The sequence below is a fragment of the Cuculus canorus genome, chromosome 8 (genome assembly GCF_017976375.1).
Source record: "Cuculus canorus isolate bCucCan1 chromosome 8, bCucCan1.pri, whole genome shotgun sequence".
Lineage (NCBI taxonomy): Eukaryota > Metazoa > Chordata > Aves > Cuculiformes > Cuculidae > Cuculus > Cuculus canorus.
Genome location: NC_071408.1, coordinates 4468273 through 4958255, shown reverse-complemented (window position 1 = coordinate 4958255; position 489983 = coordinate 4468273). Strand labels below are relative to the sequence as shown.

The following is a 489983-nucleotide window of genomic DNA, read 5'->3' as shown; positions in this document are numbered from 1 at the left end:
GGAAAAGAGGTCAGGAGAAGCCTTAAATGAAAGAGGAAGGGCCACTGTCCGCTGCCTTCAGCTTGTGGGCAGGTTGGAGGGTTGGAAGCATGGGGAATGCAGGCAGCGCATCCCTGCAGAGAAGGGATGCTGATCCCGGATGATCCCTGTCCCTTTGCCACAGGCCTGGATCCTAGCCTCCATGCTTTGGTTCTGGATCCTAGTGCCCATCCCTCAGGTCTGGATCCTGATACCCAAGCCCTGGGACTGGATCCTGGTTCCTATGCTTTGGGTCTGGATCCTGGTTCCCACACCTTGATTCTGGATCCCAGTCCCCATGCCTCGGTTCTGGATCTCAGTCCCCACACCTCACTTGGAGGAAGCTACCACACTCCCATCACGTCTCACTCTTTTGCTGTAAAGATTTTGCATTGTGATTTCCCCCCGTGCTGTTTTAGCTAGGGAAAAAAATAAAAGAAGCAACGTTATTTGTGTTTTTAAACGGAGCACGGAGAAGTCGGGAGTGGGCTTTCCGCCAGTGCAGTCTGGCACTTGCTTTGTTGAGAGCGTATAGAATAATTTATAAATAGCATGGTGGAGATTTAAAAAAGATATATAATTATACTCTTAAAGATCCTGCATTGCTGGGAGAAGGAGGCTTCAAAAGAGGCTTTAGAAAAAGAGTCTTGCAGAGGGAAAATTTTCTTTAATGGTATTCATAAAATCATGAAGAGGAGGGGTTTCTGTAGCAGGAAACAATGCAGGACACCCACAGACCTACAACTCTCTTCCCACCTCCTCCCCAGGCAACTCCCAGACTTTTAAGATGCTGGGATATTCATGGGCTCGGTTCGTCACGGGAGGAGATGCTTTAGTAACCCTGGCCCCATGAGCAGAGAAGGATGTGCTGAGCCTGGACCACTGGGTGGGTCAGTGTCAGGGGGAGCTGGGAGGGTAAATTCAACTCCTCTCCACTGAAACCTAAAGGAATAATGCCTTAACCCCGGGGGCCTGGGAGCAGCAGCGTGTTCTCGACCTTGGTGCAGCAAAGCTGCTCTCTGCATCCTCCGCTGCCCTGCCCTGCTCAGGCCCTGATTCCTGCTCCCGAGGGAGGACCAGAGGCTTTCCTGCAGCTTGGAAAGGAAAGTGAAGAATAAATAAATAGGGAAGTAAAAGCAGGTTGGGGGCAAGTTTGGCGTGGAGCAACAAGGGGTATCGGGAAATCACGCTGGGAGATGCTGCCCTACCTACCAGTATCAACACAGCAACAGCTTCGGACACCCTCGGCATCCAGCCCCAAACACTCCCATTATCTGCTTCATCAATACAGGTCTTGAGAAATGTGATCGATATATTGGATTTCCCAGAGACAGTGGTGGAAAATGCACAAATCCTCCAGCAGCCTGAGCTGGAGCTATTGATTTCTCATATATTCCCCCTCCCTGCCCGGTATCGGTGGAGAACAAGGCTGTGATTATGAGCCTTGGGGAGCTCGGTTCCCAGGGCACAGGCAGTGCACAGGGTCAAACCAGGAGCAGCGTAGCCCAATCCATTGGGAATTGTTAGGTTTATATACTCAGACAAGCTGCCTGCAGCAGTTTTTTAAGCCAAGAGAGCAGTGGTTTTCAGGCAATAATAATGCACTGGATGGGCCTAATTCCAGTGGCAGGGATGTCAGTACTGATCCAGGCTTTTCCAAGCATTATCCCTGCAGCCATAGGCTCCTGCAGCAATTCCAAGCTGGGTAAGATGATGCTGTTGTCCCCATTTCAGCAGGAGCCAGGATGAGACCTGCCAGGAGGGGACAGGCTTCCCTCCGCCTTGGCTGCGTGTGGGTCACTTTACCCGCTGGCTGAATTTGATCCACTGGGACTTGAGCCCATCACAGAAGTGGATTTAGGACTCGAGATCCCCAACAGCCAGCCCTGTGCTGGGGGAGGGGACAGAGATGAGGCAACCCTGTCCCCAGACGCCAGCTGTGGGTCTATGGGCAGTAACTGTACCCTGCCTGGCTTGTTTATCACCTCACTTGCACTCTCCAGGGCAGGATTCGGCCCACACGTTGCTCAGCCAGTGTCAACATCCCTGATTTTAAAAGTCCCAAGGATGGACAACAATGTACCCCTGGCTGCAAGCCTGCCTGTAGAGGCAAGATTGCTACCAAAACACATAGGGATGCAGAAAAATGGAGCAAAAAAGCCAAACCAGGAGCAGCTCCCCTTTGCTAGGAGATGCTCCATCGTGGGAGTGGAGGGAGTGGGGCTCTCTCTGCTCATCGCTTGGCCCCCTCAAGCAGTCTGACCTTTCCTGGGCTGACTCACGGCCGATGTATGCACAGCCACGAGCGGCAGCAGCTCCTCAGCTCACATGTCTCCCCTCTGCTTTGCTTGAGATTGCAGGGATGTCCTGCCTAGAAATCCAGATGGGAATAAGCAAAAAGCCATCTGCCAAGAGAGTTTAGGTCAAGATGCCCCTGCCAAGTTGCCTCCAGCCCTGCTCTGGTACTGTGGGGGGTTCAGCACCTCCCAGTACCATAGAGGGATGAGCCCCAGGGAGCTGTGCTGGTGGTGCTGGGTTGGGGACTCGATGTGCTTTCTTACAACTGGGAGCAGATGGGGGGTTTCACGCCCTTCGCTGGCGTGTAAGTGATTGCTCTTGGATCATTTCCAATACGTATATTATGTGTCGGGTTTAATTTATGCACGCTTGCTTTGTGCGAGAAGACAGCAGCTGACCGGTGGTTAAGAAAACTGAACACCCCAAAAAGGTCTAAAATTAGAGAAGAAACAAGAGCTGCTTCCTCTGAGTCCTGGAGGTGCCTGGGCAGCTTCCAGAAGAGCCCCTGGAAGGTCTTCTGCACTCCTTCTGCTCCAGCCCTGGAACTGCCCTATGGCCCCACTACTAAATGCCCCTCCTCGCTGGTTACAGCAGAGGGAAGTGCAGCATCTATGCCCTCCAAAACCTCTCCACACCCATGGCATTGCCTTACCATGTGGAGCATGATGGACCCTTATTCTTTCTGCATGTTTTCCAGAGAACAGGGGGATGTTTTCCAGAGAAGGAGGCAGTTAAAAGTGCCCAGTGCCCTTGGGACCATCCCTACCCCGTTTATCTCAACCTGATTCGCTTCATTAAACAGCTCCCCATCGCGTTCTGGCTGCTGCCACCTTCCCATAGGGATAAACCATGTGAGGTGGGCTGAGGAAGAGGGGAAGCACCCCACTAAAGAGCAGGAAGAGAGGTGGCTTGGGCCAAGAACAAGAATTCCCAGAGCCGCTGCTGCTGCTAGTTTGCGTGGCTGATGCCATCACACACTGGAGTCACAGCAGGTCGCGGAGGAAACATGAGATATCAGCACATCTCGGTTTATCAATGCTGCAGGCACCAAGCGGCCACGAGCACAATAAAGCAGTGGAGCAGTGCTGGCAGCGTCACTGTGCCCTTTGCACGTGTGACCGGCTCCCTCCCCACCACTGCCCAGGCAGGAGCCTGCACTGAGCTCCTTCTTCTGCTCCAGAGCCAGGTGGATCGAGGCAAGGATGGAGGAACCACCCTGTTCCTGCCACCCCTGCCGTCGATGGGCTGTGGATGGACAAATGCAGGGGTTGTGCCTTGGTGCTGGTACGAATCATAGAATCACAGAATAGGTTGGGTTGGAAGGGACCTTAAAGATCACCCAGTTCCGCCCCCCCTGCCATGAGCAGGGACACCTCCCACTGGCTCAGGCTGCCCAAGGCCCATCCAACCTGGCCTTGAACACCTTCAGGGATGGGGCAACCACAACTTCCCTGGGCAACCTGGGCCAGGGCCTCACCACTCTCATTGTGAAGAAATTCTTCCTAATGTCCAGTCTAAATCTGCCCCTCTCCAGTTTATACGCACTCCCCCTGGTCCTATCATCACAAGCCTTTACGAATAGCCCTTCTCCAGCTTTCCTGTAGGTCCCCTTCAGGTACAGGAAGGTCACTATGAGATCTCCTCGGAGTCTTCTCTTTTCCAGGCTGAACATGCCTAGCCATAAAGATGCTTTATGTTGGGCAAGGTGTCCTCTCTAGGGAAGGGGAGTAGACCATACCCCTGTGTGACACCGTACATTGGTGCAAGCGCAAGCTAGAGGACATGTCACCGTGAGCCTCTGGACAAAGCCTGTGTTCCTTAACCAGCATGTCTAGAACAGCCACAAAAACCTAAGTGCACGTGAGGTTGAGGTGTGTGGTAATCAGATGGCAGAAATCTCCAAAGCCGACTGGACTTTCTGGGAATTTTTGGAACTCCTGCCACAGCTTGGTGTTTTTTTAGCAACCTCTGAACCTTATCAAAGGGCACAAAGGGCCACGGGCTTCCTGTTTGCAAGTGCTGCATTAGGAAAGCAACAGCAACTACTGCCAAACCTGGTTTGACCCTGCCACCATCGAGCCCTGCATCGTTAGCATCCTCTGGGTGGTCAACTGATGACACATTGTGGGGGGACTGACCTTGTTCACAGCCAGGCCGCTTGGTGATCTTCTGGGACACACTGTGGTTACAGGCTGTTTCTCCGTGGAGGCACATCTGGCCTGGAAGAAATAGTGCATCTCCTGGGTCACTCCCTTATGCATAAGGAACGAGTGTGAATGTGTCCATAGGTGCCGTAACATATGGCTCCAGGTCCTGCAACCTCGGAACAGATGTCAAATTGGAAAGAATCATTTAAAGCAAGTGAGGACAGATCCCAAGGGTCCTAATGCCACTGGGGCAGAGAAGGAGCGGTTGGGTTCCCGGTCCGGCCATGGGCTGAGTGGCTGGGCTGAGATCGTGCTGGGGATTCCACATCTGTTCCCAGCCAGCTGCTTGGAAAACAACAGCTCTGGTCTCCAGCAGCAGCCGTGAGCCAGGCACAGCCTGGCTTTGTCCTCAATGTAGAAATTAGTCCTGGTGCTGCAAACTGCACGTATGCAGAAAGACTCCTGGCATCTCAGTGTCTCTGATTGATGCCAGATCTGGCAAGGGTCACCGCTGAGATTCCCATGCTATGCAGTTCCTCTCTGATTCCAGATGTCATCATGATTTTATCATGCATCTGGCCAGAATTAGGCTAAAACTCTTCCCTTTCACGCAGGGACCACTGAACAGGCGCAGACAGGGGCTCAGCACCGGCGGGGTGACATGAAGGGGTGTCCTCTTCCTCCAAATCGCACCAGCCTGCCCGGTCAGGACACATCAACCTGCAACCCCAGCCCTGCCTGCTCTATTTTATGGCCAAAACAAGCCATAAATCTCCTTCTGTAGAGCTGGAAGGTGGAATTGCTTTTCTGCGGTGCAGGTTTTTCTTTGCATGACTTGTAGCATCACGTGAGGGAAATCTGTAAGTAAAAGTCAGGCTGAAGCCATTTATAACGGCAGTGCCGTGATTGTTACTGCTGACAGCTGCAATTACAGGCACTCCCTTCGATCGCTCCTCGCTGGGGGAGAGCAGAGCCAGCATAAGAGCAGGGAAGGGGTTGGGAGCAGCTTTACCAGAGCCGAGTCCCTTCTCCAGTGGACCTTGTCACCTCTGGGCATTGCTAGAAGTGGGGTTGGGGAAAGGATGTAGGATGAGGAGTAACCCCTAGTAAGGAGGGTTTGGGGAGAGATGCAGGATGCTCCCCTGGATGAAAAGCTTATTGAACATGTCATCTGGTGCTCACCTTCATGGGCATGCCACCAGCTGGTTCTTACCTCCGTGGGAACGACATGAGCTAGTGCTCACCACCCTGGGCAGGACCAAGGGGTTGACCCAGGGCCATGCGGGAACCGACAGCAGGTCCAAGCACTCATGGGGTGAAATGCTGCTTCTGGCTCCAGCCAACCTGAAGGTGGGGGGCAGGTGAGGGCTGCATCCTCAGTGGGTCACGGCTGGGCACATCTTGCCAAAGTTACCGTCTAGATCTCCTGCCTGCAAGTTGTCACCTTGGTGGTGGCCAGAGGATCTGAGAGCCATGTACCCGTGCCCGTGCAACGTCAGAGAGATGCAGGAGCCAGGCGTGGTGTGAGCAGGGCACGGGTGGACAGCAGACCTTGCCTCGGGGAGATGGACATCAAAATGAGGGACCTCTGTGGCCTTGCAGTGACAGAGCAGTGAAAACCAGCCACCACGCACTGTCTGCTGCCGTGTGGAGATGTGAGACGAGGAGAAGCTGGCAAGAGGCAGGGGAGCCCAGAGGTGGCAGCCCAGCAGCAGCCAAACCTCAGCGGGGTTTTTTCCTGCTTTCTTCAGCTCTGATATGCAGTTTCAGGGGAACTGAAATGTCTGAAAACAAGCTGAATTTCATAGTTAGCTTAGGTGGGAAAAAAAACCCCAAACCTTAAGAAATTACTTTTTATTTCAGTTTTCAATGAATAACAACCCCCACCTAGGGGATTGTTTCAAACCCAAGGGTTGTCCTGTGGTTTTTTGCACATGCATGAAAAAAGGTAGGGAAGAGAATGGATGGAACAGGAGGCCAAGTAAAGAGAAACAACAATGAAGCTTTTTGTGTTTGTTTCACACTGAGCAAAATGCTCCAGGTCAACCAAAGTGAAATTTCTCCTCATGCTTTTCATTTGATTTTAGAAAGCAAAATACCTTACAAAATTTCACCTGGCTGCCTCAAACCGAAAAGCCTTAGTGATGAAATCTCTCTCTCCACGGAAAGATCCACTATTTGCACAGCTCTGGATGCGACCTTTGAATCATCGGCCAGTCGCCGTGTTGCAACCGCGCTGTCGCTGATACCAGCCTGGCAAATCTTTGGGTCTGATGAGGAGCAGCGCTTGGCACCGGCAGAGTTCTTCCATCGGTGTTTAAGAGGGTTAATGATATGCTGGGGAGAGGGGAGATTTATGCACTTCTGAGGGGGGTTATGCATTCCTTTTTCATCACGGCTACTGATTCGTATTCACCACGGCACAGGAATTTATGGAAGGAGGGAATTGATGTTTTATTGATATCTAAAAAACCTATATGATGGATGTGCTAATTACATGCTTTTCTCCCAGACCTCTTTTATCATACACAAACAAACGGTCCTGGTGCTATAGCGAGTGCAGGTAAAAGGTGCAACAGAGCTGAATTTCATAGAGGTGAAGCGTGTGAGAGAGATGTTGCCTATGCCAGGGCAGGGACCTTGGCCCTTTGTTAAGGTTTTTCCTCTGCCAATATTCAATTTTGTTTTCTTGCTGCCTGTGATTCCACTTTCATTTCATGGAAATCACATCCCTCGTCAGGGGCAGGGGGCACAGCTCTCACAGCCACTCTGCGGGCTCCTGGCCACTACAGCATCTATCGGCTCCCAAAAATATTGAGCGGGGTGTGCATCCGCCTGGCTAACACGGCCAATGGTGCAGAATGAGCAGGGTTTTTTTGTCTCCCTGCTAAAGCAATTAGTGTGCAGAGTAGAGGGGCAGTGGTCAGCAGTTGTCTCCCCTCCTTCCTCTCCCACTGCAGCGACAAAGGCAAGTCAGGTGCCGTGACATGTATTGTGGGTAGCGGTACACGTAAAAAATCCATACTCCAGGTGGAAATCACAGCTCAGACAGGCACATGCCACCCATGCCCTACCCAACGAGAGGCTCCAGCCTGAGCCCCATGCAAGCGCCCTTCCTGCAGGTCCAGGCAGGAAAGGATGATGGCTCTGCTCAGTGTGGGGAGGTGACCGTGTTCCGAGTTCTGCTTCCTGCGCAGGGGACGTGGGGTTTTGGGAGCCACCAGAGTAGTGAAAGGACCTTCTTGGTGCAGGACCTGAAACAGATACAGGAGGTACTAGCATAATAGAAGTGCAGGTGGGATAAAGCATGGAGCCAGAAGCACTACACTAGTGTACTGCCTGCCAGAAACACGCAGCACAGCTTGGTTTTTTGCATTGAGGACTTTGTGATCTTGAGGGCAAGGGGAAAAGCTTTCAGCTATCAGTCTCGTGTCCTGTCAAGAGGAGACTTTGGCAGCTGCCACCCACGCAGTTCCAGGCTTCATCAGCAGGCAAAGCATGGTCCTCCTTGGGGGTCCTCAGCTTTGGGGGTTGCTGGTGGTGCCTGGCGGGAATGTTTGGCAAAGGTAAAGGCTTGGTCAGCTGTGAGTTCCTCCCTCAGTCCTTCCTGTGCCCTGGAGGTCCCACATGGGGATAGTGGGAGACACAATGGAGTCTTCTCCTCACAGGGCATAGGCACAGGGGCCAAATATTCCAAGAAGAAGCAGTGAGGAAGGCAAAGGAAACAAGAGTGGTGGTATGAGGACCCATGCAATGGGCAGCCCAGAGGAGTTCAGGAGACAGGAGGGGACATTTATTAACCAGAGGTGCAGCTCTGCCTGCAGAGCAGGTGACACTAGCCAGAAAAGGATAATTCTCCATCACAGAATCACAGAATCACAGAATCACAAGGTTGGAAAGGACCCATTGGATCATCGAGTCCAACCATTCCTAACACTCCCTAAACCATGTCCCTAAGTACTTCATCCACCCGTTCCTTAAACACCTCCAGGGAAGGCGACTCGACCCCCTCCCTGGGCAGCCTCTGCCAGTGCCCAATGACTCTTACTGTGAAGAATTTTTTTCTGATATCCAACCTGAACCTCCCCTGACGGAGCTTCAGGCCATTCCCTCTAGTCCTGTCCCCTGTCACTCGGGAGAAGAGGCCAGCTCCCTCCTCTCCACAACCTCCTTTCAGGTAGTTGTAGAGAGTAATAAGGTCTCCCCTCAGCCTCCTCTTCTCCAGGCTAAACAACCCCAGCTCTCTCAGCCGCTTCTCGTAAGACTTGTTCTCCAGCCCCCTCACCAGCTTTGTTGCTCTTCTCTGGACACGCTCCAGAGCCTCAACATCCTTCTTGTGGTGAGGGGCCCAGAACTGAACACAGTCCTCGAGATGCGGTCTCACCAGTGCTGAGTACAGAGGGAGAATAACCTCCCTGGACCTGCTGGTGACCCCATTTCTGATACAAGCCAAGATGCCGTTGGCCTTCTTGGCCACCTGGGCACACTGCTGGCTCATGTTCAGTCGGCTGTCAACCAGCACCCCCAGGTCCTTCTCTTCCGTGCAGCTCTCCAGCCATTCTTCCCCCAGCCATGGCCAGCTCTATGTGGTGGCCAGCTTTCCATGGGACATTTCTCCACAGCCAGCTCTCTGTAGGGACAACTCTACCCAGGGAGCTCCAAGTACCTGGCAAGAGCCCCCACCAGTGTTCAAGGGCTGGGTAGGACTCGGTGTGTGCCATGGATGGAGGACCAGCGGTATGTGCCGAAGCGCTCACTGCCAGGTGCTTGGTGCTCCCCAGTTGTTTCTGTGGAGTTGACCATGGAGACACGTCCCATGGAGAGTTGGCTACAGAGTTGTCCTAGACCCACACGCATGCTGGGGGCTGTGCCACGGGAGGGGAGCGTGCCCAGTTCCCCCTGCTCCCCATGCCCCTACTCCTCCTCCTAGCCAGGTGTCTCCCACAGTAAAGGGCACAGCCACAAACAAAGCAGCTCTTAATTGCCTCTTTCTCCTTTTGTTGTGGAAAAAAAGGATGTAATCATAGCTTAGCTCGCAGAGATCCCTTCAGATGTGGGGCTTGGTGTGCCCAGTGGCCTCTGCCCTCTGCAGAGGGACAATGACAGTCTCCAGGCTGACCAGAGGATGGATATGATAATTATACAGGGATATTTTTTCCCTGCTCGGCACTGCTGCTCACAGCCTGTTATTGTGTCTCTGTGATTCCAGTGGGAAACATAGGGCTGACCCACACACGTAGCTTGTGCAAGGGCTTTGTACAATTTTCTTGGCCGCTTGGTGCCTGTAATGCTTCTGCATTTTTGCGCTCTGCAGCCAGGGGCTGGGAGAACGGATCGAATTTGGCTCATACTGGGATGGCTGGGGCTCTCCCAGCCCTGTGCCTCATGTTTGCAGGAGGTGGTTGGTTTGTCCAGCATAAGGACATTAGCACCGGCATCCCTCATGCTCCACTCCTGCCCTCTCCCAGGCTGTTGGAGACCAGCAACTAAATAAAATCATCCCGCAGAAGAAACACAGTGTGTCTGAGCCCAGCATCCCCATCCTCAGCGTTGCCATGCTGGGCTCCTCAAACGTCCATGGGTGTCTTGCATCAAACCTGCTCCCACGCGTGCCAAAGCGAGGGGGTGGAAGGAAGGATGAGGCCTTCGGTGCAGTCACTCTTCAAAAAAAAAAAAAAAAAAAGGCAAGGAAAAAGTGAGAGAGATCTAGAAGGAGCCGTAAGAGCTCCAGCGAAGAAACCGAACAAGGTAGGGAGGCCTCTCTCACCATGGAGACAAGCTGGGGAGCGTGCGGAGGCTGTGCACTTCGGATAATTTGCTGCAAGTACTTTTTCCAAGCTATTGAAAGAGGGTTTCATCCTGCCCACCCACCCCTGTGCCTGTCCCCTGCTGAACACTGGCAGGCTCAGACAGGGCGATTTCACCCCACAGCGAGCGGGGCTCGTTGGGGACACACAAGAAGATCGACTTCTGGTGGAGAGCAGTGGGGAAGACGAATGCAGTGTAAATATAGCAGTCTGTTTATGAGGCTGGGTGTTGATCACACACTGGAGAGGAGCTATTATTTTTTATTTGCAAGCTCAGAGCCAAGCTGTTTCCGTCTTTCTCACTGTTCTGGGTTCAAACGGGGGCTTCATCTGCCCGTGTGCAGGCAGGGAGGCCGTGGACACCACAGACCTGCTCATAGGGCACCCTGCGTCTTCTCGGCAGGTGGCCCGGAGCAGAGCAGGCACTTGTAGTCTCACTCCCAGGGCTGGCACAGCCAGGCTTATCTCTGCTCCGCCGCTGAGCAGAAACCAGGACCCCATCACCCTTCTCAGGTGGCCTGGGATGCAGGAGTCCCCTCCTGCTCCATGCAGGCTATGGCATAGCTACGCTCCCAAGGCTGGACCCCAACCTCTTCTTGTATGCACGACCCAGGCATGGGGACATTGCCACAGCTTGGTGGCCTGGTAGGAGAGTGGTGGTAGCCACGCAAGGCCACCTCCAGGGGCTCCAGTAATATTCCAGTTTGCTGCGCTGCCTGTCCTGGGGTTTTTTTCCCCCTAAGTAAAACCTCCTGCAGCCAGTGAAGCTGTGAAAGGAGTAAGAGAATAAAATCCAGAGCTTTATTCCACCGCACCTGTATTTCTCTACAAGCCCCAAGACAGAAAGACAGGCGCATGGATTGCTCGCAGGCTGTGGGAGGGTGTCTGTAGTGTCTGGGACATGGCCAGGAGACTGCAAGAAGCCATATGGATGGGCAATGCCCTGCACGGGATGCTCCTGCATCCTCGTCTTCATGCCCAGAGGATGAGAAGAGTGCACCCAGCGCTTTGGAGGGGACCTCTCAAACCATGGGCATCCAACACTCGGAACTTCAGAGCAAGATGGGGACCTCTTGGGCATCCAACACCCAATGCTTTGGAGTGAGATGGGGACTCAAACCATAGGCAACCAACACTCAGCGCTTAGGAGCGTGATGGGTTCTCTCAAACCATGGGCATCCAACACCCAGCACTCTGGAGCGAAATGTGACCTCTTAAACCATGGACATCCAACCCCCAGGGCTTCAGAGCAAGATGAGACCTCTCAATCTGCGGGCATCCAACACTCAGGAGTGATGGGAGCTCTCAAACCATGGGCATCCAACAACCAATGCTTCAGAGCAAGATGAGGACCTCTCAAACCATGGCATCCAACATTCAGCACTTTGGAGGGAGATGGGGACTCTCAAACCACAGGCATCCAACACTCAGCACTATGGAGTGAGATGGAGACTCTCAAAGCGCCGTTCAGTGCTCGCTGCTTGCCCCCTTCGCCACAGGTGCCCCTGGCAATTGGTCCCACTGTGGGGCAGCCCCCAAGGATCGTGGTGGGCAGGGCTGGGAGAGGCGGTGTCCCCGGGGGACTCGGAGCTGCCATTTGCTGAGGCGGGGGGTGGAGAAGGGAGATGGACTCGACAGCTGGGACAGAGAGCGAGGAGAACTTTCCATCCCAAGCAGATTCCAGGCTAAATATAAACCACTTCGAGGCTGGCTTGGGGCCAGGACCCCCGTGGCAGCGGGCAGGGACATCCGCAGCCCCTGCATCCTGGGAGATGATGCTGGCTACACTCCTGCCCCAACGCCCCTCTAAGCTGGGAGGAAGTGTCATAGAACCATAGACCAGTTAGGGTTGGAAGGGACCTTAAAGCCCATCCAGTTCCAACCCTGCTGCCATTGGCAGGGACACCCCTCATTAGATCAGGCTGCCCAAGGCCCATCCAACCTGGCCTTGAACACCTCCAGGGATGGGGCAGCCACAGCTTCCCTGGGCAACCTGGGACAGTGCCTCACCACTCACGTGGTGATGAAATTCTTTCTTACATCAAGCCTAAATCTGCCCCTCTCCAGTTTATACCCATCCTCCCTCGTCCTGTCACCACAAGCCTTTACGAATAGTACCTCCCCAGCTTTCTTGTAACGCCTTCGGGTACTGGAAGGATCTGCGTGAGGGCAGGGAGGCTGGACTGCTGGGCTGAGACCAATGGCATGAGGTTTAACAAGGCCAAATGCCGGGTCCTGCACTTGGGGCACAACAACCCTGTGCAGCCACAGACTAGGGGAGAGTGGCTGGAGAGCTGCACGGAGAAGGACCTGCAGGTGTTGGTTGACAGTGGCTGAACATGAGGCAGCAGTGGCCCAGGTGGCCAAGAAGGCCAATGACATCTTGGGTTGGATCAGAAACCGCGTGACCAGCAGGTCCAGGGAGGTGATTCTGCCCCTGGACTCAGCACTGGTGAGATCGCACCTCGGATCCTGTGTTCAGTTCTGGGCACTACAAGAAGGATGTGGACACTTTGGAGTGCCTCCAGAGAAGAGCAGTGAAGTTGGTGAAGGGGCTGGAGAACAAGTCTCGTGAGGAGCGCCTGAGGGAGCTGGGGTTGTTTAGCCTGGAGAAGAGGAGGCTGAGGGGAGACCTTATTGCTCTCTACAACTACCTGAAAGGAGGTTGTGGAGAGGAGGGAGCTGGGCTCTTCTCCCAAGTGACAGGGGACAGGACAAGCGGGAATGGCCTCAAGCTGCATCAGGGGAGGGTCAGACTGGATATTAGGAAAAAGTTTTTCATAGAAAGGGTCATTGGGCACTGGCAGATGCTGCCCAGGGAGGTGGTGGAGTCACCATCCCTGGAGGAGTTTAAAAGATGGGTAGATGAGGTGCTCAGGGACATGGTTTAGTGGCAGATAGGAGTGGTTGGACTCAATGATCCAAGAGGTTTTTTCCAACCTAGTGATTCCTAGATGACACCAAGCTGAGTGGTGCAGTTGCCACACCTGGACGGGATGTCATCCAGAGGGACCTGGACAGGCTGGAGAAGTGGGGTTGTGAGAACCTCATGAGATTCAACAAGGCCAAGTGCAAGGACCTATACCTGGGTCGGGGCAATCCCTGGTTTCAGTACAGGATGGGGGATGATGAGATTGAGAGCAGCCCTGCGGAAAAGGATTTGGGGTGCTGGTCGGTGAGAACCTCGACATTAGCCGGCAATGTGCGCTCGCAGCCCAGAAGGCCAACGTGTCCTGGGCTGCATCCAAAGCAGTGTGGCCAGCAGGGCGAGGGAGGGGATTCTGACCCTCTGTTCCTCTCTTGGGAGACCTCATCTGGAGGACTGTGTCCGGTTGTGGAATCCTCACTGGAAGAAGGAGATGGAGCTGTTGGAACGGGTCCAGAGGAGGCTCCAGGGATGATCAGAGGGCTGGAGCACCTCCCATACGAGGACAGGCTGAGAGAGTTGAGCTTCTTCAGTCTGGAGAAGAGAAGGCTCTGAAGAGAACTTATAGTGACCTTCCAGTACCTGAAGGGGCTACAGGAAAGCTGGAGAGGGGCTGTTCATAAAGGCTTGTGGGGATAGGACGAGAGGCAATGGGTATAAACTGGAGAGGGGCAGATTTAGACCGGACATAAGGAAGAATGTCTCCCATTCCTCTGCCCCCCCCGCTCCGCTCCCCCTCCCGCACGCTCCGCGCGCGCCCCCCAGCGGCAGCGGCTGAGGCGGCACCGGCGGGAGGGGGAGCGGAGCGGGGGGGGAGTGCGGAGCCCAGCAGGGAGGTACGGGATCATCGGGGAATCGGAGCATCGCAGAATCCGGGAATCAGAGCATCACAGAATCGAGGAATCAGAGCATCACAGAATCCTAGAGCCATAGGGTCTTAAAATCATAGACTGCAGAATCACACAGTCATAGAATCACAGAATCATGAGATCGTAGCATCATAGAATCCCAGAATCATAGAATCATTTACTCATAGACTCATAAAATCCCAGAATCCCAGAGTCATAGAATTGTATAACCATATAATTGTAGAATCATGGAATCATATGATCACATAATCATGAGACCATGTAATCAAAAAGTCATAGAATCATAGACTCACAGGATCATAAAATCATATAATCACAGAAACATAGTGTCCTAGAATCATATAATCAGAGAATTGTAGAATCACATAACCAAATAATCACAAAATCATGGTATTGTAGCTTCATAGAAGCATAGACTCTTTTACTCATAGACTCATAAAATCATAGAGTCACAGAATCAAAGAATCACAGAATAATTTACTCATAGACTCATAAAGTCATAGAATCATAGTATCACAGTATTACAGAAACAGAATTGCAAAATCAGCATCAGAGAGACAGAATCGTAGAATCATAGAACTGTAGAATCATGGAATCATATGATCAGACAAATATAGAACCGTATAATAAAAAAATCGTAGACTCACAGTGTCATAAAATCCTAGATCCATAGAATCAAGGAGTCATAGAATCACATAATCAGATAATCACAGAATCATGGAATCATATAATCACAGAACCATAAAATTTTAATTCCATAAAAGCATAGATTCATAGACTCGTAGAATCACAGAATCATAGCATCACAGAATCACAGAAACGTAAAATCACAGCATTACAGAATCATAGAATCATAGAAGCTTATAATCATCAAATCATAGAATTGTGGGATCACATAATCATGGAATCATATAATCACAGAACCACAAAATCATAGACGTATAGAATTGTAAATTAATAGAATCACATAATCATGTGATCATAGAATCAACAAATCAGAGAACCACACAATCGCAGAATCGTAGCATCGTAGAATCATAGAATCCCAGAATCGTAGAATCATTCACTCATAGAATCATAAAATCATAGAATCACATAACCACAGAATCATACAATCATAGAATGGTTTGGGCTGGAAGGTACCTTAAAGCCCATCCAGTTCCAGTTCCAACTTCCTTAGGAAAAAAAGAATGGGATTTCCCACACCCTGCTTATCCACTAAGATTACTTATCACCCTAAGGAATAGTGGTTTATTTACTTAGTAACACAAATATAAATCCAAACGAAGGATTTTTAGCCGTCAGTTAACACAGTCAGTGCGTTCCAAATGAAAGCAGAAACAAGGGTGTAACCGCACAGGACACACAGCGAGAGCTGGCACTCTCGGGATGTCCCAAACCGGCACCTCTTGCGTTCCTAATCCAGCACAAGCGAATAGATGAACGCACAGATTGCAAGTAGATTCATAGAATGGTTTGGGTTGGAAGGGACCTCAAAGCCCATCCAGTTCCAACCCCGCTGCCATGGGCAGGGACAACCCACCAGACCAGGCTGCTCATACAAGCTGGCCTTGACACCTCCAGGGATGGGGCAGCCACGTAAGATGTAACAGTATCTGGAAAAACATAGGGACATTATGCCTAACTTTCAAAAAATACAATTACTTGGATGAAACTTCAGCTTAAATAAAAAATATTCCACTTTTTGTAATAATAACTCCTGCTTGTGTCAACAGGGTATAAAAAATACTATCCGAGGGACATTCGAAAAATACCTTTATGGATTAACTTGACTCTACTTTAGCTTAAATCAAAATATTACACTTTTTGTAGTAGTAACTACTTTTTGTATCAATATGCAACATACTCTCAGGAACACATGTCTGACTTTCAGAAAACACAGATACTTGGATGAAACTTCACTTTAGCTTAAATCAAAATATTCCACTTTCTGTAATGGCAACTACTTTTTGTATCACTATGGTATAAGAGAAAATGGTGTCAGAGGGACATTCCATCTAACTTTCAAAAAATACAGTTGCTTACATGAAACTTTAGTTTAAATTAAAAATATTTTGTGTAATATTAACTATTTTAAGTAAATAGTAAATATTCAATGTAATAGGAACTGCTGCTTATATCAACAGGATATAAAAAAATACTATCTGAGGAACATTCTAACTTTCAAAAAAATATCTTTATGGATGAACTGGGCTCTACTTTAGCTTAAATCACAATATTTCACTTTTTTATTAGTAATTACTTTTTATATCAATGTGCTACTAAAAAAAAAACCAGGCTATCATAGGGACATTCTGCCTAACTTTCAAAAAAAGCAGCTACTTCGATGAAACTTGACTTTGGTTTAAATCAAAATATACCATTTTTTATTAGTAACTGCTTTTATATCAATGTGCTATAAAAAAAATGGTCTCAGAAGGACATTCTGTCTAACTTTCAAGAAATATAATTACTTGGATGAAACTTTATCTCAAATAAAAAATATTCCATGCAAACAGTAAATATTCAATGTAGCAGGAATTGCTGCTTGTATCAACAGGGTATAAAAAAGTACTGTCTGAGGGACGTTCTAAGTGTCAAAAAATAACTTTATGGAGAAATGTGGCTCTACTTTAGCTCAAATCGAGGTGTTCCGTTTCTGTGGTAACAACCGCTGTGGGGCGGCAGGGGACACGCGCCCCGGAACGTTTGTGCTCGGCGCGCGTTCCCCGCCGGGCGTCCCGCTCGCGTGCACGGCGGGGCCTTCGGGGACCGTGGCGGCGGGTGCACCCGGCCATGGCGGCGCCCGGGGCGGACGGCAGTGAGGGGAGCTCCGGCGGGGAAGACACTGGGACGGAGCCGCCGGGACGCGACCTGGCCGCGCTGTTCGAGCAGGCGGCAGAGAGGCTGCCCGCCCTGCTGCCCGCGGCCAGCAAGGAGCAGCTGCTCTACCTGTACGCCCGGTACAAGCAGGTGAGCCGGGGCCGGGTGCGCGGGGTTCTGCCTGAGGGCACCAGCACCGGGACCGAGTGCCCGGGCCGCTCCGTGGCTAATGCACTCGATATGGCGAGGCTGAAAGTTGTGTTGGTACAAGAATCATAGAGTCATAGGATCATAGAATCATAGAATAGTTTGGGCAGGAAGGGACCTTAAAGCCCATCCCGTTCCAACCCCCTGCCATGGGCAGAGACACCTCCCACTGGATCAGGGCCCATCCAACCTGGCCTTGAACACCTCCAGGGATGGGGCAGCCACAGCTTCCCTGGGCAACCTGGGCCAGGGCCTCACCACTCTCATGGTGAAGAAATTTTTCCTTATATCAAACGTAAATCTGCCCCTCTCCAGTTTATACCCATTGCCCCTCGTCCAATCACCAGAAGCCTTTGTAAACAGTCCCTCCCCAGCTTTCTTGTAGCCCCTTTCAGGTACTGGAAGGTCATTATAAGATTTACTCAGAGCCTTCACTTTTCCAAGCTGAACAACCCCAACTCTCTCAGTCTGTCCTCATATGGGAGGTGCTTCAGCCCTCTGATAATCTTCTTAGCCTCCTCTGGACCCGTTCCAACAGCTCCATCTCCTTCTTACATTGAGGATTCCAGAACTGGACACAATCCTCTAGGTGAGGTCTCCCAAGAGAGGAACAGAGGGTCAGAATCCCCTCCCTCGCCCTGCTGGCCGCGCTGCTTTGGATGCAGCCCAGGACACGTTGGCCTTCTGGGCTGCGAGCGCACATTGCCGGCTCATATCGAGCTTCTCATTGACCAGCACCCCAAGTCCTTTTCTGCAGGGCTGCTCTCAGTCACATCATCCCCCATCCTGTACCGAAACCAGGGATTGCCCGAGCCCAGGTGTAGGACCTTGCACTTGGCCTTGTTGAATCTCATGAGCTTCTCACAGTCTGACTTCTCCAGCCAAAATAGTTACTGGTGACACCAAACATGGTTTTCAGAAAGGCTGGGAAAAGCTTACATCCTGGCTGCCAAAGCAGAAATGGCTCAAATATTGTCATAGCATGTATAATGTTTTGGGATTTCTTATGTGTTGTCAGAATTCAGCAAAAAGTTATACTGATTGGAAGCGAAACAAAGACAGTAAATAGAAGCAGGAAATTATTTCACTAAGTCCATCGAAAAGGATGGTGTCTTCTAAAACTGCAAAAGAATTTGCAATGGAATTGGAAAGAGGGGAATTATGTGCGCTCGCAGCCCAGAAGGCCAACGGTACCCTGGGCCGCATCAAAAGAAGCGTGGCCAGCAGGGCAAGGGAGGGGATTCTGCCCCTCTCTTCCTCTCTCATGAGACCTCATCTGGAGTATTGTGTCCAGTTGTGGAATCCTCACTGTAAGAAGGACATGGAGCTATTGGAATGGGTCCAGAGGAGGCTACGAAGATGATCAGAGTGCTGGAGCGCCTCCCGTATGAGGACAGGCTGAGAGAGTTGGGCTTATTCTGCCTGGAGGAGAGAAGGCTCCGAGGAGACCATATAGCAACCTTCCAGTACCTGAAGGGGCTACAAGAAAGCTGGAGAGGGACTGTTCACAAAGGCTTGTGGGGATAGGATGAGGGGCCATGAGTATAAACTGGAGAGGAGCAGGTTTAGGCTAGAAGTAAGGAAGGATTTCCTCAACATGAGGGTGATGAGGCACTGGCCCAGGTTGCCCAGGGAAGGGCAGCTTTGAAAGTCAGAATGTCCCTCAGAGAGCGTGATTTCTTTATACTGTGTTGACAGGAAAAGGAGTTACTAATACAAAAACTGGAATATTTTTATTTAAGTGAAACTAAAGTTCAGCCGAGTAACTGTGGTTTTCAAAATTTAGATGGACTTTTCCTCTGAGAGCATGTTTTTTTTCTTTGAGAGCAGCTTTTCTTTCAAAGTGTTTTTCCAGACCTTGTTCATTCTCTGGAGATGATAATGTCTTGTGTTCATTGTGATCTGTGCTAAAGAGATGCATCTGTTTCTATAATCGCCCATTTGCCGTCTCTCCCCATCTCAAATGCAAGGTCAGGCAGAGCTGGAGCCAAAGCTCCAAATTAGCAAGAGATTTGGGTGTTGTGAAGTTCATAATAACATTAAAATTAGACCTTGGAAACTAATAGAATATGCATAAGATTTCTGTGAAAATGTATACACATGCCTTTAAGTGGAAAATCCATTCTGCAACAGCTCTTGTCTTGCTGCAAACAATTGATGGAGATCACTGCCTCGTGTTGCCCAGGCCTGATAAAAGAGGCTTGCTTTCTAAAACTCACAAACTAATCTTAGAGTTTATTTGACAGCATTTTTGGTAGCAGGGTCAGGGCTGTGGAAAGCAGGGATGCGGGAAGCCTGGTGTCTAGCACACAGTGCGGAGCCACTGGCATTGCCTGTGTTGAAGGTAGACCAAGGCTGGTTGGATAGAGTCCGGCTCAATTCATTGCACGAGTTGCCTCTCCTCCGAGTTGACATCTCCTTTAAATGAGATGGCCCAGAACCCTGTCAGGCTGAGCTTTAAGAGATTTGGCCTATGTCCCTAGCTGGAACAAGTCAGCAGTGGGTTGGTGACCTGTCCAAGTGGCTGCTGTGTCCTCGAGGAGGGACTGGGCTGGTGTGCCAGGGTCCCAGGGTGGGGAGGTGGCTCAGAGAGGGGGCTGGAATGGTTCGTAGGACACAGCGAGTGCTGCCACTCTCCATCAGAGATATTGAGGAACCACAGTAATCACTCCAGTGTGAGTGTTACATCTCTGGGATTTGGTGCCACCACACGAAGGATGTGCCTGTGCAGGTCTGTCTGCAGAGGGCTTCAGAGTGAGCTGGGAGATTAAACTGGTTGGTCTAGTTAAAATGTGGGTTGTGGCTCCTTTTCCCATTCAGTTCTTGGGAACTGAGCAAGCTCTAGGCTCAGTCCTACGGGAATACACAATGCAACTTTTTTACTGCTCCTGTGGGAGAATTTATTTAAAACAAACCAAAGAAGCGCTCTTTGAGGTACAGAAGGCTCTTAATAATCAGCTAAACTGGAGAAACAGAAAAATCTTAAGCGCTGTTACACCTGAAAAACTAAAAGTACAAATATGGCTCAGATGTGTGGCAAGAGACGCTGCCTTGACTTGAAAACTGAATCTCGCCTCTTTGGATTCAGTAATCGAAGTTGTGCACGTCTTCCACGTGATTTTCCTCCCATACCCTGTCCTGCTACTGCCACTTAGAAGTACTTTCAGTTTTTAATGCAATGTTTAATTATCCTATAGTCTGGTGGCTCCTAGGCTGTTGTTTGCAGATCATTAATTGTATTAGAAGTAGACTGGTGACACAAGGTTGTGTTTTCAGATTTTTTCTAGTGCTTAAACAGGTCTCCGGGTTTCTCCTTCCCCTTTTAATAAAAAGGAGGGTGGGAAAAAATAGTAGAAGAACTTTTAAGAATAACAAGACCTTGCCTAGAAAGAGATGAAAAGAGAGTTTTTTGTCTTCTGTATTTTTTTTGCCTGTATTCTCAGGAGATTTGTTGCAAATAACCTCTCATTTTTTGCTCTATTGCAAGTGTTTTGTTGCTGTCCTAGGTGGGAATGGGAAGACGTTACTAGCCTGTCAGCTTGTGGTTGTCAACAGACTCCGGAGGGTTTCCTGGTGTTAGCTCTGTAAGACCAGCAAGGTGCTTGATGTTAAAAATTGCTTAAATCAGAACCTATTTCTCAGGTTTTAATACAAGTCACAAAAAGCTGATAATAAACACTGCATCAGCACATTTTCCCCTAGAGGCAACTGGAATAAGGTGCTTCTGTCCTCTTGTCCCTGCCTGGGCAGGATGCAAAAGCAAGTGCCTTGTGCTCCTTGGTTTCAGGCTGTGCTTGGCTCCTGGGTTTCCGTGCTTTCGGCTGCCTGGTGCTGTCTGTTAGCAGAGCCGCTGAGAGAGAGGGCAGTGCTGGCAGTGGAAGAAGTTTGCTAGCACAGCTACTGCAGGATTATACTTTCCTAAGTTGGAGTTTTGCAGCATTTTGTGCTCTAAATCAAAATGAGGGCGCTTAATGCGAGTTCTGTGTATTTAATTATAGCAGCCGTAGCAGTATGCATAATGGGCTGCTAATATATTACTCCGGTGGACAGTAGTATTGCTCGCGCACAAAAGGTGCTGACTCAGATCTGTCCACTGTCCTTGATTTGGCATCCTTGTCTTTCCTCAGTTTAGTGTTTTATGTCACTAAGGGCTTTGATTTAAGACACAGCACCATCATAAAAGAGGTGACAGTAACAGCTGAGCGCTCTGTTAAAATACTGTATATTATTTATTTCAAACTGTTTGGGTATATAGGCATTTTCCTGGAATTTTATTATCTTTTATTGGAGGCCATTTCAGGATTTTATTACTTTTCTCTCTGATTTTGTTTATGTGTCAGAGACCTGAAAATAAGGGAATTGCTTAGTTGTCATCTCCAGTGAGGTTTTTAGAAGATGTTGCTGAGTTTACGACTCTGCCCCAGAGCAGGAGGAAGAACAGAGTAGTTGGTAGGGCTCTGGACTGGGACTGATTTTCTGTTTCTCACTCTCCTTTCTGTGTAGTTTTGGGCAAATCACTTGTCTGTGCCTTGAGTCTGTAGTGGTGAAGCAAAGGCAGCGCCTGCCTGTTGTGTTGAGGACACAAAGAAATGAGGTTCAGAAAGTGTAGTGATGGAGACCGAGGTAGTGGTCATCGTTCAAAGACAGGGGGGAATCCAGAACTTGCTGGAAATGATCAGGCTCAGAAAAATACCCTGCCAGGAGGATATGCAGGTGCCTACGTGAATGCTGAGAGGTGCAAGCAAGCCAGAAACCCACTGCTGCTGGCAAAACTGGGCTCATGCTGCCTCTGAGTGTAGGCTCAAGAATAGAATCCCGTTTTTGCATGACATCTTTCAAATATTGAGGAACATGATGCCACAAATCTGCCCTGAACAGAGGAGTTTCTGCCTGCAGCTTCCCTGACTCAGTGTTATCAGCATCATGCTCGCTGGGGCATGCAGCCTCTTGGTCCTCAGGGCCAGGGCCCTTTGCCTTCTGTGGCTGATGTTTGCTTGTTCTTCCTGACACCCCACTTTCAGTCAGTTGAATCTAGGGCTTTCCCATGGCTTGGGGCAGGCTAATGGTGCAGAGCTTTGGGCAGGAATTCCTGTCTTGCCAAAGATATTCAGCTTATTTTGTCCTGCTGTCCATGGAGGTAAGTTCTGTTCTTGTTACTGTGCTGTAGGGGGGCTGCAAATATGGTTCACCTTAGAAGATTTACAATCAGGTACGAATATCTGGCTGGAACTCCTTGCTGTATAAATGTATTTGTTGAAAAATTAGCAAAGAGCTGTTTTCCCACCACCGCCAGGAGTGGGGGAGGTCAGTTCTGGAGTAACGGGTAGGGAGAATCTCAAGGTTTTTCACAGCCTAGACCAGCAGCTGAAGCTGTACGGCAATGGTATGAGGCGCTAACACATCTCCAAGTGTATGTCTATCCAAACGGTCTTCTAAACATTGTGTCCTTCAGCGCTCAGGCGAAGGCTTCATCCAAGGTTTCTGAATTTCCATTTTGGCCACAAGTGGAGACATGTGCAGACACTTCCCATTTGGAGCTGCCTGGGTCATCTTTGTACAATTCATGAGTGTAATGCCTGCTGGCGACTGCAGGCAGAAGCAATGCTAGAAAAGTATTTAATGCATTCTGGCTGTCGTCTTTTTTTAATGCGGCTGATGAACTGTAAATTAGGAGAGCAAAGCATCAAGTGACCAGGCAGCCCCCTGGAGACCAGCAGTAATTATTTTGTAGACGTAGAATGAGAAACTCTGACTTGAAATACTAATAGAGACTCTTGTCGTTCTGCTGGTTATGGAGAAAAACAGCTTTTGAGGCATTCCAGTGAAGGAGCAGGCAAGTAGGATCCTTCACAAAATTCATTCCTGCATTTTGCCGTGAATTTGCACTGACATATTTAGCTAAAACTCCCCTTCCTCAGCTCTCAGGCTTGGATCCCTTCTAATGTTGGGTTCTTGGTTGGTTTCTGATACCTTATGGAGTCTTGCAGCCAAAAGAGAGAAACCAATACCTTTATTTTCTTCTTTCTGACAAACCCATTGCAAGCCTTTTTAATATATCTTGAAATAGCAAGTGGGGCACAAGTGCACTTTTCCCCCCTCTTAATAGATGAAATTTAACTACTGTTTCTTGATTTGTATTACTATCGATGTTACTAACAGTCTTTGCCACTGCTGGAACAGCCTTTAGATGCCAAATCTAAGGTGAGGAACCTGCTGTTGTGTTTTGATGATGGTAGTGGAAAATTAATATTAAGAGAGATGAGATTTATTTTTTTTTTAATCCAACTTGGCCAATTTTTGCAGGTTAAATGTTGAACTAAAGAATTCCCAGGCAGGCATTTTCTGTACAGATAATGAACATGCATTTTATTTCCCTGTTGGTTTTGTTTTTTTAAGAAAAGTGGTCCAGTTCACCTCTGAAAAGAAAACATTTACAGTACAGCATGAGTTGTGACTGATTTACAAGACTTAACTGTTGTTATCCCTTTCTCCTGTTTCTTCATGAAATGCAATATGTTGTTTTAAAGGCCAGCTAAGATGTTCTGATTTGAATGAATTGCTCACTGGGAGACAGTCAGATGTACAGAAAATTAATTTCGGTTACAGTCACTCATCTCCTCTAACGCTCTAAATGAAAACGTAGTGTAACTAATAAATATCTCTCAGCCCAGGCATGCTCTCTTTAAAGCCTGATTAATGATTCCGTCCTCAGCATAAAATCCCCACCCTGTTAAGGTGAAGAATTGTTAGTTGATTTAAGCACTTCACCTGCCTGAACACTTGAGCGTATTTCATAAAACATTTGATGGATGCAGTTTTATTTTGCTGGGCTAACAGAATGTTCCGCCAGCAGCCTTTACCCACCTCCAGAACATACCTGTGTTCCCTCCCTGGGGTCTGCTCACACACCCTGTCCGTGCTGGGTTGCCTTTGCACAGGGCTGTCCCTTGTGCTGTGGGGACTTGCTGTGGTAATTATTTCCCAGGGGCTGCTGCGTTTGGAGCTGCGATGCTGCTCTGGACTCAGCTCCTACAGCTTTTCATCATCCCTGTAGGATTGAAAAAACCCAAAGCAAACTCCATGTTTTGTGCCAATTCATTCCCTGTCACAATGGTGGTTTTGTTTCTGTCACATTCATTTTGCCAGTGATGCCTGTGTATGAAGGGCTTTATTTTCTATAAGAAAGGGGCACGGATAACGGCTGGATCTGGTGGGTCCTGACCTGTATTCCCTGGCTCTTCCAGGCAGGGGCGGAGACATTCTTATGAGTGACTTATACATTCTCTTGAGCTGACTTCAACAATATCTCTGGTACCCAAATCTCAGCCTGCTAATTGCTCTGTTCTCGAGGCAGTTGTCAGCGCTGGCCTCGCAGCAGGGATGTGGTTGTGTCGCCAGAGCCCTGGGGAGGCGAAGCCCCTGTCAATCTTCTGTGTTCCCCTCTGTGGGTGAGCTTACAACTGTGAGGCTTCCCTGCTCCGAGAGGAAGGGCGTTGTATTTATCACCCTATGGAAAACTGTCTCAATCCCACTGGCACCAAGTCCATTTTACTCTAAGACTTTTTTTTCCATGTATTCATCCACCAATTCTAGCTCATTCCCTTGCCTCCTTGCGTTTCTCATTTCTCCCTCCACATCTTAATTTCTGACAGCCTGGTTGACCTCTGGTGTTCCTGCTCAGGCCCTGACTTGTCTCTGACGCAGAGCTTCCTATGCAGCCGGATGCCTCAGACCAAACTCAGAAGCTGCCTGGCATTCCTTTTCTCTGAGTTTGTCCCCTTGCCTTCCAGAGGACCTTGAAAATAATTAAGCAAAATCTGTTTACTTGAGCTTTGTGCGAAAGCAGGTGGATTTCAGCCTTAATGAATCATCTCTGTAGAAACCCTAATCAACAGAATTTTTCTTGATACTGGTGGAGGATGAGGCATTTGGCTGGGTAATAAACATAACATTAAGTGAGAAATCACTCGCTGGTTATCCCTGTTGGGTAATACATGCAAAAGAAATGAGCAACAGAACAAAATTGCTTCCCTTGCATCTCACAAAGAAAACACAGGGATGCAGAGGTGCTGATAACTGTGAGAGAGCTAAATTAAGGGTAAAATCGTGTTGAGTTGTATCAGTTCTTTCCCTTACAAACCTATCCGCTGGCACAAGAACAAACTTACTATAAGAGTCAGAACCCATTATTTCTTGATGTGACTCCCCTTCCCTCTGATTTGTTCTAACAGAAGGAAATTTCTTTTCTTTAGGTGAAATTTGGAACCTGTAACACTCCCAAGCCAGGCTTCTTTGATTTTGAGGGAAAGCAGAAATGGTAAGAGGAAATCCTTGCAATTCCTAGCAACTTTTGGCTCTACTTTTCGTTTTATCTTGTTTCATCTGTTAACTGATGGTGGACCTAGAGAATATCATCTCGGGGTCTGCCACTGAAGTGGCTTTAAAATCCTTTCTTTAATGGGGGAATGTTTGCTGCTCTGCCTGATGCAGACGTGAAATACCAGGCTCCTGTATTAACATTGTTCATCTGGAACTAGCCTGCATCCAACAAAAAAAATGTGAAAACAGTTCAGCTTTGCACACAGCTTTACTTTGTGAACGCAAAGTGTTCCAGCCTAGATCAGAATGCCCTGAAAGATCCCTTCACCATGGGATGGCACAGTGGCAGTGGCCATTCACGGCTGCAGAGAAAAGCCAACCATTTCAAACTGAACGAAAGATGGGTTTATGCTCCCTGGAAATGCTTAGATGAATCCGTTTGCTGTCTTCCACTGAACACACTATAAAACCACATTGCACTGTCTTCAAGCAGCTTACTGATGTTTTGCTTTCTTTCCTAGGGAGGCTTGGAAAGCCCTGGGAGACATCAGCCCTCATCAAGCTATGCAGGAGTATGTTGCTACGGTGAAAAAACTGGATCCCAGTTGGAATCCGCAGGTACGAAACACGAAAATAGTGTTCAGGAAACAAACCAGCTTGTGTGTCTTTCTGAAGCTCACAATGGTTTAGCTTCACACAGATGTTAATTGCTGCATGGCAAACTTCATTTTGAGCAGATTAAAGTCTAAATTCCTTTTATAACTCTTCTTTTGTTATGACTGAAATCTCTTTCATTCGTAATTGTCTTCATTACAGCAAGCGCATGCACAGGGTTGGTTTGGTCACAGTGATCTAATTTGTGTTGCTTTTATTGGTTCATGCTGTATTTAGCATGTAAAGATACTTTTTATCCTTTTCTCATCTTTCTCTTTTCAACTACTATTTAAATGTTGATCAATACGAAGTAATCTCTGTGAGAGTGACATGGACTGAATGATCAATTCTAAAAATGTTTCCTTTTTGTTTCGATGCAGCAAATTACCAAATCTGATTATGATTAGGTCCTCCACCATAACAAGTGATTTGTAAGTCCCTGTATGTGTGTTGGAGGACTGTGCTATCATTTTAATTAATCTGTCTTTCATCTACCAGGTTTATTACTTGATTGACTATTTATGGATATCTCCCTTTTTATAGACTGGTTTTTGTACGGTTTTTAAAGAGGATTGCTCTTTAGAAAAAGTACTGCCTTTGACTGGAAATAGAGTGGAGATGTTTCACTAACAGCAAAATGCTAAAGGCAGGGTAGGAAATTGGTTCTTTTTTGGTCCTGCACTTTGGAAACAAAATCTTGAGCGAGCACAAGCCTGTGAATCAAGAATTTGATCCTCAGTTGTCTTCTGATGCTGTTCTGGAGACTGAAGAGTAATTGTTTTTATTTCATTAGTCCACGTTTCATGGCATTGATACTGGTTTTGCAGCAAAGAAATAACATCATTTAGAGGGAATCCCTTTTAGTGCCCTTGGAGGAAAATTGTTTTAGCAAAATTTAGTAGCACTCTGTATGAATTCTTGTCCAATCTAAAATTCTCATGCAAAAATAACATAATTTATGTGGAATCTTGTATGAAGAAAGTGTCTGGCAGTGTGAAGTGAAACATAAATATTTGTTAAACAGTGGGGGGAAAAAAAAACACAAAAAAAACCCGCAACCCAACACTTTCCTGATTTTTGTGGGCAAAACTTCTGTTTATCAGAAGACTTCCTATGTGTGGTGACAGGTTTAGCTTTGGGGACTCCCTTTACCTTCTTGCCTCGGAGAAATAATTATTGCCACAGATGTCGCCCTCAGGTTGCAAAGCTGTCAGCCAGGAAAGCGGAATAATCTGTTATATATTTTAAAATAAATATTTTAAAGAAGCCATGTAGCAAACAAAGGTTGATTTGCAGCACGGCTCTGCCCCTGAGGTGAGGGGTGAATGCACGTGAGCATGGTTCTTCCACTTGCTGTCCCTGCATAAGCCAATCCGCAGGTTTGGGGGGTGCTGGGGGATGCTACTGCACCAGTGTGTTCACTCCTTCATCGGTTGCTTCATCCTCCCTTTTTGCGTGGTTGATGCAAGAAGTGTGCGCTTGCAGGAGAGCAATACTAGAGCTCAAGTTCCAGCGGGGCTGGGTTGTCGGCATGGTTTAAAGAAATACATTTTTTCTTTCTTCACTGGCTTTTGCTGCAGTGTTTAAATAGCTGTGCTTCTCTCACTCATGTAACTACACCTATATTTCTTGGCTTTTTGAAGGCAATGATTTCTTTTCCTCTGTGTGGTCTCAGTGCATGGAACTATAATGCTGAGGAAAATCCGTAGGGAATTTTCTGCTTTACTGTCTGTTTACTGTAATTGAAAAGTTAACATTAAAGTATAGCCGACGTTTCTTTCTTTAAAAGAATTAACATTACCTTTTAATTCCACTTTGATATAACCGAAATCCTATGAGGAGTCCTCTCACTGATCTGTACTTTGTTTTTTCCTACCACATCTACCCTGTGGAGCCACGAGAGGGAGCTCTGTTTCTTGAAATGATTAAGAGATGCGTGTCGGGGATGGAGGGAGGCTAATAGCTCTTCTAGGCTTCAGATTTCAAATTGGATTTATGGAAAAGATCTGTGGGTGCTTTACAAGGAGATTTGTCACTGTCATTATGTCTTCTTTACATTCTCATCTGCTGTGATCCTTTGAAATCTTAGATTCAGTAGACCATGAATGAAGTACTCCTACTATGTGGTTAAAAGCAGTATAAAGTGCTTGGTACCCGCTTGAAAAGTTTGGGTTTTGGATCATTATGAATCATAAATAATAACTGCAGTACAAAGGTGTTGAATTTCTCATTGTGCCGCTTCATGAATTTTGCTGTTGTAAAGCTTTCTTAGTATTACCTACTGATTTTCTCTTCAACAGTTGATCTCATCCTTTAAAGCTGTTCTTGTGTCTTATCTTCAATTCTCCTCAGTCTCCTGTTTCATATATTCACAAAGGGTTTTTAACGTCTTGATCCTTTAGTGCTAAATATGCAAAATTTAAAGCTGAGGAACACCTTATCTTTTTCATAGGTTCATTTTTTTCCTGGCAGATTTGCTGCTGTTCTGCAGCTTTGAGGCTGTCAGTGTTTTTCTTAATAAATCGAACAGCACTAAATGCAGTATTCTTATGCAGTCCAAACAGATCCACTTCTTCATTCCTTTTTTTTTTCCTGATTCTTCATCCGTTCATTCTTTCTTATTGACCTTGCAGTTTCTGTGTGAGTAATTTTCAGCATCAAACTGTGATTGCTATAATTTAGTAAACCTTCCTTGTTTGGAGTGGAGAAAAAAAAAAAGGCAAAGTAAAAGCATTCTGATACAGAGGAGAACCCTGAATTTGCCTTCAGAAGCACTGAGAGCACCTGTAGCAGCCAAAATCTAACCTGCTGCTTCCTACTCCTGCATAGAGTTTGGAGTACCCACACTTCATTAGGAGACAACCGAATGTGGAGACACAGGGACACAGCCAGGCTCTGCTCCATGAAGCTGCCATGCCACTTTCCAGAGCAGAGGCACATCAGTTGCCTCATCTCCATGGCTGTTGCTGATGTGGTTTAGTTTCTTCACCCTTGCTGCTAGCAGGCTGCCTCGTAGTCATGTCTGATGATTTCTTTCAATGCTTTGTCTAAAACCTGAAAACTAATAATCACACTGTGTTTATTTTCAGCAGTTTTGTTTGCTAGGAAATCTTTAAAATTGCAGATAACCTAAAGGGCATTTTGCATTCCGGAAACTGCAGGAATCTCCTTGCTGTTTTTATCTTGAGCCTGGAAGTCTAGAACCAATCATCACAGTTGCTTTTCTGGATGCTTTGCAGTTAAGTCCTTCTACGTTGGCATGGTCTTACCGTGTTTTGTGTTGCAGGTTTTGTTTCTTTTCTCAAGATCAGTTGGTAGTAGGAGGTCAGGACTATACTTTTCCATGCTTGCCTCCATTCTCCTCTTGATGCAGTCTTCCTTCGTCATCTACCTTTATAGCATCTTCTCTTTCTCATTCTTTCTTGTGAGTCATTCCTTTCAGTCTGAAATTCCAGGCAATGGAAAGGTAATTGCTTGGACCAGCTCAGCTCCATTTGCATATTTCAGAGACATCACCTGTCCTTCAAGTCTATTCACTCTTCCTTTAGAACGGAAAATAATTTATGAAGCAGTTCTTTTGCGTTCTCGATCCTTAAACAGAAATGTTTCATGCTGTCAACGCATCCCCACTGCTTTGGGTCTCTTAGAGAGAAAGATGTGTTCCAGGTGCTTTGTTTTTCATACATTCACCTGCCATCTCCCTGCTTTACTGGCAGCAAATGATATGTCACTTTGGGTGGCTTTTGCTGCTGTCTGTGTGAGTTTGGCAGTGAGATTCATTTGCTGTCCCTACCAGCCCCCTGCAGCCTATTCTGACCCCTGCTTATCCCTCTGACCCTGCCATCGCGCTGTGGCTCTGCGGTGCCCGCCGTTGTGCTGCTGTCCTGGGGTCTCGGCTGTGGGATTGGTGATTGAGGGAGGTTCGCCTTCCCAAGCTGGTTATCTTGCACTCTTAGGCAATTAACTTTGTTCTCCCGTACATCACTGTCTACGCTGTACAATTGGGCACTTCTAACACTTGCCATCTTTGGGACAATCTTAGTGGCTGTATCTCCATTCCCTCCCACAATCTATCATTCTAATCTCTGTTGTGTATTTGATGTCACAAATCCCCATGGACTGTAAGTATCCAGATTTTTCAAACCTTCAGTGCCATGGGAGTTTGTGTCCGCAGCACCGATCATCCAGAGGCGGGGATGGGACAGCACTTCCTTTGCTCGGCAGCATTGTACACATCCTCAGCTGAGTTCTTGGCGCAAGAGATGCGGGTGGAGGTGTGTACACGACTCCGCAGCAAGGCGGTCAGGAGCTCTTATTGATTGTTCCTTGTAACAAGATGGTTATATGGCACAGCTTAAACAATAAAAATAAATAATAAAAAATGCATCCAGATTTGCTCATCAGTTTTAGCCTTCCATTTACTGATTGCAGTTTTGGCATCTCTTGATTCTAAATATTTCCTTTTCCTATTTCTTATATTGCACATTTACCAGTTCCAATCTCAACAGCTTGTCACGCTATTAACTTCAGTGGCATCCTCCCCCAAATACTTACAGGCCTTCTTTCTTATCACTTTGACTGCTGAAACTCGCAGGGGGACTTAATGATTTTCTATTTCTATATTAAGAAAAAAAGTTGGCATTTTAACTGGTTTGATGTGACTTCACCGTTAATGTGCTTAGTGAGATTTCTGCTGTGTAATGAGGAAAGTTACATATTGGAGTCTGAAGATCAGAGAGATCTCTAAGGGAAAGCATGACAACAGCAGGAGTTCAGAGAAAAGACATTTACCAAACATCTTTTTAAGCTCTTGAAGTTTTGGAATTCCAGCGCTGCTGCTTGCAGAGGAGGAAGCTGCCTGTGTTTTTCTGCTGCTGTTCTGTGCCTTGTTTGAGGAAAGGAGGGTTTATTTCTCAGTCCTCTCGACCAAGTAGTCCATACGAGTGAAAAATTGCTGTGTTGGCATGGGAGCACAGTCACAGAGTTGGGATAGGACCCCTGGGGAATAACCAGTCAGTCTCATGGTAAAAAAACAAACTTCAGAGTGAATAAACCAGCAAATGCACTATTGCTGCAGGCTCAGAGCAGTCCAGTAAGCCGACAAACCTGTAGGCACAGAGCAAATGGATTTGTCCAGTGACCAGTGGGTGTTTTTGCAGGAAGTACTGCAGGGGGCAATATTTGATAAGGTGGGTTGCCCGCTCCCCTGTGCGCAGGGCTGGCCTCCGTCCCCCTTCTTCCTCTTGAAATAACCTTCCTCCGTCACAGTTTAAATGCAACAAGCAAGTCAAAACTGAAATGTGGAAGGCAGAATTTGCAATTTAAGGATAGAGTGAAAAGCAGAGAAAACAATTTTCAGAGTGCAGAGGAACCAAGTTTGTATTTTGTAGGTTTTTGTAGATTGCTTTTTGTAGGTTGCACCAGGTGTTGTTGAAATATTTTGCTGGTTGATTTAGATTGATGAGCTTCTTGTATTTAAGTAAGATCTCCAAGGCAATTTAGAATTCCTGTAGTGGCTCAAATACAAACTGTGTATCCAATGGTGTTAAAACAGGCATTTGAAAATCCAGACCTTAATTTGTCTTAAACTTTGACTCAGATCTGGCCTGTTTGTGTTTGGAACAAGAAGCTTTGCTCTTTTGCAGTTTACAAGTTTTATGTTTGGTCAACTTTTAAGAATTACGTTAGTGAATAGTAGCTCATGCTGTAGTTTCAGGCTGAAATCTATGGTTTTCCTGGTTAGTATTGCAGGCTGGTGGGACATGAAGAAATGCATTAGAAAAGCTATGATCGGTAAACAAAACGAGTGCACCCATCGCTTTTTTTTCTGTTTTGTCTGTCAAACAGATGTCTCCCTTGATAATCTGTCCAAGCGGCCACCGTTTATGGTTGGGAAAGAGCAGCAGAGCCGTGTGGGCAGGATTACAAGGGGGATGGGAAGAGTGGGAGGGGAAGAGACCCATGTGTTCGCATACCTGCTGCGCAGTTGGTTTGGGTAAATGTCTCAATTTATGGCTTACTGTACTGTGCGGTCAAAAACTTTGAAAACAGTGACTTTTTCTTTTGTAGTATAAAAGCTATTTAATTGCATCGTGTAAAGTGGAGACTAATCGAATTATGGCTGTGCTCCTTAAAGCTTGCCTTCCCGTGCCCTGCTAATGCAGCACACTGGGGACAGGAGCCGGCAGTGCTCCCAGCATCTTTGCTCCCCTTTCTCTCTGGGTTTTATAGAGATTCTGGTGTGTTGGTTCATCCTCAGTGAATTTCATGTTTGACTTGTTTGGTTTGACCCAGATGTTAATAATTGCACTTAAGAATAAAAATTGTAATACAATGCAGAAAGAAAACTGTACTTTTGATATATATATATATTTTTATTTTTTTTTTAAAGCTCTTATTTCAGTAGATGGCCATGTTGAAAGAAGCAATCACTGAGATAATTCATAAACTCTAATCAGGCTCTTCCCCTCTGAAAAACAACAACAAAAAAAATCAAAACAAAACCCGCCACCAACAAAAAAAGCAATCTTCTATTTTTTTCTTCTTTTAACAGAAAAAGAAGCACTAAAAATTAAAAGCAACCCCCCCCAAAAATTACCCCCCCAGGCTTCTGGCTTTGAGACATGTAAGAATGCAGTATGTTCTGGGTTTGGGCAGACTGCAGAGCTGGGTTTTTGTGAAGCACCCTGGGCATGGGATAGCTTGGTGTTTGCCCATAGAGGGGTTAGATCGACATGCACAGAGGAATGATTCTGCCTGGCTGGGTGAGGGGAAGATGCGATCCTGCAAGCAGAGTCAGTGGCAGACACAGCCTTCCTGTGGGAGGGAGTAATCCGTGCCGTGCTCGGCTGACAGCAGCCTGCAGTTTGTGTGCGCCGTGCTCATACATGCAGTGACCCTCCTTATTTTATCCGAGTTGGGAAAATGGCAGCTTCCTACCTGTGCAAGTTAGGCCTTGAGTGTCTGGCTTTTGGAGCCTCCTTCCAGAAGCAATTTTTCTTACTAGCACAGGGATGTTTTCTTGTCCCTGTTGTACAAGACAGTGAAATATCACGCTACAACCCTGAACTAAATTTCCTCGTTCTCCTGCAATAAAGGTGGATAGTGTTGCATCCTTTGCTTCTCTGTACCTTCTCATGAGGAAAACGTGCTGATGCTTTAAGTACTTGATATAGGTCCTACTCATAAACAAAGCTGTCCGTAAGTTATTTGCTGCCTTTCTGTCCCTGTCTTTGCACATGTAACTGTTTATCAATTTTATTCTATACAAGATAGCTCAGCCCTAGCACACCAAGTAGCAGGGAGCATGTTGCTTAGCTGCTTTGTTGTACAGACTGTTATACCCTAAGCAGCGAATCTAATTCAGTTTCTTATTTACACTTACTGTTTTCAAAGGGAATGCAGGGTCACGGGCAGTGCAAATCCTCAGTGCTGTGAGGGTAATGCTGCCATCCCTTGGCTCTTGTTTAAACGAGGGAGTGAATTAATAAACTGGTATGTGTAACTTCTACTCCTAATGTTAACAGCGTAGGTGGGAGCTGGCGTTTGTTTGCCATGTGCCCGTGGCCAGAGGATGGAGTTGTCAGAGATGTCCTTAGAATGCTTTGTTCTAGAAAGTAATTCACATACCATAACTACATCTTGGGGTGCTGTGCTGGTGGGTCTGTCAGTGATGGTGCTCTGGGATTCAGCCCATGGACAAGCTTGATAAATTATAGGACATTTTCCCCTTTGCAGCTGCATTTTATTGTAAAGCACAAAACAAAATGCCAGATCCAGAGTGAGAGTTCCAGTTTTTTAAGATTGTGGTTCTGACAAGCTGTGCAGAAGTGAAGAAGTTAAAATGAACCAGTGTCCCATAGAGGAAATGTAAACAGCTGGAGTACGTGTCAGCCTCCCAGCCCCAGGAGCCTGTTGGGTTGTTCTCTTTGATTTTACCTCTCTGCAGAAATTTATGGTCTTCGCGCCTTTTATTTATTACATTATATTCCTCGTCCAAGTGACTGATTGAAATACAACAGTGCCAAACTGCAAGCCTGTATTTTAGAGAGGCTGAAGTTTCGAAAGCAAACTAGCAATGCAAACAGTCATTTCCAGTACAGAGAATGCCTATGCTTTTATGTTCCTAAACTTCTTTAAAGTAAAGAATTATCATGACAAGGATTTATACATCCTCTTCTCTCTCTCCCTTTAAGCTGCCGGGCTTTGCTAAAAACATACTGCCTATTAAATACACAATCTTACTTTTGCTTCTAACAATGTTAGACCCTATTTTTCCGGCTCAGATCCAGCAATGCTGATGCACTATGTTGTTAGTGTTCTGTGGGCAGCATAATATATTCTCTTGCAGCTATTTAAATGTAGCAGTGGCTGATTTCTGGAATTACAAGTAAGAAATTCACCGGGGGCGGGGGGAGTGTCATCATTTTTTGCTACCAGTGTAGTTATTTTGGTCAAACATTTAAGCAAAGATGAAATATTTTTCCTTCTGAATATGTCAATGAGTTAATTTTCATCATCATGCACTAATTAAAAATAATATTTTGTACTATCTGGAATGTATTCAGAAAAAAAAAAAAAAGAATAATTAGAGCTGTAGCTCTGCCTTGCTGATGCTGAATGTGCTGCTGCAGTATAGCGAGGTGTGTGCCATCCCAGCATCATGATTCCTAACTTACTGGTAGATTAAGATTTGCACGCTAGCCAGATAGACCAGAGGCAACTGAAAAAAAAACCCCCAATCTAATAAATTTAAATCTCTCTATATATCAAAATACTGGCATTCAGTGATGACAAGCTGTGACAGAATGAGGCAAGGTACTTTGCTGTGTAGCCTTCTCTGCAGCAGGGGACCTACTTGCTTTTCTGTTTCCTCCTTATTAGGTATCTAAAAGTAAGAGGCTTTGCTGTATGGCTGTAAAACAGGTAGCAGTCCCACAGCACCTGGCTATTCTGTGATCCCACAGCTGTGGAACACAGCTAATCTCTGGGATCTTAAAACTTCCAGTGCTTTACTAGCTTGGAAACCATCTCAATATCAGAGAAGGGCCACCAGACCAGGTTTAAGTTGCTGCTGAGCCTCCCCTGCAGGTTGGTGCTGCTATGGCTGAGTTGACAGAAAATGGATAGGTACTAACAATTCCAGGGAGAGCCCAAGATTTTGGCTTAAATTGAGAGGTTGAGTTTGTTAAGGTGTCAGACCACAAGCTGAAGTGGCTGAGATGCCACTAGGTGTTGCCTTCTACTATTTCTGCCTTGAGATGAAAATTCCTGGCAAAGCAAGGAAGGGTTCTAAATGCCATGTGCAGTTTTCGTTCGTTGCAGACGTGCTCCTTCTCCCCAGCAACAAAAATATGGATAACAAAGTATGGTGAAGCCTGTTTTCATGAAGCAGCTGTGTGAGGCTGGAAGCAGAAGCAAGCAGTGTTGTGGCATGAGAAGTGACTTCACGGCAATCGTAACTTCCCTGTTAGCTTCATTTCCATGGATCTCCACTGGCTGAAAGAAAATTCTGGAAAATGAAGCTTTCAGTAGCACTGGGCAACACAACAAAATTGGGATCTGGGAAGGTTGCACCATGGGCTTGCAGAGGAGAGGTACTGAGCCGAGCAGGATGCTCTCAGGAGCTGTAGGGGCAGGGAGAGAAGCAGGCTGTGAGATGCAGTTGGGAGCTTGAGCAGAGGCAGAAAGCAGAGCAGGCAGAATGTCAACCTGATGAGGTTTGAAAGGGGAGGAAAACTAAATAGGAAGTTGCAAGAGGAGGAACAGAAGGGTAAGAGGTGCTTCCTCTGCTCATCCTTAGCTTCCTGCTGGCCAGGTTGCTTCCCAAGCAGTGGGGAGCCTCTCTGACATCCGTGGACCCCAATATTTTCCTGGGGTTCCCAGGAACCTAGAAGAGCCTGATTTAATGCACCCACATCCTGTTGCCCTGAATAGCAAAGTGAGGTGGTGAGTGAGGGCAGGAGAAGCAGGAACAGCCTCCCCTCTTGTGGCATGAGGTGGATGGGTCGCGCAGGAGCTCATGGTAGCCTCTTATCAAACTCTTGCTCCTGTTCTGGACTGCAACCAACCAGGCTGTGCTAGAAGCTTGACTGTTTTAAATGAGGAAGGGTGAAACCTCTAATTAAAAATCCAATTTTTCAAAGTAATTGAAGCAGTTACAGAACTTTCAAGTTGCTGTGTCAGAGGCTGTTCAAAAAAATTCAGGGACTTGGGTAGAAATTATAGGTTTCTCTGACTATGGAGTATGTCATGCCTTGGTTTTTAGATGTGGAGTTGGAGACATCTATTGGATGATGTTCAGACACAGGAGTAGTCCATGTACCATGCCACTTCTCATCGCTGTGTAGAGGCTGGTTTGGAAGAGGGAATGTGATAGTTGAAAATAGCATATGCTCTTGGTTAGGAGAAAATAGCTGTAATTGTTTTGTGTGTAACATAAGCAATAGCATAATTAAGCTGTTTCTTTAGTAAAAGTATAGCTCTCTGTGTTAGAAGAAGGTTAAGTGGTTATGTTTAGCTTGCCCTTTACCCAGAGTATCGAGGAGGTGTTGAGTGTAATTACTGGAGATTAAGATATTGTTTGAATGTAAGCTAACACATTGGTTAATTTCTTGTAAATGCTGTTTATCTCTTGGAGTGGAAAAAGTGTTATTCTTTAAAAAAGCACAGATTGTCTGGTACTCAGATACTTCGGCACTGCTGTACCCAACTGCTCCTGTCTTCAGAAAGGGTGGCACTCCTTAAATGTCTCTAGATCATCCTGCAAGTGTTTTGAGCTGAACTGACAGACACAAAGGCATGTACTGGCTCAGGCACAGCATCAATGCACAGCGCTAAAGACTGCTCAGCAGGCAGCTGCCTCCTGATCCTGCTGCATCCTTCCGGCTGAGCCTGCAAAGGATTGCACCGTAACTTCAGAAACCTTCTGTTCCTGCTGGCATGCTCTGATCCCTCCTTTGCCTGAGTCTGGGGCCAGGAACCAGTGAAGATCTCCTCATTCTGCCATCTCTGTCTGCAGAGCTCATAAATCCACCCTCTGCCTTCACAGCCCAGATCTGTTGGAGGAAACAAATCTCAGTGGCGCTGGTCAAGCAGCCTTGGAGCATTTCTTTGGCAGAAGGGGACTTTGGCCCCTGCCGCTGCGGTGATGCTTTCTGGCCCAGTGTCGCTCCAGGAAGGAGGAGATGAATATGTCAACAGGCAGCCTGGGGGTGATGTCCTGTCACCACTTTAGATCTCAAAAGTTAAGGCTGCCTTTAGCCTTCAAGCTTCAGAGCACGTGTTTCAGCCCAAGTTACGTAGCCTTGCAGTATTTCCATATTTGTTGCCCGTATGAATGTCTGTGTAAATTCATGAAAATCACTCTCTGGTGTTAGACAAAAAAACCCAGCAGTTACAGTCCAGGCTGTGTGTGTTTGTATGCTTGGTCCCCTCAGCCTGGGCGCTTGTGGATTCTTGGGTGGGTGGTGTGACAGAAGCCATTAATCATTTCCAGGATTCATGGTGCAGTGCTCTGTGTTCCCCTTGTGAAAGCTCCCAATTTCCAGCCAGTTAAGGCTGCCTCGTGCTGGAAGCGTGCAAACGGGCCACTCGCTTCACCCTTTGGTCTGCAGACACTGGGAGTCCGCAGAGAGGAGATGCAGGACAGAGTCTGCTGTTGGTCTCGTGTTTGCCACCTACGTGTCTGTGTTTCCATTTAAAGAAGAAAAAAGCAAATCAAGAAAATCCGCAAATCAAAGCCGCTGCATTAGTTTTTTTTGATTGCGCATATTATTTCATGCCATGCATATGTTAAAACGTACACAGTGAGTCATGAAATGACAGCTACTAGCAAGCATAAAACTTGCTCAAAATTACATTAAGCATTTTACATTCATTTCCCCTCCTCTGATCATCTTTACTGCTGATTTCCAACTGTGATGATGGTGCAGCTATTAATTAACTCGTTACAGGCTCAATGAGCAATCTACAAGCCTTGTTTTAGATTGCAGCACTGTTTAACTCTGCAGTACAATCACATTAATTATGATATGTTTGCTTTTATTTTTTTAATATAATCTGGACAATATTTTCCCTGTCTTAGGTCGTGTTTATAAGGAAAAGTTCTGTGATGAGATTTAAAAGAACGGGAAAACTTTTTTTATGTAGCCATTAATGGAATATTAACTAAACTTCTGCAATATTTTAAACAAACGAACTCCCTGACATAATCCTACGGAGCTTCCTGCCATTTTTATGGGACAGTGTGCTCAAATTGTACAGATCCTCAGCGGTCGCTTGAAAACACTCCAGGTGCTGAGTCATGTGCGCGCTCTGGCGGAGCTGCTGCTGGGAGCCAAGGCGGATCGGTGAGAGTGGAATATTAAAATAGCCTCTTTATGACTGCCATTAATACGGCTGGTGTGGAGGGGACAGCAGCCTGTCACCAAGGGTGGCTTTGCAGCAGAGCTGAACTGGGAGGATGCCCGCAGCTAGAGGTGGTTTTCCCTTGTTTGGACAGAGCTGGCCTCCACTGCTCTGCAAGGAGTGGCGAGAAATGCTGAGCACATGCATTTTAGTGGGGAAGAGAGGATATTATGAATCCCGTTCAAGTGTTTAATGCAGTGCCTAATTTATAGATGGTAAAAAAAAATTCCTGTAGTAGCGTCCCTTCTGAAGGGTTAATATTTACCTTCCTTCCTGCTGCAGGTAGTGTGAAGTTCAGCCGAGCTGTAAAATCAGAAAGGTACAGGTGGAAAACACCTTTGGAAGAGGACATTGTGTGTCCTCATTTCATGCTTCATTAGTGGCCCTGCTGGAGGACCCTCCCGCATTGTTCTGGGGTCAGGAGCCTCCCGCGGTGTTGGGGAGAGGGGACATCTCCTCCTTGTCCAAGGGCTCTCATCTTCAGACCACCTGCGTTTGGGGTGGGGCACACCCTCCTACCCCTTGGTTCTGCTGGCACTGGCCTTAACTAGCGAAGGAAAAGGCAGCCGCAATTATGGCACACACAATTAACGAGCTTCTAATCTCCAGCCTTGCGTGTAATTGCTGCTGTCAAATACAATTAGTGTCTGCCCAAGTTCCCTTCCCAGGGGACGGCCGAGCCGGGGCACAGAGGGAGAGGAGGGAGGTGAGTGGATGAAACTTTAGGAGAGTTTATGTTTTCTTGTTGCCTCCCTAATAATCCTCTCCTCAAATTGTCCAGAAATGTTAATCCAGAGCATTACAGGGATGTGGTGCCCAGCAGGGCAGGCCTTGAGGTCTGCTGTTGGGTTAACTCTGTGAAACATCTTCCGTAAAATTTGTCACCTGAGAATGCACCAGCTTAATTACAGCTCAATCAGCGACACTTCAGGGACTCGCTTGTACCTTCACGTGAGCCTGGCAGGGTTACAGGATGTTGCTTGTCCTGTGATGGCAGCCGAGACTGAAGTTGCTGATCCTGGCCCACTGCCCTGGTGTAGTTTGGGAAGCTGGGATGCAAGCTGGTGTTTCTCCTGCTCCCACCATGCAGAGCTCTGGATGTCCAGCTCTTGCAGCTCCTCCAACCTTGGTGGCTCAGACCCTTGGTTGCACCCCAAAACCCTGCAGGCACCCTGTGAGGCCAAGGCAGGTTTTGGTGGCTGCTGAAAGCTGCTGCGTTCCCACTGAGCAGGGGGATTCCTTCTTCTCCTGCTGTGTGCACCTTTCTGTGAGGCAGCATTCGTCCCTGGCTCCAGCGCTTGGTTCTGTGCGGGGAAGGCAGGGACCGCACCACGCAGACACCTGCAGCTGGAGGAAGGGTGAGCTGGAGGGAGGGAAATTATGCAGAATGGATGCAGATTCCAAGCTGCACTGTGTAGTCGCTGCTCGGAAACACTTAACAGTTTTGATTGTAGTAGTTTTATTGTGAGTGCGTCATGTCTTCATCCCATGAAGCTGGATACAGCTGCTGCTCCGGTTTGAGTTGTATTCAGGCTCAGATAAAAAGAATAGAGTAAGCAGCCTCTGAGCCTAACCTGAGGTATCTGCTGCCGTGCGCTGTGGTGGCGCAGGTGTGAGATCCTGATGCTTAGCTTAAGTTGACTCACTTTTCTTTTTCCAAGACGCATGATGATGAAGATCTGAAGTCTTGAGCATTTTAAGGCTTTAGCCAGTGTAGCTTTGAAGAAAAGTATTGTGATGTGAGGAACCTTTTTACTAACGGCTTTCTCTTTTTCTTAAAGATATATTTGGGTGAAGCTACTCAGAGGCTTTGGGTGTAGAGAAAAGCCAGAGTGAGATGTGAGGGAACTGGGTGGTGATAGATGTGCTGTGCCACGCAGCCACGTGCCTTTTGGAACAGCTCTCGCTACTGTGGGTGTGGGTGTTGGGCTCTGGGTAAAACTGGGATGCCCTACCAGTTTAACCCATGCCTAGGATCGAGCTCTTCTGTTAACTCTAAGTTAAGGTATGGCTTTTTTGCAAAGCTTCAGCTTGAACTTGTGTTGTTCTGGTTGTTCCACGGCATCTTTGTAGGACTTCTTTCTACCTCCTCTTCTGTCAGATTTGTCAGTCCCTTGCCCTACATATCAAATAGCTGTGCACCATTCGGTCCAGGTCAGTCCCACCTAATCACCAGTGGCAAGTTCCCTTGCATCTCTGTAACGAATTCTGGCACATGAAGTTGAAGTGAGTCATCGGAAGGGCCATTGGAATTGCCATCTTGTTAAATCCATGGCAGCCTGGTTGTGTGAAACAACACTTGGGCTCAGAGATGAAAAAGAATGAATCTCTGTCAGGGACATCACAAGAGGTTGGCCCACCAAACCAATCCCTGGCAGGAAACTACTGCTCTTTCTCTTAGATGATAATTGCTCTCCAAAAACGCAAGAAGAGACATGGATCCTGCTGTGATCATGGGCGACTTTTGAGACCAAAATAGAAGGCAAACTCAAAACCCTCACAAAGAAAATGTTTATCTCCAATTGTTTTTCTTTTCCGTAATGCTTAGTATGATAAAACTATCTTCTTCTCCTTTATTTTTCAATCATGATTAGACTTTAATGTTGTTAAATCTTATAAGTGAGTTTGAGCTTCTGTCTCGTTGAAGAGAAGATGGAGCTGAAATTGTCAGTGAGGCATTGGACAGGGTTTTTTAATGTGTCTGTCATTATATGTTAACCTCTGAACTGGGACACGACGTCTGTTTTATGGCTGACAACAATTTAAAGGTATACATCTTGACATCGTGGATAAAGAGGGAAGGGGGAGTGGAGGAAAAGAAATGAATTAATGATGTTAGCAAATATTAGTCTCTGTATTTCCATTTTGTTCCGAAAGTGGTTGTCAGGCTTTGAGGCCGTCTGGAGCAGCATTGTCAGTGACAGCCAGTCGAGATGCGATTGTACCTTGAATCGAGCCAGTCTTTTATTGACAAATACAGTGCACTGAGGCAGGGATGAGGATGCTCTGATGTCTGTTCCGGGAGGAGTGTGGCTTTTCTCCTGGCATTCCTGGTGACATTTGAGAAGAGTAATTCTGGGCTTAGTGGAGTTCCCTGCGCCATCCCTGAGCTCATCGGGAGTCAGGGGAATTAAAAATGTATCTTAATGAGTACATATGCTGCATACTGAAGCGCAGATTTGGCTGTGATTTTTGCTAGCTTTGGTCAACCAGATTGACCTCCCAAAGTTAACTGTCAAGAGTAACAGCGACCCTGATATCAGCCTAAATTGTACATGAGCAACAAAGAATCGATGGGCAAGAATTCAGGGAAAACACAAGAAATTCCAGTGCCACTTAAGGCATCTTTCACACTTCTTTATGATCTCTTCCCAGATCTCATATGTCCCCCTGCCTGTGCTTGGGCACTCGAGTGCAGTCCTCCAAGGTATTTTGTCATTCTGTCACAAATTCCCCCTTATTCCCACAGTTTTTAACTGGCATTTTGAGGGCAACCTGTCCATGCTGATGGAGCCCACAGTCATTTTGCCTTCCCTACAGCATCTCTTCTATCGCCCTGACTGCAGATAATACTGCTGTCATCTCTCTCGGATTCAGGTTGCAAATTATGGGAGCCTGGGATCATGTTATTTCTTAACTATCATTAGTTACATGTGTATCTGCAGTGCTTTCCAACAGCGCTGCCAGCAGTGAAAGAAATTGAGCTGGCTTAATTGAGAGCCACATAGTTAATTATTAGTGCCTTTTTTAAGAGAGAGAAAATTTGCAGTGTCAGTTTTTAATTTCATTGTGGTCTGCAAGGTAATGTGGCTTTAAACTCACTGGTCGTTATCTGTGTGTATGTAGCATTCACTTTATCTTCCCAGCCCTAAAAGCTCTTTTCTGGTGTAGAAAAATCGAAAGATTTAAGAAAGAAAGTGCATCTGCCCATTACCGATCCCTTCAACCAGTATGAGCGACAAATGAAAGCGCTGATTTCTGCTGGTGCCATAGCTGTGACATGGTTTGGAAGGAGCAGTTGCTTCTGTCCCACCTCTTTCATAACCCGTTTTTGGTACGTGGACCAAATAGATATATATTCCAGTATAGACATTGGAAGTGGGCAGATGAGCTCATGTTATAAGCAAGTCGTCAAGGGTGGCTGGAAATAAACCAGTTTGTATTTGCGTTGAGGCTGACTTAACATCTTTGGGAAGAAGTGTTCCTTGTAGCCTGGACAGATTCCCCTTGGCAAGTCCAGTGGTGATGAATGGTGGAGCCACGATACTGCCTTTCAGGGCTGTGCAGAGTAGAGGCGTACGTTAAATCCTGAGAGGATACGCAAGGCTTTTCCTGAACATTTTTCTTAACCTTGTTCTACATATTGAGGGTTATGATGAAATTAGCTTGGTTCAACATTCATAAATTGAATATTGCACTACCTATTTCTGTGTGAAAGAGATGAGATAAAAGCTACTTGGACAAAGTAACCTATATAGGGACTAAGAGCCAGAGAAGTTTTTGTGTGAGCATTTTTGGGAAAGCCTTTATCGGTAAGTTTCCCGATGACCTTATGTGTACTCAATCAACATGATTAATCTTGGGTAGAAATGCATTGGTTGTGCAGAGAAGGTGAAATTAATCCAAGAAACCTTTTTTTACAATTTCTGCCTCTAGAAAGATGAAATGTGTTTTCTTGGATGTTGTTTCTGACTTTCAAAAACAAAGCAGCAACCAAAAACTGTAGTGGGAAGAGATGAAAGAACATAGATTTACATTTTTTTGTGGTTTCTGATACTGGTTGAATGACCACTGCCCTTCCAGTTCCACCCCCATGCCATGGGCAGGAACACTTCCCACTGGATCAGGTTGCTCCAAGGCCCATCCAGCCTGGCCTTGAACACCTCCAGGGATGAAGCAGCCACCACTTCCCTGGGCAACCTGTGCTAGTGCCTCACCACCCTCACAGGAAAATATTTCTTCCTAACATCAAAGAAAATAGATTGGTTGTGAGCATAGCTTCATTGAGAGAAGCAACTGTTGCATGTACTAGCAGATGATCTGAAATTAATTTTCTTTATAACTGATGTGGAAATAATTGATGGACAGCAAGGTTCTCTGCTAAATAAGTTTTTAAGAGAGGCATCGCACTGTAAAGACACTGAAGGCCTTTCCCTTCAGGAAGGGAGAACTTCGGGTCATCTTTTGAGCTGAATTAGAGAAAGCCTACTTGCCATAGATTAGTTTTCAAAGCCTTTCATTTTTTTCTCATAAAGGAGTATGTCTGTAATGTCTGCAAACCCAAATACTACAGCTTTGGGCTGGGAGAGATGAGATGAAAGGTGGAACTGTTTGGCTCAAACTGTGCAGAATGTAACATTCAATGTATTATGGGGAAACAGTAAATGTTTTTAAAACACAAGCAACCTAGGGAGCAGGAATTAAAACAAATGTAAACATGTCTTTATTTAAATTGAACATATTTCTAGGTAGAATTCTGATGAGGCAGCAGTGCTTTTTGGTGTAATCAGCAGTGTATTGCAGCTACTGAGAGCCTGCTGGAGGCTGGCACAGCTTTCCCTTTGCTTATGATTTTATTCACCCCGAGTGTGATAGTCTCTCATCCCAGAAAGCCACAGAACTGCCCGCTGACAACAGTACGTTGCAATTAATGGGCTGGTTTTCTAAGGAATTACTGCTGTGAATCGCAAACCTGTTTTGACAGCTTACCTGAAGAGTAAGGGACTAGATGCCCTGGAAGAGTTGGGATTTTTGGGTCCCAGCCCCCCCAAGAGAGTCAGGCTTTCAGACACCAGGCACGCAGCCCTTCCTGAGAGTCTGGCGTCAATGTCATGTCAGGCAATTGAAGGTCCCGAGCTGCAGGAGGGCTTTTTGAAAAGGTAGGGCTGAGGCTCCGTATCGATCAATCATTATTCTAATTGTTCTTTTCTATTATGGTGGGAATCATTCAGAATCCTAGAGTTCCTGGGAGTAAATCATTTGGAAATGCTGCCCATTATAAAATTTAATTTTAAATCTATATTAAATAGATTTATAAAGGCAAGCTTTGCAATCTAGTAACGTAACGTTATGCTGCCTCACAGAGGTTCGGCTTCTGGGTCCTGAGGGGCCAGGGCTGGGAGTGCAGTGGCTTTGGCTTAGGAGCTGGACGGCAAGGCTGCCAAGCCTACCTTTTGGGTGACCCTTCTGGGCTACCTTCAGAGGAGCATTGATCTGGTTTGCTCGGAGATCCAGCGACCAGGTCTGGGTGGAGTAGGGTCGTGGGGTACCGTCTGCTGGGAAGATGAAGCTTCCAGAAGTCTGATCCCATCTCCGGGGCAGGTGAAGGGAGGAGATGGCAGAGGAATGGGACAGGCTTGGGAGCCAGGATTGTGGACCAATCTTTCTTTTTCTTTCAGGTGACAGAGAAGAGGGGAAAGGAAAGCAAAACTACATTTGGAGGCCCAGTTGTCAGCTCATTATACCAAGAAGAAACAATCAGGTGATTATCTGTGCCAGACTTGAGTTAAAACCAGTATTTTTCTAATGCCATTTTGGTAAGCTTTTTTTTAATATTGCACAAGTGTGGTGGCAACTACAACAGGATAATAAATGACAGGAAAGAACTTTTCAGGTCCATAATCATTTAAATCAATAACTGCCTGTATCATTGCCAGGTAGTAACCTTTCCCTAGCGCAAAATGTGGGGGAAGTGCAAGGCTTCCCATTTTTCAGTTATATGGCTAAAAAAAGGTAATATTGGATATTTTTAATAGAAAGCTATTCAGGCACTACCTCTTTCAAATAGTTATTTCTTTACCAATACATTCATTAAGGATTGTTCAGTGAAGGTTTTAACGTCGGACAGTGTTTGCCTTCAGGGAGAGTTTGTACCTTATATCAAATTAATTTTTTCTAGCTGTTGCGGCCAGCATGGCGGGAGCACATTTACTGAACTAGAATGGCTGCTATTTAAAAACTGTCAAGGTGCAAGCAGTAAGTGACATTAGCAACCGGATAAGGACAGCTGGGTGTTTTTGTTTGGTTGTTTTTTTACTGTTCCAGACTACTAATCATGGGTATAATATTAACTCCAATACCTAAGTGATTGCTTGGAGGATCTTTCAGAATACAACATCGTATTTTTAGTTAAAATGAACAGTCAGGGAAGACTAAATTTTTGAGCAGTGTTTGCTGTCACGTTGCAGTCACCTATTTATGTGTATGTGATCCCATTTGTTTTATTGACTGTCTCACATCGTTTTAGTCCCAGGAAATTAAAAGATAAACAGATTTCTCTACACAAGCTTCCCAAGCTTGCTGAGAACTTTCTCGAGGTGTTAAAACTCTAACACAGCATTTCTTTGACTTGTTGTCACAAACCAATGAAAAATAAATCTTGAGCAGGTGGCTCCGAACCCTTTGCAAGGAAAATAAATTGATATAGCTATTCTGTGTAAGCAAATAGGGTGGCAGGTTTGTGCTCGGCCGTACTGCGAGCACTTCCGTTGGTGTTGCAGTCTGCTTTGTAGCAAGGTGGAACAGTTGGCCAAGAGTAGACTTCTCTGCCTCGCATGGAGAACCAACACATCTTTAACTTGCTCTTGGGTCTTGACCGCAGAGGTGGTCAGGTTTGGCCTTGGTTTAACACACTCTTTGAGGAATAGCTAGGCACAAGCTCCTTTTTCATGCCTGCTGTCAATGTTTGTCTCAACCAACATCCTTGATCTCATAGATTGACCTTGTGGCTTAAATCCTTTTTTATACCCTCTTTTAGGAGTGGAACATACCAGTGCTGCCCAGTGTTGGGTGTTAAGTGTGTGCTATGCTTAGTCCTACAGTGCTTTCAGACTCGTGGCTATCCCAAGTACTGCCCATAGCTGCTCTTGGATATGAAACACAGCGCAGTTTGCCCCGGTTGGTTTGACTAGCCTAAAAATTCTGTCATGGTTTTGGTTTTATTTCCATGATAACATCACTTTTGCAGGACTTGAATATGAGCGGAGTTTGAATACATTTTTTCCAAACATACCATGAGGAACATGTGTGCTGTATGGTCAGTACAGCGTAGGCGTTGTCCTTACAAAATGAGGCTGTAGGCGTCTCTGACGCCACTGGAACAGGGTGATTCTGCTGAGAGTGGATTCAATGACTGCTGGCAGAATGGAAGCTCGTGTGGTCCATTAGCACAGCTTGGCTCACAGGCATCAGTGTCTTCAGTTGCGAGATAGGAAGTGAGCTAGCGTCATCATAGTCTCGTCCACAGGCAGGTCATTACAGCTTCAGCTTTCTTGGTGTAGTTGCCCATTATGGGATTTGTCTGCGGTTCATTTTCTTACTGGAACAGGGAATGTGCGCAAGTATAAGCACATCACAAATGATGATAATTATAATAGAATCATAGGATAGTTTGGGTTGGAAGGGACCTTAAAGCTCATCCAGTTCCACCCCCTGCCATGGGCAGGAACACCTCAGGTTGCAGCAAGCCCCATCCAACCTGGCCTTGAACACCTCCAGGGATGACGCAGCCACCACTTCCCTGGGCAACCTGTGCCAGGGCCTCACCACCCTCACCATGAAGAATTTCTTCGTAATGTCTAATGTGAATCTTCCTCCTTCCAATTAGTAAAAGCATAGCCCTTAAGAGCAAAATTGCACTGGGACCAAATCTGCGAGCAGGTGAGCCAAAGACAGATGGCCTTAGCCATTCAATTGGCAGCCAAGTTTATCCAAAGCATGGAGTGAATTGGTGGAATTGCCACTCACCTGAGAAGGGTGACTTTCCTGAGGCTGCGAGTGGTTACTTACTAGCATGTGAGTTTAGCCTTCAGTAGTGCTTCAGTGCATCTGTAAATGAAGGGTAGTCTTAAAAAAATAAAGCATTTTTATGTAGAGGAAGAAAATGAAAATGTTTCAGGGAAAAGAAAACTTAATAGCTTGTGCCAGGACAGACTTAAACACATTGATAGTTAGAGGTGAGTCCCATCCTCAAAGCTCAGTGTGTATGCGTATTTGTGAGCCCACACAGGCAGGACACAGAAACAACCACAAAACCCCAGATGAAATACAAAGAGTAAATATCTTTTTGTTACCTCGCCAAGTGGAGGATACCTGAAGCAGCACCCAGGCAGAGGCACACAAGCAGGGATGCAGGCACCACGGAGCTCGGTCTGTGCTTGAGGATCACCCAATCTGCTGATTTTGCCTGTGTTTCAAAGATTCACACAGGCGTAGTTTCCCACTGTGCTTTGATCTTTCCCACAGCAGGGAAGCACTCTCAAGTGTGTTCGACAGGGTGCCTCTAAGTCTATCACAGGCCCATGTCATCTAAACGCAGAGGTTCTGCTTGTCCAACACCCAAGGCTAGATGACAGTATGATCTGCGTGCTTTTCTACACCCCAGCTGCAAGTCACTTGAGTGTGTTTGCAGGCCTCCTTGCCAATCTTCCTTTATTTTCCAGACTTAGCTACCTCAAAAACAAAGATCTGAGAAAAGATACTTGGATGCAGACTGTTTTATTGAGTCGGTTGCCTATGGTGGGCCTGCTGGAGCTTTACAACGAGACTGCAAGTACTGGAACATAAACCACTTCAGTCTCTGTTTCCTAGGGCTGTTGATAGGATAAATATTTTCTAGTTACAGGGTCATGTTAAGGAAGCCTGGAATAAGCTAAATAAACTTTTTTGTGTACTAAAAAGTCTAAAACTCATGTCCCCATCAGCACTGGGTTCTGACAGACTGCTGAAAGCAGTTTCTCAGCAGGCGTTATTCTGCTAAACACAGCCTACTGTGTATGCCCTTTAGGATTCCGCTGATGCAAAGGCAGGAAAAGGCTGCCTAATTTATCTAGAGCCCAGCATCGTCACAGCCTCACCTTGCTCCAGGAGACAGATAAGAATGCAAGTGCAGAGTTTTGAAAGTTCACCTAACAGGTTCACTTATTTTATTCTTACCAGAAGCTTTTAAACCAGAAGCTTTCTTAAATGATCCTCCAAGCTGCTGCTTTGTAATAGGAAGATGAGAGAGATTGTTTTAATTAGTGTAAACCACGAGTTTACCATCAGCAGTAAATTACCAAGCAGAGCAGCAATGCCATTGCTTTCAAACTGTGTCTAAAATTATGCATAAATAATGCTTATATTCCCTTTGTGGAATGAAATGCTTGGGTTTTAGGGTGCAAATTGTAGATGTTGGACAACATGGAGTTACCATCCCTGCCCTAAAGTCACGTGGATCAGAAGCAGGAGGAACTGGGATGGTGCCAGGGCCGATTTTGCCTTATCACTAATTATCTCAAATGTTTCTGCTTTGGGGACGAGATAGAAAATGGTCAGTCTGGCTTACAGAAGTACATTGCACTGATTCCAAATAAATTCAAGAGCATCCATAGAAACGGGTTGTACTGATCTAATTAAATCAATTTAGAAAGAGATTCAGTTAAATCAGTGCAATTTGTGTGTTCGTAGATCAATCCTCAGATCAGGAGACGGTCTCTTGAGCTAATGAGGCATAGCAGTTATTTACTTTGGGGTGCTGGGCACTGGTCATCAATTAGGAGTCATTAATAAACCCTGGCAATAAAGAGCTCAAGTACCCCCAGTGACTAATGGGGAGCAGTTGGAGAATGTATTAGTGTAGAGCTCTGCCTCTGTGTTTCTCTGTGAATCACTTATCTCACTTCACATTACAAAGAAATAACACGTGCTGGTGACTGATGCTGGGACTCAGAGATTCCCCTGGAAGGAAGGATTTAGGAATGATCTGTGATTTCAGGCTGGGTATAGCGATGGGGGTTTTTACTGCTACATAAAGCTTTATGTCTCTTTTCTCGTCTTATTACCAGAACAAAAGCAGTAGCGGTTGAGCTCTTTCATGATCAAATAGCTATAATTACAGTTTCACAAACCTGGGAAATGAGCAGTGAGATGAGGTTGACTGATGTGTCACCAGTATAAATCTAATCAAAGACACAAACTGAGGGAGATGCCAAAAATACCATAGCACTGGAAATTCAACGTTGAAGTTATTTTTCAATATTCTTTTAAAGCAGGGGCGAGGGAGTTGCATCGCATAAGTGCTTCAGCAAACGAAAGCATTGACTTGGCAGATGAAGAATGTGGAATAATGTTGCCAAATGTCTCTGTCCCTTTCCCCTTCCTCTAGAGGAGCCCTCCTGCACTCAACCATGGGCTGCTTCCATGCAACCTAACATGCCGGGATGGAAATGACATCCAGTGTTTGGCATGGAGGCCTCCCTGAGCTATGCTTTACACTTTTGCCATCCCGAGGGAAGCCAAAGAAGCCCTTTGCTGGTAGAAACTTCCACCGTTTACGTTTGGGAGCGACCCTGGTTGATCCAATTAGGATCAGGGTGCAGAGCAGGCACCCCTCATTTTTGGGAGTCCGCCTGATGCCATGTAATCTATCAGAATTGTATTAATCCCACTAACACAGCTGCCATCTGGCCCCGCTGCCGGGCCGGCTCGCGCGAGCCCCCGTGATGGATGGCCTCGGGAATTGATTAGTTGTTGTGCGAGACAAATGAACTGTTTTGGCAGAAAATACCAGAGGTCGCTGCGTGTGGTCAGGCACAAAGGCTGCTGAATTTTAAAGAGCTGCTTCCAGTATCCATTGCAAGGATGCCTCTTTGGAGTGGTGACGGCTTTTGAGATGAGGCCGGCACTCCGGAGCATGGTTGAGGTTTTGTTCTCTCCTTCCTTTCGGGAACACCAGCACTGAAATAAGAGCAAAGCTGGGGAGACGCGAGATCCGGCATCCTTGCCATGTTGGGAATTACAGGCTCGTGCTGGTATTGTGTGCGCGTTTGGGTGGCTGCGCCACAGATGTCTGTTGCTTACACAAATGCTGGGCTGGGGAATCCCTACGGAAGAGCTCTCCTGGTTGTGCAGAGCCCAAGCGGCCCATGGTGTACTCAGCCGTGGTGTCTCAAACAAAACACCTGCAGGTCCAGGCAGCTGGCGCTTGGGATTTTTCCAGGTCTGTGTTATTTAGAAATGGATGCTCTTGTGGTGGTGGTTAGTGGGCAAGTCCCTGACTTCAAGATGATTGCCAAGTTTATTGCTTCCCCGCTTTTATTGTCCCCCGGAGGGATGACCCTTGGGGCTTTGCTTTGTTGTGCAAAAGGGCAGCTTGGCCCAGGCCTGCCTTCCCTTTGGGAGAGCACATCCTTTGGTGGCGGCTCCTATTTGGGGTTTTCAGGGCCACCTCCCCTCCGGTGCTGCTGCTAATCTACCAAAGTGCATGCTGCAGCGTGGCGACGGGTGGGGAATTGGATGACACATGTCTCACTACGTCCCGGATGCTCTCAGAGGACGGCACGCGAGTGTGCCGGCAAGTGGGCAACACTTCCCCCGGGACGGCCTGCCGGATCAAAATAAACTTGAGTTATGGATTTATTCAGCTTGTAAAACCTCAGCTGGCATAAATAATTGAGAAAGCAAAGGTTTGTCTGTGGTGCATACCTCAGGGACCTGCTCCTGCCTTCCTCCCTCCCACCACCCTTTCTTATGAAAATGATCCCAGTTGCACTGATAGATAATAACAACACCAAGCAATTAAAAGCTATGGGTGGCTGGAGAGAGGAGAAAAGGTTCAGTTAATGAGCTTTTCCTCTTCCTGTGCCCAGGAGAGCCTCAGAAGTGACGAAGCGATTAAAGCAAAGAGATAATTATAGATTATGTGAAAATGGGCCCCTTGAGGGCCGAGGGCCTTGACATAAACAGTAAGTGTTGCGAGTCTCTCTTGGCTCCCCACATGCCGCCTGCTCCCGCTCACTCGGCAGCGCCGTGCCAAGCAGACTGGCAAAGCCACCTGTTAGCGGCATCCAGGGCCACTCTCCAGCAGGGCCGCTGGGATGTGGCTTGGAGCAGCCCTGGGAAAGAGGGAGAAGATGCCCAAAGTAGCAGCACCTGATTGCAGCCCTCTGCCAAGAGCTTTGTGCTGGAGGTAACCTGTGAGGTGGGAAGAAGGCGCCAGGGCAAACCTGGACGATGCTCTGTGCACAAGGGTAGAATATCTTAACTTCACGTCTCTTCTCTGCCCTTTTCCATGGCAGTCTCGGTGGCTGTTTAGGAAGCAAATACATTTACAGCACTCCAGGTAAGAAATGAAGGCTGATTAAGCGGTGGCAGATCTTTTCCATGAGCCATTTTAAACCTGTTAGCTCAACATGTGTTTTGCCAGCTTATGAAGAAGGCTTGAGAAGACTTCCAAGCCTGGGAAGAGATGGCTTGGCTTAAGTCCTACCACATCCGTTTATTCAAGGATGGAAAAAGCTGCCCATATGTTACCTGCAGGAAAAAGATACGCTTCAGCTCAAGATTGATCAGTTAGTATCTCTTACTGGGGATGGGGGAGAGCAGAAGAAAGCAGCTTCGGGAGCTGAAATGTGTCAGCAAAGGAGAAGAGGAACCTTTTTGGCCATCCTCAGGAAATAGATGTAAAGACATTCACTGCCTTTACTGACAGTCAAGTGGTCCCTGAATTGAAAACTCCTTTTTAGCTCAACAAGAAGAGCCAGTGCTTGTATACCACAGAATCTTACACAGAAACAGAATTGCATACGAGGCTTCCTTTTAGCCGTACGTTTTTAATAATCGTACACATCTCCATGAGGTTGAGTTTCAGTGTCTGTACATTCGGAAGATGTCTTGAATGCTGTATTTTTACTTAAACTGAGATTTTTGTGAAATGTTATGGGTTCCCCTCTGCTCCATCATTATCTGAGTACTGTCTTTGCAGTGTCACTTACTTTTGTATTTCTGATGTGCTTCTGTCTGATTTTGGACTGTTTCTGCCAGTTTCTGGGCCTTGCTGCTGACTCTTACAGAAGTACAAATTCCTGCTAGGAACCAGTCAGATAAAAAAACTGCATACTTTTTGTTTTCTTCTAGCTGCTACAGTGGAAGGATTTTTCCCTATGTACACAACATGAGTGAAATAAAGAGGGAAACAAACCCTGAGTTGTAAGATTTTCAAGCTGCATTTCTTATTTGTTCTGTGCGGTTTTGAATGCCAAGTCAGCAAATAACAGCAACTTGTCTTTATTCCATTCAAGTGGAACTTTTTCCCTGGTATTGGTCCCTCCAAAAATCTGCTTTTAACTCCTCTAAGCTATTTTCTCTTTTTGCCTTCCTGGTTTTAGCACACAACTACATCAAACAGTTTTAAATGTCTGGAGTGCAGCCTCATGTGATTATTTTGTTTGCAGGTAAAGTGTCTTTGTTACAACTGTGTGGACTTTCCTCAAATCTGTTCGGGAAAGGGCTCATTTCTCTTTGTTAATATTTGTAGAAAAGTTGTGGATAATATGTGTAAGTGTTTTTTAAAGGGGACATCAGGAGCAGAGGAATGGTTTAAAACATAATAAATGCAGAGTAGAAAAACAAAATTTCCCCAAACCTTATCTTCAGGTGGGGAAATTGCGGTTCTGGATTAAATCCATTGTGTGTGGAGTCTTCAGAAAGAAAAGTGGTTTTTTTGGAAGGGGGATATATTTTTCAGCGATGGTTATTCCAGAAAAGATAAATCATATCCAAATAGCTGTATCAGGTCATTTCCTGCTTACAGGCAGTAATATCCTCGGGAAAAGACTGCAGAAGCATTGTCTGGAGGCTGTGGTAGGAAGATTGCTTGGCCTTGGTATGTCAGTGTTTGCGAGCCCTCTCTCCTCTGGTGCGGAGCCTGCGGCACACTCCCCATGGAGCACAGTTGGTTGCTTTATTGATGTTGGGTACATCCTGGTGCCTCTGGTGCTGCCAAGCAAGGTCTGGCAGGGCTCTGGGGAAATGCCAACACACAGGCCGGCTGGGTGGTAGCACTGCTAGGGACGGAGGGCACAGCTGGAGCTCGTGGTTGTGACACAGAAAATCATCCAGGAATAACTGAGGATGGTTGTGGACTTCCCTAGCAAGGACTGGGTGCTACGGAAGAAAGTGACCTGTAATAAATGAAGTGTGTATGGCTGTGCAATGGGGGAAATGCTGGAACCAAGTTACTGCACAGTGTCCTCTGAATAGCAGCTTCACCCAAAAGGCTGCTTTCAGCAGCCGAGGATGTGTTGGAGAGGTTGGACTAACAAGGCAGGACTAGAGGGACTCCCCAGTGTATCACATCAGCCCTTGTTAGTGGGGGCAGGTGTGTCTCATAACCTCCATTATGGATCTGTCAGGCTCCATCTAGAGTAATATAAGCTTTTGCCTTCTCTAATCCTGCCATGAGTTTCTTTTTTCCCTAGATTTCAAAGTAATTGCATGTAAAGCATGCAGTGACCTGTATCCCAGGAGCTTGGACAAGACTTCCTGTGGATGAGTTCCTGAGAGACTGGTTAAGGAACTGGAAGATTCCTGTAATGTCCCTTGGCTTACACGTGGAGCCTGAAATCTTGTGCGGCATCCAGCTCTTTGCTAGAATGATGCAAGTCAGCTATGAGGAAGGACTACTTCTGTGCAAATAATAGGGCTGATGTATAGGAAAACAGTGCTATGAAAGGAGCAACCTGATAGTGAGGTCAGTGGACGTGACTTCTTTGTTGAAAGCAGCACGTTTGCCGCAGGAACTGAGTATCAGCACTTTTTCCCACTTTTTACTGTACTGTGGAAGGATACAGTTGCTTGAGATCTGAAGAATAGAGTGTAACTTAGTAAGCCAGTTGTATAATAATAAAACTGGAAGGCAAAGTTGTGTCATGGAGCTCTGCCCTGCTGGGAGCAGGGGACATGGTCTTAGTGACATTGGTATTTTCATTGTTGATGGGACTAGGGGTCGAAGAGCATCACTTTTTCTTCGTAACCCATTGCTCAAATGCAAATAACATTTAGATTTTACTTCTGTTTGCTCTAATGTTTGCGAGCTTGCAAAGTTCGAGACCATTTCCTTTGAGGCTGTCAAGTATAACTTCTGCTTGAGCATCCAGACTATCTTAAGTTGAGGTGATGGAAAACTGGAGATGTCGTAAGAGGCAACAACTTTGTGTTTAACTCTCGTGAAGCTGCCAAGTCCCATAGCAACACAGATGGGGTACACTTAAGCCACAGATTTCATCTGGAAACTAGAAAGACAGGGTAGTATGTGGCCTTCTAGTTTACTTCTGGAAAACTGATGACCTCTTTTCTTTACTTCTTAATAGGAACACAGTTGTGTCAGTGTTGAACACACCCAATCCCTGGAGATGTTCGAGGCCAGGTTGGATGGGGCTTAGAGCAACCTGGTCAGTGGGAGGTGGAGGTGACCCTGCCCAAGGCAGAGGAGTGGAACTGGCTTTAAAGTCCTCTCCAACCCAAACCATTCTATGATCTATACCTAAAGGTATCCTTGTAAATGTGCCTCATGTTGGTATGGCATAGCCCATTTCCGTAGGAAAATCAGCTGTATTGGAATAAATAACTTTCCACGGCCGTACCAGCATGGACAGTAGGAGAATTGTGCTTTCTCACTAATACTGGTGTCAGTAACTTCTTATCATTAGATACATGAGTGCAGATTTATACAGCCAGATGAAAATGTCTTCATTCCACTTCATCCCTTTGCTACAGATGCCTAACATTTGCTTTTTTCACCTCAGCTCTGTAGTTACAGTCACTCATACAAAGCTCTTTCGTCAAGTTTTAAGAGTCTGTGAAACATCTTTGCTTCATTATATGTTCCTTTTTCGGGTAAGAACAGAAGTTTTAAGGTGTGTAAGGCCAGGGTACTGCTTTTAGCTCTAGAAGAAGCTCTGGGTGTAACTCAAGGACCTGTGAGACCACAGCTTGTGGATCTTTCTGCCTGCAAGCAGGTCTAAGTGAGAACACTGTGTTGTCCCGGCACAGACACATGCTGGTCCCTCTGCTGAGATCATGGTCAAACATTGTCGTAAGGCACCAATACCAAAAGGAGTGTGATGGGGTCACTTGCAGGCTGGTAAATACAGAAATGAAAACAACCAAACCTTGTGAGCAAATTCCAAGATAAATACCAAAGATTTCACAAATCCCTGAACTGTTACTTAGCAAAGAGCATCCAGTCATGTCAGGCATCTGTTTTAAATCCACCAAACAGAGTAGTCGCCCACTGCTGACTCCTTCACACACAGAATACAAAGTTGTAGTGCTTGTCCTTTAGAGAGGCCAAGAGTATGAATAGGCTAAAGAGCAGAACAGAGTGGAAAAAAGCCCTGGGAAAGGCTAATAAATACGCTCATCTCATTGCAGTCTCTAGCTACAGAAATCCTTAAGCCGCTAATTTTCTGAAGCCGCAAGGATCGGACTGGGGACAGATTACTTTGCATGTGTCTTGTTTCTTCTGCTTTTTTCTCCAAGCCACCATTAGTGGTCACTGTCTGAGACAGATGGCATCGAAAGGGTCTTTGGTCTGACCCAGAGGGGCTGTTTGAAGTTTGTGTAGAGAAGAGTAGCTTTAGCCTTTTTATCTTCTGTGGGATTGCAGTGATTTATACCGGGACCTGAACATGGGTCTTGCTGGCTCACCGCTGACTTTTGCCTTGGTGTAATATTGCTAAACGCAACCTTTGTGTTCTAGGTGTCAGGATCTTCTGTCTCTTACTTTGGGAAAAAAGACATTGTTCTGAGTGTGCCATACTAAGTGTCTGTGTCAGTCCAGCAATCCTGTTGAAATATCTGTAGCAAAGTTAGAGCATCTGATGTGCATTGTGGCCTTTGTGTTGTGCAGTAACATGGTGCTTCTTTTGCTTTTGTTTCCTAACTAGGGAAGAGGACAAGAACATTTTTGATTACTGCAGAGAAAACAACATTGACCATGTAACCAAAGCCATTCAGTCACAAACAGTGGATGTGAATGTCACAGATGAGGAGGTATGGGGAAAAAGTTAAAGACCATCAATCTTGTAACTATTTGGTATATTAATTCAGTGCCCCTCTCTGGATAAGTTTGTTATAACAAGGTATTACGACAGCTGGACAAATGCTTGGTCTATTTATAATCTATTTGAAAATAGCTTGCCACTGGATTTCCGGTAGCATGGATGTACTGACTGTGATGCTGTAGTGCATCAGAAGCTTACTTTCTATGTTATTTTCAGCAACATCAGCAACCCCTTGTGGAATAAGATCTTCTGAATACCCCACAATCTTATACACTAAATGTGGTCCAATAGAAGTAGGAAGTGAGGCTTTTTTGACCCATAAACTCTGTTTATGGGTGAAATAGGGTTTCTGCCATGCCATCAGCTTTTCATCATTCCCAGATGAAGGGCAAATGAGTGACTTTGACTTTCCAGCTTCACAAGAACAGCAGTATCATCCAGTCTTCCTTTGCTCATCAGACTCAGAACACCATTTCCCCATAGGAAGATAATACATGCATTGCCTGAAAACTCAAGAAAAAGACAAGTGTCTAAGATTGTGATTTGACTTGATCCTTTTCTTGGTAGAAGTAAACACCTGATGCGGACAGTTTCCCGTTGATCCTTCAGGAAATGTAGCAGTACCAGCTTTATCGCCTTGGTTTCCACGCTCGCATACTGCCACCTAGCCCTGCTCCTGGTCCAGCATATGGGCAGCTACTTCTGCCCGCTGCTTTCCAGCACGCTGTGTTTTGGTGAACAGATGAAGTGCTTACACATTCATAGACTGAGACGCCACAAATTCAGTTGGGTTCTCCTGTAGCTCTAAGCAGATTTCTGCCCTCTGAGCCATGACAGCCCCGGCTGGGGCTCTGAATGCTGATGGCAGGGCCTTTTATTATTAATCAGGAATTCATATGAATTAATTTTCAGAGGAGAAGGAAGGAGGGTGTTCACGATCAGGGTTGGAATTTCACATCATAAATTCAATGAACTGAAACTATCACGTGCCACACAGGCGCTGCAACAGCGCCATTGCTGAGCTCCGTCCCTCCTTCTGCTGATCACAGGTTACAGAACTAATATCCAGGGCTGGCCCACAGAGCATGGCTGGAGTCCTTTCATTAATAGAAGTTCATTTTGAGGATCACGTGCTTGTTATAAGTGTATAATAACATCGTGTTAGGCTTCATTTCCACTGGCAAGATGCTCTTTCTTAGTCAGCAGCATTCAGAAGCTGGTACCTTCCTTTGTGTTCAAGCAACAAATGTGTTTGTTTTCATCTGAAGAAATGTAGGCTTTTAAAAAAGTCAAAATGTTTGGGGTTAGATGTCTAAACTGTTTTGTGCTCTAACAACATAAATGCTTAGAGCCACATTTGAGAACTGCCAGGTCACAACCTCTTTGGGAATTATCCATGAGTCTCTGGTGTAAGAGAAGACCTATTCCAGAACGAATGAGTGTTAGCACATGACTATTGCAGAGCGTGGGATTGCTTCAGCACAGATAGGAGCTGAGAACCCTGCCTGTGAAGGACTTATGGAAAGATTCCTACTGGTACAAAATTCCCCCAAAGGTAAAATTCTCACAGCCTAAAGGATTTTGGTTTACCCCTGCAAACGCTCAAACAGGGGTGTAAGAACCCAGGGGTTTTGGGCAAGTACTGACTTCCTTACACTTGACTCTAACCAATCCAAAAAAATAAAATGGCATCCCAAAAAGAAAAATCTGAGAGAAATATTTATTTCATGTGGTGTTAAGGAGCTGAAACCATTACCAGTGTTATTCAGTATCCAAATGTGTTCACAGTCTTCACAGTCTGGAGAGTTGCTTAATTTCAAATATCATGCAGATTGATTGAAGTTTTAGAACCCATTTTAGACTGCAGATAACCCAGATCAAACCTTTGGTAGAGTGAAGTGTATGCAAGCATAATCTTGTCATTTTTATTAACTATTTTAGTGTTACTATATAAATACATCCTGCCTTATGCAAAAGATGCCTCTCCTAGACCTCTGAACATAACTCACACTGTCAGTCCTTTGATTTAAATGTGTTTAAATTTAAAATGGCAGCAGGGATACATACAAAGACTTAACTTGTTATGGAACAAAATCTACTGAAGCACCGAATAATCTTATGCTAAACTGCAGAGCCACAAGGCTCAGCCTCTCCTTGTACAGTAAAGACTTGACTGAGGTCGAGAGGTGATTAGATTGTATTTCCGTGTGATGTGTTAGTACTGGATCTGATTGTATCCCCTCATCTTGTGCAAACCTGCAATAAGGTAGCGAAAAGAGAGAAGAAATCAAGAATAGAAAGGTAAAATGGGGACGAGCCAACTTATTCAAAGCTAAAGGATTTCAGAAAGTGCAATAGAACCTGGTTTAGATGGATGCACTTGGCAACTTTGGAAGCGTAAGTGGTCTCCTCCCCCAGATGAATAAAAGTATACAGCATTCAAGTCAGCATACCTGCTAACAGTGAGGATATAATAAACTTCAATTTAGAATTAAACAAAGAATCTAATGACAGTAATCATGTACAAGCTTCCATTTACTGTATCTAAATTGCCCAGAGTTCAACAGAGTCACTTGCATTCACTTAGAAGAAGTAGCACAGCCTAAAACAACCCGTTTCTCTTCTGTATGTCAGCAGGACTAATGCAATAAGAAATGGACTGTGGCTCTGAAAGCGCCACAGACACGTTCTGGTAGCATGAATTGCTCGCTGCCTTTTTGAGAACAGTATTTCTTCAACTCTTTAACAAACCAGGAACGGTTCAAAGGTATAGAGGAGTTGCTTTAGTAATTCATGCCAAGGGCTGGGGAGATTGTAGGTAGAGGATTTTTTTTACTCATTGGATAAATCCCAATAAACAAATGTGTTACCTGTGTGCAGTATTTAAGCCCTTGCCAAAAGGTTAATGAAAGGCATCTGAAATGATGCTCGCTTAGTACCCAGTCCTCGTGCTTTTGAGACAGCAAGTGCCAAAGTGGTGCCAGCCTGCCAAGGAAAGGACAGAGGGAAAAAATGTGTTTAAAGAAGAATCGCATACTTATGGATGGGCAGGCTTACTCCCGGCGGGATTATTTCCCCAAGCCTTTCAGAGCTCTGAAAGTAATTGAGTCCCGTATCAAGTCTGAAGTTTACCTCTGTAATTGCAACCAAGGCTCTCCCATTCACTATTTTTGCTGTCATGGGAGGATGCAGCCATTCTATATATATCTCTCTTAATTACTGGTAATAAAACACTTTGCCACAAGTTAGAGTGGCTCTTGTTGGTGTACAGGCATTACAGCTGCAAATTTCATGCCTAGAAGTATAGCTTAATATTGTAGCACATCCATTTCGTTTGGCTTTGTTCTCCTCTTTCTCTGCACTGCCTAATTGAGTGAAAATCATTCCCATCCGTTTGTCTGCTGAGGCTCGGTATATCTGAGACAAATCCCTGTCCTGTGCTTTGTTTGTGAACACCCTGTGACTTGGAGCCGAGCAAAATTGATGTGCTGTTGGCTTGAGGAACTGCTGCAGAAGCTGGCCAAGCTGGCAGCGCTTATCCGAGCAGACCACGGAAGATTTAAGAGGAAGGGTTAGTGCACTGGGGCTATTTTTATGCTTTTATTATTAAATACTTCAAAGGCAGCGGAAAATGCATCCTCTTGCGTAACTTCTGCAACGACTGTTATGTGTTTCAAGTGCATGGAGTGAATACCTTGATGTTTGATTGCATTCAGTCAAGGCTTCACTACTGCAGTGCTTTCTTATATGAAATTATTCCTATTTGTCCTGGTTTTGACTGGGATAAAGTTAATTTTCTGCCTGTTAGGTAGTATGAGAATAATGTTGATAGCAACAACTAGAACATAAGTGTGTTAAATAGTGTTTACACCAGGTTGAAGGCTTTTCAGTTTACTGCGCTGTCTTGGTGTGGAGGTGTACAAGAAGCTGGAAGGGAGCACAGCCAGGACAGCTGACCCAAACTGGCCAGAGGGATATTCCATACCATACGATGTCACACTCAGTATATAAACTGGGAGAATTAGCCAGGGGGCTGGAATTACTGCTCAGGATTGGGCTGTGCATCCATTAGGTGCTCAGGTGGTGAGCAATTGCATTATGCATCACTCATTTTGTGTATTCTATTATTATTGTTGCTAATAGTAACAATATTTTTTTCTCTTCCTTTGCTGTCCTATCAAACTGTGTTATCTCAGCCCACAGGTGGTAATTTTTTCCCATTCTTCTCCCCATCCCACCAGGGTGGAGGTGAAGGGAGTGAGCAGCTGCATGGAGCTCAGTTGCCGGCTGGGGTTAAACCAGAGCGGTGTTGCTCTCAGTTTCTCGATGCTTTATGAAATAATCATATGGGAAGTGTTTTGGGAAAGCTCAATCTGTGGCTTTTAAGATTTCTGCCTTGTTGTTTAAACGCACAAACACATATTATATGCTGATATAAGGCGCCAGCTGTGCAGACTAAAGAATTTCTCACAGCGCATGGGTGATATCCATGCTATTCAAAGAGCCGGATTGTACATTCAGTATAAGTTTGTCTAATCTCTAAGGTTTGCTTTAAGGAAGACATGGGAAACGAGTGGACGTTGTAGCTGTAAAACTGCCAAAATGCATTAACTAGAACTCCTGAGCATTTTAGTTTGCCTGATATTATGCAAACAGTGAATATTTTGGTTTAAATACAAGTTTCTTAGCAATGCTTTTTGTTATCTAACAAATAGGTTGGGATTCTTCTACATGTGTTTTTCCTTCCACATCAGATGCTGCAGTCTTGCACAGGTCTCCAGAGTCCCTTACACCCTGTGTTGGGGGCGTAGCGTGCTGCAAGGGTGTAGACATTTCTTGGGTGGAACGTGTAGCTTTTTAATAGTGCACAATTACAATGCAGAGCCATTTAAGGCACTAATTGGAAAATATTGTAGCCATTTAGAATTGCAGAGAAAATATATAGGTAAGCAGAGTGTAATTACCCAAAGTGGAATTGGCCCAAGACTTGAAATCCATATTCCTGCAAATAGCACAAGGAGATTTTTAATGACTGTAGATGATCAGGTTTCAGTTTCTTGTCATGTTCAAAAGGCAGCAGAACCAGCCTTCCAGGGCCATGAGAAGGGACCGCGTGCACAGTGCTGCATTACGGCCGACCTGACGGAATCGGCAGCACTGTCTCTCCCCAGTTGCTGCGTTTTCTTCATTGGTCTCAGCCAAGTTCAGCAACAATAAAGTGAGATTCTGCTTGCCCAGAGCCAAATGCAAACGAGCGTGTTATAACCGGGCATCTATAACATGAATTTTGATATAAAGGATAGAAATGCCTTTATTTTGCCATGTAATTGCACAATAATTACACTTGTGTAAATACAATATTATTCCCCTACACATATATATATCTAAAGAAAACTGTTGAAGTATTTATTGCTAGTGTGGATATTGCAAATACTGCTGCTTTCTTTTGAAATAAACATCTGTGGCACAAAAAAAAAAAGCTGGTATTATTCGTCCAACTGAAATCCTAGGTCTTAAGTAATTACCAGTGTGGAGATGAGTTAAGGATGCAAAACGTGAATTAAAGATCTTTTCATGTTTACCAGTTGTTTTAAATTGTACTATTTCCCCTTTTAGGCTTTGATAGTGGGTTTGAGTACAAGAGTATTAATCATTAAATGGCCTGTGGATGTCAGTGCTTCCATAGAAAGTCATTGTCAGAAAATTCATTCCAGTTCAAGGTTAATTAGTGTTACATTAAAATTATGTGTTACAAAAATTAATTACTTGCTGGGTCAAAAAGTGTGTTAAAAAGCTTAATGCCCAGTGTCTGAGATCGCATTTCCTTCCTCAAAATCATGTCCTACCTCTGCCACTCTGCCCAAAAACAGCCAGCAGAAGCAGTGTGAGCTTCGGTTGCAGGTGTCTTCTGCTGTTCTGGCACCGTGGCCAGGAAATTTGGCTCACAGTTCCCATTAGCAGATAAATGAGTTGCTCACCTTGTTCCCCACTGCTCTGTCAAGAGATTTATAACCAGGCATGGGCTAATTTAACTGATTTAATCTGTGAAGGGCTGTGGCTGTTTGTGTAGCACACTGGAAAACACCGGTCAGTCTGATGGCATCACAACTTGGAGACTGATCTCTTGGTTATCTGCAGGATGATTTCCAAGGAATCCCCTGTAGGTGTGCCACATGCTGTCCTAAATCAAGAGAGACTGCTACTAACAGTAAGTCTACTTTACTATGTAGAAAAACAAAGAAGAAAACCTTCTGCCTCAAGCTACTTTGAGCTGCGTTTCTCTTTGCAACTGCCAATGCATAAAATCTTCTGTAGTTCATACAAAATGTCTTGGAGGCGCCGTCAAAATGTTCTGTTACTGCTGTGAATGCATTTTCACGCAGGGCTTTCAAAGTGCGTGATACCTGTATCACAGCTCTTCTGCAGTGTCCCCTGCATTCCCTTTCACAGGCTCAGATGTTCTGGGCCAGAATCAGAGCGGCACCTGTGGGCACCAAGGCTTGGCTTCACTTCAGTCCGTCTGTAGCCCTTTCTGAGGCCAGCTGGTGTTCAGATGTGCCCTCCGAGGGGGCCTATGCTGCTTCCCATGTCCTTCACACGCAGGAAGGTCTGAACTCGATAGCGTCTCCTCCCACGGCAGCAGAAACATGCAGAGAGGCTTTGGGTGTGCAGAGATTTCTAGAAAGGGGATGGGAAGAAAACTATGGAGGTTTGGGAGAGGCTGGAGGCATCGATGCAGCAGCTCGTGTTGCAGAGCTGAGAAAGGTACAGTGGTGAGTGATGCCTGCCCAGATACACAGTTTTAATCTTCTATTGCAGCAGAGGCAGGGCCCGAGGGTTGTTTTGGACCTGCCAGAGGAATGAGCTTCTGGGAACTTGGCATTCGGGTGATGTAGGCAGCACTGAAAATCTTACAAGGACTCTTTAAGTCCTCACAGAAAAGTCAGAGGTGTCAGTCACAAATCTGTACAGGAAAACAAATCATATTTTGACTCTAGTTTTCCATGCTTTGCTGCTTTTTCCCTCTAAATTTTTGCTGGCTTGTGGGTTTGGTGCTGTATTAGTGAAAACCTGAACTATGTGTCGCTTTTAACATTTCTAGCATTATTCTGGAAGTCCAAATCAGAAGAAATGGTATGTTACATATTAAATTAGTGTAGGGTTTTTTATAAGTGTGTTAATTTTGTTATTGATATTCACTGCTTCATAGCAAGACTGTGATTCTTTGTGCTTTTTTTTTTTGTTGCAGGGCCGGGCTTTGCTCCACTGGGCATGCGACAGAGGACACAAGGAGCTCGTTTCAGTACTGTTACAACACGCAGCTGACGTTAACAGCCAGGTAAGAAAGGAATAAAAAAGTTGAATTTGATTGATGCGTTACGTAGTCCTCTGACTAAATGTTTTGCATGAAGCTGAATTCTTCCAAAACTCCATAGCAAGTTCTCTGAGGACACGTAGCTCAGAGAAGAACATCCGCAAAGGTGACCTAGGAAAAATAACAGAATTTGGTTGCATTAAATACATAGTTGAAAGGGGCCTTTTTCAGTTCCTGCTGAAAGTTCTCTGTGCAGTAAAGTTTTTTATTGCTGTGGCTTCCAATGTGACTAGTGGTACAGATGGCATGAGGGATTTCCCGTGTGCGAGATGTTTGGTAGCTTCCTACATAAAGTGCCTTCTGCAGTGTATTTTTTGTAATGCTACACTCTCAGCAAAACTTTGTGGACTGATGGAAAGAAAATCCCACTTCACTTAAAAGAAAAGCACCCAATAAGTGCCTGGTTTTGGCAGAGCACCCTGTATGGGAGGTGATGCTTCAGGTCACAGTGAGGGGGGATGTGACAGCTAGAGTAGGATCTCAGCGTTGACTGAGGGCAAAGTCAAATGCCTGATGCCATTTCCATTCCCACACCTTGGAGTTCACCATTTCTAGCACAATTAGACTTAACTGAACATAAAGCAGTTGTTCTGGGGTTCCTTAATAGACCGGCCTGTGAACTGTACTGATTCAGCATCCGCTTTGCACATGGTTCCTTCCAGCCAGCCAGCTTGAACCTGCCTGTACTCATGACTCTATGCTCCTAGTTTTGTCATCTTGTTGTAATTAGGGACTGACCTGTGTAAATGTGATTGTGTTCGGAAATACTTGTCCAATGTATTTCTGTCAAATTATGATTGAGTGCTCTTTACCAGCATGGCACTTACTGGCTTTGTTCTTCTGCCCAGTTTGGACACAGATAGACCTCTGCGGACGAATTTGCTAGCTCTTACCAGTGAGATCTTAAGCAGCCTTGCAAAGAGATGCTTTGGAAATTTGTAAGAGGTGGACCCCGAGTGCAGTTGCAACTCACAGGCTTCTCAGCGGACCTTAGTGTTCACAGGCTACAGAGTGCTGTGTTGGTACTTATCCACGCATTAAATGGTTGTGAAGTGGTCTTTCTTGCCCTTACATGGGTAGAATTGCGGGTGGGATGGGTATTAGAAAGTGTGGCTCCACAGTAACTGGTGAGACACAGATCTTAATGCTTAGACATTCAGAATTTCAGTTGTAATGGATTTTATAGGAGTTTTTCCTTACATAGGTGAGGGGCAGTAGAGCCAGTACAAATGGGGAGCTTTGTGTGCCCCACTGTCAGCCAAGACTGTCACCTTTCAGTCAGAGCTGGTGAGTGACATGTCAGATACGTGCGGGAACAGCTGTGCCTTCACACTGGAGAGGAGTCAGATCAGACATTCGCATGTCTGCTTTGCCCCAGCAGCCTGGAAGGTGGTTTTGTCTGGGCTGCTGGACTGCAGGAGTCTGAAAAGTCACTGCTCTTTGGCGCTTGCCTCATTTCTTTGGAGGCAAAGCCTGACTCTTAGAAGAAAAGGCTGAAGGGAGAGTCATCTTATTTTTTTCCCTGAACATTAATTTTCTGTTAAATTCTTCTCTCTTTTTTTCTTTTTGATGTATTGCACGTTTTCTAACCAGATTATTTTTGGCCGGTAACAAAAGGTTAATAATAGCCATAAAAAGAAAATCAATCTTTGAATTTTTTTTTCCCCCACCAAGGTAATAAAGGAGAATTTTTTATAAAGGTCTCTGTTTGCACGTAGGTGTGTTCCCAGAGAAGGCAGGCGCATTTTTATTCTCGGCCATATATAAATTACAATAACATTTCAAGACTTTGTGACCTAATGTGTATTTCTCCTTTTTTCATTCTGACCTTTACCCTGTAACAATGCATGTCCAAAGCAAGAGCAGAAGGAATTTTAAGAGCAACCAGAAGAAAAAAGGAGAAGAAAAACTCTTCCTTCCTAACAGGTCATAAACACCACAGCGCCTGCTGTTGTACATTGCCAAGCGCACCATCAGTTAATGTGTAGGCTATAAAGAACAGTGAGTTAAGTGTCAGGGAATCTCTAGTGACTTGGTTCAGCGGTGCTGTTATTTCAGAGTGATGCGCTCTCTGAAGAGGTTTCCTTCGTGGGCCACGCGCAGTCCCCCTGTCAGAGCATGCAAACACCCGCTGCGATTTCCTCCTGCCGCTCAGGTCTTAAGGTATTTTCCTGTCTCGTTCAATTTTGCTGCAGTACCTACCCGCAGGCAGCAGGAGAGATAAAGAATAAATTAGAGATTATGAGGGTTATGAGCAGGTAGGAAAGCAGAAAAATGTTATAGACCAATTTTTTTTTAAATTGCCTGTGTTTTAGTATGCTTCTAAAAAGTTAGTCAAACAGCATGACAGATTTATGCTCTCTTCTATTACCTTTTTAATAAATGCTCTTCCAGCTTGGCTCTCTTGGAGCGTGCTAAAGGATTTAGCTGCCCTAAGCAGGCAGTGACAGTGGTGTTGTGCTAGGAGACCTGGAGCGAGTCCTACCCATTCACTCTCCCTGTCCGTGTGCCTCACTCGCTTTTTGCTGCCTTATTTTGATTATCTTTGTTCTATCTTTGGTTATCTTCATACAAAGTTAAAACACTTGCAGCCTCTGCATCAAGAGTTTCTGCAAGTTTCAAGCTATTGCTCTGTTGTTAAACAGCTTGGGAGCAGGAGGAGAGGTCGCCTGCCTCCCCTCATTCCCGTAGCATGCTCAAAAGCGTTTCAGTTCTGGGAATAACCTCACACTCCTGCACTGCAGCGATCCAGCGCCTGTGCTTTTTGTTTTGAAAAGTGGTGTCGTGGTTTCAAAAGGGAGGTTCACTAATGTCACTGAAAAGCTGTGGCCATTGATTGTTCATAATTAGCTCTAATAGCACGTTTGAAAAGAGGTGGTGAGCAATTGCCATGGGCGAGGGGATGCAGAAAGGCAACAGGCTTCTCTCCTTTGTTGAAAAGGGACGTTTATGTAATTGAATTACCTAAATCTTCAGAGCCAGAGGCCATTTCAAAGTGGGTGGCAGGATGGTATTTTGGAGCTCTGCTGGAAATACGCAGTGCTTGGGGCTCAGTCTGAAAACACTTCCTTCCACTGGAACCGTTTGCCTGAAATGTAGGCTTTTAACTGAGTGAAGATGTGAAAAGCAAGGGGAGTATATTCCCAGCAGTTATGAAGGAGATCAGCAGAGTGATTAAAATACCCACTTCTAACTTTAAAATATATGAAGACATGAATAAGTTTTGCTTGCAGAGGACGAGTAACAAAGGACGAGCTTTTTCCCCTACAGGGAGAGCTTTCCCATACAGTGTTTTCTCCAGCCTTGGAAAGGAGGTTTTGTAGAATCAGGGGAGACGTGGGATGGCAGCAGAATAGCACCCAGGCCTCGCGCTTCCCTGCTGCTGTGCCGTGGCATCCTCGGTGCTCCCCATGCCAGGAGCAGCCAGCTGGCCTGGTCAGAGATTTTATTTGTCCTCGATTGTATCTGGTGGTGCATTGCCAACGTAGAGGAGACCACAGAACTGGGCTCTGCTCCTGGATGGGAGATGCTGCTCAACCAACTTTCAGATTTGCTCCTTTAGTGCGCTTAGGGGGACGTTCAGGCCCAGGGTTCTGCTCCAGTACTGTTAGGTGGAAGAGTGCTCTTGGGCAAGGTCCAAGTCTGGTCACCTCCTGCAAGAACAAGTCAAGTAAGGCCGCATGAAAAGGAGGATTCTGTGCTCTGACGCAGACCCCTCGTGATTGCTTATCCTACGCAGGGAGAGTTGCAGGTACAACTAGTGCTGTTTTAAGGAAGATGAAGGGCATCGTGGTACAGTAATTGTCCAGTGAGAGAGAAAGACAACTAGCATCTCTTACTTGTAACATCAGAACAGTAGACCATAGACTTTCCTCCCAGATTTGCTGTGGCTGCACTTTGTTCCATTTGTGGGTACTTTTTACTCCAAAATAATAATATGTGCATTTGGGGCATGCCCTTGGGAACATGTGGGGAACTATCCTGCAGCAGTGGCCACTGATCAGCTTACTCGGAAAAAGCTTTTCAAGCCTATGTGAACAAGTCTTAAAATAAATATTGTTAGCTGTAAGTGGAACTGTATCATTTAACACACAGGGTAATTCAGGGCTATGTGTGTATCTGTGAGGTGGAACAGCTGAGTTAAAATTGTGTTTAAGTATTATTTTATGATTTTTAAGCTACATCGTTGTGCAGTTCTATTAATAAGCTCAGCAATGTTATGATAATCATTTGTGTATGCTAAAATTGTGCTATAATTATGACTACAAGGATGAAAAATGCTAGAAGTGATCTTCAGTTTTTATTTGTTGACTTTTCACTTTCCTAATGAAGGTGCAGATCACTGAGACTTTAAACCGCTTATCGGTGAGTTCTCAGTGGTCACCCATGGACCTACAAAGGTTTGAGAAGAGAACTTGAGAACCAAAGCTGAAAATGATCAGGTTAGGAAATCTGTTGCAAGCATGTGTAGGTTTTATTTTATTCATTCTTCTACACCAGTAGTTTTAGTGAAGAGCATCCAGTGTCTGTGCTGTCTGCAGCGAATGTTGGTTGCTGTATCTTGTACAATTCACGCACGGCTGAACAGCTGCCTGAAGTCATGCTTCTTAGGATGTGATTTTGAGTTAGCTGGCTTTCTTTTTCTTCATTTTCTTCCCTTAAGAAATCTAGAGTAGCAGGAGGAGCGTGGTTGCCTCCCAGTCCCCTTCCACACACTTTTAGCAGACTGCCACTCCTCTCCTCTGTTAGCATGCTAACACGCTTGTGAATCAGAGGGCTTTGGAGACCGGGATGCGGAGCAGCCGTCCCCCTTGTAATACCTTCACTCACATCCTCATTGGAAAAAAAAAAAGAAATAACCTTTTCAAATGAAGACAATACAAACATAATAAATGGCAGGGAAGGTTCATCTCCCTCATGACTCAATCCTTCTCAAACAACATTATTATTGACTGGCCTATTGGTTGCCAAAAAGGAAAATCAATTGTACTAGAAGTAGCTGCTGGGCCACAGATCATGGTACTAACCCAGCAGAGACAGGTTGATTTTTATCAACTATCCAAAGACTAATTTCCACCATTATCTAAAAATGAAGTAGAAATTACAGATATGAAGATTGCTAAGATTAGTTGTCTGTTGGCTTTGTTTTATTTGTGTGTTTTTTCTATTTTCCTGCCTGACTCCGAAAGGATCATGTCCGTGTAGGACAAAAAGAAGCAAGGAAGCGTCAGACATGCTTGCTGCCTGTTATTGTTTTTTTCTTCTCAGTCTTGTTCATTTGGATTTCGCAGCAAGAATACAAACTGCTTCAGTCTCTGCATGGCCTCATGTTGGAGGCATTGCACAGACATTTAAAAATGGAGCTGGTCTCAGAATCCCTTCCCTGCCTCCTGCACCAAATATTGTTCATGCCCTCATTTTTCTGTATCTTTAGGGAGATGTTGAGGAGATCAGTGTGAGCATCTTGACTGCTCTGACCGAGGACCAAAGGCCAGCAGCTGTATCTGCACAGCTTTTCCCCTCCCCAGAGAGTACGTGTGCGCGCCTGTGCAGCCCACCACCTTTGCTGCAAGCTGGTCTGTGCAAGCGCGCTTGTCGGTAAGATGCCAGCTCCCAGAGTACTCTGCTGTTATGACCATTCTCTAAACCTGGCTGAGATTAAAAAGGAAGATGTCTGAGCCTTGTGCCCTTGCAGTTAATGTCCCTAGTATAAATTTCCCCCTAAAGATACTAAAAGCCTGGCTCATAAAGCCAGGAGGGCCCGTGTTCTGGATCAGATGATTGCTGCAGAGGGTTTGCCGTAGTTACACTCTCAGCGAGCGAAGGATGTGCAGGTGGTGCTGAACTGACCATTGCTGTGATGGGAGGGTACGGTGGCCAACAGAGAAAGACGGTAAACAAAGATGAAAAGCAAAGCAATGAGAGCAGAATTATCTCCTTCTTTCCTTATACCCCCCCATCTCTGTCTGAGTGTTTCTGTAGTCAGCTTTGCTAAGCAGATCTCAGTAGACTCTGCAGGCTCGTACCCCTTCAGTCTTGACATCCTTGCCAATGGGTGTGAAAGCCATTAGCCAAAAGAAAGGAGAGATCTGCTTAGTGACAGAGGGTAGCTTTCTACATTAAAGCATTGACATGGTGCCAGTCACACAGTTATTAGATGTGGCACAGCTCCATGTCTCTCCTGCGGGTCTCTGTGGAATGTAGATTGGCAGCAGGTTGAATGTTAAATGGTCACCACTCAGCAGATGCTGATTTTACCTTTAGGGAGAAAAGTCCCTTTCAGCAGAAACATTTGCAAAATATTTGCAGCTCTAAATATATGCTGGGAGATGCAGAGATTTATCCCTGGTTTGCTCTTCAGCTTCTGAAGACACCTCAGGCCTCATCAGCCCAAACTGTAGGTTGTACAGACAACGAGATGTTTCCTTCTGCATGTGGAGGTTGGGCTTTTTTGCATTGTTTCTTCCCATCTTCCTGCTTGACATGTACACTCTTTGTTTCCTCTGTTCCCTGTAGACACATGAATCATTGCTTCGTTGCTGGTGCAGCAAAGCAGTTGGCACCCTTGCTCAGGCAGTACGCGTGCAGCATTGCCTGCAAAGCAGGCTCACCAGCCCAGAAAGCAACTGCAGGCTTCTGTGTTGTTCCAGCAGCAATTCCACACGGTCCTTTCAACCTCTACATGCAAAACCAGTGTTTGAAAAGTGAAATCCAAGAGCTGACTTTGGAAAAAAAAAAAAAACAACAAAACAGTGATCTCTGTTGCTTTACCCTCAAAACTGAAAGCTGCTCTCAGGGTTATCAAAATGCAGGGTTTAAAGCAGGGGACCAAAGAAAGTAGCACTTGTTAGTGGATTGCTGTAAGATCGCATGGCTGTGGGCATCCCCTTGTACTGAGGCAGTGTTGCTGCACAGAGGGAGGCACTTTCCGCACCCAGTGCTGCTGCAAGAGGAATGCAGCTGAGCAGTAGGCACATTATTTTAGCTCAGGGAGCGTGAGCACCTTCTGCATCAGGAAGCCTTGTGCCCGTGTCCGTGCCTGACCAGCACAGGTATTTTTTGGTGTAAAGCCTGTGATCTCTGCCAATGATCACTGGTGGCAGACAGAGGCCAGCAGTGGTACCACGGTGCTGCTGTGTGTTCTGGTGCAAAGGAGAAGCAGGTATCTTACTCACTGCTGTCTTTATACCTCTCTATATAGGCAGGAAAGAGCCTTACTGTGAATGCCTCCCTGCCAGGACATGTGACAGTCCGTGCTCCTTTGTCTCTTGGTCCCAGGGTCATCTTTGAAATAAACATGTTAAAACACCTGTAATTTGTGAAGTCGTTGTTGGAAATGCTTTAGCACCTTATTAAGGTGTTCGGTTAATCGCACAAACAGGATACCAGTGGCAGCCGAGCTGGTTTTTCAGGTGAAGGCTTCACCATAGGAATGGTCTCTAATCACCTAGGAATGGTCTCTAGCCTCCCTCATTTCCTATAGCCTTGGCGTCACTGCTCTACCAGAGGAACAGCCCTTGCCAATCAATCAGCTACTCTTTGCTCAGGAGACATGGTTCCTAGAACATCTCTTTTTGCATTCATTCTCTTGAAAAAGCTTTCCTGTTTTGAAGGAGTTAAATTCTGCCATTCACCTTCTCCCTGTGGACTTTTCAATATGAGAAAGTCTGGTTTTACTGTCCAAATGGAATTTTGTATTCATCTGTTGTCAGCAGTTGTCTCTTCCAGTTTGCTGTAAAAAAACAAAACTAAGCAAACTCACACACAACAGAACAAGCAAAAAAAACCCATGTTCTGAGTGCATCATTGGGGCATCTTGAATTTGCAGTCTTTGGTGCAAGGTATTTTACTTAGTTTTCCTAAAAAAAGATTGTTCTAACACTTTAAATATCAGAGCAATAACTCTTTATGCTTATTTTGTTTAGATTTTAAATCAGATTTTAGTGATCATAGCTGTTTCTTGGCTCCATGGTTTGTAAATGGCAAAAAAGCACTCAGAATGGCAAAGCTAATTTACGAGGTTCCTGCCTCTCAACTTGTACATCTTCATTCTGCATCCTTGAGAAATGCTGTCAGAGCAGGAGCCTTTCTAGCTCAGTATCGTTTCTCCAGTGGCAGAGAAGAGTGAATGCTTAGGGGACAGAGTAGGGTAAGCATGCAGTGATGATTTCATATATTTTCCCAGCGTCTGTGGCTTGGAGGCTTCCTGAACCATTGGTATTATCTTTGCACTCCTGGATTTTTCTTTGATAAATTTCTCTGATCCCTCTTTGGTTTCCAAACCTTTTATGCCAGTGGGAGTTCTGTAGTTTAACTGTGCATTTGCTTTGCACTTGCCACGGTCAGTTCGTGTGAGAGCCCATCATTCTAGCATAATGAGAAGCAGTAATTGTTCCCCCAGTTACCTTCTCTGTCCTGCTTATGACTTTATTGGCCTCCTTGATTCCCCTTGATCGCTTATTTTTCAGACTGAGGAGTTTAATCTATTTAATTCTACCCCATTTGGTAGCTGCTTGGTTACTTTGTTCCTTGTCATTCTTTGAATCATTTCTAGTTCTTCCATGTTTCTCTTCAGATGAAGGGAGTAGCACTTCTCTCAGTGCCCAAGCTGTAAGTGCAACATAAGATTTAATGAAGTAATTTAATGAGGTTTCTTATTTCCTCTTTTTTTTTTTCCCAAATGCCTCCTTGTTGTTTGCCTTTATTAACTCCCATCAAATACTGACCTGGTGTTATAACCAAGCTGTCTATAATAACTCATCATCTGTTTCCACAGAGGTAATAGCTAGTTTGAAGCCCAGCAGTGTGGATTTAGACCAAAGACTGGTTTGCCACGTGTGCATTATTTGCTGTTTATTAGCACTGAATTTCATCTGCAGTTTTTTCACCCCGTCACTCTGAGATAGTTTTATAGCATTTTTACAGTGCTTTTGGTGTAGCAGACTTGGATGCTTCACTCTCAGCCTGCTTCCCCTGTTCGTTTGCGTGCGTTGAACAACCCAAGTCCTTGCACAGATCCCTTGGAGACTCCAGCGATCACCTGGGCAAGCTGGTTGTCTATTCCTATTCAGTCTTCACTTTTGTAATGAGCTATCAAGCGTTGCAAAGGCTTTTGGAAATCATATAATAGTTTGGGTTGGAAGGGACCATAAAGGTCATCCAGTTCTAACCCCGCTGCCATGGGCAGGGACACCTCCCACTGGATCAGGCTGCTCCAAGCCTCATCCAACCTGGCCTTGAACACCTCCAGGGGTGGGGCAGCCACAACGTTTCTGGGCAGCCTGTGCCAGAGCCTTGCCACCCTCATCGTAAAGAATTTCTTCCTACTGTCTAATCTAAATCTTCCCCCTTCCAGTTTAAAGCCATTCCCCCTCGTCCTATCACTCCATGCCCTTTTAAAAAGTCCCTCCCCAGCTTTCCTGGAGCCCCTTTCAGTACTGGAAGCTGCTCTAAGGTCTCCCCAGAGCCTTCTCTAGGCTGAACAACCCCAACTCTCAGCCTGTCCTCATAGCAGAAGTGCTTCATTCCTCTGATCATCTTCGTGGTCTCCTCTGGACCTGTTCCAATAGTTCCATGTGAGCAGGCATCCCTGCTGGAGTGAGGGGCAGCAGAAGTCTTGTCGGTGTTTGCCTGCATATGGAAACAAAGACTGGTGCCATCTTCCCACTGCGTCTCACAGAGAGACTGTTCAGTCGCTCCCTTTTGCAACAGAACAAGTAAACCCTATCCTGGAGTAACCTTCTAGTTTATCTAACAGACCAGTTGGCTGTCCCAGCTTACGCATCCTGTGTTGAAGTGGGTCTTCCGTCCTCTTACAATAAGGCTTAGCTTGGCAGGAATAAATCACCCTGTCCTGACAAGGGTTTCTTATATAATGAAGGCCTGAACTTTACATGAAGGTGGAAGGTGCGTTGAAGTTGTCTGTCATGTTTCTTCACAGGCTAGGAGTTGGCTATCTGCAAGCTAGGTACCAGCACTGGAAGAATTGGTAACTTCCATCATCAAAATCCGTTTCTGCTGTTCCAGCCAATTAAACATTAAAATAAGCATGACAAACAAGTGTTCATTTATGGGTCAATAACTCCGTAGTATGTCTGTGACATGGCTGGTTGAGACAATCCATTTCGGTACAGTCCCGGGCAACCCGACATCTTCAAGTACGTAATTGCTTTTATAGGGAAAGAGAAGTAATAAGGATAATGTAGCTATCAGGCCCTGACTCACTAGTTCGGAAACTTCCCCTTGCCAATCAAATTTCTTTGGTATTCAACCCATTTTAGACTCGTTCCAAAGGCATTATTGTGATGTCAGAAAATATCCTAATGGATATATGCATTTTCTTCAGTGGTAGATGTTACCTTCTTGACGATGCTCGGTTTTATCCACCGGCCAATTAACTACCTGTATAAAGAGCCCTCGGTGCACGCTTTATGGCAATAGGGTTGCCTCGTTGCTCTCCTTTCCTTTCCCCCTCCCCTATTATATATATATTTTCTCAGCACTATTAGATTATTAAATGTTTAATGACTATTCCATTCCTGCTAACTATACTTTTGATGAGCTGCAGTAATAAAACTTTGTAACAGCAAAGCGTGTGTCTGGTTCCTTTATAGGAAGGGCACATTTGGGGAGCTGAAGTAATGGGGGATAAAACTCAATTAATGAATAGAAATAAAAAGAAGTAAATGAGGTAATCAAACTCAGAGAAATTAGTATTGGCAGGTTCTGAATGATGCTCTTAGATGAACAATCTTTCAAAATCCTTCCTTGTATGCTGCTGCCTTCTCTTTATTTATTATTAAAATAACATGATCCATGAGGCGCTCGGGGTGACTCCCAGCCTAGCTAATTCTAATTAATCCAGTCAGGGAGAGCAGCAGGGTAAGTGGAGCAGTCTATCGGATTGAAATTCATAACTTAATTGAGGTCAAAGTCCCGGGTTGGGAGAACAAAAGTCTTTCGCTGGGACCAGGCAGATCAATAGCAATAAATATCTGGCTTGGATACAAGTAGCTTATAGTGACGGATTATCTGACACTGGCCAGAGGTCTTGGTCTTGTTTGGGGCAAAGTCCTACGGCACGTACAGTGTAGGGTGACTTTTGTCAATGTTCCCTCCAAAACCCTGAAGAACCCATAAAGGGCTCATGGGAGCTGCAGAAGGAGGACACTGATAAAGAAGTCCATGTGACTCATGACAAAATTTGGGTTTGGTTTCTGAAGTTACAGTTTCTCATTGGTAGCACAAGGGCATGTGTCACATTAGTGCTGATGAAGGTTGGAAGAAGTTGCTCAGACTTACAGGAACTTGGAGCTAAATCACAGCTTGTCCAGAGAAAGACCTTTAGGATTGGGAGAAGCTGAGCGGTGGATTGGTGGGCATTGGGCCAAGTCTCTATTTATAGTGTGTTTACATAAGAGGAGAGAGGAAGGTTGGGAGAGGGATGTGTAAATAACCATTAAGGTAAGTTTGTAGTGTTGGGCAAATCAGCCCAGGCAGATGTGGTCTTGCCTTTTCTTCTGAACTACAATCTGTGTGTCTGCTCTGACCTCTGAAAATTTCCCTCTATCTGTAGGGGTCTGGATGTGCTGGTCACGTCTGGTTTCCCAAGCACAGCTCAGTGGTGACTTCGGATATTGACTACGATGCCGATCCACTAAGCCAGGGGAAGAAGTGTGAGTCCTAGCCTGAGACCTGTGGCATTGCATTGCACTCGCAGCCTTCCCTGGCAGAGGTTACTGGAGTATTTGTCAAATCTAGCAACCAAAGGAGCTTCTCTGAACTTCTAAGTAAGGAGGGACTTTGACTGGAGTTCAGTATTGAAATGCAGTCTTCACCCAGTCTGTTATTAATGCAATGTTTATGCAGATTCGACTGCTCTGCTCCTTTCCTCTTTGCAGAGGACAAATACTGCTGTGGTCAGCATTCGATACATCCCTGATGGATGTTGTTCTGCCAATGTACTTCAACACAGCTTGGAAGAGAGATGGAAACCGCAGCTTGGGCACAGCCAGTGACTTAGTTTGACATACCTGCTCCTCCCATTAACACTGCATAAGTCTAAAGCATCTGTTCATGTCTGACTTGCCAGAAATGTTCAGAGTTCTTTGACTCCACAGCTGAGCTTTAGAAGCCTCGGTCAAACGCTTCACCCGATCAGCTTTCAGGTTTTAACATAACGAGTAACTGTTCATATTTCTGTGTGTATAAACGATTGCAATACCCTCGCACCCTTTTGAAACTGTGTCTGGAAAACACCTCTTGTTTTCCACTGCAGGACATTTGTTTCCTGAGGACAGAACATAGTGAGCAAGGTACTTTAGACAGACCGTGGGAAAATATATGAATTCATCACTGTATGCTTACCCCTACTCTGTCCCCTAAGCATTCACTCTTCCCTGCCACTGGAGACACGATACTGAGCTAGAAAGGCTCCTGCGCTGACAGCCGTTCTCATGGATGTAGAATGAAGGTGTACAAGTTGAGAGGCAGGAATCTCGTAAATTAGCTTTGCCATCCTGAGTGCCTTTTTGCCGCTTAAGAAGCATGGAGCAGAGCTGCTCTTTGAAATTTTCAGAACCAGCAATTAATATATTTCCAAGTACTTTTGCTAAACTCAGTCTACTACTGTGGATAAGCTTGTTTTATTTATTAGAGAGGATTTACTTTTTTTTCAGCTGAGAAGAATAACAGGATCTGTCCAGTCAGAGCTAGGTTATCCACGGTGATGTGATTTATTAAAACACATAGCCGTCGATGGCCAGGTCTGCCAAATCCTTGTTGATTCAGTGAGGAAATTCCCTTTATGGCTATTTTCAGAATCGAGTTCAGGTTTCTAATTCTTTGGTTTTGCTACAGAATCCCAGCGTGACCTTGAACGAGTCACTTGATTTCTGTCTGTCTTAGTTTCCCATTTGGGATATGGTGGGGCAAATAATCGAGTTTTTTTCTGATGGATATAACAAGATTATAAAAATATGGTAGTTCTAGGACCCTTAGAAAACTGATCAAATGAAATTAAACAGATATTGCAGTCCAGATAAAATGAGATGAAAATATTAGGGAAAGAAATGTTTCTTTATCTTCTACAAATAAAAATGCAAAGTGATTAAGTGGGTCTTTTCTAGCTATTAGCAATAACAGCTCCAGCCAGCTGACTTCTGTCACCCTTGAAAATTAATTTGCGGGGTACAGCCTTGAATTTAGTATGCTTACAATAAATACCCCTAAAAATGTTGTCACCTTCTCTGATGCATGATGTTCCTGCTGCGATAGTACTGCAATTACTTGCCCTATGGATAAAAAGTGACTGCTCTAAATGAGATGCTCTATCACAATGGTTTGCAAATTTCTTTTAATTGATTTTTTTTTCTTCTTCCTCTGAAAGTTCGTTCCTGTACATCCAGCAGTATTTTTGTGAAGCAAGGGAAGGGACTGGGAATAACATAGAATCATAGAATAGTGTGGGTTGGACAGGACCTTGAAGATCATCCAGTTCCAACCCCCACGAGAAACCCCTACTCACCCCTGCTGCTGACAGAGAGGATGACTGTGGTTAGTGAGGAGTTTTGTGGCTGGGGGAGATGTTGGGAGAGAGGAGGAAAGCACCAGTTCTATCTATCAGCATTCTCCTTCTCAGGGTTGATGATGGCATAAGAAACATCTCCCTTTCAGCATGGCACTCAAAACAAGGTGGTGATTAATGAACAAAACAGTAAGAAAGGAGTATGACTTGTTGACATTCTCCAACACAGAAAGAGGACAAGAGAAGTGTTTCAGAAAGCGATAGGCTGGAACCTGCTACAGAGAACCCCTGACACGTGCTTGGACTTGGCCAGAAGCAGGGTCCTCTGCGCAGGAAATTTCAATTTACTCTTTTTTCTTTTTTTTTTTTCTTTAAGCTCAAGTTTTAATCACGTTCAGACTGTGCAGATGAAATCTGAGTCAGAAGCCAGGTCCAGAGGAGCTGCCTGGTTACTTCCTCTGTGATGCCCTATTCCAGGCACTGTTGTCAGGGTATTTTCAAGCAATGCTCACAGATTACACGGTAATTTGGCTTCTGAAGTGGTATGAAATTGAGCGTCGCACTTTAAATTCCACTGGTCAGACTCAGAAGAGATTTGTAAAGTTATGGCTCAGCAATTGCAAATGATCAATTTTTCATAGTTTAATAACCAAGTGCTTGTTTTTTGAATGACGGGAAGTGATCATGCACACCCTCGCCTCCAGTCCTAATTGCAAAGTAAAAGAGGTTAATTTAAACCATGAAGGCAGTTTGAACCTGAATGTTTCACAGCAGCTGAAAAACTTAGATCTATGGTGACTTCAAATCATCAGTTTTACTTCTAAGATGGAAAACTTAAGCATGAGTGTGGTCAGTTTGTGCTCATAAACTGATGAGAAGCAACTTGCTAAGCCGTGGGAGCCCAGTCGCTTGGGATAAACCACAGTGAAAGACAGGTTATAAATGTATATCAAGTCTAAAATTGAAGATTGTATAAACTATTCATTTAGACCTGTTTTAAATCATCTTTTTTTTCTTTCTTTTTCACCCATCAGCTCGAAGCGTTCCTCTTGTGCCCCTCTAAGTTATAACATGAAACAGCACTCTGAATAACTACAAAATCATAAATTGCTCTGTTTTGTTTCACCTGGGGGAAAAGAAACCCCAGCGTGAGTAGAAAAGAAAAATCTTTCCAAACTTTAAAACATTTACTAAAAATGCAAGTTTTCTCTGCTCTGCCCAGTTCTCTCCTCAGATGGGCACAGGCAGTAATTAAGCGCGACTGTGGTGCCTTGTGCACCGAGCAAGGCAGACCCATGAACCGGCACATAGATCATGGCAGCTTTAATTTTGCCCGCAGCTCATCTACCTTGTTTTGCCTGTTGTAGCTAGTAGAAATGCCAGGCAAGGCATCAAGCAAGAGCAAAGACCATCCTTATCCAAAAGAGATCATCTTGGCATCAGCTGTAGTGCAACAGGTAGTGCGAATGGAAAGGTTGAGTGAATGGAAGAGAACAGAGATCAGCAGAAAAATGGTATTCTTGGCTCATTGCTTCTCCAAGCAATGCCAGAGAGTGGTGACAGAGAGGGTCATGACAGTAGTCTCACTGAGGACTGAAAGGATGGTAAGCTGTCATTACTGAGGACTTCTGACGAAGGATAAACACGTGGATTCTCTGCTTAAGTCAATGGGACTTTTATTGGCATATTTCTTAGGTCTGAGTGTGTCCTTTTCTGTGATCAGTTTAAAAAAAAAGCTGCTAGTGTTGCGTTTTGTCAAGTCCATTGGGAGATAAATTCAGCCATGGGGAAGAAATGGGAGACTTTTCATAGAGAAAATTGCTTCATTTGCATAGGAATGCATCACAGCTGTAGCCAGTGCAGAAACTGTTTCCTCTTGGGACAGGGTGGTTTAAAAACGCAGTCATCTGGCTGCAAAATTGTTTCTGATTTAAGCACACAATAGCACTAATAGCGGCACTGCATTTGTAGAGGCACCATGCTTTCAACCTTGTGCCTAGATACTGAAAACTACTGCAGCGCTGGCTCCAGGATGATGTCTTCCGCTTAAACATAGGAGTCTGCTGTTTCTAAACTGATAATACCTGAACAATATTCCCTAACTGGGGAATTGTCCATCTAGATTTGCCAACCACAACCCATTTATTTTGACATGACTGCTTGTTACTTCCAGTGATAGTACCTCGTGCATCATCAGATAGCATATAAACATCCAACTCGGTGCTTTTCAATCATCATTTTGTCTTTGAGTCTCTTGGTTAGTAGCTGGTGCTGCACTTCAGTGAGTCAGCTGCGTGTCCTGTGAAGCTGCAGTTGTAGGTAGCCACAGATGGTCCAAGAGATCAGAAAATGCATATAAGCTGACGCTGGGGGTGTCTGGTGGGCTTTTAGCAGCACTCCTCATTTCCCAGATATGGGCAGGTGAGTGTTTCCTTTATAGTGTTCTCTTTCAATGTGTTAGGCAGGAAAGATTTCTGAAGCTCTGGAGAAGTAACAAGGTAGAAAAAAAAGAGGGGTTTGCCGTATTCTGATATAAATTCTCTTGAAAATGTGAGTTCTCTTTATTGTTATTGTTTGTTATTACATCCTACTCTAATCCTGAGGAGATCTATTTGAGATGGGGTATCAGGACATACCCCTATTGCTGCAGTGTCTTGGCCAGGTGTGGGTTTTCCCATTGTCATCCATTCTGGCGAGATCCTTTTTGCTTCCTCTCTTTTCTCAGTGAGTTTTCACCTCCATTTCTCTTCTCTGTCCTGCAGAGCTTCTGGCACTAAGCTTCATATCTACAAAATGTGAACCGCCTAACACCTCATCAGGCCTCCCACCCTCCAGGTCTGTTGGAGTGAGATCATAGAATCATAGAATAGTTTGGGTTGGAAGGGACCTTAAAGATCATCCAGTTCCAACCCCCTGCCATGGGCAGGGACACCTCCCACTGGCTCAGGCTGCCCAAGGCCCATCCAACCTGGCCTGAACACCTCCAGAGATGGGGCAGCCACAGCTTCCCTGGGCAACCTGTTCCAGTGCCTCACCACTCTCATGGTGAAGAAATTCTTCCTAATGTCTAGTCTAAATCTGCCCCTCTCCAGTTTATACCCGTTGCCCCTTGTCCTATCACCCCAAGCCTTTGTAAACAGTCCCTCCCCAGCTTTCCTGTAGCCCCTTCAGGTACTGGAAGGTCGCTATAAGGTCTCCTTGGAGCCTTCTCTCCTCAAGGCTGAACAACCCCAACTCTCTCAGCCTATCGTTGTGTGGGAGGTGCTCCAGCCCTCTGATCATCTTTGTAGCCTCCTCTGGACCCGTTCCAACAGCTCCATCTCCTTCTTACAGTGAGGATTCCAGAACTGGACACAATACTCCAGATGAGGTCTCATGAGAGAGGAATAGAGGGGCAGAATCCCCTCCCTCGCCCTGCTGGCCAGGCTTCTTTCGATACACCTCAGGTTACAGTCGGCATTCTGGGCTGCGAGTGGACACTGCTGGTTCATGTTGAGCCTCTCAGATGCCAGGGTATCCATGGAAATGACTCCTTGTGTTTTCCTTTTCCTAACATCCTAATTATCTGATAACCACAGCTTCGGCATCTGATACTTTTGCACCCAGTCACTGGGCGTCGCTCCATTCTGCTGCAGACAATAGCACATGGTTATAAGGTGCGTTACCTTCCCTTGTGCACTCTCTTTGATACCATCTAGGAAGAAGAGAGAGCAATGCAGTCTCAGCGTTAGCACTGAGGGCTTTGTTGTGCTGGAAAAAAAAAATCCTATGCAGTGTTGTAGTGTCCAATTCAGAAGGTTTCAAAGAGGCATCAGTTAAAGCTGCCTGCTCTGTGATAGCCAACAAGTGGATCTTTCAGATGTCTGAGTGTTCCCTGGAGGTTCACATTATTAATATCTGCCTTATGACAAGGTGGCTGTGCTGATGCCAGGGTTTTTTCCCAGCCGGCATGATTAATTTTTCTTTCCTTTCTTAATATCTCTGAGCCAGATGCTTCTAAATGTCCTCACAGGGGTGTATTGCTGTTCTTAACCGCTCCTCCTTCTCCCCCCCACCCCTTTCCAACTAATTCATATAATGGCTCCGCAGATGCATTTTGTAGAGCCACAAAAGGGAAAACTTTGAAAGCCTCCTAAGGTGATGGAGTTGACATGTGCAAATCTGGCCTCTTGATGTTCCTGGTGGGTTTGAAAGCTGAGTGCCAGGTAGTCTGTCAATAATGTTTCCCACTTCAGAGTGTGTTTATTTCGCCTAGCACTTTACGAATTATATCCATGCAGAACTGCTGAAACGCAAGGATTTCTGGTGGGAAGAGTGACAGCGGGGTGTTGAACTGATGTTTTGAAGAAAGCAAAGGAAGTTCTGGCTGAGGAAGAGGAGAAAGTGCTGGGATTTAAGGGAAGTGCTGTGGATCTTCAAGCAGTAATGTATTTTAAAGGCTTCCAAACATTGTGGTACTGAAAAAGGTCTTTATTCTGCAAATGGAAAATAATTCTCCTTCAGAGCTCTTGTTCCAAAGTGCAACTGCGCAGGTTTGAGTTTTCCCAACAGAACTTAGCAAGCACCTTAGCAAATGGCTTGTTTCCAAGGTGTTCCTCCTTTTGCCGTGTCGATCCATCTGCTTCCTCCGTATAACAGATCTGAGGGTCTTCTGTATTTATCCTCAGCTTTTTCCAGTCATGAGCACCTTCACCTGCATCTCGGGGGAGTTCCTGGAGGAAGCAAAACCCAGAAACACAACAGTTAGTGGTAAATACTCTGCCACGGGGCAGCCTGATCCACTGGGATGTCCCTGCCCGTGGCAGAGGGGTTGGAACTGGATGATCTTTAAGGTCTCCTCCAACCCAAACCATTCCATGATTCTATGAAATAGGTGAGGATTTAGTTGGTTATTTTTGTTTGTGTTAACACTATGTGTGAGAGGTAGATCACTGGATTTAATGATGAAAGTCATAAATTAAGAAGCCTAGAAAATAATGTTTCTTAATTTCTTACAGGGATGGCTAAAATCTTGCATCTATTATGTGCTACTGGATTATTTTTGCAATTTAACAGTGAGATGAGTTATAACATAAAGCAATGGGTTCGCCGATGCAAATAGAGCTATAATTAGGGGAATCAAGCGATTACTTTCAATCTCTCTTTTTATGGGAAGATGAGGAAACTGTGGATATTCTCAGAGTAAGGGTGCTCCTAGGAGTCTCCTGCCAGTGAGAGCAGGAGCGCTCCCGCAGTGTTCCTTTCCATAACAGATAGCTGGTCACTTAGCAGTGCCGCAGGCAGCCCTTTAGCCCACAACAGTGTGGGAATTAAGTTAAAATTAACCTGAGTTTGGAAAACAACTAGCATCACTTTATTTGTCCATTTAATTGAATTATATGACGCCGTGTAAGTATGCTGACCCACGGACGTAAATTGCTCCACCCTACCCATTTCCCTCCCTAATTCTTTCATGCTAATGGAGCTGATGGGAATGTTGACTGTACAGAGAGAGAGAGAGGAAAAAAAAATGTTGGAAATAAAAGAGACCGTTCCAGCCTTGTGCAAACCTTCCCCTTCGGTGAAACGCTGCTGAGTGTCACAGCTGCACTGACTGTGCAGTGATCTTTGTTGCCATTAAGCTGATTATATCTGCTGAAGGATTCATCCAACTAATCCCACAGTGCTGCAACTGGTTGCTTTATATTTAAACACAATTTTCCTTTTTTTTTTTCTAAGAAATAGAAGTCAATGTGGCCTCCCCAGACTCTCAAAATGGGTCAAACTGTTACGGGGACCCATTTTTGTGTTTGCTTGGTTAATACAGGAAAATAGGACACATTACAGGCCCCACATATTAATGGATGCACTCAGTTTGGAAGAGGTCTGTGCAGGCGTTAGGACTCAGCAGCCGCTGGTGGGATTTGGGGTGGATGTGCCGTGGAGGTGCTGTGCTATCCCTGTACCCTTGGCACTGCATTGGTTTGTGTTTTGCCAGTGTGGGCACGCCATAGAGGCAGCAGCTTTGCATCTATCAGCAACTCTAATGAGAGGTTGGATTGATTTAATGGATTTAATAATCAATTTAAATCTAGTTCCTGGTTATTTTTCTAAGGAAAGGTTGATTTTCATTGGTTAGTAGCCATTAAAATATGTTCATTTGCAGCTAAATGTAGCCTTGATGGTAAATTTAGTTCTTCGTTTTGCTAATCAGGCACAGAATTTCTGTCCATGTTTACTTAATGATGTAGTTTAACCTATTTTGTCACATTCTTAATTTTTATTTTTTAATTGAGCTAGAAAACAGCAAACAAAATGTTTCTTCTCTGCTAGACTATTAGTTGGTTTGGGTTCTCCTGTGCCTGTGCACATCTGAGCGGAAATTAGAATTTAATTTTTAAAAAGTCCTTACAAGGAAATTTTCAAACAGTGCTTGAAAAGAAATTAAAATCCAATCATAAATATGGTGGGTTTAGTTTAGGAAGGGAAAGATAGAGTTTTCTTTGTGTTTATGAATAACACACCACTTAAAGGAGATGATGTCTGGCACTTTCGGGCCGTCAACTCTCCTGGTCAAGTTTTGTTAGCAAAATCAAGGATTTTAGGAGGAAAATGAAGGAGCAGCTGGACAGGGATGAGGACCGAGCACGAGGCTTTAATTCTGTCACTAAGCATTCAGTATTTGATAAAATTTCATCCTCTTTGTTGTCCTCCCTGAGACTCTGGGCTTGGCTTTGGCTGCCTAAGCAGCACCTTCCCATGCTCGGGGCGAACCAAGAGCAGAAAGAATCACAGAATCACCAGGTTGGAAAGGACCCACTGGATCATCGAGTCCAACCATTCCTAACACTCCCTAAACCATGTCCCTAAGCACTTCATCCACCCGTTCCTTAAACACCTCCAGGGAAGTGGACTCGACCACCTCCCTGGGCAGCCTGTATACTGTGATATGAAGAACATACTGTGCATTCAATGACATAAACTCTAAGAGGAGGGTGCGTAATGCACGGCTGGGATTTTATTGCAGGGTTCTTTGACTTTCCTACCCGCTCAAAGATGATCCTTCAAGCCCAGGGTGTAGTTACCACTCAGACACTTCAACTTCTCGCAGTGCTCTCGTGCTACAAACACAGCTATTGTATACAGAAGCATATGGTCATTCTTTCCAGTTCCTCAGGATTTAAAGCTTGTAGAACTGTTGTCTCGTGCTGAATTTTTATCCGTTGGTAGTCCCAAGCTGGTCTAACACCTCAAAAGGATTGTTACAGGAGTTTACAGAGGGACTTGCCTGCTCAGTAGTTTGACTTCTTTAGACAGCAGATTATCAGATGTGCACTGCTTGAAAACATGCATCAGTTTTCGTTTAACTGGAGTGATTTTATGGAATTGTGTTCTGTTGGGCCGTCACTTAGATTGCCCTGATTTCAGATATATTAGGGAAGTATTTTTTATTTTAGCAGGGGGGTGGAAATTGATTTTTATCCCTCCTAGGCAATGATTACTTTCGTTTCACGGGAGCTTCTACAAAAGAATTTACTCACGATTCTGAGTACAACATTTATATTGGCTTTAAGGCCCCATTAAAACTGGGGGAACAAATTATATTAATTCCTTTGGGGTTTTTCTCTAACACCTGATTGTTTAATTGACCAGAACTTGTAAAGCTGCCTGCGAGTGGTCCTTGGTAGAAGCAGAACAAGACTAAAGATACCCATGCAGAAGGTGGGTGGCAGCCCGGTGGTAGTGGGTCTTCCTGGCAGCTTGGAGGGTTCAGGGTTTACAGCTTTCAGCCTTTGGATCTTCATTAGTTTTTCTTCCCAGGTTACTAAATGAAGGTGAGACTAAACAGAGGTTTAGGTGAAGACAGGTCTTATAAAAACAGGGAAGAACTAGTGTGGAAAAGGACAGCATGTCCTGATAGTCACAGCAGAGCACTGGGAGCTCAGGATCCTGAAACTAATCCTGGCTGTGGGCTGTGTTCCTCGTTTGACCTTGAGCAAGTCAGACAGTGGGGGTTTTTTTGTGTGTCTCAGTTTCCATAACTAACATGGGAATACTATGTGCATATATCCCTGGGTCTTGCTTAGATTAATAAATCAATATTTGTAAAGTAAGCCTTGATAAATGCTAACTGTATTAATACATGAACTTGAACCTTGCTTAGAACTTTGGGAATGCGCCTGCATTTCTGCTGTGAGTGCAGCCGGGTTACGTCGGGGCCCCAGGACCGAGTGGTCAGCAGCGAGAGAGACCGGTTTGGGTCATTTTCTTCCTCCCAAGGGGCTGCCTGTAGCACATATCTGCAAGAAGGTCTTGAATACAACTTTTCCACTTAACATGCTCCCCCATCACCCACTGTCAGCAATGAGATTAAATTCTGTGCGACTGCAGAGGACGTTGCATGATTAAAATCCTCTTTTAGAAATTAATATGTACCGTCGCTCTATAGTACTGTGCCTCTTCTCGGAGAAGGGTATTGTCTCCTGAGCACTCAAGGTGTGAAAAGCCACCAAGTGAAGCTATCTGTCTTTGAATTTTATGCTGTTGCACAGTTGCTCCGATGACAGCTACAACTGCATAAAACATATAGGGACTTGGAGACTTCTCCCTTCCCAGGGTCACAGATGTGGGTTAAGTTTTGCAGAACAAGCAGTCGAATAGTAAAGGGAGTGTTTGAACTAGAAGTCTGGCTTAGAGCAGAAAAGGTTAACTGAGGGGTGAGGGTGGGCACGGTCCACATTGACCCATCCTCCTTAGGAAATATCTCCCATAACTGAGTATTCTGAAAAAAAAACTTGCCTACACATATTGCCCAGCTTTTCCTTTCCTTGCTGACTGTATCAGCCGGAGAAATCAGTAAGTGATGCGTTTTCATATCCAAATTCAGTCTTGGTCAGGCATCAGACATTGATGCAGACCAGAGAAGGGCTTTGCTTACATGCACTTTGTGTGCTCTGAATAGATATATTTAAGTATGCAGGGATGGTGCGTTTGGTGAAAACTGAAGTTCTTGAGCCATGATTTCCATTCTGCCTTAGCTGCTGGGAGGCTTTGTGTACTCCCTCTCCAGTGCTTTCTACTGCTAGTGGAGAGTTTATTTAAAACATTTGTGTAAAACTTTCACATCCATTTATAATGCCATTCGAATAAGGTCAGTATGGTGTTACTCAACATGAATAAGCTTTTTGGAATTCTTCATACAGTGATTTTTTGTAGATTCTAGGGTGTGAGCTTTCACCATTAAAAAATCTGGGTAAATAGATCTCTGAAGGGAGCGGGCAGACAAATTGTCAAAAAATGTTCACTCAGTCATTCTCTTCCATCTCCAAGAAGAAGAAAAGAAGGATACTACTACTATATTTGTTAATTCTTTCACTGATCACTAATTCTGCACCAGAGCTCATTATAGTCACAACAGAGGACATATCTGGTGAGGATAAGGGTTCAAGAAACTGTTGATCTGACTTTTACTTTCCAGTGCTGGGCTGAAATGTAAGTGTACATGATACTGTGATACACAGAAGGGTATAAATTCACCTTTCTGGTGTCCCTTTGCTGCAAAGCAGAACAGAAGAAGCCCTATAATGCTGCAATTTTGTATTGGATCAACTATATTCACCTGGATTTATCCCTTTCTGTAGCACTGAGCATTGGACAGTCTGGTCTAGGCTCATCTTCCGTCTGTTTAGTGTTTCTGTTCTGGGCTTTGCTTACATGCACTTTGCGTGCTCTGGGTAGATATATTTAAGTATGCAGGGATGGTGCGTTTGGTGAAAACTGAAGTTCTTGAGCCATGATTTCCATTCTGCCTTAGGTGCTGGGAGGCCTTGTGGCATGGCCAGGAGGTGCAGTAGGTTTAGTTATTGTGGCTGGATTGATGGTTTTCTGGAGGAGCTTTTCTAGAAGCAGCTGGTATTTGACTACCCATGTCTAATACAGCCAGCAGGCTTCATATTGCTTTCAGGAGGGCTTTAGCAGAACTGGCTGGCGTCTGCAGGGTGAGTTGTTGTGTGTGGATAAGGGTTTGCCCTACCACGCTCTGTGGCTTCTCTTTAAAAGCCCACTTATCTCAGCTGTTGTCTGCTGGGATAGGGAGTGAAAATAGCACCCGTGTCTTTTTTACGGCGATTAAGTGTTTTGTTTTAGAACTGGCTTAGTGAATACTGAAGTGATATTCTCAGGTTTGTTGTGGGCTCCTTCAGCCACAGGAGGCTAGTTTAGGTCGCTGTTTGCAGATGGGAATCAGTGAGGAGGATGTTGATCTTTTCTCCTTTATCATTCCTTTACAATATATGAAGAAAACTGCTTAAAAGGGAAGGGGGAGAATTCATCTTTGAAGAAAGAAGTTCTGAGTTTTATCTGTTCATTTATTTCTAGCATATATTTAGGAGTTCATAAAAATATCTATTTCAGAGGGAAGGAATCTCATTTAGCAGAATGACTTTTCGTTTGAGAGTGTGTAAAATTGTGGCTTTACTTGCTCTTAATGTTTGCCTGGCATTTCAGCTTAAAACGCTCTTTTTAGGGCACGCCTCCCACACTGCATTCAGTGGGTGAAACAGCACTTCCACAACTACGGCCACGGCTTGCAACAAAGATCTCCTGTGAAATCTGTTTTTACCAGGTTGGACTTTCCTGGCTTTTTCCAATCTCAAAAAAAAAAAAAGCCAAAAAGAAAGGAAGGCAGGAAATTTGAAACATTATGAAGAAGTCTTTAGAAAACATAAAGGTTGTAAATGTTTTTCTTCCCTCTGTATGTAAAAGGAAGCTTTTTAAATATTGCTTTATCTCTGGGCTCTGCTTCCTCTGCCAGTTTCCCATTGTGCTTGGTTCTTCTTTTCCCTGAGTTGTTCAGGTGTGGGTTTGTTCCAATCCATTGCTATAGCGTATTTCTGTGCTTCAGGTAGCCTGATCGTATCCCTCACTTCCCTGATTTGTTACAAGAGGCCTCTAGCTTCTTGCTAGTGATCGTGCAGGAGCAGTGGGATTTAAGAGGAGTCGATGGCTTTTCCGTTCTCTCAGTGCTGTCGTATTCTAAAAAGTGAACTCGGCGTGCCTGACGGTAATAGCTGTTCTTCAGAAGTGCACTGGCTGGCCTGCTTGGGTATGTGGGCTGAGGGAACCAGGTTTAAAAAGATTGCACGGGTTTGCAAGGCGAGCACATGTCCAGCGGGTCAGATCACAGGCTGGACATGGACCTTTTCCCTTGGGCTGAGGGGCTCTGGCCATGCTGGTGCCTGCAGCGCAGGCTGGGAAATGAGGATAACACCGAGAGTCCTTTTTCTGAGGCTACGTCTGAAATACCTGCTGGAAGGAAGCATCAATGTGCATTTGGTTATTCCTCTGTAGTACTTATTCTCCATTTGTCTGATGCGAATTTTGGAATTAGGTGAAATCTAGGTGACTTTAGGACTTCTATGTGGTTTTAGACTGTACTTTTTCATGTGCAGACAGTTGTTAGAAGCTGCAGCCTGATGCATAGGAGCGTTCTAATCTTCCTAATTCAGTCCCTGTTGAAGCATATACCTTAGCTCCTGCTTTCCTGACCTGCCAAACAGTAGCTGCTTAGCCTCTGTCAGCCACAAAGCCCTGCTGCGGCTGCATCCCCCTCCTGTGGTTTGCAGCAGCGGAACAAGTGCCCCAGCTGGGAGGCGCATGGCAAATTCCCCCATGGGGAAACTGAGGCACGGGACAGTTGGGGTTCAGTCACTATTTGTGGCAGAGCTTCTTCTCCCCACATGGTGTTTCCACTGTCTCCATTGGAGCTAAGACTCTGAACGTGGATACTTCTGCCACAGGGACCGGATTATGTGGCAGCCTGGATTTGTGCCTGCTGCTTCATGTAGTGAATGTGTGTTTCTGCTAAAGCCTTTCCCTGGCTGCTGTCAGGCGCCTGGCTTCCAAGGGCTCAGTCCCATTTTTCCTTCAGAAAACCGAGAATCTGAGGGAATTTGTGAGAATGCTAACTCAAAGCAGACATGTGGTTTCCAAAATTGAATCTGGCTTTCCATGGCTTTTAGCAAAAGGGTTGATTTGGGTCAAAATTAATGCAAACACTTGCGTAGACCATTTAACGTTTAGTTTATGGACCTGTTAAGGCAGCAGGATAATCCCTTTAGATTACCCATGTAATTCCTAGTGAATATTTATTTTAAAGTGACTTCCGTGCCCTCAGTCATTAGCAAAGGTTAGTAATGCATCTCACAGCTGCCAGGCTCAGTACGATAGCATTTGTCAATGGGAGGGATTCTCCTCCTATTTCCATTTTTTTTGTTTGTTTTTTAACATTTCTCCAACTCCTGCTGGCTTAATCCCATAGGCTCACCTCTAATCACCGGGAAGCATCCGAGCTGCCTTTGCCCTGCTAACTTCCACTTGAGCGAGGCTAAGGAGGGAGCCTAATCCTGAGCTTTTCTCCCACTGTCTGCTGAGGGTGTTGGGTACACAGCCTGCGTGGGCTGCCGGGGGGAGGATGGAGTACTGCTGCGGGTTCAAGGACACGCTCCCGCTTTAATGTGCGCAGACATGCTCCCTCTCGCTCTCTGATTGGCAAGGTTAACTCGGAGAGGCTGCAGCTTTTTAAACTGATTTGATTAGACCCACTACTTTATCCCATTCCCTCCCCCACCACTCGGCCCACCACCTCCTGATCCTTTTAACACAGCCCTGGTCCAATAACCAACCAGTCTGATTTATTTTTTTCCCTCCTTTTTCCAGTTTTCTTGCTGAATTTTGACATTTTTTAACATAGATTCTGCAGCGCTACAGGGCAGATCAGGAGGCAGTGTCTTAGTCTCCAGGCTGTGTTTTATTGTGACTAGTTGAGAGGCTGGAATTTGCCTCCTTCCCCTCCTGCTCCTTTCCCAGCTCTCATGTGTGGATTTGGGGACAAGAGGCTGATGGCACATGTACTCCAGCTTGGATTTTCATTGTCCTCCAATTCCTCCTCGCCCTGCAAAACCAAGGTTGGGGAGGATTATACCGTCAGCCCAAAATGCTTTAGTACCCCGGGTCATCTTTCTGCTGTGGTTTGACAGCGTGTTCACAATTTGCAAAAAGAAACAGGGACAGTGTGGATAGAGTCTTACGGGACTCCCTTGTCCTGTAGGAGCAAAAATAATGGTACGTTTTAGTAGCGAATCCATTACTCTGAGAGAACAGATCACCCGTAGCTTTCAGTTTACGGGCTTGCTGACAGACGGAATGGGCTTGGAGGGGCCGGGAGAAGCTATTTTGGCATTAATGCCTGCAGGCATGGGGGCAGCAGGAGTTGAGTGGGCATCAGCCCAACCTTTAAAGAGCGTGTGATACTGTTTCTGTCTTTAGCCAGTGTGCTTTAGCGCTTTGTGTGCTGCCAGTTTTCAGTCCCGGGCTCCCTCTCTGCTATGCAGCTTATGTTTGTCATGTTAAATACTCCAGGGGAATTTGGAGCCTTGTGTACATCAGTACCTCTTGCCAAGTCTCTCTAGTCCTCCTATAAATAAGTAAATAAAGCCTATAAATTACAGGCTCTCACAAAAACGGAGCGCTCCAACTCACAGAGTGTTACTACTGGAGAGTAACAGCACTGATGAATTTTTGGGAATCCCAAACTGAAAGAATAGAAGGCGTATCTCATTGCGTTCTCACTTGCCTGTTTGTTTCATCAGAACTGATCTCAAGTGGTGTGGGCAGGGCAGCTCGATGCCAGCAGGGACCAAATCCAGCAAACAACACCCACCCTCCAGAGTCACCCTGGTGAAACAGTACAGAATATAGACAATCCCCTACACGCAATGTATTAAACCTTGACATACTGCATTACTTAAGAGGTCTCAGGGAAAATTAAAACCTTTTTGACTGGGTTTTGCAATGCAGGGAAAATTTTAGTGACATTTAAAAGGTTTCTCTTGTGTTCCTCTAATGGGATAAATAAAAAAAAGGCTTGTTTTAGGCCAGCAAATGGGGGGACAATCCAATTTCCCTGATTCCATCAAGACACTCTTAAAGCATTAGCTTGTGCAGTTTTAAAAAAACCCACAACAGACTGACCCCTCTGCCTGATGGCTTTGAAAAGTGTCCTGATGTGGAGGTATTTATCCTGCACAACGTGCTTCATCGAGGCACACCAGCAGCGCTCCTAAACGTACTCCTTTGTTATTAAACTATTTAGGAGGACAGCACACACAGGAGGAAACAGAAGCAGCAGTTTATTATTTACTGCAGCAATCCGCGCTGGGGCTGTGCTTAGAGACTAATGTGTGATGACGTGCTCTTTAAATTTGGTGCTTGGAAGAGGAAAAGGATGGCATTAGCTACTAACATTTCTGATGAAAGAGCAAGACCTAAGCATACCCTTAACTTTATGGTTTTAAGCATGGTTTTGGCTCAAAAAGAATAAAGATTCCCCTATGGAACGTTATATTTGCAGTTCATTTCCGTCAGTCAGAAAGATTAATGTATCAACACTTACTCCAGAGGGGGCTCTGGGGATTGATAATGGGAGATACGAAGCCTTTCACCTCTAGGTCACTGGTTCAGCTCTGCCCCACATTGGTCGCCACCACCAGTACCTGCCATCTGCCTCTCTCCAGCCCTCTGTCCAGTGCAAACTGGGCTGCTCCCAGTTCTGGGCGCTGAGCACAGATGTCTGGGTCACAGCCGTCTCACTGGGCTCCTTTGGTAGGAAATGGAATGGACCCGCTCAGCTCAGCCCCAAACATGACGGCAGCCCCGGCCTTCAGCCCAGACTGAGGAGCACCAGGGAACTTGACCTTCTGCCACGCTTGTATGACCTGTGAATAGCAAACCTGTTATTCCTGCCCTGTGCAGAATAACTCATTCAAAACCAGGACATCCCTGATCATAAATCTGTCTGTTATAAAGTTGGCCATGGTTTTCCCTCGTTGCCTCCAGCTCCTGCTGAATTTCATTAGGAACACCTCTATTATACAGCACAAGGAAGGAGCAAGTGCTGCCTCTGGGCTTTGAAAGAGCCCTTTAAAGTGAAGATCAATTTTGCATCTCACTAAATAAGTAATGACAGACCAAACTGCAAGTACTTAGTTCAGCTTTATTTTAATAGCACTGTGGCTCCATCGAGAAATCCCTGTTACTGATACAGTGTGATGTCCTGAGGCAGTTCTCTCCAGACAGTTTTCCTTTTTTTTTCCTTTATTATTGGCACTTTATTAATAGCTGTTTGGAAACCTGACTGTCTGTGAATAAGCAGTACCAATAAACCTTTTCCCTCTCTATTTATTTTTCCTTTTTTTCCATCAGGAAACAGTCTCAGTGATCACAGACTGAGCAGAGAGTTCTCAGGGTCTGATGTGTAGTGGTAGTTGGTGGCAGATAATCAAATGAAAGAGCAGCTTTGTGCCTTATAAAATAAAATATGGTAAATCAGCTACTAATACAATTCACAGAGGCTGCTAAAAGGCACAAAACCAGCAACGCTGTGAGGTGATGAGACGGGAGCTTCTTAAGTCGACACATGCAGTCAGCTTCTCCCTGGCAGTGGTCCGCTTCGGGGCTGGATCCAGGCTCTGATGCCTTCCTCTTCTGGCAGATGGCTGTGAGTGTGCGAACGTCCTCTGTAATTCCAGATTAGCCACAAAGAGGAGTCGTCATTCTTAAGAAACAGGCATGCTTGGCAAGGAAGGGCTGTCTGGAGGCTGCAGGGCACAGCGCTGTACTGAGGTGCTTTGAGGTGTCTGAGCAAGGTCCTTGGTATTGCGTTTTAATAAAGGAGCAGAAAAAAAAAGAAGTGCCTTTCAAGCTGAGGGCCACAGGCCACTGTAACACCGCTCCCCTGCTACCCCAGGCTTCCCAAGCCTGGCTTAGTAAAATCCAGATCTCATTTAATGAGTTCAGAGGATGGTTCAGACCATCTCAACATGGAAAGTTTTGATTTTTGCAGACCAAGCTGAGGAAGGCTTATGAGACCGAAACAGAGTCTCCAGAGTCTTTATCCTCACCGACTTAAAAGTGAAAAAGCTCCCTAGGCCATTAGCAGCACCTCTGCTCCTCCTGCAGCACATGGCCACCTGCAGCGTGTCTCTGCTTTTTATTGCAACCATGCCTGCAGTCGTCACGATGCTGCAACCTCCCTGCCAGTGCTCCGGCCGCTGCTGCAGGGCTCGTGGGCACTTCACCTGACCCTGCCTTTGCCCAAACTGGTGGAAACCAAACTGTGGGTTTGGACAACGCATTGCTTTAGCCCACACAGGGGTGGATTCTCTGCTTTCTTTTGGATTTCTCTATTTCTAGCGGTCACTAGGTTGCAGGATGTCCTGAAATGCAGAGCAGCAGCTCTGTATCCATTATAGTTGACAATTAATCGTGCAACATCTCCTTGGCCACCTAGCGCTGCGGCTCAAGCTTGTGTAAGGAAAGAGGTTATTTCCAAAGTTCCTTTAAATAAATGTAAGCCAGCATTTGCCTTGAAGTCAGAAAGGGCTCAGGTGAACTGAGCAGTGGCAGCAATGCTCTCAGCTCCTGCTGTCTCCCATCCAACCTGCTAAATTTAGCAGCCTAATCAAGCTTCCTTCTTTAATCAAGTGGAGCAAGTGGCATGTTGACTTGCTGGTTGGCACTGGCTCGAATCCCGCTCGCAGCATTTCCAGCCCCTCAGTAGTGACCGGGGAGCCATATGCGGGGGAGCAGCGTGTCTGATAGGCCACCGCGGCAGCGCTTCCACTTAATCCCTCTGCTCCCATCCACACGTGCTGTCCTGATATCCGACAGCCGGTCCCATGCGGGCACGGTGCCAGCAGTGACTTTACAGGCTTTGTGGCAGAGATTATTTAAAGGAGATTAACCCTTCTAAACCCCTTAGATTTTAATTATTTCTGTATGTATTTATAAAACCTGCAGTCTGCTACGTCCAGGGCACAACTGCCCCAGTCCCCGTCTTTACCCTGGATTCGTGAACGTACAGCACAGCCATATTAGGGGCAGGGACTGGACAGGGGTCATTTGACTTATTTATTTACTGCCGTTTGGGAGCAATTCGCATCTGGGATGAAAATGAAACGTTATGGTTTCAAATTGTAAAAGGAGCTAATAATCTGAATGACTTTAAAATACTAGCACTAACACTGCATTAATTGAATTGGTTGATGCGCTGCAGCGTCCCTTGCTAATTGTTTTGGTGAAGGCGGCTTCGTCATTAACACGTGCTGCTGCTTCCCCACGGGCTCTGCTGTGAGCATGGAGCTCCTTGTGTCTCTCCAAAGACAGGGCTCTCTGTAGGGCTGAGGGACTAGCAGCCAGAAAAGGGAACGCCTGGTTCCTTCATTCAGTCTCCTAGCAGGTTTTTTATATGCACATTAATGATATGAAATAACTGAAGTCTGTAAAACTGGCTAACAGGTACTGTTAAAAAGGAAAATTAAAAGGATTGTGCACCTCCACCCTTTCACGCTGCTTCTCCTGTTTGTCGTGTTTGTTAGTGCTGGGCTAATTCATTTTTTTTTAGTGTTAAGGAGTGATGGAGGGAATGTTTACACTCTGCATGTGAGGTGCAAAATCCAAATGAAACTGGAAGTACTTTATTTCGCAGAACAACCTGGCTTATCTCAGCGATATGCATCTTGCAGGGGCGGGGGGGAAACAGTGGAAGAGTTGGGAAGGTGTTGCCACTGAGGCTGTTAGAGTGGAGGTAGTCCAGAGGCCACCTCTCATTATGGGTTACAACCTTGGCATGAGTGCTGGAGCTCTATTTCTGTATGTTCTAGGAACACTGCTGGGAAAATAGTGATATTTAAATGTATATCTGCCTGTTTGTTAAATGCAAGCATAAAAGGCGTCTGCTAGAAGGAAACAAAACACACAGCATTATGGACCCCAATGATCTGAGAAAAAAATAGGTCGTTTTGAATACATTTCTTAAAATCAGGTGATTTTTATTTATCCTTGTCTCCCGACCAAGCGAATAAATACAGGCAGTGCCAAGGAGTCCATAAATAAATGTAATTCCTGGAGAATCTCTTTAATATGCACATGGTCCTGCTTCTGTAGTAGTGAACGTTTGACCAGTAGCAATTAATTTCTTATCACAGTCTTTCTATGAGGTAAGAAAACATTAGTGTCTCCATTAGGAGGTGGAGAACAGGAGCTCTCTGAGAGCAAATGATGCACTAAGTTTCTCTCCTCTGCCCTGCGCTTGCCAAGAGGCGCTGGAGGGAGAGGGCATTGAAGTGATGCTTCTCCAATGCCACTGGATGCTCCTCTCCAGGTAGGTCTGTCCTCCTAATCAACTGATACACTCAGAAACCGTTCAATATCTGAGTATTTCCAAATAAATATTGTTAAGCTAATGAATTTTCAACCACTTAGTGTGAAGCACACTGTGAAGCAAACAGTATTTCCTTTAATGGCAGGTGGTAAATAGAGAGGGAAAAAAAAAGTTATGGTCCTTTATAAATCTTTTCTGTCTAGAAAGGAAAATAATGGATGATCCTTTAGCGTGTAGATGATTAGGCAAAGCATCCCAAAGGTTAATATATCTTTTCTCATTCAAATGAGTAGGATCTGGAGCTGGAAGTGCCGGACCTGTGCGTTCAGCCCCGTGTCTCGGGAAGGGGGAGCAGGGAAGCAAAGGGTTAAATTTCGGGGCTGTAGAAGCAGATTGTGTTTTCCTTCTATGATGTGGGCTGACAAGACATCAGTATTCTATTCATCTGTTGGGAATTAGGCTGTTAATCCAATCAATGACTCTTGAGCGAGCTGCAGCCTGCCTCCCCACTGGGGAACAATCGGATCAGACGGGAGATTGTTTAAGAGCACAGCTAGGTCCCGGTGTCAGGTGGAATTTCCAAGCGTTCCCTAGTGAATTGGGGATGGGAAAGCTGTCTCAGCCCATTTATCCTGCCCCTTAAATAACCAGGTATCTGCCACAGCCACACTAAAGTGATAAAGCAGTACAAGAGCTACTAACTTTTACGTGGGGAGGGGGCAGGGAATCACACTGAGAAAAGAGATTTGAGCATCTTGCTCTTAGGAATATTGTCCTGTTTGCAGCCTGGGATCGCATTTACACCATTCTTTTGGAGACTGGCTCAGCTGCAGCACTGTGACACTTGTTACAGCTCTAGGCACTGGCTCTTGCCAAGCACATTTTTGATCCCTGGGCTGAGGAAGCTGGAGCTTCCCTGCAGCTTTTATGTTGCACCAACGCACTTGTTTGATGACCAGAAAGATGCCTGATGCTGGAACTAACAGGCAGTCGGAAATATTCTTTGGAGCAACCTATAAAGACATACGTATAAATACACAGCTGTGCTCAGAGTGCCAGCTGCAAATCGGGGTGGAAATGCTCAATAGGAAAACAGCCCTGAGAGTTCTGGGGTTGCTGCTTGAGCTGCTGTGGAGATTCAGCAATCAGTTTGTTCTACAATTAAAGACAGCCCTGTCTGCAGAGGGATATTGAGAGGCTGTATCTGTGCCAACAGCGCTGCACGCTGATAATAGTAGATATGATAAATCCCGCTGAAATTGCACTTGGAAATTTAGGTACACCACCAGTTAGAAACTGGGGCGATGAGGGATTAGCGTGACCCTGGCACGCTGAACTCCTCGGGCCAGTAGTGTTTGGGTGCATTAGCAGATGCAGGCTTTGGGAGGGAGCGAGGCACGGTTCCTGGGCATCGTATTCTCTCTGAGCTTCCTTAGATCGGGTTTTAACAGCAGCTTTGCAAGTGGAAGGCTCCTCCAAATTAGTGCACCTAAATGAAGCAGGATGAGCTCAGACGGCGAGTATGAAAAGGGAGGTCCCCAGATGGAAAGATCCCCAGCTCCAAGGCTTGGCTTTTTCAGCATCCCTCTTCCCTTGATCATAATTTTGAATCAAACAAAAGCTAATGCAATTTTCTTTGCCTTTCAGGAGCAGATTGTGCTATAAGGGTCCATGCCATTAGAAATGTAATAATTGCTTCTCTATGCAGATCTAATTTATCTGCGAGGCACTTAGAAGATAGGCCAAACGATAGGCTGGCCGTAGGCTCTGGAGAAGGGCCCAAGAAGTGATGATAAAGATCTGTCTAGCACCTTCCTTCCTTATGGATATCTGCCCAAGGTCTGAATGGGAGGGAGGGGGTAGAGGAGAGAGCTCTTGGAGAGGGAGAGCTCAGTAAGAGAGGGGACCCTGCCAAGCCTACCCAGACGCGAGGGAGGTGGAACAGTCACCCGAGGAAACAAACTTAGACGATACCCGAACCCAGCATTTGTCAGCCTGGGCTATAGTCTATGCATGAATTTTGGGTTTGCTTCTTCCAGAGGTTGCTCTGTGTGCTTTGTCCTGTGGCGCTGGCCCTTGGGGAGTGCCTGAGCTGCCTTCAAGATGGTACCAAGGATGCACATGGGGGTGTCTCACCACAGCCTACACTTAACATTAACAACCATAACTTTACAAGCCCTTCACAAACACCAGCTAACTAATTATCCTCGTATGGGCCACCCAGTCTAAACCAGGAGGTGAAGGTGAGCAGTCAAAAGTATATTTTGCTTTGGTGAAATCAAAAGCTGAAAAATGGGGAGAAAACCTAAGTATCTGCTTTTTTTGGTTTTTTGTAGCGTTGGAGCTATTTGGGACTCTAGACATTCTGGAACAAAGCTATTAGGTGGTCTTGCTTCTCAGCTTGCACTGTTGCTGGCATTGCTTTAAGACTCAGGAGGCAACGAAAGCAGAAGTCTGTGCATGTGGGTGCACTGGTCTAAGGCAAAAAGAACAGGATCGAACTTCAAAAAGAACGGGGTCAAACTTCAAACTAAGCTATAGCTTTTCTGTGCCAGCATTGGCACACACGGAGACCCACTCACCTATCTGTTTCGATTGGACAGGCATTCATTTAACAAGTATTAATGTACGTGTCCAAATCCAGGCTGCTGTGTGCAAAGATAGCATGTAAATGAAGATAAAGGCTGTCTTGGGACCATCCACGGAGTTGTCTGGTGGAGTTTGGACTCGTTGCATTAGCCCACCTTGCCTGGTTTTACGGATAGGGGATATTAGCATGTAAATTCTGGTGTGTATTTAGCCATAGTCTCGCCCTCAGTCATCTTGGGGATAAAATTTCAGAGAGGGAAAAAGAAGATGATGAGATTGAAGTAAATTGTTGGGAAGTTGAAGTCTAAAGTGGAAATAAATGAGAATAAAACCCTTTTTAAAAGTGGAGGAAAGTATTTTCTTGCTATTTTTCATCTCCTTGGCTTGAGCGAGTGTGTGTCGCGAGGCTGCAGAGATTTATATTCACAGCTCCTAAGCGCCGGTGCTACTTCAGAAGCTGTATTATTCTAGCCCTTTTTATTCACTCACCTTCTAAAGATGTAGTGTAAATATTTATCTTCTCTCAGACCCATCCACGCTGCCCAGGACCCAGTGCTGTTAAACATTCTTATCACCTCATCGCTCTTATCTCCTGCAATCCCTGCCAACATTTGGAGTCTGTCAATGGGAACAAGCCTGCACCTTGAAAGGTGCCACAAATGAACAGAAAGAAGAGGTGATGTAGGGGAAAAAATACCTTAAAATAAAGGGTGCATCTACTATACTTCAAAAGGGAGAGGTTAGTGTGGATGTTTTCTGCTGTGCTTTTCATGCCGACGCTGTCTGCACTTGGAGATGTGATTGAAGGCAGAGATGAGGTCTCGGTGTGGACCAGCTCTGGAGGAGGCATGGGGGTCCTGCACAGACCCTGGCAGCTGGTGTGGAGGGCTGTCCAGCCCCAGCATCAGCACCGGTGTGGGGTCTAGCTGAACCAAAGTTTGCCCAGGTAACCAGCATCGTTTTGTTTTTCCTCTTTCTGTACTTGTGCTAAATAAAAGGAGGTGGAGGCAGACACGGTGCCTCCGTTAGGGTCACCCTCCCGCTCGCGGAGATTTCCATGCACAGTTTGGAGAGTAAGTGAGGCAGGACTGGAAGATCTATGTTCATATAATACTGCTTTTAGAACTGTCCCTTGTAAACAGCACAGTCAAAGACTGGCACTTCAGGGTCTGCTTGCCATGGCGCGGCAGCAGAAATCGCGTTTTATAGCATGGGCAGCATCTCAGCAGGGCTCAGCCAGGCCATTTCCATCTCTCTGCCCCTTGGTCCCGTTGTGTTAGGTTAAGCAGGATACAGAAATTCCCAAGGAATCAACATGGGATGGCAACACCAATATAATCCTATCACTTATAAGACAAAATTGATGTGCAGTAGCCATAGTACCACTTAACGGATAAGACAGTTGGTCCATCTGCGCTCGGTCCATCTTCTCTCATTTCTCTTGCTTAAATTTCTCAGGAGCAAAACAAAATCCTGTTATCCAATAAGTTACCCACTGGTAGTTGGATTTTCATTGAGTGACATCTGTCACGGGCCATGGATGTAGGAGGTACCAGTGATTTTGTAGCATCTTTGTTTTGATGGTTTTGGTAGACATGGACATTCGGTTTTATTTTGGAGTCTTTGGAAATGCTCTCATCTCTCTTGAAGGCAGTGCAGCTCGGCCAGATATATCAGGAGGCTGTAAAAATCACCAGGGGTGACACACGGCATTAGGAAGCAAGAGAAGAGCTTGGCATAGATCTGTTGTTGGTCAATAACTCATGTGGGCACGAGTGAGCATTCCTACATTTGAGTGTAATTGTCTTTCCTTCCTTTCTGATCATCTTCTGACTGCCTGTATGGGTTTTACAGTTTCAGTGAGCTCCTTTTTATGGACAGGGTATTGCTAACAGGGCTTTGGGACAGGTACCTGCCAGTGCCTTGCAAGCAAAAAGCAAAACTTTACAGAAACACTGGATATTACTGCTTTGAGCCTGGCCTTTTCCCCCTTTTGTGTTGAAGTTCACTGAATCACATCTCTGATTTCCTCCTCTTTAACCTGTTGCATTGACACCATTCCATCTGACGTGTGGAAAGGGCATTTCTTGGAGGCATCCTGGCATAAAGCAGAGCTCAGCACTGGCCCCACAGCTAACCATCTCTTCTTCTGCACTCCCTGACATCAGCTTCCCTACTCAAATCTTCACTTTATGCTCCTATTGGGCCTCATATTGGGGAAAAAAAAAAATCTCTGATTTCTTTTAACATGCCTTAACACAGAAATGATAACACACCATGATCACCTAACTTTCCATAGGCACAGTTTGGAAGTAGCTGGTTACGGTATTCAGATTTTACATTACAGATTTATCAAATGATTGATTTCAGTGTGTATCGATAGACATTTGTTATACTTGCAGCTCTGTATGATTTACGTTTCTGTGATCTGAAAGCTGAGCTGGAGAAAGAAGTGAACCATGGCAAACATCCCCCTCCAACTCTATGCTTTGTATAAAATAAACCAACAAGGCTCCTGATGGGTTTTGCTGGAGAAAATTAGCTGCCCCCACCTGCAAACCAGATGAGCAAAATGGTCCGTCTGATCGTCACAGGCATCTCTGCATTCCTTCTAGCTGCAGAGGATGCTCTCCTGGCTGCGGTGTGCCAGTCTGGTGCCAGCGATGACGGGCTGGGCCGGTGCCTTTTGCCGGTGCCTTGGCCAGGGTGCAGCAGGCTGTCCCTGTGTGATCATCATTTGCAGTCATTCATCCCAACAGTAGCACATCCTGGGAGAACGACACGCCACACCTTGCCTAGGATGCTCCAGAAACCGCTGCTTTCTGCCACACATTATGAAATATCCCTTGCATCAAGGCCAGCTACACCTTAAGACTGCTTTTTATGTTTTGTTTTGTTGTAAAACAAACATTTCCAGCACCTGGTAGGTGATATTCATCTCACGTAATTTCCGCAGTGGGAGCTGTAATCCTCACTGTCACGGCCCATCTTTGATTAGTTTCCAAGTGTGAGCAGTTTGCACTGACGGCTCAGTGTTGCCATACCTGGCGCCAAGCGCTGTGTGCAGAACAGCCAGGCACGTCGGGCTGCCATTAGCCACGGTGCTCCAAAAAGCCAAATCAAAGAGGGATTGAGATCAGCAGCCTTCCGAGGGCATTTCAAGGCCCTTAGCGAGTGACCACACGGGAGCTTTTTCCATTTACCTGGATTAACATTTGTCACAGAGAAAACACAAGCAATTAGCGTAGCATCCGAGAAGTGTTACCGAGAGCATTTGGCCAGGCACTGGGCTCGAAAATCCACAGCACAAATAAAATGTAAACAATGTTTGCATAACATTGGATTAATAGTTCTTTTTAAAAACCACACTGGGATTAAAGAAATGCATGGGGGTGATGAGACACTGGCCCAGGTTGCCCAGGGAAGCTGTGGCTGCCCCATCCCTGGAGGTGTTCAAGGCCAGGTTGGATGGGCCTTGGGCAGCCTGAGCCAGTGGGAGGTGTCCCTGCCCGTGGCAGGGGGGGTTGGAGCTGGATGATCTTTAAAGTCCCTTCCAACCCAAACTATTTTATGTTTCTATGATGCATTTTGTGTGCCGGGACTTGCACTCTCTTCTTAGCCCCATAAATGCCAGGATGTACAGAGAAATGTACATCCAAACCTGCCGCTGAAGCAACAGTGCTTTATACAAGCCTTTGGAAGAGGAACAAGTCGCTGGAGTATTCCCGGAGCAGTCCTAGGTATTTTATAAGGAGTTTTGCAGCAGAGCATTCTTATGGAAAGGGATTTCTGCTGCACATCTCCCATCCCATTCACCTGCTTGTTTTGTCGGCTACAGTTTTGAAGGCGGCAATGCAGAGGGGAGCTGGCTTCCCATCCGCCAGCATACACACAACCTGCATATTTTAAAGGCTGCCTTTCCAATAACTCATTTGTAGCACTCCTGCCTCCCGTTCCCCAGCCTTGCTCCGTATTTTGCTGAAGTCAGTGGCTGCCCTGTCACTCCTCTGAGCAGACATGCTTGAGGACCGCTCAGGGGTTCTGGCTTAGCTCGGTTACCTTATTAGTGTGGAATAATCAATGGATTCCATCCTTGATTCCTTCAGATGTTTGGTTTGCGGTATCTTTTGATGACACCCATTTGCATTACGTTGCCCACAATCAGGGAAGTAAAAGGGTCCTGAAACACAGCACCGCTGTGGCGTGAGTGCCACAAATGGGTCATAACAGCAAGTGGAAGGGAAAATCTCTCCCCACGCTTTCCCCAGCAAAGATGTGAAATGGATGTTTAGGCAGCAAATGCCTGTTACATCTGACTTTTCTCTTTTGTCCCTGTTGCTCCTGTGGTGGTCGTGTTGGTGCGCAGTCCCGGAACAAAGCACAGCATCATCCACCCTGACACACAAGTCATTCTTGGTTCCTCAGCTGAACAGGGTAAACATCAAACAGAATAACAAGAAGTCCCAAGCAGCAATGGTTGGGATTTCTACCTGTTTTCCTGTTCTTCTTTTCCATTTCGCCTGCTCCAGAATCCACAGCAGACTGCAGAATTTGCACCTTAATCCCAAAGATGATGGTAATTAAAAACTTAAGTCTCCATAAACAGATGCAAATAAATTAAGGAGGCAAAGAACTGAATTAGAGGCTAATCCTGGTAGGATAGTGAAAGCAAAGGGGTGGGTAATTCTTTCCTTCTGTTATTTCACCTGTACTTGTGGCAGGACGAGGCTGCAGCACGGCGAGGTGCGTGGACTTGCACTGTTTGGTGAGCCACGTGAGCACCAATCACTCACTGGCAAAACCCTGCCCGTGCTTGCTGAGTCTGGGAATGGGACACGCTTCCCAAACCTTTGCAGCTGAGGCAGTAGCATGTGTTAGCTTGAAATCATGCAGTTTGCTTTGCCCTTGCACCACAGGTGTTTCACAAAGGTAAGTTTGGCAACAGGCTCTCATTCCCGAGTGCTCTGTGTAGCACTTTTCTCTCCTTCATCCTGCTGGGATGCCAGCAGCCCAACAGAAATTACTTGGGTTTTGGATCCACCTTTGTCCATGAAGAATAAGGACCTGAGATTTACTCGGTTGGAAGAAAAGTGGTGGGGAAGAGTTCCCCTCTGTGCTCACTTGCGATGCTTCACCCTTTTCTTGAGTAGCTTGACAAGGCTGTCCTTGCCCAGAAGCTCTCAGCAGGCATTTTCAGAGGTGCACTAAAGTATCGGGATTAGTGAGGGTCCCAAAGTAAGGCCATAAGATCGAAATCCTTCATTTTTATGGGCTGGAAGTGATAATGCTATGAACTGAATTATACTTCTGTCATGGTGTGATCCACGCACTCTTCTGCGTGGATGGGTATTGATTATCCATCAATGTGGATTGACGGTGGATGATGATTCAAAGCCTGGCTGCCAGGTAGCTGGGTGTCCTGGGCTGTTTATCTAGTCAAGTGAAATATTGCTGTGATTCAGCTTATTTATTTAAAACTGGGATTTACTTGTATTCCCACAACGTTACCTGTACCTCTAAAATCAAGTCTCTCATTCTTTTTCAGGATGGGGAAGGCCAGACTGCACTTCATTATGGTAAGCTGCCTTTCAGCCCGGTTGTTCCCTCCTAACAGGGTGGATTTGCAACCGGAGTAAATGGTCTATGTACAAAAACCAAATTTCAGTAGAAATAAGGGCTGGGAAGATGGATTTGATTAACTAGCGGTATGAATAGGAGCTCCAGAAGAAGCAGGCTTTCGCCTCCTTTTGTTCTCTGCGTATTTCACCTTCAAGTCTTCCTTTTCCCCCAGTTTGTGATGCACTTTCTGCAGTTTGTCCTGTGTGCCTGTGTGTCTCCACGACACTGTTACGGCTCTGGTTAGGGAATGCCAAGTCCATTGGCCATCAGGGGGCTGAAAGGAGGCTCTGTACCAGCCAACAGGCTGCACAGGTGAGGGGAAGGGGATGAACAAAGTGACCTTCACTTCCACACGTCCTGGTGACAAGTCTGTTTGATCACAGCTGAGAGCACAGGAGCTTCCCTACTGCCCAAACCAGCAGAGCAAAGTTGTCCGTCCTACAATGATATGATAATTAGATATAAGATTTTGTAGTGGTCCTTTTAATTGAAAGATTACCTTCCAGTACCTGAAGGGGCGACAAGAATGCTGGGGAAGGACTGTTTACATAGGCCTGTAGTGATAGGACGAGGGGGAATGGCTGTAAATCGGAGAGAGGCAGATTTAGGCTGGACATAAGGAGGAATTTCTTCACCATGAGAGTGTTCACCATGAGAGTGGTGAGGCCCTGGCCCAGGTTGCCCAGGGAAGCTGTGGCTGCCCCATCCCTGGAGGTGTTCAAGGCCAGGTTGGATGGGCCTTGGGCAGCCTGAGCCAGTGGGAGGTGTCCCTGCCCATGGCAGAGGGGTTGGAACTGGATGATCTTTAAGTTCCCTTCCAACCCAAAATATTCTATGATTCTATGATTGTTCTGCCTCCAAATAAAAGAAGTAGAGACTAAAGTGACACACTCAGTGCTGATGTGCGAGGAATTGGAAAAAAGTATCAATTTAATCCATGTCATAATTTTTTTCCAAAATTAAGACATACCCAGTTGTTATTTTCTACTCTCTCTCAATTCCTGTCTCTGTGTAATTAAGAGCATACTTGTCATTCTGAAGTTTTTGTGTCTTTTTGTCTTCGATGTCTCCACAAAGAGAGCAAAATTGCTCTGCCAACCGTCAATCCAAGGTACAGCATTCGGATCTGAATTAAACTACCGGATTCCAGGGCTCCTGAACTGAGACTGTAATTTCAATAATGTTTGACTTCTCCCCATATCTTTCCTGTAGGATTCTTTATTTTATCTTCCCCAATGCTGGACACTTTTAAGATCCAGCTGGACAGGGTACTGGGCTGTATAGTCTAGACCTTGTTTTTGCCAAGAAAGGTTGGACCAGGTGATCCTTGAGGTCCCTTCCAACCTGGGATTCTATCATTCTGTGATTTTTGCAAGACTGAAGGAGCAAATCGGTTGCTTAGTGCTGCAGTGTCGCAGAACAACAGCAGTCGGTGCCACCCTGATTCTTTCTCTTACCACCTCATCCCCCGTTTTGGGCTTTCTATCTCCCAGGGACATGCTCTCCACTGCTGCCGACCCCAGCACTGACGTCCGCCTACCAAAGGGTGCACAGTGGATTACAGTAGGTTGTGCAAAAGCATAACGTGTATAAGTTATCCAAGAGAACCTGATTCGAGCAAGTCTAATACCTCAACTAATATCTCAATGTGAACGACTTGCAGGTGGATCCCTCTGTCTAGGGGCTGAAGCTGGTTTTGTTACCCAAGCAAACAAACATCACTGACGTAATTAACATTATTTCAGAAACGGTTTCTCTGATCCACCCAGCTCAGATGTTTCAATGATCACAGTTTGCCAGGGTTGTTTTTTCCCCAAAGGTTTTAATTGATAAATGTTTTTCTTTCCCTTGAGTATTACCCCAGCTCTCCTCCCTGTAAGTCACCTTTAGGGAAGCCCCTCTGGGTCACTGGTGCATGGGTCTGGGGTGCCTGCAGGTGACCCACTGGCCATTGCCGTACCCTGGCTGCCCTCCTTCCCTTCATTAGCTGATCTGGTCATAAATCACCCCGATCCTCAGTTGTTGAATGAGTGAATGGTTTTGATTCAAGCGACTCTTGGCCTGGAACTAAAACTCACTGCACATCTCACCATCTCATTGAGCGCTTTGTGACCAAGCCATTAACCGCAGCAGAGAAGCATGAGAGCTCGTGTGAAAACTGTCTGTGGCGGTGCTGAGCCGAGCGGTGCTGTTAGAAGGCCTTCCCTTTTGTTAGAGGCTGTTCAGAGAAGGGTTAAATCCCATGAGCGAGGCCAGTAAAGCAGCCATTGCTTTTAGGGCATCTCCATCCCGTTTTATGAGCCGGCGTGGCCTGACAGCTGTCCTTGTGGTGACAGCTCTCCTGATTACAGCCAGTGTCAAACTGCATCCTGCTGTGGATTATAAATCTTGCCTCCTTCCGATCGGCGCCGACCCCGGGTTTAATCGGAGGTTAAGTGGAGGCCAGCCGGCAGCGCGGTCCGAAAGCACTCGCTCACGGTGGGACCCACCACAGGACCCTCTCTCCTCTGGGCTGGAGGCAGCGGTCGGTGCCGTGTTGGTCAGCAGGAGCGCAGTGTCCCTGTTAAACGGCTTGTTAGTCTTCAGCTCCTCTCCATCCATCCATCCATCCATCCACCCACCCGCTGGGAATACTAAAATCATTGCCGCTGCCTCTCCCAGAGGAAATCAAGGCTTCTCCAAGCACTTGTGGCCACGTGGCCGTGGAGTGGGCAGGCTCTGTATCCTCATGGGCGCTCCGGCGTCCCTGCAAAGCACCATCTGTTCGTCTCTTTCTGCGCTGTGGCAGGGCAGTGGGAGGGGGCGCTGGAGCGAAAATAAATAATAAAAAAAAAAAAAAAAATGGAAAGAAATTCATCATCTGAACCCTGAGGATTAATGGAGTCAGAAGGCAAACTGCGCTGAATGGAAATTCATCTTCACCCGTGCCAGTGTCAGGGCTGCCGCTCCGTCCTTTGACAAATCGAGGGTCCCAGAGTGTGATAAATCCAGCAGCTGTGCTCTTCCCCGGGGATGTCCCTGGCCCGCTCGGGGACATGGGCTGTGCCTGCCAGCAACACCGGACCAAAAAGCCACCTTTCCCCATGTGGACACCAGCTCCCCATGCCCAGGAGCTGCCAGCACAGTTTCCTTGGCACCCCTGGAAGTCTGCATTCTGCAGGGGTGCTGTGCCATCACCCCGGGACGTGCCCCAGCCCTTCAGCTCACCCCCTCCACCTTCCTCACCATCCCTTCCCCCTTTTTCTGTATTTTTTCAGTATAAGCTCTGATCACATGTCAAATTTATTTTAATTAAACATTGCTGCCTGTCCCTTTAGGTCAGTAGCAAACTGCAGAGTGATACGAAAGACGCTCTAATTACTACATTTAACAGCAAAGAAGACTTAGTCGGTTACATTGTAAAAGTGCCTGAAATATAATTAAAACCAATCACTACCAACGCAAGAAGAAGCTGTTGGTTCGTGGTCGCATAAGGCAAGGTTCGGGCTGAGGCTTGTTTTGGCTTCACTAGGATCTGCATTGCATGGGCTTAAGGGAAAACCCAGGGACTGGAACTTCTGCTGCTATCGGCCAAGCCCAGCTCTTCAGTGTTAAGTTTCCCTAGTTTTCCTGCTACTTTCTTTGTAACATCCCTTGGAAAGGTTGGAGAGGGAGCTGAAAGCTGCCAGGCTGCCCTCAGAGCAGGGAAGAGCTCAGATCTAACTTGGTTCTATTTGGCAGAGTAAATCAGGGTTGAAAAAATAATTGCTAGTGGATATATGAGTTGGAAATAGCCATCATGTGGCATTAGTGGCCATCCGTGGACGCAGGCGTGTGCCCCTGGACCTGGTGCTCAGGGAACATCCAACCATCCCGATTTTCTAAAAGGAGGAATGATAGAGGAAAGCAGGGAGCGAGGCAGTGCTGACAATGTCCTGTCTGGAATGTGCTGCCTGTGGAGTCCCAAGGGGTCCAGGAGGTGGGGGGGAGGGAAAGGGCAGGCGTTTGTAAATGTGTTAGAAATTATGAATATATTTTAAATTCTGGGTGCAAAAGCAGGCAGGGAAGGCTTTGGGGCTCTCATTGGTGCTGCGGTGCCCTTTGTGGGGTCTGCCTCCAGCCCTGGACATGAAGGAGCATTAATTGGGCTGTGCCAAGGCACCCTGTGCCTCATCCCAGGTGATGCCCAGCAAGCTGCCCAAGCTCTGGGGCCACGGCTGCACCAGTAGCACCCCGTCACACCTTCTGGCTTGTCATTGCTTTCACTCTGCCTTTTCTCTTTCCTTTGCACTATTAAATCCAAAGGCAAGTAATACATTGAGTACGGAATGCTGCCCCGAAAAATGATGTACACCTCCTGGCCAGGTGCTGAGACGGCATTTCCTGCCTCTGGCACGAGCGTGGGAAGGGGCTGTCTCCAGAGATGTCCATCAGCACCACCTTGGGTCAGGATCCCTGGACTAACCCTTCCCTTACTCTCTCCAGCTGCTGCCTGCGAGTTTTTGGATATCGTGGAGCTGTTGCTGAAGTCGGGAGCCGACCCCACACTCCGGGACCAAGAGGGCTGCCTGCCGGAGGAGGTGACAGACTGTAAAGCCATCACTTCGGCTCTGCAGCAGCACATCGCTGGCAAGACCTAACCCCGCGGTGGGGACGACAGAGCCGCTCCGCAATAACCCCCTTCTTTTCCCCCGCTGCCCTCCGAAACACCATGGGAGTTTGAAGGGGAGCTTTTAGAGCACAGGGTCTGGGTGGGCTCTCCGGTACGAGGGCCAGCGGAGAGCGTAACCTGGGCAGGACGGGAGCAGGGTTGTGCATGCTCTGACATTTATCAGTATTTGGAGGGTAGGAAGGGGAAAGAGGGCCTGGGGAAGGCCCTAAATATCGTTTTAATGTATTAAACACAAGTACTGCATCAGATGTCTCGCCGGAGCAGCCTGTGCTGACCAGTCAGCTCCTCAGTGGCGAGGGGAGGGCTGCTGGGCCAGGTGAGATGCTCATCTCTCCTTTTCAGATTGAGTTTTGGTTTGTTTTTCCCTTGGGTCCAAACAAAGTATTATAAATAAAAGCACATTGTTGGGATGGAGCCTCTGCATGTTTGTCTTGCAAGGAGTGACTTGGTTCCTTGGAAACAATAAGGATGGGACGCAGCACAGAGCTGTTAGTAGCCCTTGGAAAGCTCTGCTCAAGCTCTCGTCTTAGGGAGAGAGCCAAAAAAACAGAGAGAGCACAAAAACCAGCAGGGTCGTACAGCTCTCTGTCCGTCCCTCTGGTTCTCACCTAACACAGGGAATACAAGTTCTTTGCTGCTAACCAGCCTCTCCAAGCTGAGAGGACCTTTTCCATGTCACACAACCACTGATGAATGTAACAGCATTAAAACCCCACCTCTGTCAGCAGCTCCAGGTCCTCGTGTCGGTGCTGGCCCCTGCACTGACTCATTGAGGGTCGGGGTTTTGTAAGAGCCAGGCAGGGACGTAAACCTGCAGTCACCTCGTGGGCCTGGCTTGGACATTTTGTGGTCCTCCCAGCTGGCCAGATCCCCACAAAGTGGGAAAGACATGCTGTGAGTGCTGGAGGGAGGTGGGATGGTTGTGAGGCTTCTTCATCAGGATCCCAACTGGGCTGTGCCGGTGGGTGAGCCGCGATCCAGGGGAGCTGCCGGGGATGGGTTCGTGCTTTGGGCTCCTGCCTGAGCTGGAGGCAGCTCGCCGCCTTGGGTACACAGCAAGAGGAGCCCGTGGCTTCTCTGTGCGGTTTTGCCATGCCGCCTGCTTTTCCCTAGAGATTTACAGCCTGGCAGGGGAGCTTAGGAAATCTCCATCACTGTGGCAGGAAGCTACTTGCCATCAAGTCCTTTCTGCAGCGTATGCAGCCTCAGGGAAATAAATGGGAATGTTCCCTCTACTGAGGACTGGCTGGGCAGGAGGCACACGTGGGTCTTGGCCCCTCACGGTGGCTGCTGGCTCCTGCCAGCTTTTGCTAACTCTGATGGAGTTTGCTGCACTGGCTCGACCGCTTGCCAGCAGCCAAAGCATCGCTGTGGTGTGGATCACGCAGGGGAGGCACGGGACAGGCTCGGTGATGGGGACAAAATGGTTTGGGAAAGTTAATGGACTGCACGGGCCCTTTTATTGACCGCATCAGCTTGTTTGCCGTTAATTTGATATTGGAGGGGTCTGATGAGCTGGGAAGCTGCAGTGATGGGCTCCGTATTTTTGGCAAAAAAAAACCTCTTTGGAGCTTTTTCTGAAGGCAGTAGGAAATTTGAGGCCAAAGCTTGATCCCTATGAACATCCCAAAGAAACTCCTCAATGGAGTGTGGATGGCAAAAAAAAAATCAAATGCATCTGTGTGCAGCCCTTGTGTGTTGGGGGGTGTTCTGCTGCCCAGTTGTGACAGGGGGCTGGTGAAATGAGCTGGCAGGAGCTTGGCTGCAGAGAGGCGTGAAGCAAGCTGCTGCTGATCGTTAACGCTGGGCAGCAAGTGCCAAGTTTCAACGTTTAGACTCCCTGTGGGGTGATGCTTACTCAATGGAATCAATGCAACTGACCCTCAAGGAAGGACCGTGGTGGCTTTGGCTTCACCCCACCAAGAGGACCTGCAGGCTGGTGTCCTCACAGCCACCACGCAGCAGGGGCAGTGGGTGCTGTCAGCAGCACCAGCCGCGTTTGCATCCCGGTGTGGATGAAGCAAAGATGCCAGACCCAAAACTGCGGTGCTCCGTACGGAGTTGCTCTGCTGGCTTCAGAATGGGGGCGTCAGCATCAAGGTTAGGGACATGCGAGGCCACCCTTGGGCAATGCCGTAATGCGCAGCCACTGCCGGCCTTGATGGACACGCTGGGTAATAAAACAAAAAAATCTCTCTTAAAGCAGGGGTGAAAAGCAGTAGCAAAGCTTTCAGCGAGCACATGTGGGGGCTGAGCGCTCAGCCCTGGAGATGTTTATAGCACTTTAGGTCTGTTTGTGAGGTTGGAGCCTTTCCAAAAACAAACAAAAAAAAAAAACCAATAGGGAGAGGGGGTAAAAATACCCCACACAAATGAGAAAGACATATATTATTGTTTATAATCTGCTTTATTCAGCCAAACCTTTCCCCAGCAGCCTTGCGGATTGCCGTTTAAATCCCTCGGTGCCTTTAACTACCGATACAGAAAGTGGTTAATGTGCATTCGCCCTAAGCTTGGCATCTACTCCAGGAAATCACTTTAATTGAGAAGCATTAAATGTTAAAATGATTAAAATATAGAAAGCCAACACACCGGTGCCCGTGGAGGGGCTTGTCCCCCTTACTCCAGCATGGCTTTTCCATCTCACCTGCGGTAGGATGCTGGCGATGGTGGTGGGCGCCCGCGGTCCCCCCGCACTGCTGCATGATGGCAGGAAAGCTGCAGCATCTCGAGGTGCCGCGTGCAGGGATGGAGATGCCCGCCCCAAACCCACCCACCTCTCCGTTCTTGATTAAAAGTCAGGGCACGATGACCACCCATCCAAGGATGCAGGCGGCTCCATCCGGACAAGACCGGGGGGATCCTGACCCCCCCGAGAGCTGACGGTGCCGGAGCAAGCGATGCCGCTGGTGAGCACTGGCAGCCCACGGAGGAAGAAAACCCCAAAGACGGCAGCCGCTAAAGAGCATCCCGAGTTTATTTGACATCGCTTTCCCTCGAGGCGAGGGGGTGACCGTACACATCTCATGCCAACGCACAGGAGGCAGGGTACAAAAGCAACGCCCCAGGCCCAAGTTTGAGAAGACTGGAGGGGGGACTGTCCTTTCTCCCCAAAGACATGGCAATAAATAAGGTTTTATTCTTTGATATTTTTTTATTATTATTATTTTCATTGGGTTTTTTTTTTTTTTTTCCTTCGTTTTACCCCAGGAAACAAGACTCTCACTTTCTGGAACTGTACAAAATTTACACAGCGAAGGGAGCAGGGCGGTGTTTGGCCTGTCCAAGGGGGATGGAGAGCAGCGAGCCCCCATCCCTCTCCCTGCCAGCCGCCGCGGTGCCTGGGGAGGCTGAGGGCTTGGCACGAAGCAGCACCCGAGGCAGGAGGGAGGCACGTGGGTGCAGCGGGGGCGACCCAGCCAGGGGGCAAGGAGGGGCAGGGGCATCCCGGCCATGTGCTTTCTTCTGTGGCCTTCTTTTTTTTCAATTTTTATTCTTTTTTCCTCTTGACTTTCACAGCCTCCTACCCTCCCAGCCTCTGGCAGCAGCCGGTTGACTGGATCTGCTTAAGGGCAGCCTGGGAACATCAGCATCACCCCAGAATCAGAGGGGATGGCGGGGACCCTGAGGCCAGAGCTGGGCACCCCGGGCAGCAAGCGTGGGGATGGATTTTATCCATCAGGCTGAATGCCTCCAGCCTGGCGAGGGTAGGGAGTGCAGGCTGTGCCGGGGAGGTGGGCAGGGACCGGCACGAGCCCAGGGATGTGGGTTTTGAGAAAGGGGGTGATGTAGGGTGGGCACAGGCTGTGCCAAACCCCGCCGTGTCCTCCCCAGCTGCCTGTACCCACCCTCAGTCCCGCCGGCCCCGCGGTGCCGGAGGAGGTGGACAACTGCTGCCAGGGCTCACCCACCCCCGTCCCCTCCAGTTCCCACCATGAAACCTCTTCTTACTCCTTTCTGGGGGAATTCTTTTGCAATACCCTCAGAGCACACACCCCCCACCTCTCCCACCCGCCTTCCCCCAGCACTTGCAGCAATTCCTCTATTTTAATTCCTCCCCAGTGCACAACCAAGGTAAAACCGCAGCGATGCACCGTAAGCGCTCCTGCACGCCCGGAGATGAATCCCAGCCCCACTTCCACGGCTCCAGGAGTGAGAAGCATCACCCCCGGGCAGCAGCTCTGCCTGGACACGGCCCCGGCCTCGCTAAAATAAACCCTGTTACAATATAGACTTTTCTTTCTGCGGAGGCTCCGGGCAGCGCCGAGTCGCGTTTCAACTCCATATCGAAAAATAACTCTTGAAAATAGCAGCGGTGCCCAACAGGAGCAGGTGCGGGGCTGGCACGGGTGCCAGGATGGACTCTGCCATCCCTGATTGTCCTTCCTCCTGCCGGCTCGTGCCGTCGCACATCCCACCGCGCCCCAGCCCTGCGCCGGGCTCCTCGCCGGGCGTCCCATGTGCCGACACCTCTCTTGTGCTTACACCCAAAGGCATCCGTGCCCCCCGCCTCGGCACAGCCTCCCCGGTCGTCCTCCCTCCTTTCCAGCCCTCCAGGGCTGATTCCCATGGGAAATCCTGGAAAGGTCAAGCTCCGGCGCGTGCCCTCGGCGCTGCGCTTGTGGGCTGGGTGGGGAGCGAGGGGGGCCAGGGCGGGGGGGGCGAGCGGCGCTTAGAAAGGGGGGTGATCCATGTCGTCCAGCCAAGAGGCCGGGCTGGTGGGAAAGTCTGGGTACCCAACGCTGCTCCCCGTGGAGATGTCGGAGTTGGGGCCCCCCCCGGCCATGGCCCGCAGCGTCTGGCTCACCCCCTGCGCCCCGTGGGCCACCAGCCCCAGGTTGCCATCCATGGCGTAGTCCAGCCCGTTGAGCAAGGGCGGGTGGGACGGCAGCGAGGAGATGGAGGACGGCGACTGGGGGAGGCCGTAGGGACTGCCGTCCCGCAAGTCCTGGTACGAATGTCCCGTCCCCTCCATGGGGAAGCTGCCGTTCAGCAATTGTCCGCCCGCCACGTCCCCCACGGTGCCGTAAACCCTGTTGGTGTGGCCGAGCTCGGAGAGGATCTGGTCTTCTGCTGGGGAGAGCAGAGTTGGGGGTCAGCTCAGGGGGGAGCCCCAATACCCTCCCGCCCCACGCTGGCACCCCGCTCACCGCGGAAGCTGAGCTCGCTGTCGCTGACGCCGCAGTCCTCGGCCGAGCTCTCCTTCTCCAGCTTGCTGCTCCCGCGGCTCCGCTTGACGCTCTTGTAAAACTGGCCCCAGCGATGCCGCCCCGCATCCTTCTTCAGCCTCTTCTCCTTGGCTCTGCGGTTCTGGAACCACACCTGGGGCGGGAAATGGGGATGGCAATGGCACCGCAGCATCCTTGGCACCTCTGCATGCCAGCACCTCTGGCACCCAGCACAACAGCACCCATGCAACCCAGCACCTCTGCCACCCAGCACCCCAGCACGAATGCAACCCAGCACCCCTGCCACCCAGCACCCCAGCACCTATGCAACCCAGCACCTCTGCCACCCAGCACACCAGCACCTATGCAACCCAGCACCTCTGCCACCCACCACCCCAGCACCCGTGCAACCCAGCACCTCTGGCACCCAGCACCGCAGTACCCACGCAACCCAGCACCTCTGACACCCAGCACCCCAGCACCTATGCAACCCAGCACCTATGCAACCCAGCACCTCTGCCACCCAGCACCCCAGCACCCACGCTACCCATCACACCATCACACCAGCACCCAAGCACTCCTACACCCCATATGCCGGCATCCCTGCACTTCTGCCACCCAGCACTCTGGCACTCCTGCAGCCCTGCACGCCAGCATCCATGCAACCAGCACCCATGCACCCCACAGACCAACACCCTGGCACACTGGCAGCCACGCACTCCTGCAACTCTGCATGTCCACACCCGTGCAACCCAGCTCCCACATATCCACTCAGAGCAGTACCCCTGCCCGTCAGCATCCCTGCTACGGAGCTCCCAGGCACCTCTGCATCCTGGCCCGCCTGGGGTCCAGCAGGGCAGCACCCCTGCAACCCAGTTCCCACACACTCGTGCAAACCCCAGCCCAGCACCCTGCCACCCCCACATCACAGCATGCCAGCAGCCTTGCAACCCCCCATGCCAACACCCCTGCATCCCACCTGGCCAGAACCCTGGCACCGCGGCACCCTGGCAACCCAGCTCCCACACACTCATGCAAACCAGCACCTCTGCTCCCTGGTATCCCTGCCACCCAGCTCCTGGGTGCCCTGCGTGCCAGCACCCCTGCAGTCTCTCATGTCAGCCTCTGTGCAACCTAACACCTCTGCAACCCAGCAAGCCGGCACCCAGGCACCCCGCAGGCCAACACCCCGTCACCCCGTCACCCCAGCACACCTACAACCCCGCGCACCAGCACCTTTGCAGCCCAGCGCCCACACATCCATGCAAACCAGCGCCCTAGCATCCCTGCAACCTAGTTCCTGGGCACCCATGTCCCCTAATACCCCTGAAATCTCTGAAGACTGACAGCCCTGCAATCCAGTACCCGCACCCGCTGTCACCCCTGCACCCCTGAAACCCAGTGCCCTTGCAGCCCAGCCAAGCCTCGTCCTCCTTGGCTAAGGGACAGAGTAGAGAGGGGCGTCCTGGTGCCCTCACCTGCACCACCCTCATGTCGAGCCCCGTCTCGGAGGAGAGCTGCTCCCGCACGTGCCGGGCGGGCTTGGGGGAGTTTTTGTAGGCATTCTTCAGCGTCTCCAGCTGCTTGGCCGTGATGGTGGTCCTGGGCCGCTTAGCACCCGCCTCGGAGTCGTCTGCAAGCGAAGGAGCCAGTACCAGCCCCAAGAGCAGCAGCGTGAGCAACCCCAAACCACTGCCTGCTGGGGAAAAACCCCAAAACCAGCCACCCCAGAGCCCTCAGCGGGTCCTCCTGGTGTGACCAACGGGCACCCCTCGGCGTGCCGTCCTGCCCCACAGCCCTGCTGGGTTGCCTACCGTTCTGCTTGGCCGTCTCGTAGTCCTCCTTGCAGACCAAGCGCCCGTCCTCCATCAGGTAGAACTCATCGCCCGTGGCCAGCTGCCGGCTGCAGATGATGCAGGCGAAGCAGTGGAGGTGGTAGACGAAGTCCTGGGCTTTGCGGACCACCTGGGTGGGGGGGATGCCCTGCTGGCACGCCGTGCATTTGGTCCCGAAACGCCTGCAAGGAGAAGCGGGCGACCCTTGAGCCCCACGGCGAGGTGGGCTTCACCCGAGATGGGGTGGGGACAGGGCAGAGTTTAAACCAGCGATCAACATAATTATGCATGACACTTCACACGGCAGGGTTTTATCTTCTTCAGTGTGAAAGACCAGCCTAATGGAGCTGAGGAAGGTTTGATTTTAATGGTTCTTTTAACTAATGCTTATAGGCTGCCTGATTTTTCCCCTGCAAGGACAGTACATATTTCATCCACATTAATACCAAATAAATTAATTACACCACCCCGCTAGCATGATGAATCCCAGATTAATGCAGAATGATGGGGCTCTTACACCATAATGACAGCCCGACGGGTGTGTAGGGCGTGCTGGCTTGAGGTAGGCATGGCCCCACGCGAGGCTGCAAGGAGCGTGCAAGAATGGTGCAGGAAGTGTGGAAGGAGCATGCAAGGAGCGTGCAAGAATGGTGCAGGAAGTGTGGAAGGAGCGTGCAAGGAGCATGCAAGAATGGTGCAGGAAGTGTGGAAGGAGCGTGCAAGGAGCGTGCAAGAATGCTGCAGGAAGTGTGGAAGGAGCGTGCAAGGAGCGTGCAAGAATGGTGCGGGAAGTGTGGAAGGAGCGTGCAAGGAACGTGCAAGAATGGTGCAGGAAGTGTGGAAGGAGCGTGCAAGGAACGTGCAAGAATGGTGCGGGAAGTGTGGAAGGAGCGTGCAAGGAGCGTGCAAGGAGCGTCCAAGAATGGTGCAGGAAGTGTGGAAGGAGCATGGAAGGAGCGTGCAAGAATGGTGCAGGAAGTGTGGAAGGAGTGTGCAAGGAGCATGCAAGAATGGTGCAGGAAGTGTGGAAGGAGCGTGCAAGGAGCGTGCAAGAATGGTGCAGGAAGTGTGGAAGGAGCGTGCAAGGAACGTGCAAGAATGGTGCGGGAAGTGTGGAAGGAGCGTGCAAGGAGCGTGCAAGAATGGTGCGGGAAGTGTGGAAGGAGCGTGCAAGGAACGTGCAAGAATGGTGCAGGAAGTGTGGAAGGAGCGTGCAAGGAACGTGCAAGAATGGTGCGGGAAGTGTGGAAGGAGCGTGCAAGGAGCGTGCAAGGAGCGTGCAAGAATGGTGCAGGAAGTGTGGAAGGAGCATGGAAGGAACGTGCAAGAATGGTGCAGGAAGTGTGGAAGGAGCGTGCAAGGAGTGTCCAAGAATGGTGCAGGAAGTGTGGAAGGAGCGTGCAAGGAGCGTCCAAGAATGGTGCAGGAAGTGTGGAAGGAGCATGGAAGGAGCGTGCAAGAATGGTGCAGGAAGTGTGGAAGGAGTGTGCAAGGAGCATGCAAGAATGGTGCAGGAAGTGTGGAAGGAGCGTGCAAGGAGCGTGCAAGAATGGTGCAGGAAGTGTGGAAGGAGCGTGCAAGGAGCATGCAAGAATGGTGCGGGAAGTGTGGAAGGAGCGTGCAAGGACTATGCAAGAATAGGACAAGAAGCCTGGAAGGAACATGAAAGGAGCATGCAAGAATGGGATAAGAAACATGCAAGGAGCACGCAAGGAGCGTGCAAGAATGGGACAAGGAGTGTTCAAGGAGCTCGCAAGAAGCAAGAGAGTCGCCCAGCGCGTCTCACTCGCTGCTGCAGAGAGCCTGGGGTACCCACTGCTGTGCGTGCACCCACGAGTTGAGTGGGGTGGAGCTGCCCTACGTAACACCCGGATAACACTCGCTGGAAATGGAAGTAATGGCACAAGGCTGATGCACTCAATGAGGTCGCGGCAGCTCAGGAGAAACTAAAAAATGACGGGATACTCCGCCGGTGTTTTCAGCAACAGCCTTATGGGCTTTGGGATTGATGGGATTGTCCTCACCTCCCACCAGCACCACAAGGGCTCTGCTGGGTCTCACCTGCTCCCCCAGAGCCCCTAAACACCCCATCAGCAGAGCACAGGGGCTCTGCGGAGCCATCCTGGCACTGCAGCAGCAGCGAAGTCACCAGAATAAACCTTGAACGGAGCAATCCTTTTAGAAGGAGGCAGCCTAGGAGAAGCCAAGCCCTTTTGCCCCCTGCCCCAAGGCTGCAGGGGTGGGCAGCGAGAGCTCGGGGTGCCTGGGGGGTTCGGACATCCCTTGCTGCTTCCCAAGGGCTGAAGGTCCCCCAGCCATGCAAAAACACCCCGTGAGCCCCGCGGCTGCCCATGCCCTCACACTGTCCAGGGCACGGCCACCAAGGCTGGGTCCTCGAGTCACCCAGGTGTCACCCAGGGAGCAGCATCGGGCACCGGTGGCAGTGGTGGCAGAGTGACTTCAGCTGCTGCCCAAAGGGGTGTTGGGAAGCAGAAGGACAAGAGGGAACACCTGTCTTGTCTCATTTTCTGGTCTTGTACCCTAAAAGGAGAGTCTCCGGATATCTGCTGGGGAAGCCTCGGCTCTCCCTGTGTTGTGTGGGAGAGGGAGGGATAGAGGGAATGGAGGGATGGGCGATGGAGGCACAGGAGACAGAGAGAGGAGGGGGGGATGAAGGGATGAAGGGAATGAAGGGATGGAGGAATGGGATGGGAGATGAAGGCATAGGAGATAGAGAGAGAGAGGGATGAAGGGAATGGAGGGATGGATGTACAGAGGGAGGGATAGGACAGACAGACGATGCTTTCCTGTGCCCAGGGCTGAGCCAGTGCATGCTCTGCATCCCCCATCCTTCCTCTGGCCCTCCACCCTCCCTCACACAAACACAATTAAAGCCATTTTTAACGCACAACCCCATCATCCCAGGGTGTTTCCACACCACGTGGGGACAGCCAGACCCAGGACAAAGCTGCCCGTGGCCAGGGACCAAGAGCTGTGATTTTGGGGGAGAGGAAATAAAAGACAAAAATTAAAAAGAAAAAAAAAAGCCTATCTTTTCAGAAGCAATTCCTGCATTGCAAACCTGCCTTTGAAGGCGGCCTTAAACCCTCACATCCTCCACAGGTTACCTCCCCTGAAATCAATGAGCAGTTGAAAGAAAGGTGAGGCGAGTGCCTGAATGAGTGGCGAGATGCTATTGATTGGCACCAAATAATCCAGGCAGGACCTCATCTAAGAAAGTCGCTGATCTTTCAACTCTAATTAACATTGATTACCCGCACCTTTTGGGTGACTATTTAAATGACTTGGAGATTAATAGGCTGGAAAAAAATATCAGAAGTGAAATGTTATTACCCAGGTGGTAGCGGCTGCTTTGACCGTGGCAGCTGGGAAGGAGAAATCCAAGATGCATTTTTGGCCCTGATGGCTGTGGGGGGGGGAGAACACGTAGGAGGCCTGAGAGCCTGGGGATGGGCAGGCAGGCAGGGAAAGTCTTGCCCGGGGATTAGCACGGGGTGTAATCGCTGTGGGTTGGTTTACCTGGCCGTGCCAGCTGTGGGTGGTGAGGGGAGAGCCGGCACGGCCAGGGATGTGCGAGAGATGACGGTGTGCAATGTGAGAGATGATGGTGTGGGGAGGTGGCTCCTGTCCCCAAGGTGTAGCAGGTCCTTTTTGGCTGGGCTACATCACCTGCAACCAGGCAGCCAAAGGCACCCACCGGCCAGGATCCAGCCCTCCTCCCTGCAGCAGGTGGGAAGCAGCATCCTCATCTCCATCCCTCATCCTTCACAGCAACTCAGCACCCCCAGAGTGGTGCCGAGCCCCGGTGAAGCAATCCCTGCCATCCCACATTCCTCCAGCAGCAGCCAGGGATGAGAGCATCCCTGCTGAAAAGTCCATTTCTAACAGCAAATAGGTTGTCCTGTCCCATGGGAGCAGGGAAACACCGAGGCTGGGGCATCGGAGGTAGCTAGTAATGAAATCAAACAAGGTTTTTACCCTCATGGGAGGAAAAAAAAGCACAAAAAGTGTGGGGAAAGGGAGAGATGCGGCATCAGCAAACTCCAGCAAGGAGGGTGAAGGCTCGGGCAGGAGCAGGCAGTGTTGCTGCTGCTGCCTTGAGCGGGATTGAGCAGGTTTCTCCTGCCCTCTAGCTCCGAGCAAAGCTGGGGCTGCAGCAGAACCTTCACATCCCGCTCTGCCAGAAGGGTCTGAAAGAGCACAGGGGAGGGACGGGAGCATCAAGGAGGTTTGGGGGGGCTTTAAGAAGATTAAATCCCACCCAACAGCTTCCAGCCTGTAAAACAGCAACATTCCCTTTGTTCCCACAGTGAAGAAAACAGAGAGATGATGGGTTTGGAGAAATTACACTTCAAACTAGGTTGAGGGTTTGTCTGCTTCGCGAGTGGGAGACGCCGCTTTCGGGGGGCTGTGACCCCAAGCTGTACTCACTTGAAGAAGTCCTCCTTGCAGTAGACGCTGCCGGCCCGGGAGAAGCAGCGGTCGGCCAGCTGCATCTGGCAGTCGGCACACTTGAGGCAGGAGCTGTGCCAGTGCCGGTCCAGGACCTTGAGGATGAACTTGTCCAGGATGTGCTGGTTGCAGCCGGCGCACTGGGGGATCTCTGGGGAGGGTGGCGAGACAGATGGAGACAAGAGCAGAGTCAGCTCCCCATGGGGATCCCACACGGCCGGTGGCACACGCTGGGGCTCTGTGGGGTGATGAGCTGTCACCCCTCGCCGGTGTCCCCGCGCGTCTTCCCATTGCCAGCCTTTACCAAAACCCTCTCGGCTAACCAAGCCCACAATCCCGCCGTGCATGGACACACATGTGATGCTTTTCCCTCCTGCATCGCCTTTTCCAGGCCATATCCTGCTCCCTGCCACCCATTTCACTGCCTCTCTCTTGGATGACATCCTACTGCCCCCCACACCCCCCAACCAGGCACAAGGCTCATTTCAGATAGGAATGGTTGGACTCAGTGATCCAAGAGGTCTTTTCCAACCTGGTGATTCTATGATTCTCCCTATGGCCACCAAGGGCCGGGCTGCTGGGGTGAGGCAGGGATTTGCTCACGGGGTCTCAGCTGTGACCCCAGAGTTGAAAGACTCCCACCATCTCCATCCCACCTGCAGAACCTTTTCCCACACGGCAAATATCTCTTCCCCTCCACAGCTGCTGCATTCCGAGGACCACAAGCCGCCCACTTGTATCTCCCCAAGGTATTTGGTCCCCAGAACCCTTCATGCGATGGGAACGGCACATTTCCACCCGCTTTCTCCCATCCAGCTGGGAGGAAAACACAGGCTGAGGCAAGGCCATGCTGGATCACAGCGGCGATAACCATGGACGGCAGATCCAGCCCTCTCCTACAGCACCCGTGCTGCGGGAGGATGCTTGGAAAAGGAGGGCTTTTTCCTAAGGCAAGACATACACCCGGCCATCCAGACTCCGGTACAACGCCTGCGTATGGATGGGCAGCTCCTATAGATACGGAGAGATGGATATTTATCTCCCTCTCTGTCTGCCCATAGTTCAGAATAAACGGGAGGTGCTGTAAAAGTCTGCAGGAGAAGATTGCTCGGTAAAAGCCATGCACATAACGCTGACACACACGCATGAAAGAAGATTGATTCTGGGGGGGGGAAAAAAAAACCCCACCACCGTGCCCGAGCGTACGAGCGAGAGAGATGTTTATGCATAAGGGCAGCCTCCGTCTCGCGGCTGACAGTAAATATTGAGGGGGGAGGTGTTTAATTTTCTTTTTTATGCACTGCTACGGGTGCTGCGGCTCGTGGGGGCTTTGGTGTCCCCAGATGAAGCGGCAGAGCTGTTCCTGAGCCGTGGGAAAAGCGGCCTCCGCGCTCAGGGCTCAGCAGAGCCGGAGAAGGAACCTGTCCCTGTGTCCCCCCACACCAGGGCCGGGAGAGGGGGCAGAGGCTGAGCCACCCTGGGAATGGGGACCAGAACATGGGGGGAAAGAAAGAGGGGTGGAAAATGAGAGGAAGAGGAGGGGGAAAAGTGTGTGTGTGTGTGTGGAGAATGAGAGGAAGAGGGAAGAAAGGTGAAGGGAGCAAGAGGAAGGGAAAAGAAAGGGGATAAGGAAAAAAAGAGGAAAGAGGGAGAAAGAGGAGGGGGGGAAAGATGAAAGAAAGGGGATAGGGAAAAAGAGGAAAGAAAGGGGGAGGAAAGAGGAAAGAAAGGGAGAAAGAGGAGAGGGGAAAAAGATGAAAGAAAGGGGATAGGGAAAAAAGAGGAAAGAAAGGGAGAAAGGGGGAGGAAAGAGGAAAGAAAGGGGGAGGAAAGAGGAGAGGGGGGAAAGATGAAAGAAAGGGGATAGAGAAAAAAAGAGGAAAGAAAGGGAGAAAGGGGAAAAAAGAAGGACAGAAAGGGGAGAGGGGGAAAGAAGGACAGAACGGGGAGAGGGGGGAAAGAAGAAAGGGGAGAGGGAACAAAAGGAAAGAAAGAAAGAAAGAAAGAAAGAAAGAAAGAAAGAAAGAAAGAAAGAAAGAAAGAAAGAAAGAAAGAAAGAAAGGAAAAAGGGGGGAAAGAGGAAAAAAGTGGATGAGGAAAAAGAGGGAAAGAAAGGTGAAGGAAAGAAAAAAGTAAAGAAAGGTGCGGGAAGAATAAAAGAAAAGAATGGTAGGGAAGGAATAAAAGAGGAAAGAAGAGAGAAGGAAAAAAGAGGAAAGAAAGGAGAGGAGGAAAAAGTGGAAAGAAAAGTGGGGGGAGGTAATAAGAGGAAAGAAGGGGAGAAAAAAAAAGAGGAAAGAAGAGGGGAGGAAAAAAGAGGAAAGAAAGGTGGAAGGGAAAAATGGAACGAAACCAGAAGAGAAAAAAGGGAAGAAAAGTAGGGGGAGGAAAGAGGAGGAAAAAAAAGAAGAAAGAAGAGGGGAGGAAAAAGAAAGAAAGGTGGAAGGGGACAAAGAGGAAAGAAAGGGAGAAAAAAAGAGGAAAGGAGGAAAAAAAGGGGGAAAGAAAGGTCAGGGAGGAAAATAAGAGGAAAGAATGGGGGAAAAAAGGAAAGAAAGGGGAGTAAAAAAAACAGGAAAGAAAGGTCAGGGAAGAAAATAAGAGGGAAGAAGTGAGGAGGAATAAAGGAAAGGAAGGGGGAGGAAAAATAGGAAAGAAGGGGAGGAAAAAAGTGAAAAGAAAGGTAGAGCTGAAAAAGGAAAAGAAAGGTGGAGTGGAAAAAAAAAGAGGAAAGAAAGGGGGAGGAAAAAAAATGAAAGAAAAGAAGGGAAGAGGAAAGAAAGAGGGGAGAAAAGACAGCCTTCCCCAGCACTCTTTAAAGGCGCCCGGGGTGCTGTCGGCTCCTTTCAGCGCTCGGAGGTGCGACAGTCTCAGCCCAAAGCGCGTTCTCTGCCGCCGCTTAAGCGCGTGTCGCCTTCACAACACCCCCATAAATTAACCCCCCAAAGAACAGAGCTGCCGCGGGTCCCTCCTCTCCTCTCGCTCCCCGGGGGCGCTCAGGGTGGCACCGGCTTCGTTTTCAGGGGTTCGTTTGTTAATCCGGTTTGGGAGCGACGGGAAAATCGTTGTCCCCAGTGGGGTCGGAGCGGAGATCACCACCAGAAAGAGCGGCGCACCTTCCTTAAAGGGTAGAAACGGTTCTGTGCCTAAACATATGTGTATAAATACACGCGTATATTGACCGGTTTATACATATATACTCATTTTCAGGCGCTAACAAACAGTTTCTCCTTCGCAAAGGCAGCGACGCGGCTTCTTTTCAACGAGCAAACAGCTGCAGCGGATGATAATAATAATAATAGTGTCTGCCTCGAATTTGCAGAGGAAAATATGGGTTTGTAACAAGAGGTCGTGTCTTTTTTTTTTTCTGACTTCCGATGGGTTTATAAATGAACGGCACGAAGAGAACGCGCCCGGGTGGGTCTGTGTGTGATGGGCAGCGATGGCACCGCGTGCCTGTCCCGGGCGGAACACTGCGCGGGGGTTAGAGAGGAATGGGGGAGGAAAGAGAAGAAACGAGGAAAGATAGGGGGAAGGGGGGGGAAAAAGAGGAAAGAAAAGGGGAAAAAGAAAAGAGGGGGGAAAAAGGAAAAAAAGGGGGAAAAGGGGAAGAGAGAGGAAAGAAAAGGGGAAATAAGAGGAAAGAAAGGGGAAAAAAAGGAAAGAAAAAGGAAAAATAAGATGAAAGCAAAGGAAAAAAGAGGAAAGAAAAGGGAGAAAAAAGATGAAAGCAAAGGAAAAAAGAGGAAAGAAAAGGGAGAAAAAAGATGAAAGCAAAGGAAAAAAGAGGAAAGAAAAGGGAGAAAAAAGATGAAAGCAAAGGAAAAAAGAGGAAAGAAAAGGGAAAAAAGAAAGAAAAGGGAGAAAGAAAAGAAAAGGGAGAAAAAGGAGGAAAAAGGGAAAAAGGAGGGGAGAAGGGAAAAAGAGAGGAAAGAAAAGGGAGAAAAAAGAGGGGAAAAAGAGAACAAGAGAGGAAAGAAAAGAAAAAAGAGGAAAGAAAATGGGAAAAAGAGGAAAGAAAAGGGAGAAAAAGAGGGAAATGGGAAAAAAGAGAGGAAAGAAAAGGGGAAAATAAGAGGAAAGAAAGAAAAAAAGAGGAAAGAAAGGAGAAGAAAGGAAAGAAAAGGGAAAAGGAAAGAAAAGGAGTGAGCGGGAAGAGGAAAGAAGGGGAGGAAAAAGAGGAAAGAAGGGGGAAGAGGAAAGAAAAGGGAGAAAAAAGAAGGAAAAAGGGAACAAGAGAGGAAAGAAAAGGAAAAATAAGAGGAAAGAAAAGGGAGAAAAAAGAGGGAAAGAGAACAAGAGGAAAGAAAAGGAAAAAAGAGGAAAGAAAAGGGAAAAAAAGAGGAAAGAAAAGGAGAGGGGGAAAGAGGATAGAAGTGGGAGGAAAAAAGAGGAAAGAAAGGGGGGAAGAGGAAAGAGAGAGGGCAAGGAAATAAAGAGGAAAGAAAAAGGAGAAAAAAGAGGGGAAAAGGGAACAAGAGAGGAAAGAAAAGGAAAAAAAGAGGAAAGAAAAAGAAAAAAAAGAGGAAAGAAAAAGAAAAAAAAGGGGAAAGAAAAGGGAGAATAAAGAGGAAAGAAAAGGAGAGGGGGAAAGAGGAAAGAAGGGAGAGGAAAAAAGAGGAAAGAACGAGGAGAAAAAAAGAGGAAAGAAGGAGAGAAAAAGGAGGAAAGAAACAGGGGAGGAAAAAAAGGAAAGAAAGGTCAGGGAGGAAAAGAGGAAAGAAAAAGGGGGAAGAAAAGAAGAACGAAAGAGGGGAGAAAAAACAGGAAAGAAGGGGTGGAGAAATAAAAGAGGAAAGATATGGAGAAAAAAAAGCGGAGAAAACTAAATAATAATAATGATAATTATAATAATAATGGGGCTCTGCAGAGGTCCCAAGAGGGTCTCCCAGTTCACCTACTGGTTTGCCCAGTGCACGCAGGGAGAAAAATACCCTCAATCCAAGCGCTGCGCTCTGCTTTGCAGCGGGGGCTGCGGGGGGGATCCGCGCTGCCCTCCCTGCGGAAAAGCCTCGCGTTTACTCCGCTTCATTTTGAGCTAAATTCTCCGCTCTAAGAGGAAAAAAAACCGCTGCGGTGCTGCGGTGCTGCCCTGCACCCCGGGCTGGCTCCCTCCGGGGGTTTGATGGATGCAGGCGGGTTCGAGGGGACCCAGGGACCCCCCAGCGATGCAGCAGCCTCAGTGCAAGGGGGGGGTCAGCCGCACCCCCGGGGATGTCCCCGGCTCGGGGACCGCACTGCTCCTGTGCATCCCTGCTGCCTCCTCCGCGCCTCCCGAGCAGGATTTGGCCCTTTCGCATTAAAACCCGTAGCGGGTCTGCAATCCGCGCCCCCCCACCCCGGGTCCCCCCTTCATCCCCGGGGCACCGGCGGGGAGAGAGGCGCTCCGGCAGCCGTTACCGGCGTTTATCGGCTCCATCGCTCCATCCCCGATTCTTCCCGACAGGAAAGAAAGAAAGAAAAACAGAGGGAAAAGAAAGGGAAGGAAAAGAAGGAAGGAAAAGAAGGAAGGAAGGAAGGAAGGAAGGAAGGAAGGAAGGAAGGAAGGAAGGAAGGAAGGAAGGAAGGAAAAGAAAGATGGAAAAGATGGAAAGAAGAAAAGATAAAACAAGGAAAGATAAAAGAAGGAAAGATAAAAGAAGGAAAGATAAAAGAAGGAAAGATTAATTAAGGAAAGAGGGAAAGATGAAAAGGAGGAAGGAAGGAAGGAAGGAAGGAAGGAAGGAAGGAAGGAAGGAAGGAAGGAAGGAAGGAAGGAAGGAAGGAAGGAAGGAAGGAAAAGATGGAAAAGATGGAAAGATAAAAGATGGAAAGAAGGAAAGATAAAAGAAGGAAAGATAAAAGAAGGTAAGATAAGAGAAGGTAAGATTAATTAAGGAAAGAGGGAAAGATAAAAAGGAGGAAGGAAGGAAGGAAGGAAGGAAGGAAGGAAGGAAGGAAGGAAGGAAGGAAGGAAGGAAGGAAGGAAGGAAGGAAGGAAGGAAGGAAAAGAAAGATGGAAAAGATGGAAAGATAAAAGATGGAAAGAAGGAAAGATAAAAGAAGGAAAGAAGGGTGGAAAGAAGGAAAGATGAAAAGAAGGAAGGAAGGAAGGAAGGAAGGAAGGAAGGAAGGAAGGAAGGAAGGAAGGAAGGAAGGAAGGAAGGAAGGAAGGAAGGAAGGAAGGAAACGAAACGAACTCGTAGGAGGCTTCAGAAATCCCTCAGCCGGCAAACCCCCCCGAGCCGGGGCGGGGGCGAAGCCGGGCAGGATGCTTTGCCCGCCCCACACCCCCGCCAGGCACCGGGAGCCCGCAACCCACCCCCTGCTTCGGATTGGGGGTTTCCCCCCCTCTTTCAAGGCGAAGGGCTCATCCCTTAGCAGAAGCGGGCGCGGGGGGGGGGGGGGCTGTGCGGGGCCAGCACCGCCCCAAGCGCTCCCCGAAGCGGGGACCCCCGAAAAAGCTTCATTTTGAGGAATGAGGAAACCTCATTCCTTCACAGGCAAAAAAAAACCCCTCCGCTTCATTTCTCTGCAGCGCTGATAAACGATGCTCGCAGCGGCGATGAATCAATCGCGGCCCCGGCGCCTCGGGCAGAGCCTGGCGGCACCCGGGCACCGTTCCCGTGGCTTTGGCAGAAGTTTTGCCTTCGGCGAGATGTGCAAAACAATATTCATAAATAATACCGGGAATTATCGTTTTTAACGCGGCTCTCTGCAAAGCTGGAGCTGAGAGGGGGCGATTCCCCCCCGGCTCGGCTGCCCCGAGCCCCGCTGGCGGGGGATGCTGGAGCTGAGAGCGGGAGGCTGAGTGAAGGGAGAGGGAAATCTGCGACTGAACAGCGATGAGAAACGGAATTTCGAGTGTTTTCACGGGATGAAATATCGAGGTGTTGCCAGGGTGGAGCTGGGGGTGACCCCAGAGCTGAACCCCGCTTTGGGAAGGTTTTTCCTGCCCAAAGGCGATGCCTTTTGGGCCCGGGGAGCCCAGCATGGGTATAAACGGAGCAGGATCAGGCCCGGAGCCGTGTAAACGCTGTGGAACCCGCTGGAGCAGCAGGAGAATGCCAGAGCGATGGAAACTTAAACAGCAGCCCACCCTCACCCGGTTTATTCCTGTCGTTAATTATTTCGGCGCTTAAATAAATAATAATAATCATATCCAACCATATCTCGTTGGATTATTTTCTGATAATTCCTGATCTGCGTCAGCGAGCACAGAAACCGCAGTAGAAGGGGTTGGGGAGGTGGTGTCACCCAAACCGGGGGCTGCAGCTCCCAGGACCATTTAGGCACCTCGATTCTCTTTAAGTCCGTGGGGTTTCGGGGCCGTACAAGGGACCCTGGGACTGGGAACCCGAAGTGTGATCGGTGGACGGTCAGGATTCGGCCGGGGGATGGGATGGAAGGATGGAGGGATGGAGGGAAGGATGGACCCTCCCCATCCCTGCACAGTCCCACCGGTGGGTGGTGGTGGTGGTGGGGTTTCTTCCCCTCTGCTGCGGTTGAACGACCCCGTCTGCACCCGCCGCGGTCCGGCAGCCGAGGGATAACGGGGACAATTCCACCCCCACCCCCCCGGCTTCAATCCCTGCGGAAACACCCACGGAAACGAATGACAGCCAGGCGGGGGGTTCGGGGGGGGGGGGGATGCGGGGCACGGAGCGGCGGGGGAGGCTCCGGGGACAACGAGAAAAGGGGGTGGGGGGGAGAAGAGGAAGAGCACTTCCCACCCCGGGGTATCCCCCGAAATGCAGCTTCTCCACCCCCCCACCCCCCCTCCGGCCGGGCTCTCCCGGTTGACATCCCGCAAACTGGGAATCCCATCCCACCGCTCAGTTTTTCGGGTGCCCCGGGGGATGGAGGGGGGGGCAGAGCATCACTTGGCTCCCCTGGGGGGCAACTCCCTCCCTCTGGGCCCGCAGGGGTCAGCCGGTTCTCGGAAACCGTTTGCAAACGGAGAGGGAATAATGATAATAATGATAATAATGATAATAATTACAATGATGATGATGATGATAATAATAATAATAATAATAATAATAATAATAATAATAATAATAATAATAATTCCCGCTGCAGCCCTGGCCCAGCAGCCCCGGGGACACTCTGGACCACTGCCACCCCCTCCCTGCATCCCTCGGGATGTGCCTGCAGACGGGTCCCCCCCGCTCAGGGCAGAGAAACGGGGGGGTCTGAGGGTCCCCACGGCTCCCACTGGCGGGTCCAGCCCCCGCGGGGGTCCACACACACTCGTCCCCGCGGAGGTGAGTGCTTTCCCGATGTGTTCACACGCCCCCCGCGAGAGGAGCGCGCTGCCCGCGGGTGATGCTCGCACACGGGATGCTCGGGGGGGGACCCGCTCCGGGCTCCCCGTCCCGGGAACTCGCCCTCCCGCCGCCGTTCGCCCGAGAGAAACGCGAGAAACGGTATCAGAGGACTGGAGAGCTGCGGACAGACACAGACAGACAGACACAGACAGACACATGCACCCCGCACACAGACGGATGGACAGACAGACATGCACCCCACACACGGACGGACACCCACCCCTCACACGCACAGACACACACACACATGCACTCCGCGGACAGACAAACAGACACAGAGCACATACACAGAGACGGACAGATAGACAGATACATACGCACCTCGCACACTCACAGACTTAGACAGACAGACAGACACAAATACGCACCCTGCACACACGTAGACAGACAGACACCCGCACCTCGCACACACAGACTGACACAGAGACAACATACAGCCCCGCATGCAGACGGACACACAGACACCACAGATGGACACACAGACACACAGCCCCGCACGCAGACGGACACACACAGCGCCGCACACAGACGACACACAGACGGACACACAGACACATAGCCTGCACAGAGACGGACACACAGACACACAGCCCCGCACACAGATGGACACACAGACACACAGCCCCACAGCCCCACACACCGACAGACACACAGCTCCGCACAGAGACGGACACACAGACAGACACAGAGACACAGCCCCGCATACAGACGGACATACAGACACACAGCCCGCACAGAGACGGACACCGACGGACACACAGACACACAGCCCCGCACACAGACGGACACACAGCCACACAGCCCCGCCCCGCACCGCCCCGGGACACCGCTCTCCGATCCTCGTTTTCACGTCTATTAACGCCGCTCTACGCGGGTGAGGGAAATAACGGAAGGAGTGGGACAAGCCCGCCCGGCGGAGCGGGAGGCACCTGCCCAGCCCGCAGAGGAGCGCGGGGGGAGAAGCGAAGCGCGTCCTTACGTTGCACCGGCACACCGAGGATCTCGGGAAGCCCCTTGACAGCCCCTTCGGCAGCGAGCGCGGAGCTTTGCATCATTTTATTGGCCCGGGGGGGCCCCGAGGCGGGAGGGCGCCGTGTCCCGCGCTGCCGGTGCCGTGTCCCGCGGGCGGTGCGGGTGCCGTGTCCCGCGGGCGGTGCCGGTGCCGCCCGCGCCGCCGCAGCTCTGCCCGCCCGCACCGCCCGCCGCCCATTCATTCCCCCCGCGGGGAGCGCGCCTGACGTCAGCGCCCGCGGGGGGCAGGGCTTGCCGCCGCGGGCCAATCGCAGCCCGTCCCGCCGCTGAGGGGGCGTGGCTTATAGGGAGGATGGGCGGAGTTTGGCCGGTTGGAGGCGGGGCGAGAAGTGTGGGACCAATCCGCGCGGGAGGGGGGCGTGGTCTGCTGCGAGGGGGCGGGGCTTGAGGTGAGCCTGGGCGGGGGCTGCGGGGAAGGGGCGGGGCTTGGGGCGCCCCAGGGGCAGGGACCGGCCTGGGGCTCCAGTGCTATCGCGACAACGCGACATCGGGACAACAGGACATCGTGCTGCTGTGACATCATGGCTTCAGGACATTGTGACATCAGGACATCGTGCTGCCATGACATCACATTATTGTGACATCAGGACATCATGACATCATGACATTGTGCTGCCATGACATCACACTATCGTGACATTGTGACATCAGGGCATCATGACATCAGGACATTGTGCTGCCATGACATCACACTACCGCAACATTGTTCATTGTGACATCAGGACATCATGACATCATGATGTCACACTACTGCGACATCACACTATCATGACGTCATGCTGCTGTGACATCATGCTATCGCAACATCATTACACCATGACATTGTGCTGCTGCGATATTGTGACATCAGGACATTGTACTGCCGTGACATCATGCTATCATGACATTGTGACATCAAGACATCATGCTGCTGCCATGACATCATGCTATGGCGATATTGTGCTATCGCGACATCGTGCTGTCACAACCATGGCTCCATTCGAGGCTGCGGATCTCTGTCTGACAGCACTGCTGGGAGAGAGCCAAGAGCCAAATGTCTCCACTGTTGGGGTCAGAGAGCTCCTGCTGCTTCCAGTGTGGGAAGGGGCTCCGGGAAAGCTGGGGAGGGGCTCTTGATTGGGGAGTGCAGGTGTAGGACGAGGGGGAAGGGGTTTACCCTGGAAGAGGGGAGACTGAGATGAGACTTCAGGAAGAAATGTTTTCCTGTGAGAGTGATGAGGCACAGTTCATTGGTTGCCCAGGGAAGCTGTGGCTGCCCCATCCCTGGAGGTGTTCCAGGCCAGGTTGGATGGGCTTTGGGCAGCCTGATCCAGTGGGAGGTGTCCCTGCCCATGGCAGAGGGGTTGGAACTGGATGGGCTTTGAGGTCCCTTCCAACACAAATCACTCCATGATTCTGTGATCCATGGGAGGTGGTGGCAAGTCCCCACTTCAGGCACAGCCCCAGCCCTGAACCTTAGAATCATGGAATCATTAAGGCTGGAAAGCCCTCTTAGCCCATCCAGTCCAACCGCCAGCCCAACATCACCGAGCCTTCTAAACCACGTCCCAAAGTGCCACAGCTACATGTTTGTAACCCCTCCAAGGACGGAGACTCCACCACTTCCCTGGGCAGCCTGGTCCAGTGCTTCACCTCTCCTTCAGTAAATAAATTTTCCCTAATATCCAACCTAAACCTCCTCTGGCACAACTTGAGGCCGTTTCCTCTTGTCTTGACACTTGTTACTTGAACTGAGATTGGGAGCTCAGCTGGGCAGGCACCTTCCCCAGCTCTGGTGGACACCGGGACACCACCTTTACACCAACATGAGTTATTTCCCAGCGGCTGGTAACCCCCATGGGGAACCCCAGCTCCCCCAGGAACACGTCTGGGCACGGAAAGAGCCAACCCAGCTCCGGAGTGCTGCAGCACACCCAGGGCTTGGTGTAACCACAGCTTCCAGAAGGATCTGAGATGTCATCTGGAATACTGCGTCCGGTTCTGGAATCCTCAACATAAGAAGGAGATGGAGCTGTTGGAAGAGGGCCAGAGAAGGGCTACAAAGATGATCAGAGGGCTGGAGAACCTCCCGTATGAGGACAGGCTGAGAGAGTTGGGGTTGTTCAGCCTGGAGAAGAGAAGGCTCTGAGGAGACCTTATGGAGACCTTCCAGTACCTGAAGGGGCTACAAGAAAGCTGGAGAGGGGCTGTTCACAAAGGCTTGTGGGGATAGGATGAGGGGCAATGGGGATAAACTGGAGAGAGGCAGAGTTAGACCGGACATAAGGAAGAATTTCTTCACCATGAGAGTGGTGAGGCCCTGGCCCAGGTTGCCCAGGGAAGCTGTGGCTGCCCCATCCCTGGAGGTGTTCCAGGCCAGGTTGGATGGGCCTTGGAGCCCCTGTTCCCATGGGAGGTGTCTCTGCCCATGGCAGTGGGGTTGGAACTGGATGAGCTTTAAAGTCCTTCCAACCCAAACTATTCTATGATTCTATGACCCTCACAGAGCTTTGCCAAGGGAAAACCCCGGGACAAGCCCACACCACCAAAGCAAAACCAGAGGAACCTGACGGCAAAGGGACGAGCGATGACGCTCACCAAAACACAGCCAAACTTAGCTGGAAGAGTGTCTCGAGCATTGCCCTTCCTGATGCTCACAGCATCACCAGCTTGGGGACAACAGTGCCAGACAGCCCCGCGGCGGCACTGGGAGGGGAGGGAAGGGTACTCAAGCAGCAGAGAGCGCAGCCGCCCGCTGCCCTTCCCGTGTTTTCAATTCCCTGCTGAACTGTGAACCGGGAAGAGGCTTTTCCCAAGCGAAAAAAACTGAACCTCAGGAAAGTTATGGGTGGGATGTGCCAGCAGTTGAAAAATATAAATGTTTAAAAAAATGAAAGTAATGAAGTGTAATACATTTATTAAGCCTGATCTTTTCTTAGGAAAAAAAAAAAGGAGTTTTTTAATCCCAAAGCTTCATTCTACCAGCGACCCCCCTCACACCACTGGGCAGATACCGGTGTGCACTCATTGTAGGAGTGATACCACCCCCCACAGCTCATCAAGCCCCAAAATCAGATCCCCATCCCCTTTCATCCCATTCCCTCCCCTTCTCCATTAAATCAAGCACTTGCTCCTAAGTGCATTAAGCCCATCCAGGCCCCGGTCGCCCCCGGCCACCTGCGCTCCCCAGACCCCTGGGGCAGGAGCCACCGTCCCCCTCCAGCATCTCCATCCTCCCTGCAGTGCTGGAGCACAATTCCCAGCCCAGGAATGCAGAAAGCCAGGTCCCTAAAGCAGATTTTACTTCTCCCGCAGGGAGAAGCTTAGCTGGATGGACAGACAGACAGACTCTGCTCCGTGGTGTCCCTGTCCCACCGCTTTGCATTTCCAACCTATTTTCTCTGATTATTCCACTGCTGCTGGCAGGCGTCTCGCTCTCCCCCTCTCCAGCACGCTCTGATTTATCTCTCAGCCCGGCTAACAGCTCCCTCCACCCCCTGCTCCTGGGGGAATTCAATTTTCATTCATTTTTCTGCTCTGCCAGATTGGTTCGGTCCCTCTGTTCTGCTCCGGATCACTCGTGGCAGTGGCCGATAGCCAAAGGGACTCTCGAGCCTTCTCCTCAGGGGAGCATCGTGCTGCCACCACCTAAAAACCCCCACTAGTATCTTCCTCCCTATCCCCTCCCAGCTCACTACGTCTTCCCAGTAGAGCTTTCATCCCTTCTCCACCTTTCTGTATTGCTTTGTCCCTCTCCGTCCTTCTTGCTGCCCACATGTTCCTCACATTTGTGAGATTTTGGTCGCTTTTGAGGTTTTTTTTCTGGACACTTTCGGATTGCTTTGTGGCTTTTGAGTTTTCTTTCCCCATCACACCCTGTTATCGTGGCACATGGGGAAGAGAGGGTGGTGGAGGTGGGCAGGAGCCAAAAAAAGCCCCTTTGTGTCCCCCAAGATGCTGCTGAGTCCTGGTGGTGCCCCACAAGGTGGTGGGAGTTACCTGTGATGGGCATGAAATGTCCCTTTCAGGCTTTCTCCTCCTCCCAGAGCTAAACCAAAGCTAAGTGGCAGTGATGACGAGACTGCAGCGGGGTGAGCATCATAGTTTTGGTCAGGTTGGATTTATGGGGGGAAGGTTGGGGGGTACAGATGCCCCCCACTCCCTCCTTGGCATCACCTGAACCCTCTCCGGATCTGCAGCCGGATGAAGACATTAGGAGTGTGACATGATGACACAAACAGCTGAGCAGGGATGGGGCTCCCACACCTTTCCTGTCGGTATTAATTAATACTTCCAAAGCAGGTAAAGCCCAGAACCGACCCAGCCCCCTCTCCTGTGCCCCCAGCCCCAGGGACGCCGAGGGCGGGGTGGCACCAGTGGGGACATGGGCGCATCGTTCCCAGGGGTGCTTCAAGGTGGAATTTGGGGTGCAAAGAAAACCCACGCCTGGCAATGCGTGCAGCCTCACCCCGAGTCCGAGTGGGCTCGGAGGAGCAGCAGGGCAGTGAGTTTGCCAGGTCTCAGCCCAGCTCCAAGAGTCCCCCCACACGACGAATCCAGCTCTCCCAGCCCAAAGTGGGGACATCCTTGCGAGGCCAAAGCTGTCACAGCCACCCTTCAGCACGGCGCCACCTCCCCTCCAGGCACGAGCCCCGGCGTGTGCAGCTCCCACTGCTCCCCACTTCTTAATTACCCCAATAATTACCAGTGGCCCCACGCCACACACCCCTATCGCCGCGGTGGCACCAAGCGGTGACAAGCACAGAGAGAGCCGGGTACTCACCACCAGCTGGAGGAAACCTCGCAGGCGCCACCGAACAGGGCGTTGCTAATTGTAATTGAAAATTAATCGACGTTAAGCGAACCCCTGGTGATTTTATGGCTTGAGCGCAGGCGGATGCCGGTGGAGAAAGGCTCTCGCTCGTGTGGAGGAAGAAAGGGAAGAGGGGTGAGGCAGGAGGGAGGGAGTGGGAAGGTGGCTGGGTGCACGGGGGCCGGCCACCGGCCTTGGGAAAATTAAATTGCATTTGAGGGTAAATTGTATTAGGGAATCGCTCCGTCTCGCGCCAGCCTGCAGGCACTTGGGTAATTAATCCTGGAGACACCCGGGCCTGTGGTGCCTTGGGAAGGGGTAAAGGGGTGACCCACGCCGAGGAGGGCACCTCGGGGCTGGGGTCCCCTTTGACAGCCCGTCCCCCCCTGAGTGTGACCATGGCACAGGTCGATGCTCCCCCTGTGCCAGGGCTCGGGAAGGAGCCTGACTCCAAGTCACCATCCTGGGGGTGACAGTGTGGGGGACACCCTCCCTTGCAGCACTGAGCCCCTCAGCAGCCTCCTGCCTGCACCGCTGCCTGCGTTGGCCTGTTTGTGCTCTGCAGGGGGGTCCCCGGGTGCTGGGGTGGACACCCCAGTGCCACAGGCTGGGAGAGCCAGAGCCAGGAGGATTGGGACTGCACCAAACAGGATTACGGAAAGTCTATTTACTGGACTCTCTTTTTCCTGCGTGCCCAGTGGCTTTAGCTCCCCGACCCTGTAAAGCTCCCCGGCGGGGCTGTTGGGATGCTAATCTGGGCAGCCCTGCCTGCAGCTGCCTGCTAACCCCTTCCCTGGCACCCCCTTTCCTGCCTCAGCACCCCCTTTTCTGCCCTGGCACCCTCCTTCCCTGCCCCAGCATCCCATCCCCTGCCCCGGCACCCCTTCTCCTGCCCCAGCACCCTCCCTCTGTACTCTCCCAATGCACCCGCCTACTGCATCCCCCTAACAGCCTGAAATATTTTGGGGTACCCACAGGCAGCCCCTCCTTGCGAGGCCTCAGTTCCACGCTGTGGAGCAGCTGCAGGGATGGGGTGCATGGAAGGGTTATTGATGTTGGGGACAAACCCCCCTGGGGAAATCAAGGAGGAGGGCTGCAGCGATGAGACCTTCCCCATCCATCACTCTGCCATGGACAGGACCAGCATCTGGCTGGGGGGACACAGCCCCTGCTTCATGGCAGGATGAGGCCATCGAGGAGTCGGCTAAGGGACACGGCCAAGGCCACGTGGGGCAGCAGTGGCAGGGCAGCAGCCCCACACCCTGCGGAGGTGACCATGCGCAGACACCGAGAAGAAGGAAAGAAGGAGCAAGAAAATTTATTTGAAGGGCAGGTGAGGCAGGAAGGGCCAAAGGAGCCAGAGCTCCTGGTGCCAGGGCAGCAGCCCTTGCCTCCCACCTGCACAAAGTGAAGATATCAAGAAAAAGGCACCAAATCGGATTGACACCCCCTCTCCCCCTTAATAAAGTTTATTATCGGCCGGGCTTTAATCCTTTTAAATCCCTCGAGTGGGGGGAAGGGCCAGGATTAGGGGAGGGCAGTGTAATCCCAATGAATTTGTTACAGGGGGATTTAGGCAGCGCCGGGAGAGCAGATGGCCCCAGCCCTGGCTCTGCAAAACAACCATTTTCCTTAATGATCCCTAACAAGGATAAAAGGGCAGAAAGAATCGGGGACAGGCACAGAGGGCTTGCGCCTATGGAGGTCCCAGTCCCTGGGGGGATGCAGGGATGCTCGCTGTGTGTCTCTCAGCTCTGAAGCATGGATACAGCCAGGACCAAACTGCAGCTCTATGGCTTGTGCCAACCTTTTTTTTCCAGCATTTTTCTGCCTCTCCCTGGCTCCCTTCTCATCACCCGGCTTGAGGACAAACCACGAAGCCACCCCTACCATGGGGACACAGCAGCTGCGTGGGGAGCAGTTGCCCACGGGTGCATCCAGAAGTAAAAAGCAGGAGAAAATGCACAACGACGATTCAAAATATTTAAAAGGATTTAAACCAAGTCAGTGCTCCTCCCTGGGGTGACGAGGAGGCTGGAGCAGGGATGGTAGGTAGGGAGGTGCTGCCCCAGCGTGCCCATGCAGCAGGGACAGCCGACACAGGGGGACCAGCATCAGCAAAAATAATTTATTCCACTAAGACAAGCAGAGAGCGAGCAACAGCACAGAGAGGGGGCAAGGAAAGGCTGGGGCGGGGCCTGGTCCACATTGCAGAAAAGGGGGGACACACAACATGCAGCTGACCTCACAACTGCCACACCCTGCCCACCAGAGCCCACCTTCTGGGGCTGAATCCCCACCTTCCTTGCCCCAGTAGTGGTTTGACCCCAAAGGGCACAGGACTAGGCTTCCCAGTTTGAAACCAGTCCAGCACCAGGGAGCTCCCAAGGGCAGCTGGGTGCCAAGACTGGAACCACTGTTGGCATCCCAGCACCCAAAAACATGGCACTGTGACCAGAGAGGGGGATGCTGCGACACCTACTTCCCCCTCAAAAGACCCTTCCACCCTCTGCTGCCCACCCTGGGGGAGGCAGCTGCTCTGAACAGGGCAGCTCCTGGGCAGGGGGACACACCAACCCCCTTCTCACAAGGTGACAAAACACGGTGCCAGGGGTGCTCAGCTGGGCAGCCCTCCCACCCCGGGCTCCCTACAACCACTCTCAGGCCATGGGGAAGGTGGAACGGCCTTTCCGGGCACGGGTGCGGAGGCGGAAGAAGGTGTACATGCCCAGGAGACACATGGAGGAGAGGAAGTAAAGGGCAACGCAGAGACTGACGTCCAAGCGGGAGAAGCCCAAACCAAGCACCCGCAGCCAAGGGCTCCTCTGCACACCCTCCTCAGCCTCCTCCCGCACCAGGACACCAGGAGCCTGCCGGCGCTCCCGGCCCATGCCAGCATCTTGGGGCAAGGCGATGGTGTCTCGCTTGCTGAGCCGCCGGCGCCGGCCGGCTGCTGCTCGCAGCGCCTGGCTCTTGAAGTGCTGCTCGCTGAAGGAGTCCAGGTCCACGATGTCCTCACCCACCTCCCGCAGCTTGGGGTTCAGCCGCACGATGCTGGGGCGTCGCGGCTCAGGGGAGCCCGGCCGCCCCAGAGGCCTCATCTCACCCTCCGTCTCCTTTTCGTTCTCCCTCTCCTCTCGCGGGCCCTCAGTGCCCAGCCTGGCATCCAACCCCTCCCTGGCCATGGGGATGGGGTCAGCTTCGGTATAGTCCATCGAGATGTTGATCCCGGAGAAGCGTGCCTTGAGGAAGGTGATCACGGCTTGCTCGTCCCAGGCGTGAACCCCCCGCTCCTCCCTGTGGCACTCGGGACACAGGTCTGGTGGAGGCCACTGAAGCTTGGGGAACTTTGGGTCCTCTGTGTCACCTCCTGCAGGCACCACAGCCAGCGAGCAGGTTAGAGGGGACATACAATGCAGCTCTCCCACTGTACCAGTATAAACACTCCAGAGCATCCAGCAGCTGGGGATGGGGACAAGGATCTTTGGAGGAGCCATCTCAGAAGGTTCCTCTGAGGGCACATGGTGGCTTTGGGAAGCTCCCTGTGGGAAGCACGTAATCTGCATCTCTGGGGTGGTCTGATGCTGCGTGACCAGATGCTGTCCCCTGTGATGGGGGATGATGACAATGGGATGTCCCCACTGCTGCACCCTAAAGTAGCCATTTGCCAGCTCCATCCACGAGGAGGGATGCTCCTCCACCTCACCTCCCCTTTTCCCTTGGGAAGCCACCCTGGCTCCCCTCCCTGCAGCCCCCCTTACCAGCCAGGCGAGCGTTGACCTCATTGTGGTGGGACCAGAGCCAGAGGACAGCCTCCTTCCGGCTCGCCACCCGGTCCATGGACTCAGCTGCCATGGCCTCGAAGTGCTGGGCACAGTCCCGGCAGCCGAAGAAGTGCCGGATGTAGCAGCGCATGGTGCTCAGCACCTCCAGCGGCAGCTCTGGGAGGAAGGCAGAGGACAGGGAGGATGGGAAAGTGAATCCAGACCCTTCGGCCCAGGTAGCAACCCCACACCTTGACTCTGCAGCTCTTATCCCCGCTGCAAACCTGCCTTGGGGCAGAGGTGGGGAAACAAGGCTTTGCCCGCTTGCAGCATGCCTCTCTGTGCTCCAGCCCCACAGGACACTGCCACCCCAAGTCTCTCACCTCCTCAGGGATGCCAATACCTTTGTCAGGGCCGCTTTGGGCAGCCTGGACAGTGAGCAGATGGAAGATGGTCCAGAGCCCACAGGGGTAGCCACGGAAGTGGGGCTCGGTGCCCAGGCAGCCCACCCAAGTCACGTTGGTGGGGAGCATGGCAGTGTGGGAAGCCTGGAAGACAGATGGACACGGCGTGATGGAGCTGGCAGCTAATGCGGGCCACAGGGCAAGGGTAGCAGGGAAGAGAGCGGGGACCAGGGTCCCTGTGGTTGCCTTACATCTCTGCTATTCTTCATGGCCTCCTTCAAGACGCTGCGGGGCAGCTCAGGCTCCGTCCAGTTCTTCAGCCAGTCATCCAGGGTCTGCAGGTAGGTCTGCACGCAGGGACGCCCGGGGAAGTACTGCAAGGAGGGGAGATGGGTGAGGAAACCCAGACCCCGCCACAAGCAGCAGGACAGCCTGCCAGCACCCCCAGCTTGCCAGGACGGGCACCACCAGCATCTTGTATGGCAGCAGGGGCTGGGGAGCAGTGCAGTCCCAGCAAGGTTTTGGTGCCCAGCCTTATGGGGCCAGGGGCCATGGTGTGTTTCTGCATGCGTGTGCAGGCTCCAAACCTCAGCCTCATCTGAGGGAAGCAAAAAGCCACTCTGACCATAAGTCAGCACAAAGCCGATTAGCAGCAGCACTCTAAAACCGCAGGCACCCCGGGGAGAGGGGCAGCCTGTCAGTGCACGCCACCGATGGACGGATGGACAGAGGGACTGACCCACAACCCACAGGGAGAATACGGCTGGCAGCACACAGGAAAAACAACGAGGAAGTAAAAGGAAGGAGCATTTTGCTAAGTCTGAGCTCTTCTCCCTGGAGCCATGGGGATTCACACCAAAAGTCGGAAATTCCATGGGGAATTCGTCTGTGACTTGATATTTTTGCAGCAAAACAGACTCCCTTCAGGCTTCTTTGGTGGGAGCCTTTGCCATGCGATGCTCTGCTTTTCAGGTACCACTTCTTTTCATGTCTGGATTTCCCCTCCCCTTCCTTGCCTTAAACACCACTTGGAAATTCAACAGTTAAGTCTGGGACCTGTTGGCTGAGCTGCCCTGGCAGCAATCCTGGGGATGCTGCTCCGTCCCGTGGATGAGTGTGGAAATGGCAGCGCCGGCCTAGCATCCTCGGTGAACCACCAGCACTGACCACCCAGCTGGTGCCTCGCGCTCGTGGCAGGGACGCAGTTTTATCTCCAGCACTATGGCTCATCCTTGGCCAGCAAGGGGAAAGTTTGCAGGAAAAATTAAAAGCCAATCAAACAAAACCACTGCTGCTCCCCACTACCCCTGCAGGCTCACATCCTTGGCCAGGGAGTTGGTGCGATGGGGAGATCTGTTTCTCTAATGCTGTGGTTCTCGTTAAAGGGAGGAATAGCTGGGGGGAAGCAGAGGAAAAGCCACATGAAGCTCTGAGCTAAGGACTTAAGACTCATTGCAGGAGTGGCTCGTGTTTGGCACACTTTGCTGGGGGAGAGCAGGCAGGGGTGAAAGCAAGGGGTCTCGCGCATCAACAAGGGGGTACATGAGGTCAAAATTGAAAGAGGGAGCAAAGAAATCTGCTGTGGCCAGGTGAAGGTTTGCCAAGGAGCCTAGGCTGGGACAGGGATGAGGACAGGGCTCATGCAACTCTGCTGGTGGAAACTCCGGCCAAACACAGTGCTTGATCACACCACAGAATTACACTGCCCTGCTTCTGGCTCAAAGCGCCTCCACATTTCAATTTCACCAAGCCCAACAGAAGAGAAAAAAAGACCTTAAAATAGACTCTTACAGCGCCTGACTCGGAGTGGGAGTCTCTTTCCCAGACTATCAAAGGAACCTGCAGAGATCAGCTCCCCGAGCCAAGCATCCAAGTCAGGCAGTCAGAGCTACAAATCCCTCTGATCACCTCTGCCACTCCAGCAGGTGACAGCATCTCTTCCAAAGACCTACTGCCACCACGTGACACCTCCTGCAAGCACTCAGCCTACTCTGCCCTCCAATACCTGCACCCCAGCTCTCATCTAAAGCTCTCCAGCACCTGCTCTTGGCTCCTCGTGGGACCCTGGTCTGAGTCCGGATATCCATGGGGATGGGGACAACCCCATGTGCTGAGCACCGGGACACAGTGCTCACATCAGACTGTCACGCTTCACCACCCATGAGCGCCAGGATACGGTGGCCTGCACCCTGCATTTGCTTTTTAGCTTATAAATAGCCACGGCTAGACGCAGGTGGTTCTTCTACCAACACAGCAAGCTCCTCACCTTCACCAGCATGGCCACGTAGCACTTGAAGGCGGCCAGCTGTGCTCCTGACAGCACAGAAGGGCGGGCAGCCTCCACCCGAAGCGAGTAGTGCAGCGTGGACTCCAGGTCAGCCATGTACACCTTGGAGCTGGGAAAGGCAGCACAACACAATGGCTCATCAGCTCGTTAACCCACACCCCAGGGACCCAGCTCTGGTTTGTTTTTTTCCCAAGAGGAAAGACACAGTCCCAGTCCCCACTGCCCACCCGTGGCCAGAGCAGCTCTTCCCCGCGCTAGCCCCAGCCTCCCACCACCCCAGAATGAGGGAGAGGGCTCTGACCTGTCGGCATGTGTTGGCTGGGATAGGTTAGTCTCATTGGAAGTGCTGACAGTTGTGTTCAGCTTGTAGGAGCCGCGGGTGACGCCTGAGAGTGTGCGCAAGTAGTAGGTATAGAAGGAGCGTGCCTCCATGTGCCTACAAGGAAGGAGACGCCGTTAGCAAGACCCTCTTCCCTTCCAAACAGCCCCTGGCCCCAAGGAGGAAGCAAAGAAGATCAAGGCTTAGCCAGACTAGCAACTCAGACCTGGGGAATGAGTTTGGGGCAATCTGTACTCTCCAGCAGCCCCAACAGCAGGTATCCTAGCACACAACCCACCCCTGAGCTGACCCCAGGTCGCTGTGCCACCTCCAGGCAAACGTGGCAAAGGGGCGGCTCAGTCACAAGCCATTTCCCTCTGCACCAGACCCAGGCAGTGCTGGCAGCCCCATTCAGTGCCCACTCCGTCCCCCGCCAGCCTGCCTGACCCAGCTACTGTCTCCTTCCTAACAAATTTTCCCACAATTACAAAGGAAAGCAAAAGAGATGGGGCATAAGCCTGGTATCCCACCAATCTGCCACACCCTGGGATCCCCAAACCCATCCCCTGCACCCACTCTGTGCCCCTGCACTCACACAGGCAGGCGGGAGAAGGAGCCATTGCGGAAAACCAGGTAGCCAGAGGGGAAAGTCGTGACGCCAAACTTCTTCACGAGCTCCTCCTCACTGCTCAGCACCCTCCTCACCGCCACATTCTCATACTGCAGCATGTCCAGTGCCACCTGCAAAGCCAGTGGCACTGGGGTCAGCCTGGGCAGTGACGGGACCCCCAGCCCCACCAGGGATGCACAAAGGCTATTTAGCACCCTGTACAACACTTTACACCTGCAAAGCGGTGTGCAAGCGAGTCTGGGAAGCTGCCGGCAGAGGAATTCCCTGCCAAAGGTGTCTAGGGGTGGCACCAGGGACACAGGCTTCAAGAGAAATGGGAGATAAATGCAGCTGTACTCACCTCTCTGCCCACAAAAGAGTCATTCTTCTCAAAGATCAGCGCCAGGTACTGTTCCTTGTTCCTCTGGAAGAAGCTGTAAACCTCCTCCGCGCTGCGAGAGAGAAGATGGCAGCAAGCACCCCAGCATCAGGATTCCTACCCAAAACGAGCTCAGCCCTCATCCCCTGGGATTCAGTAGTGATGCCAGTGTGGGTTCAGCCCCACTGAGCCTGCAATTCCTCCCCGCTGAAGTTTCCAGCCCAATTTTCCACTTTGGTTCACAGGCTTTGAGAAAACCCACTGGGGTCAGGCAAGGAGGCAGAAAACAAAGCGCAGGCAGAGCAGGTTAAGGTGGGAGCCGCACACTCACCCAGGGGGAAAAACAGCAATGAACTTGCACGAGGGCTGTTGGATTTTTGGCTAGGACACAGAGGCACCAGAGACAAGCATGTACCCAGCTCAGCCACCACTTTGGGAAAGCCAAGTGCTCCCCGCCTCGGATGGCAGAGCAATCACCTGCATCCAGCTAAGACAACTCAGACCCCAACAAATTTGTACCCACTCAAGAAAACCCATTCTCAGGGCAAGAAAAAGCTGCTAACGGCAGCGGCCTCACTCGGCAAGGCATGGCACTGCCACGCCCCCAGCTCAAGGCACTGCTTGCTCTAATTAAGGCTGATGAGCAGGTTTGTTAGGAGATGCAAGAACATGGCCTGTCTCATCCAGGCCACAGAAATGGCTCTAGCCTGGCCAGGTCACCTGTGCCTCCCTGGAATGTGGGTGATACCGTGGCTGCTCTGTGCTCATTTTTGACTCAGGATTTCCCCAGAAACCTGCTCTCCATGGGATGGGCGCTGCCAGAGCTGTCCCCCCTACCTCGCTGGCTCCAGCGGAGGACAAGCGGGTGGCCAGTCATCCTGGCTCTGCTCAAGGTTGGTGATGATGGCATGGCGCAGGTCCTCAACGGTGGCACTGGGATCTGCGGGAGGGACAAGATGCCAAGGGGTCAGTCCTGGGGAAGCCGGTCGCATGGGCAGAGCCGAGGGGAACCGCTCTGAGCTGCGCCCCTTCAGGCTTTCCAAGGTCACAACACATGAGGGATGCGGGCAGCAGGGCCATTCGCACCTGGGGTAAAAGGCCCCCATGGCTCCGATACTCACTGGTAATCCTTATCCCATCCTCTGCCTTCTCACTAAAAGCTCTGAAAAACTGAAAGAGAAAAAAACAAAACCACACGTGGGGAAGCTGGAGTGAGTGTCTGGAGGGGGACAGGGATGCAGCATGGCCCAGCAGGGAGAGGCTCCCACCAGACCAGCTCTACCTCAGTTTCCCCATGATGTTACAGCACACTGACCAACGCCAGCCACTGCAGAGAGCGCTCCTGGACATGGATCCATCTCATCCCTGGAGGGAAGGGACGCAGGCATGGGCTGGGAGCCATGTCCAGCCAAAGGCTAAGCACTGGCAGGTGGTAGGACAGGCATCTCCAGGGGTCCCATAAAGGCAGCCAGGACATTCCTGGTTTTGCAGACCACTGTCTCCATGCTCCACAGATCTCACAAAGTGGGAGGAGGGTTTTTCCCTCCCCCATTCCTGGCCTCCCACAGCGGCTCCAGTGCCCACAGCACAGCCAGAAATCAGGTTACATCAGAGAGGTGTTTGCTTTACAGGCTGGGCTGGGAGCACTAGCTGTTTGCAGAAGGTGTTTGGCGGGGACACAGGATGCAATGCATGTGACTTCTTGGCACCGCCACATCAGCACTCCTCCCTGCCCCAGAAGATGTTCTGGTTGATGTCTTACAAGCAGCGGGTGCTCTGCAAGACCCCAGCGCAGGGTTGAGGCACAAGTCCCAGATCTGATCCCACCTTGGGCTGAGCCTGTAAGCCAGGACTGAGGGCATATCCGATCAAACCCTCCCAATCCATCTCAAGGGGATCTTGGCTTTCACTGCCTGCACCTGGAATGTTTCAGTTTTATTGCTTGTGTTGGAGTGAGGCTCTGTTTGCAGTGGGAAACGCTGTGGAAAGGCAGTATTGACATAGCTAAGGGGCTCGGCACAGGCCCAGGAGGAGGGATGGCACCTCACCAGCTGCCACAGGAGGCACCCAGTCGAGTTCCGTGCAGCCTCCCGCAGTATCCCTGCGCCTTCCTCCAAAACCTGTGCCCACAACCACTCTCTGCCCATCCTCAGCCTTTCCCAGGTGTTTCCAATTCAGGTTTCACACTCTCTGCCCATCCTCAGCCTTTCCCAGGTGTTTCCAATTCAGGTTTCACACTCTCATCCATCCTACAGGAGACCTAGCTTCTACATGTCACCATGAAGCAGCGTTTTAGTTTCTCCCCTCCTTGTTGCTACATCACTGGGCAGTTGCGCCGGTTGCAGCCCAGCCACAGTTATTTTTTGGGGAAGGGTGAAACAGCTCAGCCTGTAAAGCCCCCAAGGGACTATTTTGATGCAACAGCTCTGTCGATCTGATTAAGCAAGAGAGGGACAGGCCAAAAAGAAAAGCATGGTGAAAACAGGGCACTGGTAAATGCCTAGCATGCACAGCCCTTACCTTCAGCGTGGGGAAACCAGTTATCCCAAAATCGTCGCACACTTGCTGATTGGCCTCATCGGCACAGTCAATGGCTGCGAGCACCACCGCAGGCCTCCACTCTGTGGAGACAGAGGATGCAGTCAGCACCACTCACCCCCTCCGTGGCCCCCAAAACCACCCTACTCCCCACAGCCGCTGTGGAGATGGTGGGAATCTCCCACGGTGCCAGCAGCACGGCCCCTCCTGGCCCCAAAATCACAGTTTCCTCCTCACAGGAAAGCAACCAATAGTTTCCAAGCCCCAAATAAATGAAGCCGCAGTCCGCACCAGTGTTTACACCCTACTTCTTGGGTGGCAGGAGCGAGGGGAAATCCGTGTGAGGCGGGATCAGGCTTTGCACACCCTGCCCTCACCAGCACGCAGGCAGCTCTGCCCACGGCTGCCTGCCTGTCTGGTTCTGCCTGCCCAGCCTCTGCCACCGTGGAAAGAGGCCGCTGGGAGAAGGGAGAGGATGGCAAACCACAGCTAGGGAAGAGCAGGAACATAGACTCCAGCTGGTCTCACCCCAGACTGAGGCCAGGGTCGATAATTGAGTGGGAACAACCCAAAATCAGTGGCCAGAGCACTGTGGCAGAGCTCACCCAGGTGCTGAGCAGCCACTCCCCTCCACCATCTCCCCAGGGAGGACCAGCGGTTCCCTGGGGTAAAACAGAGACGAAGAAAAAGGGGCATGAAAGCATTTCAAGCAGCAGGGTCTAAAAGCAAACAGCAAAAGCTCTGAAATGGCTCCTTTTGAGCGTAAGGGACACAAGCTGGAGAACGCCTAGTCTCTCCTTCGGGTAGATGGAGAAGGATGCAGCACTAACACGTTGGTGGAGCCCATGCCACCCTAGATGGGAGCCTGCCAGAGGTGGAAACCCACTGGGACTGTTCTGTGTCGCAGGTGACGAGGCAGACAAGTTGCTTCCCACTGCCCCAGCGGCACAGGAAGGCCAGTGCTGAACCCCGCTGCTGGGAGCCAGGCACGTTCCTGGACTCATCTGCACGTGGTGCCTGCAGGTTACCCTGGCGTCCTTCCTGTCCAGCCCACTCCCACGAAAATCCACACGTGGGAACAGCAGCCAGGATGCCAAGCGGCACAGGGACAGCTTCACCCTACCTTCACGGGCACGCCACCCTCTGGAGTAGGGAGCCCAGAGGGAACACAGTTTTGGAGAGGAGCCAGGAGAGCCAGCGTTGCCCCGCAGGGCATGGGCACGCACTCCATTCCTCACATCCTGCCCTGCTGGGGAGCACTGACGTCCCTGGGAGGGACGGCATCCCCTTGGAGGGACAGGACACCTGCCCCAGCCGGTGCCCTGACTCACCAGGCAGCGACCGCGCTGTATCAATTAGTGCAATAACAGGAGAAGCCATGCGAGCCCTGGGATGCCGGGGGAGGCAGGAAGAGCCCTGGCAGGGTGAGAGGCCTGGCCACGGTGGCGTGTGGGTCCCCAGGCCGGGCTGGGCACCAGTCAGGTGGCAAGGTCAAAGCTGGGAACAAACCAGCTGGGATCAGCACTGGGCCCCAGGCACCGGGGAGGAGCAGGACCCCCCAGGACTGGGGCAGGGTCAGCCTACGCTGCTCCCAGCCAAAGGGGCTCCATAATTGAGAGGGAACGGCCCATAATCAGTGGCCAGAGCACTGTGGCAGAGCTCATCCAGTTGCTGAGCAGCCACTCCCTGATGCTGCAGGCCTGGGCATCGTCGGGGGAAGCCTGGGCATCACGGGGAGGGGGGGCGATGCTCCAGGGAGGATTTAGGGGTGCTGACAGAGGATAAGGCACAGGGGACTGACAGGCGCCAACAGGGAGCGCGCAGAGGGGATGCAGAGGTGCTGATGGAGCTGAGGATGCAGGGCCAGTGATGCAGGGAAGGTTTGAGTGAGCAAGGATAGAGAGAGGGTTTGAATGATCCAGGGATGCAGGGAGGATCTAAGAGCGTTGATGGAGAGGGGGATGATGGGACAAGGACATGGAAGGAATTCAGGAATGCCGATAGGGGAACAAGGGCACAGAAAGGATGTAGTGGTGCTGACAGAAGGGACAGGGATGCAGGGGGCATTTAAAGGTGTTGATGAGGACAGAAGGGCAGAGACTGCAGATTCCGGGGGTGCTGATGGAAGAAGATAGAGACAGGGATGGAGGGGGAAACAAGGGCTGTAGGTGCTGATGGGAGAAGACAGAGGCGGGGATGCAGGGGGGACAAGAGCAAGGGGCAAGGGCAGAGGACAGGGTGGAGGTGTTGGAAGGAGAAGCAAAGATACAGGGGGAACAAGGAGAGGGACAGAGGGAGGGCTGGGGGTGCTGATGGGAGAGGACAGAGATGGGGGATACAAGGCGAACAAGGCCAAGGGGCAGACAGTGGATTCTGGGGATGCTGATAGCAGAAGACAGAGACGGGGATGCTGAGGGAAATAAGGGCTGGGGGTGCCGATGGGAGAAGACAGGGATGCAGGAGGAACAAGGGCAGGGACAGAGATGGGGATACAGGGGGGAAGGAGGGGATAGGACAGAGATGGGGATACAGGAGGAACAAGGGCAGGGACTGAGACAGGAATACAGTGGGGACAAGGGCAAGGGGCAAGAGCAGAGAAGGGCTGGTGGTACCGAAAGGAGAAACAGAGATAGGGGTACAGATGGAATAAGGGCAGGGACAGAGACGGTGATACGGGAGAGGATGAGGGCAGAGATAGAGATGGAGATACAGGGGCAACAGGGACAAAAACGAGGACACGGGGGAAGAAGGGGAATGGGCAGAGACAGGGATGCAGAAGGAACAAGGGAGATAAAGACAGGGATACAGGAGGGACAAGGGCAGAGAGAGAGACAGGGATGCAGGGGGAGCAAGGGCAGAGAGAGACGGGGACGCAGGGGGGGAGCAAAGGCAGGGGCAGAGACACCGCCGGTCCCGGTGGCGCTGTCGGGACGCGGGGACGCGGCGGGCAGGACTCACCGAGGAGGTCGTGGGCCAGGGCCCGCCAGGTGGGCGCGAAGTGCACGCAGTGCCCGCACCAGGAGGCGAAGAACTCGACGGCCCAGGCGCTGGGGGAGCGCAGCAGCCGCTGCTCGGCGCCGTCGCCGCCCAGCAGCTCCAGCGGGTCGGAGGCCGAGTAGAGCGCGCGGGGCCGGGCCGCGGGCAGCCCCAGCGCCACCAGCAGCAGCAGCAGCGCCGTCCCCGCCGCCCCGCGGCCCCCTCGCCCCGCGCCCCGCGCCCGCAGCCCCGCACACATCGCGCGCCGCCCGCCCCGCCGCGCCGCCTTTACGGACCCGGGGCGGGGCGGGGCGGGACCAACTCACCGCGGGGCGGGGGGGGGCGTGCCTCAGCCTTGGGGGGGCGGAACCACTGCTCCAGAGAGGGGGGAAGGACCCAACTGCCTCACAGTGTGTGTGTGTGGGGAAGGACCTAATTGCCCCACGGGGGTGGGGGGGCAAAAGGACCCAAATGCCCCACAGTGGGGGGGGGAAAAGGACTTAACTGCCCCACAGTGGGGGACATACACAGACAGACCGAACTGTCCCACAGTGTGTGTGGGGGGAAGGACCTAATTGCCCCACGGGGGGGGGCCAAAAGGACCCAACTGCCCCACAGTGGGGGGACACAAGGACCCAACTGCCCCACATTGCGGGGGGAGAGGGATCCAACTGCCCCACAGCATGGGGCAGGCAAATAAATCCACAGCATGGGGGGGGGCAAATGCCCCATCCATGGGGGGAGCGAGGGGTGCCACTAATCCCCCACAGCAGGGGTGTGGGGGCAAATACCCCACAGCATAAAGGGGGTGGGAGCAAATCAATCCGCAGTACGAGGCGCACAAATGCCCCACGGCACTGGTGGGGGTGCCCCAAATACCCCACAGATTGGGGGGTGGGGGCTAATGCCCCACAGCCCTGGGGGGGCAAATAACCCCCCAACACACGGTGTGTGTGTGCCCTAAATACCCCACAGCATGGGGGTGTGTGCCCCAAATACAAGGGGGGGGCAAATACCCCCATACTATAGGTGGGGTGCCCCAAATACCTGCCCACCATAGGGATGCCCTAAATACCCCACAGCACAAGGTGGGGGTGCCCCAAATACACACACCCTCCCCCCTAGTGCACTGGGCAGGGGTTGAAGCCCCGGCTTTGCCCTTCTGCAAGGGAACGCAGGGCATAAAATGACACCATTTTGATAAAGCAAGGAAAGGCGAAGGCAGCTCTCCTCCACCCCAAAGCTCAGCGCTTCGTCCCACCAGCCCCGCGTGCCATGGCTCACGCACACACCCACGTCACTGGTGCCCGTTGCCCATCGCTCCAGGGCATGGCCAGGGTGGATACAACCCCAAAATCCATCCCTTTGCTCCCTCCCCATCCCCAGAGGGCCAGGGGGCCGTGGCACTGGGGTGCCCGTGGCTCTGAGGCTGCATGTTGGCTCTGTCCCCAGGAAGGCCATTGGCCCTGCTGGGCCCCACCTAGGTGTTTGAGGCGGACTCGCCATGCCAGAAAAACGAGCCTGCCAGAGCCCAGCCACCCATGGCGGGAGAAGGCAGGGGCCTCCACACCGGCACTGCTCGCGGAGAGCCACAGGGCTCCCCAGCGTGGCTTGGCTGCGGGGGACAGAGCCCCTCGGACACAACCCTGGTGGGATGCATCCATCATGAGCCCAGGCTGATGCAAACGGGGCAGAAGGTGGTTTGCTCCAACCCTACCGGCTGTAATTAAATGCGCAAGGGATTATCACTCCTTGCTGTCCAAGGAGGAAGGAGAGAGGTGCAGCCTGGCCCGTGCAGGGCTGCTCCAAAAGGTGGGCAACAGAGATCCAGCCACCGCTCGCCTTTGCCCAGCTGGCGATTAAAAGACAAAAATCCCTGTGCTTAGGCTCGCAGTCACCGTTATTCTACCCTGGGCTAAAGCCAGCTTGATTGGGTTATCACAATGAAGGAGAGGTGCTCAGCACCAGTGTAATTGCTGGCATCCTCCCCATCCAGCTCACCCCTCCCTTCCAGGGAGCCCAAATTCCTTGGATCCTTTTTTAGATGCAAAAGCAGCACCTAACCTGAAGGCAGATGGGTAAGAGCCCGCACCCGGGGCTCCGGCTCTTTTTGAGGTGAGCCACGCCATTGCTCACCCACTGGAGCCCCGGGGTGGGGATGCTCCTGCTTCCGCACCCAGGGAACAGCCAGGGCCGGAGGTGCTGCCGATGACCAGCTTAGCACGTCCCAGCCCTGTGGTTCTCCAGGGAACAGCCTCCTGCACTGGCAGGCTGGAGACCTTTCCAGGCACAGACTTATCCAAATCACCTTTTTGACTTTTAACTCTGCTGCAAAGCAAGAGATGAGGCTTTTTTTCTGCCTCCAACTAGGAAAAGCCAGATTTTCATCGCAGGATGCCCTGAAACAAGGAAGGGAAGAAGCAGAGATTTTGGAATAACCCATTTTAAGATGGATTTGAGACTTAGGTGGATTAAAAATAATACTAATAAAAAAAAAAATCCATCAGCAGCACAAGTCTGGGGAAGTTTAGGAAATGCCCTCTCAGCACTGCCTGCCTGTTGTCCCCCTTTGTTTGCCCCCCTTGCTGCTAGCGGAGCCTGTGGGCTGCGAAGCACAGCAGATGGGTGCTGGGTGCCCCAGGGTGCTGAGCTCCCGACCAGTCCCACAGCCCAGCCATGTTTAGGAACAGACTTGATTTTCAGCTGTGCTGCTCAGGAAAGCCTTCAGTACCCAGTCCATCGCCATTCACTTTGGGAAGAGGTGTGCTCCACTCCCTCATAGCAAGCCCACGGGCTAAAGACCACCACAGAGCTTTCCACACTGAGCGTGGCTTTGGTTCATTAAAGCTCATCAGCTCTCAACTCTGCTTTCACAAACTAACAGTCAGCAGGAATCTCCTTGAAGTCCGTGAGGTGTGGGCAACACCAATAGCCTGAGAGCCTCAAAGGCTGCTATGATCTCAGCAAAACCATTTAAGCCCTGCAGAACTTGCTTTGTGCACCCAAAATGGGTCATTTTCACAAAGAGCTACTCTGATCACAGCAAAGAGGGGAAAGAGCGGTTGGGATTTTATTTACTCAGCCCTTGAAGTGTTGGAAAGGACTACCGAGGGTGCTGCAGAAATTGGAGAAAGGCTTCTACTGTCCATTTTTAAAACCATGAATCTGGCTGCAAAACACTAACAGCTCAAAACGGCCAGGTAAGCTGACCCAGGACCTTCTCACTTCCCTTTAGTTGTGAAGGTTTGGGGACAGGGAGTACGAAATGGACTTTCTTCCTTGAAAATTAGAGAACACGTTCCTACCTAATTGTGTGATTCCAGGAACTGACTCCAAGAAAAACACGCGGCCAATGCAAGACTCATGATACAATCACGGCAACCCCGTCACCCAGCCCTGGCATTTCGGAGGCCATTGGGTGAAGTTTTCATCCAACTCTCCTGGGAGCACCTTGGAAACACCAGCTGCGGAGGAGGCCCAATGGTTTTCCTCTTTCTCCAGCCTTGATGAGATGGACTGATGAAGTCAATGAAGCCCTCCGTGATGTGGAGCGCAGCATCACTTAAAGCATGGTCCTTCTCTGAATAAAAGAGATTAGCATCTCCAAACAGCCTCAGAGAGCAAGCGACAACTGTGCTACCTGCCACCTCCTATCTGGTCCAAGTCAGCTGGAACACTCCAGTCTAGGTGGCACTTTTCTACTGGTAGCACCAGTCACACCTCTGCTGAGACACGATTTCAGACAAGACCTTTGGCAGCACCTGAGCGGTAAGCATGCCAGGTTCTACGGCTTTGCCAAGAAGGGGAATAACACACAGAGTAAAAGTGAACCCTAACTGCTTTCCATACCCTCCATCAGTTCTGCTGGTCTCACACCTACGAAAACCAGGAAAACCTCTTGTAGCCCCCACCGGCAGCCAGGAACTGCCAACTACGTGACACTGGCTTGGTTGGATACAGTTGATTTCTATGTTTCAAACCCAACGAGCCTGTAATAACAATGGAAGCAGAAGAAAATCCGGGGTGCATTCTCAGGACGTGATGAATGTGTTCCCGTAGCTTGTGCCTGCAGAGAGGCTACAGCAGCACCAGCCCCTTTCTGCTACTCACCCTCTGCTGATTCATCCCTGCTCAAAAGGACGGCAGCGACGCTGCGTTTGCTCTTTTCGGAGGGACCTTGGGGAACCGGTGCCATCTTTGGTATGTCTGGGTAGGAAACGTTTCGCCTGCAAATTTCAGATCTACTTAAGAGTCATAAATCATCACTGTGACCCAGGGTGCTTAGAGCAGATGTTTTCCACTCCAGCTCATCTGCCTAGCTTCCAGGAGCAGATCGGAGGAGGCCACACCGCCCAGGTTTGCCACATCATTATTTGGCAGCTGGTTTAATTGCAGTGCATGAAACAGAGAATACCACACGGATGACAACGGAGCACTCCTCTCTCGCTGTGGCAGTAGTCCTGCAACGTAAGCAAGGTCTCACCTGCTGAGGGCTGGTGTGCCCAGTCTCAGGTTCACCGAGCAGCACTGGCTCCATCACCTCCGTGGAGCAGCAAAGCAGGACACGGACACTGGATCAGGCTCCTTGCTGAGCTCCTCAAGCTGAGCAACCTGAAGGGCAGAATCCCCTGCAGCCTCTTTTATTTTGCTGGAATAAAGGAAAAATAAACTCTCTGTGACACTCCCAAGAAGCGGCATGAATTCTAGCTCCAGCCAACTCTCAGACAAAACCCTACTTGGAGTCAGCCTAGATGCCACAGGGTGGTGACAGAAAAGTCAGCCTGCAAGTGGACGCCACCTGAAAACAACTCCAGGGAGAGAACACAGCCCAAGGGACACGGCAAGTCTTGCACAGCAAGCGCAAAGGGTTGCAAACATTCAGAGCAGAAGCCAACTAGACCTCCTCTGGGCCATCCTCCCACCACACGCTAGTCAGGCAAAAGAAGGTATCTTTGCCTCAAAAGTTGTTCTTGTGCCCTGATCCTGACCAACCCTCGCTCTCTGGAATGGAGGTGCTGCCTCTCAACAGCTCTATTCTCCTTTTCCCCCAATTTTCTGCAGGATCTTACTCAGAAGGAGGCAGGAACGTGCAGGGCTACGGAGTGTGTTTGCTCCAGTTTCCAGACTTCACAGGGTGCCTTTCCCTCCCCCACAGGACCCGCATCCCAGAGAGTGCCCTGTGCTTTCAAACTCCATTACATCTCATCTGCATTCCTGCCCGCCAACGGCCCGTGCTCCAGGCTGGGTGCCAGTGGCCCGGCAGCTTCCCTCCTCTCCTTCCTGCGCTCTGGAGAGACCTGCCGGCGTTTGGCAGCTCCCCACCGTCTCCTTTTCCTCTCAGGGCTGTGTTAATGAGGAGAGCTTGGACATCGCAGAAGCCCTTTTGCTAGGCAGGACACGGTGAAGTCTGGAGCAGAGTCAACATCTCACGTGCCCCAGGGCTCCGCCAGGCATTTTGGGATGCAGGATGGCTGCAACTGGCACCACCTCCCTAGTGCGGCACCTGGGAGCGGGTGGCACCCGGGAAGGGAGGCACCAAAATAGTCCCACTCAATCCAACGTGCCGATTGGGAAGGCGGCTGCCTGCCATTGCCCAACCCGAGAGTTTCACCGGGTCCACGGGTGAAGCAGCTGTCGAAGGCAACTGCGCTTTCAGGGTTCTGGAAAGAGTTGCACAAACACCACAGTAGAAAGTCAGTGCCAAAGTGAAGCAATGTAGACTTGCAAATGAGGAAATTAGAGCCTTCATCAAGCTGATTACCGGGCATTCTGGGCAAGGACAGCAGTAGCATTGCAGCAGTTTTCTGTGTCACCCGCCAGAGCACCGTGGCAGCGTTCCCACAGCTCGAGCTGTTTAAAGAGAAGCCGATTCTTTAGCCAGAGAAGCACAAATCAATTTTTTTCCCAACGTAAAATGCACTCTAAGCCACTTCCAGGGATGGATGCCGGAGGCTGCAAGTAGATCACTGTCTGAAAACACAGGATTCACGAAGCAAAATTGCTGCAGGGTGAGAAAAGCAGCGACATGGATGCTCTCCTGCTGCTCGGTAATGAGAGCACAGAGGCTGCAGCACCACTTTGTCTCGGCCCTTTGGACATCAAAGGACCCACCACCGTGCTTTGGCTGGTTCAACTCCTTGAGCTCAGAGGGCTGCAGCGTGTTTCTCCGTCCATATGAGGGCTGCAGTCCGTCTTTCCAGCATGCTCTGCTGAGAACTTACCCCACACTGGCACCACGGGACTGCAGCAAAGCTGCTTTCATAATGAAAGTCGAAGTGGAGCAAGTCTTCCTTCAGGATGAGGCACCTCTGCTAAGGAAAAGCAAACGACTGCTCAGCATAGTGCAAACCGGCAATGGTTTTGTTCACCCCCCCCATTTGCTGCATACACCTCTTCCAGGCAGAGGAGCAGCCTGAAACGCAGCATCCTCCAAGCTGCAAACACCAGCGCTGGGTTTTGTAGACACCTGTAGTAAATGGAAGGCAAAGCCTTTTCTGCTGGGCTGTACAGTGATAAATGGCACCAAACCACACTGAAGCAGCTCAATAAACACATCTCGTGGTACATTTCATGCTGTTGCTTGTTCGCCACGTGCCAGCACACCTGTGGTTTGGCACCGCGACTGCTCAGCTGAACGCTCACAGAGCTCTGGGGCCTTTCGCATGTTGGTTTTTTTTTTAATCCTGGAAAGGAAACAGCAAAGATTTAGCGAAGTTCCACCCGTACATAAAGTTCCCAGAACACAACACTCACCCCCTCGGTGAAGAAGTGATCAGTGCTGGTAACAGTAGTTGTAACCCTTTAGGAGCCCAATCGTGGGATCCAAACCAAGGCTGGGGCTCTGAAGAATTAAATTTGAAGAGTGTTTAGATAGAAGGAGCTTCCACCCCCCCAGTCAGGTTTTAAACCACAAGTTTTTAAAACCTATTTTAAATGAAACACATGTAAGGAGTAATCTTTCTCCTGCAGGTCATACAATGCACTCCTGCAATGATTACACAATGCCATTTGCCGGTTCTGCTGTTACCAGCACTTGGCTTTAACAATAAGGAAATTCTAATAATGTTATGATTATAATTAAGGCAACTCTAATGGGATTTTGTGGACTGTGATGGGCATCCCAAGTGCAGCATCAGACAGAAAGGGGAACGTACAAGGGACAGATTTCCAGGACACCTTCAGAATTAGCAACCATTTGGGTAATTATAAAGCTCCATTTTAGAAAGAACCAGGAAACAAGATTAATTTATAAATCAGTTTATTTACAGAATTTGTTCTCTTAAAGTACATTTCAGTAACCAAACATATTTACACTGGTATACACAGGGACCACCCTGGTTATTTTACAGTTCTTAATTACAAAAAAACCCAACCCTCCGTATCCTTGGGTCTGTCTACTGTGCAAAGCTGCTCTGGATGTGAACATAAGCTGAAACTGGCCCAAAAACCAAGTTACCAGGTTATTTACACGTACACAGTAAATGAGTTTCTTTTCAGCATCTCCACAACCCAGCACACAGGGAGATGGAGCCTCCCCAAAGGCGGCTTTGCAAACGTGTATCAAAAGGCTCTGCAAAGTCAAGGAAAAAACTAGTAAATGCAAGTTAATTACAGTATTCCTCTTTCATCTGTATATATCTGTGCATTTAATGTTTAAATTACAAATAAGTTCAATAGTTTGCTTTTCTCCATTTTAGCTGATTTGTAAACACTTCAGATGCACTAAATAACCTGTTTCTCTGCTGAAAAGTCCTTTATTTTCCTAACGTTCTTAAGGTAGCAAAGGGATATGAAGGTTGGAACTGCACGCAGTTCCCCGCAGAATAGTCACTTAAAAAGTTTCTGTCACTGTGCTACTGAAGATCTTCTGCAGGTACACACTTTATTCAAGTATTGCAAAAAGCTAAGGCCACTTTTTCAAGAAAGGAAAGTGAATGAGATGGGATTTTTTCAATCCCATGTTCCACCTTGTGGGCAACAAACCTTTTCTGAAAGGCAGAAGTACTGAAATCCACAGCTCGGCTCAGGGAGCATCGCGCTGTGACAGAGGTACTCGCGCTCCTTGGCCTCACAAGCCTGGGTTTTCCCGCCTGGCACCGAGATCCTTCCGAAGAGGAAACCGCATCTCCCCAGTGATGACAGCCGCCGCCCCAACCAGCTCATGGGTCTCAAACGTCTCAGCCTTGTATCTACTAATATGGTTCCACTAAGATAACCAGTCCCAAAAAAATCACCTTATTCTTAGAACAGGAAAGTAGGGGAGAGGAGAGAAATGGAGAATTCAGCCTCTGTTTGCGAGACTCCAGTCCTCCTCATAGCTCGTTACCAGCCGCCACCCAGGCAGGCCACTGCTTCATCGCGGTAATCGTCAGTCCACAAGTACTCAACACACTCAAGGTTTTGAGTATACACTCACAACTCAAAGCAACTCAACACACCTGAGGTATCAAGAAGATAATTCACGTATGTTCAAGTCTTTTTAGGGTTGCTCCTAGCAAGGATTGCTACCAAAAATAAAGGGTGACGTCAGCAAAGGAATAAAGCCATTATCTAGACACAGCTTCAAAACAGCCGTCAAAATAGCTACTGCTTCTACTGAGGGTACGAAATCAGCACTATCCAAGCCAGCAAGACAACAGGCATACGATCTCCAGCGGTCCTCAGTACCCAGCAGGCCAGCTGTACAACCTCTCCCTGCAGGTGGATAGCCCAGAGGAGCTACGCCAGCCGCCAGAACAGCCAAAAGGCCTTGGGGACGCAGGGCAACCTTCACAATACCAGCCACATTATCTGCAGGACAGAAACCAACTTTGATTCTCTGACACTCCAGCGACAAACCTACGCTGCAGGTTTCTGCCTTCTTCCCGTAATTGCCACCTATAAAAATAGCAATCCCTGCCATTGAAGAAGATACGCCCAGGAAAGGGAATCTGAGGTGGTGCCCCAGTCAGTGACGCCATGCTGGTTAAATGCAGCAGCTTTAGTTTGCTTCCGTCCTAAGCATTCGAGTTTCCTGGTTCAGCATCGTGACATTTTACGTAGACAAGTGAATCACTTAGGAAGAAAAGATGAACAATTCTCCAAGACCATTTGACTTCCAACCAGCAAGAAGGGCCACTACTGCAGGACAGACACGCACATGCCCACTGGAGGTGTTCCTATAGACCTCCTCCTTGTTCTTCCACTCATTAAGCTCCCAGGAATATGGCTCACCATTAACTCAGAAGGGAGGAGCTGGCAATGCTCCATCTGAGAATCTGCATGGAGCTCTGACAAATCCAACATTTCCCAAAGCTATTCACAAAGAATTACCAGCTGTGTCATTGTGCAAAAGGCAAATATTCCAACCATAGCTTTTTTTAAAAAAAAATAAAAGGGTGGGAAAGAGAACACAAAACGGAGCAGTAGCAGAGGTATGCATCGCAGGAACCCCAAGAACAAAGCAGATGAAAGAAATGGTAGATATCTCCCTGCCACACCTATCACAGCTTGCAGCATCTTTGGGGCACCTCCAAGGGCTTCAAAGTGTCTTCCCACACTCCCGTGTGTCTGGAGAACATAAGTCTCCTCTGGGTCTTGTCTCAGGTCACCAAACAAGGACATCCACTATTAAGGCATCAACATTTTACCTCAGACTGTCTGTGTTCCTCCAAGAAAAACACAAGAATGGGAGGGACAGGTTAGGAAGGAGCACCCAGGAGAAGGATGCTGCAGTTGAACCCAGACCTAAATTAACAACTAAGAGCTGGCCATACTCTACAAGTTCTGGGAAAGGAAGGAAACAGATGGAGCAGGGAAGGTTCACATCATTTTTCAGGTCAGTCCCCTCAACTCTCTGCTGTCTCCAAACCAGGTGTGATGAAGATCCATTCCTAGACCTGCCTTTGCTTCCCACCCCGGTCACTGAGGTTTGGTGGTTCTTACCTTCCCCCTCGTATCTGTCTCAAGAAGCTGAAAGTTTTGTGAGAAGAACACGGGGCTCTGGAACTTTCCAGAACAGATGCCATCTCAAGTTCGGCTGCCTCAAAACATGCAGAGAGCGCAGCCAACTGCACAGGACACTCTCCTATAATCCACTTAATAAATTATCTGAAAATAAATAAAAACCCCACAAGCACAAAACACACAGACAGTCAAGCACCGGACACCGCTTTCTTTGGTGAATACACTCTGTTCTCAAAATTGTTCAAGTAACAGCCTCTCCAATTAATTAGGTGACAGTAAGGGAGGAAGCTGAGGGATTGAAGGCCAAATTTTTGTGAGGAAACATTTTCCACTCCTGCATGTCTCATGCCTGAGAAAATCCTGAGTATCCAATATCTGGGAGCAGCTGGTGCTCCAGGAAGAGAAGTGCTACACAGTAGGAGGAAAGTTGTCTATGGGCTCATCTTTCATGCTTGACATTAGGAGGGCTTTAACTTGCTCCACCTCAGGACTGAAGCAAGTTACATAGGAAAAGCAGCACGAATTCTTTACTTGAATGTAGAAAGCAACAACACCTCATCTCCCTGGACTGGCTGGCACCATACTTGGTACCACATCACAGAAGAAAGACAAAAACCAGCTTCACAGAGAAGGGAATTAAACGGGCTCTGGAGCAGAAGAAACTGATGCACATTGTTAGGGCTGCAGGAGAAGAGGTGCTAACATTGTAACACTGTTCAGTAGGGTAAAATCTCCATTTGTGAGTAAAACCTGACCAAATCATTTCTTCTCCAAATTACTCACATTTCTAAAGAAAAGTCGAGTACTGATGGCTGACAGCCATTCCAGCAAAACAACCAATATCCCAACCGAACCCAACCCTTTTGGAACACAAGCCAAACCTGTCAACGCCCCAGGCCGGGGCTTCAGACAGCTGCTGGCAGTCATGCGGCACAACTGCACCGGCACACAAACAGTCTTGAGTGCTCCACCACTCAGTCTCGAGTGCGGGATCAGCTTGTTCCAAACAAACCCGGTGTGAGGTCTCTAGTGGCAGCGGATGCAAATTCAGGTTTCTTTGACCACATCCGAACTGCCTTTAAACCCCACGTGTGGAAGTCCAGCAGCAGCGCTCGCAGGGTGGAGAGAACGTCAGGAGTCAGACAGGCCTGTGGCTCTGTGGTGATGCAGCTGTAAGTTTATTTTCAGCGCTGTCAGACAAGCAGCAATCTCCGCTGTTTCTCATTTATCTGGTTCAGTACATCGATAGTGTCTCTGATTAAGGCCTCGAAGATCCCGTCTGCCAACTGCATCTTTACACACAGTTCATCCTCATCGTAGTTCACCCACTGCGCTTCTTCCTCGTGGAGTTCCTGCACCTTGGAGGGCAGAAAGGAAAAGGCAAAACAAACTTTACAATTCCGTTGCTCTAGGATGTCCCCCACAAAGTTCCAGAAAGAGTAAAAAGCAGCATGCATCTGCCAACAACATATCTGTCTGTCTCTGTAAGAGATTACAGGAAACGCTTGGAATAGCAAAACGAACACAGATCTATTTGAACCAGGCTATTTCACTATATGAATGTTTTCTACCTTGCACTGTTGTATCCATTTTACAGGATTTCATATTCCTGCATGAGTTTTTCCACTTAAAAGAACTCAGCTGATGGGATATTCTTGGCCAACGGGAGAAGCTCTAATAAAAAAGTCCCTAAATGTGTATTTGCAAGACGCTGATTCCATGCAGCTTAAACTTGTAAGAAATCATGCAAACGCCTTTAACAGGTGAAGGAGAAGAAGAAAAGACTACTGCAGTTTAGTTTATTTGAGTAAGAATTAGGAAGCCTAAAGGAAATAACTAACTCTTGCAGTTCGTCTGTATAAGAAGACAACATGCTGGCATGTGTCGTATGAGTTTCACAAGTCACTTGCACAGAACACTCCACACACTGTTGGATTTGACAGCATTATTATAAATGTAGTTTTGTACCATTACATCTAAAAGATTAACTCAAAGAGTATTTATTTCCTTCTATTCCTAAATTTTTGACAAGCAAAATCCTGTTTTACTGTTCACTGGCAAACTGGTGTTTTAGCAACAGGCAGAAATACATAACTTCATTCAACAAATCAAGTCTTATCAAGAGGCTCTCCCAGCTGGACATCTCCAATTAAACCCATTAACGATGTGTCTAAGTGACCACTTCAGTATTACAGTATATACATCCTAACGAAGCTCAAACTTCTGAGAAAAAAAAGAGAGGGTGCAAGCACCACTCATTTAAAATTACAATGTAAACCTGCTTAAAGCTCTTTCTCTGCTCTGCTTCAGCAGAAAGCTCCTCTGATCGCCAGTCCTACACTTTGAACTCGAAATGCATTTCTACTGTCCACACAGACAAGTGGGCCAGACACCTACACACTGCCAAAATGAGGTTAAAACATACTGAAAGTCCCCTAATCTAATATCAACGCATAATGTGTTATCTACAGAGAGTACAAGAACTATAAGCCCCATCGTCTTCTTTTGCCTGAAGCTAAACCACCCAGAAACTTGTCCATTTTGAAGATGACAGTGCTAGTTTCTGCTAGCTGCTATGGGAACCCCAGGAAATGGGCACGGCTTCAGGGTTTGTTTCCATTCATTAACCTTCAGTTATACACAGGGTTTCAGTCTGACAGCTCCTTTTTTCCTCTCTTAAGAGAGCCAGGGGAGAGGGGCTGGGATCTCATCCTGCAAACAGCTTTGGAAGAGTCACCCTCGGTGCTTGCAAACCTCTGCACTACCACAGCCAGCACCGCTCTTCAGCACAGCTCTCCTTTCTCAGACGCTGTCAAAGAGGAGGTGTTAATGGTTTCACCGTGCTGCTCATTAATTAAGGAAGAAGCAACAACATCGGCAACCAGATTTTGAGTAAGTGTTGTAGGTGAAAGATAATTTAACTCGGTCTGTGTCAGGATGAATGTCTAAAACAGACTTCTGAACTCTCAACAGAACCTTGCTGCCTGCAACTGGTACGTGCTGGTCGTAAATTTTGATAAACCCTGGACTGAACAACGGCAGCACGTCCCAAGTTCTCACCAATAAAGAGATATAAGATGGAAGCACCATGGTGGAGGCTGATCATGTGTGGTGTGTATGCATCATAGATTATTTAGATGAGGAAAAGCAAGAGACTGGGGTCACAAAAACATGAGGTGGAGCCAAAAAGGAAGGTTTCCAAAAAGCAGAAGTGGTCTGGGAAAGAAAACAAGGGCCCCAATGGGAGAAGGTTTAGATCCTGGAAATGGAGGAAGATCCTGGAGATGAAGGAGGTAGGTGGAGACAAATGCCAGGAGATGTCCAGTGGCCCTGATCAATGACATCCAAGACTGATAACTGGGAGCAGCTCTGCACAATCCCAACTGATGGGATGCTCTGCCCAACCCTCCCTGGCCAGCAGTGACCTCCCTTCTGGGAAGCGAGGTCCAGACCTAATGAACGTAACGCTGGGGGTGGTGGGAGTGTGTAAAATAAGCAGGTTAAAAGCTCTGATCTCACTCGCTGTTAAACAAACCCCAACATCCAGATCTATACTAAGCTGCTGATCATTCTGTCTTACCTGCAACAACGTGATGGGACAGTTACTGTGCTCCAGTGGGAAAAAAATAAGATTTATGGCATAAAGAAACACAGGTAGATGAGCGAGGACAAGGTAACATGATCTAGGCAGAGAAAGGCTGCATGTTAAATAGCAGTGGAAAGACGAAGAAAGAAAAGCCGTGTAGCATGATCCTGCTGGCCATCTAATAAGTGCCACAGTACCCCAAAACCAACACTTAAATGAATATAATTGGAAGGGAACTTTAAGTAAACTACTAAGGTTTGATTTCTGAAGGTTAGCATTCGAAACCACGTGCAAATTAAACTATATTTAAGGAGTAACCAGATCATTCGGAGACTGGCACGTACAAAAATCCAGCAACAAATTACCACCTAGGAAGAACGCCAGCAGAAGGGTGGCAGACAGGTGCATTCTCACAGCCCTTTTTCTCAGAGGGCATGGAAGTTTTAAAATGCATGACTGCATACAAGCAGACTCCAACTCTCCTCTTACTGCTGCACTCTCCTTGGGTTTAGCACCACAGAAACGGGTTTTCCAATTAAGCCGGCTTGATAAGAACAGCTTTGCTTTGTTGGAGAGTTCAAAACTGCATGGAGAGAAACATTCTAGCCTTTAAGTCAACAGGTCAGAAGAATGAGTACTTTTCAGTGCCCTGTTGGCAGACTTCTCAGGTGTAAAAGCCGAACACAGGTTTTGCTTTCTCAGGCTCCAGATAAAAGGGAAGTGGAGGTGGCAGGGACAGCAATGGCAGAGTTCCTGCAAACAGATCAGCACAGTGAGTTTTGGCTGAAGCCCCAAGTGAAAAAAAAAGCAGTGGAAACAGACTATTTTTAGTCTGAATTTCAGTAAGGGGATCTGAGGGTTCTTGCTGTAATTTAAAAAGAGGTTTTGAAAGGTGCAGGAAACCCTGGTGCACTAAAAGCAGCTCCTCAGCCTGCGTATACGTTCCAGATGCTCCCACATAGCACAGACAGCACATGCGTGATAAAGGGGGTAACACAAAGGGACATGAGAAGAAAGCAAACACCTAAACATTCCTTCAACCTGACTTCAAACAAAGTAGCTTTTCATAAAGGTGAATCTCCTGTACTTGTTTACTGAAAGCCAAGATTGGCTGTAACTGTTAACAACTGGAGCAACCACTCAGCAGAGCAGGGAACTCCATAAGAAATCCCATTACAAATGCATTCTGAGGACAGCGATGTCTCATCAAAGTTGACAGTGCTGCCAAAAATGAGAAGAGGAAGGTGGGGGTTTTGTCACTGGCAAAAAAAACTATGGCTAACTGTGTTGGTGTCAACCCTGGGAAAGAGCAGACGAGTGAAAATGCAACTGAAGATACAGTGGCTGGTGAAGTAGCAAAAAGCGAGGAGGTGAAGGACTAAGTTCTCCTCTCAGAAGTGATGAAGAACCCAGCATCAGAGAGCATTAGCGCAGCACAGGCTGCTCCTCCTGCCCTGCCCCTTCCCCACAGGGCTGAACCTTTGGTGGAAACAAGAACCACTGGGAATTGCATTTAGTATGATAAGCCAAAGAACGCAGACGCGTTGATAAGCAGGTAGAGACTAAGCTGGGCAGAACAGCTTGGCACTTGCTCTACGCCTTCAAAACATACAAAAGTAAATTCAGCAAAGAGCCAGGGATCCTGGTTTTAGAGCCACTTGAACATCCAAGGTGGACAATGTCACTATTTGACAGCCATTACAGTTATGCTGCAGAATGTGGTGTACAACAGATCCCCTTTCCTTCATATCAAAGCCTCAACCTGAGCTCCTGGTTCAGACATGTTTGATCCTCTCACTGAAGTAACTAAAAATACATTGTTATCTCAATAGAAAGCACTCTGGAAGGTTAGTTTTACTTGAAGGGGTACCTGTGCTCGATGGTTACATGCAAATAATAGAAGCCTACAAATGTTTACCTCTGCTTTAAAAAGAATTCCTGAGCAGGAAAAGAATGTGGAGAATCATACGTACCCATGACAACCTCTGCAGGTTGCAAGATGTGCATATTGCCTGTATTTTCACAACATTTTGAACAAAGCGTTTTCGATTGTGCTTCTACAGCACCTAAACCTACCAAAAAAAGGTCTGAATTTCTCCTTCAGGAAATCCCTGTTGTACTACTTCAATGTACTTCAAAACAGATTTGGAAAACTCCAAACCTGACCCCTCAGTTTCAGGTACACCGTGATTTTCTAGCAGATCAGGAGCAGGTCTTGCACAGACCTGTATATCCACTTGTGACCCTGGATTAGCCTTACCACAGAAGTCATCACCTTAAAAGCACAAGTTGGAGGCCGACTTAGACACAGAGAAAGCTATACAGATACTTTATGTTTACAAAGGTTTTACTAGAACAAGGCAAGAGAAATGGAACACTGTCTCCTCAGCTCTTCAGGTAGAAGTTTATCTGACAGTGTTTCATGTTACAGTATAAATCTATTAGCAATCCCACTGAGACTGCTTTCTTCCTAAAGCATGGCTTGCTGCAGGCTTCACAGAGTTATTCCCAGTCTTCAGCTAAAATTTTATTACCACATTCTTGTGAGAACAAAATAAAATTAAACTCCTTATTTAGTAAGCCAAACTTGTCAGAGCTCCATTAATCTTTGATGTCTGGGTCTGCATGTAAATCACAGACCAGATGATCTGAACTTCAAACATATTCCATCTAAACCACACTGGATGCCTTCAACTACAACAATTTTTTCTAGTCAGGAAACTTTCTTTCGAGGCATGGTTCAAAGAAATTAGGAAACTAGTACACAAAGCATAAGAGTTGTACCATTAGTTCTCTCAGGGATCTAAACACTAGACTTTTTTGTGCATGATTTAACAGCTTCCATAATCCAGAATTGACTGTATCCCAGAATCAAGAGCACTAGGACATGCAGGTCCTACACACAGACATTCTATTTACATTCAATTAAAATTAAAACCCTGGGAAAAAAGCCTGTGTTGGAAACCTTCCACTGATGGGTAATTAAAAGACTACGCGACCCATGACTTGAAGTTACTTATATGTGCACGTGTGTGGAATCAATTTCAGGTCTAATTAAGTGAAGCACGGTCTTAATGATGACTCGTATTCCCAAGCAGAACCTTCACTATCATTATAGCCAATAAAGCTGTTAATCATCCTGCAATACAAGCCAACAAGCAACTTTCAAAAACTAGTACACAGCCAGACGTGCTCCACCTTACACAGCTGTGACACCCAACTGCCTCTGCTCCAGCAGCAGCCGCCGTCACTACTCCATGGCAACTACCACAGGAGCAGAAGTCCTGCTCGTTGCCTGGCTCAGAGGAAACACTTAGCTCTGGCTACCAGGGATTAGTGTGTCTCAGCACTCTCTTCCAAGTTTCTGCTGTTCTAACCCAATGACTTTCCTAACCAGATTCGACTGAGACCAGATCTGCAACCTCTATTTTGTTTTCAGTGTCTCCGTCTCCAGCTAAACAATGTTACTTCAAAGAAAGAACATTTATATTTAAATTAAGAAAAACATATTTCCTTCCCAAAGAAAAAGTTTAGTCTCCCTTCAGTCAAATATTTCAATGTTTCCTTCCGTAAATTCACACTTTAAACTTTTGGGAGCAGGCACATTTATACTCCAGTCAAATTAGTAGTAAAGAACAGAGAATTCACTCAAATCGCCTTACTTCACTTCTGTTTCCGCAACAGGGTGCTCTCTAAAATGAAACAACCTCTACCAAGACCTCAGGTATACTTTGTATTCTTTAAACAGTATGATTGGATACCAAAAAGTAAAATCACTTCAGTCTAGTGAGCAGTATCTGACACAATTGCTTATTTTCATCCACTGACCAGGATATGATCCACTCGGTCTCGTTTCTTCCGCCCAAATTTCATCATCTTCTGCCAGTCTGTTTTGTGATTAGGCTCCTTCCTCAGGCTGAACAACTTCAGCACTTCAGCTGCAATGAAGCTCTACAGAACAGTAACGGTGAGATTTATCACATTTCAGTTAAGAAGTGAAACATATGCACAAAGTATCTATGGTAAAAAGTCACTTTCTAGAATGCACAACAGCTTTCTGTTCAGCTAAGAGACATATGTGTATGCAAGAAAGTGACACTGAAAGTCTTCAAGGCAGAATTACATAATCAGAACAATTATTAAATCCAGAACTGGGGAAAAATAAAACTAGATTGCTGTAATGATATTGAGAACAGACACTTCCAATAAAACAGGAGAGCAAACAGGAGATTATGACAATTAATTTTATGGGAGAACATTAAAGAACAGCAGGGTGGGAGTTTGGTGTCCTTGTCCTGTGCCCCTGCTTTCCCCACACCACACACTTTCAACGTCTTCTCAACCACCAGAGTGACCTAGATACTATTTCTGTCTTTTCCAGACAGTTAACATGCTGTTTCTTCCACAGGTTAATTATTTTGATTATCGTATTGCATTTTGCAGTCAACTCCCACCCTCAATTTCAGAAGAAACAGAACAGGTGGAAGTCTTTGCGTGGGTCCTGATGAGCCATATGGAAGGTTCTTTGTTGGATGCATTCAGGGAGACAGTGTTTTCCCAGATGTCTAACCCTGCAAGTTTAACCTAGGTCCAACCAGGCTCCAGCTTTTTGGGGTTTTGTTCCTTAAGCGCTACACAAATAACAGGAGAGCGCTCCTGGCTTGCCAAATACAACAATGCCCTCACTGGTCACATTTTAGGTCCCTCTGGGCAACTCCTGTTGCCTTCAATGAGGTGGCACAGGTGTGCTTGCGTAAAAAAATCCAGCTCATCCCATTTGGCTACTGTTGGATCCATGCCAACATACGGAGTTCCACTGAAATGTGCTAAAGCAGCAGTCTGTCAGCATACCTCTATTTTAAGACCAAGGTCATTTTGGCAGTTCTGCAGAGAGGACTAAGGCTTAAAAGCAACCAGTACCAGCCAAAAGAACAGGGAAGCAAACCTATTGAGCAGAGGAGGACAGGTCTGGCAAAATCCCTTGCAAGTTCGTAATCTCATTTCTCTTCTCAACTCATCTCTTACATACTTGTTACGATCTTTTAACACTCAGGCAAGGGCCAAGACGGTATTTTTCATCTCACTTCCCTTGCATGACAAAGACATCCTCCTACCTTGATCTCATCCAGATCATTTGGATCTTTCACGCGGCGAAAGTAAGCAGATGCTATCCTACAAGGCTTCATCCAAACAGGCTGATTTAGATTAGGATCCTCAGCAAAGATTTCCCCAAAGATCTCTCTTGTTAAATCAAATACCACCTTAGCAAAGGAAGAAGAAGAAGTAGTTAAGGCTTCTGATATTCACAGTATAGATTCAAAGGGCAAGAATAAAATGCCTAAAGACTGTACCTTTCTATAAACCTGCTTGTCTATCGTGTCTGTGTCCTGCTCTTTGAGAGTACTACTAAGATCGATATGAAGGCTGCAACTTTGAAGATCATGACCCAGGTCTTTCAGTTTCCAGAGCTGCTCAGCTGCTGCGTGCACCATACCTTCTACCTCTACTGCAGTGTGAGGGACCGCCAAAGCCTCCTCGCTTGGTTTTGCCGACACTTTCTGCGGTTCTACTTTGGGCAGCACTGCTGGCTCCTCAGCTTGCTTCTGCTGGACCTTATGGGAATTTAGGCCATAGTCTTCATCAAACCAGTCTTGATCATCTCCCAGCGTACTCAGGAACTCCTGATTGAGCTCCAGCTCTGCCAGTCTCTTGGCAAGCTCTTCCTGACCACTGGCTCCGAACACTGGACTCTCCTGTGAATTGAGACCCATGGAGTAAATATAAAAGTGGTGTCACACTGTTGTCTAAAAGAACTTATATTCTTAAATGCTTCACTGATATAATTACCAATATATACTAAATACTCAGAAAAATAATAAAAAGCCCACAGTAAAATCAGAAGTGTTTTCATTCAAATACCTGGGGTTTTACTACTCCTGATGAATGCTTTCAAAAGATTTCTACTGAGCTTAAAAGACTGTATGTCTTGCTTACTGTCTGTCCTAATGTTTAACTGTTTATGAAAGGCAGAGTGGTTTAAAACCCGATGACGCGACCCACAGCTTTTCACTTATGAGCAGTCTCAGATCTAAAGCAACAGCCTAAAAGCTTTTAGCAGGTGGTGGCTGTTGTAGTGATTGGGTGGTGCTCCCACTGGTGAAAAAGGCTGAAGCTTTCCATGATGACGATATGTTGAAATCAATGGCAAAGCAGGCAGGTTTACTGGGATCTTCAGCAGACAGGCCAAGTCCTTTATCTGTGTAATGGTTGTTCTGAGGAAGCCTCAACTTCTACTACTTAGTTCAGTGAATTGAGCAGTCTGACCCCATCATGATCTCCACAACAACTAGTTATGTTTGAGGATGATTATTTCATATCAAGAATAGCCAGAGGTAACTTTACAGTCTATTTTTCTACTTTTAGAATAAAAACTGAGGACAAGGATTAAATACAAACTGAACATGTAAGTAGCATGCAACCTAACTGAAGTATTTTTCACTTTCATGTGCCAAAATGTGTCCTTCAGCCCACGGGGCAACCAAAGTGAGCTGTGAACTGGGACAAACAAGAACACACATGTCAGACACATGCATACAGGCAATCTCCACATCAGCAAACAGAACTTGGGAGAAAAACTGGTGCCACACTGCATTCCTCAGACTCAATCATCAGTCAAAAGAACAATCTACTCTTAAACATCAGTGCAAGATGTCTGGTACTCACAGGTCTTGGACACATGTCTGGAGAGGAAAGTTCTTCTCTTTCATCTTCCAAATCGGAACTTAGAAAAAAGTTATTCAGTCCGTCAGGAATCTGCTTTGCTACCTGCTGGAATGGGGTACCAGATGCCTCCTTCGCATCACAGAGCTCGTGGTTGCTGAGCTGGATTTTCTCATTCTTGACTTTCTTTATTTGCTGTAACTGACTGACAGTGTCTTTCACAAAATCTCTAAGCAGACTGTCTGTCAGCAGACTGACTTTTTCCAGCTGGTGTTTTGACTTTTCTTCCTCTCTAAGCGGTAGTCTAAGCTGGGCTTCTAACTGGTTCTTTTCTTTTGTCAGCAAATCCAGAAGTGGAGTTGCAGGCTTGTCTGCAACTCCAGGAGAGAGATCATCCAACTTTTCAGCACATTCTTCCCCCAGTGTCTTCTGTCTCTCCAGTTTTTCAGAAAGGAAGTCTGAGATGTCATCCAACTGAACAGCAGAAATCTCATTCCCAACATCAGAAATGGGAGGAGCAAGGCTGGCCTCCTCTTTCACAGCGTGCTTCAGATAAGCCACCACTGATTGTTCTTGGGCAACTGATTCAGCAGCTACAGAAATCTCCTTTATGCTGTTTGCTTGAGAAGATGATTCCTCATGAACTCTTTCTTCAGCCAGGGCTTCTGAAACAGCTGTGTCTGCAGGAGCTTTATCCCGAGAATAGTTCTCCGTTGCATGTCTGCTCTGGCTTTCATTGTCTTTGTCAGGTTTGGAACTTCCTCTGTCTTTCTGCTCAGCTTTGTGTTGCTTCTCCAATCTATCATCGAAGAACGAGTCTTCATCCTCATTTGTGTCTAAGTGGCTATCAATAGTTTCTGTAATGTGAGAGATTTTCTGAGGAGGTGCAAAAATACCATGCTTTTCTTTGCAATCAAAATATTTAATACCATCATAAGTTCCATTATTGTTCCCTTCAGGCTTATCCAGCTCCACACCAGCCCAAAACCCTTTGGCAAACTTAGTCAGACCTTTGAATCGCAATGTTCCAGGTTGGACTTTACTCACAAGTACTCTATCACCAATGCTGAAATTTGCCAAACCATCTGCTTCTTCTGTGATCGAAAGAGAGGCGCATGGCAGTGACTCGGGAGGGCCCTGTTCTTGCTCCACATCTCTGCGTTCAGTATTTTTCATAAATTCTATTGGAGACCCAAGTTCTAACAGCCTCTCTGAATGTATGCTGCCAGAGAGAGAGAAAGACTTGTCACTGAGGTATTCACTGATTTCGCCATCGCTGCCCAGGCTGGTGGATCTGCTTCTGCTGGTCTGCGTGTGCTGGGACTGAGCTGTCAGTGACTGAGCATCATCATTAGGAGAGAGGAGAGATGCTTCAAAGTCATCTTTGTAATGTTCCCCAGGAAGCATTTCTTCAACTGATGAGTGTTTTCTGGATGATCCTTCAAAGTCTTCAAGGTATGACGGCTCCTTCTGACTGAAGAGTTGCTCGGAAAGCAGATGATCTTTCCCCTCTGCTGATTTGCTCAGTTTGCCAAAAGACTCCTCTACGCTCAGGTCAGTTACAGCATCTTTATCTGTCAAGCTCTGTTCTAAGATTTCTTCTGTACCAGCAAGACTTTCTGCATCCACACCAAAGAATTCCTTCTGAGAGTATTTGTTTTCAGAATGGAGAGCTTTCTTTGGAAGGATGTCCAGTGAACTCTCCTGTTCTTTATCTAATGTCAACAAGACATCAGTACTCTCCAAAGCCTTAGTGTGTGAACTTTCAATCTCATATTTCTCAGACTTTATGTATTCCAACTCCTCCTGCGCCTCAGATTTATGACTGAAGACAGCCTCATCACTGGATGCATTTACTCCTTTGTTCAATGACCCATGCGATATCCTGCCAACGTCTTTCACGTCTCTGACAAGAGATGATGAAGGTACATTATCTAAGGAATCACCAACTGCTGCTCTGGAAGTCCTTGGTGACATTAAAACCGAGGAAGATGTTCCAGAAGGTTCTTTTGCATAAACATCTGTCACAGCCACCTTCTTGGTGTCCACAGACACAGATCTCTCAGTTCTTGACGAGACAGTATCTTGAAAGAAAATAAAAAGTGAATTACAGATCACACTGCATTGTTTTATTGAAAACTGCAACCAGAGGCAACAAAATGAACATCAAGGTTTCTACACCAAAAGATATGAACTGGTGCCTCAGAAACATGTCTTTCTAGTTTTTCAATGAGCACAAGCAACATGCCTTCAATTTCAGGGTTCTAACGCTTTCTTTCTAAAGCTGTTCCTTCTATCAGAATTTCATGCAATACTAAGCCTAAAGTAAGGGCTCAGTTATTTGTTTGCAAGCTACAAAACCAACCCAGATTAAAATGGTAGATGAAGATTAGGTAATGATCAAAAGCAAAACACTGAAAAATATCACAAAAAAACCCTATACCTAAATGTCTATTCCTAAACCTTCATTATTTTTGGCTTCCTTGCCTTCCTCAAGTGATAAAAGGTAGAAGAAACAAAAGAAAGGAGAAAGGTCCTCAAGTAATTATGTTCTCACACAATCCTCAACAAAATTAAAACTAAATAATGAATATACAGGAAACAAACAGCAAAAGCAGAAACCTACTACATAAAGATAGTAAAAATATAGCTTGATCATTATGGCTTTATGAAGTCTGCATGCTCTCTTAAAACGTCTTCTCGAATCAAGAGAAAAGATTCAAGAGATTTACAACAGTCAGTCTTCAAGATCTTCGTCTGTAGCACAGATTCTTCCAGTCACATACCTGCATGTTCAGAAATGGATTCCAGAGATGCCCTGGATCGCTCCGATTCAGCCAGCGATTTCCAGTTTTTAACTGTTTCAGGCCTAAAGTTGAAAAAATCAAATTGCATGAATCCTGGTTACACCAGAGTGTTGTTCCAGGTTTTTTTTTTAATAGATAAAAATGGAAATACAAGCATCTATAATTATACCACACCAATGATAACATAAATAGCTTGGTTTGTCAACATACTGTGACCTTAGAAAAGAGGAGAGGGGAAAGAAAGGAGAGCTTGGCGAGTTCTGGAAAGTAGTTTTCTAGTAGAGTAATCAAGCTAACTCTTTTTTTTTTTTCTGCCAGAAAAGAAAAAAGGTAACTTTTTTCCACTTGAATGCACTAAAACTGCACCATCTGCTGGAAAAACTGTAACACTTAAAAATAGAGTAGGGAGTGCAGAAGTCAGCTGAATTATCTATCTTTAAAAACTAAGATCTAAACCAGATTTAAAGTTGCAAAGATGAACGGTTCGCCTCACACAGTGCATCAGGCATAATGACCAAAGCCAGAAAAGATTGGGCCAGTAATCCAAACAACTATTTGGCACATTCTTGCATAACTGAAAATTACTGTTCAGAAAACTTGAAAATGGGATCTGAAAGACTGGGCAGGACAAAAGAGATGCACGTGATTACAGGGCCAGTGCATCTTTTCTGGTTTGGGTCTGACGACACCAGCAAAAATATCAATAAGATACTGCCCCTGCTCAAGGCCTTAAGGAAGAGCAGCTTCCAGCTTTCCTCTCCCCAAGGTTTCTGTCCAAACAGCATTCACCATAGGTTCAGAATAAACTCAGAAAGAGGAAATCCCAGTTACCTGTGCAGCGGTGGTGCCTTGATCTTCAGTTTTTCAGCAGCAGCTGAGGATGGAGTTTTGATCTGAGGTTTGGCTGTGGGAGACGCCTCCAGGTCTCGGCTCAGCTCAGCTTCAGTCTTCTTGATAAACTCATCATACGACTGCACGTGGGAAAACAGTTATGGCTGTTAGTCTGCTAATCCATAACTACAATTCAGCCATGAAAACCTATTGAAGGAATAAAGGATACACCCGCTTCCTCAGTAGAGCAATCTATTTAACTTCCTAAAGTTGTGAACCTTAGAAATTTTAATACTTCACTTTCTTAAACTAATTACATGAGCATCGGTCCCTAACCCAAGCTAGTGTACTAGTGTGCACAAACATACTTAACTCCCTGAACACTGCTAGAAACCCATTAAAGATACACATTTTAAAGCGGAACGGCAACTTCACGTCAAGGCTCTGGTTCATTATTGAAAACAGTTAAATAGTCACAAGAGAGTCACATTTCTATCATAATAATGAGTTTTTCCCAGCTGTTGATACAATATTCTATCAACAACATTCATACTATAAAGATTTATCCAAGGCTAATGAACTTTTGCTTTGCCCTTCTTCCAACTTTTCCTAACCTCCAGTTGTTTGATCAAACTGGCTTCTTGGGCCTTCAGTCTCTCCTTTTGTCTCTTTTTCTGTTCCTTTTTCAGCTGGTAAACCACAGACTTCCTTTTCCGTAGTTCATCCTTCAGGGCCCTGATCCGCCCTTCAATGTCACTTTGATCAGATGTGGTTTCTGAAAAAGTTAAGTTTTAGTCTTTGTAAGCTTCCCTCTCACAGCACAGCTCTACACAAAGCAATAAACAATCGCTACGGAAATACAAGCTACGGGCCAAAGTATTTAATGCCAGCATGTTAATCTTAACAGAAAAAGACTCATAGTGGCATCTCAGATTCACAATGCTACTATATAACATATAAAAAAGCATTGCCTCTTATTTAAGTTAGAAGAGAAAGGCTCAGATACACACAGTAACTTGTTACCAAACTTGTTTCGCATCAACCGCCCCTATTTACTCTGCTGCCCCATTAATTGCTCATCACGCCACCTGTTGAGGGAATCATTTTTTTTTCTGATGTATTTAAAAACATAACTCAAAGATGCACACCAAAATTAAACCCGAAATATTTGTTTACAATTGCAACGTCCAATTTCAAGCTACAGAGTACACTTAATTGACAGGAATGTCACTTGGAACAGCAGACTCTAAAAAAAGTTTAGTTTTCTGGCAAGTCTGGATTTTCTGCCACCTAGATGAAATACAACCATGAAATGGAGAGGTTGGAAGGAAAGACAATTTGAACAAAGCAGAGATTTTTCACTATTTTCAAGCCTCGAGATGACAATTTATTCAGGGTGAACAGGGGTAGTTGAGCTTAGACATGCGGTGGACTACTCAATAATAGCTTATATGAAACTATCTGACCTATCTTTGCTCCAAGTTCAACTTTACAGACCCTCCTACCATGCTGTAACTGACTGCAGCTATTTTACACTTGAATAATTTTTTTTCTTAAATGATTATCTTTAGTAATTTTAATATCATCTCCTCTATTCCTCTCCATCCCCAGAACTTCCTGCAACCTGGTCTTCCTTCTGATGATGTGCTACCTCTTTTCACTTGGGACACTGTCCCCAGACACTTGGACCCATTCTCTGCATGATAACCCCGTTCTACCAGTGACTCAGCCACATTCCTTATTGCTGCTGTAACAATCTCTTCATCTCTCAGACTTCACAGAGAGTCTGCCTCAGTGTCTCACTGCTTATTCTTTTCCACCCAGCTGATTATGTCTACTTTTCTCTTATTTTAAAGGTATACCAACATCATGCAAAACAACATCCTCGTCCCAGATTGGACCCACAATTACACATCAAAAACTCTTCAAAATATTTATCTGACACAGTCATAGTGGAGCTCCTCCCTGCAGCTCATGTCCGCCCCTTCCTCTTCTACAGCAGCACCTGCAGCTCCTAAGGGAAGGATCTTGGCTGGTTTGCTTTCCTAACGCTCAATATCACCTAGAATTATTTCTGGACCAAAAGGCCTAGAGGTTCACAAATGCCCAGCTGCTTTACCAAGCATCCTAGAAGGTACGGCACCAGTACTATTTGGTCAACTAGCAGAGACACATGGACATTTTGCTAATCAATCTGATTTCTCAAGACAACAAACCACCACAACAAGAGTCTCATTATCAACAACAGCCAGTAAACACAATTAAACTGCTCTATTCTTTTTCCATTAACAACTGCTGTAAACCATTTAGAGAATTTTAAAAGAAAACAACACAGCACAAAAAGAATGGAATCGCACTTGCTAATCGGGAACACTCTGTGATGCCACAGTAATTAACAGCTCCTCCCAAATAGTAAGTGACCACTGTGTAATTATAGCTTTTCTTGATCAACTCATCAAGGAAAGATCCGTACATGCTTTCATCTTTGACGATCTCGTCTACTTATGCATCAGACTGACAGTGCGATGACTTCATCACTACTCAGCTGCTTGGAAGATTTGTCTCCTTACAATGGAATGATTTATTGTGAAATCAGCACTGTCCTCGTGGACTTCCCACCTCTCATAACTTTCTTCAGCATTTGAAATGAAAGATTGTAAATATTTTAGCTGAAAAAGCTAATTTTCATGGTCACCATTGCCTGCTCTGCTTTTCATAATGGCTTCCCCGTGTGGTTTCTTAGTCAAAACTTGAAAATAACTTTATCAACTTGCTGATTGCTTCACTGCTGCAAACTGCTCTCCAGACAGAATCCAAACACTAACTACTCAAGTGCAAATATCCAGGCGTTAATGTATTTATTTCTCTACCCAGCAGGAGAACAGCTGCCTCAAAATTAGTGTTTCTATTGCATTTATATATGCATTAACCAAAAAACCCAATATAAAAGATCATTAAGCTTGCTACATCAAGCACCACGAAGACTGGATTTGTACTTGCATCATTAAGTTACCCATCTATCACAAACAACAGCCCATACATGCAATAGAGCAACCCAATCCTTTTTCCACTAGAGGTTTACTGATCATTTCGGGAATTAAGGAAAACAAGCAGGAAAATGCTCTCTCATTTGCTTGTAAGTATATTACGATGCTGTATCAACTGCACTGTGGAACACAAAATGTTTTAGAGACCATAAGCACAGAAAGGTTCAAAACTGATTTCACACTTTAACAGAGCTGGTCATGGTGACCCACTGAATGGTGGCTCAGGAAGTCCCGGAATCCACGTGACTAATGGACTGTGAGAGCACACAAAGGGAAGGACCGCTCTGTACCACTTCAACTCTTAATATTCTCTCCCTCAGCATTTACTGGGAGTCAGCTTGGATAAGGGATAAAGGAGTATAAAGAGTCCATAAGTAGATCTTGCATCTTATAGCTCAAAATGCAACCGTAGGCACTATTTTACTACACATAGTTCAAACCCTCCTCCAAAAATAAACGCCTATGCCCCGAAGTATCCAATCGTTTTGCACGTTGGGCCAGTGTAGGCCCAAGAGGCTCACCTGTACTGCCCTGATAACAGAGCTACACAGGTTCTGGAACCAGGTTGTGTTCACTAGGACAATCATGATCATATGATGCTAAACCATATTCTGCTTTCTTACAGCATGAAGGGTGGAGAGGTGTCACCTGTGAGTGATGTATTTAAAAACATAACATAACCTAGAATTTTTAGATTCCAGGACCACATTGACTCTTATCTTCTTCATAGCTGTTTGCAGGATCTACGTTACTTTCTAAAAGTAGAGATAATATATACATCTTCTTAGAACCTTTTAAGCTGAAGTGATCAAATTACTTCCCAGGAAAACACTCCCACAGAACCCCAGATGCTTGCAATTTCCAGGAATTTCTGCCCGCATTCCCACATCTACATTTGCATTTCAAGTTTACTTGTTAAAAGCTCTAAAAAGCAATTTAAACCCAAGCGGATATTCCACTTACCTGACTGTGTCATGGACAAAGATTCATCAGACCAGTTGTGAGACGTCTGATGAGACTTCACAGGTGAACGTAGCTGTCCTCCAGTTCTGTGGCTGCTCTTGCTAGAATCTTGCTTTGATACAGATACGCTGCTTCTGGGTGGAGACTACAGGAGAAGAAAAGCCCAAATAAGTAATTGCTCCTAATGCTCAGTTTGAAAGTAGGAGACTGTTGTCACCGGGAGCCACAGGGAAGAACAGCATGAGGAAAGGACATCTCACAAGCAGTGGTACCTATCCAGCTATCCTAAGAATTTAATCTTAGCTTCCCAAACAATAAAACAAAACCACCAAGAGCAGCAATAGCTGACTGCTTACTTGGAGCCTCGATTTCAGCAAACCTGCTTTGACTACTCCACTATCACCCAACCGAACTGGTTCTGACTCACAGGTGCTCAATACATTTTTGTGATCTTATTGGGTAACAACCACAGCAATAGGAAGCTTAATAAATACACCTGTGAAACCGAAAGGACCATTTCAATGTAAGGGGTGCAAGAGGAGACTCTACATCAGTAAACCAAGAGAGAGTTATTGCTCCGAGGCCAAACCAAAAAGGCTACGTGCAAACTTTCTTCCAAAATGCTGCTTGGTGCTTCAACATTATACCACAACCCTTTCACACACTGTGAACATCACCTCTGACACACATTGGACATTTTATCGCATTTTGTCTTCTCAGTAACTTCCCAAGAAAGTATTTGTAATAAGTCTAGATGAGCAGCTCTTTTACAGACACTGCATCTTTTGTTTCACTGAGCACAGGGCAAAGTTATCAGGATGAAACTGTACAAAATTATCAACCAAGGAGAACTAATAGAATAGAACAATTGGGTGGCAAGCAGACAATCTGAAACCCGAGGATTGTGCATGACACTACAGCTCTCCTACTTCATGCTACAACTGTGCTTTGGGACACATCACTTGCAAATACAGACCATAGTTTCCATGGCCTCAAAGAACGCATACAATGGTAACAAGCTAGCCTACAGCTAATCCACGCTGGTAAACTGGGTCAGTGTTCCACCATCAAATACTGCGTAGCTATGTGACAGAGACAAAGCATTTTGCAAGACTACCCGTAAGTTTAAAAACATCTAACCTGTATGCGGAAGCAATTTTTTTCCTCAAGACTTCAAATAACAAATCTGATCACAATGTTTCTTCACAGTAATGTAAAATGGTGTTGCCAACAGAACAGTGAAATCTGTTTGGACAGCTGGGATAGTGATACTTACCGCTTAGCCTTTTAAAAGCATAAAAGAACATACAGCATAAAAAGCTCACTCACAACTTTGCCAGGTGAGACAGAGGACTTGAAGTCTTCAGAATAAACCGTTTCTTCATTAGCTGTAGTCTGATTTGGGCTTTCTGGTGGTCCATGGCCCATAGTCTCTGATGGGACAGACTCAGCAGCTGGACTGCCAAGATCTTCTGGGATAGAGCTTTCACTGTTTAGATGAGAGCAAGAAGGCACTGGAGACTCTTCTTCACTGGCTGTTTCTGAGATTGAATAATGAGAGAAAAACCAAAGTGCCTAAGAACTTCCACTGACTTTTACATCTTCAGAGCTACTGCTGCCTCCATATAAAGTAGGAACTGCTACCAATACATGTCAAAATGTTATTTTACTCAGCCAGGCACCGAGGGTGGAATATTTAGCCAAAACAAGCACATTTACCAGAAAACTATGATTTAAGACTGCCAGGTGTTCTTAGTGACTGCTGAATGTCTAAAATAGAGGTTTTCAGGATATTCTAACATTTTCCAGACAACGCACTCCAAAAAGACTGCTAGAGAAACCTGTCCTTCCAGTTGACCATATCCTAGCAAGAGTCATTATTAGTCTGAAGAAGTCATGAAGTAGTATATAATCTGCAAGCCAGATCTTGAATTTAGAATTGATTGCTTCCTTTACAGTAGCTGCAGAAAACATTTCAATGTTATGATTTCATCATGAGTCTCACGAGTGGCAAGTAGTAAGTTGGGTTTTCAATATTCCTGTTTACTAAATTCCGCAGGAGTCACAGCGTTACTGAGGCAGCCATGGAAAACTACTCAATATTTGAGCAAAGTCTGGTGAGAGGAACAACTTCTAAAGCAGGGCTATGCTCCAATGCTTTCTGGTAGATACGATTAATAGAAAGCAAGTGTGTTTTCTCATCTGTTGGTGATAATTCAGCATTCACGCTGAATTTTTGGTCACCGGAACTGACTGACTCATACCTATATCATCTTTAAAATGTCTTACAACGTCTAAAATCTGCATGACTGTTTTCAGTAACAAGTGTAGAAGGGCATAATTCTGCATACCCTTTGCACGTTCAGAGGGTGTGCTTGCCTGCTTTCAGCAAAGGGTGGAAAAAAGGAAAACTGATTGTTTCTAGAACAATTTCATTATTTGTTCCTACTGTGATCCAGTTCTGTGCTTCATGGGGCAAGTACGGTCTGTTTAAGACAAAACAGTAAAGCCATAGCTCCCAACATTTAGGAGCTTGTTTTTCCTCACAATGGCATCATTTATACTAATTACATTCTAGCACACTTTAGCACAGTTGCAGATTTCAGATAGTTACAGTGCATTAACAACAGAGGGAAGGAAAAAACGCTTTCAATTTCTGCAATCACAGCCAAGAGGAAGGCAGCCCCTGATAAGAGCCACCCTGCACTTTGAGCACCGCTGGGGAAAATGGGTTTAACAGAGCAAGTTCAGAAGGTGATCAGTGAAAGACCATGCAATATTTTATAGTGAAAGAAAGAAATATAGTTTAAATTGTATGGAGAAATGTCTGATAGGCACATGCTGCACTGTTCATTTCAGAAGGCATACAGCAAAGGAGGAACACACATTTAACTATGGTGTAAAATAGGGCTATAAGAATGAGGCAACAGAAGGCAGCAGAGTGCAGAAATCAAGATCATAAGCGTATGAAGAAAAACCACTACCAAAATGCCAAAAAAGGAAGACAGTGCAAACATAAGCAATTATGTTAAATTATGCTTTATTCTCACCATCTGCACCACTTCCCCCACCTCTATTACCTTTGGGCTCAGTTCTCTGATCCCCCAGGTCTTTCTTGGCTATTTTGGTTTTGAGCAGCTCTTTGTCCCAGGCAGCTAGAGCCTGCTTTTCTATCCGCCGTACTTCTGCTTCCTCTGCATCCAGGCGGCGTTTCCACTCCAACAATTCCTCAGCATGTTGTCGACGCTGCATCAGCTTCTGTTCTCGCTTAGTTAGGAACCTGACAGACAGAGCAGAAGACAATGGGAGAACAGCCAACCACACTCAAAGGTTCCAAAATCCCGATGCTCTAGTGCCACACTTCCCAAAATTATAGCTGTTCAAATTGTTTTCTAGGATAAAACCCACACTAACTATTATCTCCTAGACTTCTGATGTGCTGCTGAAAAAAACACAAGTAGACAAGAGGTTTTTTTCTTAAGGTACAGTCTACAAGATCCTGTAAACATGCTGCTAATATTTTAATGATCTTCAAAATCATTGAAAGTGCTACAAATGGTTCACTAAGTTCCCAATTTCAGGACATGAAAAGTACCTGTGGTATTAAACTGGAACCAACAAGAATGCAGTGATGGAAAAATGAACCTTTCTTTTCGCTAAGCCCAGTGACAGAAAATCTGCGACCCTAGTTGCCCTTCAGTTCATTCCAAATACATAATTATAAGAGAAGGTGATTCTGTATCAATAGACCTCCTGAATTACTGGAGGTTTTACCCTTCTTTTAAGGATCATCTCTATGGATCGCCGCACTTGGCATGTTACCTGTGAGCTGATAGCTTTAAGAGTTTAAGTATGCAGGACCATACTTTCCCAGTTACTATCATGCCTGGATGCTTTATCTATCCCATTTAAGAATAGATCTTCTGTTTAAGAGTAGACAAAAAGCAAAATTTATGCAGAAAAATCAGCAGTTATTTTCTTTCTGACAAAGACTTCTTAGGTGATGCACCAAGCCTCAGAAAGGAGGAAATTCTTACACAACTTTGTAGGTATGACTAGATTTGTGTGCACACACTAGTTCTCTTTACCGGCTCTTGAACAACAGTATCTCTGGTCTTACTTCTAAACGTTTAAGTAACCAAGACTATACCATTTAACTGGTAAGAGAGTAAACGGAAGCAACTTCAACATCAATTGCACACCCTTCATCTGCCGTGCCAAGTCTAGAGCACAGTGCACAATCTTTCCATCTTCTACACAGGAATTTTTAAGATCTCACAGAATCACTCTGTAGAAAATGCACAGCTTGCCAGCTAGAGAGAGTGGATCATTGCTACAGAAGGTGTGGTGCCCCACAAAGCAGCCTTTGAAGACTTTTGATATTTTGCTTTACAAAGGTCTTTATAATTCATAATTTTCAAGCCAACCCAAACACTCAGCATCAAAGTTTAAGCTGTAAAGCACATTATTTAATTTGTGCTTTTTGATCTCCCGTGTTTCAAAAACCCCTTTTATTTACTGAGACTGGAATGACCAATGGGCTAATCCGCAGGTCTTGCCTGCTAAAGGACATTTCCTGTTTGCTCATTTAGCGTTCATTCTGTTCCCTGGAGAACTGAGCTGGCAGTTGATCAGAAAAGTTAAGATTAGATAAGTCCTTCTCCAAGACAGATTCAGACAAGATGGACGAGTTATGATGTGAAGATAAGTTTCAGAACCAGTAAGACAAGCCCACCATCATCTTCCCCATGGTCAAAACCAAAAACACCTGAGTCTCTGGAACACCAGCTACCTTCAAGCTGACACATCCTATGATTTTGTGCGCTACTTTATCACTTCCTAGAGACAAACATCAATCATCATCTACTCTGAGGCAAAACTGATGGATTAGTATTATTAATAACCAGACTACCAGCAGTAATGGCATTACAAACATGACATGGGACAGTCCAGCTTATGTCATGTCTTCCACCAGCGCCATAAGATTTACCAACTCTTACTTTCGGATATGCATCAGTTCCAATCAGTCTAGCAGATCATGTATTTAGAACTTGTCATGAACATCATTATTACGATGATCTCAATGCAAAAGGCAACTATTTCTTCTTTCTTCGCTCACTGTTTGGTTCCATCAGAGCACCTGGATACTCACAATTTACTGGACCTTGCAAGGCGCAAGCCCAGTCAAAATAAAATGTAAGAGAAAGACTGAAACAAATGGATTCAAAAGAGTAGGACTCCTTAAAAGCAGATGGCAAATGAATTAACCCAGAGGACCACAAACAGGAGTAGAATTAACTAAATGACCATGAAGCTAATCACCACACAAAGGCTACTTAATAACAAAGAGAAGTCAAAAGAATGAGAGAAAGAGGGTTCCAGCATTCCACCTACAGAAGAAGATTAAAGCAGCGTGACTAAAGATGCAGATCCTTTTATAACCCTGGGGTTTAAAAGGTGGCAAGCCACACAGTAGCTTGGCTGCCTTAATATTTACTACAGTCTAGAGGGTTCCAGTTGCAACACCACAGGTACGTATTCTTGCTCAAAAGCAGAGGCAACTTCACAGAAAAACAAAATGCAAACCAACATCCGGCATCTATGAAGCTAGAAATCTGGGGGAGTAAATAGAAGCAGCAGCACTTAGATTACACGGCATGATTTAAAGGTCTAACTATTTCTCTGGTGCTAACATCACACATTTTATCCATCCATTATAGATATTAACCTGAAAGCATTAACCTGGTGCTCTAACCTGCACTTGCACATTGATTTATAATGACCTTAACCCCAAACAGACAGTCTGAGCAGCTACTCTGGACCAAAGCGAACTGTCTCGTCACTCAGAACACAGAGATTAGAATCCTACAATGGTTTGGGTTGGAAGGGACCTTAAAGATCATCTGGTTCCAACCTCCCTGCCATGGACCGAGACACTTCTCATTAGATCAGGTTGCTCTAAGCCTCATCCAGGCTGACTTGGAAAACTTTCAGGGATAGGGCACCTATGACTTCTCTGGGCAACCTGTGCCAGTGCCTCGCCGCTCTTATAAAAAAAATGTCCTCCTTATATTTCATCTAGATCTATCCAATCTTAGACTAAAATCATTACCCATTGTCCTATCACTACAGGCCGTGGCAAAAAGTCTTTCTCCGTTTTTCTTATAAGCCCGCTTTATCTATTGAAAAGCCACAATATGGTCTCCCTAGAGCCTTCTCTTCTCCAGGCTGAACAACTCCAATTCTCTCAACCTTTCTTCATAGGAGAGCTGCTTCAGTCCTCAGATCGTGTTTGTGGCCTCCTCCTGGACCTGCTCCAACAGGTCCATGCCCTTCTCATACTGGGGACCCCAGAACTGGACACCAGTGCTCCAGGTGGGGTCTCACTAGAGCAGAGTAGAGGGGCAGAATCACCTCCCTCAGCCTGCTGGTTACATTTTGTTTGATGTAGCCTGGGATATGATTGGCTTTCAGGGCTGCAAGTGCATCTTGCCAGCTCACACCCAATTTTCCTCAAGTCCTTCTCTGCAGAACGTTCTCAATCCATTCATCTCTCAGTCTATACTGAGAGTAGCGGTTGCAGGACCTTACACTTGGACCTGTTGCCCTTCATGAGCTTCACACTGACCTAGTCTTCAAACCTCTAGAGGTCCCTCTGGACGGCGTCCCTTCCCTCTAGTGAATCAATGGTTCCACTGAAGCTTGGTGTCATCTGCAAACTTGCTGAGAGTGCACCTGATCCCACTGTCTATGTCATTAATAAAGATCTGGAAACATAAGTAATGTGTCAAACGTGTTCACTGATGAAGAACCTCTTGACCTTCTAGGACTGAACAGAGCATGCTCTATCAAAGAGTCTATCACTTGAGAAAGATACAGTTACCTGACCAATTGGTTGTAGATATACAGCTGGAATTTGGGGTGGAGGTTGGGAAAACAGACACTGAGAGAGGCCCAGTGGTGAGACGTAAAGACAGAGAAGAAGTAGTGAACAGGAGAGCAGTGTCTACAAAATAAGGAGGAAGAGTTTCAAACTAAGATAGCAAAAAAGGCAGAAACAACGAGAGAAGGATAGCATCTAGCAAAGAACTTTCAAACTAATTGCATTTAACATTATGCAGTTACTACCCAACATCTGAAGCAGAAAAACTATACACTATTATGCAGAAGGCAACAGGACACATACACTGACACCACATTGTTTTGTTAATCAAAGGCAAGCTGCTTTCACACTACTGTATTTTTCTTTACATTGTGGAAGTGTTATTGCTTTGATGCAGACTTCCACATGCACGTGTTAACATTTCAGGCTGATCTTTTTGCAACTCCTGCTATTCTAAGACAGAGTAGATTAATAGCATTAAAAAGCACGCTGGGTTTGTGATACGAACAACTCTGCTAGTCTGAAACTTTAAATGCATTTGCATTCACCTGGCAGAACCTCAGTAAATTTACTTCTCCAAAGGTAAGCACCAGTGAGAGGGCAAATTAAAAAAAAAAAAAAAGAGATTAAATAATGTATTCTTAAAACATGAGCAATTCCAGGAAAACTGAGAAACACCTATAATTCAATTTCTGGCTGCTCTTTTGGGTTTTTTTGCAAGAAAGTGCAGACTTGGTCTAAGAATACTCACATATTGCCTCTTCCAATTACCAATTCCAAATACCAATTGCAGGAAGAATGCCTATTGCTTTTTTAAAATCTGCATAAGCTTACAGTTATGCTCAAAATGGTATTTCCTAACGAATGACCATTTTAAGCTAATTTCTATTGAATTATCTTATTTATAGAAAAATAGCATGCTCCATATAGCTCTATCGACTACAATGCAAGCTAAGCAGCACATTAAGGAAAAGCAAAAGAAAATGAGCATTTAATCAGTTCCGCTAGTATAAAAATTGTCATTAAAGCTGAATATGCAAGGAAAGCAAGGGGAACATGGTTAATTGTCTTTGACAGAGCATGCTCCTGTTCACATGCAGGCTACAGACTCATCCACTAAAATTAAAACTATTCTTTCATGCCCCTTTTAGCAGAAGAGTAATATTCAAGCTGCCTCATAAGTAAGGAAGCCAAAGGATTTCCGCCCTGCTACGGAGTACAGCAACTCCAGCACAGCAGGCTTTCCCAGCTCCTTCCTCCAGTTCCTTTGTACCTTGCTCATCATTCAGCTTCTTTCCTTTTGCTGTGTCTCACAACCTGACGGATTCCCTTCAAACGGCAGCTTCCTAGCATTACACTCCAAAGCAAAAACCTTTCTCTATTATGTTAGTATTATTCTTACGTGTTTTACAAATAAGGACATTAAAAAAGATACCAAGTCAGCACTGCTTTTCCATCAATAAGCACTGCTATCACTATCAAAACACTCACAAAAAGCTTCACGACTAGGAAAATCTAGTTCTAGAGAATCATTTATGTTTACACAAAATGCTATTTCCTTTGAACACGCACAGCAATCCAAGACAAAACCATGACAACAAAAACACGTGATCATATACATTACATCACACACAATTTCCACTTGTTCCACCTACAAGCCATTGTTTCAGTTCAAATTCTGCCATCCTCCTTCTGAAAAGTATTCTCCAGATGAGCAACACTTTGGACTGATAATTAAAATATCTTTAAGTGTAGAACATACAAAGTATCTGCTATTATGCCTTGTAATGGCTTGAACAATTATTTATCAATATGGAATTCTTTCTGTAAGCACAAACGTTGCTTAAAGATAGTTTAAAAAAATAAGATTTCAAAAACAATATAACAACCCCCCTACCCGATAACAAGGAAGTCTTGAATATAAAACGTATTTATCATCTAATAGTATTAATACACTATTAATGCTTTATCTCAAAATTCATGAGCTGTAACTTGGGTTTGTATCACCATTTGAAATTTTGTATGTTGAATCTCAGTTGGAAAAAAAATAAAGACCCTCTTTTTAACAAAAAAAAAATAGAATCAGAATAAAATTTTTGTTTCATTGAAACCCTAGAATTCAACACGGCGTAGAGAGCACATCCTTCTGAAGGCCCCACCTTAAGCCATTTACCAATCTGAAAACATACTTTGAGAAGAGTTTACTGCTATAACGATGGGGGGACTTTCACATGACTTTGGAATGCCAAGAGTTTGGTTTTGGAAATATGACACTTCAGAATCTTGAAATCATTTGTGGCCTCTTCTCCGAAGTGACAGAGGACAGGACAAGGGGGAATGGCCTGAAGCTCCGCCAGAGGAGGTTCAGGCTGGATATCAGAAAGAAAATTCTTTACGGAAAGAGTCATCGGGCACTGGAACAGGCTGCCCAGGGAGGTCGCCTTCTCTGGAGGTGTTTAAGGAATGGGTGGATGAAGTGCTGAGAGACATGGTTTAAGGGAGTGTTAGGAATGGTTGGACTCGATGACCCAGTGGGTCCTTTCCAACCTGGTGATTCTATGATTCTATGACTTTGGCTGTTCAGTTTACCAGATTCCACTAGAGGAGTTCAAATACAACAATCAATTCAGGCTAGAACAGGAAGGCCCTGTAATTCAAACACATTTTTGGTTTGTTCCTACTTACACCAAACCCTCACTTACTACTACCGGTTTTTATCTTCATGCAAGTGTGGGAAATGTGCTTCTCCAATGATTACAAGCAAACAGGGTGCTAAGGAGTCACAGACACTTTGCCTTTCCAAGTGGCAGTGTTTGCTTTTTGGTGTTTCATCCAGCTGCGCTAGGAGTCTCAAGAGGACAAACATTACAAAGATCACCGATATAGACTAAAATATAGTGATCCATTTCATTCTAAGTTCAGAAAAAATTGTTTAAGCTAAGACTATTTCTTGCAGAGAAGTGGCAGAGGCCAAACTTTTAATGGATTAGTCTGAAATAAGAATTAAAGGCTTGAAACTAACAAGCACATGCTGGGAAAGCATTTGGGTTGTTTAGTGCACACAAAGTAATTCCTAGACTGAAATGATGCAGAAATTATTTTTGATTCAAAACAATTTTAACAGGTGAAATCAACAGATTTAGTCTTCAGACCCCGAACTGCACATGCACTTCAATACTTCCTCTGAAGACTAACAACCGTTTTCAACTTTTTCCAACCTGTGGTAAGCACAGGACAAGAAAGGCCTTACTAACTGTCTGCCTTCTCAGTCACGCGCATCCCATCACCATTAATTAAGAAAATACTCACAAAACTAATCTCTAGCCGATTTCAAGGCAATCAATTGAAATTCACACATCCAGTTTACTCTGACTTTCTGTAAGCCAGATCTCAAACTCGGTTATTAGTTTTTCCATAAGACTATTGCTATAACTTACACTTAAGTTCAAGATAAAAATTGGTACAGTAATTCCAGAATCCCACACCCTATATTTTTTCCTCTTTAAAGTAAAGGGGGAAGAGACAAAATACAGACACCATTTTGACCACTTGACTTCAGGGGTCTCGTTGCAAGAGGGACTCTGACAAGATATACCATCAGGCTGGAGCCCATCCAAGTTCCTTGTACACACAAACATAAAAACCTCTGAAACTGATATGCTTTTACTGACTACCAAGGACATAGAATATTAAAACCAATCTCCCCCAACAAACTTTGATCACACAGTCTGTCAGCTAATAATGTTTGAATCTCAGTATTTATGCAAGAATTGTAGCCTTTAAAATATTACATTCAAAGATTTATATAGTTCTATTAATGCTTCCAAAGAGCTCTTTTTCAGGCAACTCAGATCTAACTGTATGTGACAGCAATACCTCTAATATTTCTGATGGTCATTTGTAGAGCAGATATTGGCTGAACCAACTCATTCTATTAAAAGAGTAAACGTTTGTGTAAGGAGAAAAAGAAAATAGTTACTTTTCATCCATTCTGCTGCGCATTTTTTTAAGTTTCTGCATAATGCTACTGGTCTCACTGCTGGAGATTGAGATGGGGGAAGGGCTGCGTGTTTCTGCATCAGTTGGAAGTGGGCTAGAACCATTGCTCTGCTTGATGTCATCCTCACTGTGAAGTTCCTGCAATTAAGTGTTAAAAAAGCAATATTAAAAGAAAGAAGCTATTCTACAATCTCTAAAAATTTGTGTGACTTCAGCTTACTTCTCCCCAGATCACACCAAATACTACTTCAGGCAAGTCTGTCCTCCTGCAGATTTAACTTCATTTTCCAACTTTATTTTATTTGACACAATTTCTCAGTACACCCTTTTTCTCCGTAATTTGAGTTTTCCCTTAACTGTATCTAGAACAACAATACCTACCAGAATTGCTACCCAAATAAGAAACCAATCCTTTCTGTACCACTATTATTAAATTTGTGCCTCCACAGTTACTGAAATCCTGTCTTGCTGTCTCATCAAGCAGATCCAAGAAACTCAGCATAATGACAATAACAGACACATAAAGCAGCAAGTTTTGGTTTTAGTGCTTACATTTAGGACTTTGGGGTCTAAGAAATAATCAAACAAAATCAGAGCCTGAGAGATCTAAGCACCAAAAAATTTACATTCCTGAAGTCATTAGTTAAGCCTGAGAATTAACAAACACCATTTACTGCCCAGTTAAACCAGGACGTTTTATAACTTCTCCAAATGCATTTCTTTAACAATGCTTTCAAGAAATTAAACATTAAATTGCTGAGGTAAGAGGATGAGACCGTTTCATGCAGACAAAACTTCCAAGCAACAGGTCCAATCTAGACGCTTTCCGTTCCTATATACACTGAAGGCAAATATTGGCTGCATGGCCAAAGAGGGAATAATCCAGCTTCTCTACTGAACACTTACCAGCTTATTTTCTCCTGCAGACTTCAGTTTTTCCTGCAGTTTCATGGTAGTCTGACGAATTCGTTCGATTTCTGCCTGCTGTTTAAGGATTAGCTGTCTCTCCTTCCGGGCAGCCTTGTTAGCCTCTTGAAGACGCTTAATTTCTGCCTTTTAGGTGTAAAAGATGAAGCATAAGAACTGTGACAGACAGCTCTCAAGCACTCACTTTAGAGCTGCCATGGTGCCCTTGCTATGGGCTTGAAATTGCTGTAATTGCATGATGAAATCATCAGCCTGAACTTCAGCAGCGATGAACAGAAGACAATGATAACAGAAGGACCCTTTACAACAAAGGTCTTAGACACCACCAAAATGCAAATAAAACTCATTGGTAAGAAATACTGGCAGCTTCCTATCCAAAAGCCTGGTACGGAGTTCTCAACTCTTAGCTTTTACAGCGTCCGAAACATTTAATGGTACAGGATATTCTACAGGATCTGAGTGCATCAGTTACCTTTTCCTGCTGCAACCTCAGCAGCAGACCACGTTGCCTCTTTCGAATAGGAGGCATCTTATCATCCTCTCCCTTGTCTCGCAAATGCCTGCAAATACATTGGAAGAAAGGATGAAATAAGAAAGAGCACAACAACAAGCCTTTTATTCTTCAAAGTGGAAAAAGTTTACTTTTCCTAACTTGCAGAGGAGCACATGCCTGTGCTTAATAATTAGCCTTCTCGCATCCTCTGTGGTGGAACATTTTGTACTGTCTCCACAAACATACACACAGTTAAAAGGCCAATACAGTAATACGGATTCTCACATGAATGGGTAGGAGTTTGGCAGAGGTAGCAAGCTCACCATGTGAGAAAGACAAAAGAAAGGACGCTGCTCTGTTTTGAGCTGAAATACAATCAGTTTTCCAACTTTTCAGCTAAGTCTTGCCTAAGTAACTTCATTTTCTGGAAGTTAACTGCATGTTTTTCAGACAGGGTTTCTCTCTAGCACGGATAACACAGAGCACTGGGATGCAGAAAGGCCGTTGCTTAGACTTATTCCTACAGAAACCAAGGCCATCCTCGAGCTGGTGGAGCCGTAAGTGAAAGGGGTGGAAAACGTGACACTTGCATGGAGGGGCAGATAGGACAGGTGACCAGGATTCCATCCCCTATATGCCTTATTCTGTATAAAACTGAGGGATCACGAGGGTCAAGCTCTCTTCTTCAATGCCCAATATCCTGCGAGGACCTCATCTGTCTGTTTGCCCCTAATCCTGGACCCGGGCATTCCTGAATCCAGCTCCCTCCTGCTGCCAAGTCCAGCTCAGAACCTTTTTCCCTGTGCCTGCTCTGCAGCTTCTCTGGTGATGTAGTCATCAAGGTGGGAGGAGCAATTTTGTATATTGGTATACATTTTATTATTACCTCATTAATAGTATTTTCTTTGTTATTATTGTTTCATTAAAGCTGTTTCATTTTTCTTTTCCAAACCATGAGTCTCTCTTATTTCCCTTTCCCTGGGAGGGGCAGGGACTGGGATCACAACTGCTCACATTTTAACTGCCAATCAAGCCAGACTGGGACTAAATTATGACAGATGCTTGGGTCGCTACCTCACAATCCTTCGTCAAATCCACAATGACAAGCAGCTGGAAGAAAATGTCTGGTGAACGATGGTACTCCTGTGCAGAGTGACCATGGAAAAGTATTCTTGATTCAGTTTGGCCACCACCGATCAGTAGTATCACTAGGGACTTTAAGTGGCATTCCAGGGCAAAGCATGTGTTAGGTTGGAAACAAACCATTAAAGACAACATATATCCAGATTCACAAACTTTGGCCCAAGACAATTAAAATGACCGCAGACATCAAGCAAATAGAGGTCCCAAACATTTCATGCATTCTTGAATTAAGACTGGTAAGAGTGATGGTTGGGAGGTGCCTTCTCTGACTGACAGACATCTGACATTCTACTGTTACAATGAAATTCTCTTTTATCAAACTGCATTCAATGGAAATTGGGTTCTGTTCTTTCCAAGTGACAATGACATTTGCATAGACTACTGATGCCAGAAGAACAGTTCAACCACTGATACTTAATAAGGCAGGAATGGGGTGGAGGCAAAATCTTACAAAAAAATTCAAGTAAAAGTACAAGAAAACGGTCAGTCAGCAGCAGGGTTTATTCAGCACTGCCTTACTTCTTCTGGTGTTCCAGCCAAGCTAATTCAGCTTTGGTCTTCTCTTTCAGAGCCTTCTCCCGGAGCCGAAGCAGTGAGGACTGATGAGCTGCTCGCATTTCCTCCTCTTTCATATACTGTCGTACCATCTCCATGGTAAATTTAGAGAAACTGTCTTGCCCCCCTGAGAATGGCATGCTTAGCTCCTGGAAGGCAAGACACATTTGGCATGATTTGATAATACAGAAAATCCAAGGCTTTCTTCAATTACAAAGTGTGTGTATACATACACAGATACACACACACAAAAACAGATGTTAGAAAGGAAGCTGTTTCTCTTCTCTGAGCTTTGTACAGATGTGCTTTTTGTGCCCTGGGCTGCGTGACAGTTTTGGGATGTCCCTTGCAGATCAGATAGATGAAGCATCCTCTTGTACTTCCTAGCTGTGTGCAGGCATAGCAGGAAGAATTAATCTACTGGGCTTTTATGACCTACCTCAAAAAGTCAGTCCTCCAAACACACCAGAGAACAGGCAGAGGCCTGGAACTCTTCCATAAGTCATGGCACTTATACAACAGTGACACGCAGCACATCCTACAAGTCTACGTTTTGAGGTGCTCAAAGAGCAACAGGGAGAAAAAGAACCCTCAAGTTAGCAAACACCACTAAGAACGGCTCACTTAAAGCTAACGAGCTTAACCATCTAAGTTCAGTTAATTCACCTTATCTATGGGTGTTTGACCTACCTTGATAGATGACAAAGCTGTTTTTTCTGGGGAGACTTCCTCATCAGAATCATCACGATTACCTCGTTTCTTCTCCAAGTTATTTCTACGATGACTTTCAGAGGGCAGTAAAGACCGAAAAGACTTTTGTTCAATCTCATCCTCTGTCATGGACTCATCAAATTTCAGGGAATACTCTGTTCCAACAGAAGCAGAATCTGAGGGAGAAATCAGGGAAGTGGATTTACGCTCAGGTATGTACCATGAATGCAGTTTTGTTCTGTCTCGTCCCAGTGAAGTTGGAAGGGCAGGAAAGACAGGGTGATAACCAATGCAGAAAAACCGGTGCTTAGAAAAGCGTGACCTTGAGTAACAGGACATCATGAAATACTGTTATCTAGCTTTGAGAGACCTAGCAGTCCTCTGTTGAGAGTTAGAAACACATTTTTGGGCCTGCTGAAACATTTGGTGTTCAGCAAGTGAACATCTGGGTACAACTAGCACAGCAAAAACTAGAACAGCCCACAGACTCCAGCACTCTGATGTGCAAAATTTCGAAAACATCTCACCGCGCCACCTCCTGTCACCTCTTAAGAGGCTGCCAGTTCACCTGGGATCAGCTTTTGTCATGCATATTCCCTGAGTTATTTCAGAAATTCATTTTGCAACAGCACCTCTCTTGCTCTTCTCCTCCCCACTTTCAGATTCATCACACAGAAACAATACACCAACCTTTTTCATCTGGCAGTGACAAAATACTATCACTCGGCAAGGAGTCATCCACGGCAGTATGAGCCTGCTCTTCAATACTACTAGCTATCTTTTCACGGCGGGAAAGCTTCTTCTCGATCTCCTTGGAAGATGGAACTGAGGGGCTCTCTTGGCGGCTGCTGGTACTACTGCATTATCAAGAGATAAATTTTCAAAAATTACTTTGTGTGTTTCAAAATGTTTATTTTGCACCAGTACTGTGTGCACCATAATTAACATTCCAGCAATAATGGACATGCAGATAGGTCGGGTTTGTTTTTAATATGCTGCTGGGCTACTTTAAAATTCCAAGCCTCATCAGGCCACCAACCGACAGTGGAAATTGTTTTTATTCTAACATAGAACGCAAGTGGTTGTAGGTATGCACGTCCTCTACCTGGCAATAAGCATTGATGATAAACCACTGCAAACATCTCTCCTTAGAGTTCTTAAAAGCATGAGCCAGACAGCGACACTGTTTTAAATGAGAAGAACTAATGAGAAGGACAAAATCATTCCAGCTGGTGAAGATCAGAGAAGGGCTGTGAGAAACTTCATAGGACTTAACTAGATCAGGTAAACGAACAGGAAACAAAAAGCTAAACTGTAGCAAGACACTGAAAAATAACAGGGAAACCTGTCAGATCGCAAGCAGCACTCCAGGCACTTCATGTAAAATCCCAAGCCAGTGCAAAGAAGCAGTGAGGAAAAAAAACCCCAATCCTACCCATCCTAACTAAAGGGCCAGATATACAGAGAACAGACCAGAAAGTAACATGTTACAGAGTTGGCAGTTCTACAGGCCCCTGCACTAGGATTTCAGAACACATGCTCCTGGGCTACATTCTAGTCCATTTAAAAAAGACAGAGCAAAATGAGAAGGGCATAAATTGCAAATATTTAGGACAGAGTCAAATAAACAGAGACTGAAAGTGACTTTTGGGTTACAAAGTTGAGGCAATAGAAAAATGTAAGTTGGCCACATAACAGAAATCAGAATGATCTCATCTTAACTCATCTGAACAATTTCTTACCAAAGCCAAGGCCATGTCCAAGTTTTGAACACCTGCAACAGCAGAGGATCCCACAGCCTTCCTCCACCCCCATTCCAGTGTCTGACCACTCTCACACAGAGTGCGTTTTTTTCCTTCGATTTTCCCCTTTTTGGAGTCTGTCAACATTGCCTTTTGTCATCGCACCAATCACCTCCTCAAAGAGTCTAGCCTCATGTTCCCTAAGAACACACCTTTAGGATATTGCAACTAGAACCCTGTCCCCTGAGCCTTCTCTTTTCTGGGCTGAGCTGGCTCAGTTCCTTCAGCCTCTCTCTCACATCACGTACTCCAGCATCTTAACCACCTTGTTGGTTCACCACTAGACTTGCGTCAGGATGTTAATGTCTTCTCTTTACAGAGGAGCCCCAAACTGGACACAGTATTCCAGATACAGCCTCATAAGAGCTGCGCAGAGTGGAACAACCACCTCCCTTCACCTGTTTGCTACACTCTTGCTAATTCAGCTGAATGAGAAAGCAGATGTGCAACTCTTAGTTTTAAGTTATGAAGATGAAAGCTTCCAGTTAGAACATATAGAGCAAATTAAAAACTGAAGATATTAATACATGACATTGTGGACGACAGCGTAGGTTTTCCTGTTGAAAGTTTAATACTGGCTTTCCCTTTTTATAAAAAAATTATTGAAGGAAATATCTTGATATGCCTTTGTACTTTAGTTCTTATTTACAGCAATAAACCCCTGTGTACTACAAACTCTTCTTACCTCTGATCATGAGCCTTTGATCTTGAGGACTCTGAATAACTACCAAACACCTGTGAGTACATGTGTTTTGAGTCACCTGTCTCCTCTTTACCTTGTGACATGGCACCAGACTCACATTTCCTGAGAAAGGAAAAGGACTTTGGTTAATCTGCATTGTCTCAAACCAAGGAATACTGCAGTTCTCATAAGCTTTCATCGGTTTACTAGAAGTAGTAACAGCTAAAATTTCTGAAAAGAGCACTTAAAGCTCAGATTGGTAAAATCATCCCATAAAACATTTAGAGCATCTTCTCTAAAATCAGTTGATGTTGCCTTTGGTGAAATAATTCTTCTTAAATATGACATCTTAATTTTTTTTTTTCCAAGAATAGGTTAAGCAAAACCTAAAAAAAAAAAAATCTTACTCCCCCATTCCCAAGATGTGAAACATTAGGCAAAACCTGTTTGTATCAGTTCGGGCTCTCAGCTGTTTCATGAACTCCGAGTGATGCTGCCGCTGGTGGTCAAACAAGGTGGTGACTGGAGCAGCTGGAGCGCTGACAGTATCCGAGATCCGTGTTTGGGCTAACTCTGTCATCTGAGTACCACAAAACCCAAAAGAATACAAAATGTTTATCAGTATCAAAATGGTTTTGAAAGAGAAAATAGGCATTTTCACAGGCAATTTACTGATTTATTGAACAAACACGTCAGACTCAGTTTTGACTATTCTGGTTGTGGGAGGGGCACAGTGCTCTGTAAACACATATTCTTTAACTTATGCAGACTGGAATTATTGATATGAAACTACAGGCATGCAAGACATTACTTATCATATCATTCTAATCAACTTTATCAAACTCTGACCAGCAGAATGATCCTCACATAATAAAAAATTCCAGATTTACCATTACATTTAATTTAAAAATTCATTTTAAAGTGCATCTTGCCCAAAGAGCACGAAATATTACTTCCATTCTAAAGGAAGCAACAGGATTAAGTCCCAATACCATACAGATTGTCAGGTCTAAAACTAGCAGTATTTAATAGGCAACCACAAAATATCCTTTTTAATGTATGGCAGTCACTGCATACATGACTACAAATAAGAACTTCAGAAATCATAGCAGATAACATTGTTTTTTAGAAACTTTAGAATTTAATATTTTTCTTCCTGTTTAAAGATCTGTCTCATGCAGAGCAGGAAATTATGGTTGGTTTTAAAGATAGGAATAAGTTGTATTTCAATAACTTTAATACAGATACTGCATTTCTTCATTAATTCTTCAATTTATGTATACAAATTTTATAGAAACAAGTTGATGATTTTTCTTCAATTAGATATTGTCTGTAAACCCAGTTTTATCTTCATTAGTACAAGAGTCAACTCTAAGCAAACACATGTGTAAAGTAGCATGCAGTACTCTCTCTTCTGTATAAGGTAAACGTCTAATTGAAAGCAATACAGAAAATTAACTCCATTCCTTTATAAATAAGAAATTACCGTGTACATCAAAAATTATTGCCAGTACATTGGTGACCGGCATTTCCATTGCTGCATTCCAGTTAAAATAAATGGTTGTTCAACTGAATATCAGGAGTCATTCATGAACGTGGATGGAAAAGTGACTCTGCTAGCCCACCATCACTGATAAGGTCACCCCCATCAATGTCTCTACTAGAACCTCTTACTCTCAGACTTCAAACTTTAAGACAAGATATTAAAACCCTATGCCAAATAAAAGCTGTCTGTTTCTTTTACCTTGTTTCTCAACCAGTTTCCACCCATTTCGGCTCTATAAGCTACACACGTTTCTTAGTGTTTAGACTTCACTACCTACTATCAACAACTACTGCACGTATCTGAGATGCCTGACCTTCTCTGCTCCTTTAACCTAATGCATTCCCCTCTACTCAAAAATGAAACTTTATATATTTGGCAAAGTCAAGTACAGCAATATTATTCTACAATCCCATTACCCATCACAAAAACAGCCTTTCTGAGCACCGACATGTGCATAAGCTTCGAAGAAACAGTTACGTTCATACTCATTATCCTTCTACACTCCATTTCATGACTCCAACCCACAGCCACATCAACTGCTAAACTATGAAAAAGCAAACCCATTTTTTGATTATTGTGTTTCTCATCTGTGTGTCAAGCAGCTGCCACATGTGGGGAACAAGTATAAAAACTTATAAAAAAAAAAATCTACATGCCACAAGAAAAATGAAAAAGAGACTCATAAAACCTCAAACTGTACCAAGCCAAAAGCTTTGTTGGCGATACTCCCTCCTTCTTTTTTAATTTTCTTTGTTGCTCTCCTACCTTCAAAACTAAGCAAAATTGCATTTTCCCTGCTTTTCTAGTTTAATTTGCATTTTAAGCAGATGCACTCCGTAAGGGATTGCTCCTGTAACTCTAAAATTTAATGTGTTAGGTTCACTATCGTCAATCTATCCACAAGAAAAAGAACTTCTTAACAGTTCATAAACTGCAAGATCAGAAGAATAGCGAACAGGGAGTTAAGGCTGCCAACTGGCTTCTAAGAAATGAAGCTAGAAAAGCACCTTTAAAGACCTATCATATGTCCCATTAATAAGGTGATGTTGCACTGAGAATGACACTGAATAGAATAAACTAGAAGCAAAAAAAATCAGATCTCACCTCACGGGTCTGGTGAGCCGCATCTGTAGTGAGAAGGGTGGTTTCCGCCTGCTTGGCTGCAGCCTTGCCCAATGTCTCTTGTACAGCCTCCTGCCGTGACTGGACCAGATGCTGCAGTGACTCTGCATGGACCTGTGTGGAAAACACAGCCAGTTCAGCTCTTCAAAATCTCCTGGCTGTAATAAGTATAGTTATATTTTTCAAAATCTGCTGGAAAAAAGGTTTTAAATTGGCCCCCAAGAGCTGTTCTCAGCTATATTAATTAACCCCCTCCACCATTTCCATAGGTTCACAGGCATGGATTTACTTACAGCATTTTGCCTCTTACACACTCCACAATTTTTGAAGGGCAGCATTACCTGAGCTGCCTTCTGCCTTGCCTCCTCCAGTTGTCTCTGACTTTCTAAAGCTTCTTTTTCAGCCTTGATTTTCAAGAGAGCTAAGTCCCGTTCGTGGCGCTGCTGCTGTGCCTAGAGATTAGGAAAACAAGTTATAACCATGCAAGTTAAATGGAAAGAGCTTTATTGCCTCAGCCATTGGCTGCAACTACCTGTGAAAGACCAAGATCTACTCTACTGGCGGTGCTTTTTCATATATTCATGAAGTTTTCATATATTCATGATGCACTATTTATATTTTTCTGAAAAATACCCTTTTCAGAGAACAAGAAATATGATCCAGCCTGAACAACTACACTGCATGGCATCGGGACCCAGCATCAAACCCAGCAAATAAATAATTAAGTTTTTATTTTACTCAAGTACCCAACCATAGCAGTGATTCTAATTAATGACGCACTCTCAAGTCACCAGTTCCTTGATGTCAACTTAAAAAAAGAAAGATAACAGACATCAGTCTTAAAAATGGACATTGTCAGATATGTTCCATCATGCCCATTACAGCTCTCCCGCATTGCTATTAAAAGCCTAACTTATCCTGATTTGATTAATTTTCTTCTAAAAGGAAAAGAATAAAGGAAGATTAGGACAAGGAAATATTTTTCCATTACCTTTAGAATCTGAGCCAGAGAAACAGTCTCCTGCTGGGCAAGTGAGATTCCTCGTACTCGTTCTATATCTGAAAGTTGTCGCACAGACTCCTCAATGGCACTGAGGTAGTTCAACTCTGCTGATAAACGATGTTGAAGACCAGCTGGAGAGTAATGCATGCATCCTGCAGGATAAAAATCACTGGTCAACCTCCACAGATTTTAGTGCCACACATGAGAAATATATTAAAAACAATACAACTGCTCTGACATTGTTACAGTCTTAACAGAAGAACTCACCGCTTGCTGAGGCTGCTCCTGCCACAGACCTGGTAGCTCCCAGACTCAAGTCAGTGAAGGCTCCGTTAGGCTTCAGCCCTGATGTTGTACTTCCAGAGAAGCCAGCAGGTGACTTGACTCTTTCTCCTGTGTTGCCTACAGAATCAAACTGCAACACGTTTTGGGAACCAGGAGATGGGGAAGAAGTTGGCGTCTTCTGGGATCTTCCCTTGTCCAAGAAACTGACAGTGAAATGAAAAAAGGAAGGAGTTGGTATTCTTCCAAGTTCAGTTATTTGATAAGAGAATAAAGCAATAACCTAGATCTTCCATTTACACACACCAAACAGTCCCACGCAAAAGGCACAGACCCATACAACAGGCAGTCTTTTATGGTTTACGCAGGCAATTTATTTATTAAGCTAAAGAGGATTAACAGTGGCTGCCTTTAGGAAATGCCCTCATGAGATGAGCTTTGTACAGATATCCCAGTTTAGGGTGAAGTTTCTAGAGCATCCTATTTCTTCCCCAAGCATCAAACCTAGTTAGCATACACTGAAAAAAACCCAAAACATTGCAATATCTATGTGTTCTACATGTCCAGACAAGCAGTTTCAGCGCGTCCTGTAAGGAACCTGGCGTGGGAAAGTCCGGATGCCCTTATCTGCAGGAGCATTTGCACACAGAAACAAGGAATGGTTTGGGTTGGAAGGGTCCTTAAAGATCATGTGGTTCCAACTCTCCTGCCATGGGCAGGGACACCTCCCACTGGCTCAGGCTGCTCCAAGCCCCATCCAACCTGGCCTTGAACACCTCCAGGGCTGGGGCAGCCACAGCTTCCCTGGGCAACATGGGACGGTGCCTCCCCACCCTCAGAGGAAAACATTTCTCCCTAAGATCTAAAACACATGTTTTGGGAGTCTGAGTGAAGAACTTTGTTTTACTCACAGGAAATTACAGCAACATTTTGATATCAGAACACAATGAACAGTATTTTTAAAAAGTAAACTGGTTACTCTCAACTCACGAATGCAACTGCACGCAATAAGCCATTGCTTGAGTCTCTTCTTGCACCAAAACGCAACAAAATACTTGAAGGCCAAAACTCTGACTGAAGCAGTTAGTAAAACACTAGAGAAACATTTCTTCTTAAGAGAAAGTTTAAGGCATCTCTTTCCAAACATACTGGAAATAGTGCAGACATTGCTTAAATTTACTATTCCAATTTATTAAGCAGAAGAGGATTAACAGTGGCTGCTTAAATGCCTTAGGAAGACATTCTGCTTTACTTGGCACATATTAGAAGTTCATAGGACCTTTCAAACACAGTACTGGGTATCAGCGAGTCACCAGTACAAGTCAGTACCCCAGAACTATCCTATACTCAAAGAGAAGGAAAGACCATTCATATAATTTGTTGCTTTTTAGAAAAAAGTATAGTCAAAACTAAGCTGAGCGTGTTTCATAACTCCCTTCCTTGCATAATTAGCAGTAAATAAACTGCATTCATTGCTAGACACACAGATGATGCAACAGGAAAAATAATTTTTCTCTTCCTCTACGTGCTTTCCTGAGGTGCAGTTCGTCTCTCAAAAGCATCAACCTAGAGCTGGGCAGGCTGACGAGCAGCTGCTGTACACAGGCCTAGCCACAAATGTCCACGGCTCTTACTGAAAAGAGCAAGATGCACAGCCTCACCAGCTACTTCTCCCCCAACTCACTTCTTACAGACCATTTGTAGAAGTGGAAATGAAAACTATTGCAGCACTTAAAGTACTGAACCTGACAGGATACCTATATCGGCCAGTTGTCCTTACAAAAACAGAGAGGTCCTTTGGGGAGGAATCACCGATCTACTACAGCCATCTACTTTGGGCTTTTTAATATTTAAAACACAGAGGAGAAAAGAACATTTTATGCATGCCCACCTTACTAACATTGGATCATTTGTGTTACTTTCCTTTTGCATATCCAAAGACACAGAAATTTTTGATAACATGCCATAACACTACCAAACTTAGGTATAACAGCATACAGTCTTATAAAGTTGATGTTACCTCATCAGGGAGTGTCCAGATAAGTTTTCTAACGTGCTGTCTGTATCTGGGTTCTGTTCATGATCTTTACTAGAAATCCTGCTACTCGATAAACACTTCTTTGCCTGCTGGGATCCCCACTCTAATTCAGACAGCATTTTGTCTTCTTCCACAGGAAAATGGGGAGAACTTCCATTGAAAGAGTCCAACCCTAAAAAAAAAAATCAACAACATTGCCAAAGTTCATGCTTGGTATTTTAAGTATGAACAGCTTAGCCATCAGGAGCCCCAAAACAATTAATAGAGAACCTTCTTCCCCAGTTAAAGACGCTTTTGAGTTAGAAATCTGTAAATCCAACAAGCCAGAAATGTAAATTTGGCAGCTTCCTACAGGAGGTTGAATTATCTTCTGTGTATTGTGTCCACTGTCAATAGAACAGTCACTTAGCTTTCACTTCAGCACATTATCAGTTTAAATAATGAAAACAAGCATTTGACTCTTCAATACTAATAATTAGAATAAAGTCTACCTCCTTTGTATAACAGAGAATTTTGAAAAGATAGGAAGAAATAATTTGGAAGGTCTAATCTTATTTTTCTAATCCTTTTACTGACTTTAAACCCAGCTTTTTTCATCCAAAGATGAAGCATAGCGGCAAGCTTACCGTCGCCTTCATAAATGTGGCCATAACTCTAATTTTTCAGCAGACTACTGGAATTTTCTCAGTATGGAATTCTTGTATGATAGCAAAATTAACTGAGCTGTTAGAAGGCTGGTTTTGGAAAGGAAACATTTCCAATACCATGAATTTCTTGTCTATTTAATATCAGGTGACTGTATTTTAAGGTTGGAGAATAATCAGAGTAAAAAAGAATTTAGGAAGGAATCACTGGAGGAATAAATTCTTCTATCAGTATTAGATTACAGTTTCCAGATATGTAGAAAAATTGCAATTTTCATAACAAGAAAACCCTAAAACCTCCTCCTCCAAAAAAACCCCTACAGCCAATACTGCACTTACGTTCTTTTTTCCGTCTCTTTTTAGAGGAAGCAGATGAGTGAGATGAGGCTGCAGACCGAGGTCCAGATGAATGTGGAGAAGCAAGCTCTATAGATCGAGGTTCATGGGGAGACTTCCTGCTAGGAATTTCTTCCTGGATACTTGAATTACTGCTGCCAGCAACACTAAAAAGGAGCACATTGACAGTGATTAACTATGGACTTCCAACATCTACATTATGCTGTGCACAAGAAATCTACCACGCTTCAAATAAAAGACAGATGGCTAAAAGTTCAGTAATTAGCCCATCTTGAAAGCATTGATTTTGAGATTAAAAAACAATGACAGTTAAAACACAAGGAAGTGGTGGTGGAAGCCTCATTCCTGGACGTGTTCAAGGTCAGACTGGATGTGGCTCTGAGCAACCTGATCAAGTGGAAGGTGTCTCTGCTCACTGCAGGGGGATTGGAACTGGATGGGGTTTAAAGGTCCCTTCCAACCCAAACCATTCCCTGATTCTGTAAGTTTGACATGATATGGAAGACATGGAACCATTCTTCCATATAACTTCCAATAACAAGAAACAGTAAAAGATGAGTAACAACCATCTTTTCCAATGCTAACTCTTCAGAGCTATTTGACTACAGACCTGAAAAACATAAGAATGACTCCATACATGACTGCATTTTAGATAACCTCTGGGCATACAGAGGTCATCAATTACTCAACAAAAATACAAGTTATTTCCAACGACTACAGAAGATTTGCAAATAAGGGGGTCAATGCATACTAAATAATACCAACAGAAGGCCTACCAAGAAGTTCATGAGAACAAAAGCATTTTCTTGCAGCCAACATTTACAGCACGCGGAAGTGCCTTTTGCCTTCCTTTCTTCTGAGGTAAAGTACCATCAACATATAAACACTACTGGTGGCCTTCCCCAAGGAGCTCAAAAGATATAAATGCACCTCATTACAAAAAAAAAAAAGGGATCTTATGAAAATCTGGAAGGCACACGACAACAGCAGTGAGATGGAGAGTTCAGGATTTACAGCTTTCTGATTTCAGTCCGAACAAAAGGCTTCAGAAGTTCTTGCAGACAATTTATCTATCCGTTACTAAGCATTACTGAACCTTTGCTGAAAGCTTTTTAGGCTTTTTACAGAATTTTGAAGTACATAAGGTATTTTAACACTTTCAAACCTCTTTTCTTTTTCCCAAAATTACAAAGATTAACCAACGGAGTGCTGCAGCCGCCACACAAGTTGGAGAACTCAATTTCACCTGACTACAAGGAGCCAGAACCTTGCCTAAAGATTCCTGTTAAGACTAAAGAAGAACAAAATTAAGACAGAGAACAGGAATGTTTTAATCATTGACTTTTAACCATGCTGGTTGCTATAATAACTGCAAGGTCCTAAGGAAACACCTCATCGCTTTGACTAGCATTACAACACAGGGTAACAGAGAAGATATCCAGCACATTTTGCAACAAATTTTGCATTAACTCTTCCCTGACAAATCCTGCATTTTTATTTTTACAAGGAATCTAGAGCAGTGTTACCTGAGGTCACGTGCAATCTTTTTGTCCGTTAAAGTGCTGCTTCCCTGCGATGAGGCAAAATCATCTTCGTAAGAAACCACACTCTCTGGAGGGCTCATAGCAGGGAGCAGTGGGCGCAGGAGGGAAGAGCCTCCACTTGACCTTTCATCAAACACTGAAGTGTGGAAAAAGAAGGGTAAAGACAAATCAAGAATGAAAATGCTCCCAGCCACGAGTTACAAAGACTTCCTTTCAAACACAAAAACATCAGAAGAATGACAATATAGCCAACCCACAGTTTTAACACAACATAACAGGCACAGTCTTCCTCTTTTTGTAAATTATTGAATATTCTACTTCATGCTCTCCAGTTAAAACATTGTTGAAGAGCACAGTGCTTCAGAGTAAAGCCATCTGCAGAAAATTTAAATGCAATCCTCTTTAAGGGAATAAAATGAAGGAAAAAAGAATCAAGGAAAAACACAGGAGAAAAATCAACTTATTGGAAAACCTCCCTCCTCAAAATGAAACAGTCCTTCTAAAAAGAAGAACAAATATGTACAAGAAATGAAAATTAAACAAAGCATCCTTCATGAGACATTTGTAAAGCATGTCCAAAGACACTAACACTTGAAATGTGCTCATTTAAGCAAGAGACTTTTCCTACCAATACACCAAAAACTTTACCTTTTCAAAAACCCATAGCGCTACCGGAGTTTTAATTGTCGCATTACTTTGAGACATTATTGAATAGCTCAGGTGAGCAAAGATGCAATGGGAAGTCTACATCATTCATCCACCAATGCTGTACATTTCTAACAATACAGCCAAGCTACCTTATTCTTGCATAGCAGGAACTCAGGATATATGCAAGCCGTCAGCAGGAAGCAAGTGCTGCATAAAGCATGCACTCCATCTTTCTGCCTTAACTGAAACAGGAATGATGAGTTATTTCAGATGAGCTGGAGCGCACAAACAGTAGGAGGATGCACATTTCAATCCAGAGGGTCTGTTCTCCGTGGTGGAGAGAACGACTTCCAAATGCACCCTGGGAAATTTAGATTCAGTATGCAATTTTGGATACAATAAATGTAAATTTACATCTACAATTCTATAACTATTAGTGTTCTTATTACACATAACCCAGCATACGAATTAGTTACTGACCTAGAAATACAGAGCCATCTAATACAAAAATAATCTGCTTCCAGCCTCAAACTGGGAGAGTTTTCTTTCCTTTTGTTTTTTCCCCCTTACACAAGAAGGCAAAAGGAAGGGGAGGAAATAATTTATGATCCAAAAGTAAAGTGAGAAAGCCTTACACAGATTCATGGTTAAGACATCTAAAACCACATTCCTTATCTGTGAAGTATAAAGCGTAGGAAGAAGTAAGACCAGGATAAAAGCAATTCACAAGAACTTCAAGAAATTTTTCCATCTTTACCTTCTTTACCTTTTCCATGAAGCTGGTAACTTTTCACAAAGATGTTGATGACGCTGTGGGGACTTCCTTTCGCCAGCTCCTGCCATGGTTCCTTGCTGTCTACGCCACTTGGCTGAGGGAAGAGAGGCAAATACTTCTCAGCTTCTTTCTTAAATTCCTTTATGGGATCAAAAGCATTTCTCTCCCGAATGCAGAAATCCTTCTCCTTTAATGTCTCCAGCATCTTCAGCGGCGACTGTTTGTGCCGGCCTCCCTCCTCTTCAGAGAGGCTTCCATCACTCAGAAGAGGTCCTTCACTGATGGAGTCAATGCTGGACTCATGAGGAATTACAGCTTTGTTTGGAGTATAAGCTTGGTTTTCACGCCCCAGGGAGTCGGTCTGCCTCTTGGATAAATGTCCTAGTATCCCCTCATGCCTGTTAGCAGAAGGGGACCTCATTCCAAGACTGACTGCAGCAGTATGAGGCCTGATGGTCTCGGGGAGTTTTTTAAATTCACTAAGGTTGCCTACACCAGGAAGGCTGTCATCAAAGGCTGTCTGAGACAGACAGGTATCCAACATTTTTTGGATTCTGGCTGAAAAAGCATCTTCATTTTCCTCTCTCACAGGAGGGCTCACAGCCTTTGCCCACTGCCCATCAGCCTGGTTTTCTTGCCTAAATCCATGGTCCGATTTCCACACAGTACCATAATTGATACCAGCCCCAGCTAACCTCTTGGCTTCACTTTCAATCCTGCTAGAAAGGGAAGCAGCTGTAGCTTTCAGAGCTTCAATTCGATCTAATTTGCTCTTATATTGGCTAGCAGTAGGTTTTACTAAGAGATTTTGCTGTGCAGCAGCTGAATTCAGGTATGGCTGAGGCATTAAGTTCAGTGATCCCATGGGTGCAGCATGACTCCTCCTGGCTGCCAACATCGTGTCACACTCCTTGGACAAAAGGTCCATCTGCTCCAGACTCCAGTGCTGCGAGCAAGGAGCTCCGCTTGAGCCCACAAGAGCTTGTGAGTGAGAAAGGTGGACTCTTGGGCTCAACCTTTCTGGCTGTACCCACGGAGGCTCCATCAAACTGCTCCTGAAATGAAAAGTCGACATTGAATTTGATGATTTATACAAGTGCTGTTATTTCAGATGAAAGCATCATTGCCACAGATCTGTTTTTCAAGACGAAAGAGTTCTTGGCTAGATCAGAGGGGCAGGGAATGGCACAGTTAACAGCTACACAACATTATCTAAAAAAAACCCAAAAACCAGCACCTTCCAAACTCAAAAAGTCATTTACAGTGTACTGGGTGTTTTAGAGTTGTAACATGCTGTGCATTTTGAGCAGCAGTGAGTCTTTTCTGAAGGTTTCCTGACTTCAAAAGGAAGGAAACATCTTTTTTTTTTATTTTGTTTCCCCTTCTCTTGGAATTTCATAGCCCCAGCCTTTCCCCTCTAGTGGAATCTAGCCCTTGTTCCACTGGTGCTGTCACTTTGAGCAGGCATGAGGAACACTTACAGAAAAGGAGGACTGGAAATACAAGAATGTTTAGAGTTATGCAAGACTTTTTTTTTTATTCCCAGTTAACTCCCATTTGCATGACAGGAGCTCTTTTGAGACCTTCATCAATATCACTTGCACATATTCAGAATACTAGGAAATCCATCAAGTCCCTCACAAGAAACAGCTTCTCTGTTTACTATGAGGCTCTCCAGATATCCTATGCAGCCTTTTAAGTCTCATCTCTCCCCTATTACTAGTGCTCACCTTTTTTCCTTATAAGGTTATGCTAATAGTATTTACTACCCCATGGTTCAGCAGCCTATTCCATACACAGCATTCCTAGCACCTTAGAACTTTTCCAGAAAGGAAACAGGCCTCACTGAGCTTACAAAGTCAGTGTGGATTGGACCAAGTTAAGGTACAGACAATGAAGCAGATATACGCTTAAGAAGCAGACATTCATTAAGTAATTAAAAATGAAGACACACTCGCACAACAAGAATATTAAGTATAAGACAGAAACTTAATGATGCTTAGTTCCTTACATTTAAGTGGTTGGTTAGACCTCAACTTGCAGTAAAAAAAAAAGCTTTGGTAATACACTGAGCAATTAAAAATGGAGAAAGCAGCATGAAAGGAAACAGGAAAAAGCTATTTCCAAGCAGAAGCAGAGGATTTCGGTGCTTTAGAGACAATAACTAGAGGCCTGAATCCACAAAAACATAGAACAGAAACACTGAACACATCAAACACGAAAGAAAAAAGAAAAATCAACAGATATTGAAATTCATATGATCAGCTTCGCTTGCCCGATGGCAGAGGAAATAGAGTCTCCCAATATGAAATGCACATTCCCTTGATGTCAGCAAAGCTTTAAGAGCAACTGACATTCATTTTATTTATTTACAGACTCACTAAACACCCACAACCAAAGTTTCCATATACTTTTCTGCATCAGCTTCCTGGAAGGAAACATTCCAGGAAACATTATAATTGCCATAAAGACAACTACTTTTGCTAGGACATGAACTTAAGCACCTTGTCTATTTTCAAGTCTCAGAGAAAAACTAGAGCATTTTCCTTTCCCTCAGAAGGTCCACAATGGCTCACCTCAGTAGCGGCTGCTGCGTCTCTGAAAGCGACATGTCACTGCTTGAAGATGCACTAGGAGGACGCTCTTGAGCCTTGTTTTCTTTGTCGGATTCCCCAGATGGCTGATAACCAGGTCTGGGCTAGAAATGAAGACAACCAGAAAAATGCATTTTCAAAAGTCTGTAGGAGTTTAGAAGCACTTGTCTCATTAAAATTGAAAAGGCTTACATTTCTCAGCGCAACATCACATCTTTCCTACCATGCAAAGACTTAAAACCACAAGATAGTTATGGTTTTGTCTCAGCAAAATGTGCAGAAAGAGCTTTGCCCACATACCGAACCAGTTCAGCGCAACACAAAATGAATATTAGTCTTTTATCATATATTAATATTCTTTATATTCAACTTCTGATTAATAAACTTATTTAACTCGCTGTTTATAAAGTTTGCCCACTGATGGAAAGCAATCTCAGATAATGCTCCTCAATTCATGGTTTGACTGATGCATACAGTTTTCTCAACAGCCAACCGCTACAGCTGCTGTTAGCAAGTATCCAGAGTTCCACTTCTATTTATAATAGAAAGATGATTGGCATTCACCTTTCTAGTAGGCTTTGCTGTGCCAAAAATCAGCCCTCAGCAATGAGGCTCTGGACCAAACCCACCACGCTTAAGCAAGGGCTATACTTTTTCCTAGTGCCATTTCTCTGCACCAATAGCCAGACCAGGACAAACCATGACCTTCCTAAAATATGACCTCCTATTCCTGTAAACAACTGCAACGCACCAAGTTAGTGCATCAGCTATACCTGTGTTTCCTGTACCGTAGGCTGCTGAGGTGGGTCTTCTAAAAAACTATGTTCCAGCAATAGTTTAGAGTAGGTCTCCTGTAAACGTTTGGCTGCTGAAGGGTCAGGAGGAGGCACGTTCTTGACTTTAGTAAAAGCCTCCTTCTGCCTTCTATAGAGCTCTTGGAGCCTTTTGTTCTTCTGTTCTGTTGCCTCCTTTTGTGCTTTCTTCTCTTCATTCTGCTTCTTCTTCCTCTCCTCTCGCTGTCTGATCATGTACTGCCGAACCTCATCTGTATCATAGTGACGTTTCTTAGAGATCACCTGAGGCTCCTCGCTGGCAGCTATCTTGTCCGGTTTCCTTTTGGTCGGACTGTGGCTCCTGCCATTTTGGGTAGGCAAAACAGATTTCTGATTCTGCTTTTCCACATCTTTCTCTTGCTTTGTACTCATGGAATCTAACTGCAAGTCATCCAGAATTCCACGTATCTCCATGGGCAGGAAGTCCTTATTTACAGGGGCGTGATCTTCTGGGTTATCATCTGGAAAAGCAGCCTCACGTTTCTTCAGGTTATTCTCAGACCGTACTTTACTCCTTGACCGGTCAGAACTTCTTGAAGAGGCTTTACAGGTAACATCCAGTCTGGAATCTGAACCTGTCCTTCCAATACAGCCTGCTAAAGAACAATTTGTATCAAATATTTTAGGTAAAAATCAAATTTGAGAACTACTGAAAAGAACTGCAAAAGTGAAGATGAGGGAGGAGTTCAGACCTCACTGTAAACATGCTTGTGTTCCACTCAGTGCCATACTTTGAATGTAGCACCCTTTGCTTAGGCTAAGCTCCCATCCTTTACACTCTCACCAGCCTCACCACCTCATGGGCATAAGCAGCACAGCAGCCACCGCCATCCCTCACTTGCCCTCCCTGACAGTCTGGATAAATTGTGGATTGGCTGGTGAGGAGTGTTATATATATATATATATATAAAAAAATATATAACTCTTATAACTCAATGAAGAGTTATGATGCACATGGATGACATTATATAATATCTGGGAGAACCAAAATTCCTGTAAAATAGGGATGCCCGAGCATAGCTTACACATTACATGCAGCACATCTGGAAAATTCAAGTGGCCTGTGGACCACTTCTAGCCATTCTTTCTCCCACCAGCTTCAAGAGGCAAAGACAAGTTGCAGGTGATTCATTGCTTTGGTTGAAACCCATTTCCCATCTTTTCCAGAGCTTCTGAGCACCTTCACAGCATGTCCTACCCCTCAAGTCACAGGAGGGGACAGGCTTCCCATCACACCAAGAGAAGTTCACCATCCACCCAGGAAGAGAGGTTATGCATCCCAACTATGGATGTGAGCAAAACTCTCCCTCTTCAAATCCCAGGCTAAAAAAGGGAGTTATTTTAATAAGCAACTGATGACATTCCATCTCGGAAGTCTGCTTTATTCCATAGACATGCAGTGTCATATGATAAATTAAGTAAAACAAAGTCCAGCAATGAAGGTACAACCCACCAGCCTTGGCAGCTCGCTCCCGTCCCGTTCTGTCACTAGATACAGCTCTTCTCTCCTGTTCTAGTTTGGGAGTGGGACCCAGTATCTTTTTTACAAGCTTTTGTCCCTCGCGCCAGGAGGATGCATTTATTATGTAGTTTCCACCTGCACAAGAAGTAATAAATAAAAGTCAAGCACTAGGCGGATTTTCCAACATATCAAAAAGAAGCATTCGTTACCACCGTTAATAATTCCTATGCCATTTCATTCTGTATAAGCTGTACGGCTGCAGTTACACAAAACAGCCCTAACAGCGATGTACTAAGGAGATGATCAATAACTCAATCATACAACATCATGGTTAGTGCCCACAGGTAGCACAAAAATCCCAATCACACTGTAGCATACTAAAACCCTACAAAAAAGAAACGATTTAAAAAAGGGTTATATAAGTTTACTGTAGAGGTCCGAGAAGCTGTTTATCTCCTTTTAAGTATGGAAAATTAAAAAAAGATAAAAGTATCTAAAATGTTGTAATAAGAACAAAAAAGTGGAGATAAAAAACAATTCATCTTCACATTAAAAGAATATTAGCTGATATTCTAGGAAGAAAAAAAAAAAGTAAAGATTTTTACAGCTAATTACTTGTTGAGACAGGTGTTTGGTGAGAGGTTAAAAAACATCAAGCAGCTATTGTTCTACACCAACACTGACTGACTGTCTTCTGGCTGGGATTTCTGCACCGCGACTGAAAATACCCGAGATAAGACCCTATTAGTTGGTACTTAATTCAAGAACAGATTACCTCACAGATGACAGACACCAAGTCAAAATGGTATTAGTATTATTTGATCATCCTACGTATAATTAAATGATAAAAACCAGGTATGGTGGCATCTTTAGTCAATGTAGATTAGATTAAATGCTGGGTTTATTCAACTCCCTTTTCATCCCATTGATTTCCAATATTATTAAAAATTTTTTTAAAAAATGATCTTAAAGACCTTTGGAAAAAAGCACCACATAGAAAAGTATTAATAACCTAATTCAGACCATTTAGCAGTATTTACGGCTAGAAAAACACCTAACTTGAACATCTAATATGCAGTTGATTTCTAACCCTTCAGTTCCAGAGTCTACCTGACAGCACCGCCTAAGTGAACCCTGACACTGCGGCACGAACACAGCACCCACAGATAAAAACGGACCACACTCTAGGCCCTACAGGACCAAAGGCCTGGTACAGAAGCAGCTTCAAGCGAAATCCAGGACAGCAGATTACCCACAGTGTTTTGGTAATCCCAGTCATAGAAACATAGAATCACCAGGTTGGAAAAGACCTCTTGGATCATCGAGTCCCACCACTCTTATCTGCCACTAAACCATGTCCCTGAGCACCTCATCTACCCGTCTGTTAAACCCCTCCAGGGATGGTGACTCCACCACCTCCCTGGGCAGCATCTGCCAGTGCCCAATGACCCTTTAGGTGAAAAATTTTTTCCTGATGTCCAATCTGAACCTCCCCTGGTGCAGCTTGAGGCCACTCCCCCTTGCCCTGCCCCTGTCACTTGGGAGAAGGGGCCAGCACCTTCCTCTCTACAATTTCCTTTCAGGTAGTTGTAGGCAGTGATAAGGTCTCCCCTCAGCCTCCTCTTCTCTAGGCTAAAGATTCCCAGTTCCCTCAGCCGCTCCTCGCAAGACTTGCTCTCCAGTCCTCAATCCCCACTCCCCTTCCTTTTCCTTATTATAAGCCAGAAGGGGGAAATCTGTTCAGACAGAAGCCTGCAACCCACCAGCTACGCACTGACTAACAGCACCCTTGCTTGTTGTAAATTAGCCAAATATTTTATAAAGCTGTCACTTGAAACGTGTCACTACAACCCTCTCTGAAACCGAGGTATCAGCCAAAGGGGTTCTTCTGCCCAGCTCACTGTTCTCAGTTACTCCTGTGTGTGCTTAAAAAGGCAGTGTAAAGTCTCATCTTCCATTTCAAGTCAGGTGTTTGAACCAAAACACGCTAGCGGAGCGGAACATGAGCTGTGGCTATTTATAGCCCCAGCTACATTAGGCAGTTTCTTACTCCGGTGACTGGAGGAGGACAGACCATCATGGATATGCCACTTAGATCTGGTTTTTATCTTCTAGGGATTTCATGCCGTCATTCTCCTCACATTAAATCCATTATGGAGAATAACCACAGCCACTAAAACTTTCAGCAGTCTCTGTGCTCCCCCCTCACTTGGAACTGTCACAAACACATGAGTTAAATTAGTGCAGTTCCTTGAGTGTCAATAGATCAGCACAGGAAGGAGCAAATCCATCCTTATCACTTACTTATAAGTATTAGTGTTCATTACCAGAAAACTCACATGCAGCTTCATGATTTACAGCATGCAGAAGCGCAAATTCATGCTCTAAAAACTTCTTTGTAATGATTTTTAAAGCAGCTTTTTTTTCTTCAAGAAAGCGTTTACTGATTGTGGGTCACTGTACATAAAGAGAAATATAAAACCCCAACAGGGGCAAGAGATACCTCACTTCACATTTATTTAAAGAAAAAAAAAATTCTGTAGTGTGACTGCAGTCATAACTATTTCCTTCGCATGAATTAAACCCAAATACAAAGCAGATGTGGAAGTCTTCCTGATTCTTTTGCTACACACAATATCAAAGGTTAACATTACCAAGAAAATCAGAAGCACTGGCAGAATTCCACACGTAGTTAATTTAATTTTCTACTGGCACTGCTCTATAGTCACCTGCTCACATCATCTCCTCAAAATATTTTAATTTTATTAATGGACAGTGGAAACGTCAGGCAACAGCAAAAAATAAAAAAATTTTAATTGGTAAAAGAAATAAACACTCCTTTATAAATATCAAGATTTGTACAGCTTGTAAGGAATGTGTTTTTACACTCTTTCACTAACTGAAAAAAAAACAAGAATGGGTCAAGCCAGAACTGCAGGTTCAGGACAGCAACAACTTGACACAGGATGAGGAAGAGCAGCAGCCAGAGAAGACCCAGAAGAGCACTCTGCTCCCTGCTTCCCCACTGAGAAATCATACAAGAGAACAGCTTTCATTGCAGGCTCTTCTCACAGAGAAGGGGAACTCAGCAAGTCCCCTCCATTCCTCCTCTCAGGGTTATTCCCTGAGCTGTAAGTCAGGCACTAACAAGCACGAACACAAGCAGGATCCACAACAGGGCTATTGCTGCTTCTTGTCCGCGTTGGCCCAACAGATACCCAAGCACAGCCCCCTGTGCCAACAAACACAATCTTCGGCTGTTTCTTTAAGGTGCAGACAGCAAGGGGAAAGGAGAAAATTAAAATAAACCAAAAAAAAGCGCACACAGCCAACAACCAACCACACCACCCCCACCCTCCAGTGCAGTGCATGGTCTATAAACACACTACAAGGACATCATTGCACATCTGAGGACACTTTGAAAGCAATATGCTTTAGTATTTCTTAATTTCTTGAGGCAAAATTCATCTCTGCAGGACACACGACAGTCTTTCCTCTGCAGTACAGCTACTCACCTTGTTTGGACTCTGGACCTGACAGCCGTGCCAGTTTTTGCACCTTGCGCACTGGTCTGGTTGCTTTTTTCTCTTTGTTTCTCTCCCTAGGTTTTCCTTTCACTGTTGAATCATCTAAAAACAAAGAATAGCTGTTAGGTGATATCTCACAGGAAAGAACATGGAATAAGAAGGTTGCTTCAACATTCGCCTTGAAAAAAACAGAACTCGGAGAAACAATAAAAATCACTGACTCTCATAGATTATATACTAAGATCAATTACTCCCAGTCCAGCATTTTAAAATCCTCATAGCATGACAATTCTGTTTACCTGTGCACTGAGACACAGCAAAGCCATAACAATGCCGTAAGAGATCTTTAGAAAGTTCGTTTTCCATTTTAAAAGAAATACTGACAGTTTGACAGGAATAATTGTTGATTCTCTTCTACTAAGGAAATTACATTTTAGAGTATCCATGTTCCACAAAAGCACGTAGTTCCTTCACTCCTGAAACACACAGGCTGCTGCTTCCACATTAACGCATGACAGCACATTCACTCGTTGCATCCATGCTGGAGCGTGACAGACAGGATACCCGTGCGCTCTACTTCCTGCAAAATTCGCTGCAGAATTCACCCAGTGATGCAGAATCGTTCTGTATCACCTAAACCCTCATTTATAACACGATTAGGTTTTAGGCTTTAGACATGCCAGAAACAGTTACCAAAAGTAGAGTCAAATTTTACTAAGAAATCAAAAAGAAAACCTGGGAGGTGTCTCAATCTCTACCCCACTGAGTGGGCTTCCCAGCTGCTGAAGCTACAAAGCAGAGACCAGCACTGCCCAAAGACAGGCAAACTGTACACTCAGTCTCAGCAGTCTATGCTAGATGTTTTCCAAGACGCGTTAAAGCACTTTAGTTTACCCGCCTTGAAGATGCTCTTTTCTTAATCCCAAAAGCAAACTACAGATTGTGGACTTCATGGTCACTATTGAAACTGTTTTCTTGTTCCTCATCTATTACGAACACAATCAATCTAAAAGAACCAGGATGCAACTCCCCCCACAGATAGGTCTGAAGCTTTATTTAGTCGCCAATACTAATTTTAACAGCTCTTAATTTCAGCTGAATCCACTGCCTGATGGATGCTCATAGGAAGTATCAGAGACAGAATATCAGATCGTATTAAAGGAAGTGGAAAGAGAATTTTAAGAGCCTTTCTTCAAGGCTTCTTACAAATTCTCCAGTTGTCTTTGAGGCTGACAACAAGCAGAGGGAAGAGAAAACCAACACACCAAGTCCCAAAGGCCTCAATTACTGCATTTGCAGAAATCTAGCTCACCTCTTTAAGTGACAAACAGTTCCTTCCTGATTCCAGGAAACTGCAGGCTGCTTCCTGCTCATTCTATTCATATTGCAGCAATTTTATTCTACTAAGTCCAATCCTGAACACCTTTAAGACACAATTACTGGAAGCGTGGAGTCCATACAAAATCCTTTAGCCTAACCAAAATAAAGATATTCTGCATGGTCTACGTGTACATGTGAAAAACCTCATTGCATTAAAGAGCACTACCTCTGTAGATATCGGAGATCTTAATGCTTATTGTAGCACTTGAAAGCATGGAACAGTTTGATACAACTGACTCTACACACCCCAAACAACATATGTTGTAACTTTAATAAAGAATTAACACATGGATAGATAATCCAACAACCTAAAAATACATTTACAGTATATATGCTGTGTAGCACCAGCATTTGATTACTTGGAATCAGCTATTCAATATAATCTTTTCAGGTCAGAAAGGAGACCCGTTCCATGACAGCTGTTCTACGCAGGGCATCAGGACAGGCATATGGCTAAACACACGCCCAGCTCCTTTCTTTAGTAGGCACAAGTCCACTGAACACACCATCCAAATGCCCTTTTGGTTGGACCTATCCACCGCACATATGAAACTTCTCAAAAATTTGAATTTCTATAAGGATCTCCTCTATCATTCATGTTATGCTTGTCAAAACTGGAAAAAAAAAATGGCAGTGGAGATGGAAAGTCTGCAAACGTTTGGCATTAAATGCCTGGACTGACCGTGAATAGATTAATTGCAAAACAATTTTCTTGAAAAGAAGCTGCTGTCCTTTCTGAACCTTTTATTTTTTTTTGAGTGATTGCAGAAAATAATCCTCAGTGGCTTGTCAAGCACTACAAGTAAAAGGATCTAAAACTTTCCATACCTGCCGCTATACTAGCAACGTACAAAGACACCTACTGGTTTACAATCTCATCACATCTCCTCCAGTCCTAAATATATTTCATCCAACAAGAAAAGTTATTTTTAATATATAATAAGCCAGCTCTTAAGCTGCAAAAGTAGAGGTTCTCAGGGGATTTTATTTTCCAATCTGTTTCTTTTGATTCAACTGTTCTCTTTCCCCTCCCCCAACAGTCAAAAGCAATTCAACCTTACAGTGCTCTGCTGTACCCAGCCTAGCACATCAAACAGCACACTTGGGCATCCTACCCTCCATCACCCAGAGAAAAGAGCTGCCAATGGTACTGCAGATTTCCAGAGTGAAAAATTAATAAAGATTGGGGTTTGGAGCAGTAAATTTAAAAATATAGAGCATATATCACAGTTTTGGTCTATTAGCAGCATAACTATCAAGCAAATATACAGCATTTATTTATCATTTTTGCTTATATTTTTAAGCATCAAAATAGTGTTGCTAGATGAGTTCATCACCTAAACCAGATTTTTTTTCCTGTGCTGTCATTTTGCAACAACAATATTTAATGTTTTTCAAAAGACCATTAAGCAAAGAGGAATGAGTAGCTGTTTTCCAAGCTTTTAGCATTCACCATTCTCTCCTACACCTTCGTGTGGAACAAACCCCAAAGGCAATGCTCTGTTAATTTACTACTGCAAAGATGTATGGTCGCCCCTTCCATATCCAATCCAATCCTTACAATACTGAAGGTAAAAGAGTTGTAGAGGAAATACAATCCAGATTATTTAAAACACTTCTTTAACCTGTTCTCCCACTCCCCATGGAGTCCAGGGAAGACCTCTAAAAACGCCATTGTGCACAAACCTCTGGGTCATAAATTTCTCCAAGAACTTCGGGACTTGGATTATTCTCATATAAAGCACTGAAGTCCTACAAGTTCACAGGTATTAAATCAACCCAATGCCATACTATCTCAGCTGCTCCACGCACGCCTGAAGGCATTCCCCCTTCTACTGCAGCCTTTAAACACATTTCAATAATAGTTCCCAAGACCTTCCACAGCAGATGCACCTTGTCTCTCCTTTAGTCACGTGTACATTACAACTAAACTATCGACAAATCCCACAGCAGCTTCAGGACCGAAAATTTAACACCACACTGAACCAAGCAGAATGCAGGCTTCAACATACGGTGCACAAATCTCTTTAACATCGTTAAACATGGCAAAAAAGATATGAAAATTGTTCCAATGAGATAATATAGGTTTCACCAAAACCAAAAAGTAGTTCGGTTTTGTCCTCTTAAACAGGAAACTGCATTCAATCAAGCAAATGTGTACAAAGAAGTTACAAAATTAAACAAAAATTGTTCTAATGAAGGCTTTTTTAAAATTCTTGTCTCAAAGAAAAGATGTCATCTGATTCTTTTCAGGACTGATTTTTCTATTAAAAGCATTTTAGTGAGAGAATGGGGAGAGGGATTGTGGCTTGGGTTTTTTGTTGGACAAGTTACTTCTCCTGTGGAAAGAAGAACAATATATTCAACAGTCATTGCTTCAATTTTTTTTGTTTCTATGACTTTGTTGACTTGTACAAAATTAAATTCTCTGCCTCTTGGAGAAGGTTGCGTGGCTTCATCAATTCAGTTTGTGTCTCACCTGCTAACTGGAGTGCTATATCTCTGTACAGCTTCTGACTAATGTGGAATTCTTTCTCATGCCAGATCTTTCCACCTGGAGAGCAAACCTCTGTTTCGGCACAATTGAAACCTGAAATTGAACAATTTAAGAGTTTAAAATAACTGCGTAAAAAGTAAAAAAAGCTTTTTCAGGGTGGAAAGGATAGGAAACTGCCAAGAATGAAATGAACTACTTGAATTTCTGACACTAAATTAGAAGAAAGCAATATACCAGTCTGAAAAACAGCACACTGGATGAAGAAAAGATTATTAAAAAATGCAAAATGCTTTCCAAATCAAATCAATGTTACTAAACTTTGGGACCACCAAAATATCAAAATAAACCCAAAAACTAATACAGTGAGCTGCTTTTTTATAGTAATTTGTAAGAAGAGATTAAGAAAAGACAGGAAGAATTTCAAAAGAATCCACAATTCTGTAAATAGGCAAGAATTTCTTTTTTTTCCCTGTCCACATCTGCGAATAAACCACGCTATGCACTCCTGTAGTACCCCAAAACAGCTATGAGTCACGTCTGTGTTTCAACATGTGGCTCAGCGAACTGAACTCTGCTCCTTCACCCCATATAACCAACAGGAAGGGATTCTGCACCTCCTTACCTCTGTATGATGGAGCAGCAGGTGCAGATGCCACTTTCCTGACCTTGGGAATCACCACGTTCTCCACATTTGTGACCACGACAGGTTGCTCCACGTATTCCGAGTGCTGTCCTCTGCCACCCAGTCCTTCAGAATGCTCCCACTGCTTTCGAATCCGCTCCTTCAGCTTCTCCAACTTTGCATCGTGTTGCCGCCGTTTCAAGATTTCCAGTCTATGAGCACTAGAAGTAGTTGTGGCAGAATGGGAAGACACTTGCAGGTCACTGTCCTGGGATGTGTTACTCTGAGGAGTTTTAGTTCTACTACTCTCATCTCCTCTGGAGCCACTTGTTTTTTCCTCTTCCAGCCTTGGAGGTGTTGCACCCTTATGAAATGCCTCATTATTCTGCAAGGCATCGATTGTTGGTCGGTCATTCAAATACCTGACAACAGTCTCATCTGCAGCAGAACACAGGCTTTCAAGATCTCTGCTGTGTAGATCCCGTTCATGTACCATATGGCCTGTTATTTCAGTCCTCCCTTCCACTTCACCGAGGTCCAAACTAGAGAGCTGTTGCTTGGACTCAAGCTGGCCAGAACTGTGATGAGGCGGAGATGGATCCCTGATATAATAGAAGGAAAAAGAAAGTCACCATCAAAACACAAGTGTAGAACTTTCCAACCCAGCAATCAGCAGAACTACAAGAATTCTCTCCACTTTAACGGCAAGTCGTTTTAAAGTTTGATCACCATACATTTAGTAGTGCAAGTCTGACAACACTGAAAGAGGTTTCTGTTCAAAATTTAATCTTCTGCACTCTCCAGCTGACCAGGACTGTATTTGAGGTTGAGAAGCTGAAATTAGGGCATGGAAAAAAAATCCACAAGCACTACGTTACCTTTCCACTTAAAAAAAAAAAAAAAAGCTTTGAATAAAAACCAAGTGTAAAACACATTAGAAGCACTGTTAATATGATCTCTAAAACAAAGCAATGCACACATGCACAGTTCCTGGAGAACACATGTATTAGCTGGGAAAACAAATTAATTGTACCAACCCCTCCTGTCCTGCATTTGAACATTAAAAAGGCAAAACCCTGTCCAGAGCTTCAGAGTGAACTGGCTACGTTGCAACAACTGTAAAGCTTAGGACAGGTCAGGAATCCAGAATTCAACAAACTACAGATCTCTCAGTGCCTTTTCTCAGAACACACAGGCTTCATATTTTGAGTGGACTCATGGTACATATGCTGTCAGGAAAAGAAATGTTTAATGTTTTTACTGATGAGGGGCTGATGATGTGAAAACCTGGCACCTAAGCCAGCTGGCTCGCTTCTTCAGCAAGTGTGTTTACAGAACTCATTTAAGTCCCATTTAAGTGAGGCCATAACACTGTGTTTGTGGAATTGCCTACCTCTCTCCCACTAGCAGCACACATCTGTCCTACAGTGTAGAACCACTGCCAATCAACATAAAAGTTGAGTGGTTTAACTGCACAGAATTTTAACAAAAAAAAAAAAAATAAATATATACACACGCACATACACACGTACTTTGATTTGTCTATCCATTATTACAGGCTGAGAGAGTTGGGGTTGTTCAGCCTGGAGAAGAGAAGGCTCCCAGGAGACCTTATGGTGACCTTCCAGTACTTGAAGGAGCTACAAGAAAGCTGGAGAGGGGCTGTTGACAAAGGCTTGCAGTGATGGGCAAAGGGGCAACAGGTATAAACTGGAGAGGGGCAGATTTAAAATAGATATAAGGAAGAATTTCTTCACCATGAGAGTGGTGAGGCACTGGCACAGGTTGCTCAGGGAAGTGGTGGCTGCCTCATCCTTGGAGGTGTTCAAGGCCAGGTTGGATGGGGCTTTGGGCAGCCTGATCTAGTTAGAGGTGTCCCTGCCCATGGCAGAGAGGTTGGAACTACATGATCTTTAAAGTCCCTTCCAATCCAAACTATTCTATGATTCTATTCTATTATTCTGGGTTTTGTTTTCCTTTAAGCATAGGCTAAAGGCTGTTCTCAGAGAAGGAGTAAAGCATTAATGTAACAGCTGATGTTAACACTCCTCAATACGACATAGTTGCCTTACTGCAGGAAAGTTATTCTTTTCAATTTAATATAACAGCATTAGTCTAGCTGCTCTCATTTTCTTCCTTTCCCTGAAGTCTATAAAATTCACTACATGTTTTCAAAACTAATAACTGATGTAAATTATTCCTGAACCAAACCAGTCTCCTATACAACAAAGAAGGAGAAGAATCTCATCACTGACAGGAGAAGTAAAAAAGGAGACCAGGACTTAGACGCTAGGATAACAGTTGTTAATAAAGAGTAGTGGAATTAAAGAAATATATCAATGTCCCAACTCCACTCTAATCAGTCAACAGCAATCTGACTTTACTAGAAGAACTTTTAGGAAAAAACGCAAAGTATGTGTTAGAACCTAATAAAAAACATGAATCAGCAGTTGTACCCAAGAAGGCCAACAGCATCCTGGCTTGTATCAAAAATGATGTGGCCAGCAGGAGCAGGGAAGGGGTCATCCCCTTGCACCCAGCTCTGGTGAGGCCACACCTCGAAACCTGTGTTCAGTTTTGGGGCCCTCTCTGCAAGAAAGAGATTGAGACACTGGAAGGTGGCCAGAGAAGAGCAATGATCTGAGGAAGGATTTAGAAAACAAGTCTTATGAGAGGCAGCTGAGGGACCTGGGGTTGTTTAACCTGGAGAAGGGGAAGCTGAGGGGAGACTTCATTGCTCTCTGCAGCTCCCTGAAAGGAGGTTGTAGCGAGGTGGGTGCTGGTCTCTTCTCCTGAGTGACAGGAAATAGGACAGGAAGAAATGGCCCCAGGTTGCACCAGGGCAGGTTTAGATTAGTTATTAGAAAAAAATCCTATACTGAAAGAGTGATGAAGTGCTGGCAGAGGCTGCCCAGGGCAGTGGTGGAGTCTCCTTCCCTAGAGGAGTTCAAAAATATATGTAGATGTGGCACTTTGGGATGAGGTTCACTAGACACAGTGTTGTTGGGCTGATGGTTGGACAGGATGAGCTTAGAGGTCTTTCCAACCTTAATGGTTCTATGATTCTATGAAAAAACTATAACCAACACACCCAAGCTATTCATTAGGGATGCCTGTGCAAAGAACACACACTGCTTGTAAAACACAAGAACTGAAGTAGTCACGGTGAAAGTCTTCCAGGCTCTGATACTACAGCAAGTTATGACTAGTTTATTTCTGCTGCAGGTTCTCTTTCTTCTTGAAAGACATTGAGGCATCTTACTATGGTACTTCAAGTAGGCTGGGAAAAACAAGCTTCTAATATTTCTGAAAACTTGATGATCTGTCCCCACTTCAACATATTTGACTTTAAACTCATGCTCACTGAACAAAAAATGCATGTGTAACACTTGTTAAAAAGGAAGACACTTTTGTCCAACACCACGTGCTGATCATGCAGGTGGGTGAAGGGAGGAAGCAAATCAATATTCAAGGAACTGTCAAAAATATCACCATAAGCTTAATTCTGATCTTAGCATATTTTTCTTTATCAGCCAGCTGTCCCAGGACTAACCTGTATGAAGCCAACGGTTCACGAAAATCCATGCGATTGTTTTTTTTCACATTGCTTTCAAGAGTGGTCGCTCGAAGAGGGCTGCGTGAGGACTTCTCCTTGCTTGATTTATTTTGGCTGGAGGACCGGGAAGCTGAAGCAGAAACCAAAGAATCCTCTATGTACCTCTCTCTCGAGAAAGAGAAACCTCTTGGGGCCGAACAACTAAGAACATAAGTTTTTCTTGGGTTCAAGCAGCACTCCAAAATAGCATGTAAAAAGCTCCCTTTCTTTAACATGCTTTTTTCGACAACTAGGAGCAAGGTGGTAAGTACTTGAAACAATGACCGTATTTAAAGAGCGGTAATAAAGCTTAAACATTGAAGTCACTGAAACCGCGCAAGTTGACTGTGTTGCCACTAGAGGTCGACCTGTCTGTTCTTCTCCAGCACCACACCACCAGAATCCTCTAAACAGTCTTTAAGAGGGCTCATTTCTTATAAGCAAATGATCTCCTTAAGTTAAATAAAGGGAGCATCAGATTTAGCATTCCATCAGGGTCTAAGAGTTAACAAACATTAAAAACAGACAGTCCAGTGTAAACACAAGCATAAACAAGTGTTATCCAAAACCTTCACAAAACCAGGGTCTCAGAATGACAAGCACTGCCCACGCGCAGCATGGGGAAATCCCTGTCCCTCCCTCCAGCCAGGTGATAACACACTTTCCTTCCTAAGCTAAGGGAAGAAAATATTAGTTTCTCCTGGACAACTGTTTCATGAGTAAAGATCACTAGCAGGAGACAACAACCTGGGGGCAGGGAGGAGAAATCAAGCTTTCCCAAGACGGCGCGGCATTGCCCTGCCTCACAGGCGCCGTACTCAGTAATACGTACCCTTTCTGCTTATTTTCCTGCTAGCGGTACCAGAGGGCTTCTTGGCCTCCATGACAGAATCGAATACCGCCGTGCTGGTGGGACCTATTTCCAATTTGTTCTCTATATGACGCAGCTAGAATTTGAAGATAATGTAAATCAGAATATTGTTTTCAATTTTTAAGCTACAGTTTTTTACCCCAATGTGACAAATTGTTCCTCATCTTCATAAAGAATAAAACTGCAGGCAAAAACAACTTCACAAGGCTCATGTTGCAAAATTGTACAGCCATAAGGCCAGAAACTACACCAGATTGTTAAGATTTGTCTAAAACGATTATGTAAATTAGGTTTTGTTGCATAGTTTTGTTTTCATAAGTAGGCTGTTCTGAAGAAATTAATAATAACATGGCATTCCGAGTATTAATGCTTAGCCTGAATGAAATATTAATTCCACTTGGAATAAATTCTATAATACTCTTTTCAAAACAGAGTATCATACAAGATCCCACATGTAAAACCCTACACTGATGCTCAGCTATTTAAAAAAAAAAGGGACAAGGCTATGGGAAAGGAACGAATTCTCCTGAACCCCAAGCTGTTTGGTTTCACTGAAGCCAAGTTTTAGACACCAGTGCATTATCTTAAGCACTTAAGTTTCCACAGAAAGACAGCAATCACAGCACTCAAAGACGAAAAGTTATGAAATACACTGGTAGTGTCACAGTTTCTGACTGGTTTGGGTAAGCAGGAGAGAGCTATTTTTTCAAGTTTTCAGAAAAATGATAAGTCACCACTTTCTTAAACAGAAAGGAAATATTACACTCAAGAATTATTCCTATACTCAAGACTATGCTTGCAGTAGCAAAAACGTTTTCCAAGGTACAAAGATGTTCAATACGCACGCACTCCAACTGCTTGCCCGATTTTCAACTTGTTTAACAGACAATCACTGAGTAAAATAATACTTTGGTTAAAGCTTTTGTAGTTTCTACTGATTTGAAAAGGAGTTAGGAAAAAAAAATTCAGTACTTACAGCAGCCTTAGTCTGAGAAAAAGTGGTCCATGCTGCAGTTAGATCTTCCAGGGCAGAAACAAAGAAATTTCTCATTAGCACATGAAAACCAATGAAATAAAATGTTCCCTCAAAACAATTTTCATGAGCACACTAATCAAGTTCTTTTAATGACTCAACTCCAGCCTGTAAATCTCCCTTATCAGTCAAGACTCATCTTAACAGAGCAATAAAGTATTTAATGAGCTCACTACACTAGGTGAAATGCATTATTACACTTGAAATCAAATCTACCACATATTATAGATCTTTAGAAGAAAAGATAATGCTGATTGTCTACCCCAAAACAAATTTTTCCATTACACCATGGTTTAACTATCTTTTTTTTCCTCTTACATTTCCTTCTTCACTAAACTAAGCACGAATATGTGGTCACTGAAAGACTACTCAAAACCCAATCTTTAAACACAGGAACTTTGAACAGCAAGCATTTTGAACTGTACATCCCACAAACAAAATTGTTTGTAAAGAACAAGCAGGAAGCACTAATAAACTTCAGCTTTTTAATCTAAACAGATCACGCATGTTCTGTGTGCAATCCGGCTCAGCAGGCTGCAGTAGTATTTTCCTCTAAAAGTATTTAGCTCCTCAGTTTTCCTCTTCTTTTGGTTTCTGATGGTTTTATTCTGATCTAACGGTTTACACAGTGCAAAATCCAAAGCCTTAACATGCATCAGAACCATGGAGAGCATTAGTACTGGAGAGGTAAAACAGGAAAATAAAGCTTTTCCTTAGGGTAAAAAGCCGCCAACTTCATTTCAAGCAAGATGCAACAACACAAAGGAAAAGAGTTAAGGAAGCAAAATAGAAACAACTTTGCTTTGACTTGGAGAGATGATGCTTCCTTACAGAACACTTCAGTTTGACATGGTACATAATTTTAAAATAAACTGAACATACTGCAGGAAACAATCCACACTAACGTCCACTTAGAGATAAAAATAATCTGTCTCTACTTCTAAAATAACTCCTGGAGTCCAGTTGTGTCATTGTGGAGATCTTAAGACTGATCTGCAGACTCACCAAGCGACTCAGTTGTAATAGACAAGAGCTTTCTGCCTCTCGGGGGTGTAACTGTAATTTGGAGGGGGTTTGGCCCCTCCTTTCCTAAACCACAGAGTAATCACGACAATAAAGAACTAACAGGATTTCTCCAGCTCAGAGAGATAAGTGCTGCAAAGCCATCTCAGTGGTGATGTACTGCTGCTATTTGAGTTGTTTTAGCTCTTCACAACTCTGGAACTGAGCAAGAGTCCAGAGCAACTGTCTCTCAGGCTCTTCTTCTGTTCTTTCAAGAGCCTGCAGTCAGTAGTTTCTCTTCCTGTGCTGCTCCTACTCTACAGCATTCACAAAAATCTGCCTCTGTGCCATCCTGGCAACCATAGCACAGGCTGGCAACTCCTAATGCAGATCAGCAAATACTCTGCAGATCAGAGCACGGGACTGCTGTCTCTGCAAAAAGGAAGCAAGAGAACACACGGTCTTAGCTTTCAAACTGAGACACAAGAATGCTTTACATAAAAACTCCCCAAAGTTTCAAACAATTCGTGATAAAACACCTTCTAAAGAGAGGCAATTAAATAGAATCCATACCTCTGGTAGAATCTTTGCTTTGGTTATGCCTCGGATTTTGTAGAGGCACTTCGTTTGTCTTGTTGCTCCACATAGTGTCAACTTATCTACAAAAAAAACCCAATCATGTAACAATCAAAGAGAAACAAAGCAAGAACAAATCTATCTTGTGCTAAAGAGAACATAACCTTGATTGCTATGATGCACATTCACCTCATACCATGATTTCAAACTTGCATCATGAACAAGATCAGACAACTGGCACCAAATCACGAATGTGTTTACTGCCAGTTACAAAGCTGGCAGTTATTCAGAAACCCTGTAATTCTGTGGATAAAGACAGGCTTGCTTTTGTTTGTATCTGTTACAAAGAAGAGTGAACTCAAGAACAGGAAACCCAGAGGTCATGCGATTTAGAGCATAGTAATAAATAAGCAAGCCTGAAGACAGCCCTACGGAAACACTGCACACGAAGGGGCAACAGAGGCAAGTACGACACGGCTTGAACCTATAAAAGTTTGCTGAAAACACCCAATTTTGCCAATGAGAGATTAATGTGTCACCTATGCCTGTCAAAGGAAAAGGCAGAACAGAACCCCACAGCAGGACACTACAACCAGGAAAAGAGACAGAACTGGAGCTGCCGTTGTTTGCCTGTGAACTTCAAAGGCAAGACTGACAGGGAATCTAAAAAAGTGTGAACTCTGTGTAACAAACCAGGTGGCCACTATCACTACAGCAGTTTTAAATAAAGGATAAGAAAAAAAGCTACTCAATGAGGAAAGATAACTTTTAAAAGAGAAGACTGGTAATTTATGCAAACAGTTACTTCTCATTACTTTAATTGCAAAAGATGGGCTGTCCTAGGTAAAGCTGTAACAGACTTTAAAGAAGTGCTACATAAGAAAACAAGGAAGTTTAAGAGATCTAAGAGGAGCTCCTCCAGACAACAAGAACTCCGATTAGTCAGCACTGCCGCTGCCCTCTTACCTCCCATCTGGCAGCGCACGCTTACTGAGCTGTCTGCTCAACACACTGAGGGCATTTCTGTTACGGAAAGAAAAAATTATGTGACCACAGAAGTCACAAAGGAAGTTCTGGACCTCTAAAAGAGTCATAAAGATACATTTTCCTCTCCCTCCTCTCATGCACTCCTAGATAGAATTTTTCTTATTTTCTGAACATTTATTTTCCTTTCACTTCCCTAGAAAGGGGGCCACATAAAAGGGAATTTAAATATAATGGCCACTTCTGAGAAAAGGTAAAGGAACATCCCACAAAACTGGCACTGTGTACTCATTACTGGAACAGATTATTGCCTGTGGATTTTGCAACAAGAGTTTCATCATATACGGTTTTAAGGATATGCACAGTGATCAACAGTGAGGTTGGGTCCTCACGTTCAGTGCCATAGCTTGTATTTATGGCAGTAAGTTACTCCACAAAACCTTTTTTGCCCCAAGAAAGACTATCAATAGTAAGAACACTGGTCTTCAAAAGACCTTTAGCTCTGCCTTTCTTTAAAGAATCCAAATGAATGTTCAAAAGAGTGTGGCAAACATATGTGAGCCTATGTACCATAGAATCATTTAGGTCAGAAAAGACCCTTAAGATCTTCCAAGTCCAACCAAATGTCGGTACAGAAACACACATTAGCAAGTCCACAATAATGCAGAAATTCTAGAAAGAAGTGAGAGACGTTTGAGTTTAAGTATTCGGTTACGGGCAGTGAGCCAAGTGAAGTTAGAAATTCTGCTTCTAGGACAGGTGCTGCAGAGCTCATTCATGCAGAACCGCAGCTCCGTGCTTCACATCATTCATGCTATAAATCACAATGCTGCCCTGCCCTGGAAATGATCTACCTGGAGCAAAGAACAGTTGTGCTAAAAAAATAGAAAACAAGTATTTATGTTAATAAAAATGGGGCAATTTGGCAAATTATTAATTTGAAAAGTAATTATTATAACCAATTTTGAGAGCTGTTGGAAATGTCATATCATACCATTTTCAGGTTTCTTGCCCAAACATAAACATAACAAAACCTACTCAATATGTAAATATAGCATAAGACAACTTCTGGACAAGCAACTACCTCTTAGGGGATTAAATATCCCTCTTCATGCACTTGCTTCAGATTTATTCTTATGTTTAGAAGTACTAGTATAGAAGTAATAGTATAGACTAGATAGTATAGACTAGTATAGAGGGACTAGAATCGTTGCCATTATTATACACACACAAGTCTATATAGTTTATTTATGATGCCCTTGTGAACAAAGTATTGTAAATACTCTGTGTACTCCTTACCTCCCTAGGAGAAGTACCAGATTAACTAAAAAAGTTTGAAATCACTTGTTATACCTCTCAACCTGATACTCCAGTGAAAGCTGTCAGTCCTTTTACCTGAGCCGAACAGAACACAGGTCAGACAAACAGCACACACACTTTGAGAACACCATAGTTCTGATGATCACTAATGATATAATTCTGTCTCAATGCCTCAGTTCAAAAGTATATGATGCTTCTTTACAAAAGGCCGCTCGACCTCTCTCCTCTCTGTCCAAGCTAGGAAGCAATCCTAGCTGTACATCCTACTGTACATCTCCTAAGGAATATCTGCAGTGCTGGCTCTGAACACGTTCTCTGACTCCTACTGGCTCCAACTGCAATCGCCAAGCAGTTCCACTCAACTCGGGTGTTGCTGTTGGAAGAAAGACTGAGCTGTCTACAGTTTCAGGAGGCAACACTGCGGTCGTTTGCAGTTGTGATGCAATCTTCCTAACTACAAGGGTGTGCGTTTTAATCACCCCTCTCCCTCCTTCAGAAGGATGGAAGAAATTTATCAGCTTCTCAAACCCAACCTACAAGTGATGTTGATTCCCACCAGGCTTCAAATTCCTACAGATTACTAAAATAACTTCTGTCTATTGCTGTCCCTTACACGAATAATCAGTACGCTACCAAAAAACAACTACTTGTTTAATTCAACATCCTGTCTCTGCAAGAAGCTAAACCAGACAGAGAAGACTAACGCTATCAAGAGTGCAGCTGGGGGTGGGGGAGAAAAAAAAATAAGACATGGTTGCAATGTCTTTTAGGATTTGCAATTTATATAATTTGCATGCAGGGTAGTGGACCAGTTCAACACTGTAATACACCAAAATGACTATTGATCAGAGAATAATACTAAACTAAAAAAATATACAAAGAAAGTTTGAGTGATCTTTAAAACACAAAAGTTGTCTCAATGTCCCATGAACAACTTTAAGAAGAAACACGCTGTAAGGATTACATTCTGAAATGACGGCTTCAAAAGGGTTTTTTTTCTGCTAAACTAAAAGATCCACTACTATTTAATACACAGCTTAAAGGACGGGTGGGACAGAAAGCAGGTCAACAGAAGAAATGTCAAAGAGCTTCTGAGGAGACTGTAGTGATGGCAAAAGGTTATCCACAGGTTGGGTAAGGCTGCGAGGACCTTAAAAGTTTGTTGAGAGAAGATGAAAGACCACAGAATCAGCAGAACTGATCCGATTATGCGATTGCTGGTGGACACAGACATCCTACATTAGTTCATCAAAGGCTGGTTTGGCAAACTTTGCCTAGGGTGAACAGTTAAAATACAAATACCATTGCACTCTGACATTTCCATCCCACATCAAGCACCTATCTCACTCTTTACTTGTTTGTCCAAGACAAAAAATCGTACATAGGAATATGCATCACAGAACTGGTGCAGATAAGGACAAAGAAGAAAGTAGCAAAGAAAGGATATACTCTGGACCAGAAAAAAACTCTTGGTGTGAAGGACAGGGACACGAGGGCACAACCACTCTATTCCACAATGGTCCTATGGGAAGGCACTGAGAGATCAGAAAGCACATGAAAAGACACCAGAAAGGAAGAAATGGAAACAAAGAGGAAACCGCTGCCAAATAAAGAAGTCAAATGAGAAGCCAGCATTACATTTACTATCAAACTACCAAGGATGGCACTGAAAGGTACAACAGATAACAAAATAACAATTCAACGTAGTAAAAGGATAGCATTGCAAATGTAATAGAAGATAAGAAAGTACGATACGCTTAGCAAAGGTACACAAAAATATGATGAGATGAAAAATAGGGCAGGGGAAAAGTGAAAGAAAACTAGTGAGAGGAGCAGGATTAAAAAGGAAGAGAGTTGGAAGGAGAGAGGAATGGAATGAACTTGCGAAGAACTGGCAGAGAAAGCATCAATGAGAAACTGGGATATTGCAAAGTTTCTCAAGTACCCTCAGTATGATTTTTTGCTTGATAGCATGGCCTGGTAAGAAAAGGGAAGAGGAAACTCAGAAGTCATGGCACTGAAGCAAGGAAACGGGAGAGGAAACTGAATCATTTGCATTCAGAGAAGGCAGAGTGTGAGCAAGAGATCACCCACTGTTATTTTCATTAATGTTTAATGCTGATGCAAAAAAAAGCCCTCGGTGTGCATAGGGCACAGTATTCCCCAAGACTGTTTCTTATAAAAACACAAGAGATACCAAATGAAAGGGATACCACAAAAGAAAAGATGAAGTTTTGATAAGAGGGATAAGAGGGAAAGCAACTAATCATTAATATTGACTTCTAAGGAATATTCTTAAATGTTTAATCCCAAAAGCAGCAGCTTTTGCTACAAACTGGGTACACAGTGTACAGGGCCAGCACTTCACACAGATTAAGCTACATAAGGGCAGCACTGCCGGTAAAAGCGTCTTTTCCTTTCTTTACACTTTGGTCCCATTTGCCTTATTCAGGCAGAAAGTCAATGGGATTACGTGGGAAAGCAAAGTGGACTGGGAATCTGGTAAGGTCTGAGCGTGGCTTTTTTGTTCTGTTTGCTTTGCTAGTTTTACCTAAATTGTACCACAAGCCACAATCTTTGCATATGCAGAACGAGAAGGAACAGAAAAATTGGGGAACAGCTGAATCAGTCTCAGTCCTGCACCAGACAGTGTGACCTGTCACAATGTACAGCTGTTCCTTAGGAATAAACGCTTGAAGCTGCTGTTGCCTTTACCTTGAGGAGAGTGAGTGGGACTGGGGAAAACTAGAAGCATTCCCATTACCACCTTCTTAGCTGTGGAGATACCACTGGAGCTCCAGGGCACCACGGGAGTTTACAGGACCTGTTCCAGCACACCCCACTGCACTCACACCTCCCACGGCACAGAAAACTTGTCCATGGGGGAAATGGGGACAAAGTAAAGTTTTTAGGGATGCTTTTTCTCTGTTAACAAAAAATATTTTAAGCTTCCACGCACAAGTAATTGGAAGTTGGCTTCTGGTGTCTGAAGAGCCTCCAGAGTTCGTGCTGGTGCAGCTCGGCTCTGCAGTACCAACAGTAACAGACACACACAGGTGGACAGACACAATCAGACCCAGTCGAGCAAACTGTTTTTCCGAGCCAGCCCTCTGAAAGTGATGGAATTTCTATTTAAAGACACCAGAAACACTTTCCATGTCTCCTCAAATACCACAGAACACAATTTATGATTATATGCTTGAGCCTGGAATACAAATACCTTTACCTACTCATTTTTCTGGAATCCAAGCTTTTACCATATTGCATTATCCTATTTAAATGAGAGCTAAAAATAGCCATAATACAATATTTGAAGGCTTTTTTTGGCTGTGTTTATGGGCTTTTAAAATGCTTTTTTTGATAGAAGAGTAATGTGCTTTTTTTTTGTCTCAACACATCTTGAGAGAAGCAACGAGACGCAGGTGATTTTCTGACCTTCCTCAGGGCTGAGGACACATTCCAGCACAACAAACAAAAGCGAATGCATTTGCCAAAAAAGCACTGCATCTCCAGAGTCTACAGCTGACTCTGCAGAATCAGAAGGGTCCTCCTCTCACCTTTTTTCAATGTTCATTTATATAATAAGCCTTCAAACAAAATGTATTTCAGGGGCAAAGGTTCTGAAAGGAAGGTAATAACCAAAATGCAAGTACATCTCCAACTGAACTATGCTTCAGGGACACAAACTTCACCTTAACATCTCTCCACCGTATTATCTCAAGTCTGTAATCTCTGCTTTACACCTAGAAAACGATTTCTGTTATGAAGTTGGGGATTTTATTTCTCATGATTTTTAAGTGGTGCTGAGCTAAAGAGTCAATGGGTTCAAAGTATTTGGAGTGCCTTTATATGTAGTTTTGCTGGTATTTAATCTGACTGGCTGCTAATACTATTCAACCTACAAATATTTACCAGTCCAGACTGAACTGCACCCCAAGGGGGAGGCTGTATATAACAACAGCGGACACAATTGTGTAAAGCTGGTGCGAGAAAAAGCTGGAAGTAAGAAACACCAACAATTCCTAAGAAGCTTGTGAGTATCAGCTGCTCTGAATAAGTAAAATTGTGGATAATATTCAGTATTTCATCTCGTGATGCAAATAGTAAGTATACCGGAAGAACTCACTTAGCAATCGCTATGACTTAGGAAAACAATAATTAAAACAAAAAAAAAAAGCTTCAAAAGTAGAAGAACCATACTAATAAAATTTGATTTGTCTTACTCTAGAAAAACATAAAAAAGCTTTTATGGCTATTAAGGTAGCATAAAAAATAAGCAATCAAGATACAGCACACACTTGCAGACAAAAAAGCAGTAAAGAATTTCAAAGCACATGTCACTACTTCTAGCTGTTAAGCCGGAAGATAAACAACATTGACAGTCACACATCCACCAAATGTCAGAAAATATAGCAGAAACACATGACTATGTTTCAGAAGCTCCAAGACTAAATCACTGGCATCAGTCAGCTACTAAATTTACATCCAAACTATGGTGAAGTTGTTCTACTCATGAAACGTTACCGAAGCCGATTTTCTCCAACTGTGCTTGGGATGGACATTTGAAACACCCTTCTGCTGTGAGAAGACACGGCAACTTGCAAAAGTGCTTCTGCTTCATCACAAGTGATGTCAAAGCGATGAAAAAAATGCCAGCACTAAAAAATGGATTAGCAGTTCTAGCAAAAGTAAAATGCACTGAATGTCTTACTGTGCTTCATCACATGCTAGGAGGCTCTCTGAGGAAACCCACTAAAATCAATGTTGTGACAGTCAGTGTTAACTCAGTTCATTGTTCCTGAAGAAATCAGAGTACAAAGGCACAAAGAATGCACCCATTTATTGTGGAGATGCACACGAAGGTTTGCCTATCCATTCAGAAGTTCTCTATTTTCTTTGACTTCAAAGATCTTTGCGTTTGTGACAGAAAAGGAAATAAGCAACATACCCTAGTTTCATGGACAAATACTAAATACTCCTGCATTTGTTTCCTTGGCCTTCATAACAAAGGTTCACTCGTTCCATCTCCAGTTACTAGGAACCGCACATTAGAAGATTCCAGTTCTTGCAGTCCATACTCAACCCACTGAGTAGACTACACTCAAATTCTTCAACGAGTCCTGTCTCATCTCACAAGGAACACTCCATGGTGAGGAAGTCTCTGAGGACTCACAGGCAGTCCTCTTGGCCAAGTGCAAGAGCCAGGCCTGCTCATTTTGAGAGCCCAAGACAACAGCTTTCAACTGCTCAACAATACCAAGGACGCACAAGCAGAGCAGCAACCTCAGCTGCAGCTTCCTCAACTGGAGACTAATCCCTATTTTCTTTCAAAGCAGAACAAAGTGCAGGAAAAGTTAAGGGAAAATGTTCCTATTGTCACTTTGTCAAGTTTGATGCCTTTGCTCTGAAATTGCATTCAGAAGTAGAGCCTGGGAAACATCTCAATAACAACATGAGACATGAAAAAAAACCCAAATCCCACCACAAGCACAACAGTGACCACCAGCGCTGTCTCTGACCTAGCATTACAAAAACTGGTACCAGGGCTCTGCCAAGAATACTTTTTCTTGAACTAGACAAAACCAGCAATAAATATTTTCTCATATTTAAATAATTCCATCCCACTAAATCCTTTAAGTACCTAAACCCAGACTTTTCTGTTTTAGTATGACAACTCTACCTGATGTATTTGCAAACATAACACATCATGTTAGTACGATTAGAAAATATCAGAGAAAAACATAACTGCCTTTTAAACTTTTACACTCTTCTGCCATGGATTTGACTGTGTGTGAAATTCTGCCCTTGGTGAGGAGTGTTCTTCCAGAGTTAAAACACAGCCAGAATTTCTGCTAGCATTCACTAAGTTTCGAGTGACCCAGTATCATTAATTGATTAGTTAATTAGCTCTATTCTTTCTCCAGTCATTGACAAAGGTTTCAGGCTTATGCATATAAGTAATTTTATTCTCAATCGAGTAGTCCATTAAAATCTATTACATCATTAGCACAATGATACACATCCATCTTCCAAGCACTTATATCTGTGGATAAATCTTATGCTCAGACACGCTCATCCAGTCACGTGCCTAATACGTTCACTGTGCTGGGAAAGTTTTCTCTCTGCACTTACCTACCAAAACCCTCCTGTGATCACTATTACACCATGACATCTGTTCTCAGATTTGTTTGAATAGTGTAAATTATGTTAGTTTAAGTACATCAGTAGCGCATTTCAAACAGTGCCTCTGTACTGATAAAAAAGTCGCACTGCTGATGTAAACTTCTAAGGTAAAATTGAGCAGATTTAGGAACTTGACAGTGATGAAAGAACGTTCACATTTCTCTCTACCCTCCTTAGCAATCTTGTCATTCCTCTGTGATGGATCCAGGGCTCATCCGATGGTGTCACGAGACAGTTCACTAATCCAGCAGAAAATTATTCACTCTTTCTTCTTTTGCCGGGTTAGTTTTCTACCAGTTATAAACCTGAATCAGGTCACTGCATGGTCAATGCCTGAACCGGTCAAAGTTGAGGAGAGAAGGAGCAGCAAAGCATCATGCTTGCTCACCTTATGATGTGCAGCTGCACCTAACGGCCACTGATACAGCACGAGAAAAGAGATTTAGCACTCTGTGCACTAACACTCTTGATTTCAAACACGTCTAACTTTAAAGACATTAATAGGACTACTGCCTCATCTGGACACGCTAAAGTCAATGAGACTAATCACATTAATGGCTTTCTGCACAAGTGTGTCTGATACACCATAACTTTCTAGCAGAAAGGAGCAGTATGTCTGGTAGAGGAGTACAAGGAGACGCAGAAAGTTCATTATATCAGAGTACGCAAAACTTCAGAGTAGAAGAAGTGGCAATTCCAAGACTAGACTCTCATCCATACAGGGGATGGTTTTACTGCGGTGGCACAAATCACTAATAAAGTTATTTCAAGAAATGAAAGACACCATCCACTTCGGGACTGTTACATCTGTAAGGTCTTCCCAGCGGCACAGCAGCAAACTTAAGCTATGCCCTAGCTCAGCAAAACAAATTCATGCAAACAAAGTGTTTTGTAGTTGTAAAGCCACGTTCTTTCAGTCATCACCACACCTAGCCGAGGGAGTCTACCAGAAGATCCACACCAGTCAGCAACAAAATTCCCACAGCATCCTGGCCCCTTGCAGAAACGCATCATTACCACAGAAATTAAGTTGCTCTGTTTAGTGGATGCAGCGTACCTTTGTTTAAGCTAGCGTCACTCTAAAACCAAAGCCTTACACAGTTCACAATGCCTGCGTGGCCACACCCTCAGTTACATTTAATTGTCTAAAGCATTACCTCATGAAACTGTTGTAGCAACCAGAACTATTCCAGAGAAAGCAGTTGGCGTAACTTAGCCTGTCAGTGCAGACAGTCTGACAGGACGTTCTGAGCTCACACGCAACACAGAACAAGCACCCAACTGGCTACAGCTCCACAGTAGCCTCCTCAAGTTCTCACACCCACACAACCCATAGCCTTGTGAAGCAGTTTAAAATGACCACAATACAGAACTGACTGCTCAGGCTGTAAGTTTTCAAGTGCAAGACACTGGAGTGTTCATCTACACAATGAGGCTGTTTGACACACAAACCTCCACGCAGCGTGCCAGGAGTCGCCTGGCTGCTGAGACACAGCTCACAGCCAAAGGCAGAAGATCAACTATCCCAGAAAAACTACACCAAGAGCAGGCATTACATGACAGAAAACCGCATCCACAGAAAGAGTCAGACACACAGTATAAAAAAAACTTTAAACCAAGAGCAGCCGAAACGCGTGGCAACACTGAAGCCAGAAACGCTCGGGGCAGAGTCACCCGGGATTCACGAGGAACTTTACACAGGGAAACACGATCTCAGACCGCTTCCTGCAGCACAGGGCAGGCAGCTCCCCACTCCTCTCACACAGTTACACTGCACCAGCGCTGGGGGACCCAGGGTGGCGGGGGGCAGCCCCTTGCCCAGGGCAGTGGGCAAGAATCACAGACTCACCAGGTTGGAAAAGACCTCTTGGATCATCGAGTCCAACCATTCCATCTGCCACTAAACCATGTCCCTGAGCACCTCGTCTACCCATCTTTTAAATACCTCCAGGGATGGTGACTCCACCACCTCCCTGGGCAGCCTCTGCCAGTGCCCAATGATCCTTTTTTCTGATTTCCAGTCTGACCGTCCCCTGACGCAGCTTGAACCCATTCCCTCTTGTCCTGTCCCCTGTCACTTGGGAGAAGAGCCCAGCTCCCTCCCCTCTACAACCTCTTTTCAGGTATTTGTAGAGAGCAATAAGGTTTCCCCTCAGCCTCCTCTTCTCCAGGCTAAACAACCCCAGCTCCCTCAGCTGCTCCTCATAAGACTTATTCTCCAGCCCCTTCCCCAGCTTCGTTGCTCTTCTCTGGACACGCTCCAGAGCCTCAACATCCTTCTTGTAGCGAGGGACCCAGAACCGAACACAGGATTAGAGATGCAGTCTCACCAGTGCCGAGTCCAGGGGCAGAATCACCTCCCTGGACCTGCTGGTCACACTGTTTCTGATCCAAGCCAAGATGCCATTGGCCTTCTTGGCTACTTGGACTACTGGCTCATGTTCAGCCGCTGTCAACCAACACCCCCAGGTCCTTCTCCTCCAGGCAGCTTTCTAGCCACTCTCCCCTAGTCTGTAGCTACACAGGGTTGTTGTGCCCCAAGTGCAGGACCCGGCATTTGGCCTTGTTGAACCTCATGCCACTGGCCTCAGCCCAGCGGTCCAGCCTGTTCAGATCCCTTTGGAGCCTCCCTACCCTCCAGCAGATCGACACCTCCTCCCAGCTTAGTGTCGTCTGCGAACTTGCTACGGGTGCAGTCATGCCCGGCGCGGCGGGGGCAGCGGGGCCCGGTACGGCAGCAGCGGACCCGGTGACAGCCGGCAGCCCCACCCGCCCAGCCCCGGGCCCGGGCCGAGCGCGGCCTGTGGCGGCGTCGCGGGCCGCTTTCCGCTTGTCCTCACCTGGTCAGGGCAGCGTTGTGTCCCGCCGCCCCGGGGCGCATCCCGCGAGGGCAGAGAGGAGGCAGGCGGCGCCCCGGAGGCGCGGAGCGGCGCAGGGCCGCCACCACCGGCCGCGCTCGGACACTGAGCCCCGCCGGCGGCGCGAGGCACGCCGGGAGCGCCCGCCCCGCTCTCGCGAGACCCATCCCGCTCAGACCCTACCAACATGGCGGCGCGGGCTGACACATGGTGACACATGAACCACTCCCCTCTCATCCTCGGCACCGACCTTCCCACAATGTCGGCGCTCCCCCCCCCCACCCGCTGCGGCGGCCATGGTGGGTGCGGCTCGGCTTCCCTGTCCCGCAGAGACGCATAGAATAGTTTGGGTTGAAAGGGACCTTAAAGGCCATCCAGTTCCACCCCCTGCCATGGGCAGGGACACCTCCCAGTGGATCAGACTGGCCAAGGCCCATCTAACCTGGCCTGGAACACCTCCAGGGATGGGGCAGCCACAGCTTCCCTGGGCAACCTGGGCCAGGGCCTCACCACTCACAGTGGAGGAATTCTTCATTATGTCCGGTCTAACTCTGCCCCTCTCCAGTTTATCCCCATTGCCCCTCGTCCTATCCCCACAAGCCTTTATGAACAGTCCCTCCCCAGCTTTCTTGTAGCCCCTTCAGGTCACTATAAGGTCTCCTCCGAGCCTTCTCTTTTCCAAGCTGAACAACTCCAACTCTCAACTGTCCTCGTATGGGAGGTGCTCCAGTCCTCCGATCATCTTTGTAGCCTCCTCTGGACCGTTCCAACAGCTCCATCTCCCTCTTATGCTGAGGATTCCAGAACTGGACACAATCCTTCAGATGAGGTCTCCCAGGAGGGGAACAGAGGGGCAGAATCCCCTCCCTCGCCCTGCTGGCCACTGCTGGCCCAGGACACGTTGGCCTTCTGGGCTGCAAGTGCACATTGCTGGCTCATGTCGAGCTTCTCATCGACCAGCACCCCCAAGTCTGGAAGGGCTGCTCTCAGTCACATCATTCCCCATCATGTACTGAAACCACAGAGTGCCCTCATCCAGGTGTAGGACCTTGCACTTGGCCTTGTTGAACCTCATGAGGTTCTCACAGCCGCACTTCTCCAGCCTGTCCAGGTCCCTCTGGATGACATCCTGTTGTGGCGTGGCAACCACACCACTCAGCTTCGTATCATCCACAAATCTGCTGAGGGTGCACTCGATCTCGCTGTCTATATCATTCATGAAGATATTAAACAGCGCTGGTCCCAGTACGGACCCAACTGTTCCCAGTACAAACCCCACTGGTCCCACTACAGACCCCATGTGCATGCCTGGCTGAGCCGAGCCCTGGGAGGCTGTCATGGTGCTGGGGGAGCAGTCACCCTGGGCAGGGACCACACATCCCCCTCACTTCACAAAATGTCATTTTCCTCTATTTCCCAAGAAGCTGTTGGGTTTTTCCCTCTGCAGCTGCACGGACTTGGCCTGGGGGCTCGGTCCACGTGCAAAAAGTATTAAAATAAAGCCCTGCAGAGGTGCTGCCTACAATCATGAGGCAGCGTCAGCCAAACCAGGACACAGCCTCATGCTCCTTAGTGTTCACAGCCGAGCTATCTCCGCAAAAATAATGTATTTTTTTATTTCACACAGTGCAAGTGGCTCCAATCACAGCCTCCCAGTTCCCAAATGTCAGTTTAAATAAGCAACATTTGCAAAACTTTGCAGAGCTGAAAGTGCTGAATTTCGTAGAAGCACAAAATGGTTTGGGTTCGAAGGGAGCTCAAAGCCCATCCAGTTCCAACCCCCCTGCCATGAGCAGGGACATCTCCCACTGGACCATGATGCTCCAGGCTCCATCCAACCTGGCCATGAAGACCTCCAGGGATGGGGCAGCCACAGCTTCCCTGGGCAATGTGTGCCAGGGCCACACCACTCTCATCACAAAGAATTTCTTCCTCCTGTCTAATCTAAATCTTCCCCCCTCCAATTTAAAACCATTTCCTCTCATCCTATCACTACACACCCTTGTAAAAAGTCCCTCCCCAGCTTTCCTGGAGCCCCTTTCAGTACTGAAAGCTGCTCTGAAGTCTCCCTGGAGCCTTCTCTCCTGCAGGCTGAACAACCCCAACTCTCAGGCTGTCCTCATAGCAGAGCTGCTCCAGCCCTTATATCATCTTTGAAGCCTCCTCTGGACCTGTTCCAACAGTTCCATATCCTTCTTATGTTGCGGATTCCAGAACTGGACACAACAGTCCAGGTGAGGTCTCAATACACCAGGTGGGTGTCTCCCTTTTAACAGCCATTATAAACCCCAATGAGTTTGTTGTACAATCTTCCATTGCAGAGATTCCACCCCAAAGATGCATTAAAACCACTCACGTTTCAAAAATAGGTCTCAGATGTTATCCAGCTATAACAAAATGATTTCCACCTAAGAAGGAAAGTCATTAGAATCGGAAAAAAAGAAACCCTTCCTACAGTTATTTTGGGAATGTCTCCTTCGGGGCTTGTCTACAACTTCACCAGAGTCTGGTTCTCAGTCATTAGTGTGGTTGTTTCACTACAGATGCCAAATGTCTTGGGGGAGCGCGGGGGTGGAGGCTTATCTACCCCAAGCACTAAAGGATTGCTTAGGCCACTGGAGCTTTCCCCCCGCCTTTTTTCCCCTTAACCAAAAATGATTTAGCTTATTTTCACATAGCCTCTCCTATTGTGAATGGTCAACGTTTTGCATACAAATTATTCCAGTATGGGAACACAACCCTAAACACAGAGAGACCATTACAGCTGTGAAGCTTAAGCAATGCAGAACTTAATCATGTCTCAATTACAGGATACCCATTTAACTTTAATTTGGCTGTTTTACATACACAGACTAATTACAGAGTAAATTTCCAGTGTAAGCATAACTCCTTTGAAACATGAGGTAAGCTTGAGATGCCAGTGGTTAAACCTTTGAAAACAACGTTGTTTGGCCAGATGAGGGGGAAAATATGTGAATATCAAAAGACAAGCACAGCTTCAATGGGAAAAAGAAGTAAATGGTGCCTCATTCCCTCCCGAGTCTTCATAGAGCAAACCTGCTCCTCCCAAAGGCAGGAGAAGACTAAGTAATAATAATAATGACAATTTCAGTCAATGAAAATAATATTACTACAGTGTATGTGAGCCCTGATCACAGACTAGGGCAAATTAAATTATTACATTCCCCATCATCACCCAGTGTTTGCTTAAATTCACTGCGTAATATTGCTGGATTGGCAGCCTATTTAAATTATTCAACAGTTTTGTAATGCACTACCTCTTTAATTATACTTTTAAACACAGTTTCTCTTCTGTGCTTGGAAGCAGTTAATCTAGTTTCATGTTCCTCCTTTTCATCTTCAGGCAAACAAGGCATCCCATTAGGATTTTCTCAAGCATGAAAATCATTTGTTTTCAGTCAATCAAATAAAATTAAAAGGCAATGTTTGTCTACTACTTTTGCTTCTACATGGCTTCTATTTATTCTCTCTGTCTGTCAGTGGAACCTCATTGTAAAACTTCAGATTATTTTTTCAAACATTCCCCACCAACGGGCATAAATCTGACAGGCAAACATCACACGAAAAGAGAGAAAGACGTTGTTATGGAAAATGCAGTCATCTTGTGAAATTCTTTAAGATTAGAAAGAAAAAATAAGAAGATTTACCTGCCAACAGCCGCAGCTGAGGGAAAAAGAAGAACTGAACTCACTCCAGTTTGATGAACTGCTCACTAAACTGCAAAGCAACTGAGACCACCGGAGGAAGCACTGCCCAAGCTCTTAAGTGGTGGATGGAGACAGAAAGTAAGTTAAAAGTAAAGATCCACACTCTTATCTTACACTAACTTGGTTATTGCAGCTTTAAGAGAGAGGTTTGGAAAGTTTTCCACTCCATACAACTCCTGCACACCCCTTCTAAAATTAGAAAGGGGCAGCTGGCTATTGCAGCCAAAAGATCAGCTCAAGCCCCCCCAGACTCCCTCCGCCTTTCCCTTGACTGACTGTCTCCCAAGAGCCACGAGGAATTTGGGGAAGGGTGCTTCCACCTGTTGGACATGGAATGAGGTTGGCCAGGCATTCAGTTATAAATCCAACTGTCAGAAGCTGACAATAAAGCAGGACACAGGACAGCTGTGAGGACTGCAGGAACAGAACACCCACCTTCTTTCATTCTTTGCATGAAAAATTGTTCTCTGCAATATTTGGGCTGATAGAATGGATCACTTCAGATTTGCTGCCGTGGTTTTCCAGCTCTGCTAGAGGGTCTTAGCACAGAATCTGCCAAGTTCTTCATGCAGCCCTCCAAAACTAGATTACTTTTTCCCCAGCTAGAGCATGCAGGCAGTTGTACTGCAGAAGGTGCTTATGACCTGGACAACAAATGCTTCTATGCCTATGGAGCTCACCTTGCTTTCTGCACTTTGAGCTGATTATTAGTTCAAAACATTTTTCAAAAAAAGTGTATAAAAAACATGACTTTTTTAATATGTGGAAAACAAACAAATGCTTTTATCTGTGTGAAAGTTGGGGGGAAAAAAAATCAGTCATTTTGATAAACCTGCTTAGCATGCTCAAAACTGCAGTGCTCAGCACAACATGACTCTGAGCAGGGTGAGAGAGACAAGGTAACAAGAGGGGTGTGCATTGTTCTGTGCCCCTTTGATAACATCCAGAGCAGAAGGCAATCTGCGTATTGCCATGCTCCAGGTGCTGAAAGGCATCGGCAGGAGTAGCAGACAAGGGGCCACGCTCAACCATCCACCCAGACCAGCTCCCTCTAAGGGTGCTCTCACCAGCTGCAGGCACCCACTGGCTTATAAGCCAAGGAGAAGTTTGATGGCATCCAGTTTGAGGAGTGCTGGGAATTTTGTTTCCAAACTGGTGTGCAAATTCTGCTCCCCAAAGATTGCGTTCTGCCAAAAGTCTGTATGCTACAAGCTTGCAGAGCAAGAAACATCCCCTTCCCAGTTCCTAGGCCAGACCGCGTGTCTTTACCCTCTCCGAGCACGTTTTTGCTGTCACAAACTATTTGATTTGCTGAGCTGCTAACAGTTAGGGACAGTTTGACTTCAGCAGGGAGATTTCTCTAGAAGAAGCCAAAGTATTTTACAGTTTGGAAAATGTCAAATGGCTACGTTTGCTGCGGGCAATGGAGTAATTATAGGATAGTAATCAGCTGCCTGTGAGTGACACAGACATTACTCTTCAGCACTGGCTGAGGAGTTGTTCCCTAACGAGATCTGCATAAGTACCTGTGGATATTTTATGAGAGCCTTTTAAGGACAAAGCCACAAACAGCTACAAAAACAACCTACAGCTTCAAGCGCAGGAACAATCTTCTAATCCTGAGCACTCCCCCTCCTCCTAAAGGGGCTACTGTGAATAGCATCTTGCTTTTGATGCATTTTTCCAGACTAAGCAGCACACCATTTATTTGGAAATACACCTCACTTTCCCTATAGTTAACAAGATAAAAAGCGATTCTCCTCTGTCTGGCACAACATTAAGTAGAACATTAAGTATTTTCCAGGCACCTTCCTATATGGTCTTGAAACAGGGGAACATAGCTCTTAAATACTCCACAATCTGAGGGGATCCTGCCTTCATGTCATTACTTATGTCTTGGTTTTTGTGGTTGCTAATTCTGCTAGGTATCTACTTTTTTCCTAAGCTAGTTTTGAGTCCTTCCAGTCAGTTCACAGTGTTCTAGTTTGCAACAGCAGAGGTACAGAACATGCAGCGAGGAGTGGAACGGGAGTGAAGTCATCCCTTCTGTCAGCTGCTGACTCTCATATCAGACTAATGAAACAAATGAACCATACCTTATCATCCGTTCCAGCTGAAATCAGAACTGAGGAATGAACACCAAGGAAAAGACAATTCAGAGCCGTTAGCATTTCCTGAATTGTGCCCCATTAGAGAAAATCCCCCATATTGCCAAATATATGCATCTGCATCCCAGCCCACTCAAGCTTCTTAGAAGCTCTACATTTTACAAAAGGCTGTATTTTATGCATCTTTATTAGGTCAAAAGTAAAAGGAACAAATCTTAAACATGTAAAAAGAAAAGTTTGACCGCTTAAAATTCAATGAGCAAATCTTAAAACAGCTTATAAACCAAACAAGTAAATTTATTTTTAATGATTACTAAAATAGTTTACATAATATACAAACAGATAGGCTACCAGGACACTCAGAAATAAGTCACAGTTGTTTTTTGTTAAAAACCATTTGTCCAGTGAAATGTCCAAAAAGTAAATGCCATCTTTTCCTTCCTAAGCTATTGTTAAATATCCAGAATGGCAGCACTTCCATGTCTTCTTACTGTTTATATTTCTTCCTATTAAAATAAAGCACTCTCCATTGCTGACTCTGAGCGGTTACAATAAATACACCTCTGGTTTAAGTGATCACAGCTCTGTCTCTCTCAAACTGTTCTTTCACATGCTTAGGGTGATTTTGGTCTGTTCCCTGTAACACCTCAAACCTTAACTTGCAGAAAGAAGCCAGAAGATCCAGCAGTGCAAGAGGTTTTCCTGGTTAAGGACTCTTTGCAACAGGACAGCTCAAGGGGCTTGTGCACAAAGGATGGGCCCAAGAGCCACTAATCTCTCAGCTGTTACAGGAAAACATCCTATTAATTTGAGAGCAGTCTTCACACATTCCTTTATAGTCAATAAAATGAAACGGACAGGGACCAATAGCTCAAGAGCAGACGCTAACAGCCATGGCATGGAAGTGCTGCAGTTCTCTTATGTTTTAGACAAAATACTTACAACAGAAACAAGTACATGTTTTTAGTCTGGTGTGAGGAATTTTCTGCATGAGACACTAAAAGAATGTTTTTTAAAAACATGCATTGCCAATCTGTTCTTCACTAGAAGCTTATACAGCAAGCAGCAGGGTATACGCAAACACACAAAGAAAGGTTATTTTTCTAGGATACCAAGTACCACAAATAAATAAACTCTCTTGATGCAAAAATAATCATCTTATTAAAAAGAGAAATAACCTATGTCTTTCTCAACTTTTGATAGGAAAGAAGATGCAACAAGTCTTTAGTACACCCACACAGCTGACATCTTGTAATTTCCCCCAAATTTTAAGACAATGAGCAGAGAATTCCTGGAAGCAGCAAGGCAGAGAGGTGCTGAGGGATTATTTAACTGACATCAGTGCTACTAACATCAAGCAATCCTTCATACCTCAGCCAAAACTGTTTGGGGCAGGCTCATTTATGAAACAAATGCCTACTGAAAGGTTCTCTGCAAATCACAAATCTTTCAAGCAATTTTGCCATTTCTAGAAGCTGCCAGAGACAGCTGACATCTATGTTGTGATCAAATGGATCAAGAAAAAACTTGTGCTTAGACTCGCATTGCTTTATCATCATTTTCACTTTATGGTTTTTTTTTATATTAGAAGAAAAGTAAGCAATTCCGGCAGATGAAGGTGGTGATGTCTTTGCATACACGATACCAGCTTTATGCTGGTCCAGAACAGGACCTCAAAGCCAATAGTGCACCAAGACAGCTTCAGAAGCATGAGTCATGAGTCATTCTGCACTAGTAGACGCTTACTTCCAGGTCCAGGACACCAAGCCTGAATGAGTCATTGAACTTACCAACAACTAGCAAGTTCCTTGTGTACATTCTGCAGCTGATTTAGAGAAGTCCCAGTTGCTCTAGCAGAAACAACCCTGCCAGCTGGCAGAATTTCTTTGCACAGAAAAGACTGTATGGTGCCGAAGCTCAGGAGCTGCAGAGAGTTCTTCCCTGTTCAGACATTGCAACGTACATTTTCTGTCTTCCTCCCTTCCCAAATCCTCTCCAGTAACTTTTATGTGCATCCCTCTACAGGGAGACCTTTTTCAGGCCAAACAGGCAACACAAGATGAGATATACGGCTCCACAGTCCACTCAGCTTATCCGTGTCCATGCTATTATAAGAACCAGGAACATCTGAACTGGTAAACTTTGCCCAGAGGAAATCCCGGACTTTCTCCTCAACTTCTTGTGAGGTGAGGCTCTTTGTCAGCGACTCATCCAGGAGAACTGTCAGCAGGAGAGCCACATCCTTAAATGCTGCATTTTCATGGTCACAGTACTTGTAGAAGATCAAGGTGGAGCTGGCAGGCAGTAACTCAAATCGATGCACCACTGCTACCTTCTTGCCTGCTGTAAACCCAGAGCTGAGCTCATCGTCTACCTCCAGTTTGACAATGTCACTATCCAGTATGGCTTTGTCTGCCCCATTAATTTTGATTGTAGTAGCATTTTGGGAGAGGGCAAAAGCATCAGCAATCTCGTTACTTACGCACCTCAGTGCTTTCTCTGCTTCTTGGCCAGCTGTGAACAGTAGGATGGTCGGCTTGGCACGCAGATGGGAGTCATTAAGATGTTTCTCAAGGAACTTCTGAGTTTTGTTCCACAGACTGTCATCCTGACTTTGGTAAGTATTTTCTAGTTTCTTCATCCGGGCCCGAAACGCTTGCAGAATCTGAGTGTCTCTGCTTGACAAAGTTGCATCCAGAAGACTTGTTATTCCACTCCTCCAGCAGATACAAACCGATACAATAGCCACCAGAAACACTACCAAAGTCCAGATCTTATAAGACCCACCCTGTGATTCCCCATGGTCTATAGAAAGGAAGAGCAAACAGAAAGAAAACAAATGTTTTAGCAGGAATCAACAAGAAATCAACAAGTGAGAGGAAAATAAGAGGAAACAGTAGAACTCAATGAATTCATCCCACTCTCAAGCTACTGGTACAGTTGTTGAAAAGCATAAAGATGTTCTAGTTAAAAAAACTCTAGTTAAAAAAAACTCTTGAACTTCTTTTGCAACTTGAAGTGACAGCATTAAAGAAAAGGATATTTTTACACATTTCCAGCCTAAGAAATTGGACATTCTTCTGAAAAAGGAGTTATTCTGAAAATTCATCAATACTCTATATAATCAAACCCTAAGAGCTTAAAATTGTTCTGATAAAGATCAGCTTTTTCCCCCTACATTTAGGCTCATCAGAAAAAGGCCTATACAAAACCTAGCACCACCAGAATAGTTTCTGTGTTGTCATTTCTCCTCCCTATCCCCACAAGGATAAAACCAGTTTCTACAGCTGTACATGCATCTCAAACACTGATGATCAATGCCGCCAGAAAATGCCTGTGGTCTTTGGATCAGTCACCTTCACAAAGAGTACACAGAGCAAACGATGCACAGGAAGTATACAGAATATCAGATATTTTGATTTGGGTTTGTATTTGAACAGTTAAATTGTCACTTCTTTGACCTACTACAAGTATAAGGCACGACTCTGTTCCCAGTAAAATTAGTGATAAAATATACCAACCTCCCTGGAAGCCGGGAAGAACTGCATACCTTATGCTACTTTTATACATCCTAACTTTTATCAGGACAGCAAGGCAACAACTTCTAAATAAGAACACCACTAGGCCTGCCTCAGTTTTAATATGGCAGCGAATCTTGCAAACACAAATGCAAGAACTTAAATTCAGGTGGGAATGTTACCTATTATGCAAGAATTTCTTTCCGTAGCGCTGAAAACATACACCCTAGCAAGTAAATCATCTGTTCTGGCAAGGACCCTCAATTTAACATCCGCTACCAGGAAATCTAATACTTGCTCAGGCATGAAAATCGTTAACCGTAACACGCACGTGAAATAGAAGTGAAAGCAGAAGTCTTACTTTTGGCCAAAGACTGTGACTGCTTCCCCACACTGGACCGATCTTGAATTCTACTTCTGCCTGTTAAGAGATTAAGAAAGAAACATGAGAAAAATACCAAGAAAATAATTACAACCCATCTTCCAGTGGGGTGTTTGGCAGGGAGTTGACATCAAACTGTATTCTTTTCATCAAAAAGATGTCCTTAGTTATGCTTTTAACATATAAAATTCTACAAAGCTCACAGGAGGGTTAACAAAGCACCCTTGCAAGACGCCTTGGTGAGGCGAACGAAGTCTTGCTAAGTCAGAGCAAAGGTGAGGCTGGGACCTCATCCCGGGCTGGGCTGTATCTAGGATGGGGCTTTCTGCTCTTAACCAACTCTTCACTGACATTCTTTGCCAGAAGTCAGTTCTCAAGCTGCCTTGACAATCTGGCATAAAAAGCACAAGTCTCCAACCCATCACAAATTACGCCCGAGGGCTTTTAACTCTTGGAAAGTCATACAAATAGAAAGGAAGCATTTTGAGTACAAAACAACAAAATGGCAGAGATTCAACCACCTGTTATTCTCTCCCATGTCCTGATTAAGTTTCCTGATTTTGCTCAAGAATTTGCGGGACATGAAAATGGAAGCTTAATTAACACACATATCAGAATAGCAACATATTGCAAGATAAAAGTAGCAAGAGCAAAGTGATATGTTAAAGCCATAATCTCGTATCCCCTCTCCATCCAGCTTGGCCTGCTTCATCAGCAGTCAGTTTCTTGGGAGGATTTGTGCTTTCAAAGCAAAATACAAGCTTTCAACTTCAAAATATACTTTTGGTCTATTTATAAATGGGCTCAGACAGCAAAATACAAGAGACACTAACCACAGAAGAGTGTTACAAACAACTTTCCCAAGAGACTAGTATGCATATATGCAGTGCAATTACTGGTCAGCATGTTTTCTGCATTTAGCCAGTTAATTAAAAAGACATGAGAATTTCTGGCTCCTGGTGAACTACAGCAACTGGTTCAAAGCTCTTTATTAGTACGTAGTCAAGTCAGGATACTGTCAATGGCACTATTGAGAACAAACTGAACACGCACACCATGCAGCAGTTATTTCAGGAACACTAACATAAATTCTATAACCTTGTTTCTGTATGAATGTAATCACAGAAGGTGCTAAAAGCAGCCTGAGTTTAAGCTGGAGCTTAACTGGCTTAATGAGCTACGCTATTCTGTAATTTCAAGCTCCAGCCCCAACAGGGCACAGGCACGGAGCTTGTAAATGGCTAAGCTTATATAAGTCTTCTAATAGTTAACAGATCAAAATCACTTAAATTCTGAACTATTTTACAATGTAGCCCTGTTTGCAGAGACCTGGTTTCACATTTATGAGATAGTGGCGATTTGTACCCTAAAGGAAAAATGTTTCAATAAACAGGCTAAAACCAGACCCCATCCTATCTAAGGACTTTGCCTTTTCTACAACACAATTTGCACAAAGGCCAAGCAAATTATTTGTTTTGCCTATCTCAAAAGGTGTAACTTCTGCCTTAGAGCTTTCAGAGTTTGAAGTGATTTTCCAAAGTTCTTCACCCAATGCACAACCGGTCACTCCTGCACCTCTGGCACAGGAAAGAAAAAGAACCAGACTAGCGAGAGCTCCCGGCATCAATTCACTTTTCAAAGGCATTTCACAGATGCGCAACCACCACAGGACAAGCTTCTCTTCTGGAAGGCACTGTGGGTTTCAAAACCAAGGCCCAAATACCTCCCCCACCCCCATTCTCCAGATCTGATTTACAAGACTTCGATTATTATAACTGCTCAGGACAGAAACAAGCACTGGGACATTGAGAACAGAAGACTACTAAAAACTCAGATCGCTTTCTTTCCTTCCTTTTCTTTCAAGTACCCTTCCAAGAGGAAAAAAAAAGCCCAAACAAAAAAATTTACAACATCAACCAAAGGCAAAAGTCAGAAACACGATGATTTGGTCATTAGATGAACAGACTGGAGTTGGCCAGCAGAGAAAAACGCTGCTCCTCTCCAGGAGCGCACGGCACTAATTCAATCCCAGCAGACCACTATTACTCAGGGAAAGGCCAGAGGGGAAGGTGATGAGTACAAACCAACCTAACATTCACAGCTATCAAATGGTGAAGGGTTTGTTCCCTCCCTAGTACATGCTCCACACTCAGATTGTCCCGCAAATCTCCATTTCCTAACCTAGACAAAAATGGAAATTAAAAGAGAAAGTGGGTCATTTTCTACGGTCAGCAAGCTGAATAACCTCACAGAAGGGCTCTGATCCTGGGATGTACTGCCTTCTCCAGCTTCCATTTGCATCTGCCTCTTGGGAGCTTTTCCACCTTCCCAGAGTGTCCCAGGGCAATGGAAAAAAACATAAGTTCCATACTTTTCAATTAATTACAAGGAAAGACTAGGTATCTACTTTGACTCACTCTGTGATGTTGTTGAGTGTTGCTCTCGAGTTTTCTCAGGGAAGTCAGCCTTTCTTTCTGAAACCAAAGCACAAATGAAAGAACCTGGTTATCACATCAGAGATCAGAATCAGACAGACAAGCCGTACATGCTTCTAGCTCTTTCTGTGAAATCTTCAAAGGCTATTAGGAATATGCTGTACTGTTGAACCAAGCCTGCACCATAAGACAACCTCTTGAGCCCCTCTGTAGATGAAGAAAGAGACTATCATCTAACAGAAAGGGCTGAATTTGGCCCTCCACCCTGCTTGTCCCAGTGTGACACCAAATTACCCTTCCTATTTTTTCTTTAAAATGTAACAGTGTAATAACAACAAATGCAAAGGATAGGAAATCAGCAGCACTGACTGATGGCTAATGGAGATCCGTCACTTCTGAATCCAAAACTATTCAGCAGGAGGGAAACCCCAAGATAAAAAACAGTGTAAAGCTCCTACCTTGACAACACTGCTATCTGACCAGGAGGAATCTAGCAAACATGGGCATGTTCTTAGCTGCCAGAGCAGAATGCCTGTGGAACAGCAGGCTGACACAGATGTATTCTTGTGCACATCTCAGCTATCTGGTTGATGTCTGGTTTTTGTCAGTCTGCACTCACTTTCTGTGCTCTCCCATAAACACTGTGTGATTTGGACCATTACCATTAATGCAAGCCACTACCTCACTACCAGTTAGTAGCTCTCTTACCTCCTCCTCCTCCCTCCACCCGACATAGCAGATCTAGTCATATATATGCAAACCACCCATACTAACATCATCACCTTCTGCTGGGCTATAAAGTATCCCATATTTTCTTTCTCACTGTATTTCCCTGTTGCTTCTGCAACACACAGAGAAAAATCTCTGATCAATGAACAGAAAAAGTGTTCCTTCGCTTTGAAATTGCTTGGAATAGTCAGCTTCTCCCTGCTAAATTCAAAAGTAACTCATCTTTCCAGAAGAGAACAGTTTTGTTTTGCTCAAGGCAACTGAGGATCCATTCTTATAACAGGTTTTGAAGCAGGTACAGTATGACTCATCTTTTTGGTTTGCTTTTCAAAAGAAGATGGCTATGGATTTATCTAAACCCATGCTTTCTTGAACTTGAAGGTTTTACAGCCCAGCAGCTGACTGCCACACCACACCTAGTCATAATTTGACTCATGGGCAGGAGTAAACCTGGAAATTTTTTTGTTTTGAACTTCTTCATCCATTCAGATTTCAACTCAACAACTCCCCCTTTTGTCACAGAACTGGAAGAACATTATTTTAGCACATTTATGCAGTTATCTGCTACACTGTGGAAAAGGTACTGATAAAACTCTTGTTATTACCTTTTAACGGGGTATAATTGTTTGGTTGATGCCCTGCTGGCTTCTCAGGTTCATTACTGTCATAAACCTTTGCTTTTTCCTTTATTGGACTCTCTTGAAGAAAAGAAATTGAAGAACTGCCTGTCAGGAGGCAAAAAAGAAAAACCAGCAAGAGAATTTGTACAGGTGCAGTATCATTTGTGTTCGTAACATTACAAAACAGAAGGACCAAGGACAGTTTCAGAACTCACCTGATCTAAATCAGTGATTTTCAATTTGTGATCTCCCAAGAGTTACTTTCTTAAAAAGTAACCAAAAGCAACTGAGATTTGAAAAGCTTACGGTAAATATGAGTTCACTGCAAAGAGACATCGACGCACACTTTATTTTTATTTATTTTCAGGAGTCCTTGGCTTAAAAGAAACCCCAGACATCAAGACACCAAATGCTAAGAACCAAGAAAAGCCTTGCACTTAAGGGGTTCAGTGTAAACTAGTAAATACACAAGCATAGCAATAGAGCATTTTCCCCACAGCTTTAGGCACACAACTTAGTAATTGTGCCATCTTCTACAGCATTAGGCAGAGCGGAAAAGAGGCTCTATATTTGCTTCTTCCTAAGCTCCCTTTTTACATAGTCTAAGCTATCCTTTAGTTGGGTCTCTTTCTCTCATTAACCAGAAAGGTAATCAATCTAGGGCCTCCTAACTTAATCCCCTCAGGTAGCTGGGAGGAATCTAAACCACTCCCTCTAGGTTGGTTGCCAAATTACAGAGCCATTCAGGTGCTGAAATCTAGCTTAGTTAACGTTACTAACCAGAAAGATTAAAGCTCTGCAAGGTGACGGGAGTCACTGAGCAAAGGTCGAGGTGGAAAAACAGTCAAAAGCAGAACACCAGAAGAAGCCTGAAAGGATAAAAGCGCAACCACGCTAGCCTAGATGTCTAGATTCAAGGAGCACTCAGGTATGGAATGCAAGCTGCAGCACAGCTATGGAACAGACACAGTGACAGAACGAACAAGCTGAGGGGCAGAAGCAGAGGAACCAGCAAAGGGAGGAACACAATCAGTAACACTTTTTCTCTGTAACATTCATACTTTCATTCTTCTAACAGCACTGAGCTCTCCTAGGGATTAATGTGTTTCTTTAGCTCTTTACCATAGGCCAAGGGCAACGCACAGCTTGCCACCTAGTGTTTACTTATTTTAGTTAAAGAAAAGACAACAGCCTTTTTCTAACATTTGCCGGCAGCTTTAGCACGCCAATGTAATTTAAGTATACAAAGGAGAGGGAGAAACCCAAACCACAAACAAGGGAGAAAACTCTAAGATAACTTTAAGCTAAGGTATTAAGTCAGAGGTACAACAGTATTTTCGCACAGTGAGTGGGATACTATATTTCCAAAACAATCTTAAAAAGCTGCTCAGTGATGGATTTCCCTTGAAGCTAAGGATGAAGAGACCCACCAAACCAACTGATCTTCAGGAATGCCAAAAACATATCATAATATTTCACTATGTACTAAGGTTTCTCAAGGAAAATCTTACTAGCTGAGGTGGCTTGCAATCACAAGACCAGAAAGATCTATTAATCTAAAGAGAGCTCCTTGTGCAGTCCATACCTTGTAATTCCTCTCCCCTATTTTGCATCAATCAGTACTTTACATCTCTCAAAGTGTTCTAAAAAGTTCTTGTAAAAAGGAAAGCTTTAAACATGCACAACTTCACTTCTCGTAGGAAGACGTGTGAATCAGACCTCTGTGACAGCGAGTATCACCGACAGGAAGGGCACTAATCCAAGAAGCTTGGCATCCCCTAAGCTCCCCTTTATCAAGTTTAACTTTCCTAGAAATATATATAAATATAAAATCCAATTCAGACATGTCTGTTCTTTCCTTACAAAGCTGTAAGCCTCCTACCCAAAGGATCATTCCTGCTTTCCAGGCAGCTGGTGAGGGTTTTCCAATACACCTTAAATCCGCTAGCCGGCCACCTGCTGCCCACTCACCTGCCAAGAGTAATCTTCTTACTATCCCCATCTTGCACACCAGTTTAATCAGAGCAATTAGAAATCCACAAGTTCATAAACCATAGGTTTTTAAACCAAAATATAAAGCTGGTAGTTTAACACAGCAGAACTTTTTAAGTCTAGCACATACCCATCCTCGTGGGTTCAATCTTTTTCAGCAGAGATAAGTCTGCGACACGCTTGATGCTGTGTTCCACAGCAGCTACAGAGCGCACAAACACCCACCTAGCGCCTGCCGTTAACTTGTACAGTCATACACTCTACTTGCATATTCTAAGACAACTTCAGTGGCGATCGCTAGCATATATCTTTAGCTCGCTGATCTAGAAGATACCTAGTTTGAGGCAGGGTTTGTAGGCCCTTAAAGCTTTTTAGCTCCAGAAGCAAATTTCCTAATCTATTTTTAAAACCTTTAAGCACAAGCCAGAAACCAGTTTCTCAAGCTGTGGTTTTGCTTCCATTCCCCTCTCAGGGGAGCACGATAACTACATCCTTATAAAAACCCATCCTGCTTGTCCCGCTGCCTAACAGGCCCTTTATTCCCCTGAACGCCGCAGGAAAAAACAATATTGTACAGCTACAGGAGGGAGAACTGAGAGAGGAATTACTCTTTCACTTTTTATATAAAACATTAGAGTCTCTTAACATCATACTTTTATGCCTGTTGTGACTACAATTAAATACAGCTATTAAGAGCTCAGGGTGGTGTGGGGAGGGCATCTCTCACCCCAGCCTCGTTTTTAGAGATGCCTCTATTAATAAAAAACACTCGGCTCCAACTACTGAAGCAGCCCAGCCACATGTGAAATACTACGCACATTAGTGCCCTGTTAGCCATCACATGGGAGTAACAGCTTCTCACAGCTTTTTTCACAAGTTAACCTTTGTACTTTCCCACAGATATGCTCATCACCTCCCTCTTCCTCCATCAAGATTTTTCCTGGAAATTCTGCTTCTCAAGCATTACACTGGCAGCCCTCTTTAAGGGTGGTGCCACATCCTTACAGCAAAGTGCTGCCACTGTAACAAGAGCTTGGTGACAGCCTTGTCGCAAGATATGGATGGGAACAGAGAACAGTCTCAGGCTAGACCAACCCACCCATCCAAGAATCGCCACATCCTTTTATAATGCTGCATAAGGTCCAACTCAAAATAGATCAACAGACTACAAGGGAAGGAAACACAATTTGCTTGCAGTTTTCTGATGGGAGTGGCAGGCTAAGCCACGTGACTGTATGACACAAAGCATATCTCTGAAGTTTTGAGGACAACTAAAGCAAGAAGGTGTCAGAGACAACGCAACACAAAAGCTTGTCCAGCCCCATATCCAAGAGCAAGTACCAATGTCCGCTTGGAGGTCCAGAAAAAGGGCAGTTACAAGCCTCCTCGGAAGCAGTGTATGGAGAAGTCTTACAGTGATCTGTTTCTGCAGCTTGAGGTACTTTATTTGACCTGAAGGTGTTCAAAGCCACGTTGGATGAGGCTTTGAGCAACTTGATCCAGTGGCAGGTCTCCCTGCCCATTGCAGGGGGGTTGGAACTGGAAGGGCTTTGAGGTCTCTTCCAACCCAAATCATTCTATGATTCTATTATTTAAATCCAGCCTCTTAAAACTCAAGCATTGTTAATAAAAGCACTTAATCTCCATTTCCATGCTATGACAAAATACTGTTCCAAGAGATATGGGAGGTAAATCAGCCACTTTGGGGCCTGAGCACGCTTTACAGGCATGGATCCTTTCAAGAAGGCAGGGCCCTTCACTACAACAAAGACATTGAGGGGCTGGAGCATGTCAAGAGGAAGGCAACAAAGCTGGTGAAGGGGCTGGAGAACAAGTCTTATGAGGAGTGACTGAGGGAACTGGGGTTGCTTAGTCTGGAGAAAAGGAGGTTGAGGGGAGACCTTATCACTGTCTACATCTCCCTGAATGGAGGTCGTAGTGAGGTGGGTGCTGGTCTCTTCTCTAAAGTGACAGGATGAGAGGAAATGGCCTCAAGTTGCACCAGGGCAGGTTCAGATTGGACGTTAGCAAAAATTTCTTCACTGTACAGGTTCTCAGCCCTGGCAGAGGCTGTGCAGGGAGCTGGTGGAGTCCCTATCCCTGGAGGGGTTTAAAACATGGGTGGGCAGAGTGCTTAGGGATCTGTTTTAGCAATGGACAGGTACAGTTGGACTCTATGATCTCCAAGGCTTTTTTCATCCTAACAATTCTACCCTATGAAGCGCTCATCTCTCAACTATGGAATAAGAACCACAGTGGGATGTCCTCGCTAGCACAGCAGTACCAGGCTGAGACCTACAAGGCAGCTGAACCCCAGTGAGCCCCGTTCCCGCTCTGGGTGTGTTCCGGAGCCTCTGGAAGCGATACGGGCAGCAGCTGCTGTGGCTCCAAACCCACCTGTGGCTCTGAACGCCCGGATCGGGGGTCTCGCCAAGGGGTCTGGCCTCCCGAAGTCAACTTCATCTCCTGCAACGAGAAACAGGGTGACGGGGTCGCCAAAGCCGGGCAGCCCCCCGCCGGCCTCCCGGGAGCACGGCCCGCCCCTTCTGGACTCACTGGGCCATCCCAGCGTTCCCAGTCTCCCTGCCCAGGAGGCGCCCCCCCCGCCTCCATATCGCGCCGCCAACCACGAGACCCACCGCGCACCCGCGCCGCTCACCCTGCAGCGCCCCTGCGGGCTCGGGCTCTTCCGCCGCCTCGGCCTCCTGCGCCGCCGCCGCCAACCGCGGGCTCTTCCGCCTGCGCTTCAGCTCGGTGGCGTCCGGCGGCACCTGCCCGTCGCTGCCCCCCACCATCGTGCCCGCCTCGCCGTGCCGCCACCGGCCCCGGCCGCCCGCGGGCTCCTCTGGGCCCCGCGTGGGACCGAAGCTGCCGCCTCGGCGCGGCGAGGGTGGCTCCGCGAACCTCACTTCCCGCCTCGGGGAGGGATCGGCGCCCTCCGCTTCCGCCGCCGCCATGTTGCGGGTGGTGCTGCGGCGTCACGTGATTCAGCGCCCGGGCCACTGTGGGGTGCGGGGGGGCGGGCTCTTTGGAGTCACGTGGTACGGCTCCCTGTTCGCCATGGGGCGCAAGGGGCGCCTCGGAGTCACGTGGCACGGCTCATCGGGCGCGGGGACGGGGGGGGGGGTGCCTCGGAGTCACGTGATCCAGCACCCGAGCCGCCATAGGGCGCAGGCGGCTCCTAAAGATCACGTGGTGCGAGTCACGGGGAGTGCCGCCGAGCCACGTGGTGTGACTGGGTCACGTGATCAGCACCGGCCCGGCATGGGGAGGAAGGGGCGCTTTGGAGGGCCATGGTGGCTCCTTGAGGGAACTTGGAGCCCTCAAGGGAACTTGGGAGCGAGTGGAACCCCGTCAGGAGTTGTGGTCGGGGCAGGAGGCACATGGCACGCTGTGACAGACCTGATGTCAGTGCCTCAGCCCACAGGGCACCCCAGAGTGTGTGAAACGTTGATACAAGGAGTTACTCTTACAAAAAGTGGAATATTTTGATATAAACTGAAGTTTCATCTAAGTAATTGCGTGTTTTTTAAAAGTCAGGCAGATTGCCCATCTGATAGCATAGGGTTGGTTTTTTTTTCAAAGTTTTTCCAGACCCTGTTCATTTTCTGGTGATGGTAATGCCTTGTGTTCAGTCTGATCTGTGCTGAACAGAGGCGTCTGTTTCTATAATCCTCTCTCTTTGCAGAGTTTCCCCACCTCAAATGTGAGGTCAGGCAGAGCTGGAGCCGAAGCTCTGTATTTAGCAAGAGATTTAACTGTTGTGAAATTCATAATAACATAAAACCAAAATGAGTTGTTAACACTTAAAGTTCTTGTGGGATACTGCAGCACCGTTACAAACACACAAGCTACCAAATAGCAGACAATTTATTAGTAAAGCTTAAGAAAATAATGACAACCAGCAAGATAGTTTAGTAATCATAACCATCAGGGATAATAACGAAGCAGCCTTCATGTCCCTTAGTTGTTAGGCACAAAGCTTAGCAGGCGCCCCTGTGATGGCAGCGTACACCATGGTTTGTTGCTGTGCCTTGACACAAGTTTTAGGTTATTTATACAGGTTGTGTCCTACCATGTAGGTGCCTCGAGGCAAGCTCAGCTCTGCCCTTAAGTTATATAATTACTGCTTATTATTACTCACACACAAACCCCGGTCGAGGGTCTTTCCATCCTCCTAAGGGTTGTTACTTCATCTTTCTTGGTCTTCCTCGCTTGCCCTTTGACTGTCTTCGCTCTCACCGAAGGTCGCTTACAACTGCAAGTTCCATAACTCAGATGGGAAACACAGCTGAGCAAGTGCTTCTTCTCTTAACTGTACAGTTCTTCATTGTTCTTCACACAGGCTTTCTCTTGTGATGTATCAATTGCTGGTGAATTCACCACTCTCTCAGGCAGTTGCTTAAACTTACAATACAATATACTGCTTTACCTCTACAGATCAAGTAATTTTCCTTCTCCAATGCATCAGTCCTTGGAATGTAATAAGATTCCTGAGAAAGTTTATACACATGCATGTAAGTGGGAAGTCCATTCTGTAACAGCTCTTGTCTTGCTGCGCGTGATTGATGGAGATCACTGCCTCGGGATGCCCAGGCCTGATAAAGGATGCTTGCTTTCTAAAACTCCAAAATGAGTCTTAGAGAGTTTATTTGGCAGCATTTTCAGTAGCAACACAGCTACTACTTTGTAGGGTTGCGAACGTTGTGCTGTTACTTTGCACGGTCAATGTGACTGTGCACTCGAACAAGGCTGAGCGAGAGAAATGCCGTTCTGCAGCTGTCTTCTCTGTACATACACTTCAAACTGAAAAACATTCTCGTACTGTACTAACACACTTTAATTCTTACAGGTTCATACAGAAGCAAGTGGGTATTTGTGAGATAAATGATGCATACCTCCTATACCAGCTGTAAATACTGCTGTTCTTCTGAGATGAAAACTCAGAACACAGACGTCCAGCAATGTTTTTTAAAGTGAAAATAAAAGATGGAGTAACAAATACAACATCAGAAGGTTTCAAAGTACAGCTGAACTGTCCGTGCAATTCAAATCAAGTAGGAAAAGCCCTGCTAGTGACTGGCTCCTGATTCCTCACCTGTATGGTCACTTTATTAGCAAGTCTCCAAGAAAGTTAATAAATTATTACATTACACAAATATGTCCACAGCCTGTCCTGCACCCCGTCACTGTTGATTCTTCTGCAGACTAAGAGAAAATGTTATTCCTATTTAAATAAGATCCTCTCTCAGACTTGAGTTAAAAAAAGACTGCATTTGTTAAGTCGCAATTCTACACCCCAGCTCATACTTGGTGACCTTGTGTGTGCTTCAGGAAGAAAAGCAACATTATGCAACCTCGACATCCCTTTTTTGTGACTGCTGTGACAGTGTGTGACTTCATGTCCTAGACCCACCGGTTGCTTCTCCTGCCAAGCTGCTTCTTGGTAACGTGGTTGTGAAGCCACGTGGACTGAAGCTACCCCCAGATTTTGTCACGTGCTCTCCTCTTCCACTCACTGAGCTGGAATCCCACCACCGGTTTTATGACACTTTGTGCTTCTTTGGACAGGGCGGTTCCTTTGCCCACTGCCGGTTGCCTCCTGTGTTGAGGGGACTACCTTCAACATCATGCTGTTACTTTGCACAGTGAATGTGACGGTGCACTCAAACGAGGCTGAGCAAGGCTGGAGGGACAGAGGGACGTATAATTGATTTTACTGAAGCCCTTGATACTTGCAGCTCCTGTCTGCTTTGGCCACCTCAGGTGTTCCTTACTTACGGCCAGAAGCAGATAAAGTCAAATGTACTTTTGGCCAGGATGTGAGATGGAAGTCAACCAGGAGCAGGGTCCTCAGGGAGACCTTGGCCTCTGTTGATCAGCCACTCAGACGTCTTCCTTCCTGCTCTGTCATTCTCCCCAGTTTTTCAGCCTCTGCTGCACCTGGTGAGAGATTGGCTACAATGAAAGAATGTGCTGAATCAGAGATGGACTCTGTCCCCTCCACCACCAGCAGGGTGGCTCTGCCGGTCACGGAGGAAGCCGTTGCCTTTCTGTGCTGCATGTGCTGCGCCCACACACCCCTCATACTGACCTTCCTGATACGATCGGCATCAGCAATAATACTTAGGCTTGCAATACTCACCTTGTGTGGCGTGACATACACGTCTCATAATGGAGTGGTGACAGTACAGCCAAGGGATGGATGCAAAGGGATGGACACAGGGCAGGGGGCAGCTCACGGAGGTCTTGGGAGAAACAGAAGAAGCAGGGCACCCTCCGGCTGAGCTGCCCATGGCAGCACATGCAGCTCCTTTTGGCTTTAGCATCCCCAGTGGGATAGCGCTGGGTGCTGCAGGAGCATGAGGAGAACAAAGCATGGAATGGGGCTGGGATCATGAACCTCACCTAACTGACCAGGTACAGCCCTGCCTGGTCTTCTGCTAACAGTTTGTCGACCTGTTGTCCGCAAATGAGACTCATCCTTTTTTTGAACCTTCTGACGCTCTGCTTCCGTGGCCCTGTGCCAGAAAGGTCCGTAAGTTTCCTACACGCAGCATAAATAAATGTCAAAATACTTTTCTTCTGCCCACTCAAACCTGACCTCACACCTGTTTTATGAGCAACTCAAGTCCCAGTACTGAGGGTTTTGAAAAACAACATCTCCACGACAGTCACATCTCCCCCTTCAGCCTTCTCCAAACTGAGGACTCACAACTATTTAGTCTCCATTACCTACAGGCACCGTTTTAGTTGCCTTTCCTCATGCTTCATCTCAGCCATTTGCTGCAGGGCTTCTCTGGGGATATTAGTGAAAGGGCTCCACGCTGGCTTTGAGGAAAGCTGCAGTCACTGCATCACAGCTCCTTGTGCTGATGCCTTCCCCTGGAGTAGGGGGAACATAGAATCATAGAATAGTTTGGGTTGGAAGGGACCTTAAAGCCCTCCAAGCTAAAGGCACCTCTACCCCCTGCCATGGTCAGGGACACCTCCCACTGGCTCAGGCTGCCCAAGGCCCATCCAACCTGGCCTTAGACACCTCCAAGGATGGGGCAGCCACAGCTTCCCTGGGCAACCTGGGCCAGAACCTCACCACTCTCATAGTGAAGGAATTCTTCCTTATTTCTAGTCTAAATCTGCCCCTCTCCAGTTTATACCCATTGCCCCTCATCCTATCACCACAAGCCTTTGTGAACAGCCCCCCCCCCAGCTTTCTTGTAGCCCCTTCAGATATTGGAAGGTCGCTATAAGGTCTCCTCAGAGCCTTCTCCAGGCTGAACAACCCCAGCTCTCTCAGCCTGTCCTTGTATGGAAAATGCTCCAGCCCTCTGATCATTCTTGTAGCCTCCTCTGGAAGCGTTCCAACAGCTCCATCTCCTTCTTATGGTGAGGATTCCAGAACTGGACACAATCCTCCAGATGAGAGGAATAGAGGGAGTTGGACCATACCTGTACCCCATGCTGGCACAGCAAGGCATACCATCGTTTTTGGAAAACCATTGCCCAAGGGAGACCTGGAGTGGCTACGCACACTCTCTGACCTCCCCTAGTTGCAGTTTCTGGATCACGCTGGAAGAGGAGCTGGGAGGAAGGCTCCCCATCCCTTGCCCCCAATGCTGATGCTAAGGCGCCCCATCTCACAGCCTGCAGCTCCCCAGCCTCCCTGCGCTTGCACCACAGGACATTGCAAGAGTCTGGGGTTTTGCTGGCTACACTTTTAGGTTGTTTTTCTTGTTGTCCCTTTCATCTTCATAAATCAACTCTCAGAACAGTTCCCTCGTCACCGTCATTTCATTGTTTAAATCTGTTACTTCATGCAGGAAGCCACCGGTCACTCAGTCAGCCTGAAGGAAATTGCATGACCACAGAGTTTTGAAAATACAGCCCCAAAAGAAATTATCATTTCCCGAACGCTCCCGAGATCGACTGCTGTTCGCTGGGAAAAAGCTGTCTGCCTTTGGCAAGAGGGAGATTAGGAAAAACTACACCTCCCAGCAGCCTGACGTGAGCCCGTGGAAGGGCAGAGTTCACTGTCACGTTGATAGTGGAGGATCAAGGGTGTGTTAGGGGCATGGGCGGTCCTGCCATCGGCAGAGCCAAAGGCCTCTGGGAAGGGCAAGCATTGGCCTTCGCTTGTGGCCCCTTTGCTTCGCTTCACCAGCACCAAACCTTCAAGCCTGGGTAAGCGTCCGACTCCGCGAGCCACTTTGTTCCTCTGGCTTCCGTCTTTGGCCACAGCGTCACCAGCAGGAACAGCACAGGGAGGGGAGGGATGAGAGCTGAGCAGCAAAGAGCAGCAATTATATCCCCCCCACACCTCCAAACCCTGTATTTAGCAAGAAAACTCAGCTGCAGAGACAGCACGGGTGGGGGAAGGTGCCCCCCCATGCAAGAAAAGCTGCTGTGAAGGCTGAGCTTGTGAGATTTTTATAATGAAATCCACATGAACTACTTCCCTGCAGGGAAAGTTTCTTAGGAGTTTTCCATGCCGCCTATTTTTCCGCGGGCAGGGATTGCACTCATGCAAGAAATTAGCTTGCTCAAGTTACACCAGCAAGCTCCATCCTGCTTGGCCATCCGGTCCCAAAGTGCTTCAGCAGAGGGGCAGGTATCGCTGAGGGTGCAGGAGAGGCAGGTGGTGGCTCCAGGTTCCCAACAGCCACCCAGGGCACTGCTCGGTGCCCAAGGATGGGCACGAGATTGGGTGGGGGTAACGCTGCTGTACTGGGGCCAGGCGGTGTTTCTGCCAGCAGCTTCGCCTTTGAGCACCACCATCTCCTGATCTCACACACCAGAGGCAGGAAGGTGAGGTGGAGCAGACTCATTGCTCTGCGTTGACCTGGCTGTAAGACATCAAGCGCCCAAAAGCCTGTGGGGATGGGTGCCAAGCCCCAGCCTCCAGGTCTACTGCCCTGGAGCACAGAATCACAGAATGGTGAGGGGTTGGAAAGGACCTCTGGAGCTCATCCAGTTCAACCCCCCTGCTAAAGCAGGTTCGCATAGAGCAGGTTGCACAGGAATGCATCCAGGTGGGGTTTGAATCTCCAGAGAAGGAGACTCCACACCCTCCCTGGCCACCCTGTTTCAGTGCCCCATCACCCTCACAGGAAGGAAGTTTTTCCTCAAACTTCCAGTTTGTGCTTGTTGCCCCTTATCCTGTTGCTGAAGAGTCTGACCCCATCCTATTGACTCCTGCCCCTGAGTTGTTTTGTAGGCGTTGATAAGGTGCCCTCTCAGCTGTCTCTTCTCCAGCCTAAACAGACCCAGGTCTCTCAGCCTGTCTTCGTAAAAAAGATGTTCCTGTCCCTTCATCATCTTCATGGCTGAGTCCATTCCAGTCCCTCTGGATGATACTGCAGTGCTTCACCCCACTGGCTTGTCCCAAGATAACTGTGGTTTGCGTTAGCCCTTTGACTGCTTTTAGCCTGCTGGAAATCAAAACAGCTAATAGCCCTTGGGCTGAAGGTTTGCTGCTATTGGTGACATCCCTCCATTTTCACACCACCCTGGGGAGCACGGAGGGAGGAACCTCCTTCTCCACCATGAGTCACTGCTCCTCTGTTTCTGCTTATCAGGTTTGAAGGTGTTTAGTCACAATTCCTGAGGCCAAGACGGGATGGTGTCTGTGCAGGGGATAGGACTTGTTCAGCCACTCAAACAGCAAGGAGATAACGTCTCCTTATAACCAAAGGTGAAAGTGAACTAAACAGTGTAGAAGCCAGAGCTCTGGAGAAGAAAGAAAATGGAAGAGACTCCCAGTGTTAATCTGTCTGGAGGTAAGTGAATCCTATACTGTAGCAAAATCCATTAGCAAGACAAATTCCAGTAGTAACTTACAAAAACTAAGCAAAATTAAAAAAAAAAAAAGAGAATCCCTCTTTTTCCAGACCAAGACTGCCCAAGTTGGTTTTGTAAGATGCAGAACACATTGCAAATGCTTGTGTTCGGCCTCAGAATTTCTCTATTGAATTACACTCTGGTATTTGCTTTTAATTACATGTTAACATACCTGTTTGGGAGAGCAGCTCCTGAGCAGGAGCAAAGAAGGAGCACAAGCAGAGCTAGTGTTTACATTCAGACAGATGCTTGAAGCGCGTTGGCACAACTGTTCTGTCTGGTACTCAACAACAGCCCTAGAAATGCTTCAAATCCATCATCTTAATTTACCAGCCTAGGAAAAACCAGAGTCTGTTGGATGTGTGGTAAGTTATCCTACCACTTAATTAAAGAATTGCCTTCCTACCCTACGGAGGGCAGCATAGAACATAGAATCATAGAATAGTTTAGGTTGGAAGGGAACTTAAAGCCCATCCAGTTCTACCCTCCTGCAATGGGTAGGGACACCTCCCACTGGCTCAGGCTGCCCAAGGCCCATCCAACCTGGCTTTGAACACCGCCAGGGATGGTGCAGCCACAGCTTCCCTGGGCAACCTGGGCCAGGGCCTCACCACTTCCGTAGCAAAAAAAAAAAATCCTCATGTCTAGTCTAAATCTGCCCCTCTCCAGTTATAGCCATAGGAAGGATTGAGTTGACTTCCCTCATAGCAGCCTGTACAGTGCTGTGCTTCGGATTTGTGGCTTAAATCAGTGCTGGTAACACCAGTGTGTTCTGGCTGTTCCTGAACACTGTTGGCACAGCAGCAAGGCTCTTGTTTTCCCCTCTTTTCCTCTACCAAGCAAATATTCTGAGGTGGGTAGAAGATAGAGTATGGACCCAAAGTGGGTGAAAGGATATTCCATCACGTCAGAAGTGAAAACTGGGATACAGGAAGAAGGGTGTGTGTATATGAGTGGCTTCCAACGTGGCCATTGCTCAGAGACTGGCCTGGCATTAGTGAGCGATTGCCTTTGCATCACTTGTGATTTTACAGCCTTTTGCTTCACCTGTTCAGTTGTCTCCATCTCGACCCGTGAGTTTTCTTACCTTTGGTCACCATATTCATTCCTCATCTTGCTGAGGGCAGGTGTTTCTGAAATGCAAGAACTAGGAGTTTTACAGGGTGATGGTAAAGCATTGGGTATTTTTATACCCTGCATGGCTAGTTGAGCTCTTGCACTCTGCTCCCAGCAGGTGGACCAGCCCAAGGGGAGGTGGAGAGCACAGCAGAACATCTTGTGCACCAAAAGCCCACCCAAGAATCACTTGAGCACCAAGCGATGAGCAGGCAGCGTGAGACCTCCTGCAAACCAGAGGAGGAGTCTCTGCTGTGCAAATCACCAGCTGCTGATGGAGGAAAGACAACATCATTGGATTTAGCTGCCCACCCAGTAAAGATGGAGATTCCCCAGGAAACTGAATTATCACTGAGAGAATCAGGGAAGAGAAGAGATAATACCTCAGAAGGGCCCCGGAAAGATGATGACTTGGATGAAGGTGAGTCTCTCCTCTTCTGCATGTATAGCATCTCCAAAATGTTGCTAACCTGGGCCTTTGCTTAGAGGAGGCAGAGCAGGAGAATGGGTTGTTGGTTCTTGTGCTGGAAGACACTAAGCATAGTCTGTGAATTTTATTCCCTACAGCCAGGCTGGCCCACGATAAAATGGAGAGCAAAGGAGACAGCCCTGTCCACCATGAAACACGGGAGAAGCAGGAGACGAGCAGGCAGTGTGAAAGCTCCAACATAGCAGAGGTAGATGCTTCGTCAAGAAGCAAGTTCCTGAGCTCTGACAGTAAAATGACGCATTTGGAGGTTACTGCTATGGAAGACGTCACCAAGGACCTCTTGGCTGAGAGGAGCACTAGTGCCCCTCTCCTAGATCAGGAGCCAGGAGACAACACAGGGCAAGAAACACTGGAGAGCGGATCTGAAGGCATGTTAAGAGGCAGACACGGAACTGTTCTCCCAGTAGGTGGGCCAGCCCAAGGGGAGGTGGGAAGCACAACAGAGCATCTTGTGCACCAAGAGCCTACCCAAGAATCACTTGAGCACCAAGTGACAAGCAAGCAGCCCGAGACGTCCTGCAAACCAGACAAGGAGCCTGTGGTATGCACATCGCCAGCTGCTGGTGGAGGAAAGACAACATTGTTCGGTTTAGCTGCCCACCCAGTAAAGATGGAGATCTCCCAGGAAACTGAAGTATCACTGAGAGAATCAGGGAAGAAAAGAGATAATGTCTCAGAAAGCCCCCAGGAAGATGACTTGGATGAAGGTGAGTCTCTCCGCTTCTGTGTGCACAGCATCTCCAAAATACTGCTAACCTAGGCCTTGCTTAGAGGAGGCAGAGCAGGAGAATGGGTTGTTGGTTCTTGTGCTGGAAGACACTAAGCATAGTCTGTGAATTTTATTCCCTACAGCCAGGCTGGCCCACGATAAAATGGAGAGCAAAGGAGACAGCCCTGTCCACCATGAAACATGGGAGGAGCAGGAGACGAGCAGGCAGTGTGAAAGCTCCAACACAGCAGAGGTAGATGCTTCATCAAGTAGTAAGTTCCTGAGCTCTGACAGTAAAACGACCCATTTGGACGTGACTGCAACAGGAGACGTCACCAAGGGCCTCTTGACTGAGAGGGGCACTAGAGCCTTTCTCCTAGATCGGGAGCCAGGAGACCACACAGAGCACAAAATGCTGGAGAGCGGATCCAAAGGCATATTAAGGATCAGACATGGGACCAAAGGTGAGCTGATGGCTGCACACTGCTGCTCTTCCACCATGCACAGGCCTGCACTTTGCATAAGCATAAGAAAAATGTTATGGTGACACCTCTGGTGCCTGTTGCGAGTTTTCTGGAGTCAAGCAGAAAAGAAGGTTTAAGAAATTTACTGGCTTCTCTCTTGCTCGCTCTCCTTTCGCTACTGTCCTGCTTTGAAAGGCATGAAACTGCACTGTGCTCTGCATCATCTTTCTCCTTCCCCTGCCCAAAAAGTTGGGAGCCAAGACTCAAAGCAGTATTAACCCAGAGCAGAATGAACTTCTCTTTTGCTCAGCTGGGAGCTCCTAGCAGCACTGTTGCTTTTCTTATTGCAGCCCAACTTAACCTATTCCCTCAACAGTGAGTGGCACATTTCTTTCTCTTACTGCAGGGCACACAGCCCCAAAGCCAGAGGCTCAGTCCTGCTTCCAGGATGTTACCACCCAAAACAAAGACCAGACGAAAGCCATAAAGCTCTCCTGGCAGCAAGGTGAGGAAAAGAAGCTTTCCTTGAGTGTTATTCATCGACCAGAAGGCACTGATCCTCCAGGAACAAGTAATGAAGCACATTTAGTTCTTGTCTCTCAGAACCTTCCACACTCTCTTCTGAGGGTTTAAGGGAAAACCCATCCCCTTAAAAATAGGCTCAGTTTGAGTAGCTTTCCCTCCACCTCTCCCACCTCAAAAGCGGGCACATAGCGTTCAGCACGCCAAGAACACTCCTGGGAATGCTGATAGTCTCCCACGCTGATGGTGCCCCCCTTCCCAATCCCTCACCCCATGTCATGGGGCTTCAAGAACAAACCGTTTTGCTGATGTTCACCACGCATTTCTCCTTGTAGAAAGAGAAACTGCTTTGCCATGGAGAGGGACGCAAGTGGTGTGTCTGGACCTCGGTGACCTCTCCTTCTGAGCAGAAGTGTGGTAGCCTTTGTTCACCCAGAATAGTTAGGAGGAAAGTAGTGAACACAACAATTTAGCTGGGTCAGACTCCTCCATGCGCAGAGGTAGATGGTCCAAATGGCCACGAACCTTAGAGAACATGGAGGAGGGGGAAAAGAGAAGAAAATTGCTAGCTGCAATTTCCTCAGGAGATTTTGCACTGCAATAAGAAAACTGTAGCCTTGCCTCCATCCCCAGAGCTGTAGTCCTTCCCAGCTGAGTGTAGGACCATGGGTCTGAAACCATGGGGCAAGCAGCCTCTTCACTATTCCTGGGCCCCCAGAGAACATGCCAACCTGAATCACTTTCCTAGCCTAGTGGGGGAAGGAAAAGAGTCCTCATAGCATATTTCCAGGATATCACTACAAGTCACTTGGGACTGACTTCTGTTCTCCCTCTCGGGTCTCTCCTCTGTTGAACAGGGTTTTTAATGGGCTTTGTATTGTTCTGCCTCTGCTTACTTGGCTTTGTCAACTTGACCTCCAAGTCCCAGCCAGCCAACAAGAACCCCATGGTGAAGGAGTTTGTGTCCCAGTTCGGCCAGCTGCAGAACAGGTTTCCGGGACAGAGTCCCCACCTGTGGTTTCGTGGGCGCGTGTTACTGCAGAAGCACCTCAATGCATCCCACCACACACAGCCAGCCATCATCATCTTCACGGCTGCCCGCAAGGGTGAGCGGACCTTGAGATGCCTTAGTACTCATGTGGCTGATACCTACTCGGCTGCCCTGCGTGCCAGCACCGTCCATATCAATGGCACAGCTAAATCCAGGCTCCACAGTGACCAGGCCAAGCAGGAGGTGGATGTAGAGCTGAGCTCAGCTTTCCAAGCTGGGAGCCGTGCTGCAGTAGTACATCACTTTGAGTTGCTGCCGGCGGAGGCCACCCTCATCTTCTACAAGTACTGCGACCATGAAAGTGCTGCTTTCAAGGATGTGGCCCTGCTGCTGACGGTGCTGCTGGAGGAGGAAACACTAGAGACTGACATCAGCCTCGTGCAGGTGGAAGAGAGGGTCCATGACTTCCTCTGGGCCAAGTTCACCAACAACAGGACCCCCAGTTCCCACGACCACATGGACACTGACAAACTGAGCGGGCTGTGGAGCCGCATCTCCCACCTGGTCCTACCGATCCACCCAGTGCCCACCATTGAGAAGGAGGGATGCCACACTAAATCCTAGTGACAAAGACTGCCAGAGCCCCAGGAAGAGTTGGAAAGAGGTTCCTGGCTGACTCCAGCGTGGGTGGAGGCAGAACTAGTAATATTTCTCTTCAGCCTCCCCGGGAAGAGTTTGATGGGTAGAAATTAATCCCAGCCATTTGGCCAGTTGAATCCTGGAAGTGGGAAATCACACGTTTCCTTCTGGCCAATGGGAAGAGCAGATATTTTAGGCTGCTAATCACACAGGAGAACATTGCTGTGTGGGGACGCAGGAGAGAAAATAGGACTTTGCAGGTAGCTTTTCTATCAGGAACTGCACAAATAATGTACACAAGTATGAGGCCAGAAAGGTACTTCAGTCACTCTTTCATTTCTTCCTGTCCCTCAGTTTGCTAATGTTATGTACATCAACCTTACAATGTACATCATCTAGAAGTTTCTCTGTCTTTGCAGAGAAGCTGCTGGAAAACAGAGAGATCAAATTTGCCAAAGCCAAACATTTTGAAGGCATGCTTTGCAAAAAAAGAAAAGATGACCGCTTTGCTAGTCAAGGGTTTGACTAGTCAGTCCTGATGGAGTCCCAGCTGCACAAACTGATGACACTCAGCAAAGATCAGATCCTAAACACATGATGTTCAAACAAACCTGAAATTCAGAAGTCCCTTAAACATAAATTACAAGAAATTTAGGTTATTGGCACTTAAATACTGCACTAAAGGGAGGGGGGACCCTATGAGGGGAACCCGTTTACCAGAGAATAAGCTCCAAAACTAGGGAGTAATGAAACGAAAACCGTCTTGCTGTCACTCTGATAGTGTGAATCCTCAAGGGACTGCACAGGTAAAAGAACAAGTGGTAAAGTTTAACTTAATGCTACCTCTTCAAAAATTCCACTCTTTATCTGTTTGCCACAAGGCTACGACCATCTCTTTGGACTGATGCATCAGCTTTGGTCCTGCACAATATATTGCTCTTCACCCAGATCTCTGGTCTGTCTGCAGGGCAGGGAGCTGCCTGCCTCTCCCCAGCTAACTTTTATTGATGAATGTTGACATTTTATTGATGTTAATTGATATTTATTTCAAGCCACGCAGGTTTGCACAGCAGCTCCTCGCCCTCCAAAGGCACTTTTGCCTCCCTGCCAGGCAGTTGGTGCTCTGGCACGTGCTAAAGCAGCCAGGAGCAGAGCTGGGATTCGCTGGTAAAGGCAAAACCTCTAGTGTTAACACTAAAAATCCTCAACAAAGCTGGCTGATCTCTTACCATGCCTCCTCTTCTGCATCCCAGGAAGAGAAATCCAAGTTCTAGAAATACTGTGGAGCCCTTGCATACTGCATCTCTGCAGACACCTTAGGGCAAAGCTGCCAACTCAGAGAACACCTCAGGCCAGCTGCAGGTGACAGCATTTATAGTAAGCCAGCTGTCAGCCCCAGGTGCCAACCCCTTGTGCCTTTGCTTCTGCCTGCCGGACAAGGAGCAGCTGTGGAAATTGGGGCTTATTTCCATATAAGCACCACAGCCTGGGCCTTACTCTACATCCAAATGAGACACAGCTCAAGAACATCATGGTGTCTTAAGAAGTGCTCCTTCCTTAGAGCAACTGGCGCTGGCTGGGGCTTGGGCTCCTGCCGATGGTGTCTTGCTGCTCTGCCCCACTGATGGCTCAGCTGAGGTGCAGCCACGCACCCTAAAAACAGCCCCTGTCTCTTCTTTCCTCCCACCATGTGCCTTGACCTAAGAGCTTGTGGCCATTAACTTGGAGGCAGGGGGATGAAGAAAGAGGAGGGGTGTTTTTGTTTGCATTCTCACCAATGAACAGACTTTTTTTTTGGTGGATGAGGCCAAAAAAACAAGATTGCAGGGGTTTTATTTGTGACAGATGCTGGGCTAGGTGTGAGAATTTCCTGCTGGAGCCAGCATCAGGAGGGCAGGTTTTGTACAATATAAGGGTTGCTTCCCCCTTCTCCCTCCTTTTTATAGCTATACACTACTTAGTTAACAGAAAACACTGTTTCTGCACAGTTCAGTATGGGTGTTGCTGTCAGAACCAGGAGAACATTAATCAGGTTATGACAATATCATGAAGAAAATCTGTATTTTAACTCTGTTTTATGTACTGTGTTTGTAATGCATAGCCAAGGTAAGCACGGACAACTTCACCCTGCTTGGGCATATCACTAAGCATCATCCACCCAAATGTATTAATATAGACATATTTTAATGAACTTTTACAAAGTATCTGCTTGCTTCTGAAACAAGACTTCTATTTAAAAATAAATAATGCTATTGTGAAAGAAACCTGCAAAGTCTTAGAAGTGAGGCTGGAGTCTTGCCATATTCTGTTTTTTTCCTCTAGTCATTTTCAGTCCATTAAGCAAAAGAGTCATCATATTGGACAAAGTTTTATTGAGGTCAGGGCTGCAGTTGTGCAAACAAAGGGAGTATTTGCTTTTGCTGGAAAAACCCCAAATAACCTTTTTCTCAGTTGTTTGGGACAAAAGTTTGCAGCTTTTTCAACTAAGGAAAACTAAAAACAAACCCACAAACTGCTCCTGGATTCAACACTGGCAGAAATATATCGAGCTTTACAACATACTTAATGATACTAATTAAGCTGAAGGTGTGGTGGTGTTGGACTGACAGTTGGACTGGATTATCTTAGAGGTCTTTTCCAACCTCAATGATTCTATGATTCTATTCTCACCCATCCCAAGAAATCATAGAATCATAGAATAGTTTGGGTTGGAAGAGACCTTAAAGATCATCCAGTTCCAGCCCCCCTGCCATGGGAGAGACACCTCCCACTGGATCAGGGTGCTCAAGGCCCATCCAACGTGGCCTTGAACACCTCCAGGGATGGGGCAGCCACAGCTTCCCTGGGCAACCTGGGCCAGGGCCTCACCACTCTCATAGTGAAGAAATTCTTCCTTACTTCTAGCCTAAATCTGCCCCTCTCCGGTTTATACCCGTTGCCTCTTGTCCTATCACCACAAGCCTTTGTGAACAGCCCCTCCCCAGCTTTCTTGTAGTCCCTTTCAGGTCTGTGACCCCTTCCCCTGGAAGGTCACTGTAAGGTCTCCTGGGAGCCTTCTCTTCTCCAGGCTGAACAAACCCAACTCTCTCAGCCTGCACTTGTATGGGAGGTGCTCCAACATCTTTGTAGCCTCCTCTGGACCCGTTCCAACAGCTCTATCTCCTTCTTCTATTGAAGATTCCAGAAGTGGACACAGTACACCAGATGAGGTCTCCCAAGAGAGGAACAGAGGGGCAGAATCCCCTCCCTCGCCCTGCTGGCCACGTTTCTTTTGGTGCAGCCCAGGACAGGGTTGGCCTTCTGGGCTGCGAGCGCACATTGCCGGCTCATGTCAAGCTTCCCATTGACCAGCACCCCCAAGTCCTTCTCTACAGTGCAGCTCTCAATCACATCATCACCTAGTTCATAATCTCTCCAGCAGCATCTCCTCTTGCACATCACCCAAGCATGGCGAGGCCATGGGTTTGGCTGGAGATTTCCAGTTGCCTGTTGTTTACATCAATGCTAACACAAAATTATTTTCAATTCCCCATCTACCAAAAAAGCCCAAACAACAAATTATTCTTCTCTTTGGCCTAGTAAACAATGCACCCCCCTCACCAACTGTCTTTCCCTTTTGTTTTGGTCCCACTCTCTGCAGCAGCAGTTCTGCTGGGAAGGTTGTGCTGCCACTGGGCGCTCAATGACCCTAAAAATTACCTTGAAAATTACACAGCAGCTCCACTGGGGGGGCAAAACCTGTTCTGGAAGGCCAGTCTGGACTGCTCCACCACAAAATCAGTGCTGATTATATCTGCAGCCGTGCCACTGCCTTGCAAGCTGATATAAACTCATCATCCCCAGCCGGCACTGCACAGGCTCAGCACCACCCTGCTCTGCCCACAGCATCCCTGTCTCTACGAGAAGCACGTTGCGCCGCATCTCTTTTTACCTCTTTGTACTGGCATGGACTAAAGCTGGGAGAAGGCAGTTCACAGAGATGAGCAGTGAATCCGGCTGAGCCACGTTTCTCCTGTTAAGCTTTAACCTTTGGGAGCCCATCCACAGCTTAAGTCCCCTGCAGCTGGTGCAGGGCTGGTTCCTCAGGAGTCACCTTCAGGCCTACAAACCCCTCCATTGTAAGGGAGATTTGCAGATATTGGGAGCTTAAGACTTTTCTTAATTCCGCCTTCTCCTCTCCAGGGGAAGCAACGTACAATGAATTGCACAATGGAGCTTGGGTTCAGCCTGTGGGATGCAGATCCAAGAGCCTGCAAAGAAAAGGCTCAAAGAAGTGTTTCCTGCACAGAGAGGGGGCAAAGCCATAAGCAAACCTCCCACTGGCCTCTCCCTATTTTGGCCTGACTGCACAGTTATGCTCAGTCCAAGGAGAGGGCTCCACAGATCCCTCATGAGGGCACTCAAGAGCTGAGGATCCTCTCAGAGCCAGAGCAGAGGCAGAAGCATGGTTCCACTGAGGGACCAAACAGCCTCCCCACAGCACATGTCCTTTGAGGTCTGCTCCATCCTCTGCCCCAGCAACTCAAGGACCACTCAGACATCTCTAGGATGCAGTTTCTGGTCATGGTGATCTCCATGGATGAGCAGACCTGGCCTCTTCCCACAACTACAGCTGGAGTTGAATGAGGCCACTCTTTTCTTTATGTTAACAGAGCTGAACTCTTTTTGAGCTGCTCAAAGCAGTAGAAAGACCAGCTGTTTCCTTTGTATCTGCAGAGTGGAGTCTTGGATCACACAGGTTCCTCCTTACAGGGAAAGGGAAGTCCAGCTGTTTTTTCTGCTCCTGGGACCAGGAATGGGCATCTGTGCTGGGCAAGCACCAGCTAGAGCCAACTGTGTTACTGGGATGGGCTCAAATTCCAGTGCAATATCCTGCAAGACTGCTATCAAAGACAGGCTCCCTCCAGCAGGGTGGTCAACAGGAGGAAAACGCACGTAGACAGAGAAATAAAGAAGTGACCTTTACCCTTCTGGACAGTCTTTCCCATGCATTTTTCTAAACTCACAGCCTCTATAATTATGATCGTAGGACTTTCCCTATGGGAAGACAGCTGTCATCTGTGACATCTGCAAGTGAGTTGTGAGCAGACTGAATGCCTTTGGGTCATGTTAGAGGATGGTCTACTCCAGTTCTGCAAGGTCTGCTGCAATAGCAGCCACAAACACCGGTCCTACTTACACGTGCTCTTTGATTGCCCTCCTGACTCTGTTTGGAAGCTTTTCAGAGAAACAGTTTGCTAACGAAACTCAATTCAATGAAACAAGAGGTTGAAATCCTAGGCAACTTCCAGAGCACAGGGGATGAGTGTGAATCAGTCCCGCTAAGCAGCCCACATGTCCCAAAGTGGCTGCCACCAACAACGAAACACACTTGGCTGGCCCCCACTCAATTCTGGTTATGGAGAGATCGTTAGGATGAAAACACGTGGTTCTGGTGCTTGGCTGCTAATAAAGAATAGATCCTCAACTTTTGTGAACCTTTTAAACGTTCCCTGGTGGTATTACAGACTTAGTTTCTGTTAACAGGGCACACAAAACTGGGAAGCAAGTGGGGAAAACTCCTCGTAATGGTAAGGCTGAATGCAAAATCAGAAAGGGCTGCTGCATATGCAGAGCTCAGCCTGTTCACACGTGTAATACAGCCCATAGCAGAACCAGTCAGCCCAGTTAGAAGGTGGCAACTTTACTTCATGGTCTAAATAAAGACAGTAGGAAAAAAAGTACAAACTGAGAGAGGCAGATTAAAAATGATTACGAAACTGGAAGCTGTGGGGGCTGGTGGTTGTTTTGTTAGTGAGGTTTTAAATGTATTAATTGGCTCAATAGCACGATCAAACCTTTCCCTATACCTTGGGGGATTCTCAAGACTATGAGGCAACATTTATCTTCCATATCAGTGCTCCTACAGTGACTGAGAGTATTCAAAATCTGCTCTGAACGACAAGAAAACAACCACAGTGCTTAAACTCAGGATGTCAAATGGCATGTGGCGTTTTAGCATTGTTTTGCCGTCTTCCACACTGCACTCGCATCACCCCTGTGACCAGAAGAGGCTCAGGAGTTGTGCCTGTGGGATGAGAGCAGGAAAGGTCAGGAGAGAGGGCACACAGAGGGGCCCTGGAGGGGAGAGCATCGCAGGCCACCTGGATTTGCCCTGTCACGCTCCCTTAACATCTCACATGCAGATCTCCTTCTCCAAATCTCTGCACTGAGCAGCACTCAACCCGCTGTGTCTGCCTCCCAGGGCTGCTGCCCGGTTTTGAGGGGGGGCTGAGGAAGACCAGATGCACCGAAACTTGTCTGAGACCTGCACTGCTTAGCTGGAGCCAGTCCTGCTTTTCTTCTCAGGCACAGCCTCTCCGCCACAGCCTTGCTTATCTGCAAAAGGCTCTGCAAAGGGATCTGAATAGGCTGGACTGCTGGGCCGAGACCAATGGGATGAGGTTTAACAAGACCAAATGCCGGGTCCTGCACTTGGGGCACAACAACCCTATGCAGCGCTACAGACTGGGGGAAGAATGGCTGGAGAGCTGCACAGAAGAGAAGGACCTGGGGGTGCTGGTTGACAGCCGACTGAACATGAGCCAGCAGTGTGCCCAGGTGGCCAAGAAGGCCAATGGCATCTTGGCTTGTATCAGAAATGGGGTCACCAGCAGGTCCAGGGAGGTTATTCTCCCTCTGTACTCGGCACTGGTGAGACCGCACCTCGAATACTGTGTTCAGTTCTGGGCCCCTCACCACAAGAAGGATGTTGAGGCTCTGGAGCGTGTCCAGAGAAGAGCAACAAAGCTGGTGAGGGGGCTGGAGAACAAGTCTTATGAGGAGCGGCTGAGAGAGCTGGGGTTGTTTAGCCTTGAGAAGAGGAGGCTGAGGGGAGACCTTATTACTCTCTACAACTACCTGAAAGGAGGTTGTGGAGAGGAGGGAGCTGGCCTCTTCTCCCAAGTGACAGGGGACAGGACTAGAGGGAATGGCCTGAAGCTCCGTCAGGGGAGGTTCAGGTTGGATATCAGAAAAAAATTCTTCACAGTAAGAGTCATTGGGTACTGGAACAGCTGCCCAGGGAGGTGGTCGAGACGCCTTCCCTGGAGGTGTTTAAGGAACGGGTGGATGAAGTACTTAGGGACATGGTTTAGGGAGTGTTAGGAACGGTTGGACTCGATGATCCAATGGGTCCTTTCCAACCTTGTGATTCTGTGATTCTGTGATTCTGTGATTCTGTGACCTGGCTCCACTGGAACATCACACAGGGCTGCAGCAGCGCAGCAAAGCTTTTTCACCCCGCTGCTTTTGAAGAAGGCAGCTCACGGTGCAACCATGTTATTTGCCAGCACTCCTCACCCTCATCTGCTCTGGATCAGTCGGAAGTACATTGCCCTCTCCTACATTCTTAAAGGTCTTTTCCAACCTAGAGGATCTAAGATTCTACGATGAGGAGTCCTTCCTACTGACACTCCTCCATCACTCCCCTCCTCCTACTCTGAGGCTGACCCCCTTGGTAGAGGAGAGCTGCAGAGGACTCTGACATCTTTCCACACTCATGACAGCACATCTGGCAGGCAGAAACCGCTGCTCCCCAAACACTCGCCCCAGGCTGGCGACACACCATCCCATTTTTCACAGCCTTTGTCCACGGCTCAGAGCAGCTGCCTCCCTGGAGGCCCAGCACAGTGGCTCGAGATGCCTTCCCATCACAAACACAGCAGGAGGGGATCCAGAAGGGAGGGGAGAAGTCACCAGCTAGCAAATTCATCCCCTTTAAGTTGCACAATTGACTATTTCAGCCTGAAAGCAGCACCTGAAGACAGGGGTGGGCAAATTTCTTTAGCCTGGAAGGTCTCAGAGAGCTTATAGGGGCTTCTGAGGTGCCGTTGCATCCTCTGGGAAGGCCTGGGGCAGCACGCGGATTGCTGCAAGTGTGTCCGAGTGGTCTGATTTTGCAGTGTGTTTTCTGCAGTTACTGTGGAAAGAGGCGATGCATGAGCTGAGGTGGTGGTGAACAGCTTTCATGTGAGATGGAAGATGGGCTTTAGTATCTGAATTAAACTGTGGCCGAGATCCAGGGCCTCTGGGCAACTATGTCTTCTCTTGGCAAGGACCAAGGCATCAGGTTTGTTCACCATCCATTGACCATCCCAGCAGGAGCACCTTTCCATGTCCTGGGAGATGTTTCCCTGGATAAATACGCAATGCAATGAGTGAGCAATTGGCTGACAGGATGGGCTTAAAGGGTCACGATAAATGTGGTTATGGTACGCTGGTGATCTTAGGGCCAGTGCTCTTCATAAATGACCTGGATGCAGGACTTGAAGGTTTAATAACTAAGTTTGTGGATGATAAGAAATTGTAGGGGAGCTGTTGACACTCTTGGGGACAGAGAAACCCTGCAGAGGGATCTGGACAAATGGGAGAGCAGGGAATCACCAACCACATGAAGTTTAACAAGGGCAAGTGCCAGATTTTACACCTGGGACACGGCAACACAGGACATACGGACAGACCGGGGAGTGAGAGGCTGGAGAGCAGCGGAAAGGGACGTGGAGGTTCTGGTTGACAGCAAGTTGAACATGAGCCAGCAGTGTGCCCTGGCAGTGCAGAGGACAACCGTGTCCTGGGGTGCATCCAGCACAGCACTGCAAGCCAGGCAAGGGAGGGGATAGTCCTGCTCTTCTCCGCAGTGGTGTGGCCCCAGCTCGAGTGCTGGGTGCAGTTTTGGGCACCATAGGATAAAAAGGATCTAAAGATACTGGAGAGTGTCCAGAGGAGGCCACAAAGTTGAGGAAGAGTTTAGAGGGGAAGCAGCATGAGGAGTGGCTGAAGTCACTAGGTGTGTTCAGCCTGGAGAAAAGGAGACTGAGGGGAGACCTCAACACAGATGCTTCCTTACAAGGGGAGGAGCAGGAGCTGATCTCTTCTCTGTGGTGACCAATGATGGACCTGAGGGAACAGCAGGAAGATGTGCCAGGGAGGGTTAGGTTGGATATTAGGAAAAGGTTCTTCACTCAGATAGTAGTAAAGCACTGGAAGAGGATCCCCAGGGGAGCAGTCACAGCACCAAGCCTGACAATATTCATAGAATGATAGAATCTTTAAAGTTGGAAAAGACCTCTAAGCTCATCCAGCCCAACCATCAGCCCAACAACACTGTGCCTACTAAATGATGTCCTGAAGCACCACATCTACACATTTGTTGAACCCCTCCAGGGATGGAGACTCCACCATTGCCCTGGGCAGCCTCTGCCAGGGCTTCACCACTTTTTCAATAAAGAATTTTTTCCTAATAGCCAATCTAAACCTACCCTGGTTGAACTTGAGGCCATTTCCTCCCGTCCTATCCCTTGTTACTTGGGAGAAGAGACCAGCACCCACCTCGCCACACCCTCCTTTCAGGAGCTGCAGAGAGCAATGAGGTCTCCCCTCAGCCTCCTCTTCTCCAGGTTCAACCCCAGTTGAATGCTGTCAGCTTTCTTGGCCACTGGTGGCTCATATTTAGCCGCTGTCAACCAGTACTCCCAGGTCCTTTTCCACTTGGGCAGCTTTCCTGCCACTCTTCCCCAAGCCTGGGCTGTTGCATGAAGTTGTTGTGTCACAAATGCAGGACCCAGCACTTGGCTTTGTTGGAGCTCATACAAGATGCATTTGGCCAATTCTCTCAGAAACACGGTATGAATGTTGGGGTTGTCCTGTGCAGAGACAGGAGTTGGGTTGGACTCAACAATCCATGTGGGTCCCTCGCAGCCCCACAGAAAGGGATGGATGTACTTGAGGCAGCATTTGGGGATGGATATATGGGAGGCAGCGCCTGGGGATGGATGCAGCATCTGGGGATGGAGGCATGCGAGGGAGCACTTGGGGATGGAGGCAGTGCCTGGTAACAGAGAGATGGAGGCAACGCTTGGGGATGAAGGGAAAGAGGCAGAGCTTGGGGATGGAAGCAGCGCTTGGGGATGGATGCATGGAGGCAGTGTTTGGGGATGAAAGCATGGAAGCAGCACTTGGGGATGGATGCATGGAGGCAGTGTTTGGGGATGGAAGCATGGAAGCAGTGCTTGGGGATGGAGGCAGAGCTCAGGGATGAAAGCATGGAAGCAGCACTTGGGGATGGAGGGATGGAGGCAGTGCCTGGGGATGGATATACGTGGAGCAGCTTTTAGGGATGGAAGCAGTGCTGGGGGCTGGATGCACCGAGGGAGCGCTTGGGGATGGAGGGATGGAGGAAGCAGCACTGGGGGCTGGATGCACACTGGATGCACGGAGGCAGTGCTCGGGGATGGAGGGATGGAGGGATGGATGCACGCTGGATGCACGGAGGCAGTGCTCAGGGATGGAGGAAGCAGCACGGGGGGCTGGATGCACACTGGATGCACGGATGCAGTCCTCGGGGATGGAGGGATGGAGGGATGGATGCATGGTGGATGCACGGAGGCAGCGCTAGGGGATAGAGGGATGGAGGGACGGATGCACGGAGGCAGTGCTCGGGGATGGAGGGATGGAGGCAGCTGCGCTGGGGGCTGGCTGCAGGCTGGATGCGCGGAGGCAGCGCTCGGGGATGGAGGGATGGAGGGATGGAGGGATGGAGGGATGGAGGGATGGGGGCTGGCTGCCGCCTGGCTGCGCGGAGGCAGCGCTCGGGGATGGAGGGATGGAGGGATGGGGGCTGGCTGCAGGCTGGCTGCGCGGAGGCAGCGCTCGGGGATGGAGGGATGGAAGGATGGAGGGATGGAGGGATGGGGGCTGGCTGCAGGCTGGCTGCGCGGAGGCAGCGCTCGGGGATGGAGGGATGGAGGGATGGGGGCTGGCTGCAGGCTGGCTGCGCGGAGGCAGCGCTCGGGGATGGAGGGATGGAGGGATGGGGGCTGGCTGCCGGCTGGCTGCGCGGAGGCAGCGCTCGTGCCCGCGGGGCCGGGCGGGAGGAGGGGCGGCGCTGCCCCAGCCATGCCGGGCCGCCCCCCCCCAGCCCGCGGCATGGCCGCCGCTCCCCGCCTCCGCCTCCTCCTCCTCCTCCTCCTCGGCGCCGCCGCCCCTCGCCGACACGAGGTAAGCGCCCGAGCCGCCCGCTCGCCTCCGCTCGAGCCCGGTCTTATTCTCCCTGTCCCCTCTCCTTCCTTTCCATCCCTCTCTATCCCTCTCTCTCCCTCCTTTCCATCTCTCTTCTCCCGGTCCCTCTCTCCCCGCCGTTCTCTCTCCCTTCCCTCCATTCCTCTCTCCCTGCCGTTCCCCCTCTCCCTCCACTCCATCCCTCCCATTCCCTCTATCCCTCCTCTCCATCCCTCTCTTCCTCCCGGGCACTCTCTTCGTCCCTCTTTCCTGTCCGTTCCCTCTCCCTACCCTCATCCCTCTCTCCCCTCCATCCCTCTGTCCCTCCCGGTCCCTACCTCCCCTCCATCCCCCTCTCCCATTCCATCTCTCCTTTCCATCCATCCCTCTCCTTGCTGTTCTCTCTCTCCCTTCCATTCCCTCTCTCCCCCTCCATCCTTCTCTCCCTCCCAGTCCCTCTCTTCCAGTCCCTCCCTCCATCCCTGTTTCCCATTCCTCTCTCCTGGTCCCTCGTCCCTCTCCCTGTCTCCTCCACCCTCTCTCCCGTACCCTGCATGGGTTGGGGCAGGAGCAGGTAGGGTGCCTCAGGGAGGCAGCCCCTCGCCCTTCCCCACGCATTCCTGGCTCCTGGGACTTGGGGGTCTGTGCTCCCTCGGCCTGGAGGTACTTGGGAAGGGGACCTTGGCATGGGTCCCTCACATTCACCCCCTATGTCTGCACCCCAGCTGCCTGGCATGGACAAAAGGCAGGCAGGGAGTGAGGGTGCCCCACGGTCCCAACATCACCAGGAGGACCATGCAGAGCAGGTCCCTTCCTTACTCCCAGCATCACCAAGAGGACCATGCAGAGCAGGTCCCTTCCTTACTCCCAGCATCACCAGGAGGACCATGCAGAGCAGGTCCCTTCCTTACTCCAAGCTTCACCAGGAGGACCATGCAGAGCAGGTTCCTTCCTTACTCCCAGCATCACCAGGAGGACCACGCAGCACCCGCTGTTCTAGGGTTGTCTTCATTTTAAAGTTCAAGTGTCTTATTATCTCTGTGTTTTTACCTTCATGTATGTCTGCTGCCTTTTTTGTTTACTCCTTAGCTGTAGGGATAACTCAGAGAAGTTTCAGGCAGGGCAAGCCAGGTCAAGCTAAACAGATGTGAAATCTTTCATTTGGAACTGACCTGGATGGACTCCTCCATCAACACGTGTACAGAAGCCTTGGTCGCTTGTGGTCCTCCCTGCCCCCAGCATCTGTGTTTGTACAGCAACATAAGCCGAGGGCATCCAGGGCTGGGAGGAGGGCTGCTCAGCCCTTCCTAGGACAAGCTCCAGGGCTGGGAGGAGGGCTGCTCAGCCCTTCCTAGGACAAGCTCCAGGGCTGGGAAAAGGGCTGCTCAGCCCTTCCTAGGACAAGCTCCAGGGCTGGGAGGAGGGCTGCTCAGCCCTTCCTAGGACAAGCTCCAGGGCTGGGAAGAGGGCTGCTCAGCCCTTCCTAGGACAAGCTCAGGGCTGGGAGGACGGCTGCTCAGCCCTTCCTAGGACAAGCTCATGCTGGCACTGTAGCCGGGTTGGCTCCAAGGACTCCTTTGCTCCAGGAGATCCCCACAGAGCACTCTGATCTAGGATTGCGTGGTGAGAGTTGGCCTGGCAGATGTGGTTGCCTGTGAACTTTCTGTCACAGCAGGATTACGAACAGCGCTTGATAGCTCTCTGGTTTCTGTTCACCAGCTTTCTAATTTGCTTTTCATCTGCACCTCGTTATGTATCCAGACTTCTGTTCCTTTGCTGCAGTATCACACCTTTAGCAAGCTTACTGTTTTCCCCCAGATTAGCGTTCTTCCTGATCCCATAAAAATTATTGCTCATTTTTACCTTAGGGTACCCTCCCCTCATCGGAAACCCCTTCTGAAATATCTCATTTCAGTTTATCTAAGGAAAATATGATTTTGTGTCTGGGTCCAACATTGAATCTCTGTTACAAACTCTAGTCTACATGAATAGGATGAAACAAAGGCGGGATGAGAAGTAACTTTACGCAAACACCAATTCTTTTGTAAAACATCAGGGTGCAATTGCAAATGCTATTGTTTAGTCAGGGTTGTGGTAGAGTCTGTCGCCACAGCTTTAGTCGGAACATGACATGGGAAACCCAGATCGGGGCACTGAGCGTGGTCATTCACTTCCAGATAATAATATGAGGTCTGTTCCAGGCACCAGGACATCTGAAGCTACTTAGTATTTCAGCAAGTAGTGTGATTTGTTGCGGAGAGAAGCCCTTAAGTAAAGGGCATATGGACATTTTTGGTAGAGGACATGCAGTTCATGGCCTCAGGAAAGGTCTGTGAGGAATTTATTTCATTTTCAGTTGCTGTTTCTGGTAGTCTTGCAAGCTCTGACGAGGTTGAGCAGAACGGCGTACTTGTGCCCTTCCGTGGTGGGCCTGTCCTTAAGGCATGCCGGACTGCCACGGAGAGCCTTCCCCCCTCAGCTCCTCTGTTAAGGGAACTAGACAGGAATGTTTGTGGTCTCTCTTCCCAGACAGCTTTTTTTTCCAGGACCCGGGCTCTAATGAATCTCAAGATTAGGCAGAACAATAAGCAACGCAGGCGGCTGGACCACCGACACGGTAATTGCAGTTATTCCCAGGTTTCTGGGATCAGCTCAGAGCTCATCCAGAGCATGACAGAGACTCGGCAGAGAATGTTATTTTATCCCTTGTAGCTCTTCAGAAAGACCGCCTGGAAATCCGATAGGATGTCAGTCCAGGCCCCCCTCCTCTGCGAGGTCGAAGCCTTCTGTTTGTGGCAGCCTTTGTTTGGCAGCAGCGAGAGGGGAAGCAGCTGCTGAGTCTTCTGCTAGACAGAAAAAGCTTTCAGTGGCGCTGGCTTAGAGACTGACTGATGTTTATGGCATTGATATTGGCCAACCTGGAGACAAATGCTTAATCCTGGAGAAGTCCCTTGCAGGTTGGGGTTCAAAGTTCAGGTCATCCCAGCCAGGGGACAGCAGGGCAGCCGTCGCGGGCTCAGCTGCACGGCCCCTGGCGAAGGTGCAGAGGCACAGAAATAACTTGGTTGGCTTCAGAGAGGAAGAAGTGCAGCTGTGTAATCGGCCGTGCCAAGCCACAAGCGCCTCAGGGGAAATTCTTGTGGAGAACACCTGGCTGAACTGGAACTCCGTCTGTCTTTTCTACGGATGTAAATTCTAGGCCTTATATTCCTCATCACCGGGGAGTCATACCTGACCCTCTTACCTCTTTTAGGCAGAGACGTCACCCGCGCTCGGGCAGAGCGAGCCTTGGAAAGACCTACGTGCATCTCCTGCTGCAGTGTTTCCAGCCTGCCCTGTTTCTGTGATGGGAAACGGTGCAAATTAGAGCAGCTACAGCATCTCCTATAATCAGGAGGGTGTAAAAGAGTTGTTGTAAAGCTCCTTTGATTTCCCCTGCAAGGAGGAAGTGGAGCGGGGGGGACATTCACTTGGCCAGAAGGGAACTCTTGGGATTTGCTGAGGGGCTTGGGAAAGTAAAGCTAGGAGCTAATCTAATCTGGAGTCTGTCCCACAGTCCTTAGTTTATTATCTGGAAAGTGCAAGGATCTCCAGTTAAAAACAAGAACCATTTGTGTGGCACGGTTAATGCAGGTTTATTTCTGACCATATAATAAATTTGGCACAAAATGGAAGCAGCTGCCCCAGCTTTCAGTACCTGAAGTTCCCTCTCCATGTCACCAGGCACAGGACTCGGATGCAGTCGTGCAGTAAGTCTCGCTGGCCAAGGGGACAGCTCAGCGTTGTCCTTGCTTACAAAAGGAAATAAGTGCTCCTAGGCAAGGACTGGCAAGGGAGCTTGGTCATGGAAATCCTGAGAGGCAAATCAATCTAATTAAAAAGTGATTGATGCCTCCAGTGCAGAGAGGAAGCAGGAACAAGGCTTATGGAAATAGGGGAACACATTTTATTGGAAAAAAAAAAAAAGTCTCTTTGACTAGCATCTTTCAATAAATCTTCATTTGGGCTCCTGTCATTCCTGAAAGTCATAATGCAGAGAGCTACGTGTCGTGTTCTAACTGGAAGAGGGAGACACAGAAAGGTAGAGGAAGGCTGATCTTCCCCAGGCCTCAGCTATGGCACTAACCACCACGTGCCAAGTCTCCTTGCATCCAGGCAAAACACCCAAAAGCACTAACCTAGAGAAGGAGTCTGCAGCTTTCCACCACTCCATATACGCAAAGTCTCCTTCCTATCCAAGGTTAGGTCAGTAAACAGGCTATTTCATTCCCTTTGCCTGCTTCCTTTCTGCCCCGTCTCACCAATTTGGATTGCAAAGTCTCTGGAGCAGAATCGCAGATTACAACCACACAAATTTTTATTGCCACCATGGGAAAAGCTATGTAAATATTTGCAGCTTTTGTTCCCCGTGCCTTCCCTCCGGGCAGTCCATGCACCTCACGTGACTGCTCAGTGAGGTGGTAGATCGGAAGCTTTCATCATTACCCCACTTATGGGAGCATCTGTATTGCACTGAGCTCTCTGTGCAGACACCAGGTAGAGCGTTGGCCTTCTTTGCGAGGGGACGTTCAGGTTGGACATCAGGAAAAATTTCTTCATTGAAAGGGTTATCAGCACTGGCAGAGGCTGCCCAGGGAAGTGGTGGAGTCCCCATCCCTGGAGGTGTTTAAAAGACAGGTAGATGAAGTGCGTAAGGATATGATTTAGTAGTGGACAGGTACGGTTGGGCTCAATGATCTCAAAGATCTTTCCAACCTAGTGATTCTATGATCCCAACAACAAGAATTGCAAAGAGCTCCTCCTCCACAAACTTTGAGATGCTTATCACAGAGAGGCATAGAAGGGGTCAGGGAAAGATTTTAGCTGAAAATACCTTTCAATAAGAGACCTTTGGTTTCTCCCCTTTGTAAATGTGGAAACTACATAGTCAGCATTTCTGTTTACAATCTGATAATATATAGCCAAACAAAAATTGCCATAGGAAATAGGTCGAGATGATCGTTTGGAAGAAGAGAAAAATTTATATTTAAAAACGCGTCTGTTTATTTTAAATTTCATTTTCTTCTTGAGCAACTCAGCTGCTGGCCACAGCCTTTGGTCCCTGCCAGGCAAGCCAGCTCTAGGCAGAATACCTAAGTACAGCAAAGAGTTTTGCTGTGTTGTTTTCTAAATCAACTATTATAATCCCTAGAGAGTAAGGCATCAGGTGATGTGGTGGTTTTTTTTGCAGCAGAGTAGTTTTCAACACGCTCTGGCTATCCCCAAGAAAAGACACTGTGAGCATTTCAACCACTCTAAGTTACAACTTAAAAACATTGTAAAAACATAAAGCCAGCTGCATCTCCTCTACCAGCGGACATTCTATTGGCAGACACTGCAGAAGTGACAAGTTCTCAGGCAAGAACACCACTTTGGCTTTATTACACCACGAAAGAGCCTAAAGCCTAGAGACAGTCAACCAAAACAGTGAACGGAAAACATCAAGTGATGAGCAAAGCCTGCTGAGTTTTCTTTCACATCCATCAGTTATACTTTGCAGACCAGTTCTTTGCAACAGGACCATCAGCCACCAACCAGCACGCTTTGTTTATAGTCACACTGAAACCACTTCCCCGAGCCCTTGCTTTAGCAGAGCAGACCCCTCTTGCGCACTAATTATTAATTTTCTTCTACTTCTGAAGCACTGTCAGCATTTTCAGCTGGGTAAATCCGTTCTAATCACCGTGCTGCGTTAAACTCATTGCTGCATTTAACAATGCTCACAGCTGTATTTCAGTAAACAGCAAATTAGTTCCTGCACAAGAAAATTTGCCAAAGTCCCTGGGAGCTTTTAGGCCATCAGACACTAAACAGGAAAATAATGTAAGGAAAAAAAACCCAGCTAAAATGTAGAATCCCTTACCTGCTGGAAACTGTGGAGGTACAGCCAACAGCAGCCTACTGCAATGACTACATTGGGACCAGGGAGCTCAGGTTTGCCAGATTTAAAGGCTCAGCCCCAGCAAGGTATGTTGGGAGAGGGAGCAATCCTCTCCTGAGCACAGTGGGGTGGATGGGAATTGGAGACAACAGTAATTGTTGGAGACTCTGGTTCTGGAGCACTCTTGAAAATGACTTTTGTGAGGGTTGGAGGGTGAAGAGCGTGGATCTGAGTTGAATTCTTTAAAAAAAAAAGAGAAGTTTTATTTGTTGAAATGCATCTCCAGCAACTGACAGATGCGTTACCCCCAGCTTCCCTGCAGGAAAGCCTCTGCGTGGCCTGAGTTTTGAGATGCGTGAGCCTAGTGTGGCCTCACGGGGCTCCCGGTGAGGAGCCAGGTTCTCCAGCAACCATCCTCTGTTTCTGTCAGGACAGTAGTGAGGCAGCAGATGGAGCTGGCCCCTGGGATGAAGAAGTCACCAAGTGGTGGGGAGAGTGGAGCTCCTGGTCCACCTGCTCCAGGTCCTGCGGGGGAGGCGTGACGTCCCGGGAGAGGCACTGCTTGCGACAGAGGTGAGTCGTGTCCCAGCCTGCGCTCTTGGCCAGGTCTCAAGCAGCAGAGGGGAAATGGGATGCCCCGACCTGCATTTTGGGGCCAAACCTCCTGGGTTTGCAACCCTCCTGGGTTGTCCCTTCTGTCTTCTGCAACCTCTGGGAAAGGAAGGCAGCTGTTGCCCATGGGGTAGGCGGTGGCGAAGAAGGCATACTGCATCCTAAGCATCGCATTTGCTCAGCCTGGCTCATCCCATGGGGAGCAAGGGGTTTGTCTCCTCTTGGGGTCTGTGGGAGACTTGAAGATGATGAGCTTGTGGGCTGGAGAAGACTAGCTCTGTTCCTCTTATCCTCTCTTTTGCAATCCGTAGCTTACTGTGGCTGCTCTGACCGACCTAACCCTGATTTGTAGCCAGTCCCTGTGCTGAGGATGTGGGTACATTTCCCAGACGTCTTATGGGGACTTGATTTACTCCTGGCAGCAGCCAGCTCAGCCACATCTCAGCAATTTCCCTTCTTTGTTCCCTGCAGAGCTTGCAAGTCTTTTCCCCTCTGTCATTTATCTGGCTGTCACCTGACAGTATCTCCATTTGTCCCCTACAGCCACATTTGTCCCCTACCTCTGCTACGGTCCTGGTATCACCTGGGCAGGGTTTGTGGGAGTGGGGAGAGCTTGGAAGCTTCAGTTGCCTCAACTCCCGCTGTCCCCTCTGGGTCACCTTGCCACCAAACTCTCCTCCTTCAGGGGCACCTCCCCAACCTGCTGCTCCATGCTCCAGAGATGTTAATGAGAGCCAGCATCCTGCAGCACAGCAAGCCCATAGGGGCTGCCCGCCCTGCGCTCCCTTCTGCGTCAATGCACTCTGGAGTGGAGGAGGCTCAGACTAAGGCCCTTCCTGCAGCCAAACCCAGATGATCTGCAGCACCTGGAGGTGGCTTCTCCACTAACGGGGCTTGCCAATGTCTCTGTACTGCTTCTCCTCCCCTGTGCACCATGAGCATGGGAGAGCAATGGGAAACAGGGCGTGAGGGAGCCTGGGGGTGTCGCAATCCCCCTGCAGCCAGAGCAGCCCTTCTGCCCTTTGCCTGCTGCCAGAAGAGAGATTTGGCATCTGCTCTGTCTGTGATTCCACAGCTTGGGTGGGGAGGGCTTTGCTGTGGCATTTTACTCCAGGGTTCAAGTCTGAATTAAAACAAAAAGCCCAACATAAGACCCAGCCAAAAGGTTTCTGTGGCTTTAAGGAGAACAGCTTAATTGCAAGCCAAGGATGCCCACAAACCAATTTCTGTTTGAGCCTGCAGGCAGGCTCTGCTTCGGCTGGAAGGGATGACAGTTTTCAAGCCCTGTGATGTGAATTTAGGCTTTGCTTTACATTGTGTAAAGCATTGCTCTGGAGGGATGGCTGCAGTACCTCTGGCCAGTCCATCCTGAATATGCCTACAGAATTCTTCATTGCGTAATGCACCCTAAGTTTCCAATACTATTAACACATTGTCTGGTGTTGACCTTTAAACATGCCACATTTTCCTAATCTGTGATCTCAACCATTGTCACTACATCTCCCCAGCTTTCAAGAATGTTTTCGCCTTTGCCTCAGCCAAGGACTCCAGCAGCCCCTGGATAACTCCTGCTGGTCAGAGCTAAAGCATCAAGTGCTGAGAAATTCCTGTGGCTTTGGTTCATTGTCTGTACCAAGCCTTTCCTGCTAATATTTTAAGGCAGCCAATCCCCATGGGAGGTGCAATCTCACTGCCTGCTGCTCAGCAAATCCTGAAATCCCCTGCTCACTTTAAATCATGCATGCTTCCATGAGAGTGATGGATCTTCAAGGTCTGTTGCCCTTCTGTCACATCAACTCTTTTGGAGCTGAGAGGTGAAGGGACACAGCAGTGGTGACACTGCAGCTGTTCCCTGTCTGCTCAACCTGCCTTAAAATGAGAGTAGATTAAAAGTCACAGTCCTCCTAAAAGCACTGAAGATGTGTTTCAGAAGAGATGTTGGCTAGTCTAGGTGCAGAAGGCTTTGCTGCAATAAAATGCCTGCTTTCCTTTTCCTCATGAAGTCAGACCTGGCTTCTCCATCGTGCTAAATACCGGAGTGCTTCACACACGTCCAGCTCATTTACTTTCTGCTTTGCAGGCTCCAGATGCCCCAGGGAGCAAACACCACCATGTGTGTTGGTCAAGCCAAACACTACCAACTGTGCCAACAGCAGGTGAGGACCACTTCCAGTACTGACTGGTCCTGGTAGAGGAGTCTGGGACTTAAGGAGTTACACTTAGATCTGCAAGAGCACCATTGCTCGGGGTGTGACTGGTCTGTCCAAGGAGTGCTGACAAGGGGCATGATCCACTCCCGGAGCGGTCGATGGCGCACCTTTGAAGGTGTTGGGAGATGGGCCCTGCTCTCTGAGACTGAGAGGTGGGGGGAAAAGGGTATGAAAACATATTTGATGTGGGGTGGGGGTAGGGATGAAGGTTTTCCAGTATGCTTTTCCCTTCCCTGGAAGTATTTTTTGCATGACTGTTAAATACAGCTGTCTGAGGGGACTTTGGCAATGGAGGCCTGGCCTTTCTGCCTGTGTTACAGCGCCTCAAAGTCCATCACACTGATTCCTTCCAGGGTGGACAGGGCATTTTCATCCTGCAAGGATGCAGCAGGTACAAGCAGCTGTCACAACCATGACTGTGCTGTAGAGAGCTTTTGATGACATTTATTCCCTCCGTAGCCCTGCCCAGCCAACACAGCAAGCTTCAAACAGCAGCAGTGCTCCAGTTTCAATGCCAAAGCCTTTGGGAAGCGCTACTACCACTGGATGCCTCTCTATCCAGGTGGGTATTCACAGCTTCACACAAAGGATCAGGGTGAGAAAACACCCACAGGATCTTCTCAGACATGGGAGAAGGGGAAAGTCCCAGGGAACACGGGATGGATGCTCCTGGCTGGTCTGGAAGTGCTTCCCTATGCTCTCTGCTTTGGAGAACCACTCCACCCAGCCAGGCCTCCTCTCTCACCACATTGCTCCTGTTTTGGATCCTACAGCAGCAAGCAGTGGTGGGCAGAGAGGACACAAGGCTTCTCTGAGTTGTCTTGGCTAACCAGCAGTCATCTTGGCAGAGTGGGTGTTCACACTCTTTGTGCCTTCTACCATTTTGGCTGCCTCCAGCACCCAGCATGCTTCCCACTGGGTTGGTGGTGGGTTGTTCTGAGCAGGATGCCCATCCGTTTCCTACACAGGCGAGACAAATGACTTCATGTGGGTTGCCCAATGGCCATTGAGGCCCAGATTGAGTTCACCTAAGATATGACCCTCTTTCCAGTAGCTGCCAAGGGGACACAGAGCACCTGCACCTCCAGCTTCAGTTGCTCAGCTAAGTGGGGCGTAGTTGGCCACAGCCCCACACAGTCAGTGCCCCTCTTACAGGTCTCGCTTGCCCTTCTGTGTGGCCTGGGGTGTGCTGATGTAGATTCCTGTGTCTGGCACAGGGGGTGGCGCTGCAAAGGGGAGAGAGTGTGGAAAAGAAGACGCTTTGGCAGCAAGAAGTATTCCTGCTAGGCATGGTCTCCAGCTGCAGCCTCATGCCATGACTGTTTATTTCTATAATACCTGTAGCATCAGGGTTTCATCTTGGGCACCAAGAATATCCAAGGTTATGTCAAACCATGAGTATGGATAGGAGAAAAGTCCCCTTCCTTGCTGTCCATCTCTGTGCAACTTGAGCCGCCTGGTGACTTTCTGCCTGTGTCTGTTCAGATGACTACACCAGTATCTCCAACAAGCCCTGTGACCTCCAATGCACCACCCGGAGTGGAGAGAGGCAGCTGATGGCCCGAGCTCAGGATGGTACCTCCTGCAAGGACAGAACCTATCAGGGGGTCTGCATCGATGGGAAGTGTGAGGTGAGGCTCTGGGAGGTAGTAGCACAGGAACTGGTAGGGCAAGTGCATGACTGGATCTCCTAGTCATCGCAAGGCCGGAGGTCCCAGCAGGGAATTGAAACTGAGGCCTGGTGTGGAGTAATTACATTCACTCTGGAATGCCTGTGGGCTACAGGAGAGCAGTGCTCAGAGTGAGCCTTGGAGACCTGTAATGGGACTTGGGAGAGGAGCAGGGATTAGAGCTCACAGACTGGCACAACGTGCATTTATGTCCATAGTGTCCTACCCCTGGATGGCAGCACTGCCCTCCTACGTACACACTTATCCCAGGAGCTGCTTTCCCTTCCTAGAGAGGTTCACGTAAAGGGAGTTATATATATCCACGTGTTCCTGCTGAGTGACAGCACTTTCCTTCCAGCACAGAGAAGAAGGAATTGCAGCTTTGTTTACACCATCATCCAGTTAAAAAAAATCCTAAAAATCTTCCATTTGATTTTTCATTTCATACGGCAAGGATGAAGGGAGGTTATGGCTGCTCCATCCCTGGAGGTGTTCAAGGCCATGTTGGATGGGGCCTTGGGCAGCCTGATTTAGTGGGATGTCCCTGCCCATGGCAGGGGGTTGGAACTAGATGATCTTTAAGATCCCTTCCAACTCTATACTATGATACTATGATAAGGGTGCTTGTATACACTATTAGAGGTGCCTTACAACCTCGGGAAGGGCTGCCTTTGATGCAGCATCTCCTGGAGGAGAGTTGAGTTGTGAGTTTTTCAGTGAGAAGGATTGGCCTAAACTCAGAGAGAGAAGGAACCAAAAGAACTCACTCGAGCCTCACTCCATTCACCTACACGCACAGGCCCCTGCCCCAGCTCCTGGGGCAACAGCGTGAGCGCTCACAAGTTACACAGGTGAATTTCTCCTGCTGTTGGATTCGTTACTCTCTTCTAAGTTAATCTAGGTCCTCCCCCAGAACCTCACCGAAAGAGCGTGGTAGCATTTCCTTGATAAGCTGCTCACCTGTGGAGATAACGCTGGCCCCAGGAAACCTTCTCTTGTTTTATTCTTTGCAGCCGATTGGGTGCGATGGGAGCCTGTACTCACCCCGGACGATGGACAGATGCAGGGTGTGTGGAGGGGACGGCAGCACTTGCCACCGTGTCTCGGGCAGCTTCCGAAAGGCAATCTCACAGATAGGTATTCCCTGCTACCACAGTCCGGAGACTTCACCTGCTCCTTCTTACCACCAGCTGGCGTGAAGGGTGACTGCCTTGAATGCGGGTAGGAGTTTCCCAGCTGCTTGGTGGAAAGAGCTGAAGACTGCCACCCCTGCTTAAATGCTTGTATTTTGTCCTTTTCACTTAATCATCAGAGGAGATTGGTTTGATGAGCTGTATATTATGCTGGTAAGGTTTCCCTTCACCTCTTTACAATAGGAAGCAGCTGGGGATCTATTTGTTCCTATTGATTTTGACATCTTGCCCACTTCAGATAATTTGAAGAAATCAATGAGTCTCCTTTTATTTGTGCTACGTGTTCATTTGAAACTGAAGCTCCTACGATGAGGGTCACAGCATTTGTTTCAGCCTGCGCTGAGTCTCCTGCTTTCCCCAGTCCTGTGGCGGGCACAGCCGAGGGACAGTCTCTCTGAAACTGGGCTGAAATTCATCCCTTGCAACCTTATGGCCCATTCCTCCACCCACAGAAGGAATAGATTGTGGTATGCTCATTAGTAATTAATTAACTGTGGTTTGAGGATGCTTTGGAACATCATTTCACATTGTTGTTCCACTGGTCTGCCTCGCTCTCTGCAGAACCCAGACTGGAGAAGCACCCGGGCTCTTTTCCAGAGCAGGGCAATGATGCTCACCCTCCTAGCAAAACAGATGCAGTTTTGGCCTCCCATTCCAGTCCTTATAAAATCTTGCAGAACGGATGAGACCTATATTTCTAGCACGAAAGACAATCCGCCAAACCATCTCTTTTAAGAGCTTTCTTATTTCCTCTGTCTTCAAAAGGTCAATTTTTATGCTACTCCTGAGACAAATTCTGTTGATTCAGGAGCTGGGGGGACCTATGTCTTTTCCATCCCCTGGTCAGCATCAGCCCTGATCACTAGTAAGCTTTTTTATTGCTTTTACCGGAAAGAGTGTGAGAGCACGTTCATTCGCACACCTGAAACCAAACTGTTGTGCAGTTCCTTCCTGACTCCAAACCCAGCAGTGCTCAGAGTGAGCCTTGGAGACCTGTAATGGGACTTGAGAGAGGAGCAGGGATTAGAGCTCACAGACTGGCACAACATGCATTTATGTCCGTAGTGTCCTACCCCTGGAGGGCAGCACTGCCCTCCTACGTACACACTTATCCCAGGAGCTGCTTTCCCTTCGTAGACCTTTTTATTCTGTTCGCAGGACAGAATAAAACAGAACTCTGTTCTGTTCCTCAGGTTACGTGTTCATCACCAACATCCCTGCTGGTGCCACAGACATCCTCATTATTGAGCGCAGGAAAACCGAAAACATCCTAGGTAAGCAGAGGGACCGGATGGATGGGAAATCTCAGTTCAGCTGCCTGGGAGGTGGGTGGAGGGCTCTGTTCGCTTCTGTCCAGGTGAACTTTTCCTCCAAGGCACTCCATCTCTCCATAAACCAAGGCTACCACACCTCTAGCAGTGAGGGGCAGGTGGCACGTTGGGAAACCACTATGGGAACTCGCTGTTGTGAAGACATTTGTGCTCTTGGAGAGGGAAATAAAAGCAGCAGGCATTGAACACTGCTGATCTGACCTGAGGTGGAAGATGAATGGTGGAGAGCTTGCGGTTCTTTGTCCTCTGTTGGGCTTTTCTCAGTCATGAGCTGTTTGCTCTCCTCAGTGTCAGCACAGCCCTGGTGCTCTGCATGGAGTATCATCACATTTGTCCCTTTTCTGTCTCTTTGAAGCACTTGCAGATGAATCTGGGCATTTCTTCTTCAACGGCAACTCCGCCATTGACAACCCCCAGAACTTCAGGGTAGCTGGCACGATCTTCAAGTACCGGCGGCCCTCGAGCCTGAACTCAGACGGGCTGGAGTATATCATAGCTCATGGGCCCACTAACCAGTCTCTGAACGCCATGGTATGTGAGGAGAGAGTTGTAGGTCTTCCTGTCTCACCTGACCCAAAATTGTGAGCCTCCCTCAGACAAAGGGAATATTAATCTGCTTCCCAAGCCAAACCTGAGTGCGCAGGTGGCTGAAGAAGCCAGATATTGCCTTGAGGGAGGAGTTCCTCAGGGGTGTATGAGGATACTACTTCCTCTTAACATCCATCACAAAATGGATGTGGCTAGAAGAGGTCTTTGGGAAATACATGGCCTTAAAATAAAAATGGTTTTGTTTTCTTTCTCCGTTTCCTCCAGTACTATAACTTTAATGGGAAAATGCCACACATAACTTACGACTACACTGTACCACGGACACCGCTTCTCCGAACTGCAGCCCCTGCTGTAGACAGACCTCTCTATCATCACCTACCAGAGACCAGCCAGAACCATCCCATCCCAGCCAACTCCAGAGCTGCTCAGGACTTCAATGCCACATGGCTCTCCCTGTCACCAGATGATACCAATGAACAGCTTCCTTTAAGAGAAGGGCATGAGGATCTAAGCTTCAGCCATTTGCCCTTCTTCCAAACCAACTCCACCAGTCGTATACAGGACTGGGGCTGGGAACAAGGTGAAGAGAAGTATGACTTCCAGATGAGACAGGTCTACCATGCAAACACAGGAGAGGAGGATGAAGCAGCAGCAACTGGTGGAGAAGCAGAGTTGGGTTGGTTGCTTTGTTTTTCCCTCTTTCCCATGTTGTTCATTGAAAGCAGTCATCTCACGTTGGTCTTGAAATTTAAAGTGGCTTTACCATCAGAGCAGATGAGGGAAAGATGATTACTAACATGGTGGAGACTGTCAGGGAGCAACAGGGGCCAGTATCTCCCTACGGGAAAGGGAGCTGGGAGAGGGTGGCCGGGATACAGATCAGGCAGTGCCCTCTCAGGGCAGTCCCATGGCATCTGAGCTTGGTAGACACGGCAGTGACAGCAACAGGTCTCAGCAAGAGTCCAGTGATCATCAGGTGAAAGCAAGGTGATGAGTCAGATCTGCTGTCAGTCTGGGAAAGCCAGACAATTCAGGAACAAAGTCCACCTGCAGCATTGCTCAAACCAAGCCCTGACCTGAGCTAAAATGGAGCTCCCGAGCAATGAGCAGAGAGCATCTGTGAAGTTGGTCAGGGCAATTAAAGCCTGTTGGTGCAGCCTGCTGGCATGATTTTGAGGCTGAATACTCAGTTGGTTGTGCCTTGTTAGGTATCACATGCTGAAGTATAAGCCACCCAAGATGATTAAAGCATCCTTGTTTTTCTCCCCCCCTGCAGCTCTCAGGTTCAATCAGATTTCCATCAGCACAGCTGTACCCTACAGCATGAGGAGGTCCGAGGTCTCGGAGAGCAGCCGCATAGCATCCTCCAGGCTTCGTCTCTTCAGGCGACTGTGTCACCGAGACCCACATAACACTGCCTTCTGTAGGGAGCTGCAGCACCTGGCAGCCAGGCTGTTCCCAAGGAACTCCACAGCAGGACTATGGACCGAAATGGCTGCTCCGTGGCCGCAAAGCGCCACCCGTAAGAACTCACTGGAGGACTTGAAGGTGGAGGCATTTCCTGGGAGTCAGAGGGAAGCAGCCAACTACAGCACGATGGCGTCTGCGGAGAGCCCTCAGCTAGGTGCCAGCCCCACCGCAGACATCAGCCAGGCAGAGCCTCTGCAAGCCCCTGGCACTGAAAGGTGGCACTTGATTTTTTGGGCAAAACAGGATCATGGTTAACTTGGGAGGGTGGGCCAAGACAATCCTCTGGTAGTCTCACTGCTGTCTTTGGTGTGCTCATTCTCCAATGTCTATCCATGCAGCTGCTGTAGATGCTTGGCCAGTGGTGTGTCCTCCAAAGACCGATTAGCACAACTGGCCCAATGCAGAGCTCCCAGGATGTATTTCACCCCTGCCTCTAAGGGATCCAGTAAAATGGGTTCTGAAGAACCCGGGGGTCAACATTTATGGAATCATTAAGAGGGCCAGGAGTCTGTAGCTCATCACATGCAAGTGTTTACTAGCACATCATGCCCTTTCTGTTCCATTCTTCTGGCCACACACGCCTCTGCAACTTCAACATTTGGCAGGAAAACAAGGGCCAACTCGTACCCATTTCTGGCAAGCCACATGTGAACTCTCCCACCACTTTACATGATAAGAGGGACCTTGCTTGAGCTCCTCTTTCCAACCTCACATCATACCTCTTGAGGTGTTAGCGTGAACTGAGGCTGAAGGCACCTGCGCCTTCAAAAGACCATAGATAAGTGTCACTGTGAATGATGCCTCCTGGTGTTGACCCATGGCTTTTTATAGCCTTGTTAATTAAATTTAGGGGGTGGATTAAGGCTTTATACTCCCTGCTTATCAGTGGTCCATTTTGCCCGAGGTGGGGGAGATGGACAGCAGAAACACTGGGTTTCTTCCCATCTTCAAAGACAATGAGGAGGAACTATATAATATAGATTCACTATATTATGTTTACATCAATTTTTCATTTTTAGCTCATGCCACCTCCTTTTTCTGCAGCAATGAGTTTGATGTGAACCCCGTGGGCCATGATGACATCAGCTTGGCTGACATGTATCGGTGGAAAGTCTCGGCTTATGCCCCTTGCAGTTCCACGTGCACTTCAGGTAGGTCTGTCTTCAGGTGATTTGTCACGTGAGGTTCTTTGTGGCCGTTGGTGGAGGGAATACTGGCATTTGTTAAAATGTCAGGTAGAGTGTCAGATGCAGTGAGCGCTCCAGGAGTTTAGTTGTGGTGGGAGGAGGCTTTCGGATCCGAGGGAGCCTGACCAAGAGAGGATCTTGATTGCCCAGCAGGTATCAGCACTTCCTATGCAATGTGTGTCCGATATGATGGAGTGGAAGTGGACGAAACGTACTGTGATGCCCTAACCCGACCAGAACCTACTCATGAATTTTGCACAGGGAGAGACTGCCAGCCTCGGTGAGTGGAAATGACATCAGTTGTCCATGGGGACAACATGTCTTTGTAAGGACCATTTTCTGCTCAAAGTATACAACCATTTCTGGACTGGAAGATATGCTTCCATAGCTAAGCCCTGATATCCCATTCTAAGCAAAAAGAGAGAATGAATTCGCTGCCTAAATTGCCTGCTAAGGGCAAAGTTGGCTTTCAAGACCATCATTGCTTTAACAGATGTGATGAGCAGATTCATAGCAACAGCTACTGGGTCAGGGAGTCCTGGGTGTGCAGACACTCCCCAGCTATCCCATGTCCCTTGTCCTCCTTACCTGGGTTTTCCTTTGTGCTTTCTCTCCTGGGGACTTGCTCGTGCAGGTGGGAGACGAGCCGGTGGAGTGAATGCTCCAGGACCTGTGGTGAGGGTTATCAGTACCGCAGTGTGCGTTGCTGGAAGATGCTGGCTCCAGGCTTTGACAGCTCCGCCTATGATGACCTCTGCGAGTCAGCTGGATTGGCCAGGCCCATGGAGAGGAAAGTCTGCAAGAACAAGGCGTGTGGGCCCCAGTGGGAGCTCTCTGAGTGGTCCGAGGTAGGCAGCAGGGGAGCTTTGCTCCTAGGTGGCTGGCAGATGTTGGGTGTTGAGGAAGCCCCTAGCCAAAGGCATCGTGGGGAAACCAGGACTGCCTTTACCCACTGCTCCCCAGTTCTGGCACTGCCCAGTGAACAAAGGTCATTGCAAAACATTTTTTCTAAGGTCTCTTCTCAAGCAGGACATTGACCAAACAAAAGCCCTATCAGCAAGAGGCTTTACCTTCCTCTTCCCAAGGGTTTAACTAAGGGCGGGTAGGGAAACAGCATGGGGACGCAGAGGAGCTAAATCCCAGTCAAAATCCCTTTGATTGGTTTCCCACAGCCTACTTGGGACTGGGACAGCAAGGCTGAGCAGTGGCTTTGAATAGCAGTCCAGTCCTCAGCATCTTGGAGCGCTGGAGCTCTAAGACCCAAAGTAATTAAGCAGCAGAGACAGAGGTGGACTCACCTTTTTTCTGTCTCTGCTGGGGCCCTTCCCTCTTCCCTAGTGCAACAGGAAGAAAATGGGAGGAGGCGTAGCTGCCCCCCTTGCCTTTGCTCATCCCCCTTGGTCTCTGTTTCCGGACTGACTGTGCGGCTGTTGCAGTGTTCAGCCCGGTGTGGCACGCAGGGGACGATGAAGCGGGAGGTGCGCTGCTCGGTGGAAGCACCCCTGTGTGATGAGTCCCGCAAGCCCAGCAGCGAGAAGGCATGCACAGGCCCACCCTGCGACCGCCGCTGGACCGCTTCAGATTGGGGCCCGGTGAGTCCGGAGGGTCTGCTTCTCCTCGTACCTGGTGCCGGAGCTGCAGGGCTGGTGGGAGGGAGCAGGTGGGCGGTTGTGCCTCTGCTTTCTTTTGGCTTTCTTCTGGCAGAGGCTAAACTAAAAACGCTAGAATAACCTGGGGTTTTGCCTCACCGTGCTGTAAGTTTGATTAGCTGTGAGGTGAGCTCCCTTCGGTAACCTGGGAGGCTCACAACACCGGGAGAACAGAAGCCCCTGGCCAAATATACCGCTAAAGACACGTAGGATCCAGTGCTGCACCCCCAGTGTCTTCTGGCACAACCAACCCTTACCCCTCCCATCTTCCTGCTTTCTGATGTGTCTAAATGCCTTTTATTCCTCCAAGTGCTCAGGTTCGTGTGGTGAGGGACGCATGAGCCGCTTCATCGCGTGCCGCAATCTGGAGGGTAAAGTCATCTCCGACTCACAGTGTGACCCAGCTACCAAGCCCCTGGCTGTCCATCCGTGTGGAGACAAGAACTGCCCCGCACACTGGGTGGAACAGGAGTGGGACCAGGTAAAGAAAGCTAAGACCAGCCCTGCGTCCTCAGCCCTCCTTCCCACCCACGTCCCACAGGAGGTGGTGGGAGCCTGGCTCCCTTGGCAGAGCAAGATTGTGTGATGTGACTTCCAACCATAGAGTTATATCCTCATCCTAGCTTCTTCCAGAGGGAGGGAAGGAGCAATAAATACTCCAGCTTGTCTTCTGCTGTACCGGAAAGGCCACCCCAAAGTTTGTATAACTTGCTGCCTTCCCAAGGACATCCATCGGAGGGCAGCAATATCCTAAGGAAACCACACTCTCCCACCTCTGGCTTCTAGCTGGATGTTGCAAACACCCCAGCAGAGTTTTTTGTACAGAACATACGCTCATTCCCTCAAGATTTTGGTCCCACTACTAAAGAGAAAGCTGCGATAAAACTAGCTTCATCTCTGATAAATAATAGCCAGAGGTAACCCTGAACCACAGCCCAGTTCCCTGCCCTGGAAGTCACTTCCAGGCTGTGACTGTGGATTTGCCTTGAGACTTTTTTTCTGGTCCAGGTGTGCCGTTCTACCAAACACTCGGTCTCTGCCAGTCTACTTGCTGCCCTTCTATTGGTGAAAGCCTAGAGGCTTTAGGGTTCCTGATACACGCTGGCCCAAACCCCAAAGCACTCAGAAAGAGCACATCGAGTCATCTGTGGGCTTTGAGCTTTGTCTGTAGAGCCTTGAGCAAAACAAAGATTCAGAAAGCATGGAGGAAGAAGGTTTCTAGGGAACCAGAGAAACAACCATGCCTTCCTCTCCTCAGCCGCAGCTAAACCTCTGTTTTTCTTTTGCTACCCTTTATGGTTGTGGACTGCATTCAGCTGAGTCTCACTGCAGCACTGGTAATGAGCACAAACTGGTTAAACCTGGGGACCCATGGCAGTTCCATAACCCTCCTGCTCTGGCCTGCAGTGTGGATCACACACCGTGCTGCAATGCAGCTGAAAACTCACTTGAACTCTGAAAGACCAGCTGAGCTCCCCACCTTTGCGTGTGCCAGCTTCTTTGCCTTTGCTGTGGTCTCTGCCGCTCGGCTCGAGTTCACAGGATGGCTGAGGGTGGGTGAAAAGCCAGCTGTGCTGGCCCTGCCCTGCTGAGGAAGCGCTCAAAGCAGTGAAATCTCAAATTGGCAGCTGCCTCCGTGGGCATTAGGAGCTGAGCTGGAATCAGATCCTGCTGCATCTCTAGGTGGTGTCCAGAGACAGTGAGTCCTCCTAGCTGGGCTGCGTAGCTTTGGGCTCAGCAGTGCTTGTCCATCCAAACTATCTGCAGTGCACCACCTTGGTCCCCTCTGGCCCATGCAAAGCTTGTCCGTACTCCAAGATGTAGGTTGCTACACAAATATGCCACATGGCATTTGAGAACACAGATATGCATAAAATAAGACAGAAACAGCCTCTTGTGGTCTTACCTTGGCTGCTCCAGGTCCCTTGTGGTAGCTGCTCTTGAGGCCAGCCAAGATGAGTTCGGTATTCCCAGTGCTGGCCAAACACTAATTACTAGCTCCTGTCCTTGCTTCCTAAGAAATTTGGCTCCTTTGCAGACACCCAGTGGTCCTGTGAAGTGGGAAGCAGTACTGGTGGTGGCTCATGCACTAAACACCTTACTTCTGAGCAGGATGCCATCTTACCTGAAGCTCTACAGGTGAGGAGCATCATTTGTTACTTGCCTATTACCTTGTTTTTCCCAGTGCAACGCCAGCTGTGGGCGAGGGATGAAGACCCGGGTGGTCTTGTGCGCAGGCCTGGAGAACGGTGTTTACAGGGAGTACCCGGAGAAGCACTGTGAAGCCTCTCAGAAACCTGAGGAACAAGCTGCCTGTTTCAGAAGGCCGTGTTCAACGTGGTTCACTACCTCCTGGTCCCAGGTAGGGCTCAGGGCAGTGGGGAAGGGGGAGAGGAGGCCTCATAACCCTGGTTGGTGGAGCATGTCCTGCACTGAGGGTTTCTGGTGGCCTCTTCTGCTGAGGGCTTTGTTAGGTCTGGAAGGACCCATGAGCTCTGCTCATCTGCAGCAGGTGGAGGGACTGGTACACACAAGTTGGAGAAGACCTTAGAGCAGGTGGATTATTGCCTCCAGCAAGAGCAGGCTGCAGGCATACAGGGTACAGCCATGCCTCCTCCTCTGCCAGGAGTCAATGGTCTGTCCATTCCTTGATTTTAACTGGGAAGCATTTAGGGAATGGAAGCACAAGGGAAGCTGGGCGTGGGTTGCAGCAGCCGTTTTCTCCATCTTCTATCACAGCATCGACACTCAAAGCAAAACCAGTTCCAAGTTGCACTAAAGAGATGAAAGTGAACTCCTCCATGGGTTTGTCTGGAGCTCAGGGAGGTTCTCCTCCAGCAAAAAGCGGGAGCATAAGTTTGAGATCAGTGTGGGATTTGACCCAAACCTCAGGAACAGTCTCCAGAGTAGGGACTGGGAGGCCTCACTGGAAGAAAGAACTTGGGAACTATAGAGAAATTAAAAACTGCCTCTCACAGTTCCTTTCCTCTCTCCGGGTCCCAACAGTGCAGCAAGACCTGCGGTGCTGGTGTGCGACTGCGTGAGGTGAAGTGTTACCAAGGGGAGGCACTGGCTCAGGGCTGCGACTCCACTTCCAAACCAGAAGCCAGGCAGATGTGCCAACTCCAGCCGTGCCCCACAGAGGCTCCAGGTAAGGCCGGAGGGCAGGGAGGGAGAGGAGCCCTTGGGAGCCCTTTGCTCTGCCCAGCTCTCCGATTGGGAAGCACATCTCCTTTTTAACCCCCTCTGTGGATGCTTCTGCTCCCCAGAAGAAGACTGTGAAGACAAAGCGACGGCCAACTGCGTGCTGGTGCTGAAGGTGAAGCTGTGCTCTCACTGGTACTACAGGAAGGCTTGCTGCCGGTCGTGTCGGCTCAAATCACCCTGACTGCTGCCAGGCTGGTCTTCCCTTCCACGTTCAGGGGCAGGAGTCCCCTCAAGCTAGACTTTACCACTTGAAGCCATCCCACTCGGCTTGGCCTTGGACCCAGTCCCTGTAGACCAGTCTGCTCAGCGAGGAGGGATTCCTAGGACTTAGTAAACACTGTTCCCTCTCCACCAAGAGGATTTTACACAAGACACGCCATCAGTTCCTAGAAAGCTACTGAGAAGTGAGTTGGGAAAGCCTGTCTCTGCTGTAGTGATCCCTGCAGAGCTCTAGTTGGAGGCGGTGGGGCGCAGAGGCCGGCCCGCAGCCGGGCACAGACGCCAGCAGCTGTCTCTCTGGTCTGCCCTGCGGGTTTTTCTACTACAGGGGCAATTTCCAAAGCACACCAAAAAAATTCTGTGACACAATAAAGAGATACACTTTACAACTACGGGTTTGAGAAGTGTGTACCTAGGCCAGGGGCAAGGGAGGACGAGGGACACAAGAGGAAGGAGAGCAGGGAGAATCCTTGCACCAATATAGCTTCCAGGCAGCGCCAGATAAACCCCATTTTGTGTTGCCTGCCGAAGAACAGCAGCCACTCCTGTTTTGTATTTCAAAGTCCTCGTTTATTTCTGACATTGAATTTGGACCCATAGCTGAGCAACAAAGATAGAGAATAACAACAGGAGGAATCTGAAGTGAAAAAAATCTGGGATCCCTGCCCCTACCCCATCCTGTTCCTCCATACCCCAAACTTTAAAACTCACAGTCGCATCTCCCATGTTTCCAGCCCTTTCCAACTCGCCCGTTTCTCTGCAGCCGTGCCAGGCCTGGGGTGTGGGGTTGGCCGTAAGGCTAACCCTCCTCTTGGCCAGCCAGCTACTCTGGAGCTACCTCACCATCCTTGGCACCTCGTTAGCAAGCAACAGGTCACACTTAATTTGCATGTGATGAAGATGACGATGTGGTTGCCTTCCTTTGACCAGAAGGGTGACCCACAAAAGCAAAAGCCCCGTGGGTTGTTCCCATCCTCCAGCGGTCATGGTCTGGCACGTGCTGCTCTTGCGGTGGGAAGCCTCGCTGTGCGCCAAGAGGTAGAGTTGGATGCCAGGGGCTGGCTCTGCGCCCTCCAAAGGCATTTGCCTCACAGGGCCATCCGGCAGAGCGGTGCAGGAAGCAGCCTGCAGGTCACCACAGACCGTAGTAACTTCTCGTGGCTCCCAGCAGAATGGAGACCTAGCTGAGCAGATGCTTTGGTGAGAAAAGACGGGGTTTACTGAGTTAGCCAAGAAAAGGAGTCACAGACTGTATCTTCACGGAGGAGTACTGTCTGGATGGGAAGCAGTAGGAGCTACAGTCTTTCAGCCAGTGGGATCCAGAGTGCTTGGCTGCTGCTTTCATCTTCCCTCCTGCCTGCCCTTAAAGTGAGAGGACATTTAAAGACCTGCTATCGCTATTTGGAGAATGGAAGGAGGCTCTCTAAAAGAGATGCAGTGACACTCAGTCTCGGGATAATGGAACTACAACAACATTCTGGGCCGAAGGTGTGGGAGATGGTGCATGAGGTTTGCTCCAGAGGCTGTGTAAAATGCAGCTGGGACAAAGTGGTTGGTTACAAAGACCATCGTCACATTTAGCACTCATCTGGCTCCTTTTCTTCAGGTAGTTTGAGCAGAGGTGCCAAGGCATGAGTGGGTCCAAACTCTAAATTAGTCTTTTGTCTGATATCGTAGACATTTGAGGCTTATGTAGCATGTGCCTCTAAGCTGAGACCTACTTTTTCTTTGTGTGAACGGGGAAGTTTAGTCCAAATCCTTCTGTGAGCAGCAGAATGATTTCCAAATTGGAAGTGGTGAAAAAAAAAAACCCCAGCACGCACATTTCTGAGCAGTCCTACCCCATATTGAATGGCACAGCAAACATCTCCTGCCATTGCCTCCAACAGCATCCACATGGCTGCAGGGATCGTTGCCATCTGGGTCCCTCCTCCCTGCCATGAATGGGAAGCGTTCAGCTGAGCGCTCCTGCACCGGTTGCTACGCAAGAGCTTGTGAATGATGGAGATGTCCTTTTGGTAATTTTTCACCTAATTTGATTTATGGAGGAAGAAGGAACTTTCCCACATTCATTTCTGCAGAAAGGCAGAGTCACTGGCTGTCTTTACCAGCCGCAGAGCCGGTCAACACAGATTCAGATCTTGCACCCTCTTATTCCAAAAGCAAAAGAGCAGAAACCCCAACCACCTGAATATCACTTCCCCATGGGAGGTCCTGGGCCCTGCAATGAAGACTTCACCCAGTGGTCTTGGCCGGGTGTTGCTGTTAAAAGCAAAAGCCACTCTAAAGCCAACCTTCCTCTGGATGTCTGGAGCTGTCAGGGTGGCTGAATAGAGCTTCAGAGGCTGAAGGTGACCAAAACTGTAGTCATTTGGGGATATAATTCTTCCCACAGGTAAAATTTTGCCATTTTTATGGGTCCAAGTTAAAAACGCTCCTAAGAAAGCCGGTGAAGATTAGAAGAGGTGGGGGCTTTGGCCGCAGAAGGATCAGCCTGTGCCCATTTGCATGAGTGAGTGGTTTTGTGAGCAACTTTGCCTCCTCCAGCAGTGATCTAAACTCATGTCCTGAACTTCTTCAGCACGTGCGAAGGCCGAAGCGGGTGGGAGATGGTGTCCTATTTTACACTCAAACATAAAACTAACTGCTAGCAGCAACCAACGCAGTAGGAGGGGAGCACAATGATCTGGATCTTCCCTTCTTTGCTTTCCCATCGCTGAGGAGTGCTGCCATTCCCAGCTCAGCAGCGGGATTTGCCAGAAGTGACAGGTTGCGGGTGGTCAAGCATCGCTCTGTGTGCCGGCGGTGGCAGGCATCGACTTGGGTGGCTGTGTGGGAACACCGGAGACCTCGCTCTGGGCTCAGGGAGTTGGGGGAGCCTGGGGTAATTAAGTTAGGTTGTACTGTACATAGCCCTCGTTAGACAAGTCCCTTAGGAGACAAAGTAGAATAATAATGACACTTACGATGGGTTCGGAGGTGGACGGTGTAACGTCGCCCTTCGAGGTGTCTCCCATCGTCTCGCCCGTCAAGCTCAGCCGTGCCGGGCGGTTCCGCAGGAGGACTGTGCTGGTCTTGAACGGGGCTTATGGGGTCCTCTCTGCGTGAACCCCCCCCAAAAGACAAGTGAAAAGGCCCTTCCCTCGAGCGGGCGCCGGCTGGGGACACCGTGTGCTAGTGGCAATGGTGACTACACCTCTGTGCTGATCGCCCGTGGGTTCGGGAAGCTCTCGCGGAGGAGGCTGTGGCGGCTCACCGGGTAGCTTTGCAGGGTGGTCATGTTGATGGGCGGCCCCATCTCCTTGTAGCACGCGGGGGTGTAGGTGACCCTCTCGCCCCCGTTGCGCACCATGTCGGCAGTCCGGATATAAAAGGGGGAGCCGTAGGGAGAGCAGGTCGGGCAGTAGTTGTGAGCCCCGTGCTGGTTGAGTTTGCTGGGCAGGGGCGCGGGGCTGCCCTGGCCGTCCACCATGCGGGAGTTGCAGGCGTTACATGTGCCGAGGTGTGAGTGCATGGGAAGGTCAGGCTCTTCCTCCTCCTCCTCCTCCTCCTCTTCCTCATCAGAGCCATCTTTCTTGCAGCAGTAGTACTGTGCAAAAGGGAAGGGGTTGTATTAGGGGAAGCGGAGCAGCTGGTGGGCAGATTCGGCTTCACACTCAGCCTTGCCACGTCCCTGCTCCCCTCATCCCTCTGCCAAAGGAAAGCTCCCCGCTGGCCTCCTGCTGCTCTACTCCATCAGTACCTGCAGCAGAAACCAGACAAAGTCTGGCTAGAACCTGAGCGTGCTGCAGCTGCTGAGGAACTCATCGTCCCTCCAGCGAGGTTTGCAAGGGGAAGATGTTACCATGCCAGTTGGAAGCTTCTCCAAGTAACCGCTGTGCTTTTCATCACATGGGCACTGCTGCATGGCACAGACTTCACATTAACTTTTAAAGAGCAGGAGGTTGTAGCTAGCTCTTGTTGAAAGCCTCCTCGTTTAATTTACAGGAGAAAAAAAGACAAAAGTCTCCATCTGGTATCGCAAACCCAGCCAAGCCTACACCTAAATCAGCAAGCACTGCAGATCCTTAAAAGCCTTAGAGAATTCCCCTCGTGCTGGGAGGAGGAAAGGATATAACCCTGCAGCACCCAGGAAAAAGCGGTTTCGAGTCCCTGCCCACCATGGGCCAGAAAATGCTGCCAAGACCCCTCCTGCACCAGCAATTTGTCCCAACATGCTTTTAAGTTAAGTTAAGCCACCTGCCGGGGTTCATGGCAAGATGAGGGACGGCCACGGCACTCACCTGTAGCCTACAGTAGCAGAGCACGGCGATGATGCACAGTAGGATCACCGTCGCTAGGATTCCCCCGGTGATAACAACAGTTCCCGCTGTCATCCGACCGATTCTCCATCAAACTCTGAAAGGCAGGGCCACAGGGACAAGCGTCGCCCCAGAACATGAAGGTTACCTACCATGGATTCGTCGTCACATCACAGACGTGACACCCATGAGGCCTCTCAAAATACCGCATCCCTCTTCCTCCCTCCCCAACCAGAAAATTATCATCTAATAACACTCTCCTTCTTATAGCGAGGGGACACCTGAGATGCAGCATCATGTCCCCTCGCTGCCACCGTTGTCTCTGGCTTGGGGTCTTTGGGAAACAGCCCATGGTCCACTTGCAGAGCCTCCTGCCTTGCTGAGCCAAGAGGGCTGACTTCCACCCTTCCAACTACAGCTTCTGCTTCAAAAGGCAGACATAAACCTGTGTTTCTACCAGGAAAAGCCAAAGGGGAGACTTTGAACTCCACAACCCTGGCAGTCTGAGCCGAAGAAACACTCTCCAGCTGCCGGCCGGGCACCGATGGGTCTGAAAAGGGCTTGACGTGAGCCAAGCAGCCTCATTGCTGTCCACATTTCACGGGACGTGGGGGCTACTTACGTTCAGTGACAGAGGCGTTGGACCTGAAAGAAGTGAAGGGCGACTCTAGCCGTGGCTCACCAACACCTCTTGCACCCGTTTCCCCACCTCCTGAGAATTTGGTTCGATGTGGGATCTGCAGAAAGCCCAGCTTCGTGTCCTGCATCCCACAAGGATGGGGCTCAGCACGTGCCTGCACCCCTGGGAGCCTCCAAGGTGCAAAAAGCATTTTGCAGATAATGATGATAATAATAATAACAATAGTACTAGAAGTAGTTATTGTTATTATTACTATTAGTACTTTATTTAACTTCGAGCAGGGAAAGGAGGCATTTCCAAGCCCTGAGAAATACTCCGCAGGACTGTGATATCAGTGGCTCATGAATCACACAGCTTCATAGGACGAATGCCTGGCTTAGTCAGCACTTGGCCTTTTCCTCTTTAAAATTAATTATGGAGGAAGCGGATGCATCATCTTGCAAGTGGATGATGTTTTATGTGCTGCTGGGAAAGCGGCTCTCCCCTCCATCCCCTACGGGGCAGTTGAGCCCCGTTGTCCCCCCGCCACTGCATCGGCACCTACCTGGAAAAGGACAGGCAGGGTGTCACGGTCACGCCGGTCCTGGGGTGGCCGGCGGGGACAGGCAGCGCTGCATGGCCATGGGGAGACACCGGCAGCCCTGGGAGGGAAGACAAGGAGAAAAACCCACCATGGTCAGCTTGTCCCTTGTGCCCAAGGGGGTGCCCAGTGTCCCCATCCCTGCTGATACCACCTCTGTCCCCGCAGCGGGGTTAAATAAATTGCTTTTTTAGGGAGACCGTCAGGAGAGGTAGATGTTGCAAAGACGGATGAACACAAACCACCAGGATCCCGTGCCCAAACCCTGCAATTTCAGCAAAAGTGAGAGACCTGCACCTGAGAAGTGGGCACGCTCATCGCCTCCATCGCCCCCAACCTCCGATGATGCCTGCCGCAACCGCATTTCATTATCAGCCCCCACATCCCTCTGTGCCTCATCCAGAGCAGGGCTAATTGATAGGGCCCAAGTGCCAGCCGGTTGCAGCCGAGGAGATCTAATTACCGGATCCCCGCGTGGCCCTAATTGACGGAGGGAGGTGGCGGCTTCCAGACAAGACCTGCCCAACCCTTCCTTGCTGCGGAGTGTGCCGGTGGGCACTGCCGGGACCCCCCAGTCACCCACCCTCCGCGCTCTGTTGCACTGATTTGCAGGATCCTTTGCCTGCTTCAAATTGATTTTCGGCTCTTGGAAAGTTCGCGTCTGAAGCCAAAAGGCGAGCACGCGTTGGATTTCCTCCTTGAGCCGCTCTCACACACGAAACAAAAGAAAAAAAACACTGAGAAATCAATAGGTCCATAACCCAGCTAATATCTCTGTCCATCAGGGGACCCGACGCTGAGCTAGTAATAGAGACCAACACGCTTGGCTCCTGCACCCTGAAATCCTGCCAAGAGCGAGGGGCACTCGGGATGATGGGGTCACACACCGGGGAGGCTTCGATAGAGCGATCACCTCTCCAGGTGTTGTCCTTAACAGGGAAAAGCTGACAGGGGGTGGCTGGAAAAGGCAAATGTTGACCTTTGATGCCCCCTGAGTGGGACATGCCACGAGCTGGGTGGCGATGGATGATGCAGGCAGCTGTCTGCGTCCAGAAAGCTTCATTTCATGGGAGCCGTGATTTGATTTAGAGCTCAGAGAGCAGCATCCAATTAGCTCGAGGTTTGGAGCGAGCAGACAGCCTTGGAGAACAAACCTGGACAGGGAGGGACTGGCACTGGGGACCCTTTGGTCACCTCTGAGAGCCACGTGTCCAACTGGCACTGAATCGAGGATGGCTGGGCTTCCACATACCCCATCTCCAGCATTCCCACTTCTGGGGCTGCTGGGATCAGCGTTTGACAGGCCCTGCCGAGGAGCCAGGCTCTCCCTTATAAAAACAGAGAATGTAAAAAAAATAAGAAGGCAAAAATTTAAAATGAACCAGAAGAGAATTGCATTAAACCAGAATCGAACGAGAAGAGAATTACCGCCTTTCCTCCTCTCTTTGGAGGTGATGATTTCAGAGAGGACGAAGTTTCCTCCCCCCTAAACCCTGCTCACCGGCAGCCTAACTGTTCATTTCTTTTACCCAGATTGTGCCTATAAAATAGTTTGTGGCTAAAAACCGGCCTTCTCTAACCCACAGCTCTCTTCTGCAGGTGTGCAGAAGGGGATGTAACACTTCTTGGGGAAGCAGCAAGAGCCCCAATCTCAGCAGTAATTGAGGTCTTGGGAATTAGAAGATAAATATGCCCAGAAAGGGGCAGGATAACTATAACAGCCTTTCCCAGCCCTTGCCAAGGCTCTACAACCGCCCCTGCAGCTGCATCCGAGCCACCAGGGCTCAGCCCATCTCCAGTTTCCATCCATTCCCCACAAGCACACCCCAACCTGCTGGGAAAGGGGCATTTTGGGCTCTGCTTCCTCCAGGCTCGGGCACCACACATGCCGACAAAAAGCCTCGGGCTGCACTATGAGCAGAGCTGAGCCCTGCGGCACCTGCTCCCGCACCTGGATGGGATGCAGGAGAATCTCGATGGGATGCAGAAGCCAAACTCCCCGGGGCGCAGTCCCACTTCTCCTTCTGGCTTAAAAAGAGAGCTGAGAGTTGTTTAAGCACTTAAATATCCCACACTGAGCAGACTTAGAGCGGGCTTGGGGATCCTCTGATGCGGAAAGCATCGCTGAATAAAATCAGGATTTATGCGAGGGGGGCTCTGCTGCCCTCCCTGGCTTTTGGGAAGCAATTTGAGATGCTAGGCAACGGTGTGTCCTGTGTGCGATAGGGATGGGAGCGGGCAGAGGGGGGGTCCCAGGCCATATCGAACTCCTCCAGGCGTGCAAAACCGCTCGCTGCAGAGATACATTTTCTTTAATTGATGTTGCCTCACAGCGCAAAGTTACGGCCTGAAAAGTGACTCTGGGAGCGAACGGCATCTCAGGCTTCTATATTTATTCTCCTTCAATGACGTCCATAGCAGATTTGCACGGTTTGCAAGTCGATGGGGAGGTTTCTGCCAGCCGCCAGCACTCCCAGCCCAGCCGAGCAACATCCATCGTTCACCCAGCGCGTCCGTCCAGCCTCGAGCTCACCCCTCCCCATCCAACAAGGGGCAAACACAAGAGCTCGGGAGCAGGTTTTAGGCTCGGGCAGAGCGTGGCTATTTGCCGTGAGCATCATGCTGACCCTCAGCAGCCGTTCCTGCCCCAGCCTGGGCTCTGCTCTCCCGGTTTTGCTCTGCAGCTCACGGGCTAATTCAATGAAATGTCTGCCTGGTAAATTAGCTCGGCCGCTGCCTTACCAGAATCATCTCCCAGGGTCTAATTGGAACAAAACAGGATCAGGGGCTGCCTTTTCAAAATAGATTACAGCAGCAGACAACAGGGCAGCTCAGCCCAGTGAGATTCGAGTGGATCAACCCATGGTTGCGGACTTCTTCGAGGGGAAAGAACACGAGCAGCGTGGCCCACACCAGCCACGGGGCAGGATAGGTGCATGGGGAGGGCTGAGGCTCTGCAAACTCATTGCATGTCAGATGCTCTGTGCTGCAGGCATAAAGGGACAAGCTGAGTGGTGGGCGAACAGAAATAGGGAAAGCCTCCTCTAAAATGAGTCAAGCCCAAGTGAAATTTCACCCAAAGAGCGACGGCAGTGCAGGACACAAGTAGGGGGCTGCGCCCCAGCACTCACCCTCGGGGCTTCTTGCCCAAACCACCGGGACACTCTGAAGCCTTCAAACTCTTCATTAAGAGATCCGCAGGGATCGCCAGGGAGCTGAACCTGCTGCCTGCCCTGCAAACACTGATTTTTAGAGGAGTCACAAACTACTGCTTTGATTTACCTTTGCACCTAAGTGTTCTTAAGCATCACCATGGTACGGGGCCAGCTCCTTCTCACGTTTGATGTGCTGTTAATAAACACTGAGGCAAAAAGCATCTTTAAGGCATAAAAACTGCCCACAGCACTGGGAACCAGAGTAACTCCGCTCTGCCCTCCGGCAATGACAACCCTGGGAGCAGCACTGGGCTCCGGGGCTGTTTCTACCCAAGTTACCTTTGAGTCTGGACCAGCCTGCGGACAGAAATCCCAGCGGTGGTTGGGAAAACTTTGATTTCAGCCAGCTGCAGAGAGCACCAAAGAAAGCTTTTCCCAGCAGAAAGGGTGTTCTGTGTAAGCTGTTGCCTACACGAGGGGGTTTTTTTGTGCCGTGACCCCTTTATTGCCTGGAGCCACACAAGGTTTGGGGCAGCAGTTTCCCAAGGGAAACCTCAGCCAACACCCTGCTCCGTGCTCACCGCAAGGACAGCCGGGTCACAGAGGTGCCACTGTCCCCCAGCTGAAGCTACAGAGATTTGCAGGCAGTCATCGAAACTGAAAATCCTATGTCCTGCCCTTGGTTTTCCTCTGCCACAGCTCAAGGGTACTCTGCTACCTGCACCAACTCCCTGTCGCCTCCTCCCAGGCCCACAGAGGGATGGGAAAGAAGGAATTCTGACAAGGTTTTGAAACCAGCTCTTTCCTTGCAAAATCTTCATGGAAAAGGCACAATATCAATTGCACTTAACAAAAATCAAACCACTTCAAGGGTGGAAGACATCAGCCAAACCCTGACTCCCGAGTGGCTGAAAAAGGCTGTGCTCCTGCTGCTAACGCCGTGCTCCCGACCCACCGAGCCCAGGAGGACCCTTCTCCTGAATGTCAAACTCTGCCAAAAAACACCTTCTTGCCAACTCATGTCTCTCCCTCCCCCGCTGGGCCTCATCCTGCCCTGTGGGAGACCTTCCATGCTGGCAGCAATTGCTTTCACAGCCACGTAGGACTGAGCATCCTCCTGCAATCTCCAGCTGTGACAGCACTGGACGTGCAAAGCCCTGGCCCATCCCGGGACCAGCCAGCACATCTGTGTCCCTGTACCATGGAGACCCTCCAAGCGATTCACAAACCTTTCATCGAAGAGTGGCTTTGCAGCCTAGGATATCTCAGGTGCTGGTTATGCCAGTCCCTCGTTACTTGGTCATCTCACCTGTCCTTTACCTCCTTAAGTGACTGCTCAGATCCTGTCTCACCTGCCCGCCTGGATGAACTGGAGCGGTGCGTAAGGATGGAAGGACACGGAAGGACCCGTCACCGCAGCCTGGACCCTCAAGCACACGCATCAATGTGATACTGCAAAGACCACGGCTACACCTGGATCTGGGCAGGTCCCTGTATAATTACACCCTTTTGCAGCCTCTTCTCATTGCATGATGGCTGAAAACCCAGGGCAGGAAAAGGACACCTTCTTCCTCATCCCCATGAGTCTCCTACGCACCGTATTTTCTCGGCTGGCTCCTGCCCAGCCCAGCACCCACACTGGGTGTGTGCAGCCCTGGGGAAGGCATCAGATGTGTGCATCCCACGGTGCGCTGTGGGATGGAAATGTCCCTGGCCTGACCCACATGGCTCATCTCCTGCTGCTGCACCTGGGATCTCTCCCAGCAAAAACTGTGGCCAAGCCCAGGCACACACACTGGGGAAGCTGCTCTGCCATGATCCCAAAATAACCACGGACAAAACTGGTGGCATTAAGTCACACAGAGAAGGGGTTTTGAGATTATTCCCCATCTGAGATCCCCGTGGGCTCTCTGGAGCCAGCGAGGACCTGGCCAGCAGCCCTGCTGCAGGCATCACCCCTCCCAGCACCCAAATATCCCTCACAATGAGCAGCTGTGGCAGCAGCATCCGTGCCAGGGGCAGAGCGAGGCTCGGACAGCCGGAGTGTTGGGTATGCCCCAGGTGAGACCAACCCTCGCCAAAAAGATGGAGCGTTTCATCGCACAGGAGTGCTAAGGGCTCGGGACCATGGCCAAAGCCAGCAGAGAGCCAGCCCAGGCTGGATCCTGCTGTACCATGGAGGAGATGGCCCCAGACGGGAAGGACTTGGGTCTGATTTGTACCCCACGTTACCCCTAAATCCCCCTGCCACAGCCGCACCCGGGTGTTTATAGAGTACAGCACAAGACACAGATCCTTGCGGGCCTACAAAGGAGCAGGAAGGGTTATTTGCTTCCAGCCTGATGCCACCCTTGTTGTTCACACAAGCCCATTGCACTGGTGTAGGTGTCCCACGACTGGTTGAACCCTCCCGTAAAGCACCGATGCAACACAGGGTTTTTCCCCGCATCAGCCACCCTTCCCAGCACTTGCCCAAGACAGAGTGAGAAGGCACCAGCAAAGCAAAACGGGGCAGCAGGGACATCTTCAAAATGCTCTCAGCCTCCAGCCATCCCACACAGAAGCCTCAAGGCAGAGGAAGGTGCAGGTGATGGATCAGGATCCTGCTGATTCCACAGTCTGGAGATCCTCCCTGGCAGTGTGGTGGAGCCAGCCTCCTTTCAAGGATGCTCTGCTGCTCATTCCCAGCCCCAGGATGGCATTTCTCCAGCACCCTCATTGCTCCATGATTAAGCCATCCCCTCCTCAGCATCCATGTATTTTCACACCCAGTGGGCTCTTCCTCTCAGGGCAAGGGGGATGGAGACCTTGCCTGGATCCCTCCATTCCCTGAGGGCTGCAAACACTTTCTCTGGAGATGTCATCTTCTCCCCAGTTTGATTTTCTCGCTGCTCTATCACAGGAAGGTGCATGGTCCGCTCTCCAGTGGGGCTAATCCCACCAGGGATGCAGGGACACCAAATTCGTCTTCACCCCAGGCACAGTTTAGAAAAGGAGGATCAATCCAAAGAGCAGCACCGTGCAACACAGTCCAGAGCATCCTCCCGGAGCACTCCCTGCAAGATCTAACCAAGCAGCAAGTTTCCCACCAAAGCCATTTCATTAAGCCAGTTTCTCACTGGCTTTCTTCAAAATAACCCCCAGGACAGCTTCTCCTTCAGGCACCACCTTCTTATCTTCCTCCTTGTCCTGGACATCAGTGCTGTCTCAGCCCTTTCCACCTCATTTCCATCACTCCCACGAAAACCCTCTGCTCAATTCCCGCCTGGATCTGCCCTCACCACCCCATCCCCATTCCTCCCAGCCTGACATATGAAACACGACTTGTGCAAAACGTTTCCATGTAACAGCAAGCTCTGCTCCCAGAAGCAAATCCCGAGGGGAAAAGCGCTGGCTGAGGATGAAGCCTTCATAATCCTGTCAGCTTCAGCCCTCCCAGCATGGTACGCTCCGGGAACGCTGCCCAAGTCGCGCCAGGGCGGATCTGTCGTGCCGAAACGTCACCCAATTTGTTTGATTTGCTACAATAAAGTATAAAATAAATTCTCCCGCTCGACCCCTATTTTTAACTCGCACCCTCCCGCAGCCTGGAGAATGCTCGTATGCCCTGTGCTGCTGGTGGCTGAAAAGGTGACTGTGTGTTTGAGGGGTGCTACTCGGTGGGGACAAGCAGGGGATGTCCCCCCGTGTCCTGCCACCGTCTGCTCTCCCACCAGCCTGCAAACACGCCAGCGAGACGGGGATTAAATTAGCAAAGACGTCATGGAGGGTAACCGGGCCATTTACCAGCTGGGAGGATTGAGGGAAGATGAACCTTGTGTCTCACCAGGAGGAAAAGGGCCACCAGCGTCCCTCTTGGCTTGTGAGCTCCCGTTAAACCCCATTTACAGCTAGGAAAGCGACATGCATGTCTGTCGGCGATCTACCACACTTTTCCTTTCATATTTTGGTGCACACCTCACATTCGTTTCCCTCCAGTCACAGGGCTGGCTGAGATCTCCCCCAGCTGCCCACCAGATCCAGATATGGGTTGAAAAGGACACAGCCATCATCCATGAGCATCTTTCTCAGACCAGGAGCCAAAAAACAGAGCCAGGGCTGGTTACACCTCGTCCAGCTTCTAGCCTGGCAAGCATCAGGGAGCAGAAGAGCCTCAGACCGTTGCTCCTCCAAAAAAACCCAACCCTAGGGCTGGTTAGAATTTAAGCCCACTCCTGCAGGAGCTGCAAACCTACGTGGTGCTTGGGAAACATCCATTTTTTCATGGGAAAGGGAGATGGAAGGTGCTGTGGCCCAGCCCTGAGGAAGAAGGCGCAGCGAAGCGCAGCCTCTTCCTGCGCATGATGCAAGACTTGCTGCTCCCACTGTCAGCATCCCCCCGGCACGTTCATTTGGAGTAGAAACAGAGATTTATTTTAATGACTCATTAAAGCCTAATTGCATTCAGGCAGCAATACAGAGAGAGGAGCCTCCCACGTGCGGCAGTACTACAGCCAGGAGGGCTCTCCAAGCCTCCCCGAAAGCACAAGGCAGACAGACTGTCTCTTTTCGGTGGGGCCAGACAGCAGGGCCAGCGGCTGGCTCTGGAGCAGCGTGCCTTCACGGTCGGGATCCAGCAAACAACCCAGAAAACATTCTGTTCTTCTCTTCACTTGCCTCCGTCTGCCTGACGTGACACTCCAGAGAGGAGAAATGACCTGCCTCAGAGCTTGGATGCCCATGTCCAAGCCTAAAGCTGGCAGCTGTTTCAAGAGATGGTCATCTCCCAACCTTAAGGACATGCGTGTTTTTAACCACGCTGTGCTTTTAAGGACCCAGTCGCAGGAGTCAGGAGCTCAGCAGGGTGGGATTTGAGCCGGAGCCAGGGCATGTCACCCTGGCAGAGAGCTGGATGTGGCACAGGGAAGGGACGAGCTTTGCCTCCCAACTCAAGAGAACCCTGGGCAGGATGGAACAATCTGGTCATGCTAAAAGCCAGCCAACTTGGAAGAGAACCAGCCAAACCCCTACTGCCTGCAGTCCGAGTACCTCCTTGCTGCTGACACTACCCATAGAATCATTAAAGTTGGAAAAGACCTCCGAGCTCATCCAGTCCAATCGTTAGCCCAACACCACCATGCCTGCCAAACCATGTCCCCAAGTGCCGCCTCTAAATGTTTTTTGAGCCCCTCCAGGGATGGTGACTCCACCGCTTCCCTGGGCAGCCGATTCCAAAATGAGGAGCTCTGGGCTCTGCATTCTCTGTTTTTTGGGTGCCCCACCTGGCTCTGCCCACATACTTTGTCCTTCCTGGTGGGATACAGAGACAGTGACGGCCACATCACCTGTGGGGATGGGAGCTTACAGCCACCGTGACCCCCTGGATCCTCATCCCTGGGATGCACACCAGGCACTAGGGGTTATGTCCTCTCCAACGACCGCTGCATCATTCCACCGAAGCCAGCAGAGATCTGGCCCCATCTGCTCCCACCGCTTTCAGTAGCGCTCAGCGCCCTCCTGCTGACTGCTTCCATGAGCAGAGGGAATTTTTTTCCCAAAGATTTCACTGCCTCACTCTTCACGTTGCCTTCAGTCCCAAATCCAGCAGGTGTAAAACCCTACCATGGGGAAGGGTTATGTGAACAAAACCTGCCCCACCAGTGGGTCCGTGCAGGGAAGCCTGTCCTGCCCTTCCCCACCCGCAGAGCCAGCGGGGCTCAGTCTCCATCAAACAGCCACTTTGTCTCCATGGAAAGCAGTCCAGAGCAGGGACAAGAAAGCCATGGCCCCGCATTCCCACTTTGCACACCCATGGTACCTGCAACAATCCCGAACTGGATCCGTGGGGTGGACAGCCTGCTTGAGGACAGCCACCTCACAGGACAGGGACGGGTCCCCAGTTGCCACTCTGATTTCCAAGCCAACAGCAATTCATCCCTCCAGGACGGCTCATCTGATGGGATCCTGGAACGCAGCCCAAGGGCCGCACAGATGCCGGGAAAGCCAGAGCCAGACATTGCTCTGGGCTGACACAGGGCGAGAGCACCTGACCCCAACCCTGCTCTTTGGGATAAATCCAGAGCCACTTCAGGAGCAACTTTACCATAAAGTGATGGGAAAATCTCACCCACAGTTGCTTTAGTGGACCTCTCACACTCCTTTTACTCCCTACACCCCAGTGATGCCACCAGATACACGGAGCTAAACTCTCTGCTGGATTTCAGACCAGCTATTTTTTTTTCCAAGCTGATTTAACACACAGTGAGGATACAAACTCATCCATTGCTTGAAGAGCCCCGCCTTGCCCAACCTGCGCTACCCGGTCAGGCAGGAACGGGGCCGGCTGGGATGGTCACACACAAACCATCACACACGCCAACGAGAAGGAAAACTCACACTGAAGTCTCTTAATGTCTCCTGCAAATGAAGTGTGAAACGCGCTTTCAGAAAACAAGGGTAACGGAGCCTCAATAAATATTTCATGCTGGTGGGAAAGCAGCGAGGGGGAAGGTTGGGCAGGCAAAGACACCAGGAGGGTTGGGGGTAGTAGGAGAGAAGAGGGAGACAGCCAGGGCGGAGAACAACAGGGACACAGTGGCCTGACCTTATTTCTGCTTGTCACTTGCCCTGAGGGCTACTGGATTTGAGGCATCGCCACAAAGCAGTCGCCAGAAAGGGAGGCAGCTCTTGTGTTGCTGTCTTGTGTTCACAGCTCAGCAATCCTTCTCCAACTGGGAGCTCTTCCGAATGCCCCATCCTAACGCTTCCCAGCAGACAGGCAGCTGCCTGAGCCTCCCAGTGATCCACGCACACAAAAAGCTCCCACGCCAAATGGCTGGAGGATGCTCGGCACTTCTCCAGAGAGGAAGGTTTGCTGAGCGCAAAATCCTTTGGACCCGATTTCCACCCTGTGAAGGTTCTTCAGGGCTGAAGCAGAGCGGGGCTCCGGAGCCGGCTGTCCTCAGGCTTGGGTCAGGCTGAAACCCAGCCCTTTGGAAAGATACAGGCGAGGATCTAGCATCCCAGTGGAGATTGTGCTAGAATAGGTTTGGACTCACTCATTCGGTGTTCACCACAACATTGGGAAGAGCAGCCTGCTGCCGCTGTTCCCTTTTGGCTTTTCAACAGGTGAAGAAGCCCTTCCTAGAAGAAGTCTGTTCTTCCCGACAAAGCACTGGTTAGAGCCCATCGGATCCCCAGGGTGACACTGAATGCCAACCAGCAGCCCCAGTACACCCAGTGCCCCCAACCAGCGACTCGGATTTGGATGAGTGAGGGGCAAGGCTGGAGAAAGGAAAAAAAGAGGCCTGGTAATACAAGCCTCCATCGGGGTGGAATATTCCACCGCACCTTAGAAAAATCTCTCTGCTGGAGACACAATCAATAGAACGCAAACAAAATCCAGCTGAAAACACTAAATGTTTCCACATGCCCTTTTGGAGGGAATAAAATCCTCCTGGATAGCCTCAGCAGAAAATGAAAGCCAGGCAAATAACTGGAGAGCAGGTCTCCTTCAATTACTGCAGCACGGTGAGAGATAAAACAGAGATCCTTCGGAATAAACAGAAGGATTTGATTTCCTCCACTTCAGCGAAGGCAGCCACCATCGCCACGGAGAGGTTTGGTAGCGAGGTTGTGGGTTTGTTGGGCCAGAGTGTCCCACCGAGGGAGCTTTGGGCTCCCACCGAGGGAGCAGGAGGCTGAGCCCCGGGCTTGGGACTTCCAAAACTTCTCCTGGCTGTGGAGAAGCAGGGTTTAGAGATGGGCAAAAGCAACCCTAACCACCCAAGCAGCCAGAAGAATCGCGGGATCATTAAGGCTGGAAAAGACCTCTAAGCTCATCCAGTCCAGCCGTCAGCCCAGTACCACCGTGCCTAGCGAACCACATCCTCAAGTGCCACGGATACATGGGGTTTTAATCCCTCCAGAGATGGAGAATCCACCACTGCCCTGGGCAGCCTCTGCCTGTGCTTCACCTCTCTTTTGGTAAAGACATTTCTCCTAAGATCCAAACTCCTCCTGGCGCAATCCTAATATCCAATCTCCTTCTATCCTTCTCTCCCCTGGCACAACTTAAGGATGTTTTTTTCTTATGCTAAAGAGTTAACAGTGACTTCAAAACCCAGCTCACCGCAAAGCTGGACCACATCACTCTGAGAAAATAAGTCAAGATCCTGCAGGGAACCACAATCCTGGAGCTTCATCCAGATGAAGCTGCTCCCAGCATCCCAGCCCGCAGCATCCCCAGCGCTGGGCTCCCCTTCCCACCGCAGCCCCCTGTTCAAATGGGAGCCTTTGCCTTGTAGCGACCCTTCTGGGATGCTCGGGAAGAAGAGGATGAGGCTCAGGAAGAAGCGGGGGATGCCTAGGAACATGGGGGGATGCTCGGGAAGAAGGGGATGATGCCCGGGGAGAAAGGGGGGGATGCCTGGGGAGAAAGGGGGGGATGCTCGGGAAGAAGGGGGGATGCCCGGGGAGAAAGGGGGGGATGCCTGGGATTAAAGGGGATGATGCCCGAGGAGAAAGGGGGGGATGCTCGGGAAGAAGGGGGGATGCCCGGGGAGAAAGGGGGGGATGCCTGGGATTAAGGGGATGATGCCCGGGGAGAAAGGGGAGGGATGCCCGGGAAGAAGGGGGGGATGCTCGAGTGGTACCTGAGCGATCGTTGGAGCCGGGTCCGGCAGCAGAGCGGCTGCGGGGGAAAGAAGGGGAGGGCTGGAGGAGGAGGGTAACGATGATAATAATAATAGGGAGAAGAAGAATGACCGGAGCAAAGGAGCCGGAGAGCCGAGGCGGGTCCGGCGGCGGGGGAGGAGTTTGCCCGGGGGCAGGAGCTGCAGCCCCGCATCCCCCCGAACCCCCTGCGCAGCGGATCCAGGCTGGGGGGCTCAAACCATTCCCCCCTCCCCCCTTCTCCAGCCCTGCTCCTGCAGCTCTCCCCAGGAGCAGCATCCCCTGAACGCCCCCCAACTCCCTGGGACCCCCAGGGCACCCCCAGAGCTGAGCCCTGCGCTCTCAAACCTGCAACATCCCCAAGCCTGGGTGCTGCAGAACCCTAAAAGCCCCCGCTGCAGCCCCCAGAGCGTCCCTGACCCCACCGATGTGCCCGCTGCTGCCGCCACCCCAGCCCAGCCCCGTGCCAGGCGCGTGGAGGCTTCAGCTCCAGTTTGATCCATCCCTCCATGCCCCAGGTGAGGACACCCTCCTGGCTGCCAGCACAGGGATCTGGTGCTGCACACAGCCAGAAGAAAAACCCATCACACTGCTATCAGGAAGATGAGCTGGGACAGAGGGACGATACCAAGCCTTTCCACTGTTTTTTTTCAAACAAGGTTATCCCCATTCCCATGAAACTCCGTGAAACAGAGCCAACCTTCAGCAGACATCAGCTTCCCAGCACGATGGCTTTGCTGGAAACTTGGCTCCTTGCTGCGTGGCCCCAAGCACATGCTGACACGAGGCAGGCGTGAACACACACACACTCGGGAAAGTGTTGCCCTCAGTAAGTGTTTCCAGCTGCTGGGAAGCTTTGAGGCTGCAAATCAAGAGTTTCAGCTGGGGAAGGTGCTGCTTGCAGCTGGTGTGGGCTTTGGAAACAGAGCTGCTCGCCTCTGCAAGCTATGATAAAGACAATTGAATCTCATGCCTTGCACCATGAGCTGAGCACTGCAAGTGTGAGGATTACTGTCCGAGGAGAACATGTGTTTGCCTGTTTCTCTCTGATTTTGGTCTTTATAGGGCACAAAAGCTGCTGTGAGTCAGTGGAATGTGGTGGGATTAATGCAAGACCTCTGCTAGAGCGAGTCAGTCGAACCCTGCTGTGCCTCAGTTTCCCCCTATTTAAGTAAAGGACACCACTAATACTTTTCCTCCCTGTTAAACAAGCTCTAAAGCTGGGGAGAAAACACCACTCACCTTCTCCTCCATCATCCTTGCTGTCAGTCAGGGCATCCCACTGGCCATGAGTTGCTCTCCCTGTTATCCCAGCCCTTGCAGCTGCTCGCTGTCGGTGCCAGGAGTCCAAACCGCGGATTTCTCCCCACGATCCAGAAGGAGAGCTAGGGAAGGAGGGAATAAATACTCGTTTGGATGCAAATGGCTTTGCGCCTTTAGCAAAAGGGCAGGATGAGTTATGAAATGCAAAGGCGAGATAAGTGGATCCTGTCACAGCACTTACCCTCTGTGCCGCAGGGTCTAAACGCCTGCCAGCTGCGGGCAAAGGGCTGCGCGGTGCACACGTACACCTGCAACAGCCCAGGCCGGGAGGGAAGGCTCCCTATTCCTGCTCTGATAAAGAAATCCGCATTACTGACTCCAGCACATCAGGGGGAGAAGCATCCAGCAGGAAAAGCGAGCGCACAGTGTATATCTGCGGAGGGTCATAGAGATGCGTTTTCCCTTAGCTGGGCTTCAGAGCTGCTGGAGGGATGTAAATCAGAGAGATCCAGGCAAGCACAGAGGAGGAGGCCAGGAGAAGCGCCAAAGTCATTTCCTGGGCTGCTCTGGGCAGGATGCGAGGAGGTGATGACAGCCCAGGATGCAGGGAGAGCCACTTCTCCCCTTGGAAAGCACTGCCAGGGCCACGGAAGGCATTATCACAGCTAATTCAGGAACTGAGATGTTGCTGTTTCCATGGAGGGACACGGAAAAGAGTTTCTTTGGGCTTAAGGAGACACTCAGTTAATGCCAAGCTGAGATTGCCTAGATCCAGATCAAGTTCCTCCATCAACTCCATGGCTCCAGCTTGAAGCAGGCGGGCGCTCCAGGAGATCGCAGCAAACATGGAACAGCATCGCTCTAGTGAGCAGGGCTATCAGCTCACGTGATTTCACTGCCAGTGTCATGTTTTCACCCCCAAGCCATCTTCCCTGTCATCATTTTATTATTTTGCACAACAGCGCACGGGTGACCAAACAGAATACAAAAGGTGGGATTCCTGCCCTGGAGGTGGCTGGAAAAAGCTTGGAAATGGAAGTGCCAGATGCTCTGCAGCAGGGAAGAAAATTAAACCCAAAGTTATTCTTCTCAGTCCATGTGGTTTTAAATAAAACATATGGTTAGGGAAGCCCAGCTGGTGTGTTTGGAGTGCTTGGGGTTAGCGCTGCTGGGAAAGCGAGCAGCAGTTCGATCTAAAATGTAGTTTTCAAGTTCTTAGTTTCTTTGGGAGAGGAAGGAAACACAAAGCACTTGCAAAGCATCCCATCTTTGCCAGCATCTCCGGATCTGCCTCCTCCAGGGCACTGCGTGCAGCTGAGCCCGCTCCAGCCCCCCGGCACAGGTACCCTGACACCACGGGGACTGCAAACCTGCCAAAATCTCATCCTCAGACATTGCAGTACCCACGTGCGCTTTAAAGCTTGTAAGCATTGCAGCTAAACTCATCTCAGCTCAGGAAGCTCGTGAGAATTTTATGAGATTCCTTTTTCCCAGTGCTGAAAAGGATTTTACTGAAGAGCGGTAAAACAAAACCATTAAATCCTTTTATTCCTTTCTGCTTTTCTTCTCTTATAAAAATCCAAGCTCCCAGACTTCTCTCCCCAATTCGTTAGGATGAACATTTAGCTGAATAATGCAGCAAATCCTTGCTTAGCTCCTTCTCCAGCAACACCTGCACCTGTAAACCCTGCAAGACTTCCACGTATGTGCACACACACTCATGCTGCGGAGAATCCTGGAGCTTATGGGTGCCCTTGTCATTACACCTTACACCCGTGCACTTCAGCCCATCGATAATTTCCTTCCTATTCAGGGAAATCTGTCCACTGGCCCAAAACGCTGATACTGGAGGATGCTCAGGAGCTGAACCTGTGGCTGCTGGCATGGGAATTTATTTTGTTCTATGCTGGATCTTGCTTTTGTTTTCATTTTTTTTTAGCAGAGTTTGTGGCGGCTGTATCAATCAGAAAAAGCCTGACAGTGCAAAACGCCGTCCCTGGCAGCGCTGAGCCAGCTCCTCACAGGTTTGAAGCTATCTCCCTGCCTTGTGCACTCCTGGGCTGTAAACGGGGGCATCAGCCCATGGAAAGGACCTTGGGAATCAAGCAAAACAACCTTCAGCCCTCCTGTGTTTCTGATTGGGAGGGTGGAACGTTGCCAGGGTTGGTTATGGTGTCTCAGTACCATGCTGCAATGCCTTCACCGCATCCTCTTCCCACCCATTGTGGCCCTGGGAGCGCATCGCCACAGCCTCCCAAGCCTGCCGGCTCCCCGGGGAGGGCTCCAGGAGTGCAGTTAATGCACAGCTTTCCCCTCTGCAGCACATTCCCTCAGGTGTGGATTAGTCATTATACACCCCGATGGGTTCACGTTTGCCTGCACAAGCCCTGGAAAACAAGACAAACCACAGAGACAAGGAATATTCAGGAGACGTTGTCCAGCAGCCCTGACGTCTCCTTGTCATCTGAGCAACATGGCCAGGGATGCAACCATCACACAAGCCCAGGATCACACACGCCCATGCAATGGTCCCACAGGAGGTCTCTCCGCAGCTGCACATACCCAAATTCGATATGTTTAGGGGACAGCAGAGACCCCCCCACGCCCCGACTCCGGGCTGGAGGAGAGACCTGCCACAGCACCCCTTTAATGGGGCAGATGGTTGTTTTCCCCTGGGAGTTGGCCAAGGGAGACCACATCCTCCAAAAAGGATCCTTCCCCATCACCTGTGACCTCCTAGGAGCTCGGCCCTGGGTGGCAAGGGCCGGGGAAGCCCATGCCGTGTGGTGGACAGACGTGGGGCTGCCTGACGAGCTGGCATTGTCTGTGCTGGAAGAGAGGCAGAAGGAGCCTCTGATAACCTGGTGAGGCGACAGTTATGCTGTCTCCTTCCCAAATGAAGATAAATGTCATTAAGGCTCAGCCCTGCTGTATTTTACATCCAGAGATGTGACAAACGTTCCCTGGGTGGGGGTTTTCAGCTTTGGACTGCAATTAGGCAGCAGTGTAGTATTAAAACAGAGCATTCCTGGAGCATCACTCCAGGAGTAAGAGCCATTTCAGCTTCACTCCTGGAGCTGTCTCAATACCCATCCCTGGTCCATGGGAAACAGTGGGAGAGCCTGAGGGGATGCAAACATAGCGCTTGAGGTCATCGAGGGGAAATCCATGCAGCCCTTGGGGTGCACAAGCCTTGCACATCCCCAGTGCCAAGGGGCCCTCGCAGCCGCTGGCAGCGTGAGTAGCAGTACATGTAGAGCAAGGCACCTGGAGAGCATCCCGCTCTCTGGAAAACAAGCCAAATCACTAGGACAATAAATATTCAGGAGGAGCTGCCCAGCAGCCTTGACCTCATCTCATTATCTGTGCAATGCAGCCAGGGATGCACCCATCGTGCTAGACAGGGAACACACGTGCCCATGCATCAGTGTCACAGGAGGTCTCTGCCTGGCATTCCCACAGGAGGCTCTCCCAGCTCTGGACCAGGGCTGCTTTTTTTCTGATTTATGAGCCACTTAAAGTCACATTTGGAGCAGTCAGGGGAGATTTTTTTTCCACCCTGTGCAGTGATTTTTAAGTGCCCGTTTAAGGAGCCATCAGCTGCACCCCATTTGTCTTGGTTACTTTCCTCACTTAGTGGCAAAAAGAAGAGCAACAAAGCTGGTGAGGGGGCTGGAGAACAAGTCTTATGAGGAGCGGCTGAGAGAGCTGGGGTTGTTTAGCCTGGAGAAGAGGAGGCTGAGGGGAGACCTTATTACTCTCTACAACTACCTGAAAGGAGGTTGTGGAGAGGAGGGAGCTGGCCTCTTCTCCCAAGTGACAGGGGACAGGACTAGAGGGAATGGCCTGAAGCTCCGTCAGGGGAGGTTCAGGTTGGATATCAGAAAAAAATTCTTCACAGTAAGAGTCATTGGGTACTGGAACAGGCTGCCCAGGGAGGTGGTCGAGTCGCCTTCCCTGGAGGTGTTTAAGGAACGGGTGGATGAAGTACTTAGGGACATGGTTTAGGGAGTGTTAGGAACGGTTGGACTCGATGATCCAATGGGTCCTTTCCAACCTTCTGTGATTCTGTGATTCTGTGAAAAGTGCAATGTGGAGCTTTATCCGCGTGCTCCTAAGCTCTGCCAGAGGCTGGGGATGTATTTTACCCCAAGATAGTCAAGATGCAGTGGAACTGCCCCATGTCACACTGTGGGACAAGCAGGCTTCCTCACAGGGAGTCTGGACAAGTTTGGGGTAAAAAGGGACAACATTTGAGGCAAAACCTCCATCTGTGTCCACCGGGACTGCTCTGAGAACAGCAGCACCTATGGAAAACCTGGAAATATAAACATTCCTTTTCAACCCCCTCACCCAGCGTCTGTGGGCAGCAGGATTTTCCCTGGTGAACATGAGGGAAAGCACCATCACTCTCCCCATCACCAGCAGGTGCAGCGCTGCCACGAGCTCACCTTTGCTTCCAGCCTCCCACAAATGTGAAGCCTAAAAATTTGATGCAACTTTTTCTGGAGCTGGGAAGGAAATGCTGCACTGTCCAAGCAACCCAGGGCTCTCCAGAAAGGAAAATGAGCCCTCAGGGATTTCACTCTGCCCTGGTGCTCACGGAGGAGCTCCCACTTAGGGGGAGGCAATGCTGGGCGGCTGTCGTGTGAGCCGGGGACTTCCTTGGGCAGTGTGGGCATAGATCGGCAGAGCGGTATCTCTGTCTGAGGAGCCGCAGCCCGCTTGGCTTGGCATCGGCTCATCAATCGCTGTGGGCATAGCGCGGCATTGGGTTCGGAGGGAAAACATGCCCTGTGGGACTTGCGGTTCACGTGGCTCCAAGCAGAGCCAACTTCAGGCGTGAGAACAAGCCCCACAGCCCCTTGCTCCCAGGGGGAGTTCAGGTGATGCTCAGGGGAGCGGGAAAGCAGAAAATTAACTCCTTCCAGCCAAGCGTGATCTTACCACATGTACACCCACCACTTCTCCAGGCTCACGGTAACACATGCTCTGTGGTTTGGCCAGAGCATCCTCCCCAGGATCAGCCTCGGGCTGTCCATGCGACACGGCACAAAACCCTGAGGATGAAGCCAAGTTTGTGTTCTGGACAGAGAAAAGCTCAGGAGCCACCAGCGAGGGGCAGGGGGTGCAGATATGCTGCACCAGCATCCCTGACCCCAGCACAGGACGGCTGAAGCCCTCCACTCTAGTGGCAGCCCCTGGAAGGTTCCTCCCTCCACCTCCACGTTTCTTTTTCCCCTTCTTCATGCTCTTATCATAGACCAGCTCCTTCTCAGGTAGCTGCAAGCCCGCCAGCAGACAAGGCTGTGAAACTGCTGTGAACAAGCTCAGGAGAGCAGTGATGAATGAGGGTGGTCCTAGGGCAGCCCCGAACCTCCTCAGCATGTGTGCCCAGAAACAGGCACCCTAGAAATCCCAGAAGGTGCTGATGGGACATCGATGCTTGGGGTGAGGATGAGCAACAGCCCCTTCCCCTCCTCTGCCAAGGTGTGCGGCTCATTTTGCCAGGCTGGCAAGGATGCTTAGCTCCAGCTCCCAACCTATTAGCTCCCCTTCCCACAACGTCTGTCCATAACCACTTTCTGCAGCCGCTTTACCATCTGAGGCACTGGGAGCGCAGAGAGATGCCTGGCTGCACGCAGCATAGACAGAGCTGCACGGGCTGCGATGGGACCAGGAAGAGGTCGTGAATGGGTTACCAAAATGCAGCTGAGCTCCTGATGTGCAGAAAAGCATGGACTGAGGCTGCAGTGCCAAAAGGTTTCAAAACATCCTCAATGCCTAGGGAATGCCGCTTGTTGCCACTCCAACTCCTCTCCACCTGACTCCCACAGTGACCAGGCCACCAGAATGAGGTGGTCTCCCACCTCCTTGCAGCCCCTCAGATGGCTGGGAGTGCTGGGGAGGGCAGCGGGGACAGCAATGGCCCTAAAAAGCATCCCTGCCTGCACCAGCATAGCCCAGGCTTGTCCTCATTTCAGGCTGGGCAAGCGGCGGCCTGGCCCCAGAGGTAGTGAGATGATGCCAAACCTCTTAATGGAGCTTGACAGCAGTGGGATTAAAAGCACAAGTGAGATCGCAACCCCTCTGCAATCAGCTTCTGCCTTGGAAGAGCTGAACCAGAAAAGAAACCTTCTGGCAACAGGGAGGAGTGGGAGCACACACGCAGGGCGAAGGTGGCAGGGACTGGGGGAATCCTCATCCATCCCAAGCCCTCCACGCTTGCCTTGCCAACCCACTGTCAGTCGGAAAGAGCCAATCTCCCTGCCCCGGCAGCACTGGTGAAGGGTTTCACCAGCAACAGCCCCAATTCCAACTTGTCTCCATGGGCTGGCATTTCCTCTGCCCCAAAGATGCAGACCAGCCCACAGCGTGTGCTGCTCACCCTCTCCTAACTCTGCCTGCGAGCTCAATGCATCACACAGCACCCACAAGGCCCCCACTTCCACCATTTGGATGCTGCACTTGCAGTGGTGCCAATGATGCTGGAAACAACACCCAAGCAGAAAGGTCTTAGACGAAGAACTTAGTCGGATGTGAGCGGGTGCTCTGGAGGACATCCACAACATCTGGTTTTGTGGAACAGAGTGTGCACAGACCCTCACAGCTGGCACCAAGCCCCATCTGCCCCAAAGCACAGCCCCAGTTCAACTAAAAGGCTGTGCTGACCCATTCCCCACCTGAGGGATGCTCCAGCATTGCTGCCTCAGCTCTTCTTCATCCTCCTTCCCGCAAGCAGGAATATGCCAGCATCTCCCCCAAACCCAACCCAAGAAGCTTTTGCAGAGATGAAGTGGCCTTTAGCTTGCATGAGCCATCCTGGGGCCAATAACTCACTCCTGAAAAGCCAGCAAGGCACAAGTGCTGCCTCATCCCTGCTCATCTGGAAGTCGGTGGCTGGAGGCTGCTCTCCCGCCTGGCAGCCGTGTGTTCCCAGCGAAATGCAGGGGAAAGCAGGGCTTTTTAATGCAAGAAAAAGAGCCACTCCAGGGACTGGTGCGTGCATTCAAGAGCGGTGGGAAGAGCTGATGGGTTTTGGCTCAGGCTGAAAAGATAGCTCCAGCTCCAGACCTTGTTTTGCAGTGACCTGTATCGAGAACTGGCTTTGCCCTTTATCTTTCCAAATGGAAAGAGAAAGAAATCCTTCCAGGTCAGAGGAAAGAAAAGCATTTACTCATGGGTTATCTGAAACAATCTGGTACAGGGTTGAGTGCATCGTTATCCTCCCTAAACCCGGAAAAGATTTAATTTCCATGTGAAAAAACATCTAAAAATAAAGAGAGAAAGGTTTTTGGGGTCAGAAGCACTCGATTTTGTTTTTCAAGCCAAAATGACTTATTGAATTGAACCCCACTTTGCAAAGCACAGTTCGACCCAAGAACACAGAAGGGTGGAGAGGGGATGGGCTGAAGCATTGATTTGGAAAATTTCAGCCGGGCTGAGGTAGTAGCAGGCACAGCAGCAGCACCCTGGGGGGCTGCAGCCACCACAGGGCCAGCCTGGGATCCCCGCTAGCCCCAGCACACCACACAAGTGACCCAGCCCTGGCTCCTGCTAAGCCTGGCTGTGCACCGGGACACTGGGCAGAAGGAGTTTGGCTGCCCTCACAGCACTTTTTGCTGTTGCTTTCCAGCCTCCTTTCCTCCAGCCAAATGCTTCCTGACAGCCCGTTTAAAACTCAGAGCACCCAATTACCACCACAGCCAGGCTAACAGATGCCACGAGAAACTCTTCCATAACCCCCTCAAAATTAAACCCCTGCCCAAAGCATCACTCCCCACCCTTTCCAGACCCACACATACTCTAAGGGGCACCAGGGTCCTTCTCAGCCTGGTCCAGGTCTGATTCTGCTCTCATGTGTGGCCCCAGCCAAGGGAAGTCCACATTTCCACCACGGAAACACCAGCACCTCCTTCCCACGACCCCAGCAGGGAGGAGAGGTGCCCGCCCTAGCTGCCTCCTCCTGGCAGTGCTGACCCCGGACCTGACACACCATCCATTAGTGAGTCCCCGGAGCACACACCTCACTGGCATTTTCCTTAACCCCAGCTTTTAGGGAGAGCTGCAGAGCTGTGCCGCCTTTCAATTTTTAATTTCCTCTAAACATTTTGGTCCTCTCCCCCAGGGAGCCCCAGCTGATGACCTCTGCCAGCAGCGTGGCTGCCCTATAGCTATGGGGAGGGAGGAAACTAGGGCAGAGGAGCAGCGAAGGACAGCAGCTCCCCCCCAAGCTGTTCTCCTTCAGCAGAGTGGGGCCCCTTTGCACGCATGCCCCCAGGACAAAAGGCACCCACGCTGAGTGCTCCAGTGAAAGACCCCTCAAGGTTCCCGAGGACATGCTCCGTGGAGGAGGATGAGGGGGGAGCCCTGGCCCATCCAGGGACCTGACAGCTGCAGAGACAGGGTGGTTGTAGGGCAGAACATTTCCCTCCTCCTCAGACACCTCTGGGTGGTTGGGTCCCTCCAAACTTCACAGCTTGCTCAGGTTTACCCAATACCACAGCATCTGACCTGGCACAGACACCTTTCCTTCCCCACTGCTCATTCGGCACCAGCCTGGGATGCCCTGAAGCAGGGACACAAATCCAGCATCACTTTACAATCCCCGAGGCATCTTTCTATCTTTCCTTTTCCAGTGCCTTAAGCAACAAATGGACAAACAGGGACCTGCTGAGTACAAGAAACATGAGCTGAGCTGCTCTGGGAAGGGAGATGGCACCACATAGCTGGGAAGATCAGCCCAGGCCACCCTGGAGCAGGGAGCATGCTCTGGGTGGGTTTTCTGTCTCTCAGGTGCTGAGGGGGTCCAGGCTCAGGGTTAAGGCTCAGTTCCTCATGCACCTTTTATCCTGATTGAAAGGGTGTGGAAAACTATTCAAGCACTTGCATACACGTGAATGGCAAAACCTCGTAGGAAAACACGCTGTCCTGAGAAGTTAAGCATCAGGAAAGCTACAAGGGAGCACAGCAGAGCCCTGCCTCCAACAGGCACCCGGGGGGAAGTGTGCAGAAAGAGTGATGTGCAGTGGTAACAGCCCAGAGTGTGCTCCTTCCCTCCCAGACTGGGAAGTCATGGGGAATGCCCTCATGCTGCGTAAGTCTTGTTGGCTGCTTCCCACAAATGTGCCTGCTCCCCTCTGCACACATAAGCCCCTGTTGTCCATGCTCCCAGTCTTCCAGACCGTGACAGCATCTCCCCATTCTCAATTTCCTGGGACATCCCATGCTGAGTAGCGGGAGGACCCATTCTCAGAAGCCCCCAGCTCTACTTCCAGGCAGCTGCAGGACCTATTCCGTCCCAGGCAGGGTGTGGGGATGGAGGCAACCTCAGCTGGGCATAGGGCTGCTGCCCACCACTGGAATCTTTTCAGCTCCTCACCTCCTCAAGAGGAGTTTTAGGCTGGAGGGAGCCAAGCTGATGAGAGCTGGCCTCGGCTGCTGCCTAGCAGTGATGTGGCAGCAGTGGGGACAAGCAGGGGAGGACATGGAGGTCTTCTTGGGACACCCCATCCCGGCCCCAGGTCTCACATGCTGCAGCAGAAAGGCTGCTGTTGGGACAAACACCCCATCACCCAGAGCACTCACTCCAAGCAAGCTCAGCTCCATTTCATCCACTCTCTATGCTGGATAACAAACACGTGTGACAAAAGTCTCGAGCCTGAAGCCAGAAACCTCCCCAAAGAGTTGTACAGCTCCTGCCTGTTCAAGCCATAGCTCCCCACCTCTCTGCTCCCATCTCCTTCATTAGCTTTCCATCCAGCCATTTCCTAATGGGACCCAGATTCTCCCTGCATTTTTTTTAGCCCTTTCACATTCAAACCCACCCCCAAATGCTGAAATTAAGACAAAATAGTCATAACATCATGGAATAGTTTGGGCTTTAAAGATTGTCTAGTATCATCAATAAACTTCTTATGCTGGGCTTTTAACTGCTTCAATGTTGGTATTAAACCCCACCTTGAGCCTTTCTTGGTGGTCAGCAGTGAAGCACACCTCTTGGCATGTTTGTGGGTGGGCAGAGCAGACCCTGAAGTCCTGAAGAACAGTCTAGGCAACAGCAAAGCATTTGAATGTCAGCATTCACAGCCAGGGCACATCTATTTCCACAACTTTTCTCTGCATTAATAAACTCAAGCCCAACAGGATTTCTTGCCACAGGCAAAGAGCTACATAAACAAAGCCAATGTCAAACTTCAAGCCTTCTCTCACTGGATTTTTTATAGACCTCATTCAATATCTGTACCATGGGATTCCCGATGCTTCATATGTGTGGCATCGTGATTCACCAATGATTCAGAGCATCCTTCTCTTGGGGAAGGAGAATTCCTTTTGCAAGCTCCCAGCATCATCATGGACTGAGGCCACAGTTGGGATACAATCACCTCTCTTCTAACAGCAAGGAGAAAAAACATCTCCCCACACAATGTCAAAACTGCTTGTGCACTGAGGGAGGGAGGGATAGGTAGCCCATTTCCCTCTCATAAACTTAAAGGATATATAACACAATGTAACACTTCAATGCAGTGCTTCAGAAGAAAATCCAAGAGCAATAAATCAGAAAGAGACCAAACTATTTTCTTGAAACATTAAACATTTCTGAACAAAGAAAATAAAAGCACGGTCATACAGGCGGCCTTTATTGCTCCAGGCAGCCTTCCTCAGCAATTGCTCCAGCTTCTTCCCCTTCTCACAAGGTCTTTCTCAGGCTGGGGAACCACCGGAAGTAGGAACTGGAAGTGGCTAAGCGAGCAGCTGTGAACACTGCAGCAAGCGTAACAGGAGGGACAAGAGGTTTCAGAGACTGCTTTTGGTCTGATGGCCCACTGGCACTACACAGGTCAACCTCAGGACTTGTGGGTAAGTCTTTGTTCCTCACTTCCTCTTTGCCTGTATAAGGAGGAACACAGAAAAGAAAGAGGCTATCAACAACGACAACTCTAAGAGGTCCAGTTTAGATTGATGTCCCTTTTGCCTAGACCTTACCACATCTCTTTGATGAGCCCAACACAATATAATCTGAGAGCCCCTCTCCCTCTCTTCCCAGTGCTGCTGTTCAAATCGCATCTGACTTCCCACCAGTCTCCCCAAGGTGAGAAATCAGATGTGAACTCAGTAGCTCCTGTCCAGAGAACTGGGCCTCCACTTCAGAAAGAGAGCAGACAGTTCTGTTGCAAAGCACAAACAGGCACAGCCTTTGGCAAGTCAACTGGCCTCGTGAAATGGGCAATGCTCATAGGGGTGTCGTGAATCCTTTCATCATTTGGAAGACTGAAGACAAACACCCACACAGGGACCTTACAAAGATAAAAAACTGCTTTTGTCCCTTATGTCTTGGAGTCAGAGACCCAGTATGAAATGAACACAGGCTAACATATGGAGTGGAGAAACAGACTTCTGCATGAAAACAGCTGAAAGTCTAGAAAAGACAGCAAAAATCAACAGAGAGAAATAACCCTCAGTTCACTTGTTCCCATTAAAGATCAAACCGATGCATTGCATCTGGCCATTTATTATCATTGCATCTCCACCCCACAGAAACACCAACATTTTCACCTGTTCTAGAAAAACAGCAGCACTAGTTCCAGGATACCCAACAGCGACTGCAAGAGTCGCAGCACAGTTACAGACTTCTGCTGTGTTCAAAGTTTACTGACAAATCTATTCGTACTTTTATGGTAGTCCAGCATAAACGGTGTTGCCATAAGTAGAACAGCAGGATGCAGAGCATCATGATGTTGGGCCTTGTTGGAAAATCTTTCTGTCTGATCAGGGTCATCTTGGCTCATTTCTGTTGGTTGCTTGGAATAGGTAAAAATGTCTTCTGCTGACTTGAATAAGACAACTGGTATTGAGGACTCTCCGAGAGAAGGAGGTGTCTGCAAAGGTATATCAAAAACTCAGGAGAGGGCACGATTAGTACACTCAGTTCATCAGCTGCTCTGGTCTGTATTGTCTCTCAACTTGAAGGACAGCAACTGAATAATTTAAAAACAAAACAAAACAAAACACCTAGTTACTAACAACTTTGGCCAAAGGGCAGCTGTCCTGCACTGCAAGCTGAAAAGAGGGACAGATTATTACAAGATACAAATCACCATGTCTAAGCAAAGAATGAACAGCTGGCTCATCTCTCAGCAGCCCCATGCAGAACAAATTATGGCAACAACAGAGGGAGTTTCTGCAAGGGAGTGGGAACAGAGTCAGAGGGAGTCCCTCTGCATTTTTGCTCAAGAATACAAATTAAGCAAGTTCCACGGATGATTGCCCACCTTTCAGCCACAGACAGGTAATAGAGCCAATGTTTGTATTTGTTAATGCAGCCTGGAGGAGAAAAATAGTGAAACAACAGACAAGCAACTATTCTCCTTGCTCAGCCATGGCTGTTCAAAAGTTAAGTGCTTGCTCTCTAGGCCTCTTCTGTTGTCAAGGCAGCAGAAGAGAGTCATCTATCTTCAGAAGGGGCGAATCGCCATTCAGAGGTGCTTTACCCTTTGATGAAAGTGTGTTCAGAGAATTAGCCCAGAACAAAACAAATGTTTTCACAGAAGAAGATTTAAGCAATTTAAATCAGCCCCCACAAGGTGCTCCTGAAGCAGCAAGGAGAGTTACACGCCTGGGCAGCAGAAATTCTGTGCTGACAGTACACTGAGTCAGAATAACTTGAATGACAAGTGAATCCAATTAACCAACTGGACTCAGCTTGATACCCACAAGCCCACTGAAAAATCCCCACCTGACATGCAGTAAAAACCAGAGTGTTAGGACAAGAGGAAAAAAAAGAACCAAACAGGTTTAAAAGATTATCATCGTCTCCTCTTGCCACCCATGCTATCCTTGCTGGGATAAGCAGCATCACTGCCACTCCATGGCAAAGCAGAAACAGACAGGGTGCAAGGGTGGACACTCAAAACGTCTGTTAGCACAGAAGAGGCAAATGAGACAGAATACCCTAGTGGGTGTTGTGAGGGGCAGGGAGTAAAGCAGCATTCTACTTCTCCCGATTGAGACAGTTAAGAACACTGCCACTGAAACAGAAAATATGAGCAGTGAAAACTGGAAGGGAGGGAATACCACTTGATGATGCTGCACATGCCACAAACTCCTGAGGTCAAGAGATGAGCAGGAACCTGAGAATGGAAATCCTCCTGTCTGTCCTCAGAACTGGCTGACTGTAGCATTTTTTCCCTTAATGTCTATAGGCAGGTTATTTTTTCATCCCCTGGTCTTCCTTAATAGAAATTCTTGTCACTTCCTCTAAACACTGTAACAGAGATCACAGCCAGGGGCAGAGATGCCAGGTCTTCTCTGTTCCAGTTAGGAAATCCCTATGCTTCGGAACTCATACAGTTTAATACTTGCAGGGGAGTATTTAAGTCTGCTCACAAGGACCCTATCAATATCTACTCACCTGCCTACATCTCATCTCACCTCATCATACTTTCTCCCCATGCCTACTAGGAGAAGTTTTCCTCTTCTCTCATTTTCTCAAGATCCCTTTTCCCAGCTTACTTTCCCTCCATCCCCTTCAGGTAACATCTCCCAGTGCCACCAGTGCTTCCAGATCTGTTCTAGACTGAGAGCCAACTTTCCCCTCATCCTTCTACAAAGTGTTTGTCTCAGTTGCTCTCAACCTCCAGATGAGTAAGGAGCTGTGGTTATCCAAAACCTTGCAAGCACACTCCCATTTCCAGCTCTGTAACGCCTTCTGTGGCTCAACAAAACCTGAGTGACATTGGCTCTCTGCTGAACCCAGAGCAGAGTGTTGGCCAAAGGCCACGCTGCAGGCCCTGTTAGACTCATCATTAACCACTATTTAAGTAGTAAAGTTGTGTCACCGGTGCCACACAATGCCTCAAAGCACAGCCTGAAACACCACCCTCTCAAACCCACCCCCCTAACTCAGGGGGTATTCCCCAGCGATCCACGAAAATCCCACAATGACTCCCAGTAACCCTCAGGACTGTGAATGAAGAGGAAAGAAGAGTAGCAAAGAATGGCGAGATCTCTCTCCGAAGTCCTCAATCTTGTTTCCACCACACCTCAACACACCAGTGGAACACTAGTGGATCACCACTAACACCAGAAACAACAGCAATGAGGAAAACATACAGCTCTGAGCCCATGCCAACAGCCAGTTGTTATTTCATTGCAATTAACATTTAAAAAACCACAGGTCAAAGCAATTCACATAATCTAAACACAAGAATAACCCTTCTCAACCGCAACAGCTGTTCTCAGTGCCCTTACCCGAACCACTGCAAGGAGCTCTGCAGGACTTTCATTTGTATTCTCCTGTACAGGCTCAGGGTGTTGGTCTGTTGTTCTTTGGACACTCGCTTCATCCCAAACTGGCCACACATCTTCCTCTATCTCCTCCTCAGCAGAAAGGTGCCATTGCTAAGGAGATGGACAAAGCAGTGAAAGGTACAGCTAGCATGGGTAGAAGGAAGCAGGATGCACTGAAGCAAATTACAGAGCAATCAGATGATACCGCTCGGAGATGACGTGAGAGAGAATTGCAAACAAGCTTCTTCCTTCTGCTCAGAAGTTTCAGCATTCTATCTGGAGAAGCTTAGGCTACCAGGAAAGGACAGAAAGAACAAGGAAGGACAGTTTCTCGTTCATGCTATTTCCTAACTCTCATTTTAATTTCTCTCCTCCACAGTAAAACTTATCACTTGGAAAGTACAGTTTTATCTGAGCAATGATTTCTGGTTATTGCTTGCTGCCTTCTGTGAAATTTTACCACGGAGAAGTGTCTTCACACAGCACAGCTGATAAAACTCAGTGTCCATCCATTTTGCATTTAAGGGTGGAGGAGGGGTTGGAGTTAATCCTGGTGAGGCAAATCTAAGATTGGACAATACAAAGGGAGTTCCCCACTGCCAAAGAGGGATTACCAGAAAACGCTAGCTGAGCAGTACCAAGAGTCGTACTAGACACATTTCATCCCAGTTCAAAACATTTTGACCAATTTTATAATTGACATTGATGGCGATATTAGTGACGTACCAAGGAAGAAAGGAATCATTTTGGGAAACTAATGAGAACAGCAGAGAAGGGGGGATTGTGGTTCCTGGAAAAGGATTCAAAGACCCTTCAAAACGGGAGAAAACCTGAATGCATTTATATTCCTCTAGTCTCCAAACTGCCAGCTGTGTCTGACATTTACACACATGCATCTCACTGCGGTTAACCAGATTTTACCATAAAAATCACAATAAACTCAGATTTGCAGAGTCTCAGTCACATTAATTCCTCCCAAATACATAAAGATGCGGTTTGGGACCTTCAGTTCATATGATATATTGACAGTGCAAGGCCACCAATATGTGCAGCTTATATAGTTTCTCTAGCCCAGACATGCAGTCGGCTAAATAAAACCTAGCTAAAATGACTGCTTTACAAGTTACTAACATTACAGTAGCTCTTACTTCTTTTATGTTTCAGAGAAATGCCAGAAAAACAGCCCTGGAGCTGGTCCATTGCTGAACACTTCAACACCTGACATTTACTTGGCATCAGTAGTAAAATGTGTCATGAAAATACTATAATTTAAATAACACAGAAAAGTAGAGAGAGTGACCTGCAGACAAATATTCCTGGTGTTTCTAACGGTACCGTGTTAGACTGGACTCAAGACCTGGGTTTTACTGCATGCTTAACCCCTCTGTTCATCAGTTTTTTCATCCATTAAGTAACAAAAGGCTCCTCTTTTTAATCTGCTCTGAAATCTAAAGTCTACAGCAGCATCCAGATCTGGGTATCGTTCACCTTTAGAGTTATCTATTTAAAAAAACCTGTAGTTGCATACAACTTTAACCCCTGTAACAATCAAGACTGCAAATGGCTTCCTTTCAGTAAGTTTAGAACAAGCAAGACCCTTAAAGCAAACAACACATCACTAGTTCTTCAGGTCTTTTCCCACATGCAAGTGATATCTTGAGCTATTACACATTCTTTGCCAAACCTCAGAGACACCAGAGGAAGCCACATCACTTCTTGGCTCCTGAGGGGCAAACCATGAAAGTGCAAAGTCAAACTGATCTCAAGAATCTGGTACTGGTCTGAGTTCTCAAAGTCCATTCTCTCTCTAACTGAAAAATGATGGTGCATATGGAGGGATAAAGAAATCACTAAGCACAGACTCCCCTAAGTCTGCAAGGGGATCAGAGGACAAGCAGCTAGAGATGTATTTATTTATGGTCCACATGCAATTGTTTTTGTCACAGTTCTTCTTGTGTTTTATAAAAGCAAAAAAACTGCGTAGGATTAAGCCAACACCTCTACTGATCCCCGGAGCTGACTTCACTGAATGATAGACACGCCACAGCCAAACTCCCACCTGCTCCCACAGTTCATCCTCATCCAGCTTTGAGCTTGCTATTTCGCTATCTTCATCCAGAGATTCCTGTTGCAAGCGATGCTCTTGGTCCACTGGTTCAGCATTCTCCTGCTTTCTGCTAGGCTCAAGATACAAGGCTGAAGGATTCAGCTCCTCAAAACCCTTGGAACAAATAAAATCCAAACAGTGGAGTCAAGAAAACTATGTTGTAACTACCATAAAGAATAAAAAGAATTCAGCAAATTCTAATGGGTTTTACAAAGAAGCACACCACTCACAAGTTAGCTCTGAATTCTTGTAGAAATCGTCTTACTACGAAAATCAGCTCCCTTCAGCAACAAAATTACCCCACAACGGCCCCCTACTCGCAAAACAGAACATAACACAGGCAAAAATACAATCACAGGATTTAATCCTGCCAAAACACGCATTCTGCATCTACTAAATAAAACAACAAATACAAGCACTACAAGCTGTAAAGCCTGACCTTCTGCTGAGATACAAAACTACAGCAGTACCTTTCTGAGGGTTTTTGTATCCACACAGTTCTTGCTGAAACTGAGCCGAGACACTTAGATAACAACACCGACAAGCCTAAATCATAAATGCTCTCTGTGCTGGCTTACAACTTGAATCTCTGTTCAACACACAATCTACCCTGGTTACACTGTCCAACACTGTACACGTCACTGGCAAAGAAAGAGACTTTGTAAACCAAGACTATTCCATAATTCAGTTTAATGCCATAACCAATCTTCAGGGCCTAGAGCAGAAGAGGACAAAATAATTTAACTATCCTGCCCCTCACTCAACTGCCACTGCCACTATGCAGTGCTACTTTAAGTCAGACAATAAAGTTTAATGGACTTGCTCTCATTGTTTGGACGACTCAGGGGCCTCAACTTATGACTAACAAAACCTGCCCAAATTAGCAACGTGTAGTAAAGTAACTAACACAACTTCTCAATTCCAGTTTGGCCTCATGCTCAGAACATCCATAGCTATTTTCCTTTTCTGTGTTATTTATACAGGAAGTGTGTCAGCTCCAGATGAATCTGCAATATTAACAAGCTAATCCACTTTAAAAAAAAGTATCAAAACCTTCTAATCCACTGTTGGAAGTCAGGGTGAAAAGATTTGTTCTGCTAAACCAGAACATCTCTGCTGTATCATCAGATTCTACCTTAACCAAAAAGAAAGCTGTCACATAGACACCATGAGATGCAGCCCCAAAATAGTAAACTGCAGGAAAGCAGGCAGGACCAGTTTTGCTCTTCACAAAACTACTTGCTTCAAGGTAAAGACCTCTCTACTCCAGGCATCCAACTAATCCTTTCCCTGCCCTTCCTTTCAGAAGCACACGCTTCCCTCCCAACCTGGGAAGGGATGTTCTCCCTGAAGATGTCAGCGCATCCCCCATCCTTCAAGACAGTGTGGAAGTAGATATCATCCTTAGTGGTTGTGTCACACAGGAAGAGATGACAAATGCCATTCACATATTCATCCACAACGCCCACAAGTAGCTTGGAGTCACACAGCTTCTTGAATAGGAGAATTGCATCATTGGACCACGAATCCTGAAGAAGAAACAAGAATGTTAAGTTACTATAAACAGATCAACATTCAATGCCCGAGACTTGCCCTTGTGGGTACTTGTCAAAAAGGCAGTGAAGCCAGGTCAGGCTAGGGACAAATATAGGGAAGTCAGGCAGACAAGCATCCCAGCACTGAAATAAATCAAACTACCCCAAGGCCTGCAGCGCTAGGCACACTGGGAAGCCCTTTCACCCTACATGCCTGTTTTCAAACACAGTTCAACAGTGTTCAACACTGATTTTTATCACAACTGCCTGAAATACTGTTGTGTTTTTCTTTTTTAATTTCTGGAATCACATGATTACAAACGTTAAAAGTATCAGAGTTTTTGGAAACTGCTAAGCTTCCCTGCAATGAAAATTCTGATTCTTTAACCCTCAAAAACCAGAGGAAATAATTTTTTAAAAATAATGTCTTTAAAACTCAGAAAAATCAACTGCGCTCACGTGCTTTCCTTCAGAGTCTGTATTTCTCAAGTCTCTTGACTAAGGGGCTTCCCAGCACAGAGGAACTTTTTTATGACCTCTATAATCCTTTGGCTATGCTGATTGCATCAAAACAAATCACTCAAAGCTCTGTCAGAGAAGACATATATAAAACAGAGGGCTGGAGCTACCAAGACTTCAGAAGGACCCCAGAGAACTACCAGCAGGAGAAGAAAGAAGTCTGTTTATTTGCTTAAAGGCAGCTATCCGTTTCTGCAACAATATGAGCGAAAATACTCTGATCATAAGGAAAACAGACGGCACAAGAGTGATCACCTGCAGAGACAGACACTTAGGCAGTCATACTCCACTGAACATAACAGCGGCAATCCTGCCGTAAACATCAGCAAGACACGAATTAATCCAAATGTTTGCCCTTGTCAGGAGAAAAAGCCAACTTCTACTTGACAGCTATTATACATACATCAAAGAATACTGCATGTGAACACATACCCCCACGGGTTTTACCCACGCCAAGGAACATGGGATGGCCTGAGCAGGGAGCTTCAAGTAGCACCACCTACAATACAAAACAAAGCCATCATCACCATTACAGCAGTAAAAGAGCGAAACCAGGCAGAAGAGCAGAACTTCTTCCTCTTCTGGGTTTTAAAATCAGCTTAGGAATAGATGCACATACTGCATCTCGTGCTTCTGAATAAAGCTCAACAGCAGCTTTGGAAAACACTCCACACCCAGAGAATGGGCACAGCAGAAATAGCAATAATGACTGGTCCCTTATGCCTTCCCTTGCCCAAGCATCCTCTCGTCATAACCCCTTTCAATTACAATGTTATGGACAGAAAAATCACTTTTGAAACACAGAATGCCAATGGCCAGGCACAAATAGAGGCAAATGTGTGAAAGGTACTGAATTGCAGAGGAGAATAAGTACCTCTGACACCACAAATGCTCCCACTTAGGAGGATGTCTGTTCAGGAGGATATTTACATCCATTCACAAAACCCAGGGAAGAGGATTAGGGAGCTTGCCCGAAAGCGACAGAAAGTGGCAAGAGTGAATGAAGGAATGAAGAAACAGGAAAGGATTTAGCCCAAAGGCACTGTGAGAGAGCAATGGACAGTGTTGACGAGCAAAGCGCTTGGAGCATTCAGCATCACAGATCTTTATCTTAATGTCACCTCACACATTAACATGTAAGCAAAAAAGTGCCTTCAAGGCACCATTATGGCAAAAACAACCCCAAATGGACACTTTCTAGGAACCCTGCAAGCTCAGACGTCTTTCTGAAGAAAGACAGGCCCATCAGCCCTGCCTTCATCCCTGGGAAGGGGATGGAACAGCTAATCCTGGGAACCATTTCCAGGCAAATGAAGGACAAGAAGGTAGTAGTCATCATGGATTCACCAAGCCACCCTTGACCAGTGTGCCAACCTTCTATGATGAAATGACTGGCCTGGCAGGTGAGGGGAGAGCAGTGGGTATTGCATACCTTGGCTTCTGTCAGGCTTTTGACACCATGTCCTGTAAGGTCCTCATAGAGAACCCAGCGAAGCATGGATCGGGCACACAGTGAGATAGACAGAGAATTGGCTGAAGGGGCAGGCCCAGAGCATGGTGATCAGTGTGGTACTGCTTTGTACAGTTCTGTTGGAGGCCAGGAACTAATGGTGAACCCCAAGGGCCAATACTAGGTCCAATATGGCTCAAGATCTTCATTAATGATCTGGATGGTGGAGTAGAGTCTACCCTCAGCAAGTCTGCCGACTATCTCAAACTGGGAGAAGTGGCTGATACACCAGAGGGTCATGCTGCCATTCAGATGGATCTTGGTAGGACTGAGAAATGGGCAGAAAGGAACCTCATGAAGTTCATGGAGTCTCCATCCTGTGAGATATTCAAGAGCCATCAGGACATGGTCCTGTGCAGCCTGCTCTAGATGGCCCAGAGGAGGCTGGACAGGATGTCCTCCAGAGGTCACTTCCAACCTCAACCGTTCTGTGATTCTGTCACCCATGTGCCATTTACTTACTTGAGGAACCTCAGGCAAGACTTCCGAACAATTCCCAGGTTTCCGTAATCCGCGTAGAACACCTCTACTTCTTGGTCATTGATCACGCGGTGGATGATAACGCGGTACCACCATTTTGAGACCGTTACACAACAAAGCTGTCCAGGCTGTACTGAAGATTCGGGCATGATGTAACGATCAGAAACAAGCTTACTCGAGTAACAGTGTCTGCAAGAGATCACAATGAAAAACTGTGCTTGGTAGGATGCAGATTAATAGAGAGAAATACACTTCAGGATTCAGAAGAATCATGATTTCCCAAAGCCCTCATGACATAGGGTTTTCAGGAGCTGTTTTAATAGATACTTCACATTTCTGTTCTGCTACACTTAAACCGAAACGACAATAAAACCCGCAAACCTAAATTTTTAACATTTAAATTGTATTCTTGGGGTCCAACAAAAAGTTAACTAATGGGGACTAATCAGAGACTAAGTACAGCCATTCTAGTCATTAATTTTTAACATTACCTTGACTTGTCACAGTGCTTCTTAAGATGCAGGTTCCAGAGTACTGGCTTATACACACAGCACCTGTCTGCAGCATGTAATCACACTTATGCACACCTCACAGACATCAAGTATTTACATTGGCACACAATTAACAGCAATTGCAGTGTGGTGGAAGAGAGTCCCAAATGCACAATATAACTGACACAAACAAACCCACTGATTGGGTTTCGCTTTCAAATATAGGTATGACAAAGGCTTATTCCCTGTTGCTGTTTGATAAGTGCTGGAGACAGAAGTAAAAGCCTTAACCGAGCACATTAGCAAGAGCAGTGCCAACAATACAGAGGGGCAAAGGAACGCTAAAGTTCCTTTCCACAACTTTTCCAGGCTTTTAATGTTTAAGACTGTCCTGGACACAGCCAAACTACCATGAATTACTATTAGCCATACTTATTGCTTGCTAGATAAAAAGAATGTGTAAGCATTACGAGTAAGTGTTTTAGTACAGCAATGACATCTCTGTATCAAGTAGTCAAGCCTGTAGCGACACTAATAATCAGCTGGGTGCCCTGTTTCCTCAGTGCAAACATGCAGACAATGGGTAGTAGCACTGAATCAGCATAGCATGTTCTCACCTCATCTCAAACATCATATCTTGAAGTTTATCAGATGTTTCTGTGTTGCAGACTTGGATGTAGAACTGGCTAGGAGAGATGATACATTCCACAAAGACTCCCACCAAACACAAGCTCTCTAGAGGTGGTAAACTGCAAAGGCTTCTGTCCTGAACAGCATCAGGGGGGATTTCTGGAGTCATTGCCAAATTGACGATCGACAGCTTCAAATCTAAATCTTGACGCTACAAAGGGACAAGAGGAAAGTGGCACTCAGAAGTCTTGCTATGCCCTGAACACACATAACTGGTCTCTGCATTAAGGTAAAAAATAGTTCTGCTTTCCTGGGGATGCACAAATTACTGAATATCAGAAAATCCCCCAAAATTCCGCAAACTTGGATTAAAACTGTCCCTGCGATACTAACATTTATTTTCATACCCTCCATCATCTTCCCTTCTTTCCTCCCTCCACTGTAAAGAGAGGTGCAACAAAAATACCTTCCTCATATTCCTTCAAGGAATAAAGAAGAGGAACTGATGTCATGTCACGTATTTAGACAAAAGTATTTAATGGTTATCGCTAAAGAAAACAAAACAAAACAAAATCCACACCGAAAAAACCCAAACAAAACCCATCTGCTTGCTGGATTTTACTCCAAAGATGCTGTTTCTATATTCTGTCACCACAAAAGAGCACATGACTGAACTAGCAAAACTCTATCTGAAACCAATTCAAAAGTAACAGAAGGCAGAAATGCAACGCACACACACACCAGAGCTATTTCCCAAAAGATAAAAACATATAAACCCTACAAATTCTATTATTTTCTCACTCTAGACAAATTCGTACATAAGTTGTGAGCACAGCTTGCAATTTTGAATAATTCTTTAACTGTGGTAAACTTTATTTCACTTGAACTAGTGTGGATGGAAACCTTAATCAGACACCAGCTACTTTCACTGCCTCAAGAGCTTTCTTTTGTGCCAATGAACAGCACTCCTCCAATGACCAGAAGTCAAAACTATGTCAATTTTACTCATTGTGAATATGCTACAAGTTACCACATATGCATCACATATGAGGCAACTTACAGGAAATTTGTCTTCCAGCACACCCCATGGCTTATACGACTAAATCTAACCAAGAGAAAATACTAGTCCTTCTAATAATTTTTTAAAATAGCAGATTAGAGTCTCTCCTGCAGACTGAGCGAGGAATAACACCCTTGAATTATTTTTGTTAAAAATTTTGACTAAAACATTGAGTTAAACAGCGAGTTAACATTTTTGAGTCAAAGAGCAACTGAGGGAATTCTTGCCTGAGCAGAACATCGCCTCTAAAAGCCCCTTACATTTCATGGATTTCCTCCAAGAAGTGCCTGTGAACAGTGATATTGCCAAGGGACAGTTTTGCTCCACAAAAGCTCTTCATGTCAGACTGTTAAGGGCACACATGATCTTTATCATGTAGCTCACACATTGGTAGTGACAACAGACATTTCTTTGAAAGATGTAGAAGATGTCTACTTAAAAACACCTTCACAAAATAGCAACAAAATTATAAAATGATAAACATCAAACACAGTTTAAGCTTAGAAGAAGCACGGCTCACAGGACTGGCTAACTTCTTGCCTTAAGCCAGACTGGCAGCTGCCAAGAGTGGTGCAGATGACACCTTTCCTTCTACTCTGTACGGCAAGAAAACACTGCCAAGAGCAGCAGCTCTATATATTTGACCCTTCTCAGGGCCAAGTGGATTGACTCAGCCCTTGTCCCTCATTTGCCCCTTACAATGCTTCCGCTATTGGTGTCTCATGACCAGATACTTGGATACCTCACAGGAGGGCAGGGATCAGGTTGCATCTTTCCCCTCTACCTTGCAGCATCTGGAACTCTTGGTTCATTGCGTACCCAAACAAACACATTCCAGCTCACTTTCCTCCTCTTTAGGGTACCTTTAAAACAAGTCAGCAAACTTGGTGTTTCATGACAAATACGAGTTGTACAAACATGTTCCAAGACTTTTCCTGCTAGGATCTTTAAACAATTTCCTATGTGATACATAAGAACAAAAAACTGGGGCTACCTGGACCATATCCCTCCCTTTTCTACGCTTCCCACAAGCAGACTTTGCTTGATCTAGGGGAATTCCCCATGGACTTCATCACACCATACTAAAAGTTCTTATCAGAAGAGCCTGCTAAAGATCTCTAAAGGGTATGTGTTTTGAAACATCACACAAAGTCCAACTTGTAGCTCTAGGCTTCCAAGTTCACTAGTGAACAACACACCAAATTCATAAAGGATCCCTGCAATCTTTTCCCTGTCTATGTACTCCAACTGTACAGTTGTGCACAGCCACCAGATGAGCTTGGCAGAGGAAATAACTCTCAGCAGGAGGATTTTCCTGAGAAAAGGAATGCCTAAAGATGCTCAAAAAAAAAAAAAAAAAAAATGAGATACAAAGAAATTCTCCCAATCAGGTCTGGCAGGAAAGAACCTCTGTACACCTCCATCCCTTTCTAAAAAATACATAAACCACAACTATAACAACAAAACCTCAAAGTCCAACCAAAGAGCAGAGTTGAGACCGCAGGACTGAGGTTTCCGAGGACTACTCCTCAGCTCAGCTACGCAGCTGCTTGACACTTAAGCCCGCCCCACTGCAACAGGCGAAATGCCACACAGCTACTCTCAGAAGAGGCTATTAAATACACAAAAAGATGTCACCATTATTATTAAGGAGCAAGATGATGCTTTACTGACTTTGGACGGTCATCAAAAGAGATCTCAAGACCACAAAGAGACTTAGTCTGGAGGGCACATAGAGCTATATACCAGGTCAGTATGACTCTGGTCATTTTTTGGAAGCAGCAGCGCATCAACAGTAAAAACCCAACAAAAACAAAAGCAGTGAAAAAATTATCACCCTCTGGATTGAGACATGAAAATGCTACAGATCACTCACCCTGCCACTTACTTGTTTGAGGACATCACCCAGATCTACTGCTTGTGTTTCCACTGACTCCGACTCCTCTTCTGCTGGCAGGTGGAGGCACTTTGCCTCATAGATAGGTTCCAAAGGAGGCATCTCAATTGCAGGTGCTGCTGTAAAGACAATTTGGTTGCTATTTGTTATCTACCTATTAAGCAGAAAGAGAATACATCTGGAAATGAAGGGATGCAAGTACTAGTACCATTTTCCTCATCTCTTCTAGCACTCACGGTCATGAGGATTCACTTGAGAAGCATCCTTCACTGCACTAATAAATTAAAGCAAAATAAAACACCCTTGCTCTTGCAGGCATGCTAAGGGTTAAATCAATTGTGAGAATGATGCTAAGAAAAATCAGGAATTTGGCAGGAACTGTATGTGATCCTCTGCTTTCCTTCATAGCTGTTAGGGGAACGCTGAGGACATCTACAGTCTCTTCTGTAGCGGAGCATCATAGCTATAGCTTTCAGATTAGTGCTAAACCTTCAGCCTCAAAAAGCGCATTCGAAAGGCTTCACTAGCCTGGGGAGCAGATGTGCAGGAGATCCTTCTAGTTTTGTTATCTGTTGCCTGGAATGTCTAGAAATTGCAATCCTATACACGCATTCAGAAAGGAGCTTAACATCCCTTCTTTCACCTCGCACTGAAAAATAGTGGCAACCTGTAGAAAACGTCCAGTTAAGCTCTCTGCTACCAAGACAACCCCCTTGTGACAGCTGCTTCTGCAGTACCTCACAGCCCTTCTGCGCTAAAGCCTAGGGAAACTGGGACTACTACAGATACTGGAAATGCAGCAACATCACTTGAAACACAGTCGCTTGGCAGCTATGTATTTGCAGTTAAATAACACACTGCCTCACCTTCTGGCATCTCTTTTTGCACCCCACCTTGGGGCACCTCCTCCTTCTCTGTCTCACTTTCCAGGTACTTCCTCAGGGTCAGCAAAGATCCTGCTTTTGTCTGCTCAACCACAATGATATCAGACACACTTTTGAGGACTTCAAATATGGAGACAAATCCATATTGAGTGTACCGGAACGGCCGGCCAAAGCGTCTGAGGTAGGCCTTATCAAAGTTCACAAGCAGAAGTGGTGAAGAACTCAGCAGATCCTGCAGCTCAGCCTTCACAGTGACTGGCAGGACAGGAACATTGGCCTTGCGAGGGAGACTCCGTGTTTTCCTACAGGGAAAAGCAGCGACGTTCTTTCGCGACTTAACACTTTTCTTCTGCCTGGCAACCAGGTTTGCGATACCTTTGGTGGTCTCATCTGCAATGGCTACAAAAGAAAGAAAGAAATTATTAGATTTCAAGACAGCAAACTATTGAAAGCTCTATACAAGCAAAGCTCCTCTTCTTTCCTCTCTCCCCCACCCTTTTCAGAGGCAGGTGTCTCTTTCAAAAGCAATCACACTAAATCTGATTTCCAACAGGGTAAACACTTTTCCTCTCCCTTTGTGAATTGGACCGAACCAGACTTAACAGCCGAGAACCAACCTGCACCCTCATCCCTACAAATCCAGACCCAGGTAGAAAGGTGGGTTCAATCCTTGGATACAAGATCACAAAAGGAAACTCAGCTGCTGCAGGTTTTGTTGGGAAAATGAAAGAAGTTCTTTCATATAGACTGAACTGCTCATAGAAACGTTACTGCAGTTTCTAAACCAACAGCAGAGTGCAAAATGTACACAAATAACTGGAAGCCTGTGTTATTTTCCAGGAGGAAAGAGCAGAAAAGCACGAAAAGGCAGATTAAGATACAGTAAGAAACATCAAAACCAAAAAAACTAAACAGAGCTGTATGAGAAAAAGAGTAACAGAGATACGTGACCTACAGCTCCTGGAATTCACTCTGCACATCCTGGTTTTAGAGCATCACTTCATACCAGTTATAGGTACCAAACAAATCCTCCACTTTTAAGGAAATAAAACCTCACCTTTGAGGGTAAACGTGCCTTTCTCACCAGAACAGATTCTGACAACTTCAGGCATTTTTGCCATCAGCTCTAAGGTGGATTGGAAGCCCAGGTCACGTAGAGGGAGAGGTTTGCCGATCATGGCCACGTATTCCTTCTCCAGCTGTGCTGGGGTTAAACCCTCTTTATCAGTCATAAGCAGTGACCTCACCTCCTTCTTCAGCAACTCCATAAGATGCCCCTGCTTTGACATGCCCGCATTTGACATGCTCGCACTAAAGCAGAAACACAAGCAAGCAGAAAACACTCATACCACAGTTACTCAAACACAGGTAAAAGACTTTTTACACCGCTTAACAACCAAAAGCTGATGGGGTGAAAGGGCAGCAAGCCAGGCTCGCCCACAGCCGCTGCCTACCAACCCTCTCACATTTTCCTGCCTGCACCCCTGGAGCTGCCATCCTTTGGTAACCATTGTCCCAGCTAAGATTGTGGCTCCTCTGGCATCTGCTGACTGTTCCCATGGGATCACGTCCACTGCAAGCATTTTATCCCCAGAGTTTAGAACATCCCTCCTAGGGCCTGTTCTGTAGAAACCCTGCTACTCAACAGAGATCCTGCTGCCTGATGATTCCAATACTCACTCCATGGGCTTCCTGCCTTTCACAGAGAGCCCTGCATCCCTAAACTCGGGGATGGGGATTCCCTGCTCTGCCCCATCGGCTCCCTGCCCCTCACAGAGCCACCAAAGACCCTAATCCTGGGCCTGGGGATTCCCCGCTCTGTCCCTCAGACACCTGCATCCCTAATTGCAAGACTGGGGATTCCTCTCTCTGCCTCATGTGCTCCCCCCCCAAAGATTCCTTGACCTCTAAACCCACGCATGGCAATAGCGCCCCGTGCCCCACAGGGTCACTGCCCCTCACAGAGACACCCGCACCCCCAAACCCAGGCATGGGGATTCTCTGCTCTGCCTCTCAGACACCCCACGCCCCTAATCCCAGGCACAGTGACTCCTTGCTCTATCCCATGTGTTCTCTTGCCCTTCAGTGAATTCCCTGCATCCCTAATCCCAGGAATGGGCATTCCACCCTGTGCCCCATGTGTTCCCTTGCCCCTCACAGAGCTCCCTGCATCCCTAATCCCATATATGGATTCCCCCCTGTGCTGCCTTTTCCCCTCACAGAGCTCCCTTCATCCCTAATCCCAGGAATGGGAACTCCGCCCTGTGCATGTGCTCCCTTGCCCCTCACAGAGCTCCCTGCATCCCTAATCCCAGAGGATGGCGATTCCCTCATGTGCTCCCTCGCCCCTCACAGAGCTCCCCGCATCCCTAATCCCACCAATGGGAATTCCACCCTGTGCCCCATGTGCTCCTTTGCCACTCACAGACTCCCTGCCTCCGTACTCCCATGCATGGAGATTTCCCCCTGTATTCCCTCGCCCCTCACAGAGCTCCCCGCATCCCTAACCCTGGGCACGGCGATTCCCCTTTGTGGCCCACGCGCTTCCTGCCCCTCACAGAATTCCCTGCAGCCCTAACCCCGGGTATGGTGACTCCCCCACGCGCTCCCCTGCCCCTCACAATGCTGTCAGCACCCCTAGTCCAGCGCATGGGGACACCCCCCATGAGCTTCCGCTCCCTCTCACCTCACGGAACCCCCGCACCGCCCACTCCCTCGCGCGCACCCCGCCACGCCTGCGCGCGCCCTTTCCCGCGCTTCCTCGGCGCGGGGGCGGGGCGGGAAAAGGCGGGGAGGAGGCGGGCAGTGGCCGGTGCCTTCCCTCGAGGGAGAAGGAAGCGTGTGGTCGAGTTCTGACGGAAAAGTCAGAGCCCGAGGGCTAAAAAGCGCCAACTATGATTCCACCCTGTGCTTCGTGTGCTCCTTTGCCCGTCACAGAGCTCCCCGCATCCCTAATCCCGGGCATGGTGATTCCACTCTGTGCCCCCTTGCCCCTCACAGAACTCCGTGCATCCCTAATACCAGCACATGGGGACTCCCCACTATGTCCCATGTGACCCTTTGATCCTCACAGAGCTCCCTACATCCCTAATCCTGGGCATGGCGATTCCCCCCTGTGCCCCATGTGCTCCATTGCCCCTCACAGAGCTCCTCGCATCCCTAATCCCAGGCATGGGGATTCCCACCTGTGCCCCCTTGCCACTCACAGAGCTTCCTGCATCCCTAATCCCAGGCATGGCCATTTCCCCGTGTCCCTGTGTGTTCCCCTGCCCCTCACAGAGCTCCCTGCATCCCTAATCCCAGGCATGGCCATTTCCCCGTGTCCCTATGTGTTCCCCTGCCCCTCACAGAGCTTCCTACATCCCTAATCCCAGGCATGGCCATTTCCCCGTGTCCCTGTGTGTTCCCTTGCCCCTCACACAGCTCCGTGCATCCCTAATCCCAGGCATGACCATTTCCCCGTGTCCCTGTGTGTTCCCTTGCCCCTCACACAGCTCCCTGCATCCCTAATCCCAGGCATGACCATTTCCCTGTGTCCCTGTGTGTTCCCTTGCCCCTCACAGAGCTCCCTGCATCCCTAATCCCAGGCATGGCCAATTCCCCGTGTCCCCATGTGTTCCTCTGCCCCTCACAGAGCTCCCTGCATCCCTAATCCCAGGCATGGCTATTTTCCCCTGTGTCCCTATGTGCTCCCTTGCTCCTCACAGAGCTCCCTGCATCCCTACTCCCAGGCACTGGGATTCCCCCCTGTGCCCCATGTGCTCCCTTGCCCATCGCAGACCTCCCTGCATCCCCCAATCCTGTGCACGGCGGCTCCTCCAAAGCCAAAGAGGACAATTACTGGGTTGCCATGGCCATTGCTTAAAGGTTGGCAGTCACTTGAGAAACCAACAGCACAGCTGATTTCCACATGAGGATATTTTTCAGTAGGACGATGGGGATGAAGTAGGACAATTGGGGATGGTAGTGGTACAAGAAAGAGTTACTATTACAAAAAGTGGATTTTTTTTTTAATTTAAGCTAAAGTAGAGTTCAATTTTGTCTAATTAATTGTGTTCTTTGAGAGCTAGACAGAATGTCCCTCTGAGAGCAGGTTTTCTTTCAAACAGTGTTTTCACGGACCCTGTTCATTCTCTGGAGATGATACCTTGTGTTCAGTCTGATCTGTGCTGAACAGATGCATCTCTTTCTATAATCCTCTCTGTTTGCCATCTCCCCCCATCTCAAACGCAAGTTCAGGCAGAGCTGGAGCCAAAGCTCCAAATAAGCGAGAGATTTGACTGTTGTGAAGTTCATAATAAGATTAAAATAAGTCCTTGGGAAGTAACAGAATATGGATAGGGTGTCTGGGAAAACTTATACATATGCATGTAAGTGGGAAATGTATTCTGTCCTCAGCTCTTATCCTGTGGCACACAATTGATAGACATCACTGCCTTGCGTTGCCAGGCCTGATAAAGGGTGCTTGCTTCCTAAAACTCTTTTTAATGAGTTTATTTGCTGGCATTTTCGGTATCATCAGGTGCTGCAGATCTGCCAGGACATGCTCTGGAAGTGGCTCCCCTGTCCCGAGGTGGCAGCCAGAAACATCCCCCTGGAAGGGACAGAAGAAGAAGTTGGGACCCACTGGTTGGATCGAACACCTGACAAACCCAGAAAGTTTTAGTTTGTAGGTGGTAAAGATCCCACAGGGCTTTGGGCAAGTGCTCAGCTGCAAAGCTCAGCAGGAGCCAGCGATGTCTGCTCGCAGCCTGGAAACCAAGTGTCTTGGGCTGCATCCAAAGCAGTGGGACCAGCAGGTGAGGGTAGGGATTCCGGCCCTCTGCTCCGCTCTGGTGAAACCCCAACTGGAGCCCTGTGTTCAGCTCTGGAATCCACAACATACGAATCACACAGACCTGTTAGGGTGAATCCAGAGGAAGCCACGGAGATGATCCGAAGGCTGGAGCACCTCCCATACGAGGACAGGCTGAGAGACATGCTGTTCAGCCTGGAGAAGAGAAGGCTCTGGGAACACCTCAGAGCAGCTTCCAGTACTGAAAGGGGCTACAGGAAAGCTAGGGAGGGGCTCTTGATCAGGGAATGCAGGGATAGGACGACGGGGAATGATTTTAAGCTGAGAGAGGGGAGATTGAGATGAGATTTTAGGAAGAAATGTTTTCCTGTGCAGATGGGGGAGGCAGTGGGACAGGTTGCCCAGAGAAGTCGTGGCTGCCCCAAGCCTGGAGGTGTTCAAGGCTGGATTGGATCTGGCTATGAGCAACCTGATCCAGTGGTGTCCCTGCCCATGGCAGGGCGGTTGGAACTGGATGGCTTTAAGAACCCTTCCAACCCCAACCATTCTGTGATTCTATGAACCAGAGGTCATGCCAAAACCAGACCTGAGCTGCCATGTACTGCTGCTGCCTTGCCCTCTTAGCAGCTGGAGACCATGTCCTCTGCCCCATGCTGGCCAAGTGATAAACACAAAGTTAAAAAGGTCTCTGGAGCACTTCCAAAGCAAGTACCGACGCTATGTATTTATTAATTATGTCTCATTTCCGCCCAACTTTTCTCCTCTGCCATTAGCCTGCTGCATCCATCACTTCCCCGGGGACCTGCTGACGAGGCACCCAGCATGATGGAGCGGAGAATGCAGGGAGCTGGTGCTCCTGTCCTCCCTGTCTGCAATATCCTGTCTCTGGGCAAGCCACAGGTTTCCAATAAAACAGGAATCCATGAAATAACAGGAGCAGCACCTCCCCAGCTGGCTTCCTGGCTGCCTCCAGCTGCTCCTCCACACCAGAAACCAGGCATCCCTGAGCTCAGCACTGCCCTGGTGACAGAGAAGTCACCGCTTTGTGTTCAGGCTTTGTCTTGCTCTTGTACCATTTCTAGCTAGATGCTGTTTTTTTAATACGGTCAATGACTTTCCAAATGTTTCTCAAAGAGTTTTTCACAGGTCTCTGTGTGCGACGTGAAAAGAAAAAGCTCCTATGTTTGCCCTGCCACGTTCCTGCTGTGGAAAACTATGGGGCACCAGCTCTTTCCACGATTTTTTATTCAACAGCTCTAACCTTGCAGTGGCCGCCACGCTTTACACCCCTTCAGCAAAGTTCAAGGCTGAACTGGGACCAGCTGATTCCCCTCCCTGCTAAATGTGAAGTAACCCTAATTTGCTGCTGACATCCCACTGTGCCAGAGAAAGGATTTCGGGAAAGCAGACTGGTGTGGGATGCTACTCATCCACCCATTCTCTGCAGCGCCCCCTCCAAAGACTCCTGAGATAAGGTTTTTCACCTTGGTGGTTTTTGTTCCGGGCCACTCTCACCATTTGCGGACTGCAGAAATGCATGTCTGACACTTACTTTTAGGCTGCTTTTCAACAGCTTTGCAGAAACCATCTACTAAGAATTATCCGAGGGCTTTTGATTGTATTTTATTTCCAAAGGCAGGAAAATGGACACAGAACATCCTCCCGGAGTCCATCCTGCCCAGGTTTAACCCTCCTGTCTCCACAGTAGCGTGCTTGGAGAGCAGAGCAGCTGGGAAACAGCTTGCTCATTTCGCCGCTGCCCATTCTGTCTGACAAGCCTTTGATAAACTTGAACAAGCCTCCTTGATCTGACACCTCCCCATCTCTCCTCCCCCGCCTGGTTTTCCTGCCTGCAGCAATAAATTCAAGCACAAATTCATCCTACTCCCACAGGCAGCTGCATGCTCCTTGGCACAGATGAGGATGGATAAGAGGTCTCAGAGCTCTTCCAGGGAATCTCATAAGAGACGCAGAGAGTCTCCAGAGAGCAAACGAGAGAAGAGGACTAGCAGCAGAGAAGGCAGCAAAGGACAGGGAGACAGGAAGCCGGAGAAAGCAAAGGAGATCAAGAGCACTGCAGGGACTGATGGCAGGGTGCACACATCCACAGTGGTGGACGTGGATGATGTGATATCTGATGAAGAAATGGAGGCAATTGCATTGCTGGACAGTGAGCAGCAAGAGGAAGGTATGGTTTATGGAAGGGGAGGAGCTGGAAAGCTGTGGGCTCTTTGACCTTGTATGACTCTGCATGGTGAGTGCCATCACACCCACCTTGCAGAGACACAGTTTTCCATGGGGTGAGACATGGGACACCCCAGCCAGCCTCACAGCCTCCTGGTGCTGTAGAGCTAGAGCAATCACACAGGTTCTTGGGATCTTAACCTCCCTCCAGACCTGCTGGCTCTGCAGAGGGCTCCAAAGGCAAAGGGGCAAGAAGGGAAGGGCTAGAAAAGATCCAAAATGGGAGGCATGCAGAAATGCTAACTACACTGCTGGAAAACATCATCCACCCTCTGGGTCTTGGTACCCCCAGAAGTAATCTATTTCCAGGCCATACCTGCAGATTTTCTTTCACAACAAGGGGCAGTCAGATCAAGATGACCCACACTCACTTTGGGGGGATGTGGAAGGTAATACTGATCTGGGGCTGAGCACCCCAGTCAGCCCCCATGCTCTGGTGTGACTGGTGGAGGGCACAGGGAGATCTCAGCAGCACCAGTGGCTTGGTCCCACCACATCAAGGAGCTGGGATGCGAATAAAATCCTATTCCAAAGGACTTGAGATCCTCTGATAGGGAAGGGCACTTCAGGTTGTGCATGTTGATATCTACTTCTTATTTGCAATCTTTCTCTTTTCCATTACTTTATCTCTGCCGATAAACTTCTGGGCTCCTAGGTCAGCCAACAAATTGCCCATTGCAAACCCTTCAACACTGCTTGGTGGCTGCAGGTCTTCAGGCTAAAGGCTGCTCTCTAGTGAAGGCACCATGGGGAAGCACATCTCCATTTCTGACAGTAAAGCAGGGACAAAATCTGTTAGCGCGTCCTGGCAGCTCCTGATCGCCTGACTCAGCTCTAGAGAGAGCAAATGGTTCACATACACCAGGTTTAGGCAAAGGACAACACTGAAGCTGATGGGCCCAGGCGCTTGTCAGGCTGTTGGTATTTTGGGAGCCGGCCTCACCTAATGCAGTCCTGTTGTATTTCTCCCTAGGTGTAAAGTCTCCAGGTCTGGGCATCTGTGAATGGCTTCTCACCATCTTTTCTTTCCTGTTCGTCATAATGACCTTCCCCATTTCTGTCTGGTTCTGCATGAAGGTGAGAATGGTCATAGAGCCTCTCCAAGTTTAGTAGTCAGTGTCTGATGTGGATGTAACTCACTGGTTCTATGTGTGTTGGACATGAACGTAAAGCTTTTTCTTGGTCTAAGGTTCTATTTACACTTCTTCAACCCACCATTAATTTTGACTTCTCCTTCATCACACACTGCTGCAACAAAGGGCAGCACAGGGATCCAACCGCTACCTCTCAAATACTCCTGCTGCAATATCAGCAGCCAAGGGGTTAGGTTTCTCTTTTTCTGAACAGCTTGCAGGTCTGTTCACTTTCAAACATCACCTTGAGTGTACCCATCCCAGAGACAGTGGCATTAGAGCAGCAGGTAAATAGGTTTTGAATTTAAAATGTTAAGAGAGTTTGATCTCTTAGTTGCCAGTGAATTTCCCCTCTTCCTCCCCTTTTCTCAGATTTCTAGCGTGGCTACAAGTAAGCATATTTTGATTCCCACTTCTTGGGAAATTTCACGTGCATCTTATTCTCATCAAGGGTGTCAGTATTATGGTTAGACCTTACAGAGGTGAGCACATGCACGTGTACTTCCCTTGGAGGCAAGCTCAGGATGTTTGAGTTTGGCCAGACTATGAGGAAGCAGAATGCTGGCCTCATCCTAGGAAACCCCGGGTATCTCTGACATGCACTGCTCTCCCAAATCCTGGGCTGTCTCGTGGCCACTCCTTCGCTGCTCACATACAAGGCCAGCCAGCAGTTCTGAGCCAGGTCCTCTGCAGGGGTAAAGGGACTCAGGGACAGGTGACTCCAGCAGTGCCGAAACCCTACCTTTGCAGCGCTTTCCCAGAAGAGACTCCTCCCATACCAGTGAGGCCCCTTTCCCCAGTCCTACACCTTCCTCTGCAGCCCAGCTTTTGTTTCCTCTGCAGGTAGTCCGGGAGTATGAGAGAGCCATCGTTTTCCGACTTGGGCGTCTCCTTCCTGGCAAAGCCAGAGGGCCTGGTAAGGTGGTTACTGAGACCCCCCTAGCCATGTCACTCCTCTTCCTCGTGCTGGACCAAAGCTCACAGGCTGGTGCCCTCCAAGCAGGCGCAGCTACGCAGGAGATGGGAGGGCTTGGCTCCTTCTTAGGGCCAGTGGCTTCTAACGGCTTTCACCAGCTGCCTTTCTCTTCTTCCCACAGGCCTTTTCTTTTACCTTCCCTGTCTGGACACGTATCACAAAGTAGACCTGCGCCTCAAAACCCTAGAGATCCCTTTCCATCAGGTATGGCTCACATCTCGTCTCTATATTAACTTCTGGATCCCTTTAACATTACACCTTATGCTTCCCGGCTTCATCTCTGCATAGAAATGTTTGAAAAAACATCTCAAAGTAACACTAACGCCTCAGAAACTGGAATGCAAAAAATTCACCAGAGTGAATTTTCTTCTTTTTTAAAACTATTGCTTTTAATCCCACTCAGTTTGACCCATCTTAGTGGTAACATACACCAATAGGGAGGGGCTGGGCCAAAGATAGTGGACCAGGTGTTCTTACCCACCACACTGAGGAGTGAGTGCAGTGGGGATAAGAGCTCAGACTAAGATCTTACAGCGAGGTAGAGGCGCTACCCTGTTCCTGGATAAGGCTGGGAAGAAGAAAGGTCTGAGCCCTCCCTTCTAACCCTTCAACAAGCACCTGCTTAGCCACAGCTCCTCTTCTCCTTTTGGCATGTGTTGTCTATGCCGCTGCATTGCCAGCAGGACTGTCCTTGTCTGGGAGCTTGTCCAAGCTCACCCCAGGATGCGGAACAAATCCTTCTGGAGACACAATGTCCAAGCACTTGCCTCAGGACACAGCCTATACTCTCAGAACAGGAACGGACCAGGCAGCAATGCGTGGGGAAAACCCACCACAGGATGACAGCCTGGTCACGGTCCTTAGCTCAGTGGGACTGAAGAGAGAGGCGCAAAGATGCTGCTCTGGGAACTGGCATCCAGAGGTTCTAGAGTTTGTCCAAGGTCAGTCAGTAGCAGAGGTGGAAACTACAAAGACTTAACAATCCAGCTAGTCTTCATTCTCTCCGTTGTGTGCTTTTCTGTGCTACCTCAGAGTTGTCAGAACCAGCTCCCTGTCCCCTAATGTCTTCTCCTTAGGTGGTGACCAAAGACATGGTTACATTGGAGATAGATGCTGTCTGCTACTACCGGTTGGAGAATGCCTCTCTTCTCCTCACCACCCTGACCAGTATCTCCAGTGCCATCCAGCTACTGGTGCAGACTACCACAAAGCGGCTTCTGGCACATCGAGCCTTCTCGGAGCTTCTCTTGGAGAGGAAAAGCATCAGCCAGGAGATAAAGGTACTTCCACAGTGGGGAGACAGCAATGCAAAGGGCAAACTGAGCCTCGAAAAAGCAGCTTGGGTGATCGGTGCCTCAAAAGCACAGACACTGGTTTGCAGAAGAGTACAAGAACAACATGTGTCTGCACAGAAAAAGAGGACATTTTTCTTTTGTTTGATTTTTGACTCGAATCACTTTAGGGGAAGGATATACAGTGTGGGACCCACAGGCCACAGTGGGTAGCAGATGGTATGGTGTGAGGGGCACAAAGGAAGCCTTAGACCAGCTTTGCGATACCCCAGCTTCAGTACTTAGTCCAGAGAGGACGTTTGCACCAGTGATGTGTTCTGCAGCCTGAGCTGCCATAAACCCAGCACACATGGGATCTCCAGCAGCCGTTCTCTGCGGCCGTGACACAGGGACATGAGGACACCAGTCAGGCACTGGATGTTTCTTATAGAACTGAACTGGCTCCACACTTGAACTAGTATGGACCAGTCAAATTGTGCTAAACCACTGGGGCAAACACAAATCAGAAGTAAAGTACTTTGATTTCTGAGGGGCCTCACACAACAGCACACAAACCTAATAAATCTGCCTTACAGTCCTGCAGTGAATTGCCTTGAATTAATGTCCCTGCACTGTCTTTCTCCCCGAAAGGCTCCTAGGCCAGGGCTGGTGTTCTCATGCTCCAAAATCTTCCTCTTCACAGGTGGCTTTGGATGCGGTCACAGGCTGCTGGGGGATCAAAATGGAGAGAACAGAAATGTAGGTAGGAAATACTGGTAGAAGGGACTCCCCTGGCCCTGCTCCCTGCTGCCGGCTCCTCTTCCTGCTTTGCCTCTGGCTCTCTCCCTGTGGCTCTTCTGCACTGGGCAGAGCCTCACCCCTCGCCTTCCTCTTTTCTCTACCTCTTTCAGTCTCTGCTGCATGTAAAATTTCCACATGTGCAGACTATGCTTGCTCTTGCGCTGACAGCCAGGGATGGATCTTTAGCTGGGATCTCATTCCTATTTCTCTGCGGCTGCCGGCAGCATTTGCACCCATTTCTGGAAGCCTGAGGGTTGCAGCAGGCACCGAACCCTCTGTGTCCCATTCCAGACCAAAGGCCCCAGGGTCTCAGCGCTGGTTGGGACGGGCTTATCACTCACAAGCCCATGCAGAAAGGCTCATCATGCAGAGACTCATGGAAGAGAGAGCCAAGTGGTGAACGAGCACATCTATGAACAGAAGGAAATTCCTGTCCTGTTTGGAGAGCAGTCTCCCAGTAGACTTACTGCTCCCTCGCAAAGAGTAAGCTTAGACTTTTGGCCTCAGTGGCACAGAGGTCTCCCTGCTGCCAAGCAATCATGCAAGCCTAGTCACTGTAAAAGAATGGGAATGGGGTAGAAGGCTAAAGTGAGAACCACAACGAGGGAAACCCAGGGAGCACAGAACAGGAGTGAACCGCTCTGCAGAGACTGACTGATAAACCCATTTGAAGCCTAAGACTGGCCATCTAGTGCTGCCAGGAGAGCCTAGAGCCCTACTCATCCCTGTCCCTTACCCCAACAGCAACAGCGTGCAGCTGCCTGCTGAAGTCCGGCAGTCCCTGGCTGTGGAAGCGGAGGCCCAGAGACAGGCCAAAGCACGGGTATGAAAACTCTGAACACTTTGTCTCCTTCCAAAGCTTCCTCCTTTCCTTCCTCACTCGTGGTTTGAGATCCCTGGGTACACAAGGGTACAGCTCTGGCAGGACAGGTCTCCTCTCACTCCTGTTCAAGAGCTGTGTCTAGCAAGAGCCTGGGCTAGCCCAGTGCAATGCCGGATCTGGTCCCTGGCCCACAGGTAGGACAGAAAGACACACACAGAGGTGAGGGGTTATCCCCCACAGGGATCCCCACGGGGATCTTTTCCTCCTCAGGGTTTCCCTGTTCCCTTGGAGCCTAGGGCAGGGCTGTCACCGCTGCCGTGCACCCTGCCCCTTGCTCATCCCAGGCTGGGCTCCATCCTTTGCACTGAGCTGCTCAAGAGCCTGGAGGCGGTTGGTGTCCTGCGCCCTCCTGTGAGCCCAGCCTGGGGGCTGCCCTCTCCTGCCCAATTGTGAACCTCATTGGGCCATGTAAAACCAAGGTTAGACATGAGCTTCCAAACTTTTGGGAGCATCAACAGGACCGGAACATGCTGTGATCTTCAGACAGCAGGAATATTAGAATGACAGTGGCTCTAAGATTTTCACGGGGCAGCCTCCCTCTAAATGAACAGGCCATGCCCCCTTACTCCCAGCCTCACAGAAACCTTCTTTATTTCCCTGCTTGGTAGGTGATCGCTGCGGAGGGAGAAAAGGCTGCTTCCGAGTCCCTGCGGATGGCAGCTGAGATCCTATCCAGTGCCCCGGCTGCTGCTCAGCTCCGTTATCTCCATGCGCTGCACTCCCTCACTGCAGAGAAACCTGCTGCTTTCATCTTGCCTTTGCCTTTGGATGCCATGAACCTGGGCTCTGTGGCTCCGCACAGTCCCGCGGCCGTAAGCAGCCTCCCTGCAGACATCACAAAGCTCCCAGAGAACCCGAAAGACAAGAAGGACTCACCCATGCTCTAAGAGTCGTCCCAGAAATGGATCCCACGCTGTCTCTGGTCAGTTGGAGAGGAGCTGGGCTACTGGCAGCCACCGGCAGGAACTGGTCTGGAGGCAGGAGGGAAGGAAGCCCAGGCCTGTGAGATAAAGTGGGTTGTGCATGGAAGAAGCCAGTGCTTGTTTCGGATAGGGAAAAATAAATATACATCATAAGGAGCAGGGGCTGAGGGAACATGGGTGTCGTCCCTTCCCCTTCACAGGGCCAGATGCACCTTGACACCCTAGAGCCTGCTCCCTGGGCTCTGACCCATCAATCCATCGCCTCCGCAGAAGGACAGATGACCCGTCCCCAAACCGAGCAGCCGGGGGGGCAGGGGTGGGAGCCTGCAGGCAGGTTCTCCTGGGACAGGGGAACAAGTTGTGCCTGGTGCAGCCTTGGGCGTCGGATGTCAGTCCAACGCAAACACACACAGGCAACCAAGGATTTTAGCCCTAGTTCTAAAATGGGAGGAAGAGGAGGAAAGGGCAGCTTTCATGGCTTGGCACTTCCCTACAAGGTCCATCAGCTCTTTAGAAGAAAGGCGGGCTGTGCTGCTGCTCGCTTCCACTGGTGGTTGTGGCAGGACAAGAGCTGAGCTGGTGGGCATCTGAAATGTGAGAGGTGACCCGCTGAAACAGCTCCCACCGAGCTGATACAGGGGATTCTGGCTCTGCTGGGAAGACCTAGCTGAGAGCCTCTAGAATAGGGATACTTTGGCCTGTTGAAATCGCCTTGGTAATCTCCACACACAGGGAAGGAACAGAGATAGTCCTCAAACCTCCTATAATCCGATCTTTCCAGCCAAAGCTCTTTGAAATGACGGGGACCCTACAGACACTGCAATCCTTTCCCCTGGGAGAGAGGTTGAGCACTGTCGAAGGGAATAGCACCGCACTTGGTCTCTCTGATCCCGGTGCCCTTTGGGTGGATATCAGCTTGACTCCTGCCCTTTCACTTTAGATGCACCATCTCTCCTTGCTTCAGAGCAGACCTTCCCTGCAGAGCCATTCCCAGCCCGACATTCCAGCGCTGGTGACCTGTAGAGGCCAAGACACGGGACACCTTGCAACCCTTCTCTTAACGGCCCAGGCAGCAGCTGCCCATCAGGCACATGCCTGCAGGGATCACCCAGCCAGTCGCTCACTCCTGCATTTCCATATACGTTGTGCTGTCTCCACGCCTGCTCGTAGCTCTCCTGGTACACATTCGCTGTTCATTCTTCTCGTGACAAAGGCCTGTGTGAAGTGGCTTAATAGCACTGCAAAGGACAGAAAACCCACTTCTGCTCTCACATTGTATTTAATCAGCCCCTCAGCTCCCTGGATTCCCCTTCTCAACATCCAATGCTCCCATAATACTTTCTCTGCAAGTGTTTGCTGGCTTTTTTTCATAGCAAGGCTACCAGGCAAACCAGACCCCTCACAAGTGGCTGAGAAGCAGAAAAAATCCCCCCCATCAGCTTCTCTCTGCTCACACGAGCATCTGAGCTCCAGGTGCGACCTCCCAGCCCAGTCTTCCCACCAGTGCAGCCTCTCAGGAAAGGGTGACGGGATGGCTGTGGCTCTGGCTTGTGTGTCTGTAATGGATCTCAGTAGTGATCCGCTCATGGAAAACAAACTCTGGGAAGAGGAACAGCTCTGTCACCTTCCACTGGTGAACATGAGCTGTGCAGTTACTTCTCTAGGGCTGGTTCTGCTTATTTCTTGTGCTGCTGGAAGACGGCCCTGTTTCCCAATCTCAGGCAAGAGGCTGAGATATTACATTCAAAAACCTTACAGAAGGAAAAATCATTTAAAATGACCTTCAGGACTTGTGATGTATGTTTCCAAACCAGTATTTACTCTGGGGGAGTGGGCAAGGGCTGTCTGAGCAGACGCCGTTCCCAATAGATTCCCTGCCTCCTCTTCTGAGCTGGGAGTGGATGAATATGCAGTCACACACAGAGTGCCCAGGGTGGAGACCTGGTGGCCACCAGGAGGAGTGGAGGCTGTAGGGGTTACTGCGGGTGGGGAGCCAGACATGGAAATCACAGGGAGATGGAGTAGGTGTTAAATACCTTCCCAACACCCCAGGAGGGTGAACCGACATCATCCAAGGTCTGATTTTGCGACCTTGGCTGCAGGCAGTTTTCCTGGGGTAGCAGTTTGAGAAGGGCCTTCAGGATCACGCCCAGCTTCAGGCTGCTTCGTACCTTCAGAAAGAAGGACAAAGCCTTCCAAAGAAAAGGATTCAAAGGGGAACAAAACTTTGCCCATACAATTCTGTGCAATTTCTGTATAATTTCTTCCTGACCAGCCCACTGGGAACTGGACCCTCTGAAGCCAGAGGATAGAGGAGGTTCCCATGATCAGATACGCAACGAGGCCACACTGGCACTGCGGAAAAAACCCTTGAGGGGCTGAGGGGAAGGAAGGAGGCACGCAGGCAAGAGAGCTGTGAGTAGGGGAAAGCCGGGGTAGCAGTGGTATTACAGGGGAGAGAAGGTGTAAAGATATTAGGGCTGTGGGAGGAGGTCGAGGACAAGCAAAGACAGAGGCGGAAGTGGTAGAGCCAGCTAGAAGAGCAGCGTAAATGCTGAGATGGCATGGAGATATTGGGGTAGCAGGTAAGGATGAACAGCAGGGGATCAGGGCTGCAATACTGTTATGAAAGGACACCAAGAAAATATTCGGGCATTGCTGTTCTTTAATGCTTGCTTTGTCTGGATCCCTTGAACTGGCCAGGCCTTGACTTCCGAGGTGCTCTGTTGTAAACATTTTTCTGAAAGAAAAAACAAAACAACAAACCAAAGCTATTAAAAATTCCATGGAGTTAAAACATGCCCAAGGTATCACATCCATAAGCAAATTCACCTCCCTTCCTGCTTTGATGTCAAAGAGACAGGACAAACCGAAGGACTAAGGGAAGAAGTTTTAATTCCCATTCCTTCTACTTCTCCACACATCTGTGTGGATCCAATTGAGAAAGGACACAAGGCACTGTTTTCACCCACCACAAACGTGCACCCTAAGGAACCACTGTCACACCCTGTGGGCAAGAACAGTGGGTAAGCAGTGTTCAAATAACTCCTGGAGACAGCAGGAGTGTCCTGGGCTGTAAACACAAGAGGTGTGTGGCCTCTGAGAGCGAAGGGACATGGAACATTATTTCTTTCCTACCTTGAAATCAGAGACCCTAAACAGATCTTCTTCAGTGTAACAAGGAATGCTCACTTACAAGGAAAACAAAGTCAGTTACAGTGATCGCCTGGATATCGACCCTGTGTCACAACTCAAAATCAGACAAAATGACTTTCTCTCAAAACCAGGCCACTCTCAGCAGTTCTTTCTGCCCTGAGCTGGAATCAAGGCTCCTTCCTTGGCCTCTGACAAAGAGTCTGGACAAATCCCTAGGATGTGGCCAGGAAAAGAGAGCCCTGCCTGAACAGGCGGGAAATGAGGTGCCCTCAAATATTGCCTCCCTCTCAGCCTGGGAGGGGGTTCAGCAGATTCTCCTGACCTTGCCCTTCTTTGGCTGTTGCTTCTGGGATGACTTTCCCCTCTTTCTCCAGCTCACGCTCCAGCTCTCCGATTCCCTGCAAAGCTTCTTCCAGCTTTGTTTCAAGACCTCCAGATCTCTCTGCCGCATTCTGAGCACAGATCTCTGTTTCTCTGAAACACAGAAGCAAAGATAATGCTGAAACCTGAAATCTTAAGCAGCTGCTGGCAGGACACCTAAATGAAAGATTTTGAAAACTGAAGCATTTAGTTGGTTTGAGTGACTCTATAAAACACACTCATGGTGTCAGAGAAGGGCATTGCTCAAAGATCTCTAAAGGACTTGACAGCACATGCACCCAGGGAGAAATAAAAAGGCCCTGCTGGAAAGTAGCACATTGCAGCTATGACAGTCACCTGCAGAACAGCAATGTTCTCCTTTCCTTCCAATGTTACTTCCTCTGCTACGCGTTTCCTACTGCTGTTGACATCTTCATCTTCAAGATCTTCCCGGGTTGAAGAAACTGAAGCTTCAGCTGCAGTTCCTGTGAGGCACGGAGAGGATTAGGTTGATAGAGCTCCCTTTGTTCCTCCAAAGAACCTGGGCAAAGCTGACTGGTCTCTGACTTTCTCTTGCACATAGTTAGATTTTGACTCCAGCCACTCGGGAGGTCCTGAGTACGACTATATTTCAAACATATTCAAATCACAGAAAGGTTTTTGGTTGGGAAGGGACCATAAAGTCCATCTGGTTCCATCCAGAATTCTCTATGATTTTTCATAGCTCTCATCCAGACTCGCTCTAACAGGTCTGTCTGATTCGTATGTTGGGGATTCCAGAGCCGAACACAGGGTTCCAGGTGGGGTCTCACCAAAGCGGAGCAGAGGGCCGGAATCTCCTCCCTCGCCAGTCCCACTGCTTTGGATGCACAGAACATCTCTGCCACGGCCACTGCTCCCTCTGTGGGGAGAAATGAGGGTAAATCCCAGGATTTTTTTCCACTCACTAGGGTAAACCACAACAGAAGCACAAGGATTTTCAATCCCTACAGAGAAGCTTCCGACATCCCTTGAAACAACTTCAGTTGCCCGGTGTTCAAGGAAGCTTTAGGCATCTGTGTAAAGGAATGATGCACCATGGACCTCCAGGAAGCTGTAAGCACCACTCCAGTCTGGATGTGAATTCTCTATGATTTTACATAGCTCTCATCCAGACTCACTCTAACAGGTCTGTGTGATTTGTACGTTGGGGATTCCAGAGCCGAACACAGGGCTCCAGGTGGGGTCTTACCAGAGCGGAGCAGAGGGCCGGAATCTCCTCCCTCGCCAGTCCCACTGCTTTGGATGCATCCATCACCAGTGCTTCTCATCCCATCCCTTTTCTTGGCAGCTGAGGTCAGAATTGACACAAACAAATTTTTGAAGACAATAAACCTAAATCTGTTTCCTCATCATCTGCATTTAGCCTGTCTCATACGAAATTTGGCCAATGCCAGGCCAACCATCTATGAACCACATCCAATGGTCACAGGCAGTGTCAGAGCCACCCAGACACATCAGGAATTAAACCAGAAGCTCAGCCTGATCTCCTGCGCTAGGCAACCACCAGCAACCCAGCTACAGCCACCCCAACGGGTGAAGGAAAAGCTGTCACTCACATGGGGAACTGGTGGGGTACCAGTTTTACCAGTGGGGTACAATCTCTGAGCTCCACTGAAGCTCTGCCTCTGCCTGAGACCTGCCTTCCCAAGCAGCACTGGGATTTTTAGCCAGTTTCCAGCCATAACTCCTCATAGTTCTGGCTGTGCTATGAGTGCTTGCAGGTCCTCGTGCTAAACCTTCCCTCACACTGAACCGTAGCTGCTTCCTTCAGGACAAGCTTGGAAGCGGATCTTCATTCAGACTGGTTCAACCCAGAACAGCATGTGCCGTCTACAGACACCTCTGATGCCAAGAAATTTCTCAGTCCTACCTCTGATCCAAAGAGGTTTCCCAGGTCTTCTCAATCCAGAGAGGGGACAGGAGTGCCTTTGATCTCTGGAGGGAGAAGACTGCACACTTGAAGCCAATTACAGCACTCGGTCCTGGAAGACCCAACAGAAAATTATTACTCAGCGAGTGTTGAGCAGAAAAAAAAAAAAAGAGCTGTTCAAATATCTGTTCATCAGTTAAACAACCTGTCACTGGCTGATCACTGCCACCAGCTGATTCCTTCAAGAAGCTCCCTCTCTGGTCAGCACAGAGCATCTCTGCCACAGCCACTTCTCCCTCTGTGGGGAGAAATGAGTGTAAATCCCAGGAGTTAATGTCTCACTCGCTAAGGTAAACCACAACAGGAGCACAAGGATTTTCAGTCCCTACAGAGAAGCTTCCGACATCCCTTGAAGCAACATCAGTTGCCTGGTGCTCAAGGAAGCTTTAGGGATCTGTGTAAAGGAATGCTGCTTTACAAACCTCTTACAAATCAAATGCACTCTCATCTACCCCACACCTCGACAGCTGGAAACAGCTTCTCCTCCAGCTCAAAAGTCCATGTCCTACGCCATTTATTTTGCACACTGACCTAATGACAGAAACGTTTGGTTTTACCACAGCAATGCGGTCTCCCCACAGCCTCCCTTTATCCAGGCTAAACAGCCCCAGGGCCCTCAGCTGCCTCTTGTAAGACCTGGTCTCCAGCCCCTCAAGGACTTTGTTGCCCTTCTCTGGATGCACTCCAGTGCCTCAATGTCCTTCTTCTAGTGAGGGGCCCAAAACTGAACAAAAGATTCAAGGTGCGGCCTCACCTCCAGAAGAGTCGAGTATGTAAGGGAGCCGAGGGGAGTGGGAACTCCTGTCATACAAGAACTGAACACTTCTACCCAATTTCCTGACCTCATGCAGAAGGAGGACAGACTTACCACCTCTCTGGCTAAACGTTCCCTCACATTCTGGCCTTTACCCCATTGTGGCAACAATCCCTGAAAGTCACGACCATCCACACACCAAACGCAGATGCAGGCAAAAACCCACCTCCTTGGTTTTCAAATGTCAGTCTCCGGTTCTTCTCTGCAGTTTCCTCTGGAGAGGATTCCTGGGCTCAAGGACAGTTCTCCACTCCCAACTCGGCGCTGACTTGACTTGCGTGTAATGTATCCACCTGTTCATTTCTTCAGCCTGAAGGATGGTGTGTGTTGCTATCAGCACCTGAAAGGGTCTCTTCCAGCTTTCTGGAAGTTCCGCTCTCCCACGTCTTGTGGTGGATGTAGTCTCTGGGCTGGAACGGTGTCCTGGAGAATCTAAAGCGAGAGGCTCAGGACATGTTACACACCGCCCCAGGTCATTCACTGTTTTACCCAATGACAGCAGAGAAGATTTTAGCTCTGTTTCTCCTTTTAGCACTATGTCTTGAGGAAAAACAGTCATTTGATGATAAGGCCTCCCAAACATTAATGCATATGGACTGGTCTTAGCCTCAGCTCTTGGCTGTAGCCTTGTTCTTAGCAAAGCCCATGCAAGAGCGTGGGGCCATTGCGAAGATATCTCCTGACAAATTTGACCCTTTTGTCTCTGCAGAGTTTGATTCATCCTTTCCACCTTCCCACTAGTGGGGGACCCAGGGGGTGTGCAGGGCCCATTTTCTCCCTAGGACTTGGCTCAAATCTTGTACAATCTCTGCTATAAAGTGAGGACTTCTAGCTGAGAACAGACCTATGGGAATTCCAAACCGTGGTATAATTCCCTTCAAGGAGGTTTTACTCACCTCTCTTGCTTTACGGGTGCTGCAGGGCAATGCCTCTGGCCAGCCTGACAATGTGTCTCCTGGTCCCAACAGGTCCTGGGATCTGCCCCGTCTGGGCAGTTCAGAGAAATCTCTGTCAGGGATCACCAGGGGCATTTCCTCTGCGAGCGACTCCCAGGGGAGGGTGCTTGAGAGGGACAGGATTATTGTTCAAACAGATTCACATGTCCCCACAACGGATATTCAGATCTCTGTCTCTGAAAGGGATTAATACCAAGATACCTTTTCCTGCTGGCCTCGAGCTGCTCGCTCGGCCAGTCCATTACGTACCTTCATCGGGGAGTTTCCCACCTGAGGTGCCTTGCATTGCATTAGTGCCACTTCTCTCTGTTTCTGGATGTCTTTCCACAACTGCAGGACTTCTTCTTGGTTCTTGATGGGGGATCCTTGTGCAGTTAACAGTCCTCTTTCCTTCCATACTGCCCCATGGGCATGGACCGCCCTTGAAGCATATTTAGAGTCTGTCCGTAGATTTACCTTCTGAAGGCCGTCACCATTTGATGATTCCGCTGTTCCCTTTACCCCTAGAAAGGCAGCTGCATTTCCTACCTTAGCTGTTTGGAGCTCCTTGAATCAGGAGCACTGGTGCCGCCACTGCCCGCAGGCCCGGGCCACCCCTGACTCACACTAACCACCTGCCTAGAAAAGGACCCCACCGGTCTTTTCCCATCTCCTGCTCTCTGGGCTAAGACCCCCAAAGCTTGATGCTGTCTTTCCTGCACAAACAGCTCTAAAGGTTTTGTTAGATTGGGCACTCCCAGAGCTGCGGCAGACAGAACGGCCACCTTAATGGCTTCAAACGCTCTCCTCAAGTCCCTGCAGAAGCAGCGCTTCCCCAGTCTTTAAGGGCCCTCTAGAGAAGCTTTACCACAAGTCCATCATGCAGTATCCCCAGGTGACACCATCAGCCATTCCTAGAAGGTCTCTCAGCTCCCACACGGCTCTGGGCTTGGTGGTTCTGCAGACGCTTCCTTGTGATCGCTCCTGAGTCGCTGACATCCCAGCTGTGACCCCAGGGCTGTCTGTGTGACTGGCACGCAGGGTGCAGGGCGCTGCGAGCTCTTCGGTGGGCAGAAAGGCAGAGGACCGAGGCTTGGAGACCATTCTGGTGTGACACTGCGGGACTCGTCCACGGCATCCACACTGGGCTTGCTTCTGTCAGCCATGGCCTTCTCTTCCAGTAAACTCCAAAAAAAAGACAAATGAAAGCACTTTGTTAATTTTAAAACGTGAATTAACATTTAATAACATTTAAAATAAGGAAGGGTAAACCAGGTTTCCCCACTCCCCCCAACAGCCCCATGCCCTTATCGTATGGTCTGGTGAAGGACGCTGCTTTTGACTCTGTTTGCCTTCTCTTTCTCCTTCTTCCTGATTGGATCCATCTGAAAACAGCGCCAGAGTCGCAGCGTTTCATCAGCAGCAGCCGAGGCCACTGTTTCACCATCAGGGCTCAGAGCCATGCTCAAGATTCTTCCTGTGTGACCTGAGGAGGAGGTGTGCGCTCAGGGATGGGCCATTCAGCACATGCTCTGGTCCCTCTGGTTCTGCCACCACACTCACATTTACTCCACTGTGCCCCAGGAACCCCACCAGCTTGCAGAGCTGTCCCCACCCCGTGCTGCAGCAGCAGGAATTCACCCCCCAGGCGTGCATTTGGAGCAACAGCACTCCTTCAGCAGCCCCCAGGAGGGCCCCCCTCGAGCAGCACACGCCTCTGCTCACCATCCGGCATCAGTGGGGCTCCAGGTTGGGCCACCCTTCTGTTCAACCCAAGGATCACAGCTGCCTTCAGCCTCCAGCAGACCTCCCTTCCCCAGGCAAGGGGCGCAGCCTACCTTGCAGCTCGGTGACCTTGGACATGGCTGGATACTTCCAGATCACCAGCTGATTCTCTTCAGAGCCATGGCCTGAAATGAGCTCCTTGTAGTTGGTTGACCATAGGATGGAAGAGACCTGGGAGGAGGCAGGAATGCAGGGAAGACAAGCTGCTTGTGCTGATGCTCAGCACCCAGAGAGAAGCATAGGCCCGTCCTTGTCCCTGCCCCTGCACCTCAGGAGCCAGCAACTCTGCTCAGGTGTCCTACCAGAAGGTGTTTACATCCAAGCTGACATCCATGTCTCACCTGGGAATGGGCATCAACATTGCCGAGGCAGGCGCCAGAACACACATTCCAGAAGCGGATGCTTTTGTCAGTGGCTCCACCTCCAGTGGCCAGAATGCTGGACTTCCACGGACACCACGCCAAAGCCTGCGAGAAGAGGGTTCATCCTAAGGCGTGCCAGAAGCAACCTGTGCGCAGGCAGTGCTGCACATCTGCCCCGCATGCAAACGCGTGCCCACAGCTGCCCCGCGCTCACCTTGACAGCACCCTGGTGCTGACGGAAGGTCTGGACTGGAGCAAATCCTGCACGGCCCCCCTGGCTGCTTGGCCAGATGTTCACCAGGTGGTCATCACCGCCACTGGCAAGGTAGCGGCCATCCAGAGACCACTTCAGTCCACACACCTCCTGCTTATGACCAGCGAGTGTGGCCACGTGATGTTGAGCAACTCGGATGTCGTGGTGGTGGATTTGGCCACTGTGTGACCCGCTGCAGAGAGAAGGTGCTCGGGGTCAGGCTGCACATGTTGGCGTGAAAAGCCCTCCTGGCGCTGGGCCGGGACTGCTGGACCTGCTGCTGGGTTTCACACCAGTGCTACCAGCAGCGCTGGCCTGCTGGGCCGAGTGAAGCAGATCCAGGAGAAGAATCTGCACCAGCTCCACACCGCCCTTCCCACCCCCACCCACTGCTTTACCTGGACAGGATGTAGCTGTTCCAGCTGAGACACCCCACACGGGACACGTGGCTGGTCAGACTGCGGAGACATTTCTGATGCTCGACGTCCCACAGCTAGAGAAGCAGAGCAAGAAGGTCTCCAGAGTAGGAGGAAATGCCAGCCCTGTTGCTTTGCTACCTCACGGCGCAGGCTCTGGCATTCAGCCTGGTCACCCTGGGAGCAGGGATCAATTTGTATCTCATGCCCACAGAACAGAGGAGAAGTCGAGGGCTCAGAAACCCCAAGCCCAAGCTCTGCCTCGCTGCTGCAGCTCTTCACTGGCTGTGGACATCTCCAGTCCACACCAGGCAAGTCAGAGCGTGTTGCATCTTTCTTGTGCCGGCCAAGCCTTTGTCCCAAGGCCCCACAGCTCCAGCAATCCCCAAACAGCTCCAGTTCTCCTCCCGCACTCACCTGCACCTCACCGTTGCTCACACCAACAGCAAGGCAGTCTCCTCCGTTACCCCAGGACACAGAGGAAACATAATCAGCTACGTGCTCTATCTCCATGAGGTTTACGGTCTCCCTAGAGATGTGGTGCCACAGGTAGACAGTGGTGTCCAGAGCCAGCGCCAGGAGGTTTTGAGTGCTCCAGTCAAGGAGAGTCAGGTCTACAGTTTGGAAGAGCAATGCAATGCAGGTCACACTGTGCCGCCCTGGAGAGCCCTGCCCTTCACCAGTGCTGATGCTGCACCTTCCACCACCACCACCAGGTGTGAGTGTGCCCACACACATGGACACACAGGCAGGGAAGGGGCAGCCTTCTGGGTGTCACCATGCCCAGGTGCGGGTCCCATAGCCCCAATCCAAGTCACCTGCACAGCACTTTCGACCACTGTTCCTAGAAGGCTTCACCCTAAAAGTGCCAGCCCAAGGGCATAAGAGACTGAAACAGCCCAGGCAGAGCTCCAGTTCCTCAGACCACACTGTCCTAGGAACTGCACTGCACTACACAGCGATCTCAATGCCCAGCACTCGACAACGCAGCCCACTTACAATAGTCATCGTGGATGTCTGGGGCACTCAGGACTCGGTCTGGTGCAGAAGAAATGTATCTGCCCTTTCTCCTGCCGAACCCAGGCATCACCTCGTGCCCGTAGAGCGCTTTGAGGTTGTACTGATAGCCTGCGTGCAGAGAAACACTTTGGTTAACCTGAGTTCCTGTTTCCTCCCAGCTACGCCCTGCTCACCCAAGGAGAAATCCCTCCCAGGGAAAATGCAGCCCTGAGAGCAGAGCCACGCTCAGAAGAGCGCAGGGCATTAACGGCACTGGCGGGGTGAACTGCTGAGCCAGGGGCAGCTCCGGATCTGGAACTCAAAGGAACAAGTTTAACTGACAGGCCCGTGGTTTTCCGTGTCCCGTTACGTTTAGAGATGGTTAAGGTACAAAGAGAACAGCAGGGAGTTGGAAGCTTGTGCAGCCATCGGGAAGGTTTGCCACCTGCAGTTCCAGAAAGCACTTGGCAGCTTTTGTAAATCAGTTCACTGGAGCTGTCACGCAGCCCCTCAGCCGCTGGAAACCTAAGGATTCGGGAGACCTCGGCGTGCACAGCAGCTCCAAGAAGCCAACTGATCCCTGCACATGTGGAGCTGCTGTTCCCCTGCCCAGGGGTCTCCAGCTGAGCCAACTCACCCAGACCCTGTCCCTCACCTGCTGCAGTGGTCTGAGCCTTTCCACTGAGGCGGAGAACCTCTTCCAGGATCTTTTCCAGATCAAAGGCATTCAGACTCGCTGCCCAGGGTCTCTGGCGCTCCTACAGAGACAATCTGCCCTCAGTGAGATGCATCGGAAACACAAAGCCTGCGCTCCACTTCAAACTGCAGCTGGCAGAGCACACACCTCAGCCGCCCTCTCCTCGGATCAGGAGATGCCCAGCCGTGGGGTGGGTGTCAGTGGCACCCAGCCAGCTCCAAGGGCTTGGAGCTCAAATAGAGCCAGTTTGGGGCCTGACTCAGCTGCTCTCAGTAACTTCATTCTCTGAAAGCTACTGCATGGTTTTGAGACAGTGTCCCTTGCTACAGGGGATCCCACAGGACATTGGTACGCAAAAACAACAAGGCTCACACTTATCCCTTGTGAACCAAGAATCTGTGGTGACGTTCCCATCGAGGGATGGGGAGGGGGTGCGATCTCCGATATTTGTACATATATTATTTCTTCCTAATTAGTTTAATAACCATTACTACTATCATTTCACTAAAGCTGCAGTTTTAGTTTCCAACTCACAAGTCTCTTTCCTCTCATTTCCCTTTCCCCCTTTCCCTGGGGGGTGGGGAGGGATTTGGGACTACAACTGCATGGTTTTAGCTGCCGATATCAGCCGGGCCGGGGCTAAACTGCGACACAGCTCCAAATGGTTTTTCCTCAGACTCCAGCACACTGTCCTGCTCACATTTTCGCACAGACGAGTGGCCAGGTCAGTGTCTCATGGCCAGTGGAGAAAGCCACAACCACAAGGAACCAAATGCTTCCTAAAGAGATTTCAGAACCCAGCAGACACATTCCAGAGCAGCTCCCCACACAGACATTGTCCTGGAACAGCTCCCGCCGCAGCGGCACTGGGCACAGGTTCACAGCTTTGGAGCTGCGTATCCGGGGCTGATGAGGCTTTCAAATGGAGCAAAGGAAGCAGCAGAGGCTCTTCCCTGGGCCCAGGGCAATGTCCCTACAGAACAGCTTCACTCAGGCTCCCATTCCCTTCCCAGACCCTACAGCTCCTACAGCATCCGCGGCTCCTAAAGGGCAGAGCTGGAGGCAGTGCTGCTCGGGGCTGTCAGCCTCACACACTCATGCGAGACAACTTCCAGTTTGCTTCTCTGGGAAAGGCCAGGAAGGGGTTTGGGAGGGACCAGTGCACTCAACGGAACTCAGCAACACACTCACCTTCACGGTAGGTGACACCACAGCAGTGTCCTTCTGGAACTTGGCCACATCCATGTCCAGAGCTCTCCGGCTGGGAATGTAGCGAACTGGCCCAACGATCCTTTGGGTCCTCTGCATTTTGGATCCTCGTATAGCTGCGTTCACACACATTGATATTGTCTTACAGCTAAGGAACAGCCCAGCCCAGAGCCTTCCTGAGACAGCAAAGCCAGCGCTTTGCCACATCCCCCCTCGCAGACAAGCGGCACTCACAGAGCTCGTGCCGTCCAAAGCCCACCTCGCTCGGACCTCTGCCCCCCTGTCTAACGCGCGAGTTCGGGGCTGCCAACAGACAGCAACTGCAGAGGTCTGTGCCCCTCGGCCCCCCGCACCCCCTCTGCCACCGCTCACCGGCTGTGCCGCACCACATCCCGCTGGAGCTGTGGGAGCCGCTGCCCGTGCGGATGATGGGGCTGAGCCCGGGGCTGAGCTCTGCTCGGCCTCGGGGATCGCCGGGAGCGGCTGCGGCAGCGCCGCGGGGATCGCTGCAGGGATTGCCTCAGGAATCGCCTCGGGAATCGCTTTGGGAATCGCCTCGGGAATCGCTTTGGGAATCGCCTCGAGAAATGCCGCGTACGGCTCCAACAGCGGAAGGGTCGCCTCGAGCAGAAACTGCACGTGGGCTGCAGGCGAGGGTGTCAGTGGGGGCAGCACCGGGAGCGGGGCTGCAGCCTGGCCACCACGGCCCCGGGGCTGATCCGCAGCACCCTCGGCACTGAGGCCTCCTCTGCTCTGCCTCTGCCTCTCCCCCCATCTCCGGAGCCCTCCCTCTGCCCTCTTTCTCTCTCCCTCCCCTTCCATCCCTCTCTCCCCCCCCCCCTCCCACACGCTTCTCCCTCTCTCTCCTCTCCGTCTCCCTTTCCTCCCTCTCCTCAGCTCCTTTCCCCTCCCTTCACCCTCAGCTCTCCCTTCTACCCCTTCTCCTCTCTCTCAGCCCCTCCCTCTCTGCCCCTTTTCCCCCTCTCGCTCTCCTCCTCTCCCCTTCCCTCTGCGCTCCCTCTCTCGCAGCCCTTTCTCCCCTCTCCCCTCCCTGCCCTCCTCTCCCCTTTCCCCGCGGCTCTCTCGCCCCTCCCCGCCGCCCCCAGCCCCGCCGATCGGTTCCTGCCCCGCAGCCCCTCAGCCGCGCTGCCGCCCTCACCTCCGCGCTGCGGTTAAAGCTCGCGCAGCCCCGAACCGGCGATGGACCCGCGCGGACGCGCCTCTCATTGGCTGAAGCGGGGACGGCCCCTCCCATTGGCTGAAGCGGGGACGGGGGTCGAGGCACCCCAAAAATGGGGGCATCCCCAAAACTGGGGGTTCTTACTCCCTAGGAACCCCCCAGAATGCACAGCCTGCCCCCCCCAAAAACTCCCCCCCAGGGCAGTGTCGGGCTGGAGAAGAGGAGGCACCCCACAAAGGGGAGGGTCGGGCACCCCAAAAATGGGGGTGCCCCAAAACTTTGGGGCTCCTAGGTGCATTCTGGGGGGTAATTTTCCCTTCCAAGCCCCTAGAAGCCCCCAAATCCAGCCCCCCCCAAGCTCTCAGGGGACCCTAAAAATGCCATCCCAGCTCCCCCAAAGCCCCCAGGAACCCCAAAACCCACCCTACCCCTCCCACCCCACCCCCCAAATCTCCCTCAAACCCTCAGGAGATCCCAAAAGCTCCACCTCAGCACCTCCAAAGCCCCTGGGGATCCCAAAACTCAGCCCTATCCTCCCATAAACTCCTCCCCAAATCTCCCCCCCAGGGGACCTCAAAACCCCCACTCCAGACCCCCAATGCCTTCCTCGGCCTATAGCAACCCCAAAACTCAGCCATATCTCCCCAGAGCACCCCCAAATCTCCCCCAAACCCCTAGCCGACCCAAAATCCAACCCCAGCTCCCCCAAAGCTCCTGGAGACCCCAAACACTGCACCCTAGCCTCTTCCCAATGGCCCCTCTGAGCCCCACGGCACTCCAAAATGTACCCCCCCAGCTCCCCAATTCCCCTTGCCAAGCCCCCAGGAACCCCAAACCCCGGCCCCACCTCCCTATAGCCTCCCCCAAACTCCCTGGGGACCCCCAAACCCCCACCTCAGCCACCCCCAATGCCCACCAAGGCCCCTGGGGACCCCAAAACTCTCTCACAAGAGTTGAGGTGGGGCTGAGGGGGAACGCAAGATCTCGGGAGATTTTGGGGTACCCCCACATTTCAGGGCTCCTTCCCCCTACAATCGCCCTGGAGGCTGAGGGGCAGTTGTCCTGACAAACCTCTCCCCACGGGAAGTACTTGACCTTTGAAATACCTGAAGGGATTGCCTTGTTCTTTCTTCCTTCTAAACACGGAAAAAGTAAAACACATACAGCACTTGGCAACCGATCAAAGCTTTAATGCAGACAACGCTGGTTTCCACAGGGTTCCTCCAGCTTCCCTGGGCCTGGGCAGAAGAGGCCAAAGTGTCCCCCGATACAGACACACTCTTCCCAGTCACACAGTGAAGGTGACAGCAACGCAACCTTGAGATGGTCCAGGTGAGACCACGCATCCAGGCTGGGCACAGGCAGCTGAAGGAGGGGAATTCGCTTCCCACGCAGCACCGAGAAGAGGGACCTGGAAGAGGGAACACAGAGAAAGGAAGGTTAACAGCAGAATGAGAGGAAGCGGCCCTTAGCCCTGAGACAAAAGCGCGTTCCTCCTTTGCCCATGTTTCCTCCTCTGACCTTCCAATCCCCCTGCCTCACGCTACAGCCCACCCAAAGAAAGCTGAGAAGAGAATCTCCTTCCAAATAAGAGCAAAAGTTTTCACGTGTCCCCCTGAAAGGAGACCACAAGGAACGGGAGAACTGGCAAGATGGAAAGTGGTTTCAGCGCACTGAGTTTCAAAGTCCTGAGAGAATACAATTTCTTTTCATATTTATTCTTAAAGGTATATAATCAAAGAGGGAAATAAAACTGAACTGAATCTCACCAAAGATACTCCTTACACTACGATGCTCTAAATCACAATCACGCGAATGTTCAACATAGAAAAGCAGCCCAGGCACTGTTACTGCTAAAACATACTCTTCTCTTCTAGCAAGAGTTACAGAAGGGTGCACGGAGAGGAACAACTCTTCAGGACCGTACCACACAAAACGTTTCTACAAACAGCGCTGCTGTGAACCGGGCTGAGAGCACACGTGCACTTTCAGGTTCGCAGGCACGACTCACATTAACACTTCAAAGGACTGATCCTTTGAGCAGCTCCAGCTTCAGTCTCCAACAGCACAGGAGATTGGAAGGTGTCAACCAGAAAGGGCGACGCTGCTGAGATTGGTCACAAAAAGAAGCTGAGGTATTTCCAAATCTGAAAAAGAAAATGGTTTCTCATCAGCCTGCATCCCGACAGTCCGTTCCAGCAAGTCGCTAGCTGAACTACTGTAGTTCGTTCTGCTGCCAGCTGGAAGTTTTGTCCTCCAGCCCAGCAGAGCACTCAGTCCGTGCTCAGTTCTGCCAGCCACACTAGGCCAACACAGTCCCCTCAGTTGCTTTCCAAGCAGTTTAGCGGTTGATCTACATTAAAAGCCACCTAAGCCCAATACTTACTACAAGGTCCGGAATGTTTGTGATTTACAGGTAATTGGTACAGCTCCACGCAGCCCTCTCCAGCTGAGCCCAGCGCAGTTTCACTTTGCAAATCAGCTGGAGACTGCCCGCTGCAGCAACGGCTGATTTCAGAAACTCCCTCTTCCGCAGCTCCACACCTCTCCCCTGACAGGGCTGCATCTTTCCCTCTCTACTCTACACCTTGCCCTAAAGACAGTCCTCCTTGCAGAAGCGTGTTCAAGACAAGAAAGCTTGCAGCTAACCACTACCCTGCATACACGGTTGCTCTATGCACGCTTCATTCATTAGCCAGGATTTTGTTTCTCACATGAAAAGCAACGCTTCCCTTCTCACAGGTTCAGCTGGGAAGTACATTTCATCCTAATACTGTTGTTTGATCCGGTCTTCACGAAATGTGATGCCGTCACACGCTAAGTTGAAGCGGAGGCACAACTTCAGCCACATTTAAAGTGGCTCACAGACACTGAGGATGGAGTAGGAAGCACAAGAAACTCAAGCTTATTTCATTCACGCCTCCATCTCCAAACAGAGCCCTTCCTTCAGATCTTAGAGCTCTTTCTTCTCCTGCACGAAACCAGGATCGGAATCGGGTTTTGGTCTCTTCCCCTGAGAGAGCTCGCATAGCCGCGTGCAAATTCTTCCCAAAGAAAACAGTTCTAGCACCCCTGCCAGCCCCAAACAGAAGGATATTTGTGACATACATTCTCATCTGTCTCAGCAGTGGAGCCTCTTCCTTATTAACCAGGCATTGACACTAGCTGGCTGCTTGCCTCGCCCTGGTTTTCTCTGCGTTGTAGCCCACCCTCCGCCCGCTCGAGAGAAGAGAAAGTGGAAGTTGCCTTTCGCATGGCTCTGAGGAGACACACTGTGTGGAACACTGTTTACACCACCCACCCCCAATGTGCCCCTTTCTTAGGCAAAGGGCATCTTTAACACAACAATACAAAGGCAGCAGGAGTTACTGCAGTTGGAGAATCCATAAACCTCACATTCTATGGGATTTAGGAGCACACAGAGCCTTCCGCATTCGCATTAAGAACAAGTCCTGCCCAATCCAGGCAGATAGAAGCAAAATAAGCCACCTCAGTTGCAGACACCCTCACACTAGAGAGGCTCCTAGTGCTACTGTCTCTCATTTGCGGAGGATACCAGACACTGCATTACATTTTCACCCCTAGAGATGGTCCCTCTGGCTTAGCAAGCAGATCAGCTGTTCCAGCACACAACCTCTGTGCTGGAGAACTTCAGACCCACAGGATGACCCCACAACAGCTCCAGCTGTAGATCCTGAGAGAAAGCAACCTGCTTAGCTACACCATAACCAATCTCCATGCAAACTCAACACAAGCATTTCACCTTTGCGGGGCCTTGAGGTGCCTCTACAGGCTCATCAGGGATCCAACCGCTTTCTGAGGGACCGCATCCGCCAGCCTGCACACGTTCCACGCGGCCGTTGCCTTCACCGGGGCTTTCACACAACAACCGTGGCACAACATCAACTCGTCCACAAGCACGCACATACACACGTGCAGAGGATTGCTAAAGGGAAACCACACGAAGCTTTGTTAGGCAATAGCACATGAAGATGATCCCAGAAAAGCCGGACCGAGGCCTTTTCATTTAGCCAGTGAAAAGCAGGTAAAGTTCATTCTCCTTCTCCCCCCGTGCTGTACCAGCTCACTCACTGTTATTCCTTGTGATGGGACAGAAGAATACCAGGCTTTGAAAAAGCGGGGCTGTTCTGTGAGACTTTTGCCAGATTTTCGGCAGCAAGGACATTCTCCTGATTGGCTCTTTGGGCTGTGAGGAAAGAGAGACATGAACGTTATGTTATGAATTTTTAACACCACCTCAGAATATCATTACGATGCTAACAAAGCCATTTGTCAAGTTACGGGTGACAGTCGGAGTTGAAATACAAAACCAAACAAATAACCCCCCCATGCGTGATGAATGATGACGCAGTTAACGACACGACTACACCACTGGCACAGAAGCCTGGCCAAGAACAAGGATCTGGCCAAGACAAGGATCACATCAAGCTCTCATCCAAAGAGGGACAAATCAAGGAGCTGGAAGCAACTGCCCAAACCAGGAGTCAGCATCACATACATCATCATTGCTCAGAGCTGCAAAGTGGATGTGAAGGTATGGGATGTCAAAGGAATAGTGAGACGCTGGCTGAGACATTGGCATGCTCTTCCCCGGAGCCCTCCGATAGCAGTGCTATGCTTCTTTGGACAATAAACATCAGACACCCATTAGACCAAACCCTAATGCTGGTGTCAGCTAAATTATTCTCCCCCTCTCTTCCTCTGCTTTTTTCTGATATCCAGCCTGAACCTCCCCTGGCGGAGCTTCAGGCCATTCCCCCTTGTCTTGTCCTCTGTCACTTGGGAGAAGAGCCCAGCTCCCACCTCTCAAACCAAGCACCGTGACGGTGTCAAGACAGTCACAGAATCATAGAATAGCTTGTGTTGGAAGGGATCTTAAAGCCCATCCAGTTCCACCCCTTCCTGCCATGGGCAGGGACACCTCCCACTGGGATCAGGCTGCTCAGGTCCCACGCAACCTGGCCTGGAACCCTCCAGGGATGGGGCAGCCACAGCTTCCCTGGGCAATCTGGGCCAGGGCCTCACCACCCTCATCATGAAGAAATTCCTCATGTCCAGTCTAAAACAGCCCCTCTCCAGTTTATACCTGTCCTATCCCCACAAGCCTTTGTAAAACAGTCCCTCTCCACCTTTCTTGTAGCCCTTTTCAGGTACTGGAAGATCACTATAAGATCTCCTCGGAGTCTTCTCTTCTCCAGACTGAAGAAGCCCAACTCTCTCAGCCTCTCCTCATATGGGAGGTGCTCCAGCCCTCTCATTATCTTTGTTATCCTCCTCTGGACCCATTCCAACAGCTCCATCTCCTTCCTAGAGTGAGAATTCCAGAACTGGACACAATCCTCTAGGTGGGGTCTCCCAAGAGAGGAACAGAGGGTCAGAATCCCCTCTGTCGCCCTGCTGGCCATGCTGCTTTGGATGCAGCCCAGGACACGTTGGCCTTCTGGGCTGCGAGCGCACACTGCCGGCTCATATCGAGGTTCTCATCCACCAGCACCCCAAGTCCTTCTCTGCAGGGCTGCTCTCAGTCACATTATTCCCATCGTGTACCGAAACTGCGGATGGCCCCGACCCGGGAGTAGGACCCTGTACTTGGCCTTGTTGAACCTCACGAGGTTCTCACAGCCCCACTTCTCCCACCCGTCGTGGTCCCTCTGGTGACATCCCGTCCTGCAGTTCCTCAGCGGAGAACGGACAGCAGGAGCCGTGACAGCCAACAGGACAGGAATAAACGCAGCCACGGAGCTACAAACCCTTGCGCTGTCCCAAAGCCTCGTCGCACGGCGCTGGCGGGGAGGATCCCCAGGACTCACCCGCTCCCGCTCGCGGGGATCCCCGCAGTGCGCGCCCTCCGCTCGGGAAAGACGCGACCGGACACCGCAGGACGCAGAGAGAGAGCGCGCGAGAGAGACGCTCTGTCCCGTAGGGCTGACTCTATGGTCGCCGCCAGCGCCGCTCTGGCTTCTACGTTGGCACTCTATGGCCGGCGCCGCCGCTCCGGGCTCGCTCTCGATGACCCGCAGTCCTCCCGCGTCCGGGCTGCGTTGCGTATGGTTTATAGAATCACAGAATGGTTTCGCTGCGAAGGGACCTCAAACCAATCGAGTTCCGCGCCGGTTGGAAAGGACACTAAAGCCTATCCAGTTCCAACCCCTCTGCCATGGGCAGGGAACCTTCCACTGGCTCAGGCTGCCCAAGGCCCATCCAACCTGGCCTGGAACACCTCCAGGGATGGGGCAGCCACAGCTTCCCTGGGCAACCTCTGTCCTCTTCTGGACCCGTTCCAACAGCTCCATCTCCTTCTTATGTTGAGGATTCCAGAACCAGACACAACCCTCCAGATGAGGTCTCCCAAGAGAGGAACAGAGGGGCAGAATCCCCTCCCTCGCCCTGCTGGCCACGCTTGTTTTGATGCAGCCCCAGAAGGCCAAACGTGTCCTTCTGGGCTGCGAGCACACACTGCTTGTTGTGATCGGCTGTGAAAATTATTTTTAGATTATAAAAGCATTTAATGAGTAGGTACCACTCGTTTGCTGAAGCAAGTGAATCATAATAAAAAGAATTTTATATGCATGTCTCTGCTCCACGGGAACATCTTCGCTGTGGGAAAGGCTCATTCCACTCCATCTCACACGTTCAGCGTAGGGAAGGTCTGAGATAAAGCTGGAACTGAAAAAGACAGGCAATGGGGAGGCATCTCTAGGATTGCGTATCAGAAGATGTTGCCTGTTGTTTTGCCATTGGAATCAGTAAAAAACAACCTCCAAAAGTAAAAGCTACTCAACAGAAAATATTCTTTTTTCTGGCAAACCTACATGCAGTGAATGAAATGAAACCCGTACCTTTGGTATTTTTACTACCCTAAGACTTCACTCATGGAATGTTACACCAGATACTGACAGTCTGAATAGTTTATTAAATGTGTGAGTGTGGGTTCTTTGGGTGAGAAAATAAAAGACAATGCAGATCTGTGAGTGGAAATGATTTAAATGCAGGTATGATGAGACTTCTGTTTCTTGAAACAACTTCAGTTGCCCGGTGTTCAAGGAAGCTTTAGGCATCTGTGTAAAAAAAAACGATACACCATGGACCTCCAGGAAGCCATAAGCACCATTCCAGTCTGTGGGATTCCAGAGTCGAACACAGGGCTCCAGGTGGGGTCTCACCAAAGCGGAGTAGAGGGCCGGAATCTCCTCCCTCGCCAGTCCCACTGCTTTGGACGCACAGAACATCTCTGCCACAGGCACTGCTCCCTCTGTGGGGAGAAATGAGGGTAAATCCCAAGACATTTTCCACTCACTAAGGTAAACCACAACAGAAGCACAAGGATTTTCAATCCCTACAGAGAAGCCTCCGACATCCCTTGAAACAACTACAGTTGCCCGGTGTTCAAGGAAGGTTTAGGCATCTGTGTAAAGGAATGATACACCATGGACCTCCAGGAAGCCATAAGCACCACTCCAGTCTGGATGTGAATTCTCTATGATTTTTCATAGCTCTCATCCGGACTCGCTCTAACAGGTCTGTGTGATTCGTATGTTGGGGATTCCAGAGCCGAACACAGGGCTCCAGGTGGGGTCTCACCAAAGCGGAGCAGAAGGCCGGAATCTCCTCCCTCGCCAGTCCCACTGCTTTGGACGCACAGAACATCTCTGCCACAGGCACTGCTCCCTCTGTGGGGAGAAATGAGGGTAAATTCCAGGATTTTTTCCCACTCGTTAGGGTAAACCACAACAGAAGCACAAGGATTTCAATCCCTACAGAGAAGCTTCCGACATCCCTTGAAACAACTACAGTTGCCCGGTGTTCAAGGAAGCTTTAGGCATCTGTGTAAAGGAATGATACACCATGGACCTCCAGGAAGCCAGGAGCACCACTCCAGTCTGGGTGTGAATTCTCTATGACTTTTCATAGCTCTCATCCAGACTCACTCTAACAGGTCTGTGTGATTTGTACGTTGGGGATTCCAGAGCCGAACACAGGGCTCCAGGTGGGGTCTTACCAGAGCGGAGCAGAGGGCCGGACTCTCCTCCCTCGCCAGTCCCACTGCTTTGGATGCATCCATCACCAGTGCTTCTCATCCCATCCCTTTCTTGCAGCTGAGGTCAGAATTGACACAAACAAATTTTTGAAGACAATAATCTAAATCTGTTTCCTCATCATCTGCATTTAGCCTGTCTCATACGAAATTTGGCCAATGCCAGGCCAACCATCTATGAACCACATCCAATGGTCACAGGCAGTGTCAGGCAGTGCTGATCTCCTTTGCCAGGCAACCACCAACAACCCAGCTACAGCCACCCCAAGGGGTGAAGGAAAAGCTGTCACTCACCATGGGGAACTGGTGGGGTACCAGTTTTACCAGTGGGGTACAATCTCTGAGCTCCACTGAAGCTCTGCCTCTGCCTGAGACCTGCCTTCCCAAGCAGCACTGGGATTTTTAGCCAGTTTCCAGCCATAACTCCTCATAGTTCTGGCTGTGCTATGAGTGCTTGCAGGTCCTCGTGCTAAACCTTCCCTCACACTGAACCGTAGCTGCTTCCTTTAGGACAAGCTTTGAAGTGGATCTTCATTCAGACTGGTTCAACCCAGAACAGCATGTGCCGTCTACAGACACCTCTGATGCCAAGGAATTTCTCAGTCCTACCTCTGATCCAAAGAGGTTTCCCAGGTCTTCTCAATCCAGAGAGGGGACAGGAGTGCCTTTGATCTCTGGATGGAGAAGACTGCACACTTGGAGCCAATTACAGCACTCGGTCCTGGAAGACCCAACAGAACATTATTACTCAGCGAGTGTTGAGCAGAAAAAAAAAAAGAGCTGTTCAAATATCTGTTCATCAGTTAAACAACCTGTCACTGGCTGATCACTGCCACCAGCTGATTCCTTCAAGAAGCTCCCTCTCTGGTCGGCACAGAGCATCTCTGCCACAGCCACTTCTCCCTCTGTGGGGAGAAATGAGGGTAAATCCCAGGAGTTAATGTCTCACTCGCTAAGGTAAACCACAACAGGAGCACAAGGATTTTCAGTCCCTACAGAGAAGCTTCCGACATCCCTTGAAGCAACATCAGTTGCCCGGTGCTCAAGGAAGCTTTAGGCATCTGTGTAAAGGAATGCTGCTTTACAAAACCTCTTACAAATCAAACGCACTCTCATCTACCCCACAACCTCGACATCTGGAAACAAAGGCATCTTTTACCCGGTTCTTCTCCTCCAGCTCAAAAGTCCATGTCCTACGCCATTTAATTTGCACACTGACCTAATGACAGAAACGTTTGGTTTTACCACAGCAATGCGGTCTCCCCACAGCCTCCCTTTATCCAGGCTAAACAGCCCCAGGGCCCTCAGCTGCCTCTTGTAAGACCTGGTCTCCAGCCCCTCAAGGACTTTGTTGCCCTTCTCTGGATGCACTCCAGTGCCTCAATGTCCTTCTTCTAGTGAGGGGCCCAAAACTGAACAAAAGATTCAAGGTGCGGCCTCACCTCCAGAAGAGTCGAGTATGTAAGGGAGCCGAGGGGAGTGGGAACTCCTGTCATACAAGAACTGAACACTTCTACCCAATTTCCTGACCTCATGCAGAAGGAGGACAGACTTACTACCTCTCTGGCTAAACGTTCCCTCACATTCTGGCCTTTACCCCATTGTGGCAACAATCCCTGAAAGTCACGACCATCCACACACCAAACGCAGATGCAGGCAAAAAACCCACCTCCTTGGTTTTCAAATGTCAGTCTCCGTTCTTCTCTGCAGTTTCCTCTGGAGAGGATTCCTGGGCTCAAGGACAGTTCTCCACTCCCAACTCGGCGCTGACTTGACTTGCGTGTAATGTATCCACCTGTTCATTTCTTCAACCTGAAGGATGGTGTGTGTTGCTATCAGCACCTGAAAGGGTCTCTTCCAGCTTTCTGGAAGTTCCGCTCTCCCACGTCTTGTGGTGGACGTAGCCTCTGGGCTGGAACGGTGTCCTTGAGAATGTAAAGCGAGAGGCTCAGGACATGTTACACACCGCCCCAGGTCATTCACTGTTTTACCCAATGACAGCAGAGAAGATTTTAGCTCTGTTTCTCCTTTTAGCACTATGTCTTGAGGAAAAACAGTCATTTGATGATAAGGCCTCCCAAACATTAATGCATATGGACTGGTCTTAGCCTCAGCTCTTGGCTGTAGCCTTGTTCTTAGCAAAGCCCATGCAAGAGCGTGGGGCCGTTGCGAAGATATCTCCTGACAAATTTGACCCTTTTGTCTCTGCAGATTTGATTCATCCTTTCCACCTTCCCACTAGTGGGGGACCCAGGGGGTGTGCAGGGCCATTTTCTCTCTAGGACTTGGCTCAAATCTTGTACAATCTCTGCTATAAAGTGAGGACTTCTAGCTGAGAACAGACCTATGGGAATTCCAACCGTGGTATAATTCCCTTCAAGGAGGTTTTACTCACCTCTCTTGCTTTACGGGTGCTGCAGGGCAATGCCTCTGGCCAGCCTGACAATGTTCTCCTGGTCCCAACAGGTCCCGGGATCTGCCCCGTCTGGGCAGTTCAGAGAAATCTCTGTCAGGGATCACCAGGGGCATTTCCTCTGCGAGCGACTCCCAGGGGGAGGGTGCTTGAGAGGGACAGGATTATTGTTCAAACAGATTCACATGTCCCCACAACGGATATTCAGATCTCTGTCTATGAAAGGGATTAATAACAGATACCTTCTCCTGCTGCCCTCGAGCTGCTCGCTCGGCCAGTCCATTACGTACCTTCATCGGGGAGTTTCCCACCTGAGGTGCCTTGCATTGCATTAGTGCCACTTCTCTCTGTTTCTGGATGTCTTTCCACAACTGCAGGACTTCTTCTTGGTTCTTGATGGGGGATCCTTGTGCAGTTAACAGTCCTCTTTCCTTCCATACTGCCCCATGGGCATGGACCGCCCTTGAAGCACATTTAGAGTCTGTCCTGTAGATTTACCTTCTGAAGGCCGTCACCATTTGATGATTCCGCTGTTCCCTTTACCCCTAGAAAGGCAGCTGCATTTCCTACCTTAGCTGTTTGGAGCTCCTTGAATCAGGAGCACTGGTGCCGCCACTGCCCGCAGGCCCGGGCCACCCCTGACTCACACTACCCAGTTGCTTAGAAAAGGACCCCACCGGTCTTTTCCCATCTCCTGCTCTCTGGGCTAAGACCCCCAAAGCTTGATGCTGTCTTTCCTGCCCAAACAGCTCTAAAGGTTTTGTTAGATTGGGCACTCCCAGAGCTGCGGCAGACAGAACGGCCACCTTAATGGCTTCAAACGCTCTCCTCGAGTCCCCACAGAAGCAGCGCTTCCCCAGTCTTTAAGGGCCCTCTAGAGAAGCTTTACCACAAGTCCATCATGTGGTATCCCCAGGTGACACCATCAGCCATTCCTAGAAGGTCTCTCAGCTCCCACACGGCTCTGGGCTTGGTGGTTCTGCAGACGCTTCCTTGTGATCGCTCCTGAGTCGCTGACATCCCAGCTGTGATCCCAGGGCTGTCTGTGTGACTGGCACGTAGGGTGCAGGGCGCTGCGAGCTCTTCGGTGGGCAGAAAGGCAGAGGACCGAGGCTTGGAGACCATTCTGGTGGGACACTGCGGGACTCGTCCACGGCATCCACACTGGGCTTGCTTCTGTCAGCCATGGCCTTCTCTTCCAGTAAACTCCAAAAAAAGGACAAATGAAAGCACTTTGTTAATTTTAAAACGTGAATTAACATTTAATAACATTTAAATAAGGAAGGGTAAACCAGGTTTCCCCACTCCCCCCAACAGCCCCATGCCCTTATCGTATGGTCTGGTGAAGGACGCTGCTTTTGACTCTGTTTGCCTTCTCTTTCTCCTTCTTCCTGATTGGATCCATCTGAAAACAGCGCCAAGAGTCGCAGCGTTTCATCAGCAGCAGCCGAGGCCACTGTTTCACCATCAGGGCTCAGAGCCATGCTCAAGATTCTTCCTGTGTGACCTGAGGAGGAGGTGTGCGCTCAGGATGGGCCATTCAGCACACGCGCTGGTCCCTCTGGTTCTGCCACCACACTCACATTTACTCCACTGTGGCCCCAGGAACCCCACCAGCTTGCAGAGCTGTCCCCACCCTGTGCTGCAGCAGCAGGAATTCACCCCCCAGGCGTGCATTTGGAGCAACAGCACTCCTTCAGCAGCCCCCAGGAGGGCCCCCCCTCGAGCAGCACACGCCTCTGCTCACCATCCGGCATCAGTGGGGCTCCAGGTTGGGCCACCCCTCTGTTCAACCCAAGGATCACAGCTGCCTTCAGCTCCAGGCAGCCTCCCTTCCCCAGGCAAGGGGCGCAGCCTACCTTGCAGCTCGTGACCTTGGACATGGCTGGATACTTCCAGATCAACAGCTGATTCTCTCAGAGCCATGGCCTGAAATGAGCTCCTTGTAGTTGGTTGACCATAGGATGGAAGAGACCTGGGAGGAGGCAGGAATACAGGAAAGACAAGCTGCTTGTGCTGATGCTCAGCACCCAGAGAGAAGCATAGGCCCGTCCTTGTCCCTGCCCCTGCACCTCAGGAGCCAGCAACTCTGCTCAGGTGTCCCACCAGAAGGTGTTTACATCCAAGCTGACATCCATGTCTCACCTGGGAATGGGCATCAACATTGCCGAGGCAGGTGCCAGAACACACATTCCAGAAGCGGATGCTTTTGTCAGTGGCTCCACCTCCAGTGGCCAGAATGCTGGACTTCCACGGACACCACGCCAAAGCCTGCGAGAAGAGGGTTCATCCTAAGGCGTGCCAGAAGCAACCTGTGCGCAGGCAGTGCTGCACATCTGCCCCGCATGCAAACGCGTGCCCACAGCTGCCCCGCGCTCACCTTGACAGCACCCTGGTGCTGACGGAAGGTCTGGACTGGAGCAAATCCTCCACGGCCCCCCTGGCTGCTTGGCCAGATGTTCACCAGGTGGTCATCACCGCCACTGGCAAGGTAGCGGCCATCCAGAGACCACTTCAGTCCACACACCTCCTGCTTATGACCAGCGAGTGTGGCCACGTGATGTTGAGCAACTCGGATGTCGTGGTGGTGGATTTGGCCACTGTGTGACCCGCTGCAGAGAGAAGGTGCTCAGGGTCAGGCTGCACATGTTGGCGTGAAAAGCCCTCCTGGCGCTGGGCGGGACTGCTGGACCTGCTGCTGGGTTTCACACCAGTGCTACCAGCAGCGCTGGCCTGCTGGGCTGAGTGAAGCAGATCCAGGAGAAGAATCTGCACCAGCTCCACACCGCCCTTCCCACCCCCCCCACTGCTTTACCTGGACAGGATGTAGCTGTTCCAGCTGAGACACCCCACACGGGACACGTGGCTGGTCAGAGTGCGGAGACATTTCTGATGCTCGACGTCCCACAGCTAGAGAAGCAGAGCAAGAAGGTCTCCAGAGTAGGAGGAAATGCCAGCCCTTGCTTTGCTACTCACGGCAGGCTCTGGCATTCAGCCTGGTCACCCTGGGAGCAGGATCAATTTGTATCTCATGCCACAGAACAGAGGAGAAGTCGAGGGCTCAGAAACCCCAAGCCCAAGCTCTGCCTCGCTGCTGCAGCTCTTCACTGGCTGTGGACATCTCCAGCCCACACCAGGCAAGTCAGAGCGTGTTGCATCTTTCTTGTGCCGGCCAAGCCTTTGTCCCAAGGCCCCACAGCTCCAGCAATCCCCAAACAGCTCCAGTTCTCCTCCCGCACTCACCTGCACCTCACCGTTGCTCACACCAACAGCAAGGCAGTCTCCTCCGTTACCCCAGGACACAGAGGAAACATAATCAGCTACGCGCTCTATCTCCATGAGGTTGACAGTCTCCCTAGAGATGTGGTGCCACAGGTAGACAGTGGTGTCCAGAGCCAGCGCCAGGAGGTTTTGAGTGCTCCAGTCAAGGAGAGTCAGGTCTACAGTTTGGAAGAGCAATGCAATGCAGGTCACACTGTGCCGCCCTGGAGAGCCCTGCCCTTCACCAGTGCTGATGCTGCACCTTCCACACCACCACCAGGTGTGAGTGTGCCCACACACATGGACACACAGGCAGGGAAGGGGCAGCCTTCTGGGTGTCACCATGCCCAGCTGCGGGTCCCATAGCCCCAATCCAAGTCACCTGCACAGCACTTTCGACCACTGTTCCTAGAAGGCTTCACCCTAAAAGTGGTCCGTGCCAGCCCAAGGGCATAAGAGACTGAAACAGCCCAGGCAGAGCTCCAGTTCCTCAGACCACACTGTCCTAGGAACTGCACTGCACTACACAGCGATCTCAATGCCCAGCACTCGACAACGCAGCCCACTTACAATAGTCATCGTGGATGTCTGGGGCACTCAGGACTCGGTCTGGTGCAGAAGAAATGTATCTGCCCTTTCTCCTGCCGAACCCAGGCATCACCTCGTGCCCGTAGAACGCTTTGAGGTTGTACTGATAGCCTGCGTGCAGAGAAACACTTTGGTTAACCTGAGTTCCTGTTTCCTCCCAGCTACGCCCTGCTCACCCAAGGAGAAATCCCTCCCAGGGAAAATGCAGCCCTGAGAGCAGAGCCACGCTCAGAAGAGCGCAGGGCGTTAACGGCACTGGCGGGGTGAACTGCTGAGCCAGGGGCAGCTCCGGATCTGGAACTCAAAGGAACAAGTTTAACTGACAGGCCCGTGGTTTTCCGTGTCCCGTTACGTTTGAGATGGTTAAGGTACAAAGAGAACAGCAGGGAGTTGGAAGCTTGTGCGGCCATCGGGAAGGTTTGCCACCTGCAGTTCCAGAAAGCACTTGGCAGCTTTTGTAAATCAGTTCACTGGAGCTGTCACGCAGCCCCTCAGCCACTGGAAACCTAAGGATTCGGGAGACCTCGGCGTGCACAGCAGCTCCAAGAAGCCAACTGATCCCTGCACATGTGGAGCTGCTGTTCCCCTGCCCCGGGGTCTCCAGCTGAGCCAACTCACCCAGACCCTGTCCCTCACCTGCTGCAGTGGTCTGAGCCTTTCCACTGAGGCGGAGAACCTCTTCCAGGATCTTTTCCAGATCAAAGGCATTCAGACTCGCTGCCCAGGGTCTCTGGCGCTCCTACAGAGACAATCTGCCCTCAGTGAGATGCATCGGAAACACAAAGCCCGCGCTCCACTTCAAACTGCAGCTGGCAGAGCACACACCTCAGCCGCCCTCTCCTCGGATCAGGAGGTGCCCAGCCGTGGGGTGGGTGTCAGTGGCACCCAGCCAGCTCCAAGGGCTTGGAGCTCAAATAGAGCCAGTTTGGGGCCTGACTCAGCTGCTCTCAGTAACTTCATTCTCTGAAAGCTACTGCATGGTTTTGAGACAGTGTCCCTTGCTACAGGGGATCCCACAGGACATTGGTACGCAAAAACAACAAGGCTCACACCTACCCCTTGTGAACCAAGAATCTGTGGTGACGTTCCCATCGAGGGATGGGGAGGGGGTGCGATCTCCGATATTTATACATATATTATTTCTTCCTAATTAGTTTAATAACCATTACTACTATCATTTCACTAAAGCTGCAGTTTCAGTTTCCAACTCACAAGTCTCTTTCCTCTCATTTCCCTTTCCCCCTTTCCCTGGGGGGTGGGAAGGGATTTGGGACTACAACTGCATGGTTTTAGCTGCCGATATCAGCCAGGCTGGGGCTAAACTGCGACACAGCTCCAAATGCTTTTTCCTCAGACTCCAGCACACTGTCCTGCTCACATTTTCGCACAGACGAGTGGCCAGGTCAGTGTCTCATGGCCAGTGGAGAAAGCCACAACCACAAGGAACCAAATGCTTCCTAAAGAGATTTCAGAACCCAGCAGACACATTCCAGAGCAGCTCCCCACACAGACATTGTCCTGGAACAGCTCCCGCCGCAGCGGCACTGGGCACAGGTTCACAGCTTTGGAGCTGCGTATCCGGGGCTGATGAGGCTTTCAAATGGAGCAAAGGAAGCAGCAGAGGCTCTTCCCTGGGCCCAGGGCAATGTCCCTACAGAACAGCTTCACTCAGGCTCCCATTCCCTTCCCAGACCCTACAGCTCCAAGCTCATCCGCGGCTCCAAAGGGCAGAGCTGGAGGCAGTGCTGCTCGGGGCTGTCAGCCTCACACACTCATGCGAGACAACTTCCAGTTTGCTTCTCTGGGAAAGGCCAGGAAGGGGTTTGGGAGGGACCAGTGCACTCAACGGAACTCAGCAACACACTCACCTTCACGGTAGGTGACACCACAGCAGTGTCCTTCTGGAACTTGGCCACATCCATGTCCAGAGCTCTCCGGCTGGGAATGTAGCGATCAGGCCCAACGATCCTTTGGGTCCTCTGCATTTTGGATCCTCGTATAGCTGCGTTCACACACATTGATATTGTCTTACAGCTAAGGAACAGCCCAGCCCAGAGCCTTCCTGAGACAGCAAAGCCAGCGCTTTGCCACATCCCCCCTCGCAGACAAGCGGCACTCACAGAGCTCGTGCCGTCCAAAGCCCACCTCGCTCGGACCTCTGCCCCCTGTCTAACACGCGAGTTTGGGGCTGCCAACAGACAGCAACCGCAGAGGTCTCTGCCCCTCGGCCCCCCGCACCCCCCTCTGCCACCGCTCACCGGCTGTGCCGCACCACATCCCGCTGGAGCTGTGGGAGCCGCTGCCCGTGTGGCTGATGGGGCTGAGCCCGGGGCTGAGCTCTGCTTGGCCTCGGGGATTGCCGGGAGCGGCTGCGGCAGCGCCGCGGGGATCGCTGCAGGGATCGCCTCGGGAATCGCCTCAGGGAATCGCTTTGGGAATCGCTTCCTCGGGAATCGCTTGGGAATCGCCTTGGGAATCGCCTCGAGAAATGCCGTGTACGGCTCCAACAGCGGAAGGGTCGCCTCGAGCAGAAACTGCACGTGGGCTGCAGGCGAGGGCGTCAGTGGGGGCAGCACCGGGAGCGGGGCTGCAGCCTGGCCACCACGGCCCCTGGGCTGATCCTCAGCACCCTCGGCACTGAGGCCTCCTCTGCTCTGCCTCTGCCTCTCCCCCCATCTCCGGAGCCCTCCCTCTGCCCTCTTTCTCTCTCCCTCCCCTTCCATCCCTCTCTCCCCCCCCTCTCTCTCACACGCTTCTCCCTCTCTCTCTCTCTCCGTCTCCCTTTCCTCCCTCTCCTCAGCTCCTTTCCCCTCCCTTCACCCTCAGCTCTCCCTTCTACCCCTTCTCCTCTCTCTCAGCCCCTCCCTCTCTGCCCCTTTTCCCCCTCTCGCTCTCCTCCTCTCCCCTTCCCTCTGCGCTCCCTCTCTCGCAGCCCTTTCTCCCCTCTCCCCTCCCTGCCCTCCTCTCCCCATTCCCCGCGGCTCTCTCGCCCCTCCCCGCCGCCCCAGCCCCGCCGATCGGTTCCTGCCCCGCAGCCCCTCAGCCGCGCTGCCGCCCTCACCTCCGCGCTGCGGTTAAAGCTCGCGCAGCCCCGAACCGGCGATGGACCCGCGCGGACGCGCCTCTCATTGGCTGAAGCGGGGACGGCCCCTCCCATTGGCTGAAGCGGGGACGGGGGTCGAGGCACCCCAAAAATGGGGGCATCCCCAAAACTGGGGGTTCTTACTCCCTAGGAACCCCCCAGAATGCACAGCCTGCCCCCCCCAAAAACTCCCCCCCAGGGCAGTGTCGGGCTGGAGAAGAGGAGGCACCCCACAAAGGGGAGGGTCGGGCACCCCAAAAATGGGGGTGCCCCAAAACTTTGGGGCTCCTAGGTGCATTCTGGGGGGTAATTTTCCCTTCCAAGCCCCTAGAAGCCCCCAAATCCAGCCCCCCCCAAGCTCTCAGGGGACCCTAAAAATGCCATCCCAGCTCCCCCAAAGCCCCCAGGAACCCCAAAACCCACCCTACCCCTCCCACCCCACCCCCCAAATCTCCCTCAAACCCTCAGGGGATCCCAAAAGCTCCACCTCAGCACCTCCAAAGCCCCTGGGGACCCCAAAACTCAGCCCTATCCTCCCATAAACTCCTCCCCAAATCTCCCCCCCAGGGGACCTCAAAACCCCCACTCCAGACCCCCAATGCCTTCCTCGGCCTATAGGAACCCCCAAACTCAGCCATATCTCCCCAGAGCACCCCCAAATCTCCCCCAAACCCCTAGCGACCCCAAAATCCAACCCCAGCTCCCCCAAAGCTCCTGGAGACCCCAAACACTGCACCCTAGCCTCTTCCCAATGGCCCCTCTGAGCCCCACGGCACTCCAAAATGTACCCCCCCAGCTCCCCAATTCCCCTTGCCAAGCCCCCAGGAACCCCAAACCCCGGCCCCACCTCCCTATAGCCTCCCCAAACTCCCTGGGGACCCCCAAACCCCCACCTCAGCCACCCCCAATGCCCACCAAGGCCCCTGGGGACCCCAAAACTCTCTCACAAGAGTTGAGGTGGGGCTGAGGGGGAACGCAAGATCTCGGGAGATTTTGGGGTACCCCCACATTTCAGGGCTCCTTCCCCCTACAATCGCCCTGGAGGCTGAGGGCAGTTGTCCTGACAAACCTCTCCCCACGGGAAGTACTTGACCTTTGAAATACCTGAAGGGATTGCCTTGTTCTTTCTTCCTTCTAAACACGGAAAAAGTAAAACACATACAGCACTTGGCAACCGATCAAAAGCTTTAATGCAGACAACGCTGGTTTCCACAGGGTTCCTCCAGCTCCCTGGGCCTGGGCAGAAGAGGCCAAAGTGTCCCCCGATACAGACACACTCTTCCCAGTCACACAGTGAAGGTGACAGCAACGCAACCTTGAGATGGTCCAGGTGAGACCACGCATCCAGGCTGGGCACGGCAGCTGAAGGAGGGGAATTCGCTTCCCACGCAGCACCGAGAAGAGGGACCTGGAAGAGGGAACACAGAGAAAGGAAGGTTAACAGCAGAATGAGAGGAAGCGGCCCTTAGCCCTGAGACAAAAGCGCGTTCCTCCTTTGCCCATGTTTCCTCCTCTGACCTTCCAATCCCCTGCCTCACGCTACAGCCCACCCAAAGAAAGCTGAGAAGAGAATCTCCTTCCAAATAATAGCAAAGTTTTCACGTGTCCCCCTGAAAGGAGACCACAAGGAACGGGAGAACTTGCAAGATGGAAAGTGGTTTCAGCGCACTGAGTTTCAAAGTCCTGAGAGAATACAATTTCTTTTCATATTTATTCTTAAAGGTATATAATCAAAGAGGGAAATAAAACTGAACTGAATCTCACCAAAGATACTCCTTACACTACGATGCTCTAAATCACAATCACGCGAATGTTCAACATAGAAAAGCAGCCCAGGCACTGTTACTGCTAAAACATACTCTTCTCTTCTAGCAAGAGTTACAGAAGGGTGCACGGAGAGGAACAACTCTTCAGGACCGTACCACACAAAACGTTTCTACAAACAGCGCTGCTGTGAACCGGGCTGAGAGCACACGTGCACTTTCAGGTTCGCAGGCACGACTCACATTAACACTTCAAAGGACTGATCCTTTGAGCAGCTCCAGCTTCAGTCTCCAACAGCACAGGAGATTGGAAGGTGTCAACCAGAAAGGGCGACGCTGCTGAGATTGGTCACAAAAAGAAGCTGAGGTATTTCCAAATCTGAAAAAGAAAATGGTTTCTCATCAGCCTGCATCCCGACAGTCCGTTCCAGCAAGTCGCTAGCTGAACTACTGTAGTTCGTTCTGCTGCCAGCTGGAAGTTTTGTCCTCCAGCCCAGCAGAGCACTCAGTCCGTGCTCAGTTCTGCCAGCCACACTAGGCCAACACAGTCCCCTCAGTTGCTTTCCAAGCAGTTTAGCGGTTGATCTACATTAAAAGCCACCTAAGCCCAATACTTACTACAAGGTCCGGAATGTTTGTGATTTACAGGTAATTGGTACAGCTCCACGCAGCCCTCTCCAGCTGAGCCCAGCGCAGTTTCACTTTGCAAATCAGCTGGAGACTGCCTGCTGCAGCAACAGCTGATTTCAGAAACTCCCTCTTCCGCAGCTCCACACCTCTCCCCTGACAGGCTGCATCTTTCCCTCTCTACTCTACACCTTGCCCTAAAGACAGTCCTCCTTGCAGAAGCGTGTTCAAGACAAGAAAGCTTGCAGCTAACCACTACCCTGCATACACGGTTGCTCTATGCATGCTTCATTCATTAGCCAGGATTTTGTTTCTCACATGAAAAGCAACGCTTCCCTTCTCACAGGTTCAGCTGGGAAGTACATTTCATCCTAATACTGTTGTTTGATCCGGTCTTCACGAAATGTGATGCCGTCACACGCTAAGTTGAAGCGGAGGCACAACTTCAGCCACATTTAAAGTGGCTCACAGACACTGAGGATGGAGTAGGAAGCACAAGAAACTCAAGCTTATTTCATTCACGCCTCCATCTCCAAACAGAGCCCTTCCTTCAGATCTTAGAGCTCTTTCTTCTCCTGCACGAAACCAGGATCGGAAATCGGGTTTTGGTCTCTTCCCCTGAGAGAGCTCGCATAGCCGCGTGCAAATTCTTCCCAAAGAAACAGTTCTAGCACCCCTGCCAGCCCCAAACAGAAGGATATTTGTGACATACATTCTCATCTGTCTCAGCAGTGGAGCCTCTTCCTTATTAACCAGGCATTGACACTAGCTGGCTGCTTGCCTCGCCCTGGTTTTCTCTGCGTTGTAGCCCACCCTCCGCCCGCTCGAGAGAAGAGAAAGTGGAAGTTGCCTTTCGCATGGCTCTGAGGAGACACACTGTGTGGAACACTGTTTACACCACCCACCCCCAATGTGCCCCTTTCTTAGGCAAAGGGCATCTTTAACACAACAATACAAAGGCAGCAGGAGTTACTGCAGTTGGAGAATCCATAAACCTCACATTCTATGGGATTTAGGAGCATACAGAGCCTTCCGCATTCGCATTAAGAAAAAGTCCTGCCCAATCCAGGCAGATAGAAGCAAAATAAGCCACCTCAGTTGCAGACACCCTCACACTACAGAGGCTCCTAGTGCTACTGTCTCTCATTTGCGGAGGATACCAGACACTGCATTACATTTCCACCCCTAGAGATGGTCCCTCTGGCTTAGCAAGCAGATCAGCTGTTCCAGCACACAACCTCTGTGCTGGAGAACTTCAGACCCACAGGATGACCCCACAACAGCTCCAGCTGTAGATCCTGAGAGAAAGCAACCTGCTTAGCTACACCATAACCAATCTCCATGCAAACTCAACACAAGCATTTCACCTTTGCGGGGCCTTGAGGTGCCTCTACAGGCTCATCAGGGATCCAACCGCTTTCTGAGGGACCGCATCCGCCAGCCTGCACACGTTCCACGCGGCCGTTGCCTTCACCGGGGCTTTCACACAACAACCGTGGCACAACATCAACTCGTCCATAAGCACGCACATACACACGTGCAGAGGAATGCTAAAGGGACACCACACGAAGCTTTGTTAGGCAAATAGCACATGAAGATGATCCCAGAAAAGCCGGACCGAGGGCCTTTTCATTTAGCCAGGAAAAGCAGGTGAAGTTCATTCTCCTTCTACCCCCTTGCCAATGCCAGCTCACTCACAGTTATTCCTTGTGATGGGGACAGAAGAATACCAGGCTTTGAAAAAGCGGGGCTGTTCTGTGAGACTTTTGCCAGATTTTCGGCAGCCAAGGACATTCTCCATATTGCCTCTTTGGGCTGTGAGGAAAGAAAGACATGAACGTTATGTTATGAATTTTAACACCACCTCAGAATATCATGTACGATGCTAACAAAGCCATTTGTCAAGTTACGGGTGGACCAGTCGGAGTTGAAATACAAAACCAAACAAACAACCCCCCCATGCGTGGATGAATGATGACGCAGTTAATGACACGACTACACCACTGGCACAGAAGCCTGGCCAAGAACAAGGATCTGGCCAAGACAAGGATCACATCAAGCTCTCATCCAAGAGGGGACAATCAAGGAGCTGGAAGCAACTGCCCGAACCAGGAGTCAGCATCACATACTCATCATTGCCCAGAGCTGCAAGTGGATGTGAAGGTATGGGATGTCAAAGGAATAGTGAGATGCCGGCTGAGACATTGGCATGCTCTTCCCCGGAGCCCTCCGATGGGCACTGCTATGCTTCTTTAGACAATAAACATCAGACACCCATTAGACCAAACCTAATGCTGGTGTCAGCTAAATTATTCTCCCCCTCTCTTCCTCTGCATGTTTCTGATATCCAGCCTGAACCTCCTCTGGTGGAGCTTCAGGCCATTCCCCTTGTCTTGTCCTCTGTCACTTGGGAGAAGAGCCCAGCTCCCTCCTCTCAAACCAAGCACCGTGACGTGTCAAGACAGCCACAGAATCATAGAACAGCTTGTGTTTGGAAGGGATCTTATAGCCCATCCAGTTCCACCCCTCCTGCCCATGGGCAGGGACACCTCCCACTGGATCAGGCTGCTCAGGGTCCCACCCAACCTGGCCTCGAACCCCTCCAGAGATGGGGCAGCCACAGCTTCCCTGGGCAATCGGGCCAGGGCCTCACCACCCTCATCATGAAGAAATTCCTCATGTCCAGTCTAAACTCAGCCCCTCTCCAGTTTATACCTGTTCCCCTCATCCTATCACCACAAGCCTTTGTAACAGTCCCTCCCCTTCTTTTCTTGTAGCCCTTTTCAGGTACTGGAAGATCGATATAAGATCTCCTCTGAGGCCTTCTCTTCTCCAAAAACTGAAAAAGCCCAACTCTCCTCAGCCTGTCCTCATAGGGGGGGGTGCTCCAGCCCTCTGATTATCTTTGTTCATCCTCCTCTGGACCCATTCCAACAGCTCCATCTCCTTCCTAGAGTGAGAATTCCAGAACTGGAACACAATCCTCTAGGTGGGGTCTCCCAAGAGAGGAACAGAGGTCAGAATCCCCTCCGTCGCCTGCTGGCCATGCTGCTTTGGATGCAGCCCAGGACACGTTGGCCTTCTGGGCTGCGAGCGCACACTGCCGGCTCATATCGAGGGTTCTCATCCACCAGCACCCCAAGTCCTTCTCTGCAGTGCTGCTCTCAGTCACATTATTCCCATCGTGTACCGAACTGCGGATGGCCCCGACCCGGAGTAGGACCTTGTACTTGGCCTTGTTGAACCTCACGAGGTTCTTCACAGCCCCACTTCTCCTACCCGTCGTGGTCCCTCTGGTGACATCCCGTCCCTGCAGTTCCTCAGCGGAGAACGGACAGCATGGAGCCGTGACAGCCAACGAGGACAGGAATAAACGCAGCCACGGAGCTACAAACCCTTGCGCTGTCCCAAAGCCTCGTCGCACGGCGCTGGCGGGGAGGATCCCAGGACTCACCCGCTCCCGCTCGCCGGGATCCCCGCAGTGCGCGCCCTCCCGCTCGGGAAAGACACCACCGGACACCGCGGGACGCGGAGAAAGCGGCGCGCGAGAGAGAGCGCTCTGTCCCGGAGGGCTGACTCTATGGTCGCCGCCAGCGCCGCTCTGGCTTCTACGTTGGTACTCTATGGCCGGCGCCGCCGCTCCGGGCTCGCTCTCGATGACCCGCAGTCCTCCGCGTCCCGGGCTGCGTTGCGTATGGTTTATAGAATCACAGAATGGTTTCGCTGCGAAGGGACCTCAAACCAATCGAGTTCCGCGCCGGTTGGAAAGGACACTAAAGCCTATCCAGTTCAACCCTCTGCCATGGGCAGGGACACCTCCACTGGCTCAGGCTGCCCAAGGCCCATCCAACCTGGCCTGGAACACCTCCAGCGATGGGGCAGCCACAGCTTCCTTGGGCAACCTCTGTCCTCGTCTGGACCCGTTCAACAGCTCCATCTCCTTCTTCTGTTGAGGATTCCAGAACCAGACACAACCCTCCTGATGAGGTCTCCCAGAGAGGAACAGAGGGGCAGATCCCCTCCTCGCCCTGCTGGCCACGCTTGTTTGATGCAGCCCAGGAACACGTTTGGCCTTCTGGGCTGCGAGCGCACACTGCTGTTGTGATTGGCTGTGAAAATTATTTTTAGATTATAAAGCATTTAATGAGTAGGTACCACTCGTTTGCTGAAGCAAGTGAATCATAATAAAAAGAATTTTATAATGCATGTCTCTGCTCCACGGGAACATCTTCGCTGTGGGAAAGGCTCATTCCACTCCATCTCACACGTTCAGCGTAGGGAAGGTCTGAGATAAAGCTGGAACTGAAAAAGACAGGCAATGGGGAGTGTCTCTAGGATTGCGTATCAGAAGATGTTGCCCGTTGTTTTGCCATTGGAATCAGTAAAAAACAACCCCAAAAGTAAAAGCTACTCAACAGAAAATATTCTTTCTTCTTGGCAAACCTACATGCAGTGAATGAAATGAAACCCTACCTTTGGTATTTTTACTACCCTAAGACTTCACTCATGGAATGTTACACCAGATACTGACAGTCTGAATAGTTTATTAAATGTGTGAGTGTGGGTTCTTTGGGTGAGAAAATAAAAGACAATGCAGATCTGTGAGTGGAAATGATTTAAATGCAGGTATGATGAGACTTCTGTTTCTTGGAAACAACTTCAGTTGCCCGGTGTTCAAGGAAGCTTTAGGCATCTGTGTAAAAAAACGATACACCATGGACCTCCAGGAAGCCATAAGCACCATTCCAGTCTGTGGGATTCCAGAGTCGAACACAGGGCTCCAGGTGGGGTCTCACCAAAGCGGAGTAGAGGGCCGAAAATCTCCTCCCTCGCCAGTCCCACTGCTTTGGACGCACAGAACATCTCTGCCACAGGCACTGCTCCCTCTGTGGGGAGAAATGAGGGTAAATCCCAAGACATTTTTCCACTCACTAAGGTAAACCACAACAGAAGCACAAGGATTTTCAATCCCTACAGAGAAGCCTCCGACATCCCTTGAAACAACTTCAGTTGCCCGGTGTTCAAGGAAGGTTTAGGCATCTGTGTAAAGGAATGATACACCATGGACCTCCAGGAAGCCATAAGCACCACTCCAGTCTGGATGTGAATTCTCTATGATTTTTCATAGCTCTCATCCGGACTCGCTCTAACAGGTCTGTGTGATTCGTATGTTGGGGATTCCAGAGCCGAACACAGGGCTCCAGGTGGGGTCTCACCAAAGCGGAGCAGAAGGCCGGAATCTCCTCCCTCGCACAGTCCCCTGCTTTGGACGCACAGAACATCTCTGCCACAGGCACTGCTCCCTCTGTGGGGTGAAATGAGGGTAAATTCCAGGATTTTTTCCCACTCATTAGGGTAAAACCACAACAGAAGCACAAGGATTTCAATCCCTACAGAGAAGCTTCCGACATCCCTTGAAACAACTACAGTTGCCCGGTGTTCAAGGAAGCTCTAGGCATCTGTGTAAAGGAATGATACACCATGGACCTCCAGGAAGCCAGGAGCACCACTCCAGTCTGGGTGTGAATTCTCTATGACTTTTCATAGCTCTCATCCAGACTCACTCTAACAGGTCTGTGTGATTTGTACGTTGGGGATTCCAGAGCCGAACACAGGGCTCCAGGTGGGGTCTTACCAGAGCGGAGCAGAGGGCCGGACTCTCCTCCCTCGCCAGTCCCACTGCTTTGGATGCATCCATCACCAGTGCTTCTCATCCCATCCCTTTTCTTGGCAGCTGAGGTCAGAATTGACACAAACAAATTTTTGAAGACAATAAAACTAAATCTGTTTCCTCATCATCTGAATTTAGCCTGTCTCATACGAAATTTGGCCAATGCCAGGCCAACCATCTATGAACCACATCCAATGGTCACAGGCAGTGTCAGAGCCACCCAGACACATCAGGAATTAAACCAGAAGCTCAGCCTGATCTCCTGCGCTAGGCAACCACCAGCAACCCAGCTACAGCCACCCCAAGGGGTGAAGGAAAAGCTGTCACTCACCATGGGGAACTGGTGGGGTACCAGTTTTACCAGTGGGGTACAATCTCTGAGCTCCACTGAAGCTCTGCCTCTGCCTGAGACCTGCCTTCCCAAGCAGCACTGGGATTTTTAGCCAGTTTCCAGCCATAACTCCTCATAGTTCTGGCTGTGCTATGAGTGCTTGCAGGTCCTCGTGCTAAACCTTCCCTCACACTGAACCGTAGCTGCTTCCTTCAGGACAAGCTTGGAAGCGGATCTTCATTCAGACTGGTTCAACCCAGAACAGCATGTGCCGTCTACAGACACCTCTGATGCCAAGAAATTTCTCAGTCCTACCTCTGATCCAAAGAGGTTTCCCAGGTCTTCTCAATCCAGAGAGGGGACAGGAATGCCTTTGATCTCTGGAGGGAGAAGACTGCACACTTGAAGCCAATTACAGCACTCGGTCCTGGAAGACCCAACAGAAAATTATTACTCAGCGAGCGTTGAGCAGAAAAAAAAAAAAAGAGCTGTTCAAATATCTGTTCATCAGTTAAACAACCTGTCCCTGGCTGATCACTGCCACCAGCTGATTCCTTCAAGAAGCTCCCTCTCTGGTCGGCACAGAGCATCTCTGCCACAGCCACTTCTCCCTCTGTGGGGAGAAATGAGTGTAAATCCCAGGAGTTAATGTCTCACTCGCTAAGGTAAACCACAACAGGAGCACAAGGATTTTCAGTCCCTACAGAGAAAGCTTCCGACATCCCTTGAAGCAACATCAGTTGCCTGGTGCTCAGGAAGCTTTAGGGATCTGTGTAAAGGAATGCTGCTTTACAAATCTCTTACAAATCAAAACGCACTCTCATCTACCCCACACCTCGACAGCTGGAAACAAAGGCATCTTTTACCCGGTTCTTCTCCTCCAGCTCAAAAGTCCATGTCCTACCCCCATTTAATTTGCACACTGACCTAATGCGGTCTCCCCACAGCCTCCCTTTATCCAGGCTAAACAGCCCCAGGTCCCTCAGCTGCCTCTTGTAAGACCTGGTCTCCAGCCCCTCAAGGACTTTGTTGCCCTTCTCTGGATGCACTCCAGTGCCTCAATGTCCTTCTTCTAGTGAGGGGCCCAAAACTGAACAAAAGATTCAAGGTGCGGCCTCACCTCCAGAAGAGTCGAGTATGTAAGGGAGCCGAGGGGAGTGGGAACTCCTGTCATACAAGAACTGAACACTTCTACCCAATTTCCTGACCTCATGCAGAAGGAGGACAGACTTACCACCTCTCTGGCTAAACGTTCCCTCACATTCTGGCCTTTACCCCATTGTGGGCAACAATCCCTGAAAGTCACGTCCATCCACACACCAAACGCAGATGCAGGCAAAAACCCACCTCCTTGGTTTTCAAATGTCAGTCTCCGGTTCTTCTCTGCAGTTTCCTCTGGAGAGGATTCCTGGGCTCAAGGACAGTTCTCCACTCCCAACTCGGCGTCGACTTGACTTGCGTGTAATGTATCCACCCGTTCATTTCTTCAACCTGAAGGATGGTGTGTGTTGCTATCAGCACCTGAAAGGGTCTCTTCCAGCTTTCTGGAAGTTCCGCTCTCCCACGTCTTGTGGTGGACGTAGCCTCTGGGCTGGAACGGTGTCCTTGAGAATGTAAAGCGAGAGGCTCAGGACATGTTACACACCGCCCCAGGTCATTCACTGTTTTACCCAATGACAGCAGAGAAGATTTTAGCTCTGTTTCTCCTTTTAGCACTATGTCTTGAGGAAAAACAGTCATTTGATGATAAGGCCTCCCAACATTAATGCATATGGACTGTCTTAGCCTCAGCTCTTGGCTGTAGCCTTGTTCTTAGCAAAGCCCATGCAAGAGCGTGGGCCATTGCGAAGATATCTCCTGACAAATTTGACCCTTTTGTCTCTGCAGAGTTTGATTCATCCTTTCCACCTTCCCACTAGTGGGGGACCCAGGGGGTGTGCAGGGCCCATTTTTTCTCTAGGACTTGGCTCAAATCTTGTACAATCTCTGCTATAAAGTGAGGACTTCTAGCTGAGAACAGACCTATGGGAATTCCAAACTGTGGTATAATTCCCTTCAAGGAGGTTTTAGCCACCTCTCTTGCTTTACGGGTGCTGCAGGGCAATGCCTCTGGCCAGCCTGGCAATGTGTCTCCTGGTCCCAACAGGTCCCGGGATCTGCCCCGTCTGGGCAGTTCAGAGAAATCTCTGTCAGGGATCACCAGGGGCATTTCCTCTGCGAGCGACTCCCAGGGGAGGGCGCTTGAGAGGGACAGGATTATTGTTCAAACAGATTCACATGTCCCCACAACGGATATTCATATCTCTGTCTATGAAAGGGATTAATACCAAGATACCTTTTCCTGCTGGCCTCGAGCTGCTCGCTCGGCCAGTCCATTACGTACCTTCATCGGGGAGTTTCCCACCTGAGGTGCCTTGCATTGCATTAGTGCCACTTCTCTCTGTTTCTGGATGTCTTTCCACAACTGCAGGACTTCTTCTTGGTTCTTGATGGGGGATCCTTGTGCAGTTAACAGTCCTCTTTCCTTCCATACTGCCCCATGGGCATGGACCGCCCTTGAAGCATGTTTAGAGTCTGTCTGTAGATTTACCTTCTGAAGGCCATCACCGTTTGATGATTCCGCTGTTCCCTTTACCCCTAGAAAGGCAGCTGCATTTCCTACCTTAGCTGTTTGGAGCTCCTTGAATCAGGAGCACTGGTGCCGCCACTGCCCGCAGGCCCGGGCCACCCCTGACTCACACTACCCAGTTGCTTAGAAAAGGACCCCACCGGTCTTTTCCCATCTCCTGCTCTCTGGGCTAAGACCCCCAAAGCTTGATGCTGTCTTTCCTGCCCAAACAGCTCTAAAGGTTTTGTTAGATTGGGCACTCCCAGAGCTGCGGCAGACAGAAACGGCCACCTTAATGGCTTCAAACGCTCATCCTCAAGTCCCCGCAGAAGCAGCGCTTCCCCAGTCTTTAAGGGCCCTCTAGAGAAGCTTTACCACAGTCCATCAATGCGGTATCCCCAGGTGACACCATCAGCCATTCCTAGAAGGTCTCTCAGCTCCCACACGGCTCTGGGCTTGGTGGTTCTGCAGACGCTTCCTTGTGATCGCTCCTGAGTCGCTGACATCCCAGCTGTGATCCCAGGGGCTGTCTGTGTGACTGGCACGCAGGGTGCAGGGCGCTGCGAGCTCTTCGTGGGCAGAAAGGCAGAGGACCGAGGCTTGGAGACCATTCTGGTGTGACACTGCGGGACTCGTCCACGGCATCCACACTGGGCTTGCTTCTGTCAGCCATGGCCTTCTCTTCCAGTAAACTCCAAAAAAAAAAGACAAATGAAAGCACTTTGTTAATTTTAAAACGTGAATTAACATTTAATAACATTTAAAATAAGGAAGGGTAAACCAGGTTTCCCCACTCCCCCCAACAGCCCCATGCCCTTATCGTATGGTCTGGTGAAGGACGCTGCTTTTGACTCTGTTTGCCTTCTCTTTCTCCTTCTTCCTGATTGGATCCATCTGAAAACAGCGCCAGAGTCGCAGCGTTTCATCAGCAGCAGCCGAGGCCACTGTTTCACCATCAGGGCTCAGAGCCATGCTCAAGATTCTTCCTGTGTGACCTGAGGAGGAGGTGTGCGCTCAGGGATGGGCCATTCAGCACACGCTCTGGTCCCTCTGGTTCTGCCACCACACTCACATTTACTCCACTGTGCCCCAGGAACCCCACCAGCTTGCAGAGCTGTCCCCACCCTGTGCTGCAGCAGCAGGAATTCACCCCTCAGGCGTGCATTTGGAGCAACAGCACTCCTTCAGCAGCCCCCAGGAGGGCCCCCCTCGAGCAGCACACGCCTCTGCTCACCATCCGGCATCAGTGGGGCTCCAGGTTGGGCCACCCCTCTGTTCAACCCAAGGATCACAGCTGCCTTCAGCCTCCAGCAGCCCTCCCTTCCCCAGGCAAGGGGCGCAGCCTACCTTGCAGCTCGGTGACCTTGGACATGGCTGGATACTTCCAGATCACCAGCTGATTCTCTTCAGAGCCATGGCTTGAAATGAGCTCCTTGTAGTTGGTTGACCATAGGATGGAAGAGACCTGGGAGGAGGCAGGAATACAGGGAAGACAAGCTGCTTGTGCTGATGCCTCAGCACCCAGAGAGAAGCATAGGCCCGTCCTTGTCCCTGCCCCTGCACCTCAGGAGCCAGCAACTCTGCTCAGGTGTCCCACCAGAAGGTGTTTTACATCCAAGCTGACATCCATGTCTCACCTGGGAATGGGCATCAACATTGCCGAGGCAGGCGCCAGAACACACATTCCAGAAGCGGATGCTTTTGTCAGTGGCTCCACCTCCAGTGGCCAGAATGCTGGACTTCCACGGACACCACGCCAAAGCCTGCGAGAAGAGGGTTCATCCTAAGGCGTGCCAGAAGCAACCTGTGCGCAGGCAGTGCTGCACATCTGCCCCGCATGCAAACGCGTGCCCACAGCTGCCCCGCGCTCACCTTGACAGCACCCTGGTGCTGACGGAAGGTCTGGACTGGAGCAAATCCTGCACGGCCCCCCTGGCTGCTTGGCCAGATGTTCACCAGGTGGTCATCACCGCCACTGGCAAGGTAGCGGCCATCCAGAGACCACTTCAGTCCACACACCTCCTGCTTATGACCAGCGAGTGTGGCCACGTGATGTTGAGCAACTCGGATGTCGTGGTGGTGGATTTGGCCACTGTGTGACCCGCTGCAGAGAGAAGGTGCTCGGGGTCAGGCTGCACATGTTGGCGTGAAAAGCCCTCCTGGCGCTGGGGCGGGACTGCTGGACCTGCTGCTGGGTTTCACACCAGTGCTACCAGCAGCGCTGGCCTGCTGGGCCGAGTGAAGCAGATCCAGGAGAAGAATCTGCACCAGCTCCACACCGCCCTTCCCACCCCCACCCACTGCTTTACCTGGACAGGATGTAGCTGTTCCAGCTGAGACACCCCACACGGGACACGTGGCTGGTCAGAGTGCGGAGACATTTCTGATGCTCGACGTCCACAGCTAGAGAAGCAGAGCAAGAAGGTCTCCAGAGTAGGGAGGAAATGCCAGCCCCGTTGCTTTGCTACCTCACGGTGCAGGCTCTGGCATTCAGCCTGGTCCACCCTGGGAGCAGGGATCAATTTGTATCTCATGTCCACAGAACAGAGGAGAAGTCGAGGGCTCAGAAACCCCAAGCCCAAGCTCTGCCTCGCTGCTTGCAGCTCTTCACTGGCTGTGGACATCTCCAGCCCACACCAGGCAAGTCAGAGCGTGTTGCATCTTTCTTGTGCCGGCCAAGCCTTTGTCCCAAGGCCCCACAGCTCCAGCAATCCCCAAACAGCTCCAGTTCTCCTCCCGCACTCACCTGCACCTCACCGTTGCTCACACCAACAGCAAGGCAGTCTCCTCCGTTACCCCAGGACACAGAGGAAACATAATCAGCTACGCGCTCTATCTCCATGAGGTTGACAGTCTCCCTAGAGATGTGGTGCCACAGGTAGACAGTGGTGTCCAGAGCCAGCGCCAGGAGGTTTTGAGTGCTCCAGTCAAGGAGAGTCAGGTCTACAGTTTGGAAGAGCAATGCAATGCAGGTCACACTGTGCCGCCCTGGAGAGCCCTTCACCAGTGCTGATGCTGCACCTTCCACCACCACCACCAGGTGTGCGTGTGCCCACACACATGGACACACAGGCAGGGAAGGGGCAGCCTTCTGGGTGTCACCATGCCCAGCTGCGGGTCCCATAGCCCCAATCCAAGTCACCTGCACAGCACTTTCGACCACTGTTCCTAGAAGGCTTCACCCTAAAAGTGGTCCGTGCCAGCCCAAGGGCATAAGAGACTGAAACAGCCCAGGCAGAGCTCCAGTTCCTCAGACACACTGTCCTAGGAACTGCACTGCACTACACAGCGATCTCAATGCCCAGCACTCGACAACGCAGCCCACTTACAATAGTCATCGTGGATGTCTGGGGCACTCAGGACTCGGTCTGGTGCAGAAGAAATGTATCTGCCCTTTCTCCTGCCGAACCCAGGCATCACCTCGTGCCCGTAGAACGCTTTGAGGTTGTACTGATAGCCTGCGTGCAGAGAAAAACACTTTGGTTAACCTGAGTTCCTGTTTCCTCCCAGCTACGCCCTGCTCACCCAAGGAGAAATCCCTCCCAGGGAAAATGCAGCCCTGAGAGCAGAGCCACGCTCAGAAGAGCGCAGGGCGTTAACGGCACTGGCAGGGTGAACTGCTGAGCCAGGGGCAGCTCCGGATCTGGAACTCAAAGGAACAAGTTTAACTGACAGGCCCGTGGTTTTCCGTGTCCCGTTACGTTTAGAGATGGTTAAGGTACAAAGAGAACAGCAGGGAGTTGGAAGCTTGTGCGGCCATCGGGAAGGTTTGCCACCTGCAGTTCCAGAAAGCACTTGGCAGCTTTTGTAAATCAGTTCACGGGAGCTGTCACGCAGCCCCTCAGCCGCTGGAAACCTAAGGATTCGGGAGACCTCGGCGTGCACAGCAGCTCCAAGAAGCCAACTGATCCCTGCACATGTGGAGCTGCTGTTCCCCTGCCCAGGGGTCTCCAGCTGAGCCAACTCACCCAGACCCTGTCCCTCACCTGCTGCAGTGGTCTGAGCCTTTCCACTGAGGCGGAGAACCTCTTCCAGGATCTTTTCCAGATCAAAGGCATTCAGACTCGCTGCCCAGGGTCTCTGGCGCTCCTACAGAGGACAATCTGCCCTCAGCGAGATGCATCGGAAACACAAAGCCCGCGCTCCACTTCAAACTGCAGCTGGCAGAGCACACACCTCAGCCGCCCTCTCCTCGGATCAGGAGGTGCCCAGCCGTGGGGTGGGTGTCAGTGGCACCCAGCCAGCCTCCAAGGGCTTGGAGCTCAAATAGAGCCAGTTTGGGGCCTGACCTCAGCTGCTCTCAGTAACTTCATTCTCTGAAAGCTACTGCATGGTTTTGAGACAGTGTCCCTTGCTACAGGGGATCCCACAGGACATTGGTACGCAAAAACAACAAGGCTCACACTTATCCCTTGTGAACCAAGAATCTGTGGTGACGTTCCCATCGAGGGATGGGGAGGGGGTGCGATCTCCGATATTTGTACATATATTATTTCTTCCTAATTAGTTTAATAACCATTACTACTATCATTTCACTAAAGCTGCAGTTTTAGTTTCCAACTCACAAGTCTCTTTCCTCTCATTTCCCTTTCCCCCTTTCCCTGGGGGGTGGGGAGGGATTTGGGACTACAACTGCATGGTTTTAGCTGCCAATATCAGCCAGGCTGGGGCTAAACTGCGACACAGCTCCAAATGGTTTTTCCTCAGACTCCAGTACACTGTCCTGCTCACATTTTCGCACAGACGAGTGGCCAGGTCAGTGTCTCATGGCCAGTGGAGAAAGCCACAACCACAAGGAACCAAATGCTTCCTAAAGAGATTTCAGAACCCAGCAGACACATTCCAGAGCAGCTCCCCACACAGACATTGTCCTGGAACAGCTCCCGCCGCAGCGGCACTGGGCACAGGTTCACAGCTTTGGAGCTGCGTATCCGGGGCTGATGAGGCTTTCAAATGGAGCAAAGGAAGCAGCAGAGGCTCTTCCCTGGGCCCAGGGCAATGTCCCTACAGAACAGCTTCACTCAGGCTCCCATTCCCTTCCCAGACCCTACAGCTCCAAGCTCATCCGCGGCTCCTAAAGGGCAGAGCTGGAGGCAGTGCTGCTCGGGGCTGTCAGCCTCACACACTCATGCGAGACAACTTCCAGTTTGCTTCTCTGGGAAAGGCCAGGAAGGGGTTTGGGAGGGACCAGTACACTCAACGGAACTCAGCAACACACTCACCTTCACGGTAGGTGACACCACAGCAGTGTCCTTCTGGAACTTGGCCACATCCATGTCCAGAGCTCTCCGGCTGGGAATGTAGCGATCAGGCCCAACGATCCTTTGGGTCCTCTGCATTTTGGATCCTCGTATAGCTGCGTTCACACACATTGATATTGTCTTACAGCTAAGGAACAGCCCAGCCCAGAGCCTTCCTGAGACAGCAAAGCCAGCGCTTTGCCACATCCCCCCTCGCAGACAAGCGGCACTCACAGAGCTCGTGCCGTCCAAAGCCCACCTCGCTCGGACCTCTGCCCCCTGTCTAACGCACGAGTTCGGGGCTGCCAACAGACAGCAACTGCAGAGGTCTGTGCCCCTCGGCCCCCCGCACCCCCTCTGCCACCGCTCACCGGCTGTGCCGCACCACATCCCGCTGGAGCTGTGGGAGCCGCTGCCCGTGCGGATGATGGGGCTGAGCCCGGGGCTGAGCTCTGCTCGGCCTCGGGGATCGCCGGGAGCGGCTGCGGCAGCGCCGCGGGGATCGCTGCAGGGATCGCCTTGGGAATCGCCTCGGGAATCGCTTTGGGAATCGCCTCGGGAATCGCTTTGGGAATCGCCTCGAGAAATGCCGCGTACGGCTCCAACAGCGGAAGGGTCGCCTCGAGCAGAAACTGCACGTGGGCTGCAGGCGAGGGCGTCAGTGGGGGCAGCACCGGGAGCGGGGCTGCAGCCCGGCCACCACGGCCCCGGGGCTGATCCGCAGCACCCTCGGCACTGAGGCCTCCTCTGCTCTGCCTCTGCCTCTCCCCCCATCTCCTGAGCCCTCCCTCTGCCCTCTTTCTCTCTCCCTCCCCTTCCATCCCTCTCTCCCCCCCCCCCCCACACGCTTCTCCCTCTCTCCCCTCTCCGTCTCCCTTTCCTCCCTCTCCTCAGCTCCTTTCCCCTCCCTTCACCCTCAGCTCTCCCTTCTACCCCTTCTCCTCTCTCTCAGCCCCTCCCTCTCTCCCCCTTTTCCCCCTCTCGCTCTCCTCCTCTCCCCTTCCCTCTGCGCTCCCTCTCTCGCAGCCCTTTCTCCCCTCTCCCCTCCCTGCCCTCCTCTCCCCTTTCCCGCGGCTCTCTCGCCCCTCCCCGCCGCCCCCAGCCCCGCCGATCGGTTCCTGCCCCGCAGCCCCTCAGCCGCGCTGCCGCCCTCACCTCCGCGCTGCGGTTAAAGCTCGCGCAGCCCCGAACCGGCGATGGACCCGCGCGGACGCGCCTCTCATTGGCTGAAGCGGGGACGGCCCCTCCCATTGGCTGAAGCGGGGACGGGGGCTCGGGGCACCCCAAAAATGGGGGCATCCCCAAAACTGGGGGTTCTTACTCCCTAGGAACCCCCCAGAATGCACAGCCTGCCCTCCCCAAAACTCCCCCCCAGGGCAGCGTCGGGCTGGAAAAGAGGAGGCACCCCACAAAGGGGAGGGTCGGGCACCCCAAAAATGGGGGTGCCCCAAAACTTTGGGGCTCCTAGGTGCATTCTGGGGGGTAATTTTCCCTTCCAAGCCCCTAGAAGTCCCCAAATCCAGCCCCCCCAAGCTCTCAGGGGACCCTAAAAATACCATCCCAGCTCCCCCAAAGCCCCAGGAACCCCAAAACCCACACTACCCCCCCCCCCCAAATCTCCCTCAAACCCTCAGGAGATCCCAAAAGCCCCACCTCAGCACCTCCAAAGCCCCAGGAACCCCAAAACTCAGCCCTATCCTCCCATAAACTCCTCCCCAAATCTCCCCCCCCAGGAGACCTCAAAACCCCCACTCCAGACCCCCAATGCCTTTCTCGGCCTATAGGAACCCCAAAACTCAGCCATATCTCCCCAGAGCACCCCCAAATCTCCCCCAAACCCCTAGCCGACCCCAAAATCCAACCCCAGCTCCCCCAAAGCTCCTGGAGACCCCAAACACTGCACCCTAACCTCTTCCCAATGGCCCCTCTGAGCCCCACGGCACTCCAAAATGCCCCCCCCCAGCTCCCCAATGCCCCTTGCCAAGCCCCCAGGAACCCCAAACTCCGGCCCCACCTCTCTATAGCCTCCCCCAGACTCCCTGGGGACCCCCAAACCCCCACCTCAGCCACCCCCAATGTCCACCAAGGCCCCTGGGGACCCCAAAACTCTCTCACAAGAGTTGAGGTGGGGCTGAGGGGGAACGCAAGATCTCGGGAGATTTTGGGGTACCCCCACATTTCAGGGCTCCTTCCCCCTACAATAGCCCTCGAGGCTGAGAGGCAGTTGTCCTGACAAACCTCTCCCCACGGGAAGTACTTGACCTTTGAAATACCTGAAGGGATTGCCTTGTTCTTTCTTCCTTCTAAACACGGAAAAAGTAAAACACGTACAGCACTTGGCAACCGATCAAAAGCTTTAATGCAGACAACGCTGGTTTCCACAGGGTTCCTCCAGCTTCCCTGGGCCTGGGCAGAAGAGGCCAAAGTGTCCCCTGATACAGACACACTCTTCCCAGTCACACAGTGAAGGTGACAGCAACGCAACCTTGAGATGGTCCAGGTGAGACCACGCATCCAGGCTGGGCACAGGCAGCTGAAGGAGGGGAATTCGCTTCCCACGCAGCACCGAGAAGAGGGACCTGGAAGAGGGAACACAGAGAAAGGAAGGTTAACAGCAGAATGAGAGGAAGTGGCCCATAGCCCTGAGACAAAAGCGCGTTCCTCCTTTGCCCATGTTTCCTCCTCTGACCTTCCAATCCCCCTGCCTCACGCTGCAGCCCACCCAAAGAAAGCTGAGAAGAGAATCTCCTTCCAAATAATAGCAAAAGTTTTCACGTGTCCCCCTGAAAGGAGACCACAAGGAACGGGAGAACTGGCAAGATGGAAAGTGGTTTCAGCGCACTGAGTTTCAAAGTCCTGAGAGAATACAATTTCTTTTCGTATTTATTGTTAAAGGTATATAATCAAAGAGGGAAATAAAACTGAACTGAATCTTACCAAAGATACTCCTTACACTATGATGCTCTAAATCACAATCACGCGAATGTTCAACATAGAAAAGGCACTGTTACTGCTAAAACATACTCTTCTCTTCTAGCAAGAGTTACAGAAGGGTGCACGGAGAGGAACAACTCTTCAGGACCGTACCACACAAAACGTTTCTACAAACAGCGCTGCTGTGAACCGGGCTGAGAACACACGTGCACTTTCAGGTTCGCAGGCACGACTCACATTAACACTTCAAAGGACTGATCCTTTGAGCAGCTCCAGCTTCAGTCTCCAACAGCACAGGAGATTGGAAGGTGTCAACCAGAAAGGGTGACGCTGCTGAGATTGGTCACAAAAAGAAGCTGAGGCATTTCCAAATCTGAAAAAGAAAATGGTTTCTCATCAGCCTGCATCCCGACAGTCCGTTTGCAAATCAGCTGGAGACTGCCCGCTGCAGCAACAGCTGATTTCAGAAACTCCCTCTTCCGCAGCTCCACACCTCTCCCCTCATAGTGCTGCATCTTTCCCTCTCTACTCTACACCTTGCCCTAAAGACAGTCCTCCTTGCAGAAGCGTGTTCAAGACAAGAAAGCTTGCAGCTAACCACTACCCTACATACATGGGTGCTCTATGCACGCTTCATTCATTAGCCAGGATTTTGTTTCTCACATGAAAAGCAACGCTTCCCTTCTCACAGGTTCAGCTGGGAAGTACATTTCATCCTAATACTGTTGTTTGATCCGGTCTTCACGAAATGTGATGCCGTCACACGCTAAGTTGAAGCAGAGGCACAACTTCAGCCACATTTAAAGTGGCTCACAGACACTGAGGATGGAGTAGGAAGCACAAGAAACTCAAGCTTATTTCATTCACGCCTCCATCTCCAAACAGAGCCCTTCCCTCAGATCTTAGAGCCCTTTCTTCTCCTGCACGAAACCAGGATCGGGAATCAGGTTTTGGTCTCTTCCCCTGAGAGAGCTCGCATAGCCGTGTGCAAATTCTTCCCAAAGAAACAGTTCTAGCACCCCTGCCAGCCCCAAACAGAAGGATATTTGTGACATACATTCTCATCTGTCTCAGCAGTGGAGCCTCTTCCTTATTAACCAGGCATCCGCATTTCTCTCCACTTTGACTCTAGCTGGCTGCTTGCCTCGCCCTGATTTTCTCTGCGTTGTAGCCCACCCTCCGCCCGCTCGAGAGAAGAGAAAGTGGAAGTTGCCTTTCGCACGGCTCTGAGGAGACACACTGTGTGGAACACTGTTTACATCACTCACCCCCAACGTGCCCCCTTCTTAGGCAAAGGGCATCTTTAACACAACAATCCAAAGGCAGCAGGAGTTACTGCAGTTGGAGAATCCATAAACCTCACATTCTATGGGATATAGGAGCATGCAGAACCTTCTGCATTCGCATTAAGAACAAGTCCTGCCCAATCCACGCAGATAGAAGCAAAATAAGCCACCTCAGTTGCAGACACCCTCACACTACAGAGGCTCCTAGTGCTACTGTCTCTCATTTGCTGAGGATACCAGACACTGCATTACATTTTCACCCCTAGAGATGGTCCCTCTGGCTTAGCAAGCAGATCAGCTGTTCCAGCACACAACCTCTGTGCTGGAGAACTTCAGACCCACAGGATGACCCCACAACAGCTCCAGCTGTAGATCCTGAGAGAAAGCAACCTGCTTAGCTACACCATAACCAATCTCCATGCAAACTCAACACAAGCATTTCACCTTTGTGGGGCCTTGAGGGGCCTCTACAGGCTCATCAGGGATCCAACCGCTTTCTGAGGGACCGCATCCGCCAGCCTGCACACGTTCCACGCGGCCGTTGCCTTCAACGGAGCTTTCACACAACAACCGTGGCACAACATCAACTCGTCCATAAGCACGCACATACACACGTGCAGAGGAATGCTAAAGGGAAACCACACGAAGCCTTGTTAGGCAATAGCACATGAAGATGATCCCAGAAAAGCCGGACCGAGGCCTTTTCATTTAGCCAGTGAAAAGCAGGTAAAGTTCATTCTCCTTCTCCCCCCGTGCCGTACCAGCTCACTCACTGTTATTCCTTGTGATGGGACAGAAGAATACCAGGCTTTGAAAAAGCGGGGCTGTTCTGTGAGACTTTTGCCAGATTTTCGGCAGCAATGACATTCTCCATATTGCCTCTTTGGGCTGTGAGGAAAGAGAGACATGAACGTTATGTTATGAATTTTTAACACCACCTCAGAATATCATTACGATGCTAACAAAGCCATTTGTCAAGTTACGGGTGACAGTCGGAGTTGAAATACAAAACCAAACAAATAACCCCCCCATGCGTGATGAATGATGACGCAGTTAACGACACGACTACACCACTGGCACAGAAGCCTGGCCAAGAACAAGGATCTGGCCAAGACGAGGATCACATCAAGCTCTCATCCAAAGAGGGACAAATCAAGGAGCTGGAAGCAACTGCCCGAACCAGGAGTCAGCATCACATACATCATCATTGCCCAGAGATGCAAAGTGGATGTGAAGGTATGGGATGTCAAAGGAATAGTGAGACGCTGGCTGAGACATTGGCACGCTCTTCCCCGGAGCCCTCCGATAGCACTGCTATGCTTCTTTAGACAATAAACATCAGACACCCATTATACGAAACCCTAATGCTGGTGGCAGCTAAATTATTCTCCCCCTCTCTTCCTCTGCATGTTTCTGATATCCAGCCTGATCCTCCCCTGGCGGAGCTTCAGGCCATTCCCCCTTGTCTTGTCCTCTGTCACTTGGGAGAAGAGCCCAGCTCCCTCCTCTCAAACCAAGCACCGTGACGGTGTCAAGACAGCCACAGAATCATAGAATAGCTTGTGTTGGAAGGGATCTTAAAGCCCATCCAGTTCCACCCCTCCTGCCATGGGCAGGGACACCTCCCACTGGATCAGGCTGCTCAAGGTCCCACCCAACCTGGCCTCGAACCTCTCCAGGGATGGGGCAGCCACAGCTTCCTTGGGCAACCTGGGCCAGGGCCTCACCACCCTCATCATGAAGAAATTCCTCATGTCTAGTCTAAACCAGCCCCTCTCCAGTTTATACCTGTTCCCCCTCATCTTGTCACCACAAGCCTTTGTAAACAGTCCCTCCCCAGCCTTCTTGTAGCCCTTTCAGGTACTGGAAGATCGCTATAAGATCTCCTCTGAGCCTTCTCTTCTCCAGACTGAAAAAGCCCAACTCTCTCAGCCTGTCCTCATATGGGAGGTGCTCCAGCCCTCTCATTATCTTTGTTATCCTCCTCTGGACCCATTCCAACAGCTCCATCTCCTTCCTAGAGTGAGAATTCCAGAACTGGACACAATCCTCTAGGTGGGGTCTCCCAAGAGAGGAACAGAGGGTCAGAATCCCCTCCGTCGCCCTGCTGGCCATGCTGCTTTGGATGCAGCCCAGGACACGTTGGCCTTCTGGGCTGCGAGCGCACACTGCCGGCTCATATCGAGGTTCTCACCGACCAGCACCCCAAGTCCTTCTCTGCAGTGCTGCTCTCAGTCACATTATTCCCATCGTGTACCGAAACTGCGGATGGCCCCGACCCGGGAGTAGGACCTTGTACTTGGCCTTGTTGAACCTCACGAGGTTCTCACAGCCCCACTTCTCCCACCCGTCGTGGTCCCTCTGGTGACATCCCGTCCTGCAGTTCCTCAGCGGAGAACGGACAGCAGGAGCCGTGACAGCCAACAGGACAGGAATAAACGCAGCCACGGAGCTACAAACCCTTGCGCTGTCCCAAAGCCTCGTCGCACGGCGCTGGCGGGGAGGATCCCCAGGACTCACCCGCTCCCGCTCGCCGGGATCCCCGCAGTGCGAGCCCTCCGCTCGGGAAAGACACCACCGGACACCGCGGGACGCGGAGAGAGCGCGCGCGAGAGAGACGCTCTGTCCCGTAGGGCTGACTCTATGGTCGCCGCCAGCGGCGCTCTGGCTTCTACGTTGGCACTCTATGGCCGGCGCCGCCGCTCCGGGCTCGCTCTCGATGACCCGCAGTCCTCCCGCGTCCGGGCTGCGTTGCGTATGGTTTATAGAATCACAGAATGGTTTCGCTGCGAAGGGACCTCAAACCAATCGAGTTCCGCGCCGGTTGGAAAGGACACTAAAGCCTATCCAGTTCCAACCCCTCTGCCATGGGCAGGGAACCTTCCACTGGCTCAGGCTGCCCAAGGCCCATCCAACCTGGCCTGGAACACCTCCAGGGATGGGGCAGCCACAGCTTCCCTGGGCAACCTCTGTCCTCTTCTGGACCCGTTCCAACAGCTCCATCTCCTTCTTCTGTTGAGGATTCCAGAACCAGACACAACCCTCCTGATGAGGTCTCCCAAGAGAGGAACAGAGGGGCAGAATCCCCTCCCTCGCCCTGCTGGCCACGCTTGTTTTGATGCAGCCCAGAAGGCCAAACGTGTCCTTCTGGGCTGCGAGCGCACACTACTGTTGTGATTGGCTGTGAAAATTATTTTTAGATTATAAAAGCGTTTAATGAGTAGGTACCACTCGTTTGCTGAAGCAAGTGAATCATAATAAAAAGAATTTTATATGCATGTCTCTGCTCCACGGGAACATCTTTGCTGTGGGAAAGGCTCATTCCACTCCATCTCACACGTTCAGCGTAGGGAAGGTCTGAGATAAAGCTGGAACTGAAAAAGACAGGGAATGGGTAGCATCCCTAGGATTGCGTATCAGAAGATGTTGCCTGTTGTTTTGCCATTGGAATCAGTAAAAAACAACCCCAAAAGTAAAAGCTACTCAACAGAAAATATTGTTTTTTCTGGCAAACCTACATGCAGTGAATGAAATGAAACCCCTACCTTTGGTATTTTTACTACCCTAAGACTTCACTCATGGAATGTTACACCAGATACTGACAGTCTGAATAGTTTATTAAATGTGTGAGTGTGGGTTCTTTGGGTGAGAAAATAAAAGACAATGCAGATCTGTGAGTGGAAATGATTTAAATGCAGGTATGATGAGACTTCTGTTTCTTGAAACAACTTCAGTTGCCCGGTGTTCAAGGAAGCTTTAGGCATCTGTGTAAAAAAACGATACACCATGGACCTCCAGGAAGCCATAAGCACCATTCCAGTCTGTGGGATTCCAGAGTCGAACACAGGGCTCCAGGTGGGGTCTCACCAAAGCGGAGTAGAGGGCCGGAATCTCCTCCCTCGCCAGTCCCACTGCTTTGGACGCACAGAACATCTCTGCCACAGGCACTGCTCCCTCTGTGGGGAGAAATGAGGGTAAATCCCAAGACATTTTTCCACTCACTAAGGTAAACCACAACAGAAGCACAAGGATTTTCAATCCCTACAGAGAAGCCTCCGACATCCCTTGAAACAACTACAGTTGCCCGGTGTTCAAGGAAGGTTTAGGCATCTGTGTAAAGGAATGATACACCATGGACCTCCAGGAAGCCATAAGCACCACTCCAGTCTGGATGTGAATTCTCTATGATTTTTCATAGCTCTCATCCGGACTCGCTCTAACAGGTCTGTGTGATTCGTATGTTGGGGATTCCAGAGCCGAACACAGGGCTCCAGGTGGGGTCTCACCAAAGCGGAGTAGAGGGCTGGAATCTCCTCCCTCGCCAGTCCCACTGCTTTGGACGCACAGAACATCTCTGCCACAGCCACTGCTCCCTCTGTGGGGTGAAATGAGGGTAAATTCCAGGATTTTTTCCCACTCATTAGGGTAAACCACAACAGAAGCACAAGGATTTCAATCCCTACAGAGAAGCTTCCGACATCCCTTGAAACAACTTCAGTTGCCCGGTGTTCAAGGAAGCTTTAGGCATCTGTGTAAAGGAATGATACACCATGGACCTCCAGGAAGCCAGGAGCACCACTCCAGTCTGGGTGTGAATTCTCTATGACTTTTCATAGCTCTCATCCAGACTCACTCTAACAGGTCTGTGTGATTTGTACGTTGGGGATTCCAGAGCCGAACACAGGGCTCCAGGTGGGGTCTCACCAGAGCGGAGCAGAAGGCCGGACTCTCCTCCCTCGCCAGTCCCACTGCTTTGGATGCATCCATCACCAGTGCTTCTCATCCCATCCCTTTTCTTGGCAGCTGAGGTCCGAATTGACACAAACAAATTTTTGAAGACAATAAATCTAAATCTGTTTCCTCATCATCTGAATTTAGCCTGTCTCATACGAAATTTGGCCAGTGCCAGGCCAACCATCTATGAACCACATCCAATGGTCACAGGCAGTGTCAGGCAGTGCTGATCTCCTGCGCCAGGCAACCACCAGCAACCCAGCTACAGCCACCCCAAGGGGTGATGGAAAAGCTGTCACTCACCATGGGGAACTGGTGGGGTACCAGTTTTACCAGTGGGGTACAATCTCTGAGCTCCACTGAAGCTCTGCCTCTGCCTGAGACCTGCCTTCCCAAGCAGCACTGGGATTTTTAGCCAGTTTGCAGCCATAACTCCTCATAGTTCTGGCTGTGCTATGAGTGCTTGCAGGTCCTCGTGCTAAACCTTCCCTCACACTGAACCGTAGCTGCTTCCTTCAGGACAAGCTTGGAAGCGGATCTTCATTCAGACTGCTTCAACCCAGAACAGCATGTGCCGTCTACAGACACCTCTGATGCCAAGAAATTTCTCGGTCCTACCTCTGATCCAAAGAGGTTTCCCAGGTCTTCTCAATCCAGAGAGGGGACAGGAGTGCCTTTGATCTCTCGATGGAGAAGACTGCAAGCTTGAAGCCAATTACAGCACTCGGTCCTGGAAGACCCAACAGAACATTATTACTCAGCGAGTGTTGAGCAGAAAAAAAAAAAGAGCTGTTCAAATATCTGTTCATCAGTTAAACAACCTGTCACTGGCTGATCACTGCCACCAGCTGATTCCTTCAAGAAGCTCCCTCTCTGGTCGGCACAGAGCATCTCTGCCACAGCCACTTCTCCCTCTGTGGAGAGAAATGAGTGTAAATCCCAGGAGTTAATGTCTCACTCGCTAAGGTAAACCACAACAGGAGCACAAGGATTTTCAGTCCCTACAGAGAAGCTTCCGACATCCCTTGAAGCAACATCAGTTGCCCGGTGCTCAAGGAAGCTTTAGGCATCTGTGTAAAGGAATGCTGCTTTACAAACCTCTTACAAATCAAACGCACTCTCATCTACCCCACACCTCGACAGCTGGAAACAAAGGCATCTTTTACCCGGTTCTTCTCCTCCAGCTCAAAAGTCCATGTCCTACCCCATTTAATTTGCACACTGACCTAATGACAGAAACGTTTGGTTTTACCACAGCAATGCGGTCTCCCCACAGCCTCCCTTTATCCAGGCTAAACAGCCCCAGGGCCCTCAGCTGCCTCTTGTAAGACCTGGTCTCCAGCCCCTCAAGGACTTTGTTGCCCTTCTCTGGATGCACTCCAGTGCCTCAATGTCCTTCTTCTAGTGAGGGGCCCAAAACTGAACAAAAGATTCAAGGTGCGGCCTCACCTCCAGAAGAGTCGAGTATGCAAGGGAGCCGAGGGGAGTGGGAACTCCTGTCATACAAGAACTGAACACTTCTACCCAATTTCCTGACCCCATGCAGAAGGAGGACAGACTTACCACCTCTCTGGCTAAACGTTCCCTCACATTCTGGCCTTTACCCCATTGTGGCAACAATCCCTGAAAGTCACGTCCATCCACACACCAAACGCAGATGCAGGCAAAAACCCACCTCCTTGGTTTTCAAATGTCAGTCTCCGGTTCTTCTCTGCAGTTTCCTCTGGAGAGGATTCCTGGGCTCAAGGACAGTTCTCCACTCCCAACTCGGCGTCGACTTGACTTGCGTGTAATGTATCCACCTTTTCATTTCTTCAACCTGAAGGATGGTGTGTGTTGCTATCAGCACCTGAAAGGGTCTCTTCCAGCTTTCTGGAAGTTCCGCTCTCCCACGTCTTGTGGTGGATGTAGCCTCTGGGCTGGAACGGTGTCCTGGAGAATCTAAAGCGAGAGGCTCAGGACATGTTACACAGCGCCCCAGGTCATTCACTGTTTTACTCAATGACAGCAGAGAAGATTTTAGCTCTGTTTCTCCTTTTAGCACTATGTCTTGAGGAAAAACGGTCATTTGATGATAAGGCCTCCCAAACATTAATGCATATGGACTGGTCTTAGCCTCAGCTCTTGGCTGTAGCCTTGTTCTTAGCAAAGCCCATGCAAGAGCGTGGGGCCGTTGCGAAGATATCTCCTGACAAATTTTACCCTTTTGTCTCTGCAGAGTTTGATTCATCTTTTCCACCTTCCCACTAGTGGGGGACCCAGGGGGTGTGCAGGGCCCATTTTCTCTCTAGGACTTGGCTCAAATCTTGTACAATCTCTGCTATAAAGTGAGGACTTCTAGCTGAGAACAGACCTATGGGAATTCCAAACCGTGGTATAATTCCCTTCAAGGAGGTTTTAGTCACCTCTCTTGCTTTACGGGTGCTGCAGGGCAATGCCTCTGGCCAGCCTGACAATGTGTCTCCTGGTCCCAACAGGTCCCGGGATCTGCCCCGTCTGGGCAGTTCAGAGAAATCTCTGTCAGGGATCACCAGGGGCATTTCCTCTGCGAGCGACTCCCAGGGGAGGGTGCTTGAGAGGGACAGGATTATTGTTCAAACAGATTCACATGTCCCCACAACGGATATTCATATCTCTGTCTATGAAAGGGATTAATACCAAGATACCTTTTCCTGCTGCCCTCGAGCTGCTCGCTCGGCCAGTCCATTACGTACCTTCATCGGGGAGTTTCCCACCTGAGGTGCCTTGCATTGCATTAGTGCCACTTCTCTCTGTTTCTGGATGTCTTTCCACAACTGCAGGACTTCTTCTTGGTTCTTGATGGGGGATCCTTGTGCAGTTAACAGTCCTCTTTCCTTCCATACTGCCCCATGGGCATGGACCGCCCTTGAAGCATATTTAGAGTCTGTCCGTAGATTTACCTTCTGAAGGCCGTCACCATTTGATGATTCCGCTGTTCCCTTTACCCCTAGAAAGGCAGCTGCATTTCCTACCTTAGCTGTTTGGAGCTCCTTGAATCAGGAGCACTGGTGCCGCCACTGCCCGCAGGCCCGGGCCACCCCTGACTCACACTAACCACCTGCCTAGAAAAGGACCCCACCGGTCTTTTCCCATCTCCTGCTCTCTGGGCTAAGACCCCCAAAGCTTGATGCTGTCTTTCCTGCACAAACAGCTCTAAAGGTTTTGTTAGATTGGGCACTCCCAGAGCTGCGGCAGACAGAACGGCCACCTTAATGGCTTCAAACGCTCTCCTCAAGTCCCTGCAGAAGCAGCGCTTCCCCAGTCTTTAAGGGCCCTCTAGAGAAGCTTTACCACAAGTCCATCATGCGGTATCCCCAGGTGACACCATCAGCCATTCCTAGAAGGTCTCTCAGCTCCCACACGGCTCTGGGCTTGGTGGTTCTGCAGACGCTTCCTTGTGATCGCTCCTGAGTCGCTGACATCCCAGCTGTGATCCCAGGGCTGTCTGTGTGACTGGCACGTAGGGTGCAGGGCGCTGCGAGCTCTTCGGTGGGCAGAAAGGCAGAGGACCGAGGCTTGGAGACCATTCTGGTGTGACACTGCGGGACTCGTCCACGGCATCCACACTGGGCTTGATTCTGTCAGCCATGGCCTTCTCTTCCAGTAAACTCCAAAAAAAAGACAAATGAAAGCACTTTGTTAATTTTAAAACGTGAATTAACATTTAATAACATTTAAAATAAGGAAGGGTAAACCAGGTTTCCCCACTCCCCCCAACAGCCCCATGCCCTTATCGTATGGTCTGGTGAAGGACGCTGCTTTTGACTCTGTTTGCCTTCTCTTTCTCCTTCTTCCTGATTGGATCCATCTGAAAACAGCGCCAGAGTCGCAGCGTTTCATCAGCAGCAGCCGAGGCCACTGTTTCACCATCAGGGCTCAGAGCCATGCTCAAGATTCTTCCTGTGTGACCTGAGGAGGAGGTGTGCGCTCAGGGATGGGCCATTCAGCACACGCTCTGGTCCCTCTGGTTCTGCCACCACACTCACATTTACTCCACTGTGCCCCAGGAACCCCACCAGCTTGCAGAGCTGTCCCCACCCTGTGCTGCAGCAGCAGGAATTCACCCTCCAGGCGTGCATTTGGAGCAACAGCACTCCTTCAGCAGCCCCCAGGAGGGCCCCCCTCGAGCAGCACACGCCTCTGCTCACCATCCGGCATCAGTGGGGCTCCAGGTTGGGCCACCCCTCTGTTCAACCCAAGGATCACAGCTGCCTTCAGCCTCCAGCAGCCCTCCCTTCCCCAGGCAAGGGGCGCAGCCTACCTTGCAGCTCGGTGACCTTGGACATGGCTGGATACTTCCAGATCACCAGCTGATTCTCTTCAGAGCCATGGCCTGAAATGAGCTCCTTGTAGTTGGTTGACCATAGGATGGAAGAGACCTGGGAGGAGGCAGGAATACAGGAAAGACAAGCTGCTTGTGCTGATGCTCAGCACCCAGAGAGAAGCATAGGCCCGTCCTTGTCCCTGCCCCTGCACCTCAGGAGCCAGCAACTCTGCTCAGGTGTCCCACCAGAAGGTGTTTACATCCAAGCTGACATCCATGTCTCACCTGGGAATGGGCATCAACATTGCCGAGGCAGGCGCCAGAACACACATTCCAGAAGCGGATGCTTTTGTCAGTGGCTCCACCTCCAGTGGCCAGAATGCTGGACTTCCACGGACACCACGCCAAAGCCTGCGAGAAGAGGGTTCATCCTAAGGCGTGCCAGAAGCAACCTGTGCGCAGGCAGTGCTGCACATCTGCCCCGCATGCAAACGCGTGCCCACAGCTGCCCCGCGCTCACCTTGACAGCACCCTGGTGCTGACGGAAGGTCTGGACTGGAGCAAATCCTCCACGGCCCCCCTGGATGCTTGGCCAGATGTTCACCAGGTGGTCATCACCGCCACTGGCAAGGTAGCGGCCATCCAGAGACCACTTCAGTCCACACACCTCCTGCTTATGACCAGCGAGTGTGGCCACGTGATGTTGAGCAACTCGGATGTCGTGGTGGTGGATTTGGCCACTGTGTGACCCACTGCAGAGAGAAGGTGCTCGGGGTCAGGCTGCACATGTTGGCGTGAAAAGCCCTCCTGGCGCTGGGGCGGGACTGCTGGACCTGCTGCTGGGTTTCACACCAGTGCTACCAGCAGCGCTGGCCTGCTGGGCTGAGTGAAGCAGATCCAGGAGAAGAATCTGCACCAGCTCCACACCGCCCTTCCCACCCCCACCCACTGCTTTACCTGGACAGGATGTAGCTGTTCCAGCTGAGACACCCCACACGGGACACGTGGCTGGTCAGACTGCGGAGACATTTCTGATGCTCGACGTCCCACAGCTAAAGAAGCAGAGCAAGAAGGTCTCCACAGTAGGAGGAAATGCCAGCTCCGTTGCTTTGCTACCTCACGGCGCAGGCTCTGGCATTCAGCCTGGTCACCCTGGGAGCAGGGATCAATTTGTATCTCATGCCCACAGAACAGAGGAGAAGTCGAGGGCTCAGAAACCCCAAGCCCAAGCTCTGCCTCGCTGCTGCAGCTCTTCACTGGCTGTGGACATCTCCAGCCCACACCAGGCAAGTCAGAGCGTGTTGCATCTTTCTTGTGCCGGCCAAGCCTTTGTCCCAAGGCCCCACAGCTCCAGCAATCCCCAAACAGCTCCAGTTCTCCTCCCGCACTCACCTGCACCTCACCGTTGCTCACACCAACAGCAAGGCAGTCTCCTCCGTTACCCCAGGACACAGAGGAAACATAATCAGCTACGTGCTCTATCTCCATGAGGTTGACAGTCTCCCTAGAGATGTGGTGCCACAGGTAGACAGTGGTGTCCAGAGCCAGCGCCAGGAGGTTTTGAGTGCTCCAGTCAAGGAGAGTCAGGTCTACAGTTTGGAAGAGCAATGCAATGCAGGTCACACTGTGCCGCCCTGGAGAGCCCTTCACCAGTGCTGATGCTGCACCTTCCACCACCACCACCAGGTGTGAGTGTGCCCACACACATGGACACACAGGCAGGGAAGGGGCAGCCTTCTGGGTGTCACCATGCCCAGCTGCGGGTCCCATAGCCCCAATCCAAGTCACCTGCACAGCACTTGCGACCACTGTTCCTAGAAGGCTTCACCCTAAAAGTGGTCCGTGCCAGCCCAAGGGCATAAGAGACTGAAACAGCCCAGGCAGAGCTCCAGTTCCTCAGACCACACTGTCCTAGGAACTGCACTGCACTACACAGCGATCTCAATGCCCAGCACTCAACAACGCAGCCCACTTACAATAGTCATCGTGGATGTCTGGGGCACTCAGGACTCGGTCTGGTGCAGAAGAAATGTATCTGCCCTTTCTCCTGCCGAACCCAGGCATCACCTCGTGCCCGTAGAGCGCTTTGAGGTTGTACTGATAGCCTGCGTGCAGAGAAACACTTTGGTTAACCTGAGTTCCTGTTTCCTCCCAGCTACGCCCTGCTCACCCAAGGAGAAATCCCTCCCAGGGAAAATGCAGCCCTGAGAGCAGAGCCACGCTCAGAAGAGCGCAGGGCGTTAACGGCACTGGCGGGGTGAACTGCTGAGCCAGGGGCAGCTCCGGATCTGGAACTCAAAGGAACAAGTTTAACTGACAGGCCCGTGGTTTTCCGTGTCCCGTTACGTTTAGAGATGGTTAAGGTACAAAGAGAACAGCAGGGAGTTGGAAGCTTGTGCAGCCATCGGGAAAGTTTGCCACCTGCAGTTCCAGAAAGCACTTGGCAGCTTTTGTAAATCAGTTCACTGGAGCTGTCACGCAGCCCCTCAGCCACTGGAAACCTAAGGATTCGGGAGACCTCGGCGTGCACAGCAGCTCCAAGAAGCCAACTGATCCCTGCACATGTGGAGCTGCTGTTCCCCTGCCCCGGGGTCTCCAGCTGAGCCAACTCACCCAGACCCTGTCCCTCACCTGCTGCAGTGGTCTGAGCCTTTCCACTGAGGCGGAGAACCTCTTCCAGGATCTTTTCCAGATCAAAGGCATTCAGACTCGCTGCCCAGGGTCTCTGGCGCTCCTACAGAGACAATCTGCCCTCAGCGAGATGCATCGGAAACACAAAGCCCGCGCTCCACTTCAAACTGCAGCTGGCAGAGCACACACCTCAGCCGCCCTCTCCTCGGATCAGGAGGTGCCCAGCCGTGGGGTGGGTGTCAGTGGCACCCAGCCAGCTCCAAGGGCTTGGAGCTCAAATAGAGCCAGTTTGGGGCCTGACTCAGCTGCTCTCAGTAACTTCATTCTCTGAAAGCTACTGCATGGTTTTGAGACAGTGTCCCTTGCTACAGGGGATCCCACAGGACATTGGTACGCAAAAACAACAAGGCTCACACTTATCCCTTGTGAACCAAGAATCTGTGGTGACGTTCCCATCGAGGGATGGGGAGCGGGTGCGATCTCCGATATTTGTACATATATTATTTCTTCCTAATTAGTTTAATAACCATTACTACTATCATTTCACTAAAGCTGCAGTTTTAGTTTCCAACTCACAAGTCTCTTTCCTCTCATTTCCCTTTCCCCCTTTCCCTGGGGGGTGGGAAGGGATTTGGGACTACAACTGCATGGTTTTAGCTGCCGATATCAGCCAGGCTGGGGCTAAACTGCGACACAGCTCCAAGTGGTTTTTCCTCAGACTCCAGCACACTGTCCTGCTCACATTTTCGCACAGAGGAGTGGCCAGGTCAGTGTCTCATGGCCAGTGGAGAAAGCCACAACCACAAGGAACCAAATGCTTCCTAAAGAGATTTCAGAACCCAGCAGACACATTCCAGAGCAGCTCCCCACACAGACATTGTCCTGGAACAGCTCCCGCCGCAGCGGCACTGGGCACAGGTTCACAGCTTTGGAGCTGCGTATCCGGGGCTGATGAGGCTTTCAAATGGAGCAAAGGAAGCAGCAGAGGCTCTTCCCTGGGCCCTGGGCAATGTCCCTACAGAACAGCTTCACTCAGGCTCCCATTCCCTTCCCAGACCCTACAGCTCCAAGCTCATCCGCGGCTCCTAAAGGGCAGAGCTGGAGGCAGTGCTGCTCGGGGCTGTCAGCCTCACACACTCATGCGAGACAACTTCCAGTTTGCTTCTCTGGGAAAGGCCAGGAAGGGGTTTGGGAGGGACCAGTGCACTCAACGGAACTCAGCAACACACTCACCTTCACGGTAGGTGACACCACAGCAGTGTCCTTCTGGAACTTGGCCACATCCATGTCCAGAGCTCTCCGGCTGGGAATGTAGCGATCAGGCCCAACGATCCTTTGGGTCCTCTGCATTTTGGATCCTCGTATAGCTGCGTTCACACACATTGATATTGTCTTACAGCTAAGGAACAGCCCAGCCCAGAGCCTTCCTGAGACAGCAAAGCCAGCGCTTTGCCACATCCCCCCTCGCAGACAAGCGGCACTCACAGAGCTCGTGCCGTCCAAAGCCCACCTCGCTCGGACCTCTGCCCCCTGTCTAACGCGCGAGTTCGGGGCTGCCAACAGACAGCAACTGCAGAGGTCTGTGCCCCTCGACCCCCCGCACCCCCTCTGCCACCGCTCACCGGCTGTGCCGCACCACATCCCGCTGGAGCTGTGGGAGCCGCTGCCCGTGCGGATGATGGGGCTGAGCCCGGGGCTGAGCTCTGCTCGGCCTCGGGGATTGCCGGGAGCGGCTGCGGCAGCGCCGCGGGGATCGCTGCAGGGATCGCCTTGGGAATCGCCTCGGGAATCGCTTTGGGAATCGCCTCGGGAATCGCTTTGGGAATCGCCTCGAGAAATGCCGCGTACGGCTCCAACAGCGGAAGGGTCGCCTCGAGCAGAAACTGCACGTGGGCTGCAGGCGAGGGCGTCAGTGGGGGCAGCACCGGGAGCGGGGCTGCAGCCTGGCCACCACGGCCCCGGGGCTGATCCGCAGCACCCTCGGCACTGAGGCCTCCTCTGCTCTGCCTCTGCCTCTCCCCCCATCTCCGGAGCCCTCCCTCTGCCCTCTTTCTCTCTCCCTCCCCTTCCATTCCTCTCTCCCCCCCCTCTCTCTCTCCCACACGCTTCTCCCTCTCTCCCCTCTCCGTCTCCCTTTCCTCCCTCTCCTCAGCTCCTTTCCCCTCCCTTCACCCTCAGCTCTCCCTTCTACCCCTTCTCCTCTCTCTCAGCCCCTCCCTCTCTGCCCCTTTTCCCCCTCTCGCTCTCCTCCTCTCCCCTTCCCTCTGCGCTCCCTCTCTCGCAGCCCTTTCTCCCCTCTCCCCTCCCTGCCCTCCTCTCCCCTTTCCCCGCGGCTCTCTCGCCCCTCCCCGCCGACCCCAGCCCCGCCGATCGGTTCCTGCCCCGCAGCCCCTCAGCCGCGCTGCCGCCCTCACCTCCGCGCTGCGGTTAAAGCTCGCGCAGCCCCGAACCGGCGATGGACCCGCGCGGACGCGCCTCTCATTGGCTGAAGCGGGGACGGCCCCTCCCATTGGCTGAAGCGGGGACGGGGGCTCGAGGCACCCCAAAAATGGGGGCATCCCCAAAACTGGGGGTTCTTACTCCCTAGGAACCCCCCAGAATGCACAGCCTGCCCCCCCCAAAAACTCCCCCCCAGGGCAGCGTCGGGCTGGAGAAGAGGAGGCACCCCACAAAGGGGAGGGTCGGGCACCCCAAAAATGGGGGTGCCCCAAAACTTTGGGGCTCCTAGGTGCATTCTGGGGGGTAATTTTCCCTTCCAAGCCCCTAGAAGCCCCCAAATCCAGCCCCCCCCAAGCTCTCAGGGGACCCTAAAAATGCCATCCCAGCTCCCCCAAAGCCCCCAGGAACCCCAAAACCCACCCTACCCCTCCCACCCCACCCCCCAAATCTCCCTCAAACCCTCAGGAGATCCCAAAAGCTCCACCTCAGCACCTCCAAAGCCCCTGGGGACCCCAAAACTCAGCCCTATCCTCCCATAAACTCCTCCCCAAATCTCCCCCTCAGGGGACCTCAAAACCCCCACTCCAGACCCCCAATGCCTTCCTCGGCCTATAGGAACCCCAAAACTCAGCCATATCTCCCCAGAGCACCCCCAAATCTCCCCCAAACCCCTAGCGGACCCCAAAATCCAACCCCAGCTCCCCCAAAGCTCCTGGAGACCCCAAACACTGCACCCTAGCCTCTTCCCAATGGCCCCTCTGAGCCCCACAGCACTCCAAAATGTACCCCCCCAGCTCCCCAATTCCCCTTGCCAAGCCCCCAGGAACCCCAAACCCCGGCCCCACCTCCCTATAGCCTCCCCCAAACTCCCTGGGGACCCCCAAACCCCCACCTCAGCCACCCCCAATGCCCACCAAGGCCCCTGGGGACCCCAAAACTCTCTCACAAGAGTTGAGGTGGGGCTGAGGGGGAACGCAAGATCTCGGGAGATTTTGGGGTACCCCCACATTTCAGGGCTCCTTCCCCCTACAATCGCCCTGGAGGCTGAGGGGCAGTTGTCCTGACAAACCTCTCCCCACGGGAAGTACTTGACCTTTGAAATACCTGAAGGGATTGCCTTGTTCTTTCTTCCTTCTAAACACGGAAAAAGTAAAACACATACAGCACTTGGCAACCGATCAAAAGCTTTAATGCAGACAACGCTGGTTTCCACAGGGTTCCTCCAGCTTCCCTGGGCCTGGGCAGAAGAGGCCAAAGTGTCCCCCGATACAGACACACTCTTCCCAGTCACACAGTGAAGGTGACAGCAACGCAACCTTGAGATGGTCCAGGTGAGACCACGCATCCAGGCTGGGCACAGGCAGCTGAAGGAGGGGAATTCGCTTCCCACGCAGCACCGAGAAGAGGGACCTGGAAGAGAGAACACAGAGAAAGGAAGGTTAACAGCAGAATGAGAGGAAGCGGCCCTTAGCCCTGAGACAAAAGCGCGTTCCTCCTTTGCCCATGTTTCCTCCTCTGACCTTCCAATCCCCCTGCCTCACGCTACAGCCCACCCAAAGAAAGCTGAGAAGAGAATCTCCTTCCAAATAATAGCAAAAGTTTTCACGTGTCCCCCTGAAAGGAGACCACAAGGAACGGGAGAACTTGCAAGATGGAAAGTGGTTTCAGCGCACTGAGTTTCAAAGTCCTGAGAGAATACAATTTCTTTTCATATTTATTCTTAAAGGTATATAATCAAAGAGGGAAATAAAACTGAACTGAATCTCACCAAAGATACTCCTTACACTACGATGCTCTAAATCACAATCACGCGAATGTTCAACATAGAAAAGCAGCCCAGGCACTGTTACTGCTAAAACATACTCTTCTCTTCTAGCAATAGTTACAGAAGGGTGCACGGAGAGGAACAACTCTTCAGGACCGTACCACACAAAACGTTTCTACAAACAGCGCTGCTGTGAACCGGGCTGAGAGCACACGTGCACTTTCAGGTTCGCAGGCACGACTCACATTAACACTTCAAAGGACTGATCCTTTGAGCAGCTCCAGCTTCAGTCTCCAACAGCACAGGAGATTGGAAGGTGTCAACCAGAAAGGGCGACGCTGCTGAGATTGGTCACAAAAAGAAGCTGAGGTATTTCCAAATCTGAAAAAGAAAATGGTTTCTCATCAGCCTGCATCCCGACAGTCCGTTCCAGCAAGTCGCTAGCTGAACTACTGTAGTTCGTTCTGCTGCCAGCTGGAAGTTTTGTCCTCCAGCCCAGCAGAGCACTCAGTCTGTGCTCAGTTCTGCCAGCCACACTAGGCCAACACAGTCCCCTCAGTTGCCTTCCAAGCAGTTTAGCGGTTGATCTACATTAAAAGCCACCTAAGCCCAATACTTACTACAAGGTCCGGAATGTTTGTGATTTACAGGTAATTGGTACAGCTCCACGCAGCCCTCTCCAGCTGAGCCCAGCACAGTTTCACTTTGCAAATCAGCTGGAGACTGCCCGCTGCAGCAACGGCTGATTTCAGAAACTCCCTCTTCCGCAGCTCCACACCTCTCCCCTGACAGGGCTGCATCTTTCCCTCTCTACTCTACACCTTGCCCTAAAGACAGTCCTCCTTGCAGAAGCGTGTTCAAGACAAGAAAGCTTGCAGCTAACCACTACCCTGCATACACGGTTGCTCTATGCACGCTTCATTCATTAGCCAGGATTTTGTTTCTCACATGAAAAGCAACGCTTCCCTTCTCACAGGTTCAGCTGGGAAGTACATTTCATCCTAATACTGTTGTTTGATCCGGTCTTCACGAAATGTGATGCCGTCACACGCTAAGTTGAAGCGGAGGCACAACTTCAGCCACATTTAAAGTGGCTCACAGACACTGAGGATGGAGTAGGAAGCACAAGAAACTCAAGCTTATTTCATTCACGCCTCCATCTCCAAACAGAGCCCTTCCTTCAGATCTTAGAGCTCTTTCTTCTCCTGCACGAAACCAGGATCGGAAATCGGGTTTTGGTCTCTTCCCCTGAGAGAGCTCGCATAGCCGCGTGCAAATTCTTCCCAAAGAAACAGTTCTAGCACCCCTGCCAGCCCCAAACAGAAGGATATTTGTGACATACATTCTCATCTGTCTCAGCAGTGGAGCCTCTTCCTTATTAACCAGGCATTGACTCTAGCTGGCTGCTTGCCTCGCCCTGGTTTTCTCTGTGTTGTAGCCCACCCTCCGCCCGCTCGAGAGAAGAGAAAGTGGAAGTTGCCTTTCGCATGGCTCTGAGCAGACACACTGTGTGGAACACTGTTTACACCACCCACCCCCAATGTGCCCCTTTCTTAGGCAAAGGGCATCTTTAACACAACAATCCAAAGGCAGCAGGAGTTACTGCAGTTGGAGAATCCATAAACCTCACATTCTATGGGATGTAGGAGCATACAGAGCCTTCCGCATTCGCATTAAGAAAAAGTCCTGCCCAATCCAGGCAGATAGAAGCAAAATAAGGCACCTCAGTTGCAGACACCCTCACACTAGAGAGGCTCCTAGTGCTACTGTCTCTCATTTGCGGAGGATACCAGACACTGCATTACATTTCCACCCCTAGAGATGGTCCCTCTGGCTTAGCAAGCAGATGAGCTGTTCCAGCACACAACCTCTGTGCTGGAGAACTTCAGACCCACAGGATGACCCCACAACAGCTCCAGCTGTAGATCCTGAGAGAAAGCAACCTGCTTAGCTACACCATAACCAATCTCCATGCAAACTCAACACAAGCATTTCACCTTTGTGGGGCCTTGAGGGGCCTCTACAGGCTCATCAGGGATCCAACCGCTTTCTGAGGGACCGCATCCGCCAGCCTGCACACGTTCTGTGCGGCCGTTGCCTTCGCCGGGGCTTTCACACAACAACCGTGGGACAACATCAACTCGTCCATAAGCACGCACATACACACGTGCAGAGGAATGCTAAAGGGAAACCACACGAAGCTTTGTTAGGCAATAGCACATGAAGATGATCCCAGAAAAGCCGGACCGAGGCCTTTTCATTTAGCCAGTGAAAAGCAGGTGAAGTTCATTCTCCTTCTCCCCCCATGCCATGCCAGCTCACTCACAGTTATTCCTTGTGATGGGACAGAAGAATACCAGTCTTTGAAAAAGCAGGGCTGTTCTGTGAGACTTTTGCCATATTTTCGGCAGCAAGGACATTCTCCTGATTGGCTCTTTGGGCTGTGAGGAAAGCGAAACATGAACGTTATGTTATGAATTTTTAACACCACCTCAGAATATCATTACGATGCTAACAAAGCCATTTGTCAAGTTACGGGTGACAGTCGGAGTTGAAATACAAAACCAAACAAACAACCCCCCCATGCGTGATGAATGATGACGCAGTTAACGACACGACTACACCACTGGTAGTAGTGTAGAAGAAGCCTGGCCAAGAACAAGGATCTGGCCAAGACAAGGATCACATCAAGCTCTCATCCAAAGAGGGACAAATCAAGGAGCTGGAAGCAACTGCCCGAACCAGGAGTCAGCATCACATACATCATCATTGCTCAGAGCTGCAAAGTGGATGTGAAGGTATGGGATGTCAAAGGAATAGTGAGACGCTGGCTGAGACATTGGCATGCTCTTCCCCGGAGCCCTCCGATAGCAGTGCTATGCTTCTTTGGACAGTAAACATCAGACACCCATTAGACCAAACCCTAATGCTGGTGGCAGCTAAATTATTCTCCCCCTCTCTTCCTCTGCTTTTTTCTGATATCCAGCCTGAACCTCCCCTGGCGGAGCTTCAGGCCATTCCCCCTTGTCTTGTCCTCTGTCACTTGGGAGAAGAGCCCAGCTCCCACCTCTCAAACCAAGCACCGTGACGGTGTCAAGACAGTCACAGAATCATAGAATAGCTTGTGCTGGAAGGGATCTTAAAGCCCATCCAGTTCCACCCCTCCTGCCATGGGCAGGGACACCTCCCACTGGATCAGGCTGCTCAAGGTCCCACCCAACCTGGCCTCGAACCCCTCCAGGGATGGGGCAGCCACAGCTTCCCTGGGCAATCTGGGCCAGGGCCTCACCACCCTCATCATGAAGAAATTCCTCATGTCCAGTCTAAACCAGCCCCTCTCCAGTTTATACCTGTCCTATCCCCACAAGCCTTTGTAAACAGTCCCTCTCCACCTTTCTTGTAGCCCTTTTCAGGTACTGGAAGATCGCTATAAGATCTCCTCGGAGTCTTCTCTTCTCCAGACTGAAGAAGCCCAACTCTCTCAGCCTCTCCTCATATGGGAGGTGCTCCAGCCCTCTCATTATCTTTGTTACCCTCCTCTGGACCCATTCCAACAGCTCCATCTCCTTCCTAGAGTGAGAATTCCAGAACTGGACACAATCCTCTAGGTGGGGTCTCCCAAGAGAGGAACAGAGGGTCAGAATCCCCTCCCTCGCCCTGCTGGCCGCGCTGCTTTGGATGCAGCCCAGGACACGTTGGCCTTCTGGGCTGCGAGCGCACACTGCCGGCTCATATCGAGGTTCTCATCCACCAGCACCCCAAGTCCTTCTCTGCAGGGCTGCTCTCAGTCACATTATTCCCATCGTGTACCGAAACTGCGGATGGCCCCGACCCGGGAGTAGGACCTTGTACTTGGCCTTGTTGAACCTCACGAGGTTCTCACAGCCCCACTTCTCCCACCCTCTGGTGACGTCCCGTCCTGCAGTTCCTCAGCGGAGAACGGACAGCAGGAGCCGTGACACCCAACACGACAGGAATAAACGCAGCCACGGAGCTACAAACCCTTGCGCTGTCCCAAAGCCTCGTCGCACGGCGCTGGCGGGGAGGATCCCCAGGACTCACCCGCTCCCGCTCGCGGGGATCCCCGCAGTGCGCGCCCTCCGCTCGGGAAAGACGCGACCGGACACCGCAGGACGCAGAGAGAGCGCGCGCGAGAGAGACGCTCTGTCCCGTAGGGCTGACTCTATGGTCGCCGCCAGCGCCGCTCTGGCTTCTACGTTGGCACTCTATGGCCGGCGCCGCCGCTCCGGGCTCGCTCTCGAAGACCCGCAGTCCTCCCGCGTCTGGGCTGCGTTGCGTATGGTTTATAGAATCACAGAATGGTTTCGCTGCGAAGGGACCTCAAACCAATCGAGTTCCGCGCCGGTTGGAAAGGACACTAAAGCCTATCCACTTCCAACCCCTCTGCCATGGGCAGGGACACCTCCCACTGGCTCAGGCTGCCCAAGGCCCATCCAACCTGGCCTGGAACACCTCCAGCGATGGGGCAGCCACAGCTTCCCTGGGCAACCTCTGTCCTCTTCTGGACCCGTTCCAACAGCTCCATCTCCTTCTTATGTTGAGGATTCCAGAACCAGACACAACCCTCCAGATGAGGTCTCCCAAGAGAGGAACAGAGGGTCAGAATCCCCTCCCTCGCCCTGCTGGCCACGCTTGTTTTGATGCAGCCCAGGACACGTTTGGCCTTCTGGGCTGCGAGCGCACACTGCTGTTGTGATTGGCTGTGAAAATTATTTTTAGATTATAAAAGCATTTAATGAGTAGGTACCACTGGTTTGCTGAAGCAAGTGAATCATAATAAAAAGAATTTTATATGCATGTCTCTGCTCCACGGGAACATCTTCGCTGTGGGAAAGGCTCATTCCACTCCATCTCACACGTTCAGCGTAGGGAAGGTCTGAGATAAAGCTGGAACTGAAAAAGACAGGCAATGGGGAGCATCTCTAGGATTGCGTATCAGAAGATGTTGCCTGTTGTTTTGCCATTGGAATCAGTAAAAAACAAACCCAAAAGTAAAAGCTACTCAACAGAAAATATTCTTTTTTCTGGCAAACCTACATGCAGTGAATGAAATGAAACCCGTACCTTTGGTATTTTTACTACCCTAAGACTTCACTCATGGAATGTTACACCAGATACTGACAGTCTGAATAGTTTATTAAATGTGTGAATGTGGGTTCTTTGGGTGAGAAAATAAAAGACAATGCAGATCTGTGAGTGGAAATGATTTAAATGCAGGTATGATGAGACTTCTGTTTCTTGAAACAACTTCAGTTGCCCGGTGTTCAAGGAAGCTTTAGGCATCTGTGTAAAAAAACAATACACCATGGACCTCCAGGAAGCCATAAGCACCATTCCAGTCTGTGGGATTCCAGAGTCGAACACAGGGCTCCAGGTGGGGTCTCACCAAAGCGGAGTAGAGGGCCGGAATCTCCTCCCTCGCCAGTCCCACTGCTTTGGACGCACAGAACATCTCTGCCACAGCCACTGCTCCCTCTGTGGGGAGAAATGAGGGTAAATCCCAAGACATTTTTCCACTCACTAAGGTAAACCACAACAGAAGCACAAGGATTTTCAATCCCTACAGAGAAGCCTCCGACATCCCTTGAAACAACTACAGTTGCCCGGTGTTCAAGGAAGGTTTAGGCATCTGTGTAAAGGAATGATACACCATGGACCTCCAGGAAGCCATAAGCACCACTCCAGTCTGGATGTGAATTCTCTATGATTTTTCATAGCTCTCATCCGGACTCGCTCTAACAGGTCTGTGTGATTCGTATGTTGGGGATTCCAGAGCCGAACACAGGGCTCCAGGTGGGGTCTCACCAAAGCGGAGCAGAGGGCCGGACTCTCCTCCCTCGCCAGTCCCACTGCTTTGGACGCACAGAACATCTCTGCCACAGGCACTGCTCCCTCTGTGGGGAGAAATGAGGGTAAATTCCAGGATTTTTTCCCACTCGTTAGGGTAAACCACAACAGAAGCACAAGGATTTCAATCCCTACAGAGAAGCTTCCGACATCCCTTGAAACAACTACAGTTGCCCGGTGTTCAAGGAAGCTTTAGGCATCTGTGTAAAGGAATGATACACCATGGACCTCCAGGAAGCCAGGAGCACCACTCCAGTCTGGGTGTGAATTCTCTATGACTTTTCATAGCTCTCATCCAGACTCACTCTAACAGGTCTGTGTGATTTGTACGTTGGGGATTCCAGAGCCGAACACAGGGCTCCAGGTGGGGTCTTACCAGAGCGGAGCAGAGGGCCGGACTCTCCTCCCTCGCCAGTCCCACTGCTTTGGATGCATCCATCACCAGTGCTTCTCATCCCATCCCTTTTCTTGGCAGCTGAGGTCAGAATTGACACAAACAAATTTTTGAAGACAATAAATCTAAATCTGTTTCCTCATCATCTGCATTTAGCCTGTCTCATACGAAATTTGGCCAATGCCAGGCCAACCATCTATGAACCACATCCAATGGTCACAGGCAGTGTCAGGCAGTGCTGATCTCCTTTGCCAGGCAACCACCAACAACCCAGCTACAGCCACCCCAAGGGGTGAAGGAAAAGCTGTCACTCACCATGGGGAACTGGTGGGGTACCAGTTTTACCAGTGGGGTACAATCTCTGAGCTCCACTGAAGCTCTGCCTCTGCCTGAGACCTGCCTTCCCAAGCAGCACTGGGATTTTTAGCCAGTTTCCAGCCATAACTCCTCATAGTTCTGGCTGTGCTATGAGTGCTTGCAGGTCCTCGTGCTAAACCTTCCCTCACACTGAACCGTAGCTGCTTCCTTCAGGACAAGCTTTGAAGCGGATCTTCATTCAGACTGGTTCAACCCAGAACAGCATGTGCCGTCTACAGACACCTCTGATGCCAAGGAATTTCTCAGTCCTACCTCTGATCCAAAGAGGTTTCCCAGGTCTTCTCAATCCAGAGAGGGGACAGGAGTGCCTTTGATCTCTGGATGGAGAAGACTGCACACTTGGAGCCAATTACAGCACTCGGTCCTGGAAGACCTAACAGAAAATTATTACTCAGCGAGTGTTGAGGAGAAAAAAAAAAAGAGCTGTTCAAATATCTGTTCATCAGTTAAACAACCTGTCACTGGCTGATCACTGCCACCAGCTGATTCCTTCAAGAAGCTCCCTCTCTGGTCGGCACAGAGCATCTCTGCCACAGCCACTTCTCCCTCTGTGGGGAGAAATGAGGGTAAATCCCAGGAGTTAATGTCTCACTCGCTAAGGTAAACCACAACAGGAGCACAAGGATTTTCAGTCCCTACAGAGAAGCTTCCGACATCCCTTGAAGCAACATCAGTTGCCCGGTGCTCAAGGAAGCTTTAGGGATCTGTGTAAAGGAATGCTGCTTTACAAACCTCTTACAAATCAAACGCACTCTCATCTACCCCACACCTCGACAGCTGGAAACAAAGGCATCTTTTACCCGGTTCTTCTCCTCCAGCTCAAAAGTCCATGTCCTACGCCATTTAATTTGCACACTGACCTAATGACAGAAACGTTTGGTTTTACCACAGCAATGCGGTCTCCCCACAGCCTCCCTTTATCCAGGCTAAACAGCCCCAGGTCCCTCAGCTGCCTCTTGTAAGACCTGGTCTCCAGCCCCTCAAGGACTTTGTTGCCCTTCTCTGGATGCACTCCAGTGCCTCAATGTCCTTCTTCTAGTGAGGGGCCCAAAACTGAACAAAAGATTCAAGGTGCGGCCTCACCTCCAGAAGAGTCGAGTATGTAAGGGAGCCGAGGGGAGTGGGAACTCCTGTCATACAAGAACTGAACACTTCTACCCAATTTCCTGACCTCATGCAGAAGGAGGACAGACTTACCACCTCTCTGGCTAAACGTTCCCTCACATTCTGGCCTTTACCCCATTGGGGCAACAATCCCTGAAAGTCACGACCATCCACACACCAAACGCAGATGCAGGCAAAACCCCACCTCCTTGGTTTTCAAATGTCAGTCTCCGGTTCTTCTCTGCAGTTTCCTCTGGAGAGGATTCCTGGGCTCAAGGACAGTTCTCCACTCCCAACTCGGCGCTGACTTGACTTGCGTGTAATGTATCCACCTGTTCATTTCTTCAACCTGAAGGATGGTGTGTGTTGCTATCAGCACCTGAAAGGGTCTCTTCCAGCTTTCTGGAAGTTCCGCTCTCCCACGTCTTGTGGTGGATGTAGTCTCTGGGCTGGAACGGTGTCCTGGAGAATCTAAAGCGAGAGGCTCAGGACATGTTACACACCGCCCCAGGTCATTCACTGTTTTACCCAATGACAGCAGAGAAGATTTTAGCTCTGTTTCTCCTTTTAGCACTATGTCTTGAGGAAAAACAGTCATTTGATGATAAGGCCTCCCAAACATTAATGCATATGGACTGGTCTTAGCCTCAGCTCTTGGCTGTAGCCTTGTTCTTAGCAAAGCCCATGCAAGAGCGTGGGGCCGTTGCGAAGATATCTCCTGACAAATTTGACCCTTTTGTCTCTGCAGATTTGATTCATCCTTTCCACCTTCCCACTAGTGGGGGACCCAGGGGGTGTGCAGGGCCCATTTTCTCTCTAGGACTTGGCTCAAATCTTGTACAATCTCTGCTATAAAGTGAGGACTTCTAGCTGAGAACAGACCTATGGGAATTCCAAACCGTGGTATAATTCCCTTCAAGGAGGTTTTAGTCACCTCTCTTGCTTTACGGGTGCTGCAGGGCAATGCCTCTGGCCAGCCTGACAATGTGTCTCCTGGTCCCAACAGGTCCCGGGATCTGCCCCGTCTGGGCAGTTCAGAGAAATCTCTGTCAGGGATCACCAGGGGCATTTCCTCTGCGAGCGACTCCCAGGGGAGGGTGCTTGAGAGGGACAGGATTATTGTTCAAACAGATTCACATGTCCCCACAACGGATATTCAGATCTCTGTCTATGAAAGGGATTAATACCAAGATACCTTTTCCTGCTGGCCTCGAGCTGCTCGCTCGGCCAGTCCATTACGTACCTTCATCGGGGAGTTTCCCACCTGAGGTGCCTTGCATTGCATTAGTGCCACTTCTCTCTGTTTCTGGATGTCTTTCCACAACTGCAGGACTTCTTCTTGGTTCTTGATGGGGGATCCTTGTGCAGTTAACAGTCCTCTTTCCTTCCATACTGCCCCATGGGCATGGACCGCCCTTGAAGCACATTTAGAGTCTGTCTGTAGATTTACCTTCTGAAGGCCGTCACCATTTGATGATTCCGCTGTTCCCTTTACCCCTAGAAAGGCAGCTGCATTTCCTACCTTAGCTGTTTGGAGCTCCTTGAATCAGGAGCACTGGTGCCGCCACTGCCCGCAGGCCCGGGCCACCCCTGACTCACACTACCCAGTTGCTTAGAAAAGGACCCCACCGGTCTTTTCCCATCTCCTGCTCTCTGGGCTAAGACCCCCAAAGCTTGATGCTGTTTTTCCTGCACAAACAGCTCTAAAGGTTTTGTTAGATTGGGCACTCCCAGAGCTGCGGCAGACAGAACGGACACCTTAATGGCTTCAAACGCTCTCCTCGAGTCCCCACAGAAGCAGCGCTTCCCCAGTCTTTAAGGGCCCTCTAGAGAAGCTTTACCACAAGTCCATCATGTGGTATCCCCAGGTGACACCATCAGCCATTCCTAGAAGGTCTCTCAGCTCCCACACGGCTCTGGGCTTGGTGGTTCTGCAGACGCTTCCTTGTGATCGCTCCTGAGTCGCTGACATCCCAGCTGTGATCCCAGGGCTGTCTGTGTGACTGGCACGTAGGGTGCAGGGCGCTGCGAGCTCTTCGGTGGGCAGAAAGGCAGAGGACCAAGGCTTGGAGACCATTCTGGTGTGACACTGCGGGACTCGTCCACGGCATCCACACTGGGCTTGCTTCTGTCAGCCATGGCCTTCTCTTCCAGTAAACTCCAAAAAAAAGACAAATGAAAGCACTTTGTTAATTTTAAAACGTGAATTAACATTTAATAACATTTAAAATAAGGAAGGGTAAACCAGGTTTCCCCACTCCCCCCAACAGCCCCATGCCCTTATCGTATGGTCTGGTGAAGGACGCTGCTTTTGACTCTGTTTGCCTTCTCTTTCTCCTTCTTCCTGATTGGATCCATCTGAAAACAGCGCCAGAGTCGCAGCGTTTCATCAGCAGCAGCCGAGGCCACTGTTTCACCATCAGGGCTCAGAGCCATGCTCAAGACTCTTCCTGTGTGACCTGAGGAGGAGGTGTGCGCTCAGGGATGGGCCATTCAGCACATGCTCTGGTCCCTCTGGTTCTGCCACCACACTCACATTTACTCCACTGTGCCCCAGGAACCCCACCAGCTTGCAGAGCTGTCCCCACCCTGTGCTGCAGCAGCAGGAATTCACCCCCCAGGCGTGCATTTGGAGCAACAGCGTTCCTTCAGCAGCCCCCAGGAGGGCCGCCCTCGAGCAGCACACGCCTCTGCTCACCATCCTGCATCAGTGGGGCTCCAGGTTGGGCCACCCCTCTGTTCAACCCAAGGATCACAGCTGCCTTCAGCCTCCAGCAGCCCTCCCTTCCCCAGGCAAGGGGCGCAGCCTACCTTGCAGCTCGGTGACCTTGGACATGGCTGGATACTTCCAGATCACCAGCTGATTCTCTTCAGAGCCATGGCCTGAAATGAGCTCCTTGTAGTTGGTTGACCATAGGATGGAAGAGACCTGGGAGGAGGCAGGAATACAGGGAAGACAAGCTGCTTGTGCTGATGCTCAGCACCCAGAGAGAAGCATAGGCCCGTCCTTGTCCCTGCCCCTGCACCTCAGGAGCCAGCAACTCTGCTCAGGTGTCCCACCAGAAGGTGTTTACATCCAAGCTGACATCCATGTCTCACCTGGGAATGGGCATCAACATTGCCGAGGCAGGTGCCAGAACACACATTCCAGAAGCGGATGCTTTTGTCAGTGGCTCCACCTCCAGTGGCCAGAATGCTGGACTTCCACGGACACCACGCCAAAGCCTGCGAGAAGAGGGTTCATCCTAAGGTGTGCCAGAAGCAACCTGTGCGCAGGCAGTGCTGCACATCTGCCCCGCATGCAAACGCGTGCCCACAGCTGCCCCGCGCTCACCTTGACAGCACCCTGGTGCTGACGGAAGGTCTGGACTGGAGCAAATCCTGCACGGCCCCCCTGGCTGCTTGGCCAGATGTTCACCAGGTGGTCATCACCGCCACTGGCAAGGTAGCGGCCATCCAGAGACCACTTCAGTCCACACACCTCCTGCTTATGACCAGCGAGTGTGGCCACGTGATGTTGAGCAACTCGGATGTCGTGGTGGTGGATTTGGCCACTGTGTGACCCGCTGCAGAGAGAAGGTGCTCGGGGTCAGGCTGCACATGTTGGCGTGAAAAGCCCTCCTGGCGCTGGGGCGGGACTGCTGGACCTGCTGCTGGGTTTCACACCAGTGCTACCAGCAGCGCTGGCCTGCTGGGCCGAGTGAAGCAGATCCAGGAGAAGAATCTGCACCAGCTCCACACCGCCCTTCCCACCCCCACCCACTGCTTTACCTGGACAGGATGTAGCTGTTCCAGCTGAGACACCCCACACGGGACACGTGGCTGGTCAGAGTGCGGAGACATTTCTGATGCTCGACGTCCCACAGCTAGAGAAGCAGAGCAAGAAGGTCTCCAGAGTAGGAGGAAATGCCAGCCCTGTTGCTTTGCTACCTCACGGCGCAGGCTCTGGCATTCAGCCTGGTCACCCTGGGAGCAGGGATCAATTTGTATCTCATGCCCACAGAACAGAGGAGAAGTCGAGGGCTCAGAAACCCCAAGCCCAAGCTCTGCCTCGCTGCTGCAGCTCTTCACTGGCTGTGGACATCTCCAGCCCACACCAGGCAAGTCAGAGCGTGTTGCATCTTTCTTGTGCCGGCCAAGCCTTTGTCCCAAGGCCCCACAGCTCCAGCAATCCCCAAACAGCTCCAGTTCTCCTCCCGCACTCACCTGCACCTCACCGTTGCTCACACCAACAGCAAGGCAGTCTCCTCCGTTACCCCAGGACACAGAGGAAACATAATCAGCTACGTGCTCTATCTCCATGAGGTTGACGGTCTCCCTAGAGATGTGGTGCCACAGGTAGACAGTGGTGTCCAGAGCCAGCGCCAGGAGGTTTTGAGTGCTCCAGTCAAGGAGAGTCAGGTCTACAGTTTGGAAGAGCAATGCAATGCAGGTCACACTGTGCCGCCCTGGAGAGCCCTGCCCTTCACCAGTGCTGATGCTGCACCTTCCACCACCACCACCAGGTGTGAGTGTGCCCACACACATGGACACACAGGCAGGGAAGGGGCAGCCTTCTGGGTGTCACCATGCCCAGCTGCGGGTCCCATAGCCCCAATCCAAGTCACCTGCACAGCACTTTCGACCACTGTTCCTAGAAGGCTTCACCCTAAAAGTGGTCCGTGCCAGCCCAAGGGCATAAGAGACTGAAACAGCCCAGGCAGAGCTCCAGTTCCTCAAACCACACTGTCCTAGGAACTGCACTGCACTACACAGCGATCTCAATGCCCAGCACTCGACAACGCAGCCCACTTACAATAGTCATCGTGGATGTCTGGGGCACTCAGGACTCGGTCTGGTGCAGAAGAAATGTATCTGCCCTTTCTCCTGCCGAACCCAGGCATCACCTCATGCCCGTAGAGCGCTTTGAGGTTGTACTGATAGCCTGCGTGCAGAGAAACACTTTGGTTAACCTGAGTTCCTGTTTCCTCCCAGCTACGCCCTGCTCACCCAAGGAGAAATCCCTCCCAGGGAAAATGCAGCCCTGAGAGCAGAGCCACGCTCAGAAGAGCGCAGGGCGTTAACGGCACTGGCGGGGTGAACTGCTGAGCCAGGGGCAGCTCCGGATCTGGAACTCAAAGGAACAAGTTTAACTGACAGGCCCGTGGTTTTCCGTGTCCCGTTACGTTTAGAGATGGTTAAGGTACAGAGAGAACAGCAGGGAGTTGGAAGCTCGTGCAGCCATCGGGAAGGTTTGCCACCTGCAGTTCCAGAAAGCACTTGGCAGCTTTTGTAAATCAGTTCACTGGAGCTGTCACGCAGCCCCTCAGCCACTGGAAACCTAAGGATTCGGGAGACCTCGGCGTGCACAGCAGCTCCAAGAAGCCAACTGATCCCTGCACATGTGGAGCTGCTGTTCCCCTGCCCCGGGGTCTCCAGCTGAGCCAACTCACCCAGACCCTGTCCCTCACCTGCTGCAGTGGTCTGAGCCTTTCCACTGAGGCGGAGAACCTCTTCCAGGATCTTTTCCAGATCAAAGGCATTCAGACTCGCTGCCCAGGGTCTCTGGCGCTCCTACAGAGACAATCTGCCCTCAGCGAGATGCATCGGAAACACAAAGCCCGCCCTCCACTTCAAACTGCAGCTGGCAGAGCACACACCTCAGCCGCCCTCTCCTCGGATCAGGAGGTGCCCAGCCGTGGGGTGGGTGTCAGTGGCACCCAGCCAGCTCCAAGGGCTTGGAGCTCAAATAGAGCCAGTTTGGGGCCTGACTCAGCTGCTCTCAGTAACTTCATTCTCTGAAAGCTACTGCATGGTTTTGAGACAGTGTCCCTTGCTACAGGGGATCCCACAGGACATTGGTACGCAAAAACAACAAGGCTCACACTTATCCCTTGTGAACCAAGAATCTGTGGTGACGTTCCCATCGAGGGATGGGGAGGGGGTGCGATCTCCGATATTTGTACATATATTATTTCTTCCTAATTAGTTTAATAACCATTACTACTATCATTTCACTAAAGCTGCAGTTTTAGTTTCCAACTCACAAGTCTCTTTCCTCTCATTTCCCTTTCCCCCTTTCCCTGGGGGGTGGGGAGGGATTTGGGACTACAACTGCATGGTTTTAGCTGCCAATATCAGCCAGGCTGGGGCTAAACTGCGACACAGCTCCAAATGGTTTTTCCTCAGACTCCAGCACACTGTCCTGCTCACATTTTCGCACAGACGAGTGGCCAGGTCAGTGTCTCATGGCCAGTGGAGAAAGCCACAACCACAAGGAACCAAATGCTTCCTAAAGAGATTTCAGAACCCAGCAGACACATTCCAGAGCAGCTCCCCACACAGACATTGTCCTGGAACAGCTCCCGCCGCAGCGGCACTGGGCACAGGTTCACAGCTTTGGAGCTGCGTATCCGGGGCTGATGAGGCTTTCAAATGGAGCAAAGGAAGCAGCAGAGGCTCTTCCCTGGGCCCAGGGCAATGTCCCTACAGAACAGCTTCACTCAGGCTCCCATTCCCCTCCCAGGCCCTACAGCTCCTACAGCATCCGCGGCTCCTAAAGGGCAGAGCTGGAGGCAGTGCTGCTCGGGGCTGTCAGCCTCACACACTCATGCGAGACAACTTCCAGTTTGCTTCTCTGGGAAAGGCCAGGAAGGGGTTTGGGAGGGACCAGTGCACTCAACGGAACTCAGCAACACACTCACCTTCACGGTAGGTGACACCACAGCAGTGTCCTTCTGGAACTTGGCCACATCCATGTCCAGAGCTCTCCGGCTGGGAATGTAGCGATCAGGCCCAACGATCCTTTGGGTCCTCTGCATTTTAGATCCTCGTATACCTGCGTTCACACACATTGATATTGTCTTACAGCTAAGGAACAGCCCAGCCCAGAGCCTTCCTGAGACAGCAAAGCCAGTGCTTTGCCACATCCCCCCTCGTAGACAAGCGGCACTCACAGAGCTCGTGCCGTCCAAAGCCCACCTCGCTCGGACCTCTGCCCCCCGTCTAACGCGCGATTTCGGGGCTGCCAACAGACAGCAACTGCAGAGGTCTGTGCCCCTCGGCCCCCCGCACCCCCTCTGCCACCGCTCACCGGCTGTGCCGCACCACATCCCGCTGGAGCTGTGGGAGCCGCTGCCCGTGCGGATGATGGGGCTGAGCCCGGGGCTGAGCTCTGCTTGGCCTCGGGGATCGCCGGGAGCGGCTGCGGCAGCGCCGCGGGGATCGCTGCAGGGATTGCCTCGGGAATCGCCTCGGGAATCGCTTTGGGAATCGCCTCGGGAATCGCTTTGGGAATCGCCTCGAGAAATGCCGCGTACGGCTCCAACAGCGGAAGGGTCGCCTCGAGCAGAAACTGCACGTGGGCTGCAGGCGAGGGCGTCAGTGGGGGCAGCACCGGGAGCGGGGCTGCAGCCTGGCCACCACGGCCCCGGGGCTGATCCGCAGCACCCTCGGCACTGAGGCCTCCTCTGCTCTGCCTCTGCCTCTCCCCCCATCTCCGGAGCCCTCCCTCTGCCCTCTTTCTCTCTCCCTCCCCTTCCATTCCTCTCTCCCCCCCCCTCTCTCCCACACGCTTCTCCCTCTCTCCCCTCTCCGTCTCCCTTTCCTCCCTCTCCTCAGCTCCTTTCCCCTCCCTTCACCCTCAGCTCTCCCTTCTACCCCTTCTCCTCTCTCTCAGCCCCTCCCTCTCTGCCCCTTTTCCCCCTCTCGCTCTCCTCCTCTCCCCTTCCCTCTGCGCTCCCTCTCTCGCAGCCCTTTCTCCCCTCTCCCCTCCCTGCCCTCCTCTCCCCTTTCCCCGCGGCTCTCTCGCCCCTCCACGCCGCCCCCAGCCCCGCCGATCGGTTCCTGCCCCGCAGCCCCTCAGCCGCGCTGCCGCCCTCACCTCCGCGCTGCGGTTAAAGCTCGCGCAGCCCCGAACCGGCGATGGACCCGCGCGGACGCGCCTCTCATTGGCTGAAGCGGGGACGGCCCCTCCCATTGGCTGAAGCGGGGACGGGGGTCGAGGCACCCCAAAAATGGGGGCATCCCCAAAACTGGGGGTTCTTACTCCCTAGGAACCCCCCAGAATGCACAGCCTGCCCCCCCCCAAAAACTCCCCCCCAGGGCAGTGTCGGGCTGGAGAAGAGGAGGCACCCCACAAAGGGGAGGGTCGGGCACCCCAAAAATGGGGGTGCCCCAAAACTTTGGGGCTCCTAGGTGCATTCTGGGGGGTAATTTTCCCTTCCAAGCCCCTAGAAGCCCCCAAATCCAGCCCCCCCCAAGCTCTCAGGGGACCCTAAAAATGCCATCCCAGCTCCCCCAAAGCCCCCAGGAACCCCAAAACCCACCCTACCCCTCCCACCCCACCCCCCAAATCTCCCTCAAACCCTCAGGAGATCCCAAAAGCTCCACCTCAGCACCTCCAAAGCCCCTGGGGACCCCAAAACTCAGCCCTATCCTCCCATAAACTCCTCCCCAAATCTCCCCCCCAGGGGACCTCAAAACCCCCACTCCAGACCCCCAATGCCTTCCTCGGCCTATAGGAACCCCAAAACTCAGCCATATCTCCCCAGAGCACCCCCAAATCTCCCCCAAACCCCTAGCCGACCCCAAAATCCAACCCCAGCTCCCCCAAAGCTCCTGGAGACCCCAAACACTGCACCCTAGCCTCTTCCCAATGGCCCCTCTGAGCCCCACGGCACTCCAAAATGTACCCCCCCAGCTCCCCAATTCCCCTTGCCAAGCCCCCAGGAACCCCAAACCCCGGCCCCACCTCCCTATAGCCTCCCCCAAACTCCCTGGGGACCCCCAAACCCCCACCTCAGCCACCCCCAATGCCCACCAAGGCCCCTGGGGACCCCAAAACTCTCTCACAAGAGTTGAGGTGGGGCTGAGGGGGAACGCAAGATCTCGGGAGATTTTGGGGTACCCCCACATTTCAGGGCTCCTTCCCCCTACAATCGCCCTGGAGGCTGAGGGGCAGTTGTCCTGACAAACCTCTCCCCACGGGAAGTACTTGACCTTTGAAATACCTGAAGGGATTGCCTTGTTCTTTCTTCCTTCTAAACACGGAAAAAGTAAAACACATACAGCACTTGGCAACCGATCAAAAGCTTTAATGCAGACAACGCTGGTTTCCACAGGGTTCCTCCAGCTTCCCTGGGCCTGGGCAGAAGAGGCCAAAGTGTCCCCCGATACAGACACACTCTTCCCAGTCACACAGTGAAGGTGACAGCAACGCAACCTTGAGATGGTCCAGGTGAGACCACGCATCCAGGCTGGGCACCGGCAGCTGAAGGAGGGGAATTCGCTTCCCACGCAGCACCGAGAAGAGGGACCTGGAAGAGGGAACACAGAGAAAGGAAGGTTAACAGCAGAATGAGAGGAAGCGGCCCTTAGCCCTGAGACAAAAGCGCGTTCCTCCTTTGCCCATGTTTCCTCCTCTGACCTTCCAATCCCCCTGCCTCACGCTACAGCCCACCCAAAGAAAGCTGAGAAGAGAATCTCCTTCCAAATAATAGCAAAAGTTTTCACGTGTCCCCCTGAAAGGAGACCACAAGGAACGGGAGAACTTGCAAGATGGAAAGTGGTTTCAGCGCACTGAGTTTCAAAGTCCTGAGAGAATACAATTTCTTTTCATATTTATTCTTAAAGGTATATAATCAAAGAGGGAAATAAAACTGAACTGAATCTCACCAAAGATACTCCTTACACTACGATGCTCTAAATCACAATCACGCGAATGTTCAACATAGAAAAGCAGCCCAGGCACTGTTACTGCTAAAACATACTCTTCTCTTCTAGCAAGAGTTACAGAAGGGTGCACGGAGAGGAACAACTCTTCAGGACCGTACCACACAAAACGTTTCTACAAACAGCGCTGCTGTGAACCGGGCTGAGAGCACACGTGCACTTTCAGGTTCGCAGGCACGACTCACATTAACACTTCAAAGGACTGATCCTTTGAGCAGCTCCAGCTTCAGTCTCCAACAGCACAGGAGATTGGAAGGTGTCAACCAGAAAGGGCGACGCTGCTGAGATTGGTCACAAAAAGAAGCTGAGGTATTTCCAAATCTGAAAAAGAAAATGGTTTCTCATCAGCCTGCATCCCGACAGTCCGTTCCAGCAAGTCGCTAGCTGAACTACTGTAGTTCGTTCTGCTGCCAGCTGGAAGTTTTGTCCTCCAGCCCAGCAGAGCACTCAGTCCGTGCTCAGTTCTGCCAGCCACACTAGGCCAACACAGTCCCCTCAGTTGCTTTCCAAGCAGTTTAGCGGTTGATCTACATTAAAAGCCACCTAAGCCCAATACTTACTACAAGGTCCGGAATGTTTGTGATTTACAGGTAATTGGTACAGCTCCACGCAGCCCTCTCCAGCTGAGCCCAGCGCAGTTTCACTTTGCAAATCAGCTGGAGACTGCCTGCTGCAGCAACAGCTGATTTCAGAAACTCCCTCTTCCGCAGCTCCACACCTCTCCCCTGACAGGGCTGCATCTTTCCCTCTCTACTCTACACCTTGCCCTAAAGACAGTCCTCCTTGCAGAAGCGTGTTCAAGACAAGAAAGCTTGCAGCTAACCACTACCCTGCATACACGGTTGCTCTATGCATGCTTCATTCATTAGCCAGGATTTTGTTTCTCACATGAAAAGCAACGCTTCCCTTCTCACAGGTTCAGCTGGGAAGTACATTTCATCCTAATACTGTTGTTTGATCCGGTCTTCACGAAATGTGATGCCGTCACACGCTAAGTTGAAGCGGAGGCACAACTTCAGCCACATTTAAAGTGGCTCACAGACACTGAGGATGGAGTAGGAAGCACAAGAAACTCAAGCTTATTTCATTCACGCCTCCATCTCCAAACAGAGCCCTTCCTTCAGATCTTAGAGCTCCTTCTTCTCCTGCACGAAACCAGGATCGGAAATCGGGTTTTGGTCTCTTCCCCTGAGAGAGCTCGCATAGCCGCGTGCAAATTCTTCCCAAAGAAACAGTTCTAGCACCCCTGCCAGCCCCAAACAGAAGGATATTTGTGACATACATTCTCATCTGTCTCAGCAGTGGAGCCTCTTCCTTATTAACCAGGCATTGACACTAGCTGGCTGCTTGCCTCGCCCTGGTTTTCTCTGCGTTGTAGCCCACCCTCCGCCCGCTCGAGAGAAGAGAAAGTGGAAGTTGCCTTTCGCATGGCTCTGAGGAGACACACTGTGTGGAACACTGTTTACACCACCCACCCCCAATGTGCCCCTTTCTTAGGCAAAGGGCATCTTTAACACAACAATACAAAGGCAGCAGGAGTTACTGCAGTTGGAGAATCCATAAACCTCACATTCTATGGGATTTAGGAGCATACAGAGCCTTCCGCATTCGCATTAAGAAAAAGTCCTGCCCAATCCAGGCAGATAGAAGCAAAATAAGCCACCTCAGTTGCAGACACCCTCACACTACAGAGGCTCCTAGTGCTACTGTCTCTCATTTGCGGAGGATACCAGACACTGCATTACATTTCCACCCCTAGAGATGGTCCCTCTGGCTTAGCAAGCAGATCAGCTGTTCCAGCACACAACCTCTGTGCTGGAGAACTTCAGACCCACAGGATGACCCCACAACAGCTCCAGCTGTAGATCCTGAGAGAAAGCAACCTGCTTAGCTACACCATAACCAATCTCCATGCAAACTCAACACAAGCATTTCACCTTTGCGGGGCCTTGAGGTGCCTCTACAGGCTCATCAGGGATCCAACCGCTTTCTGAGGGACCGCATCCGCCAGCCTGCACACGTTCCACGCGGCCGTTGCCTTCACCGGGGCTTTCACACAACAACCGTGGCACAACATCAACTCGTCCATAAGCACGCACATACACACGTGCAGAGGAATGCTAAAGGGAAACCACACGAAGCTTTGTTAGGCAATAGCACATGAAGATGATCCCAGAAAAGCCGGACCGAGGCCTTTTCATTTAGCCAGTGAAAAGCAGGTGAAGTTCATTCTCCTTCTCCCCCCGTGCTGTACCAGCTCACTCACAGTTATTCCTTGTGATGGGACAGAAGAATACCAGGCTTTGAAAAAGCGGGGCTGTTCTGTGAGACTTTTGCCAGATTTTCGGCAGCAAGGACATTCTCCATATTGCCTCTTTGGGCTGTGAGGAAAGAAAGACATGAACGTTATGTTATGAATTTTTAACACCACCTCAGAATATCATTACGATGCTAACAAAGCCATTTGTCAAGTTACGGGTGACAGTCGGAGTTGAAATACAAAACCAAACAAACAACCCCCCCATGCGTGATGAATGATGACGCAGTTAACGACACGACTACACCACTGGCACAGAAGCCTGGCCAAGAACAAGGATCTGGCCAAGACAAGGATCACATCAAGCTCTCATCCAAAGAGGGACAAATCAAGGAGCTGGAAGCAACTGCCCGAACCAGGAGTCAGCATCACATACATCATCATTGCCCAGAGCTGCAAAGTGGATGTGAAGGTATGGGATGTCAAAGGAATAGTGAGATGCCGGCTGAGACATTGGCATGCTCTTCCCCGGAGCCCTCCGATGGCACTGCTATGCTTCTTTAGACAATAAACATCAGACACCCATTAGACCAAACCCTAATGCTGGTGTCAGCTAAATTATTCTCCCCCTCTCTTCCTCTGCATGTTTCTGATATCCAGCCTGAACCTCCTCTGGTGGAGCTTCAGGCCATTCCCCCTTGTCTTGTCCTCTGTCACTTGGGAGAAGAGCCCAGCTCCCTCCTCTCAAACCAAGCACCGTGACGGTGTCAAGACAGCCACAGAATCATAGAACAGCTTGTGTTGGAAGGGATCTTATAGCCCATCCAGTTCCACCCCTCCTGCCATGGGCAGGGACACCTCCCACTGGATCAGGCTGCTCAGGGTCCCACCCAACCTGGCCTCGAACCCCTCCAGAGATGGGGCAGCCACAGCTTCCCTGGGCAATCTGGGCCAGGGCCTCACCACCCTCATCATGAAGAAATTCCTCATGTCCAGTCTAAACCAGCCCCTCTCCAGTTTATACCTGTTCCCCCTCATCCTATCACCACAAGCCTTTGTAAACAGTCCCTCCCCTTCTTTCTTGTAGCCCTTTTCAGGTACTGGAAGATCGATATAAGATCTCCTCTGAGCCTTCTCTTCTCCAGACTGAAAAAGCCCAACTCTCTCAGCCTGTCCTCATAGGGGGGGGTGCTCCAGCCCTCTGATTATCTTTGTTATCCTCCTCTGGACCCATTCCAACAGCTCCATCTCCTTCCTAGAGTGAGAATTCCAGAACTGGACACAATCCTCTAGGTGGGGTCTCCCAAGAGAGGAACAGAGGGTCAGAATCCCCTCCGTCGCCCTGCTGGCCATGCTGCTTTGGATGCAGCCCAGGACACGTTGGCCTTCTGGGCTGCGAGCGCACACTGCCGGCTCATATCGAGGTTCTCATCCACCAGCACCCCAAGTCCTTCTCTGCAGTGCTGCTCTCAGTCACATTATTCCCATCGTGTACCGAAACTGCGGATGGCCCCGACCCGGGAGTAGGACCTTGTACTTGGCCTTGTTGAACCTCACGAGGTTCTCACAGCCCCACTTCTCCTACCCGTCGTGGTCCCTCTGGTGACATCCCGTCCTGCAGTTCCTCAGCGGAGAACGGACAGCAGGAGCCGTGACAGCCAACAGGACAGGAATAAACGCAGCCACGGAGCTACAAACCCTTGCGCTGTCCCAAAGCCTCGTCGCACGGCGCTGGCGGGGAGGATCCCCAGGACTCACCCGCTCCCGCTCGCCGGGATCCCCGCAGTGCGCGCCCTCCGCTCGGGAAAGACACCACCGGACACCGCGGGACGCGGAGAAAGCGCGCGCGAGAGAGACGCTCTGTCCCGGAGGGCTGACTCTATGGTCGCCGCCAGCGCCGCTCTGGCTTCTACGTTGGTACTCTATGGCCGGCGCCGCCGCTCCGGGCTCGCTCTCGATGACCCGCAGTCCTCCCGCGTCCGGGCTGCGTTGCGTATGGTTTATAGAATCACAGAATGGTTTCGCTGCGAAGGGACCTCAAACCAATCGAGTTCCGCGCCGGTTGGAAAGGACACTAAAGCCTATCCAGTTCCAACCCCTCTGCCATGGGCAGGGACACCTCCCACTGGCTCAGGCTGCCCAAGGCCCATCCAACCTGGCCTGGAACACCTCCAGCGATGGGGCAGCCACAACTTCCTTGGGCAACCTCTGTCCTCTTCTGGACCCGTTCCAACAGCTCCATCTCCTTCTTCTGTTGAGGATTCCAGAACCAGACACAACCCTCCTGATGAGGTCTCCCAAGAGAGGAACAGAGGGGCAGAATCCCCTCCTCGCCCTGCTGGCCACGCTTGTTTTGATGCAGCCCAGGACACGTTTGGCCTTCTGGGCTGCGAGCGCACACTGCTGTTGTGATTGGCTGTGAAAATTATTTTTAGATTATAAAAGCATTTAATGAGTAGGTACCACTCGTTTGCTGAAGCAAGTGAATCATAATAAAAAGAATTTTATATGCATGTCTCTGCTCCACGGGAACATCTTCGCTGTGGGAAAGGCTCATTCCACTCCATCTCACACGTTCAGCGTAGGGAAGGTCTGAGATAAAGCTGGAACTGAAAAAGACAGGCAATGGGGAGTGTCTCTAGGATTGCGTATCAGAAGATGTTGCCCGTTGTTTTGCCATTGGAATCAGTAAAAAACAACCCCAAAAGTAAAAGCTACTCAACAGAAAATATTCTTTTTTCTGGCAAACCTACATGCAGTGAATGAAATGAAACCCCTACCTTTGGTATTTTTACTACCCTAAGACTTCACTCATGGAATGTTACACCAGATACTGACAGTCTGAATAGTTTATTAAATGTGTGAGTGTGGGTTCTTTGGGTGAGAAAATAAAAGACAATGCAGATCTGTGAGTGGAAATGATTTAAATGCAGGTATGATGAGACTTCTGTTTCTTGAAACAACTTCAGTTGCCCGGTGTTCAAGGAAGCTTTAGGCATCTGTGTAAAAAAACGATACACCATGGACCTCCAGGAAGCCATAAGCACCATTCCAGTCTGTGGGATTCCAGAGTCGAACACAGGGCTCCAGGTGGGGTCTCACCAAAGCGGAGTAGAGGGCCGAAATCTCCTCCCTCGCCAGTCCCACTGCTTTGGACGCACAGAACATCTCTGCCACAGCCACTGCTCCCTCTGTGGGGAGAAATGAGGGTAAATCCCAAGACATTTTTCCACTCACTAAGGTAAACCACAACAGAAGCACAAGGATTTTCAATCCCTACAGAGAAGCCTCCGACATCCCTTGAAACAACTTCAGTTGCCCGGTGTTCAAGGAAGGTTTAGGCATCTGTGTAAAGGAATGATACACCATGGACCTCCAGGAAGCCATAAGCACCACTCCAGTCTGGATGTGAATTCTCTATGATTTTTCATAGCTCTCATCCGGACTCGCTCTAACAGGTCTGTGTGATTCGTATGTTGGGGATTCCAGAGCCGAACACAGGGCTCCAGGTGGGGTCTCACCAAAGCGGAGCAGAAGGCCGGAATCTCCTCCCTCGCCAGTCCCACTGCTTTGGACGCACAGAACATCTCTGCCACAGGCACTGCTCCCTCTGTGGGGTGAAATGAGGGTAAATTCCAGGATTTTTTCCCACTCATTAGGGTAAACCACAACAGAAGCACAAGATTTCAATCCCTACAGAGAAGCTTCCGACATCCCTTGAAACAACTACAGTTGCCCGGTGTTCAAGGAAGCTCTAGGCATCTGTGTAAAGGAATGATACACCATGGACCTCCAGGAAGCCAGGAGCACCACTCCAGTCTGGGTGTGAATTCTCTATGACTTTTCATAGCTCTCATCCAGACTCACTCTAACAGGTCTGTGTGATTTGTACGTTGGGGATTCCAGAGCCGAACACAGGGCTCCAGGTGGGGTCTTACCAGAGCGGAGCAGAGGGCCGGACTCTCCTCCCTCGCCAGTCCCACTGCTTTGGATGCATCCATCACCAGTGCTTCTCATCCCATCCCTTTTCTTGGCAGCTGAGGTCAGAATTGACACAAACAAATTTTTGAAGACAATAAATCTAAATCTGTTTCCTCATCATCTGCATTTAGCCTGTCTCATACGAAATTTGGCCAATGCCAGGCCAACCATCTATGAACCACATCCAATGGTCACAGGCAGTGTCAGGCAGTGCTGATCTCCTGTGCCAGGCAACCACCAACAACCCAGCTACAGCCACCCCAAGGGGTGAAGGAAAAGCTGTCACTCACCATGGGGAACTGGTGGGGTACCAGTTTTACCAGTGGGGTACAATCTCTGAGCTCCACTGAAGCTCTGCCTCTGCCTGAGACCTGCCTTCCCAAGCAGCACTGGGATTTTTAGCCAGTTTGCAGCCATAACTCCTCATAGTTCTGGCTGTGCTATGAGTGCTTGCAGGTCCTCGTGCTAAACCTTCCCTCACACTGAACCGTAGCTGCTTCCTTCAGGACAAGCTTGGAAGCGGATCTTCATTCAGACTGCTTCAACCCAGAACAGCATGTGCCGTCTACAGACACCTCTGATGCCAAGAAATTTCTCGGTCCTACCTCTGATCCAAAGAGGTTTCCCAGGTCTTCTCAATCCAGAGAGGGGACAGGAGTGCCTTTGATCTCTCGATGGAGAAGACTGCAAGCTTGAAGCCAATTACAGCACTCGGTCCTGGAAGACCCAACAGAACATTATTACTCAGCGAGTGTTGAGCAGAAAAAAAAAAAGAGCTGTTCAAATATCTGTTCATCAGTTAAACAACCTGTCACTGGCTGATCACTGCCACCAGCTGATTCCTTCAAGAAGCTCCCTCTCTGGTCGGCACAGAGCATCTCTGCCACAGCCACTTCTCCCTCTGTGGAGAGAAATGAGTGTAAATCCCAGGAGTTAATGTCTCACTCGCTAAGGTAAACCACAACAGGAGCACAAGGATTTTCAGTCCCTACAGAGAAGCTTCCGACATCCCTTGAAGCAACATCAGTTGCCCGGTGCTCAAGGAAGCTTTAGGCATCTGTGTAAAGGAATGCTGCTTTACAAACCTCTTACAAATCAAACGCACTCTCATCTACCCCACACCTCGACAGCTGGAAACAAAGGCATCTTTTACCCGGTTCTTCTCCTCCAGCTCAAAAGTCCATGTCCTACGCCATTTAATTTGCACACTGACCTAATGACAGAAACGTTTGGTTTTACCACAGCAATGCGGTCTCCCCACAGCCTCCCTTTATCCAGGCTAAACAGCCCCAGGGCCCTCAGCTGCCTCTTGTAAGACCTGGTCTCCAGCCCCTCAAGGACTTTGTTGCCCTTCTCTGGATGCACTCCAGTGCCTCAATGTCCTTCTTCTAGTGAGGGGCCCAAAACTGAACAAAAGATTCAAGGTGCGGCCTCACCTCCAGAAGAGTCGAGTATGCAAGGGAGCCGAGGGGAGTGGGAACTCCTGTCATACAAGAACTGAACACTTCTACCCAATTTCCTGACCCCATGCAGAAGGAGGACAGACTTACCACCTCTCTGGCTAAACGTTCCCTCACATTCTGGCCTTTACCCCATTGTGGCAACAATCCCTGAAAGTCACGTCCATCCACACACCAAATGCAGATGCAGGCAAAAACCCACCTCCTTGGTTTTCAAATGTCAGTCTCCGGTTCTTCTCTGCAGTTTCCTCTGGAGAGGATTCCTGGGCTCAAGGACAGTTCTCCACTCCCAACTCGGCGTCGACTTGACTTGCGTGTAATGTATCCACCTTTTCATTTCTTCAACCTGAAGGATGGTGTGTGTTTGCTATCAGCACCTGAAAGGGTCTCTTCCAGCTTTCTGGAAGTTCCGCTCTCCACGTCTTGTGGTGGATGTAGCCTCTGGGCTGGAACGGTGTCCTGGAGAATCTAAAGCGAGAGGCTCAGGACATGTTACACAGCGCCCCAGGTCATTCACTGTTTTACTCAATGACAGCAGAGAAGATTTTAGCTCTGTTTCTCCTTTTAGCACTATGTCTTGAGGAAAAACGGTCATTTGATGATAAGGCCTCCCAAACATTAATGCATATGGACTGGTCTTAGCCTCAGCTCTTGGCTGTAGCCTTGTTCTTAGCAAAGCCCATGCAAGAGCGTGGGGCCGTTGCGAAGATATCTCCTGACAAATTTTACCCTTTTGTCCCTGCAGAGTTTGATTCATCTTTTCCACCTTCCCACTAGTGGGGGACCCAGGGGGTGTGCAGGGCCCATTTTCTCTCTAGGACTTGGCTCAAATCTTGTACAATCTCTGCTATAAAGTGAGGACTTCTAGCTGAGAACAGACCTATGGGAATTCCAAACCGTGGTATAATTCCCTTCAAGGAGGTTTTAGTCACCTCTCTTGCTTTACGGGTGCTGCAGGGCAATGCCTCTGGCCAGCCTGACAATGTGTCTCCTGGTCCCAACAGGTCCCGGGATCTGCCCCGTCTGGGCAGTTCAGAGAAATCTCTGTCAGGGATCACCAGGGGCATTTCCTCTGCGAGCGACTCCCAGGGGAGGGTGCTTGAGAGGGACAGGATTATTGTTCAAACAGATTCACATGTCCCCACAACGGATATTCATATCTCTGTCTATGAAAGGGATTAATACCAAGATACCTTTTCCTGCTGCCCTCGAGCTGCTCGCTCGGCCAGTCCATTACGTACCTTCATCGGGGAGTTTCCCACCTGAGGTGCCTTGCATTGCATTAGTGCCACTTCTCTCTGTTCTGGATGTCTTTCCACAACTGCAGGACTTCTTCTTGGTTCTTGATGGGGGATCCTTGTGCAGTTAACAGTCCTCTTTCCTTCCATACTGCCCCATGGGCATGGACCGCCCTTGAAGCATATTTAGAGTCTGTCCGTAGATTTACCTTCTGAAGGCCGTCACCATTTGATGATTCCGCTGTTCCCTTTACCCCTAGAAAGGCAGCTGCATTTCCTACCTTAGCTGTTTGGAGCTCCTTGAATCAGGAGCACTGGTGCCGCCACTGCCCGCAGGCCCGGGCCACCCCTGACTCACACTAACCACCTGCCTAGAAAAGGACCCCACCGGTCTTTTCCCATCTCCTGCTCTCTGGGCTAAGACCCCCAAAGCTTGATGCTGTCTTTCCTGCACAAACAGCTCTAAAGGTTTTGTTAGATTGGGCACTCCCAGAGCTGCGGCAGACAGAACGGCCACCTTAATGGCTTCAAACGCTCTCCTCAAGTCCCTGCAGAAGCAGCGCTTCCCCAGTCTTTAAGGGCCCTCTAGAGAAGCTTTACCACAAGTCCATCATGCGGTATCCCCAGGTGACACCATCAGCCATTCCTAGAAGGTCTCTCAGCTCCCACACGGCTCTGGGCTTGGTGGTTCTGCAGACGCTTCCTTGTGATCGCTCCTGAGTCGCTGACATCCCAGCTGTGATCCCAGGGCTGTCTGTGTGACTGGCACGTAGGGTGCAGGGCGCTGCGAGCTCTTCGGTGGGCAGAAAGGCAGAGGACCGAGGCTTGGAGACCATTCTGGTGTGACACTGCGGGACTCGTCCACGGCATCCACACTGGGCTTGATTCTGTCAGCCATGGCCTTCTCTTCCAGTAAACTCCAAAAAAAAGACAAATGAAAGCACTTTGTTAATTTTAAAACGTGAATTAACATTTAATAACATTTAAAATAAGGAAGGGTAAACCAGGTTTCCCCACTCCCCCCAACAGCCCCATGCCCTTATCGTATGGTCTGGTGAAGGACGCTGCTTTTGACTCTGTTTGCCTTCTCTTTCTCCTTCTTCCTGATTGGATCCATCTGAAAACAGCGCCAGAGTCGCAGCGTTTCATCAGCAGCAGCCGAGGCCACTGTTTCACCATCAGGGCTCAGAGCCATGCTCAAGATTCTTCCTGTGTGACCTGAGGAGGAGGTGTGCGCTCAGGGATGGGCCATTCAGCACACGCTCTGGTCCCTCTGGTTCTGCCACCACACTCACATTTACTCCACTGTGCCCCAGGAACCCCACCAGCTTGCAGAGCTGTCCCCACCCTGTGCTGCAGCAGCAGGAATTCACCCTCCAGGCGTGCATTTGGAGCAACAGCACTCCTTCAGCAGCCCCCAGGAGGGCCCCCCTCGAGCAGCACACGCCTCTGCTCACCATCCGGCATCAGTGGGGCTCCAGGTTGGGCCACCCCTCTGTTCAACCCAAGGATCACAGCTGCCTTCAGCCTCCAGCAGCCCTCCCTTCCCCAGGCAAGGGGCGCAGCCTACCTTGCAGCTCGGTGACCTTGGACATGGCTGGATACTTCCAGATCACCAGCTGATTCTCTTCAGAGCCATGGCCTGAAATGAGCTCCTTGTAGTTGGTTGACCATAGGATGGAAGAGACCTGGGAGGAGGCAGGAATACAGGAAAGACAAGCTGCTTGTGCTGATGCTCAGCACCCAGAGAGAAGCATAGGCCCGTCCTTGTCCCTGCCCCTGCACCTCAGGAGCCAGCAACTCTGCTCAGGTGTCCCACCAGAAGGTGTTTACATCCAAGCTGACATCCATGTCTCACCTGGGAATGGGCATCAACATTGCCGAGGCAGGTGCCAGAACACACATTCCAGAAGCGGATGCTTTTGTCAGTGGCTCCACCTCCAGTGGCCAGAATGCTGGACTTCCACGGACACCACGCCAAAGCCTGCGAGAACAGGGTTCATCCTAAGGCGTGCCAGAAGCAACCTGTGCGCAGGCAGTGCTGCACATCTGCCCCGCATGCAAACGCGTGCCCACAGCTGCCCCGCGCTCACCTTGACAGCACCCTGGTGCTGACGGAAGGTCTGGACTGGAGCAAATCCTCCACGGCCCCCTGGATGCTTGGCCAGATGTTCACCAGGTGGTCATCACCGCCACTGGCAAGGTAGCGGCCATCCAGAGACCACTTCAGTCCACACACCTCCTGCTTATGACCAGCGAGTGTGGCCACGTGATGTTGAGCAACTCGGATGTCGTGGTGGTGGATTTGGCCACTGTGTGACCCGCTGCAGAGAGAAGGTGCTCAGGGTCAGGCTGCACATGTTGGCGTGAAAAGCCCTCCTGGCGCTGGGGCGGGACTGCTGGACCTGCTGCTGGGTTTCACACCAGTGCTACCAGCAGCGCTGGCCTGCTGGGCTGAGTGAAGCAGATCCAGGAGAAGAATCTGCACCAGCTCCACACCGCCCTTCCCACCCCCACCCACTGCTTTACCTGGACAGGATGTAGCTGTTCCAGCTGAGACACCCCACACGGGACACGTGGCTGGTCAGAGTGCGGAGACATTTCTGATGCTCGACGTCCCACAGCTAGAGAAGCAGAGCAAGAAGGTCTCCAGAGTAGGAGGAAATGCCAGCCCCGTTGCTTTGCTATCTCACGGTGCAGGCTCTGGCATTCAGCCTGGTCACCCTGGGAGCAGGGATCAATTTGTATCTCATGTCCACAGAACAGAGGAGAAGTCGAGGGCTCAGAAACCCCAAGCCCAAGCTCTGCCTCGCTGCTGCAGCTCTTCACTGGCTGTGGACATCTCCAGCCCACACCAGGCAAGTCAGAGCGTGTTGCATCTTTCTTGTGCCGGCCAAGCCTTTGTCCCAAGGCCCCACAGCTCCAGCAATCCCCAAACAGCTCCAGTTCTCCTCCCGCACTCACCTGCACCTCACCGTTGCTCACACCAACAGCAAGGCAGTCTCCTCCGTTACCCCAGGACACAGAGGAAACATAATCAGCTACGCGCTCTATCTCCATGAGGTTGACAGTCTCCCTAGAGATGTGGTGCCACAGGTAGACAGTGGTGTCCAGAGCCAGCGCCAGGAGGTTTTGAGTGCTCCAGTCAAGGAGAGTCAGGTCTACAGTTTGGAAGAGCAATGCAATGCAGGTCACACTGTGCCGCCCTGGAGAGCCCTGCCCTTCACCAGTGCTGATGCTGCACCTTCCATCACCACCACCAGGTGTGCGTGTGCCCACACACATGGACACACAGGCAGGGAAGGGGCAGCCTTCTGGGTGTCACCATGCCCAGCTGCGGGTCCCATAGCCCCAATCCAAGTCACCTGCACAGCACTTTCGACCACTGTTCCTAGAAGGCTTCACCCTAAAAGTGGTCCGTGCCAGCCCAAGGGCATAAGAGACTGAAACAGCCCAGGCAGAGCTCCAATTCCTCAGACCACACTGTCCTAGGAACTGCACTGCACTACACAGCGATCTCAATGCCCAGCACTCGACAACGCAGCCCACTTACAATAGTCATCGCGGATGTCTGGGGCACTCAGGACTCGGTCTGGTGCAGAAGAAATGTATCTGCCCTTTCTCCTGCCGAACCCAGGCATCACCTCGTGCCCGTAGAGCGCTTTGAGGTTGTACTGATAGCCTGCGTGCAGAGAAACACTTTGGTTAACCTGAGTTCCTGTTTCCTCCCAGCTACGCCCTGCTCACCCAAGGAGAAATCCCTCCCAGGGAAAATGCAGCCCTGAGAGCAGAGCCACGCTCAGAAGAGCGCAGGGCGTTAACGGCACTGGCAGGGTGAACTGCTGAGCCAGGGGCAGCTCCGGATCTGGAACTCAAAGGAACAAGTTTAACTGACAGGCCCGTGGTTTTCCGTGTCCCGTTACGTTTAGAGATGGTTAAGGTACAAAGAGAACAGCAGGGAGTTGGAAGCTTGTGCGGCCATCGGGAAGGTTTGCCACCTGCAGTTCCAGAAAGCACTTGGCAGCTTTTGTAAATCAGTTCACTGGAGCTGTCACGCAGCCCCTCAGCCACTGGAAACCTAAGGATTCGGGAGACCTCGGCGTGCACAGCAGCTCCAAGAAGCCAACTGATCCCTGCACATGTGGAGCTGCTGTTCCCCTGCCCCGGGGTCTCCAGCTGAGCCAACTCACCCAGACCCTGTCCCTCACCTGCTGCAGTGGTCTGAGCCTTTCCACTGAGGCGGAGAACCTCTTCCAGGATCTTTTCCAGATCAAAGGCATTCAGACTCGCTGCCCAGGGTCTCTGGCGCTCCTACAGAGACAATCTGCCCTCAGTGAGATGCATCGGAAACACAAAGCCCGCGCTCCACTTCAAACTGCAGCTGGCAGAGCACACACCTCAGCCGCCCTCTCCTCGGATCAGGAGGTGCCCAGCCGTGGGGTGGGTGTCAGTGGCACCCAGCCAGCTCCAAGGGCTTGGAGCTCAAATAGAGCCAGTTTGGGGCCTGACTCAGCTGCTCTCAGTAACTTCATTCTCTGAAAGCTACTGCATGGTTTTGAGACAGTGTCCCTTGCTACAGGGGATCCCACAGGACATTGGTACGCAAAAACAACAAGGCTCACACTTATCCCTTGTGAACCAAGAATCTGTGGTGACGTTCCCATCGAGGGATGGGGAGGGGGTGCGATCTCCGATATTTATACATATATTATTTCTTCCTAATTAGTTTAATAACCATTACTACTATCATTTCACTAAAGCTGCAGTTTTAGTTTCCAACTCACAAGTCTCTTTCCTCTCATTTCCCTTTCCCCCTTTCCCTGGGGGGTGGGAAGGGATTTGGGACTACAACTGCATGGTTTTAGCTGCCGATATCAGCCAGGCTGGGGCTAAACTGCGACACAGCTCCAAATGCTTTTTCCTCAGACTCCAGCACACTGTCCTGCTCACATTTTCGCACAGAGGAGTGGCCAGGTCAGTGTCTCATGGCCAGTGGAGAAAGCCACAACCACAAGGAACCAAATGCTTCCTAAAGAGATTTCAGAACCCAGCAGACACATTCCAGAGCAGCTCCCCACACAGACATTGTCCTGGAACAGCTCCCGCCGCAGCGGCACTGGGCACAGGTTCACAGCTTTGGAGCTGCGTATCCGGGGCTGATGAGGCTTTCAAATGGAGCAAAGGAAGCAGCAGAGGCTCTTCCCTGGGCCCAGGGCAATGTCCCTACAGAACAGCTTCACTCAGGCTCCCATTCCCTTCCCAGACCCTACAGCTCCAAGCTCATCCGCGGCTCCCAAAGGGCAGAGCTGGAGGCAGTGCTGCTCGGGGCTGTCAGCCTCACACACTCATGCGAGACAACTTCCAGTTTGCTTCTCTGGGAAAGGCCAGGAAGGGGTTTGGGAGGGACCAGTGCACTCAACGGAACTCAGCAACACACTCACCTTCACGGTAGGTGACACCACAGCAGTGTCCTTCTGGAACTTGGCCACATCCATGTCCAGAGCTCTCCGGCTGGGAATGTAGCGATCAGGCCCAACGATCCTTTGGGTCCTCTGCATTTTGGATCCTCGTATAGCTGCGTTCACACACATTGATATTGTCTTACAGCTAAGGAACAGCCCAGCCCAGAGCCTTCCTGAGACAGCAAAGCCAGCGCTTTGCCACATCCCCCCTCGCAGACAAGCGGCACTCACAGAGCTCGTGCCGTCCAAAGCCCACCTCGCTCGGACCTCTGCCCCCTGTCTAACGCACGAGTTCGGGGCTGCCAACAGACAGCAACTGCAGAGGTCTGTGCCCCTCGGCCCCCCGCACCCCCTCTGCCACCGCTCACCGGCTGTGCCGCACCACATCCCGCTGGAGCTGTGGGAGCCGCTGCCCGTGCGGATGATGGGGCTGAGCCCGGGGCTGAGCTCTGCTCGGCCTCGGGGATCGCCGGGAGCGGCTGCGGCAGCGCCGCGGGGATCGCTGCAGGGATCGCCTCAGGAATCGCCTCAGGAATCGCTTTGGGAATCGCTTTGGGAATCGCCTCGGGAATCGCCTTGGGAATCGCCTTGGGAATCGCCTCGAGAAATGCCGCGTACGGCTCCAACAGCGGAAGGGTCGCCTCGAGCAGAAACTGCACGTGGGCTGCAGGCGAGGGCGTCAGTGGGGGCAGCACCGGGAGCGGGGCTGCAGCCCGGCCACCACGGCCCCGGGGCTGATCCGCAGCACCCTCGGCACTGAGGCCTCCTCTGCTCTGCCTCTGCCTCTCCCCCCATCTCCGGAGCCCTCCCTCTGCCCTCTTTCTCTCTCCCTCCCCTTCTATCCCTCTCTCCCCCCCCCCCTCTCCCACACGCTTCTCCCTCTCTCTCCTCTCCGTCTCCCTTTCCTCCCTCTCCTCAGCTCCTTTCCCCTCCCTTCACCCTCAGCTCTCCCTTCTACCCCTTCTCCTCTCTCTCAGCCCCTCCCTCTCTGCCCCTTTTCCCCCTCTCGCTCTCCTCCTCTCCCCTTCCCTCTGCGCTCCCTCTCTCGCAGCCCTTTCTCCCCTCTCCCCTCCCTGCCCTCCTCTCCCCTTTCCCCGCGGCTCTCTCGCCCCTCCACGCCGCCCCCAGCCCCGCCGATCGGTTCCTGCCCCGCAGCCCCTCAGCCGCGCTGCCGCCCTCACCTCCGCGCTGCGGTTAAAGCTCGCGCAGCCCCGAACCGGCGATGGACCCGCGCGGACGCGCCTCTCATTGGCTGAAGCGGGGACGGCCCCTCCCATTGGCTGAAGCGGGGACGGGGGTCGAGGCACCCCAAAAATGGGGGCATCCCCAAAACTGGGGGTTCTTACTCCCTAGGAACCCCCCAGAATGCACAGCCTGCCCCCCCCCCAAAAACTCCCCCCCAGGGCAGTGTCGGGCTGGAGAAGAGGAGGCACCCCACAAAGGGGAGGGTCGGGCACCCCAAAAATGGGGGTGCCCCAAAACTTTGGGGCTCCTAGGTGCATTCTGGGGGGTAATTTTCCCTTCCAAGCCCCTAGAAGCCCCCAAATCCAGCCCCCCCCAAGCTCTCAGGGGACCCTAAAAATGCCATCCCAGCTCCCCCAAAGCCCCCAGGGACCCCAAAACCCACCCTACCCCTCCCACCCCACCCCCCAAATCTCCCTCAAACCCTCAGGAGATCCCAAAAGCTCCACCTCAGCACCTCCAAAGCCCCTGGGGACCCCAAAACTCAGCCCTATCCTCCCATAAACTCCTCCCCAAATCTCCCCCCCAGGGGACCTCAAAACCCCCACTCCAGACCCCCAATGCCTTCCTCGGCCTATAGGAACCCCAAAACTCAGCCATATCTCCCCAGAGCACCCCCAAATCTCCCCCAAACCCCTAGCGGACCCCAAAATCCAACCCCAGCTCCCCCAAAGCTCCTGGAGACCCCAAACACTGCACCCTAGCCTCTTCCCAATGGCCCCTCTGAGCCCCACGGCACTCCAAAATGTACCCCCCCAGCTCCCCAATTCCCCTTGCCAAGCCCCCAGGAACCCCAAACCCCGGCCCCACCTCCCTATAGCCTCCCCCAAACTCCCTGGGGACCCCCAAACCCCCACCTCAGCCACCCCCAATGCCCACCAAGGCCCCTGGGGACCCCAAAACTCTCTCACAAGAGTTGAGGTGGGGCTGAGGGGGAACGCAAGATCTCGGGAGATTTTGGGGTACCCCCACATTTCAGGGCTCCTTCCCCCTACAATCGCCCTGGAGGCTGAGAGGCAGTTGTCCTGACAAACCTCTCCCCACGGGAAGTACTTGACCTTTGAAATACCTGAAGGGATTGCCTTGTTCTTTCTTCCTTCTAAACACGGAAAAAGTAAAACACATACAGCACTTGGCAACCGATCAAAAGCTTTAATGCAGACAACGCTGGTTTCCACAGGGTTCCTCCAGCTCCCCTGGGCCTGGGCAGAAGAGGCCAAAGTGTCCCCCGATACAGACACACTCTTCCCAGTCACACAGTGAAGGTGACAGCAACGCAACCTTGAGATGGTCCAGGTGAGACCACGCATCCAGGCTGGGCACAGGCAGCTGAAGGAGGGGAATTCGCTTCCCACGCAGCACCGAGAAGAGGGACCTGGAAGAGGGAACACAGAGAAAGGAAGGTTAACAGCAGAATGAGAGGAAGCGGCCCTTAGCCCTGAGACAAAAGCGCGTTCCTCCTTTGCCCATGTTTCCTCCTCTGACCTTCCAATCCCCCTGCCTCACGCTACAGCCCACCCAAAGAAAGCTGAGAAGAGAATCTCCTTCCAAATAATAGCAAAAGTTTTCACGTGTCCCCCTGAAAGGAGACCACAAGGAACGGGAGAACTTGCAAGATGGAAAGTAGTTTCAGCGCACTGAGTTTCAAAGTCCTGAGAGAATACAATTTCTTTTCATATTTATTCTTAAAGGTATATAATCAAAGAGGGAAATAAAACTGAACTGAATCTCACCAAAGATACTCCTTACACTACGATGCTCTAAATCACAATCACGCGAATGTTCAACATAGAAAAGCAGCCCAGGCACTGTTACTGCTAAAACATACTCTTCTCTTCTAGCAAGAGTTACAGAAGGGTGCACGGAGAGGAACAACTCTTCAGGACCGTACCACACAAAACGTTTCTACAAACAGCGCTGCTGTGAACCGGGCTGAGAGCACACGTGCACTTTCAGGTTCGCAGGCACGACTCACATTAACACTTCAAAGGACTGATCCTTTGAGCAGCTCCAGCTTCAGTCTCCAACAGCACAGGAGATTGGAAGGTGTCAACCAGAAAGGGCGACGCTGCTGAGATTGGTCACAAAAAGAAGCTGAGGTATTTCCAAATCTGAAAAAGAAAATGGTTTCTCATCAGCCTGCATCCCGACAGTCCGTTCCAGCAAGTCGCTAGCTGAACTACTGTAGTTCGTTCTGCTGCCAGCTGGAAGTTTTGTCCTCCAGCCCAGCAGAGCACTCAGTCCGTGCTCAGTTCTGCCAGCCACACTAGGCCAACACAGTCCCCTCAGTTGCTTTCCAAGCAGTTTAGCGGTTGATCTACATTAAAAGCCACCTAAGCCCAATACTTACTACAAGGTCCAGAATGTTTGTGATTTACAGGTAATTGGTACAGCTCCACGCAGCCCTCTCCAGCTGAGCCCAGCGCAGTTTCACTTTGCAAATCAGCTGGAGACTGCCTGCTGCAGCAACAGCTGATTTCAGAAACTCCCTCTTCCGCAGCTCCACACCTCTCCCCTCACAGCGCTGCATCTTTCCCTCTCTACTCTACACCTTGCCCTAAAGACAGTCCTCCTTGCAGAAGCGTGTTCAAGACAAGAAAGCTTGCAGCTAACCACTACCCTGCATACACGGTTGCTCTATGCATGCTTCATTCATTAGCCAGGATTTTGTTTCTCACATGAAAAGCAACGCTTCCTTTCTCACAGGTTCAGCTGGGAAGTACATTTCATCCTAATACTGTTGTTTGATCCGGTCTTCACGAAATGTGATGCCGTCACACGCTAAGTTGAAGCGGAGGCACAACTTCAGCCACATTTAAAGTGGCTCACAGACACTGAGGATGGAGTAGGAAGCACAAGAAACTCAAGCTTATTTCATTCACGCCTCCATCTCCAAACAGAGCCCTTCCTTCAGATCTTAGAGCTCTTTCTTCTCCTGCACGAAACCAGGATCGGAAATCGGGTTTTGGTCTCTTCCCCTGAGAGAGCTCGCATAGCCGCGTGCAAATTCTTCCCAAAGAAACAGTTCTAGCACCCCTGCCAGCCCCAAACAGAAGGATATTTGTGACATACATTCTCATCTGTCTCAGCAGTGGAGCCTCTTCCTTATTAACCAGGCATTGACACTAGCTGGCTGCTTGCCTCGCCCTGGTTTTCTCTGCGTTGTAGCCCACCCTCCGCCCGCTCGAGAGAAGAGAAAGTGGAAGTTGCCTTTCGCATGGCTCTGAGGAGACACACTGTGTGGAACACTGTTTACACCACCCACCCCCAATGTGCCCCTTTCTTAGGCAAAGGGCATCTTTAACACAACAATACAAAGGCAGCAGGAGTTACTGCAGTTGGAGAATCCATAAACCTCACATTCTATGGGATTTAGGAGCATACAGAGCCTTCCGCATTCGCATTAAGAAAAAGTCCTGCCCAATCCAGGCAGATAGAAGCAAAATAAGCCACCTCAGTTGCAGACACCCTCACACTACAGAGGCTCCTAGTGCTACTGTCTCTCATTTGCGGAGGATACCAGACACTGCATTACATTTCCACCCCTAGAGATGGTCCCTCTGGCTTAGCAAGCAGATCAGCTGTTCCAGCACACAACCTCTGTGCTGGAGAACTTCAGACCCACAGGATGACCCCACAACAGCTCCAGCTGTAGATCCTGAGAGAAAGCAACCTGCTTAGCTACACCATAACCAATCTCCATGCAAACTCAACACAAGCATTTCACCTTTGCGGGGCCTTGAGGTGCCTCTACAGGCTCATCAGGGATCCAACCGCTTTCTGAGGGACCGCATCCGCCAGCCTGCACACGTTCCACGCGGCCGTTGCCTTCACCGGGGCTTTCACACAACAACCGTGGCACAACATCAACTCGTCCATAAGCACGCACATACACACGTGCAGAGGAATGCTAAAGGGAAACCACACGAAGCTTTGTTAGGCAATAGCACATGAAGATGATCCCAGAAAAGCCGGACCGAGGCCTTTTCATTTAGCCAGTGAAAAGCAGGTGAAGTTCATTCTCCTTCTCCCCCCGTGCTGTACCAGCTCACTCACAGTTATTCCTTGTGATGGGACAGAAGAATACCAGGCTTTGAAAAAGCGGGGCTGTTCTGTGAGACTTTTGCCAGATTTTCGGCAGCAAGGACATTCTCCATATTGCCTCTTTGGGCTGTGAGGAAAGAAAGACATGAACGTTATGTTATGAATTTTTAACACCACCTCAGAATATCATTACGATGCTAACAAAGCCATTTGTCAAGTTACGGGTGACAGTCGGAGTTGAAATACAAAACCAAACAAACAACCCCCCCATGCGTGATGAATGATGACGCAGTTAACGACACGACTACACCACTGGCACAGAAGCCTGGCCAAGAACAAGGATCTGGCCAAGACAAGGATCACATCAAGCTCTCATCCAAAGAGGGACAAATCAAGGAGCTGGAAGCAACTGCCCGAACCAGGAGTCAGCATCACATACATCATCATTGCCCAGAGCTGCAAAGTGGATGTGAAGGTATGGGATGTCAAAGGAATAGTGAGACACTGGCTGAGACATTGGCACGCTCTTCCCCGGAGCCCTCCGATAGCACTGCTATGCTTCTTTAGACAATAAACATCAGACACCCATTATACGAAACCCTAATGCTGGTGTCAGCTAAATTATTCTCCCCCTCTCTTCCTCTGCATGTTTCTGATATCCAGCCTTAACCTCCCCTGGCGGAGCTTCAGGCCATTCCCCCTTGTCTTGTCCTCTATCACTTGGGAGAAGAGCCCAGCTCCCTCCTCTTAAACCAAGCACCGTGACGGTGTCAAGACAGCCACAGAATCATAGAACAGCTTGTGTTGGAAGGGATCTTAAAGCCCATCCAGTTCCACCCCTCCTGCCATGGGCAGGGACACCTCCCACTGGATCAGGCTGCTCAAGGTCCCACCCAACCTGGCCTCGAACCCCTCCAGGGATGGGGCAGCCACAGCTTCCCTGGGCAATCTGGGCCAGGGCCTCACCACCCTCATCATGAAGAAATTCCTCATGTCCAGTCTAAACCAGCCCCTCTCCAGTTTATACCTGTTCCCCCTTGTCCTATCACCACAAGCCTTTGTAAACAGTCCCTCCCCTGCTTTCTTGTAGCCCTTTTCAGGTACTGGAAGATCGATATAAGATCTCCTCTGAGCCTTCTCTTCTCCAGACTGAAGAAGCCCAACTCTCTCAGCCTCTCCTCATATGGGAGGTGCTCCAGCCCTCTCATTATCTTTGTTATCCTCCTCTGGACCCATTCCAACAGCTCCATCTCCTTCCTAGAGTGAGAATTCCAGAACTGGACACAATCCTCTAGGTGGGGTCTCCCAAGAGAGGAACAGAGGGTCAGAATCCCCTCCGTCGCCCTGCTGGCCATGCTGCTTTGGATGCAGCCCAGGACACGTTGGCCTTCTGGGCTGCGAGCGCACATTGCTGGCTCATATCGAGGTTCTCACCGACCAGCACCCCAAGTCCTTCTCTGCAGTGCTGCTCTCAGTCACATTATTCCCCATCGTGTACCGAAACTGCGGATGGCCCCGACCCGGGAGTAGGACCTTGTACTTGGCCTTGTTGAACCTCACGAGGTTCTCACAGCCCCACTTCTCCCACCCTCTGGTGACATCCCGTCCTGCAGTTCCTCAGCGGAGAACGGAGAGCAGGAGCCGTGACACCCAACACGACAGGAATAAACGCAGCCACGGAGCTACAAACCCTTGCGCTGTCCCAAAGCCTCGTCGCACGGCGCTGGCGGGGAAGATCCCCAGGACTCACCCGCTCCCGCTCGCCGGGATCCCCGCAGTGCGCGCCCTCCGCTCGGGAAAGACGGCACCGGACACCGCGGGACGCGGAGAGAGCGCGCGAGAGAGAGACGCTCTGTCCCGTAGGGCTGACTCTATGGTCGCCGCCAGCGCCGCTCTGGCTTCTACGTTGGTACTCTATGGCCGGCGCCGCCGCTCCGGGCTCGCTCTCGATGACCCGCAGTCCTCCCGCGTCCGCGCTGCGATGCGTATAGTGTATAGAATCACAGAATGGTTTCGCTGCGAAGGGACCTCAAACCATTCGAGTTCCGCGCCGGTTGGAAAGGACACTAAAGCCTATCCAGTTCCAACCCCTCTGCCATGGGCAGGGAACCTTCCACTGGCTCAGGCTGCCCAAGGCCCATCCAACCTGGCCTGGAACACCTCCAGGGATGGGGCAGCCACAGCTTCCCTGGGCAACCTCTGTCCTCTTCTGGACCCGTTCCAACAGCTCCATCTCCTTCTTCTGTTGAGGATTCCAGAACCAGACACAACCCTCCTGATGAGGTCTCCCAAGAGAGGAACAGAGGGGCAGAATCCCCTCCTCGCCCTGCTGGCCACGCTTGTTTTGATGCAGCCCAGGACATGTTTGGCCTTCTGGGCTGCGAGCGCACACTGCTGTTGTGATTGGCTGTGAAAATTATTTTTAGATTATAAAAGCGTTTAATGAGTAGGTACCACTCGTTTGCTGAAGCAAGTGAATCATAATAAAAAGAATTTTATATGCATGTCCTTCTCTACGTGAACATCTTCGCTGTGGGAGAGGCTCATTCCACTCCATCTCACACGTTCAGCGTAGGGAAGGTCTGAGATAAAGCTGGAACTGAAAAAGACAGGCAATGGGGAGTGTCTCTAGGATTGCGTATCAGAAGATGTTGCCTGTTGTTTTGCCATTGGAATCAGTAAAAAGAACCCCAAAAGTAAAAGCTACTCAACAGAAAATATTGTTTTTTCTGGCAAACCTACATGCAGTGAATGAAATGAAAGCCCTACCTTTGGTATTTTTACTACCCTAACACTTCATTCATGGAATGTTACACCAGATACTGACAGTGAGTCTGAATAGTTTAATAAATGTGTGAGTGTGGGTTCTTTGGGTGAGAAAATAAAAGACAATGCAGATCTGTGAGTGGAAATGATTTAAATGCAGGTATGATGAGACTTCTGTTTCTTATCTAAATGATGTTTTTCAAGGCCTGAGAAGCAGTAAGCAAACTGCACTGGTTTTAAAATGCTCCCCCCGCAACCTTTTAAGAATGTCAGAAAACTTACAATAGTCTTTCAAAGATTTGGGAAAGAGAATTAAAAGTTGGAAAGAGATCAAGGCCTATTTCAATATTTCTTGGCCTGTCAAAGAAAGAGACTTATTCAAAATCAAGATTTCCCCTTTAGATGAGGAAAAAAAAAAAAGAGAGATGGTAGGGCTGGAGGTCACAAATACTCTAGAGGAAACCTGGGTTAGATTCTGGCTCTGCCAGTGAGTTGCTAACTTTTGGTGAGCCATTTAGCTCTGACTGGCGTATGCCACAAGTACTTGCATCTTCAGTTGCTCAAACTAGGATGGACTTTATTCTCTGCTTTAAGTCCAGGGTTTGTGGGCTTGGTTCTTTTTTTTTTTCCAAAGGGAAACAGCTTTTTTCAGCTCTTTTCCTTGCACTCCTTTCATTCCACTGAAAAGGCAAGTGCTGACAAACTGCTGTTCTGTTTTCCTACATATGGATTTCTGTAATACTTTATTGGTTTCTATGTTAGCAATTTTCAGCTATATACTGTAAATCTAGGGAGATCAGGAGGTAGTTCTTTACCACACTGCACTGGCGACAGCAGAAAATATTTCATTCCTCAGAATTTGAGGTGTAAGTTATGCAAAGCGTAGTTCAGTTGTAAAAATTTGGTTCTGTTCCTAATTATTTCAGAGAAGTTTTAGGGGGCTTTGGACAAGCCATCATATACTTACTCGCTTTACCCAGCTGTAAAATGGAATTGGTTTTAAAAATTCCTGACAAAAGTGCTACAAGGTTTAAATAATTCTTGTATGTAAAGTACTTCAGCTCTGCAAATAAGTGGTGCTTTCCATTGTAAGTGAAAGATAAGTTATTTTACAGCATTTCATTACAGGACAGGAAATAGAATTACCAGAAAAATACACCTGTGTTTGCCAGAATTGGCTACTAGATGTCACTCTTGTTTCAAATATGAAGCGGGAAAGACAGCTCTCATACTCTAGTGCCTCCTCACCATTTTGAATTTATACACGAGTAATCATTTGCTGTCCAAATATCAGGCGAGTCCTCTTACTGAAGGAGAAGTCTGGAGAAGGAACAGAAAACTACAGCCCAATTAAATTATCTGTGGATTAAGTCATTCCACAGCAATTACTTACATATTGGAAACTATAATATATGTAGCAGCTGCTCATCCATAGGAGAGGGATGTCCCGGTGCTTTGATTTAGGACTCAATGCGTTACTTGATAAAGGTGAAAAGTCAACAAGCAGAAGTGCTCTGTAGTGGTGTTTCCTTCCCACAGCTGCTGTGCTTTGCTCACACTGTGCAAAGGAGGCACAAGAGGAGGTGAAAGCTCTCTGCTGATTAGTCCCACCTCAGAAGCTGAGAATTAGAGGGTAACAATGATAATTAGGCTCCCATGTTTCTTTTCTTTATCGCATGTCCTGGACTATTCAAAGGGCTGTGGTATTGCAACGAATCATCCTTTGCTAGACACTCTTCTAAGCTTTATTCTCCTCCTAGTGATTCAGCTGCACACTGGGAAAGACCTTCTTCCCTCTTGGTTTCTGTTTATCTTCTGCTCACAGCTGGTAGAAAAAAACCCACTATTGAACTGCTGCTTTGGAGAATAGAGGGAAATCACCACAGCAAATGTTGTTCAGATGCTGCAAGGAAATTGTGCCATCTAAAGAAAAGGCTTGCAAAATTCTACCAAAGGGAATTATTCAGGAAGAATATTTTCATAAATACAAGCTTATTTCTAGTGAGACTGGATATGTCCACCCTCACTTCCCCACTTGCTACAGAAGGCATTTTGACATGCTTTTGTGCTTCAACATATCCTTTTCATTTCTTATAACACTGATGGAGAAAAATAGCTAAAGTCTTTAAATTTTTGCTCAAAAAAATCACTAATGAATAAGCTAAGAAACATAAATTGGTAAACTAAAAGGTATGAAAAGTCCCTGTGCTTATTGGAGAGATATTTGCTCTGTTTAAAAGATGAGGGTGTCTCCTCTCTAAGAAGCCAATTCAGCTGACTTTAAAGTTAGCAATTCAGGCATCTTCTTGTTGAAACTGTGCATCTTGAAGCACGTGATAAATGTGTTTGAGGTCATGTTGACAGGTTGAGGATCAATTCATTAAATTCCCATGCTTTCTCTCCCCAATCCTACATAGTTTGGATCTGATTTATTTCTTCCAGGAGTGATGTTTAACATCAGAGTCTTCAGCCTTTTGTAGGTTAGTGAGACTGTGGGATATAACCTGTAGAATATAACTAGGATATAACCCCATGAAAGAGAGAAAGGAAAGTCCTTCAGGCTCACTTGCAATGCTTGCAATTATTCATCCCCCACAGAAGCGCCGAAGGGACAAAGCAAATAAACTGGTGGAAAAAGATAGGTGAATTATTTTGGCAAAAGGAAGCACAAGTGTTTCCTCCAATGTACAACGCTTTATCTAAGATGAGTATATCCCTAACTTTCACTACAGTCCTTTAGCTAAAAGTTGGCATAAAGGTGTAGTTGCAAGCAGAATTTTTTGACATTCACAGCACAACTCAAATAAATCCACAATATTAATTTTGTCCCCTTCACATCCAACACACTGTGGGCAAAGAGACAAAGTCAACTTGCAAGCAAACAAAAAACCATTCTTCATGGCACAGAACTGTTGTGAAGGAATATTCTCAACTTGCCTAGCAATCCAGGCAAGATATAGAAAAGAAAGGGTGGGAAAGCTCTCAGTGAGAAAGGCAGACAGCTTCCAGAAAATATGCAATATGATGACACCCCTACTATTCATTATTTATTATAATCAAAAGAAGATTCTAAATAAAGATTGCAATTAATACAGATTAAAGCTGATGAAAAATTGGAACCTTTTGTCTTAGATGTTTTTTTGGATGAGTTTGAAGACGATTAGGAGTGGAAGTCCACATCTACACAGATATTTGGGATCCCAAAGGTATTAGCTGTTAGAAAGAGGATTGCACTGAGCAAGGTGCAATATCTATTCCTTATGGTTGTATCTTCTCACATATTTTAAGAACACAACACTAAATAATGAGTGCCTAAAATGGCAAAATATTTTTCAGCTTTTCTCTGTAAAAGAACCTGAAAAGATATACTGGAAGCTAGAAAAAAGCCACATCTCAATGCTTATTTAAGTATTCCTGCTCTTTTGAGACTCACAGGAGTCAGATAGACTTCTTATAACATTAGTATTTCTTTTGGTATTTCCAGGTCTTACTGCTTCCAATCCTAATCACATGTAAAGAAAGAAAAAATCCCGTGTGGCTGTGCAATTCACAACCTTAGCAAGTCTGATGGGAAAAGAGCTTTAAGATAAGCACCTTTGTTTTCTGAAGTTTCTGAAACTAATCAGACATCCTTGGTAACATCATTCCCCCAGAGCACGACGTTCAAAACTAAACTGCAGCCTATAATTTGAAGATACCTGTGAATTTTAAGATTCTACAGTCTTTATTTATGTGTTGGCAATTAAAGTATATACACAGTGAGAACCTCAACAAATGCATTCATTGCCAAAACTGAGAGCATAAGTCACCTATTTAGTATTCAAAGGAGAACGTGTTCTTGGGGACTTTGCATTTAGAATCATAGAATCATAGAATAGTTTGGGTTGGAAGGGACATTAAAGCCCATCCCGTTCCAACCCCGCTGCCATGGGCAGGGACACCTCCCACTGGCTCAGGCTGCCCAAGGCCCATCCAACCTGGCCTTGAACACCTCCAGGGATGGGGCAGCCACAGCTTCCCTGGGCAACCTGGGCCAGGGCCTCGCCACTCTCAGAGTGAAGAAATTCCTCCTTATGTCCTGTCTAACTCTGCCCCTCTCCAGTTTATACCCATTGCCCCTCGTCCTATCCCCACAAGCCTTTGGGAATAGCCCCTCCCCAGCTTTCTTGTAGCCCCTTCAGGTGTTGGAAGGTCACTGTAAGGTCTCCTCTGAGCCTTCTCTTCTCCAGACTGAAAAAGCCCAACTCTCTCAGCCTGTCCTCATATGGGAGGTGCTCCAGCGCTCTGATCATCTTTGTAGCCTCCTCTGGACCCGTACTGATAGCATTTCTTTTCCATTATTGTTCACGCCTCTGAAGATGAATCTGGATGCTTTTCTTTAGTCAGTAGGTAAAACTGAGCCCAGTTTGAATTCTGGGAATCATGCTTTTTAACTACAGGAGGGATGGACAGTACATATTTAACACAGGCAATTTATCTAAACCATCAAGTCCTAACATTGCTACTGTTGGTTCAGAGTTCGTCACCATTTGGCCTCAGATCTGTCAGAGATCGGGTGTCCATATGCCTACATGGAGACATGACTCGCTCCTCCCAGAGACAGAAATACAGAAACATGCAGTGGCTGGAATTAGTTCAATCTGAATATTTCTTCCATTGCCTTTATCTTATACCTATGACATCAAGCAGATACAATAAAAACAGTTTTAGTTCAATTTTAAATAGGAAGTTAACATTTTATAGCTTTATTTATTATTATGAATCCAGAAGAAACTGTTATTTTTTGCTTACGTGTTAAATAGCAACAGACCATTTCACTGAAGAATTTCTCGCCTCCTTTTAAAGACAAGAAATCAGGTATAATCCAAAGATTCCCCCTGGGTAATGTTATGTGTGAATGTTAAGGTGCTGAAATGATTCTAGGTGACTCTATGCATATTTAACCAAAATGGCTTGACATTTAGGTATATTCCTGCAACTTCTTACAGGTTAAAAGCGAAACCCAGGATAATTTATTTCTGGTTGTCAAGCAAAATAAATCATTGCTGCTACAGCTCATATAGGAAAAAAATATCTGTTCCTCAACACTTTAATACTTAGAAGCAATAATACATCCTTCAATAAAGAAGAAAATACTTCAAATTAAGTGAAAACAGGATCACTGAGACAAAGAGAAGACTGCTGTCATGGTCAGATACAAAAGCGTGAGAGCATGCGCTATAGTGAGATTGGAATTAGGTTTGAAACACACCCTATCAATGACAACGTCATTACGATGACTTGATCTTTGTGGAATGTCCCAGGATGTGCTACAGGCATTGCAAATTAATAAGAATAGGTCATCCTTAGCCTGAACAATGCATCTAAAAAGGAGGGAAAGAAAAAGAAGAGTGTGAGAAAGTAGGAGAGGGGAAATCAGGAAAATTTGGCCTAAATGAATGTTAAGGGTTTCTCAGGTACAAGATGACATCTATTGCTAAATCAGTTGTGCCTGGAGTTAGAAAATGCCTAGGATTGTGACTACAGATTTATTGAGCAAACAAGAGATCAAGAAAGAATAAAAGCAATACTGAGTTCATCCCTAATATTCAGGTGCTTCAAGCTACATCAGTGCAAATTGATGGATTCCTCACTGTCTTGGAACAGTAACATATTTTTAAAAAGCCTCAAGATCCAAGAGATTTGTTTGTTCCTTGAATCAAGCCCCAAATCAACTCGTGTTGTACACCTGAACACAGTGCGCCAAGCAAATGCAGGATGAAGACTCTCCTGCTTTTTGGTATGCTACTAGATTTGTTTTCTTAGTAAACAGAGTTTGCATTGCTCACACTATTAGGAAACAACATATGCTTCTGAAATCAATGCTCTGAGTGCATGCTTTATCCAGAGCTGCCGAACCCCTATCCTTAGGGATATCCCTTTCCAAATAACCAGACATTCAGGTGTACTTAAGTTGCGAATATATTCTTTAGAATATATGTATATATACTACAGAAAACTTGCAGTGTGCTCAATATAGCTCTATTATTAAAGGGGAGTTTAGCAAATATACAGCTGTAACATGAGAAAGTTTCTGCCAGAGGAAGACAATATTGCCGTGGTAACTGAGAAAGGAAGTCAGTTCATAGAATGATAGAATGATAGAATGATAGAACAGTTTGGGTTGGAAGGGACCTTAAAGATCATCCAGTTCCAACCCCGCTGCCATGGGCAGGGACACCTCCCACTGGATGAGGCTGCCAAAGCCCCATCCAACCTGGCCTTGAACACCTCCAGGGATGGGGCAGCCACAGCTTCCCTGGGCAACCTGGGCCAGGGCCTCACCACTCTCATGGTGAAGAAATTCCTCCTTCTGTCTAGTCTAAATCTGCCCCTCTCCAGTTTATTCCCATTCCTCCTTGTCCTATCCCCACAAGCCTTTGTAAACACTCCCTCCCAAGCTCTCTTGTAGCCCCTTCAGGTACTGGAAGGTCGCTATAAGGTCTTCTCAGAACCTTCTCTTCTCCAGCCTGAACAACCCCAACTCTCTCAGCCTTTCCTCGTATGGGAGGTGCTCCAGCCCTCTGATTATCTTTGTTACCCTCTTCTGGACCCATTCCAACAGCTCCATATCATTACGTTGAGGATTCCAGAACTGGACATGATACTCCAGATGAGGTCTCACAAGAGAGGAATAGAGGGTCAGAATCCCCTCCCTCACCCTGCTGGCCACGCCTGTTTCGATGCACCCCAGGACACGGTTGGCCTTCTGGGCTCTGAGCGCACATTGCCAGTTCATGTAGAGCTTCTCATTAATCCATCCAACATATCAACCCATATTTTCCTCATTTTCTGTATCAGCATTTGCTCACGGCAGTTACACCCTTTAGAACCAAAGAACTTTAATGAAAGGTATAAACTTTCTGGAAACAACAGGAGTTTTGCTTACATTGTGGGAAAACAGTATTTCTCCATTCTAATGTGTAAACTTTAATATTAAACATAGAACTATAGAATGGTTTAACTTGATATTTAAAGATCCTCTGGACCAACCCTCCTGCAATGGGCAGGGACATCTTTTACTAGATGAGGTAAGAATATAGTATATATTATTACTATTGAATGTGGAAAATTCACAATAAATTAAACCCCAAATGATTTAAATTAATTTTGAACATTAATCCAGATTCATTTTCCCATGTACACTGGCCATGAAATGCCATACAAGAAAACATCCAAGTTAAAAGATACAGGTCTGTAAGATTCAGAACACCCTAAAAAAGCCTCCACTACATGGAGAGAAAGAATTCATAAAAAGCATCCAAGAGGGAAGGAAAATAGAGAAAAAGTCATAGACCATCAAGGAACTCAAAGCAGATGGAACGAGATAAAAAGCCACATAGACACAAAGTATTTGGTGATGTGTTTCAAGCTACTCCACAGCAGGTTATCTTTTCAGTTCGTACATGTCACTGTTAGAGGAATCTTTAGCTACGGAACAAAATGCACTGCACTGCACAAAATGGGATGTCTTACACAGAGAACAAATCGTGTAAGTTTGGCAAAGGAGTGGGAAACAGAGAGCACAGAAATTGAACTTAATAGGCAAAACCAGCCAGTTACCGTTTAGGAAAATCGGAGTGCCTGTCTAAGACTAAATAAGATGCTGTTTGAGGTTAAATAGAAAGAAGCACAGAACAATGTAGCTGATGCACACGTCTCCTTGCGAAGGGATCATTTTTCCTTGCCTTGCTCCCATTTGAAAATATATATATATTGAAAGGCACAGCTGTCAGTGTCGACCACAATAGCAACGTTTTGCCCAGAGCTGCATTTGTTGCTTAAAAAAACCAAAGCATGGTTCAGCTAAACCAGAAGATTTAGAAACTTGCAACTATTAAAACAAAGAGAAAATAAATATTTTATGAGGAAATTTCTGAGGGTGTAATACAGATAATGTTATGAAAAATTACATCACTGAAAGTGTGGGGAAAAGGTACTACTGTTCTCAGTTCTTTTTATTACTATCATAGAATCATAGAATAGTTTGGGTTGGAAGGGACCTTAAAGATCGTCTAGTTCCAACCCCTCTGCCATGGGCAGGGACTTTTGGGTCCAAGCTGTGTGTCAAAATGAGGATCCCATTCTTCAACTGAATCAGCTGCACTATGGAAGGTCAGAATCAAAATTATGTGTAATAATGTAGACACTTTACTCTTAGCGAGCTTTGAAGAATGTTGCAGGAGTAGGTGATTAGGCTAAAAATAACCTGTTACTATACAGTTCCTGATGACATGATGACTGCAGCTTCAGGCAAAGAGTGTATGCAAAGAGGAGAAAGTATCATTATTGGTCTCCATTTGGACACTGAGTCCTTGACTGCAGCTGTTTGGAAGTGGCCATCTAGCCAATTCCTTATCCACTAAACAGTCCATCCGTTGAATGCATATCTCTCCAATTTAGGGACAAAGATGTTTTGTGGGACTTGTCTAAGGCCTTCCAGATGTCCAGATAAATGATGTCTTTCTTCGTCCTCTGATGATCACTCCATTGTAGATGGCCAACAGATTAGTCAAACAATATAGATTAACGTTGCATAATTCTTTGATCTGATCCAGTATGGCCACTCTAGCATTCATATGTATTTTCTTTATAAGAAGTCCTTCGTACTCTAAGACTAAGATGACTACCTAGATACATAAAAACATATTAGGAAAGAAAAATGCAGACTCTCTTTCTGAAAATAGGCGTATAGGTGTTACTATATGATTGGAAAACTTAGATCTGACCAAAAAAAAAAGGCTTTCCACTTGCCACAAACATTAAATCCTAATAAATTCTGCATCATCATGAAGTTCAGTATTTCAGTAAGGAAAGGCTTGAACTGAAGGTTCACCAGAATCGGCATAATGGTAAAATTCTAAAAACTTAAAATATTATTCTCCACTGACTTTTTGTGTGGAGTTTCCTAACAAGGTGATACAAAGGTAATAATTCACCCAGGTAAACTTTTTAAGATTTGAAATCTGCTGCTGAGAGAATCCAGACATATATGACACGCTTGGTGCTAAGTAGCTGCTGATAATTTTGGTATTCTTATTTCTTAACAATATTCATAGTACCTGAGAGCTACTTTTAGCTCCTCTTTAGGTGGCCTTAAGTAGAAAAGTTAATGTGAGAATGAAAGAAATGCCTTATACATTTTTTTTATCTCAGATCCTCATCCTACCAAAATCACAAAACTGGAGACTTGCATCAGTTTCAGGCTGAAATCGCGGAAGGCAAAGAGGGAATGCAGAAATCCAATGAGGAATTCCACTCTTATTAAAATCTAATCTCGAAACCTGCAAAATGTGCTTGCACGTGTCCTTCAGCCATTCCAGCCTTTTATCCTGAGTCTAGCCTGGTAAAATTAAGTTTTTGTGTATGTGTTAGAGTTTTTCAAGCAAATTTCTTTGCCTGAGGCTGGGCTGCTGATTGAGGACATTGACGTACACATTAAATATGAAGAAGAGGAAATTGTTTTTGAAACCCTCCTCCTCAGGAATAAGTATAGAAAAACAGGATACAGGAAAGGTTTCAGACTAAGAAAACATTTTCTGTAGCTCCTGCTTGGAACACTGGAAATGCCTCTGACACACAACACCATTAAAATCATAGAATCATAGAATCATAGAATCGTTTGAGTTGGAAGGGACATTAAAGCCCATCCAGTCCCACCCCCCTGCCATGGGCAGGGACACCTCCCACTGGCTCAGGCTGCCCAAGGCCCATCCAACCTGGCCTGGAACACCTCCAGGGATGGGGCAGCCTCAGCTTCCCTGGGCAACCTGGGCCAGGGCCTCACCAACCACATGGCGAAGAAATTCTTCCTTATGTCCAGTCTAACTCTGCCCCTCTCCAGTCTATCCCCATTGCCCCTCATCCTATCCCCACAAGCCTTTGTGAACAGCCCCTCTCCAGCTTTCTTGTAGCCCCTTTCAGGTACTGGAATATAATAACATGGGAATTAAGAATGTTCTCTCAGTTGTGGTCAGAACAGAATTGGAATCTGGGAACCTCTGGTTTATCAAATATAAAGGGGTTTTGTTTTCATTATTTACAGGGAAAAGATGCCTTTGCAATTCTGTCCCCGGGAGAATTAGTACATGATTCTGATACTAATCACGAATCATGTTTGTTCTGTGTTTTACAATTTCATATCTTAAGTTCATGAGTAAACATTATGCAGATATAATTTAAAAGATTCCCGCTTCGTATGGCTGGCAGAGAAAAGTGTAATAGCAGTGCTGAATTCAGTCTGTATTTTACAGAAGTTTGAAGTCCTGACCCGTTCTAGAGCACTCTCCTCAAGGTCAGAAGGAGCCATCTTAAATTTTAAAACAGAAACTCATAAATTTTAATAAAAGAAAAAGATAAGTATGATATAGAATTAAGTTAAAAATAGAAATATTGTTTGGAATACCAAGGCCCATCCAACTTGGCCTTGAACACCTCCAGGGATGGGGCAGCCACAACTTCCCTGAGCAACCTGGGCCAGTGTCTCACCAACCTCACGGTGAAGAAATTCTTCCTTATGTCCGGTCTAAATCTGCCTCTCTCCAGTTTATACCCATTGCCCCTCCTCCTATCACTCCAAGCCTTTGTAAACAGCCCCTGCCCAGCTTTCATTTGTCTCATGTTGCTTCTTCCTCAACTACTCTAACTCTTTCCTTACTCCAGAACTTTGATATATGGCAAATTGGCAGTTTATGGGCTCAGAGTTGCAGAAAAAACTTTTCTATCATTACATGTATTCTTACAGAAAAATTACAACTCAGAACTGAGTCATCAATGAAGTGACATAAAAATAATGAAATATCATCTTATGCTGTCCTGTGTGGATGAACAAACAAGGATACAGTCCTTGGTAGTGACAAGATGGAACTCATTCCAGAAAATTATAGTTTGAAATGCAGTTGTTTTTCTTTTGATCTCTACCATCTTGAACTTTGGCATCAAACAAAGGAGACAGAGAATGAACTTTTTTATCTTTTCCCTCATCGATAAATGAAATTGATTACTTTTTGCATTTTCAGAGCTTGTCTTCCAGGTCTTTGATGAAAAAAAAGGCATAAGCAATCACGTAGAGCTACTCCAGAGAAACTGAATGAGAACCGTCCCATGAAGAGCAAATGTTCAACATACTCACCTCATTCCTATATTGGTAATACAAGTCTTGGCTGTGACCTCTGCCAATGATGCTAGAAATTTTGTCATGGATTTTAAGAGAGCCAGTATGTATGAAATTCCTACAGCTCTAAACACTACTTACATGATTCCAAGATTTATAGTTTAATTTTGATGAACTGACAGAGAAATTAAGAGAATTGTTTGGGATCTCAAATCACTTTGAGACATCGAGAAACACAAAAGCAAACTTTTGAAGCTTCTAATTTGCTGGATACACTTGCGTGCCAAACATTCTCTGGGAATGAAAATTGCTAATAACATAAATTACAAAGACCAAATAATCCAATTAAAAGAAAAACTCTAAAATTCCATATACTTTCTTCCAGAAATCCTTACCAAAGATTCATTTTGTAGATTAGTTTTCAAATCTTTACTAAGTTAAATTCTCACTGAAAAAATATGTTCGCCATGCAAAACCAGTAACATCTAAGTAAGCATCTTCCTTGATGTGACTCTGAGATCATCCGTATTGTACTCACACGAAGAAAAAGGAAGGGAATAAAAGGAAAAAGTATTTTTTACGGTTGGTTTCATGACAGAAGACAAAACCAGATACATTCTAAATCTTTCTTCTTCATAGGCAAAAACTACTGCAGATTTTTTGTATATCATTAAAGAAAAAAGCTCTGGTGCAAATATAACATTGCATAAGCTTGTTAGATGTTGTAATAGAAAAAAACCTAAATAAATAAATAACATACAATATAGAACACTGGCAAATGAACAGAGATGTTTAAGACGAATCTAAAAGTAAGAATCTATTTGGTCTCATATGGAAGAAGTAAAAATCTATAGCAGAGTAGCCCATAACTTACATTAAGAAACCATGAAGCTGGTGCACAATTTGGAAGAAGCCTCCTAATTCAAAACTATTTCATACCAATTGGGACAAGTTATGAGAATTCAAAACACTGGGAAAGGTTTCAGATCTGGAACAGAAACTCAAAACTTCTGGCATGTTTTACCAATTTATCAGTTAGAATTAAATTCTAATTCCATAGAAATATAGCTTCCATCCTCATCCTTTAAGCTTTTTTATTGAAAAGAGGATTTTAATTAAATTTGAGACCACGGCCTAAGGTCTTTCCTGGACAACAGATGGTGAGCTGGAGTTAAGGATCTTCAGCAACATCACAGAGGATCAAATCCTGCAATCAACATTAATCCTGGGGAGACTGCTGTGTGCTTCTATTGCTGGCTGAATGATTACATCACAGAGTTAAATTCATTGTGTTGACACCATATTTTCCCCAGATAAATAATATTCATGTGCAAACCAGTTCTATACTATAGTATAGCAATTTTAAAGAACGTAAGAAGTCACGGTAAGAGAGAAAGTTATTTCAACAAACAGACAGTATAACTTTATTGCAAGCATTATAATACTGTTAGCATGGCATTCTATTTGTTCAACTTCTCCATCAGCTTGAAGTTAATGACATATATATATATATACACACATACAGACACAAGTACACTCTTCCAGCTCCAAAATGACACGGTGTGAGAAACACTTATTCACTGGTAAAATATTGAAAAGGACAAAGTCTTCGAAGCAAAGACAATAATATTTATATTTTACAATTCAGCACTGAATTGGATGCCCTTCTACAAAAGGCATTGCATCTTACAAAAGCAGTTAGGTATATATACTAGTTTTAGACAAAGAACCATGTAAGTCCTCAAAGGATGTTTAGTTTTTAAGTTATCCAACCGTGTCTGGAGACTCCCTTCAGGTTATCTCTCGACTTAAGACAACTCCGTCTCACAAGACAATTAAGTATATCAATAAATTCTTGCAACTCTAAGAGAGTGTTTATCCTTTCAGGTTATTCATCCATACCTGGAGATCGTTTGCATATTATCTCCTGATACAAGACAGATATATATTACAAGATAATTAAACATACAAACCAGCTGCAGCAGAACTTATCAATTAATTCTCACAGTGGCAAAAAGGGACTGATATCCCCTAGTCTGGAAATCTAGATTGTCTTTACAAGTTTGTAAACCTTTATTATGCTTTCCTTTCACTTCCCTACCTCTTCTCTCAGATGACATTTTCCAATAAATAATTTTCTGCTTACTTCCTCTTCTGCTCTCCAACAAAATTCCATGCCTCCTTTCTAGCTCCATTTTCTATTCTGTGTGAGTTTGTTTGCTTTCCCTTTAAATGAAAAGTGAATGGCTCCAAATCCACACTATCCTCTGGCTTTTTGAAAAAGTGGAGTAAAACACATTCAGTGATTTTTTTGAATTAATAAACCTGAAATTATGAAGATTTTGAATTTTTTATTAGGCCCAAAGCTACGAATCATTTGGTCCAGAGCACTATTTGGTAAAAATAAGTAGTTTCAGTACTACATGAAAAGAATTTCCAAACAGTTACAGTCTTACAGTTATCCTGTGTAAAAAGTGTTAGTTCAAACTGAAATTTGTCCCATGGTGTGGTGGTTTCAAGTGTCCACTTCTCTGTGGACTCAGACCTGAAACAAGAACAAGATCTTGTTGCAGTATTAGAAGAATCTCTCTACCTATCTGCTTTCTTCTGGAGGCATCAAGGACATATGGGAGATAAAAAAATAGGGGATAGCAATAAACAGTCAATTTTCACAACGTAGAGTTTAAATAATGATCTCTGCTGGGATCTGTGTTTTGCTACATCTTCATAAATCTTTAGTCTATACATAAATTCTCAATGTCCTCATAATCACAGAATCTCTTCCTCAAGTCCTCTGTATCTTCATAAATTACTTGATTTATTCACAAAGTCACAGTTCTTGGTGAGCATGTTGTGGCTTGCAGATGATACCAAATCTAAATGTGAGTAGGGATGTAGGCACCTTATGAAGAATTGAAGAACAATCTTCTGAGAATTAATGACTGGGTAATAAGCTGATAAATGAAGTTCGGTATGACTAAGTGTAAAATGATGTCCAGGGGAAGAAAACAAATTACATTCAAAATTATAGGCTCTGGGCTTGTCATTGCTACGCAAGACTGAGACCTTGCTGTTCAGCAAAGCACCCGTCTCTGCATTTGACATCAACCAGGCAGCCAATTAAATGTTAGTCATTATTAGGAGAGGAATTATAGGAAAGGAATTGTAGGAAGGGAATTATTAGGAAAGTAATAAATAGATAAATAAATAAATAAACTGTAGTTTCCTCCTCTCAAATTAATATAGCAGATTTGGAAAAAGCTCGAGAGGTGGGCTAATCACAGTATTTAAATAAAGTAGGCAAAGCGTACAATCTGCTAAAGAATGAATAAGGGCGCATTTGATAGAAGTTTAGAATTTGACAAATGCTTTGGAGAAAGTGGATGTAGATAATTTGTCTGTTCCAACATGAATACTAGAATTCCTCCAGTAATACTGTTTGAACTTTGGTTTGAACTTGAATGTTTATGTTTTTTTTTAATGTGGTTCAGAAACTCAGTATCTGTAGGACGTCTCCTGTTCTACCAAACTGGTGTGAATTTTACTGGAAAGTTGAGTTCATTTATATAACTAACTGTGTATCTACGTAAGCCTTGTTTCAGATCAAAGGGCTATGGAGGCTTTTGTGTCTGATGGGAAAACTTCATTTAAGAATGGAATCTGGACATATGCCACATAAGAGCTACTGTACCTGGAAATGAGATTTTTCGTTCTGTAATCTAGGTACTATCAAATGCTGTGGGAGCAGTGGTTATGTGAGAAAAATGCTTTAGCTGTGTTCCTCCTTCTTTCAAACAGTTGAGCTTCTACTCCTTTTTTTGTGCTCTGTGTCATTTTTCAGGACTGGTTCTGAAATGTATTTTGATGACAGTAAAAGCAATCCAAGATTTTCTTGATATGTTACAGTTTAGATCATTAAGATGCTAGCAAAAATGGTAAAAATCTTCTTTGAAGTAGTACTTTATTTTCATATCAGCTTTGCAAGTTGAATCTAACAATGAATTCTACACCTAATAAGAATATAACTTTCAAATTATGAAAAATAAGGAAGGAAAAGGAAATCAACCATTGCCTTCAGATAGTGGGCCAGAATATGGTTGCATCTCTGTACTCTTCTCTGCTACACAGGAGAAAACTCGATTTAACATCTGATGTTGTCCCCGTTAGATATTTTTTTTCAGATTACTCCATCACTTGCGCGTTGACTTGCTTATTTTCGCACCCAGCTGTAGACATCACTTGCGATGTAGATATCTTTGCTACTTTTGACACCTTTTCTTTATAAATACTCCATAAAAAATCATAACTCTCTTTTTATGTGGTTTATTAGGCTGAAAAAGAAAATAATGCCAAAATCGGAGAAGTATTTCCTGGTCCATATCCAACCTTAGTATATTATTAACTACATTACTAAGTCTGCTCAATCTCCCAGTATCTTATTGAGTACATTGCACAGACAATGTTTGAGGGGGGAATTGGTGTGACACAGGACATTTCTTCTGAATAGCTAAGCAAATGACAGGTTGAGCTGAGAGGGAGACAGTCATTCACCAAATTTCCATCGCATGCCTGAGAGCTTCGCAGATAAACTAGCTGATTTGTGTTATCCGACTAATCACAAATAAGTCCTATGGCCTTTTGTCAGCTGCCTGACTGGGTGACCATGGAAATACTAGATTCAACTTGGCAGCTCGGAAGCCAAAAGAGAAAAACAATGAAAAATACATCTTCTGAAATTAAATTACATGAGCCATGTAATCCCATAGATAGTTACGTAACGCAAAACAATATATTAAGTTAAAAAAAAGTCAAAATAGGCAGAAAAGAGACATCAGTGCAGTGACAATGAGTACCAATGAAGGCACAACAGAAGACTATGTTGATGTTTTTTGAAGCGTATCATAATAATTCACGTCCCTGTTGTTTTAAAGAACTTTTGCTTTTCACAGATGACATGTTTTATTTTGGCCATGTAAGCTTAAATTTTAGAAACATTAATTCCAAGAGGCTAATAAAAGTTGCATTTATTCAGCTTTTTTACTTGAAAATTAAGATTTTGATTAGATTAATCATGAAACTTTTAAGGAACGTTTAAGGAACGGGTGGATGAAGTACTTAGGGACATGGTTTAGGGAGTGTTAGGAACGGTTGGACTCAATGATCCAATGGGTCCTTTCCAACCTTGTGATTCTGTGATTCTGTGATTCTGTGTGATTCTGTGAAACCACCTAATTTTTTTGGCTTTACCAAGTTTATGTGTAACCACTTTTTTTTTCTGTGAGTAAAGAAATGAATTAAAGGCTATCTGTACTACGATAAAAAATAATGCTGAGAATTTTCTTATCCTTACTTATAAACAATAGCAAGAAATAGTATCTAGATTTTCTGTTTTACCGCATGCCTCTACAGCATGTCCAGATTCTTACAAGCACAATATATTTTGTCTTTCTAATATGTCTATTGGATCATTTAATCTTAAACAGAAGATCCTGCTGCATCGCAGCACTGCACCGATCAATGAATACAAAAGAGGAATAAATTGCTTGTTTTCTAGACTCTTCCAAGAAACTGAGGAATCTGTTAATTAATGTTGACCACAGTAAAACGAGGAAACAACCTTTATGATGTCAATTCAATGAATTATTATATTTTTATAGTTGCAACCAATGCACTGCTTTTGCAACCCCATGTTGAGTATGGGAAATCTTAAGAGACAACTCGCTGTAACTGCTGCACATGCTTGTTGAGAAAATAATGCAGTTACAGAAAAGCAGGTCTCACTGCAGCTAAATCACGGCTTCTGCATTATGCTGGCTTAAAAAGCATACTGAAAATATCGTCATCGAAAAAACAAAGCCATCTTTGCAGGTGACTTGAAGTTTCATTAGTATTTTTTTCTTCAAATTTCTGAATTCCATTTACTTCAAAGTAATTTCCCTCCCCCCCCCCCAGCTTGAGGCGTAGTTTATGGTTTTCTTATATCTAATTAGCTCAGAATTTGATTGCTTCCATTTAAAAGGAAGGAAACAAACTGTAAATTACGGGTTGAAACTCAGAGTGTTTGGAACATCAAAACTTTGACCTCATTTTTCTTAATAAAACTGAAACTATAAACCCATATTCGTACATTTTGGAAGTGGAACAAATTTTACATCCAATAACATGGTGACAACACGTTGACATCATTAAAATTAACTGAAGTTTCTAGATTTGGGAAAAGGCTTGCTTAAAGTCAGATTCTCTCCAAGTCCATCATTACTCTTAAAGAGTTTAGAAATTAACAACTTTTGTAGATGGTATTTTTTTCTTTCTTGAGTCTTAAAAGCAAAGATAGAAGTAGAATTTGGAGATTAATAAACAGTCTTCTACAATATCAAGAGATATGGGGGTATCAAGGATGATGATAAAGACTGATCCTGTGAGGCACAGATTTTGTGTCCATTCCAATACCTGAAGGGGCTACAAGAAAGCTGGGGAGGGGCTGCTTGCAAAGACTTGGAGTGATGGGACAAGGGGCAATGGGTACACACTGGAGAGGGGCAGATTTAGACTGGACATAAGGAGGAATTTCTTCACCATGAGAGAAGTGAGACTCTGGCCCAGGTTGCCCAGGGAAGCTGTGGCTGCCCCATCCCTGGAGGTGTTCCAGGCCAGGTTGGATGGGCCTTGGGCAGCCTGAGCCAGTGGGAGGTGTCCCTGCCCATGGCAGGGGGTTGGAACTGGATGATCTTTAAGGTCCCTTCCAACCTAAACTATTCTATGATTCTATACATCAAATTGCTCAGAGCCCCATCCAACCAGTCCTTGAATGTTGCCAGGGACCGGGCACCGACCACGTCTCTGGGCAACCTGTGACAGTGCCTCACCACCCTCATTGTGAAAAATGCCTGCCTTCTATCTTGTTATAGTTCTATAGTTATCAGCACAATTTGCAAAATAAAGCTAGGAACTCAAAATCCTAACATAAGATAGTGCAGACACATCTGCCGTGGAGACTCATGGCTGATCACTTCATTACTGACATCCCTTTACCACAAGCTGAAAATAGAGCAGAAAGTGGGTTTTTTGGTGGGACCACATTTCTCTTAATTTTCCTTCAAAGCTGCTCAATGAATACACAGGTGTAAGCTGTAGAAATGGAACACATCTGCAGGACAAAATTGTAGACATTCTATAGAACGTGACTAAAGGCACAGATCAAATCAATGACAGTTTTACTGAGCATTCGATGAGGGTGTGAATGGGTATATAAGCATTAAATTAGGTAAAATTTGGATCAAGAAAATAAATGATCGGACTTCTGAAGGATTCCGCTTGATTAAATTGGTAAATTTGTCCTCCAAATATTTTATCAGTTTCTGATTTCACTGCAAATTTAGGATTTGCATCGGAGTGAGTCTAAGTTGCAGGAAAAACTACGTGACTAGTGGTTTTAAAACTTTCAAGTTTGGATATAGCTATTGTGCTACTTATCATTTCAGATTACTCAATATGCATTCATAGCTGACACCATTTTAAACATATGAACCCACTAATTCAGTAAGAGATCAGAAACTACTAACCCAGCATAAAGTCATCAGCATATCACGTTTTAAATTTTATTAGAGTGAAACCCACTTGTCTGCTTGATTTTTTATTTTTTATTTCCCAAAAGATTGGCCAGATTTATTTTAGCAAAACTAAATCCAGAAATCTCTAGCAGTATTGTGGTGCTAAATTTAATTTAGCAGCAGCATAGTCTTTTTGAATCAAATGATCTAGTCCATTTTCAGTAGAACAAACTATTGTAAGACTGCTATGGCACTGTCAACACCTTTTGTTGTCGCTTGAAAAAGGAGTTGATTCTTTATCAGGCTTTAGTTTCACCTGGAGTAACTTGACTTTCGATGTTTTAACACTTAGTATAGCAGAAAGAAAATGGTCCTTTAATATTTATGTAGTAAATTAATTCTTTGTTATATTTGTAAGAATTCTGAAAACTTCCAAGAAAACCTCAGGGGAAATTAAAGCGACAGCAATCAAAGAGGGCTGCTAAGGAGGGATGTCTGCAGCTTCCCAGGAAATGTTTTGATATCCTGTCTCTTCTACCTGCCCGGAAACTCTTTAGTAAGAATTTCACATGTACCGTATACAACAAATAGTATCATGGCTGTTTGTTAGTAACATGTCCATCACTATTAGCAGCTAGACCATGGTAAAAATTCATTTTTCAAGAAGCAATTATTACACTGCCTTTTGTACATAAGCATTTTCCCAGCTTACAATTTCCTGTTTGCCTAGTTTAAATAATTTTTAGTAGGTGGCCGAAGACTGAAGAGAGGAACTGTATTCTAGGTGTAAGAACTAGACTGGTCTCAATGATTTAGGACTGTAGGATTCAAATGCATTCCTAAAATAAAGATACTTTTAGGTATGTAGAAGTCCTGGCAGGGGTATCAGGCAGACAGGGACCATGCTGGAAGCCAGAAGGACCCACGAGTGTGGGGTGTCCATGGAAGAGATGTGTGAACCCATGCATCTATGTGCCAAAGGGAATCAAGCTGGGCTGACTGGTGGGCAGGAGATCAGGCAGACAGAAGTGCCATGGTGATACTCAGGAGATATAGAGCTATAGAATCATAGAATCATAGAATAGTTAGGGTTGGAAAGGACCTTAAAGATCATCTAGTTCCATGCCATGGGCAGGGGGACGTCCCACTAAAGCAAGCTGCCCAAGGAGCGTGCATGCTTGACAAGCTGGAGAGTGAGGACAGGTGGGCTTTTGCTAGGGAGCTTCGATCCTGAGAAGTCGTAAGGAGGAAGGGGACTTGTCTACCTACACATTTTATGTGAGTCCTGGTAGGGTTTTTGTGCAGTTGACCATGTCGGTTGTGTGTGTGTGTGTGTGCATGTGTGTCTGGGATGCACACTCAGCCTTGCTTCTGGATGAACTTGCAACCAGGACAACAGCAGCCACATCCATCAGCATGAGGCAGAGATACCTCTGTGTCTTCAGCCACGCTTGCTCTGGGCTTCAGCCACTAGCCAGAAGGAATCCTTTGGTCCTGCAGCTGCTGGAAGACACAGCCACGTACCATCTGTTAACACATTTGCATAAAAACTTTGCAGTAAACAATATATAACTGTGCAAGTGCACAATTGCATTTTAATTAGGAAAAGATTGCATTGAAGAAATGCGCATGTCTTCTTGGTTTTGCCATTTTTCTCGATCACATCTGTGAGGTTTGTATCATGTAGCTACCCACCTGAAAAGGGGCATCTCCTCTGTTTTCAGTAATGCTTACTTTGTGGGCTTTTTTTTTGTCAGCCTCTGTGTATTTGGGTGATGTCCTGCCTGTAGTCCCTTGTGTTTGCCTTGTCCTTCGGCCATTCGAAAAGAACGCTCTTGTGCCTTCCTGTTGAGCTACTGTTCTTGGAGTACCGGAGTGTTTCATGTTTCATTGTGGCAGACCAAAGAGGGCGAACACAGCTTCCCAGGGCAGTGCTTTGAGCATACAGCTGAAGATAAAATCAATGTGAACTTGAAGAAAGCAGGAGTGGCGACCGAAAGAGCGCAAGCAGGCTAGCAGCCCCTTACTTATTGCAAAGCACCTCTGTTCTCCAGCTCCCAGGGTTATGAAGGACCACTGGTTACTTATAATGGTGTGTGAAAGAGAATAATGAAACCCCAAACCGTTGTCAGAAAACTCATCATACCTATACAATTGGCACTTGTACTAAAAAAAATTGAAGAGTCTACAGCTTAGAAGATGTTGAAAACCCTTGTTCTGTTGTACAAAAGAGGACAACATCTATGTACATCTTTGTACGTCTATGTACAAAACAGGTCACTATCTGCGACCTCTGCATTTTTCTTCATCTGTAGGGATGAAAGTGATCAGTGTTATCAGAGAGACAGCTCATCAAAAAGTGTAATTATGAGCATTGTGGGATTTTAAGCTCAATCGAGACAACAAACCACAAAGCTCTGGCAAGGCTTAGATGGTCTCTGACAAGAATCCCAGTGAGTTAACATGAAATGAACTAAGAAATCGAAAAGTCTTTCTGAATGTGTTGCTATTAAAAATCTGAATTGTCCAACGCATTTCTACAGCAGAGTTATATCTTAATGTACTTCCCAGGCTAAACAGAATAATGTATTCAATGGTCACTGCCTTCTGCATGTGCAGTCAGTGCTTTATGCACGTTGCAAATCTGATTCTGGCTGATATTCCTGATCTTTATACATGCAAATTGCGGAATTCTAATTATTTACACATGCGCAATATCTGCCTGTTGCTGTTCAGCAGCTTAAGGTGAGCAGTTATGGCCCCAGTCCCCACTCCCAGTAGGGAATGGGAAAAGGGAAAGGACAGAAACAGACCAATGGGCAAAAAGACAGACGAGGTCCTCACTGTTGCAGCTATCAAAGAAGAGGCTTGGCCCTCGGGATCCCTCAGTTTTACACCAAGTACGATGTATTTGCTGTGGAATACTCTGATGGTAAGTGTGGGACCCGTCCTGTCTGCTCCCCTCTGCAGGTGCCGCCCTTTTTTGTAGACAAAGAGAAGTTCCTTTACTGAACTCAGCTCCTAGAATATTTAGACAGAATAAAAAGCAATGTATACAGATACTACACTGCAAAGATATGTTTTTCTCTTCTTTTCCCTGGGTTTTTAAAGCTGCTTTTAGAAGAAAAGAAAAAAAAATAGAAAAACAAAAATAACAAGAAAAAAATATTGAGGCTTTCATTTACTGATAACCAGAAACTGCCAATGAGCAGTCACCAGAGAGAAGACAACCTGCAGCCTACCCAGTTCCTTTGGGATAGCCATAATTTGCTTCCTATTGTTCTGATTTGTTTAATTTTTCCCATAGCCTGGTCCTGAGGAGAATATGTTATGTTATGTCAGCAAAATTCAGTGGTGCTGGGTTTCCTAACTAAGGAAAACTGAAATTCATGAGGATTTCCTGATCATCTACATACCATCTTCCTTGGTATACTATACTCGGTCCTTGTAAATGAGAAAAATTCTGCATCCGAGTTTGTGAATCAAAGACCTCATATTTATTTATTTATTGTGCATCACGTTCCTTTTCAAGGATAGGGTAAAAGTAAGCAAGCGGAATTAAAAAAAATCAATATATATTTACCCATATCATTATCGTTTGCTTTCACAAACGTTATAATACCTTAAGTGCACCAAGAAGACGATATTTTTATTTCTGTCTCTCTTGGAAACAATCTCTTATTCCTTACAAGATATGGAGGAATTGAGATGTTGAGGATGCTGTTCTAAGAGCCAGCGGTTATTAGACTCGCCCATAAATCATGTAAAGGAATCTATGACAGCAGAACTGGGGTGAAAGGAATGAGTGAGGCAGTTTAGCTTTCGCTGTTGGAAGCAATCACAGCACTAACGAAGTACCTGGAAGTACAGCGGTTTATACAGTTGAAAAATCTCTTATAAGAATGCCTTTGAGAATCCCAAAGTACTGCGGCCTTCCACCCTGCTCATGATGACTTTTTGCATCATCCATTCTCCGTGGATGTTAGTTAAACTGAAGAAAGGACAAAAATAAGCCTTTTTTGGCATCTTTTTGACTGTTAGCTACGTTTAATGCTTCCCAGAAATTCACAGGTGAGCTGTGGAGAAACTATCATTGGTTGCACTTTCACAATTACAAGAATACTCATTTTTTGTCATGAATATATGATTTTTGAGGATTGCTTAAAGAATCACCGTCAACGATATCAGCAAAAGTAATTTTAATACAACGTTGTAAAAGTGCCAGTTGCCGTGATTCTTGATTTAGGATCCTGCCAACTATGCCAGTTTGTCACAGATGGGAATTTTATGACACTTTGATTTAGCAGCAATTTAGATTTTATTCAGGTAGATCACAAGCAATGGAATATGTGTATGTATGATTTCTATTAGCAATCGCTTTGTTGATTAACAAAGCAATTCAAAGCGTTTCAATAAGAATTGCAGTAGTCAAATCGGTGACCTCTTTACGAACTAAAAAATGGCAAGGTTTACGCTGTTTTGTACAAGGTTAAGTCAAATCACACGCAGATACATTATTTTTTAGTTCACTCTGCTTACACTGAATACCATTGCAGTTTAAATGTCTACTTTTCTGTCTGTTTTGTTTTGTTTTTTTTTTAATTTACAAAGCTATTTGTTATAAAACAGAGTTTACCTCCTACATAAATAGCTTAATCTATTGATACTATGTGCTTGGAGAGGGGCTGGCAAACATTTCTAGAGAATGAAGTTGGGATGAAACGATTGCGGAGGATCATAACTTCCGGCAAAGAGAATTCAGTGCATGCAAATTAAAAACTCAGAAACCTTAACCTTGAAACAGCAATATCTAATCTCAGTAATTTTTAACCTTAAAAAGTGAGTTAACTGAAATAAAACACGGGGTAAATCCTGCTTACCTTCCTCTCCTTCTCCCTCCCTTAGTTTTTTTTTGTTGTTGTTGTTATCAAGGATCTAATCTAAAGGTTCGAATAAAAAAGCCAATATTCTGAAATGATTTTTAACTTAAATCCCGTTCAGATACACAGACACTTTGTTTTAAACAAGCAGCTGCTAAGTGGGGCAAGTTAAACAGTAATTTTGTCATTCACTTTGAAATCCATATGATCAAAAAGAGCTACTTTAGCTATTTCCAAAAATCAGAAAGTCCTATTGTAGGAATGTAGCATTCTTACCATCTTAAAATCAATATTCTTACTTATTTCATCAACTTCAGTAGGAAAAGAAAGATTTAAAACCCCGTAGAATTTTGTCAATTTAAAGGACTGCAGAAGACTTACTATACCCCATTTATTCTTTGAAAGTATTTGTTCTTGATAAAAATAGAGTGAGAAACAAAGACTCTTCACTGTCATTTGTGCACCTGCTTTGTTATTAACTAAATGCCAGCATCAAGCTATCAGAAATCATCACAGTTTATGGTTTTAAAAAAAGATACCTGTTGCAGAAGATACAACGGTTGCTGAGAATACTGATGGAAAGTTGCTAAAAATTCAGTGGTCGGAGGAAGACTCTATTGAGAATAGATATTTTGCTATTCTATTTATAATTAAAAGGGCAAGAAAATAGATTTTACTACAGTCTTTGCCTCTTATGCTTGATTTTTCTATGTGTTTTTTTTCTCTAATTGCAATGTGGTGAGGCCCTGGCACAGGTTGCCCAGGGAAGTTGTGGCTGCCCCATCCCTGGAGGGGTTCTTTCTTCCTCTCTTCCTCGCCCTTACCCTGCTCTCCCTCAGTTGCTCCTTCCCCTTTACTTAGGATCACACACTTAATCATTTTATGAGAATGGAATCTCTGAGCAGCTGAGGCTGCTGAGGCTCTTCCGTCATTTTGGTTTCGATGCTCCATTAATAGATGTGTAAATTCACAGTTAATGATTTTATGATTCTATAATAAAGCCTACGAAAACAAGGAAATGTATAAACAAGAGGAATAACAAAATGAAATCAAATCAGTAACACTTCATTTCTCCCCTTCCAGTTCTGCTACCTGCATTATTTAGAGGCTTATAACTATTTGCTAACTTGCAGACAGCGTAAGACTGACGATCAGCTCTGTCTATTTTGCTGTGGTTATGTACACTGGGCCAAACTGTATTTGGTTTTAATTATGTTCAGTTTTCACTTTTTCCATTAACAGCGAGTTTTGATGTTAATTCTTTGTGCACACAACTATATAATTGGCTTTGTGCTATAAAAGACAAAGTACTCTTTAAAAAAGTAATTATTTCTGTGATTTGGAGGGTGTGATTACTTTGGTACTACATGCCCTCAACATTAGCTTAGAAACACTTTTAAAGTTCACAAAAATACCAGTTGAAAGTCTGAGTAGGTTTCAGAATAAAAGCTTGATTACAGATGCCTAAAGGAAAAATTAAGATAAATCTGTTAAAATATTCTATGCAATGGTGGAAGTCAACTCAATGTAAGTCCTGGTTGATGCACAAATCTATCGTGATTCATTACTTGAACTGCTTCAAAATTCTTGAAATGTTTTTAGACTAAGAAAAGAATTATACCACCCTTGTAATTTTTATACTAATAAAAGAGATTGATTATCCTCTCATGTTGTAGATTGATAAATTTGTTTTTAAGCCCAGTCTGGCAGTCTTGAATTAACAAAAACCCGTTTCAGAGACAGTCTTATTGTTAGTTTTTAAAAATCTAAGATGAATTCCAGCTGTGAAATTCTTTCAATACCTGAAAAATAGTACAATCTGTTGTTTCTTATACAAAAATATTCTGAATTCTTGACACTTATTTTGTCACTGGACTATCCTTTGATGTTTCCAGCACACATCCTTCTCCATAAATTCAAATTTTTCTTAAGACTAACTCTAATCTTTTGATAACCATGAGGATACCTCGTTGTGTGTGCAGTAATAAAACATTATGTCAAAATGACATAGGAACACATAAGATATCCTTTTGTGTCGTGCACTTTGAACTACTATCAAATAACAGATTTCTTAAAAGGTAATTGGTCTCTAGTAAGTTCCAGGGCACTTCATGCCAATTAAAATCAACCTGCGGTTATGAAAAGTCAACGTTAAATTCCTGTGACATTGTGTATGCTGGCAGATAAAAAGCAATTTATCACCCGATAAACTTATGGGTTGAAAGGTTGTAAAGTTTGTTAAACAATGACAGTATTTACCCTTACAGATTTCAGTGCTTAGTGCCTATTTTAAAACATTTTTCCTGCCACTCACAAAACTCACAGGTCAAACGTCCAGTTCCAAGGAGTAAAATTATTAACACTGATTCCAAACTTCCAAAGCTACCATTTTCCAAGAATCTGATGCAAGATGATGCTTGGAATGCCTCTGTGCATAATGAAAACAATGGAGCTTTTATAGTTGAGGTTCTAGGGAAAAACCTTTCTTTTTCATTTGAAATTCTGATGAAGCAAGCTGAAAAAGCAAACCAATTTTGGATCCACATCTACAGTGACCTGTCTGCTATGAAAGTCATTGCAAGCTCCAAGTTCTCTTCAATGAGATTTCCACAAGGATTCTGAGAAAGAACTACTAACTGACTAAGTATTGAAAGTATGGAGAAGGTATATCTGTCCAGTACAATATTTTGATACTTGAGAGGATGGGTGTTTAGCTTTTAAGAAGCAGAAATTAGAAGAATTGTAGTATAGTTTGGGTTGGAAGGGAGCTTAAAGATCACCCAGTTTCAACCCCCTGCCATGGGCAGGGACACCTCCCACTGGATCAGGCTGCCCAAAGCCCATCCAACCTGGCCTTGAACACCTCCAGGGATGGGGCAGCCACAGCTTCCCTGGGCAACCTGGGCCAGGGCCTCACTAACCACATGGTGAAGAAATTCCTCCTTATGTGTAGTCTAAACCTGCCCCTCTCCAGTTTATACCCATTGCCCCACATCCTATCCCCACAAGCCTTTGTGAACAGCCCCTCTCCAGCTTTCCTGTAGCCCCTTCAGGTACTGGAAGGTGGCTTATAAGGTCTTCTCTTCTCCAGGCTGAACAAGCCCAACTCTCTCAGCCTGTCCTCCCAGCAGAGCTGATGCAGCCCTCTGATCATCTTTGTAACCTCCTCTGGACCCGTTCCAACAGCTCCATCTCCTTCTTCTGTTGAGGATTAAAGAACTGGACACAAAACTTCAGATGAGATCTCACAAGAGAGGAATAGAGGGACAGACATTCTGTTCCTGGATTAGCTCTTCAAGGTGTGTTCTGTAACAGGTGGCGTTCTCTTTTTGTTCTTTATGTTAAACTCATTGCAGCAGAGAAGGAATCACAGCGTGTTAACGCAGTCATTGGCAAGCCAGAACTACTGTTTTAGATTAGGGCCTCCAGACATTGTTAGAAAAACAATATTAAGATAAAACAACATTTTCGTATATATTAAAACACTATATACACACATTTTAAGGAGCAACGTTAATGAGTGCATTGACGTAAATTTAGAGTGTGTAGCATTTCTGCTTTTTTTTGGTCGCAATCCACACTGAACAATTCCCCAAAGTAGGAATAGTCTCCAGACTTTTGTCATCCGTTTGAAACAAGAGTTCTTTTATGAATCTATACATTTTTTAATGAAGGAATACGTTGAAGGATTGCAATATAATCGCGCATCTGGGTAATCTTATCTACTGAAATTAAGCATTTGAGTTAAGAATCATTTAGTTTCCAATTTTAGTCATCTTGTCATATCACACTGATAGAGTTTGAGCGTATAGTGCTGTGTCACTGATTACAAAATAATGCGATCCACAGCCTTGAATTGAGAGTGCAATAGATTACTGACAGCGTTTCAGATGTGCACTGACAAAATAAACATTCCATAATTTCATTTCTTTTCAAAGACACGTACGCCCTGTTGCACTACGCAACTGTCTGACTCTAGAGAATACAGTCATTTGTTTTCTTTAAATAAATAATAAAGACAGAATAAAGAAACAAATCGGAATAAAGCGTTCCTGGAAAATGAAGGAAATGAGACATAAATGTGTACTTAAATGTTGTTCCATTTGAAGATGACAGGGATTTTCTCTAAAGGATGTGTTCTGAAGTTTTTCACTGTTAAACCCTTGTGTAGTCTGATTGCATGTGAGCTTTCCTTGTTCATCTGTCTCTTCCAGTTCTCTTGTCTCCTGTAATTTCATGCAAACATTGATCAAAACAAAGAAAGAAGAAATTCAGGCACAACAGAGGATGGCACTGCTAGGAAGATGAAGAAGAGCTCAGTGAATGTCCAGTCCAAGAGAAGCTTTGCTTCAAGCTGTCTTGACTTGGTCCAACCACTCCTATCTTGCTTTCGAGAAAGATTATCAACATTATATGGTAAATTAGACTGAATGCATAGAAGCTGCAGGATGTGCAGAAGACAGGCTGCAGTGAACTACTAAATACAGACGTAAGAGGAGGTAAAATGGTATTGGTCCTTCGATCACAGCACCTGGAGACATGTCCCAGTGTATCTTTCCAAATGATGGGGCCCAAAGTAACTGGAATGAACAGTTATAACGTCAACTACAAATTTTCGTGTATTTCAAGAGCAAAATATTAGAATGAGGAAAAAAAGGAGGGGTTAAAAAATTATGGAGGACTGTTAGAAAAATAGGAGAGCGAATCTAGGAAAAATGCGTATTTAAAAGAAAAAGGGAAAGTAAACAACTCAAAGGAAAAAATAAGCAGAGAAGCAGCAGAAGAAATACAGGATAAAATGTTAAAGAAGCTGAAGGTGACATAGAAAAAGAAGTAGAAAGATCAACAGAAAAGGCAACTGAAAAAAATATGAAAGATAATAGAACAGGAAGAGAAAGTAATAAAAATGAGAGGACTTATGAAATATGAATGTACCTTCTCCTGAAACACTGTTCTATTTATAATATTCCAAGATGTGACATCTTTTGGTCATTAATATTAATGCAAATTGTTAGAATTTATTTTGAAGTATTTATTGTTGTCCAGCTCTTTGCTACTAAATAACAAATAATTAAAAGCAAAATGTCACTACAGAAGGAACAGATCGGAATGTACGAAAACATATGGGGAGAAGTCTGTGGGGACAGAAGCTTGGAGAAAGAAAGGCATAGGAAAGAAAAACAACAGAAAACAACAAATGGAAAGTGAGAGACTGAATAGTAGAGGGTGGAAAGAGACTGAGAGCCAGAGGAGAACAAAAAAGTTATCTGGAATAAAAATTTCCTTCCAAATGTTCATTTAATGCCAAGAACAGTACATATTTCTCACTTAGGGCACTTAAATATATATTTTATAAAGCTCACTTTTAAATAAGCACATTGCCAAGGTTTTGCTTTTTCTTTCTTTTGTGTTTGCGTTTTAATCACTGAAACACTTCCCAGGAGTGCAATTTAGAACTTTTGGAAATTGCTCAGTGTTTGTCATATTTCTTCTCATTTTTTTTTAATTCTTATTTATATTATTTTTTTATGTTTATTTTAAAATTATTATTAATTGTTT

The 489983-nt window shown here is 48.4% G+C and overlaps 15 protein-coding genes and 10 long non-coding RNA genes across 66 annotated transcripts; 4 read left to right on the top strand and 21 right to left on the bottom strand.

Annotated features, from left to right (window-relative positions):
- Window positions 1–16811: 16811 nt before the first annotated feature.
- ACBD6 (acyl-CoA binding domain containing 6) lies at window positions 16812–108666 on the top strand. 2 transcript variants are annotated; one of them, XM_054073222.1, is made up of 9 exons: window positions 16812–17038; window positions 25348–25412; window positions 25936–26032; window positions 44875–44957; window positions 56182–56287; window positions 62437–62506; window positions 63548–63637; window positions 103532–103562; window positions 108070–108176. In XM_054073222.1, exons 1-7 carry the CDS (start codon window positions 16862–16864, stop codon window positions 63622–63624), a joined length of 675 nt encoding a protein of 224 aa, XP_053929197.1. In that variant the 5' UTR covers window positions 16812–16861; the 3' UTR covers window positions 63625–63637; window positions 103532–103562; window positions 108070–108176. The 2 variants fall into 2 exon arrangements, with proteins under 2 accessions (XP_053929197.1, XP_053929196.1); XM_054073221.1 differs by lacking the exon at window positions 62437–62506 and having other exon boundaries at window positions 108070–108666.
- A 2376-nt stretch (window positions 108667–111042) lies between these two features.
- On the bottom strand, window positions 111043–129235 carry LHX4 (LIM homeobox 4). The gene is given in 7 exon segments (XM_054073729.1): window positions 111043–113326; window positions 113407–113578; window positions 114903–115085; window positions 115088–115179; window positions 115182–115441; window positions 119712–119883; window positions 129021–129235. Coding segments are annotated over 7 exon segments (1353 nt in total). The 5' UTR covers window positions 129097–129235; the 3' UTR covers window positions 111043–112928.
- A 6544-nt stretch (window positions 129236–135779) lies between these two features.
- QSOX1 (quiescin sulfhydryl oxidase 1) lies at window positions 135780–147437 on the bottom strand. The gene is made up of 12 exons (XM_054073496.1): window positions 147125–147437; window positions 144149–144249; window positions 142750–142798; window positions 142466–142568; window positions 141611–141701; window positions 141235–141380; window positions 140622–140756; window positions 140300–140429; window positions 138285–138407; window positions 138033–138177; window positions 137627–137806; window positions 135780–137235 (listed from the first exon to the last, which is right to left on the bottom strand). The coding sequence occupies exons 1-12, from the start codon at window positions 147399–147401 to the stop codon at window positions 136526–136528; spliced, it is 2190 nt and encodes a 729-aa protein (XP_053929471.1). The 5' UTR covers window positions 147402–147437; the 3' UTR covers window positions 135780–136525.
- Window positions 147438–148295: 858 nt separating this feature from the next.
- Window positions 148296–153819, bottom strand: LOC128852889 (uncharacterized). The gene is made up of 4 exons (XR_008451003.1): window positions 153696–153819; window positions 152212–153448; window positions 151626–151790; window positions 148296–151368 (listed from the first exon to the last, which is right to left on the bottom strand). It is a non-coding gene; the product is annotated as an uncharacterized LOC128852889 (long non-coding RNA).
- A 575-nt stretch (window positions 153820–154394) lies between these two features.
- Window positions 154395–233654, bottom strand: CEP350 (centrosomal protein 350). 10 transcript variants are annotated; one of them, XM_054072962.1, is made up of 39 exons: window positions 233515–233654; window positions 222185–222270; window positions 220553–220596; window positions 219538–219652; window positions 218664–218796; window positions 215111–215712; window positions 214471–214581; window positions 210600–210713; window positions 207076–207219; window positions 205563–206218; window positions 204772–204893; window positions 202178–203250; window positions 200755–200908; window positions 199211–199374; window positions 198210–198399; window positions 196175–196395; window positions 195896–196059; window positions 195198–195356; window positions 194887–195018; window positions 192680–192816; window positions 192240–192359; window positions 190443–190609; window positions 189732–189928; window positions 189006–189190; window positions 187323–187410; window positions 186830–186976; window positions 185904–186061; window positions 181925–182047; window positions 178122–178321; window positions 176371–176582; window positions 175042–175186; window positions 171646–171806; window positions 171032–171171; window positions 170180–170262; window positions 167397–169477; window positions 166025–166426; window positions 165788–165934; window positions 164502–164624; window positions 154395–158445 (listed from the first exon to the last, which is right to left on the bottom strand). In XM_054072962.1, exons 2-39 carry the CDS (start codon window positions 222255–222257, stop codon window positions 158281–158283), a joined length of 9552 nt encoding a protein of 3183 aa, XP_053928937.1. In that variant the 5' UTR covers window positions 222258–222270; window positions 233515–233654; the 3' UTR covers window positions 154395–158280. The 10 variants fall into 10 exon arrangements, with proteins under 10 accessions (XP_053928937.1, XP_053928941.1, XP_053928942.1 ...); XM_054072966.1 differs by having other exon boundaries at window positions 189732–189907; XM_054072967.1 differs by having other exon boundaries at window positions 195246–195356.
- A 5883-nt stretch (window positions 233655–239537) lies between these two features.
- LOC104058162 (torsin-1A-interacting protein 1) lies at window positions 239538–252031 on the bottom strand. The gene is made up of 6 exons (XM_054073262.1): window positions 251704–252031; window positions 251442–251510; window positions 247038–247157; window positions 245686–245742; window positions 243248–243307; window positions 239538–242173 (listed from the first exon to the last, which is right to left on the bottom strand). Exons 1-6 carry the CDS (start codon window positions 251999–252001, stop codon window positions 241374–241376), a joined length of 1404 nt encoding a protein of 467 aa, XP_053929237.1. The 5' UTR covers window positions 252002–252031; the 3' UTR covers window positions 239538–241373.
- Window positions 252032–257040: 5009 nt separating this feature from the next.
- LOC104058163 (torsin-1A-interacting protein 2) lies at window positions 257041–266062 on the top strand. Of its 3 annotated transcripts, none has more exons than XM_054073629.1 (7): window positions 257041–257225; window positions 258620–258820; window positions 260116–260418; window positions 260565–261194; window positions 261340–261660; window positions 262067–262231; window positions 263040–266062. In XM_054073629.1, exons 2-7 carry the CDS (start codon window positions 258787–258789, stop codon window positions 263795–263797), a joined length of 2211 nt encoding a protein of 736 aa, XP_053929604.1. In that variant the 5' UTR covers window positions 257041–257225; window positions 258620–258786; the 3' UTR covers window positions 263798–266062. The 3 variants fall into 3 exon arrangements, with proteins under 3 accessions (XP_053929604.1, XP_053929603.1, XP_053929605.1); XM_054073628.1 differs by having other exon boundaries at window positions 257042–257225; window positions 260113–260418; window positions 263040–266061; XM_054073630.1 differs by having other exon boundaries at window positions 257046–257225; window positions 260113–260418; window positions 262067–262165; window positions 263040–266057.
- Window positions 266063–274752: 8690 nt separating this feature from the next.
- Window positions 274753–296434, top strand: LOC104058164 (ADAMTS-like protein 2). 3 transcript variants are annotated; one of them, XM_054073074.1, is made up of 18 exons: window positions 274753–274849; window positions 281200–281342; window positions 283462–283537; window positions 284051–284153; window positions 285077–285222; window positions 286275–286398; window positions 287648–287728; window positions 288141–288316; window positions 288599–289010; window positions 289611–290019; window positions 290849–290955; window positions 291145–291271; window positions 291626–291839; window positions 292428–292583; window positions 292951–293121; window positions 294826–295002; window positions 295647–295791; window positions 295910–296434. In XM_054073074.1, the coding sequence occupies exons 1-18, from the start codon at window positions 274778–274780 to the stop codon at window positions 296026–296028; spliced, it is 2958 nt and encodes a 985-aa protein (XP_053929049.1). In that variant the 5' UTR covers window positions 274753–274777; the 3' UTR covers window positions 296029–296434. The 3 variants fall into 3 exon arrangements, with proteins under 3 accessions (XP_053929049.1, XP_053929048.1, XP_053929050.1); XM_054073073.1 differs by having other exon boundaries at window positions 291142–291271; XM_054073075.1 differs by lacking the exons at window positions 294826–295002; window positions 295647–295791; window positions 295910–296434 and having other exon boundaries at window positions 291142–291271; window positions 292958–293115.
- A 214-nt stretch (window positions 296435–296648) lies between these two features.
- On the bottom strand, window positions 296649–341363 carry LOC104058165 (protein FAM163A). 12 transcript variants are annotated; one of them, XR_008451117.1, is made up of 12 exons: window positions 341117–341348; window positions 340042–340458; window positions 339167–339294; window positions 336206–336429; window positions 335080–335286; window positions 333540–333606; window positions 332382–332582; window positions 331006–331167; window positions 328908–329057; window positions 314637–314779; window positions 301552–301648; window positions 300432–300464 (listed from the first exon to the last, which is right to left on the bottom strand). XR_008451117.1 is itself a non-coding variant. In XM_054073687.1 (11 exons), the coding sequence occupies exons 1-11, from the start codon at window positions 341361–341363 to the stop codon at window positions 325348–325350; spliced, it is 2211 nt and encodes a 736-aa protein (XP_053929662.1). In that variant the 3' UTR covers window positions 325170–325347. The 12 variants fall into 12 exon arrangements, 10 of the variants coding, with proteins under 10 accessions (XP_053929667.1, XP_053929670.1, XP_053929668.1 ...); XR_008451116.1 differs by having other exon boundaries at window positions 300464–301128; XM_054073687.1 differs by lacking the exons at window positions 300432–300464; window positions 301552–301648; window positions 314637–314779 and adding exons at window positions 325170–325547; window positions 326329–326536 and having other exon boundaries at window positions 341117–341363.
- Window positions 341364–346728: 5365 nt separating this feature from the next.
- NPHS2 (NPHS2 stomatin family member, podocin) lies at window positions 346729–353402 on the top strand. Its single transcript, XM_009559615.2, has 8 exons — window positions 346729–347042; window positions 348072–348175; window positions 349075–349147; window positions 349329–349411; window positions 350284–350487; window positions 351182–351237; window positions 352024–352102; window positions 352771–353402. The coding sequence occupies exons 1-8, from the start codon at window positions 346772–346774 to the stop codon at window positions 353047–353049; spliced, it is 1149 nt and encodes a 382-aa protein (XP_009557910.2). The 5' UTR covers window positions 346729–346771; the 3' UTR covers window positions 353050–353402.
- A 188-nt stretch (window positions 353403–353590) lies between these two features.
- On the bottom strand, window positions 353591–367299 carry LOC128852878 (cell division cycle protein 20 homolog). Of its 5 annotated transcripts, XR_008450987.1 has the most exons (17): window positions 367203–367299; window positions 366416–366687; window positions 366026–366159; window positions 364793–364895; window positions 364138–364266; window positions 363556–363752; window positions 363121–363215; window positions 362684–362915; window positions 362449–362574; window positions 362161–362278; window positions 359554–361507; window positions 358514–358811; window positions 357833–357931; window positions 357414–357502; window positions 356959–357086; window positions 356564–356715; window positions 353591–355825 (listed from the first exon to the last, which is right to left on the bottom strand). XR_008450987.1 is itself a non-coding variant. In XM_054073079.1 (11 exons), the coding sequence occupies exons 2-11, from the start codon at window positions 366432–366434 to the stop codon at window positions 361227–361229; spliced, it is 1434 nt and encodes a 477-aa protein (XP_053929054.1). In that variant the 5' UTR covers window positions 366435–366687; window positions 367203–367299; the 3' UTR covers window positions 359098–361226. The 5 variants fall into 5 exon arrangements, 2 of the variants coding, with proteins under 2 accessions (XP_053929054.1, XP_053929055.1); XR_008450988.1 differs by lacking the exon at window positions 358514–358811; XR_008450989.1 differs by lacking the exons at window positions 357833–357931; window positions 358514–358811.
- Window positions 367300–368411: 1112 nt separating this feature from the next.
- Window positions 368412–373206, bottom strand: LOC128852879 (uncharacterized). Of its 2 annotated transcripts, none has more exons than XR_008450991.1 (5): window positions 373055–373206; window positions 371316–371430; window positions 370987–371169; window positions 369151–369370; window positions 368412–368634 (listed from the first exon to the last, which is right to left on the bottom strand). It is a non-coding gene; the product is annotated as an uncharacterized LOC128852879 (long non-coding RNA). The 2 variants fall into 2 exon arrangements; XR_008450990.1 differs by having other exon boundaries at window positions 369235–369370.
- A 942-nt stretch (window positions 373207–374148) lies between these two features.
- LOC128852881 (uncharacterized) lies at window positions 374149–375333 on the bottom strand. Its single transcript, XR_008450994.1, has 4 exons — window positions 375244–375333; window positions 374826–374914; window positions 374408–374496; window positions 374149–374302 (listed from the first exon to the last, which is right to left on the bottom strand). It is a non-coding gene; the product is annotated as an uncharacterized LOC128852881 (long non-coding RNA).
- A 501-nt stretch (window positions 375334–375834) lies between these two features.
- On the bottom strand, window positions 375835–376474 carry LOC128852883 (uncharacterized). The gene is made up of 3 exons (XR_008450996.1): window positions 376439–376474; window positions 376092–376184; window positions 375835–376000 (listed from the first exon to the last, which is right to left on the bottom strand). It is a non-coding gene; the product is annotated as an uncharacterized LOC128852883 (long non-coding RNA).
- Window positions 376475–379592: 3118 nt separating this feature from the next.
- LOC128852875 (cell division cycle protein 20 homolog) lies at window positions 379593–383846 on the bottom strand. The gene is made up of 9 exons (XM_054073071.1): window positions 383800–383846; window positions 383410–383543; window positions 382178–382280; window positions 381524–381652; window positions 380936–381132; window positions 380508–380602; window positions 380073–380304; window positions 379838–379963; window positions 379593–379667 (listed from the first exon to the last, which is right to left on the bottom strand). The coding sequence occupies exons 1-9, from the start codon at window positions 383816–383818 to the stop codon at window positions 379593–379595; spliced, it is 1110 nt and encodes a 369-aa protein (XP_053929046.1). The 5' UTR covers window positions 383819–383846.
- Window positions 383847–385979: 2133 nt separating this feature from the next.
- On the bottom strand, window positions 385980–388788 carry LOC128852880 (uncharacterized). Of its 2 annotated transcripts, none has more exons than XR_008450992.1 (4): window positions 388712–388788; window positions 388381–388563; window positions 386546–386765; window positions 385980–386031 (listed from the first exon to the last, which is right to left on the bottom strand). It is a non-coding gene; the product is annotated as an uncharacterized LOC128852880 (long non-coding RNA). The 2 variants fall into 2 exon arrangements; XR_008450993.1 differs by having other exon boundaries at window positions 386630–386765.
- A 3487-nt stretch (window positions 388789–392275) lies between these two features.
- Window positions 392276–394734, bottom strand: LOC128852882 (uncharacterized). The gene is made up of 5 exons (XR_008450995.1): window positions 394363–394734; window positions 393536–393628; window positions 393331–393442; window positions 392649–392747; window positions 392276–392318 (listed from the first exon to the last, which is right to left on the bottom strand). It is a non-coding gene; the product is annotated as an uncharacterized LOC128852882 (long non-coding RNA).
- A 1486-nt stretch (window positions 394735–396220) lies between these two features.
- Window positions 396221–402254, bottom strand: LOC128852861 (cell division cycle protein 20 homolog). The gene is made up of 11 exons (XM_054072850.1): window positions 402019–402254; window positions 401235–401506; window positions 400846–400979; window positions 399610–399712; window positions 398953–399081; window positions 398366–398566; window positions 397933–398026; window positions 397496–397727; window positions 397261–397386; window positions 396971–397088; window positions 396221–396618 (listed from the first exon to the last, which is right to left on the bottom strand). The coding sequence occupies exons 1-11, from the start codon at window positions 402084–402086 to the stop codon at window positions 396440–396442; spliced, it is 1656 nt and encodes a 551-aa protein (XP_053928825.1). The 5' UTR covers window positions 402087–402254; the 3' UTR covers window positions 396221–396439.
- A 935-nt stretch (window positions 402255–403189) lies between these two features.
- On the bottom strand, window positions 403190–407678 carry LOC128852862 (uncharacterized). Of its 4 annotated transcripts, none has more exons than XR_008450954.1 (5): window positions 407544–407678; window positions 405845–405971; window positions 405528–405710; window positions 404035–404170; window positions 403190–403442 (listed from the first exon to the last, which is right to left on the bottom strand). It is a non-coding gene; the product is annotated as an uncharacterized LOC128852862 (long non-coding RNA). The 4 variants fall into 4 exon arrangements; XR_008450952.1 differs by having other exon boundaries at window positions 405857–405971; XR_008450955.1 differs by having other exon boundaries at window positions 407604–407622.
- A 5637-nt stretch (window positions 407679–413315) lies between these two features.
- LOC128852860 (cell division cycle protein 20 homolog) lies at window positions 413316–419238 on the bottom strand. Its single transcript, XM_054072849.1, has 11 exons — window positions 419148–419238; window positions 418356–418627; window positions 417967–418100; window positions 416734–416836; window positions 416079–416207; window positions 415495–415691; window positions 415060–415154; window positions 414623–414854; window positions 414388–414513; window positions 414100–414217; window positions 413316–413747 (listed from the first exon to the last, which is right to left on the bottom strand). The coding sequence occupies exons 1-11, from the start codon at window positions 419213–419215 to the stop codon at window positions 413569–413571; spliced, it is 1653 nt and encodes a 550-aa protein (XP_053928824.1). The 5' UTR covers window positions 419216–419238; the 3' UTR covers window positions 413316–413568.
- A 1076-nt stretch (window positions 419239–420314) lies between these two features.
- On the bottom strand, window positions 420315–423257 carry LOC128852863 (uncharacterized). The gene is made up of 3 exons (XR_008450956.1): window positions 422935–423257; window positions 421183–421318; window positions 420315–420582 (listed from the first exon to the last, which is right to left on the bottom strand). It is a non-coding gene; the product is annotated as an uncharacterized LOC128852863 (long non-coding RNA).
- Window positions 423258–430681: 7424 nt separating this feature from the next.
- Window positions 430682–436633, bottom strand: LOC128852859 (cell division cycle protein 20 homolog). The gene is made up of 11 exons (XM_054072848.1): window positions 436543–436633; window positions 435754–436025; window positions 435365–435498; window positions 434132–434234; window positions 433477–433605; window positions 432888–433084; window positions 432453–432547; window positions 432016–432247; window positions 431781–431906; window positions 431493–431610; window positions 430682–431140 (listed from the first exon to the last, which is right to left on the bottom strand). The coding sequence occupies exons 1-11, from the start codon at window positions 436608–436610 to the stop codon at window positions 430962–430964; spliced, it is 1653 nt and encodes a 550-aa protein (XP_053928823.1). The 5' UTR covers window positions 436611–436633; the 3' UTR covers window positions 430682–430961.
- A 1088-nt stretch (window positions 436634–437721) lies between these two features.
- On the bottom strand, window positions 437722–442535 carry LOC128852876 (uncharacterized). 5 transcript variants are annotated; one of them, XR_008450982.1, is made up of 5 exons: window positions 442408–442535; window positions 440659–440773; window positions 440330–440512; window positions 438494–438713; window positions 437722–437977 (listed from the first exon to the last, which is right to left on the bottom strand). It is a non-coding gene; the product is annotated as an uncharacterized LOC128852876 (long non-coding RNA). The 5 variants fall into 5 exon arrangements; XR_008450981.1 differs by having other exon boundaries at window positions 437723–437977; window positions 438578–438713; window positions 442408–442534; XR_008450983.1 differs by having other exon boundaries at window positions 437723–437977; window positions 438578–438713; window positions 442348–442485.
- Window positions 442536–443494: 959 nt separating this feature from the next.
- Window positions 443495–446427, bottom strand: LOC128852910 (uncharacterized). 4 transcript variants are annotated; one of them, XR_008451022.1, is made up of 7 exons: window positions 446293–446427; window positions 445439–445843; window positions 445236–445347; window positions 444588–444686; window positions 444171–444259; window positions 443752–443840; window positions 443495–443648 (listed from the first exon to the last, which is right to left on the bottom strand). It is a non-coding gene; the product is annotated as an uncharacterized LOC128852910 (long non-coding RNA). The 4 variants fall into 4 exon arrangements; XR_008451024.1 differs by having other exon boundaries at window positions 443495–443840; window positions 445439–445531; window positions 445784–445843; XR_008451023.1 differs by having other exon boundaries at window positions 443495–443840.
- A 1687-nt stretch (window positions 446428–448114) lies between these two features.
- Window positions 448115–459974, bottom strand: LOC128852949 (cell division cycle protein 20 homolog). The gene is given in 16 exon segments (XM_054073669.1): window positions 448115–448546; window positions 448899–449016; window positions 449187–449312; window positions 449422–449474; window positions 449477–449652; window positions 449858–449952; window positions 450293–450489; window positions 450882–451010; window positions 451537–451639; window positions 452770–452903; window positions 453159–453454; window positions 455102–455407; window positions 456008–456143; window positions 457760–457942; window positions 458089–458203; window positions 459827–459974. Coding segments are annotated over 11 exon segments (1329 nt in total). The 5' UTR covers window positions 453178–453454; window positions 455102–455407; window positions 456008–456143; window positions 457760–457942; window positions 458089–458203; window positions 459827–459974; the 3' UTR covers window positions 448115–448367.
- Window positions 459975–489983: the final 30009 nt, after the last annotated feature.

Bases quoted from the DNA above. Each gene is read 5' to 3' on its own strand.
- ACBD6 (XM_054073221.1), top strand. From the start codon at position 16,862: ATGGCGGCGCCCGGGGCGGACGGCAGTGAGGGGAGCTCCGGCGGGGAA. The intron at 26,033-44,874 runs GTACGAAACACG...TTTTTCTTTCAG, and splicing joins ATCCCAGTTGGAATCCGCAG to GTGACAGAGAAGAGGGGAAA. The intron at 44,958-56,181 runs GTGATTATCTGT...TTTCCTAACTAG, and splicing joins TACCAAGAAGAAACAATCAG to GGAAGAGGACAAGAACATTT.
- QSOX1 (XM_054073496.1), bottom strand. From the start codon at position 147,401: ATGTGTGCGGGGCTGCGGGCGCGGGGCGCGGGGCGAGGGGGCCGCGGG. The intron at 140,430-140,621 runs GTCAGAGCCCTC...TGCCTTTCCCAG, and splicing joins CAGCCAACACATGCCGACAG to CTCCAAGGTGTACATGGCTG. The intron at 138,178-138,284 runs GTAAGGCAACCA...TCTGTCTTCCAG, and splicing joins CCATGAAGAATAGCAGAGAT to GCTTCCCACACTGCCATGCT.
- CEP350 (XM_054072962.1), bottom strand. From the start codon at position 222,257: ATGTGGAGCAACAAGACAAACGAAGTGCCTCTACAAAATCCGAGGCAT. The intron at 219,653-220,552 runs GTAAGTACTGAA...TTCAAATTCTAG, and splicing joins TTTCTCAGACTAAGGCTGCT to CTGCGTCATATAGAGAACAA. The intron at 199,375-200,754 runs GTAACACTGCTC...GCTCCTTTTTAG, and splicing joins AAGATTGCACGTGACCTCAG to TGTTGCTGGCAGCAGTAATT.
- LOC104058162 (XM_054073262.1), bottom strand. From the start codon at position 252,001: ATGGCGGCGGCGGAAGCGGAGGGCGCCGATCCCTCCCCGAGGCGGGAA. The intron at 243,308-245,685 runs GTGAGTCAAAGT...ATCTCTTAACAG, and splicing joins ACACTCAACAACATCACAGA to GCAGAAGTAGAATTCAAGAT. The intron at 242,174-243,247 runs GTAAGACTTCTG...TCCTTTCTATAG, and splicing joins GTCACAGTCTTTGGCCAAAA to ACCATGGGGAATCACAGGGT.
- LOC104058163 (XM_054073628.1), top strand. From the start codon at position 258,787: ATGGAAGAGACTCCCAGTGTTAATCTGTCTGGAG. The intron at 258,821-260,112 runs GTAAGTGAATCC...CTCTGCTCCCAG, and splicing joins CAGTGTTAATCTGTCTGGAG to CAGGTGGACCAGCCCAAGGG. The intron at 260,419-260,564 runs GTGAGTCTCTCC...TATTCCCTACAG, and splicing joins AGATGATGACTTGGATGAAG to CCAGGCTGGCCCACGATAAA.
- LOC104058164 (XM_054073073.1), top strand. From the start codon at position 274,778: ATGGCCGCCGCTCCCCGCCTCCGCCTCCTCCTCCTCCTCCTCCTCGGC. The intron at 285,223-286,274 runs GTGAGGCTCTGG...TATTCTTTGCAG, and splicing joins GCATCGATGGGAAGTGTGAG to CCGATTGGGTGCGATGGGAG. The intron at 288,317-288,598 runs GTATGTGAGGAG...CGTTTCCTCCAG, and splicing joins ACCAGTCTCTGAACGCCATG to TACTATAACTTTAATGGGAA.
- LOC104058165 (XM_054073687.1), bottom strand. From the start codon at position 341,363: ATGTCAAATGCGGGCATGTCAAAGCAGGGGCATCTTATGGAGTTGCTG. The intron at 340,459-341,116 runs GTGAGGTTTTAT...TTTCTTTTGTAG, and splicing joins AGGCACGTTTACCCTCAAAG to CCATTGCAGATGAGACCACC. The intron at 335,287-336,205 runs GTGAGAACATGC...GATCTCTTGCAG, and splicing joins GATATGATGTTTGAGATGAG to ACACTGTTACTCGAGTAAGC.
- NPHS2 (XM_009559615.2), top strand. From the start codon at position 346,772: ATGAGGATGGATAAGAGGTCTCAGAGCTCTTCCAGGGAATCTCATAAG. The intron at 351,238-352,023 runs GTAGGTAGGAAA...TTACCCCAACAG, and splicing joins AAAATGGAGAGAACAGAAAT to CAACAGCGTGCAGCTGCCTG. The intron at 352,103-352,770 runs GTATGAAAACTC...CCTGCTTGGTAG, and splicing joins AGAGACAGGCCAAAGCACGG to GTGATCGCTGCGGAGGGAGA.
- LOC128852878 (XM_054073079.1), bottom strand. The intron at 364,896-366,025 runs GTGAGTGTGTTG...TTGTCTCTGTAG, and splicing joins TGGTGTCACCTACCGTGAAG to GAGCGCCAGAGACCCTGGGC. The intron at 362,916-363,120 runs GTAAAGCAGTGG...TTCTCTCTGCAG, and splicing joins AACAGCTACATCCTGTCCAG to CGGGTCACACAGTGGCCAAA.
- LOC128852875 (XM_054073071.1), bottom strand. The intron at 381,653-382,177 runs GTGAGGGACAGG...CTCTGCACGCAG, and splicing joins GGCTCAGACCACTGCAGCAG to GCTATCAGTACAACCTCAAA. The intron at 379,668-379,837 runs GTGAGACATGGA...GCCTCCTCCCAG, and splicing joins ATGTTGATGCCCATTCCCAG to GTCTCTTCCATCCTATGGTC.
- LOC128852861 (XM_054072850.1), bottom strand. From the start codon at position 402,086: ATGAGAGGCGCGTCCGCGCGGGTCCATCGCCGGTTCGGGGCTGCGCGA. The intron at 401,507-402,018 runs GTGAGGGCGGCA...CCTCGCCTGCAG, and splicing joins GCTTTAACCGCAGCGCGGAG to CCCACGTGCAGTTTCTGCTC. The intron at 396,619-396,970 runs GTAGGCTGCGCC...CCTCCTCCTCAG, and splicing joins CAAGGTCACCGAGCTGCAAG to GTCACACAGGAAGAATCTTG.
- LOC128852860 (XM_054072849.1), bottom strand. From the start codon at position 419,215: ATGAGAGGCGCGTCCGCGCGGGTCCATCGCCGGTTCGGGGCTGCGCGA. The intron at 418,628-419,147 runs GTGAGGGCGGCA...CCTCGCCTGCAG, and splicing joins GCTTTAACCGCAGCGCGGAG to CCCACGTGCAGTTTCTGCTC. The intron at 416,208-416,733 runs GTGAGGGACAGG...CTCTGCACGCAG, and splicing joins GGCTCAGACCACTGCAGCAG to GCTATCAGTACAACCTCAAA.
- LOC128852859 (XM_054072848.1), bottom strand. From the start codon at position 436,610: ATGAGAGGCGCGTCCGCGCGGGTCCATCGCCGGTTCGGGGCTGCGCGA. The intron at 432,548-432,887 runs GTGAGTGCGGGA...CTGCTTCTCTAG, and splicing joins TGAGCAACGGTGAGGTGCAG to CTGTGGGACGTCGAGCATCA. The intron at 431,907-432,015 runs GTGAGCGCGGGG...CTCTTCTCGCAG, and splicing joins AGCACCAGGGTGCTGTCAAG to GCTTTGGCGTGGTGTCCGTG.